The sequence below is a fragment of the Pseudorca crassidens genome, chromosome 13 (genome assembly GCF_039906515.1).
Source record: "Pseudorca crassidens isolate mPseCra1 chromosome 13, mPseCra1.hap1, whole genome shotgun sequence".
Lineage (NCBI taxonomy): Eukaryota > Metazoa > Chordata > Mammalia > Artiodactyla > Delphinidae > Pseudorca > Pseudorca crassidens.
Genome location: NC_090308.1, coordinates 26,422,703 through 26,854,880, shown reverse-complemented (window position 1 = coordinate 26,854,880; position 432,178 = coordinate 26,422,703). Strand labels below are relative to the sequence as shown.

Below are 432,178 nucleotides of genomic sequence, written 5' to 3'. Positions count from 1 at the left end.
TGACCTGTGCAAAATACCTGGAGCAGAAAAGATCTCCTTATGTTTCTGGAATGGAAAAAATGGTACTGAGCATAATGAATCAGGAGGAAGGTGGTTCAAGATGAGGGTAAATAGATAAGTGCAGGTCATGCAAAGCCTGTAAACTACATAAGTGGTTTGGATTTCATTCCAACTGCAGTAGAAAGTTATCGAAAGATTGTAATCAGAGGTATGACATGATTTATTTGAAAAAGATCATTCAAGCTGCTATCTCTGAGAAATGGATTGACAGTGGGCAGGGAGACCAGTTAGGAGGCTGTTTTAGTAGTTTAGGTGAGGTAACAATGATCATTGTGAGAAAAGGAAAATGTAAATAATTGTAAATCTATTTTGGAAACGGATGGACAGATCTTGCTGCTTTATTGGATTAGGAGTTTAGACAAAGAGGAATTAGTGTTGCTATCTAGGTTTCGGCCTTAATTAACTGGATTTTGATACCGTTATAATAATTGGGAAGATTGGAGAGAATGATAGGGAAGGAAAGAATGAACAGTTTGGGAGAAAGAAAGGAAATTAGGAATTCCATTTTTAATATGTTAGGTTTAAGATGTCTGTGAAACGTCCAAGTAGAGAGGCAAGATACGAAGTCGAATATGTGGGTCTGTAGTTCAAAGGAGAATTCCAGCTCAGAGATAAAGCACAAAGATGATACTTAATATCATAGTATGACAGATATAGAGAGACAAGAGATGACCCAGGACTGAATCCCAAAGGATTTCAACCGTTATAGATTTGTTAAAAGAGGAGGAGGAACCAGTAAGGAGATAGATAGAGAAAGACCAGCCAGGGAGGTACGAAATAAATGAAATCAAGTGTATTAGTTCTCTGCATAACAAAATTTAACAGCTTTAAACAACAGGTACTATTTCACAGTGGCTGTGGGTCAGGAATCTGGGCGGGGTTATCTGGATGGGTCTGGCTTAGGGTCTCTAATGTAGTTGCAGTCAAGCTGTCAGCTGAGACTGCAGTCATTTGAAGTCTGGAGATTCACTCCACGATCACTCATGTGGATGTAGGCAGGAGACCTCAGTTCCTCATCACATGGACCTCTCTATAGGATCCCTGAGTGTCCCCTTACTATATCTGGCTTCCTCCCGAGTTAATGACAGAAGAAAGGGGAGCCCAAGACAGAAGCTGCAGTGTTTTATGAGCTAATCTCAGAAGTGGGACACCATCACTCTACTGTATTTTATTGGTCACCCAGACCAATTCCTGGTACAGTATGAAAGTAAACTACACGAAGGTGTAAATACCAAGAGGTGAAGATCATTGGGGACCATCTAGGAGACTGACTACCAGACCAAGGGAAGCAAGTGCTTCAAGTGTGTGAGGTCAAAAAGACAAGGACAGAATATGCTTATGTGCAATCTTGTCTGCAGGAATTACTACATGAATGCAGTAACTACACCCCACTGAACTGAACTGGGTTGGAATACTGAAACATACAAACACCTCCAACACCTACCAGCTACTTCAACTCACACTCATCCTCCGTTCATGTTACATCTTTCCTTCTGATTTCAGATTACTCTCCTTCTACCACTTGACAACAACTCACAACCCTCCTGATACCCATCTCTACAAGTAAACTTCAGGTATTTTTAAGATAAAATATTATTTTATTTTAGTATTTATGTATTTCTTAACCACTTAACATGTGTAAAAGTCTGCTACCATATTTGTTGGGTTCCTATTTTTTTTTCATGTGTAACTGATGAAGTTTTTGAGTATTATACCCCAAACCTATTTTTCCCAAAAGCCTGGTGGTTTTTATTGTGATTTTGCCTAGCACATTTATTTTTTTTAATTATTTTATTGTAGTATAATTGATTTACAATGTTGTGTTAGTTTCAGATCTACAGCAAAGTAATTCAGTTATACATATATATATGCGTTCTTTTTCAGATTCTTTTCCATTATAGGTTGTTACAGGATATTGAATATAGTTCCCTGCGCTACACATTAGGTCCTTGTTGCTTATCTATTTTATAAATAGTAGTATGTATCTGTTAATCCCAAACTCCTAATTTATTCCTCCCCCTCTTCCCCTTTGGTAGCCATAAGATTGTTTTCTATGCTGTGAGTCTGTTTCTGTTTTGTAATAAGTTCATCTGTTTCATATTTTAGATTCCACATGTAACTGATATCGTATGATATTTGTCTTTCTGTCTGACTTACTTCACTTAGTATGATAAACTCTAGGTCCATCTGTGTTGCAGCAAATGGCAATATTTCATTCTTTTCTATGGCTGAGTAATATTATATTGTATATATGCATATATATATATATATATATATATATATATACACACACCACATCTGTATCCATTTATCTGTTGATGGACACTAGGTTGCTTCTCTGTCTTGGCTATTGTAAATAGTGCTGCTATGAACATTGGGGTGCATGTATCTCTTCTTATTAGAGTTTTCATCTTTTCCGGATATATGCACAGGAGTGGGATTTCTGGATCATATAGTAATTCTATTTTTAGTTTTTAAAGGAACCTCCGTACTGTTCTCCATAGTGGCTGTATCAATTTACATTCCCACCAACAGTGCAGAAGGGTTCCCTTTTCTCCACACCCTCTCCAGCATTTGTTTGTAGACTTTCTGATGATGGCCATTCTGACTGGTGTGATTGATTTGCAGTTCTCTGGTATTTAGCAATGTTGAGCATATTTTCATGTGCCTGTTGGCCATCTGTCTTTGGAGGAATGTGTTTCGGTCTTCTACCCATTTTTTGATTGGGTTATTAGGTTTTTTGATATTGAGTTGTCTGAGCTGTTTGTGTATTTTGGAAATTAATCCTTTGTCAGCTACATCATTTGCGAATATTTTCTCCCAGTCGGTCGGTAGGTTGTCTTTTCACTCTGTTTATGGTTTCCTTTGTCGTGCAAAATCATATAAGTTTGATTAGGTCCCATTTATTTATTTTTGCTTTTATTTATTTTGCCTTGGGAGACTGACCTAAGAAAACAATGCTATGATTTATGTCAGAGCATGTTTTGCCTATGTTCTCTTCTAGGAGTTTTATGGTGTCATGTCTTATATTTAAGTCTTTAAGCCATTTTGAGTTTACTTTTGTGCATGGTGTGAGGGAGTATTCTAACTTCATTGATTTACATAAGGCTGTCCAGCTTTCCCAACACCACTTGCTAAAGACACTGTCTTTTCTCCATTGTATATTCTTGCCTCCTTTGTCATAGATTAACTGACTATACGTGTGTGGGTTTATTTCTGTGCCCTAGCACATGAATTCTTATGAACAGGTATGTTTCATTACAGCAGAACTGACTGTATATAGTCTCAGTTTTAACAATAAGGAAATTGAAGCTTGGAGAAGTAGAGTATCTTGCCAAAAGTCACATGAAAACTAAGATTTTTTTTTTTTGCGGAACGCAGGCCTCTCATTGTTGTGGCCTCCCCCGTTGTGGAGCACAGGCTCCGGGCGCGCAGGCTCAGCAGCCATGGCTCATGGGCCCAGCCGCTCCGCGGCACATGGGATCTTCCCGGACAGGGACACGAACCCGTGTGCCCTGCATCGGCAGGTGGACTCTCAACCACTGTGCCACCAGGGAAGCCCGAAAACTAAGATTTTATCAAATGTCCATCTGTCTCTAAAGACCACCTTCTTTCCACAGCAGTATTTAACCACATAAACACTTATAATAGAGGTAATATTAGATCAACCTGACCTCGTTTTGTTCCTCTTATATGCAACTTGGTTAATAGTTCCCATATGTCTTATTCTAGGTAGCAGGATATATCAATATATTCTAGCATGTGTACATATACATATATATTTACTTATCTGAACACTTCTCTTATTACCCCAAAATAAAGAAATTTAGAAATTTCACAGTGTCCAAGTAATGATTAAATTGTCTTGATAGATGAATGATGCACAATATAATTCTACCTTAAGTAATTTAATTTTAAGTATTAGTGTTTTCTGTCATTTCAAATTTCTTTTTTCATTTATGCAATTAAGGCGCAAGGTAAGTAATAATATTACGATTCTCCCTGCCGTACTGTGCTTTCCCAGCAATGACAGTGTTGGGAATATCCAGCTCTAGCTCTTACCTGGACCACTCATCTCATATACCACAACACTACTGACGTTAGGGAAGGCTAAGTAGTCCCCAGATCTGGGCCACAATGATGTGCTGCACAAGGGTGTACAAAAGGATAGATGTGAAATGGAAATCTGTAGGGGGGTTTCAGGTCAGTGTATTCATAAATGCTGTAAGAAAAGACATGAGAGGTAACAAAATGAGCAGAATTGTCAATTCACTGGTCCAAGGGGACTATATGGTAATGATATCCTCATTCAAGCCTAGACAGCTCAAGGGTGAATTTAGTGTGCACATTAACTGGAAATTAAATATTTAAAGCATTAGAAAAATGAGGCACTAAGGGTACACACAATGGAATGACAGGTGTGGGAAAGAAAGCAGAATTAAATAATCTCTCTGAGAGGCTGGCTCAGTTATAAATATATGAATTACCTGCATGGAAGGCATATGCCCTCCAACTTTCCAGAGATAAGCAATTGTGTCAATGCCAAAAAAATGATAGAATTTTGAAAAGTAGATGAAATCAGCTAGGTGAATCAGGATGCCATATTTTAGTGTGTTACTCGACACACTTTTCATCAAGACAGAAAATAAATTGTCAGTGCCATACCTGAATCCTCTATTCTGCCAAACCTTAGGTTATGCTTTGTTTATGAAAATGCCTGACTCTTGCCCCATGAAACTGAACGGATTTAAAGAGCAAATGTAAGGAAGGGGACTAAATCTTCATCTAGGCTTTAAAGTTACTGGGAGTCTTGAGATAAATCCAGGTCACATAAGCAAAATTCTGGCCATCTTTGCAGATGGCTTGTCTTTCCAGTGTAAGTTATATGATCTTATACAGGCTCATAATAATTTTACCTTGAATATTATCTTAGATGTTCTACAAGCATTATCAGAGACCCAACAGTTTAACTCTCCATCCTGTAGCCATTCATAAAGAAAACTGCATTAGAATTTTATAATGAACTAGTTATATAATGAGAATATACATATATAATCATTCTGTAACACAAAATTTTTTCTTTTTTTCAATGTAACACAAATTTTTTCTTTTCTTTTAATGGAAAAGACAAGGACTTCCCTTAACTACTTTATCTTATTTCTAATATTATGAGTCTCATGTTCAATAAATATTTATTTACCACAAGAACCAAAATGTAACACTTTGTTCTATAAAATAATTGTTTGTAGTATACTTCACTAAATCTAAAAAGCCAGTTGTTAAGATGCACTATTATTTTCGTACCAGTAAGAAAGAAAAAAATCCTTCACATGAATAGTGTTGCTCACTTCTAATATGCGTCTCAGTTTTAGAGTTAAAATGTGCAAAAAAGCACACCTTAAAATAATGAAATATGGTTTTTGATTATATCATAAAGTTAAATTGTTAGTATCCATAACTACAGCGATTACAGATAGAGCATTCTCATAACAAATTTATCATGAGTTTACCTCAATTTATATATTTCTTTGACTTCGAATGAGTTTTCCACGTAAGTTAAAGAACCTTCCAATTAGTTCATAGTTTACTAAATGCTATTTAAAGAAGAAGACGAGTGAAAGAAGTGAGCCAAGGAGAAAGTGCCTGAACTGTGGAAACAAATGGCAAAAGTGACTAAGTCCATCTTAAAACAGAGTAACCAGAAAGTTATCAACTCATTCCACACTTCAGAAATGGTAAGAAGTAAACAGCAAGAAATTAAAAAGCTACAAAATTAAGAAAACTGATCTTATTAAAATGACTGGGAGAAAAGAAAGTCTCTTAAGCCAAAGAAACAATTGGGGAAGTTACTTTAAAATATTTGAAGAAAAATTAAATAAATAAATAAAATAAAATATTTGAAGAGGGCTTCCCTAGTGGCGCTGTGGTTGAGAGTCCGCCTGCCGATGCAGGGGACATGGGTTCGTGCCCTGGTCCGGGAGGATCCCACATGCCGCGGAGCGGCTGGGCCCGTGAGCCATGGCCGCTGAGCCTGCGTGTCCGGAGCCTGTGCTCCGCAACGGGCGAGGCCACAACAGTGAGAGGCCCGCGTACCGCAAAAAAAAAAAAAAAAAAAAATTGAAGAAATATAGTTAAGTGGTTAGCTTTCCTTTGCTTCTCTAGAAAAGTGAAACGGTGTCAATTTGAACAGCAAATAGAGTTATCCTTAGCATTAAGGATTGGGGCTGGATTGATGAAAATGGAGGTAAAAGGGAATGATATCTATTAAATAACTACTTTGTGCCACATTCCGTGTTAGTAGTTTTATTCAATATTCACAAACAATCCTCAAAGAAATATATCCTCAAGCTCCATTTTATTGATGAGGAAACCAACATTTTTCAGTTTGACCCAAAGCCTATGTTCTTTCTACAACTTTTTGGTTGAGAATTTGCCGTATTGGAATGGGAGATTGTAATCTCCATCCTTCCAGATGTGTTTGAGATTAGGTCAGAAAACACTGTTGGGTAGTATTTTGTGAGCGTTATGCTTGGAAGCAGTCTGAATGGATGTCTTTCAAATTACTAAGCAGCTCTAACCTTTTGGAAAACTGCAGAGACAATTGTGTCTGTATTTGAGTAGTTTAGGAGAAATATCCGTTGAGCCCAAAAGGCCTGTTTTTTTCCCTTGTAGCTGAAGTTCATTTGCTCACTTATTTTGTTTGAAAATGGCTTATCTCTGAAGGCGAAGTTAGTATCTGTAAGTTGTTAGATGGGGTTTTTGTCATGTGTGTTTTACCCTTTTCCTCTTCAACATCCTGATGTAATAAACTGGAGCAATAGTATGAACTTAGCTTTAAAAAGGCAAGGGTTTTATGGTTGCTCAACTGTAAAATTACATCTTAAAAAAGTACATTTGTGGAAACAAACACAAAAGTGAATAAGTCCACCTTAAAACAGGGTAACCAGAAAGTTATCAACTTGTTCCACACCTGGGAAATGGTAAGAAGTAAACAACAAGAAATTTAAAAGCTAAAAAATTAAGAAAACTGATCTTATTTTGCTATAACTTCTCAGGAAAACAATCACTAAACTTCAGAGCAAAAATAATATAGCCTTGATCCCAGTGAAAATCACAAAGAAATAAAAGACAATAATAACAAAGCATTTTGAAAAACTGTACAAAGACAAGATTGTCTCTTTTATCTATTAGTTAATCCAAGTGAGGATTACAATAAAAATCCCTAAAAAACCCTCTGATTTAAGAAGTTATATGTATATTTGTACAGACTAGGCAAGAAGAATAAAGCTCAAAATGATACTGTAATTCTATTTGGTTGCCCACATTATAGGTAATTTTTAAACAATTTTCTTCCTTTGCTTTTCCATATATTCTAACATTTCTACAATAAGCATTACTTTTATAATACAAATTTTTTTTTAATTTTAATAATTTAATTTTACTTGAATTGTATAAGATAATAAGGAACTAAGAAAAGATTTTTTTGTATGGGGTTCTTATAAATCAGGGCCAAAACTATACTTTAATAGAGGAAAATAAAATATTTGTTAGTAAATCACCGTTTTGATAAACCTAACTCAAAATTACTGCTAGGGGGATATTTGCTTCCAGAGAGAACCTTTGAGTTTGTTTCTTTTTCCCTATGTCCTATAGTACTTTTTTTGCTTAATGATTTTTTTTAATGATCTTTTTCCCCCATTTATTTCTAGTATCTTTTTTTAAAAATATTTATTTATTTTATTTTTGGCTGCATCAGGTCTTAGTTGTGGCGTGCAGACTCTTTAGTTGTGGCACACAGGCTCAGTAGCTGTGGTGTGTGGGCTTAGTTGCCCTGGGGCATGTGGGATCTTAGTTCTCCAACCAGGGATCGAATGCGTGTCCCCTGCATTGGAAGGGGGATCCTGGACCACCAGGGAAGTCCCAGCTTAATGAATCTTCTCGAACAATGAAGGGGAGTACTATAGTTCAGTGAGAAAACTATAAATGTTATATTGTTTGCTTCCATTTAAAAGGAATCTTTATACTGAATTCCAACCAACCATGATATATATGCCTAAAAATGGCTTGATCTTTGGCAAAACAATTATTTTCAAAATTCATTTTGTGATACTAGGATCTGGCTAGTTGGGTTTAAAGCTAACACCACTGCCTCGTTTTTAAATTCAGTTTTAGAAAGGATTGTAAAATTATGGACCTGACTTTGTTTTTCTAGTGGTGTGCCATTTTTTTTTTTTTATGTCTATGACAAAACAAAAAAATACAAAAAACCCCATTAACATTGTACTGTAACTAGGTTAATTTCTGCCAACACAAACCCATCCAGTAGCTTTGCCTAGACACATTCAGTCTCCATTACTTATTCCAGGGAGATATTTCTGGCAATGGCGTATGGGATAATCTGTTGCCTCTATGATAAGATGCTCATGGTTTGAAAACAAGTTCATCAACATGCTTAAATATTATTTAGGAGCAAGGGTCATAAAAATATTTATCATTATTGGTCATTTACAATTTATTCATAAGGATCCAGCTGGCAACCATCTGGCGTAGAAAACTGAAAACTGGAGGAAAAAAATAGAGTAAAAGTCACTGGAAAAACATAATTTAGTCTCCACATGTCTTTGGTAAATATTAAGTTAGTGAACTAGATGTTAGTGGAATGAGATGAATGCTCTACAGTAGAGATACATATATGGAATTTAACACAAAGGTAAGTTGAAGTTTTACTCAAAAGTGTATGTTGAAGGACAAAATGGAGAAAGTAGTAATAATATTGTAATTAACTGGCAAATGTACTAGGGAGTCTAGGGTAGGCTGTAGTAAGAAATAAACTCTAAAATATACAACTACTTATGTGCAATAGAGGCTTTTTCTCTCTCAACAGTTCAAGACAATTGTGTTAGGTTGGTAAATGTTTCCTCAAGCAATGATTCAGAGCCCTAAGCTATCTGTGGCTCCCCAGCCTCATAGGGCCCATGGATAGAATTCAAGAGTCCACCAAAGGATTCATGGGTAGAATTCAGGGCTGCTGGTATACTTGTACGGGAAAAATTACATCCTGTTAACTTTGACCCAAGATTTATCATTTCCTTTAATTATGAATGTAGGCAAAATCTACAGACGTATTTGCAGTACTTGCACCTTTGTAGCAAACAGAAATCACAGTTTTTTTTTTTTTTATCATCACTGTTGCCAAGCTTTCAAAGAATCATTTATACTCAGCGCTCTTTCAAAGTTGCAGTGGTTATTAGACCCGCCTCTAGATCTTGTATTTTAATACAAAACAAAGACAAAAACAAAAAACTCATTGTGGTAGGCAGCTTTAGGATGGCCCCCAGCTTCCCGGCACTCATGCCTTTGTGTAATCCTCTTCCAATGAATAGAGTTTGGCAAAAGTGATTCGATGTCATTTCTGAGATTAGGCTATAACAATTCAATGGATTCTGTGCCCTCTCTCGGAGAGAGTGCTCTGGGAGAGGTCATGCTGCCATGACATGAGGCAACTCTATGGAGAGGTCAGTGTGACAAAGCACTGAAGCTGGCCAGCAGCCGCTTGAGCAAGCTTGACAGTGGATCTTTCCCCAGTCAGGCTTCCAGATGATTGTGTTCCTAGCTGTCACCTTGAATGTAGCCTTTTGAAAGACTCTGGACCAGAAGCTGCTCCTGACCCACAGAAACCATGAAAAAAAAGTTTTAAGCTGCTAAGTTTTAGGGTAATTTGTTATATAGCAATAGATAATGAGTATACACAGATTATCATATCACTGATTTTCTAAATATTCTGATAATTGTATTCACTATAATTTGTTTCCTTTATAATTCTAGTATTGTATACATTTAAAAAACATTCTGTGAAGGGATCCAGAGGCTTCTAAAGTGTGCCAAAGGAATCCATGGTACAATAAAGATTACCAGCCTCCTTGTTGCCCCGTGCCAACTGTCAAAAGGAAAAAAGAGTGTGGAGGAGTATACTCTTTATATTGGCCTAGAAGAAGAAGATATCATTTCTGATCACATTTTATGGGTGTGAACTACTCACGTGACCACCACTTGATGCAGCGGGGGCTGAGATATGTAGTCCTTGCTGAACAGCCATTTGCTAGCCATTGCTCCATATAAGGGGAGGATATATATATACACATATATATATATATATATTTATATTTTGACCACACCATGTGGCATGTGGGATCTTAGTTCCCTGACCAGGGATCGAAACTGTGCCCCCTGCATTGGGAGCGTGGAGCCTTAACCACTGGACTGCCAGGGAAGTCCCAAGGGGAGGATATATTTTAATGGATAGTGCCAGAGCAAATGCCCAAAATATTAAGATAAGCAATGATAATAATATCTACTAGAATAGAATCTTAAAGCTCATTTGAAAAATAAACACAGAGTCAAATGAAAGAAGCAGATGATAATGACATAAACCATTTTCTGTAAAGTGATTTTTATTCCAAGTGATAAGACATCTATAAATCTGAAGATGTGGAGAACTAATTTGGGTCCAGCGTCTAGATCAGAAAATCAGAAATCAAATTCTTCTTTAGTGTACCTTAAGAATAAATTTGTGAGGTTATGAACACAGAATCTTAATCTTTCTGAAGTAACTGAACAAGGAATGGAATAGAATCATTGGTGTTTCATTCATTCAATAAACATTTGCTGAAGGCCTACTATGTAACAGAGACTATAGGAAGTACTGGGGAAAATGAGATTACCAAAACTGAGACAAGACCCAGAGACCCTAGGATGAGGGAAATAGCTCAGCCAACTATTGATAAATCCATAATGTTCTCTGCTCAGTACTGTGACATACATAACCACAGGGTGCTAAAAGCGACGTGCTGACAGCAACATAATTCATAATTACTTGTTTCATTTCAACATGCCTTGAGCTAAAAAGATCAAATTAAATTGGAATGTCAAGCTCCAGTTGTTAAATAGGGTAAGATTCCTCTGGGGATTATTTATCGGGCCTTCCCAGGATCCCTGAATCCACAATGTAAAGCTGTCCATCAATGTTCACAGAAAAGAGTCCAATCCTCTGCTGATGCGGGCATGGCAAGAAAGAATTCTTGGTGGTCCACCATGGGGTTCCATACACGAAGCGTTCATGTGAAAAAATTAGTAATCCTATGTACCCTCCAATATGTACAAGCTGACTGATGACTAATAAATGACTCCTGGAGAAAAATCCGGGCACAGGGAAGCTGGGCTGCCAATAGCTCATCAGTACCTTTGAGATTAGGCAAACCTACTCTTTCTTAGGCCCATGGCAGCCCCATGCTCAGGTACATGCCGTGATGAGCTGAAGAACAGAGTGCAGGCTGGATCTCAGTCCCGTTTGACCCTCAGCTGCACATTCTGATGCAGACAGTAACCTATGTAACCAACAGTTATAGGCAGAGACCCTGCGGGAAGGTCCTCAGAGAAACAGCCCCTCTCCCTACTATGCTCTTCCTTCTGAATATCTCTCACTTTGTGACCCTCCCCTTAACACCTTGGAGATTTTAGCACCATGTCTATTCTCTCTGCTTAGCCGACAGGACTACACAAGAATTACACTCAGTTTTATAATGTTGAATATTCATTCAACAAATATTTATTGATCAACTGTTCCTTGGGTGAAGAAATGAAGTATTATACATTCATGACAAATAATGATAGGAAATGAATTATCTCATCAAACACAAGTAATTTCACATCAAGTAAAGAAATAGAAATGAAGAAAACAATAGCAAAGATCAAGAAAACTAAAAGCTGGTTCTTTGAGAAGGTAAACAAAATTGATAAACCCTTAGCCAGACTCATCACATGTTCTTAATAGAAGAAACACAAAGGCTATAATACAGTATTTTGAAGAACATCAAGTTTTTAGAGCTTCTAGAATTTTCCAGCTAGGAAGAATTCAAGTCCTAAAAAAATGCAAGGTAATAAAACATACTTCATACTGACTGAAAAAGTTTGGTCTTGGACCTTGTTTCGCGTGGGTAAGATTCCCCATTTATTAAGCCATTGATGTCTGTGTCACTGTTTCTGGGCTCTTTCTTTGGTCTTGAGGTTGGGCAACTACAAGGCTTGGGCCTGGGAGATGCAACCCAACAAGTGGAGAGCCAGCCAAGAGGCCGAGGAAACTCCTGGGAACGCCGAGATGCCAGGAAACAAGGACGGGGAACAGAAAGTTGCAGCAGTGGTCCCAAGGCAGCCATCCCCTAGCAAGCGGTGCCCTGTGGCAGCTGTCTACTATGAGAGATGTCTTTCTCTTCCATCATACTGATGATATCCTGTTAACCTAGGTCTTTCCAGTTTAAAAGTAGCAGCCCCACGCTCATGGTTCATCTGATTGCACAAAGATGGCTGAATACAGACAAAACTTAACGACCTGGATTAGCTACAAAAGACAAGCATTCCCCCAACCCATCACCCCTAAACAATTACAGACCCAGACTTTAGGGACATTAACTCAAGAGCAGGCTTGTGAATTGGACTTGCCCAGTTACCCAGGAGGGCTGGGTTGGGGCCTGTAGCAATGGCAAAATAATAAGAGTACCTTGGGCTTCTGGCTTTACCTGTGGAAGGGGGCAGAGCAGTGACATACCATGATAGCTGTTCTTCCCTGTGCTGTCTACAGTGCGATAAAACAGGTGGAAGATATTACAAAAGGCCTACCCGAGTCCTCAAGCAACGCAAAAAAAAAAAAAAAACACTGTTTGGGGTCTAGAACAGCTGTGTGTGACATAAGGACCCCCAAGACTGTAAGGGTTGTGCAGGATATGTAGGGGTGGAGTGTAGGATCAGGCCACACAAGATTGCGTTCTCATACTCTCTGAGGCCCTGCTCGACCCAATTCCTGCTTCACCTATGTTCTATTCACATGAATGTGTTTGCCCTGTAGGCCGGAATGGCTCCACCTGCTAGTTTATTAAAGGGAAATACCTACCCTTGTGATGGTCATTAACCCGAGGAGCGACGAGGGATGTGTCCCAGCTGCTGGTTTCCCTGGTAGCTGATAAGCCAACCTGATTTCAATTCCCCCTATAAATTGTAGCCTCTTTCTCCCCCTCAGATAGCGAAGACTGCTTCCATGTCTTGCCCACCGTCTGCCACACATGGCGGGGTGTTGCTCCAAGACCTTCTTAAGGTATGTAAGGTCTCCCATCTATTAAGCCATCGATGTCTCTGTCCCTGTCTTTGGGTTCTTCCTTCAGTCTTGAGCTGGGCAACTACAGGGCTTGCAGGCCTTCGGGGTGCAGCCCAACATACATATACTGCTATACCCACTAGTTGATCCCTGCATTTTTACCAAAATACAATATCTACCTCTCCTTGCCTTTGTTACTACCTTAGCTTCTCTTTGAAACTGCATTTGTTTACTTTCCAAAAATATTTTTTTCTACTCCTTTGCCTCCTTACAAAAATGGTGCTGCCTTTTTGGCACCTTTCCTTCAATTGATGGTTTCTTACTACTCATACGTAGATGGTTTCATACTACTCATGGGCTCATCTTGGTGCCCATCTCCAGCTGGCTCACCCACTTTCCTCATCCCCAGCCACTGACAATAAAAATATTTGAAAAAGCAGTGGCCTGTGGCACCAACTAGCCATAATATAGATCTGTAAGTCCTCCCCACCCCTACCTTGGTAATCAAGTCTTGTGGACCAGCCTACCTGAGGTACCCATAAGCACGATTTCATACACATGTGTCCACACACACATTTACATAGTCTGCTTTCTTTTTCTTTGAGACCAAACTTTTTCAGTCAGTATGAAGTATGTTTTATTACCTTGCATTTTTTTAGGACTTGAATTCTTCCTAGCTGGAAAATTCTAGAAGCTCTAAAAACTTGACATTCTTCAAAATACTGTATTATAGCCTTTGTGTTTCTTCTATTGAGAATATGTGATGAGTCTGACTAAGGGTTTATCAATTTTGTTTACCTTCTCAAAGAACCAGCTTTTAGTTTTATTGATCTTTGCTATTGTTTTCTTTGTTTCTATTTCATTTATTTCTGCTCTGATCTTTATGATTTCTTTCCTTCTACTGATTTTGGGTTTTCTTTGTTCTTCTTTCTCTAGTTATTTTAAGTGTAGGGTTAGATTGTTTATTTGAGATCGAATTGTTATAAACTTCCCTCTTAGAACTGCTTTTGCTGCATCCCCTAGGCTTTGAGTTGTCATGTTTTCATTGTCATTTGTTTCTAGGTATTTTTTAATTTCTTCTTTGATTTCTTCAGTGATCTCTTGGTTATTTAGTAGCACACTGTTTAGCCTCCATGTATTTGTGTTCTTTACAGGTTTTTTTCCCTGTAATTGACTTCCAATCTCATAGCATTGTGGTCAGAAAAGATGCCTGATACAATTTCAATTTTCTTAAATTTTCCGAGGCTTGATTTGTGACCCAAAATATGATCTATCTTGGAAAATGTTCCATGTGCACTTGAGAAGAAAGTGTATTCTGCCACTTTTAAGTGGAATGTTCTATAAATATCAATTAGATCTATCTGGCCTATTGTGTTATTTAAAGCTTGTGTTTCCTTATTTATTTTCTGTTTGGATGATGTGTCTATTGGTGTAAGTGGGGTGTTAAAGTCTCCTACTATTATTGTGTTACTGTCAATTTCTCCTTTCACGGTTGTTAGCATTTGTCTTATGTATTCAGGTGCTCCTATGTTGGGTGCATAAACATTTATAATTGTTATATCTTCTATTAAACCCTTACCCAGACTCATCGAGGCAAAAAAGGGAGAGGACACAAATCAATAAAATTAGAAATGAAAAAGGAGAAGTCACAACTGACACCGTAGAAATACAGAGGATTATAAGAGACTGCTACAAATAACTATATGCCAATAAAATGGACAACCACAAAGAAACGGACAAATTCTTCAAAAGGTAAAATTTTTCAAAACTGAACCAGGAAGAATTAGAGAATATAAACAGACCTATCACAAATAATGAAATTGAAACTGTAATTAAAAATCGTCCAACAAACAAAAGTCCAGGACCAGATGGCTTCACAGGTGAATTCTATCAAACAGTTAGAGAAGAGCTAACACCCATCCTTGTCAAACTCTTCAAAAAATTGCAGAGGGAAAAACACTCCCAAATTCATTCTATGAGGCCACCATCACCCTGATACCAAAACCAGACAAAGATATCATACAAAAAAATTATAGACCACTATCACTGATGAACATAGACACAAAAATCCTCAACAAAATACTAGCAAACAGAATCCAACAGCACATTAAAAGCATCATACACCATGATCAAATGCAAGGATTCTTCAATATATGTAAATCAATCAATGTGATACACCACTTTAACAAATAAAGGAATAAAAACCATATGATCATCTCAATAGATGCAGAAAAAGCTTTTGACAAAATTCAATACCCATTTATGATAAAAACTCTCCAAAAAATGGGCATAGAGGGAACCTACCTCAACACAATAAAGGCCATATATGACAAACCCACAGCAAGCATCATACTCAATGGTGAAAAACTGAAAGCATTTCCACTAAGATCAGGAACAAGACAAGGTTGTCCACTCTCGCCACCCTTATTCAACATAGTTTTGAAAAACCTAGCCACAGCAATCAGAGAAGAAAAAGAAATAAAAGGAATCCAAATTGGAAAAGAAGAAGTAAAACTGTCACTGTTTGCAGATGGCATGATACTATACATAGAAAATCCTAAAGATGCCACCAGAAAACTACTAGAACTAATCAATGAATTTGGTAAAGTTGCAGGATACAAAATTAATGCACAGAAATCTCTTGCATTCCTATACACCAAAAACAAAAAATAAGAAAGGGAAATTAAGGAAACACTCCCATTTACCATTGCAACAAAAAGAATAAAATACCTAGGAGTAAACCTGCCTAAGGAGGTGAAAAACTTGTACTCAGAAAACTATAAAACACTGATGAAAGAAATCAAACATGACATAAAGAGTTGGAGAAATACACCATGTTCTTGGATTGGAAGAATCAATACTGTGAAAATGACGATACTACCCAAAGCAATCTACAGATTCAGTGCAATCCCTATCAAACTACCAATGGCATTTTTCACAGAACTAGAACAAAATATTTCACAATTTGTACGGAAATACAAAAGACCCCGAATAGCCAAAGTGGTTTTGAGAAAGAAAAATGGAGCTGGAGGAATCAGGCTCCCAGACTTCAGGCTATACTACAAAACTACAGTAATCAAGACAGTATGGTACTGGCACAAAAACAGAAATATAGATCAATGGAACAGGATAGAAAGCCCAGAGATAAACCCACGCACATATGGTCACCTTATTTTGAAAAGGGAAGCAAGAATATACATTGGAGAAAAGACAGCCTCTTCAATAAGTGGTGCTGGGAAACCTGGACAGTTACAAGTAAAAGAATGAAATTAGAACACTCCCTAACACCATACACAAAAATAAACTCAAAATGGATTAAAGACCTAAATGTAAGGCCAAGCACTATAAAACTCTTAGAGGAAAACATAGGCAGAACACTCTATGACATAAATCACAGCAAGATCCTTTATGACCCACCTCCTAGAGAAATGGAAATACAAACAAAAATAAACAAATGGGACCTAATGAAACTTAAAAGCTTTTGCACAGCAAAGAAAACCATAAACAAGATTAAAAGACAACCCTCAGAATGGGAGAAAATAGTCGCAAATGAAGCAACTGACAAAGGATTAATCTCCAAAATATACAAGCAGCTCATGCAGCTCAATATCAAAAAAACAAACAACCCAATCCAAAAATGGGCAGAAGACCTAAATAGACATTTCTCCAAAGAAGATATATAGATTGCCAACAAACACATGAAAGAATGCTCAACATCACTAATCATTAGAGAAATGCAAATCAAAACTACAATGAGGTATCACCTCACACCAGTCAGAATGGCCATCATCAAAAAATCTACAAACAATAAATGCTGGAGAGGGTGTGGAGAAAAGGGAACCCTCTTGCACTGTTGGTGGGAATGTAAACTGATACAGCCACTATGGAGAACAGTATGGAGGTTCCTTCAAAAACTAAAAATAGAACTACCATACGACCCAGCAATCCCACTACTGGGCATACACCCTGAGAAAACCATAATTCAAAGTCATGTACCACAATGTTCATTGCAGCTCTATTTACAATAGCCAGGACATGGAAGCAACCTAAGTGTCCTTCGACAGATGAATGGATAAAGATGTGGCACATATATACAGTGGAATATTACTAAGCCATAAAAAGAAATGAAATTGAGTTATTTGTAGTGAGGTAGATGGACCTAGAGACTGTCATACAGAGTGAAGTAAGTCAGAAAGAGAAAAGCAAATACCGTATGCTAACACATATATATGGAATCTAGAAAAAAAAAAAAGGTTCTGATGAACCTAGGGGCAGGACAGGAATAAAGATGCAGACGTAGAGAATGGACTTGAGGACACGGGGAGGGGGAAGAGTAAGCTGGGACGAAGTGAGAGAGTGGCATGGACATATATACACCATCAAATGTAAAATAGATAGCTAGTGGGAAGCAGCTGCATAACACAGGGAGATCAGCTCGGTGCTTTGTGACCACCTAGAGAAGTGGGATAGGGATGGTGGGAGGGAGACGCAAGAGGGAGGAGATACGGGGATATGTGTATATGTACAGCTGATTCACTTTGTTATAAAGCAGAAACTAACACAGCATTGTAAAGCAATTATACTTCAATAAAGATGTTAAAAATAAATAAATAAATAAAAGGTGGTAAGGACTCTAAAGATAACCTGTTCCAGAGCCATCAGCTTGCTTATAGAAAAACTAAGCCCTGGAAACTTTAAGTGACTTTTTCCAGATCACAAATCAAAGCTAAAAAATGTTCATCCACTTTTCTATCATATCGAGTCGTCTCAAATTAAGAGAGATCGCCTACCTTAGAACTCAGTGCTTGGAATGTATAAAGCCTCACCTCCATTGGTTTTATATCTTTGGTCTAGCTCAAAGGTATTTCCAAATATTTCAGGAGTAATTTATTATGTAGGTAACCTGTAATTTCCCAAATTACTTGGTTGATGCAGTATGAATATTATCTTCATATATACAATGTATAGGATTTTAGGATCAACTGTTTGAAATTAAGAGAAGTCAATAATTCTTTTGTTTATTCCAATAGTATAATGATGGAACTGAAATAACTACCTGGCTATTTTAGAAATTATATACTTATAGCATGCTTTTTTTTTTTTTTTGATTCTTTAGTTAGCTTTAACTTTAATTTAGCTGGTATTAACTTTAATGATCTTTTCTACTTTATCTCCTTTACCTTTCATTCTTTCTATTTATCTATATATCTACTTTTTATTATTGCTGTTGTTTTTGTTGTTATATTTACTGAAGAGATTTTGCGGTTTAAAAATAAGAGATTTATTTTTTCATCGTGTAATTGTTTTTTTTAATAAATTTATTTTATTTTATTTATTTTTGGCTGCGTTGGGTCTTTGTTGCTTCACACAGGCTTTCTCGCTTTCTCTAGTAGCGGTGAGCAGGGGCTTCTCTTCTTTGCGGTGCGCGGGCTTCTCATTGCGTTGGTCTCACTTGTTGAAGAGCATGGGCTCTAGGTGCATGGGCTTCGGTAGTTGCGGCTCATGGGCTGTAGAGCGCAGGTTCAGTAGTTGTGGTGCACGGGCTTAGTTGCTCCGCAGCATGTGGGATCTTCCCAGACCAGGGCTCGAACCCATGTCCCTTGCATTGGAAAGCGGATTCTTAACCAGTGTGCCACCAGGGAAGCCCATCATCATGTAATTCTGAAGTTAAACTTTGCCATGCAGACTTATGAGGTTGATGATGTGTGAATTTGGACTTGTTGGTTATAATCATAGTGGTGATAGTGTTGCTGCTGATGTGTGTCCAAAACATTTTGTAATAATGGTATGAATAATAAAGAAATGGCATTTGTTGAGTGTTTATTATGCATAAAAAAAACAAAACAAAACAAGAGAACTATAAATACATTGCTCCCATCCTACCGATAAGAAGACGGATAAACTACAAAACATTTAAAGCCCACCAGAGCTAAGGTTGAAAACCTAATGAATTCGAATCCAAAAAGTGAAAGTCCCTCCTAGGAGAGAAAAGTCCTAACAACTGCCTTCATCTTTGGCAGGGCCGTGAACTGGACAGGGAGGAGGAAGTTCCACAGATGCAGGTAAGGAGAAAACAGCTGAACTTATAATGAAATTTACCCGTGGGTGACATGGCCTCTTTATATCCCTGGGAGACACAACTCTCTTCCATGGGATTTCATGCAGTACTCATGAGGGACTGGGGGCAAAACAGAACTGAATGTTACACTGGCTGAGGCACACGTCCCTGGGGCCTGTGGAAATCTGAGGGCAAAACCAGACAATAACATAAACTCACAGGCACGCTCAGCCTTGTGATCCTTATCATAGTTTTCAGCTATGGAGAGACCCCCTCCCACTGAGGTACAACGTGGGGCCTGCCACAGAAGGAGAGCAGGACGGAAGAACTAAAAAAAGCTCTTCAGGCATACAGATCCCAAGTATGTCAGAAGATGTTTTGATAAAACCCTCGAATAACTTAATCTGTGGTGAGCTGAATCTAACTAAAATAACCATAAAGCCCAGGCCCAGCTCAACTATAGACTAGATTGACTCAGCCTCTCACACTAACATCCTGGTGGAAAAAGATGTGCCCCTTTCTGGATATAAAGTTTATTTCAGCCTCTTCAATTTTTAAACATGCTATATACTGCATTCCACCAACAATATGAGGATGCAAGAAAGCAAGAAAACATGGCATTTTCAAGAGAGGAAATGTCAATAAAATCAAACTCAGCTATGACTGAGCTGTTGAAATTACCAGTTAGGGACTCTTCCAAAAAAAATTGATAAATATGTTAATGGGCCTAGTTGAATAGGTGGACAACATGAGTAAACAGATGGTGCATTTTAGCAGCGACCTGGCAACCAACAAAGAGCAAAAGGAAAATGCTAGAAATAAAAAAGAGTCTCAGAGATGAAGAATACTTTTGTAGGCTTATCAGTAGACTGAACGCAGCTAAGGAACAAATCGGTAAACTTGACAGGTCAATAGAAATTATAGTAAAACACAAACAGAATGAAAGATAAAAAGGAATAGAGCATTGATCTGTGAGTCATTGTCAAATGGCCTAACTTACTGGTAATTGTGGTCCCAGAAAAAGAAGAGACAGAATTGGGTAAAATAAGTATTTGTATTTTTTAAAATTGATAAAATGATCAGTCCACAGATCAAAGAAACTCAGGTACACACAAAGACAAAGATTCAAGAACTATAAACACAAAGAAAACCACACTGAGACACATCATCGTCAAACTGCTAAAAAAACAAAAATAAAGGGAAACCTTGAAAGCAATCAGAGGAAAATACTCTCCCTAAAGGGGAGCAATTATATAAATGACAGCTAACGTCTCATCAAAAACCATTGAGGGGCTTCCTTGGTGGCACAGTGGTTGAGAATCCGCCTGCCAGTGCAGGGGAGACGGGTTTGATCCCTGGTCCGGGAAGATCCCACATGCCACGGAGAAACTAAGTCCATGTGCCACAACTACTGAGCCCGTGTGCTGCAACCACTGAAGCCTGCGTGCCTAGGGCCCGTGCTCCGCAACAAGAGAAGCCACTGCAATGAGAAGCCCGTGCACTGCAACGAAGAGCAGCTCCCGCATGCCGCAACTAGAGAAAGTCCGTGAGCAGCAATGAAGACCCAACGCAGCCAGAAATAAATAAAATAAATAAATTTTAAAAAAAAACAAACATTGAAACCAGAGGGAAAAAGATAAATGCTTAGTCAAAAAGTAAATGCAATTGTAGTTTTATTAAATATTGCCAAAATGCCCTTTAAGAGAATTGTGCAAATTCGAAATCCCACAGGCAATGTAAGAGTGCCTATTTCCCCACAGCTTTGCCAAAAGGGTATGTTATACTTTCTCCAATCTGATCAGTGAGAAATAGTATCTCAATGTAGTTTTAATTTGATTTCTTATGAGCAAGGTCAAACACTGTTTTACATATATAAGGGTCCTTATTTTATTTTTGGATGAATTGTTCATATACTTTGTCCATGCCTTTTCCCCTTCATTTTTATGTTTTTAATATAGTAAACATATTGACCTTTAACTATGATATATTTTGCAACTTGTCAGCCTGACTTTGACTTGGTTTACGGTATTTTTGCCCTGAAAACATTGTGTAATCAAATGTGTCCATTCTTCTCTTGCTGCATCTGGACTTTCAGTCATAGTTGAAAAGCCTTTCTTCTCATTCAAGATAAAGATGAATTCACTCAAGTTTTCCTCCAGTCCTTGTGTGGTTTCGTTTTTTACATTCAAATCACTGGTCCACTGGAATTTATTCTTAGATTTATGCTTCACACCACATATAACTTTTTCCAAACAGCCAACCAGTTCTCGCACCATTTACTAAAATTCCTTCTTGGTCTCAGTGACTTGAAATATCACCTTAAAGATTTCATATGAGCTTGGATCAACTTCTAGACTTTCTGTTCTGTTCCACTGGTATACCTGTATATTCATGTGCTATTACCACAGTTTTAATTACAGACTTTACAGTATATTTTTAGTATGGGAGGGCTAGTGGGCTAGTCCTCATAAACTTTCTTAGTATTTCTGACTGTTAACTTCATATGGAACAACATGTATCAACTTGTCTAGCTTCACAAAAAAGCTAGAATTTGGGGGGAGGACTGAATTAAATCTATGAATTAACTTAGGGAGAACTGACATCTTTATGATGGGGAGTGATCCTATCCAAATATGAGAGATAGCCTTTAATCAAAATTAATTTTGTTTCTTCAGAGTTTAAAGTTTTCCTCATAAATTTGTACATTTTTGATTAAATGTATTTCTAATATTTTATCTTTCTTGCTACTGGGATTTTCTGTCATGTCTAGTTGTTTACTATTTGTATATATGAAGGCTAATGACTTCCACATGTTCACTTTATAACCTGCTACTGAGTTAGTTTTATCATTGATTGTCTAGGGTTTTCCAGGTATATCATCATATCATCTACAAATAGCTAACTAACTTTATTGTGGAAGGGTCACTGTGGAAACGGTCAAGTTGATTATAACATTTGTATGAAAATGCAGTGAACCTGGAAGAGTCAAGACAAAGAAACAAATATGGTGGGCTTTACATTACCTGATTTCAGGTTTCACTGCAAACCACAGTAATTATAGTGTGGCATTGGTGTGAGGATATTTAAATAGATAAATGGAATAGCACAGACAGCCTAGAAATGGACCTATACCTATATGGTCAGTTGATTTATCAATAGTCACCAACATTAAATGAGAGAAGTCTTTAAACAAATAGTGCTAAATAACTAGATACAGATGTGGCAGAAAAAAACCCTTGATTATTATTATTACTTCCTGATCATTACTAATCTTTTGTTGTCTTTTAGCTTCTGAAATATTTATAAGGTTCACAATTCCTTATCTGTAGTTCCAAAATCCAAAATGCTCTAAAAGCCACAAATTTCCCTCTAAATCTTTTGGTGCCAAAACCCAACCTAACCTGAATTTAATGTGGCCACAAACTGAATCTGAAATGTGTTGAGGCAATTTATGTAGCCTCTATGTATTTTAGCATACTCACACATTTCGCGGCAGGTACATGAATGTATTTGATTACAAGTTGTTAACAGACCCTACTAATTGTGTTCCATACTATATAATATATGCAATTCATCACCTTGATAAAAACCTCCAAAATTCTGAATTCATACATATATACAAATGAGATAATACATGTAAAACAGTATATTATTTGGCACAGAATAACTCCTCAATATGTTTACTACTACACCACCACCATTATTATTACCATTATTATAAATTGCAGGAGTAGCCAAAAAAAGTGTTGGCTTTTTACTAATTACACTAATTACTTTTAAGTGTTTAGTCAAAATAACAGCAAAGGTTAAAGGGCTGGTTCACGGTCAATAGGTGAATCAAGTCTCTGGCTTCCGTGGGGAAGTGGCATTGGCGATTCCACAGAGACCCCGTGAGGAGGAGGTGAAACAAAGCCAAGTGTCTTCCAGGAAACGTACCTTCCCTTCCCAGGTGGAGATTCTTCCTGCCTTGCTAATTTTAGAGAATCTGCAGGGATTAGAGGAGGTGGCAGTAGTGGGATTGCTGGGTCGTATGGTAGTTCTATTTTTAGTTTTTTAAGGAACCTCCATACTGTTCTCCATAGTGGCTGTTATCAGTTTACATTCCCACCAACAGTGCAAGAGGGTTCCCTTTTCTCCACACCCTCTCCAGCATTTATTGTTTGTAGATTTTGTGATGATGGCCATTCTGACTGTTGTGAGATGATATCTCATTGCAGAGAAAACCATAATTCAGAGACACATGCACCCCAGTGTTCATTGCAGCACTATTTACAATAGCCAGGACATGTGGGCAACCTAAATGCCCATCAACAGAGGAATGGTTGGGGAAGATGCGGTACATAGATACAATGGAATGTTGCTCAGCCACAAAAAGGAACGAAACTGGGTCATTTGTAGAGACATGGATACACCTGGAGACTGTCATACAGAATGAAATATGTCAGAGAAAAACAAATATCGTATAAACACATATATGTGGAATCTGAGAAAATTGGTATAGACAATCTTATTTACAAAGCAGAAACAGAGACGCAGATGTAGAGAACAGATGTATGGATACCAGGGGGAATGGGGGGTGTGGGAGAATTGGGAGATTGGGATTGACATATATACACTATTGATACCATGTATAAAATAGATGACTGGCAAGAACGTACTGTGTAGCACAGGGAACTCTACTCAGTGCTCTGTGGTGACCTAGATTGGGGGGAAATCCAAAAAAGAGGGGATGTGTATATACATGTGGCTGATTCACTTTGCTATACAGTAGAAACTAATACAACATTGTGAAGCAACTGTACTCCAATAAAAATTAAAAAAAAGAAAAAAGAGGTGGCAGTTTTGCCAGTAGAACATAATCAGGAGAAGATTGTTACCATCCAAAAAATATTTACTTTTCGGGGGGAGAGAGAGCAGAAAGAACAAAATTCGTAGAAGGAATAGGGAAGGGAAAGAGAAAAGAGGGAGGGCCAGAGAGGACAGCTCTTTTCCAGAAACAGCACCTTTTCATGGGTCAGTGATAAGAGTGAGTCATGACCAGTGAGTATAATTGTATGAACGTTAAGGTCCAGTGAAAAAATTAAAGAAAAAGTTAGCCATAGCAAAAGCTGTGAATATTTTCTCCCACCCCATAGGTTGCCTCTTCACTTTGTTCGTGGTTTCCTTTGCTGTACAATAGCTTTTAAGTTTGATTAGGTCCCATTTGTTTTTGCTCTTGTTTTTTTTTGCCTTGGGACACTGATGTAAGAAAATATTGCTATGATTTATATCAGAATGTTTTGCTTATGTTCTAGAGGTTTTATGGCATCATGTCTTATATTTAGGTCTCTAAACCATTTTGAGTTTATTTTTGTATATGGTGTTAGGGAGTGTTTTAATTTCATTCACTTAGATGAATGAAATTAGATGAGGCTGTCCAGCTTTCCCTTAGATGAGGCTGTCCAGCTTTCCCAACACCACTTGCTGAAGAGACTCTTTTCTACATTGCGTATGGGGGTGTGGGTTTATTTCTGGGCTCTATTCTGTTCCATTGATCCATGTCTTTGTGGTATTCTCTGAAGTCTGGGAGGTTATGCCCCCAGCTTTGTTCTTTTTCTTCAGGATTGCTTTGGCCATTTGGGGTCTTTTGTGGTTCCTTATACATTTTTAGGATTCTAGTTCTGTGAAAAATGTCATGAGTAACTTGATATGGATAGCATTAAATCTGTAGATGTCTTTGGGTACTATGGACGTTTTAACAATATTCTTCCAATCCAAGAGCGTGGGATAGCTTTCCATTTCGTCAAGTCGTCTTTCAATTCCTTTATTAATGTTTTATAGTTCTCAGAGTATAGGTCTTTGACCTCCTTCATTAGGTTTACTCTGAGATTTTGTCTCAATGCCATTTTAAATGGGATTTTAAAAAGTTTTTCTGATATTTCATTGTTAGTGTAAAGAAACACAACAGATCTCTGTATGTTTTGTACCCTACTACCTTGCTGAATTCCTTATTAGTTCTAATAGTTTTGTGTAGAGTCTTTAGGGTTTTCTACATAGAATACCATGTCACGTCATCTGTATATAATAGTCTTACCTCTTCCTTCCAATTTGGATACCTTTTAATTTCTTTTGGTCTGATTGCTGTGGCTAGGACTTCCAATACTGTGTTGAAAAGAAGTGGTGAGAATGGGTATCCTTGAATGAAAAGACAACCTACGGAATGGGAGAAAGTATTTGCAAATGATGCAACTGACAAGGGTTTAATTCCAAAATATACTAACAGCTCATACAACTCAATAACAAAAACAACCCAGTCAAAAAGTGGGAAGAAGACCTAAATAGACATTTCTCCAAAGACATACAGATGGCCAATGGGCATACGAAAAGATGCGCAACATCCTTAATTATTAGGGAAATGCAAATCAGAATCACAATGAGCTATTGCCTCATACTGGACAGAATGGCCATCATCAAAAAGGCTCAAATAATAAATGCTGGAGAGGATGTGGAGAAAAGGGAACCCTCCTACGCTGTTGGTGGGAATGTAAATTGGTGCAGCCACTATGGAAGAGTATGGGGGGTTCCTTACAAATAGAGCTACCATATGATCCAGCAATCCTACTCCCAGGCATATGTCCAGAAAAGACAAATTCTAATTCAAAAAGTTACATGCACCCCAGAGTTCACAGAAGCACTATTTTCAATAGCCAAGACATGGAAGCAACCTAAGTGTCCATTAAACAATGAATAGATAAAGAAAATGTAATATAATGGAATATTACTCAGCAATAAAAAAGAATGAAATGCCATTTGCAGAAACATGGATAGACCTAGAGAATATCATACTAAGTGCAGTATGTCAGAAAGACAAATGATATCACTTATATAGGAAATCTAAAAAATAATACAAATGAAATTACTTACAAAACAGACATTGGTAACCATAAGTTTGTTTTCTAAGGGGAAAGGGATGTGGGGAGGGAAAAACTAAGAGTATGTAATTAACAGATACACACTACAAATAAAATAGATGAGCAACAAGGATTTACTGTATAATTCAGGGAACTATATTCAATATCTTGTAATAGCCTATAATGGAAAATATCTGAAAAAACATATATAAGTGAACCACTTTGCTGTATACCTGAAACAAACCATATTATAAATCATTGTACTTCAACTAAAAACGACAAGTAAAACAAAACAAAAAAGCTGTAAAAGTTTATTGTCCCAGAACACTAAGAAAAGTAGGTGGCTTGGATTTTGCAGTTTAGTGGACTAAATAAGCCCACTTAGTCATCGTGTGATTAAAATACTGTTTTAAAGGGAAGTTCGAGAGTAGGCAGAAGGAAGATAACAGATTTTGAGTAAGAAGGGCCTTGATAAAGGAGTTCTCCAGTTTCGGGACAGATGGAACGGGACAAAAATAGGCTCAGATACACAGTGGAGGATCAATGAAGAAAAGAATGGAGACTTGATCAGAAATGCGTCAATTCTCTTCATTTGGGCTGAGAGCTTCTACCACCTCCTTCCTGAGATCCTTTGCAGTTAGTTGTCATGGACTAAATGTTTGGGTCCCCTTCAGATTCACATGTTGAAGCTCTAACCCTCAACGTGATTGTATTTGAAGATGGGAATTTGGGGAGATGAGGGTTAGACGAGGTGATGAGAATGAGGCTTGTGATGGGGTTAGTGTCCTTATGAGAAGAGACACTAGAGAGCGCTCTTCCTTTTTGCTGTGTGAGGACACAGTAAGAAGGTGGCTGTCTGCAAGCTGGGAAGAGAGCTCTCACACCAGCCACACTGATCTTCAACTGCTCAGCCTCCAGAATTGTAAGAAAATAAATTTTCTGTTGATCAAGCCATCCAGCCAATGGCATGTTGTTATGGCAGGCTGAGCAGACTAAGTGTGTAGCAATATACCGATACTTACTTACATCTGTTCACTCATTCCAGCATGTGAGTTCAGTCATTTCAAATGAATCCTATCGTCATTATTCCAAAGCAAAAGAGCCCCTTAAGGTATTTTTATATTTACATGGATTGAGTGCACCCTGAGTATTGAAGCCCAGACAGATCAAACCAGGAAAGCATCCCTTACATAACGCTGCATTAGTTAAGATTATTTCTGCCTGGGAATGCTACAAGTAAGTGAATGAGGATAAAATAGCTAAATAGGCCAGCTTCTCTGCACAATTCAAACTGGCAGTAAGTGTTGGAAATCCTAGGCTGAAGTCTTTTTAGTGGCTCTCTTCCTCCACCTTCTGGACATTTGGAGATATAACAGGGCTGTTTGTTACGCATTTTTTTGCTTTTTAATTCTTTATCACCACCCTTATTGTGTACCATCTATTCATGGTAAAAGCTTCAGTAGACTTAGTAGTATGAGAGAACTTCCTTTATATGATAGTCTATTTATAAAATATCTACAGCAAACTCTATTAAGAATAATCACATGCAGACTACAGTAAGAACTCCTACCAATCAGTAGGAAAAAGACGAAACCCAAAAGAAAAATGGGCAAGAGCTATGCATATCGAAAGAGCCACTAAAAATTGAAGTGCTCAGTCTCATTAATAATCCAGGAAATGAGATAGCACTCTATACGCACGGGAATGACTAAAATTAAAAAGTCTAACAAGACCAATTTGGGGTGGGAATGTGAAGCAACAGGAGGTCGCATCACTGTTGATTAGAGTGTAAATGGTACATTGATCTCAGAAAATACCATGGCATTGTCAACTAAATTTGAATATTTGCGTTTCTGTTATCAAGCAATTCCACTCCAGGTATATAAAATGTGTGTGAGTGAACCCCAAGACACTTGTTCAAGAGTGCGGATAACAGTAATATTTTTAATATCCAAATGTCCAGAGTGGAAACCATACAAATGTCCATCAGCAGCAGAAACAGTACATACGTTGTGGCATATTCATCCAGTGGAATACAGAAACAAACAAAATGTGGAATCTTACAAATGCAATGTTGATCAAAAGAAATATACACACTGTACAATCCCATTTATATTTGCTGTAAAAAGACAGCAAGACCGCACTACAGTGTTTAGGTATGCTTAGGTTTAAAGAATAAAAGAGAGCCAAAAAGATGACTATATTTAAGTACAAATAGTGGCTACTTTTGAGGAGGGAGGGATTTGTGTTTTGGAAAGGGCATGCAGAGGTTTTCTGGGGTTCTGATAATATCCTCTCTGACCTGGGAGATTTACATGGGTGTTAAATTTAACATAAATCCTTACACTATAATTTATATTTTACCTATGTTTCCGCATGTATATTATATGTCACAGTACAAAAAGGTTAAAAGATATATTTTCTTTTAAAACCCAAGGCAAAACCATCAGATATGTGCTCTTTGCCCAAGCTAATGAATCTTGCAAAATACTCCCACAAATTCAGATACTATATCTCCAGGCCTGGCACAGCAGCTTGAATCTTCCTTTCGCTGTCGTAATGATAGTAATATTAATAGCAAAAACAATAACGGCTAATATTCATGTCAAGCACTACTATTAATGCATTCCACATCTCATGTCATTTAGTCCCTATTCACCCTAGGAATAATAATACCCTAGGAAGTAGGTATTACTTTTATGCCCATTTTACAAATGAGAATACAGGAACAGAGGAGTTAGTTGACAGCTTGTTAGTGGCACAGTTAGAATTCAAATACAAGGGTCAGAATTCCAAATCCTGTACTCTTAATCACGACAGGTAGCTTCAGGCTTCCTATGGCCTCAGTATCCTACAGGATGTTTATCCCTGCCGGTTTGATTCTAGGTTTGGAGATCTCTTAGACTTGCAGCATTAAGAACAGAGAAGGCTCTGAGGCCATCCTGCTGAGCTGATTTGGCCCCATTTGTATCCGAGTTACTGGTCCCAGATGGGGTGATATCTGCTAGTGAGAATTAAATGCAAGAGGCTTTTCATGTCCTAATAAGATCATTCCCTGGCCAGCTCAGAACAAACCACTTAAAATGTGTAAGCCTTAGTTTTAAGTCCTGAGTGAGCAAAAGGTTGGGTTTTTTTTTGAGGTGAAATATATTGTATCTTAATTACTCCATAGTGAGACTCACTTTCTTTGTGGATTTTTTTTTTTTTTTTTTTTTTGCGTACGCGGTCCTCTCACCGCCGTGGCCCCTCCCGTTGTGGAGCACAGGCTCCGGACGCGCAGACTCAGCGGCCATGGCTCACGGCCCCAGCCGCTCCGCGGCACGTGGGATCTTCCCGGACCGGGGCACGAACCCGTGTCCCCTGCATCGGCAGGCGGACTCTCAACCACTGCGCCACCAGGGAAGCCCCTCTTTGGGGATTTTTAAACATTGCTTTTGCAGTGAATTCTGAAAGTGTTTAGAGTTGTGCTAGATGTCATGAAATTTTTCTCCCTGAAATAAGGGTGAACATTTACATTAATTAAAAAGATTGTTTTTAGTTAGCCTGCAGAAAGTCTTAACAAGATATTCACTTGTGAGAAGATATAAGAATGGAGGGATGTAGGTAAATAGAACACTGGTGCAAACTACAATCAATAACTATTAACTACATGGTATAAAGGAGTTCAATAAAATTTGAGGGAGAAGAGAAAAAGGAGGAAGAAGAGAAGGAGGAGAAGAAAAATTGGTGATGATATGGTTGTAGGAATAAAAGAAGGACACAGACTTTTCATTTGAAATAACCCTCAAAAAGCAATACATATTTCAAGGGACAAGCCTCCTCACAGAGCTGCTGAGAAACATTAGAGCCCATGTTGAACAGGCCTTTGGTACCCTGGGGTCCTATTAATGACTAGAACAAAACTGTGCTTACTTCAAAGTCTTATGGGTCCTCCAAACAGTACAGATCTGGTCTTTGAAAAATACACACATTTGCATAGCATGTGATTCGAAGCAGCCAGTATTACCTGATGTAACTGTGGAAGTTTGGTTGTTTTTCAGTTAGGCAGAAAGCTGGAATAACACATTCACCCCGTTTATATTCTTTCTTTCTCCTTCTGCTGTTTGTCATACATTTCCTGAGAGGATAAATCTCAGTATAGAAGGAGCCATGACAAGGGCATCCAGTACTTAATAAAGATTATATGCTGTGTTCAGAAAATGCCCAGCGTTAAAATGAAGGTTAGAAAGGATTTCTTGGCTGGCTGTGTTTCCTTTAATCCCATTATCTGTGGCCTTGAATAGGATTAAGGCTCGGAGGAAGGGATAGGAGGAGGTATGGATAGAGGGGGAAAGCAGGGCCGTGAATGGTGTGTGGCAGTATTTTCCACAGAATTGCTCTGCCAGCCTGTAGTGAGAAGACTTTCAAGCCAATGCAGGTGCATGTTAAAATATATTGCAACAAGGCACTGAAATTCTTCCATGTATATATATGACCAAAAAAATGTACTTTGTTTAATTTTAAGCCCCTTTCTATTTATTTGAATAAAAATTTCAAAAAGAAGGGAAATAAAATAAAATAAAATAAATTGGTGGAAATTTCTAGTACAAGTCGTTACTCTCTCTGAGGGAAGAGGAACTAAGTTTCGTTTCACTCCTATTTTGTCCCAGGCACTTTGTCATGTTAGAAGAAAATCTTCCAAATCTATTCCCTTTAAACATACCTGGTTTTAAGGTTTAAAGAAACACTTTCACTGTATCACCATGTTTCTTATACTTTGGATGCCTAAGTGCAGCAGCTGAGGGACAGCATGGAGTAGTAGAAAAAATATAACATTTAGAATGAGATACACCTAGGTTTCAATCCTGCCTCTGGCTTTTACCAAATGTGAGATGGGGGTACTTTCCTTAATTTTTCTGAGCCTGTTTCTTCATTTGCAAAATGATAAAAGGCTCTACTATTGCCTATCTTGCAAGAACGCTGTGAGAATTCAATGAGAAATGCAGATGAATAGTTTAAAAGCCAGGCTCGTAGCAGACACAGCCAGCCTTCAGCCTGTAGAAGCTATGATTACTTTTTATTTTCCTATTCATGAGATATTCATATATGAGGTGAGGACTAAACTTTGGTTCCCACCACTTTCCAATTTTAAGGTAATTTATTCTACAGGCAAGGCAAAGAAGGGGTAGGAACCTCAATCACAAATTCATAAAAGTCTTCTCTGTAGGTTTATGAAGACAAGGAAAAAGAGAGAAACCAAAAAGGAAAATGAAGATAGGAATGAATTATAGTTTTTTCTTCAAGATAATTCAATTTGACTTTTATTTATCACTGTCATTAGGTTTTGCCTTTCAATACTAAAGTTTTTTGTCATTCACTCGTCTATCAAGAATTTTTCATTTTCAAAATTTACTGAGTATTGACCCTTTGAGGGACAGCAAATTTTTTTTGGACCTAAGTTTTTTTCCCCCCATACCTGTCTTGAGAAACAAGAAAATAGCGCCAGAATGGCCAAATTAGAAATCTCACTTGAGATAAAAACACAGGGCGGCATTTGACGGCACGTTAGACCACCTGAAAGTGATTTTTTTTCTCAAGAATCTGTACTGTTTGAAGGGAATGAAATATATCTCAATGTTAACATGGCAGCATAAATGTTTTAATTAAGCCAGTGCCCAGTGTGGGTGTGGAATGTTTAATTAGACCCCGTGGGTATCAGTAATGTCTACCAGATCTAGGGATGGTTTCTACCCCTGAGAGGATAGCTTTGCAGAAAGGTGTCTGTAGGCTTGCCTACAAATGGCCGGTCACCATAGAGGTTTCTTTTTCTCCCTGAGAATGTTTACAAACGGAGAAGAATTTTATTGAGTCCATATCTCATTACAGAATCCATCTCACCATCAGTTTCTAATGAAAATGGGAAGGGGAGAAAGAGCGAGAAGGAGAGGGGCTGAGTGAACTCAGGCAGGGGTTGAAGCTTTACACAGCGCCTCCCTCTTACTGGGCCTCTCTCAAAGCTCTCACAGTCACATCCCCTGGGCGGTTTGAATTCCAGATAAATTGAGGAGCTATGTCTCCATGGGAACAGCATGGAGAGAACAAAATGGGGAATAAAGTTAATATTTATAGCCCATGACTGTTGATTTTATGTGCTGGCTTTATTCATTAAGTTATCTTAGGGCTGCGATTGGCACAGGAAGATAAGGCTCATGGGTGCTTTAGTTCCCAAATCTATTTTTTCCATTCCTTTTCCAACCCATCCCTAAAACGTCAAGCCCAAATAGTGAGCATGAACTGTAAAGTTTATTTGCATAACTTTCCTTGGGCAGTGTTTTGTAGATGAAACATAGGCTTTGGAGTCAAGACGATGTGGATTCAATCCCAGCTCTGGCACTACCCTGTTTCTTCATCTCTAAAATAGGAATAACGATACTTACCTCTGCCAGCTGGTGGGGGGATTCAAAATGATGCATGTTAAGTCCCTGAGTCTGTTGCAGGCAGAGTCAGCCCTTCACAAATAGTTGCTATTATTCATATTATTGACCCTCTGCTCACTTAAATAGCTCGTCACATTTTGATTTGTAAAAAAAAAAAAAAAAAATAGGGCTAAGGAAGAGAAGGACAAATCATATTCTTTAGCAGAGTTCAATGTTACCAGGAGACCTTATATCTAGAACTGGAAGAAAACATTTTATAATTAAACATCTGGATTCTTCGGGCCTAAGAAGCTTAAATAATTACCTCTTTTCAAGGCATTATTGCTTTGATGTATGTTTAAAAAGTATCTTGGCACTTCCCTGGTGGCGCAGTCTTTAAGAATCCGCCTGCCAGTGCAGGGGACACGGGTTCGCGCCCTGGTCTGGGAAGATCCCACATGCCGTGGAGCAACTAAGCTCGTGCGCCACAGTTACTGAGCCCACGCTCTAGAGCTCGTGTGCTGCAACTACTGAAGCCTGCGTGCCTAGAGCCGGTGCTCCGCAACAAGAGAAGCCACCGCAACGAGAAGCCTGTGCACTGCAACGAAGAGTAGCCCCCGCTCGCTGCAACTAGAGAAAGCCCGCGCGCAGCAATGAAGACCCAACGCAGCCAAAAATAATTTTTTAAAAAATCTGATATCGCCTGTGACATCTGCATTTTACTATTATTTCCAGGCTGTTAGAGAGGCCCATTTCATCCACCCTGAGAGTCAAAGGCACAGAGGATATATACACCCACATACAAAAGCCTCTGCCAGCAGAGTCTGTTTTGTCATGGAAACCCTTGTCATTTCCAGCTGGAGAGTGAGTGATGATGTCATTATCAAGAGAGGACCAGGGACCAGGCTGAGCACCCAGTCTGAGCTGCAAGCCTATAAAGAATTATATTTCATAGTCAAATGGTCATCATACGAAGACAAGCCATCGGCACGAGGCGCTTAGGCTTTACATAAACATGTACTGTCTTTGGCAAGGAAAGTATTGGGCTTGAGAATTTGACTTGATGAGCAGTATCTGTATGTATGTGATTTTAAGAGAATGCATGAAGCTCTGAAGGATCTGTACTGTGTTTAGTGAAACTATAAATGACTCCTGTGGTCTAGTGGTTCATTAGACAAAGTGCAACCTGGTCTGGTCAGAGATCCACTGATTAGAGTTGGGGACAGACCGGCTGCACAGGAGAGGCTCTGACAGCCAGACCAGGAAGGAGGGCTTCAGCAGCCTGATGATAGGACCTGTGTCCAAACAGAGAACCTTGGAAGAGGAAAAAAGGGGAGCTCATAGTACCTATCCCAGGAGGGCAGGCTAAATGAGGACTGTTCCAGCAAACCAGGGTGTGTGGTCACTGCACGTGAATCATGGACACGACCTGATTTTCTCATAGAGAGCAGCTCTGCTGTTTTAGCTCCAGAAGTGTGCTGTGCAGCAAAGGATGGCTGAGAGGGGAATACTGGTCACCTACATGCAGGTCAAAAGAAAACACCAAGCTAGGGGTCCAGATATCACCTCAAACAAATCAGCCCTGGCCGAGCCGTCACACACACACGACCCCAGCAAGTCTCATTCTAAGAGTCACCCAGGACACCCTCACCACCACACCAAAAGAATCACAGTCTCCAAAAAAGAAACCTGGAAATGTGCCTTATAGTATCTCAGGGCTAAAAAGACGTTTAGCAAGCATTTAGTGCAATTTTGTCTTTTTATAAACTAGGGTAGCAGAGCGGTTGTAGCCTGAGCTGTGCACGAGGCAGGCCCGAATTCAGAGCCTGCCCCTGCCCCTTTCAGCTGGGTGGGCCTGCGCAAGGTGCTGAGGCCCCCTGAGCCTCTGGGCTTTGTCGGGAGGATGTGTACTATGTATAAAGCGGTTTGGGCACCGTCTCCACGTAGAGTAAGACTTCAATAGATAGAAGCCACTGTTACTCTTTGACTCACCTCGCAGTCGTGGTGCTGGTTCAGGGCACAGCTGTGAATGAGATCTTTAAACTAGGTTACAGTTGTCATATTTTCTGTGCTAATGTCAGGCAGAAGGAACCGATATCAACCCAAAGTTATGTACATATATTTAAACATTTTTTCACTTGGAATAATTTCAAATTCTAGAGAAATTACAGAAACAACACAAAGAATGCCCATATACCCTTCATGGAGATTCCCCAGTTAACTTTTACATTTGCCTCATCACTGGGTCTCTATACGTACGTAAGCACACACAGATACACACCCACACACATATATAAAATGCCTATGATATGTATGTGATGTATATTTCCCCTCTAAGCTATTTGAGGTTTACAGACCTGCTCCCTATTACTCTTTAATACTTCAGTTTGTAATTTCTAACAAGAGTACTCCCCCACCTGATGACAGTACAGTCTGGAAATTAACGTTGATACTCACCACCAGTTATTTCACAGACCGCCCCCCCCACCCCGCATTTGTTTTGGCTGTTGTTCCAACGTTGTCTTCTTTAGACAAAGGAGCCAGTCAAGGAGTATCTGTTGCATTTCGTTCTCAGGTTTTCTCTCTAGTCTCCTTAGATCTGGAAATGTTTCTGTCTTTCCTTATCCTTCACGGCCTTAACATTTTGAAGAGTACAGGCCTGTTACTTTGTAAAATGCTCTTTATTTTGGGATTGTCTGATGTTTCAGCATCATTAAGTTTAGGTTATGCATTTTGGGCAGGTATGTCGAAATGCCGTGTTTCCTCAGTGTAACATATGAGGATACATATATAGATCTGGCCCATGAGCTGGACTAGTGTTAATGTTTATCACTCACGGTGATATTTGACAGGTTTCTCTACTTTAACGTTAATAAGTATTTTTTAACTTTTTAAATGAATAATATTAGGTATTTTGTGGAAAGATACTTTAAGACTATATACGTATGCTGTTCCTCATCAAATTTCCACCGTTTGTGGTATTCATTGATGATTATTGCCTGAATCAATTATTATTATAATTGCAATTTGATGATTTTAAGATTCCATATTCTTTCTATATTTATTACCTGAAATTTGACTGTGAGTTAGAGTTTTTTCTTCTATTTTTAATCAGTATGGCCTCATTAGTTTCTTTTATTTAATGGGTCACAATCTATGACTATCATTATTATTTTGATGCTCAAGTTGTCGTAGATTTGGCCAGTGGAAGGACTTTCAAACTGGGTCCTGTATCCTTTTGACATGTTCCCATAATTTTTAAGGCATTTGCCCACTTTATGGGGCATAAGATACATCAAACTCGTACTTTCCCTGCCCTTGCCCTGCAAGTAGCCATTTCTTTAAAGACCCCTCTTTCCTTTTAGTGGAAGATGATATTTAGTAACCAATATCTAGGTCCTAGATGTGATCATTGCTAATAGATTGTCATTGCTACTAGGTCCTCTCAGGAGGCAGAGCTAAGAAATAAATGTATGCATATACATATATATGTACAGAAATCTCATCTATCTATCTATCTATCTTAGATACTGTGCATTCACATCAATACCTCCAAATCTAGTTCAACACCACTGGGTTTCCATATTTGTAACTATTCTGAGAATGAAGAACCTTACTCCAATTATCTCCAAATATATTTACTTATTTGTCGATCTCTGTGTTTAATCAATGATAAGTAAGATGCATCTTCCTTTTTTTCCCCTCTTGAGAGTTTACTGTTAAACTAAAGCAGTAATTCCCTTCACACACAGAGCACATTGATTTCAATGAACTCATTTTAGAGGTCACAACATAGATGGAGCAGAGGATATGAACTTGGGCCCTGGAAGCAGACCTAGGCTCTAGTCCTGGCAGTGTACTTACCAGCTGTGTGATTTTCAAAGAATTCTTTACCTCTCTAAGTCTCCGAGGATAATAGTATCAACCTCAAGAGTGTGTTGTGAGGATTAAAGGAGTTAAAGGAGCTAATGTATAATAGCTGTTAACACAGTGACGAGCACATAGTAAATACACAATGAATGAGAGCTACTTTAACTATAATTGTATTTTCTACTTAATATAGGAAATTTTCTCTAACTTTCTAGGCCAGGATACAATTTTGGAAAGACAATTACCAATAAGCTTCAAAATTCATTAAAGCTTAGAGATAAGACAAATCGTAAAAACATTTTTATTACTCGTATCTCCATATGAGAGAAAGAAACTGTACTTAGCACATAAAAACCTATTCATACCTGACTTTCTTGGTCTCTGTTGAACATAAAGGGAAAAATTGTGCTCGATGTTACATCATCTTTTTCTGATCTGGAGTAATCATCTACCTTGAGTCAAAATCGGTTGATGAATTGCCTTTTAAAGACCTTCAGGGAATTCCCTGGCGGTCCAGTGGTTAGGACTCAGCGCTTTCACAGATGTGGGTCTGGATTCAATCCCTGCTTGGGGAACTAAGATCCCGCAAGCTGCGTGGCGCAGCCAAAAAAAAAACCCCAAACAAAAAAACCTTCATCAGCTTTTATGAGGAAACAAAAGCTTTTGAGCATGCTCCGTGCGTTAGATATGAATGTGATCAGAGTAGAAATGAAGATGGTGAGAGTAGGACCATAAAGGTAGACTTTATTTCAAAAGTAGTGGCCAGCAGTTAGCGGGAAATAGTGGACATAAGTTCCCAGATGCCTACGCCCCGTATTTTTTATGTTCTCCCACTGATATGATAGAGGAATACAGGTAGCAAAAGGTGGATAACAGGCAAACCATAATCAGAAAAGCTTCCTGGCAGAGCTGTGGGCATGGGGGTGGATTTTTCTGTCTTGAGGGTCTGAGTGGGGACTAGACATGCATAATCCCACAACAGGCAAACTCAAGGAACGGGCAGACAAAAGCTCAGAGTTAAGACACTACTCCGTTGCTTTCCTTTTGTATTAGCCTGTGTGACATTCAAACTGAGTGAGCCTTCAAAGTGAGTCAACCGTGTCTGAACTTTCAATCTTCTGAGGCAAAAGGTGCTTCAACAGCAGCGTGCAGCCACAAGGGCAGCAGCAAACAGAAAAGAAACAGTTCAGAAGTTGTGTAAGAGGGAAACCTGGAGACTGAATGTGGAATGCAAAATAAAAAAAGAATATCTGATGTCTGAAGCATGGATGATTGAAATGGTGGTGGGATAAAAGACAGGGATGTCTAGAGGTAGAGCTGATTGGGGGAAGGAATGATAAGGTTGATTTTAGACACGGTGAGTGTGAAGTACTGGCAGGATGCACAAGTGGTATCAGCTGACAGGCACATGGACCAAGAGAACAGCCTTAGGAGGGAGGGCAGGGCTGGAAATTAAGATTTGTAAATTGGGCTAGGAAATGAATGTGGGTATGATTGCTCTTCAAGGCAATTTCGGGGGAAAGGGATGATGATTTAGGGTAAAATCATATTGGGTGGGGTGCTGGGAAGAAAAGGAAGACTCAGTTAAGAGGACAGAGCTGGGGCTGAGGAGGGCCAGGACAGCGGCAGGGCCACAGGACCTGAGGAGGATCCTGGGGGCTGTCTTTTTTTTTTTTTTTTTTAACATCTTTTATTAGAGTATAATTGCTTTACAATGGTGTGTTAGTTTCTGCTTTATAACAAAGGGAATCAGTTATACATATACATATGTCCCCATACCTCTTCCCTCTTGTATCTCCCTCCACCCCACCCTCCCTATCCCACCCCTCTAGGTGGTCACAAAGCACCAAGCTGATCTCCCTGTGCTATGCGGCTGCTTCCCACTAGCTTTCTATTTTACGTTTGGTAGTGTATATATGTCCATGCCACTCTCTCACTTTGTCCCAGCTTATCCTTCACCCTCTCCGTATCCTCAAGTCCATTCTCTAGTATGTCTGCATATTTATTCCCATCTTGCCCCTAGGTTCTTCTGACCATTTTCTTTTTTTCTTTTTTAGATTCCATATATATGTGTTAGCAAACGGTATTTGTTTTTCTCTTTCTGACTTACTTCACTCTGTATGACAGTCTCTAGGTCCGTCCACCTCACTACAAATAACTCAGTTTTGTTCCTTTTTATGGCTGAGTAATATTCCATTGCATATATATGCCACATCTTCTTTATCCATTCATCTCTGGGGGCTGTCTTAACATCCAATCCACCATGAGTCTAGGATGCCTTTCTGCAGTGTTAAGACTGAAAACTACATTTCCCAGATTTCCTCGCAACCAGAGGGTCTGGATGTGATGCAGGTTCTGAGAATCGGGTGATGTGAGTGAGGCTTGAAAGATGTACATAGCACTTTTGGGCTGCTTCTGCTGGCAAGAAGGTCATGGGACTGTTGGCTCCCTCTGCCCTTCCTGGCCAGTGTTCAGCATTCCCACATCAGCTTCCCGAGGGACAAGAGGCAAAGGCCTGGGAATCCATGTTTTGCTTGTGTGGCTCTAGCGGAAAGTTCCGTTGTGGTGGCTTCCTGATCTCTGGATCTCAGCAAAGGCAATATGTTCAGTGGTTCCAGAGGTGGCTTCCTGAATTCTCATCTTCCTGAGTGGAAGAGGTAGTAGCTCTCCTAGTGAGTTCTATCTGCTGTGATCTGGGAGTCATTCCTGAGGGCCCAGTCTAGAGCATGCTCTTCAGTCCTTCCAACAATTTTAACAGTGTTTAAATTCCCCTCTGCTGAAAATACTGTGGTGGTTTCTGTTGTCCGCAACTGACCTCTGATTTGATACAAAATCCACTGGAGAAAGGATATTCCAGAATAAAGGGCTAATCAATAATTCAAAAGCTGTCAAAAAGTCAAGATGAGGATTTCACGCATGCATGCCAGCATCCATCCATTATAACAATTACCATTGCTAAGTCCCTAATGGGTACCAGGTACCACACTGGACATTTGGGAATACTGTACAAAGATGAATAAAAGTCTTTCCCCTCAAGGATTCAGTCTAGTGGGGGAGAGAATCATGAATATAAATGTAATAGATTGTGGCAAGCACAATGATAGAGGCATATTCAGAGAGTTAGCATTAGAAAAGAGGAAGGGCACCTAACCTAGAGTGAGACTCTGGGAGGAAAGTAGGTTTCCTGAAGGGAGAAACACAAGCTAAATATTGAAGGATGAGTCTTTTTATTTAGTTAATAAATACCGAACGCTTACTCTGGGTTAAGCATGGTGCTAAGATCTTTACATGCTAGACCTCATGGAATCCTCCAAACATTCACACGAAGTGGAGAGTATTATTAGCAGAGGCAACAGCATTAGCAAAGGCAGGGATGAGAAACACTGTTCCAGCTGACACCTGAAGATAGGGCCCCATCTCCCACCCGCTGCAAGACGGTAGGAGCCCAACTTTGATAAGACAACAAACCCAGATGAGTTTCACATGGACCAGCACCTCTCTTCCAGCTTTTTGTAGTTTTTTACCTCTCTGGCCTGCTCAGCCTCCTTATTCCCTCATTCTCCCCTTAAAACTCTGTTTTAGATTTGCTTTTATCATAATATACCACCAGGTACTGATGTTATGCAGGAGGAAACGTAGAGCCTTAGCTGCCAGCTTTTACTGGAAGGTATCTACCAAATGAACTTGTGACTGGCGATTAAATTGGCCTAAAACAGACTGCAATGTTGTGGAAAAGGAAACTAAAAGCCCATGCACCCTCATTCCGTGGAGAGGGTCATATTTGATCCCTGAGACCTTCCCTTAATGTAGTGCCTACTGAGGACCTCTTTAAGATCAGTAGGTGAATACTGATCTTCAAGGGCTGGACAGAAAGCATTCTAGCCATCGTAAAGGTCAAGGTCATCCTCTGGCAGTGTAGTTATCAAAACAGAGTTAACAATTTTCTACCACTTCTAATTAAAACTTGATTACTTAGAGGCATTCAGTTTGCTCATGATTGCTTAAGTTAAATATAAATGAATAAAGGAAAACCTAGCCAAAACAGAACTCCTGCTCTAAATTTTAAATCAACCTATTCTGTATGCCTGTTCAGAGGAAGCTGGTTGAGGTTAAATGAAGAACAATTTGAAAACTCAAGAATCAACCTAAGTGAAGTCATAACATATGAGAAACCTAAAAGTAAAAATATGTCATACACATTTTATTTGGTGTTCCATGCTAGGTCGATTAAAAAAAAAACAATTTGGTTGAACAGATTTTTCTTTTAATATGACTATGTGTACATGGACAACTGAGAATAGGGAAAAACCCCAAATTAATGTTTTTAACAAATTACAGCTGTTACTAAAGACGGTATGCTTGGATTTTAAGGAAATGGTCCAATAAATGAACAGTCCCGCATTCAATCTAGATTAATCAATCCCACTTTGAATAAAAACACATTCTAGTGGCAGAAGTTTACCTTTTTTAAACACTCCATAATAAAAAAATGCGTTCCCTCAGTGTTCTCTCCTTCAGTATTTAGTTATTAGTAGTCTCTCAAATGGCAAAATAAAATTGAATTTATATTATCAAATGAAAGTGCAAGTTTGTACAGCCAAGCTCAGCAGCGAAAGTGAAGAAGGATGAAGGGTGAAAGCTGATGGATGCCACGCAGAACAAGGACCTTCATGAAGGTATCATCCTGCCGTGTCCTGGGTGCCAAACACAGTCCACATTCCATCATTTTTTCATTGCTCTTAAACGAGCAAAACCAAATTCTCTTTTTTATTTAAAGAAATATTAAATCTTTATTCTCCCCCACCTCCAAATAATTTGTGATCAGGTAAGGCAAAGGTAAGTCCCACCATCACTGGGGACAGCAGCAATAAACAGACTTCAGAAATAGCCCTGAATCATCAACAACATTCTCTCATGGTAACATAAGGAATGCATCTCATAAATCAAATTCTGCAACGTTGTTACATTGTTCTAATTTATTTGATTAGTTTATCTGAAAAAAACTTTATAAATACATTATTTAAGAGGACAGTAAATTATTTTCTTGCTCTGAAAAAATAATGTTCTTTTTTTTCACATTTTAAAACTGTTGAGTATGTTTTGCAAAAGGAGATGCAAGAAGAATGGGACAGTGGGGTTTGCAGAATGTCCATGTACAAGTTGCATTTACAAGAACCTGGTAATCTGCCTCTACAAATAGAGCTCTTTGCAATATAATATTTAAACAAACAGGCTTAATTTAAACGTCTCTCCTATTCACTCTACTTGTTGAACCAAGAGGTACTTATATTTCAAGTATTACACTGTAAAAGGTAAAAATTTTTGTGCCAATTTTACATGTTAGCTTTTAAAGTCCAAAATATCTATGTGAAAAATCATGCCTACTCGGCCCATTTCTTTTACAGCCAAATGCTCTCATCTTTTAGAGAATGCAGAAAAATATTGATTTCCTAAGAAGGAGCACACTGGAAAAAGCTATTTTAAAGTACTGAAGAACAAGGGAGGATTTCTTTTTCTCTATTGGCGAAAATTATTAGAAAAGCTATCCAGTCTGTTGTCTTTAGCTGGTTTTAATATAGTCTTTCCAAAATGATGGTCAAGAAACCTTTAGAAAACGGGGGAAGGGGAGATGCTCCTTTGTAGCATGGAAGGAATTCCATTAATTGTAGAAATTCTTATTAAATTTCTGCTTTGGTTCTTTAGAAGAAATGCTCATATAACTTCTATATTAGGAGACAGAAAAAAGAACAGATTAATATGACATTTATCTAAAATCTTAAAGAATACTACAGTAATATCTTACATTCCTAAAACTTTACCATGCTTTTATATACCTTGTCTTATATAAGAATAGGCAATTTTATCAGGATCCGTGGTCTTATATGTAAGTGAATTCTACCACTAATAGGAAAACATGTCCTTTTCTTTAACTTAGGCTATATATCATTTCCTTTTCCAAACTGCGTTAAGTCAACTGTACTTTTCTTTGAGAACAGGGACTTTACATTCGTCTTGAATCCTCAGTCCCCGATACTTTGGGTTCCAGCCATACGTTGGAGGTTACATAAATGTTGGTTGATAAGTAGTCATGACCACAAAAGAAACCTAACACCACTTAATATCACAGACACTGGACTATGTTCCTAGAGAAGGTATGGAAGAGTGAGAATGAAATGACAGGTACATCAAAAGGTGATTTAAAGCCTGGCGAATGAAGCAGGAAGTCATCTGAATGTTCCTTCCATCTCTCTGAACCTGTGACATGACAAAGCAGGAAGCTGTACCAGGAATGTTTCCACCAACACACAGGTAATCAGATTGTTCTCAAAGGCTTAAGAGTCAGAATGTCAGGCTTTATAGCTTCCACTCACAGCTGGACCTTCTTCCTTTTACAATCTAGAAAAGTAGATCACTAAAGGGAAGTTACACTCCCCAGGTCAGTATATTAGAGAAGGAAAAAAGACTAGCTTCATTTGGATAGGAGGTTCAAAGTTGGCTTTTTCAACCAGTTTTAAAGTGGGAAATATGTTAAAAGTGCACAGATGGAATCTAAATGACAAAACAATTTGACCACAAATAATGCTTTACCGACTCATCTATAAACATCCTGAATTTGCTTGGCTCTCTTCATAACAGTATAAAAAGATGCTGGTCAATACATGAAAGTGAGGTGCTGGGAGAGAAGCTGATAGAAATCAAAGAGGTTTGAAAAGACATGGAGCTGGATTATCCCACTTGTTCTCGACACTGATGGGACTGTGCTGTTGAGTTACTATGAGCACTGCCCTGGTAATTTTTTTATGTTGCTATTTCTCTGGGTCCTGTAAAGCTATTGTTCTTTTTGCACAATGACTTCAGGTTAAGTGTGAGTTCCAGAGACAGGGTATAAGAGAGTCACTTGCAGTTTCAACAGCTACGGTCACTCAACAAGGGATGGAAGGCCCTTGGGCTCAGTATGCTCCTAGTCTGGAATATTAGTCGCATTACCTTAAATTGTAACTATCTTATTACATTTAAAAAGGACAACAGTATATCATCCCAGGTTGCTAAACCCAAATGAGAGAAAAATGGTGGGAGAGCATGTTGGCAGTCTTAAAATGTCTGAAGAGCTGAGAAAGATGGAATATAAACCAAACAAACCTTTTCTCTAGTGGACAGAACTAGGTTCAATGGCCACTCAGTTATGGTCTTCTGTCTTAATATGAAGCGTGATCTGGGCACGCAATATGAAGCACTGCCACTGGGCAATGAGTGCCGCTCCGTGAGGAGAGGCCCATGGATACCCAGTTGGTGCTGCGGACCGAATTTCTACACTGAGTGGGAGAACAAGAGCGGCCCTAGAATTTGCCCAAACCAACTCAAAATTGAACTTCTAATGACCCATGCACAATCTCTTCCACGTGGCTTATTTGGTCCCTTGAAGGACAAAGTGTGCCACAGTCACACAGCAGAAGGTTCATTCCCTCTTGGGTGTCACATATTTATTTCTGATGATTACTGAAGGAAGTTCGAGGCAAGCTTACCTGCTGTTTGTTGTGTTTGAACACCATCTACCTGAGGCAGGGTCCCAAGTGTCCCTTCATCACCAAAGGCCAAAATAGGATTCAAAGGAATGTCTGGACTCTCGCTGTTGGTGACCTCTAATCTGGATGGTTTAGATCCAATGGGTAAATTTATAATTTCTTCAAAATCTTCATTCTGAACTGATATTCCATTTTCATTTGGTTGTTTTTCCAAATTGGGAGTACTAGGGAGTTTGAAACATCAAAATCAAAAGGAGTTAGTATTAAAACTGGAAAACATTTTCAGGACAAACTGTTTTATAATAAATACTTTTATAATCTTACAATCGAAATGTTAGAATGATTGACCTCATCATTACTAACAAAAATGGTGAATTCTGACATATTTGTACTTTAAATTCTTATTTAAAAAAACAGCTTTTACAAATAAAACTTATCAAGTGGACCAAGTTATCAATTAGAATAGATCCTCATCAACAGTTCTACATATATTTAACATGCCTGTCTACTGCAGGCATTTTATATCTCTTTGTCTTATAAAGAGTAGCCCTTATTAGGATCTGTACTTCAAAGATGAGGAGATTGTGGGGGGGATAATTTGCACAAGTCACACAACTACTGGGAGACAGTCCAGATTGAATGCGTGATCTCTGGTCCTATGTTTTTCTCATAATCCCATTTTTTATAGTCCCAGCTATTCAAATTCCAGCCCTTCCTGGATGTCTCCAGCTTCCTAAAACATGTGCATAATTTTATAGGTAAATTGTTGAAGACCAACCTTCTCATCTTTGCCCCTTAAATCTGCCTCTGACCCCACCTTATTCTTATTAATTCATGGTTAATATCTTGGATTTTTGAGCTACATTTTTTTAAAAATAATTTATTTTATTTATTTATTTTTGGCTGTGCTGGGTCTTCGTTACTGCATGCAGGCTTTCTCTAGCTATGTTGAGCGGGGGCTACTCTTCGTTTCCGTGCGCGGGCTTCTCACTGCAGTGGCTTCTCATGTTTCAGAGCATGGGCTCTAGGCTTACAGGCTCAGTAGTTGTGGTGCATGGGCTTAGTTACTCCAAGGCATGTGGGATCTTCCTGGACCAGGGCTCGAACCCGTGTCCCCTGAATTGGCAGGCGGATTCTTAACCACTGTGCCACCAGGGAAGCCCTTAGAGCTACATTTAACTGGCCAACAAATTCTTAGTTTCTACCTATAGTTTCTCTTAGGGTTTTTTTTTTTGGCTGCGTTGGGTCTTCGTTGCTGTGCGTGGGCTTCCTCTAGTTGCGGCGAGCGGGGGCTATTCTTTGTTGTGGTGTGCAGGCTCAGTAGTTGTGGCTCGTGGGCTCGGAAGTTGTGGCGCACGGGCTTAGTTGTTCCACGGCATGTGGGATCTTCCCGTACCAGGGATCGAACCCGTGTCCCCTGCGTTGGCAGGCAGATTCTTAACCACTGCACCACCAGGGAAGTCCCTCTCTTAGGTTTTTCACTCCCTTTACACACTCCATAACCAAATAGGTAGCCCGTTAGGTTATACGTTCATTATTATGCTTTACAATGCAGCAAAACAATGCCTGTGCACCAAATGAACGCTAGATTAATTTTATTGTTCACTTGATCTGACTGCAGCAGTAAACATATTTGCAAACTTCATAATTTGTTCAGTGGCTCATGTATAAAAAATGACCCTATTTGACAAAATTCTAGAGTTAAAATTTTCAAATGGAAAATATTAATAAGACTAAAAATGTGAAACAAAAATCATGATGGTTTTAACTTCTAATACACACTCATCATAAACAATGTTTACCTGCAGACAGAGATCTATGGAAGAGATCAGAAAGTCAGGTCTCTACTGTCAGTAATGCCAACAAATTGAACTTTCGTAAGTTAGTCTTTTTCCGTCTCCTTCCCAAATGGTGAAAATGAAGCTAGTAGACATCTAATCTTTCCTTTTTTTTTTTTTTTAAGGAATCTTTGCTTTTTTTTTTCCCTATTGAGGAAACAGTTTACTTTCCCCAGTCAGTGAGATACATTGACTTTGTGGAACATATTCTAAAACATTTCTGATTTGGGTATTACGGTATTTTTTGTTAATTATTAAACCCTTTCTTCTAGAAAAAAAATAAAGATGCCTGACCTAAGTGCTTCACAAGGTATTGCAGGGTATGTTGAAAATATTATTTGTAAAAGTGCCGTGGACGAGAACATAAAAATATTATACAGATTCAGACTATCATGGTGCGTTTCCGCTATTTCACTAAGGAGGGGAGAAGAGGCTCGGCATCATGGTAGCCTACATTAGCGCGTGTGCACTCGCACACACACCCCGTCCTAATACCCGCCGTTATAGTGCTTGCGCTGCCACGCCCTTCCTCCTGCTCTTTCCCAGTACCAATGCGCTTTCTGTAATCAGGGGAAGAGTTTTGGTTCCCATCCCAGAGAGATTTTTAAGTAGAAGTTTTGGCAAAAGAAATGCATCTTCAAAGCCCTTGTTCCTTGACCATGTCAACTCCTGTCACCTTCCAGGCCTGCGTGTGCTGACAAGCTGTAATGGCAACGCCAACCCCAGGCTTGAATCAACAGCTGACCTCATTTCCCCTCCCACTCTTACCCAACCACCCCACCCATTCTTACTTGTTAGCAATTAGAGGAATAATCATGCCCTGTGCTCTGGATGAACAATTATTAAATGTTCAGAGGACACTGTGACCAGCAGAAACTATAAAACGGAAGCTGAGGTTGCTGGGGTTAGGGTTTATGGATCTGTGTGTCCTCTTAAGATACAAGTATTGGCTTTTGAATTCCCCTTCTTTGGCTACTCTCTGGAGGTTGAAGTTGGATGCAAGACTCCTGAAGATATGTTTCAGGTTCTTATACAATGATTAATCACTTGATTTTACCACTGAAGAGATTCAGCTAAACTATAAGCTAATTTTATTCCTCAGAGAGAATTATCAGTGGCTTAAAAAACCTATCCTTTGTTATAATAATGGGGTTCTCTGTGGTACTTTTTATCCTTTTCTAAAAATCTCTGACATCAATGAACTAAATGCCATAAATTATAGTAGTTGGAAATGAGTATTTTATTTGAAAATCAAACTATAACTAAAAAAATGAAATATCACTTAATATATCTCTTGGGTAATTATGACAATAAATTTATTAAACATAATCAAACGCTTATTAAAATCTCTCTTAGGAAAATTATTTTCTTTGGTATTATACTGGGCAAATTAAAAAAAATTTTTACTGTCCCAGACAGATATACATAGATACCTTATGACTTATAGATATCTTAGGATGTCCATCTTAGGACAACTTGTCTTTTCATGGCTTCCAACAATATAAAATGTTGTATAGTATGTGTTTTTAGATGGAGAAAAGAATTTATGTATATCAAATCATTATGCCATATACCTTAAACTTATACAGTGCTGTATGTCAATTATATCTCAGTAAAACTGGAAGAAAAAAAGATCTTAGATCTTAAAAGACATTTTTCTATCTATTAAAAAAGTTAATGTGAGGAGCTTCAATTCTCTTATGGTAGCAAAGACTCTGGCATTAGAGACAGAACTCATAATCCAGTAAATTCTGATAATTAAAAAGTTGCAGCTGAAAAATTTGAACATTATTATAAATATTTCTACAAGTTCTCTATGACTGGATTTCTAGACACAGGCTATGATTACCCTTAATTTTCAGTTTTGAGAGCACTCTTACAACGCTGTCAGTATAAATGCAAGGGAACAGGAAGGCAATCTTTCTTTAACGCACACTTCTTAACTATTGTTAGCAACCATCTGTTTCCTCAATAAGAAGCTCTACTACTAGTAAAAGAAATATTGGCATCTAAATTACTTTTACTAAGGAACAAACCTGTGACTCACTATAATATTATATACAGTGAAAATACAGCTGCTGTATATCATCAAAGGGTGTGAAGATGGTCCAGGGTCATGCCAAATACATACAAAGGAAAGTAACAAATTATTCCCTGTAATTTTGTTTGATAGCCACACAAAAACCTCACCATCATATTTAGAGATTCAAGAAAAAAAGACATTTTCCTTTTCTCAGATTACAGAGTTACTAGCTCTACCAAACATTAATGAACCTAAATAAATCTTCATGTTAAAACTCAAATTCTGTCTGGCCCCAGAAAATTCTGGTGGGATTGGTGGGGCAAAAACAGTCGTGCTTTGCTCTAATGCGCATCAGTAAGAGAGGCCGCAGTTGTCTCACTCACCTCTCCACAGTCACTTCTGATTGGTGTGAGGCAACCACATGGGGGCTAGCTGCTGGTTCTCCTTGTCCTGGAGAGTTTGTCATATTTGGAAGTGCAGATACCGCTGGACATGGCAAAGAAGATGGAACAAAGGGTTACTACTACTCGACTATCAAACCCAAACCCCAGGAGCCAGAATGCCTGGATTTATGTCCTGGCTCTGCTAGTTACCAGCTGTGTGACCCTGGGCAAGCCACAAACGCTCTGGGCCTCAGTTTCCTCATGGATAGTAATAGTACCTAACTCGTAGGCTACTGTGAGAATAGTACCTAACTCATAGGCTACTGTGAGAATTGAATGTATTAACACATGCAAAGTACTTAGAACACTGCCCAGCACATTGTAAGGGTGGAAATCAGTGCTGTGATTATTTCTGCTTGTACCACATTGACTTTGGACAAAAAAGTATGTAATACTGAAACCAAAGCAATTGATGAAGATAACAGTAAGCTGATTTGGTCAGGCAGATGCTGAACAAATTATTACTGAAGGCTTTGGAGCAAATCACCATGAAATACCCTAAGTGATGAAAAATATTTTGGAAAATTCAGTTTTAGTCCCACTTAAGAATGGTAGGGATTTCATGCATGGAAGGCCAGTGAATTGTACCTAACTGTGCTACCTAGTCATTCAATATTCCCCACTGGAGTCTAGCGTGAGCAAACAATATTGATGACTGACTTTAAAATCTGGGCCAGGTTTACGTAAAATCTTAAGAAGAGACTAATAACTTAAAGCTGCCAAAATTTGCAAAGCTGGTAATAGGAATCTTCTGAGAAGACTTCTGATAGGTCTGCAAACTCACCTGCCTGCCCAGCCTAGAATTCTCTTTGGAGCACTGGTGATACCATTCAGTCCTCAACCAAATGTGGGACCAGGAGAAGAGGAACATATGTTAGATAATCCTCAGGCCTCGTTTTAGCACTATTAACTCAAACCAAATTTATTATGGAGTTGATAAACACAGGTGTGATGACTGACAAGTTGCACCTTCCTTCTGGCCATTGTTCATTCTCGAATTGAGGTACAAAGAATAATCGAAAGAATTGATAGGGGAATAGCAGGAAGAAGACACATGGAAAAACAAAAAAACAACAAGGAGCCCAGCCATGTACAAACTACAGCATCGGCTCCTCAAATAATCCTGGGTTGTTGTAATTTACATTCTAAAATGCTCATTCTGAGGACTTACTGGGTGCCATGCCTGCTTTAAGCCCGAATGTATCACAACATTCTTGGAGGCAACCTGTTAAAAATGCAGTGGGGTTAATATGCAACCATTAGGCTATTCTCCAAACAAATATAATTAGGGCATCTTTAAAAGAGAATGAAAAGCCCCACACTGAAGGGATTATGACATAGAGGAACTCGGATAGCCTCTACTGAAGTAAAACCAAATCCCCAAATACCAGTATTTTACATTTGAAAACCCCAGAACAGAGAATGTTGTTTCACATAAATCATTTCATTTGATCTTTACTCCAGTCTACAATAAACAGTAAAAGAAACTGAGGTATCTCTGGTCCTTTCTTTTCATATTGATACTGCAGATGAGGAAAGAGGAAGACTGAATAATGAATTATCGACCAACCACCTGTATGTACAATCATGAAGACCACGTGGAATCACGGAAGGAGCCAAATTACAAGCTGGTGACTTGGACTCCAGCTGTGCAAGCTGGGCCTGTCACTCAATCTGAGTTCTCCTCGGGGGTAGGGACCTCGGCTGACCTGCTCACACTGAATCCTAGCACCTACAAAAGGGCCTGGCACACAAAAGTTTTCTGAAAATGCCTGCTTACTCCAAGATAAGGCATCTCCTATCTCACAGGCCTGCAATGGAAATTAAACAAGAAATGTATGCAGATGTATCTGACACAAAGAAGGCATTTAATAAATATTAGTTGAGTGTGAGTACTAAAACACTAAGATAAATTTTACTTTTATATACACCAAATTTGGTTTAAAATCACCAAGAAATTAATCATCTTTGTCCAAAGCCTATGGCATATGAACAACTTTCTAATGAAATTTCAACAAATTTCAAATTTTAACTCTATTCTGAAGTCAGAACTAAAAGAAATAACATTTAAAGCCTTTTCTGAGAAATGCCGTAAGTACAAGTTGTCAAAATGTTTAAATTTAATGTCCTTAATAGCAAATATAAACACAGATTCCTTTAGCAGATAGTAAATGACAAATGAAATTTAATTTTATAAACTCAAAGAAAATTCTTCTAATCGTGTGTGTATATACACATATACGTGTGTATACATATCTATAGAGGCATACATACACATAGATATGTAGAGAGACATATATAGGATATAAAATGACTTAAGATATTAAATACTCCATTAGAGTATAAACAAATGTGAAAAAAATCTGCTAGAAATGCTAGAGATTTTTAGATAAAGGGGATTATTTGTGGACTAGATGAGAAACACCTAAGCTTCTGTGAGTCAATGAGTATTTTTATTTTAAATCAATGTTTATCTTGACCTCCACAGAATAAATTAAAAAATTTTATATTTGTATTGATCTGAGTTCACTGAAATAAGTACCTGTTTCTCTAATGAGCGCTCCCTTGGTTATATCTCCATTTCTCTGATCAACGGTTTTCTAACAAAGAAAAAAAAAAAAAGACTTTTTAATGTTAAAATTACAAATGAAAGTTAAAAAAAAAGCCATTAAGAATAGTTAAAAAAAAGGCCATCTCAATACCTTATCTGAAGCTTCTGTTCTTCTGGTTCTTTTCATTATCTCCTCAAGCCGCTACAAAAAAGGCAGAATTGAGCAAACACATCAGATGTGGAAAGAAAGCTAGCCTGGAGCATTTCACTGACTAAGCAAATAGCAGGGCATTGAAACATGTCCATTATTTTGGGAAAATATAATTGTCTTTGTCTTAACTGGAGTTACTCAAAGAAGTTGAAATTGGCTTAAGCCGCATGAATTGCAAGCAACTGTTTTTGGTGAAGCCTGAAACACCAAGAGCGATTTCTTTGGAGGAGAACATTAATACTGAGAGCTACTTTAGTTAACCTGGAATGGGCAGGACACTTTTGTTTTCTGATGGCAGTGAGCTAGTCTCTTGGTCTGGAGCCGGCTGCAGTCTAGGCAGAATCAAGAGCAGCGAGGGCGCCAGGCTGCGGGGGCAGAGACGCAACTACCTTCTTCCTCTCCAGGCGCTCCTGCTCTTCTCTCTGGAAATGCTTCTCCCGTTCCTGCCGGACCCTCTCTGCTTCTTCCCGAACACGAGCTTCTTCTTCTTTCTGAAAACGGGAAGTCGGTATCTGCTTCTTACACACAGGCCGGCTTTGCCCGCTGCCCCCAAGGTCCCGGGGCGCCCGAGGACGGAGAACGCGAGGACCACGAGCGCACACGGGGGAGACACAAGCACTCCTAACCACACGCTCAACAGCTTCCTCTTCCCATCTGGGCTGCCCCTTGCCCCATCTTGAGCCAAGGCTGCGCCGACCTGCTTCCCGGGCGGGAGCCGGCACCCCGCTACCTGTTTCTGGATGCGCTCCATCTCCTCCCGCTCGCGCCGGGCCCGCTCCTCCTCCTGCCGCCGCAGCTGCTCTTCCCTCTCCCTGGCTTGCCGAGCTTCCAGCTGGCGGGCTTCCTCCTCTCGGCGGGTTCTCTCTTCAGCCACCCTTTGGGCCAATTCTTCTCGCTTTTGTCTGGAAAAAGACAAAACAAGACGAAGATACGTGAGGGGACTTCCTTGGCAAGGCGCGATCGAGTTTGTGGTTACCGCGAGAACAGTTTGTTGGGAGGGCTGGCCAACAGCATCCACTGATCCACGTGAGGCCACCCTCTCTCCTTCCTCCTCCCCTTCCCAGCCTCCCGTTGCCTCGTGGGAAACAGACGCAGAATGTATCCACTCATATTCTGAGGAGAGCTTGTTTTCTTTCTTTCTTTCTTTCTTTTTTTTTTTTTGCGGTACGTGGGCCTCTCACTGTTGTGGCCTCTCCCGCTGCAGAGCACAGGCTCTGGACGCGCAGGCTCAGTGGCCATGGCTCACGGGCTCAGCCGCTCCGCGACATGTGGGATCTTCCCGAACCGGGGCACGAACCCGTGTCCCCTGAATCGGCAGGCGGACTCTCAGCCACTGCGCCACCAGGGAAGACCCTGTTTTCTTGTTTTTTTTTTTTTTAAAGCATCTGCAATATAACTATCTTTAAAGGCTGAGATCTGTTTAATCCAATAATGTGACTTTTTAGTAATGAATTTAACGCTCCCCTCCAAATCTCTGTAAGTAAATAAAGGTTATAATGTTCTGTTTCAGTACAGGGACAAGATGGACCATGTAAGCTCCCTGTTGGGACCAAGGGTAGGGCATGTCCAAGATGGCGGCCCAGCACTGGGGCTGCCGTCCTTTCCGGAGAGGCAGTTCTGCTTATTTGAAGAACAATTATATTGACATTAGCCTTATTAGCTCCAGAAGGGGGGCAACTAAGCAAACTGCCCCTGGCATACTGTCTGGCAGGCAGTCGTGGGGCACTTAACTATCTCACGCAGCTACCCTCTGAGAGGAATACTATCTGGAAGAAAACATGAGCTGTTAATATGCAGCTTTAAGATAATGAGAAAGATAATGAGGAAACATGGAGATGAGAGATACGTTAAATAAAAAATTAAGACTGCACAACTGTACCTCTACTGTGGTTACAATTATGCAAATCTATGTGTGTATGTATATATTTATGCATGTATATACACCCACACACTGTTCAGAGACGGGAAAGGGTGACCCAAAATGTACACAATTATTGAAATCTGGTAAGAATATGGATGATTTTTTTTTTCTTTAAACCTTTCTCCCTAGTCCTTCGAAAACAAAACAAAAAACCCCTTCTCCATCAATTTTGTTGCACTGTCATTATAATAAGAAAATGTGGCTTACAAAAGTCGCTTAGTGCTCAGGGGAACACCAGGGGAGACTAATTCTGAAACAACTAAATAGATTCACCTTCAACACTACTATTACCTCTTCTCCCTGACTGAAGACTTAATCCAAGGTGTCACTAGGGTGTCACTGAGCAGTGTCACTCCTTTACCTTTCGAGCTCTTTCGTCTCCCTCTTCTCCCTTTCCTCCTTCTCTCTCTGCTCTCGGGCCAGCCGCCTCTTCTCAGCTAGCAGCCTCGTGGCCTCTTCCGGGTCAGTGGTGCCCGCAGAGGTCTTCAGAGAAGCGATGGCAGTCACAGTGGATGAAGGGGCCGGAGTGGAGGCTGGAGCGGAGGCCGGTGCTGAGGCTGCCTCCGGAGCAGCTGTACAAACAAGTACAAGGAGAAAACCAGTTGGAAACAAAAGCCAAAGAACAACACAAAAACTAGCATCCCCTGCACCCCAGGCCTCGAATTCATCGCTATAAAAGAAAAGGGAATGTTTATTACTGCGCGTTCTCACGGTTTCACTGTATTCTATCTGTAACCGGGCAACAGATAACAAAAAGCCGCGTGTGTAAGTGAGACATCCGAAGCTGACACTCTGTCACCAAGCCTTATTTTTATACAAGTTAAATCAGTTAACAACATATATCGAATGTGTACTAAGTATAGAGCCTCATGTTAGGTTCTGTGGGAAGTTATACCCCAGGAAAAAGGAAGATGAGATCTTCCATTTGCCTTTCATTACGTTAAAAAAAAATTCCTTCTCTTCAGTGACTATTCATCACTAGAGGACTCAAGCCTTTCTGTGACCATGCCCAGTGTCCATACCACTGAGCCCGGACTCAGGCGGGAAGAGACCAAGGAAGAGGCCTCTTCTGTCTACCCAGAGCTGCCTCCAGGTCTGAGGAGGGAGGAACCAAGAGCCTCTTCGGGAGACGGCATCTGTGCTCCTTAGACATTGCAGGTCTCCACTGCCAGTTCTGATGCCAACGTGCAAGATGAGAGTAGTTCTCTGACCTTATCTGGATTCAGGAAAAGGACCTAGGGAGCTGGGGCACCCCTGCCATAGGCACCATGGTGAGGTGTGATCCCTGACCACTCCAGACCCTCCTTTCAAGATCTGCATTTCTCCTGCTGCTCCCACAGATTTTTCTTTGCCCTCAGGACACTTTTTGGCCTTTCTCTTCTCCCTCTTTCCATGCAAACAGGTATTGGACTCATCCATTCCCTTACTATACTATCATTTGTCTTGAGTCACTATTCTTTCTTTGCCCCCCACCCTGTATCTTCAAATTAAGTCTTAAAGAGAAAACTCTTGAATGAAGACAATTTTCAACAAGATACATTGAATTTCTAGTTCCAGGTGATTTTAAACTTCTAAACAGCATCTGGTTAACTTGGTAGAGATGAGATCCACTGCGTCTTTTGGAAAAAATTCTGACCTCTGTCAATCACATACGCTAAGCCAGTGGTCCCCAAACTCCAGTACACACAGGATAACTGCCACTCTATTTTATCTGGCAATCCTGCACAAGAGTCAACAGATGAGCTTAGTATCCTTCAGAGTCCTTGGACCCACCACGTATTCTGATTCAATAGGTCTGAGGTAGGGGCAGGGTTCTACAGTTTGAAACATTATAGATGTGGTTTAAAAATATTTCCCTAAATTCTTCGAAAATCCTCCCTTTAAAAGATGAAGGCTAATCCCCCCAACTTGAGTGTGAGCTGAAGCTAGTGACTTGCTTCTAACGAATAGTATGACAGAAATCGTGATTTCTGTGACTTCCCTGGTGGCACAGCGGTTGGGAATCTGCCTGCCAGTGCAGGGGACATGGGTTCAGTCCCTGGTCCGGGAGGATCCCACATGCCGCGGAGCATCTAAGCCCCTGTGCCACAACTACTGAGTCTGAGCTCTAGAGCCCGCGAGCCACAACTACTGAGCCCGTGCACCATAGCTACTGAAGCCCGCGTGCCTAGAGCCCGAGCTCCGCAACAAGAGAAGCCACTGCAATGAGAAGTCCGTGCGCGGCAATGAAGAGTAGCCCCCGCTCACCGCAACTAGAGGAAGCCCGTGGGCAGCAACGAAGACCCAAAGCAGCCAAAAATAAATGAATAAATAAAAAAAGAAAAGAAATCGTGATTTCTGTGTGTGTGACTTCTGAGACTGGGCATAAAAGATACTATGGGCTCCTCGTGATTCTCTCCCCCAGCTCACTCATTCTGCGGGAAGCCAGCAGAGTGGACAGACTGTGAGGACATCCAACAGCCCTATGGAGAGGTTCCTGTGTCATGAAACGAAGGTCACCTGCCGACAGCCCTGTGCATGAGCCATCCTCTAACAACCCAGCTGAGCTGCTCCCAAATTCCTGACCCAAGACTCTGCGTGATATAATAACTGTTTGTTGTTGTTATTAAGCTGCAAAGTTTTGGAATAATTTGTTACACAGCAATAGGATAAATGATAAAATGATTCTGATGCAGGTGCTCTGAATACCACATTTTGTCAAATTATTGGACTCGGCCAATGAAAGGACTCATAAACCACACCTGAATTAATATGCTGTGGCTCTGACCATAGGCTGTAGGATGGATGATTCTTTCTTTGTATGTAGGAAAATTATATTCAAGAAAAGTTCCCCAGATTAGCCTTAGAGTAAAATTTTCAAGTGCCCAACAAGGGAAAAAAAGAAAGAAAGAAAAAGCTAAGTCAAAGCAGTGCAGGAGGAAAAGGAAGAGTGAATAAAGAGAGCAAGCAACCCACACTCCACCACGAGTCAGTGGATTCCTACCAGGAGCAACCTCTGGTTCGACAGGTGTCCCCTCTTCAACTGTGGCTTCTTCTACCTTCACCAAAAGTGCCCTGCCCTTTAGTGAGGGCTCATTGGCAACTTTCTGAGGTTCCTTCTCAGGGTCTTTTCTCTCAGGTTCCACTCTGACTTCTCTCTTGATGGGGCGGATGTTGCCGGGCGAGGGGGGCCGGACCTGAGCAGGGGCAGGTTTGACTGGTCCAGGAGGCATGGAGGATGCTGGTCTGGGGGTGCCAGGCAAGTGGGGAAAGGACTTGGATGGGAGCCTGGGCAACAAACAAAGTAAAGAGAAAGGGGCACATGAGAACAGGCTTGCCAGAACCTTCCTTTCCCCATACCTCCACCACGTAATAGTCTTGGAACACCAATACGGAAGAGAAATAAAGATATTTAGCTGTGTGAATGTGTCTTTTATGTGGCAAATGCAGAAGTACTCACTTTAGAGGCTCATTCCAGGTTTCTTTTTTCTTTCCTTTGAGGAAAAATATTACTCTCCAAGTGAAGGCCAAACAGTGTGGAGAGAACAGTTTCTTTTCAGAGGACAGAGGCTCTTAATTCTCCAACATGGAACAACCCTGCCAGCCTCTTACATTTCACTTACCAAAGTCGGGAGGAAGCTGGTGATCTGGCTTTGGGATGAGATGGAGATAGTGCCCTTCGGATGCCGGGTGTGAGGTGGAAGGGTAAGTTTTCTCTCTCCCTTTCTCTTTTATAGCCCTAAGTTCAGAGGAACACAATAATTAGATTTTTCCATGAGCGGGACAATCACATTCACAGTATTCAACAGTGGAGCTGCAATCCATTGAATGGCTTTTGGGAAAATTTCCAACCTTTGCCATGTATATCCATTCCACCCCAACAAAAGGCCTTTATTAGGTTAAAACTGAACATTATAATTGAATTAACACAATCTGACACTAATAAGAAGGTTCTGGATGTGTGATCTGGACTTACATTGTAAAAAAACAAAACAAAAACACACTTTTAGAAAGCACCTATACTTTGTATCTAAAACTACCCGGAGCAAAATTTCTCAGAGTCTGGTTTAGCCCACACAAATGTCAAAATAAAGGTCACTTTCAGCTTATTCCCCCTACCTTTATCTCTTTTAATTCTTAAGCAGTTTTTTTTTTTTTTTTTTAACCCTGGAACACACTATAGCTCAGTTTATATATTTTTTTAATTTACATGTCTGCTATGTCAGACATTAATTCATTTTTTTCTTTATATGGGTGTTATACAAACAAGTCTTTCCTCACTTAGTGTCCTCTTGCCCTTGAAGGAAAAGTCAGGTTCAAGGTGAGGAATTTCAGCTATTTTTAGTCTTCCTCATTAGGGATGAAATGGAAATCTCTGAGCTCGGGCCAAAACATCAGCCCTCCTACGACTGCATACTAGGAATTCAGCCAGAGAGGTGACACCTTTACTAGGTAGAAATGGGCAAAAGGAAACCCAGAAGTGTTCTGATAGTCTCAAGTCAACGAAGACAAAAATAAACAAACAAACAAACAAACAATAAAACCCCCCAAACCAAAACACAAACAGAAACAAACAAAAAGACAAGGCACAGGGCAAGGGAGAAAGTACTCATTCCAAGTATCTGAAACATGGCCAACAGTGTTCTGGGATGGGAACAGATGCTGGCTGGAGGGACCTGTGTGGATGCCTGTCAGTCCTTCACTCTGTGGGATCCTTGCAGGAAAGCAGACTGAGGGTGCTAGGGAAGGGGCAGAACAACACCTAGCCTCAGGGCCAATAAGCTGGCGTGTACCTTCTTTTCTTTCCTTTTCTGCCTGGCTCAAACATCATGCCCCTTCTTTCTTCCCTCCCCTTTTGTTCCCTTCAGCATCTCTTCTAACTGCTTCTATTTTTCTTAGTAGCATCCTAGTTGATGGACTGGGCTATAGGTGGGGGAAAAACATCTCAGCGTCAAATAATACTCAATGTCTCCCCAGAATTTCTAAATAAAACAAATGCAGGACGAGGCAGGAAAGAGCTTCACAGGGTGTGTGCCACCTCTATATCACTTGCAGCTGCATGACCACCCTTTGTCCCCGTCTCTGGTAGTAGAAGGCAGGAGGCAGGTTATTGGAGAACAGCTGCAGTGCTTGGGTAGCAGAAGCAGCAGCCACCATATGGAACCCTCTTGACAGGTGTACAGGATGGCAATTATGCCTCTGGCAGATCAAGTCCCCAGAGTGGAAGGTACAGGCCTCTTCCCGAGGGAGGTTGGGGTTAAGCCCTTGAGTTGCTTTTCTTTCTTTTTCTCAAAACATTTTAATTTGGCTAAAGTCAGATCAAGGAGAGACCTGAATGGGAAAATAAGTCAGGAAAGGTAATTTGTTGTGTGGAGGATTTGGGGACTAATGTCATCATCTACGTCTTGATAAGACAGGCATCTGGGAATAAATCTACATTAAAGTGTATAATCCTCAGAGTCTTCTTTTTGTTAAAGTGCCACTGAACCAATTCTTTCTTTCTTAAAACTGACCTCCCTTTAATCACCTTTAGGGAGTAGGGGGAACAGGGAGAAGCAGTTTGGAAAAATGCTCAGTATTTGACATAACACCCTCCCAGGCAGGTAGATAGATGCTTTTACCCTCTTAGTTCTTTTAAATATCTTTCCACTGGTCTTGGACCCAATCACCTATTTGAGTTCCACACATGTAAAGATGCTCCTGATTCTCATCCTGATCTGAGTTAACAGCCAGTGGTCTGTACAATAATCTTTCCTGTTAACACGTTGCACAAGGCTAAGGTGGAACACACACAGCAAGCCCATGTCAGTGGTCTAGGCAACTTACCAGCAGGACAAAGACTTTAGTTTTACAACTAAAGTTAGGTTTAGAATACAAATAACCCACAAGAGAGGCAATATAAACAGATATTCAAAGGCAGCACTGTACAAGAGAACAGTGATGATAGAAATGTTCTGCACCTACACTGTCCAAAATGGTAGCCACTAGCCACATTTGGCTATTTGAATTTAGACCTAAATTAATTAAAATTAAATGTTAAGTTTAGTCTCACAAAACATATTTCAAGTACTCAATAGCAGGCAGTTGAATTTAGATCTAAATTAATTAAAATTTAATAAAATTGAAAAGGAAATTAAGAAAACAATCCCATTTACAACAGCATCAAAAAAAGAATAAAATACTTAGGAATAAACTTAACCAAGGAGGTGGGAGACTTCTACAGAGAAAACTAGAAGGCATTGCTGAAAGAGATTAAAGAAGACACAAATAAATGGGAAGACATCTAAAGTTCACAGAAAGGAAGACTTGTTATTACTAAGATGTCAATACTATCCCAAACAATCTACAGAATCAATGCAATCCCTATCAAAAGCCAACATCATTTTTTGCAGAAATAGAAAACTCCATCCTAAACTCATATGGAACCTCAAGGGACCCTGAATAAACAATCTTGAAAAAGAAGAACAAAGTTGGAGGTCTCACAATCCCTGATTTCAGAACATATTACAAATCTATGGTAATCAAAACAGTATGGTACTGGCATAAAGACAGACATATAGACCAATGAAACAGAGTACAGCATCCAGAAATAAACCCTTGTGTATATGGTCAAAGGATCCTTGACAAGAGTGCCAACACCATTCAATGAGGAAAAGATAGTCTTTTCAACAAATGGTGCTGGGAAACTGGATATCCACATGCAAAAGAATGTAGTTGGACCCTTACCTTACACCATATACAAAAATGAACTCAAAATGATTGAAGACCTAAATGTAAGGCTTCAAATTATAAAATTCCCAGAAGAAAATGGGAAGCATCATGATACTGGATTTGGTAATAATTTCTTGGATATGACACCAAAAGCACATGCAATGAAAGCAAAAATAAACAAATGGGACTTCAAACTTAAAAACTCCTATGCATCAAAGGATATAATCAACAGCGTAAGAAGGCAACCTACAAAATGAGAGAAACTATCTGCAAATCATATATCTGATAAGGGATTAATATCCATAATGTATAAATAACTCCAACAACAAAAATTAAAAATAAGATTAAAAAACGGGCAAAGGACTTGATTAGATATTTCTCCAAAGATGATATACAAATGGCCAACAAACTTATAAGATGCTCAACATCATTGATGATTAGAGAAATGCAAATCAAAACCATAATGAGGTATTATCTCACACCTATCAGGCTACTATTTAAAAAACAAACAAAAAAAACAAAATGAAAAAACAAGTATTGGTGAGGATGTGAAAACACTGGAAGACCTTGTACCCTGTTGGTTGGAATGTAAGTAAAATGGTATTGTCACTTTGGAAAACAGTATAGCAGTTATTCAAAAAATTAAAAATAAAATTACCATAAGATCCAACAATTGGGTATATATCCAAAAGAACTGAAGGCAGCATCTTGAAGAGATATCTGCACACCCATGTTTGTAGCAGTGCTATTCACAATAGCCAAAAGGAAGAAGCAACTCAAATGTCCATCAACAGATGAACAGATTAACAAAATGTGGTGCATCTATACATGTATACATGTGTGTGTATATATACACATACAGAAATATATATGTATAGACACACACACACAACGGAGTGTTACTAGCCTTAAAAAGAACAGAAATCCTGTCACATGCTACAACGTGGAAGGACAGACCTTAAGGACATTATGCTAAGTGAAATAAGCCAGTCACAAAAAGACAAATACTGGGCTTCTCTGGTGGCACAGTGGTTGAGAGTCCGCCTGCCGATGCAGGGGACATGGGTTCGTGCCCTGGTCCGGGAAGATCCCACATGCCGCGGAGCGGCTGGGCCCGTGAGCCATGGCCTCTGAGCCTGCGCATCCAGAGCCTGTGCTCCGCAACGGGAGAGGCCACAACAGTGAGAGGCCTGCGTACTGCAAAAAAAAAAAAAAAAAAAGACAAATACTGTATGATTTCATTTGTATGAGGTATCTAGTGTAGTCAAATTCATAGGAACAGAAAGTAAAATGGTGGTTGCCAGGAGCTGGGGGAGGAGGATGGAAGGTTGTTGTTTAGTGGGTATAGTTTCAGTTTTGCAAGATTTAAAAAGTTCTAGAGATTGGTTGCACGACAATGTGAATACACTTAATACTACTGAACTGCACATTTAAAAACAGTTAAGATGGTATATTTTGTTGTATGTTTTTTGTCACAATTAAAAGTTGCTTAAAAGAAAATTAAATTTCAAATTTGATCCGTCAAGTCTCATTTGCCACATTTTCAAGTGCTCAGCTGAATTCCACAGTGCAGCTCTGGAGTATAAATGATTTGTGAGTCGTTTTCTGGCAGTAGGTATTTGCCTAAATATTTAATTGCAAAGAAGTGAAAAGGCAGCCAATAGATCAAATACAGAAAGAAGGCACTAAAAAGACAAAAACAAAACCGGTGAGAAAATATAGGTTTTGGATCGTATAATGACAAATCCCTCTCATTTAATCTGTTGGCCAAGGATCAGCTCCCTCCTTTCCTCCTGGAGTGTTCATTTTTGTTTTTATCCGTAACAAGGTATCTTTTTCTTTGGTACACGCTTTTCTCTACCCAATAAGTATCCAACATTTGGGGCCAAAACTGTTCTGCTTAACTATTGCTACTCGTCCACAGCTAGGATCTCTGAGGCACCAAAGTGCTAATGATGGAAGACTTCCCAGACATCAAAGGTAGTTTCACTTCTGGCTTGAAGGGCTGGAGGTCTGATTCAATCATGAATTAAACCTTGACTCCTGAAAGCCTGAAGCGCCTGAAAGAAAACTGCCTGTAGGCAAAGCCACCAAGCTGTCACAACCCTTGAATTATCCTCAAAGGTCTAAGCAAAATCCTTTCAGGTGTTCATCAGCTTTATAAATCTGAATTGCTCCGAGAAGCTAGGATTGAAAAAAATTGTTCCAGCCTCTCATGGGTCATGCTATTGCCATGAGAGAGGGGCAATGAGATCTTCTGGTGGACTGGGAAGTCCTTTAAGACTAAAGTACAACGTCCGAAGACCACAGAACAATGTCTATACATTTCAGCGGCTACCAAATAACACACAGTTTAAATAAAACAAAGAAGAAGAAAGATTCTTGGAGACATACAAGTGACCTCATTGCAGTTATAGCATCGTGAAAATTAATGTTAGTTCAGCCACCTTGTCAGAAACAACAGGTGTAAATTATATTCTTCACTTGCAAAACGTGAGTCTGTAACACAGCCCAACAGCCTTTCAAGAATTACTTAGTGAATAACTAGTGTTTTCTATTCTTTGTCACTATATTTTAAGACCTGGGCCTTGACACGGATTAGCTAAACAGACAAAAATTCCTTATCTTGCTTTTTAGTGAACCACATTTAGAGTTCAGCCAGCTTCTGGACAGGGTTGGAATAAAATGCAAAGGCAGCAGTCCAGGCCCACTTCCCCTTCAAAGGTTTTCTTACTTTCAAAAATAAAGTATGTTGGCATTGCACTTATTCGTGTGGAGGCACCCATATGGCAGTTCAGCCACTCAGACATGCTTGAACAAAGAACAATTTTCATCTTCAAATTCAGATTTTCAAGGGGGAGCAGAATCGCCAAGTGGGGAGGAAGTGTGGGGACAGCACCACTCAGCCAGCCAGATTCAAGACTGGTGGGACGGATGGGAGGACGGATGTCACCATCGCCTGGCTTACATCCTCACTGCACCTCGAGGCGGTGTCCACTACGCACAGAAACAGTGCAGACTCGCCAGGCTGCTCCCAACAGCTACTCACCGCTGCGCCGTGAACAGTCCTCCTTCGCGCGGAGCCCTCCGGTGGCGTTACAAAGAATTTTGGTCGCTCCATCGGATTTCTAGAGTGTGCGGCTTTGTAGGGCATGATGTTGATGGGGCTGCAAGATGCTGAACGAGGACACATGGGGGTAACTAGGGTGCAGGTGATTGTTTTACACGCAAGAGTGCCAGAGGAGCAGTTGAAGGAAAGCCAAAAGCAGGATCAGGAAAAGTAGCAAAGCGGAGATAGAGAGAAAAGTAGGGAGAAGATGTTATTACCTAAAGGTGTCCAGACCATCATACTCAACTCTCCTCAAGGTCCTATTAGTTTACAGTGTGTCCAAAAGGAGGGCATGTCCAAATGAAAAATCTGGAATATAGAAACTATTTGGCTACTTAAATACTTATTAAAGATATAGATGTAAGCCAATAATTACAGAGAGCAATGGTCTTATAGTCCCATAAACAGATGGATCTGATAAAATGCGACATTAGTGACAGATAATTTTAAGATAAGGATTGTTTATAATTAGATTTTTCCGAATAGCTTTAAGATGGAACAAACGGTGGAAAGACAGCAAGTGAGCAAGCAGGCAAGCAAGATATACTGCAACTATTTTGGGAGTAAAATTCAACAACCACTGGGGAAAAAAAGCAACTGAAATTTTAAGATGTTAAATGACCAAGTCTTATCAGGTATTAAGACTTGTTACAAGAATAACTAATAATTTCCAGAAAAAAAAATTCTGTAAGTGTTTTATCTACTTAAAGGCAAATCAAATGCACGCTTCTGGGTTTTCCCCAAAAGCCAAGGCATTTGATGGTTCATAACAAGCAGCAGAACGTATGGGGAAATGGGATGTCATCATTTAAAACGGTGAAGGGAACATAAATATGTTAGAATTGCCAAAAATAAAGTTGAATCACGAACAGCTGTTGCAGTTTTACTCAAGATAGAATTTTTTTTTTTAAAACCACGTAGCTTCTGACCATTCACCTTCAAAGGAACATTATCATTAATCAAGTGATTCTGAGTAACAGTGGGTTTAAAGAAATTCACAGAACACTGCGTAGGTATCAAACATGTGGGTACTAATGTTCCAAGGTTCATTTTCAGATCTCATCCGGAAATCTTGTTTTCCAGCAAAAAATAAGACAATTAAACATGACTACTGAGGGGAATGCTATGTATTCGGACCATGTTATAAAATGACTTTACCCGACCCTAGCCATTGTAGTAGCAACCCTTTAAAGAGACTGTTAGGTCAACTGAATATAACAGTATTAATAAATTAAAAACTCAAAAGTTAACAGGACAAATTCAAGGTAATCTCAATTTCAGAATTATAGTTAAAAATATTTAAGTGCTTTTTTGGTTTAGTCTACAGACAGAAAGTCCATCAGATTGCATCTATATTCCTGTTCTCTTTCATTAAATGCCTTGCAGTATCTTCTGGTTATCACTGCATGGTCAAGGTGGTGAATCGACTGGAAACTGCACTCTCTTCTCCCATCATCTGAAAACAGAACCCTTATTTCTTGGATAAGCCGAAACACCTTGCATTCCTTCAGTTCTCCTTAAAAGGTATATGTCTTACTTCCAAACTGACATAAAGCTTTGCCTCAGACCTTAATCGTGAAGGAAGTTTCCTTTGTGTTGTGAAGAAGGAGACCCTCTCCTCATCTGGCTTATCATGATCACAGGGAAAACTGTTGGAAAACAACCTTTTCTCAAGTGCCACAACAAAGCAGTTGCCCTTCCCAGACAAAGAAAGAGCTCATTAATGCAAACCTCTTCCAAGCCAATCAAATGCCTTTAAAGAAGAACATCCTGGCACAAGGCACTTCTGTGGGATTAATGACCAAGAGAGGCACACACAGCCCAGGGCACAGCCAGAGGCCATTAACTGCTCAAGGATCAAGAAACCCTAGATGACAGCCCTGCTCTGAGGCCATGGGTCTGACACTGAAAAAGGAATGAAGCACAGAAAGATGATTTTTTTTCCCTCTAGTGGAAAGTAATAATTTCAGGGGTATCTGTGGAGCACTTCCTTGGAGCATTTCCTGAGACCACCGTGGATATAACCAAGCTCATCATGCCTCTGGTTCATTCTTTATTATAGTGCTGAGTCAATGTGAAGGAAAGGAAAAAAAATATCCTTAAACCTACCTAATGTAGTCCAAACAAAAATCCTCAAATTTAATTCTTCAAGAAACATCGTCTGGCTAATTCTAAGGATACTACATTTCATGGAATTCATCGCTGTTCTTAACAGCAACTACTGAAAACCCTGAAACCTTTAAATCAATTATTCTAATAATCTTGCCCTTCTGAAGAAATAGGAAGAGCAATGTATGATGGTTGTTTTCTTTTCCCTCCTAGAGTGCCCTCCATAACCCAAAGTAGTTTTGTTAAACATTTCTTTTATGGAAATGTCTTTGAGAAATCCTTCCACAATATCTGTTATTTCTTTCTACTATTGGTAGCAAGTGTGCATTAATTTAACGTATTCAGGATTTTCTATGTGAAATAATGGCTGCAGAGAAAAGATAATGCAGTTCAAGTGGTTGGAGTGCAGCAGAGAGAATAATTACATAGTAGAATAATAACAACATTTATTGAGTGCCTACTATGTGCAGGTACTATTCGAAACATTTTACATGTGTTAACTCATTTAATCCTGAGTTCTAATAATCACATGTATCATGAATGTATTTTTTAAAATGGGCAAGAAAAAAATCAACCCAAAGCAGTGGTCACAATGAAACATATGAGACTCTGATTTCCAATTTTCAACTGCTCTTATTACTTGTTCTGGGAATTTGCAATCACCAAACACCCTAGGAGTAAGGATGGCTGTTTTGATTTGCTACTGTAACCCTGGCTCTGGATGTAGGTCACCCTCTCGCCAATGGCAACTGGATATGAGGTGATCTCAAGGGACGACACTAAAATGGGAAGACGAGAAAAAATAATCAAGGAGACCAGATGGAAAAATAAAAGTGATGGGAAAAATGTTTTTGAGGAGATAAGTGTAAGAGACGTTTACATGAATAATTTCAAATGGAAATTTCTAAACACAACAGTTTTGGTTCATTAAATATAAGCTGTTATCAATGCAATAATAGGTAACAATGATCTAAGGAATGTATTAATAAAACAGGCAACTCAAGTAAAGGCTATGTATGCATTGCTTCACACTAAAATACATTACAAAAATGTATCAATTTGTGAAGAGGAGAATGGAAAAGTTGCAAAGTAAAGAAGAGACAGTTAGCAGATTAAAAAGCACCTTGGTTGAGCGCCAAGGAAGGTGGGAAGCTGGGCAAGTCGAATGGGTGGAAAATGAGGAAATGGTGTTGGAAGAGACTAGAGGAAGAGTGAAAGAATTGACAAAAGTTAGTGATGACAGAAATAGCAAAGAAAGACAATTTTTTAGCTGTGAGGCAGTCCTTTAGTATGAAACAACATACAATGTGGAGGTTCAGAAGCATGAGAACCATAAACTATTTAGATCCGATGAATTAGGACTGAAAAGCAGTTTTAAAGGTTTTTCAATTAGCTGGACATAAAGAACAGCTTTCATGACTTATATGAAAGTATGACAAAATGGACATAAAAATAAAGTATCTTGAAATAAACTGTAGTTTTTTCCTTCAGAAAATTCTCAGATGCAATGTGACAGTTGACAGGAGAGTTACTTTATAGAAAACACAGATCACTGTGGTCCAGCTAGTTGAACGCACAATGGTACAGAGAGCATCACGAGGGTGCCGAGGATAGAAGCACGTTTAAGACCTAGTCCACCAATTTTCTAAGTGCCTCTGGTATAACTCACTTATTGTCAATCTCTTGTTTTCCACAGGCAGGTGGTGGGAATGCCTGCACTTTCTTTCTTGACTGCCTCCCAGCGGTACTATGAGAATAAGGGTTGATACTAGCTCATTGGACACCACAGATGAAAGATATCATAAAACAACCAAGAATTATTATTAAAAAAGAGGGCTAGTGAACATGAAGTGGCTTGCAGAGGCAAAGCCTTTTTTAAAGGGAGCTTTATGAAGAGGCTGTGCAATTTCTCATGTGCCAAACATGAGGGCTGGTTACATAGATACACCAATTGTGCCCAAAGATATTTGGGAAAGTCAAAATCAACTCACCAGGAGAGAGACACTGCCAAAAGCCTAATAGGTATCTTTCTCTCCAGCCAGATGTAGACTCTATACGAACTTCTCATTAAACTAATTGCCTCATTCAGGGGTGTTTTATATTTCAAAAAAGTAGAGGAGTTATAACTAATTATAATAACTAGTACTTGGCACATTTTACATATTTTCAAAGTATGTAACAAATAAGAACACTGTAATTAGCCTTCTCCACAACTCTTTATAGAGTTTTGAAAGGGTACCATTCCTCAATTACAGATAAAAGACTAGCCCAGGGAGGATACGTGACTAGTCCACAGCTACATTATGAAACGCTACGCTTAAATCGGCTTGTGCTTTGAGTTTATCCCCAGGCCCACAAATTAGTATTAGATATTAAATTATTTCTACCTTTGATCATCCGCTCAGATGCAGGGGAAGAAAGGTGGGTAAGGGATAGGATTTTCTGGTAACACTATGAACAGACAGAAGCCTCTGAAGCCATCTGATCACAGGGAGGGGCATCCTTTACCTGCCCGGCATCTGGTGTCCAGATAAGATGCTAAGACGGATGCTCAGAGGAAACGATACCAGGGGCATGAAACCAACACCAACAGACACATTTCCAACGCCATTCCACCAGGAGGAGGAGAAGCACGCGATGGGAAAAATTGAGATGGGATTAGATGAAAATGGGTGGCTTAGAGACGCTTCTAAAGGAGGACTTTACCTCACGGAGAAAGTTGCACCTTGACAGTTTTACCTGTATCTCCAGACAAGGCAGCTGTGCTTTTACTTCTGGCCAGGAACGAATGTGTGGGCGTCAGCAATCTGTTAACCACGCTGCTCTCCCATGGGCTGAGCTGCAGGCGGCGAGCTAAACGTCACCACATAAGTGAGATGTTAGAAGCATTCTTTCCAGGGGCGAGGGGGTGCAAGGCATCACCCCTATCGCTCCCACACGCCGGGCCTTCGCGAGAGACCTCGACAGAGACCAGGCTGTCCGGGGAGGAAGCTGGTGGAGAGTCAGGGCAGGAGGGACTCTGCTCAAAGGAGCAGCTATTCCATAAGGTGCCTCTCTTCAAGAGGTTAAGTTTGTGGCAGGTTCTGTATTAGTTTTATGGACACAGATTTTGCTAACCACCCTCCTATGGATCCAACAGGTAACAAAACAGAAGAACCATTTCCAGCAGGTTTGGCATGTATCTCTGAGTCTGTTGAACCCATCTGCCTCATCAGGATGGGCGGTGAGCAGACAGCACACACCTCAGCCAAAAGGCGTCCTAAGTACCCTGAATGTCAACTTCAACAAAGTCGAAGCTTCATGCAAGACTGGAAATATGTGGATAGAGAAAAGGTCTCCATTACATTTTGCTACATCTCCATGAATTGCTACTTGGGCAACTGGAGGAAATTAGATATAATAAAGTGAAAGAGGACTCATGCAACGTTCTATGTAAGTTTTTCTTTTGACTTTCCCATTTAGCAAGCAAGTTCTTTCAGGTCCCTGGTTTGGCAAAAGCATAAAAATTCTGATGGAGGATAAGGGTAAAGCTGAAGATAAAATTACGATAGAAAAGCCAAAATTCAATATAATCATAATGTCAGAAATTACTAGTGGGTGTGTGAAGAGTCAAGAAAATCAATTTTAAATGATGCAATGAAGTGGAGTCCCAAATTGTACTGGGGCTTCGCAAGACCACCGTTAGGAAATGCATACTAATTATAAATTAATTACTTTGCTTATACTGTTAGCTTCCAGCGATGGTCCATGAAAATATAGAAGCTACTTTCCAAAGATATCAGGAAAGAAGCTCGCAAAATCCTACAAATATCACTAAAATAAAGTGATCATATACACTTGACCCTTGAACAATACAGGTTTGAACTGCGCACGTCCACTTACACGTGGATTTTTCCACATTTTATATTTCCCAGTAAATATACAGTTGGCCCTCGGTGTCCATGGATGCAGAACCGGCAGATGCGGAGGGCTCACTATGGAGCTTCAGCATCTGAGGACTTGGGTATCTGCGGCGGCTCCTGGAACCAACCCTCTGCGGATACTGAGGGAGGACTGTATCTCTATTTTAGAATACACTTCCAAGTCGCTTATAAAAGTCTTTCAAACTGTCTAAACCTGACAAGGCCACTTCTGTTCTGCACCATAAACAGCAGGTGCAAGTCCTCTGGTCTCCGGAGCAACTGTCCTTATAATAAATTTTTATATATGTTATATTTTAAAGAAATGACTTCTGAATTCTAGGAAATTAGTTTTAGTTAATAGAAGCCATCCGATGTTAAAGGCTGTTGTAGAAAATATCCACTCCTATTTGAAAGGAAGTACCAACCTCCAATAAGTACGTTAATTATCGGACTTTATTTCAAAAGAGTAGCTATTTTGATCAAGGTGCTGGTGAATTTAAGAACTAGTGAATTCTTTATTCGAATTTCTGTTTATTGGGAGAGTCTTCATGGTTAAAATCAATCTGCTGACAAATAAAAAGATCTGTTATAAAAACTATTGTAATAGTTACACAGTTAGTAGAATGCACAGTAGGATAAGTGCTATTATGAACTGTAGTATGGCAGTGTGTGTGTGTATGTGTAACAACAGCAGAATATAGTCTAACCTAAAATTAGAATACATTCAGAGAATTAAATCAGTGGGAAAAGTGATTAGGATTAAATTAAAATCTTCACTAGAATTGTATTTTCAGTAGATGATGAAGGGAAGAAGAGGTGAATGTTTCCTTTTCTTAGATAAACTCTGTAGGATAACTGGCTTAGAACTGTAGAGATGGTTTATCAATGAAAAGCCGTGTCTTTTTTTCCCCTTGATTGAGAAGCTCAATTACTTTATTTCTGTTGGTCTTTAAGGCATCAACCAAAGAATCTGCCTCAAATGAAGATCATTAAACACTGTCTTTGACTGGTGTTTAAAGCAAATCCACAGAGATTTGTTTTATAGCTTCGAAACTGTGAATGAAAGATTTTGCGAGGAGAAACGTTTCCACATCTATCACATTCATAACTATGCTCTGAGCAAGAGAGAAACAGATCTCTTCCATAACTTTTTAGTAAAGGTTAGTACAGGAGAGTTACTTTATTGTTTTTTTTTTTTTAACCTAGAGAGGCCTAATCGTGAGATGATAAGCTCCCGAAGGAAAGGTATTAATTCTCATGAAACAACTATAGTATTGATCCTACTTAAGCACTTAAAATGAGATATTGACAATTCCCATAAAAGACCATCTGGTCCAAGGACACAATCAAACATTAGAGATATTTGTGCTGCCCTGTTCCTTCACAAGCAGGAAGTCACTGTTCAGTCCCAGATGACGGGTGCCATGCAGAAATCAGGCAAGTGTTGCCACATCCTGACCTAAATGTCATATGAAATCTTACATTTTTAAATATGATGGCAATTAATTAGATCTAAAACAGGAACAAAAAACCCCTGCTCCGGTCAAACAGAACACGCGGGCAGGATTCAGCTTTAGGTCCTCCACCATGTCCTCTAATCTAGATTCTGGGGAAAAAAATGTATGAACTAATTTTCAGCAAAGAGTAGCCAATTTCCTTATTACTTTTTTCAAACGCCCTATTCTTCTTCCTTGAGAAAAAAGCTGGTTAAGCAGGAAGCTTAAGATAATATGCAATACACATTTTTAATGCAAATTAAAATTTATTTTAATATTGCAAATTAATGCAATATTCTCTCTGTTGCAGCGATTACAGAAATCTTTGGTAATCAGGGGTTTCCTTTAACTCGGGCATTTTACCAGTTTATGTGACACTATATTCAGGTGTGATGATCAAAATATTTAAAAACTGGTGGGGCAAGGCACCAGTAGAGCTCTCCTAGTAGAGCTAGTAGATAACACTCTGTAGGGCCTGGGGAAGCACAGCTCGGGGAAGTGGATATTTACCAACTGGTATGGAAATATTCCAGCATTTTGAATAACCAGCAGAGCATTCCAGCTGAATGTCAACTTCAATAGTATCAGAGCTTCAGTTTAATATCAGCTTTAAGGCCTGTGCTGTAGGGCTGAGAAAGCTCAGACAATCTAGTAATGGTGTACACTCTCTATGATCAGGCTGTAAAAGCCTCTAATCATTTGATAAGCATGCTCTCTACTTTGATAATAAAGCATAATCGAATTTAAAAAATAGATAGCAGAAAAGAAATTATACTAACGAAATTACTTAAATCTCTAAATTAGAGAAGTTCAAATGCAGAAGATTTCTATTCTCATTAAAAGACAGAGCCCTCTCACTGTGCTAGGGTTCTGCCTAACTTAAAAAAAAAAAAAAATCGCTTCCTGGACCACACGGGAGCCCCTGGATGAAGCGGATCTTTCTTCCAGGCTGACCTCGTCAGTTAGACCAGAACTGGTTCACAGTTCTTTTGATAAGGGGGGAGGAGACATGGAACCCGTAAATTTAGTGCTCTCCCCCTTATCCTTTTAGTCCAGCTTAGCCCTGGGTTTTATAGGCCTGCACCATAATTCAAGGGGCAATTTCCTGGCCCCAGCTATGAACCGCTTATTGAACTGCCCCTGGCCCTTAACCTCACCCAAAGGAAGAGTGCATGGAGTCAGGACTGATGTAAGGAAGGACATCCATGAAGGAGAGAACTACAAATGCAGCACAGCAGCAACACGGGTTGGGAGCTGGTGATCTCTGTTCTAGTCCCTCTTCTCCAGCGATTAACTTGTAGGATTTGAAGTCAGGCCCTTCACCTCTTAGGGACTCTATTATCCCAACTGAAGTAGATGAGCCAACCAACAAATTTTTCCCAGTTCTAAGATCCAATTACTTAAGGATATTCAATCAGATATTGTCATGCAGAGTCTACAAAACATCTTATTTCTAGTTGACACAGCACTGTCAATCCACAGAAGTGTGGACAGTACTCTGTTCGGTTTATTGCCCATCTGCCTACCCCCAACCTTGTCCCAGTTTTGGCTACGGGATTGTAGGAGGCAATAAGCCAAGGTTTAACTGAAAACTGCCGTGAGTCCCAGTTACAGTTTGTCTTAGACCCACGTTCACAAAAATACAAAATTCAAGTGCTAAGTGACCAATCCCAAAGAAAAGATGAATACACAACTGTTAAGAATAGCATGCTATATTTTATGTTATTTTAAGGGAATTGGTTTGAAAATAAAGGCTACTTATGAAAGGAACTTCAATTCATAATACTCTTCTCTAACATATAAAAGGCCATTAATTTGACTACATGTCTAATATCAACGATTTAGGCAAACTAGGTTAAAAAAATGATTTAGGTTAAAAGGCAAGAATAGGCAGTTGATTCATTTACCGCTTTAAGAGATTAATTATAACATCAACGCATTATATTGTACATAACAATGACACCATAACTTTTATACAATACAAAATATACAAATACACATACACACATATAGAACATGCACACATTACATTCTTTTTAAAGACTATAAACACTTCAAAACCAATCAGTTTCTTAATAAAGCACTCAAAGTCACCACAGTTTGTTACTTTCAAAGAGTATGTGTTTTTATATTGCACAATAATTCTTTGGTTTTTTTAATTTAAAATCATTTTAGTTAGGTAAAACAAGTAGCTTATCTTAAAAGCTCGATTTTTCATTCTATGATACGTAAATATGTAAAATAAAACTTTCATTTCATAAGTAACTCAACATTCATGTACTGTAAATCCATGGGATGAACAAAACTCAAAATTCAAATAAAATGTTAATTGGAGGACTATGAATATTGAAATTTTTAGGAGGCTTAAATAATGATGTTCTTGAAGTTAGGCCAAATCCCTTTAAATGAATGGACACCAGAAAACCAGTCACGCACACACAAGAAATGCAGTAAGAAAGGTTTGGTTAAAGGAGAAATAAATTAGCAAAATGAAATCTATCAACACGAATCATTTAAAAAGGTCTTTTAGAAAGTTAAAGCCTGGAATTCCCCAAGTACAGATGAAAAGTCAAAGACAATCTGATTGAAGTGAAATAAATGTTCATAACAAAGATTATTTGCATGTTGGTGGATAAGTGGGTGATTTCTGGAGCTGTAAACGCATGTACTAAAAACTTGAGAGAAGCACCGCTTTCATCACTGCTAAATGCAATCATTCAGCCAAGTTCTAAAATGAGAACCGTTCTTGTCGCAAGGAAAATGCTGCTCAGACGTTTATTGCTTTTTTACTCTGAAGTTTTTTTCTTCCTATTTAAGAAACGTAGGGAAAGCAACTTCAGATGCTTACTTTTATCTGTAAACATCCAGAAAAAAAAAGCATTAAGGAAATAACAGAACACTTTTTTTGTTTTCCTTTTGACTGTACCTCTATCTGGAGAATTTAGTAAAGTTGCAGATGAAGAGGAGAGCCGCTTGCTAATGACGGGATCAACATGTTTCGAAAGATTCATGGTGGAAACTGACCTCCTGTCTGGATCTAAAACAAATGGAGATAATGCTAATTGACAGCCAGCATGCAGGATTGCAATTTCCTAGTTCACTGATGGAAGGAAAAACTAGGATTGGATGCTTTCAGCTCTATGACTAGATCTTTACTATAGCACAGTTTTCTAAGTGGACATTTTAAAGGTAACTTAAAGGCTAGAAATAATACTCATTTTTCTTATAGGAAAATAAAAATATAAAATAACTATACAGCTCACCAGTTAGTCAGCTAGGGAAATTCAAGCATATTGTTATAATACAACAAATGTAGGAAGACCAAAGGAAAGCCAGCGGAGGACAACGAAAATAATGGAAGGGGACTGTGAAGCACAAAGGGGCCCATAAAAGTGAACGCCTTGGGCTTCCCTGGTGGCGCAGTGGTTGAGAGTCCGCCTGCCGATGCAGGGGACACGGGTTCGTGCCCCGGTCCGGGAAGATCCCACATGCCGCGGAGCGGCTGGGCCCGTGAGCCATGGCCGCTGAGCCTGCACGTCCGGAGCCTGTGCTCCACAACGGGAGAGGCCACAACAGTGAGAGGCCTGCGTACCACAAAAAAAAAAAAAGAAAAAGTGAACGCCTTCATGATTTCCCAAAGTGTGAACAATGGGGTAGTAATAGTGCTGGTAGGCTAGAATGCAAACACTAGAATAAAAAGAACACCAGGTTCTGTGCGTCTGCTGATACCTTTGCTTGTAGAGTCATTTTACCCAGGGCATTAAAGTTCATTATAGAAAAACAGATTAAAAAGGAAGAAAAAGAAACCCTTTAGGTGTGGAAAGAATGGCCCCCAGAGCAGTTCTTTTTTAAAGTACACTAATAACCACTCCTCTGTGCCTATAACACAGAGTTTAGTGTGGTTTACAGATGTAGAATCAGCCCACAAACCTGCCTAACAAAACTGGCAGCAATGCAAAGAAAATCAGAATTCTTTCTCTTTAAGTTTATTAATAATATTCTTATTGCTGTTGGATAATTTTAGGGTAATTCTTAAAGTTCAAGTCAGAAGAGAAATAGTAGCTGTATAAAAGGCAAAAATCAGCTCTGATAGTTTGCTCTCCTTACAGTGGAACTAAGCTATAACCACACTCACTAGCGTAAATCACGTTCCCTGAATAAAACTGTGTATAAGGAAAAGTCTAAACATCTCATCATTATATTTATGTAGGATGCAGGGAGTTTTTCTGGCCTATAATAGCCAAAGTTAAAGAGGTTTTGCCATATTTTATTTTATTTTCTATGGTTAGCTTCTTCTAAAACTGAAAACAAACCAAAATATTCCTCGTGAGAGAGGCCTTCAAACCCCGTTCCCACTGGTCTAACTAACCCTGGTGGTAAAAATGTTAAAATTTCCCCCACAGAATAACCATTTTGGGCCATTATTTATAGTGTGCAGGAGATAAGCAAGTCTTCCACCAACATCAGACATTCCTGTCTTCTACAGGGACTCATCTTTACGGTTGAAGCAATTTAATTAAAAATTTTTTTATTTATTTAAGTATCCTTGACTTACATGAAGCAATTTAATTATTAAAAGGAAAATAACCAAACATCATTTCTGTGACTCAAATTTACACGTAACTGATGGGCTCTTAGGGCAATCCTAACAAAGAAAAGATTTAGGGTAAAATGTCAAAAGGAACATCTTAATGATAAAATGTGAGGTTCAAGGGCACAAGGAAGGAAAATGAAAGTCATTTCTAGGAGATCTTGCAGCAGTATCTTTTCTGATATTGCTTTATATGTTAAGCTTCAGTTGGGGGGAGATTGTGTCTACATGCAGGCCTAACAAGCATCATTAAAATTATGGAGATATAATATGTATTTATTGTATTGCTTAACATGTAAGAATTTTTAATCTTTTTCTTTCCCTCTCTGAACAAAACACAGATCCAAAAAGGATTCATGAAGAATCGGTTTAAAACGTATAAAGTTTTACAAAGCAGTGCGAGCTGATGTGGGAGCAGTGAGACAACACACTGATTTAATCTGGATGAAATTCAACTTCTAGGATTTGTTTGTTGTACCTACTACAAGTTAGGCCTTGTGGTGAAGTAAGGGGTACTCAAAGTGATCAAGACCTGGTCACTGCTCTCACGATCTCAGCACATCATTCTGACCTTTGAGAATTTTGGCAAATTCCCATTATTTTCAAACTACTCTGTTCCAGTATAAGAGCAATTTTCTCTAATTCACAAACCTTATAAAAAAGGATTTTATCCAACAGCTCACAAATACAACGCTGGTTTCTCTTGCTCTGAGTGGCAATAACAAAGGTTATATATTGAACTGAGTGTGGAAGCAAGAAGTAAAGCTAAGGAACTTGAGTTCCCCTCAAAAATGTTTGAAAATCTGTAATAGGTTTACATGTGTAACGTGCACATGTAAAACAGGAAGCCAGGTAAAAGAAAAATAAGTAAGGTTTTAAAGTACATACCATGACAGCTTTTTTGCATGGAACAAATATGCAAAATTATCCCTAGAATGAAATATCACATGTAAATGATCCTTATGACCACAGATTTGATATGTGCCCCACAGCACATACCACTGGGTCATGAAGGGCCAAAGGAAAAAAACATGCTTTCAAATTTGGTTCACTGCAAAGTTGTGGCAACATGCTTTTAGATCTTTTTAACTGAAGGGGTTATAGAAGACACACTGAATGTTAGGAATGAAAGAGAATAAAGCAAATGAAAATCCATAGTTATTCAGATTAAAACTGAAAGTGGCAACAGCTGTACTGATGGGGTGGTTGGGTGGATAAAGCCACACTGGATGTACTTTGAGCCCTGGTGATGTATTAGTGAAAAAACGTTTTTTTAAGGTTCTATCCAAAAGGATCATTTAAAAAGAAAGTAAACATAGCACATGTAATTACTTTATTTCAATACCTTTAAGTCACCTGAGTCATACTATCAACACTTGAGAAACACTGTGCCACGTCCCAGATCTAGGTCTATGCAACAGGATATTAAGCATGCATTATGACTAAGGTGGTGATGGTTCAGCTATTGATGAACTGGCCCTAGGTCTGAGGTGCTAGCTACAGGTCAGGCAATCAGCAAATCACAAGGATGTCTGTACCAGGTTTTCTAGTACCACCAAAAGTTGTGAAGTGGTGGTCCAGTCCTGCTAAATCGAGAAAGGTGAATGATGACTCAACAAAACCACCTGGGGACAGAATGTAAGACAATGATTTTTCAAAGTAAATTAAAAAAAAAAAAAAAGCTTATTAGACTCACACAAATGAAAAAGAACTGACACACTATATAAAATTCAAGGTGTATTGAATTTACAGTACAAAAATAAAGCCTTTCACTAAATCCAAATTTCAGTACGATTTTACGTCAATTCAAGAACAAGGGAACATCCATTTGCTTGGACATCTACTATTTCTAGCTTCAGAAATCTGTATTTTCTCTTGAAGAGCCTTAGTGTTGCATATACTTTAGGGTCAGAATACATAAGCTCATGGTATTGATTCTGATTGTCAATACTGCTATGGTTCTTCCAGAGAAAAAGACGAAACTGGTTAACCTATTCCATAATCCTGAAACCACTATGCAAATGAATTACTTAAAATAACGTAGAGTTGAAAGTAGTTGTTTAGAAACATTGCATAGATTTCCAATTCTTTAAAGAATTTTGTAAAGGATGAGAAAATCAGCCTGTGTGGAGGGAGGGAACCTTATCTTCTTACCTCCATCACCCTCTTATCCTCAAACAGTAGAAGCATCGTTTAAGTGTAACTTAATTATTTCCGAAGGATTTTTGTTTTGCAAACACAGAATAAAAAAGCAACTGTGACTTGTACTGTCCAGAAAACAAGAGTGATTTTTGAAAGCGGTTACTGTCTGCTTACCTGCGCTGTGGGTACTGGGGCTCCCGTGGAGAGCGCCTCCCCATGACCACCGGTTATGTTTCTGTTTTGGCTTCTGGCTCCTCTCCATTGTACGTCGTACAACGGCTTCATGGCGTTCCTTCAAGGGAAGAGAGGAGCTGATGATTAGATTCCACCTGGATGTCTGAGGAGTCTTCGACTTCAGGCAGAGTGGAGAGAGAGGTACTACTTAAACTTCCTAAGTCCTACACCTTAAGGTGAGAGTAATATCAACCTGGGTGAGGGGTTACTGAAATTATTAGGTGTCAGTTGATAAAGCGCTTGGCATACAGCAGGTACTTAAATAAATGACGATTACTATTAGTACTGGGAGTGTGATGCTCCCATCAACTCACATAAGCCTGGTAGTGCAGGTCTTAGCTTAAACACATGTGGTACTGTATTTTAAAAACAGCATATGGAATCTACGGATGTGGGTAATCCTAACCCCACAACTTAATGGATTGTACGACTTTCTGTAACTTACCTATTCTGAGTCTAAATGTCCATTTTCACAAAAACTGACAACACTTACTCAAGGATTGAGCAAGAGTTAAATGAGACAATCTATGAGAAAACGTTTGTAAATGGTAAAGCCCTACAGAAATCCAATTACTGGGAGTAGTCTTAAGACTTCAGTATAGATGAAGTAAACATAAATAAGTTATAGGTCTAGACCAGAGAAATGAGCTTTTAAAGTTCCTGGGGCAACAGTGACAATCATACCATTCTCTACCTGATTTCCACACCACAACCTCCCTAGAAACTATGACTCTGTAAATCTGCTGCCTCTGAGACATTCTTGGTGTGCATGCCAGCACCTTAACGGGAAGCTTCACAGTAAACGTGCTGTGTTTCTGAAACAGACAAGCCTCCCACGTTTCCCCCAGAGCAGCATCTCACCTTGTCCTCCTCGAGCCTCTGCCTTCGCTTCTCCTCCACAGCAGCCCTCCTACGTTCCTCTTTCAGCCTCTGCTCTTCTAACTTCTTCTTCCGCTCCTCCAGGTGCTTTTCGTAGTGCTGCCTGGCTCGCTCTTCTCTCTCTAACCAGATTATTTCTCTTGCAGCTTCAGGAAGAAAAATGAGGGAAACCAAACACAGGCAGGTTTAAAAACTTAACAGTTAGGGCTGTAGAAACGGCCCACATTTAACAAACATGGATGGGGTCTTTGGTTTTAATTAACCAACCATGGCCTTTGCTTTTCTCAAATTTTCAGGAAAAAAATATTACTGTTAAATTTTTAGCATAACGTAATATGCAAACAACGAGGCCAAAGAAGATGCACTGAATTCTACTCTTTGGGAACTGGAACAGCCCTCTAGTTTGGTATATTATAACTGCAGAAGAGTGCATGCATCACATCTCAATGCTGATAGCGATGTGATGCCCTCAAACCCACAGTACCATCTGTCTCTCTCTCATTAAAACATGTGATATCCTCCAGATCAGAAGTGTGTGCCTTGGGCTTCCCTGGTGGTGCAGTGGTTAAGAATCCGCCTGCCAATGCAGGGGACACGGGTTCGAACCCTGGCCAGGGAAGATCCCACATGCCACGGAGCAACTGAGCCCGTGTGCCACAACTACTGAGCCTGCACTCTAGAGCCCATGAGCCACGACTACTGAGCCCACGTGCCGCAACTACTGAAGCCTGTGTGCCTAGAGCCCGTGCTCCGCAACAAGAGAAGCCACTGCAATGAGAAGCACACGCACCGCAATGAAGAGTAGCCCCCGCTCACCGCAACGAGAGAAAGCCCGCACGCAGCAATGAAGACCCAATGCAGCCAAAAATAAATTAATTAAATAAATTTTTAAAAAATTTACGGAAAAAAAGTGTGTGACTTCATTTGTTTCAACATAGCATTGGTTCTGTAAGTGTTAAAAGGATTTGGGAGAAAATCCCAAAGATTGATAGTTGATGAAAGATATGCCTCACAGGCATATCACACCGAATCAGTAAAAGGATGTCAGGGATCAAATAAGCAGCCGACCTTGTGTCTGAAGAGTTCATAATCTATTTAGGTAAGACTTAACAAAAAAGCCGAATGAAAATATACAACTCAAAAAATATGGTTCAGTGATGGAATGCTTCCTTCTTCTTTACATATATATGCTCCTTCCTCATTTCAGGGAAAAATAAATCCCACAAAACTTTAAAAAATATGATGCTTCCTTCAGCCGTGACAGCTAAACACATTTTTAATGTGAGCTATTAACATTGTTGGCAAAAGTGTCCAAACAAGATATCAAGCATAAACCTGGAGGACACTACGGTGGTATATCAATTAAAATGTTACTTTTTTAAGGGAAAAACAATAAATTCAGAACATTTTGCTTCCTCTAAATATTTGATATTAGAGATTCTGTATTTCTGCTACCATTAAATCTTTCCAGAGCTATTCATTTCAGGAGAAAAATCTACTGAAATGGATCTGAACTGGCTTGACCTTCATGGAAGGAAAAGCATGAGGACAAACCCACGGTAAGTTTGTCCTCTGACATCACTCAGGGTGGTACACAGAGATCTGGGTTTTCCCAGCAGCTCTGCTGTTAACACATAGTGAGACCTGAACAATTTCATTTGGATTTCCGTTTACTCTTGCCTAAAACATGAAGAAATTGATCTTCAAGGTTCCTTCCTTCCAATGTTAAAAGCCCATGGTTTTAAAGAAATTCTCAGGCCCAAGTTAAAAGTTTACTCAGAGAAAAAGCACATAGTATGTGCTCAATAAATATTTACTGAATGATTGAATAAATTAAAAAAATACTCTGAGAACACATATTAAAAGTAACAGATAGACAGCATTATTCACAATAGCCAAGATATGGAAGCAACCTAAGTGTCCATATCAATAGATGAATGGACAAAGAAGATGTGGTATACATAGGCCATGGAATATTACTCAGCCATAAAAAATAATGAAATCTTGCCATTTGTGACAACATGGATGGACCTAGAGAATATTATGCTAAGTGAAATAAGTCCTACCTAAACTTGGCCTTAATATCTTTATTTGGTCTTGTTCTGCATTGCTCTCCAAAACATCCTCGTCAATCTCCCTGGAGACCTTTCTCCTTACTGTACCTCCTAAATAAACCGTACTTCCCCCATCTCTTTGCTCCTGTGGTTGCCTTGCTGGGAAAGTTGCTATCCTTTTTTTTTATCCAAACAGATCCATCCTTTAAGGCAGTAGCCTCATGAAAACACAGATTGCTGGGCTCCAATCCTCATTCATTTCCACTTTTTCTAGGATGGGGCCCAGTAATCTTCATTTTAAACAAACTTCCCAGGTGATTCTGGTCCCAAGTGATTCACTGATGGCATATGGAGGAACACTGCCCTTAAGGTCTTCTCCAGAAGCTTCATCTCTTCAGGGCTCATTGCTGCTCTTATGACATCTACCACAAACTTTAGCATTTCTTATACTCTGATTTCTATGTAGCAAAGGACTACCCCCCCCCCACTTTTTTTCCACTCACTATAGTGTTTTTCACAACTTGCACATAACCAAGGGTCTTACTAATTAATTACTTCCTGATTCATTGAGAACTACTTCTTGACTCATTCACCCATAACTGTCTGGTCTTAGGCAAATTACTTAACTTCCTTATGCCTCACTTCTGTCAGGGTAAATTCTGGCTACATATAGGACCTTCTCATGGGTTTACTGTGAGGATTAAAAGAATCATTACATCTAACACAGTTAGAATAGTCCTCTGCACTTTGTAAGCACTCAGTAAATATTAGCCATTATTGCTAGATTTGTCATCATCATAATTCCAATTCAGAAAATTAAAGGTAGCTCGTAACATTGTGTTATCAGTCACAACAGGGCTAGACATTATTACAACAATAATTAGTTTTATCCCAAATAATCTTTTAAAGGAAGAATATTTCTTTATCAAACTCTTGAGTTCCACTTCTAATTTTCTACCAGGACGTGGAGATCCTATTGCAGTGCCTTTTTAAACAACTGTCGTCTTTAAACAGCCATACAGAGAACAGGCAAACAATGGTGAAATAGCAAACAGCAGTTTCATATTATTGCAGAGTATGCTGCTGACTGCTAGGATTATTACCAAGTACAGATCATGCAATCTTTTAAACTGAAGGATAATGTAAAATATTTCAATATTTTAATAAGAATTGAAAGTTAACTAATTCTAGGAGGTTTGGTTATTTAAAATATTCCCTGTGGATAATAGAAAATATCAAAGTTTTGTATTTTCTCATTAAGAAATGAGACTTTTGAATGCAAGAAAAAACATCAACAATTGCTATGGAGTGAATTGTGTCCCCTCCACTGCAATTCGTATGTTGAAGCCCTAATGCTCAATGTGACTGTATTTGGAGATAGGGCCTTCAGGAGGTAATCATGGTTAAATGAGGTCATAAGGGTAGGGACCTAATCCAATAGGATTACTGTCCTTATAAAAAGAGACACCAGAGAGCTCACTCTCCCTCTCTCTTCACGCTCAGAGGAGAGACCACATGAGAACAGAGCGGCCACCTGAAAGCCAGGAAAGGAGCTCTCATCAGAAACTGAAGCCTACCATAGCCTTGATCTTGAACTTTCCAGCCTCCAGAACTGTAAGAAAATAAAGTTCTGTTGTTTAAGCCATGCAATCTATGGTAGTCTGTTATGGTGGTCTGAAGAGACAAATAAAACTCATTCAGTATTTAAATCATTAACGTTCACTAATTTCATAGCGGCAGCTCTATAAAAGAATAACATGTCCCAAAAAAGGACCTGTGATGAATATCATTAACCTTTACTTTTGTGAAGTTATCAGTTTCTCCTGGACTCTGAGATCATAACATAAAAATGAAATGCAAACCCACTGTGGCCCCTGGACCTTAACAACCCAGTCCCATCCCTGAGCTGCTGCCACCAGGATTATACTTCAATGACACTGTAACAGTATGTCAGTGCCACACAAAGGGGAAATTCGCCATCAATCTGAACTCTGTTTAGAAACACACAGTGACTCGTGTACTAAAAGGAGTTTGAAATGAAAGGGTATAGGATAGAGTACAAGCTCCGGCTTCACAGGAACCTGAGTCCACCCCCCACTCCTGCCACCCTCCAGTATGTGTCACTGAGCAAGCAGTGACTTCTGTGGTCTCGTTTCCTCGAACCGTCTTCCTGAAAGGGCTGCCAGGTGGGCTCGCGGTAACATATAAAGTGCTTAAGGCAGTGCCAGGTACATGGTAGGGACTCTGTACATGTAGATAATTATAATGAGTGAATCTTTATGATCGTTATACTAACTCCTGTCTTATCGCTACAGAAAAAAGGCAGCTAAACAGAAGAACACAGATAGGACAGAGAACCAGATGGTGCACTCGTGGGCTGGGTCAACTCCCGTCCCAGTCACATTCGACCATCTAGTGCCCAGCCTGGTCCTTCTGAGCAGGCTTACAACAGTGTGGGTGAAGAACGTGTTCCACTACCGTCTGAGGGAAAGAAAATGGTGACGCTCAGAGAATAGAGCAATGTTAACACTGAACCTCTGAAACACACACAGCTTAGGTTCATGCTAGGATATGGAAGGATATGAATAGGTTACTGGTAACACTGGCTACCAGAACAGCCAGTAATATCATGAAAAGTCAGAAAATGACAAGTGATAATATCTGAGTTTGGATCTTGATTCTGCCGCTCATTCTGTGTGACCTTGGAAAAATTAGCTAACCCCTCTGACTTCTAAGTTAGAGTGTGTACAGAATGTTCTCCAAGGTCTTTTTCAATTCACTCCCATGACTCAGTTGTTTTTACCTTTGAGGACATATGAGGGATTACAATTAGGTTTCTTTCTGTTTTGATTCTGAGGGCTAAAAATTTAATTTTTGTGCTTTATCTCAATAATTATTGTGATTACTTACATTCAAATAAATTTCATTTTTATGTTGGTATGAAAACACTGATTGTTTTGTGTGTGCTAAATATTAATAAAAAAAACGGCTTAACTTGGTTAATCAACCCTGGGAAGGGGTGCTGTGGACTGAAAAATAAGAGCATCTGTGTAGGAAATACTAATTACTTTTATTTAATAATGAAGAAATGGGAATGAAAAGGTAACCACTAATAGTATGGAAAATTATAGCACAACTTCTAAATTAATATGGGCAATCATGGAATGAACAGTACTTGCATCGAACCGACGCCTACACCTCTACACCACCAACCCTACCCCTACCATAAAAAGGGAAAAAAACAAAGTTTAAAAGGAATGAAACTAAGCTAAAAGGAATAAAACTAAGCCTATTAGTTAAGACTGAGAGTTTTAGACCAGGCCAAAACTAAAAGCTAAAGGAATAAAACTAAGCCTATTAGTTAAGATTGAGACTTTTTGACCAGGCCAAAACACAAAACACCCAGTTACATAGTTTGAAAGAAACAAACCTAAAACAAAGTGTCAAAGAAAATAATGAATGAACAAATAGCTAGCTATCAGGCAAATGAAAATAAAATTGTAATAAATGTGGGAATAATAATCCCATTTTGTCTGGTAGTAAAAATCAAATGAAGAAAAAAACTCCAAAGGAGATAAATAGCTCTCCCAGGACCACATGGTCTAAAAGAGGTAGAGTTGAAATTTTAAGTCAGCTCTGATTCCAAAGCCTGTACTTTCTGTTACTACACACTATTTCCTCCGTATTCACAACTTCCTGCCTAAAATTTCCACTTGAATTTCCTGGTCAGATCCACCACATAACCTTACTCATATCTGCTTATTCATCCCTACCTCTGCTCTGCCTTCTACGTTCTGGTAGCAGATACACGACCTCCTAATGGTTTACAAAGTTAGACCCCTCGAGGTCATTCTCAATTTCACCTCATGGATGCTCCAACCTAACTCCACACTTCCACAATTGACTCCATCATTTTACATCAGAATTCAGCGTCTCCCCTCCCAACCTTTCGATTCTACTGTATTTAAGCCCTCATTCCCTTCTTATTCCTGGTGTTTAGTCTATCTCCTCTTCACATCTATCCTTCATACTGTTCTCAGAGACATCTTCCCCCCCACCCCCAAACAAACCCAATGTCACAGTCCTGCTTGAAAACCTGTTGGTTCCCCACTGTTCCCCAGTTCAACTCCTTAGATTGACCGTATAATCACGTACATTTTTACAAGCTACCTCCTGCCCAAAACACCTCTTCCCACCTGGCAAACTTCAACCATCTTTCAAGTCCTGGGTCAAATGGCCCTTCCTCTGGAGGCAAAGTCACTCCCATAGCTCCTTCAGACTCCTACCTGTACTCTAGATCGTAACTACTCTGCTCTTACTGAGTTCTTCCCCATATAAAACTGTGTCTAGTTTAGCAGATGATAAAAGTAAGTATGATGAATAAATGAGCTAAGGAGTTAAAGGATTATATGACTTCCAAGCAAAGTGATTTACATTGAGCCTTAGTGTTAATTCAAAGCCTTCTCAACAAGTCATTTAAACTGTGTTTCTACTTTCCTCTCATTTGAATATTACACTGGAGAACTGCCTGGTAATAAGGATGACCCTGCAGATACCCACAACACCTGTGTCTCCTGCCCGAGGGGACTTCCTACTTTGCCTTCTCCCCTTGACATAGCGGTAGACTAATGGGACTGAGGTGCTGAGACAGAGCTGAGGTGCTTATACTTGTGAAATGTCTAGACCCTTTCTCTGGAGATAGGAAAGCAATACTGTGCCAGGACTTCTTATCTTCAGAGCTAGGCCTAAAGGAGGGTTTAGCCTCAGCTAAAGTAAACGGAGTTTTGCTAAAGCACACAGAGCAATGGTTGTCCTTGGAATCTTTTTGTTACTGCCTCGACCTTAATCCACTTTCACTCCTCATAGAATGTTGCCATCCTCTTCCCTGGCTGTCTTACTGAGCCCCAGCCTACTAGACCAGAAGCACACACACCCCTCTATCTTTGTCTCCCTGTAGCTCAGAAACATTAGGTTTCTCCAATCCCAGGCATCTAGGTCAGTCTCTGGGGTCACATGACCTGCCATTCTCGTCTCTATCACCACCATCATCACGGTGAGCTGTGCTCAGTCCTTTATGCTGACACCAAGTGATTTACAGGCAGTACCTTCATAGCTGATAGCTGCCAGTGAGGTAGACATTGCTACTAAACTTATTCTATTAAACTTATTCACAGAGAAGTGAAGTAACCTGTCTGATGTCTCAAAGTTAGTCAGTGGTGGAACTGAAATGCAAACTCTGGACTGTCTGACTCCAGAAGAAAACGAGGAACCATTACGTTAAAAGGCAGGATTTGGAACACCTCCCCATGACTGAAGTTCCTCCTCTAGATCGGGACACAGTGTTCATCCAATGTGAAGATCCTGATCTTCTAATGTCACTCTTGGCCTTCGGCATCATCTGTTTAAAAGACCATTTACTTTTCAGGCTTTAAGACCTTTGAATTGTCAGCTTTAAAGGCAAAGTCAACCTGGGAGAAATAAAGAATGGCTGCTTAGTCACAATGATTCACCTTATGTCAAAGCTTCAGCCTCTGAGTTATCTAATCCATCCCGCAACAAGCATTTATTCTTTCCAGTCCCGAGCCTGACTCATGAGGCAGTGCTTTGGTATGTGCTCCTGTCCGAATTCCTCCCACTAACATGTACTCTGATCCTCTGGTTGTTCATAACCTGCCTGGAGGCCTTGGGAGCTTTTGTACACTTCATTCATTAAGTGACAACTTTAGGAGGTGGTTGACCACAGATCTGTCAAAGTTTTATCCAGTAAAAATTCGGATTACAAAGACTTTCCCAAAGTCTGTTTTTGTTTTTGTTTTTTTGGTGTGTGGATAGTCTTATTAAAACCAATGACTGTCTATCAATGATAATAATGTGAAATGTAAAACCAGGGACAGTTTCACTTATGATGCTAATCAGAGTACGGCATCACTGTTTACTAATTAATTCTAACCTCTCTATCAACATTTTTGAGATGAACATTCTAAGCCAGGTTGAAATGATCATTTATCTCTTGACTGCACTCTTATTAATACTGCTGCCCGAGGTGACAACACACACTGAGTAAGAAGGGTGGGGAGGGAAGCGAAGCAGAAAAGCTGTGACTGGAAGGGCAAGGAAGTCTGGTGAAATTATCTGAGAAACAATGCAAAAATAATTTAATTGAAGGTCAAAATCCTTTTCATGTTATCTTATTGTTATTTCTAATACAATATATTATGATAGGTCTCCTGTACAGCTTTGAACTTAGCTATAAAACCCAATATGAATGAACTGAATGAGAGATTTGATTAACTTTATTTTTTCTTCATGAGCTATGAGTCAATCATACAATTCTCTGATAAGCTTCCATGATTATATAGACTCTCAGAAAGCCCCCAGCTGGGAATGTGACTCCATTCGCATCAATACTTCAAACTTTAACCTGTATCACCTTCAAAAAGGGAAACCTTATATCTTCCTAAACACAGAAGACTATTCATCTGCTAAATATTCCTTTGAATTTGTCAACATATCGTAGGACTATTAGTTTCATAACATATATGAAGACCAAGCAGTTTTAAGGCACAACTATTCTATAGATTGCCTTTGTATCCTTGCTCGTCTAACTGAGAAAATGCTTAAGAATAAGAATTTCAGACTTGTTTGAGTGGACAATTATAAGGGTGGGTATTACCTGATAATCTGGTAATGTCTAACTAATTTGCAGTATACCTGCTGCATTCACCTCTACTTACATTGAAACATACAGATTTACTATTCATTTACCATTCAACCAACAATTGTTAGACATCGACTACGTGCCAGGCACTATTCTAGGTACTAGGCTATAGAAATTTAAAAATGACACAAGTCCTTTCTTTTATTAAGCTTATATTCCAGTGAAAGCCGACAGACAACAAACAAATAAAATATATACATGCTTAGATACTGACAGTGACGTGGAGAAAAGTAGAGGACTAGTTTGGGGGAGCTGCAAATTTGAGTAAGATGGCCAAGGAAGGCCTCACTGAAGAGATGGCATTTAAACAATATCGGAAGGAGGAGAGAGAATGAGCTACACGCATCTCTCAGGACAAACATTCCAGGTGGAGTGCATAGCAATGTAAGTACCAGGAGGTTAGAAAATTGATCTTTCACTTTAAGAGCCCAGGGTTCCTGGCTTAATAGTGACCGCACATCAAATATTAGGTGAATGAATATGTGAATTAAAACAGCAGGAACTAGCTGTAAAAAAAGGTGGTGGTGGTAGTTAGTATTACTTTAAACTATCTAAAGTCAAAAATTTATACTATTGCATAAATTCTACATGCTTTGATTCTTGTAGATGTTTCTGAAGAGAAATTAGTAACCAGGATCTATTCCAAGTTCTTACAGACTCTTTTTTAAATTTTTTAAAATTTTTTTGTGGTACGTGGGCCTCTCACTGTTGTGGCCTCTCCCGTTGTGGAGCACAGGCTCCGGACGCGCAGGCTCAGCGGCCATGGCTCACGGGCCCAGCCGCTTCGCGGCATGTGGGATCTTCCTGGACCGGGGCACGAACCCGCGTCCCCTGCATCAGCAGGCGGACTCTCAACCACTGCACCACCAGGGAAGCCCACAGACTCTTAATGGACTCCAAGGCTAACAAATGGTCAATGCCACAAAATTTTCTCAAAAAGATATCAGAATCTGCTCCAACACTTACATTTACCCTCTGGTTCTGTGTCAAATGGACAGTGAGTACAGCACCCATGTACCTTGCTTGTGCATGAGGAAGCAGAATAGCTCTTCCTCCACGTGAGAGCTGGGTATGTGCCCAGCTCTGAAACTTCGGAAAATCTACCACCGCATCTGAAGCATAGGGACCACTCTCTACTTAACCGAATCACCACTTGTTCAAGAATGTAAACATTGATCTTGGTGATCCTGTCCATATTAAAAATATGCTTAGGGGCTTCTCTGATGGCGCAGTGGTTGAGAGTCTACCTGCCAATGCAGGGGACGTGGGTTCGGGCCCTGGTCTGGGAGGATCCCACATGCACGGAGCGGCTGGGCCCGTGGGCCACAGTTACTGAGCCTGCGCGTCTGGAGCCTGTGCTCCGCAGCAAGAGAGGCCGCAACAGTGAGAGGCCTGCGCACCGCGATGAAGAGTGGCCCCTGCTTGCCACAGCTGGAGAAAGCCCTCGCACAGAAATGAAGACCCAACACAGCCATATATAGATTTAAAAAAAATAAGAAAATATAGTTGATATGGCAGAAAGAAGAAAGGGTCTATTAACTATCCCATTTTTTAAGATTCAGTTCCTCCCTTGAGCTAAATTATCACAATGCACTTTTAAAATAAAATAAATGACAGTCCATAAAATAACTTAACATCAGCAACTATGGCAGGCTCACACAACAAAAAGTACAACTGGGCTTCCCTGGTGGCGCAGTGGTTGAGAGTCCGCCTGCCGATGTAGGGGACATGGGTTTGTGCCCTGGTTCGGGAGGATCCCACATGCTGCAGAGCAGCTGGGCCTGTGAGCCATGGCCTCTGAGCCTGCGCGTCCGGAGCCTGTGCTCCTCAGCGGGAGGGGCCACAGCAGTGAGGCCTGCGTACCGCAAAAAAAAAAAAAAAAAAAAAAAGTACAACTATTGTGTTAATTTGCACCTAAATGTGATAATACAGAGTGAAGTGTTTAGAACACTGCTTGGCCCACAGTTAGTGCTCAATAAACATTATTATTATTAATGAATAATATTAATATTATTAAGACGTAATTAAAGACGGGTAAAATCAGGAAAATCAGCAAATATTTATTATGCATCTGTTTTATATTTAGCTCTGTATACTGGGATAAAAAGAATTAGAAAACCATGGCCATACCCTTTAAAAGTTTAAAATATATAAAACCAGAAAGTTCTATAAAGTCCAAATAGAAAAAGTTCAGTAGCATATAAAGTGGCACTAGAATGTGAGCTAAAATATGATAGTTATGCAAGATATAGAGTAAGAAAATGAGAGTTTCCAAAAGGGGAAAGATCATAAAAACCAGGAAGGCGTCAAAAAGAAGGACTGGCACTAACCGTGACCAAGCTAGAGGAATGAAGTACATCCATGAGATAGTTTTGGGTAACTAAAATCTAAATTTACTAAGGTCTGAACTAGGATGAGTGCATAGGCAGCAAATTTAAAGGCATGGATCTGAGACCTATGTTGAAGACAGAGGCCTGCTGGTCTTGAGACTAAATGGATTCAGGGATAGTGAGTGTGGCAAATTCCACCTACAAACCAGGCTAGAGGTAGCTGAAGCCCCAGCTAGAGGGCTAGGCTGAGTCCAGGCTGACCACTGGTACCTACAAACAGCTCAACAGGTCCGAGTGGAGACTAGGCAGTGCACAGCTCTGGACCACCACGTTTCATTCTGTAAAAGATGCGGTAGTTAAGGCTGGCAGAAAGATGCCAGTGCCTCCAGCAGCAGGAGAAAGCATCAAAAATAGTGGAAAGATAATTGGGCGGGGCAGGGGGGATGCTGGTGCAATTGACCGAGACACAGAAATTCCTCAGAGGAGTGTTCTGGAGGGAAAGTTGATGGGCAATGTAGTTGTATAGAGCGGGGGTCCCCGACCTGCGGGCCACGGACCGGTAGCGGTCCGAGGCCTGTTAGGAAGCAGGCTGAACAGCAGGAGCTGGGGGGTGGGCAGGCGAGCAAAGCTTCACCTGCCGCTCTCCACCGCTCGCATTACTGCCTGTACCAACCAACCACCACGCCCCCACGGAAAAACTGTCTTCCACGAAACTGGTCCCTGGTGCCAAAAAGGTTGGGGATCACTGGTATAGAGGCTGAGTTTCAGATGACAGGAAAGCACCTACTGCCTTATGAGTAAGTTGGAAATGTGAAACCCACATTATCAAAAAAGGAGGGTTGAAACCATGACACAACCCTCCTTTTTTGTACAATTAAAAATACAATTCTCCCACTTACCCCAGGAAGAAAACCAAAATTAAAGCTTAGAAGAGAGATGGTAAAAAAGATGCAGAAGTCAAGAGAGAGAAGTTTGAAGGAACGGCCTGAATAGAATCAGATGAAATAGTGGTTGAGGAGATTTCTTCATGGGAAAACCTTTTAAGGCAGAAAAATCAAGCTTTCAGAGTGCATATGCTCAACCAAACAAACAGAACAGTCCCGTACTTGAAGAATTATGCCTGATTTTACGTGATAAATTGAAGGATAATGTGGAAAGAGCAGGCCACATGATATAATCCTACCATAAAGCATTAAAGCATGACTCAGAAATTTATCCTACAGAAAGTTATTAATAGATCCTCCCTGTTTGTAGAACAGTACAAACATGACATGCAGCCCAAAACAAAGACCTTTATTCTCCCTTTTAACTTGCTTTTTAAAAATGTGGATTACAAAAAAAAAAAATCTTTAATGATTTCAATGTTAATTTCAACCTACATCCAACAGTGAATAATCAATCTCACTGGCCAATAACTTTAAACTTTGCTTTGTTGGAATTTCTGGAATGTATTTTTTTTCTAACTTGGAAAGCTTTAAAGTTTGATAATAGTTGATATTATCAACTGCTTTCGTGTTTTCAAAAAGTACACCCCAAAGACCTGCTATTAAGTGACAGCCCTTCCTCACCCCTCCCACCTTTTTTTTTTTTTTAAACTATTCTACTCCCATCATAGCTTCTCCACAGCACAGTTTATATTTATGGGTAGTTTATCAGCTGCACTTTTTCTTTTAGAACTAAAATTTTTTTAGAAATTACCCTTATGTATTCTAAGGCACAGCTTAAATTAGATGCTAGATTTTAGATGACTCTTTTACAAATGTACGTGTGCATGAATGTTTATTTGTGTATTTATGAAGATTAGTTTCTACTCTGACAGCTTAAAAGAATAGGCCAAAATTTAAAAGAAATTTTAAAAGAAAATGCAAATAATGCAGAAAAAAATAAAAATGAGTAAAATAAAACAGAAATATGATAGATAAAAATGTATTTCATTAAAATTATGACTGTCAATGACAACAAAAGAGATAATATCAAAATTAAGGAAAACTGGGAATTCCCTGGCGGTCCAGTGGTTAGGACTCCTCTCACTGCTGAGGGCCCGGGTTCAATCCCTGGTCAGGGGAATTAAGATCCCACAAACTGAGTGGTGGGGTCAAAAAAAAAAAAGAAGAAAAACTATGGTATTAAATACGGTAGGGTAAGAAGAAAGAAAAACCATGTCTATGATACGCTAGCTCACCAACAAAGTAAAGCTGTGACCACAGGATAATACAATAATCTGAACGTTACTTTGACCCATATAAGAATCTGATAAGCAGGTTGGGTCTGTTACCAGATGCCCTTTTGCCACCTGTCTTGCGTCAGTGCTCTACAGTCCCCACCTCTTCTAGCTCCCTGGATGACTCCTCTTCATCCTCTAGTTGGACGTTCAGGTGGCCCCTGACATCCTCAGGCTGGGCTAGGTCCTTCTGTGGGGTTCTCGATGCCCCATGTGCATACCCCTTCAATACCACCCTCTATTAGAATTGCTGTGTGTTTATCTGTTCCCGCCTCCCCACCACTAGACGGTAGCTAGCCCTGGAGGGCTGGGCCTCAACCTTTATTCATCTTCTTAACACAATACCTAGCAAATAGAGTTTTTAACTATATAAACTAATAAGCCATGTTCTACATCATCGACATGAATTAAAATGGGGCCACATATTAAGAAGAAACCCAGCCACACAACAGATAAAGTTAGGCAACTTGTAGGGAGAATCTGCAGGCTCAGAGCTATACAACTTTATAGCATAAGAAGGGAAATGATTTTTGTGTGACTAGCATATTTATACTTTCTACAAAAAGAACTAATAACGCGTGGATCTGAAAGACAAAGAAACCCAAATGGAAAGGTATGAGTTAAGGTGCATAAGCTAATTCATGATGGGATTTAAATGATACAGGAGTCGTCTCCTGACCCTAGGGAGCTACTTTCACTCAGGTAGATACGAATCCACACTGCAGTCCTAAGGAGACATTTAACAGTGGGAAACCTAACCCAACAGGGATGGGGCGGAGAGGGGAGAGGACACAAGTGCTTATCTTTGCTTGGATGGATCCAAAACCAGAGTGTAAATACTTATGCTCGCCTGGAATCTCTTCCTGCTTTAGTAGCTCTGCCTTTCCCTCTCAGCTCTGATCCACTTGTCTAACTGACCTTTACTGGGGAGCAGTGGGCACAGTTCACAGAAGAAAGGTCTCCAGACTACATAGCACTCCAAGCAAAGAGGGACCCGCCTCAGGGCCACAGGCAGCCCTGTTCTCCAAGAACCTACCAGCCCGAGGGAGACCTGATAGAGGCAGGGAACTTCAAGCCTGGGTGCAAACTCTAAACACAGAAACACGCAGCTTGTTTACTGCCAGCAAGTCATTGAAATCTGTGTTGAAAAAACCTTGGCAGCAAAAGAAATGACCTCACATGACCGTGATGGCAAGGGAGAGAAAGAGACCTGTGTTCAAAGAATGTAAACAATGTCAACAGACTTTTGAAAATCAGCTTCCAGTGAATTTCACAAATTTGGATTCTTGAATACAAATAATCAGAGATGGGATATGGGGCTGGGTTTTCCAACTGAAACATTAACGTTTACAAAATGCAGTAGAACTTTAGAAAAGTTATAGGTCATCCACTGGAAAGACTGTGGCAACCTAACTCAGCTCTGGTTTTAAAATATCCAGACGCTCTGGAAACAATGAGACACACTGACTAGACATTTCATCTTTCCAAGGCACATAAAGAGAGTATCCTGTTTTAGCAACTTTGCATAAATGGACATTAAAGGAGGAGTTGGCACCAACATCCTTGCTCAATGTTCTGGAAGACAAGGACTGCTGAGTGCTCGGATCTTGGCTTCCTGGTAAGCTCGTCCTGTGACCCAGCTCTCTAGGTGATTACGTGGCAAATGCTGCAGTTGCTAACCTTTTGCTAGGGCCTTAGATAACAAAAGAAAAATCAGACCCCTCAGCACAGGTCTTGTGTTTTTCCTGACAGCACATTGGTAGCATCAGTCTATAAATTCAACAGCAGCATTATTTTAACATCGAAAGCAGTGAGTGCCCTAGCAGTGCACAGTCTCATAACTGTTCACATAAAAAGAACCACATGCTGACTCTCCTGGTATTTTTTTTTTTTTTTTTGCATTACGTGGGCCTCTCACTGTTGTGGCTCTCCCGTTGCGGAGCACAGGCTCCGGACATGCAGGCTCAGCGGCCATGGCTCACGGGCCCAGCCGCTCCGTGGCACGTGGGATCTTCCCGGACCGGGGCACGAACCTGTGTCCCCTGCATCGGCAGGCGGATTCTCAACCACTGCACCACCAGGAAAGCCCTAGTTCTATGTTTATATCAACATACTAAATTCTGTTTCCCAATCCATCTGCAAAACTCATAAAGGCATGCTAGAAAGCATGCTTATTAGAGTGATGTCTGTTTGTCCATCATCCTCGAGGGGAAAAAAGTAACATTTCAACAACGGTGTCCTTGAAAGATCAAGCGAGGGCTGCGGATACCTAGCTGCTTCTCCCGCTCCTCACGCCGCTCCCTCGCCAGCCGCTGCCGGTCATCAACGCGCAGCACTGGTGGAGGGTCTGAAAAAGAGAAAAAAAAAACATGAGAAGAGGGGCAGATTTTGAGAAACGATATACACTGATAAATATCTTTTTGTCCAGTAAATCTGATGAATGAAATATTACTACATCTTACGTATAGTAACGTGACAACAATTAGTACATGTAACTATACTTTCAGTGATACACTTTATTATAATTTTCCTGAGAATTTCCAAGTATTATCTTCTATTTAAAAATATTACATAAGAGGTTAGATTCTAAGAGATCTCATCACAAGGAAAAAACCCATTTCTTTTTTTTTTTTCATATAAGATGATGGATGTTAACTAAACACATTGGGATAAACATGTCACAATATAAGTCAAGTCATTATGCTGTACACCTTAAACTTACACAGTTTAATTGATGCTGTATGTCAATTATATCTCAATAAAACTCAAAAAAATAAAGTAAAATAAAAAGACACACAGTCCCCCCAAAATTTGTGTAAAACATAACTGTGCCTTTGGCTTGTATTTATCAAACAATATATATGAGGTTTTGTGTTCCTAAGCTACTGAACCTCTATTGTTTTTATGTTTCAAAAAGCCTGTTCCTTAACAGCACATAGACTCCTAAGTGAATTTATTATACTAAATACATGTTCACCAGATAGATGTGAACAGCCCAGCTCTGGAGTCAGACGGGCATGAGATCACTTCCGGTTCTGTCACTCACTTGCTGTGAGATTTGGCCGAATTACTCACTCAGCTCTCTAAGCCTTAAGCTATGATATAGGGTTCATGGGTTTTTCACTTATTGCCTATGAGGATAAAATAGAACCTATCTATCTCACATCATTGTAAGGATTAAATAAAATAATGCTTGTAACAGCGTTAGCACAGTGCCTAGAACTTGATAAATCTCAATAAATTCACTCATTTACTGAACACACTGAATAGCTACTGTGCACCAGGCAGTGTTGTATGCGCTGAAAAGAGAGCTATTAACAAAAAAGACAGAAATCTTTGCCCAAATGGGGTTTGCTTAGGGAAAATTTATGGAATAAATAAGTAAAATATAGAGAGTGAAAAAAAGGGCAATATATAAAATGTTAGACTGCAATAAATGCTAAGGAGATAGCAAAGCAGCCAAGGGGATTGTGAAATGGCAGGAAGGGGAGGTCTGACATTTTGGATAGGTGCCAAGGGAAGTCTAATTGTGATGGTAGCTTTTATGTGTAAAAACCAGATGGAAGTAAGGGAGCTACCCGTGCAGATATTCCAAGAGAGGAAAAGCAAGTGCAAAGGCCCTGAGGTTACGAGTACCTAAGGTGTTCAAGAAACGATATGAAGATCTGAGCCACTGGAGCAGAGTGAGATCAGTAAGTGATGGGGCCAGAGACCTGGGGGCCTGGTGAGGACTCTGGATTATGCTCTGAGTGAGATGCCACCACGGGGTTTCCAGCAGAGGGTCACATGAATACACTCACTCTGCCTGTTACTAAATAAAAGGAAAAGCATAGTAATAATAATGATGATGATAATTACACTTAAAATCAGCTTTGTTTTCCCTGCTACTTAATTAACATCACAATTTTAAGATCTTATTAAAAATAGAAACCTACTGGAACAGTACTTTAGAGACAACTGGCAGAGCTTCATCAACAGACTTAAAGGACTTGCATCACAAATGCGTCTTAAACGCCACAGAATTTGTACATTTAAGGGAAATAAAAACTGTCTAAAAGTACATTAGGACCTGCATAAACCTGGCAGTGTGTATCATGGGCAGGACCAGGCGATGATATTTTATGCTTTTCCTTTGCTTTAAGGTATGCTTTTTCAAAAAATTCATAATACGAACCCCTCACTAGCTCATACTCATTATGATAATTATTTCCCAGATTTACTAATCATTTATGAGGTCTCAAATATTTTTTATGTAGAAAAATGTGGCCTCTGGTCCCAAAAGGTTTTCCTCTGACACTAGAAGAGGGGCACGTGGACTCCCCTCAGGCACTTTGTTAAGGATCACAGACAGGGGAGTTCTGCTGTCCTTTGTTTTTGGAAGTGACAGCCATAGCAAAATGGTATTTTGAAGAAAAAGTGATCTGAGAACAAAAGCCAAAATGAAGTCAGAAGAAAGACTTCCAACAATTACTTATTGCTTAAAAGAAGTCCTTAAATAATGAGGTTTTACTCCCTCATGAAAACTTTGATTTTATTATGAAACTTGAAAATCAACTTTATTTATAAAAGCCACATAGGCACATTATAGAAAGTCTGTAAAACAGAGTCTATAAAGTCAAATTTTGTTCATGGAATATGGAGTATGTGACATTTCTAGCTTACTTTCAAGTACTTGCCAAATTTCACACAAAATTTTGAAAAGAAGGTTTTAATAGCAACGTATGGGACACGCACACTCATCCTCATCTACCTTCTTCCATCCAAACCAACCCTGAGAACTCTAAGTCAATAACTGATGTTTCTGCAGTCATGAGGCAATACTCAGTTATGCAATGGAATGCTTGCTTGCCTTTTAGATGCATAGTTGGAAAAGAGCAATGCAAGAGGGGGCATAGTTTACCTCTGATTTCTATGCTATCATTTCATATGAAAATTACACTCTTCACAAACTGTATCCTGTCTGGTAACAACTGTATACAACAACAGGCTGTATACAGTTCTATGCAGATATATCAATAAGAACTATAAATAAGGGCAATGCTTAAGAGTCGGAATATTCCCACTGTCCACCTTTATCACTTCAGTACTGATCTCAATCAGTATTTATTTAGAATTAGGTTTGAGGAAGTTGAGAACAAATGCAACACATTTCTAAAGTATAAGATGCATACTGACTATGATATGCTAGACAGTTTCGGTTGGTTTGGGGACCTGGCAATAGAAAATACTGTAGAGTGAAAAAGGTATTCAGTTTGAATTCTGTTTCTGCCCTTCTGGTCACATTAATAAAAAGCCACTTTGATACTAGAATGTTAATAAACACCCTGTGACAGATGAAAGATGGCTGTGAATGCAGGTAGGGAAGAGCAGAGCCTGGTCAGTTTTGTTCATTGTTATATTCCCCATTGCCTAGGACTATATTTGACAGGAAGGAAGGCATTCGATAAGTACTTATTAAATGAATGAATGAGGGGACTTCCCTGGCTGTCCAGTGGTTAAGACTCTGTGCTTCCAATGCAGGAGGCATGGGTTCAATCCCTGGTCAGGGAACTAAGAACCCCACATGCCAAGGGCATGGCCAAAAAAAAAAAAAAGAGAGAGAGAATGAATAAACAAATGGGCCAACAGTTTTAGCTAACTTTCAGAGCCAGTACACTTCCATTAAGCATCACTGCTGGGGCAAACTCATACCAATCTTGTAGTTGACAACAGACTTTTTAAAATGTAAATACTAGCAATTACAATTTTAAGATTTAATAACTAAAAACTGATAAAAATGGTCTTTAAAGGTAGGATTTCAGAAAGAAAAAATACAATTGAATAATTCCAAGTAAATAGTGAATTTTCTGTAATTTTTGTCTCCCTCTCATTTCTACCCTCATATCACTTTTCTCTGGAACAAAATGAAGGTATAGAAAATGATTTGACATCACGAACATTTCACATTGTTTCCCAACAGATCTAACGTTGTTAGAATAGAACTGAGTTACTTATTCTCAGATGGAGAAGTTTTAAGAGAAATAGGATTTCGGTGGCGGTAAGCTTGCAGCTACACTCTGCATCCAACCTCCTACCTGTGATGATTGCAAAGTAGAGGGACTACCCAAATGAGGGCACTTTTAAAAGTGAAAGGGCGTGCTGATAAGAGTCTGTCTGTGGCGACGTGTGTAAACCTGGACTATTCTGCAAAAATCGGAACTGAAGAGTGACACTCAAAGATCAAGAAAATCAACTCACTTTGACAAGGCTTTTTTCCAAGAACTCAGTAGACCTTGACTCCTATCTGAACCACTACTGTTTATACAGTAAACTACTTCTGTTAGGGCTTTTTACAAGGACTTCCATATATATTATCAGTTTATTCTTCACAATAATCCTATGAGTTAGTCAAGCAGCTAGTCATTCAATGAAGAGTTATTGTGCCTATTTTCCAAATGAGAAAACTAAAGGAAATAAATGCATGTGACTAAGGAAGGTGGCACAGTTAAGTGTCAGAGTTAGGCCTTAAAATCCCATCTTTAACTCAATTCTGTCCCCCCTTTTCACAGCCTGGCATCTACAGTGTCATTAGAAGCAGAAAACAGCTGGAAGATTACAGGTCATGTTTTCCTCCATGAGGGAAATTTATTTATTATTTATAAGAAGAAAGTTCTACTGGCTCTTCTAAAGACTTGTGGTGGGGAATAGTAGAGGGATAGGAATTAAGAGGCATTTTTAATAAACTGGAGTTTCTGCTTTTCTCAGGTACGTGCCCAGTAGTTCATGAAGAAAATGCAATTTTCTCTTCTAATCAGGTCAAACTTTTACCATTTGGGTTACAATCAAGGACGAGGTGAAATGAGTCCTCTAAGAAATAATCGCTCGAAGCACAGAGGGAATGCGTGGGAAGAAGATTCACAGCTTGTTCTCAGGAAAAGCTTCACAGTGGATGTGACAACTGAGAAGGATCGCCAGAGACACACTTGCTTTAAGAAGTGTGGATGGCATGGGAGGAGGGTGTTACAGAAGGAGAACAATGTAAGCTTGGTGTTTCCCAAAGTGGGTGGAACAGTGGAGTCCAAGGCTCGATTTTAGGTCATACACAGACAACTTTTTTTGTTGAAGTGTGGTTGATTTAGTGTTGTGTTAATTTCTGCTGTACTGCAGGGTGATTCATTGATACACGTATATACTTTTTTTAATATTCTTTTTCATGATGGTTTATCATAGGATATTGAATGTAGTTCCCTGTGCTATACAGTAGGACCTTGTTGTTTATCCAGGAAATTCTATATATAAAAGCTTACATCTGCTAAAAAACAAACGAACAAATAAACAAAACTTTTACCATTTGGAGGCAGCTGATGGAGTTCTGAAGAAGCATCTCGCACTTCCTCAGTTAACAGTAGTCATAAGCAGACTCTGTAACTTTACAAAGTGTCTCTTTTGGACTTGGTTCAAGTATTCACAGCTGAGAGTACCCTTCCCTCTTGGATAACACAAGACACAGTGTGCACATATTTATAAAACACCATGAGGACCTTCCGTTACATGTTTTAAACGTAAAATATTAACAATTGGAATGTGAATAGATGCTTTCTAAATCAGAGATGTTCTAGAGCATAAGTATCAGAAAGTAAAGGAGGGCAAGAAATTTCACGAAAATTTACTGGATAAAAAGGGAACCTTTTTCATTGTCAGGATACTTGCATCTGGTTAGGGCAATACTCAAAATATCCCCCAAACAGCATGTGCTTCTTTTCTTTTTAAGTTCCTACAGTAAGAAAATCAACAAAAACTGCTTTAGACAGACATTCCTGTGACTCATATCCCATAAAATCAAAAGGTTTTACTCAAGCCTGGAACTCCAACTTGGAACCTCTTATGTCACCTTCAGAGATACTCAGGAAGATAACATCGTGGTTTTAAAAATAAGAGTCTTCTATGTATCTTTGCTATGTGTATACACAAGAAAGCAGATGTAATCTGAAATGAAACGTCTCCTCACTGAACTTGACTCCGGCAACATAAATCAAATGGCTCTATAAAGAGATGGCCAGTTGGAGCAGAAAAGATGTTTTGGGCCTCTATATTTCTATGCACTCTGCATATGTCTCTTCTGATAATGGAAATACTGTGTTAGAATGATTTATTCATTTACTGGTTTACTCCACCATACTGTCAGCTAGAGGGTAGGAATTATGTCTTTTAATAATATTTCCCTACTACCTATACAGTACTAGCACCAGATAAATAAACAAGTTATCGGGATATAAAAGTATAAATTGCACAGTAAAGAATGTAGCAATTAGAAGCAATGGTTGATGGGGAAAACAAGGGAAAACCAGTACAAACCATTTAGCTATGTTCAATTCTCATGGTAAAACAAACGGGATTTTCAGACTAAAGAGCTTCTACTTCTACAAGGATGCTCACTGGAGTATAAGGAACAAAAGTCCACTAGAACAAGCTGCATGAGGACAGGGGCCCTGTTGATTTGCTCATACAGTATCTCTCACAGTCCCAGTCATAGGGCAACTACTCAATAAACATTAGATGGTGGCTGGGCTTTGGGTGGATAGATGGATGGATAAATGAATGAAAATGCAAACTGACTAAATGGGGAAATCTTAGCCTACAAATTAAAACTCCACTGAAACTACACATCATTTGCCAGTAATGGTTACTCATGCAATACCTGCAGGAGTACTGGTTATTTCTCTCCTAAACGGCAAGCTAGATTTACCTTCTCTGTTCAAGACCTTTTCCACATGGGAAAAAAAGCCCCACAAAACTAGGTGCAATAGGGAATGTTTTCTATGGGGCTAGGTACCGTCATTTCCATCTTTATTCTCACTGATTCACTGTTCTTGAGTGACTTTGGCCTTGGATGCAGCAAGAAGTACGCTTCCAAGAACCTCATGGGGTGTTCAATTTGCCTTTACCTTCCTTTGACTGTCTCTTATCATCAGACTGTAAGTTAGTCTCTCCCAAGGACCACACAATGGTTGATACCTGGAAGCAACTGCATTGTCTGTTCAATTGTTTGTATTATGTTTACAGAGTGTTTGCTTCGTCGTATCACTGAGTGGAATAGACCATGAATCACAGGCTATCAGATGAAATTACTGTGTAGGTGTACAATCATTGCAGGGAATGGAGAACAAAAACATCATTCTATACCAGCTATACTGTGTGTAATGATTTCCTTAAGTGGTTTCTGAAAAAGTCACAAAAGAGATATGCAACAATGCTGGGCATACAGGTACAGAAAATGGTGTCATATCTATCATTTCAGGCAGAATGGCAAAATTATTTCCTCTTACACACTGCTTGACAGTAAACAGTGCATTCACATACACCATCTCACTGACTGTCAAAATGATTCTGAGAGGTAAGTAGGGCATAGCCTTGAATCTCCATTTTAAAGAGAGAAAATCAAGGTGTGAGAGGTTCTCTGACATATTCATACGAGTCAGTCTGAGTGTGTGTTTTGGTGGCAGGACTGAAACCAAGCTCTCCTAAATTCTAGCATGACTAAGCCCTTTGGGTTAACCTTCCTTTTTCCACAGCAAAGGCAATGCATAGTACCTGGTTTATTTCCTGTGTGGTTGCTATTCTGTCCTGAAATAGCAGAAGCAGGCCGGTTGGAGGCCGCGGTTTTCTTATCTTGCACTTTGTTGCCATCAGGCGCTATACAAATGAGACAAAAGAGAAAAGACATATTTAGTTTCTTAAAATTTATTCAGAAACATTCACATATTCAACATTTATTGTTAACCCTTGTATCAAATGCTAGGCTAGATTCAGGAAATATAAAGATTAAGCAGCCAACAACCCCTGCCCTCAAGGAGCATACTGTCCAGTGGGAAGAACACATTCAAAAATCAATAGCCTAGGGGCTTCCCTGGTGGCGCAGTGGTTGAGAGTCCGCCTGCCGATGCAGGGGACACGGGTTCGTGCCCCGGTCTGGGAAGATCCCACATGCCGCGGAGCGGCTGGGTCCGTGAGCCATGGCCGCTGAGCCTGCGCGTCCGGAGCCTGTGCTCCGCAACGGGAGAGGCCACAACAGTGAGAGGCCCATGTACCGCCAAAAAAAAAAAAAAAAAAAAAAAATCAATAGCGTCAGCTCAACTAACCCATCCTACAGTGGTGGCATGTTCAGGGTCCACGGATTTGTTCACCCTGGCTGTCCCAGTTTATACATAAAGCAACTGGGAAGAAATAAGACTGGGATCTACAGCCTCTGATCTTTGTTCTTAAAAAGGTCATGCATTAGGAACCAAAAAATTCCAAGAACATAACCAAGCAGGTCACCAAAAGGGAAACAGGGAAATAATTTACTAGGATTTTGGAAACGCCTCTAGCAAATGTTCAATGACAAAGATTATTCAAGAGACTAAGGGAAATGTACTCTAGGAAGGGACCGAAGGGCAGAAATATCAGGCAATTCTCTGGTTATATAAAGTATAGGGTCCTTCAGGTAAATTGTTCTTCACACATATGACTTGAATATATTTTTAAAAGATATTTAAAGTATCTTTGCTACTTCTCACAAATCATGTCAAAAACCAAGCCCTTGTTATTCCCTGCCTCCTACCCTCTGCCTTAAAATCTGTTCCACCCAGTCTTCCCCATCCATTCAGGCAACTCCGTTCCTCCAGTAGATTAGGCCCAGAGCCTTGGAATTATCCTTGATTTCTCTCCTCCAATCAGTCCCCAAATTTGATCCATTAGTAAGTTCTTACAGCTCTACCTTAAAAAACATCACCTCTACCACTACCTTTCTGATCTCCTCTTCCCTGTGACTGCAATATCCTCTTAACCAGTCTCCCTGACCCCACCACTGATCCTCTTCAGTCTATTCTCATCTCGGCAGCCAGAGTGACCCCATTAAATCATAGGTCATGTCACTCCTCGGTGCCAAGGTCTAACAGCCGCCATCCCACTCAGAGCAAAATTCAAGGTCTGTCCATGGCCTACAAGGTAGGTACGGTTTGGCCTTTACCTTGCACCACTTTCCCCCTTAATTACTCTGATAATACTGACTCAGATCATACTGACTGACTTAGTCCATCTCAGAGCCTTTGCATGTACCTGAAATGTTCTTCCCCCAGATGTCAACACGGGTCTCCCCTTCACTTCCACTGGGTCTCTGCTCAAATGTGACATTAGAGTCCCCTTGATCTATCTAAAACAGCACCTCTATCACGCATTACCGCCCACTCCTTCTTTTTTTTTTTTTTTTTTTTTGCGGTACACGGGCCTCTCACTGTTGTGGCCTCTCCTGTTGCGGAGCACAGGCTCTGGATGCGCAGGTTCAGCGGCCATGGCTCACGGGCCCAGCCGCTCCGCGGCATGTGGGATCTTCCCGGACCGGGGCACGCACCCGTGTCCCCTGCGTCGGCAGGCGGACTCTCAACCACTGCGCCACCAGGGAAGCCCCGCCCACTCCTTCTTACTCTGCTTTGTCTGTAGCCCTCATCCCTGACATGTTACATATTTATTATCTCCTCCATTAGGCTGAGGGAAATGGCTAATAACTAGAAAACAGGACTCACTGGTTCAAGGTTTTGGAATCTGAAAGGGTGTGACAGTAGTTATGCTTCAGGAAGACTAAATTTAAAAATGGCACCTAAGATGGACTAAAAAAAAAAGTTACTAAATTTACCTTTTACCTCTGAATGAAGAATATACCAAATTATAGCTGTCTGTCAATTACATACAGTATTAACTAAACAGTTAGCTAAACAGACTAAACAGTAGAAAGCATCTTATATAGTATGTTTAACACTGTTTAACTGCCCAGTTTCAAATAATTTGTTGGCTTTAAATACAGGTTCAAACATAAACACTGATTGCTATAACACACTCTCATCCTACTTGCCAAAAACAAGTTGCCACTCATCACCACGTGGCAGGTAAAGTCCGTATTAGTTAGTATTGGCCTATAGTCTCACAATTTTAGAGGTAGCCCCTAAAGACCAAAAATTGACTTAATTGGAACTCTGGTGCTCAATATGGATAGAACAACATTCTTCCATATTCTGCAAGGTAATCTTAAAACTGCTCATAAAGATGATTAACAGAAAGGAGGGCACACAGATTTGCAATACCTTTATTATTTTCTTTTTATTATAGCCACCTCCAGCACATAGTAAATAAAGCCTTAACTAGTAAGCTGTTTAAGGGATCTTCTACTTATTATTTTTACTTAAATGAAAGATAATTAGGACCACTTGTTTAGAATACATTTCAAATGTATTCGTTTCTTTCTTGCCTTGGCATATTTGACATAATTTAATCTGTCTCTGGTGATTGAATATCTGCAGTTGCCCCCAGGTCCTGACAACACACATCAATCCTAGCTAAATATTACGTTACAGTAGACCATGAAGGAGATTAAACACATGTTCAGTGCAAGGGACTTTTCCAAATAATCCTTGGTTAATCCCTGATAAAAAGCTTTTTTTTTTTTTTTTTGGTTGTAATTTGCTTTGTCTTGAAACTCTAAGATATACATTTCAATTAAACTTCAGGTCTGGTTACTTGAATTCCAATTTATCTACATCTGACTTTTAACAGATCCACTCTAGTTGAACATCTATCTGCCCACTTTTTTGTTTGTTTGTTTTTTTGCTGTACGCGGGCCTCTCACTGTTGTGGCCTCTCCCGTTGCGGAGCACAAGCTCCGGACACACAGGCTCAGCGGCCATGGCTCACGGGCCCAGCCGCTCCACGGCACGCGGGATCCTCCCGGACCGGGGCACGAGCCCGTGCCCCCTGCATCGGCAGGCAGACTCTCTACCACTGCGCCACCAAGGAAGCCCTATCTGCCCACTTTATTATCATTTGGATCTCAGGAATTCATTTCTATCACAAAAGACCTGAGTCCTATTCTTAACAAGACAAATTTAAAATTGATCTTAAAGTGTGTTATGTTCATATAAAACTGACAGGTTAAATTTAGTAAAATAAAGGTAATTTAAAAAGTTGTCAGGCTATTTAGCCCAAGATTATATACTGTTAATTTTTAACCATTAGGTTGAACATTTGTCTAAAGTTTTCAGGCTATGTTTCTGCTTTTCTATTGGGCTTTCCTTTCCACCAATGTAATGGTCCTTATTTCTCCAAAAACCATTTTGGTTAACACTCTATCATGGTAAGAGGGAAGAGAAACTCAAACAGACCTGGGTTCAGCTGTGAGCCCTGCTACTAACCAGCTCAGTGACCTTCAAAGTTTCTTGACTTTGAATTTCTTTCAATTTGTTTGAATTTCTTTCTTGACTTTGAGTTTCTTGACTTTGAATCTGCCTAACTCACAGGGTCGTTGGGAGGATTAGTTGAAAAGATGTTAAGAACACGGATTGGCATATAGGAGGTGTGTAGCAAATATTCAGCACTCCTTCTCTCAGCGTTTACGCCCTTCCTCAAGGTCCTGGGCCTCCCACACTCGGAGGTGTAGCTGTGTGTTTGAGTTTGTGGGGAAGGTGTGCTTTGGAGTCCGTTGACCTGGCTCTGCCCCTTAGAAGCTGTGAACCGGCCGCACATCACTTAACCTTTCAGCCTTCATTTCCCCATCTGCAGTGCAGGAAAACACTTTCAGAGTTGTGAAAATTAAATGAGACTGCCAGGCCCACTGCAAGGCTCAATACATGGTGGAAGGTATTTTAGGCTCTCTCCCTATTCCTACACCAATGTGGGAAACCAGGTTTCTAGTTCCTCTGGGCTGTGCTTGCTCATCGCTAACAGGGAAAGCAAACCTGTGTCAAACTGGGGACAGTGCTCCTGGGGAGCAGAGTCTGGCTCTGCTGCTGCTCTTTCAGAGGTTTTCAGCTCAGGTACAATCGCACCTCCTGGGGGCCTCAGGTTGCGGGACTTATTGGTACAGTTTCCAGGGTACAACCTGGCTTGGGAAGAGGTAATCATCCATCTTTCTGGGGCTTAGAGAGATGACTGTTTTCTGAGATTTAATACCTTTCAAGTTACCGTCACATTAAGTAAGTGTGAGCCTTAAAAAAAAAAAAAAAAAGAACCCTCAATCATAATAGGAAAATAAAATCTTCTGAGGTGGTTTTTTTTTTTTTTTTTTTAAACCAAGCGCAGGGAATTTCACTGTTTGAGAACATAGTGAAAAGGGGGAATTTATTCGTTTTAAGATTTAAACACTTAAAAATCTGGAAATCCTAGATAACTAGCAGGTAGGATCACATACACTATTTTTAAATTTACCATTAAAATAATACCATTTCTAAAATGACCCAAGTGACTTTCCAGTATTATTTATTTGAATCTCTTTTCTTTTCATTTTTCAAAAAAGAAAACTAAGCCATATACTATGACGCTCAATAAGTGTTTGCTAGCCTTATAAAATTTTTATTGATCTTCCTGCTAGCTTGAAAGCTTTATTCCATTAGTGGCACATGTAAGTGTATTAAAGACAAGAGGAAGGATGGAGAGAAGCACCCTTGTGGTCTGGGACTCTGCCTCTAAATCACTTTGCAACGAAATATGCAGGCAGCAGACACTTGGAGCTTTCATCCAGCAAAATTTCTGCAGCTCCTGGAAGTGCCACCAACGTGTCTCTGTAATCCATATCCTCTACCATTCACTGCAATGTCTTCCCATAAAGGTCATGGGGTTCCCACTGCTTTGTTTCTATTTTTGGCTGGATGGTCCGGTTGAAGAGTCTTCTCTCAATTGATCAAGATAACTGGTCCAACAAATGCTTAATTTAGTAAAATGCTTACTCTTGTAAGATATTTATGACTGCGACCTTAAGGACAATGCTGAGTTTAAACTCACTGAATGACAGGTCGTCTTGACCTCCACAAAAATTATGTACTTCTGTCACCATTATAAAGGGTGGCATGTGGGCTGGGAAACAGCAAAACTTTAGCCCTCAATTCCCAGCTCTGGATGACGGGTTGTACTCTGTGGAATCCAGCCCCACAGGCTACACACATAACTTTGGGGGAGTAAACCAGAAGACAGAACGAGAGGCTGAACTGCACACAACTGTCATTTCTGTAGTTAAAAATGGTTGAATTTTGCAACTTCATCTGTCTCAATCTCATAGTTTCAATCTACCCGTGCAGAACAAAAGTCAACATTGCAGGCCTGCAAGTGCTGTCTTGCTTTACGTCTTCTTGCTACGATAAATCTTAGCCACAAGTATGACTGTATGCTGAGTCCTGAGCCTTTCTTAGCGAATCACAGAACCTGAATCATAAATAGTGTATTTGAAAATCTGGCCGCAGAATACTGCTCTGGCAATTGAAGAATGTACTGGTTTAAAATCACAACATATAAAGATCACAGAGTAACTCTCAGGTAATTCAGAGTGTTTCACCTAAAATGTTCTGCTTTATGAGATCTGTTTGCTTATTTGCTTGACAGTTAAAATTTATTCTAATATAGCTGCCAGGAGTATTGTAGCATTTAAGTCATAGCTATTAAATGTTTTATCCAATATTATTTATGAACGTTGCATCAGGATAAGAAGGACATAATGCAATCTCGTAACTTCTAATGACTTTTCTGATTAACCCACATGATGGAGAGCTTTTCAGTTTAAATTCCTCATAATTGTATGTGAAGTTGTATAGGAATAATCAAAGCCCATGGGAGTCAGCATGAGACAAACCTAGGTTTAATTTCCCACTTCACTTCAGTTTTCTTCACATTTATTCAGTCAACACCCTACTCCGCAGAACACCTTGTGCTCAGTACAGGGAAAATAATATTAAGTGAACAATGCATCTTTTCTAACGCTTTTTCCTTTTCCAGACCCCTGGGAGCTTTTGATTCCCCTAATAATTTCTCTTCCTTTAGAAACATTCTTCCCTATCATGGCCTGAAGCACAATCTTGACTTCAGTCACTTGCAAATCTGCATTTATAAACAGTCTTCCACCTCTAAGGAATATATGCTCATGTATCTCTGCTATCACTTGAAACTATGTCAAAATCTGAACTAACTGTCCTCACAAAATCAGCCAACTCAGTCTCCTTGTTACTATCAATGGAACCACAATATTCCCAGGCTCAGAAATGTTATGTGGTGTTTTCAATAAACATTTACAGACACTTCCATGGGCCAGCCACTGTGCCATGCCCTAAGAATATGAAGATTGTAGGACGTAGCGTCCACCTGCAAGATGCTCATTATCCTTTGGAGGAGACAATATGCAAATACATGCAGTTGCAAAACCAGACCAATTCAGTTTTCAAAAATCAATACACTATAGAGGACTAATAACCAAATAAATGGTATAGTATTACAGGGATTCAGAGGTGGGAGGAGGTGCTACAGGGGGTAGTAGTGATGGGAAACTTCACTGGATAAAGATTTTGAAGAATGGAGCGAATCTGTATAAGTGGTGGGGAAGCAGAGAACACGCCTGGCTGGGACATGGCATATGCAAAACTACCGAGGCAAAAAAAAAACGAGAGAGCATCAGGGGACTGACCAGTCAGAACGGTGGGTTTAGTAAGGCAGGCAGTTGAAAATAAGACAAACAGGCCGAGGTCAATGTGTCCTCCAATTCCATGAGTTTGGACTTTATGATGAAGGCAATGGAAAGTCACTGAAGCATGGCCACACGGCACTTCTGGCTGTGAACTACTCTAGCTTCAGTGGACTCTGGATAAATGAACGGTGAGGCCCAACAAGCCCGCTGGAAATGTATTTAAAAAGGTTATCATCTTAATAAAAGGAAATCAGACTAAAACCAGTTATCTTAAGAACGCCACTTTCTGGATAATTTAATAATTATTCAGATTTTTCTACTTACCCTTAACTCTTAATCATAAGAGGTGATTATGTAACCATTAAGGGGAGAAAGTGACACGATTGACTGTGGTGAAACCTCTGTCTGTAGCTGAAGCATCAGGGAGCAGGGGAGGAGCAGAGTCAGTGTGGCCAGCCTAGCAGGAGCCAGGGCAGCACCACACAGGGACCCTGCGCAGACGCTCCGGGTCTCCTCTGCTTCAGATCCTGCAGGAAATGGGGTCCCAGCCACGAACTCCAGGGAGCAAGAGAGTAGGTAGGAAGAGGAAACACGGAATGGAGGAAGTGTGCCTGGCTGGGAAAGAGGTGAGGTGTTTTTTTTTTATTTTTATTTTTTGGCGGTACGCAGGCCTCTCACTGTTGTGGCCTCTCCCGTTGCGGAGCACAGGCTCCGGACACACAGGCTCAGCGGCCATGGCTCACAGGCCCAGCCGCTCCGCGGCATGTGGGATCTTCCCGGATCGGGGCACGAACCCGTGTCCCCTGCATCGGCAGGCGGACTCTCAACCACTGCGCCACCAGGGAAGCCCCTGGGGTGTTTTTAAAGGCCATATTGCAGGCGGGTCAAGAAAAGAAAATATGGGTAGATGCTGATGAATATCTTTAATCTTTCATAGACTGCTCAGGATGGGGAAGCAGCCACTTCACTATGCAAACTTACAGGTACTGTGCCATGGCAACGTCTGTAACTAGAGATACTGAAAAACAGTGCCGAGTCTGATTTGCCCCCCTGCACCAGGATAAACCACTTCATGGTATGGCACAACACCTGCCCACATTTAGCCTGGCAGCAATAAGAACCATGAACTATTTATTCAGCGCTCTATTGCTCATTTCTTGTTGCAAAAAGAAATGCAATTAAATGAGAACATTTGGTAATAACGTGTATCCGAGTCATACACCGCATCTTCCTTACTCATTCTGTTGACAGAAACAATTCAATTAAGAACTTTTTCTTTGCATTTCACACACTCCAGATAGAACAAAAAGTAATGACTTGGCGGCTACACTAGACTACATTAGAGGCTTGTAAGACCCTGTGGAGGTTTTAAAATCTGGAGGGTGCGCATCCAGCAACAACGAAGAGTGACTGAAAGTCACTTTCTGATAACTTCATTGCTTCATAATGAAAAACAAATTATGACAGTGATGGAAAACGATATTCAGCCGAAAAGCAAAGAAATTTGTCCAATACGGAGACAATACAAACCCAATGCAAAGACATTGATTTTCCAAATATAATCCAACACTGTGCCTAGTTATGTGATGTATGGGAACAGAATTCACCAGAAACATCACTCATCTTCAGAACAATAAGGCATGAAGAATGAAACAGATACATGTAGCTGTTTATTAACAGTTCGTCATCTATCAACTTCGTCTTTGATACTTAGCCAGGTGCAGAACTGTGATAAGTTCTACCAGACAGAGGAACTTGAGGGCAGGGATGGTGCCTTCATCTTTACAGCCCCTGTACCTTTAGTGTTTAGCCCACTATCTGGCATACAGGTGACACTGAATAAATGCCTGAAGAAGGAAAGGAGAGAGGAAGAGAGGGTAGATGATGTAGCCCAAACAAACTGTGGCAAAAGCCCAGGAATAAAATGTATTAATGACAAGGTAAGTAAAAAGAAAAGTACACATTCGCCCTTTTTTTTTTTTTCTATGACAAACTGTTTAATGTTCCATAATGTGCAGCTTCTAAGTGAAGAAGACCCGTTAAAAATCTACGAGCTGGGCTTCCCTGGTGGCGCAGTGGTTGAGAGTCCGCCTGCCGATGCAGGGGACACGGGTTCGTGCCCCGGTCCGGGAAGATCCCACATGCCGCGGAGCGGCTGGGCCCGTGAGCCATGGCCGCTGAGCCTGCGCTCCGCAACGGGAGAGGCCACAACAGTGAGAGGCCTGCGTACTGCAAAAAAAAAAAAAAAAACCTACGAGCTGTACCTTCTGGTAATGGGGCAGCCGGCCCCCTCCCCAGCCGTCCCTCCGAGAGGCAGGGCAGGGCAGGGTACAGGCGCCGTGAGGACATGGTCCTGGGTGTGCTCACCAGCAACACACGCGGGTCAGTGCCCAAGGGTCACGGGGGTGGGGGCATGATATTTACATAGGGGAGAACCACGGACACACGTGTGACCGGAAGACACGAGGGGCACAGGTGACAGTGGACCCGGGAGGCCACAATGCTCCCGTGGAGGTATACACAAGAGATGTGGGCTGGACGGGTGGGCACCACGCATGACGGGCTCAGGGCTCCTGTGAGCAGAAGAGGCTGTGGAGCCGGGAGACCTCGTGTGCCAGGGGGAGGGGCAGACGCCGGCCCCATGGGAACTTGGGTGTGCAAACCAGTGCACAGGGGTGAGAACGCAGATGCTCCAAGGTGAGCGACGAGGGAGAGGACACAGACGTGTGCATTAGACCCACGAGATGGGTCCGTGGAGACACGGGGCCACGGGAATCGCCCGTTTTTTGACGGCTGCTGAGACTGCAGCGAAAAGATGACCAAAAGAATTGTCAGCTCACAGTCACATCACTCCACGTCAGAAAACAAAAGCTAGTTAGTGTCATCTTTGGATGGTTTTGACATTATGTCAGGCAAGACTCAAAATCAAATGACTGTTTTGGCAGCCACGTGTTAGAAAGGTTTGCCCAGTATCACTTACAGTGAGTATCTGGGGAATTCCAGGGTCAGTCTCCAAATACAGAACACTGCCTATACTGCATGGGATAAAGCATGAGAACAGTATAGACTTTGGCTGGAAACATCAGACAGGCTACAAAACAGGCATTTCACCTTTGAGGGGTTTGTGAACCCCCAATTTTTTATCCAAAGCAACTTAATTTGTTTTGATAATCTGTTTGTTAAAAAGCCAAAAAAAGTCCACCTTAGCTGAAATGAAGAAAAGCATTTCAGAAAAGCACATGTTCCATATATTTTGTGGAAACAACTGGGAATTAATTCTTAAGGTCTTTTGTTTATCACCAAAAGCAGCTTCTTGATTCGTGTTACAAAGTCCTTCTGACACATTTAGCTGACAGGAGTAAACACTACACACTTTACATTCAACCCAAAAGGCTTTTATTTAAAAGCAAACAAAAAATAAACAAAAGCCTTCCTCCAGCCAGATGGCAACACTATAAAGAGAATAGTAAATGCTGTATTTTCCTCCTGTATTAATATAAACCAGATTAAAAGGCAAAAGCCTTTTCATCCCCATGGGTGACGTACGTTCCTGGCGATTTATCACCAGTCACAAGGCAAGCTGCTACACAAATGATCTCTGCCCCATAATATGAATAATGTTTATGATTGAGCCAAGTCCAGGTCAAAGTAGAGAAAAGAGGTGAAAACCCTAACCATATTGTTTTCCAGTCTCACTGAGAAATGGTAAATTACAGGTTGTAGTTCATTGTCTAAATTTCAACAGCTGGGTAGGGAGTTTATCAATTAGACCCAATTAGATTCAATTTAATTGAATTCAATTAAATTCAATGTGTAATTAAAAGCAACTGTTTAAATAACTTGGGAAAGAAAAATAATTAGAACTCAACTTTATTATCCTTGCCTTAATTAAAGTAACCAACTGAAAGAAGTTTTTACTTTTAACAGGATTACAACTTGAAAGAAAACTAAAATGGCTAATGCTAGTGTTTTACAACATGAGTTTTGGCCACAAAACAGAAAAGATTTTGTACTTAAATGCAAAATATAATTATCAAGGTAGTAAATGTACAGTTCTCAGAAAGGATCCCAAATAAGCAGTGGACTTAGTTTTGCAAAGAAACGTGAAAGTAATTTTAATCCTTTGAGTATTAGCTGACTGAATGAGTTTAATCTGTGCTTCACATATACACATGGTTGCAGAAGATGAATCATTACTCCCTCCTCCTCTGCAGAAAACGGCAAAATACTTAACTTTAAATTTTCTTATGTTAACGCTGAAAAACTCAGTAGGAATGAGTGGTAAATAATGAAAGATTAAGTTTATTCCAATTCATTCCGGGTAATTATTGAACATTTAGCTTAAAGGTTAAGACGATGGGCCAACCCAGTTTCACATGCTGTCTTATGCTGCAGTCATTTCTACATTTGTGACCTTATTTGTTTTTCTTCTCTCCTTGGAACATCAGCCTTACCATCTCTCCAACTATTTAAATCCAATCCATCTTTTTTCTTTTTTTAAAGAAAAATAGCCTTTATTTCTGAGTTTTAGGTTTACAGCAAAATTAAGCAGAAAGTAGAGAGAGTTCCCATGTACCCTCTGCCTCCACACATGCACACTCCTACCAACAACATCCTGCACTGAGTGGTACATTTGCTTCCCTCGATGAAGCTACACCGACACATCATTATCACCCAAAGTCCATAGTTCACGTTTGTGTTTGCGTTTGGTGGTGTTTTGGGTTTGGACAAATGTATAATGTCACGTATGCACCATGATAGTGTCATACAGAATCCAGGCCATTTTTCGTAGTCCAGTTCAAATCTCCTCATGAAATCCTTTCTAGCTATTCGTATCTCCAACATATTTCTTTCTTTTACTACACTCCAAGGCTTCCCTGCACTACTTAGCATTTGATTTCATTCTATCGTACATGAGGTTTTTTTTGTTTGTTTGTTTTGTTTTTTTGCGGTATGCGGGCCTCTCACTGTTGTGGCCTCTCCCGTTGCGGAGCACAGGCTCAGCGGCCATGGCTCATGGGCCCAGCCGCTCTGCGGCATGTGGGATCCTCCCGGACCGGGGCACAAACCCATGTCCCCTTCATCGGCAGGCAGACTCTCAACCACTGCGCCACCAGGGAAGTCCCGTACATGAGTTTTGAATGTTTATTTCCAAAAGGTCAAAATACTGATAATCTCATGAGAGGCGAGGCAAAAACTGTGCTTTATAGTAAAAAAAAAAAAAAAAAGTGGGGGGGGTGGAGGGAATGGTTGATGCAATATTTCTCGGTTGGAAATTCATACTGCAAACTTGCATAGGGAAGGCTCTGGGTCAATCCATGCTGGTTGCCCAATAAATATCTATTCTCTGATGCTTCTTTTCTAACAGAACCCCAGTTAGCCACAACGCACAGTTCTGGCCAAAACGTTGAAAACTGAAGTTGCTGGTGGGGTTTGTGGGAATGCTCCTCAGAGGAGAAGCAGACACAGGTGGGTTTGTTCCTTCCCGCTCCTTTTCCTCCTGCCTTGAACCTGGATGTGATGTTCAGGGTAGAGCATCTGCCTTGTAACCAGGAGGCAATCACGAGGGAGAGGCTATGGGAATAACTGAGATCTGGCCCTGCCATTTTTAAGCTGCTGAACAAGTACTAGCAACGGTTCACTTCCATGTTTGATGTAGGTAAAAAAAAAAAAAAATTCCTAATTTGTTTAAATCACTTTTTTTTTCTAGATTCTGCAGTCACCATTAAAAGCAATCCCTAAGCTAACAGAGTTCTCACTAACTACAGAATGAAGTCCAAGTGTCTTAGCTTCCAAATATCTTCCAAACTTTGGCCCCAGCCCACCCTGCTAGCTTCCGCTCCCTCTATTCCCCAACAATCACCTCTCCCAACCCAGTCAGACATCACTGAGGGCTGAGGGGATGCTCCAAAAGAGCTCTGAAGGTGGGTGAGATTCAGAAGAAGCAGAGGATTTAATTTAGGTGGGGGAATGGGGGATAATAAAACGCTACAAAGGGCAGTGATGAACCAGAAAGGAAAACAAGGCACACAAAACTAGATATAAAAATATCTCATGTGTGTGTCTTAGAGAATGGCTTTTCATTCAAGGCATTCACGAGCAGGCTCGACACTGGGGAGTCTGGACGCACCTTGGATTTCAGCACCGCCTTCATTTGATACATCATAACTTATTCCAATTTCTTCCAGAAGTCAGAAAGCAAAACGGGCTGGTTCATTATATTAAAGCAGATCCGCATTTAGATTTGAAAAACAGCAGGAGGAGCAAAATTAGCAGGAAGAAAAAAGAGCAAAAGATGCCAGATCAGGGTTTTGCTTGGTTTTTTAAAATAAATTTATTTATTTATTTATTTTTGGCTGCATTGGGTCTTCCTTGCTGCACGTGGGCTTTCTTTAGTTGCAGCGAGGTGGGCTACTCTTCGTTGCGGTGCGCGGGCTTCTCATTGCCGTGGCTTCCCTTGTTGTGGAGCACGGGCTCTAGGCACGCGGGCTTCAGTAGTTGTGGCTCACAGGCTCTAGAGCGCAGGCTCTGTAGTTGTGGCGCACGGGCTTAGTTGCTCTGCGGCATGTGGGATTTCCCGGACCAGGGCTCGAACCTGTGTCCCCTGCATTGGCAGGATTCTTAACCACTGCGCCACCAGGGAAGCCCCCAGATCAGGGTTTTAATAACATCATTTGTGATAGAAATCCATTCCACAGGAATTCAAACAATTTAGAAGCCAGTAGATTTCTGAAAAGAATGTAAAGGGTTCTCCCAGAGCAAACCTGGTCATCTAGAATAGCTCTTGATAATTTCTTAGCCACAATTCTCCTTTTTTCCAATTATCTAGTATCCTAAGGCCCGATATACAACTGCTTATTAACTGCACAGAAGCACTCACAGTTTGGCTACAGGACTAAATTACATTTATAGAATTGCTGAGAGAGTAGGTATCAGAGTAGGTATTAATTGTACACTTGCCTATAACAAGAAATAAAAATAAAAATTTCAATTGATTTATTTTTAAAAATAACATTAGCTTTTCTATATTATACAAAGACTATGAAGATAAAACTTTGAAAGGTCCATAATCCCCTCACCTGAATAACCCATTTATTCTTTTTATCTAAAAAAGAAATGTCTATCATATGGTTAGAAAATTCAAATAGTACATAAAGCTGTAAATTAAGAAGTAAAAGCCCCTTCCAAAAACGTATGCGCATATATATTTGCATTCAACTTATTCAAAGCATCAGGATACTTGCTCTTCTGTTCCTTTCTTTTCTCATTTGGTAGACAGATTTATTTATTTATTTGGGCAGGCTGTGCCGGGTCTTAGCTGTGGCATGAGGGATCTTTAGTTGTGGCATGCAGACTCCTTAGTTGTGGTATGCATGCAGGATCTAGTTCCCTGACCAGGGATCGAACCCGGGCCCCCTGCATTGGAAGCGCGGAGTCTTACCCACTGGACCGCCAGGGAAGTCCCTCAAGTTCACTCTTTAATTGCACTGCATTTCGTCATTTCCAATACATGCCTACAGTAATCAAATATCAGTAATCCCCTATCTCACTTTCTCTGTAACTTCAAGTTCTCTGCATCTTCATTGCTGTGTGAGAACACAGCCCTGAGTATAATTTATATTCAACACCAGCACTTGATCCCTTGCCCCAGAGTCAGTGTATTCATCTCTTGCAGTTTAGGTCTCTCTGCTTCTGTCAGCCTGGACTCTACTGAGAAGGCAACCACTCTCAAGGAAGAGGACTATCAAAGCTCCAAGACGACTTTACTTTCCTGGGAGACAGAGGAAAGCCAACAAAGGCAGGAATGGGATCTGCCAGGAGCCACAGTGTTTGGTCTCAAACAGAAGCTTACCAACTAGGTTTGCTCCGTGTGGGTACATCTACCACTTCCCCTCTCAGGTTCGCAAGCCAAATCTGTATTGGTTCAAGCTGTGGCTTCTGCCAGCTCTGATGGGAGACACTGCGGGCTGGGCTGGAATCGAACTGCTTCTCTGGCACCTTCTCTGCATAGGAAACGTAGCAGTGCAGCAAAAGTAGAAGAATGCTTCCTGGCCACTTCTGTGCCCACTTCAAAGCCAGAATCATAGGCTGTTAAACGGGGAACTGCTGAGAAGAGCAGAAGGCTGACGACACCTGCAGTGACAGAGCACTGACTCCCACCTTGGGAGCTCTGCACAGACGCTGTACTCGGACTCACCCTGCTAGTGACTTTCAGGGGTATGTGGCTTGTGATGTGAAAATACATTCGACTCTATTAGGTAATTAAGACTATCATCCTGGAGTGCAAAAAATGTGACTAACCTAAGACCTTGGTATGCTTAGAGCAAATGACCAGACTCAGTATCAGACCAAGGAAAGGGACTTGAATCGCAAAGCATCCCTTCAATCTTCTGCAGGAAAGAAAAAGTGAGACTCAGAACATGGTGTTCTGCTCTCTTTATTATCTTTCTACTAGACACGGCATTCTATCTGTTCAATTTCTTTGCAACACTCAAAACATCCCCAAATAGAGGATCTCAAATTTTGGAACCTATCCAATACCTAAAAGTAGTAACGAGCGAGAACAAAAACGAAAGGAAAGGATCCAAATCTGAAAAGAAACAGGCCTCTTACAGAGGACTGCCAACTCACAAAGGCGACTGGGTGGCCGGTGTGACAACCTGACAAACGGTATCAGGCCGGAAAGACGCTTTACAGGACACTGATGACTATTCGGTTTACAGGCTGCAACTTATATGCTTGTTTTCCCATACGTATGTTCATTTGAAGGATGCGACCATCCATTTCAAACAAGAGAATCCAATTACAAGTTCTAAATCCGCCTAAGCTTTAAGGTCTTTCGGGGTCACGAAGAGCTAAGCCAAAACTAAGCTGATAAACGGACTCCTTTCTTCGAAGTGCCTTTGGAATGCATCGTATGAGGCCATTTCTTACTTGACAACCTCCATCTGGGAGTTGGGAGCTAGGGTAGCTGGAGAAGCCAGGAGGAGGGTAAATCTGTACAGATAGCTCCTCCTAGAAGAAAGGGAAAAACTCAACACTTACTAAGTGGAGGTGGGGAGGAATGGAGCTGCCGTTAGCCAGGCTGCTCCCCTTCCATTCCACGGAAGACTGGCCTCGGTACTGGTCATTGGTCACCAGCCACCGGACTTGAATATCTCCCCACGCTGTTCTTTAACCAAGAACCTGCTTCTAGACCACCAGCTCTGTTTTCAGAATTCCAGTGGAATCACTGTCAGAAAGGAAAATATTTAAAGAAATATCTGAGCTTTCTAGTGAGGTGTGAATAAATCTCAGTGCAGTCTTGGAGTGCCCCCTCAAACCTGCCACTTTGCCTAGATGTGCCAGGGAAAATCTAGGAGGGACAGAGAACCATGATTTCTTTGTGGTTTATACAAATGAAGCACAAGCTCAAGACTTCTGCAAACACTTGTTATTCTACCTCCTTTGTTTTATAGCAGTGAAAACGCTTGGAAAATTTTCAAAAGGGTGTGTGCTTTCTGTAAATAGCGAGGTAGGGAGAGGCTGTGATACTGTTTAGTCTTCATGTAGGCTAAGGAAGGAGAGCAATTATGGATGGGTGACGACAGGGCAGGGAGAAGGGACTGGGAGAGGGAGAAAATCAGCTTTCAAAACAGAATGTGAGCAATGTAAGGGTAGATCATTGTACTATTAGAATAGATGTTTAGAAAGTGTTGAATGTATAACTGAGGTTTTTTTTTCATAGAGATTCTATGATAACATTACTAGATAATAGGTTAAATAGGCTTTTGTGGGTTATCAGTTGCACATGGAATATTTTTATAACGTGAATGTGTTCCAGCTTTCAAACAGCCGATTCATAAATAAACTCTGGAACACAACCCATATATCATCAGGAATTGCTACCTTTTTTTAAAGACACTACAGAAGTCTAGCAAATATGTATAAAGCAAAGGTCATAGGTGATCATATTTTAGGACTAGTTGAGAAAGGAAGTTCACTTAATAAGTGTAATTAGCCATTTCAGTTTTTTAAATGTCTGAAACAGTCATTCATATTTACCTCAATTCATTACCTCTGGATATGCTATTCAGTTTTCTTTAGGCAAGATTTTTCGGGCAGGCAGGGCTGAACTTGACTTTGTAAACAAATATTCTGTAGCAAAATTATGGCAATTACTAATGCCTGACAAAAACTCCATTTTTCATGTGTCTAAAAGATAAACTTTTTCATCATCTCAAAACACCATGGATAAGCATTTACTCCACCTCAAAGCAGGAACGGGAAAGATGAGTATGGCTGACGCCCATCTCAGTGGGAGTTGTTTTCATACAAGGAAACACTTACCTTCTCTAACTCACCAGACTGATTTTAGAGCATCTTAATCATTAAAAAAAATCACATTGAAGTCATATGTGGGGCTTCCCTGGTGGCGCAGTGGTTGAGAGTCCGCCTGCCAGTGCGGGTTCGAGCCCTGGTCCAGGAAGATTCCACATGCCGCGGGGCAACTAAACCCGTGCACCACAACTACTGAGGCTGCGCTCTAGAGCCCACAAGCCACAACCACTGAGCCCACATGCCACAACTACTGAAGCCTGTATGCCTAGAGCCCCTGCTCTGCAACAAGAGAAGCCGTGACAATGAGAAGCCCACACATCGCAACGAAGAGTAGCTCCCACTCGCCGCAACTAGAGAAAGCCTGCATGCAGCAATGAAGACCCAACACAGCCAAAAACAAAAACAAATAAATAAATTTATAAAAATCATATGTGGACGTTGGCCTTCAGAATGATCAAATTAATGTGTGATCACATTAAAAATGAGCATCTAAGTCTTTACACTGAGTATCTAAGTCTTTACACTGAGTAACCAGTCACATACAATTTTTGCTGTATCTATCCTCTATAACAATACATCAGCCTTGGCAATGCGAGCATTGATGACATGATGGTATAACTCCACCATACGTGGAGGTAGGAATAAATACAAATGACATCACTATGTTTCATCTTCATCACCTAGGCTGATTTTTAAATCCTCCATGTGTATGCACCCTGTGCTGGGCTAGGACTAGGTGAGTTAAATGGGTTAAACAGGTGAACTTCTGAGACCTCTTGACTGCCTGAAATTCTACTTGTATATCTGGTAGAGCAACATCTCTGTAACAAAGAAAAATGTTTTACAATGACATACATCGCTGTCAGAAACACTATTGCCTATGGCAGAAATACTATGGAAGGTACATTCTATTATCTTCAGTTTCAGCAGAGAACTGCCTCCTTGTCCCTTTCCTTCCTCCTCCACTGACTTCCAAGCAGTATGGTCTATGTTGGAGGTGTGGCTGCTTCCAGTCTGAGCGAGACTCCCCATGATGAGAGCCCAATAGTCCCCCTCGGACTCCTTGGTAATTGAACTGGATAAGGTCTGGCACCCACTCATGAGAAGCCTGTACCAGAGAGAGCATCTCAGCACTCTCCCAGTGTTGACAGAGGGTGGACTTCCCTACCTCCATCCTCAGAGCCCTTGGCCCACTCCACAGAGATGCCCAGAAGCCAAATAGCTTTGCTCCTAAGACTTCTGTTTGCAGACACATCACTCCACCCTGGAGGAAAGCCAGCACCATCTCTGTGAGCAGTTCCCTAAAACTCACTGCTACTTAGAGCAATTGATATAGCTGCTGCCTTTGCTGGGGTTACACAAATACTGACACTGGTCTGACTTACATCAATCTGAGGTCATTTAGCTAAATTTGCACTTAAGAATGACAGTTTCATCTAAATTTTTAGGGACAGAGACAGAATTTAGTCATTTCATAGGAGCCTAAAATGAACACACAAATGGCAACACATTTTCATTTTCATTGATCTGGAGATTATTTTGTTGATTCTCCTTTCACTAGGGAAAAAAAAATCTTAGCCCTTTTATAAAACTTGACTTTAAGGAAAAGCTTAAGCTGAGTATAAAAGCTAGAAAAACTATCCTAATAGTATGCAATGTCCAAAATGTTGATTATAAATCTTCACATCTAGGTTTTAGATTATTATAAACCTTTTTAGATTACTTAAAACCATGCTTCAAATTCTAATTAGAAACGTCCAGTTGAGTATGTGCTGCTTCTGCTCATTCCACTCTCCCAGCAGGCTTCTGGTCTGTTATCTGGTATCAGATTAACTCAATAGGGAAAGAAAAGTAGCCTGAGGCGAAGCTAACAAATGAGAAAACACTGAAAACACTCAATGTAAAAAGGGAGAAACACAGACTGTTCATTATAAAAACCAAGCTCTAAAAAGTTAAATAAGATAGCACAACCACAGAAGAGGGGAAAAAAAATACATTAGTAACAGTAACAAAAGCAACAACTGTGAGAGCCATTTATCAAGCGGCATCTGATGTAATAAGCACTGTGCTAGAGACTTTACATCCATCACATCTAGTTCCTATAGGTACTGCGTAAGGTAGGCAATGAGCACCCCCATGTTACACTGAAAACACAGAGGCAGAGAAGAGTAAGGGGTCAGAATCGGGTATGGATCTGCCGTGGTTTGCCTCCAGAATTTGTGTAGTTTTCAGTCACCATGCTGATTTTTGAGAAAAGGGTTAGACAAACTCACCTGCTAGACTACCTGGAGAATAACTGAGACCTGGTCCTGGGGCGTGAGAAGAGCCAGTGGCTTTTTCTTGTTTATTTTTTTTATGATGAGAAAAAGCAATAAGGGGGCCTCATCCCTCTGATGACCTATCTTGACCCTAAGGAGAATTTGTATACCTGCTTTGTGAAAGTTCAGCCCTGCATGGGCAAGTACATACACATGAAGTCACAGTAGTTTTACTATTTCCTGGTAGTTCATAGTACTAATGAATTCATAATAAAGCCACCGTTAGTTTTAAAGAAAAACAATGGTCTCCAAGACTACAGAAACAGAAGCAAGACCTTCAGTGAAATGATAGGAAAATCCACACGGGATGAAATCATATTTCTCTTTCTTAGCTCTTGCTCTCCCCATCCCTAGCTTAATTAAAAGGTATAAAATGGCGAGAACAATAAACAATTCTCATAGCAATCTGACAGTAGCTACAAGATAAATGTTTCAAACCCTTTCTCTGCCCAAATTCAGGCTATAGAGTACAGCTGATACACGTAGCTCAGTCTTAAATTGTACTAATTTGTATTTCATCAAAGTGAGAAGTTAATTTTATGTTCAACCGCACTGTTGATCAGTTAATACCTAAACCCACGTGGAGGATGCATACAATCTTCGGGATGCATTCAGGAGCCCCAGGGCCATGCAGCTGCTCTTTTCCAGAAATAAAAGTAACAAGTCCATTGTTATTTTTTTTTTTCCTTTTCACTTTTCAAAATGAAAGGCAGCTGCTCTCAAACCCTCTATACAGCTGACCCTTGAACAACATGGGTTTGAACTGTGCGGGTCCACTTATATGTCTATTTTTCCCCAAAGTAAACACTATAGTACTACACTGTCCGTGGTTGGTTGAATCCGAGGATGTGGAGGAAAGCTTGGATGTGGTTCCCACTAAATTCACTGAGCTGTCGTAAGAAATTGCCATTTTCTAGTTCAGGATTGTATTAATATTGGGGCTGGCCAAAAAGTTCGTTTGGGTTTTTCTGTAACGTGTTACGGGAAAACCCAAATGAACTTTTTGGCCAACCCAATAATTGAGTAGACATTAAGTAACTGTAAAGAAAAAATAAATTTATTTTTTATTTTATTCATTTAAAAAAATTTTTGGCTGTGTTGTGTCTTTGTTGCTGCGTGCAGGCTTTCTCTAGTTGCGGCGAGTGGGAGCTACTCTTTGTTGCGGTGCACAGGCTTCTCATTGCGGTGGCTTCTCTTGTTGTGGAGCACGGGCTCTAGGTGTGGGCTTCAGTGGTCTGGCACACGGACTCAGTAGTTGTGGCTCGCAGGCTCTAGAGTGCAGGCTCAGTAGTTGTGGCGCACGGGCTTAGCTGTTCCACAGCACGTGGGATCTTGCAAGACCAGGGCTCAAACTGGTGTCCCCTGCATTGGCAGGCTTGATTCTTAACCACTGCGCCACCAGGGAAGCTCTAGGTAGCTTTTTTTAAAGATAATATAGGCCAGGAAGAAAGGAAATCTTGCTAAGATAGTGATAAGATGAGAAGTTTGAGAGCCTGAAGCTAATGAAGACAAATAGGGAGTGGCTGGCTTAGTCGTCAGCTTCATGCCTGGTCTCGCTCCGGCTATGAAGGGTAATCTTGGACTGATGGCCAGTCTAAATATCTCTAGATTCAATTTGGACTCAGTTTACTGCAATGGGCTGCTGGTCGGGCCGGGCAGGTTCACTTGGTTGGCTAGAGCAGAAGTTTGAATGCCAAAGCAAGATCGACGCACTGACCTGGTGGCACAGAATCACAGGCGACTACAACAAATAATGGGTGAGAGGCATGAGTTGGGTGCTTACAGATGTAACTACTCAGCAAAATATTTAATGAGCAGGCATCATTCCAAGCATAATAACACAAGGATAATGGTAGCGAAGTTAACGTCTCAAGACAGATAGAAATAGATAATTAAAACATAACGAGGTAAGGGGCTTCCCTGGTGGCACAGTGGTTGAGAGTCTGCCTGCCGATGCAGGGGACACGGGTTCATGCCCCGGTCCGGGAAGATCCCACATGCCGTGGAGCGGCTGGGCCCGTGGCCACTGAGCCTGCGCGTCCGGAGCCTGTGCTCCGCAACAGGAGAGGCCACAACAGTGAGAGGCCCGCGTACCGCAAAAAAAAAAAAAAAAAAAAAAAAAAATATATATATATATAAAACGAGGTAAGTACTGAGAGAGAGGTATGTATGAGATTCTATGGAGGCACAAAGGTAAGGGAGGCTTCCTGGAGTAGGCATGCGGGTTGGGGGCACTTCTGGTCAAGAAGAAGGCAAGATAACCAAAAGCAGAAAGGAATTTACCCATTACAGAGAAAAGGGCAAGTATATGCATCAACCTTCAATCATGCTGACGTGAAAGCCTGTCAACTTTTTTTTATAAATGAAAGATCGTATCTTTTCTTTATTCCTTTAAAAATACTTTTCTTGTAGTTTTTTTTTTTTTTCACTTGTTGCAAGGAGGAAACTATACATTTCACGTCACATTTTTACTGTTTCATAATTTTAGAGTATGGGTCCAAGGACACAAAACTGTCAAAGGTAGAGGGTAAGCCAAATATTAAAATAAAATTATTTTATCTTAAAAAAAGTTGTTGGGCTTCTCTGGTGGCGCAGTGGTTGAGAGTCCACCTTCCGATGCAGGGGACACAGGTTCGTGCCCCGGTCCGGGAAGATCCCACGTGCCGTGGAGCGGCTGGGCCCGTGAGCCATGGCCGCTGAGCCTGCGCGTCTGGAGCCTGTGCTCCACAACCGGAGAGGCCACAACAGTGAGAGGCCCGCGTACCGCAAAAAAAAAAAAAAAAAAAAGTTGTTTTACTTTAATGATCATTTTGCTTTCGGATTTTTACCCTCAATAAGTACTCGATAAATTTTATATTCATTTTTTCCCTAATGTAGAGCATCAAAACCACTTATTTGCCACCCTATGATGTTGTGCCGTGTACTGCAAAAACAAAATAAACGTTTTTATTCCAGGAATTAATATAAAAATAATGATAAAATTAAATCATTAAAGTTCAATGCTTTTCTCATGGAATTAATGGTATTCTCATAACAGTCTCCTTAGTAGATCTAATAATTCTGTCTTTTGCTCACTTCATGATTATATTTTACTGTCTCAGTATATGGGAAGCTATTTTCTGCCTCTCCCACGCCCTTATTTAGGTCATGAACACCCTTGCAAATCTCAGGAAAGCCATTGGCCCCTGACCCTGAAAAGCTGTCCATGTAACTTCAGTAAGTTTCATGGCCCCCAGGGACGGATGGTCAAGCACCCGCTCACCTCCTGCCACAGCAAAAGGTGCCTTAGGTGGTTACGAGTTCCAAACTACAAAGTGAATCTTCCCCATTTCTTGACATGAATTTTTTCAATTAATCTTTAAAAACATGATACTTAAAATAGTTCTTATAGAACAAGCTTTCAAAACACTTCTCATTTGAGGGTTTGTAGGAAAACCACCTATGGGCCTTTAACACAGAGATGTCCATGTCTCACCCAGACCTACTGAACTGCAATCCTGAGGCATTAAGTCTTAGCTGTACAATTTTAAATAGCTCCCTTGAGGAGTTTGATGTACATGCCTGATCTAGAACCAGTGGATTAGGGAATTTAGACTAGGATTCGTCTCCCACAGGCTTAAGTGATTTTTCACATTTTTCATTCCTTGGCAAAAAAAAAAGCAAGTCTGGGGTTCCTGGACTAATACTTTAAGACAAGTTGGTGGGCTTTGGTCTTCCCCGGCTCAGCAGGCTTCAATCTGGGGTATGCATGCTCCTAAGGGTAACTGAAGGCTTTCCACAAAAGGATTTTAACTTTTTTTCCGCTTTGAATTCCTTTGGCAAAGGTCAGGCTAGATCCCTTCTCAGGATAATATCTTTAAATGAATAAATGAAAATACATAGCATTACAAAAAATACATATTTAAATTATATTTAGGGACTTCCCTGGTGGTGCAGTGGTTAAGAATCTGCCTGTCAATGCAGGGGACACGGGTTCGAGCCTTGGTCCGGGAAGATCCCACATGCCGCAGAGCAACTAAACCCTTGTGCCACAACTACTGAGCCCACGAACCACAACTACTGAGCCCGCGTGCCTAGAGCCCGTGCTCCACAACAAGAGAAGCCACCGCAATGAGCCGCCCGCACACTGCAATGAAGAGTAGCCCCTGCTCGCTGCAACTAGAGAAAGCCCGCACGCAGCAACAAAGACCCAATGCAGCCAAAAATAAATAAATAAGTAAATAAATAAATAACTTTTAAAAATAAATTATATTTAAAAGCTTATCAAGATGTTAAAAGGTTTGTACTATAGCTATATATGTGCTTCCTTATTAACCCATTAAATAACACGATCTAGAGGCATGTCTCATAACTGCCATGATTTCAAGCAGTTATCTGTTTAAACTGCCTTTTGAGGTATCTGAAACAACTGTAATGTGTAGAAAATATCTGACTTCTGTTAATGCTAATACTGCTGTAGGTTTTTTGCTCATATTCATAATGAAAGGAAATGTTCGGCTAAATCCGAAAAAGAGGGGATATATGTATACGTATAGCTGATTTACCTTGCTGTAGAGTAGAAACTAACACAACATTGTAAAGCAACTGTACTCCAACAGAAATTAGTTAAAAAAAAACAAAAGGAAATGTTCAATTTCCAGAAAAGGTTATTGGAAATAAAGATGCAATTATTTTCTTCATTCAAATTCACACACTCCAGGTTAAAGAACCCTTGTTAAAGGGAATACGTGTACATGGAGGGTTTTAAGGGAACCAGTTCCCAGATTCTTTCCTAAAACTTTCTCACCTTGCTTTTCACATTCCCCTTCTCCCACTATCATAAGAAAGGCACACCATTTATGCCTCTTGAATATATGTGGCTCAAGGTCTGTGGTGTAAAAACTCTGAAGTGTAACCAAAGGAACAAGGAGAAGATGCACTGCTCCTGAAGAGGGGCCACTTGTGAACAAGGCAAGAAATACTACGGGAGCAAGGCCTTGATTTATACAAGTGAAGGGGGTCAGGAGATGCCACCCCCAAATATGCCACTCTGGCATATGGATTACTTTGAACTGAAGGCAAATGAAAAACTGTGGACACAGGAAGCTCTCTGTCCTCCCCCTTTAGGTCTAAAAGCATTCCCTTGTGAAGGTGACCAGTTTCCGTTTTAAAGGCACTCTCCTTTCCCATACCAGAATTAGGAGAATGACTTTTATCACCAGAAACAACTTGAGTCTACATAGCAAATCTTACTAAATAACCCTTATCTGCCATTAGTTTCTCCCATATATTTACCTCCCCACAATTTACAGCCTCTAGAAACCCCAAACCCCTTTCCCTTGTCTAGTCACTTCTCCACAATTTATCACCTTTTGTTAAAATGATATATAAGTCCCTGGGTTTAAACACCTCTTTGGGTTTTTATATATTTTCTGTGAAGCCCTCAGGCATGTAAAAATATTAAGAAACATATTTGCGCCTAGAAATTAGAGCATTTCTCTGCAGTTATTAACGTTTTCCTACAGAAGACACTGAATTAACAAGATTTTTTCATTGAGGGGAAAAAATATTAAAAAACCAATGCCTTTTCTCCTGTTAATCTGTCTGTTGATAGGTACTTTAACTAAGGCCTGCAAATTAAACTAAGTGGGTAGAGGAAAAATTTTTCTACCCCTACACAAGTAAAAAGGTTTGCTTTGCCTGTCCGCCTATATTAATGTGTCATTTGTCATGGGGCACAAATTGATATACTTATTTGCATTAAAAAAATGAAGTCAGACCTTTTCTGTCAGACAGTAACAAGTATGATATGGCTGAGGGTTCAATCAACCATGATTTGTTGGATAAAATAAATGATTTAAGTCTGTAGCTTCAAAGTTTTGATAAAGGTGTATTTAAAGCATGTATACACCATGGAATTTTCTAAAATTAGAGCCTTTGAAACGATTTAAACTAGTTTTAAATAAAATAATTTTGGATTTCAATTTCTATGTCTATAAAGTAGCACATGATTTTTCAAATTTCTTCTAGGATTCACGCAAGCAAAAGTGTTTGAAGGCTGACCAATGTTTCTTAGAGTATGGCCCATGAACCTCTTTCATCAGAAACAGTGCGGTGTTTGTTAAATACCGATTTTTATGCCCCATCTCAGACCTACAGAACTTGAATCTGTAGGGGTAGGGCCTGGGAATCTTCACTTTTAACAAACATCATGGTTGAATTGGATGTACACACCAAATTTGAGAACCACTGTACTTTATATTACTTTATATTCTTTATTGCTTTGTGGTGAAAACTTCCAGAAAAGATATAATAACGTTTGAACCATTTTTTGGACACATATTTATTCTCTGACTCCATGGACAGGCATTTGTCACAAGCTACATTATATAAACTCAACACGGGCTACTGACTGATACTTATTTAGACTTGTATGGCAGAGTCAATGTCAATAGGAACCATCTCTTTAAGCATCACTTAGTTTTCAGTGATATAGAATAGTAGTGATGATTTCTTTAATATATATGTGCCTTAAAATTTTGACACTATTTTTGGATAAGCTATAAATAAGCCCATCAGAGAACAGAAAGGCAAATATTCCCTTTTATACAAACATGTGCCCTACCACATGAGCTAATGATAGACTTCAACATTAGCCCTACTATCTAATTGTTGTCAGAGAAAAACCCAATAAAGCTCAAGGGTTAAAGCTTAGGCATTTGGCATTCCATGGGTATTTTAATATTTCTGAAAAATTTCCCAGACTAAAATTCTATTAATCATGCTACTTGGAGCTTCAATTTTGGGCCTTTAAAGAATGACCCAGTTTTAAATTATTCTTGAAGAAGTTTGGCCCTGCCCACTGGTACTTTCTAGAGGTGAGATGTGCTGACTAATTGTTCAAGCCTACATCTTTGTTAGGTCTCTCAGTTTTCATGTGATCAGATAACTCTACTCCAAGGTCAACTGCTAGTTAAATCCTGTGATTCCACTATTAACTGACACCATAAAATGTAATCCAGAAATTTGCCAAGGAGTACAAGATCTCGTACTCACTGTTATTCAATAGCTAGCACAAGTTCAGGTTCAAGAAGCTATATTGTGGGCATATATGGTAGACGAATTCTTATATATATTCTAAAATCTACTCCTGTATTAAATAGGACTAACAGAGAACTGTGCAACGAACCACACTGTCCTCTATAAAACATGCTTTTATGGTTACTTCCCAACTTTAGCATCGATTTAATGTTTTGAATATTTTAATACTCCTTTCTATACTGAATAACAGCTAAGGCTAAAAAAACAAAAACCCTGATATATTTATATCAAAATCAGAGTATTTTAAACTAAAACACCCACCTCTCACACATATACACCCCAAACATAAATTTAAAAAAAAAACTGAAACTAAAGATTTCTTTTTCCAGAGATGTGTTTTAATACTATCAATATTTCAACTAAGATTTATACTTTATAATAATCTTTAAACTGTAATAATTAAGGCAAAATTTAAAGCCTCAAATATTGGCTGAATACGTATCATTTTGAAAAAAAATACTTAAGTACTCGGTGCTTTACAAAAATTGAAACAATATTGCTCTTTCAATATTAATTTATCCTGAAAGTCATCACCTAAAATTTTAAGCAATAACCTTCATATGGTACTGTGCTAAAATACATTTTTTTCTTTTCTTTTTTAAGACAAGGAGTTCAAGGAATTAGAGATAAGAAGCTGGGGCTTCCCTGGTGGCTCAGTGGTTAAGAATCCGCCTGTCAATGCAGGGGACACGGGTTTGAGCCCTGGTCCAGGAAGATCCCACATCATGTGGAGCAACTAAGCCCGTGCACCACAACTACTGAGCCTGTGCTCTAGAGCCTGTGAGCCACAACTAATGAGCTCTTGTGCCACAACTACTGAAGCCCACGTGCCTAGAGCCTGTGCTCCACAACAAGAGAAGCCACCGCAATGAGAAGCCTGTGCACCGCAATGAGGCGTATCCCCCGCTCACCGCAACTAGAGAAAGCCCACGCGCAGCAACGGAGACCCAATGCAGCCAGAAATAAATGAATAAATAAGTTTATTAAAAAAGAGAAATAAGCTGTTTTGACTTCTGAGGAAATAAGCAGGTTCTGGGTTCTATAATAATGCTCTGGGGTCTATGCTGGAAAAAATCTTTATAAATAAGCTTAAACTGCAATAAGGTCCTTTTGGCAACACTATTATTTAAAACTTTGTATGATAAGAGTCCAGAGTTTTAAAAAGGCCACAATTGTTAAAGGACAATGAATTTATCACAAAGCATTCCTATTCTACAAAATGGCGTTACATCAATGCCTGACAGATGAAGACGCAGGAAGAAGTAACCAAGCAATCCTTTCAAGCAGATGCCAAGAAAAAGAAAACACACTTTAATGTTATATGTCTTTTAGAATGACTAAAAGAATCCTTCCCCATTACTCCGTCCATCCACGGCTTACATTGGAGCGCCTACATCCAATGTGTTAGGTACCAGGGATATAATGGTGGGCAGAGGCAGGCACAGCCCTGCCCACATGGAACTTAGAGGCTACAGGGAGGTAGGCATTAGAAAAATGATCACACTAATGAATGTTACACTGTGAACCGAGATAACAGCTCTGAAAGGGAAGAACACAATTCTAGGGAGGAACAATACACAGGAAGCTGAATAAATGCTACTGTTTAAAATTCCATGTGGCTTCTTTTAAACCTTTTGTCCTTCCAGCTAACATAATTCAGGATACAACTCTAAGTAGAAAAATACTGTAACTAAAACAACTTAGAATCCAAAACTTATTTCCAAGGAGATTTCTTCATTTAATTAGTTTTAAAACAACACTTTCACCCCTACCACTTCATAAATGCAGATTTTTTAAAATAGAATGTAATTCCCACCATGGAATACTTTTACTTATCTGACTAAAAATCAAGAACTTAATACTTCAGTATAAAATCAGTATGTTAAGTATTGAGTTCTTATTTTTTTAACAGGGGCTTTTTGAGGTATATGACTTTTTTTTCAAAGTGGCTAAATTTTCTTGGAAGAGGAAAGGCTAAACAGCATAAATCAACATCCTGTGTTTCGATGGTTATACAAAACTAGCAAGCAACTGCAAATGCATGGAAGTAAAAACCTTTCTGTTTTTCTCATGGGTATAATTTCAAAACATTCTGATGACAGCTATTGGCTGTAAACCCTATGTACAATGTTCAGCATATTTCACAAAGTTTAATAATTAATAAACATCCTATGTCTTTAATTTATAATAAATAGAAGCTGCTTCAGTTTTCAAATGCACTGCTTAAGATTCTACCCAATGGTAATTAGCTGATGGTGACAGCTCTAAAATTCCTTGATTTGCATGTGTCATATTATGCCTTCTGAAAAGTCCAGTGAACTTGGGTGCACTCACCCAATGGACAGCACAGCCAATCTGTTGACACTGTGGTGAAGGAAAGTACAGCATTTATTGTAGGGTGCCATGCAAGGAGAATGGGCAGCTTGTGCTCAAAAGACCCAAACTCCCCAATGGCTTTCAGGGAAGGGTTTTTAAAGACAGTGTGAGGAAGAGGGTTGTGGAGTGACTAATCAGCTCATGCACAATTCGCAAATTGCTTGATGGTGAGGTAACAGGGTGATATTTTGAGAATTTCAATGACTGGTTTTCTAGTTCCAACCAGTCTGGGGTCTGTGTGCTGGTGGTCAGCACATAGTTGACTTCCTCTACTTGGTAGGGATCTTAGTAACTGCTAAAAAAAACCCCGAAAAAACAAAACCAAAACCTCAAGGATATGGTTCAGGTTATTACCTATAGCCCTTGAGGGGGAACTAAAGGTCCTTGATTTTATTTTATGGCTAAACTATTACTATTTTGTCTTAACTTGATTGCTTTCCTTTGTTTCTTCATTTTTTTCACTTTTCTAATTAAATTTGCTCTTTGGAACTCAGGGAGGGAAGGCCTAGGAGGCTAAAGCTTTTCTACAAATAAGAGGTGGGGGACACAGGGGTGAGGGTATCTGTCCCCAGAAAGGCCCCCATAGGGTCCTGCTTGGTTTCAGTCCCATTGGCAATCAAATGCTAATTTGGATTTAGAGCTGAATAACTCATGAAGATTTAACCACATCCAAATGATCTATGTGCAATAAAGATATCTTCAATTACCCCTCATCCAAAAAGGTCTCCTTGTGATTATTTGAGATGTTAAATTCAGCTGGTAGAAGGGATACCTGGAGACAAGCATCTGCTTCAGTTTATGCTACCCCCTTACAAACACAGCACGTAGCCATGAATATTGGAACCAGCTTCCCCGATGGTTAGAACTATCCCTTTCTGGATCCTTGGTCGGATGGTCCTCATTTTTCATCTAGTGTGGACCCTGAAAAGGAATACTAGACATGTGCTTCCAAATGTAGCACTGAAAACCCTGAAAATACATGGAGCAGAAAGTGGCAGCTTTAGAGGTGCAGTATATTGGCGTAATTCTAAGAAAGGAATTGAGTAATATGAATCTACTGCCATTAAAAGGTTTAAAACTATTGTCTCCCCAATTCTACTTCTGAGACTCTATCTTATGGAAATAATCTAAAATATTGGGAAAAGTCTTACATCTAAAGATGTCCATTAGAGTACCACGAAGGGCATCAGCATACACCACTCCAAAAGATGCCACTTTGGCATGATTTTCAGCTGAAGGCAATTGAGAATCAACAGATGCAGAAAGAATTCTCTGCACACACACCCCTCCCATCCACCTAAAAGCAGGACATAAATTTCCCTTGTGACAGTGTCCCCCCACCTCCTATATCAAAGAAAAAAAGCAACTATCAGAGGGGAGCAACTCATCCCCAGAGACAGAGATGAGTTTGCATAAACAAACCTTACTACATTAACCCTTATCTTCCATTCGCTCTATTTTCTAGCCACTTCCCCACAATTTACCACCTCTTGAAGCCCAAACCCCCTTTCCTTTGTTAAAATGGTATATCTTGAATCCAACTAAAATCCCTGAATGACACACTTGTCTTATTTAACTTGATTGTGACTGTTGGCTAGTGTTGATAGCACTGAATTATAAAACATCACACTTAAGTGCTCATATACTAAAATTATTTTGATTATCAGAAGTAAAATACAAAATTCAAATATTCAAAGCAAGAATTCTTAATAAAATGTTATATAAAAATGTTAATCTTTGACTCAGGACTTTATAACTGTGTTACAGAAAAACATGAGACCTATGTACGGTTAATATTAAATCAAGTAAGTGGAAAGCTTAAATATTAACTTTTACCTTCTCGGTCCTTCATCACATGTTACTTGCTATTCAGGTAATGTTATTTTATTCTGTCTGTGATAAGATATTAAGAATACATTTATGTAACCATACTATGATCCAGAAATGGATTATGGCATTATCTTTTCAAAGAGGTCTTATAGAAAGGTACCTTTTAATGGAGAATGATTCTCATGTATAAAAATTTTAACCTAAGTTTTAAAGTTGGGCTATGGTTCAACTGAAATTTATTTATTCATGTCACCTGGAGGTTCTGCTAAGAAAAATAAATTATACTGTCAACACCATAAACTGATGATTGCAATTCAGTACTAAAATGTCAGTTCAGAGGACATGTACTTCAATGTCTCAATGAACTGCTCTGAGAAAGGATTGGTGGCTTTCAATATATGATTTAAATCTTAGACTATGAGTAATGAATCTTGGAACTTAAACATCTCTAGGCTGTGTGACAATATGTGCTGCTACCTTGAGGCTCTTCTTATTGTTCACTAGCAACACACATTTCCTAGAAAGAGAATTTTAAACTTCTGTCTTCGATATGTCCCTGCCCCTGCTCTTTCTTTATGAATATCTGTGTGTTCTGTTATGGACAGGAAGTTAAACTCTATTCAACCTAACGTACTTTGAGATCTCCGGAGGGTTAGGTGAGTAAATGGTATTGGAAAGCTTTAGTTGTATTGATGCTTGCTTCAAAGACCACCTAATTGAAATAATCATCAGGCTCAGGAAAGTAAGAGCTCTGAAAAAATCGGAGAATCATTTTCCCTGGGGAAATTTCTAGCAGATTTTTATACGGAGTAATAGTGGCTAATATATTTTAAAAGTTTGGTACCATATCATTTAAAAGGAAAATCATATACCCAATGATATTTATAAAGAATTGAAATAACCACAAACACAACTGCCATTTACTGAATATCTATTATGTTCTAAACTGTACTAGATGCTTTAAGCATTTTGTCTCATTCAATCTATTCCTCACAGTAAGCCTGCATTTAGGTAATACTCTCCCCACTGTACAGAGATCAGGCTGTTAAAGAAATCTGTCTAACGTAAACGGCTAAATCATGAACAAAATCCACATCAATTTGACTTTAAAAGCTAGTATCTTAGCCACTGTGCTACAGTGCTTTCCAGATTTCTTTTTTTCAAATATGGCATTAAAAATTGTACCTTGGTCTTTTTTTTACTGTTTTAGTGGGGTTTGCCCCCCCAATTAGTGATATTTTGACAAACAGTAGAATTTATATAAAGTCATAAAGCATTTAAATTCTCATTTAAGGAAAGAACTTGCACCGTGTTTTAATATGTATTCAAGTAACACTGTGTAATTTGCTTAATGAATTATAAATCACTTTCTTGTGTATAATCTCACTTGACCATCTTAACTTGATTATGGCAGGTGTCACTGTTGCCGTTTTATAGGGGAGGGGACTGAGGCTCAGAGAGGGCAAATGGGATTTTGCCTGTGGTCATACAGACAGCCTTCGAGCTGAGTTTGAAAACCTGGTCTTTTGACTCTAAAGTGCAGCAATTTGTCTTCTCGATAGAGGTATAGATTCAGTGTTACTTTGAGAATGGCTAGTGTTTTGTGAAAGCCTTGTTTAACAAGCGTTTTGGCTTCTGAAAACTACACCTACGTAGAATTCCTGGTAAAGGAGTTTGGGTTTGCCGGACAGCGTGAACCTTCCTGAGTGTGTGGGAGGGACTAGTCCTCCCGAGCAGAGGGCTGACCTCGCCCAGGCTCAGGGGAGGAGCGAGCTTATTTGGCCTGTGACTTGGTATTTTACCACAGAATTATTTTTCTAGAGTCCTTCATTTACCTATTTTTCATGAAGGAAGTAAACTTTTTGGTTTTCTGTTCTTGACACATGGTTAACCATCTGTAACAGAAGATAGGAACATTTCTTGCTAACTTTCTTTTCTTCCAAAAGTTGGAACAAAGCACTAGCGCTGTGTCAACCACAGAATAAATCAGCATGTTCTAGTGTAGTGACAGTCCATTTTATTTAAAACTGTCTTTTTGTTTTTGTTATTTTGTGTGTTTTATAATGAGAGTAGGCGTGGCCTTCTCTACTTTGTTGCCCTATTGAAGACTGGGGATTGATCCATTAATGTGATAAATTGATTAGGCGCCTACTGGTTGCCAGGCACTGTTACCGGTGCTCGGGATACAGTAGTGAACAAAAGGGCCAAAACTCCCTGGCCCCATGGAGCAAACATTCTAGTGTGGGAGAGCACAATAAACATTATAGCATCAGCTGGTGCTAAGTACAAAGGTGAGAACAGGCCAATAACAACAGAAAGCAGTTTTTGTTGGGGTGGGAGTGGGGTGTCACTCTTACACTTTATTATAGTTATTCCAGAGCAGCCTGACAGTGGAAATAGGTTCTGCTCCCACAGCGGGATGGACCTTCGTTATGCCCTGGGAAGTGTACAGAGCACAGTTCCCTTCATCTCCACCCCAAATGGAGTTTAAGGTTTTTACACTGAAATTTTAGTTTCTGGAAACATGAAGCTACGATGTTTTCTACTTTTCTAAGCTCTACTCAATATCAGATTAAAAGATGCAAATTGGAAAAGACCAAAATCCAGCATCTAAGAATAATTTAGTATTTTTAAACCACTTATCTAAGATTTTTTGACCAATTTTCTGGATCAAAAAAATTTCCCCCTCAATATAAATTTTATTTATTGGATATTTATCCAATTTTCTTACTAAGCAACCTGTATTTCATTTGATTCAAGCAAAAAAAATTTTTTTAAATTTGGCTGTGTTGCGTGGCTTACGGGATTTTAGTTCCCTAACCAGGAATTGAATCCTCACCTCAGTAGTGAACAAGCGGGGTCCTAACCACTGGACCGCCAGGGAATTCCCTGATTCAAGCAATCTTATTTATCACATTTAAATAATTCACTATGAAACCCAATGCTTATTATGCATCAACTGTCTTATCCTAATATTTGAATACTATATGTAAATATGCTTTCTACCCAGAAAGATATGTCTATTTTGACTCATTAAGTGCAAAATGAATTTACTGATAAAAGTGAGTTAACTGAACAAATACATATAATAGTAACACCAGTTTTTTTTCTGGGAAACCAAGCATTAGGGGAGGCATTTTGCCTCTTCTTTAGTGCATATACAGCCCTGAAAATTAGAGATTTATTCCCATTGTACAATGATGATACTGACATACTTATAAAGTATAAATAACTTGTTTGAGGTCACAAACCAGTGTCAGAGCTAAAAGGCAGACTTGGATCCAACTCCAAAGATATTCCTAATATGCCACTTTAACTCCATATTTTATCATCATAAAACACCAAAGGCAAACCACTTATTTATACCATAATCCATCTCCTTAATGGTCACTGAAACTACGTATCACTCACATTTCTTTCCTAGATGCATTTTTATTATAAAGTTTGCAAATATTATTTATGAAAATGAAGATAGATAATATTTTAAAAGGGCAAATAATTTAGTGAATAAAGCATTCTATTACTCTTAAAAATTAAACCTGATAAAACATCTAGTATATAAAGAAAATTCTAGAGAAGAAAATACAGTGATAAAAATACCTCTCCAAAATGTAGGGCATAAGATTCCGATGACTATAGTTTTTTCTGTAAAGTGTATATGTGAGTTAGTTATTTACATGCCATGCGAATAAAAGCATTCTGGTAAGGAAAGATATGAGAGGAAAATGCATGCAATGTTTCTGATAAAAAAAAAAAAACCTAAATAAAAACCAAAGAGGTAAGCAAGCGAGGTATGACCTTTTTTTAAATCAGCAAAAAACCCTAGCACTCCTCAAATACACCCCTCGAAAACAGAAAAGCAATCATTTCTCAAAATCTTCATGATCTGATTCAGATACAAATATTAAGAGCAATAAGAAATCATCAATAAATTATGCGCTAAAATGTTCTTTGGACAGCGGCGCAATTGTGTGTGTAGCCTGCTACTGCTACATCCAGCACTCAAGGAGACCCTAGGAGTTCTTTCAGGGTTTGCACATTGTTTTTGCCAAAAGAAAAGAAGTGGGAACATGGAAAATGGAGTATAATATGGTTTGCCTTGAATTTTCATAGAAGCTATCACGTGGCTGTAGGACAATCCATCATCTATAGATCACAACAAAGATTGTTTCATTTAATTAAAATTCCACTTCTTCTTCTTAGAACATTAAAACCAAGTCCCTCCCCCCCAAAACAAAAGGACTTATTAGAAGATTTCCTACTCTGTACTTTCACCCCGTTAAGTGTTAATTTGTCAAAACTGGTTTAAAGATTGCCTGATTCCTGCCTTGCCTTATTGAGAGTTTCAAAACACATTTTGAGCCCAAGAACTTACAGGCCAGCTTAGTGTCTTCCATCCTAAAATCCTTCTTTCTTGAATATGCTGCAACATATTCTATCTTCCTGATTTGAGTTCCTCAGCCGGGCAAAGACCAAGCCATCAGTGAGGAGGCCGTTTAATCACCCCAAGTATCATCTCTCACACGGCTCGAGGTACACTCAGGAGGAAGGCAAGAGGGTGAGGAGACATACGACTCTACAGCCACTGTTTCTAAACAGTAACCTTGTTCACTGAACCAAGTAAAAACGGAGAAAGGCTTCTGTTCAAAAGAGCCAGTGAAGCTCAAATGGGTGTGGGCTGGGAGTAGCGGAGGCCTTTCCTGGCTAAGAAATGGTTGTTAAACACCAGTTCAATCTCAGGGATTCAAACTCAGCTGGGGCCCCAAACAGAATATGCATTAAACACATTAGAACAACTGTTTACCAAGATCATCTAAACGTTATTTACTGTTTTTCCAGATTCTTTGGCCTTTTGGTTTCCTGACGTATTAACAATGGCATTTAAAACCCTGAAAATTATGGCTCATTTTGTTCCCATACCAAATGCATCTGAAAGAGGCCATCGTTTAGAATCAGTCAAGCAGAGAGACCTCTGTTCTTTGACTCTCTTCACTGAGAACATTCATGGAGCCGTTGAGAAACCACATGAAATGAAGTTTCGCTGCCCTTCAGAGGGTCCAAAAGATTGACTCGCTTTAGCAAGTTTTGAAAAATTCTGAAGGTCTCCAGAGAGAAGAGGAAGAATAAATATAAACACTAAAGTTTTAGAGATTATTTCTGGATAAATTAAATATAGATCCTCAGAATTTTTTTCTTTTAGCCAGTGATGAATTGCATTATAAATTTCGAATTCAACATTTCTATCACAATTTTACCTTAGGCTTGTCTTTAAAAGGACTTTTTGTCTAAGAGCATAGAGGGGAAACTGAGGAAAAAGGATCCAGTTCTCACTGTGTCTTTAGAGATTTAAAATGTGACATGGGAGCCAGAATACTTTGCTTAAAACCAATGAATTTAATGAGTCTGGATGATCAGTGGGCCCAATCTGGAAAAGGAAATACACTGTTTAGAAGAAAGTAAGTCATTTCAAGCCTCTCTGAGTAGTAGGACTCGACCCAGTAAAGAGACTGGATGCATTGGATTTCTAAGATGTAAGAATTCAAGCACCAACACATATATATATGGAATCTTAAAAAAAAAAAAAAAGGTCATGAAGAACCTAGGGGCAAGACGGGAATAAAGACGCAGACCTACTAGGGAATGGACTTGAGGACATGGGGATGGGGAAGGGTAAGCTGGGACAAAGTGAGAGAGTGGTGTGGTATGGACATATATACACTACCAAATGTAAAACAGATAGCTAGTGGGAAGCAGCCGCATAGCACAGGGAGATAAGCTCGGTGCTTTGTGACCACCTAGAGGGGTGGGATAGGGAGGGTGGGAGGGAGGGAGACGCAAGAGGGAAGAGATATGGGGATATATGTATACATACAGCTGATTCACTTTGTTATAAAGCAAAAACTAACACACCATTGTAAAGCAATTATACTCCAATAAAGATGTTTAAAAAAAGAAAAAGAATTCAAGCACCCCCTAGACTTGGCAATTAACCTTTTTTAATGCCCTTGGAACTAAAGACTGCTTAGTAGGAGCCAGTGGAATGCCAGCTGCAGCCAGCACCATCCCAGCACCTCCAGAGACCCAAGCATCACAGCTGCCTAAGTACCATCATTCCCACCCATCAGTTGCTTACATTTTCAAAAGCAGCCTGGATAAATACAGACAGTATCTCTAGTGCAGGGGTTCTCAGCCCTGGTTCTGTTGACCTTGAGACGGAATAATTCTTTGTTGTGGATGGCAGGGGAGGGGATGGGGCTTTCCCGTGCATTGTAGGAAGTTCAGCAGCATCCCCAGCCTCCACCTGCTGTCTCTAATAGCACTGCCCCGGTCCGGGAAGATCCCACGTGCCGCGGAGCGGCTGGGCCCGTGAGCCATGGCCACTGAGCTTGCGCGTCCAGAGCCTGTGCTCCGCAACGGGAGAGGCCACAACAGTGAGAGGCCCGCGTACTGCAAAAAAAAAACACAAAAACGTCTTTGGACATCGCCAAAGACAATTGGGGTGGGGGTGGGGCAAAATTACTTCTGGGTTAAAAAAATATTTCGTCTCTAGTGGCTCCAAATACTTCTCCTCTTGCTTGCCCTTCAAGCAGGGCTAGTGTGGCAGGGAGGCTGGAGAGCCGGGCCTCATCCCCGAGGTGGGGGAAACAGACAAAGTGCTTCCAATCGCTCTGTCGTTCTGTTTTGTTGTTTGTTTTTGTTTTGTTGTTTTTCCGCCCCAGAGATCTTATTGCCGCAAAGAGGGACACGGAACTGACTCTACGGGAAAGGGAGGTCAAGAGTTCACAATGCTGGGACTGGAGGTCATAAACACGCCTACATATTTCTCTGTGCTCACGTTTGGTACAATGGCTGGGATATGATTAATACTCAAGTATTGCCCAAATGTCTGAAGAAGTAGAAGAATTCTCCAGTTCTGCCCAATTAAAGCAATGAAATGCATGACACAGGATAAGTGCTAGCCAAAGAAATATGTTGGCTATTAATTTCAGGATTTTTTTTTTTTTTTTTTTTTTGCGGTACGCGGGCCTCTCACTGTTGTGGCCTCTCCCGTTGCGGAGCACAGGCTCCGGACGCACAGGCTCATCGGCCATGGCTCACAGGCCCAGCCGCTCCACGGCATGAGGGATCTTCCCGGACCGGGGCATGAACCCTTGTCCCCCGCATCGGCAGGCGGACTCCCAACCACCGCGCTACCAGGGAAGCCCCAATTTCAGGAAGTTTTGAGGCATGTTATTAAAATATCAACCTATTCCCACAATTCCACACCTGTATATTCAGTAGGGCTCCATAAGTGTTAGAACCGATACTCTGAATTATCTCACAGCTCATTTAAACAGAACAAAGACAGGAACCATGAATTTATCAAACAAAAGATAACTCCTATTAGCAAAGTAAAAACAATCCTTTCATTCCGTCCCTCGGAATCTTTATATTCTTACTTCAGACTCAAATGTAACTAGCTCAGTTATCTAGCTCGCAGCTCACTGAAGATTAGAAGCACCCAGTTTTGAGGGGACAGGGGGGTGTTATGAGAATCTCCTAACTGTTCTGTGGCCGTCCGAATCCTGACCTCCAACACCCAGTCATCAACACAGCTATGATGTTTCTAGAATACAAATCTGATCATGTGACTTCTTTGAATGCCTACGTTTTCCTGGCTCTTCATGGTCTCACAGTTGCTTCTCTCACCACGTAGTACCTCCGTAGTACTTGCTTCTCTCACCGCACCTCCGATAGTACCGTAGTATACTATCCTTTGTAGTATCCTTACAGAGGATAGCATACGGCTGCGTTTTGCTGCACTCAGCTCTCCTCTCCCCATCAGTCGTGTACGTGCTGCCACTACTCCCTGAAGATTACTCTCCTCCCTTCATCTGGCTAACTCCCACAAGACTTTTCTCTCTACCTGCCACCCACTCCTCAGGAAGTGTCCACGCTGCCTCTCCTGCTGTGGACCCCTCCACACTGTGATCAGATGGGTGCATATCTGAGGGCTATAGATATGAAAGAGAAGGGCTAGTGGGAAAAAAATATCTGCCTTCTCAAGTACAGACTGCTATAGGAAATAATGAAAATAACAGCTTAAACTTGTTGACTGCCTGTTATGTCAGACATTTCTCTAATGACCCATCCCTGAAGGAATTGGTCTGACCTCACAAACCACCCTATTATGCTAATTTTACCGATGAGGAAACTCAGATATACAGAGTAGAGTAACTTGGGGAAGCTAGTAAGTGGCAGACTCTCAATCCCCACACTATGCTCTACTGTAGCATCTGCCCTCCAACTAGGTGACTTCTCACTTCTGAGCACCCAGGAAGCATCAGGCCAGTGTCGCCTGCTGATGGGAAACGACTGGTACCACAGGGAGAGAAGACAGGCGGGGAGAGACGGGAGATGACACGGTGGAGACAGTGCCCCACTCACCCCTTAGGAACAACAGTGTGTAACTGAACGGTGGTGCATTCATCCAGAAAAACAGCTGAATGCTAACAAGAGAGGAAAGAGAATAGAGGGTTTTGTTATGTGACTAGTGGCTCAAGGAGATTTCTATGTCCCAGTGCATGGAGCGGTGAGTACCGTCAACGATGTGTCATCTGAAACTGTAGCTGCACAGTAAGGATCTTAGAAAGGGGCACATTTCTAACTATATGCATCATTGTTGTTACTTCCTCAAGATTAAGGCCTCTGCTTATCAGTCCACTTTTTGGTTTCATTTTCAATATCCAGCAAAACTTTCAATGCAGAATTCTGGCAGGTGGATGAAGGCTGAACTGATGGGTTATCATTCAGACTTCTGGGAATGGAAATCACTTCGAAAACATAGTAGGTTTTAAAAACACATACATAACTCCTGAGAAATTAAGGGGAAATGAATTTGTTTATTAAATTTGTTTATTAAATTTGTTTATTATTATTAAATTATATCATCCTTAACAAATATGAAATATAAATATTTTTTAATGGGAGCTGGTGAATTATAAACTTGACAGAGCAGTTGTAGAACTCTGAGGAATCCACCTTCTCCCCTTTTGTGTGTTCATTCATTACCCGCTCACTGACTGACTGTCTGCTTTGCTCACAGGCCTCCTAAAACTGCTCTGTGGCTGAGATGATGATTCATCAGCTCTTTACTCCATTCTGGGTCCCTCTATGAACGTGAAAACTGCAGAGGCCCTCATCTTGACAGGGCAGCTCTTATCAAATCTGCTCATTTGCCACTCTGTTTCTTCCTTGTTCTTTTTTCTTTCCCATTTTTCTCTTTTAACTTTTGGCTACTAATAGAGAAACCAGTTCTTATAAAACAGGGCCTTTTAAGCTGCAGCAAGAGTTCTATGAGATGATGAGATAGCTGGTAATGTTTCCCCTCCCTGTTTTTTTTTTTAAAACAAAGCTTTATTCCACAGAGAACTGTGTGATCAGCTTTGTTTTGCACTTCTTACGAGGGGAGGTGTGTGTATATCTGTGCACATGTAAAAATGAGCATATAAATATATGCATGAAGATCTAGTTCTACCAAATAACTGAAAGAACATGGATGGGCTAAGCCCTTGGACTAAAAAGACATTGCTCTTATAGTGTATTCTCATTATTTATAAGAATTTAAAATGTTTACCTGCAGACTTTAATTTTTACAGAAAAAGAATCACATATACTGGATTTGATTACCACAGTTATCAAAATGGTGCAGTTTAAAATAAACTCTTGGTATTTTGTAGAATTTAGTATTTAATATAAAATACCGGGACCATGGCTATTGCTATGTTAAGGGGCAAATGCTGAGAAATAGATTTCATTTATGTTTCATATTTAGTTACTGAAAAATAAAAGCAGATTCATTTTATAAAGGAACTTATGCTTTTTGCTGAAATTTTTAAAAGCTAAAAATCACAAAGATTTGTTATACATAATTCATTAAAAGATTCAGTTCATCAGCTTATTATCTTCTGCAAATTGGTTTTGATCACGGCAGGTCTTAACTTGAAAACATCTGAACTGCTTCTAACCCCAATGTCAATCTAGGAATATTGCAGCCTACCATTTTGTCCAGGACCCCTCTTTGTCTTAGTTCTTGGTTTTTCCTTTTCCTCTGGGTTCAAAAAGTAGTAGGTGTAGCTTTAGGAGAATATTTGTTAATTTCAACCTGTATAAAGCAACTAATACTCTGTTTTGCTTTCCTTCCCAATAGGTATCTTGGCCCAAACTCTGCATATCTGAGTTTCCTCATCGGTATCTCTTTTGCCTTTAGATTGTCCCCAGAGGCCACAATCTTTAAGATGCTGGAAAAGGAAGATTCTGCTTTTCAGCAGAAGGTCAGAAGATTCAGCCCCCCGTTTTATAGTACCTTGGGCAGTGACAAAAGTTACAAGCGCTGGTTATTTATGAAAACGCACTCAATTCAGTTAAAAATGTACTCCACACGTGAATGTTTTCTTTAGGGGAGTAAGTTAATAACATGCTTGTCTGTTTCTCAAAATCCACATTTATATTTCCCTGGAATCTTCCATGACCTCAAATTGCAGAAACAATTTTCCTTCATGTCAACACTTCACAGAAATGGCCAAAACTATACTTACCAAATGAACAAGAGATATTTTTATTTACATTGAAATCTTTTCCCTTCTAAATCTCTTCCCTTCGCTGTCATCAAACCTGCTCAATCCTCTTCCTACCCCACTGTAGGCATGTCACCAGCTGTAACCAGTTTTCCTGTGGCACTTGTGAGGCACACTAGTTTAGGAATAATTATAATGAAGTTATTAGAAATTGCTATGCTTGAAGCAACAGTTCTCACTAAACATTTCAGCAAAATCAAGTTGTCAAGTCTGGATTATTGGGGCCGAAACTGCTAAAAAGGGTCAATTGCTTTTTTTCAGTGGAAAAAAATCTCTGCCAAAATTTTCTAAGCATTTTTTATGACTTCTCAAAGGTTTAAATGCCCACTTCCATGTGGGAAATCTGTAAACAAATATCATCGGAACTTCCCATCTTTTGCTGTCGATTCCTGCAAGTTAATTACAATGTATTTCAGAGGGGATTTCACTGACAGGGAGGATTAATGGGGTAGCCTGACAGCTGGAGTCCTGAGTTAGATCAGAAATTAAAATAAGGAACTTGACCTAGTTTCAAAAGGGACGTTTGTTAATTTCCTCAACCCAACCCAGTGTTAATCTTTCAAATGCCTAAGGTTTTATTGCAGGGAACTAAAATATATATCCATATATGTAAGGAACTCTTGTAAAACACTTACAACTTTGACTTTAAAAAACACAATTTGATGTTTCCTTTTCCTTTTCTTGTAGAGTCGGCCTTCCCTATCTGCAGGTTCTGTATCTGCGGACTCAACCAACCACACATAGAAAATAGTCCAAAAAAAAAAAAGTCCAGAAAGTTCCAAAAAGCAAAACTTGAATTTGCCACACACTGTGCATTGTATTTACAACTATTCACTTAGCATTTACATTGTATTAGGCATTAGAAGTAATCAAAGATGATTTAAAGTATACAGAGAATGTGCTAGGTTATGCAAATATGCCATTTTATATAAGAAAATTGTGTATCTGTGGATTTTGGTATCCCTGAAGGCGGGGGTGGTGGTGTCCTGGAACCAAGCCCCTGCAGATACTGAAGGACGACTGTATATTCCAGGCTATGAGCACTCACTCTTCTCTCCCAGCTACTACCCCCAGACATTACGCGGTGCTCAGGAGTAATGAATGCCATAATGAAGTTGGGGAATGGAGGGAAGTAAAAACGTCAAGTGTGATATATCCAAAGTGCAAATTCTTATCTTATAACCTAATTTACACGCATGACCAGACTATAAGAGATTTATGGCACTGTGGCAAATCACTAGGAAACAAGAGCATTCAAGTTTTGTAGGGTTTTTTCCCATCAAACAGAATAGGGTTTAGCAGTCTACTTGACATATTGGGCAGACAACCTAGGCTCAAACCAGCATCACAACTTTGTTTCCACCTTCAGGCTGCAAGCTGGTCTTACCACTGTCAGTCTCTCACCTTTAATTCCTGTGATCTGTCTGATTAGTCACCTTAAAAACCAGCTCCAGGAGCTCGTCATTCCCGTGCTCAAGCACCTATCATGTCTCTCAGTTACCTGCCAAATTAAAGCACTGCAGTGTGTTTCCACCGACTTCGACAATTTTTTTCCCACCACTCTCCCAGGTATCCCATGTTTTTACAGAATGGATGCATTTGCTATTCCTTTAACATGCCTCACGATTTCCCTTCCTTTCCCTTTCCTTCTTTCTTTCCTTCCTTCCCACTCTTCTTCGCATGTGGAATGTCTCTTCAGTCATCTCTGTCAAATCCTCCAAATACTTCAACAAGCAAGGCAAACGCCCTCGTCCTCCATGAAGTCTATCTTGATTCTCCCAAACAAAAGTGCTCGCCCCCTTCCTAAGCCACACACACATCAATTATACTTCTCTAACAGCATTACCATTGGAGCAGAGTTATCAGACTCATCCATCTGCCCCCTGAAAGGCTTTCTGGGTATAGTTGAAGCTCAAGAAACACACTAAATTGCAATGACCTAGCTTCTAGTATATGGGTCAATTTTCAGTGCTATTGGGGTGTGTATTTCAAAAGGTTATAAATTAAACGATAAACATTAAGTGTAGAAAATAGAAAAAATAAATAAGTACAAAATATTTAAGATAAGCTGCAATGTCAAAATTCAGACATTACCACTGTTAAGTTTTTAGTTACATGTTCTTGCAGATTTTTTTTTATTTTACATATATGTAAAAATCCAAAAAATGAGCTTTTCATGTAACTCTGTCTTGAAATCTACTTTATACTCTGGACATCTTTCCAGGTCGACTATGTTTTCTCAATGTTATAAACAAGGCTGCCTATAGAGTTTCACAAAGCTTAACAAGGTCTGAAGAATAAACTCTAGAATAGAATTGCTGAATCTTTGGTTAGGGATATTTTAAAACGTTTTTGAAATTTAAGTGATATATTTCACCAAAGACAGCCTTTTCCACTGTATCCTCAGATAGTAGCAATACATTCACTCATTCATTTGTTATTTGACAAGTACCTGTGTGAGAATTACTACCTAATTGCACTGCATATTCTCGTTAAAAACAAACAAAAATAAATTTTGGTATAGTATGTATAAAAGGCTGTAAGCGTAAGTGATATAATTGAACCTACAAGGGGATTAGCATTTTTGGAGAAAGTACTAATAACAATTTAATATGAATACTGCCAGTACATTTTAGATCTAACAAAAGCATTTCTGTTGAAAACAGTAAGTGCTCAAATTATAGCTATTACTATGAGTTACTATTAACTACTGAAAACAGGTCAACTTTGATTTGTTGCTGGTCTTTAAATATTCTTTTAAATATAATAATAAATACACTGCTATAGAGCATCATGTTGAAGCTCCTGGGATTTAAATAATCTGCTACAAAATTAATGAGCCAGAGGTTTTGGTATTAAAAAATTATAATTACTATAAAAGGTATATGACAAAGCTGGTTTAGTTAATTTAATCTGGTACACACTATCAAAAGACCCTACTTTGCTTCTGTCACTAGCACCTAGGTGACATGAAGTCATTACTCTCTAGAGCTGCACCGTCCAATATAGTAGCCACCAGCCACGTGCAATTACTTAAATTAAAACTAAATCTAGTTCCTCAGTCACATTAACTACAGGTTAAGTGCTCACTAGCCTCATGTGACCAGGAACTGGCATGTTAGATAGTGCAGATCTATAACAGTTCTACCATTGCAGATGCTCCAGGTTATCTCACTGTAAAGTGAGGACATTGAAAGGCATCATTTCTAAAGTAGCTTCTAGATCTAAATTCTAATGATTTTGTGGCTTAAGGTACTCTTGTGATGCCCTGAAACCTTCATGAAAATATTATACCTATAAAATCTTAAATTCATAGAATCACAGAATTTAAAAAATAGAAGTTTCTTTAAAAATCACCCTTTCATTTATTTCCTAACGTTTAACATGGAAAAAGCTGACGTAGAGGACATAAAAGGTTTGCCCAAGTTTTTAAGACTAGTGAACGGATGAGCAGAACCAGAATCTACAATTCCTGATCTACGACTACTAATCCAGTGTTATTTCCATGGTGCAGAAGAGAAAAGGAATCAGTTACATTAAAAACAAAGGCCACTTAAATAAATAAATAAGTAAACAAACAAACAAACAAGAAAACAAAAAACAAAGGCCACTGAGTGTGTGCATACGTTTCTTAGGTGTGTGTGTGTATATACCTATTTCACAGAGCTCGCCCTACTGACAGCCTAGTGGCAAAGATACTCCTGTAGCCATGAGCACAGCTAGCACCCAGATCTTGGATTATAAAGTATTACTTTCCACTCTAAGGAACCAGGGCTCCTGAAGAAATGGCTGATTCCAAGGCTGAGTCAAGGAAAGTACAAGATGAGTCTGTAACACCTTGTGCCAGAAAGTAAGGATATGCTCAAAAAATAATGGAGACGCATCGAAAGGACACAGGAGCCAACCTCAAAGGGATCCCACTGTCCAAATCTGGGGGAGTTAGAGTATCAAAATATATACAGAAAAGCATTATAATCTACAGAGTAAAATAAATATCCCTGAGCCCACACTAATATAAACAAGAGAAAGGAAAAGTTCTTCCTTACAGTAGAAAGCTAACTAATAAATGTAGAGGGAATGATGAACTAGAAAATCACTCTTTGGCAACCAACATAAGACTGATTGATTCAGGCAAGAATCACTGATGCTAAAACTAATAGGTGAATATATGAGGAACAACAGAATATTTACATAGCTTCAAAGTATCTCCCCACAAGACACTTATTAGTTACAAAACAAGATGAGTAACTTGATAGTGGAGAAACCTGGCAGACAGCACCTTAACAGAGTGATGGAGGATAATATCACCAGGAATGGGACCAAACAACATGTGACTCCTGATATGATACACTGAAGACAAAATATCACTCCTGTGGCATTCTTGCTGGAAGTATATAACCTAAATCCACTCATGAGGAAACATCAGGCAAACCCAATTTAAGAACATCCTACAAAAATAACTGGCCTAAATGCTTAAAAAATGTCAGTATCATGAACTACAAAGAAAGGCTCAGAGAGTGTTAAAGAGTAAAGACGCATGGTAACTAAACACAATGCCCAATCTTGAATTTTCTTTTGCTATAAAGGACATCACTGGAATAAATGGTGAAATCTGAATAAGGTCTGTAGTTTAGATAACATTATCACTGATAGTGTTAATTTTGATAAATGTAATATGGTTATATAAAAGATGGTGCTTGTTTTTAAGAAGGGGAGAGAAAGGATTAAAAATAAATCTTCCAAAATGTTAACATTTGGGGAATCGGGGTTAAGGGCACGTGGAAATTCTTAGTTGCAACTATTATTCCAACTTTTCAGCTTTTCTATAGATCTGACGCTATGTGAGAAAAAAAAATTCTTTTTAAACCATGGCCACTGAATCCCTGTTTGTTATTGATATTTAAAAAAAATTAATCTAACTTTTGACTCCTTTACTCATAGGACCATTAATTAAAATTGGGAAAAACTGAATGTAAAACAAAGTTTTCTAAAAATATGCTCTAACATTTTCTCCAAATTAAAGTGTAAGATGTAAAGGAAAAGCAAGCATCTTACCTATTTTCTTCTCTATTCAAATTACAACTGTCTTGCTATAAAATGCAGAGGAAATACAAAAATCTATTCCTTTACATAGTGGCCCACCTTCAGGTATTTTTAAACTTTTTTTTTTTTTCCAGAAGAAAAAAATCAATTTGATTTGACTAGATGGAAAAAAACCTTTCATATGCTTAATGTTAAACTGGCCAAAAATAAATACGAAAATTGAGCAAAGAGCAATTTAAGGGTGAAACTAGTTGGCTTCGTGTGGCAGAAGGAAATGGAATCTGGCATCTGGAGCATCAGGAGATGAGCTGGGGGAATTTCAGGGAGCAGTTTCCCCACACCATGCGTCAGTTGGCTTGTATTCTTAGCTCAAGCTAGGCCTTGAAAGATCCAGCTCTACTACATCAGCATTCCCCTCCCAGGACCAAGACAGACTTTAGGTTCAGCAGCTCAAACCAAATTAAAAGCTGTTGTTAAACACAAGCCAAACAGAAATGGTTTTCATACTTTTTTTCCCTAAAGTAAGATAAAAGCTAACTAAATAGTCTCTTAAGCAGTAAAATATCGTGATTTTGAATTAGGGAGTAAAAGCTACTTTAGTTGGATCCTAGCATAATTTACCATGTTAACATTACCAGAGCCTTTTGTAATTGCAGGAAAGAATATCCCTTTTCTCTCCCCATTTCCTTCTCTTCCCCAAAATGGTCATCTGGTATATATGGACTTATTTCTTTGCCAGCTAAATTAGCAAATCTTAGACTGAATTCCTCTGCTTTCTTTACCAATAACTTGCACATGGAAACATTTGGGCTGAGGAGGCATTTTCTTAGTCTATTAGGTTATGTTTTACGTACATGTATGCTTGAAGAGGGATGTTTATATACTTATAAATACTGGGAAATAAAGAAGTTTAACTATGTTAAACGATTCTTTAGTTGTTAATCATAATGCTGATATTCTTAACCACTTATTCAAAAGCTTACACTGTGGCTAAAGAGTGTGTCCTGAGTGATGCTTCTCCAACTGGGGTTCTGATAGTAAATGCATTTGGAAAATGGAATGAATTGTGTCTCTTATTTTGCAGAATTACAACACGTATCATTATATCAAATGTTTTGAGGAATCCCTTAGTAAGTAAGCAATTTAATAAGGGTCTCCCAAATTTAACTGACCAAAAACTTTTTTTGTGCGATATTTGTTAATCTGGGGTAGGTCTGGGTTATATTCTACAAATGCCATTACAGTGTTTAAAATATATATTAAAGGGTTCTCTTCAAAAGACACACAAATAATATTGTTTCAACATGATATTTCTTTTAAAATTAAAACTATGTAGCAGTAAATTCTCTTTGTAGGTCAAACGTACTGGGATAAGCATATTGATCAGGAATTTAGGGGAAGTCAAATTTAGAGGTCACCTGATTGTCTTAATAGAACATAACTAAACTTGATGACTTACTGCTCAATCCTACTGAAGTTTTTTATTATTCTTCTTTACAATACGAATCCATGATGCATTTTTACAGAGGGCAAGAATAGACGTTAAACTCCATTAACAGGCTCCACAAGTCTGTTGTGGATGAACATTTTCTCCTCTTCCTAGAACCTTGTAAAACACCAAGTACATCTAATGGACCAATTAAAGTGATAAACCGTCACAGCATGCTCACTGCTATATCCAAACAAGCCGTTCTAAGAACAAGTACACCTGACTGCAAATGAAAATTCTCTCTAAATCCCGGATGTAGGAAAAACTGGGGCAGCTATCAGCTCAGTTCTCTAAAAGTCAATGAGAAAATCACCAAAAGTATGCAGAATTCCAGACGATATCTATCTGGGGGAGGAATGGGGGGGGGAATCTGTGGGGAGAAGGAAGGAAAGGGAAAAAATTAGATCTGAATCCTTCATAAAGTACTTTATTATGAGGCAGGCAAAATCATGACCAACACCAGAATAGAAGCTCTCTCCTTGGAAGAACAAGAACAGGACAGAGGCCACCATACTAAGATGCAGCAGCTGCCCCGGAAACAGAACCGCTGCTGGTATGATAGCTGAGGTCTCCTTCACAGGCCTTTAAGTCTCCAAATAATATGAATGTACCTACTTTGTTTTCAGATTAAATCCTCTGTAATAATTTCACTAATAGCAACCACATGGGAAGCATCTGTAGCTCTCCTCAATTCTAATTTTCATAGGCAGAAGAAACACCGACAAAAATAGTCCCACAGTCTGTCACGGAGCCACTGCAGGCTGACCTAGTTAGATGCAGCAGGCTGAGTGCATCTGAGCTGCCTTAATCCTGCCCCAGCTTTGAGGCTGCACTGTGCCCCAGAGCTCAGGCCTTAGAGTTCACCAGGTCTTCACCGTTCATGAGTTTATAGTTGAGAGGTCATACTTCCGTCTCTGAAACCGTTTTAGTGTGGATCTGACTGAATCACCAACAGCCATGCCCAAATCAACTCTTTGAAACAGGGAGATTTCTGAAATCACCGTTTGCAAAGACCGTAACAAAGACTGAAACAAAAATCCATAACAATATTAAATTGCAAATGCTAAAATGGGAAAATATCTGTAACATATGTGGCCATAAAAAAGGTAGGTATCCTTTATTTATTAAAAAGAAAAAAAACCACTCCATTAGAAAATGTCACAAGAAATAAACATATAATTCACAAAAGGAAAATGCTAAGAAGCATATAAGAACTGTTTAACATCAGTTATTAAATAAATGCAAATTAAAATAACACATCATTTCTTTGCCTATAAAATTGACAGAAATTTCAAATAAGAGGATATCTATTAGAACTGTTTTAGAAGGATGTTTCAAAAGGATGTTTCAAAAGGATGTTTCTGACACTAAATGGAAAGAAAACAGTTTGTAAAACCACATACGCAATGATATGACAAGTCTGTAAACACACACAGACACTAGAGTTTCTAAAGACTACACACACACACACACGCCCAAAATGTTAACGTAGCTATATGTAGATGGTAGGACTACAGATGATTTAAAAATAAGTTTAATCCTTTTCTGCATTTTCTAAGTGTCTCACAATATTTATTACTTTTACTATCAGAAAAATGTATGTTATATTTAAAATATTTAGGCAGTAACTAGTAGGAGATGCCTGGAGACTATTTCTGTTCATGATTTTCTGTGCTCCAGTCATTAGTGATGGCAGAAAAGATGTTTGAATTTGGACTGCTAATATGGGTGCTCACTTCATATGCTAACGTGGAGAGCTGAAAGTCTTAAGATGCGTATTTATTCTGGGAAAAAGGCCTCCCCCCAAAACCAATCAAGAGACAAGGCTTGGGGCTTCCCTGGTGGCGCAGTGGTTGAGAATCCGCCTGCCGATGCAGGGGACATGGGTTCGAACCCAGGTCTGGGAGGATCCCACATGCCGCGGAGCAACTAGGCCCGTGAGCCACAACTCCTGAGCCTGCGCGTCTGGAGCCTGTGCTCCGCAACAAGAGAGGCCGCGACAGTGAGAGGCCCGCGCACCGCGATGAAGAGTGGCCCCCGCTTGCCACAACTAGAGAAAGCCCTCGCACAGAAACGAAGACCCAACACAGACAAAATAAAATTAATTAATTAATAAACTCCTACCCCCAACAACAACAAAGACAAGGCTTGTGGGAAAAGGGTAACTTACACTTATTTATTTTCACATTATGTTCATATTTAAATAATGATAGCATTTCAGAAAAGGCAAATTTCTGTAACTGATTTCATTTTCAACATCCCTTTTTAAAGTTTTATGTAGCTTCTAGATAACATTCCTGTACAAGCTCTTCTACTTTGGAGAAAAACCATATGCTGAGTAATAATTTCTCTCACGCTTTTATTCACTTTTTAAAATTCAAAAGATGGTCTTTTTAGAAAGATTCATCTTTGGTATCATCAAATGTAGCAAAAGCAAACAATATAATTTTACATTTATTTTACCTACAGGATATATTCCCCAGAAATGATTATCATTAACATAAAATCCTACATTGTTCTTTATATAGAATATAATAGTGTCCAGTCAAACAACAAGTATTTATCGGTTCTTGCTATGTGTCATGTTAGGCACTTAAGTTCATACGTGCTTTGACAAAAATAATATATTGCATGTGGAAACACACGCAATATAAATTAGGGATTTTAAAATTTTAGACATGACCTATGTCAATCCCCACACAGCCCATGCTTACATTCACCACCCCTCTATTTTTACAACTTTTTTTCAGATTTCTGATTTTAATAGGAACAGACTCTAATAGGTGCTAATCTCCTTGAACAGCATCAAAAGCGATTCCAAATTAAGGCCATTTCTCTCCCTTCCAAGGGTAAACTCGTATTTTTTTCATGAAATTTCAGAATTCATCCCACAACCCATGGCAGGGTGGACGTGGAAATCAAAGCATGTCATACTGACAGGTAAAGAATTGCATAAATTCATTTATATCCTGAAAAGGAACTCACAAATCTTCAAATAGAAAAAGGCATGTTTCTTTAAGCTGGTATTAACCAGAAAATACCTGATTAACATCTGCCCTTTTCTCCCTAACGTTAATGATTCTGTCCTTTTCTCCTCCATTTTTGCCTAAGTCTATATCTTCATTTTACCCCTTCCTGCTATTCATTTTATTTGGCAACAGTATACTCTGGAGAATTTCTGGGTCATTCCAACGCTCTGTAACATCAGCTTCTTCTACTGGGGACCTCGAGGACCCTGAAGACAGATCCCCATGGTATTCTCCTGTCTTCCACCGTGAATGGATACAAATGCTTTTGTGTGACCGACTTAAAAACTGCCCGCACACTGGGAATGCCAAGGCAGACTAGGAGTGGTGGCGGCATCCCAGCGGAACTTTCTGAGCACCTGTGGTGTTTAAGATTGTGAGGGAAAGAATAAGCAATGGGTAGTGGTGGGCATAGGGAAGGGAGAATCATCTGGCAAGGCAAGAAAAAGTTAAAACACTGAAATAGAAAACCATACAGAATTTAAAGGACTGTAAAGAAAGCTAAGGATATCAAGAGAAAAGCTGATCCGTGTAAAGCAAATTGCGATATTTAGTCAAACCTGAAATCTCAGGAGTTTCACAGTTATTTGAGAATAACATGTGACCTAAAATGAAATGCATGCTACCCTCAACTAAAATGGTGTATCCTTAACCAAAAGCCAGGTAAAGTGTAGTTCCCCCTGCGAATGCAATTTTCTAATCTGACGATTTTAAATATATTTTCCATATTACAGTTGTGAAAACCTACTCAGAGTTGCCAAGGCAACAACATTGCCCTTTATGAGAACAGCAAGCTCATAACACAAAACTTGTAGAAGCATCCATTATGGCACAGAGATTCACAAGACTCTTCTGAACTGGAGACAGCCAACAATGACATACGATTCCACTTCCATATATAATCGTTCTCATAAGCTGGCACAAGACAGACTTTGGCTAGTAAAAAATCCTTCTCTATCTAAATGCAAAGTTACAAACAGCAAAGTACTCTAGCCATTAAGCCTTCAACAATCACATGCTGTAATTATTAATACTATAGTTATTCAGTTCTGCTTTCAAAATGGAAATGGCACAAGGAACCCGAAGAGCCAAGAATAGAACATAACTATGAACATTCAAGACCATCCCACTTGAATGCCACCAGGAAGATTTCCTTCAGCAACTAGATAAAATTCTAATAGTGTAATTCAGCTGTGTAAAATAAAAGATCCAAGGAAAAGCTACTTGATTATGCTTTATTATAACTTTTGTTTTAATGATTCAAATATGCTAAATGATGTCATTAAGATACGGCAGGACCTCCATTAAGTAAACTTTACCTTTGTATACTGCAAAAGGCAAACATGGCTAGTTCTAAGAAAAATGGAAAGTCTGTTACAGTGTTCACACATTCTTCTCACACCTCATCATCCTGTTTTCAGATATCCAGTACCCTCCTTTCTCATTAACTCCCCATATCCAAACCACCAAAGTATCAAATGAGGCGTTTCCCCCCCCCTTAATTATTGAGTTGATTACTATCCAATGTTATCAAGCATGGCATGGATTGTTTCTTTCAGATATCTGTATTTTACTTTTCTAACAGCTAAGCAAAAACTGCATCCCTCTCAGATACATGATTTGAGGCATCAACAAACAGCATAATCTTTCAGGGTGTGAGTCTGAATGTATCCTTTTGAGATAAGTGGGAAGCAGAAACTGTGTGCCTCCCTCCCTCCCCAGATACCTACCTGTGCTGCTTGGAAGGTGAGCTGACCTTGGTACTTCGGCATATTCCTATCATCAGTGCTTTTAAAGACCTGGAGTCCCATCCTCTCCCACTATGTCTGCCTGACAGGCCTCTGCCTGCAGACCCTCATTTTCTGCCTCTGCTGGGGAAGGTCATCAAGAAGATGTGATTGCCAGTTTGACCTGTGAGCTAGATTCAGGCGTTTGGAGGCTGCTCACCCCCTCCCCTATCTTTGGAATGTACGTTCTGCTTGACTTCCCCGAGTTAGAAGCTACCCAAGGACACAGCTTTGAGACAGTAATTGTGGTGTTGAGACTCCCTGGACTGTGCACGTGACTGAACCCAGTTACAGCCTCTCCATAAACTTTTAAGATTTTGGCGGGAGGTCGTGGAGACCCACATGCCATGTGGCAGCCTAAGACGAGCCTCAGAAGGAAGTTCCCTTGTTTATTAAACCCGCCAACTACCAATGTGTGGCGTTCTGCCTTTTTCTTGGGTCTTTCCTTGCCCTCTGTGTAAGGGGGCCAGTTTCAGATTTCACCTGGAAAGCCTCTGAGGAGGCTGTGACCCACGCACCCCCTTGGGAGCATCTGCCTTCCCCCATCCCCTGGCATCCCTCCTCCCTTCTCCCCAAACCACTCCTCTTTCTGATGCACACTTTATGCTTCAGAGACCTCAGGCATTACTGTAGTTAGGACTCTGTGATGTTTTTGAACCTTAATTCATTTCTCCAGTCCTAGAAACTACCCTCCTGTGAAATTTTTGCCATTAATAACCCTGTTTCTGAAAGTGAAAGGTATTAACTGCATAAATTCTCCTAGACTATACAATGTGTCTTTAACAGGTAGTATTTTTTAATAAAAAGGCTTAAAATTACAGTGTAAGAGTCTGAAATTTAAACAGCTTTCCTTCACTATACTTTGTGTCAAGCTGAACAATGTGAAATTGTCACTTTATGTAAAGAATGGCCAAAAATGGCAATTTCAGGGCTTCCCTGGTGGCGCAGTGCTAGAGAGTCCGCCTGCCGATGCAGGGGACACGGGTTCGTGCCCCGGTCCAGCAGGATCCCACGTGCCGCGGAGCGGCTGGGCCCGTGAGCCATGGCCGCTGAGCCTGTGCGTCCCGAGCCTGTGCTCCGCAACGGGAGAGGCCACAACAGTGAGAGGCCCGCGTACCGCAAAAAAAAAAAAAAAAAAGGCAATTTCATATAGTTCAACTTAATACCTGAGCCAATTTATTATGCCAATGAGTTCAAGTGCCAAGATGAACAGTTTGCGCAAGACAGATGACAACCAGCAAGCGTCTTATTCCCAGGACAAGGCTGTGTACAACGAGTGACCTAGATTTCACAGGTGGCGCCTGCACCCAGTCTGTTAAATGGTATCACTCAGTTTATCATGACAACAACTTCAAACTGTGGGCGGCCATTCCTCACACAACAACACAGACGAAGAGAAACAACCTGACGAGCACACTGTACCCCTTGCACAAGGTTAGCATCACCAACAAGCAAGGAACAAAGCTGGAGAATAAAATTAGAGATTTAATATCTCTCTCCTCTCTTTTCATATTTTTCTTTTAAAAGTCATTTTTATAATATGAGTCTAACATCCATTTAGTGGGTTATATTATATATTGAATGGAACCCTGAGATTTAAATACTGAAATGAACCAAAAGGCAGATTCATCAAAATGATGCTCCTGTAATTTCCCCCCACATGATTGGCTGGCTCTGTTTGGCTTCACATTCTGATCTCAAAGAATGGCTTTAATGGGAAAACAGCAGAATCATCGTGCTGTCAATGCATTCCTTCTACACAAGAAATAACTACTTGAGAGGTTCTACATTACCAATCCTCCATATTCAACATTCAACTAAATTGCTAGGGAAACTGGGGGGTAGGTGGGGAGGAGGGAGAAGAGATCTTCTCTGTCTAGTTCCCCTACCCATGCACTTATATTCCAATAGGAGATGGTGAGGACATATAAACAAATAGCTATAATGCAAGACACTGTGGAATTTACACACTACAGACAGTAAACGTAACACACGTGCAATCATTTCCTTTAGGTTTTGGATCCAGTAATAGGAAACACAGTACCTCTAAGTCAGGAATTGCACCGAGTATCTTTACCTAGACGACTAAGCATTCGTGAAGTTTATATTCATCTTACTTTAAATTCCTGGAACCAGGTACTGCCCCACCTAATCTTTTGATGAATGCAAAAAAAAAAGGGAAATTATCTTTCAACTAACCGTGGTTTGATGCAAATTAGTACAGAAGCTTCAAAGGTACATATAACCCTCACTCTACTAGTTCTCCTTCTCTGAGAGTTCGGGAAAAGGCATCTAGAGTTCTCTGCTGTCTGAGTTTTTTCATTTGAAAAATGGAAGATTTGTTCCGATCACTCAGTTATATCAGTAGGGATGAAAACATGAGATAAATAATGGATTTAACTCATTTCAAAATTACACCGTTAAGGGCATTATCTCCATACAAGAAGTATGTAATAAAACAAAGGTAATGAAAATAAAATTACTCATCTTAATCTTGCTAGATGAACCTAAGACATTTTCCTGAAAACCAAAAAGACAAAGAGGAAATGTCAAATGGTATTTTCATTCAAAGTATCCTCAGAGAGGAGCAAGGGCAGTGGCTTACACCAAAGTCAGGGCACTATCAAGTAAATTACTTAATGTCTGTCTGCTTGGAAGGAAGAATTGCCACTGGACAGAAGGTAATGTCCATTTACAGAATTTTGTCATGTAAAGTTCACGGATCTTATGTTCTACAACCAAAAATTCTGTTAAAGATTGAAAAAGGTCTTTTGAATGAGACCATACAAAGCTTAACACTATTATACTTCATTGTGTTACAAGCACCCTGAACATGACCTTTACCTTCAACTTTTAAAAATAAACATTTGAATAAACAAGGCTAAGGGACTTTCTGCTGGTAAAACTTCACCCTTAAAAGTCACAATTCTACAATAACTATCTTAATAAAGTTTTGCAAAGTTATTTCTATGAAACATGTTCAAAATCCATACTGAGAGTATCCTCTTTCTCATTGGATTCAGTGATTTTCCAAAACTCTGAAACACGTGAGATGAGGGCTTTGCTGCAGAAGGGTGCTAATCCCGTCTTCCCCATCGGTGGCTGTACCTCCCTGTGAGTCTAAGAAGGGCACTGGGCTCAGTCTAGCATGCTGCAACATTCTATAAAGAGCTCTACTACTGTGATGCTATTATTTGAGTTTCAGACTCCATATTTATAAAATGGGGATGGTACAGCTTACCTACCTCTCAGGTTATAACTAGTTAAAATCTTCAGAGTTCTTAATACCTCACCATTTTTTAGTTGTAAGGTATAAAACCACTTTAAGAGGCTGCATTCCACGACATTGAAGAGAACTGGAGATAGGGTATCAGCATAATAGGCAATCAATATCTGTTGGTCTGAATTGGGAGAACCAAGCATGCTGAGGTGGATGCCTTCAGTCTCGCAGCCAACCTCAAAATAGACTGTTGCTTAGGAAACAGAAAAGGGAAACATGAGGATTTGCCATAAGAAAGGCTGCATTCATAGCGTGTGATATACAGTAGCAAAATTAGAATCCCGACAGATTTAGTAACAGATTTGGTGGCAGTTGTAATATTGAGCCTTTATTTTACTGTGAAAACTGAGTTGATACACTCAGTGATTTTAGGAGACACGTTATTTCAGCAGCCATGTTTTACTTATATTGTCCTTGGGGTAAAATACATGGTTTTCTGAAGGAGAAATCTCTGACTAAATAGAAATATTTGCACAGAAAAACCCATTGTTGAAAAATCCTATAGTTGCACAATCAACTACTGTACCTAATGCCCTGACCTATAAACTTAAAAAGGGTTAAGATGGCAAATTTTATGTTATGTGTATTTTACCACAATTAAAAAAAAATCCTTAGTCACTATCCTCTCTCTAGTAGGTCTCATGAACGCCAAGGCTACAACTAATGCATAGAGTCCCTTCATTGTTGAGTCCTGTTTCCATGAGATAAAAGTTCTACTGGCACGAGAAAAACTAGAAAAAAAGTAGTCAAGAGATAAGATGTTTCTATCTTTAAAGCGTAGGCCTACAAAACAAAACTTGAGGCTGATGACAACCTCACATTGTCAAATCAGTAGACAGAATATTTCCTTGAGAGTCTCTGGATTCAGTAATATGGAACAAGCATTTCCACATCAGGACCATCCTAGCGTCCATGGAGACCACGATGCAAGGTCACCTCATGTACACACACAAACAAACACACACACGCACACACACACACGCACACACGAGCAGAGCAATGACATAAGCATAACAGCTCATTTTATAAAGCTGAGATCATCACTGAAGCTTCATAGACAGCAGCATCAACCTGATCAAAACATAAAGCCATCTGGCCTAGCAGAAGCTCTTTTGGCCCTAGAAATTACACTGACTCTTTATATTTATCATTGTTGCTTATCTTCTACACATAGCCAGCTTTTTCTACCCTCCCTAGATCTCTAAGACCCTAAAAGCTTGAGCATTGTAGAAAATTAAATTCAAGAATCCCCCAAGGATCGGAGAAAGACATTATTTAGGTCCATTACCTGACTTATTCCAGAAAAGTGGTTTCTAAAGTGTCTGTGTCACAGCTTTCTCTAAGAGAAGTCCATGAACTCCAAATTTCCTTAGAAAAATGCACACCCAAACAATCGTGTGTGGACCATTCCAATTTCGTCACAGCCCACCTAAGCTCATTTTTGAGTTCCTGTCCTCCAGATCCTGGGTTTAAATATATAAGCTTATCTTCATGACCAGTGAAAAGGGTATGTGAGATTTTATATATGTATATGCACACACACACACACACACACACACACACACATCCATATATATACCCTTACATACACACAAAAAATGTATTCCTGATTGGTACATCAACCTTTCTTAGAAATGTTCTTTCTGCTGGGATTTGTATAGGTCCACATGTCCAAAGTGTGAAAAAGGACAGGTATTTGGATATAATCTATAGATATCTCTATATACCTAAATTAAAATCTATTTGCTAGAAAATGACAGTTTCAAGTTTACCTCAAGATTGTCTTTAAGAATCACACATCTTGAATTTTTCCCTTGGATTGTATTTATAAGGATCAAAAAGTATTGTTATACTTAACAATAAGCTATAACAGTTTAAATGTTTCTTATGCTACAAACTGTAAAGGGCATAACTTACATCCCCAAACCAAGTATTACTGACAGATATACTTCTTTTGTCACATGAACACTCTCTCCCTACCCCAGAAGTGAGACCAAAAGGAAATTAACGGCTCACGAAAAGTTGGCTTTTTTCCCTTCAAAGGAAGAAATATGCTGATGATGGGTTTCGTGACTCAGGCTTTGGCAGGGTGGGGCATTATTTAAGCTCCCTCATAGTAGCAGCTCCTAATTACTTGCTGTGGAAGAGAACAGAAGCTGAGTTGTCACAAAAGGAGAGACAATAGCGTCCTCTTACGTGTCCTTCATTCCACTGTCACGCAAGTAATAAATGGGTAGAACAAATTTCACAAAACTACATTAACTCAATAAACAATGAGAAAAAGTATTACTATTTGTCAATGTCATGTTTCTGTGAGTCTCTTAATTTTTGCCTGGGAATACAATTCCTCAAGACCTCACCAATTTTCATGCATATGAGTAATCTCCAACGTATGAATAGGGTATTTAACTGGAGTTTAGAAAATAGTTCCCCCACAGAAACAATATTATATATGTTAACTCAGCTCCTAGGCTGATCTGCTAAAGCCCACAATCTAACCTACAATCTAAAGCTGAGAAGCACCTTCAGTGCTGCCACGGAGCAGTATTTCCATGGGCTGGAGTTTCAACCTGGAACACAGCTCTCCCCTGCTGCAAGAAGACAGAACTTTCCTTACTTCCAAACAATAGCTGAGGCTGTCAGAACCTATGTCAGGAGGGAGGGCCTGGTTCCTTGAAGGAAGGGATTGTGGAACCACCAGGGCTAAACTTTTTGGCCAAGTAGCCTCTGGAAAACTATCTCAGGGCTAGCCCCTTTCTGGTCTCGTAACCAACGCCCAAACATCAACCTTATCTTTAAAATATAATAATAATAGCTACCATTTACTGAGCCCTTAAAATTTCTATGAACAATCCCCAATCTCCAGGCAAATTTACTAAGTGCTCTTAATCTCATGTTTCAATTAAGAACACTGGGTTTCAGAGGTTATAGGGCATTGTCAGATGTCACAAAGTGAAGCAATGAGCCACAATTCAAATCTAGATCTAGCTGTTTGTCACATAGTTCCAAAACCCAAGTGCTTCCCATCGTATCAGTAAGTGTTGGAGAGGATTAAATGAAAAATTAGAGCATGCAGCCCAGACTCTGGCACATGGAAGGTGCTCACTAAACGTTTCTCTTTTTTCTCTGTCTATTGGTTGACATGATTCATTCTCCGTTAGAACCCATGGTTTCTTCTCTTCCTGGCCTCTTCCCTAACCTCATGCTCTGTACTAAGTACTTGGCAGGGCAACTCAGTATTATAGGTTATAAATTTTTCTTCTCCCGTATCTTTTCACCCTTTCCTTTGTTTCACTGAGATCTCATAGGGTGATGGACTTTAATTCTCTTCTTAGGTCACGTGTCCTTTTGAGAACCTCATAAAAGCTATAGATTTTCTCTCAGAAAAAAAATGCAGACAAGGACATATTCACACATTTTGTATATAATTTCACAGATCCACGAATCTTGAGGACCCTAGCAGTTTTAGGGAGTCCTTCTTAAGACACTATACCACCAAGGAAGAATTCTATATTCAGATTCTTATACTCTAAAAGGGAAACATCCAAGAGCTGCAGAGTTCATCATCAGCATGGCAATGGGATGGGGAGAATAAATAGGGCCTTTATGTGAGGTAATGCATGCAACTGAGGACACTGGGAATGCTGGGATCTGTAGGGACAGGGAGATGGGAAGGAGAAACAGTTACAGCATTTATGCACTTTTCTTTCCCAATGACTTTGGTCAAGATAGTACATACAATGGTTCTAGAATGAAATGAAATCTGGAGGCCTCTGTGTGTCTCAGGGTGCTCACGTGTGTCTGTATCTATGTGAGCACGCTTATCTGTCCAGAAGAAATGGATGGAGAACGTTTGGAGGTCGGAGGGAGAAGGCAGAGCCCCAGACATGACTTAAGAGGAAACGGATTGGTGATGGAGGAGATACAAAGTTGGGTGAGCAGAGAGGTCCTACAAATCATCTGGTCACTTGTCTTGGGCAGTTGTACCTGTAAGGCAATATATATATAAACAGCTTTATATAATTTGTATATACTCACACATTTTAAATTCTTTGTAAAGAATTTAAAACGTGAACATATACAAACTATACAAATGCCTTTTGAAACCCACAGTTGTTTATATACAACTCTGCATGTGCATACACTGCATGTGCGTATATGAATGTGCTAGAATTTGATCTCTACTTTGATCAAAGGACCTCATTTATTATATATGTTAATGAAAATGCATCTAAATAAAGATAAGAAACATTTGAAGTCACCTAGAATATCAAAGATAACATTTCAATCAGTTTAGAAGAGATTTATTTTGCAACTTCTGACAAATATACATATTAATCTTTTCAGTCATTTATTTGCACAGCCCAGTTGAAGTTGGCTGTAATGATGTAGGCTGGACTTTCTCAATTACATGCTCCGAGGTGCAAAATATAAAATACAAACCTGCCGTTTAGTACACGTTTTAAAACAATGTATACATAAGCACACTCATAAATATATTCTGAAAAAAAATGCACATCTGCATACAAACCTGAATTACTTCCCCACCAGTATTCCATATAAATCACACTCCTAGAAATGCATCTGGGGTCCGTGAACATCAGCAGCTGTGGCACTGTGACAACAGCAGCTCCTCGTGATCTGTAACTTGTGTCCAGGCTCCTCTGCAATCTGACTTTGCCGCTCCTCGCACCAGGAGGTGGGCTCTCTTTCTCCACCCTTTGAATCTCATGACGTGTTTTGATCATGTACATGGCAGAAGTGACTTTGTGAGACTTCCAAGATTAGGGCAGAAAAGAACTTGGACCTTTCGCTCTCCTGGAATGCTTCCCTGAGACCACTAAATAGGTCTAGCCTACTAGAGGACAAGAGGTCACATGGAGGAGAACCCAGGTGCCCTGGTGGACCATCACCCAGAATTCCAGGCAAGTGAGTGAGGTCATCATGGACCTTCCTGCCCAGTTGACCCTTGAGCTCAATGTAGCCCACGTGTCAGCCCAGGCAAAACCAGCCGAACTACCAAGCCAGCCCACAGAATTATCAGAAATAGTAGACTGCTATGGTTTTAAGCCATAAATTTTGGAGTGGTTTGTTACACAGCCATGGTTAACTGATCCAGTAATATTAAGTGGAATTTGAATGCCAGTGCTATGTTGAGAAGCTCTAGTTCTTTTAGGCCAGGCCTAATGTTTTCAGCCTTTCAGTCTCTTTCCTTGGACCTGAAATGCCAGCTTGACTATATGGCGATGGTACACTAGGAGGTACTGGAGACTTCCAGGTGAGGGAAATAACCCTCTGGACTGGTTTCAATGTCATACCTCCTGGAGGCTCAGAAATATAGATGACCTTTCGAGAGTCTTCCTGGACTTGCAAATTCTAAAAGCAAATTCACTTAAAAAAATGATATAACAAATTGAGAGGATTTTAGAAACTTCAAAATATATTGCTAATTATTCAGAAGCCTTACAATAAAGAAAAAGCCCAAAGTTATCTTCTAAAAATAGCTTATGCTTGTAGAGAAAAATAACGGCAGCTAGCAGGCTGCCAGATAATGATGTCTACTCTGTGCAAGGAACTCTGTTAAGGGTTGTAGTGGCCACCATGGCTCCCCCAACAGCACTCTAATCCTCCCTCACTGTATCCCCACCCAGGTCCACGGCTGGGTTCTGACTGGCCTAAACCAAAGCAATCCTTGCCACCGCATTATTTTCAAGAGTAGTTAATACACAGAGAATACTGTAAAAATCAGAACATGTTATGGGCTGAATTGCATCCCGCACCCTCCCTCCAATTCATATGTTGAAGTCTTAACACCCAGTACCTCAGAATGTGACTGTGTTTGGAGATAGGGCCTTTGAAGAGGTAATTAAGGTAAAATGAAGTCCTATGGGTGGATCCTAATTCAATAGGGCCGTGTCCTTCATAGGGAGATTAGGACACAGACAGGCAGAGGGAAGGCCATGTGAAAACAGAATAGACAGCTATCTACAAGTCAAGAATACAGGCCCTCAGAATCAACCAACCCTGCAAACACCTTGATCTTGGACTCCTAGCCTCCAGAACTTTAAGAAAATTAATTTCTGTGGTTTAAGCTACCCGGTCTGTAGAATTTTGTTATGACAGCCCTAGCAAACCAATACACAGCACTTCCGGTTTAAGCGTTAGCAAACTCAGCCAAGGTGACAAATGATACAGAGGATTTATAGGCATTCATGACTGACAGGCCCCAAAGTAGAAAAGGCTTCAGTTTGATTGGAAAACTGACTAAGTCATCAGGAGAGTGGTTCCATTTCTCTGAGAAGTTTTTAGCTCTGGCCTCCTCTTACGGCTAGCTTTGCCCTCAGGCTGGTCTCTCCTATGGCCAGCAGTAAGACGGCCAGCAGCTTTTAGGCTGCGAGAGTCCTTCACCTCCAAGGAAAAAGAGGGTCCACTAATCTCCTCTGGACATGTCATTTGCATGGGGCCAATAAATCTCACTTGAAGTATCCTAACTAATATGAGGTTTCACAAGTATTCTCTCTTTTTTTTTTTTTTTTTTTTTTTTAACCGGTACGTGGGCCTCTCACTGTTGTGGCCTCTCTCATTGTGGAGCACAAGCTCCGGATGCGCAGGCTCAGTGGTCATGGCTCACGGGCCCAGCCGCTCCGCGGCATGTGGGATCCTCCCGGACCGGGGCACGAACCCGTGTCCCCCGCATCGGCAAGCGGACTCCCAACCACTGCGCCACCAGGGAAGCCCTTGCAGAAGTCTTTCCACTGATCTTGAATCACATTGGAACTAACTCTAAATAAGTTAAATTCTTTCTGGGTTTTACAGTAATGTTAGAGCTACTGCCTTCTTTTAATAATAGGGATGCTAAGGTAGCAAAGTGCTGTGCTGGTGGTTATATGTCTGACTGACTCCCACAGGGATTTGAACGGCAAGAAGAAACTTCTGATTAACAGCTTCTCGAAAAACAAATGTTCCAAAAGCTGCTCTGATTTATCAGCAATCACATACTCCAATCTTCAACATTTTTCTAAATTCCTGTTTTAGGAAGAATTTAAGCTCATCTTTTACAAACATTTTCTGGCACATTTTCTTAACACAAGCTTAAGAATATTTGGGGGAAAATCTTAAGTAACGTAACCACAGTAGATTTTAAAGCGAAACATCTACCTTCCAAATCATTGGGAAGACGGACAGAAAACAGACTGGAAGAAAATACATCCAAAAGTCAGTGATTTTTCGCAGATTTTCCTTTCGATTGCTTTCTCTCTGATGTTATATATCATTTATTTTACCCCAATTACTTATCCAAATTCTCTGTCCAAATGTCCTTTATTATATACATATCAAAGAAGTTACAGAATGATCAAACCATAGTATGACTTAACTTTCATTGTACTTATCCTTCCAGAATACAGAAAACAAACAGATCCATCATGATTTGCTCCCATGCAGCTCTCACCTAAAGCACCAGTGAAAACAGTTAAGCTCCTATCACAGGTTTTCCATTCTTTACTCATTGGAACATCCCAATGAAGGGAAGGTCACACTCTGTGTACGAGGATGCAGAATAAAGACAGACCCCCTCCATGAGTTCAGAGGGCCAGAGGTGGCCACGGCTTCATGGACCAGAGTCTGGCGCTCACTGACGTAGTATCTGCTTCCAGCTTCCACAGCAAGAACAAAAAAGACTGAGACACCTTTCTGTGCATTTTTCACCAGCAGCCAAGTTAGGTATATAGACCTCTGTTATGTAGCAGGGTTCTCAGTTGGACTTTGAGAGATTCAGACACATCAAGACTGGTCAGAGTACCTACCAGAAGCCATTTAAAAAAAAAAATCTAACATCCATTTGCAATGGACCAGCTCACGGCTTTGGCACCGTGTGGTAGCAAATGAAGAATTTCCTTAACGAACCTTAGCATGCAGAGAAACACTGCAGAATTTCCTAAAGTGGTCCTCTGTGTGCAGTAGACACACACGCACCCCACACGGAACTATTCCTTAGTCAAATACGTCTACTAGATTCCTTTCTTGGTGATTCATAATAGCATATTAAATGCCCTTACAAGTCCTATAGTAAAGACATTTGCCTCAAGTGATCTGAATTAGAATCACTCTTTTGTTGGCACAACCATTAACATCCTGCAGAAGGAGTGGCCTGGAGAACGCCAGTTTGGGAAACACGACTTTATAGTGTAAGCGTAGAGCACTGGCCGGCACAGCACGAGCAGGGAAGGTGCCTTATGGATGGAGGTGGCACCTATGCAGGTGGCCTTGTTTGTGAGCACATCAGACATCCCCTGGGAAATACCCAAAATTTTGAAAACGGTACTTTGTGGGGGCCAAGGGGTCCTGAATCAATGAGTTAGAGCAATGACCAAGGCAATTTTAAATTATAATAAGAATTATACTTCGGTTGATATGATTATAAGTACAGCCCTCCTCCCAGAAATTCAGATTGATATAGATAGAAAGCACAGAATATCACTTCGCCGCTCCGGAAAATAAGGCAACCGTACAATGTATCATGACATGTGGTTGAGCTGAGAGCATTACTGAGGTCTCCAGACCAGCAGTCTACAAGTCTAAGCTTCCTCTTGTTACTAAAATAGCCTCCACAATAATAAAAGAAAACCCACAGTCATGTACAGCTAACTCCCTACCTTTTAATTATTCATGTTAATACCTTGTATTTGTAGAGTTTATACTTCATAAATGTTAATCAGATCCAAGGATTACATGAATAATGGAAACCTGCAAATAATTACCAAATCTGATTTTAAACAATGTTTTCAATACATGCTCTCCCCAGAAATCTCCCCCAAACACAGCCTTTACCCTCCCCCCCACTTACATTCTTCCTCCTAAAAGAAATCTTAGTATAATTAGTCTTATCAAGAAAGCCAACTTAACTTTTATATACTTTGCTTCTTCTCTGGCAATGTAATAGTAGTGATACTGAATGACCAAAAGGGAGAAGCAATGAGAAGAGAAAACCAAAAGGCTCAGGCCTGCAAACAAGATGCCCTTGTTTGAAAAGGGGAATCTGAAACCTAGCTCTAAGGCCCAGCCACTCTTTCAATGGAGATGATAATTGCCTTCCCTCCAGCTCTGCAGGGTGGTGGTACCATCTGCTTCCTCCCCCAGTGACTCAGTATACCTGCCAAGAACAATGAGCTTCAACCCAGATTACTGATGCAGTGGTTTCTCTGTCCTCCCTCGGCGGGAGGCGGGGGGCGCAGGGCGGGGAACCCCACAAACAATGCCATTATTTAAAAAAATCTACATTAGCCAATGTCTGATTTTGCTAATTAAAACCAAATACCATGTTCATACCTATCCAACTGGTGAAAATCAAAATGGCCTACTAAATCCAGTCTAAGTGAGGATATGGGGAAATGTGACTCTCATATACTGTAGGTGGACTTAATGCTGATAAAATTGTTTAGGAAAGCAGTTTGGCATGTGAAAATGCACATATCATTTCCAGGAATCTACAGAGAAACTTTTGCATATGCCCAAGGAGAAGTTTATAAATGGTTATTATAGCATGATTTGTAGTAGAGACAAGGCAAAAAACACAAGATTCTCATCAACTTCTCCATCGGTCAGTTGGGGAATAGTACACTGCAGTAAAGTCACATTAGAGAATTAAACTGTGGTAAAGTCACATTACAGAATTCTACTCAGCAGTTAAAACAAATTATATTGATCGTTTTTGGATAGCTCTTCAAAATTTGAGTGAGGGGAAAAGTACGAGGTAGCAAACTGATACATTAATATGATTTATATAGATTTAAATACACGCACGATATTTATAGATATATACATGTAGTAAAAGTACAGAAACAGACTGGAAGAGTGCATGTTATTTCCCTGAAGGGGAAAAGGGAGGCAGGGAGCAGAAGACGACAGGACCATGGAAGGATGCACAGGAAACTATGACATTAGCTATAATATTTAATTTATATTTCCCCAAATTATGTATTTTAATATAAAACATTTAAATATTTTTTAAATGGTCTGGGATGGGTATCTGGATATTTATTATGTAAACTTACAACGACATGTAAGGTGAAAATGAGTTGGGCCGCCAAGCCAACAAGTAGTATCTTCCTGAGTATTGTTCTAAGAACAATGCATTATTACATTTTGAAACACACTTTCGTGTCCTCATTTTTGTGCAGCTGACAGGAGAGCACTGAATGGCTAACAATGTTGTCATCAAGGTAATTGTCAAGGATAGCGAGTTTCAATAAAAATATTTGCTATAGGTATACATTCACTAGGTATGACATTATTTTCAAGTTATTAAAAAACCAAACGTAGAAGAAAAAATCATCTTTAATTATATAATTAATTATTGGAGCAGATGCAACCTTGTTTTGACTGGTTCCAAGTCTCCCAAAATTTAAGAGTCTTAGCAGAAATGCTGGTTTCTCAGAACTATTAAGATAAAGCCATTGGGATTTCCCTGGTGGCGCAGTGATTAAGAATCCACCTGCCGGGCTTCCCTTGTGGTGCAGTGGTTGAGAATCTGCCTGCCAATGCAGGGGACACGGGTTCAAGCCCTGGTCTGGGAAGATCCCACATGCCGCGGAGCATCTAGGCCCGTGAGCCACAACTACTGAGCCTGCGCGTCTGGAGCCTGTGCTGCGCAACAAGAGAGGCCGCGATAGTGAGAGGCCCGCGCACCACGATGAAGCGTGGACCCCGCTTGCCACAACTAGAGAAAGCCCTCGCACAGAAATGAAGACCCAACACAGCCAAAAGTAAATAAATACGTAAAATTAAAAAGTAACTGTACCATTTAAAAAAAAAAAAAAAGAATCCACCTGCCAATGCAGGGGACATGGGTTCAAGCCCTGATCCGGGAAGATCCCACATGGCGCGGAGCAACTAAGCCTGTGCGCCACAACTACTGAAGCCTGCACGCCTAGAGCCCATGCTCCACAACAAGAGAAGCTCTACAATGAGAAGCTCGTACACCGCAATGAAGAGTAGCCCCCGCTCACCACAACTAGAGAAAGCCCGCATGCAGCAATGAAGACCCAACACAGCCAAAAATAATTAATTAACTTTAAAAAAAAAGATAAATCCATCGAACTAAGAAAAATTTCCAAATAACCTTCGGGGCCACTCACCTGCCAGCGTATTAGTGCCAGGCACAGTTACGAGCGCGTTTGACACATTATCCCACTTAATCCTTAATAACCCTATGAGAAAGGTGTCACTATTATCCCTGGTTTTTAGATGAAGCAAGTAGTCACAATATTAAGTCCCCTGCTGAAGTATACAGTTCAGAGGGGGCAAAACTGGCTCCAGAGGCCAAGCTATTAATCCTACACTGTGTTGCCTCCAAGAGAACATGACGACACAGCTCAGACGTGAGCGACCAACATTTGAGCAGCATTCAACTGCTCAATTCAACATTTACTTTAACATACAATCCCCAATTTAAAATTTCAGAGATGCTTCTAGGACACTGACACCTGACTAGCTCATTGTACCAGTCAGAATATTTGGTTTTCACCAGGGACTGCATTATCAAAGACCTGTCACACCACTGGAAATAGGAAGCATCCCTGCAGATGTAAGAAGGATCTCTCCATCAGCATCTGTAAAAGGAAATTAATTCTGCTCCACCTTTTGACGGACTGCAGTTCGAGAATGCTGAATTTCGGCACCAGCATATCCTGCCACCCTAACTATCCTAAGCTATGAACTGACCCATATTCTTGCTATGGCTTCATACAGGGATGCCTGCATTCTTTCAATCAACATCCTAGAAGAATGAACACTAAGCCTCAGGGCCACAGGGGTGGAAACAGACAATGCTAAATGCTACAGATTTGTCCAGGATGAACTATTAATCATAGCCCAAGACGGTTTTATTATTTATTTTTTCTACTTTAACTTTCACACTAAAACATCACAGTAAAGTGTTAAAATAAAATATGCTAGAGGGGGCTTCCCCGGTGGCGCAGTGGTTGAGAGTCCGCCTGCCGATGAAGGGGACGCAGGTTCGTACCTCGGTCCGAGAGGATCCCACATGCCGCGGAGCGGCTGGGCCCGTGAGCCATGGCCCCTGAGCCTGCGCGTCCGGAGCATGTGCTCTGCAACGGGAGGGGCCACAACAGTGAGAGGCCCATGTTCCGCAAAAAAAAAAAAAGAAAAGAAAAGAAAAATATGCTAGAGGAAAACTGATAGCCACATATTCAGCCAAGAAATGTCCTATTACCTAGAGTCATTAATCTTGGGGGAAAAAAAAATCAATCTACGACACTAGAAATGACTAGGTAGACCGCCACTGCAATGGTTATGAGAGTACGTCAGAAGAAAGGAATTCAAGAAACACTAAAAGCCCTGAATTAAAATTTGCTTATTTTATTGATGTACAGTTGATTTACAATGCTGTGTTAATTTCTGGTATATAGCAAATTGATCCCGTTATATATATATATATATATATATATATATATATATATATATATATATATATATATATATATATACACACACACATTCTTTTTCATATTCTTTTCCATTATGGTTTATCACAGGATAAAACGCTTTGCTTCTTAACAAATGACCTGCAATAGTATGGCCTCATTCTTTACCCTTGTTCTCTCGAAGTAATAAGGCATAGACCAGTGATTGTATTAACTTGCTCACGAGGCACCTACAGTTGTAATGATCCACAAGAAATGACCAAGAAATCCTCAGATGTGGCCTGGAACATTCAATTTATTTTCCTCTTACATATAATGCCTCACCAAAAAATCATGCTGCTGGCCACATGGCTGAGTCATCCTTTGACACTCGGGATTTAGTTAAATCCAATGTTGGTGGGCAACAGCCCTTTTAAACTTTACCTTCTTCCTTCTTCAAAATCATATCAAGTGAGGGGACTTCCCTGGCAGTCCAGTGGTTAAGAGTCTGTGCTTCCACTGCAGCGGGCACGGGTCTGATCACTGGTCAGGGAACTAAGATACCACATGCCGTGCGGTGCGGCCAAAAAAAAAAAAAAAAAAAATCAAATGAAAACAGAAGTTCCTTCTTCTTTTTTCTATTATTGAGTTTTAATCAGAATAATACAAGCTATATGCCTTTCTACTTATTTTCTCCCTCTATTCAAGACAGTAAATTATGATGTAGAAGCTAACATATTCACAGCAAAGTGGCAGAAAATGTTAGATGTTAAGAGTGAGAGGTAGAGCGGATGAGACACGGGGTGAATACCAGCTGTGATGTGATTTGACTAAAACGATTGTCCAGCAGCAATCAGGGCTCATCTGATGGTGAGAGAACAGGAAGGTGGAACAGACCTGAGCACTTTCACATAGCAGTCAGTAGCCCTAAAGAAGAAGAGGCCATTCAAGGATACTCAGCCGGCAAAGAAGGCCCAGGCATCATCGCAAGTGCATCGTTGAAATGGTTACCCATGAGCCCCAGGCTTGAAAAGAAGGCAAGTGAGCTGGAAGGGTACTAATAACTGTAAGGACACAGAGGGTTCGGGGGCCTAGGGGTCATGCAGTTGGTGATGGGTTTGGAAGGTGTGAGGCTGTGTGTCAGGTAGAAGGATGAGCTCACATATCTGGAAAAACCACATTGTCTAGCATGGGGTAGGCACAAAATCAGTGTTTGCTGAATGTGAAGTTTGTGGGTGCCTAGGGGAATTTCTGAGTTCATGATATTGTAGGTGGAGCGGTAGCAAGTCCCAGCATAGACTTACACTGCTGGCTGGTTAGCTAAACGGAGTGAACTGAAGGCCACGGAGCAAAGCAGATGTCCATGTCATTGCAACTTGTGGCAGTGGAGTGAAGATGGCTTTGAAGTCACCTGAATTGTGAGATAATGTAAAGTTGATTGATGACTGGAAGCATTGACTCAAGTGGCCAGTTTGGAATTGCATTCATAATTCATGCTGGGGTTAATATAACTGTATTCTAGACTACTAGATGGGTAAAGGGAAGCTATAGGGTAATGCACACCACCAAGCAAGAATTAGGAGAAAGGTTTACTGTAGTGTCACAGAAGAATCAGCAGTAACAAAATTGTTAAAAAAAAAAAAAAAAAAAGAGATACTGAAGCAAGTCAGGGTAAAAACCCAGAGCGCGGAGGTTTTGAATCCAAACGTCTCAGTTGCTACTTTGCATCTTCATATGTTGCTGACCGAAAGGTCTGCACCAGGAACCATCTACCCACAAAGAATCTGTTTTTCTGGGTCTTGCGGGGGCGGGGGGAAAGGATGATGCAGACATGATTTATTTTTATAATAATAAAAGAGAGGCATAAAAGGATATTTCTGAGGACGGCTTAATGAGATGCACCAAAATGGGTCGGGGACCAGCAGGCACATGACTAGGAACACACCGGACTGCTAAGTTAACAGAGGCTCTGGTCTCCGAGATGTTTCCTGCTCCACAAAGGAGCAGGCACGAGCCGTAGACACTACTTGTCAAAAAGCTCAGGGAGGGTTTAAGTCAATGATGATTTGTTTCTTAGGTCATTTCCCTCCGGCTTGCAACTTAGGCTTACAGTCATGATAGTGAATTTCAATTGTTCCAAAGTAAGGTAAATGCTTTTAACACTTCAAACGTGGCAATAATGAGTATATACTGCAAACTAAAATGAATTATTTTATGATGAGCTTTTGGCAGGTCAAGGAAAGATGACGGTAGAAGGTGCTTCTGGAATGGTTTTACACTGGAATTTGGTCCAAGTTAGTCACTGCAATAGCTGCAGACTCAGTCACAACTCTTAGTTGTCCCAGCAGAAAAGTAACAGGTCACTCTGCATGAAGGCTAGTGGACAAATGTCTTTAATACGAAGTCACTGCCTTATCACCAGGCAGGGTGATAATTGATCTGTTATCTCTGTTTGCCAGATTCAAAGCCAAGTCCTGGACCTCGGAATGTTCCGAGGCCTGAACAGACAGTCTCTCCCAGCTGTGCTCCCTCATTTTCTCTGGCTGGTGGTGCCAGTGTGTCAATCTCTAATCAGTCATGTGACAAATATTTAGGGATCTTCAACTATGTACTAGGCCTTGTATAGGTGCTAGGGATACAGTATAAATGAAACAGTTACACTCACTGCCTGCTCAGAGCTTAGTCTAGTTGCGGAGACAGACATTAAACAAGTACTTGGCAAACAATTTACAATTTGGTTGGAGCGAGAAAGGACAAGTCCCAGATCCTGCGAGAGCCTAGCACACAGGACCTCGCCTGATCTCTTAAGGAAATGACATTTAAACTGAAGGACAGGAACTTCCCTGGTGGCACAGTGGTTAAGACTCCGAGCTCCCAATGCAGGGGGCCTGGGTTCGATCCCTGGTCAGGGAACTAGATCTGACATGCATGCCACAACTAAAAGTTCTCATGCCACAACTAAGGAGCCCTCAAGCCACAACTAGGGAGCACACCTGTCACAACTAAGCCCTGGCACAACCAAATAAATATTTTTTAAAAATTAAAAAAATAGGGCTTCCCTGGTGGCGCAGTTGTTGAGAGTCTGCCTGCCAATGCAGGCGACACGGGTTCATGCCCCAGTCTGGGAAGATCCCACATGCTGCGGAGTGGCTGGGCCTGTGAGCCGTGGCCGCTGAGCCTATGCGTCCGGAGCCTGTGCTCCGCAACGGGAGAGGCCACAACAGTGAGAGGCCCGCATACCGCAAAAAAAAAAAATAAAAAAAATAAAAAAATAAACTGAAGGACAAGCAGGAGTCAACCAGGTATCGCGAAGTGGAGGGGGGAGGAGAAGCAGAAGCCACAACAGGTAGAGAAGAGGGCTCTGCGTCAGCGCACAAAGACCCACCAGCAAGTGCATTTAGTAACAGCAGCCGTAACATCCAACTAGTGCTTTCACCAAATGTTTGCCACACTTACTGCCGACTGACTAGTGAACGAAACAAGACTACCACAGAGAAAAGTATTAAAATAAAAGCAACCTAGAACATACGCATATAGGAAAAGAAAAACGACACACATAAAGCTGACAGCCCCACATGTGAGTTTCTACAACCTAAGTCACTGGTAAAAACCTGCCCACAAGTCTAGGACATTTCCATCAAGCAATTCACACACACACACACACACACTGGAAGGAAAAATAAATAAAACTGCCAGTTATAAGGAAAAATTTTCCTTTTGATTGGTTTCCATGACGGCAGAGGATCATTGCTATTGTTGCCTTGAACGAGGCAGACCGGGAGCTTTCCACTGATCCCGATGAAGAAGAGGTACACACCCTCTTAATTGTATTTGAAATAATAAATGATCTGACATAATGGCAATTTACTTCCTTCACTTAACACGACAAAATTACAGGGTATCGCGATGAGTAATCTACCTAACATGTGGTATATCTGATCCACGAGAATAAACACAGGACAGTGATCCAGTCACATATGCCTATTGTGGGAGAGGGACTAAAAAGGCCTCAGCGAGGCAGGCCTCCTGGAAACTTTTCACAAGCAAGTTAAAAGGTAGGAGATTAGACTAGAGAAAATCTCTTTCTGATAGAGACTGATGAGGGTGCCAGAAAAGACAAGCATGATGGTCTTTTCGCTAGGCCATTCCCCCAAGAGAACATGTTGGTAGAAGTTACCAGAAAATGTGGGACATATGACTACAAATTACCATTTCTGTAACTCTCATTTAATGAGCCCCATTTATTTCCCAGAGAGTGTGCTAAGTATTGTACTTATGTCATCTCTAATCCTCACCACCACCCGCGACTATCATTTTCTTTAACACCTTTATTAGAGTATAACTGCTTTACAATGTGTTAGTTTCTGCTTTATGACAAAGTGAATCAGCTATACATATACATATATCCCCATCTCCCCTCCCTCTTGCGTCTCCCTCCCGCACTCCCTATCCCACCCGTCTAGGTGGTCACAAAGCACAGAGCTGATCTCCCTGTGCTGCGGCTGCTTCCCACTAGCTATCTATTTCACATTTGGTAGTATACATAAGTGTGACTATCATTTTAATAATTTCACTTTACAGCTGAGTAACTGAGGGTTGGAAATAACGAGGTTAAATAAAAGTAACTTACCTATTTTCACACTTGATCAAAACTGTGAAAATAATTTGCCTTGGTCTATACTCCTAAGCTCCATTCTCATTTCACATCCCACATTGGACCTAGGATGGTAAATTCTTTGGAATCTGGGCAAAATCTGTTAGAATTCTCTCTCTAACAAATCAATGCTGGGCATATAGTCTTAAAAATAGGACTTGCACCTTATAGTCAGCAAAGATGTTCAGTGGTGCTCTGGGAATTATTTCAAACACAAGGTCTTACGTCCACTTGTGATACACTTTGGGCCTTTGTATCTGGATCTGAAGTATAAGGGGGTATGACTTGCCTTTTGAAGCTGGCAAATCTAGAACATAAACCTAACACACAGAGGGTCTGACATAAACGGGGCTCTTTCTAAAAGCTTATAAAATCTGAGAATTAAGATGGACTCTCTCAAAATTACCTCTGCTGCTGTGAAGGTATTAGTTTCTGCTAAAAATCTGGTCAAGGTGCCTGCAAGTAACCTGGAAAATTTTTGGTAGCAAAGGATTAAAGTTGCTCCTTGAAACATGCTGATGTTAGTGGAAATGGATACTCAAGTCAACCTTCCAATAAATAAGGTCTAAGATTTATCAGCTGGGAGATCCCCACCAAATATGTGTTTATGCTTCCTATGGTTGGAGCAGTCAGCTAAATTTTAGCCCCACTGATAACAGCTCTTGAAACAGGCACCCGATTTTTAAGCCTATTAGTTTTATAGAGCAAAACAAATTCCATTATATGTAGTACCTCACTGTACCAAAAAAACGTGGTTAGGTACAGGTTAAGTTGTGTTCCACTAGGACGCAGTGATCCATATGTTAATTTCTACTTCTAGAACACAGAATACCTGAAAGACAGCTACTTACTCACAGATATTTATGAGAATCCAGTGTGTGCAAGCCATACATTAGATGTTGTGATCCTTGTTCCTGATATCCTCTGTTCTTTTTTAAAAAATATAAATGCTTCGAATAAAACATTGTATTTAGGGTCTTTTAAGAAATACAAGTTATACCAATCAACTAAGATTTTCTCCTCATAATAGAGATCTTTGATATTATTGTTCTTCTAACCTATACTTTTGCCTCACTTGCTGCAAAATTCTATGGTTAAAACCTTTTGCCTAGTCTTGAAATGGCACAAATAAGGACACTGGGAACTGGACAAGGATCCAAGTCCTACGGAACAAAAGAGGAAAAGAAACGAGGAAATGTGTGAGAATGACTCTTGAGTGGCATTCACACTTCTTAACATAACACTCCTCCTTGAAAAGAAAAAGACTCAGGACTTAACAAAGAGGACATTACAAAGAGGTGCTAGATCACCACCTATCCAACAGGAATATAAACGGTAAATGGTAGATTGTATTTCATTTGGAAACTTTAACTGGCAGAAAGTCTACCTTTACAGTGGATAAGTCAAAAGAAGAGGAGTCACTGCAGGCTCCATCAATACACATTTTAACCCAATGCGGGGGGGGTGGGGGGGAGGGAGAACATAGTCTGTCAGAACTACTGTGTCCTGATTTCAAGGAGAAATGTTTATTTCTTTACATTCTAACCTGCAATTAGCTAACAAAAGGGGCAGAAGGCATTAACCTAGTTATTAACAAAGTAGTCAATTGATTCCACCTTGTAAACATATACTTTCCTTTTTTCCAAAGAAAATGATGAATACTATGATGGAAAACAACAGAACAGCAGAATCCCTAGTACACGATTAGACAAATGCAGTGTGGTAGAGAATAATACAACTGACACATCAGACACATCCAAACATAGCACTGTCTCTTTCAAAGTAGTTACCTTGGAAGGACAATTCTAATACCATCAACACTTCTTAAAATTCCTATGTTAGTAAGACCTTTAAGAACCAGAGAAAATTATTTCTGAATGTTAAATTTACCTCCATTCAATAGCTTTCCCTGCACTCTACAAAGTACTTATGAAGAGGAGTAGTCCTGGCCCTTAAGCAGCTTACAGTCTAGAAAAGGGCATGGACGTATGCAGAGATAATTTCATTACCCTGTCAACCCTTCCTCTGATTTCAGTTTATATTCTTGCATCATTTGTACATACCTGTCTTCTCCTACTAGACAGTTAAACACTTCTGAGAGCAGAAACCATGTCAATTATCTTTGCATCACTTCCACAATGCCCAGCAGAGTAATCTGCACAGAGCACTTAACAAATATTGGTTTAGGGAGAAAATGTCATATTACTTAATAATCACACTGTACTCAGCAAAACTCATCATAAGGCAGGTTTGCCTTGACACCTATTCAATGGCATTTAGTCACTGCAATACCTAAACAATCTCTCCTAAGCAAGTTATACAGTCAGCATTACACTGAGGCTTGGGTTCTGAGGTATAAGAGCAATAGCATACGCCCAGCTCACTCTCAATTACTAAGTGTTATACGTCAATAATAACCAGGCATGTAAAACATTCATATTGCTATTGATCACATGGGAGAGAAATCTCTCCTTTAATAGTTGATCTAGTCTACCAGCTAACCAAACTACTGTCTGACCCCATCAGGTAATTTTGAAGCCACCGTTGGGAGTCCAGATGGTAAATGACATTTTCCTTCCCACTGAGTTCATTATGATGGTTTTCTAACAGTAGAGTACCTGGAAAGATGCTACTGTCATTAACCCAGGGTAATCCCAGATAGCAGCATTTAGCTTATTCAATTTAGATAGCAAGCTTCTCTATTCCTGGTAATGATAGAACAAAGATACTAAGCATGAAAACCAGGTTTGAGACACGGTTAGGTGATTAGACCGTGGAGTAAGCAGGAAAAAACCCCCCAATTTTTTATTTCTTATCTCAATAGTCAGACATAAAAGATAACCTGTATGTCATCCAGCTATGATGCTTTGGAAATAATTTAGAAAATAGGAGTTCATTAAAAGTTGCAAAAGATGGTATAGGCAACTAGTGACTGGTAAGAATAACAGAGCAGGCAATGACATCTAAGTGGAAAAGGAAAAATGAAATTGTCTGAAAATCCAGGTTAATGTGCTACCTTGCAGAGAACAGGCTGTCTGCTAGACGATGCCCTTCTTAATAACCTCATTCATTTCAGGACCGACCATATCTGGCAGCAGGAAGCAGTCAAGGATGGACAAAGCAAAGAGGACACAAATTCAGAAAGTCACAGCTCTATGGACTAGAACTGTGTTGTCCAATAAAGTAGCCACTAGCCACATGTGGCTATACTTAAATTTAACTGAAAGTAATTAAAATTTTAAAAATCAGTTTGCCAGGTATAACAGCCATATTGCAAGTGCTCCTAGCCACGTGGGGCTAGTGGTTATCATACTGGACAAGTGCAGACGCAGAATATTTCCATCACTGTCCTGATGTACAAAGCTAGACTTGAAAGTGAGCATTCCTATTGCTCCTATAGACCTGATGAGAAATTCAGAATCAAAGCCAATAGTCTTCACCATCAAGAATATTAGAGGGGCTTCCCTGGTGGCGCAGTGGTTGAGAGTCCGCCTGCCGATGTGGGGGACACAGGTTCTTGCCCCGGTCCGGGAAGATCCCACGTGCCGCGTCTGGGCCCCGTGAGCCATGGCCGCTGAGCCTGAGTGTCCGGAGCTTGTGCTCCGCAAAGGGAGAGGCCGCGACAGTGAGAGGCCCGCATACCACAAAAAAAAAAAAAAAAAAGAAAAGAATATTAGAGATACCCAAGGTGCTTTATCTGCTTATTTTATTGAATGTGTCCATAAATTAGAGACATTTGGAGATATACAGAAAGTCTGGATATCCTTATCAGCACAGGGGTTTTTTCCCCTACTCTTCTGCCTCCGCCCCCCTGCCCTTGGTGTGGGGAAAGGTAGAAAAAGCAAAATGGTAGGGGATCAGAAAACTCCTTGATTTAAGTCTTTTATCCAAGGAGTTGCATAAACTGTCAAAACCAAACAGATTTTTAGAAGCACCGACTCCCCCCAGCCCTCTTTCCTTAAAAAAAAAAAAAAAAAAAAAAAAAGCTAGAGGCAAGTGAAAAGAACCTTTCAGAGATAGAAGAGGAATTCAAGAGAATTACTAAGGACAAAATGGATGGCTATCCTAAATTACTGTTCCAGGACACCCAAGGAAAAAGTGCCTCAAATCAAGAACAATATTTCCAAAACTACACAGTGGCCAGGATTCAACAAATCCACATTAATTTTAAAAGTTACCAAGTCCTAGGAGGCCAAATGATTTGCTACTAACAATTTAAAGTATTGAGTTCTCATCAAGAGAACACCCTGGTTCAACATCTAATTCATGGGCAAATAAAAGAATCACCTAAGTCACCTTCCAGTTACAGCATCAACAGATGCCTGAGGTGGGTTGGTCCTCAGACAGAAGCAATGTCTGACAGTAAAATAAAATCAACTACAGTAATAAGACTCTACTTATTAGAACTTCCCTGTATACAGTCTTTTAAAAATGAAGTAAAAATATACTTTGGGATTTAAACTAGAGAGTTTCAATTATATTTAATAAAAGCAAACAGATACACTACAGAACCAGGAGAGAGAGAGAGACAGTCATCTTCAGACACTGCATTCTATGTAAACACTCATTCTATCATTGCTCAAATATTTGCTTGCTACTTTGCCATGCTACTGCTCTGTGCCACACTGAGGAAAATGGGATCTCTCAGTGATAGAACAATTTGAATGTGAGCTAAAATGTAATCAGCACGTTGGCAGCAACAAAACTGATAACCTATCAGCTTAAGAACAGTTCATATGTATTTTGGGAAGGGGGTTGCAAGAATCTGGATACTGGAAAACTTAAAATGTAAGCCTTAAAGCCCTTCTTCAAAAATGCATGACGTTGCTGATCATTGCAGCCCTGGCAGGGTGGCCATGAGACAGCGCTAAAGATGATGCAGTACATGGGGACCAGAGAAGCCGGCGAGCTGCTGCTGGATTTCACCCTCATGAAAGGACAGCACATGAAAGGGTCCTCTCCTTCCTGTAGCCAGCCCATCTCCACCTCTATACAGATGTAGCAGAGTTGCCATCAGAAGTTATAAAACCTCACGGTCCCCTCCCTGCTCCCCAGCTTTTCCCCCCACAGTCGTGCTCAGTGTTTGTTTTCCTCCTCTCTCAGCACTTCAAAATAGAAAAGGGGGTAATATCTTGACCCACTGCCCATGGAAAGGCTGCACTCTTAGGTCACTCTATCCAACTCATCCCTCTTGAGGAACTCACCTCATTAAACAGAAATCACCTGATGCACCTATGGAAGGTGAGGAGAGGTTCATTTAAACCTTGATAACTCATATTCCCTCCTCCTGATGAGGACAGCCATTGGCAACTGTTTAAGTGAAGATTAAAGCTCTCTAGGCCAAGAAAGCAGCCTGGGTCAAAAAGGCAGCTGATCTGAAAGCTACCAAATCTGCAAAATCTGTTCCCCGTTTCATGCATACGCAGCCCTACAGAGTGTATAAATACCACCAGCAAACGGTGCTAGGAGACCACCAGCACTCCACGCAGTGTGTACCCCGAGCATGGTTGAGAAAATGTGTTACAGAGAGCGTGGGAAACGGGGGCTGTCTCCGGCTCCGACCAAAGGGTAGGGCTAATGCATACCTTTTGGTCTTCTGGAATTCCCATTCTTTTGCTGTTCATCTTCCTCATTAATGGTGAATAAACCAAGGGGGACTGGCCTTGCATGGGTCTTCTTCAGTCTCTCTTGTCGGAAAGCTGTAGCTGATCCAGGCATACCGCTGCTACTTGCTTTTTAATTATTAGTACATCAAAACTATATGCTTATATAATTGCAGCTCCCAGGAAGCTGCTAGTTTCTAAGCTGCCGCTTCATTTGAGCACTTGTAATAGATCCCCTATGGGTAAACAGTGTGCAAACAGCTGACAGATACTACCAGCCTCTTGGCAACTGAGGCCCCACAGTTCCCCCTCACCTAGCAGCACCCCGCCTCCTCTGCAAGCCCCCTCCCACTTACCCCTCACAGGCACATGTGCTGGCTCAAGCTCGCTCACACACACACACACACACACACACACTCTGTCTCTCTGTCTCTCTCCTTCCAGAAAGGCACGCAGGTCGGATGCTTCCCCCCACTGCCTAACCTGCTCAATCAGATCCCAGCTTCTCCCTCCTGCTGCGGCACCTTTTCCCAATCTTCTTTTCCTGCTACGGCACAGTAAAATATTCAGCACACACAGCACAGAAGGGAAAATAGGAGATGCTGCCGTTAACAGTTGCCCTGACAACCCTGACTTATCCTAATCAAGGAGGGCTGGGAGCGGCTCCATCTCCCCGGTGGAGCCGCCAGCCTGCCGGGATGCTGGTCCTGGGAACTTGCCAGCAGAGGGTTACAGCGTGAGGCGAGCAGCCCAGCCGCTGGGCAGCTCCCTCTTCCAGTCGGCGGCCGGAGTAGCAGGAGGGGAGGAAAATGCAGTTTTGCTTGCACAGGCAGCAGTGGACCCCAGCTGGGAGAAAGGGGCTCAAGGCAAGACGGCGTTTTCTTCTTTTGGGGGGCCAGGTTTTCCATCGTGATAATGATTGCGAGCCCCTGGATAAATGAAGGCATGGCTGGTACCCCACAGCTCGCTTCACACTCAGTAACACATCCCAGTTTCCCTGACATTCTTACAACCCCAGAGTCTGTATAAACGCAGGCTTGGTGGCAACTGTCCTGAGGACCAGTGCGGCCCTGTACCCAAGACCCTCCAGGGAAGAGAACTGTGCCTGTTCTCACAGAGACCACAATCTGGAATACCCCTTCTGCAAGTCTAGCCGAAAGGACAGAAATGAGACACTACGATCCTCCAATGGGAAAAAAGCTGCCTTGATTATATCCAGCAAACTCCCCCCAGTGCCCACTGCTCTGGGCGAGTCCCTAACAGCAATGCTGAGCAAGTCTCAACACTTGACCCAATTTTAGTTCTTTTCTGGACTGATTTCTCCAAAGCACACCATCAAGTGACTATTGTTTTCTCCTGAAATAAGCTTTCTCACTTTATAAGACTCTCCATTTCTAGGCTGCCTAAAATTTATACTGTGTGCAAAAAACCCTAAATATACAATAAATGACACTAAAAAGTCAACCTCCAAATTAAGAAAATAATCTTTGTTCTTTTTGTTTCTGCCTTTTAATCAAATTCAAGTCAGCTTAGAAAGTCCAAAGCAATCCTCTTGCTCCCAGCCCACTCTTATTTTTTTCTCAATCCTTAAACTTATCCAAGAGGGGACGCAGGGACTTTGAGGCGAGGTAAATATCCTCTCTAAATCCTTTGCATGGAAGAGCAACTTCAGACAATTCACTATCCTCTCGGTACCTCAGTTTTCTCTGTAAAATTGCGGTGATGACATTTCTCTCATAGGATTAGGGGCAAGGATTGAATGATGGTGGCGCTATCGCAGTGAGAAGTGCTTAATAAATACCAGCTGCTTTAATTACATCTTAGAATACATTGTTGTAACTAGTTCATTTTTGCTTCATAATTATTTAAGGTGTTTCCAGTTCAACTGTCAACTCCATCAAGGGACACTTCTGCTTTTTATCTACTTATACTGCCCAGTCTCGGACTGGAAAGGTACTAAACGGTTAGCAAATCCCTGCTGGAAAAAAATAGATAAATCTTCAGAAATCTTTCCCTGCAAAGGCTGGGAGATTTAATTAAGTCAACATGTTTAGATCTGTGGCTTAGAGAAACACAGGAAATTTCATATATGGAGTTTATTTAAAATCATGTTAACCTGTGATGTAGGCATTTGGAATAAAAGACTGGGAAACGAGCTGAATGGGTCTGAGAAGGCATCTGAATCAGCATCATTTTACACACAAAGAGGCTGAGGCCCACGAAGTGAAGTTTCTTGCCCAAGTCAAATGTTAGTTGGCAGTAAGTCTACGATGAAAATTTAGATTCTCTTCTTCCTACTCCAGTTCTTCTCCTTCTGACAAATACTTGGCCTACAAGGTTTAGAATCCTAGACCCCTCTTCAACTTCTACAGAGATGGCAAGATGTGGAGAGGAAAGGAAAGGGAGGATCCATGCCTTGAAATAAACAGTGGATACAAACTGGTTAATGTATTTCCATAACCTTCTGTAACTGGTAAACTTTTTTCTGAATTAAATAATTTTTTATTTCCTATTTATTTTTCTTTAATCAGATGATCAATAAACACAGGCCAATTATCACACATAAACATATTTATGAAATATTTTCAAATCTACTTTAGTTTCTTTTATTTCTAGAGAATCAGGCTAGCACTTACAAAAGCAACATACACACAAAGTATAGTTGAAACTAGCTTTTGGTAGAGAAAATGAAAATCAGTGTCTTGGGCAAATAACAGATTTCATTCAGAAATATTCCTCATCCAAGTAAAGCTAACAGCTTCTGATCATCTCCATTGAGTTTAATAAAAGTATTACTGAAAGAAATCAAGAAAAAGGACCTTTTTCTCCACCTTCCAAATAAAAAAATGAAAATGATAATATTTATACATTGTCCTAGGATGACAACAAAAATCCTTCCCAAGAGAGGTTTTTGAAAGGCAAAGTGGGCGCTCAAATTCAAATGACCTCTGCAGAAGATGTCCATTCCATTACTTTCAAGGATGGCCTCAGTCATTTTATGGAGAAATGCAACAGCAAAGCAAATACTACTTAGCGTTTAAGTTGTCCAGACAAGATTACAAATTTCGGGAAGGAGTGCTCCTTGAGGTCTGTGGCTGCACTCAAGGCACCCAGCAGAATGAAGGTCCCGGGGAAGAGAGATCACAGGACAGCCCAGCTCTACCACCCAGTCCAGGCAATCAATGGTTTTCCGCTTCTGTTAACTTCAGTGGAATACCCCTCAGTGACACAGACCGAATTTTTCATGCTCTAGCCTGAGGGTCTCCTGGAGAATTTTGATTTGTCTCAAAATCTGAAAACCACCAAAATGGCTGTTTTGCTTTGTTTTTAAAAGAATACGAGTTATACTTAAAATCACTTATTGGGGGAAACGAAAGGCTACCAAAGGAGGTCAGAGGTTGCCACCATCATGTAACCCATAAGGCAAGGAAGCCTCAAGAACAGGAATATAATAGCCCATCATCTGGGAACATGTTCAACTTTATGTCTGACGCTGTGCTAGGTGCGTTAGATATGTTATCTTTGTTAGTTACAATAACCCCAAGAGAGAGGAGTCACCACCTGACAGATCAGGAAACTGAGGCTTGAGAGGTTCAAGTTAACACAGCTAGTTAAATCACCGGGTCAGGATTAAACCTAGGCCCATCTGCTCTAACGCCAAGATGCTTTCATCCTGCTGCCCTGTCAATCCTGACTCCAGCACCAACTAACTGCATCTCAGTCACAGCTGGGACTAGTCACAGGGAAGCAAACAGCTCAAGATCAAATAATCATAATAAAGGATTCTTTTCCTACCCATGAAGTACACATTTCTTACCTCATTTAAGACATATGAAAACATTTGAGATTAGTTTCTTAAATGCTCAAACCCAGCCTTTAACAGATATATAACAGATTATATAAGTTATATAATTCCAGGACTGCTGTGGCTTGATCCCTGTAGGGGCAGAGCTTGGGGCTATAGTCTTCTCCTTTTTACACTCTGACTCCAAATAAAAGCAAATGTGGAAAGGGGGATAGTGAGACCTTAAATTTAAATATCCCCAGAAGTAAAACGAATACCACTGTGAATTTCTTTACTGTTCCTCAGCACGAATAAGTGTTTTCAGTGTGACACAATTGCCGTTGCATGCTGCCTGCAGATATAGGAGCTTAATTCAGTTCTCATGGGAACTGGGGCAGGTAGACTTCCGAGAGTCAACCAGGTTTTGCGACTGTTTTGTTTAAATTGTTAAAATAGCAAGTGATATAGTAACGGAGACCTTGTATAAACGAGAGAAATGAGACACTGCCTGGTGTAAAAGGGTAGATTTTTACAACTAGCCTGGCTTTGTACAGAAAAAAAAAGTTTCAGAACAATCACAAAATGTACTCACAATCATAGGTGGAAAGTGGTACCACTCATCACTGCTATGAACCAAACAGGTCAACAGGCCCTTGAGCAGCTGCTGTTCCCACCCCACCCACAGCCCCACTCCCTTAGTACACAATGAATTTATGTCTCTCTGTCCTTCTACCCTGGCTGCCTGGCACCAACCCATGCACATGAAACCGAGTTAAACTTGCTGATCTAGCAAGGAAGTCAGCTCATGACTTGGGCCTTGCTGTCACGATGTTAAATAAAGGACTAAATACATGTAGGCACACGCATCCGAACATACACCTTCAGGCTTCTGTTCACATTTATGCTTCCTAAGCTTTTATTTTGTGACCATAAAACTGGAAAATAGCATAGCCCCTGAGTGCATTTAAGAATATCCTCTTGCAAAGAGAAATCTGTTTAACCAGTGAGAACGTATACCTAGATTTTTCTTTCTACAAGCCTAGTGAGCTTTACAGAAACATTACTGAAATGGTAAAGAGGCTGATTTGTACTAATCAAGTGCTGTAGTTGAAAACAAAAATTATTACTGTTGGATTGAATGGTCAGTCACTAGTAAATTACAGTTCTATATCTATATTAGTTAGTTACTTTTCAATGGGGCCCAGGAGTACCAAAATGCTTTCCCACATTTCTATATTAGAGGAGATGATTAATTCTTCAAAACTACTGGACTTCAGTCATCTTTTAAATTCTCTATGCATCTCCCCCAAAGTAAGCTGCAATTTACTTCTAGCAGGAGTTTTAGAAATCCACGTGTTAACGTAATATTTATAAAAACCTCAGCATCGTTTGAAAATGACAAAGCCAGCATAGGTTGACACGAACTCAAACAACCCCTAGGGAACAAAGGGTCCCAGCAGGTTCTTTGCCATCCCCATCCTTGACGTTAAAGGGCTCCCTTACAGTTTCCTAGGATGACGCCACTTCCTGATGGCCTCTGTGGCAATAAAGGCACAATATTCTGCCATCCTGCAGCATTATGCAGAGCTTCCGACAGGCTGCTGGACAAAGAAATACTCACAAAGGCAGACTGACACTTTGAAAGGAAAATAAAGCAGGTTTGCTTTGATCTTCCTTACCACCTTTTGTTAACAGGCTTATAAGAAAAACAGTAAACGCTACCCCAGCAGTGACGTGCCATGAACCAAGAAGTACCAGGTCCCTGCCGTGCCTTTTATAACATTTCTATAAATCTTTGCTGCATGAACACTTCGTGGTGCTAGCAGAGCCCGCTTTCCCATGTCTGCTCTGCCATTAACAAATCTAAAACCTCCAGGGTTCGGTTATCTGAATGTAAGGTGTGGACACTAAGTCTTCCTGAAAACCCTTTCCTAAACATTATGTATCACTAGCTAAGTTGCAAATATTATAAAAACGCCACATTAAACGTTAACCCAGTAACATATGCTAGAATGCCTTTAGGGCCTCCGGTTCATTATTCTCAGTGATAATACTTTATTAATGTACATTACATGGACTTCTGAATTCCTTGACCAAAGTTAAAATGTGCACAGAAGCTCCTTTCCTCTAATAGCAACATCCTTATTAGTTTAGACATGCAACTTTACAGATTCAAACTGAGGCACAGAAACCAATCACTGGATTCAACAGAAGAATCAGATGCCCAGGGTAGTGTTTCTAAAAGTTACCTAATCCACCATTGGTCTGTGAGCAAGTCACATGTTTAATTTTTGAGACGCACAATTAGAAAGATAAGAAATGGGTTCCCTGTCTTGCTTTAGGACTGGTGAGATGTCAAGGATGCGAGATGGGGTGCTTTGGAGGATGACACTGGAGGGCAGGCAGCAGCCAAGTCATGTAATTGTTCTGCCACCAAAGACAAGGAGTCATTGAGGGGTGTTGATGACTAAATGTGTGATCCAGGCAGGCCAGTCTGGCAGCTGGTGTTGGATGGGTTGGAAGGGAGAAGGAGTGAGACTTGAGAAAAACTTGTCACATGATAACTTGGTCCAGGTGGAGAAAAGAGATCTCAACCGGTGGCTGGGGAGACAGAAGGCAAAAGACAGGAAGACAAGAATCATTCATTCACTCATGGCTTTTGTTGTTGTTTTAAACAGGTATTCCCCGGCATGTGGAAGACTTATTTCAGGGGAATGAGCGTGGATACCAAACGCCCTCAATAGTCCAAATAAAAGCTGTGAAGCGAGCAGTGGGAAGGAAAGGAGGTTAATGTTCTTATAAAAGATTCAGATGAGAACGAGGGCTTTATATCTGTAGATAAAACAAAGCTGAGAGATGGCTAGAATCAGGACCAAAATTATCTAACAGACTGAAATAATGGACGATAGCTAAAAAGATTCATTTAGTCGTGATAACTACGAACACCTCTTATTACATTAAAAAGGAACAACTGCACAGGTACAAAGTGAAGACCTACCCAAGCTTTAGCAGATACAAGGAAGGAGGGCCCTCGGACAGTACGCTCACTACACTTCAGTGTGATGAGGCAGTAAAAATCCTAACAGCATCATGGGCGGTATCAGCAGAGAGCCAGCATGCTGAGTCAGCGGAACAAGCCTTCTTTATTTTTTGGTCCTCACATCACATGGTCTGAGCTAGATATTTCCAATGGGATGATAAATTAGAACATATTCAGAAGAGAACAACCTAGGATTTATCATACAGATCCTAAGCCATAACACAGGAGGATTGTTTGAAAGAAAGTACATTTTCTCTAGAGAAAATAAGACTCTGGAAGAATAAAATAAATGAATTAAAGGTTAACTTTCAGTGTAGTTCAAGAAGAGAGACTGAGGTCCGGTGACTGGAAGTTACCGGAATGTAACGAGCTGTGCTTTCCATCACTGAGGACTGCCGTGCACAAACACTGATCTGGGGCGATGTGTTGGATTAACGCACTGTGTACGGGTTGGATTTTTAGACTCTAGAGTCCCTTCTGATCCTGAGATTCCGTGACCTGGTGAAAATGGAAACTAGAGTTATATCCCCACGGGAAAACAGTCAGGCAGAAAGAAAAAGCCTGAGAGATTCAGATAGCCCTTTTCCTTGCAGTCACTGTATCTCTATACTTAAAACTTCACAGGGCTTCACTTTGTGGGAAGCTCTGCAGTTGTATTGTTTTACTCATTCGACTGATGCCCCCCAGAGGTTTTAGACGTAAAGCTAAATAACAAAAACAATGGAAGCCCCGCTCAGTGGGTGTTTCCGTGGGTGTTTTGGATAGAAGAGGCCCACTCTACAATTTCTGCACCTGCAGCTTGCAGGCCTCTCTCCTCTCCTACCCACCCACAAATTAATGAAAACATACTGTGTGAAAAACGCTGGGGAAGAGGGGATAAAGGTGAATAAGATATACAGGTTTCCCTTAACGGCACAATTTATTATGGATGGCTCACTGTGGCTACATGACTTGAGAGATAAGATACAAAGGTTTGGAGTGAAAAGCAATTAAGTATAAACCAATTCAGTATATTACTTTATGGACATTTTAAGGAGAACGATAGTCCTAAGCCTTTCGGTCAGTAAAAACATACATCATAGTAATTTGTCGTGGGCAACATGCACAGAGAGAAGATTTTTGTCATGATTTTAAAGACACTGACGCGTTACTGTTGGTTAAATTTAAACAAGTTTTACCTGCAGAAATTCTCTCACAAATAACCTGCAATAGCTTGCCATGCATATCCTTTTGAACACTTTCTTATGTACAAATTAAAATGTTTGTTGCGTTCTCCAAAAATGTGTCCGTATATTTCTGTACCTGCAGTGTAGTAAAGGTTTAGATGAAACCCCATAATTATAGTGGCATACTGTCACGTAGGTTTCAAGCAGCAAAATAAACAGTGCAGCTCAGAAAAGAAAAAAAAATTGGAGACGCCAAGAACAATGTGTTTCAGACTGTACTGAGACTTCCCTCCAATCCTTATCCTTTGCTGCTCTGCTGCTCTTCCCAATTCACTCTCCTAAAACTAAAACTGACATCAATTACGATTTTTTTTCCAATTTAGGAAGGCTTAATAACCTCTTTTTACCTTTAGATTGAAATTTTCTCTCTTAAAAAGTAATCTAAGTGTTTTGAATATTTCTGGGGCAAACCCTTGATTTTCTTTCTAAGGGTCAACGTATCACGGTCAGGGTTCTCCAGAGACACAGAACACAGAATTAAAAAACCCCCACAGAATAGTACTTTTGGTTCTGTGTCTCTGGAGAAAAATACATAAAATGTATATAAAGAGATTTATTTTAAGGAAAAATAGCTGCTGCGATTGTGGAGGCTGGCAAGTCCAAAATTGTAGGGAAGGTCAGTAGGCTAAAACTCAGGCATGATTTCTATACTGTAGCCTTGAGGCAAAATTCCTCCTTCTCTGGGAAACCCCTGAAGGCCTTCAATGATTGGATCAGGCCCCCTAGATTATCGAAGGTAATCTATTTTACTTAAAGTCAACTGACTGTAAATGTTAATCATATCTGCAAAATACCTACACAGCAACATCTAGCCTAGTGTTTGACCAAACAACTGGGCACTGTAGCCTAGCCAGGTTGACACATATAATTAACCATCTCGGTCAGTGACCCCAGAGAGATCCAGACACTCTATCCCACACTGAAATCAACATGCTGCAAATGAAAGCATGCCAGTCAAAAGTCTATGTGTCAATGATCATAACCTTCATTGAATAGGCCGGATACTATCTACTCAAATCATTTCCCAATATTGCAATGCTCTGTTAAAATAATATTCATAAACTGGGGACAGGACACCTCAGAGTAGACCTATCAAATCCCCCTATATATTTTCACTAATGATCTGTCACTGAGAAGCCAATACCGTTTGGCTTCAAAGCATCAAATAAACCCTTTTTATCATTATAAGAACGAAGCAGTCTGGTTGTCTCAACATTAAGTGGTTTAGAAAGTACAGATAAGAACGTTAAAAGAAATCCTTCCCACTGTTTCAATTAGAAGAAACTATAGTATGTAGATATATGGATGAGGGGGTGGTGAAATAAAACATGCTTTTCATGAGAAGGTAAATGAGGTACTAAACTTTATACATTTATTGACTTATTTGTTAATTAGAACCAACTCTGACTAAAGAAGAATTATACAATTCTCTGGCATAGTTCTGAAATCAACCTAGAGGAAAGAAGTGACTAACAGAAATGCTAAATTATATGATCAGGGTGGGTAGATTTGAGGTTTGGTCATTTTCATTCAGTGAAGGCCCACACTGAAAAGGATTAGCACATCCATTGTAACTGTCAGCAACCAACCAGAACACCAAAAACCTTAATCTAAATGATACAGGTAAGGAGAAGTATACTTGGGGTTAGCAAGCCCAGAAGCTTTTAATATTTGCAACTGCTAAGCCAAAGATGTTCCTAGTGCAACAATGATCACTTTTTAATAAAAGATACGAAGCATTAATTTCCATGTAGATACTGCTAGCAACCCAGTTCATTTTTTGGTAAATACAGCTTCTTTTAATCTTGCCTGACCTAGGGCCATGGAGATTTTAGGGGGCTCTTATATAGAAATAAATAACATCTCAGAAGGATGAACATGTTGATAAGGACACTTAGGGCGCTCCAAACCTCATCGCTAATACCTTTTACCTTTCATATTCGTGTTCTAAGCCCTTGCTTTAAAACTCATGTAAACTTCAGACAGGCATCTGAGGAAGGATTATAATGCCAAAGACTTGGCGAACTTCCTAAACCACCACAAATGGACCATTTTACCTTTTATCATAAGGCAAAACGGCTACACTTCCACCGCTGAAGGTACTAAAATCTTTGACGTGCTTAAAAAAAAAAAAAAGTTGTTCCAAACACATGCAATATTGCAGTAAAGGAATCAAAGTCATAATAAAAAATCTCTCCTCCCTCCCAAATTTTTTTTGCTGGAGACAGTACTAGCTGGTTTCCATACAGGCAGAGAGGAAAAGACTTGCCCTGAAACCCCTAAAACAAGAAGCACCCCCTCCCCGCTTAGAGCCCAGAGTCAGGCTGCTTCCAGCCCACTGGAAAAAGACCTTGTTCTTGTTTTCTGTTTACAAACAAGAAGAGGGTGGTTTTTGTTTAGTTTGGTTTAAACCAGAGCTGTTTGTTTTAAAAACAATTGCAATGATGCAAATTGTTCCATGAACAGGTTTCCAGATAGGTACGTCAATATAGAAAACGATTTGCTCTGTACAGCAAGAAGTCACTGCACACTTCACAGCTAGTGTGGAACTGGACTTCACAGGTGTCTAAAGGCCGTACGCCGAGTCCTACTTCTGAAACAGGAGCCAGATGTAGAACAAACACCCTTTTTCTCCTTCCTTCTGACATTCTGTGCTCCTCCTCTTCCAAAACCTTCTTCAGTGAAACCCTGCCCGCCTTCACAAGGACATGTGATTCTAATCACACATATGGTTTAGGATTTGTGTTGCACAAGTTGGTGGATGACTGGGACCATTTTTTTTTTTGCCTCCATGCTCAGCGAGTAGCAGGCAAACGTTGAACCAGATCGGTTTGTAAATAAATGGGATGACATTCTCAAAGCTGAGTACTTCGGTTACAGCTGGACCACCAAGAATTCAATCAGAAATGCCAATCTAGTGTTCTTTCCTGTGAGGATTCATTGGATAAGATTATGGGGTTTTTCTATTCAAAGGCATTTGCCCTCTCATAGGTCTCCTGGACTAAAAATGGCTCCAGCTCCCTTTTCTCAATTTATTTTAACACTTCCCTTCTACTGTAGAGCTATTTCTTCTACTTGTACTTCCTGATACTCTGCCAGGGACTTATGCAAAGTCACCGTACAAAGCATGAGGATGTATCTTTTTATATACACAATGAGGGCATCTTCACAGTTTGTGAAACTTCTCACGAAAGTTTGTGGAAGGCAAGCTGTATATGCTTCGTCTATTTTTCTCATAGAGAAACATTCAGTGAAGTGACAGTGATTTGTGACGGAAATAACAGACCTGGCAAGTCCATCTTTTTGGTTTAAAAAGAACGGAAGTCTGTCTTTCATTTAAAGTGCAATAATTCTGTAGCAATCATATTTTAAGAACTTAAAACTTAGAACGATGATATAGTAATAAAAAACACTTTTGAATACCATAAAAATGAAACAAAAATAAGGCAAGAAGGGCTGACCTGGAGGTCCAACTCAATTACACCAGAATCCACGAATCTCACAGGCCAGTGTGTAGCAAGCTACTACCGGAAGGTTTTGTGCATCATTTTGACAGGTGGAAAGCACCATTGTGCTTTGATGATGCTTCCCATACCTGAGCCAAGCCAATGGCCCTGTGATCACAGCTGCAGTCAGGCCTAAATCAGCATTACATTTGTATTCTCATTAAGGAGACTTACAATTATAAATAAAAATTTGCTTAAGGGAGAAATTTAGCATGCCAGGGTACGTCCACAGTTTCAGTGACGCAGTACCAATCCTTAATAATCAGGACCACAATAATTATAACACTTCATGCTGACGCTGTGTCAGGCACTTATCTATGTACGTTACATGCATCAACTCATTTAATCCTCACCCTGTGAGGCTGGTACCACTATCTCTGTTTTAAAAAGGAAGAAACTGAGGAAGACGAATGGTCAAATGACTTGCCCAACATCCCTTAGGTTGTGTGTCGGGAGCGGGGGAAGAGATTGCAACCCAGGCGGTCAGACCCCAGAGTCCCAGCACAAAGTAATAGTTTAGCATTATCCCTAACTAACTTGGTAGTCAATTTTTGAGACCTATAGCTTCACACGTGCTCAGTTTCAGTATAATCTTGAGGGGGGGAAAAAAAAAGAATCAAAGATACTTTCTCCAGGGATCACAGCCATTCCATCTCCCCTACTGCCCTTTTCCTTTTGGTCCTGGATTTTTACAGCTGTGCAGACGCCAGCTGCAAGGAGGAGAAAAGAGGAAACCAGTTCTGCCAAAGGTGAGCTCTCCCTGGAAGGGCTTCAAATCACAATGGATGGCATCACAAAACCTCACAAGCACACACAGATGCAACTCAGAAGCGCGTCTAGACGTTCTGACACACAGAGCCAGAGCTATTCATGTGAGGTGATGTTCAAAGCCATAGATGTGAATAATACCGCTGAGAAAAAATGCAAAGTGAGAAGAGCAGAGGTTACCAGACTGAGCCTTCGGTAGAGTAATATCTAATGATGAGAAAGAAGAGAGGCGAAGGAAGGAAAGTTTAGCCCAGAGGGTATTAGCGTCAGTGCAGGCAGAAGGCGGAAGGGGAGAGCATCACGGTGAAGGTCATGCTTGAGTCAAGTATTTACAGACAGAAGAAACAAGGGCTGGTCTCCAAAGCCAGGCATCTGGTGATTAGAGTTCATGGGTCACCATGAAAATCTCTGGGAAAAGTATATAATTTTCTACAAAGAGAACCCTTTAATTATCTATCCGAAACTGACCTTTCCTTGTTTTGAGGAGGGGGGAGAGGAAGGCAGTGTAACAACAAAGCAAAGTAGACAAAAAGAAAGCTAAATACCTAACATTTTGTCTACCTGAACATATTCAGACATAAAAGTGCATAAATATGTCCTGGAATATATGTGTACATAACACTTGGCTATTCAAGTGGACTCATACCCATATTCACTTCTACCTTTCCTTCAAAAAAATTACTGGGTAAAATAAGAGATAATGTGAGTAAGCTCACTAGATTGGGGGCAGTAGCCATTACGATTTTCCAGGTGGTTTTTATAAGATATACTTGACACCTCCGAATCAAACCTAAGGTCAAATGGAAGAGCACTAAATAGGAAATGGATCTCAAGTAGTTTTCGACCTTGACTCCACACTGCAACCACCTGGGGAATTTAAAAAATACTGCCACCTGGCTCCCACCCCTAGAGATCCTCAGATAATTGCCTAGGGTGCGGCGCGGGCATCCAGATATTTAAAAGTCCCCCAGGTGATTTTTCACTCACTGCCAAGATTGAGAAGCAATGATCTGAACCAGTGATGCTCCAGCACACGACCTCAATAATCGGTTCAACAACATAACCGTATGGCCAAGCAGAGAGCTATATTCAACTGAACCCACCAGGACTGCAGGGTGTACTAATTTAGAGCATCTACCATGAACAGAAACCAATCCGGGAGGAATGCAGGAAGCAGGCAACCAGGCCCTGCTTGGTGTCTCTGCCACACTAAAGAGTCTGGTCAGGAGCTTCTGGGAAAGAGGCCTGGATTAAAATCTTGAAAAGCAGCCCGGTATATTTACTGTAGTCAATTATGCACATTACTGCCACCAAAACAGGCCTTGTGTTGGGTTGTGGGAACACTAAAAGAAGGGGGGGGGGTTCCTTCCAGAACTTCACCTTGGAATTTAAACTCTTCCTAGAATATAGCTTCTTTTCTACTTTAAACGGTGTCAGGGATACAAGTTTTATACGTGGAAGGTTATGCCATAGTAAGTAGTAATGCTTCTGTTTACCAGAAAGCCAACTCCAAAAAGGAGGCTTTAATAGCATTAAAAAAGGCACAAAAGAAATTTTAACATATCCCAAATCTCAATACTCTATACTTAAATATACACAGTTTTACTAACAATGCTTGCAAAGCCCAGTTCACATATACCAAATGCATTTCACTCGGCTTCCTTTCTGCTTAGTTTTGCATCCCTACGTTCATCTGCACTATCCGGTCAGGTGTGTCCATTGTCGGCATTTTCTCATAATTCTCTCTCACAACTGCTTCTGTAGGAGCTTTCAAGGATGAGGAACTGTTGAGTGCAGTGAATTCTTGTCAAAAATATATTACTCTTCAAATCAAAATTCAAAGTGGCACTTATTAAAAGAAAATCTTATAGATTTTCTCAACTGGCTATTTCTCAAATAAAGATACTAAGGAGAACGGTAAACAAATAGAGAAAAACCATCTGATGCCATTTAAATTTGTGAACTATAAGTCAGAGCATTTTCAAGAGTTAATGAAGAGGGGACTTTGCTGGCAGTCCAGTGGTTAAGGATCCGAGCTTCCAGTGCAAGGTAAGCAGGTTCGATCCCTGGTCAGGGAACCAAGATCCCATGTGCTGCATGGCACAGCCAAAAATAAATAAAATAAAATGTGATATGGTTTAAAAAAAAATTTTTTAAAAAGAGTTAATGAAGAGGAAGAAAGCACTGACCCACTGAAGAGCTAGACAAACTTTAAAGCTTGATTTTCTATGGATAAAGAAGATGTGATTATCTATCTACATATTATATACACACACACACACACACACACACACACACACACACACACAATGGAATACTACTCAGCCATAAAAAAGAACGAAATAATGCCATTTGCAGCAACATGGATGCAACTAGAAATTATCATACTAAGTGAAGTAAGTCAGAAAGAGAAAGACAAATACCATATGATATCACTTATATGTGAAATCTATAATATACCACAAATGAACCTATCTACAAAACAGAAACAGACTCACAAAGAGAAGAGACTTGTGGCTGCCAAGGGGTGGGGCTGGGGAGGGATGGACTGCGGGTTTGGGGTTAGTAGGTGCAAACTATTACATATAGAATGGATAAACAAGGTCCTACTGTATAGCACTGGGAACTATATTCAATATCATTGGGATAAACCATAATGGAAAAGAACATAAAAAAGAATGTATATATGTGTATACTGAGTGTGCTGTACAGCAGAAATTAACACATTGTAAATCAACTATACTTCAATAAAAATTTTTTAAAAATGGATTTTCTAGAAAAAAGTAAGCCTGAACATCATACACATTTAGCATATAGAACCTTAGACCATGCTCAGTGGTTAAATGTCCAAAGACATTATCAAGACTTTTTACAAAGCTCTGCAAACACACTTCAGTAACTGAGAACAGATACTAAGTACCGGGTTTGACAACATAAATTCTGCCAACAAAGAGTAATCCAGGCAATAAAACAAATTATACCATCAATATTTCCAGCTTCCTAACTGCAAAAAACACCAAAAAAGTTATTTCCAAATTCTGGAAAGCTGTATCTCAAGGGATTAGAAGACAGACATTAAAGAGGAGAAGAGAATTTGGATTGACACGGGATGTGGTGGATGACAGCACTTCTGTTCATAATCAACTTCAGAATGCAGACTCCACAAGAAATAAATACTATGGGGATAAAAAAGAATAAAGAAGCCCATGACATTAGAGCCAAATAAAAACTCCACATTATACCCGGGCTCTAGGAGCAACTCTACCTCCACAAGTTTTCCTAGTTTAAGTGAGCATCATTTAGCGTCCCTAAGGGCACTATTTTACTTTGAGGTGATTACATTGCTTTACTAAAAGAACTTGGTGAAATGGCTAAAAAGCAAAACTAAACATAACAACATCAAGTGTTGGCAAGGATGCAGAGCAAGTAAGACTCACATACGCTGCTTGTAGGAATGCAAGATTGCACAGCCATTCCACAGAACAGTTCATCAGTTTCTTATAAACATACACTTACATATGAGTCAGCAATTCCACTCCCAGGTATTGCCCTTAGATAAATAAGAAAAACCTGTACATAAATGTTTACAGCAGCATTACTTATATCACCAAAGCCTGGAAATAACCCAATGTTTCTCAATGGGTGGATGGATTAATCTGTGGGACTTCCTTACAACTGGCAAACTGCCACCAATAAATACTGATACACAAAACGCGTCTGAATCTCAAATGCATTATATGCTAAGTGAAAAAAATTCAGTCTCAAAAGTCTATGCGAGAAGATGTGGTACATATATACAATGGAACATTACTCAGTCAAAAGGAATGAAATTGGGTCATCCGTAGAGACGTGGATGGACCTAGAGTCTGTCATACAGAGTGAAAGTCAGAAAGAGAAAAGCAGATACCGTATGCTAACACATATACATGGAATCTAGAAAAATGGTACAGGTGAACCAGTTTGTAAGGCAGAAACAGAGGCACAGATGTAGAGAACAAACATGGACACCAAGGTAGGGAAAGCTGGGGGAGGGGGTATGAACTGGGAGATTGGGATTGACATGTATACACTAATATGTATAAAATAGATAACTAATAAGAACCTGCTGTATAAAAAAAATTAAATTTAAATAAGTCTATGTGTATGATTCCACTTTTATGACACTCTGGAAGAGGCAGAACTAGGATGGTGAACAGATCAGTGGTTGCCAGGCATTAAGGATAGGAGGACATGACTGCAGAGGGGTGGCATGAGGGAATTCTCTGGGGCAAGAGAACTCTTCCGGATCTTTATCATAGCGGTGGTTACATGACTATACATTCGACAAAACAATGAATTGTACACCCCCCCAAAGCAGTAAACTGTATGCAAATTAAAAAGTTTTAATTAGAAAAATTTCAAAGGGGGACTTTCCTGGTGGCACAGTGGTTAAGAATACACCTGCCAATGCAGGGGACATGGGTTCGAGCCCTGGTCTGGGAAGATCCCACATGCCGCGGAGCAACTAAGCCCTCGAGCCACAACCACAGAGCCCACATGCCACAACTACTGAAGCCCACGTGCCTAGAGCCCGTGCTCCGGAACAAGAGAAGCCACTGCAATGAGAAGGCTGTGCACCGCAACGAAGAATAGCCCCCGCTCACCGCAACTCGAGAAAGCCCGCGTGCAGCAACGAAGACCCAGCACAGCCAATAAATAATAAATAAATTTTAAAAAGAAAAATTTCAAGGATTTGACATTTTTTCCTTTCACCAGTGAACTTTATGTAGGGTCTTTTAAATTGGCTACCTTTACCTTCCAACTGCTAGTCTATTAATCACATAATCTGCTACATACCCTGAAATGCCTCTTCTGGGGGTGATCAGTGACTACTCGGTAACCAGGCCAATGGTTTTTTTTTTTCCTCTTCACTCTCTGAATCCTCAACCTCCTCGTCCCTCTCCCTTGGCAGGTATGGCATTGCTCAATTACGCTTTTCCTGACTTTCTGGCTTTTCCACCTTCTTTGCTGGTTCTTCCTCCTCCTGTGCTTGAAGTGTTGTCTCATCCCCTTTCCATTTTTCTTTCAAAACTCTCCTCACCCTCATGGCTTCAATCACGTTCCCCTTATGGAATGAATCCCAGAGTCCCAACCTGTTTTTCTCCTTCTTCCCATCCTTCCATGTGCCCATTAGACATTTCTACTTACACGTCCCCTTTGCATCTCAAATCTCCATGTTTAAAGCAGAGATTTTTCTAGTTCTCCTACCAAAACCAGGTCCTCCTCATGACTATCTTCACGCCATCCTTAAACCAATGAGCCAAACTTAAACCTGGTGTATAATATTATATGTCAACTTTTTACCTGCATCCTTTGACACATGCCTCTGTAGAATCTTGAGTTAATCATTCTCTTCCCATTTCCACTGCCATGCCACAGTGCTGGCCCAACGCCTGCCCAGAAGACTTCTGCAGGAACTTCAAAGCCAGCCCGTATGTAGCTGAACGTGTCCTGCTTAAATCCCTCCTCTAGTCTACACTGCTACTTCAAAATGAGGATCACATGGGTAGAATACCGATCACCTCGCTATCACCAGAGATTTGGCTAATCTGCCTGGTTATGCCTTATGTTCCTCATACACTCTCCCCTTCCCCCGCCCCGTGATACCCTTCCCAAAGCAGCAAAAATCAATCAAGGGAATGACTTTCCTAGATGAAGGGACCATGCATTCCTAAAAGGCACAGCTGAGCTCTTCTGCTAGACTTGGCAATCAAGCTTTCAAGATCCATGGGTAGACAATTGCCTAATTTATCGCACTTTATTAAAGATATGTTATCCTTGGGAATCATCAACATTTCCTCACTGCCTGCAGAATCATGTACTAACCTCTTAAGCTTGATCACGCCACAATTTGGCCTCAACGTGCCTTCATTCCTAATCCACCTCTAGACTCTTTCATGATGAGCCTCACACAGTCAATATGACCAAAACTTTCCTCTTTTCCACATCTGCACCTTTATATTTCTCTCTTTCCTCCATTCAACTTTATATGTCATTTACCCATTAAAAAAATTTAAATTACTATGCCCAGTATGTTTTCCATGATGAAAGACCACAGCTGGAAGTAATTCTTTCTTCACTTAACTCCTCATAGCCTGCAATTATTTGTGAGTGATGTTTTCCTTTTGAAATCCACGGACCATGTCCTCATCAACCTTTCAGCCACCATAAAGCTTTATAGAAGGTACATATTTCTTGGTCAAATTATGCTAAGCCTCAATATTTTCAATTCTTATAACAATATAATGAGACCTGAGTTTTAAAAAATAACCCATTTCAAATGATTTTCTGTCATGCACCAGGAGGCAAAGATGTTATTTTTTTTTTTAGAGAACATGCCAATACGAATTAGTGTTTCATACACATGCCTAACTAATGATATCCAATAAAGGCACTCTCCTGAGCACAAATGCCTCGTCTAATAATACTTTCCTCCTACTTCGCAAGATGCAAAGGTAAGAGCCAGCCAAAATATAACAGGAAAAAAGTTATCTATTCACTTGGAATGAAGCATTAATAGCTTTAGGACGTGACTTTCAAAACAATGAGTTTAATAACAAATTGTAGTCTGAACCCCATCTAACAATTTTTATTTGCAGGTATTTGTAGACCCTGAAATCTAATACCTTAAATATCACTTTTTAATTTGGAAAAATGCAGTGAAGGGTCATGATCCAGATCACAAAAAAGGCCCATGTTGTTCCCCTGCACTGCCTGCTAAAGAGAGAAAAAGTCCAGTTCCAGGTTCTATGTCATTTCCCCCAAAGGAATAGCAACAGAATTCACAGATTATAGGTATTAACTTATTCCCTGTGCATGAAAGTGTGCTCTTATGAGTTAGTCAAAAGCAGCTTTAACTTTGGTCTTAATTCAGTAGGCTTTTTAAAAGGGAGTTATTAAATTGAGAAATTACCTCTGCACACTCTCACAGCTCTCGGCACTAGCATATGACTAAGTACACAAAGCCTGGGCAGAGGCAATTTTGTGAATTTCAATCTGTTACCAAAATAATAATTAAAAAAGGACTTGACATCCTCTAGTGGTGAAATTGAAAACTTGTTTCCAAGTCAATTATTCTTCTCAGTTCTTGCCTACCTTTTGTTATTGAAATATATGTGGAAAGAACTGTTCATTCTCAAGAAAAATTTAAAAAATCACCGTAAAGAATGTGACTTGACTACCTTTGAGTAGAAAATATATACTGACAGAAATAGCTTTTAAATGTTGAAATAAATATGATTTTTATATGCTACCTTTCAATATTCTTAACAAATGTCTCATTTTATAGGTCGTATACTGCCAATTTTCAACCCATCCTTGATACACATACATACATATGTATATGATTATGAACACATTACAGGTGTTATACTTTTTATTTTTTTGTGGTACGCGGGCCTCTCACTGTTGTGGCCTCTCCCATTGCGGAGCACAGGCTCCGGACGCGCAGGCTCAGCGGCCATGGCTCACAGGCCTAGCCGCTCCGTGGCATGTGGGATCTTCCCGAACCGGGGCATGAACCCGTGTCCCCTGCATCGGCAGGCGGACTCTCAACCATTGCGCCACCAGGGAAGCCCTACAGGTGTTATTTTTATAATCACCTGAGATTCTAAACTAAATTGCCCTAAAATTAGACCACAGTCTTTGCACATGGACAGAAAACCTAAGAGAGACATTTAAGAATGGGTCCTACCACCTAACAACCAGTTCTAAAAAGGGAATAAAATGAATCCCTCAACAAATGTTGCTATTTGAGGTGGCAATTTTCACCTGTTGATGGTAATAAAAGACAGAAATCCGCACCCCACCCCCCAAAAACCCACCTCAATACAATCCTGTAATTGTTAAAAAAAATAATGACTTGCAGCATTTGAATGTTATAATGTGCAATATGTCCATAAGAATGAAGTACTACATTGAAGTCTGATACTCAGGTATAGGTCACATGTCTTAAATATATGGAAAACTTTGTAAGTTGTTAAAATTCAAGCAGTCCTCACTTGTACACTCAAAATATCGCTACCTAGACTTAAATATATATATATTTTCCACCTTTCTTCTTTCTTTGACACCTGCTCACACAGGTGATCTGAGCACGAAAAACCTTAATAGTAATCCAGGGTTAGAAAAATAGGAAAAAGATGTGAGCCGGAAATAAGTTTTAGTTAAATTATAAAGTACAATTATTCGAAAGACCATTTATAAAATTTGTCCCTTGGAAACTGGAGTTTCTAGGTAGAGATGTGGAAGAATTGTTTTCTATGAAGGAGACGGCAGCCAATTAAATTGCTCTCTTCAAAAAGAAAATATTTCACTGACAGCCACAGGGTTGATTTGTAGGTTAATTGTTAGAAGCATGACCAGTTCGTTAGTTAACATGCTTGGGCACTGAATAAGCTAGTTTGTAGTTCACTTACATCTGAACAACTTGTTCACGTGCAGATTCTAGGAAGTGTTTATTTATTTATTTGAGCAAAAACTACTGTGTACACAAGCAGGTTTTTTTTTTTTCTTTGTGGGGATTAGGCACCAAACCATTTATATTCTCAATGAGGATGCTGCCCTCCTGCTGCCCTCTCTTGGGGGACCGTAACCCTAAGCACCCGGCTTCTCAAGTTCCCTAAAGCAATTACAAAGGCACGTCCTCTAAGCCACCCGTTCCCACCCCAAACGAAAATAATGACCTGCCAACCTTTCAAACATTTTAAGACAAGATAAACCACCCTACAGGAAATAGCGTGACTTCAAAGTAAACAAGTTCAAGATTCCTTGTCTTAACCTCAGGTATTTTCGCTGGAGGGATTAAGTCTTTAGTCTTTAGGCACCCAAACTCTACCTAGCAGAACAGATACACCATTTGCAAATACTCTTATAGCTTTCTTGGACCTTTCACATCAAAATAAGCATACCTTCTAAGTCAATACCTCTTTTTTGAGGGTGGGGGAAGTCTTACATTTAGGTAACAATTGTTTCCAGTTATGTGTAAGCAGAAAACACAACACAGGGAGCCTGCAATTTGAATGTCTTTTTAAAATAAGAAACTGCCTCACCGCCCCCATCCCAAGTGTAGGAAGGTACCAGAAACAGTTTACTGGCCAAGAATAGAAGAGGGGAGTAGGAGACAGGAGTGGATCTCCAAGAAAAAACTATCGCGAGGGGGAAAATCGGCTGCATATAGTAAAATGGGGGAGGGGAGGACTTAATGCTCTTGGAGATGTGAGCTCCTGCCCCTGCCTCTGGCGTGGAAGTTGGGAAGAGGGGGTTCCTCGACACAGCGCCCTGATGAGCCGAGCCAACGTTCCTGCCTTGGGTTGGTGCACGGACTACAAACATGAACGCCGAGGACCCTTGTTTCAAGTCAACGAATCTCTGAGCCCTCCCCAGCACCTGCAGGCCCCCATCACCCTGCAACCAGCCCCTGCCTCGCGACCCCAGATCTCAGAACTCTCGTGAGCCGGTCGTTAACTGCGGACCCCAGGGCAGCGGGCGGGCGCTGCTCACGCGCGACCATCGCGCCGGGCTACCCCGGCACCCGGTGCGCCGGTTAAGGCCGGAGAGTTTGCGCAGAAAATGGTAATCCTGCTAGCCGTACCTGGCCGAGGATTATTCCGGCTGACGGTTTGGTTTGGGGGATACGATTTTCCCATTCAATTGAATCAGACCCAGCCCGGCAGGTGGGAGAGGAGCGGCCAGCGTCTCTCCACTTCCTCCTCCCGCCCGCGCTTCCACCTGTTTGGGGTAAGTCGAGCTGGAGCGCAAGAGGGGCGGCCGGCACTGCAGCGGGCGCCGGCGAACTTGGGCGCCGGGGCCGAGCAGCCGACGCGCGGAGGCGGAGGGCAAGCGGGCTCCGAGCCGGGGTACGCGGCCCGCCGAGCTGGCCTTTCCGGGCCGCAGCCGGGCGGGGGAGGGGAGCGCCGGCGCCCCGCGCGAGTCCCTCCCCCCACCCCCTCCCGCCCCAGGCCGGCTCGCTCTTCCCGGCCCGAGCCCGCCGGACCACCACCTGCCCCCGCAGCTCAGTCACCTGTTTCGCTCTGCGCAGCGCCATCGCCGCCCGTGTGGCCGTCGCCGCCAGCTCTCAGGTCCGCCATGGTGCTCCGATGACGCTCCGGGAGAACCGCTCCGCCCTCTTCCTCGGCTTGGCTCCCGCCGGCCAACCCCCCTGCCGGGCCCCCGGCCCAGACAGGTGAACGCCGTCAGGGAAGGGCGGAGGAAGGAAGGAGCGAGCGCTCGCGAGCCCGAGGCGGCCTGGGCCCGGCGCGCGGGCGCGCCCCCTCGTGGGCAGGTGTGGCGTGGCAGCCACTCCGACCCACGCGGCTGGGTTTCCGCAACCAGAAAGCGGGCGGAGCCAGGCACCTGGGCCTCGAGCTTCAGGCCCCGGCTGCCCGCACCTCGAGGTCTAGAAGCGGGTCGGCGACGCTTGGTGGCGCTATGAACTGGGACGGTCTGAGGATCAGTCAAAGTGAGGCGAGAGCGTGCGGACGCTCTATTCGTCTCTGAGCTCTGAAGCAGCCAGGTCAATGTTACTTTCTCCAGGACTGGCGTTCATGCTGACAGCCGCCAGAGTATGATGCCACGTGGAAAGCCGAAGTACACGAGCTGGATTCCACACTGCGGTCCGGTCTCCATTCTGCGCTTTAGGACGCCATTGTTGATGACCTGTCTTTTCACCAGGCTTCTATATTTGATGAACCCCAGGGCATACAGCTTAATGAAACTTGTGCCCAGTGATGTGGCTTTTCTTATTCTTGATTTCCGGTTAGCAACTACCCTGTGACTCCTGTCTTGCTCCGGAAGACCAGGAAAAAAAGTTTCTTTTTTTAAAGAAACATTATTAGCTGCAGAGAAACCAAATTCTGCTCTAATAAGCAAATAAACGTTAAGCAACAAAATGCTGAGAAAAAAAAAGTAGCCTGTATAAATGGAAACATAAAGGAACAAAACTGAGGAGCGCTCAGTTCTGCCTCGTTACACAGAGATGTACTCCCACAGACTCGGTCGGCTGAACACAAACGGCAAGCTCCCAACAGTTTTCAACCCTTTCAAGGACTTCAGCAGAATCGAGTGGACACCCAAGCGTGCCTGAGAACAGTGTTGGATTTCTCGCTAGGGTGACAATTCTTACCATCCTTGCACGCACATCCTGCCACTCTGAGCCCAGCAGTGGACTGGTTTCGTTTGGTTTACTGGGTCACTGGCTGACTAGGTAGAGGTTTTGCTTAAGGGACACTTGTGCTGTGGTTTGTAGTCATGGATTTTCCCTTAGTGCCATTTCTACAGTGGACCAGGCAAACTGCTCATTTAGCAATATGATCTTCCTAAATCACTTTCAAATAACTCTTATCACACTTCTAATCGATAAAAATAAAACACCAGGTGGGTGGAAGTAGTTTTAGACCTCAGCTTGGGCCCAAGCAAAGATATATTTTACGACATTGTCACCAGAGTTTAAGACACTTTCCTGTGAACATCAGAAAGACCCCCCTAAGCTGAATTTTGAGAGTTGAATTCTCTGGAAGAACCTTGGGAAAAGGAGGTGATTTGTTTTCAAAAGGAGGTGTTTGTTTTCTGCTATACCATTTACTGAAGTAAACCAATGAGTTCTTTCTTTGACTCCCCACCCCCCCAAATATCGAAGACTAATTGGTGTTTTTATTTGTATGCGTGTTTGGTTTTGTGTGTGCTTATCCCTTCTCTCATTCTTTTGATAACTTATGTTTCAGTTTGTCACAAGTTACACAAAAATAAATGCAATAAGAAACGCACCAAAATTCTTCACTTGGGCCCTGTACAGACTTTGCATTCCAAACCTCACGCGGTGTCTGTAACAGGGTGGACTGTTGCGTGAATGCAGGAATGGATGACGTCTGTTAAATGTCACACACCACCACGTTGTGCTTTCTGTTGTCCTTTACTTAGAACATGGAAGCCATCTGTCCTGAGCTCTCACATCCATCTCGGAATCTCACGGAATCATCATGATCCCCTTTCCTGGGGAAGAGCTGAACTTCCTGATGCCACCTCCTCCGCTCCTGCCTCCTTTGAAACCTCATCCCTCCCTCCTGCCTACTCCTCAAGTGCCTCCATTCCAGGCGCTCTGCCCCCAACAAATACATTTAGGAGTCTTTGATTCAGAACATTTCTTCCTTTGACTTCCACACTCCCAATCTCTTGTCATACATTTTGTTCACCAAAGGGTATACATGTGTGGACTCCAGTACCATCATCAGCTTATCATCTTTGTTTAACCAGCTGTGGTCTTTCTTACCTGTCTATAAAAACTTTCTAGGTCACAAAATCAAATAAACTGTTATTCTTTTTTAATCCGTCATTCCCTTAGACTTTCTGCAGCACTCGACCCTGATCGTCTTCCTCGTGACTTACGCCACTGGCCTGCTTTTTTTTGCATTCCTCTGTGACCAGTTCTTTTGTCCTTTTGGGGACTTAAACTCCTCCTCCTTCTCGACTTGTCCCCAAACTTCCCTCCTCCCCAAATCTTAGGCCATAACCTTTCTGCTCTACTCTGTTTCTCACAGTCCTCATTTACTATTATCTCCATCCAAGTGACTCCTAAATCCAGAATCAATACTCTTGACCTCAGTCCTGACTTCCACCAATACATTCTCAATGGTCTCCACACATGCTAGCACGATGCCCTGCCATTCATTCAACATGTCCCAGACCAGCACCGCCCCAAACTTGCCTATTTTTGAATCCTTCTCTCACTCACATAGGCTTAACATCTATCCTTTCGCTTTCATTGTCATCACTGCCCAAATCCGTGTTTCCAAATCTTGTCAATTCATTGTTCTGATTCCACCTTCTCAATTCCTATTGCTCTAACTCCTACTAGACCCTCATTCACATCTGAAACAGTCTCTGAACTGCTCTGTTCAATTTCCGTTCCCCCAATTTACCCAACACAACTTCACCAGGTTAATCTTCTAATACACAGCTACTTTACACACACCCACTCCCTTGCTCAAAAAAACCTGAGTCCCCGTTTCTACGTAATTAAATACTAACTTCACTTCCCTCCCTGACCACCCCCCCAATCATATCCTGAGCTCTCTCCTATCCCATTTTCCACTTCTCATCTCTATAATTTATATTTCCAGCCAAGTAAGAATTTGAATGAGTTAAAATCTTTGTGTGCTTTAATGCAATATAAAAGTTGTTCACTTTCTCTAGAACACCTTGAAAATCTCTTTCTGCCTTTGTTCTTGGAGCTCTTTGCCCAGAGCGACTTCTCCAGTCCTAATTTAATAATTCCTTCCTTCCAAGGCCTCCTCAGTGAAGCCTGTTCCACCTGCCCAGGCTCCCAGCAAGCCTGTCCTCTGAACCTCTTCAGGGCCTTCTGAGCTTGCCACTTGTCCAGCCTTTAATACAGACTAGATGTGATTTGTTACTGCAAACCTGTCTCTTCAACCTGATACGAATTACGTGGTGGCAGGGACTTTGTCTTCTCTTTCTCTATAGGTGTCCGTAAAGTCTGGAGCCATCAGTTATTTGATTTGTTGACAGACTGCAGATGTCCTTGATGACACACGTGCCTTACCTGGATTCTGAATTTGATGGGCTTCACATATCTCTCTCCTGCTGCTACAGCTGGGTTCGCAGTGATTCCGCACTGTCACACTGTTTCATGTGACGGCTTGGGAATGAATGAAACAAAATATGCAATGACAGAATTGGGAGAGAGAGGTCAAAATGTGGTTAAAAAGAAACATTGGATCTACTTTTCCCAGCAAATTCCAGTTTTGTTTCTCTAATGAGACTGCCGCCAGCACCCATGCATAACTGTTTTGTTACAAACCATCTTTCTGGGTTCAGCTCTGGACCTTCACTTCTCTGTAAAGCCTTTCTTGACCCCCTCTGGCAGTTAGATGTAACTATAGCACTTACTACATGTACTGTTCTTTTATTGTCTTGATTCCACGTCTGACAGTGAGCTTCAGGGCCAAGAACTGTGTCTTCTTCAGGCACAGGATGCAGTACCCAGTACGTATTTACTAAGTACTTTGGAATGAATAACGAGGTAACACTAGCAGGCGGCATCGCAGTGTTCACTGTCTGCTAAGCATTGCACTATGCACCTCACCTGCATTATTTTATTTAAATCTTACCACAATCCCATGTTATTTCCCCCGTTTCAAATGAGGAAACTGAGACTTGGAGAGGTTAACTAGTTTGCCCAAGGTCACCAGTAAGTGGTCGTTTTGCTCCAGGCCTGCGTACTTAGACTCTTGCTGCACTAAATGAACAATGACTAGTAACCATCTGACGGCCACCTCAATGGAAAGGGGCTGTCCCTGTATCTCTCCAGGTGGCACTTGGAATTAGGAGGTGTTTTAAGGATAGTTTTAAGTTATCTGTAGAGCTTTGTAAAAAGACCTCTGGGCCCTACCCCAAGCCAATAACAACGGTTTCTCTGAGGTGGCAGCATCGATGTAGTTTTTAAAGCATCCAGGTCACGATAGTGTGAAGCTGGGTTGAGACTCACTGGCCTAGGTGGATGCCAAAGGCCTTTTAATGCAAACCTTTCATGAAGATTGGGCCATAATGGAATCGCCTTCTTTTGTGACTAAGACCCAGCATTCTGGAAAAAAAAAACAAAAACAAGAATTAAAAAAACCTAGTGATGGTCATCTGGGAATGTATTATGAACCATGTAGGGAGAGTGGAATGTTTGCCCATAGATATAGGGTAAGAGGAAGATCCCAAGGGGAGATTATATCATTAAAGAGTTGGCTGAAGATGGGTAGCATGATCCTATATACGGTCTAAAAAAAGCACTTTACCATTACAGGTGGGGATATGAACTGTGGCTTAATAAAGAAGTTACCCTGTGTTTCAATATGAGTGAAATGATATATCATTTAATTTATACCTCACCTCTTTGAGATTTCCCCACAGGACACAGGAGGCAACTATCTGTCCTTAGGATTGGGATGTAAGAAAAAGATGCACCTATGTTGTTGCAAGTATCAAATGAGGACATATCGGTGAGGACTTTTCGCATACTCTAATGCAATATACAAAAATTATACTGTATGCTGATGGGACTTCCCTGGTGGCACAGCAGATAAGACTCTGTGCTCCCAATGCGGGGGGCCTGGGTTCGATCCCTGATCAGGGAACTAGATCCCACACGCATCCCACAACTTAGAGTTCGCATGCCACAACTAAGGAGACTGTGAGCTGCAACTAAGGAGCTGGCAAGCCACAACTAAAGGAGCCCTGGAGCCGCAACTAAGGAGCCCACCTGCCACAACTCCAACCTAATGCAACCAAATAAATAAATGAATATTAAAAAAATATATATATATATATAGTATGTTGATTTTTACATACATTTTTACATAGATGCCTCCGGTTTTATCAAAGACTGTTCTGTATGGATCAAATCATGATACAGCTCTGATATTTCTATCTTGCATAATAAACAGGTTCCTCTGTATTTAAGAAATTTGTTTATGTCATTCATCCACCTAGGAGCTTCAGACTTCATCCTATTCACATGGGCAGGTTTATAAAATATAATATGTATCCAGCTTAAAATAAAAATATTTCCCTCAAATATGAGAACTAAAATTAAGGGAATAGAAAATGCAGTGTTCTCCACTGGGATGCTATTTGCAGCCCCTTTGAGGGACACAATAGTCATCCATGGTAACTTGGGGCCTCGAGAAAAAGACACTGACTTTCTTTTATTCTGTTTTTCCACGTTCTCTTTTACCACTCTGTAGCCCTGAGGAATAACTTGGACGTCAGTTGTTCTTTGACTACTTGAAGGGAAGACAGATTCTATTTAACATTAGAGATGAAGAAATGGTTAGAATTTTGACACAGTAATTATCTAGATTGCCAAAACAAAATACGAATTCTTTAGAATTTATCAAAACAGTATGTCGAGAGTCTTTTTACTTTTTAGAGTAAATATGACACAAGGGGTAGCTTTAGAACAAGCTAACGTTACTAGGATTCAGGCAGGTGCAACTGGTACAGTTCAGTAGTACATAAATGACTCAAACAAATGTACTCTAGACCGGAAACTTAAGTTACAAAATATAGTCAATATTACAATTAATACAGGTAAGTAAAAACCATTGCTCTCAGATTCTGCACACTTAAAAAAAAAACCATAAACTTTATACAATAATCAAAATCACGCATTTCTACTCAAATTATTAGGGCATATTACAAACACACATAAGCCTAAAAGGTTATGGTCACATTTTGGTTTTGTTCCAGTGATGCACAATCACATGAAATGTTCTATCTGTTTCGTGTGAAATAAACATTTGGCTGAAGTGCTATAGCCGCTGAATTAACAATATTTCCATAAAAATGTTCAGACTAAAATAATCCCAAACATCGCAGTGTTTAGGATTATTTTGAGAGTCCTTACAAAGAGTCCTTATGAATCATAGAAATAGAAGCAGTTAGGAAATTTCAGTGTATTTTGTCTGTTCTGTTTTTTCTAACACGAGTAAACAAATACTGGATTTAAAGTGCAGCTTCTTTCTCCTCTCCCTTCGATTCTCCCTCGCCTAGAAGATCAGGTCTGTATTCGTTTTTAGAATCTCCAAGGAAAGTTGGAAACAAATTGAGCGACAGTCAAGTCTGTTTGTCTCGAAAGTCAGTGATGGCTTTCCACAGTGTACACAGCATCCCTCCCCTGTTTAAAGACAAGAACATGGTGAAGAGATCACTTCATTTGAAACAATGCCCTTGAAATATGAAAGTGACTTCTTAGTTTTCAGTGGCTCTGATCAGAACATGAAGATCCCAAAGTCTTATCACTCATTATGTATTCTTTTTGTATATATTTTCTCCTCATCCCTCCATGCCTTTCCTTTCCACTCCCACAGACTACCAGGGCCCAAAGTGTCATTTTAGACTTTCTGCACTTTTGAAATGTGTCTTTCTAGAGGTGGGTCAGAGTAATCATTATGTATGTGCTTGGCCTGATGGAAAAAACAAATTATTATAAGAAACTATCAGATTATAGCAGGTATTTGGATGGCAAATCAGTACCTCATCCTGCTATTTCTATTAAGCATGATGCAATCACGAACCAAATTGGAGCATTTGTTTAAGGCAGCTTTAGAATATCTGTATGCTCTTCATCTGATGTGTTATCAAGAAAAGTCTTCCAGCTCACTCTGCATTTACTGATATAGACACATTGCTTATTAGAGCTCCCAATAATAGCCTGCTACAACTAACTCAGGTTTCTCAGAGCAGCTGAGAACTGGAGAGCTTCACCCAGGACTGTAGAGCTAGTTAGAGCTAGGTAGCGACCCAGGACGGAAGGGACCCAGGCTTCTTGATCTCAGCCCAGTGCTCTTTCCATCACGATGAAGACTGAACAGAAAGAAAAGTGGTACCTTAGTCTCAGGCATTTTAAATCGTCACGTGTAACGTAGTAGAGAACATCTGCTAGTGAATAATCCTCGGCCAAAAACTGTGGAGAAAGTAAAATATGCACAAAAGTAAGATGTTTTATGTACTTTCAATAAGTAGCAAACCAGCCATAATGTAAACATTGGCAAGAACGAAAAAAAAATCTAAAAGGAAATCCACGAAAGACATGATCTTTTGGAATTATTAGAAAAAAGGTCCCCCTATTACAAAATAATTACAAAGAAATACATCCATATGCCTTCCAGGAGCAAAAAGATTACAAGCAACACAGAATTTCTGATTGGTCTTCTGATGAATAGATAAGACTTGCTTGTAATTACACCTGCTGCTTATAAGATAATGTTTTTATTCAGGGTTTACTGCTTTGTAGCTTTATTTTTCTCCAGTGGATAAAAAGTGTTGCTTCCACTTAATTTCTTATAAAAGATACTTTCCAATACTTACTACAAAATCAGAGTCCTGAATTTAAGTGAAGCTTTTAATTCTAAATCTTTTAAGAAGGGCAGTGATTTAGTGGATCATCAATTACTACTCCTTAATTTTGACTTGAACCTAAGTTAGAGGGAAAAATATTTTGATGAACTTGATTGGATACATTATTTCCCATAGGTAAGAGAGTCCTTTAAATTTATTTAATTTGTTATGCAGATTTCTAAGGAGACCCTACATTTTTATTTAGTGGTCCAATAAATTATCAAGTCAAGAGAAATACATCTTTATTCTTAGTTGTTTAAAAAATTTAAATATAAAACTGAAATCAATGTAATATTGTACTGAGGCTCTTTCTATAAAATAATAAAAATATAACCTCTTACTATGTATATATGTGTATACATATTATGTAATCTTAAAACATAAAGAAATGCTATTCATGCTGACTACAAAAGCTCCCCACAGGGAGCAGAGATGAATTAGGTTCTTATAGACATAATATAGTTTATATAGAAAGTGTCTGTTTCTGCCATAAGTTCACTAACTAGTCTAGTTTATTAAGTAGCAGTAAACAGCTGCTGCCAGTGGAGTCTAAGAATGTCACAAGAGAATTAAAAAGTTAACACACAAGAGAAAGAATCAGAAACAGAAGAACTTTTTTCTTTCAGTTCTGTCTTGATTTTTCCTACTCTTTTTTTTTTGTCCTACTCTTTATTTTCAACTCAAAAACATAAAAATCCTTAGGAGTTCTGGACCACAGAGCTTTCACCTGCCCTGCACATTCTGCACCTCTACCCCCAAATAGTTTTCCCTTCTCATCTGCCCCCCACCCCAGAACACCCACACAGATAGTGTATTCCTACATATTCCTTTAGACTTCAGCTCACTGGTCATCTCCAAAAACCTTCCCCAGCTTCTCCCTCCCTCTGTCTCGTAACACTTGATAACCTTTCCTTCACAGAATTGACCAGGACATAATTACACTTGTACCTATGGGATTATTTGATGATCATCTGCCTACCCTGGTCTGTGAGGGCAGGGTTGGGTCTGCATTTCTCACCAGTGTACCCCCTGTGCCTAGCACATAGTAGGCACTCAACATTATGAAACAAAGTGAAAGAATGCTTGTCCCACAGAATGTTTTCTTTACCCGACTTATAGTGTCTTCATCGGCTCCATTTTCTCTCAGCCATTCAGTAAGTTCGGAATCTTCAGTATTTGCGCCAGGAGAATTCAGGTGACACGCAGGCAACCCAGGAATATCTAGAACAGCATTGGGAGGAGGGAAGGACGTTCTTAGCTTCAGCTAACAGAGGTCATCTGAGACCCTCCTGGTCAACATTTATTGATACTTTAAAAGATTTTTGTCTATCAGAGTATAATTAATAGAAACCATTGAGATTGGTAGTCTACATGATCATATAAATAAAACTCTTTAACACTGCTTACTATACCAGTAAATGGAGAGTCAGTGACAATAATTAATGATACTCCCACCTTATAGTTTCATATCAATTTTATAGCTTCGTAGAATAAAATGGTACACCAAAATTGTACTGTGTGTTTTTCATGCAACAAAGATGAGCATGATTAGCAGAGCGCCATATAATTATAATAATCTTTTTCCACTATTTGCAATAATATGGAAGGACCATATATCTGAAGAAAAAAAATATGAACTTTATTTTCCTCTAAACAGGCTAAATAAGATTGTCTAAAGATTATCTTTCATACCCAATTTCTCACAGAACAGATTTCGTCAAAGTTCCATCTGACTTTTTTAAAAAATTGAGATAAAATTGACATATAACATTGTATTAGTTTAAGGTGTATCCAACTTATGACTTTTTATTACTGTATCTTGATTCTGTTTAAGCCTTGTCAAGTTATAAGGGGGGTGGGAACACTAGAAAACACAGAATACAAATGCAAAATGACAAAAAATATTATTTTATTCTAGTAATTTCATTGTGAAATCTTAAAAAGAAATAAGGACCAAAAAATGGAGAGCCCTACTTACTTCAATAATACATAATCTCAGGAAACAGTGATTATGAATCATCTTATTTTTACTGCACTTATAAGAAATGATAGCTTGCTACAATTAAGAACTGGATTTTTTTTAAGGCAACTTCTGCTTGTAGTTGTGGTACAAGTGACAGATGCTGATTAAGCCATGACATAAAGCTACCTGTTGGCTTCCTAGCTTTTTTTTTTTTGGCTTCCTAGCTTTTTGTGGCAGCCTGAGTGAACAGTATTACTTTAAAATTTTCAGCTATTCACCTATTGGTTGGGACTTAAGCTTCAGGTGCTTAATTTCTTGGTCTTTTTCTTCAATAGCTTGATGAAGAAGTGCTTGTAATTCTTTCTCTTTCTGAACCAATTCTTCCAGTAATCTGCGGAAGGAAATTATATTGGTTGACAGGATAATAAAGCTAGAGCAGTCATAGAGTGATCTCCTAGGCAAGGGCTTCTCAAGCTGTCATGAACACAGGCACCCCTGGGATTGTATTAAAATGCAGATTCTGATCCAGTAGCCTGGGGCTGGGGAGCATTAGGGGGAGGGACCTCTGAGCTTCTGCATTTCTAATGAGCTCCCAGCTGATACTCATGTTGCTGGTCCACAGACCCCCAGGTTGAGCAGCGAAGCTCTAGAAGGCGTGTTTCCAGACAAGAATTTAAAACTTCCACCCCCAGTTGTCTGCCAAAATCTTCAGAGCTGTTGTTCTGTTTCTTTTTATGACCGTAAATGGCAAAAAAGTTTATATATGATATTAACAGACCTATATTTTACATGTATGGCCCCTCATCAAAAACAGTGTGTCAATATGGGTAATACAACAGGCAATGCAAAGCAGAAAGGTAGTCACTTTTTTTAAACTATGAAAATCTGAGAAGTAACTATAGGTGAGGTCACCTATAGTACCTGGCATATAATAAATCCTCAATCAATGTTAATGGTGGTTGCTTGCGTTGTTGTGGTTGTTACTGTTATTTCTCTCCTTCTAAGGGGAGCAGTGAAGTGGGTGAAAGGATAGCTGTGTTCCTGGTACATTCAGTTTCCAGTTGGCATCTGATGCATTCTCCAAAGAAACAAGGAGAAATATTATTACACATAGTTCTTACGCATGAAAGGTTCACTATACAACTGAGAGCCAAGTGGTAACCCACTCACCATTCTCAACACAGTTTTCTGGGAAAACATTCCAGGTTGTGAAGAGAGATGTTCTGATTTTTTAGAAAACCATCTTCAAGTAACTTGGATTCAGAATTATAACAATTTAAGATATATAATTATTTATAAGATCATCAAGGTACATTATTGCATGCCCTATAGCTCTTAGCAAGCTGTATTTATTTTACTTTCTGAGTAGTGACAGATTTAACTCAGGGCCAGATTCCATTCCAAAAGTTTGTTTCTGCTTCAGCTGACATGGTCTGAAGACAGCCCAGCCCGACAGAAGGCAGCCCTGGGCCTTGTATCCTGGTTCAGCCACCCACTTCCTGTGTTAACCTTGACAAATGACTTAATGCCTCTGGGCTTCAGTTTTCTCATTTGTCAAAAGGAAAAGTAGAACTTCCTGAAAGGATTGCTGTGAGCACTAAATGAGACAGTATAGGTAAAGTGCCAAGCACAGTGCCTGGCCTTTAAGAAGGGCTGTTTTGTTCCCTGCTGCCGCCTCAGGCCCCGGAAAAGAGGCCATCCAAGGCTTAATAGGGTTTTTTTCCCTGACCCCCCAGGCTCCACCCCTTTTCCACACAACAGAGACACGTGAGGCCATTAGGTGCGAGAAAGGGTCACAGTAGAGTAGGTAGCAGAGGTGAGACAAAAGGAAAACACAATGAGAGGCAGACAGAAAGTGGTTCCAGGAAGACAGCGTGTTTAAAGACAATTGCACAACTGCAGAGTAAACAGTGTACAATTAGGTAGATTAAGCAGTAGGAACTGAAAGCAAGAGGGAAGCAGAGGATTAAGGGAGACTTTTATCTACTCTAATACGAATGATATTCAAAGAAATGGATAGCAAGCTCATTACGAATTTTTTTAAGTTGGCAACTTTTTGGTCTGGTATATATTTTTGTCTTTCTTGCTAATTTACGTGTATGGAATAGTGACAGCATATTCTTATGTTTTTCTCAAAGAACACAAGTGAAATTTTCTAGAATTTAACCCATGTTTACCTAGACTATATATTTCCTTTTTATCTTAAAAGCCAGAACGTAACATTGGAAGCAAAGCACTGACAGGCCACCTCATTTGTCCCACATCCAGCTCTCAAAATTACTTATTTTAAAGGCATATCCATCCAGTCCATCAGTTTTATTTTTACTTTGTCTTCAGTTAGTAGGGAAATCCTTTGAAACCAAGGCAAATGACTGCCTCTCTGTTCCAGAGACGTTTGCCAAGGATCAGCCATGAGATCAATTTTTTAACTCAGATGGGTGTGGGTGGGGAGCTGGGTTGACGGGTAATTCCAGAATTGCAGGAAAGGGAAATGAGTTCGATTTTAACTACCTCTGCAGTACTGTCCCGACTCCTTGTGTGAAGCAAATTATTGTCAGAACGTTTTCTGTAAGCATATACTTCAAGTAAAGCATACATTCTAAAGCTATTTTGTTATTTTCTGCCATTTAGTATTATCGATGATCCAATCATCAAGAGCTGGATAAACTTGATGTATCTTTATCAGTGATTATCCTAAATATAAGCTTAAGATTTCTAGCCCGAGGGTTTACAAGCTTTCCTAAAATCACACTAACATTTCCTCAATTTATTTTGCAATATACGTACATCTATATATGTATAGCAAGGAATATTCCACTGAAAGCTACAAGGACCAATATAGACATGACCAGCCCTTGATCAGCACTTGGACAGAAGCAGCTGCCCTTTCTTTAAATCCTAAGTGAAGTGAATGTTGTACCTGGTCTCACTTTTCTGGGGGTGATGGAGCTGTGGGAGATCCTACTAGAAAAAGAAAAAAGGAGGCCAACAACCATATAGATTTCACAGATACATGTGTAAATACACAGAGAAAAAACAAATGAGTGGGCCCTTGTAAGAACTGTTAACAACATACTAATGTAGTAAAGAAATGTGGTCAGTCTTGCGGGCAGACGTGGGAAGCAGGCCCTCAGCTAGCTTAAGACCCTCAGAAAAGAGATGTGAAGACCTGAAGAAAGCAGCCGGAGAAAGGCAGCCCTCAGGGACTACAGATGGATCGAGCATGGTGGACAGATGGCGGGGATGGGGTGTAAGTCAGGGTAACGCAAATGGACTGAGGAGAGAAGGAAAAGACTGCACTCAGGAGAGACACGTTCTAGTGACATAAGCCAGGATACGTAGACGGAAGGTTCAGGGGCCAGAGGAGCAAATGCACCAGCTCACTGGTAAATAAAGTAGCTCTACTGTCTGGACGGCATGGGCAGGGCAGGGTTGGGTGGCTGGACCCAAACAGTTATGAGTGCACTTTCCTCCTCCGAGGATCAGAGAAGGGTATGAAAAAGCAACTCCAGGACTGAGCGACAGACAGTAAACTGAAGAGAAGAGACTGAAGTCGACGGCTACTATAATGGATGGAGCATCCTAATGGGACTATTACTTGAGAAGAGCAGGAAGATTTCGATGAAGTCTTAGAAAAGGCTCCCGTTCTTTTCCACTAAGCAACAGAGATGCGAAGTAAAGAGCTGGGTTTCAGAGAACAAGACTGGGATAAGGAAGTCAGAAAGCCACTTTCCCTTTATTCAGAAAGATTTGTGTATGTAAATCATAGAAGATATGTATAGATTCACTTAATCGTGCAACTAAAATTCATGTTTCTAAATACAGGATGAGGTTTGTACTACTCATACAAGCTTGGTATTCAAGCTTATCAAAAACCTGAACTTATGACTAAAAATAAAATGGTTTTATCTCCCCAGTGAACAACTTAGATTTTCAACTAAGGTTGCTAAATATTTGAACCACATTTATTGATTCACTCCAAAAAAAATAGTTTTCCCTGTCAAAACCCAAAGTCATAAAGTCAGTTGCCCACATGTCAACTGTAAGAAAAAAGAACCCACCCATGTCAGAATAGGACTTACCTATTTGTTTCTATTTTCATCCTTCCAAGCTGTACATTCAGCGATCGGTGAGCACTCTGGGAGTCGTGGGATACAGTAGAACTGAGTGTGCTCACCCCTGAGGTGGCCACAGCATCTTCAAGGACCACATGAGGTCTTCGGACAGTTTGATTTGAAGGCTGTTCTTCATGGTCATCTTCTGCATCCAAGTCTTCTTGATCGGCGGTATCACTCTCAGATGCAAGGCTAAAATGTGGCCTCAGTTCTGTTAAGCATATGATCAACAACACTGTTAATGAAATAAGAATGATTGCCTTAATTTCTTAAGACATGAATGTCATCTCCCCTGCTATCAGTAAGAGATGTATTCCCAACTGCTTTTCCAAAAGTGATGATGGATTTCTGCACATTACTTCAGATTTGTTTTTCCAATGAATTTGCAAAATTCACAAGATGTATAAACTCAGAATGATCTAACTCAAACAGAAGAGAAACTTCCACACTGCGCATAAGCTACGTGGGAAATAGGTTAAAATCAGAAAGCAATTATATAAAAACCTGTTAAGAATATAAAAATTTGTTTACACAATTAAAATTCATATTTTCAATTATATAATATCTGGCAACTATTAACTCACTTAGAAATGAGGAAATTGAGATATAGAGAGATTGTATAAACAAAAGTAAGAACACAGAATGCTTTTTGCTTGTAACATTCAAAATGTAAGGGGGGGGTGTGTACTGAAAATGCCACACATGCTTATATTCATTCTAGAAGACTATCTACTTTTGACTATTGGGTTAATTTTTGGTGTGTGTCCTACCCTAACCTGTTGACTAACCATTGAAATCTAAAGTGTAAAAGTTACAAGTCTCCAGCTTAAAAACACTGTATGACACGAGTTCATCTGCATGTCACTTCAGAACTGGGGTGATACCTTCCCATGGGAAAAACTATTAAATTGTGATTAGGGTCTCAAAATGGCCCCCCAAAAGGAATTACATTCGTAATTTAAGTGAAATCAGGGTAGCAGAAATACTGGGTCTTGGTTCCATATGCTATGACACATGGAACTTTTTTTTTTTTGAATGAAAGATTCTTTAAATTCTATAGTCTTTTACAACTTTCAAAAGTTTCACACACATGATTTTATATAATCCCATAATAACCCTTATTTTCCCTCTCCCCTCGCATTGCCCCTCCCCCCTTCCCTCTCCCCACTGGTAAACACTTGTTTGTTCTCTGTATCAGTGAGTCTGCTTCTTTTTTGTTTTATTCACTAGTTTGTTGTCTTTTTTAGATTCCACATATAAGTGATAATAATATTTGTGGAAAGTTTGTATTTGTCTTTCTCTGTCTGACTTATTTCACTTAGCATAATGCCCTCCAAGTCCATCCATGTTGCTGCAAAGGGCAAATTTTCATTCTTTTGTATGGCTGAGTAGTATTATACACACACACACACACACACACACACACACACACACACACACACCTTCTTTAGCCATTCATCTGTTGGCACCTTGGCAGTTGTAAATAACGCTGCTATGAACATTGGGATACGTGTATCTTTTCAAATTACTGCTTTTGTTTCTTTTGGATATATCCCCAGGAGTGGAATTACTGGGTCATATGGTAGGTCTGTTTTTAGTTTTTTGAGAAACCTCCATACTGTTCTCCACAGTGGCTGCACCCATTTACATTCCCACCAACAGTGTAGGAGGGTTCCCTTTTCTCCACCTCCTCGCCAACATTTGTTATTTGTGTTCTTTTTTAAATTTTTTAAAATTTATTTATTTTTGGCTGTGTTGGGTCTTCGTTTCTGTGCGTGGGCTTTCTCTAGTTGCGGCGAGCGGGGGCCGCTCTTCATCGCGGTGCACGGACCTCTCACTGTCATGGCCTCTCTTGTTGCAGAGCACAAGCTCCAGACGCGCAGGCTCAGTAGTTGTGGCTCACGGGCCTAGTTGCTCCGCGGCATGTGGGATCTTCCCAGACCAGGGCTCGAAACCATGTCCCCTGCATCGGCAGGCAGATTCTCAACCACTGCGCCACCAGGGAAGCCCTTTTTTTTTTTTTAATGTTTTTTTTTTTATATTTGTGTTCTTTTTAATGACAGCCATTCTGACAGGTCTGAGGTGATGTCTCATTGTGGGGCACCTGGAACTTTCATTAGATCACAGAACCCACCGAGAATCTGATGAAAGCCAATGGAGATTCTCCCCAGAAGAGAAGCACATTCATACAGCATTTTCCCTGGATTTCCTGAGGGCTCACTGACTCCCTGCAGCCTGTTCCGAGCGTCTGTGAACCACAGGTTAAGAGCCCCTGTGCTGGGGGAGGGCTCTTAAGTGGGAGGGATGCAAGACCCCTCCCACCACTCCAATATAGCCCTATGGCAACCAAAGGGCCTACCCATCGCCAAATCCTCCAGGTAACTTTTCTTTCTTGGCCTTACTGACCTGTGTATGGTATTCTCCTTTAAATCTTTGCTGCTGCTTCTCTTCGTCAGAGCCTTTTTGTCTACTACCTGCCCCTTAAAAGCTGGAACCTGAATTCCATTCTTCAGTTTTATGTTTCTACTTACTCTCCATGGATGAGCTCATTAAAATCTATGAGAGTAAGTACATGTGGTGTGTGGATGACAATCTAGCCTGATTCTGTTACATCCAATACCTCTAAATATTCCTGTGCAGGAAGCACTTCAAATTCAACGATCTAAACAAGAACTCATCTTTTGCTCATAACAAAACCAGAGTGCCCTTTTTAGGGCCAGGTTTATGTAGCCCTGACTTGCTTTACCAATCTGTGTTTATTTTCAATTTTTTTTTTATCATGGTGAAACAATGCATGACATAAAATGTACCATTTTAACCATTTCTAAGGGTACAGTTTAGTAGTGTTAAGTATGTTCACATTATTTTTCAACTAATCTCCAGAACTTCGTCATCTTGCAAAACTGAAACTCGATACTCATTCAACAATTCTGCATTCTCCCCTCCCTCCTGTCCTCGGCAACCACCATTCTACTTTCTGTGTCTATGACTTTGACTGCTATTGACACCTCGTGAAAGTGGAATCACGCAGCATTTGCCTTTTTGTTACTGGCTTATTTCGCTTAGCATACGTCTTTAAGGTTTATCCGTGTTGTAACATGTGTCAGAATCTCCTTCCTTTTCAAGGCTGAATAATATTCCATTGTATGAATATACCACATTTTGTTTATCCATTCATCTATCATTGGACACTTGTGTTGCTTCTACCTCTTGGCTATTGTGAATAATGCTGCTATGGACTTGGGTGTGCAAATATCTCTTTGAGATCCTGCTTTCAATTCTTCTGAATATATACCTAGAAGAGGAATTGCTGGAACATATGGTAGTTCTATTTTTTTTTTTTTTTTTTTTGCAGTACGTGGGCCTCTCACTGTTGTGGCCTCTCCCGTTGTGGAGCACAGGCTCTGGACGCGCAGGCTCAGCGGCCATGGCTCATGGGCTCAGCGGCCATGGCTCATGGGCCCAGCCGCTCCGCGGCATGTGGGATCCTCCCGGACCGGGGCACGAACCCATGTCCCCTGCATCGGCAGGCGGACTCTCAACCACTGCGCCACCAGGGAAGCTCATGGTAGTTCTATTTTTAATTTCTTGAGGAGCCACTATACTGTTTTCCATAGTGGCTGCAGCATTTTACAGCCTCACCAATAGTGCACAAAGGTTCTAATTTCTCCACATCCTCACCCTTTCTCTCTTAAGGTTAACCAAGCTCCACCTCTACACTGCTTTTTTTTTTTTTTTTTTTGCATTATCTCCTTTCTCCTTCCAAAATTCTATTTCCTAGATCATCTATAGTAGGTGTGACTCAAAATCAGGTGTTTGAGTTTTGTAAGCCTGGCACCTGGTATAGGGGCTAAGACATATTAGTCTCTCAAAAAATGTTGGCAGAATGGAAGTTATCCTACTAGGATTATTTGCATTTATAAGGGAACAAAACAGTGGAAAAAATCTTACTTTAAAAATAATTTAAGAGAGTTCAGTTCTATAATAAATTAGAGCAAGAGTAGGCCTTTTAAATTTTCTAAATTTTTTCTCATGGTCTCTAAACTGAAATTTTAAAAACAATTTAAAAGTTTTATTGTCCTGCTGAATATAATCTCACTTTGGGGGAAGGAAAATTTCTGATATTTATTATTACATTTAAATGTTCCCTTACATTCCCCTAACTCTGTACACTTTAAATTATCATATATTATCATTTTACTTATGTGCAAGTGACTAAAAATTTTTCTCAGTAATTAGAAAAAGGTAGAAAATTGTAGGGACTTTTCTTGTGGTGCAGTGGTTAAGAATCCGCCTGCCAATGCAAGGGACACGGGTTCAATTCCTGGTCTGGGAAGATCCCACATGCCACAGGCAACTAAGCCTGTGTGCCACAACTACTGAGCCTGGGCTCTAGAGCCTGCAAGCCACAACTACTGAGCCCGTGTGCCACAAGTACTGAAGCCTGCACGCCTAGAGCCCGTGCTCTGCACCAAGAGAAGCCACCGCAATGAGAAGCCCACACACCGCAACGAAGAGTAGTCCCTGCTCGCCACAACAAGAGAAAGCACGCGCACAGCAACGAAGACCCAATGCAGCCAAATAAATAAATTTATTTTTAAAAAAATTGTAAGTGAATGCAATACTTTGTTATTTTGGTCTTTCAATGGTGGCTCCCTGAGGACACATCATCGAATAGACATTGTAAAACATGCAAATGAGACAGAGCATCTGGTCTGTGTCCTCAAAGAGATAAGAACCTAAAGGAGAACTAGGGCAAATATACAGAAGAGTCATAAAAGCATGTACAAAGATAACATGTGTCAGCCAAGTGTCAGGAGAAAGGCAGGGACCCAGGGGACCCTGGAATGAGTGGATGGCATTTAAGCCCATGTGTGGGAAATTAGAGCGGGTGCATGTTTCCAAAACAGCAAGACAGGATCAAACAACGATATTATTCCCACCTCCCTACCCTCCCACTCCACCCCAACTGGTTAATTCCCCAGAGGAAAATAACTAGACCAAGCTTCTTCATTTTTTTTTTTTTTTTGCGTTACGCAAGCCTTTCACTGTTGTGGCCTCTCCCATTGTGGAGCACAGGCTTCGGACGCGCAGGCTCAGCGGCCATGGCTCACGGGCCCAGCCGTTCCGCGCCATGTGGGATCTTCCCGGACCGGGGCAGGAACTCGTGTCCCCTGCATCGGCAGGCGGACTCTCAACCACTGCGCCACCAGGGAAGCCCTAGACCAAGCTTCTTTAACACAAGGTATTTCTGATGCCTATTAGGATCACAATACTTGTCAGAATGACGTATGATCCCTGCATCAAGCACTGCATATAGTTTACAATGCTGGTCATTTTACGTTAATATCTACATGGGGCACATGACTGATTCAGCTTCACAACTGGTAGTAATACCAAGTGCTCTAGCAGTTTAAACAATTAGAGTTTCTATGAGAAGTGTGCCTACACTGTCGATTCTCTCTACCTTAGCACTGCCAACACGATCTCACGCTCAGCATTTCTCCATCTGGTCACCCACAGCCAGACTGTACTTGAGGAGTAACAACAGATACTTAACATTGCCAGTAATCCACAGGCTGATCCTTGATGACAAGTGGGAAAACATCCCGAGAAAAAAAAATTCTTAAGGGGCTTGCACTGTACTCTCTGTTCTGTGAGCTCTTTTTCAGAAGAAAGAAGATTGAACACTTTATTTTTTACTTTTCATTGTGAAATAGTTTTAGGATAACAGAAAAGTTGCAAACACAGTACAGAGAGTTCCTGTATATCCTTTAGCAGCTGCCCTAAACTTAACATCTTACGCAACTTTGGCACTATTAACAAAACCAGGAAGTTAACTTGGATACAATAGTATCAACTAATCTATAGACATTATTTGAATTGCACTGGTTTTCCCAAGAATGTTCTTTTTCTGATCGGGGATCCCACAATGCATTAGTTGTCATGTTTCTTAGTCTCTGCCAATCTGTGACAGTACCCTAGCATTTTTTTCTTTTTAATAAATTTATTTATTTATTTTTGGCTGCATTGGGTCTTCGTTGCTGTGTGCAGGCTTTCTCTAGTTTCGGCGAGTGGGGCTACTCTTCATCGTGGTGCGCGGGCTTCTCAGTGCAGTGGCTTCTCCTGCTGCAGAGCACGGGCTCTAGGTGCACAGGCTTCAGTAGTTGTGGTACGTGGGCTCAGTAGTTGTGGCACGGGGGCTCCAGAGCCCAGGCTCAGTAGTTGTGGCGCATGGGCTTAGTTGCCCCACGGCATGTAGGATCTTCCCGGACCAGGGCTCGAACCCGTGTCCCCTGCATCAGCAGGCGGATTCTTAATCACTGGGCCACCAGGGAAGTCCTAACCCTAGTATTTCTTTATCCCCCATGACCTCCTTAGTTTTGAGGAGTACTGGTCAGTTTTTTTTGTACTGTGTCTCATTTTTATTCACTTATGTCTTGTCATGATGAGGTTGTGGCTCTGCACTTTTGACAAGAATACCACAAAGGTGATGTTGTGCCCTTCTCAGTGCATCATATCAAGAGGTACATAATGCTGATGTGTCTAATTACGAGTGATGCTTACCTTGATCTTTTGATAAAGGGGGTTGTCACTGTTTTCGCTGTGTAATTAGTAGATATCTTGTGGGGAGATTCCCCAAGACCATTCAAATATCCTGTTTCTCAGCACACTTTTATCTACTGATCTTGACAGCCATTGATTGTTCTTGCTTGCAATAATTATTACTGTGATGTTTGCCTAACGGTGATTTTCTATTTCCCTCATTCCTTCTACATTTATTAATTGGAATTCTACTAAAAAAAAAGAGCTGGTGGGCTTCCTGGGTGGCGCAGTGGTTGAGGGTCCGCCTGCCGATGCAGGGGACACGGGTTCGTGCCCCGGTCCGGGAAGATCCCACATGCTGCGGAGCGGCTGGGCCCGTGAGCCATGGCCGCTGAGCCTGCGTGTCCGGAGCCTGTGCTCCACAGCGGGAGAGGCCACAACAGTGAGAGGCCCGCGTACCGCAAAAAAAAAAGAAGAGCTGGCCCTTCTCCTCCATATAGTTATTTATTTAATTACTTATATCAGTATGGACTCATGGATGTTTAATTTATTCTATGGACTATAATCCAATACTATTATTCTTTTATTTTAATTTGTTCTGGCTTAGGCTTTGGGGAACTCCCTCACGCTGTCTCCAGTGTCCTTTGAATAAGCGTCCATCCCTTGGGGGCACTTCATTACTTTCTGCCATCACAGTATGTTCCAAGTTCATCTTGTATTTCCCCTGCCCTAGGCCTGGAAATCAACCATTTCTCCAAGGAGCTCTGATTCCTTTTATTAGAGAATGGTGTTTAGAAACCAAGATCTGGGTTCTGTCAACAAACACATCTAGGAAAATGTATGTATTGATGATGGTATACTTTTGAATTTGTTGATTTCTTTAGCATGTCTTTTAAAATTTGGTAAGTAAATTGTAGTATTTTGTCATCTAAAAGGAATTTTTATCAGGGGACTATAAAGAGAGACATTTTTAGTGTTTCTTTGAATCTTAATTGTATAACAAAATCTTTAGGGACATTTGGAAATTTGATGGAATTGTCAAATGCTTGAAATCAATTCCTCTTCTTCATATATTTCATCATTTATATGTTGGTGTACAGTGTACATTGTCTTCCCCTATCCCGAGAGGAATATAAAAAAATACTTTCTTAATGTAATTCTCTAAAATTTCCACTTTTTATTTTATTTTAAAAATTATTACTATTATTTTGGCTGCACCACACGGCTTGCAGGATCTTAGTTCCCCGACCAGGGATTGAACCCGTGCCCACTGCCGTGGAAGTGTGGAGTCCTAACCACTGGACTGCCAGGCAATTCCTTTTTTTTCTTTGGTCCACTTTTTAAAATGCTTCCAAACAGTCATTTCAGTTGTCATCAGAGACCCCTAGTGGCCTCAAAGAAGCCAATTCACAGTGGAAGGACAAATAACTTTCCTTAGCAAACCCTTTGCATAAAGAACGTGCCTTGCTCTGCACATGGCTGGGTTGAAGCAGTGCCCATCACGGGGACACCCATGCGAGGAGACATGCCTCGCTGCACTGTGCCTGTCACTCTCTCTAAACTTAATAGTGTTTCACCTACAGTGTGATAATCAGTGTGCTTTATAAACTTTATATTTTGGAAGAATTTTAGATTTACAGAAACACTGCAAAGATAATACAGAGAACTCCCGTATACCTTCCACCCAGTTCCCCCAGTACATCTTATGTAACTATGGTACCTCTGTCAAAACTAAGAAATTAACATCAGTACAGTACCAATTGTATTAACTAAACTACTGACTACTTTCAAATTATGCCAGTTTTTCACTGATGTTCTTTTTCCTATTCCAGGATACAATTCATTGCATTTAGGTAATCCATTTTAAAAGGATTTTTTTTAACAAAAATTAGATTAACAATTTATTTATATGCTAGTTAAATTATTTCAAAGTATAATCCCTCACTCCTTCCTCATTTGAGCATTCTTAATTTAGGCTACTAGTGGATATAACTCATGGCCTATACCTATCGCTTTTACTGATACACACCTAATCTCTCTCACCTCTTGTATCTTTTGGGTTTACAACACCTCTTTGGTACATTTCCCACATCCAAGCTTATTCCAGTGATCAACCATCTAAACATAAGTATGTACTGACTTCCTTAGAGCATTACAGTAGGTTTCCATCAGCTTTAGATTCCTCAGGTTCACATCCAACCGCTAGTCATGCATTTCAAAGGCTCTCTAGGATTTTTTTCGAAGTTCTGCAAATATTTTCACACTAATTTGTTATAACCAGGTGAAACTCATTTACTTATTGTTTCAACCAATATTTATCAGGAGTCTATTATTTTCCAGGCACCATGATGGACAGTGTGCTTAGCACAGAATAAAATAAAACAGACCCTCTGATGAGGGAAACAGCTATTAGACAAGAAAATAAAAGCAGTTTCTGATTGGTGCAAGTGTCGCCAATGGGGAAAAACCATTTCCAGGGAGAGAGAGTGATGGCGGAGCCTACTGTAGACTTCGGGGTTGGTCAGGACTCTGCAGAGGCATGCTGTAAGGTACAAGAATGCAAAGGTAGGTGGCAGGAGGGACGAGGGGTGCAGGTGCGCTCTTTAGAGGAAGAGCATGTTCAGGGACGTTAAAACTTCTTCCATTCCATCCTTTCATAAGAAAGAAAGAAGTTAATTCCTCACTCTCAAACCAAACAAGGTATTCTGAGAGAAGAGAGGGAATTCCACAACTCAGAAGGGTTGATGATAACTTAAAAGTTTGTGGTACCATTTATAAATAACATAAAATTTAAAATGTTTCATACTTATATTTTTAGATTTCTATTTTAGAACACTTCATAATACATGTAAAATTAGTACAATAGAACATGTTTCTAATTCGTATATCTAAATCAATCTATTTCTCTATCCATATCCACACATCACACACACACACACACACACACACACACACACACGTACGGTGGAAGAGCTCTGCTTAAAAGTTTTATTAATGGGTACACTATCAAAACACGTTGGGGGCTTCCCTGGTGGCGCAGTGGTTGAGAGTCCGCCTGCCGATGCAGGGAACACGGGTTCGTGCCCCGGTCCGGGAAGATCCCACATGCTGCGGAGCGGCTGGGCCCGTGAGCCATGGCCGCTGAGCCTGCGCATCCGGAGCCTGTGCTCCGCAATGGGAGAGGCCACAACAGTGAGAGGCCCGCGTACCGCAAAAAAAAAAACAAACACTTTGGAAGATTGTCTTAGAATATGAATACATCTCTCCCTCACTGCATAAAACCTGGTTTCATGAACACTACCCCTTTTGTAGCTCACTGCAAACACAGCTGGGACCTGTCTAGCCCAGTGATTTCTAAACCTGGCTGTGTATCAAAATGACCTGGAAGCTGGATGAAAATCAGGTTCCTGGGCTGTATCCCCAGCAGATTCTCACCCAGTCCGGGACGAAGCTCTGAAAGCTGTAATTTAAAGAGCTCCTTACATCACACAGTTCATTACATCACTCAATGCACTGGCAGGTGTGGGAACCACTGGTAAAGGATGACATGGGAATATGTTTTGTGGGCACAGATATCTGTATATTGAAATGCATATGTATTTGGGTCACCTGTATAGTTTTCTCTTTGTCTTCATATCCAACTATGCTCTTTAAAGACAAGGAAGCAAGTTTTCCTCATTCATAGTAAACGTTTTGCTGGGTGTACCATTGCTCAGACTATATGCACTAGATAAATATTATTTGGTGGTGTTGAAAGATTAAAAAAAAAAGGTTAACCTGGTCTTAAAAACAGTGAGGAGACACCATAAATGATAATGAACAGTAATTGAAATTATCAAACACTAAATATTTACCAAGTAATTAAGTATTTCTGACCTGGAACCAGAATGGTAATGGCTGTCTGCACCGCCTTTCGGATGATACTGTCTAAGGCAAACATCCAATGTGGCTTGATATTATGATTCCGAAGAACTTTATTGACCTGGAGGAAGAGAGTGACATTTGGTCTACTTTAATATTTAATTGCAAATAACCTAGCTGATGCACACATCTGGACGACATTCCATCAACAAAAATAACTAAAAGGTTTCTTTACCTTGAATGGTGGATAATTTCTTTGTCAGCGGAAAACAAATGCAAAATTGCCACTTCAAAATGAAGTTTGGTGACCCTCATGTAAGCAAGTGAGATACACCACTTAAGTGAAAGGCAATCTGGTTAAATGGGAATGTTGCCTCTTTGGGACTCAGAACCTGTAGCTTCCGCCTTTCACGATGTCAGCAGATTGGATGGTGGAAGCGGTAAAGGAGGAAAAAAAGAGTCCAAGGGGATTTAAATAAAAGTGATTGCTATTCTTAAACGTTATAACTACTGTTTAACACAACCAAGTGCTGCAGCATACTCTGGTGACTTGGAAACAACAGTAAAGGGGGAATATGAGCAGATACATGCTACCTACAGATGTGCCACAGTGCACGCCTTGTTTTCCTTCCCACGCTTCCTTATATCTTATTTTTTTTAATATTTTTATTGGAGTATAATTGCTTTACAATGGTGTGTTGCTTATACCTTTTTAAACGGGGGAATAATCTGCCAAACTCTTCCAGAAAAGCTGTTCACATTAAAAACCTTTGCTGTCAGGCTATATTTTTTAGTGACTAGTAATATTTCACATATTCAAGTAGACGCTGAAGTAGATATATTCATTACCTTTCTTTTTCTCTTCAAAAATTATGGTAAAATACACATAACATAAAATTTACCATCTTAACCATTGTTAAATGTACAGTTCAATGGCTTAAGTACATTCACATTGTTGTGCAAGCATCATCACCTTCCATCTCCAGAGCTCTTTTCACCTTGCAAAACTGAAACTCTACACCCATTAAACAACAATTTCCCCTTGCCCTCTCCACCCAGCCCCTGACGACCACCATTCCACTTCCTGTCTATGAATCTGACTATTGAAGGTATCTCACATAAGTGAAATCATACAGTATTTTTGTGTCTGGCTCATTTCACTTAGTGTAATATGTCAGAACTTCCTTCCTTTATAAGGATGAATAATATTCCATTGTATGTATAAGCCGTGCACGTTACCTTTTAATTTTTATTTATTTATTTTTTAAAATATTTATTTATTTGGCTGCACTGGGATCTTTAGTTGCAACATGTGGGATCTTTAGTTGCGGCATGTGGGTTCTTAGTTGTGGCATGCATGTGGGATCTAGTTCCCTGACCAGGGATCAAACCCGGCCCCCTGCATTGGGAGTACGGAGTCTTAACTGCTGGACCACCAGGGAAGTCCCCACATTACCTTTTTAAAAATAACTTTTATCATAAGGCTAAGATAGGCTTATCTAAAATTTGAGTTAACTCCACTAATTTCTGGTTGACACGGGCATCTAAGAAAAGAGGCTATTTTCCCAACAGGGCTCTGACTCGAGATCTAAGAAGACGCTGGGGAGAAGGAGACCTAGCTGTAATCTCACACCAAAAGCTGGAGCTCCAGTTGCTTATTCCTGCCCTTGGTCCATCTTCATCAAAATCCCCCAGTTTAGACGGCAGTCTGTCTGAGGAATTCCTCAGAATAGTTGCTCCTAAGGAAGCGAACCATTGCAAGGTTCCCACCTGTTCTAGGAAGTCCTTTCAGACTGATTTTGTCCTGGTACTTTAATAAAGGACTTGCCTGTTTATTTGACAAATGCGGGTATAACATTTAGTAACTAAGAATATTTCTCTCGAGGGTCACAAATAGTAAATGGAAGAGGGGTCCTTTATCACCACGACCAGCTTCTCATAGCCCTTCATTAAACAGTATATTATATCCGGCCCATTCTTTGGGTTCATTCCCATCCTGGACAGTGAGTGAGCAAGAACGGGGCGTGTGTGTGTGTGTGTGTGTGTGTGTGTGTGTGTGTGTGTGTGTGTGAGAGAGAGAGAGAGAAAGAGAGAGAGAGAGAGAGAGAGAGAGAGAAAGGGAGAGAGGGAGACCTGGCCTGTGGCCCAGGATTACAACTTACCCACTCTCAATCTGAATTCTACTCGCCTATTTGCCTTCCAGTCTCTAGGCTGGAAGCCAAATGTGTAGGCAAGTACAAAGTCACTAAATTATTTCATTTGGTTTGCAGATGGCTGGGGCTCGCTAGTTACAGAGGGAGTGTGCCTTTAGCATTTAATATTAGTGATAGGCTTTGCTCTCATTTTCCACGACCCCAATCGAGTCAGGAGCGTTGCCCTGCCCACAGTACAGCACAAGACTGAGCGGCTAACACAGAGCTCCCGAGAGCACAAGTAGCCACTGAAGGATTACAATTTGGTTTTAAATCAGGGATCATTTGAGCACCAAATGCAATTGTCAAGACATCGCCTATGTAGGAGCAATAAACACATTAGGAGTGAGTCAGTTTGGGGAATTTAAATAAAATCATGCAAAGTGCTTCCCTATTCACACGACAGGCACTGTCAAGAACTCTCTCTCTCTCTCTTTTTTTTTGAATTGTATTTTATTTATTTTTTATACAGCAGGTTCTTATTAGTTATCTGTTTTATACATATTAGTGTATACACGTCAGTCCCAATCTCCCCATTCATCCCACCACCATCCGCCCCCCTGCCACTTAAGAACTCTCTTATTTCAGTCTCCCACACCTCGTAAGGGCCTTCCGGGAAGGACCTCAGGCTTTTTTTGGCACACAGTTCCACAAACAAGTCTCATTCAAGAATATCGCATATGGTTTGAATCAGGCTTCTGGAAAACTGGCTTCAAGTTTGTGTTGCATAGCAACTCAATATGAGAGAGAGGAATCCTCAGCGATCTCTCACCAGATCCTGTGAATTAATTTTCATCCAGTGATGCCTTGTGCTCTGAAGTATATTGCTGGCTAGGAAATAGTGAATATTTATTAAACAAGTATGTTTAAAATGTTCTGTATGGAAACCACAGCAGGGCGGAAAAAAATTACCGATCATCCCTGTCTGTACAGTTACATTTTTCTCAATGATCACTAGATGGCATGTCTCATATAGAATTAGAAAGTGCAGGACTAAAGTGTGCTCTGTTGCTAAAATCATCAAAATAAATAGTGACTGACTACATGATTTGATAAGAACAAAGTGCAGCCATGGGAGATGTTTGTGAGTTTTGTTATTTTCCATGGTGTTCAATTTTATGTGTATCTAATCTGGGGAGATACAAGATTACACACCAAACAACAAATATGGTGCTTTGAGGCACACGGACAGGCAACCATCTCATACTTATTTATGATCCAAAGAGAACAGAATTGATCAAAATTATTAAAGAAAGAAAAGATAAAAACTTATGTTCTTATCCTATTTTTCTGACTAATTTTGGCTGGAGTCTGCGGGAAAACATGGGCAAAATATCATACTTACAGCATCTTGAAAACCGAAGAGCACCACCTGAACTTGACTAATGCCGTGGCTGTCAAAGTCCAGCTCCAGCTTCAGCTTGGACAGGGTGGTGGCTATGATCTTCCGGTCAGTGGACCTCACAAATTCTCCGAGGCTCGCGACGAGGGTTGTGATGTGCTCCCATTTTAGTTTAGGTTCTTCGGCCCCCTGTGAATAATAACCAATAATCTGTCGATCAGATGTATCTGTGCTGGATGTATCAGCCATGGGTCTGCCATCCCACAGCCGCTGCCAGAAGAACTGGGCTTAGAAATGCCCCCCTGCTAAGGGGAAAGACCATATTTGAACTATATGGTTCCTTCCCTGGCAAAAAAAAGAGAGAAATTATCAGACTTTGGGAGGAAAGGCACCTGCCCCATACATTGTCTAACAGTCATGTTATAGTCAGATAGACAAAGCTCTGCCCAAACAGGGACAGGCTGGGGCCATAAGATTCCACTCTCAGAAATTTTAACTGGGAGCTAAAGAGAGATTCAGCCGTAGGATCTCAGGCTCAAAGTCTGCCCAGAGAGATAAGTCATAAAATAGGGGCAATGGGACTTCCCTGGTGGTCCAGTGGTTAGGACTTTGCCTTCCAATGCAGGGGGTGCAGGTTCAATCCCTGGTCGGGGAGCTAAGATCCCACATGCCTCACGGCCAAAAAACCAAAACATAAAATAGAAGCGATATTGTAACAAATTCAATAAAGACTTTAAAAATGGTCCACATCAAAACAACTTTACAAAAATATAATAAAATAGGGGCAAGAGTACATCCAGTTATAAGGAAGCAGAAACAACTGAGTAGAGAATGATGATCAGTAGGGAGAGAAGTGGACGGACACAGCAATGGCACACCAAGTGGGCCAACAGCAACCGAGCCAGAGGAGAGATGTACAGACTCTGGGGCTTGAAGGCCCTTGGAATCACACTCTAGTTTCAGCCTGTGTGAGGCTCAGCTAGGCGCCGTGGTTGGAATTAACCTGAAAAGGCCACTTCCCTCATTGCTACGTGTGTCTGCCTACATGTCCGCAGTCCTTCAACTGCCCTTAAAGTGTGTCAATTCCTTGCAGTCAAAAGGGGCTCGCTTCAGACTCCACCCGGGAAAACTTTCCTTACCCACTGATAAGGCAATTAGTTATAAGAACGGACCAAATGGATGACTTCACATATTAAAAATTAAATACAATATTTAAACAAATTCCCTCCCTCAAGTTGAACTTTTTTTTTTACTTTGAGCAAGGAACATTGCTTCCTTAAAGGAAACATAGTAGGATGTTATTTATCCTCATTTAACTTTAAGAAACAACTGGATTTTTATCATGCTCATTTCTATCTCATATTGCACATTTTGTTATTGCACCATTAAAATTAAATTCCTCAGCTGGGCTGTGAAAATTACAATTTCTAGGAGTCTACTAAAATAAAAGAGAAATGTCCCATCAAGTTCTTTCTCTCAATATATTTTCATTTGGGAGCTCCCTCTCATGTTTATGTTTTGACGAGAAAAGATTATATTAAAAAGCTTGAAAACTGTCATTAAGGGAATATTTTAAAATCAGACTGGGAACAATTATAAACTTTGTTTCTTTTCTTACCACGAACTAAATTACAACCAAAGTAAAGATTCATAGGCAATATCACAGTAACATGAAAATATGTTCAAAAAGATAAATGTGAGTTATTCAGAAATTGGAAGCTTACCTTAGTGAAAAATCAGTTACGTGTTTGCCAGCAGTTTAAATAGCAATCATTTTTTGGACATTAGCTTTGTTTTCACAACAGAAAAACATGCTGCTTCTGGTTTTTGGTGCCACTGCCCTACAAAGGAATGCTGTCTACCCTGGGAAATGTTCTTCTGTCTGGGATATTTCATCACGTACCTAATGGTTATTTCTGTTCTCACTCCTGCCTCCCCGTGTGCACTCATTAACGTGCCTTCATGAACAAGCATCTTAGGTACCAGGTGAGACTGATTCAGTATCAGAAAGTAGCATCTGACAGTGAGCCTTTCCTGAGCACCCAGAGGACCATCACAGATTCTCCTGCAAAGGGCCTCTCTCTTCTTTATCCCTTAAACTTCCTTAAAAATGGTGAGTGGATTTCAGAAGGATGTTACAGATTGAAAGGGCTTTCATGGGCCGCTTTGAGGACCTGACCAACATCTACCTTTCAGTCTTGTTCTAAAGGGTAGGCTTAAATGTAAAGATGTATCTATTAATAGAAATATTTAATACAATGAAAAGACTTATCTCCATCTGGTAGTAGAAGAAAATTAAAGATACTAGATAACTGTTATTAGCCTGCTTGATAATGATAATAATAACAATAATAGTTAACATTTGTGGAATACGTTCTATCATTATCTCAATGATTCATGATCTTAGTTACTCCTTATAGCAACCCTATGAGGTGAATACCATTGTTTCTTCTATTTTATGGATTAGGAAATTCAGCCTCAGAGAGGTTAAATAACTTGCTCAAATCACACAGCCTTTATGTGGTGGAACCAGGCCTCAAAGTCAAGTTGAGGCTGAACCCAAGCTCCTAATCATTACCTTCTATTGCCCCAATCAGCTGGATGAACCAGCAGTAACCTTGGGGCAGAACCTGCTCTATCACAAGATCACCATGGGATGCCACAGGAAAGGGTTCATAGAGTCCCCAGCAGTACAGTCAGAAGCACCCTGTCTATCCCTTGACGATTCTGGATTTACTAAGTGATTCTGACCTCAGAATCACTTCTGGTCCCCACTGGTCACTTCATGTTGGTGCACTGAGGCATGCTCTCTGACAGTCGCTTTTAAGTTTTTCTTTCCTTTCTCCTTTTTTTGCAGTACGCGGGCCTCTCACTGTTGTGGCCTCTCCCATTGCAGAGCACAGGCTCCAGATGCGCAGGCTCAGTGGCCATGGCTCACGGGCCCAGCCACTCCGCGGCATGTGGGATCTTTCCAGACTGGGGCATGAACCCGTGTCTCCTGCATCAGCAGGCGGACTCTCAACCACTGTGCCACCAGAGAAGCTCCCCTTTCTCCTTTTATAGAGAACATTCAAGCCTGCTTAAAAAACTAGGGAGTCACAAACACTTGAATAGGATTAACCAACTCCAAATTTAAGAATTTCAGCATGGTCATGAAACCTGCCAGGTTCTTTGCTGAGGGCTGGGACAACGACACTAACCAAGGCAGTCCCTGCCCTGATGGACCTACAGTCCAGCAGGGAAGACAAAGAAAACCCCCAAACAAGCAGATACTTTCTGTATTAGAAAAGCACACTCATTGGGGATGATTACGAGATTTAAGCAATCCCTGCGTTCTGTGTTTCTGACCTAAAACAGAAGCCTTCATTCCACAGTGGCTGCTGGTGATTCCCTCCCCCAACCCAAACCCTGTCCCCTCCCCTGGTTTATGTTTCTCCCAGCACTTGTCACCCTCTGGTGTAGCAGTGGGGAGAGCAGTGTGGTACTTGACGGCACAGACCCTGGAGCCAGGCTGCCTATGTTCAAATCTCGACTCCATCACTTGGGGCTACATGGCCTCGGTGAGTTACTCAACAACTCTGTGCCTCTGTGTCCTCATCTGCAAAATGAGGATACTAATAAAACTAGTGCTGTAGGACTATTATCAAGAGGATTAAGTGAGCAGAGACACAGGAAATACTAAGAACAATATCTGGCCCATAGAAAGTGTTTGCTAGTATTACTATATATTTACCATATATAGAAACATATATGTAACACACATAGTATGTAGCAACATATAACTATATATTTAACTATATTTGTTACTATATATTCAACTACATGTTTACTGTGTTTTTATTGCTTTTCTTCCTCCACTAGAATGTCAGCTTCAATGAGATGCAGATGTTTTTTCTATTTTGCTCACTATAGTGTCCCCAGCACACAGAACAGTGCCTGGCATCTAGTAGATGCTCAATAAGTATTTGTTCAATGAATGATCTCCAATTACTGCCCAGTTGTTCCTTCTGTCTAAACTTGATTCCCCTTCTTATCTTACACCATCCGATTCTCAGTCCTTGAATGACCACAGTGAAGAGACAGAAAGGCAAGAGTGACAGCTAAAGGTTCCAGACTGCTCCTGTCTCCTCCACCTCTCCAGATTCTTGCATGGCATCCTCAGCACTCATTCTACCTCCAACTCAGAGGCCTGGCCGCCCCTCAGCCCAGAGCACCTCCCTTCTGGGCCTCAGAGTCCTTGCTTGCTGGAGGCAGCTTCCCTTAAGGACCCAAGTCAGAGTTTTCCCAGAACCTGGAAATTTCAGTTCTCCCTGTACCCAGAGACCCTGCTGACACACACATGGCCTTTCAGCTCCTCCTACGGGATCTAACGATGTGAACATTACAGAATTCCTAAGGTGATGGAATCAGCAGAGAAATTTAGTGGGGTTCTGGAAACAAAGACAAGCAGGGGCTATAGAGCAAGAGCTGAGAAAGAGAGAGCCTGGCTCCCTTTACATCCCAATAAAAGCTGAGAACAGGTAAACTGCTAGACTGAGACTAAAACTTGACCCAATCCCTCCAGCTCCATCCATTTTTGCAGGTATTTTCCTAGGACAGAAGGGAGGGAAGAAGTTATGTGTCATCTACAATGATCAGAGAGGGACAGGTGGTGGCCACAGGTGCTAAAGCAGGTACACAAGTCCCTGACGCCAACAGAACTGAAAGAGGATGCAAGTGTCATGTCTGGGCCAAGCATGTCTGGGAGGTTTACACCCACAGGGGGCCTGAGCTTCTGCTCCAGGCACAGGAGGCATCACCTACAGCTTGGAGGCGGGGGAAACCCTATTTCCACTGGGGCAGAGTTCAGAGGGGATTCTTCCTCATTTCTGTAAACAGAATCCCAGGGAATACATTTTCCCAGGTATTATGGATGAAACAGTGCCATTCCCCCCACCCCCCAATTCATGTTTTTAAGCCTTAACCCCCAATGTGACCATATTTGGAGACAGGGTCTTTAGGAGGTGATTAAGCTTAAGTGAGATCATAAGGGTGAGGCCCAAATCCAATAGGATTAGTGTTCTTATAAGAAGAGGAAGAGACACCAGGGGCACACAGAGAAAAAAGGGCAGGTGAGGACACAGCAAGAAAGTGGCCATCTGCAAGCCAAGGAAAGAGGCCTCAGGAGAAACCAAACCTGCCAACACCTTGCTTTTAAACTTCCAGTTTCCAGAATCGTGAGAGAGAAATTTCTGTTGTTTAAGCTACTGGGTCTAAGGTATTTTGTTACGGCAACTTAGCAAACAAATACATCAGGGAAAAAGAATTTGACTGACCAGCTTTGTTTTTTCATAGCACGAATGGCCTCCTAGCACGCTAGATAATTTACTTATTATTGCCCATCACCTTCCATCTAATTGTAGCCCTCCAAGCACAGGGGTCTCTGTTGAATTTGTGATGTTTCCCAAATGCTCAGAGGAGCCAATGGCAGGTACCCTCATGCTAATATCAGAATTAGCAATTCACATGGCTCAGTGCATGTTTATTGACTGAATGAATAAACAAATGAATGAAGGGTGAAAAGGCGTGTAGGGACCAGCTGGAACTTCATCAACATGAAAATTTTGCTGCTGACTTAAAAACAGCTTATGTTCAAAAACGCAGTTTCTGTGTTAGGGATCTGCCTATCCCTGGGGTAGGTTTGTTTTATCATGAGGAGAGCAGCAGCTTCCTCATGTCTTCACATCACGTGTGACAGTTCCAAGTGGTTATAACAGTGTTAAAATAGGGGAAATGAAGTCTCCATGAGGGGTTTTACCTGAGCCAAAGATTCCATTAAGTTTCTCACAACTTTGTCTTGGTCTTCCGTCAGGATCCTGTAAAGCGTGGCCCGTCTCTCACTGTCCTTCCTCAGCATAAAGAATCCGGAATCTTTTTCTTCAGGAGAAGGTGGAGCGCTGTGGTCTTCAAAATTTTCGTCAGGGATGCTGCAATAATTCAGACAGCACAAATCACAATTTTCTTCACAAAATGACACACAACATACTTCTCTCAGCCAAAACAAGCCAGGTCTTTACCCCAGAAAGAGTGTCCGTATTCCTTTGACATCTTTTTCTCCGCAGGATTTGGCTCTTGTTTTGAAAGAGAAGGGATCCACCTTTAACTCCGTGTCTGGAGAAACTGAGCCGTACTCACTGCTACTGCTGGTGTCCTCCACCAGGACAGGCACTGGCAGGGAGATGCTCCTAAGATACTCTGCGTGTCACGAGAGGGGGAAGGAGACGATTAATGCTTCTAAGAACGTGCACACACGGACACACCTATTGAAAGACAGCAAGATTATTTGTCAAGTGTCTCGTTTCAGTGAGTAGCAAAATTACGCTTCGTAAGAGGCTGGTTGTGGGACCACGGTGCCTCCCAATGCTCAGTGTAACCCATGCAGGAGGTCGGCGAGGAAAGGGCCTCCTGGGCTCTGAAAGGAGTATCTCAGGGATGTGAAACTGGAGGAAGCACCAGGCCCAGCATTTCTGGGTTCTGAGCCCTTCGTTTTTATTGTCCTCCTATTTGGAAGGTCATTTATGAGTCTTAGTTTTCATATCTATAAAATAAAGGACCAGATTCATAATTTGTAAACTGTGTGCCTCAGAAGCTTAAGGTTCACCTGTTTCTTGGGGCTGCCTTGGATGGGGTGAGTGAGTAGGATTCTGTGATTCTAAAACAGAGGTTCCAACCCTGTTTTTCCTGAAACAAATATGTTCTTTCAGTCATATATCAGGGCTCTGCTTAAGGATTCATATTTAAAAAAAAGGTTCTTTACTAAACACAGATTTTGGAAACTAATGGACTAGATGATCTCTTAGGTCTTTCCCAGTTCTCAGACATTATGATTCTATAACAAATGTAAGCTTTTATTTTATTTTGATGGAGACTGAACTGGCACAACAGGAGGTGCCTACATTTCATCAAATACTGGTTTTAAAATAAGTAATTTTTGCCAGAAACATCTTTACCAAGCAAATCAATGTCTCAGGCCAAGAGGGCAGAACAGAAAGGGATGGGTCACTGGGAGATAAAAAAAACATCCAGAGAATTCAGGAGGCCTGGAAGAAGTTCTGAGAGAGGAGGAACAGGAGGGTTTTTAGGAAAAGGAGAGGGGAGGGCTTCCCTGGTGGCGCAGTGGTTGAGAGTCCACCTGCTGATGCAGGGGATGCGGGTTCGTGCCCCGGTCCAGGAGGATTCCACATGCTGCGGAGCGGCTGGGCCCGTGAGCCATGGCCACTAAGCCTGCACGTCCAGAGCCTGCGCTCCGCAACGGGAGAGGCCGCAGCAGTGAGAGGCCTGTGTACGGCAAAAAAAAAAAAAAAAAAAAGGAGAGGGGACTTTTGGACTGTGGTCTACAATAACCACCTATGGCAGTTGCTAAGCATCTCACATGTATAATCGTTTTTAATAGTTACAAAGACCCATGGGCAGGTTGTCTAACTGAATCCACTGGACAGATGAGGTGACTAAGGGTAAGTCATTTCCAAGGTCCCCCAGTTAATGCATGAACCCAGCTCTGACCCCAGTGCCCATCCTCTTAATTCTGACTCTATAAAATCTTAAGATTCTAAAATATCTTTTTTTTTTGGCTGTGCAGCACGTGGGATCTTAGTTCCCCAATCAGGGATCGAACCTGTGCCCCGTGCAGTGGAAGCGCAGAGTCTTAACCACTGGACTGCCGGGAAGTCCTTTAAGATTCTAAAATATCTTAAGTTAGACTCTAAAGCCAGAGCAGAGTCCCCAGTGCTCTTGAGTCATCCTGAGTGCAGAGGGGGGAGGGCACGTGGGAAAGGTGACCCAGAGTTGAGCAGGTGGACACCTTCCATCTCACGCTTGTTCTAAGGCACATGCTCACCGAGAGGGCTTGTGGGCAAAACTATCAGCTTAAATTCTCTCTCTCTAGCTCTCTCTTGCCAAGTGTGTATAGTTGAGTTCACATAATTTAAATATGTGCGTGATGAGAATGTTTCCTAAAACAAAAACCGACCCATATGGAAGGGATAAAGCTATCATGCATTGAGCTTCTGGGCATGGCTCCAGCCTCTTTTGGTATATATTTTTTATTTTGTTCTCAGAACTAAATCTGTGAAGTAGGTACTGTTCTCAACATAGAATGCCTGATGAAACAAGTAAATTGCTGCCTGTCACATATTTAGAAAGTGGCTCAGTTGGGATCAGAACCAACTTCCAACTAAGTCCAAAGTGAATCAACTTCTGCTTAAGTCCAAAGTCAGTGCCCATTTTATGACACCAAAAACAGGCTGGTCGGGAGGCTGTGGCACACCCCGGGTCCTCCTTGTAAAACGCAGTGACTGCCTTCCAGCGTCTAGGCTGCTTGTGGAGAAAGGAAGAAAGGGAGGGGCTTCTCTTCACAGAGTTCTCCTTGACTCTCAGAATTGATGGAGGAATCTGGAAAGGCTGTGGCCAAGAAACCCCAATTACTGGGCCTCTTCTCTGGGCCGAGGCACCTTAAGGAACCTTAAGGAACCTGCAAAAGACTGCCCCTGGCCTGTGGGAGAATGCACACGACGCTCACAGTGAACAATTAAGCCCCCTGCCTACGTGATCAACGGCTCATCCAACTTAGGAAAAGCCAAAGCCATGGTCATTTCTTTCCTGTTCCTTGAAATGCATTAGTTGATCTTCCTAGAGCAAATTTACCTTCCTAGTTATGATCTGCAAAGGCCAATATTAAAAATCACAACTTGTCCTGACCAACTAAATCCAGAGAGAATATAGGACGCCAAAGCTGACAGAGGAAGGTGTCTGGCATTGAAATTTTCCACAAGAAATCCATGAGGTGGCCAACTGGCTCCTCAATAAGAAAGTATGGACTCCTCTCAAATTGAAGATTTCAAAAACAGTCACCATCTTCCATTTAGGGAGGAACAATGGAAGCCTCTCTCATGAAGGAGAAAGGTGAGGGGTTTTCTGAAGGAAGGAACCCAGCCAGGCTTGCAGCCACACATCCTTAGTACCCAGAGGAGCCCCTCCATGTAAGCAAGGAACAGAGGATGAGGCTCTCTGACAGGCAATCTAGAGCTTAACTGTGATGTACCAAGCTTCAGCTCAATGGACAATATAAAAATAAACTCACCATTCGATCCAGCTGAAAGAGCTGTGGAAAGAAAAGCAAACACAGCAACATAAGCACGCGTTGGGTGTGTTGTTGAACTAAGAAACCAACAAAACATGAAGTGAATGCTTGAAATGGGATTGATGTCCTTTCCAGACATTCAGTCTGCCCATGTCATCCCACATAATCCCCAAAAATGCTAACAACAAACAAATCATTTGCTTGTTTTTTTTTCTGAAATGAGTTATGGAAATTATTGCAAAAAGACAATTTATATTTTTACACTGCTATTTTATTTATAACGATCTTCTCTTTTTTTTGGGGGGGGGTTAATTATTCAGAAAGATAGTCTCCTCTAAGAGGCAATGAGTATTTTCTACTACCTAAAATTGAAAGAACATATTATCTAGATGGCTTAGAAGTTTAACAGCTCTGTAATAGCCCTATAGCCCATCTGTGGTAATTTGGAGTTTCAGCTTGAAAAGGCTACATTTCACCCCTTTAATTTTGATCTTTGTATCACCAATGCTAGTATATAGATGCTCATATTCTAGTTCCTTACTAACCATGTGATGGAAGATTATTATGTGTGAGGCCCTAGCATTTGTGAAACTGATGGTAACACTGCTTCCTGACCAGTTTTCAGTGATGTCTTTAAGCAAATTAGCTTACTTCTGGAAAAATCTTCCACCTTAAAAGTTTAGGATTTAGTGACTCTGACCTATACCCCCTTCAAGGCAACGACATACCTGAAAGCTTAGGTTGTGTCTTTTTCTTTTTGCTTGAAACTTTTAAGAAATCATCCATAAGCAAGTCGTTAGCACAGTCTCTCTTGTCAGGGTCTGGTTCAAAACATTTCAATATGAACGCTTTGGCCTCTGCCGACATGGACTCTGGGATCTCCGGGTGGACTTTAAACATTCCCACCTAAGACACAGCACAACGTGACTTCTGAGTGACCATCTTATCCCATGGGCTCTGGGTTGCATAACCTGCTCACCTAATGCAACAAGCTCCTTTATCATATACTACAAATTCATGGCTTTTCTCAAAGTGAGACAGGACTTGTTTTCTGTAGGTTATGGAAAGTTTCCAGAGCACTTTTGTAAGTTTATCAATGACACAGGCATAGTAATTAGCTTAAGATAGTAGACAGCAGCACTATAAAGTAATAATTCAGTCCTCAACGTTTTGTGCTTGGCTTTTCCATTTATGAGATTCACTGAATACTCCCAGCAACCCAGTGGATTAAATATTATCCCTGTTACAGCAATGAGAAAAATGAGGCTCACGGGTGTGAGGTTATATGCTTATGAAAAGGCAGATCTGGTATTTGAACCTTCATTTGTTTGGCTTAAAGCATATGTTGTTTCTCCTGTGCCACAGTTTGTGAACGTTTTCCCTGTCTTAAATTGCCTACATTAAAAGAGATATTTAAAAATACTTAAAATTGGGACTTCCCTGGTGGCACAGTGGTTAAAAATCCACCTGCCAATGCAGGCGACACAGGTTCGAGCCCTGGTCCAGGGAGATACCACATGCCACGGAGCAACTAAGCCCATGTGCCACAACTACTGAGCCTGCACACTAGAACCCGTGAGCCACAACTACTGAGCCTGCATGCCACAACTACTGAAGCCCGCGTGGCTAGAGCCTGTGCTCTGCAACAAGAGAAGCCACCACAATAAGCCTGCGCACCACAACGAAGAGTAGCCTCCACTCTCCGTAACTAGAGAAAGCCCGCGCAGCAGTGAAGACACAATGCAACCAAAAATAAATAAATTTATAAAAATAAATAAATAAAAATACTTAAAATTAAACAGTTTTTCTATAACAATGAGAACTTTCTTCTCATTGACATCACTCTAATTTTTTTTCAGTAATGTTTTCATGTATTTAGTACAGAGAAAACTTCCTAAGGAAATCTTCTTTGTTATTAAATAGCTTATATGAATTTATTATTATATAGATAATAAGATATAATTATCTGTAATAATTATAAAGCCTTTACTATGTGTCAGACACTGTTCTAAGTGCTTTGCACATATTGTCTTATCCACTCCTCAAAGCCCTTTTATTAGATAGGTACTATTTTTATACCCATTTTATAGATGAGGAAACTGAGACACAAGAAGGTTAAGTAATTTACCTAAAGTCATCAAATAGTTTGACTGTGTCAGAGTCTGGATTCAAACTGTGCCAGAGTATGCTATCTCATCTAAAGCATGTTGTATAATAATCCCAGCACCGTGTGGGTAACAGAGGAGCATTTCAGAGTGAAGTCCTAGAGACTGGTGAAAACTTGAAAGACTGGCCAAGAAGAGAAAGACATCCATTCAGGTCCAGAAAGGCAGCTCCCTGAGCAGCTCTCATTGTTCTTTCAGGTTTGGTTATACTACTATTTCTGTATCAGCAGTAGCCTATCATATTGTCTCTTAAAGTAAACCAAGCTTTGTACAAACACAGAAGGGTATGTACTACGTGGTCCCTCATAAGAGGCTATTCACAAACGGAGTAAGTACTAGAAACACGATCAGTGGCAGAGAAAGGAATAACAAATTATGATCAAAAGTCCGATGCCTTAGAGAATAGCAGACATGTGAGCTTTACTTCTTGGGAAACAGGTGTTCCGCTTAATGTTCCTCTGGCTTGGTGGAGTGGCAGGTGAGGACTACAGGGATTCGTGGGCAGGTCATTGTTTGCCCAGGACCCGGATGCTGAAGCTGTGGCCCCTGGGCTCTCTCAGGCCTATTTGCATATCATGTGCTCCCTATTTGCATATCATGTGCTCCCTATTTGCATATCATGTGCTTCCCTATTTTGAAAGATGGAGCTGCTTCCTTTCCCACCCCCAAAACAGTTACTAATGGGCAAATGAACAGGCTAGAAGAGGAGATAGATGAGAATAAGTTTGATGTACTTAAAATAGAAACTATGCCCTTTTATCTACGGAGCCTTCAAACTATTATGATAGCGGAGTAAAGGAAAATATGTCTTTAATACCTAAATGGAGAAAACATGTTTTTATATCTCCCTCAGTGGAAGATTTTTCAGACTGTGTTTCCCAAAGAGCTTAAATCATCTTCTGTGGAGTGATGTGTTATTTATACTGCATTGTGAAAGGGCAGTCACAGGAAGTTACACTGAATCTCACTTTATAGTTGGGAAAACTAATGTGGAGAGAGGTGCTCCATGTGAGGCAGAGGTGCTGACCAGGGGGAGTGAATCTTGAACTTTATATCTTAGATTGTGCTAACTTAGGCTCCTTTCATTTTACCTAAAAAAATATGACATATGCACATGGAACATCCAGGAGCTATGAAGAGCTTTAACCACTGGTTTTTAAGACATTTAAGACATATGAAATGTGACCTTGAACATAGCTGCTTGTGGTTCCCCCAGTTCATAAAAGGGTGGTTTTCCAGTGGCCATTTCAATGATCGTGCAGCCTAAAGACCAAATGTCTGCTGCTTTCCCGTAGCCTCTTGGTCCTTTATCTATTATTTCTGGTGCCATATACTGAAGGGTACCTGCACATAATTCAAACACAGTTACACGTTAAAAAGAGAAAACAGATGAACACCTAATGACAGTTTCAATTTCTTTATATAAATAAGGTAACTTTAAAAGCATGATTTGGAAAAAAAGAAAAGCACGATTCGGGTCTTAATAGCTCATCTTCTTTGAATTCCAGTTTTTTATGCTGTTAATAAAAGGGGAAATAGCAGTTTTCATAATGGATTTCATTGGTGACATAAAAACAGCATAGTAATATTATCTGTTTACAAATAGATACTTTCTCCTTTCCTAGATAGTTGATTATAATTGAGGCATCATTTCATTGGGACCTCTTAGAAACTTCTAACAATCATTTGAGAATAACAGAAAATATATCAACACACATTTTTCTGCAATCAGTTTTTCAAATACATGAAGACTCCCTTTATGTATACTTCTAATCTTTTCCAGGAAAAATTTAGGTCATTCATCCATTTCCTTAGTCTGTTATTTCTCAGTTCCTGATTGAATGCTCAGTTCTTCTGTTTTCATTCTCATTTCTTAATCATGAAAGCATGAAGATTCTGAAAGTCACTGTTAAAAATAATGTAAATAGGGGCTTCCCTGGTGGCGCAGTGGTTTAGAATCTGCCTGTTAATGCAGGGGACACGGGTTCGAGCCCTGGTCTGGGAGGATCCCACATGCCGCAGAGCAACTAGGCCCGTGAGCCACAACTACTGAGCCTGTGCGCCTGGAGCTTGTGCTCGGCAACAAGAGAGGCCGCGATAGTGAGAGGCCCGCACATCGCGATGAAGCATGGCCCCCGCTTGCCACAACTAGAGAAAGCCCTCACACAGGAACGAAGACCCAACAGAGCAAAAATAAATAAATTAATTAATAAACTCCTACCCCCAATATCCTCTAAAAAATATATATATATAATAATAATAATAATGTAAATAATTTTGGGTGTACATTATTCTGTAAATCTAACATACGTGGCTTCTGCTGTGAGCCTGTGGTCCACGGATAACAGATTTAATGGGTCAAAGACAGGTCATGAGCCATCAGTATAGACAAACCACCAGAGTTTAGAAGAATAGAAAGAAAAAGAGAGGAGATTTAAAAGACTTCATGGAATCAGAGAGTCATAGAGTGTGGTATGACACAAAGAGCATTAAGTGGGGGCCAAGAACTCCGGCTCTAGTTCCGGCTTCGTATATCCCAAGTGGACACTCAATTGCAATTGTCTCATTGGCTCAAACTAGAGGCTAAATTTATACATCTAACCTGCAGTGATTTCTCAAAGTCCAGCAATGAGTCAGGAGTGTGAACAGGAACAGATAATTGCATATCCCTGGCTTCTGATATACTCACACAAATGATATAACCCATCCAAGATGCCATAATGAATTATTTCAAGTTCTGAGGCATTTGCCAAAAGAGCCACTTCAGTATTTTCTGATTCATAACCAAAGTGACAGACATTGTGATAAACACAGGCAACACCTTTTATGAATGCCCCATGCCTGATTTATAGGTGAAAACTGCTACACAAATGTCCTCTAAACAGTTCCTATAAAATCCACTATCAAAGGCTAGAAACTGGCTGTGTTTATAAAAATAAGGAGGGCTTCCCTGATGGTGCAGTGGTTGAGAGTCCGTCTGCTGATGCAGGGGACACGGGTTCGTGCCCCGGTCCAGGAAGATCCCACAGGCCGCGGAGCGGCTAGGCCCGTGAGCCATGGCCGCTGAGCCTGCGCGTCCGGAGCCTGTGCTCCACAACAGGAGAGGCCACAACAGTGAGAGGCCCGCATACCGCAAAAACAAAAACAAAAACAAAAATAAAAATAAGGAAAAGTACATTATTTTTGTCACATATTGTCATTTTGCCAGGTTTATCTTCCAGACCTCATCATTACATGACAGTAGCTCATGTTCACAGTCATATACGACTCCACACGCCTGCTCTCAGCTTAAATCAGTAACATTACTGGAGGAAAGCATTTCTCCTGGCGAAGGATAAGGCAACCACGCTCCTCAAATCACTACCCTTAGTAGAAAACTGTTATGATTTCTCTTCATTGATAGCTTCCCCCAAAGTGATCATTTTTTACAAGGTAAATAAAATCAAGTGATTGTTTAGAAAATATGCGTTGAAGTCTACCACTCTTTTTATATCTCTGGATCTAAAATAGACTTAATGAAAGAATTTAAGCTGTACTAACATCTCAGCAGGAATTACAATTGACCAAAAATATAGTGAATTTAAAAAACTGGACAATTCAAGTAATATATTAACAACGAATTATGCAATGTTTTTATTCATCAGATGATATTTCAAAGAGCAACATCTGCCAATTGTATTAATTATCCCCCATCGAGCAGGTGCCAAAAAAAACAGGCTTAGTCATGTTTTCCTATCTGCTCTCCTTACTCCACAAGCACATGACACACTATTTTATAGAAAGAGATTTATAGAGTGGGATAATGAAGATCAAGCCAATCTGAACATTAGCCCAAGGAAAACAAGTGAGAGTATTAACTCTAAAACCCATAGCTCATATATCTTCATATCTTCAAAATAAAAAATTACTTTAAAATAATCTGTTTTAGAATTTCTTTGCCACTGCAACCACCCAGGGAGCCACTACAAGTTAGTGGTTAAAAGCTTAAACTTTGATGTCACACTACATCCACTCATTCATTTAGCAGGTCTATACTGAGGGTCTACTATACTGAGGCCAGGCACTTAGAATACAGCAGTGGCTGAAACAGGCAAAAATCCCTGGGCTTGTAGAGCTTACATTTTTGCAGTGGGAGACAGACAATAAACTATAGTACAATAAATAAATAAATTATATAAATGTTAGTAAGTGATGTGTTAAGGAAAAAAAAAAAAAAGCAGGGGATGAGGATCAGAAGTGCCCAGGGGGCTTTCCCTGGTGGCGCAGTGGTTGAGAGTCCGCCTGCCGATGCAGGGGACACGGGTTCATGCCCCAGTCTGGGAAGATCCCACATGCCGCGGAGCGGCTGGGCCCGTGAGCCATGGCTGCTGAGGCTGTGCGTTCGGAGCCTGTGCTCCGCAACAGGAGAGGCCACAACAGTGAGAGGCCCGCGTACCGCAAAAAAAAAAAAAAAAAAAAGAAGTGCCCAGGGAAGGGCTGCCATGTAAACAGGGCAATCACAGGCCTCACTGAGATGACATCCGAGTTAAGGCTTAAAGGAGGTGAGGGACTTAGCCAGGCAGAGAGTTGGGAGAAGAGTGTTATAGAAGGAAAAGCATGTGCAAAGGCCCTGCAGCAGGACCCCGCCTGGTGTAATGAAGGAAGTGCAGGAAGGCTTGTGCAAGGTGGGAAGGATAGGAAGTGGGTCTAAAAGGTAACGGACTCCGAGTAGGTCTGAGCCTTGTCCATCATTGTAAGGACTTTGGTGTCTATTTACTCAAAAAATAGAAAGCCATTGAGGTCTTTGAGTGATAGGGCTTGAATTATGTTTTTACAGGATTGCTCTGGCCGTGGTGTTGAGGGAAGACCGTAGGGGCAAGAGTGGAAGCAGGGAGAACAGGCTATTGAGGTCATGCAGGTGAGGTGGGAACTATGGAAGGAGGGAGGAACTGGTCCAAATTTGGACACATTTTGAAGGCAGAGCCAATAGGTTTCCTTGGTGGATTGAGTTGAAGCGTGAGAAAAGAGAGGCACCATGGATAACTCTAAGTTTGGAGTGGCCAATCGAGACAGAGAAGAGGGTGGGTGGAACAGGTTTCGGGGAGAAGCTAATTCATTCCATTTGGCATGTTAAGTCTAGTTGAATTGCAGCTCTTTTCCTTACTAGATTTGTGACCTCAGGCAAGTTATTTAACCTCTTTGAACCTTAATTTTCTCACCACAGACTGGGAAAATGATACCTAAGGATTAGGGTTGATATATGAATTTCAATGAAATAACATATAATGCACTTAACAGGGGTGCAGTAAGCGCTCCCTAGGGAGTAGTTGCTGCTGCCTTCCCTCTCACCAAATCACTAAGAAGTCACACAGGTCACTGTCTTTCAACTCAGTTCATCAGAGGTTGCCTATACCTGTGCCTTGGCCAGCACTGAGTTAAGTGCTGTGAGGCCTGCACACCCCAGGCCCTCGTGATCAGCGCTGGAGACAGACCCACGCATATGTGTCACACACATCACATCATGAGAGGTCAGTGCAAGAAGTCCAAGCAAAGGGGTCCTGGAGGACTGCTTTACTACAACTTCTCTGGCGATTAAAAAAAAATGTTTTAAAGATAAGCAGCAGATAGTAAATTAACACCTTGCCCAAATCAAGAGTCTGAAAGTAAGGATTTTCTTTGCAGAAATTACTGAGTCTTGGCACCATCTAAAGTGACTCTTGCCAAATGGAGGGAGTATGAGGAAAAGAAATGTAAATATATTTAAAGTTGCTAGAAGGATGAAATTTATTTTGTTCAAAAAAATACACTGTAAATGTGTTTAATTCTGTGCCCTGAAATACCCACTGCCGTGAGAGTAGGAATGGGGTCAGAGAATTTGCTGATTGAATGTTCTGAGGTGAAGCCTTATAGACTTTCTCTCTCTCTTCCTTTCCCCTTTCCAGGCTTCCAGAACAGATTCTTCAGCAAGGTGGAGAGAAAGATGGACTGGGCAAGAAGATCAAAGCAAAGAACAAGGGGTAGATTACAAATCTGAGTTCTATCGTTTCTTCTGGGTATGAAGTCCCTTCTCTCTCAATTTCCTCATCTGCAAAATGGAGGCCATGCCACCTCCTCACAGAATTCAGAAAGGGGGACATCTGTCCATTTTGCTTTATATTAGACCAAAGATAATTCATTATCTTTTTTTTTTTTTTTTTGGCCACACCATGCCACTTGCAGGGTCTTAGTTCCCTGACCAGGGATTGAACCCAGGGCCAAAGCAGTGGAAGCACTGAGTCCTAACCACTGACCGCCAGGGAATTCCCAATAACAAGAACTTAACATTTCATGAGAATCAGCAGAATAATGGAGTGGTAAAAACTTGGAGTGGAGAGCAGGATTGGAGTTCCAGATGTCCTCCCCATAACTGTTGGGCAGTCAATCTCTCTGAGCCTCTGTTTCCTCTTGGCTACTGTCACCTGTTTGGAAATCACTTTGTCTCCACCCTCCCAGGATTTTGCTCCAGCGGCAGCTCAGTAGCTGCATTGCCTAATTTCTCGGGGAAAGTTTTCTCCCCACCCTGCTTCTGAGTTAGTGAGTCACTTCCTTTTTCTGAATTGAAATCTTAGTTATTTATGTGCTGTGTAGGGGAACAGACCACAGGGAGTAAACAGATTAGGAAAGAGGAAACTCACAGTCCAAATGGGAAATGATTAAAGTATAAGTAAGAATCACTGAGAGGCTGGGCTAAAGAAACGTTAAAAAAAGGAATCTTGTCCGGATTATAGTGGGTGTAGACCAACCAGGAGAGAAGTAATGACATGAAAAGAAAAACAAATAACAAATTGAGAGTTAAAAAAAAAATCTTCAGCAGCATTAAGCAGGAGCCTGAGCGAGTCATATAAATACGAGGTAAGAACTGGGCCAGATCAAATTCTCTATAACATTTTTCAGGGCATCAAAAGATATCAACATTAATGTTGGTGAGAACACAGACTAAATTTCTCTCTCACATTATGCTCAAATGCAGCAACTATTTCTTTAATTACGTGAGGTCTCTATCATCATTGCAAAAACATACCAGTAAAAGTTTCAGTACATGGATTTATGCCAGCAAGCCTCTTTGATGTCCCGAAATCAGAGATCTTGAGAACACCACTATAGGTATTAATCAACACATTGTCACCCTAGAGAAGACAGAATTTTAATCAAAAATGTTATCTTTCTTCCAATATTGTTTGTTGTTGGCTTGAAAGTCTAGTAAGTAAAGGTGTCCTTACAGCAAAAAGGACACTGATTGTATACTCTTCCTTAATAGTTAATCTCAGTAGTGAATTCTCGACACCACTTTCGTTTACATATTATCAGTTCACAATCTGCTACTCAGGTCACAAGGTCAAACGAGGTTTACAGATAGTAGGGGCTATTTGTGTGTGATATGGGTATGATAACTTACAATATTTTTAACTTCTCAATCACTTTCCTTTCTTTTCTATGTTGTTTTACTTTTTTCCTGGAATATTTAGGGGCAGCACAAATAAATGGGTATTTGGGTTGGTTTTAGGGTAGTAATATTAACTTACTTTCAATAGTCCAGACTTTGTCATAAATTTACTAGTTCTGAATCTTCCCTTTTTAAGGAGAATTTCATAAATTATCTAATTTTAGTTCAACACATGAGTATATGATACTTGTGAGAAGTGGGGATTTTATTTTTTCCTTCTAACTATTCATCCATTAATTGAACAAATATTTACTGAGTAGTAAGTATACAAAGATTAACCAGCCTGTAAGCCTCTCGGGAGCAAGGACCATATCCTGTTTAACTTTGTTCTGCTGAGCCACCAGTCCCACAGGGCACCTGAAACAGGGCCAGGCATATAGTGCAAACTGAATCTTTTTTGGTTGAACATGGTTAAGGGGTTTATTCCTTGAGTAGAAGAGATAAGACATGAATATCAATAACTGACTCAGGGCAGAGTGATATATTTCTGCTGTTTCTAGGATTTACTTATCATTCCAAATTATTACCCATAAGACAATATGACTTTTGCAAATAAAACAATTACTCATCAGGGAACTTAGGAGAATGAATCCTAGCTCATCCTACCTTTATATCCCGGTGAACTATCTGATTGTCATGGAGGTATTTCAATCCTTCCAGTATTTGCTTGGTATAAAAGCCAATTGTTTGCTCGTTGTCTTTCAGTGGGCCCCATTTGGAACGAAGGAGAGCTGAAAGACTTCCTGTAAGTAGGGAGAGACAGTGGATAAAATCTTATCCAAATGAAGTCTTTAAAGCACGTTAATAATGTACCATGAATTTAAGCTAACATTTATTGGTTATTAACAGTGGCCCAGGTACTATACTAGATACAGTACTTGGGCTCAAATATAAATAGGAAAGTGTCCCTGCTCTGAAGATGGTCATTATCAAACACAGTCAAAGACCACTCAGCTTGCTAACCTTAATCCAAGTCACGATGATTGATACAAAAACAGTTCTGATACTTATTTATTGTCCCCTGATAAACTGTAAGGTAATGTCATATGTCAAATTTTTCTGTACATTTAGACAAATTAAGACCTGTAAACTAGTAAATCCCATTCAATTTTACTCCTCTTCAAGGCCCTAGAAACATATTTTTTTAAAGTAAGTTGTTTTCTGAGGTTTTCCTATACTTTATTTATTTATTTTTATTGAGATATAGTTGATGTACCATATTATATAAGTTTCAGGTGTACAACATAGTGATTCATATTTTTTAAAGGTTATATTCCATTTATAGTTATAAAATATTGGCTATAATCCCTGTGTTGTACAATATATCCTTGTAGCTTATTTATATATAGAAGAAACTTATACTTTTTAAAGAAAGAAAACCATCTCTTACCCCCTGGGACCTGCTCCATGAAGATTTTAATGAAACCATTCTCACTGAAAGAGCCCAGATACTGAACAATATTTTTGTGCTTCAGATGCTTATGCAGTGCTATTTCTTCATGTAGGGGCTGGGAGTATCTGAAAGACATGCAAATGCCAGTGAGCTAATTATGTAGCCAGACTTTTGTGTAAAAATTTAAGCAATACAAATGGAAAATTCCCATATATGAAATCAAATATGACCATCTAAGCCCTTTATTTCTCATCACATAAATTCTGTGAAGTTGGAGCCCTGGTAGGGTCTAAGGGGAAATGTGTCAGGTACTGTTCTAGGTCTTCTGTATATATTAACTCATTTCTCACAACAAGCCCATGAGAAGGTACTACTAAGACGTCCATGTTACAGATAAGGAAATTGATTCACAGAGAGGATAACTAACCTGCCCAAGATCTCGAGGCTAGTAAGTGAAAGAGCTAAGATTTGAACCCAGGAAAACTGAAATCATCCACACAGCTCACTGTCCACATTAACATGACCTTCTATTCCACTGGCTTCATAAGTTTATTATTCCAGGAGATTCTTGCTCAGGAAGATAAAAATTGCAAATAATTTTAATATTCATTCCAGAACTTACTGAAAGGCCCAGCAACTCTTCAGTAGAAAACATAAAACCATTATATGCCAAGCCTCCTTGATTCTATTCTATCCAATTCTATTCTATCATAATTTTTTTACCCAATCCTAACCGAGCCTCCATACTGAAAGACCAGTTTTAGACCAGACCTCAAAATCATGTACTTGGTATATACTGCTTTATCAAATTATAAGATGAAAGTGTTTTGTATTTCTAGAACAGACAGAACAACACTTTTTTTTTTAAAATTTTTGTTGGAGTATAGTTGCCTTACAATATTGTGTTAGTGTCTACTGTACAGCAAAGTGAATCAGCTATACATATACATATATCCCCTCTTTTTTGTATTTCCTTCCCATTTAGGTCACCACGGAGCACAGAGTAGAGTTCCCTATGCTATACAGTAGGTTCTCACTTGTTACCTATTTTATATATAATATCAATAGTGTATATATGTCAATCCCAATCTCCCAATTCATCCTCCCCTTCCCCTTTGGTACCCATACATTTTTTTTGAATTTTATTTATTTTTTATACAGCAAGTTCTTATTAGTTACCTATTTTATACATATTAGTGTATACATGTCAATCCCAATCTCCCAACTCATCCCACCCCCTTCCCCCCACCCTCCACTTTCCCCACTTGGTGTCCATGTTTGTTCTCTACATCTGTGTCTCTATTTCTGCTTTGTAAATAAGATCATCATACAGAGTGAAGTCAGAAAGAGAAAAACAAATATCATATATTAATGCATATATGTGGAATCAGAACACTTTTGATGATTATCTGAAGTACTATGAAGTTTGTAGGCTCTTAACAATCCTGAATATTAATATACCATCATATATTATATTACTATAATTATTGTATAACTAACTGTGGTAGGATGTCAGCAACGATAAACATAAACAGAGACTCAAAGCTATTCCCTAATTTTTTTCTGTCGTACAATGGAGGCTACAGGTATGAAAGGCATTAACCACTAAAACATAAAATACAAGTGTACTGCCTCATAATTTGCTTCAGTTCTACATGTAAGAAATGCTCAGATCTTATAATGGCAAATCCATATAAGGAGAATGGATTTTTTTTGGAATGCCAGTAAGAAATACTAGAATCAGTTAGTATTGAATAATGTATTAGTAGGTTACAAAAAACCCAAATTCATTTAATTAATTAATTTTAAAATATATTTTACAAATTTATTTACTTATTTATTTATTGGCCATGCTGCCAAGCTTGTGGGATCTTAGTTCCCTGACCAGGGATTGAACCCAGGATCTGGCAGTGAAAGCGCTGAGTCCTAACCACTGGACTGCCAGGGAATTCCTACAAATACATTTAATTTAAACAAACTTTTATATTCTGTGAAATATTACTCAGAAAGCTGCCAACAACAACAAAAAATTGACTTGTATATTAGATTTTTTACTAATTTTAGTTTTCTTTAGAATTGCTCTAAGAACTAAAGGCTGGTATTAAACTAACCCCCTTAACAAGGTATCAATTAGGGAAAACACCATTTTGAATATTGCTTGAATGAGTTAACACAAGAAATACCAGTGTTACCAAGAAGATCCTTACGTAATGACTCTCAACTATGAAGACATTTACAAGTTACTTTTTCCATGAAGTTTAAAACAATTTATTAACACTAATTACTAAGATTGCTCTTGATATGCATGAAATAAAATAGTGGCAATATTGGGCCAATTCTATAGATTTGGTAGATCAAGATGCCTAAATTATCTGAAGCAAGAGGCTAACTCAGTTTATGACAATTAAAGGGCTCCCACCCCTGACACTCTATTAAATATCAATCATAAATGTTTAAATATAAGATCCTGGAGAAACAAATGTACTACACACACTCCTCCTTACGTAACCAAAGGATAGCTCAAAGTTACAATAATAGTCAGGATTCATCCTGGCTAAGAAAAAGAACTTTTCTCCAATATGGAAATGATTAGTAACACCTAGCAATCCTCACTAAATGTAAGTGAAAGTTTAAGTATCAAGCACTGAATTAGCATGAAATTATAATTTGCTCAGGTCAATAAGCAATGTTCGTCTACAGGAATTACAAAAAAAATCCCGTTTCTTCTCAATTAGCTGTGACAATGGAAAGAAGAAATGGTACAGATAGAGATACACGCATTTAGTTTTGAAAAATTATTAAGTCATACATGTCTCCAGAGCACCTCTGCTGAGTCAAATTCCCACTACAACCATCCAAAGCAGTGGTTCCCAACCTCGGCTGGACATCTGTATCTCCCGGAAGGATTTTTAAAAATACCAATGCCCACGACCCACCCCAGAATTCTGAGGGGTAGGGCCTGAGTATCAGTAAAGTTCCCCAAATGGCTCTAGTATACAGCTGGGTGGAAATACCTGATCTAAGTTAATAGTTGAGGGGTGTGTAGAATGTTAGCGGAAGCCAACCTGAGATGAACAGCTAGCTGAGACAGACTATGAGAGTGTCCGTAAAATGCGCCAGCTCGCTCTTACGACGACTGTGATGCTCTAACGAAGCGTTTTTAGAATGTGAGGGAAACACAGAAGAAGCTGTTTTTGTTGCTATGATCCTTCACCCCAGATGGCAGTGGTTACTATATGCAGGATTACGCATTATTCATACCCATTCTACCATCTTAGCAATTATCCTTTGTAACTGCTACCAAAAGCAACCTGAAAAAACCTCTCCAGGTCACAAAGGTGGAAATACCTTTGTGTGCTGTATCTCACAATAACATGATAGACTTCACTGCAATCTTCTTTTAGAGGTAACAAAAAGATGTCCCACACTAGTTGTTCAAGAGAAGGGCTTGTCACACAAGTATTTTCAAACAACCCATATTATACCAAACGGATCTTTATTGGTGTTGGTGTACTCTGTGTGTGCACAGTGGCAGCTGAATAAACTTAAGCTACAAAGATAGTTTTAAAAGTGGTTTCCTTCCAAGTACCTATTTAAATTTATCTGGTGGTGGGAAAGGAGGTGATGTTGCTGCAGATTAGTGAGTTTGCTGCAGCAATTTGATAGTGACAACTCTTTAAAATCTTGTATTGCTTAAAAATCCACTCTATGTATATAATACTTAAGAACCTATAGGAATATTTAACAAAAATTTTAATATGACAAATTTATGTATATTCCCTTAGGTATTTAATGAATAGTTTCTATCACCATCCCGTAAGAACTCATATATATGTCTCATGAACTAACCAAGGGGAAACTGCAAAAATACCACAGAAAACATAAAATTGAATTTACTGTCTGCCTATCTAATATCTGTTCTTCCCTCTTTTTATGATTTTGTTTGGAGAAACAACTGGCCAACTTAAAAGCTATGGAGTTTCTAGCCTCCTTTGTAGTTATGGGTGTCCACTTTTGGCCAATGAAACAGAAGCGAAAGTATGCTGGACATTTCTGAGAAACTTTGTTTTCCTTTTTCCTCTTCCTGCCTGGAATGCAGATATGGAGGCTGAAGGCACAGTGGCCCCTTGTCACAGTCATGCACCAAGGATGGAGACTAAGGATGGAGAAGCAGAAAGAGAGCTGAGGCCTGGGACACTGGATGCATGGGAAAGAAAGGTGTTTTTTTTCAGCTTGGGGTAATCAGAGAAGGCGTCTCTGAGGGCCTGAGAATTGAACTGGGACCTAACTGAGGAAAATGAGGCAATCCTGCCAAAATCTGGGGACTGAGCCTTGGTGGGCCTGATGGACAGAGAGAGCACAGCGTGGCTGCAATAGAGAAGGTGAGGCCCCAGAGGGAGGCAGATGTCTATGCTAAGGGTTCTGGAAGGGTGGAGTAGGAGTGGAGGAAAGAGTGAAGTGATCTTGGAGAGCCAGCAGTGAGCGGGCTTGAAGAGATCTTAGTTCTCTACACAGAAGTCGAACCTGGGTAGCCTGGATGAAAACCAGGAATCCTAGCTGCTAGTCCACCAGGGGCTAGAGGCTAGAAGCAAAGTTCCCCTGGTTCTTGTCCCCGTTTGAAAGCAAGAATGTTTCAAGGAGGCAAAAACTGTAAAACAGGCACAAAGTTTATTATTAGAGACACAGCACAACAAGTGGGAGAGCACACTAAGAACCATTTGTTTATTTAAGACAGAAGCAAGGCAGAAATACACACCCAGAGAGAAAGGGTACAGGCGTCCTCTCTAAAGAGGAGGAGTGCAGTAAAGAGGTGATTTAAATCACTCATATAGGACAGTCCTTCCGGGTCTTTGTTTACCTTTGGCCAATTACCTTGTTTCTTTTTTCACACCTGACCTGTTCCCCAACATGCGTGCACAATTTTTTGCTAAGATGGATTCCACTGCAGAGGCCTGTGGGTGCATGTCCACACTTATTATGGGGTGGTGCCCCCTCCCTTTTTGACCCCCAAGGAGGCTTCCTTCCTGTGCATGTGCAGACTGGGAAGTTTTCCCTGAACTTAGGAGTGGTCATCTTATCTCTTTACCTCAGCAGAGTTCAGCTCCGGCCACTAATTTTGTCCTTCGAGTGTCTAGGGAAAACAAGGCTTCAATTTTACTCCACTTGACAAACACCAGCTGTCCAGCCCAGGGGCCCATCTATCTCCTACCTCAAATGCAGAGACTAGTTATGAATCAGCTGCAGTAAGGAGTCTGCGTGGGAAACCCGAAGGCTTAGACTGGTGATGGGAAGTGGTTTCCTTCCACTTCCCATCACCCATCAAATTCCTTCCACTTCCCATCACCCATCAAATTCAGAAAGCATTAGAGGTTGAGACAGCAGTAGAACTTATGATGGAGTAACATAAACTGATACAGAGAGGAATCCAAATGAATTCTAGTAGCCTCAACACCTGGATGGGTGGGGTGAGATTAACTGAGATAGGGAATCCTGCAGGTCAAGCACATTTGAGGGTAAAAACTCCATGGTTCAGCTTGGGCCATGTTAACCTTGAGGTGCCTTTTAGATTTACAAGTGGAGAGGTTGGGTAAACATAGGAGTGGCCTTTCTGAAGAAAGCCGATCATGTGACTGTACCACGGTGGCCAAATACCGTGAACTTGAGGGGCAGCCAAAATAAATCCATGATGTAGCCCAGCATTGAAGTTTGGCCGAATAAGAAATGTTGCAACAAGAGACTCAATCCAATTCTCTCCCTTTCAGAGTCTGAATCCACAACATGTAGAAAATGTAAATAATTGATTGTAGGAGCAGCTACCTTACAAAGAGAAGCCGTAAGAAAAGCTATGAGGCAGCAGAAATCATGAGATTGAGAGAAGAGAGAATTGTTGTTTGGAGAAACAAATGGTAGGACAGGGCACTGGAGCACGGAGCAGCAGATAACCCTGCCACCACAGCTGTCCTGCTCCCCGCACAACTTTCTTGTTCCTAAAAACCATTCCATCTTCCTCAAGGCCCCATTATGTGTGGTTCAAACCATTTCCTCAAATATTTCTTCTCCTTCTCTTTTCTTTCTGGTATTCCCTTTAGGTATGTCACACCTTTTATAGTCAACTCACAGTTTTTGGATGTTCTGTTCAATTTTTTCAGTCTTTTTTTCTCTTTGCTTATCAGTTTCGAATGTTTCTATCGACATATCCTCAAACTCATTTCTGTTACAGTGTTTTTCACCTCTAGCATTTCTTTTCCATTCTTTCTTAGCATTTCCATCTCTCCATTTACACTGACATCTGTTCTTGAATGTTTTCTACTTTTTCCAGTAGAGCCCTTAGCGTATTAATCACAGTTGTTTTAAATTTGCCAGTCTGATAATTCCAACATCCCTGTCATATCTGAGTCTGGTTCTAATGCTTGCTCTGTGTCTTCAAACTGTATTTGCTGCCTTTCAGTATGCTTTGTAAGAAAACCCAAAACAAACAAACAAAAAAAGCTGTGGAAATCTGGACACGATGTATTAGGTAAAAAGAACTCTGCTAAATAGACCTTTAGTGGTATGGTGTTGAGGTGTGGGGTGAGGGGAGGCATTGTTCTGTGGTTTTGTGAATTAGTCTCTTGTCTTTTAGAGAGCCTGCACTGCTGAGCTGTGAACTTCACAAATGTTTCTCAGTCCCCGCTTCGGTGGAATAGGACGGCTAGAGGGGCCTGGGGTTGGGCATGTCTCTTCCCCTAGGTTAGTTAGGCTCTGATGACACAGAGTTTAGGCTCTGGTAGAATAGTTTCTCTTGAGGGCAGGCCTTGTTAAGAACAGGTGTATTTCCAAATGGTTATTTCCCCTCTACCTCTGCAGGAAGCCTGGGGAAGGGGACTTTCTCTGACATTCTTTGTGAGGATCTGATAGGGCTTCTGCCCTACAACTGTGTCTCCAATGTGGGGGGTGGTGGTTTGTCCTGTGACGTCGCTTTTCCAACGGCTCGGAAAAAGTAAGGGTTGTTGATTTCTCAGTTTGTTCAGCTCTCCACTTGCTGTTTAGGACGGAGTGCTGACTTCCAACGTCATTACACGTCTGACCAGAAATTGGAACCCCTGGTTCAAACCATTTCTGCTGGTGCTTATTCCCCATCTATCTAGATAATAAACCAACCATGATCCAACATAACCTGAGCCCAACACACGCAGGACTATTCTCTTTTCTTCTCTTTGAAAGTCCTGTCCTTGTTACCTCGGAGATGCCATCCTTCCCCACTAAAGTGTTGTGCTTGAATCACTGAATGATGCAGCAGCTAAGCCTCAGAGGGAGCTAACTAAAGCCATGGAGTTTTCAGACAGAGTTTCATTAATTAGAATATTACCAAAATATTTTTTAAAATGCTATTAACAACCAAAATACCTTAGAAAACAGCTTTCATTAGTCACAATTACTGTACCTGCTATCTCTCTCTGGGATTTCCTTAATGGCAATTCTGACTTGGTTGCTCATATCTCGACCTGCATAAACTATCCCATAAGTGCCTTTTCCTAAAACGACTCTGTCACCATTTTCGTCATATTCATAGTCATACTACAAAAGGAAAAAGGGGGAGAGAAGATTGAAAATTAGTTGCAGTCCACATTTTAAACATCAACTTTTTCCAAGAGCATTTTTTCTTATTTTAGCAAATGGCTTTAACAAGGGAAAGAATAAGACGAAGTTCAAAGCAGCAGCTTCAAGAACCAAAATACAGACTCAACATAGAGCGTAGTGTGTTCATATTTTCACAACTGTTATGAATAGAGGGGGGACTGTATTTAAATCTGGAAAGGTGCTTCTCCAAAAGCCCACTTGGAGTTTTCTACCCACTGAATCCTGGTTTTCACTGATTCTGGAGATGAGTATGATTAGCATCAATGTCTATCAATAGCTATCACATCTCATTAACCTTTCTTTTGTTTTTCAGCTTTTGGTACTATGAAAGTATTTCACGCTCTGCCAGGGGAATAAAACCACTGAAAGGCTTTGCTTAAGAGGAAAATTTTGAGGTCCTACTGGTTGACAATAATAAAGTAAGGATTATTTGTACTTCAGCCCCGATTCCCAATTCCCCAAGATTAAAAGACATTTTAAAAATAAAAATGAAGGAAAAATTTCATTTTTGATGTAAAAAGGAAATATTTACAGCCCTAAATCCCAAAGCGTCAAGCGTGTCAGCTGAATATGGAAAATGGATCAAATGAAAGGGCTATAGTGACATTTGGTAGGGAGGGACCTTCTCAGACCTGGAGGTGTCACCCAGAAAGGCACATCTTTTGTTGTGAACTTAAACTACAGGATTCAGGGTCATCAAATGATCAAGCCAAGTGTCTGTAGAAACCCAATGTAAAACTACAAACCAGCAGGGGAGACCATAAGCACAAGCTCCTTCTTTTGTCTACATTTTGCTAGAGTATAAAACTGTCAGCATATAGCTAGGTTCAACTCACCAAAGGGTTTGAGTTAGCCATTAAAAAAAACCTGATTTCTAACATTCATAAACCTGCAAAGTTAACTTTAAAACAAAAAAATAATCCAAAAGAGGATAATGATCTGACAGTCACTAACAACATAGCCTTAAAATATACAGAGCTGACAAAATTACAGAGAAAAATAGACAAATATAAATCACAATAGGTTTTAATAGAACTCTTTTAGAAACCAATATATCTAGCAGACAAATTCAAAATAGACCCCCTAATGGCACAAATAACAAGTTTGGTATAACAAATACAGAGAGAACCCTGTATCCAGATATAAATTCCTTTTGTGCATATATGAAAGACATAAAATAATTAGTCACATATTAAGCCACAAAGAAAATTTAGACAAATTTCAAAGAATAGCTATCATAAAAACCATGATCTTTGACTATAAGATATTAAAAATAAGATAGCCAAAAACTATGTTTGAAAACTGACTATTACAGTTTAAAATTATCAAGGGATTAAAAAGTAAATGATCATGGGAATTACAAAATAGTTGAAAAGAATGACAGGGAGATGAAAAATTTCATGGCTTTAAAGAATTGCATTTGATATAGACACTATGGAGAACAGTACGGAGCTTCCATAAAAACCTAAAAATAGAACTACCATACAACCCAGCAATCCCACTACTGGGCATATATGCTGAGAAAACCATAATTCAAAAAGAGTCATGTACCACAATGTTCATTGCAGCCCTATTTACAATAGCCAGGACATGGAAGCAACCTAAGTGTCCATCGACAGATGAATGGATAAAGAAGATGTGGCACATATATACAATGGAATATTACCCAGCCATAAAAAGAAACAAAATTGAGTTATTTGTAGTGAGGTGGATGGACCTAGAAACTGTCAAACAGAGTGAAGTAAGTCAGAAAGAGAAAAACAAATACCGTATGCTAACACATATATATGGAATCTAAAAAAAAAATGGTAATGAAGAACCTAGGGGCAGGACAGGAATAAAGACGTAGACATAGGGAATGCACTTGAGGACATGGGGAGGGGGAAGGGTAAGCTGGGACGAAGTGAGAGAGTGGCATGGACATATATACACTACCAAATCTAAAATAGACAGCTAGTGGGAAGCAGCTGCATAGCACAGGGAGATCAGCTTGGTGCTTTGTGTCCACGTAGAGGGGTGGGATAGGGAGGGTGGGAGGGAGACGCAAGAGGGAGGAGATATGGGGATATATGTATACGTATAGCTGATTCACTTTGTTGTAAAGCAGAAACTAACACACCATTCATTGTAAAGCAATTATACTCCAATAAAGATGTTAAAAAAAAAAGAATTGCATTAGAAAAGAAAGAAAAATTTTAAATGATCAAGTTAAGTGGTCAGTCAAGAAAATACAAAAAAGAAGAATATATTACTATCCAAAGGCAGTAGAATAAGTTTCTGGTTTTGGCAATACAGTAGGCTAGGTATGTGAAAATGTTGGGCTTCCCTGGTGGCGCAGTGGTTAAGAATCCACCTGCCAATGCAGGGGACACGGGTTCGATCCCTGGTCCGGGAAGATCCCACATGCTGTGGAGCAACTAAGTCTGTGTGCCACAACTACTGAGCCTGTGCTCTAGAGCCCACGAGCCACAACTACAGAGCCCATATGCCACAACTACTGAAGCCCGTGCACCTAGAGCCTGTGCTCCACACCATAACGAAGAGTAGCCCCCACTCGCCGCAACTAGAGAAAGCCTGTGCGCAGCAATGAAGACCCAATGCAGCCAATAAATAAATAAATAAATAAAATTAAAAAAAACATTATCACTTAAAAAAAAAAAAAAGAAAATGTTCCTGTCCAAAATACCTAGATAAAATAAAATACTTTTATTGCCTAGCCAGGCTTATAAAAACATAAAGAAGACTTCAAGCAGCTAGAGATTAAGAGGAAAAGGAACACTAAAGGGATAATCACAAGAAATGATGTCCCTGCAGCCTAAGCGGTGGGGATGAGGGCAGGGCTTTCAGACTTATTAATCTAGGGCAGAGGTTGGCAAATACTTTCTGTAAATGGCCAGATATTGAAAATTTTCAGATTTGTGAGCCAAACGATCTCTGTGGCATTGACTCAACTCTGCCACTGTAAATAGCCCATTCAAATGGGCATGGTTTTGTTCCAATAAGACTTTATTTACCAAGGGAAGTGGTGGGCTGGATTTGGTCTTTGGGCTCCAATTCACCAATTCCTTATCTGAGACTTTGGTCTTAATGGTCACTGGGGACAGGAAATGAAGCCTTGTGCCTATGCAAGGTGAAGAGCTGGAACACATAAAACCAGGGTCCTTGAGGACTATAACATGGTGAGATGGTAGATTAGAAAGAAGTCAGCCCACTGCACTGAGAAACAAAAAGAAAGCTTATCTGTCTTAGACTAAGCTCTGAGTTGACAAAAACAAGTCTCCTCTGAATACTTCCAACCATTGGCCGATCCTCATGCTGTCTGAAGTTCACATTTACACTTATAATTAATACCCGTAATTGGTCTTGAGCCTGGGAAATCCCTGGAGTGACAACAGAAACACAGCAAAACATTTAAAAGGAAGACTCCCTTAATACAGGCTATGCAGGATTCTCACTGAATATGCACCACTGAAATTGAGCTCACAATCCAAAATTTTAAAATATATAATGAAACAATTCACCATCAGTGAGTGTTGGCTGATTTGACAAATATCAATCCCTAAAATTTCACAAAATAAAAGAAATTGAAACTCTAAAATAAGTACATTTAACATAAAGATATAAAATAAGAAATCCACAACATGAGAAAAGGATAAGACACTCTAAAAAAGGCCAGACAGATTTGAGACAGACTCAAACTTAACCTCCAGAAGTTGAGCCCTAAGTAGGAGAAATAAAAATAAATTCACACTCAGATATGATATAGGGAAACTACAAAATATGAAAGGCAAAGAGAAGATCATAAAAGAAAGCAGAGATAACAAGGACAAATTACCTACAAAGTAGGTAATCAGATTACTCGGTGAACTCTCTGGGGTATACACTCTCAACTTGAGAGACCACCGTCACAGAGGATGAGGAATATGGGGGCATACTGTTACCAGCTTGTTTATTTGTTTCCAATAGGTTTCCAGGCCTTGACAGACGGCAATCAGGCTGTATGCTTTTGGGGAAAGCTATGCCCACATGCTAGGACCGGGTGAGCACTGGTCTCCCTGTTGTAGACCCTTCTTTGGCAGAGGAAAGAGGCCAAGCTTTGGAAGACAGGTGTCTACTTGCCCGGTGGCAACACTGTACCCAATGTACAATAGAGAATACTCCTTGCTACCTAATATATGGTTGAAGGCTGTCTTAGACCAGAGGAGAAAACTAGATATGTTTACAGGATGAGAGAATAGGAAACAGGGATCATTTAGCAATTTCCCCACACTAAGATAAAACTCCAGCAAAGAGGCAGTAAACATAGTCCAAAAATTCCACTTGAAGGAGTCCAAGTCTCTACACCCAACTCCTGTGGCCCGGACTTCTGCCATGCTGTACCATGCATGCTGGAACTCTACCAGCCAGGACCCAGGCTGGCAGGAGGCAGGACAGGGACCATCACCAAAGTAGCTCATCTTCGCCAGTGTGTCTATCAAAGGGACGGAAACCTGTACACTGAACCTAGTACTACCACCACCTTACATTATTATAATGCACTATAATTAAAAGAAAAAAAAACAGCTTTCAATAACCTACCTCATTTGATGGTCATAATAAGCCTTTGTCATAGTAGGGAAGGTCTATGATTAGCTCCAATTTACAAATGATCAAAAGTATCTTCCACTGAAAGTATGTCAGAGCAGTGGTTTAAACCAGCTCATCAGGTTCCAGGTTTTCTGTTCCTTCTACTGCCAATGGTGAAGGAAAATCCTTTTACAGCATGAGAGCTGCATCTTAGTTCTTAGTTCTGGTTCCAAACACCAGTACTGTAAAGATGTTCCAGCACATTGTCAATATCCAATGAATACCCATTCACTTATTCAAGCATACAGTAGACATCTCTTGGCCATCTTAGACTCCATTCTTCCCTTTCCCTTCCTCCCCACATCAAACTGATTGCCAAATGCCACCAGGTTAATCCTCACTGCTCTTGCCTCATTTCAGGCCTTCCTTGCTTCTGTACTAATTCTACAGACTCTTAATTGGCCTCCCTGTCTTTTCCTCTCTTGTTGCCCTGTTCCCTAATTCATTCTCCATTAAGTGGACAGTGAACTTTCCAAAGTTCAAAGTTCCAAAGTGAGCTTTCCATGTTCATACCACTGCCTCTGCTTTATCCGTTCCTCATGACTTTCTGGATCAAATCCAAACTCCTTAGCCTGGCATCAATGCCCTTCAGGACCTTATTTCTGCCTCTGTGTCTAACCTTCTATCTCATCAGTGTCCCCCCAGAATTCCCAGGGAGGTTCCACAGATCTTTGTGCCTTTACACATATGCGTTTTCTACCTAGGTAATTCTGCCTTCAAAACAAGGAAGCTTTCTTGAACTGTCCACCTGACCCTCAAAAGCTGGGTTAGATTCTGGTCTGATATGCTTCCAAGGCCTTCTGCCCTCACTCGCTCACACCTTTTTCACTCTTCTCTTACCCAAATCTGCATTCCAGTCTGTACTCTGAGCTCTTTGAGAACAGGACTTTAATTTCTCTGTCCCTAGTCTTAGCCATATCTGGCTTGTAGTAGAGGCTCAGTGATTACTGGCTTAATTAATCAATCAGGCTATAAAAAAATTGATGAGACCCTTTTTAAAAACCAGGTGCCAAAACAAAACATTTAATGTTGCTATCCATTTATTTTTGATTGAAAGGAGCTTTGCCACAGGGATACTTACTTAACATAGAGAAGAATATATAAGCCTTGATGAAACTGCTCAAGTTTTAGTTTCCCTAAGGAATGTAAAGCATCAACAGACTATTCCTTTTTAAAAAAACAAAATTAAGTATAGAAGTTGACTCCTGTTAAATGACGTGGTCATGGGAAAAATCAAAAGGGCTTTCAATAAAACTGAAAACCGTTCCAATGGGTAGCTGCCGCTTGGTTTCTCCATCTTTTTTAACCCCTTTTTCCTATTCTTACAATACAGAGATATGAATTGAAAAAGCAGGCTTGAGAAAACTGCCCTGATCTACAAGAAGAGAGAATTATCTATGTGATGGCCAGAAAAAGTAGACCAGAGCATTGGCCAGAAGCCAAGGGAAGGCAGGATCTGTCAAATGACAAGTAGGTAGAAAAAGGAAGGTGGGGACAAGGCGAATTCAGTATTTAAAAAAATAAAAATAAAATTACACTGCTTATATAGCTCGCATTCTATTTCTACGACAAAGGGCTAGCAACTCAGGCTGTTGCTGAGGGAGACCACTGCATTCTGAGGCAGTGATGAGGACGCTTCTAGAATCAGCCCTCTCTTGTTGCCTGCCCACAACTGCCTAAACTGGCACTGGGAGGAGAATGAGCGTAGGAAGACAGTCCTGACAAGGCCAAACAACGAAGTGATGACTCACTTAGTCCTTGCACCGTCCAGGGATCCACAGTAAAACAGCCACCTTCTAAAAAGCCATGTACTTCCCCCGGCACTTAATCACCTTAGCTGAGTAGTCACCTCAAAAAGCCAAACGATAGCTTTGCTAATTTTCAGTCTATATCGCCTTAGTAATATGTAAATGCTGAAAACATTAATAACTACATTAATTCATTTCATAATTCATGAAAACATTAATGCTACTAATAGCATTAATAGAATAGGAAAAACGCTGCAGGTACAGATATCTAATCTCATAGCTCTCTCCTCCCTCAGATCTTTACTCAGACCTTCCCTTCTCAAGGAGCCTTCCCTGGCTTCCTTGTCTAAAATTATACACCTGTTTCACTGTAACTTCCTAAATCCTTCCCTGCCTAATTTTTCTCCTCTATACTGATCATTATCAAATATAGCATGTATTTCACTTATTTACTATCAGTCTCCCACTATACTGCAAGCTCAGTGAAGACAGGGATTTTCTGTATTTTGTTCTCTGCTGGATCCCCAGCGCCTAGAGAGTGCCTTCCACAGGTGTCGAATAAACATTTGTTGAGTGAACTGATAGAATCCACTTGGACCCACTAATGTGGTACCAAGATTATTTTAAGCTGAAAACATCTGAATAAATTGCAGCTGCAGAAAAAGCCTCATCTAAACTTTTTTTGCTGACTTAAGCAAAGTCTCTCGAAAATACAGCTGCCATGATCCCCTCTCCAGGAGGTTTAGGACCACTTATACCTGGATAAGAAATGACTAAACCAAACCTTGTCAAAACTTTCAGTACCTTCCACTTGTTTCTCATTAGTTTCCCACCATGTTGCTTTCCCGTGAAGTCCTATTAAGAACTTTCCTTATTAAGATAAATAAACTCTTAACTCTAGTTGTTCAGGAATCACTTCTTTGCGTGTTCCCTCGTACAGAAATAAACTTTGTCTTTTCTTCTGTAATCTGTCTTTCGTCAGTTAATTTGCAGGCTCCCAATTACTGAACCTGAGGTGGTAGAGGAAAAAGGTTTTTTTCTCACAACAGAATAAATGAATGAGTAACAAACTGATATTCTTATCATACAACACCAGAAGTGATAGCTTTTCTCAGGCAGTGCAGTAATTGTGGATGTTCAACTTGAGATCTGTACAAAAACAGAAACAGGATGCCAAAGAAAAACAAACCAGTGTGCTACTGGATGACTCTGAATTGATTTAAATGAATTCTAAACCATCATTCACTGTTAATGTCTGTCTGTGAGAAAAATCAACAGAAAAAAAAACGGTAAGGTATTTCATCATCCGGCAGATGTCTGAGTGAAAGGAAAACATTCCTTTTATCTTGCTTGTCCCTAACCCATCCCACAAGGGGGCAACTTCCTCTCTATGCACCCTGGAAACTACATATAAACAGGTTCACAGGGCCAGCTGCTATGATTACCTGAGGCTTGTGTCAATCATATGCCCATTTTGATAAAACAGTGAGGTAAATATTACAAATGCATTAAAGAAAAAGGACGAGGAGGGGAAAAGAGAGGGAGAATATATGTATGTTTGGGAGAGGCATGAGGAGGAAGACAACATATTCTGTATTGAACACCAAAGTACCTCAGTAATTTATGGCTTTTTCAAGGAACTAAAAGAGAGAGAGTGACAGAGAGAGAGAGAGAGAGAGACAGAGAGAGATGAAGAGAATGGGTTGAGTGGCTTGATTATGGTATTCAGCTTGATTATGGACTTAACATTGATTAAACAATCTTCAAGCTCATTTCCCAGCATTTACTCTGCCCCCCTGCAATCCACATCCCCCTCCCCCCAGTTTGAGATATGGTTTAAACAGCTCTGGTTTTGTCACTCCCCAGCTTCAAACCCTTCTAAGCCTTCTGAATGAACTTCTGCTTGGATGCCTGACACCATGCAAGACTGTGGTGAAAAGGGAAAGAGAGCCACAGTCCAGCCTTGGGATGTAAACAGTCTGGTGCAGGCTACTGAATTACAAGGCAGTGAGAAGAGCTAGGGCAGAGGAGTGGGCAAAAATGCTGTAAGAGCAGAGAAAAGTGAGAAGGGGTGTTGAAAATGATTCAAAAGTAAAATGATTCAAAAGTCAAAATGACCCTTGAGCTGGATCTTAAAAAATTAGGAAGCAGTCACCAAGTAGGACAAAGCAGAAAAAGCATGTGGAGTTGGGCACCTGCACGTCAAGCCCAGAGGCAGGAACAGCCTGGCTGTCTGAATAATGGAAGGGAGTTCGGCATTGCTGGACCGCAGAGTGCAAAGGAAAGCTAAGTTACAGCCAGGGAGGTAAGAATGTTCTATGGTGTGGAAATCTTCTACAAAGAGTAGCATCAAAGCTTTTTCATTTTAAGTTTTAAATTTTTTCAATACCATTTGCAGCGACATGGATGGACCTAGAGATCATCACACTGAGTCAAGTAAGTCACAGAGAGAAAGACAAATATCATATAATATCGCTTATATGTGGAATCTAAAAAAATGGTACAAATGAACTTATTTACAAAACAGAAATAGAGTCACAGATGTAGAAAACAAACGTATGGTTACCAGGGGGGAACGGGGCGGTGGGGGGAGGAGGGATAAATTGGGAGATTGGGATTGACATATACACACTAGTATATATAGAATAGATAACTAATAAGGGTCTATTGAATAGCATGGGGAACTCTATTCAGTACTCTGTAATGATCCATATGGGAATAGAATCTAAAAAAGAGTGGCTATATGTGTATGTATAACTGACTCACTTTACTGTACAGCAGAAACTAATACAACATTGTAAATTAACTGTACTCCAATTTAAAAAATTAAGAAAAAAACAAAACAAAACTTTTTAATTAGGGGAGTCACTGGATTAAATCTGCCTGAGAGATCTCTCCAGTGATGGCAGGGACAGTGTATTGATGGCAGGAGAGATATCAGGCCACATGAGAGATTCTGAGGACCTGAGATGGGGGACTGATGGAATGGGGTGAGGGACTAGAGAAAATGCTGGGGGTGAGGCTGGAGCAGAAGTTGCTCTGAGGTGTCTGGCTTGGGTGACAGTGTAGATGCCCTTGTTCTTAGTGAAGCTATGAAAGGCTGGGAGAACAAAAACAGGGACCACAGCTGATAAGTGTTAGAACTCTTACAGTTAACTGTAATTCATTGTTCAGTGATTTCAATATAAATTTATTAATACATTAAACTATTTAAGATATGGGTTCATAACCCTTCCATTTCAAAAGACAGCCTTGAATCAAAAAACATGGCCTTGAATCAAAAGAAGTTGTTTCTCTTTCTGTTTAAAAACAGAAAAGTCCACTGAAAGTGGTATTGAGCTATATTTAAAAGACCTGGTACAGTTTATACTAACCTTGAAAATTATAAAAAATGTGAGCTAGGAAAGGACATTTAAGATCTTCTTGTTCAACTCTCATGTAAGGAATGATATCATCTTAACCCAGCAGGAGTGAGGATTTTGTCCAAAGTTATAAAACTGGCTACTGGCAAAGTTAGAGCCAGAACCCAAGACCACTGACCCCAGCACAAGGATCTTACCAGAGCAGAGTCTAATATGATCAGTTGGAGGAGGGGTCTGACCATGACCCGAAGGAGGCTGAATCCCTCCCACAACTATAATGCTTCAAAGAAACCTTGGTTTTTTAAATCAAAAAGAAAAGTAAATCTTAACTTGGGCTTAGAATAAGAAGTTTTTCAAACACCAGGAAGTCTAAGGATTAGCTTCAAATTTGTGGTTTATGGAACCACATTAATAGTTAATGTTTGCCAAATGCTGATGCCACCCCAAGTGAAGTTAAAAACTTTTTAAAAGCATCTGATCTTTCCAACATTTTAATTTTGTTTTGGGCCAAGGTACCCAAAGGCTTCAGGAATAATTGGCACATGTATTGAAACAATTTTAATTCTATCTCAAATGAAGGTAAAGACCAGAAAATAATTATTCTGCATATAAATCTCCAAAGGAATCCTTCTTGTTTATACTATGAAGAATGGGAAGAGGAGGAATTGTTTTTGCTACGTCACTGATGGGCTGAAGTTTGAGTTCAGTTTGTGGTAATGAAATTAAGGAATTCATTTTAATCAAATATTTAGAATACTGAAAAAATAATGTTAGTCGAGAATGTTGAAAATAGCTAAGAAATGTGATCAAGGGTATAATGGAGTTATCATAAGTTATGTAAAAATATAAGTTAAGGTTATTTAATAACTCATATTGTATAGGTGTTCTGGCTACAAAGGGACATTCCGTGAGAGGGAGAGCCAAGATGGATTTCATCATCTTCACAGCCCAGCACATCACCGTATCCATTCATTAATGTTATGCTAACAGAACACCCAAGACTACAACATCAGCAATGTCACTAGTGGCAAAATGGCAAACTAAGCCAAAATATTACTTCAATACTTAAAACAGGTACTCTTGAATTCACTGTATAGACTATACAGTCCACTGGGAATACTGCAGAAGTCATTCTATGTCATAGACTTTAAATTATTCTGACAGAATGCAAAGGACAGAAGTACACGAGTGTTTTTCTAACATTAAAAGGATAATGGGACTTCCCTGGTGGCGCAGTGGTTAAGTCTCTGTGCTCCCAGTGCAGGGGGCCCGGGTTCGATCCCTGGTCAGGGAACTAGATCCCACATGCATGCCGTAACTGACAGTTCATATGCCACAACTAAGGAGCCCGCAAGCCTCAACTAAGACCTGACACAACCAAATAAAAATAAATAAATAATTTTTTTTTTTTTTTTTTTTTTTAAGGAATAGTATACCTGTGCTTTCTTGAGAAGTATGAGTTAGGAGCACTTTGATGAATCGGAGAGCACTGGTATGAGATGGTTTTTGTAAGGTCAGTAGACCTACTAAAACTCTCTGGATATTCCTAGGAAGAAATCTGAGCACTTTCCTCCATCTTTGGCTGGTGAGTGTTCTCAGCGTTTGCAGGAGAACTGTCTGATCAAGAAGGGTGTCTTACAAAATCCACCCCATTTAGTACCACTGCACACAGATCAGGAGACCTTGACCCTGGATCTTCTTGACAGCTCTCTGAACAGTGATCTACCTACCCCTTTTACATTATAGGAGACTGAGTCAGGAAAATCAGCTGGCCAGATTCACCACAAATTCTAAGGCAATTAAAGCCATGTTCTGCAATGCATAGGGTTAAATGAGTTTCTAAAGCAGAGTCTCTCAACTGTTGATTCAATCAATTATGAAGACCAAGCTTGTCTAACATGGATACCATAGCCTGTCTGTGCTATGTGTATTTTGGGTAAGATGGATTTAGTTTTTCAAAGAAGGGTATGAAATAAAGGATAGCTATCACTGTTACTGCTTTTGTAAACCCAGCAATTTATGATACTGTAAAGTAACTTTATGGATTTTCAAATCTATCCACTTGCTAATTTATTACTAATGGAACTGTTTCATTTTCATTTTCTTTGTTAACTTTTACCCTGGCCGTTGCTATGTATCAAGTGATTCTAAATTTAACCCAAATAAAAACAGAGATAATGAGGTGCAGTCAAAAGAGCACTGATGTAGAAACCAAGAGATCTAGTTCCTACCCACAATCACTTAAATAAGAAAATATAACAGTGCAAAATATAAAGCATAACAAATAAGAAGTATTGTCTATAGTACTTCTGCAGACAGCAAGCTAGTGCGTGGGAAAGATTTCTTTTTTCCTAATTAGGCCTATCATCTTTTTATAACTTAAAGGAAAGAGGCTTAGGCTTAGCCAGGAATATCAAAAGCTACACAACTGCTAGAGAAGTATAGAACTTAACTACAGGCAGAATTAACAATTGGTTATTATATTTAAATTTCCCTCGACTGTTACCCTACTACTTCAACGCTTACCTAAAACTTCTAGCCTACGAGATGACATTATCCAAGTGATCTAATACACTAGGTATACCAGTCAGGTTGGTGTTCTAGTTTCTTCAATTTCAGTTTGACATTAGAAATGTAATTTTCATATTGCTTGGATTCAGAATTCGGTCCCAAGTCATACACTGGGAAAGGCTTGGAGGAAACAGAGGCCCACTAACACGCCTGGAGAAGCGTCAACCTTCAGACACTGAAGATGCTCTAGTGCGAGAGTCAGCTCTCTTGAAAGTCCCCAGCACTGTCCTCACTGTGGTGGCAGCCTGTGCTATACACAGCAGAAAGACATGATGGAGAAAATGGACACAGTCGAAAAATAGGTGTCTGCAGTGTACTGTATCTAGGAGGCACAAGGAAAAGCACTGCGGTCAGAGCAACAGCACTGGGGTGATTGTTATCACCTCCTCTCTCTTTTTTTGGGGGGAGGGTACGTGGGCCTCTCACCGCTGTGGCCTCTCCCACCGCGGAGCACAGCCTCCGGACGCACAGGCTCAGCGGCCATGGCTCACGGGCCCAGCCGCTCCGCGGCATGTGGGATCTTCCTGGACTGGGGCACGAACCCGCGTCCCCTGCATCGGCAGGCGGACTCTCAACCACTGCGCCACCAGGGAAGCCCTCATCTCCTCTCTTTATTCTGTTAATCTTCCATTGTTTCAGGTTCTCTGCTTAAGCATACAAATGAGGACCACGAATGCTTCTAACATTCAGAATTTTCACTGAATTTTGCTTGTCTGAATTGCAACATAACTCAGAGAAGAAAAAAAAATGTGTAAGGGCACTGTGACTCTTGCATTGAGGGCTATCAGCACCCTCAAAGGTAAAGCATAGTTACTCACATCAGAGTAAGACACAAAAAACTCAGTATTCCTGACTAAGAGTTCTCCAATGTTTGCTTTTTAGCCCTTTTTAACCAAAGGAATTCTAGAAGCTGCTTTTAAACATTAAGGGAAAGTTTACAGACTCTGGCTGAGCTCTCTACCCTTTGTCACTACTCACGAAGCACGCGCGTGCGCGCGCGCGCACACACACACACACACACACGCACGCACACCCCTTTCCCTCAGTAAAGCTTTAAATAGTTCATTCTAAAAAATTAGCCACAGAGAAATTTAGTAAAATGAACTCAGAAACCAAAGTCATTACCTCCAGGGAGTCACCTTCACAATCTCCTTCCTCTGTATTTCTCCCCTTCTCTTCAGTAATGGTGTTCACCATTTCAAAAAACCTGCAGTGAAAATTGGTATGTGGTCACTCGTAATACATAAGATATTACATATAAGCAAGCACGTTTCAAAGTGACTTCAGAGCAAAACAAATGGGACCTAGAAGAGTCAGGCAATAAACAAAATATCTGCATCAGTGCAAAAAATATGATTTTTCATATTTTTGGTAGGATTTGCCGGAAATTTCTGACCTAATGCCTCAAGTAATAGTAACATGATATGTTACAGAATTAGAACAGTAAGGCTAGACAAGGTCACAGAAATGTTAAGAATGTGGACTTGAATATCATACCAAGGTTGCTAGTATTTGTGTGATTTGGGGCAAGTTTCTCCACCTCTCTGAGCCTCGTTCTTTAATTATAAATGGGGAATATGAGTACCTATCTTACAGGTTGTTGTGAAGATGACTTGAGGTAATACTTGTAAAGTGCTCAGCACAGGGCACTCATTAAATATTAGCTATTATTGTTTTGCTGCTGTTAATATTACTATTTTTAACGGGACATAACAAAAATACTCAGATTCTGGAATAGTGTCTCTAAATTCTGAGCTGACTCTGCGACACAGTGTTGGCCACTACATTTGATCTCAGTTACTGAATCTTCTGCCTGAGCACCTCAGTGTCATACATGTGGGGTCCCATATATACAGTCTGCAAAATACTGATGGAATCAGGAACGGCTAGCTTGTATGTTTGTGACAGAAGCCACTTTTCTGTTGGTGACAAACATTTTCTTCAGGAACTATTCTTGTAAAGTTCCTTTTTTTTTTTTCTTCCTAGAGGTCATTTCAGAGCTCCCCCCCAAAATTATGGTAAGAAACAGATTTCCCTCTGCAACGCTAGCTGTGTCTATCCATTCAGAAGGGATGCTAATGGTTTCTAGCCCAGAGGTGGAGTAAGGGAGGCACTGTGAACAGAACTGATGATCTCACAGGCAGGTGATGCTGTGCACTGCCAGCCCAAGGGAAGAGCAGGTTACTGTGTGACAAGAAAAGTCTCCCTAACACAACTCAGAACGTTTATGCTATCTCTGTACCTATGAGATAATAGAAAATAAATATTGGTCTCTGCCCCCCAGGTTCTGGCCCAGAACTCCTAAAACCCTTGTAAGTGATAAGAACACTACGAGCATCTCCTGTGTTCTAATATTTGTCTAAGACCCCATCTCTAACATAGGGCTCCTAAAACCTTCGTAAATTCCTAAGTGATACAGAACCAGGAGCATCTTTTGTTCTAACGAAGCGACTCTGGGTGGACTCCTGGATGGGGCTGGTCAAGACCAAGCCACGATCAGAAGCTTGGACTTTTCAGCTTCACTCCCCCACCTTCCTCCAGAGAGGGGAGAGGGGCTGGAAATAGAGTTAATAATTGTTCATGCTTACATGAGGAAGCCTCCATAAAATCCCAATAGTAGCGGGTTCAGAGAGCTTCTGGGTTGGTGGACATACCCATACAGGGAGGGTGATGCACCCCAACTCCACAGGGACAGAAGCTCCTGCACTGGGGACCCTCCCAGACCTCACCTTAGACATCGCTTCATCTGGCTGTTCATCTGTCTCATGTCCTTTAATAAACTGGTAAATGTAAGTAAGTGTTTCCCTGAGTTCTGTGAGCCTCTCTAGCAAATTAATCGAACCCAAGAAGGGGGTCGCTGGAACCTCTGATCTATAGCTGGTATATCTAAAGCACAGGTGATAATCTGGGCTTGTGACTGGTATCTGAAGTCAGGGGAAGAGACGGTCTATGGGACTGAGCCTTTAACCTGTGGGATCTCACTCTATCTCCAGGTAGACTGAGTTCAATTGTAGGTGTCACAGAGAATTGCTTGTTGTGGGGTAAAACCTCCACACATCTGGGGACCAGAAATGTCAGAAATAAAGTGTTTTGTGTGAGGAATAAAGGAGACACGAAGGAAAGAAACACAGTAGGGAAGAACTGGGTTTTTTTCCTACACAGGAAGGAAAAAACCTTTTCTTATACAGTACCTCTTATCATCCATCCATCCATCCAACAAATACTCATCAAGTTTCCACTAGGATAAAAAACTGTTCTGGCCTTTGGGAATATGACAATGAACAAAATAGACAAAGTCCATTATGGAGTTGGAAGCCTCTCTATGGAGTCTGCGTGTGATGCCTAGTTCCTCACTCTTCCTTTCTCTATATATACATTCTTTGGAGGTTAAAGACAAGACAAGAAAATCCCAAACCTGATCAGAATGATGGTATGCTCCGATGAAGATTACATATCCTGATGAGTTACAGACAAAAGCAAGTTCAACCAAAAGGAAGAACATGAAAGACCTAAACAAATTCTAGGTTTAAAGATAGACTTTAAGATGTGAGGTAAGGATTTCCATCAGCTACTCGCACAAAGATTTTCAACACCAACTTTTCTAAATAGAACATAACACTTCTAGTGGGGCGGGAGTACAGTGTAATTTTTAGATGCTTGGATTCTGGAGTAACGTGCCCGGTTCAAATCCCGGGTTTTATGCTTTTTGGCTATATACGATTATAGGTAGTTAAACTCTCCAAGACTCTACTTTTTTTTTTTTTTTACTCTTTTCAACAAAAATATTAATATTACCTACCTAATAAATTTTATTTGAAGATTAAAATAGATATGAGGTCTGAGGTCATTACTCCGTAAATCTTAGCTATAATTATCACTGAAACAAATGAAGAGCCTTGAGAATTCAAGTGTAAGTAGAAAAGTCGACCATACACGTGCTAGGAATTCTTTCTTATTTCCAAGTCATTTTACTACACATTTTACAATAATAAAGATAAAACTTTAGCTAAGAATCTTAAATTAAACATACATATTTTTAGTACCAAGATTAAAATGATTGACTGTATATTGGAGCTAGCATATCAATCATTTATAATGGGGTCAAACAGTGATTATTTGAAAGAACCACCCCAGCAAAATCTTAAGTCCAAGCTGGCTTTTTCCTGCACGTTGGTGTCTAAATTGTCACGCACTTCTATAGGTCCCCACAATTAGTCACTGTGTTCTAAGGGACCAGGAAGTACTTAGTCATTAGCCCAAGACAAATATACCCAGGGAGGTTAACCCAAATATACAATGCAGTCCATGTATTTTTGGATTATCTTTTATGGGTGTAGATTACATCACTGGCTCTTAGCTCAAGTTGTTCCTCCACCTAAAAATCCAATATAATTCGTCGAGGGTCGGGCTCAGGCACTTTCTAGAGCCCACCAGTTGATTCTAATATGAACCAGAGTTAGGAGCCACTGTTGCAGACGATGGTGAGATTATTCGAAAGAATTCAAGAATGAAAATTTTGGTAATCACATAATACATGACCACTTTAAAAATGAGTCATAATACTTGGCAACTAACTGGTAAATTTGGTTAATGTTTTGTCTAAGGAAAAATAAATTACGACTAAGAAAAAGGTTCATTTATTAAAGAAAGTTCCCCAAATTCTCAGTTAAACATGCCACATGATTATAAGATATCAGTGCAAATGAAATATTTATATAAGCACATGGCCATGAATTCTTTACAGGAGCTACATGTTCATTCATTAATTAAAAATAATGATCAGGTAAGAACAGTCTTTTTCACACATAAACAGTGACTAATACGTACTTTTTACAATGAAGTTCTGTACAGAAATAGATTTGGAAATCATCAGAATTGTGAAGCACATAAAGAAAACAGCATCGTTCTTCAAATTTAGAAACACTGAAACAAACAAAGAATTATTCACAGTAATCTCAATACTTCCATGTACTGTAATGAAAAACAAATACTTTTTATATTCAGTCCCAATTATGATATCAGTGTGGTTTATACCAAAGTGTTATAAATAGCACTTTAAAAAGTGACATTCCCTGTACCACAACACTAAAATTATTTAATATTCTGAGCATTATCCTCCTGCTTGTATCGGCAGATAATGTTGCTCTGGGGTGTTGTAGGCACACAAGCCATGTGTCCTACAACTTAGCATGGGGAAGGGGTCTTGCCTGCTGTAGCACTAAACTGTGTGCTTGAGAGAAAAGCGTAAATATCAACTGGCTTACTGACCTTGGTGATTCTGGTTCCGTAAGATGTGTCGAACAATAAAATGCTTCCGAAGTAGGAAGGCAATGTGTGGAGGCAGGTAAAGCACCTCATTATTGTAGAGATTATAAAGGAGTGAAGAAATATGAAACAGCAGTTGGTTTGGACTCAGCAAGTCCTTTACTTTACAGAAATTGAAACAATTTTGAGTTTACCAGTCAGGCCACGCTCTTTTTTTTTTTTTTTTTTTTTTGTGGTACGCGGGCCTCTCACTGTTGTGGCCTCTCCCGTTGTGGAGCAGAGGCTCCGGACGCGCAGGCTCAGCGGCCATGGCTCACAGGCCCAGCCGCTCCGCAGCATGTGGGATCTTCCCGGACCGGGGCACGAACCCATGTCCCCTGCATCGGCAGGCGGACTCTCAACAACTGCGCCACCAGGGAAGTCCCCAGGCCATGCTCTTTTATGCCAAGGGTTGGCAACTATTTTCTGTAACAGGTCACAGAGTAAATATATCAAGCTTTGTAGGCCACACTACTCAGTTTTGCTGTTGGAGCAGCCTTAGGCAATACATAAATGAATGAACATGGCTGAGTTCCAATAAAACTTCATTTACAAAAACAGGCAGCGGGCCATATTTGGCCTGTGGGCTATAGTTCTCCAATCCCTATTTTATGCCTCTGCATCTGCTGTTCCTTCCATTTGGAATGCACATCATTTTTGACTTTTTAAAGAAATTCTATTTACCATTTAAGGCCCACCTTAGAGCTTACCCTCTCTCCCTTCACTACTTCTACCTGAAACAGAAAGACTTCCTCTTGTCCCTCTGGTCTTTGAACATACATCTGTTAATCTCACACTGTACTATCATTAGTTGTTAAATGTGTGCTGCTCTGCTGGGCTGTGAGTGCTTCAAGAGCAGAGTTCATGTCTTAGTCCTTTGTGTATCCTTAGCAGAACAGGACTCAACATTTGACAGATAGCTGCTGCTCAATAAATGCCCATTGGCCGAGCTGAACAAGTCCTAAGCTGATGCAAGACAAACTGCTGACAGCTGGATTTTCTTCTATAGTTTGTCTTCTATTTATAGAGGAGGAAGTCAAGAAAAGTTAGCTCTCTTTGAAGTCACACGATGGAACTCAAGTTTCTCAACATATAAACCAACAGTAGCTGCATATAATCATTCCATGCTGATAAAGTGAAATTTATGTTTACCATACTTTCCTAGATGGATGGCTTAAAAAGGCAGCAGTAAGTAATGAGTGTCTTGCTAATGACTGGTCTTAAAAATTAAATATTAAGAGAGTAATGCTTTATTTGAGAAGGCATGGATTGGAAAGATATATATTGAGTCAGTCTGGCCTGTTTCTGTTCACATCATTCATGAGGTAACAGGCGTTTTTACCAGGCAAACTCCAATTATCAGTGACCCAGACGACTCTGCCAGTTCATATGCTCCAACAAAACCAATTACTATTATGCCAAAAGCAACAGAGTATTGCATAACTGGCACACAGAAATCTGATTTTTCTCATTTCTGTTTATATGGGGCACACAGTAGTAAACACAACTAATTTGGTTTGAAATTTGCAAGAGCTGGTGTCTCATAAACTTCTGTAGAACAAGTATGTAAACATTTAACCAGTGGCTCTTGATTCTGAAATAAATCTCATTTCTAAACCCCAGGAATTGGCATTAGGATGGCAATGCCAGAACTGAAGGGAGCCACTGTAACCTCAAGAACACTTCATTAACGGTGACCTCAGGAAAAGTTGTAGAAAAATGAATTCCCATAATCTCACCATATTAATATTAGCTACAGGACACAATCTGGCAGATGGTATGTATGTTTTCAATACATCTAAGGAGAGATTAGTTCCTGGGATACCAAAAGACCAGAAAAACCATCCTCTAACATAAACCCAGCTAGAGAGGACCCCACACAGCTCACTTTTATCCTCACCTTGACTCTGGTCCACAGTTCACATTTATCTCTCTGTCACCACATTTTAAGTAGGTGACAAGTGCAAGTGCAGAGTCAGTTCAAACAGTGAAGGTTTTATTGCAAATTTTTTGTAATGGAGATAAAGAGTCTGAAGAAGGCTGAGCATTTTCACCAACAGAAGGATTCTTGAAGTTCTTTGCCTTTTTAAATCATGACTACAAGTCCTATCCAAGACATTCACACTCTAGAAAAACATCTAAGTAAACGAAATGCACCAAGGAAACTTACCTCACTCCCCTGACAGAAGAAGCACTAAAATTCCACTCATGTATACCTTTCTAGAACACAGGGGAAGAACAACAACAAAGGTTGAGTCATCCAAATGAAAATAACATAACAGTAATTTTGTTTTATTACTTTTAAAAAATATACACAGAGTCATTTTTCCTAGTGCATAATTCTCCACAGACAAACTATCTGGATGGAAACTGCAGTTCATTCTCAAGCCACAAGGGTGATATTTACTCTACTTAATAATTTCTGTACTTCAATAAAACAGCTTCCAAGAGAACCTAGGAGAATTAGTCTTATTAAATTCTAAAACTTGATTTTTAGCAGATTAACATAATAACTGTAGAGCCTGAAATTTTCAAGTAAAAAAACCCAGTGATCAAGGTAATTCAATTATAGTTGAGCAATATTTCTTTTCTGAGAAAGAAAAACATTAATTTGAATAAAATCTCTTCAAGGTTTAAAGATAATTACTTCTGAATTATCTTTAGTTACATTTTCTAACCAAAATGGTGGTTCTATTTCTTTAGAAAATAGTTCAGCAAGTATGTATGTGTGTAGACACATGTATACGGTGTCCATCGTTGCTACAATGTGTTGTTACCTAATTTATGCAAAAGTCAATATGCTAATAAAGTTTAAACATAAGACATTTAATTATCATACGATAAACATGGATGATTTACAGGGCCAAGATGAAAAAAAAATGTGGGCATTTATTTCTTGAGTTTATTACTAAATCTGAGTTAAAACTAGTATTAAATTCATATGTATCTAAATTAAATAAATGACAAGCTAGATGGCATTCCCTATAAAAATATTTGTGACAATATACTGAATAGAATTAATAACAAATATTTTTATGGAAATAAAGGAGTTGATACATGTATGGTAGTTAATTCTGTATTGTATTGTTTTGTAGTCAATTCTGATTGCAGTTCAAATACTGTATTGTAGTCAATTTTGATTGCAGTTCAATTCTGTAAATGTAAAACAACCAGGGAAACAAGCTCTTATCCACCCACTTAAAATACTGCCAGAGGCTGAGGTCTTGGCTGGGCTAGTGAAATGGGTAATGAAGCCCATGGCTCTGAGATGGCCCAGAACTCTCCTTTTGGCCAAAGCAACTCAAAAAGCCATCATTTATATCCATAGCACCTAGTTCTTTGCTAGGACCATGCAACTTAAAAATAGATCCTCTCAAATCCAAAGTAGATTTACTAAAAAACTACTTTCAACGCACATCAGTCAGGTCATGGGGATGTGACCTGAATTAACTAACACAGAGCAAATGCTGCTGTGCACGAGGCCCAGAGAGGGCAGAGACCACAGAAAGGTACTCATGGAATGCGGCTTTCTTAACAGGAGTACAGAGGGACTTAAATTAAAATAGCAGCCTGCAGCTTCAGCTGGTAATTTGGAAAGTTGCTTCTAAATCCTGTCGGCCTCAGGTGACCTTCTAAAAATATGTGACCCGAGAGCTGCAGCTGTTACCTGCACGCTCCTTGCACACAATGCCGCCTTATCCTCAGAGCCTGCAACTGAGCTGCTTTCTAAGGCCATCCCCAGGATCAGGAGGTGGGGGTGAGTGCGGAGCGGGCAGGGCAGTGTATAAACCTGCGACGGAACACAGCAACTGACAAACACCTGCAAGACAGCCCTGGTAAAATCTATCCTCCATCAGCCCTGTTCTGGGAACAGCCGAGGAGAGATTTCCCAGATTGACTGGGCTGGTTTTGTAGGAAAGAAGTAGAGCATTTTCAGAATTTTAGGTTCCTGGAAGGTTGTGAGTGCCGCCAGGAAATGTTCCATTTCAGTGGTACAAAGCCCAGGGCCTGAGATGGAGTGATCTGGGAGGAGGAGTCCTCTCTCCCCACCTCCCTTGCCTCTCACCACAGAGAGGCGCTGCTGAGCTATAAAAGCCAACAGGTAAGGTAAAAGTCTTCTGGGTCCGTGTGGGAATCAGGGGAAAAGGGCAGAGCAGAGGCAGAACTGGAGTGATAATCAACCCCAACAAGCCCCAAACCAACACTCAACCTACTCCAGTCAGCACAAGCACCAATTTCTTGAAACTGGTTAGCCTCAGATGCTATGCCCCAGCTAGGGCAAGAATGAAGACAAGGAATTAATACTGAGTTAAGATGGCAGGAATGCCTGTGGCAGACACTGCTGGCTCCCCAGGCGACAGCCATTCCCATCCTTCTTTGCTAAGAAAAAATGAATTTTGTTCAGGTTCAGGTGGCAAGGTTTAGGGACGGTGAAATTGATTCCCTAAATTGGCCATGGTAAGCCCATTTCCCTTGCTGGTGATTGCCTTAGGCATGGACATGTGATGTAACTTTTGGTCCAGGGGAAAGGCCCTAACCTTCTTTGGATGCTGTCCACATGAAGTGATGCTTGGAGTTGCTATTTAAGACCACAAGAGAAAAAATAAGAGCACATAGAGAAGCCAACCAGAATTCTGACACTGTCAAGCCGCTGAAATTACCCCCAGAATGATCCACCTCAGAAGTTCTTGTAATATGGGACAATGTTTCCTTATTACTTAAGCCACTTTTAGTTGGGAATTTTGTAGTTAAAAACTTCCTTGATGGATGAGAGCATCATATCATCAAAATCTAGAATCTGGGATTAATATATTCCCCTAAGAAATTTCCCGGGTCTTCTCTGAGTGGCCACTGGTCGGAGCTGGAGTGAGGGAGGGGAGTCAACACCAAGTCCTCCACTGGGACCCTGCTACCTTGGCCTGACAAGCCACCAGATAGGCCAGGAGTGCTTAGCTTCAACCCTCAAAGGAGGGGAATTCTAAATAACAACGATTTAAAATATCTTGCAAATAACTTCTCTCTTCTTCATTCTAGGTTTTTCTTTCAGGTATTCATGAAGACTTTCTTCAAGCACCAACTTACTTTAAGCGGCAACCAGGGAGAGCTGTTAAAGGACTGGGATTTCAATTAATTTGCCCCTGACCATAGAGTAACTCTCAAAGACTCCCTGAACTCTTGGGACTTGGTATAATGACCTTAAAGTTTTGAAAATTGCAATATAAAGTATATACTAGCTCGTATAACTGTTCATCCCACATTTTAGAATGAAAATACTGAGAGAGGGAGTAGAGAAATAAATATGATAAATGAAAAGCAACACTCTGTTTTTCCAGTTTCAGAGGAAAAAAATTAAACATTCCATGACCAAAAAACCACTTCCTGTTTAACAGTAAGACCTATAAAACCTGTTGCTTATCTGTTATTTAATTACAGCCATTACAGTTGCTTTAAACTAATAAAATAATAACAAAGTTATCTTCATTGCTTGTCCTCATTCCAGTTATATCATTTCTATTTTAAAAAACAGAGAAAATGGTAGTGGTAATGAACACATTATGGATAGAACTAGGGTTTGCAAAGAAACTGACAAAAATTTAAAATGGAAACAGATTGATTTAAGAAAGCTTACATTTTTGAACAAGGACTATTTTTAGCACTAAAGGTAATAGGCAGTGGGGACAATGCAAATGTAATATTTCTTGATCAAAAGGTGGTAAAAATGGAAGCAGGACAATTCACAGCCTAAATCTATAAATCTTCTTAATGTACTAATTTATATCCTAATATACTTCTTAGCATAATATAAAAATTGTCTCTACAATTGTCACAAAACATAAGAGAATCAAAACAAGGCTAACTGTATTGAACATAGAACCTCCAGAAAAAGAAAATAATGACAACTGGAAATAGTACTCTTTTTCCAAAAATTTCTGGCTTACTTTCTCTTCTTTTTCTGTCTTCCAAATAACTTCTGGCTCTCCACTCACTCTCAGGGTCTGGCTAATCGCTAATTCCTTTAGCCACATTCTGTTTCCAAGTGTCCTTGGATAACCTTGCTCTTCCCAATCAAGCTTCTGAAAATCTCTCCCAGATAATAACGTTCATGTCTCTAACCTCTCTTGGTTTTGTAGTTTCAAGTGGATGGCTACTCTACTTCTGCTTATGAGAACATGTATGCATATAATTTAAAATAATGTAAATAAGACACTGTGTACTTTAAAACAAGGTTAATGAGATGCATATAGATATATTAGTCATTATCAATTTCATCATGACGGCACCACTCCAAGTGGAGTAGAGACTGGAGGTTCCAAGGACCCCCTCCTTCCGTTCAATTAATTTACCAGAGCCGCTGTCCCCTCCCTGGAGGTCAGGGGTGTGGGGATGAAAGTTCCAATCCTCTAATCACCTGGTTGGTTCCCCTGGCAACCAGACCCCATCCTTAGGTGTTTTCCAAACATCACCTCATTAACATAACAAAAGACACCTCTGTGGCTCTCAGCACCTAAGAAATTCAAGGATTTTAGGAACTCTGTGGCAGAAACAGGGCCTAAGATCAAATATATATTTCTTACTATAAATTGCAATATCACAGTTCCCTAATATAACACGAACAACCTCCCAAATGATTGCTGCCATGTCATCTAAGGAGAAGAGCAGGGTTAAATTCTGGGCTTTCAATGTTAGGGTTTGCGTACTGCCGCAATTTTATTACTGTTTTTGTTACTGTTGTTAAAATACACTCGGTATTCATTATATGTCAGGCTCTGTGCAGTAGACTCTACCTACATTATTTTGATTAATTTCACAACTTTTGAGGTGGATATTATTATTCCATTCCACAGATGAGAACACCGCAGCTTGGAGATGCCATGTTGCCCGAGGGATTTGAGCCCAGGTCTGTTGACTCAGACATTTCAAAAAACTGACACTGACATTTTAAAAAACTGCAACCCCATACCCTCAAATAGTCTTCCTAATTGCCTTTTCTGCTTTATTTCCCGCTTTTCACCATTTAATGTGCCTATATCTTTTATTTATTTGTTTATCTTCTGGTTCCCTGAGTAGAAGGTAAACTCCTGGGCAGGAATCTGGCCTATTTTGTATACACTGTTTTCCTCGTGCTTAACACAGAGCCTGGTAGTGCCTGTCACAGACTAAGTGCTCCATAAAGATTTGCTGAGTGCACGGATGATGTTTAAGGAAAATGAGAAGGGTATTTTACAAAGTAATTAAAAAAAACCCACAAAACTACTTTGCCACAAGACTCCTCATTTCTGTGGTTTATCCTATGGACTGGAATCAGCTCTTGAAAAGTTTCTATTTTTAAAAAATTGTAGGATGATTTGTACATGCATTAAAACTGATGAAATATAGAAATGTAAGGATTATCCAAATGATGGTTATGAGTGGAAATGAGAGCATTCAAGATTCTTTTGAAAACCAGTGGCAGCGCAGCCCACCTCATGTTATACCCAGCACATAAGTCAGCGGTAACCTGAAATGTAGCAGTTACTCTGATAACCAACCAGCGAGATGCAATTATAACTCTAATCATAACACCGTAAGACTAGAAATAGCGTTATTCTGACAGGCTTCCTAGAATTAAGATATGCATCCTTTAAATCATATATTTTAAGTATCAGGTCTTTGGCACATAATTTAATTTATAGCATGAATTTGTAAAACAGAAACAATCCCATTTTGGGTGCCCTTTGGAGGACTATGCCATCTATAATAAAAATACAAACAGTTGAATTATATTTTATTAAGTGAATGAAATCCATAACCAAAATCTAACAGTTTTTATATTACAGAATGTATTTATGCCAAGATAAATACACAGGAAGCTATTTCTTCTTAACTAATGTATATATTTGCTGGAATATATAAATGCCCAAGGGGTCTAAAGTCCTTCGCTACGAATACTCTTGTCTTAATAATTGCACAATTTACCTTGTCATCAGGAAGTACGTGCCAGATAGATATTGTCTTTTCCTCCACTTCATTGTTGATAGACAAATACGAAGGTTGATAGATTTTGGTTGGTTCTAATATTAATACCTTGAAAATATAAGGCTAATATTAGTGACTTAAGATTTAAGCCATTTAGAGCTGTTATAACAACACTGCACTGACACAGGAGATTAACGGATGAGGCTGAGTCCAACGCTGGAGTAAAACCATTTTAACTTCTGATTGTTGCTACCCCTATGAGTCCTTTGAGCATTTTATGGTATTAAACAATTATTATAAATTCCAATAATGCATCACCTTTCATTGCTAAAGAAATTAGAAATAAATGTTTGAAATCCATATGTTGGTTTGCTATCCCCAGGGAATATACTAATTTTATATATATACATATATATATATATATATATATATACACACACACGTATATATATATATTCAAAAACTTTTGTTTTATCTTATAATCAATACAGAATCTTTTATTTCAGTTTTTAAAAAAATTTTATTTTTTTATAGTTAATTTACAATGTTTCAGGTGTACAGAAAACTGATTCAGTTACACATAGATACATATCTATTCTTTTTCATATTCTTTTCCCATAATCTATTTCTATAAATATAAATGTGTCAAAGAAAGGCAGAAATGTGGTAAAACAAATAATTCTGTGCACAGAAAAGATTCCATATATAGAGTGTCACATACTTATTTTTGATTTTCTGCGGCCACACCTTACCATAAAGATGTAGTAGTATGGTTTTCATACCCTTATAAAGGGATTGAGAAATGATTTTGATTATTATTGAAAGAGTTTTATATATAAACCAAAGAAATGAACGTAGTTGCATGAAATAATAAAATGTTTTTGCACTGCCTTCCAGATAAGACCGGTGGGCTTCCCTGGTGGCACAGTGGTTGAGAGTCCGCCTGCCGATGCAGGGGACACGGGTTCGTGCCCCTGTCCGGGAAGATCCCACATGCCGCGGAGTGGCTGGGCCCGTGAGCCATGGCCACTAAGCCTGCGCGTCCGGAGCCTGTGCTCCGCAACGGGAGAGGCCACAACAGTGAGAGGCCCGCGTACCGCAAAAAAAGAAAAAAAAAAGATAAGACTGGTATCTTTAACAATGATTTAAACTTTGTGAGAGAAAGAGACTTTAACTGTGCTCCTGTTTTGGAGATATATGAGGGATATATGACAAGTGAGATGAGAATCTCCATCAAAGGACTGGATGATGTATTATATTATTGCTAATATCTCATATTAGGAGCAAATAACATTAAAATGCCACACGTGCCCTGATTTCAAAGGTGCTACAGATATTACCTATTTGTACAAACACTTAAAGGCACCTATCTAGCTCAAAATTTCTATGCAGTCTTAAGTAGAAATACTTGGAAAGAAAAGAAAATACTTAACACTCAGAGAAACTGGAATACTTTTTCTTTAAGTTCAGGTACAGAGAACTAGAGAAAGGGGATTAGAAAGACAAAATTTTCTTTACTTGAGCATAAAAAACTTTAAGGGCATAATGAATTCTTGGTCAGGCTCTAGCTATGAAAATAAGATGACATGTATCAAAATAAACACACAGTAAGAGCCCACTGGGGAACATAGTCTGATTCAGAAACATATTGTGTGAATCAAGGTCCAAATTCCCATCAACAGCTAAGTGGCACCAATGAATAATAATGAAAATCATTAATATTCAACCTGAATTTGGCAGAAATGGTGCTCTCAAATCTGAGTATCCCAGTGTTTGTGAAATTAAAACGAATAATAGGGAATAAAAGGTGGGTTTCCCAAAATCGCACCCAAGTCACTCCGCTGACAATGAGAACATACCTTGTTCCCTAATGACGTGGCCTGCTATCTAACATTAGAAAAGCACAGCACAGGTTATCTCCTGTCTCCTTAAACGATGGTGGTATTGTCTCAAATATTTCTAATAGATAAAATATGAACTATGTGTTTCTTATCTTGAGATATGGAATAAAAAACTGGTTGAAATTATTATTCTCTAATGCTCGCTGAGCCCTTTGAACTGGCCTTGAAACGACAAAATGTAAAGAATTTGTAGCACGTGCTGTGGATGTCACAGAAAGCCTGAGAAAAGACAAGAAAAAAGGAGGCAATTTGACAAAACCAGCTAGATACAACTTGCTAGAGAGTATACACATTCTTGCTTTTAGTTTCTAGTCTTTTATATAGGTTAACATTACAATTAACGGCTAACTTCTGAAGTGTGAAGGAAGACAGCAAGGCCTGTAAACTCTGAAGAGCAGATATTAAGTAGAGGTACATATCTAAGCTCCTATAGCGTCTGTGAAAACACCACCTCCTCTTCTTCTTGCCTGACATTAAGTGATGGGTTGATGGTCTCCAATGTAGGAAGGAAAGAAAATATACACAGAAGAGAGGTCAGGAAAAAGAATAAATCAACCTGAACTCAAATAATAATAAATGTTGGGACCTTTCATTTCCCAAAGAAACTTTCGCCTCTTTTCTTTTGCCCAGGGTCACACTTATTTCTTGGAAGCATGAGAATGGATATGGTAGTGAGATAAATGAAGACAATTAAATTAAATATTTTCTTTTTTTTTTTGTATTTTATTTTTATACAGCAGGTTCTTATCTTTTTTATATATATTAGTATATAAATGTCAACCCCAATCTCCCAATTCATCACACCACCACCACCACCCCCCCACCCTGCTTTCCCCCCTTGGTGTCCATATGCTTGTTCTCTACATCTGTGTCTCTATTTCTGCCCTGCAAACCGGGTCATCTGTACCATTCTTCTAGGTTCCACATACATGCGTTAATATACGATATTTGTTTTTCTCTTTCTGACTTCACTCCGTTTGACAGTCTCTAGATTTATCCACATCTCAACAAATGACCCAATTTCATTCCTTTTTATGGCTGATTAATATTCCATTGTATATATGTACCATATCTTCCTTATCTATTCGTCTGTCGATGGGCATTTAGGTTGCTTCCATGACCTGCCTATTGTAAATAGTGCTGCAATGAACACTGGGGTGCATGTGTCTTTTTTTTTTTTTTTTTTTGTGGTACGCGGGCCTCTCACTGTTGTGGTCTCGCCTGTTGTGGAGCACAGGCTTCGGACGCGCAGGCTCAGCAGACATGGCTCATGGGCCTAGCCGCTCCGCAGCATGTGGGATCTTCCTGGACCGGGGCACGAACCCGTGTCCCCTGCATTGGCAGGCAGACTCTCAACCACTGCATCAAAAGGGAAGCCCACATGTGTCTTTTGGAATTACGGTTTTCTCTGGGTATATGCCCAGTAGTGGGATTGCTGGGTCATATGGTAATTCTATTTTTAGTTTTTTAAGGAAGCTCCATACTGTTTTCCATGGTGGCTTTATCAATTCACATTCCCACCAACAGTGCAAGAGGGTTCCCTTTTCTCCACACCCTCTCCAGCATTTGTTGTTTCTAGATTTTCTGATGATGCACAATCTAACTGGTGTGAGGTGATACCTCATTGTAGTTTTGATTTGCATTTCTCTAATAATTAGTGATGCTGAGCAGCTTTTCATGTGCCTCGTGGCCATCTGTATGTCTTCTTTGGAGAGATGTCTATTTAGGTCTTCTGTCCATTTTTTAATTGGGTTGTTTGTTTTTTTAATATTGAGCTGGATGAGCTGTTTATATACTTTGGAGATTAATCTTTTGTCCATTGATTCATTTGCAAATATTTCTCCTATTCAGAGGGTTGCCTTTTCGTCCTGTTTATAGTATCCTTTGCTGTGCAAAAGCTTTTAAGTTTCATTAGGTCCCATTTGTTTATTTTCATTTTTATTTTCATTTCTCTATGAGGTGGGTCAAAAAAGATCTTGCTGTGATTTATGTCAAAGAGTGTTCTTCCTATGTTTTCCTCTAAGAGTTTTATAGTGTCCGGTCTTACATTTAGGTCTTTAATCCATTTTGAGTTTATTTTTGTGTATGGTGTTAGGGAGTGTTCTAATTTCATTCTTTTACATGTACCTGTCCAGTTTTCCCAGCACCACTTATTGAAGAGTCTGTCTTTTCTCCATTGTATATCCTTGCCTTCTTTGTCATAGATTAGTTGACACAAGGTGTGTTGGTTTATCTCTGGGCTTTCTATCCTGTTCCATTGATCTTCCTGTTTTTGTGCCAGTACCATACTGTCTTGATTACTGTAGCTTTGTAATATAGTCTGAAGTCAGAGAGTCTGATTCCTCTGGCTCCGTTTTTTCCCCTCAAGACTGTTTTGGTTATTCAGGGTCTTTTGTGTCTCCATACAAATTTTAAGATTTTTTGTTCTAGTTCTGTAAAAAATGCCATTGGTAATTTGATAGGGATTGCATTGAATCTGTAGATTGCTTTGGGTAGAATAGTCATTTTCACAATATTGATTGTTCCAATTCAAGAACATGGTATATCTCTCCACCTGTTGGTATCATCTTTAATTTCTTTCATCAGTGTTTATAGTTTTCTGCATACAAGTCTTTTGTCTCCCTAGGTAGGTTTATTCCTAGGTATTTTTTCCTTTTTGTTGCAGTGGTACATGGGAGTATTTCCTTTTTGTTGCAGTGGTACATGGGAGTATTTCTCTTTCATCATAATGATGATTAGTGTATAGGAATGCAAGAGATTTCTGTGCATTAATTTTGTATCCTGCAACTTTACCAAATTCATTGATTAGCTCTAGTAGTTTTCTGGTGGCATCTTTAGGATTCTCTATGTATACTATCATGTCATCTGCAAACAGTGACAGTTTTGCTTTTCCTTTCCAATCTGTATTCCTTTTATTTCTTTTTCTTCTCCGATTGCTGTGGCTAGGACTTCCAAAACTATGTTGAATAATAGTGGCAAGAGTGGACATCTTTGCCTTGTTCCTGATCTTAGAAGAAATGCTTTCAGTTTTTCACCATTGAAAATGATGTTTGCTATGGATCTGTCATATATGGCTTTTATTATGTTGAGGTAGGTTCCCTCTATGTCCACTTTCAGGATAGTTTTTATCAAAAATGGGTGTTGGGACTTCCTTGGTGGTGCAGTGGTTAAGAATCCACCTGCCAATGCAGGGGGGCACAGGTTTGAGCCCTGGTCTGGAAAGATCTCACATGCCAAGGAGCAACTAAGCCTGTGCGCCATAACTACTGAGCCTGCGCTCTAGAGCCTGTGAGCCATAACTACTGAAGCCCGTGCGCCTAGAGCATGTGCTCTGCAACAAGAGAAGCCACTGCAATGAGAAGCTTGTGCACCACAACGAAGAGTAGCCCCCGCTCACCGCAACTAGAGAAAGCCCACACACAGCAGCAAAGATCCAACGCAGCCATAAATAAATAAATTTATTAAAAAAAAAATGGTGTTGAATTTTCTCAAAAGCTTTTTCTGCATCTATTGAGACGATCATATGGTTTTTATTCTTCAGTTTGTTAATATGCTGTATCACATTGATTGATTTGCATACATTGAAGAATTCTTGCATCCCTGGGTTAAATCCCACTTGGTCATTGTATATGATACTTTTAATGTGTTGTTGGATTCTGTTTCCTGGTATTTTGTTGAGGATTTTTGCATCTATATTACTCAGCAATATTGGTCTGTAATCTTCTTTTCTTGTAGCATCCTTGTCTGGTTTTGGTATCAGGATGATGGTGGCCTCGTAGAATGAGTTTGGGAGTGTTCCTTCCTCTGCAATTTTTTGGAGTTTGAGCAGGATGGGTGTTAATTCTTCTCTAAATGTTTGATAGAATTCACCTGTGAAGCCATCTGGTCCTGGACTTTTGTTTGTTGGAAAATTTTTAATCACAGTTTCAATTTCAATACTTGTGATTGGTCTGTTCATATTTTCTATTTCTTCCTGGTTCAGTCTTGGAAGGTTATACCTTTCTAAGAATTTGTCCATTTCTTTCAGGTTGTCCATTTTATTGGCATAGAGCTGCTTGTAGTAGTCTCTTAGGATGCTTTGTATTTCTGCGGTATCCGTTGTAACTTCTCCTTTTTCATTTCAAGTTTTATTGATTGAGTCCTCTCCCTCTTTTTCTTGATGAGTCTGGCTAAAGGTTTATCAATTTTGCTTCTCAGTGAGCCAGCTTTTAGTTTTGTTGATCTTTGGTATTATTTTTTTGTTTCTATTTCATTTATTTCTGCTCTGATCTTTATGGTTTCTTTCTATCTACTAACTTGGGGTTTTGTTTGTTCTTTCTCTAGTTGCTTTAGGTGTAAGGTTAGATTGTTTATTTGAGATTTTTCTTGTTTCTTGAGGTAGGATTGTATTGCTATAAACTTCCCTCTTAGAACTGCTTTTGCTGCATCTCATAGGTTTTGGATCGTCATGTTTTCGTTGTCATTTGTCTCTAGGTATTTTTTGATTTCCTCCTTGATTTCTTCAGTGATCTCTTGGTTATTTAGTAACGTATTGTTTAGCCTCCATGTGTTTGTGTTTTTTGTGTTTTCTTCCCTGTTATTCATTTCTAATCTCATAGCATTTTGGTTGGAAAAGATGCTTGATATGATTTCCATTTTCTTAAATTTACCAAGGCTTGATTTGCGACTCAAGGTGTGATCTATCCTAGAGAATGTTCCATGTGCACTTGAGAAGAAAGTGTAATCTGCTGTTTTCGGATGGAATGTCCCATAAATATCAATTAAATCTATTTGGTCTATTGTGTCATTTTAAGCTTGTGTTTCCTTATTAATTTTCTGTCTGGATGATCTGTCCATTGGTGTAAGTGAGGTGTTAAAGTCCCCCACTACCACTGTGTTACTGTCAATTTCCTCTTTTATAGGTGTTAGCATTTGCCTTACATATTGAAGTGCTCCTAAGTTGGGTGCATATATATTTATAATTGTTGTATCTTCTTCTTGAATTGATCCCTTGATCATTATGTAGTGTACTTCCTTGTCTTTTGCAACATTTTTATTTTAAAGTCTCTTTTATCTGATATGAGTATTGCTACTCCAGCTTTCTTTTGATTTCCATTTGCATGGAATATCTTTTTCCATCCCCTCACTTTCAGTCTATATGTGTTCGTAGGTCTGAAGTGGGTCTCTTGTAGGCAGCATACATATGGGTCTTGTTTTTGTATCCATTCAGTGCACCTGTGTCTTTTGGTTGGAGCATTTAATCCATTCACATTTAAGGTAATTATTCATATGTATGTTGCTGTTACCATTTTCTTAATTGTTTTGGGTTTATTTTTGTAAGTCCTTTTCTTCTCTTGTGTTTCCCACTTAGAGAAGTTTCTTTAGCATTTGTTGTAGAGCTGGTTTAGTGGCACTGAATTCTCTTATCTTTTGCTTGTCTGTAAAGCTTTGGATTTCTCCATCGAATTTGAATGACAGCCTTGCCAGGTAGAGTAATTTTGGTTGTAGGTTCTTCCCTTTCATCACTTTAAATATATTGTGCCACTCCCTTCTGGCTTGTAGAGTTTCTGCTGAGAAATAAGCTATTAACCTTATGGGAGTTTCCTTGTATATTATTTGTCATTTTTCCCTTGTTGCTTTTAATAATTTTTCTTTAATTTTTGTCAGTTTGATTACTATGTGTCTTGGCGTGTTTCTCCTTGGGTTTATCCTGCCTGGGACTCTCTGCACTTCCTGGACTTGGGTGACTATTTCCTTTCCCATGTTAGGGAAGTTTTCAACTATAATCTCTTCAAATATTTTCTCGGGTCCTTTCTCTGTCTCTTCTCCTTCTGGGACCCCTATAATGCAAATGTTGGTGTGTTTAATGTTGTCCCAGAAGTCTCAGGCTGTCTTCATTTCTTTTCATTCTTTTTTCTTTATTCTGTTCTGCAGCTGTGAATTCTACCATTCTGTCTTCCAGGTCACTTATCCGTTCTTTTGCCTCAGTTATTCTGCTAGTGATTCCTTCTAGTGTCTTTTTCATGTCATTTATTGTACTCTTCATCTCTGTTTGTTCTTTAATTCTTCTAGGTGTTTTTTCTTTAATTCCTGTAGGTCTTTGTTAAACATTTCTTACATCTGCTTGATCTTGTCCTCCATTCTTTTTCCGAGGTCCTGGATCATCTTCACTATCATTATTCTGAATTCTTTGTCTGGAAAGTTGCCTGTCTCCACTTCATTTAAATGTTTTCCTGAGTTTTATCTTGTTCCTTCCTCTGGTACATAGTCTTCTGCCTTTTCATTGGCTATCTTTCTGTGAATGTGGTTTTCGTTCTACAGACTGCAGGACTCTAGTTCTTCTTGCTTCTGCTGTGCCCTCGGGTGGATGAGGCTATCTAAGAGGCTTGTGCAAGCTTCCTGATGGGAGGGACTGGTGGTGGGTAGAGCTGGGTGTTGCTCTGGTGGGCAAAGCTCTGTAAACCTTTAATCTGCTTGTCTGCTAATGGGTGGGGCTGAGTTCCCTCCCTGTTGATTGTTTAGCCTGAGGAACCCAGCACTGGAGGCTACAGGCTCTTTGGTGGGGTTCACGGCAGCCTTGAGGAGGGCTCCTGCCAAGGAGTACTTCCTGGAACTTCTTCTGCCAGTGTCCTTGCTCTCATGGTGAGATGAAGCCACCCCCCTCCTCTGCAGGAGACCCTCCAACACTAGCAGGTATGTCTGGTTCAGTCTCCTATGGGGTCACTGCTCCTTCCCCCTGGTCCTGATGCACACACTACTTTGTGTGCCCTTCAAGAGTGGAGTCTCTGTTTCCCCCAGTCCTGTTGAAGTCCTGCAATCAAATCCCGCTAGCCTTCAAAGTCTGAAGTCTGTCTCATATGCTTTCATTACCAGACTAGATCCAACAATAATATTTGTCCATATAGGCCAAGAAAAAGTTATTTCAAACTGACATTGGATCACCCTTCAAACCCTTAAACTAACACTTAGCTGCAAAATAGATTACTTCTCAATAATATTCACACCAGTAGCATTATTTGTTACATGGTCCATTATGGAGTTCTCAATATGATACATACACTCAGATCCCTACATTAACTGGTTCTTCAAAGGAATCTGGGAACTCCTCTTCCTGTTGCTGGACCCTCAGGTTGGGAAGCCTGACGTGGGGCTCAGAACCTTCACTCCAGTGGGTGGGCTTCTGTGGTATAACTGTTCTCTGGTTTTTGAGTCACCTACCCAGCAGTTATGGGATTTGATTTTACTGTGATTGTGCCCCTCCTACAGTCTCATTGTGGCTTCTCTTTTGTCTTTGGATGTGGGGTATCTTTTTTTGGTGAGTTCCAGTGTCTTCCTGTTGATGACTGTTCAGCAGTTAATTGTGATTCTGGTGCTTTCGCAAGAGGGAGTGCTTGCACGTCCTTCAATTCTGCCATCTTGACCCAATCTCCCCTAAATATTTTCTAATATAAGTAACCTGGTCAAACCCACTTCCAAAGAAAGATAAGGTAATCACCCCAATCAAGACCTATCACAGCCTTCACAAGTGTGAGCTACAGAAGCTGCTACTCTAAGGACACAAAGAGTTATAGTGACTGACGCAGAACCACAGGCACTAGAAGCTTGCCTTTCTCTATGCAGTAGAGCATGGGAAGAAAATTCCAGTGATTTCAGGGAGTGAGGGGAAAAGGTGAGTGAGTGAAGCAGGATGAATGGGACTGTAATTGACCTCTTAAATGGTAGCATCCAGTTGGCTCAGGAGATTGCTGCTTTGGGAGAATGCAGTTACGAATTCCCCATCCCTTTAATTTTTCAAGAGTAGTTAAAGATCTGGAATTTTATGTGAACTCTCCTTATTTTTCATTTGACATTTTATAAACTTTATTTTTCAGCTGAAATACTCCACCTTTCCATCCATTTTGTCCATCTTTTCCTTTATTTTCCTTAAAATCGTATTATACTTATGTGACGTCCTTACCTGGGAACTACAACATGAGAATCACCTTGGGGAATACCTCTATTGCCTGGTTTTAGCTCTTATTATGTCACTTTTTCCTGCTCCTTAGAATGTCTAGTAATCTTTAATACATCTGAATGACACATTGCAGAGACTCAGGATAATATCTTTCCAAAGTTTTTGTGTTTTTGGTTTTTTTTCACCTACATAACAGTTAAATTATCAGTGTATGATCTTGATCTTATCAAGGCATACTTTTATTGCAGCTTTGTTTTAGTTTTGCCTTTACTTGTAAAGCATGGGCTCTATACTCTCAACTAGATGCTTTGTGGACCACAGTCTGGGCTCAAAGTCCAACATCTTATCCCTGCATTATTTATTCTCTGGAATATCTGCAGACTTGTCAGCCTTCCAGAAGATGCTCTCTGCCACTTCTGGTCCTGATCTCCTAATCAGCAAGGGAACTTACCTTGATAAAGTTTATTTAAGCCATGTAGGTTTCATCCAAAACCCAATTTTAATCAAATATTGGGACTGGAATTTGTGTTTATTCAGGACATGCTTACTCCTCGTTCACACCATCGAGGCGATCCCTAGGGCTCAAGGGAAATACGCAGGCAGAATCCTGGGGCTCACTTGTCAAGGCTCCCCCTTCTCCAACACCCTGTCCCTCATATTCCAGCTGTCTTAGGATTCTGAACACTGATCCCTGCCAGTGCTGCCCAGGGAGAAGCCACCTCCTTGGGCTGCAGCCAGAAAAATGACCTTAGTGAAAAAAGAGGAGGTGAAGGTGGGACTCAGCTCTGGTACCTCCCCTCTCAAGGACGGCAGCCCTCACATGATTGCTGTTTAATGCCTGCAAAGAGTTGTTTTATATATTTTGGTGGTTTCCTTTGATAAGTTGTAAAATGTGCTTTCCCAAGAGGAGATTATCTCAGATTTACAGCGATTTATAGCAGTATCAAGACCATCTACTCCCTCACAGCCAGCACAGAAGGTTCAACTCTCTTCATTTTTAAATGTTGGCAACACATTCTTCTCTTTTTTTAAAATCACGGAGTGGTCTTTTAAACATATGAACTTAATTATGTGCATAAACTCACGCATAATAAGAGAAATACTAACTCAAACGACCCCAATATGCCATTTTTCATCTATACGTTTAGCAAAAGTACAAAGCTGATAAATACACTTGTTTGGAGAGACTCTGTGAAAGCAGGTAGTTTCACGTATTGCCAGTGGGAATGTCAATTGATATCATCCCTACAGAAGGCAACATGCAATATGAATCTAGTCCACTTCTGGGAATTTATCCTGCACATATATTTGCACACATGCAAAATGGCAGGGGTACAATGGTGTCTTGTGTTAATTTGCATTTTTTGGCTACCTAGTGAGGTTAATTACCTTTTCATAGGATTTGACCATTTTTCTGTTTCTCTTGCTTATCAGTCTGTAGGAGTTGTTTTTGCTTGTTTGTGTTTGTTTTGTTTTTTTGCATATTCGACAAATTGATCCTTTTGCAGCACTAGTATTAAATATTCTCTCCCTACCTAGCATTTGCCATGTTTATGGTGGATTTTTTTTTTAAGGTGAACAAAAACTTGAATTTTTAATGAAACCAAATTGGTCAATGTTTGCCTTTGGGGCTTATAGGTCCCTTTCTGGCTTAAGAAAGCCTCTCTTTCCTGGAGTATATACCTATATTCTCCTAGCTTCTCTTATTATTTTCTGGTTTTATTTTTTTTATATTCACCTTATGACAGACTAATTCATGTTAAAGTCATTTAAATTAGCTCAGAATAGCTAATATGAGTGGTTTCCTCTCATAGCCAACTTTCTTAGTCCAGCAACAGTTGATTAAATACTTCAGTTCTGTGCTGTCTTCTTTCACTACCACATTTACTACCATCAGAGCACCAGCTAAAGGCAAGCTGCCAGCTCACTCTGAGATAAGTATTTTCCTAGACTACACATTATCTAGGCTAGAAAACAGAGTGAAGTGTTTTAGTTTGAAAGGCTTTTCAACTAAAGATCCTGCTGAGCTTACGGCTTCATCTGGAAGCAAGAGTAAAGGAAGAGAGTTAATGCCAGTGATGGATTTAATTAAATGAAACATTTGATCCTACCAACAAGAACTAGAAAACAAGATTTTATAAAAAGAATTGAAAAAAAAAATTGAGAGTTGTCACCACCTCTGAGTATGAAAGACTGAGACAAAGAGAGCTAAAAACAGAGAGATTTATGCCATCACTTGACATGGGAAGAGATCTGTGTACACAGTCAGTTGCCAGTAATTCTTGAATTGGATACTAAAGCTATATTGCTTTGGATGGTATTCCAAGAACTATCAGTATGGGGATGGCATCAGCTGAGATGGACAATATATTTTTAAAGTGTATGTGCGTGTGTGTGTGTGTGTGTGTGTGTGTGTGTGTGTGTGTGTGTGTGAGATACATTTAAATATGTAAATTTGATAGAGACTAGCCAAAATGAGTTGCAGACCAGAACCTATAAGGCATCATTTCCCATCCTCTAAAGCACTGTAAAAAGTGACTGGAGACACCGCATCTAACTCTGACCCACATGGGTAGTAAGTGGTAGTGATGGAGTAACAATGCAGGTGAGCCTGACACTTTTCACCACAATAATGTTGATGATATGATGTTGACAATGTCAACAAAACTGTAGTACGAATGAAAACCAGCCATTCATCTGGTCTGAAGAGATATCTTGACTTCCTGAGCTAAGAGATAATCTTTTCTTGGGGAAGCACACGTTACAACTTATCAAAGGAAACCAACAAGTTTCATGGAAAAAACATGAAAATGTATCTTATTTCTCTGATTGTGAGAAGTTATTTTAAAAAGTAAGCTAAAGCAAACCAATTTGTAGAAAATAAATATATTAACCAGATGACCATTTTCTTTTTAGGGCATGAAAACCAGCACATTAATACAGTCACAATCACAAGCGCAAGATGTTCTTCAAATAAAGGAAACAAAACATAAATGTCCTTAGAGTTAAGTGAAGAGTACTTACTGGAAACCTAACTACAGTGACATCTGTCTTTGTGGCCTCAACCAGGAAATCCATCCAGAAGTCCACAAGTTCCTGCTTGGCCATGGGCTGTTCTGAAGTCAGTTTCACAAAATGCTTATATATCAAAATCGTCTCTACAATAGACTTGAGGTACCTAAAAAAATCAAAAGATATAAGACACGTAATAGGCAAATGTAGAACCACCTGTTCCATCTATCCCAGTCTTACTCTGTAAATGTAATTTAAATATGGCATTAATAATTATGCATGCCAAGTCACTAAACTTTATTATTTGTTATATGTCATGTACTATCACATGTTGTTTCACTTAAATCTCACAAAAATTCAGTAAAGTAGGCCATTTTACCTCCATTGTAAAGATGAGGAAACTGAGGTTTAGACAGCTTAAGTAACTTGGACTAAACAATACACCTACTTAAAACATGACTTTTAAAGTAATGCCTATTCTATTCAAGAAAGTGGTTAATGCATTTGTTTTAAAATATGCTCCCTTGAGAGAGCTTTTCTAAGTAGACCGATCATAAGGGATATTATTTTGCTCTAAAGTAACTCAGCTCATATATATTATACAAATATCCTCAAACCTTAAGACAGATGGTGCCTCAAAGGAAAAAGTCAGGAAAAAATGAGGAGCAAGATAATTATATGAGATAATGGGTAAGCAAGCACTTTGTAAACTATAGACATGGAAGTTAACATTAAGCTAATGCAAACAAAGCATTGTTTTGTGGTTGTTATTACTATTGCATAAAATAACGTCTGTTTTCTTGTCAACAGAGGCCAAGACACCTCAGACCAAAGCTCTTTATAACCATGCTTCAGTCTCCTCTTCAGCCATCATCGGAATGGTCACATAAAGAAATAACCAACTTGGCTGCATGTAAACGTGTGCATTTATTGGTTCAGTTATTTTCATGCCATTTGCTGAATGCCTGCCGTCGACATGCTACTGACAGTACAGCCCTGTCCTCAAGCTGCACATGGTGTTGAGGAGACAGAAATGTAACAGGTATTACAGCACCATGAAATAAATGCCCACAGAGCTGTGACTCACAGAGATACGACTAACAAAAGTCATACAGTCCGTATCAATAGAGATATGACTGAAGAACGACGGAAACACGAAAGAAGAAAATTTCCGGAGATGAAAGAATCACAGTGTATGTAACAGCATCCACCATCGTCTCTCTGGGTGTGGGGAAGGGTTTTAGGCTAGCATGTGATTTATGAGCTGATGTGATTCGTGAGTGTTCCCCAGGTGGAGAAGAGGGCTGGAAGACGATGCTCAGTGTGTGCTGAGACACAATGGCATGACGTCAGAAACTGGCATGTTCAGAGTAAATAGACAGCAGCATAAACCTAGGGGTGTGACAAGAGCTGAGGTTTAATGACTAAGGGCAAACCTTGTTTGCCACGCCAAGGAGGTGGACTTTATCCCTTAGGCTGTGAGGAGCCATTAAACTACGCTGATTTAAAGATTTCAGTGGAGGGGAAGGGTCAAACATGCATTTTAGAAAGATCACTATGAGAGCAATGCTGGGGAGGATTTGCTAATAAAGGAGATCTGAATGTGAGGAAATGCTTTAAGAATCCATGAAGGTCTACCATGGTGGGAATTTCCTCAAATGGTCCCTCTGATGAAAAGAAGTCAGTGGCCTGAGCTCTGAGCGCTCTGAGCTTTTCTTGATATCACAGTTAACCTTTAAAAGTCTTTACAGCTAACGGTCAATCATTACATGTGATGCACGATAAAATTAGCATTCAAAAACAGTCCTGGGCTTCCCTGGTGGCGCAGTGGTTGAGAGTCCGCCTGCCGATGCAGGGGACACGGGTTCGTGCCCCGGTCTGGGAAGATCCCACATGCTGCGGAGCGGCTAGGCCCATGAGCCATGGCCGCTGAGCCTGCGCGTCTGGAGCCTGTGCTCCGCAACGGGAGAGGCCACAACAGTGAGAGGCCCGTGTACCGCAAAAAAAAAAAAAACAAAACAAAAAAAACAGTCCTAAATGCAGATGGAATTTTGTTTTCATCTCTCCAATTACCACATCCATAGTGATGAGACTTGGGTACATCCCAAGAAAAATTTGAAATTAGAAAAACACATATAATATAGGAAACATCTAAATGTGTCAGTAAACCCTGAGTAAAAAGAAGTGAAAAGCAAGAATGAGAATTCCAAAAGTGAGATTAGATCATGAAGGAAACAAAGGGCACATGTTTGGAGGGGAGGCTGGGAAGGCTGAGATGGAAGCTTGTGAATCTGCTGATTAGAGTTGCAGGTATAAAATTCGAGGCCTTTGCATGATTCAAGTGGGTGACCCTGCCCAACCTAGGCTAGCAGGTTGGTCAGTGCGATGGAAAAGCTAAGCTTGGTGGCTGGTGGACATACCTGTGTCCAAAGCCATCAGAACCTACATATAACACATTTTATTTACGAGCATCAATCACTTTTTCCTCTAGATTCTGCATTTTATTCTCTAAGCAAATAAAATCCCCTAATTGTCAGTTCAACAGATTTAACAATTTAGAAACAAGTGATAGGAGCTTTTATCAAAAATAACTGTACGAACACCTAACAATTTACTATTACCATGCAGGTGTCTTCAGTTTAAAAAGCTTTTCAGATGCTTGAATGACTCTCAAGTGGTCATTGGCCAGGACACTTGCTCCCAGGAAAAATCCAACTTCCCAGTAGCTCTGGAGCTTTTCCAAGTTTCCCTTTTTACCAAGAAGGCTACTGAGCTTCACCCCTAGAAGATGAAAAGGAAGAATAACTTTACAACACATGGCAGGCAGGCAGAGCTGACGTTTTATTAAAAAGCAAAACTAAGCTTTCATTCCTCCTTTCAGATTAAAATAGTTTTGTTAAGTTTCTGATTCTAAAAAGGGCTTAAGTTCACTGTAAAAAAAAAAAAAAAAGAAAGAAAAAAGCAGACTAATCAGAAAGGTACACAGAAGCAAGTGAAAATTTCCCTCAATTTGAAAACCACAAAATAACTGTCAGTGTCACACTGATGTACATCGTTCTAGAATTTTTATATATGCATATATGCATAAGTTAAAAGGTGATAACACTCAACCTCTTGCTGTGTAACCTCCTTTCCCTTACTATATCATGGATTCTTAAATTACTTGAAAGGAAAATATACAGAAATTCTATCCATCAGGTGAAGTATAAATGTATACAGTACATATAGTTTACAAGAGTAAAATGTTATAATAATTACGCGAAAACACTTATACACTTACAAAGTTAAAGAAATAAGGAAACTGACAAATAACACTGTCTTGAATACTGTGGCTTTGTAACAATCAGGTCATGTAAATCCTCCAACTTTGTTCTTTTTTAACATTGTTTTGTTACTTCTGGGTTCTTTCCATTTCATTCTAACTTTTTATCTCTACTCTGCCTTGTATTATTTTTGCATTTGGAAGGATTTGTTTGCTTAAAAATATATATATCTCCGTAGAATTGCCACTAACATCCATAACATATGACAGGAAAGTTACTAAATGTCAGGAAAGTTATCTGAGATTTGGGAGTAAGGTAAAAATGTGGAACATGTCATTTCAATATCATATGGAGGCATAAGGCCACTCGAGGACTGTCTAGGGAAAGTGTAGCTAAGTTCATCTCACTATTTATTAACGATCTTAGAGAAGTTTACCTGTTAACTTGTATAATATGTTTTTGTTCAGGAGAGATGTAAATAATTTCTGCCTAGTTAAACAGTGAATCCCTAAGATTTATAAACTGTTGGACATAAACAAGCTTTTTAAAACAATCAAACTCGGATATCTGATTCTAACATTTCTTTCTTCAATTATGAATACCCTAGCCTTCTTAAATAAACTTTAAACGGGACATAGCCTCTTACTGTTTCCACGTTAACTGAACTAAATAGAGTAATATTTTATATTTTCTGAGAGTCATAAATTTATCTTTTTTGAAAATTATACTTTAACAAAACAAAACAACCTTTAAAAACCTTTATGCTGGGCTTCCCTGGTGGCGCAGTGGTTGAGAGTCCGCCTGCTGATGCAGGGGACACGGGTTCGTGCCCCAGTCTGGGAAGATCCCACATGTCATGGAGGGGCTGGGCCCGTGAGCCATGGCCGCTGAGCCTGCGCGTCCGGAGCCTGTGCTCCGCAACGGGAGAGGCCACAACCGTGAAAGGCCCGCATACCGCAAAAAAACAAAACAAAGAAAACCCCACAAACTTTATGCTGCTTTTTATCATATAATTCCACTTAAGCCAAGAAACTTTTAGGAAAAAGTCCATCTGGGAATTCTTCACATTTTGAGATGATAAATTAAAAAGAACGGCTTTGCCACCTTAAAATTTCATGAGATGAGAAAAATTACACATGTGTATGCAACAACATCCATGATCTCCTATCTGGACATAAAAAATACAACAAATACAAATGGAAGAAGAAAGTGCAGGGGGGAAATCAGACACTAAAAATATGTGTCTCAACCTCAGTTGAAAATGAATTCTCTTTTTTGTGTCATACTTGGGAACAATGAATGCAGAACTGATCTAGTGCCAAACCATTTAAACATTTAAATAGGGACTATGAAAGTGTTTAATAGTAAAATTACAACATTAGTTTTAAAATAAAATTTCAGGTTTATTCATGCTTCCCAGAAGTTCATTCTATGAGGGTGATATTAACGTTAGTCTTGGCATAAATCTGTCACATGATTGTTACCCTAAGCCATTCAGCATTCAGACAAAATTTTTTTTTTAAATGGCAAATAGTATTTTAGTATATGGATGGATCATTTTAATTTCCCCAAATGCAGATGGTGGCTGCTTTTTATTACTATAAACATTCTTATACACGTTGCTTTGTGCACTTGTTCGATTACTTCTTTGTAATAAAGTCCTAAACCTGGACTTGTTAGGGACAGAGGGTATGCCCATTTTAAGTGCTGATATTACGGACACTATCATGTACTTTCATCTTTGCCAATATGATGGAGGAAAAAGGAAACATTGTCTTTTTAAACCACTTATTTCACATTCACCATATCAGGTGGCACACATCCATCCATCCCACCATTAGGGATGCTGGTTGGATCACTGACAGCTGGATCCCTCGAGGGAATATATACAATGAATTGTATGGGAACGTTTGTTCCTTTGTTATTAACAAGCAATCTGTGGGTGAGCTTTGGTATCATGTAAATATGGCAAATGAAAATTTAAAAAAATAAGCATCTTAATGGTTTTAGTTCTAACTGATGATCCTTGTCAGAATCATTATTTTAATATCACTAGCATTATCAACTTTATCATTCCTTCTACTTTATTAGCTAGCATTCTTTTGAAGAATACATTCTCCTGAAGAATATACAGTTAGTATATAGCATGTCTTAAGAAGAGCTTTACCTCCTCAACTGGATGAACTATAGTATCCCTTTAAAAGGAAGGGAAAGTACTGAATTTTTTTGCTTATAATTTTCAATTTTCTAAGAACTTGGTCACTTCCATAGATGGCAAGTGAATTGTTTTGTGGTTGGTGACGCGTTTTGTTTTAGTTTTGATTTCTTTTTCTTGATTATCCTTTTAGACTCATGGAGTTTTATATTCAGTAATACAAATTTTATTTTAATAGCTCCCTGAAAATAAGATTCAAATAGTGGTTTGTCTCAATTCCAATCACACTGTTCTTTTATTACATCATCATCTCATAAAGTCTCATGGTTGAAAACTTCCACAGAAGATGGGAGAATCATCTTTTATTTAGCTAAAGTTTGAATATTAATTTTAAGACTTGTGAAGCTGAAAAAAGGATAAAGATGTAAAAAGCGGTTCTGTGTTTTTAAATCCTAGTTCTAAATAGTACAAACATCAGTGATTATTCAAAAACTGGGAAATTAAAACACAGATCATGAAGCAATTAGTCATAACCTCAAACAAACACACAACTAGAATTAAGAGTCTTTGGGCAACAGATTATGACAGCTAAGAACTGTTCTTACATTAGAGTTCTTAAAGTTAAGATGATGTGTTTGGAAAGCCTCAGATTTAGTGATCTTCTTATGACATCTTAATCTTTAATTGCTTATCCTTTATGAATAAATCAAATTTCAAAATACATCTAAAGAAAAGATTTTATAAATTAAAGTCTGATTACTATCAGAACTCAGGAACCCAGAATAATTTGTATATTTGCAGGGGACCAATAATAAAAAAAGTGGGAGAAGATATAAATTACTAAAAATTTTGATTAAAAAGAGAATGCAACTTATATTTTTAAATATGCCAGATATGTTATCAATCTTTTTTTATGATATACTATTACTAATAAAATTATTATATTAAAATATTCATTTATTTAGTCAAACTATTTTCCTTGAAAATCCCTTTAACTCTATTTTACCATATAAATATTAACTTTAGGTCAACCTATGTTGATTAGCATAATTTGTGATTGAGTAGAATCTAAATTAGTGAGTTTTAATTGCCTTCTGGTTTTTAAGGACATATAATTTAGAGTGTATATCACAGTATTTTAGAAGCCTAAAACTTAGCTCTTATGGGAACTAAAAATTTATTGTCAAGTCAGATTTTAAGTCTGTGTATGTTTTGCAATTTCCAAAATTAAAAATTCAACTTCATATGCTTTCAAATGTTTGTTCAACATGTATTATGAATCAGCTCTTCTTGGAAAAAATTGAAGTGTGTTTCCTTTACAAAGTTACATTAATCACAGTTCCTCAAACCTCAGAGTGCTGACCATCCTTTTTCTTTCCCCCAGCTTTTGAAAGGTATAATTGACATAGCATTGTGTAAGTTTAAGGTGTACAATGTGTTGATTTGATACACTTATATCTGGCAAAATGATCACAGTGTAGCCTTAGCTCACACCTCCAACATGTCATATAATTTCCACTTCTTTTTTGTGGTGAGAACATTTAAGATCTACTGACCATTTTAATCTACATTTAACTTAAAAATGAGAATTTAGAATAGGTACATTTCAAACCACTATGTTACTGCTCTACTTACACATGCAAATCAGTGTCAAATTCTGTGATGATCTGCAGGCTTCAACCTCAAGTTCAAGAACAGAGCAATACAAATCATTTTTAGATCACTGATGCATAAGGAGTTTTGGCTAGTGTTGAGTTTTTTAAATAACCTTAGATGCAGAATTTTATTATAATTATAATTTAATTATAATAAATAATTATTTATAATAAAATAATTATATTTATGAAAAGTGTATATTTTACTGATTTCATTTTCCAACTAAAAATATTATTTCAAATAAAACTTTGTGCATTGAATACCACTGCAATCCAGCAGCAACAACCATTGTACCATTCTTTTAGTCTGTGTCTTTTAAAACGTACTTAATACTCAAACTTTACTTGCCTCAAAGATTTCCCAGAACATCATATAAGGCCATTTTATTAGTCTTTCCCAAATAATGTAAAAAAAAGTCCAGGGCTCATTTCTTCTTATGACAAATTAAACAAAACATTTCTCCAGTTAAAAATCTTAAAGGAAAAGTTTCTTCTACAATTCATAGCTTAACTAAGATAAATTTTTTTCCTCTACGAAAAATATGGCAAACTATTTCTATGTCTGTAGTAAAAACTCCTGCAAGAGTTGTAAAGGGTCTCTGAAAGAGAGGGGTTAGACACTCAAAAGAGAGCAAAATCTGATTACCTTAGATAGTATTCAATATCTAGAACCTTAAAAAATGTTATCAAAGCCAGAACCAAGGAAATCACACAGAATTTGTTCACTGAGATATCTTAATCTTCAAAAATTCCAAAGAAGGGTCAGCATATGAGACAATGTCCACTGATAAAAGGGAAAAAAGCACATTCTATCAATGGCTACAATTCAGAGATGGTCTCTGAGGAGACCAGTCACTGCCAAGACTGCCATCTGCTTGACCTGTTGTTCTAGGGGTTTGGGAGGCTCTACCTCCAACAAAACTGAAATCATACGGGCAAGTGTACAAGAAACAGAAACAGGAAATATCAGAGTTTCCTTCCTCCCTTTCTTTCTTTCTTTCTTTCAGCCCCAGGAAAGCAAAATCAATCTAAGATAGGAAACTTCCCTGATGTTCCACAAAACACTATCTTATTTGGCAGTTGAGGGCTAAATGCAGAGCCCATATTTTTAATTAGTTTGAGCTGGAATTAAAAATATCAGGTAAAATAAACTAAAAACTGAATTACAACCCAATGTCAGGATTTTGCACAACAATATGAAACATTAAATAAGGAGATGTAATTTGTTTTTTAGGAAGTCAGATGGGACAGAAAGCAAAAGGACTATCTATCAAAGATTCTTTTTCTTTGTATCGTTGGGTACAGTTTCTTGATTTCCATGGAAAGCGTCAAACTGTAATTACCAACTTTTCGGAGCTCAAAGGAAGATTCGAACTGGTGCCCAGATGCCAGGAGGAGGACCGCATAATTAATTCCTGACTGTAGTGTTGGCTCAGATTCAAATGCCTTTTTGAACCTATAAAAAAAACACACACACACACAAATGTACAAGTTTACTTTTTCAGTCATGAAAGTTTGAGTTTGCAATAGCTTCTGTTTGCATAACTCCAAGGCCTGAGCAAGTAAAAATATTCCATGGCTTTCACCCCAGAATCTAGTGTGCTATTAGGATTTAATGCTTAAGTGACTATATACCCTCACCCTCAGCAACATGGCATTCCCCTCACTTAACTCAGCCTCATCATAGCATCTCCAGTCTTTAAAATAATCCTCTCTTCAAAGTCTTCCATAAATGTGAGAGAGCGTGTGTGTGTGCGCAAACATGTGTAAACAGTGAAAATTTAAAGATAAGAACCCTGTACATATTTTAAGTAGTTTTTAAAAGATTCAAAAATACACAAAGCAAAAAATATATATATATACACACAAAACAATGAGGAAGATCATTTAGGTAACATACTGAAACAATCACTTCCATAAGAGTGATACAGAAATGCAATAAAGAATGTCAGTTGCAGTAAGAAATTAAGGAAAACAGAGATTGTGCCTGTGCATACTAATTCTGGCTCAAAGAGAATGAGAACACTTTTCGGAATATGCATGAAACTGAATATCAACCTTTAAAAACGTTTCACAATTTGAAAAGACTTCAGTGTTTGTACATCCCCTGTATTTTCAAGGTAACACTTCCTAGGTTCCATTCAAGAGTCTCCTCACATACATCATTTAACAGGCAACAATATTCAGTATTATTTCATTTAAGAGCATGAAGAAGAACAAAATTAAAATAAATGCCCTAGTGACTAATAGAAACTGAGCCAAACATGAAAAATGAAATAGCTATTTAAAAAAATCAGATCAAGGAAAATATAAAGACTAAATACCTAATGAATAACCATTTAATGATACAAAAAAAAGGATACCTAGGGAAAAACACATTAAAATTCCAAGATAGAGGCATTCTTATTAAAATCATTAACTGTGAAACTGAAAGGTGTGAATTGCCAAAATGGCAGCCCCCACAATAATGTACATTAGAGTATATTCTTGGCTTTTATATACACCTGAAGTTTTCCATAATTTAAAATGGTAAGGTAAACTTCAGAAGAAAAGTCCATCTTTTCTGAATATTGAGAATCATGTGCCCTTTTTAAGGGTCTTACTTTTTAAGCAAAAAAAGTGTCTCTGAAAGGAAACAAAACTCAAATAACTATTAATCTTAACTAGTTGGCTCGAACAGTTATATATGTAAAATAAGAAAAAAATATTTCTAACTGCATCACTGTTGCTGATTAAAAAGCATTTTTATCTCTCCAGAAGTACAGGTGTTTCCCAAATCTAAAATGGAAAAAGCATGTACCCAGACTGCTGATATCCAAAGCAGGTCATATCAAGGAAAGACATGATTTGTAAGTCTTAGACTCATATAAGACCCAAAGGTCTTTGTGTTTGTTCAGAGGCAAGTAGAAGGTCCCAGCAAAAAAAGATATAGGAGAAGAGAGGAGTTAATACCTTTCTTTCTACCAATACTTTATAGTTTCCACAAATTCATATCAAGATACATAATATTTTTCAACAAATACATTCTTTCATTTCTCCTGAAAGAAAAGAACATGGAAGAGTTCTCTTCAACATATTCAAGGGAAGATGCAGGAAGATAACACCAAATCAACCAATAAATATTGACTAAGTGCTTCCTATGTGCCAAACTAACCAAAATGAAAAATTGGGCTTACAGCTGTTTTTTCTGTTACCATGAACAATACATTTAAGAATATTTTAACCAAAATATAGATGCAATAAATTAATAATTTATACTTTTTATGGCTCACAGAACTCCATAATAATAAGCTGGGTATCGAGGAGAAAGTCTTAAGGAAGTGGAAATTCTCACACACTGTAAAAGTACATTAGTATAGTATTTCTCGGCAGAAATTTGCCAATATCTATCAAAAATTGTAAAATATTAAAAAAAGCAATGCATACCTATTGACACAAGATTTCCATATCTATGGGTTTATACTAAGAAAAAACATTAAATATGTAATCAGAAATTTGGTTACAAGAATATTTGTTACAACATGAAACAGTACTTCCTAAGTTTCCCACAATATTATAAAATGGAATATGGAATAAAATGTATTCCGAATGTTGGAAAGCTATGTAACTGTTTAAATTAGAAGAATAGTCAATGTCAGGGGAAAACCTGAGTTTCCAGGTAAGATATAATAGTCTACTTGGGAGCCATCACTCCTGCTACAACAACTAGGTGGGAAAAAGGATACACATCAAAAACACATTTTTATAGATGCTGGAGATCTATGGAAGCAACAGCACAACAAAATCACTGAAATAAAATTCCGAACAGGGAAGTGTCCTACCAAGGAGAGCTGAATTGCTTTTGTCGCTATAGGGGCATTTGCTGATTCCAACCATAGTATTAAGCATAGGCTTGGCACAGGCAGAGAAACTCTACCTATTTGAAACGCTACCAGGGAAAAGAGAAACAAGTGGATTTCCTGATAGTTGCATGGGCTGGCATGACAGGGTGAAACCTGGAGGAACCGCAAATGTGCAGCCGGTTTTCTCCACAGGACATTTGTTGAATGCTGGCTATATGAGCAGTTGGGGATGAGGTATGGCTGGAATGGCAGTGAAATATGAAGTCCAGCAGTACTTAGGAGTGAAGTGTTACTTGAGGGAGAGGCTGCAACAAATAGATGGCAATCTCCTCCAAAGTCTGGAGCTGTATAAGAGAATAAGCAGTCAAACTCAAAACCCCAAAGGGCAGTTATAAAATCTTCCACAGTACTTAAGGGATAAGAAGATAGAACCCTGCTTGGCTCTCAATCAAAAGCTGAGGGCGGTCACATCCAGGAAGCAGGAACAAAACAGAGACAGACAGGGTCAAATAAAACTGAAACCCAGGATGGCGGAGTAGAAGGACGTACTCTCACTCCCTCTTGTGAGAACAGCAGAATCATAACTAGCTGCTGGACAATCATCTACAGGAAGACACTGGAACTCACCAAAAAAGATACCTCAAATCCAAAGACAAAGGAGAAGCCACAATGAGACAGCAGGAGGGGCGCAATCACAGTAAGATCAAATCCCATAACTGCTGGGTGGGTGACTCACAGACTGGAGAACACTTATACCACAGAAGTCCACCACTGGAGTGAAGGCACCCCAACCTGGGGCTCCAGCAACGGGAAGAGAAATTCCTAGAGAATCAGACTTTGAAGGTTACTGGGATTTGACTGCAGGACTTCAACAGGACTGGGGGAAACAGAGACTCCACTCTTGGAGGGCACACACAAAGTAGTGTGTGCATCGGGACCCAGGGGAAGGAGCAGTGACCCCAGGGGAGACTGAACCAGACCTACATGCTAGTGTTGGAGGGTCTCCTGCAGAGGAGTGGGGTGGCTGTGGCTCACCATGGGGAGAAGAACACTGGCAGCAGAAGGTCTGGGAAGTACTCCTTGGAGTGAGCCCCCCCAGAGTGTACCATTAGCCCCATCAAAGAGCCCAGGTAGGCTCCAGTGTTGGGTCGCCTCAGGCCAAACAACCAACAGGGAGGGAACCCAGCCCCACCCATCAGCAGTCAAGCGGATTAAAGTTTTACTGAGCTCTGCCCACCAGAGCAACAGCCAGCTCTACCCACCACCAGTCCCTCCCGTCAGGAAACTTGCACAAGCCTCTTAGGTAGCCTCATCCACCAGAGGGCAGGCAGCAGAAGCAAGAACTACAATCCTGCAGCCTGTGGAACAAAAACCACATTCACAGAAAGATAGACAAGATGAAAAGGCAGAGGGCTATGTATCAGATGAATGAACAAGATAAAACTCCAGAAAAACAGCTAAATAAAGTGGAGACAGGCAACCTTCCAGAAAAAGAATTCAGAATAATGATAGTGAAGATGATCCAGGACCTCGGAAAAAGAATGAAGGCAAAGATTGAGAAGATGCAAGAAATGTTTAACAAAGACCTAGAAGAATTAAAGAACAAACAAACAGAGATGAACAATACAATAACTGAAATGAAAAATACACTAGAAGGAATCAATAGCAGACTACTTGAGGCAGAAGAACCGATAAGTGACCTGTAAGACAGAACAGTGGAATTCACTGTTGCGGAACAGAATAAAGAAAAAAGAATGAAAAGAAATGAAACAGCCGATGAGACCTCTGGGACAACATTAAATGCAACAACATTTGCATTATAGGGGTCCCAGAAGGAGAACAGAGAGAGGAAGGACCCAAGAAAAAGGCTGAAGAGATTACAGTTGAAAACTTCCCTAACATGGGAAATGAAATAGCCAACCAAGTCCAGGAAGTGCAGAGAGTCCCATACAGGATAAACCCAAGGAGAAACATACCGAGACACATAGTAATCAAATTGGGAAAAATTAAAGACAAAGAAGAATTATTGAAACCATCAAGGGAAAAACGACAAATAACATACAAGGGAACTCCCATAAGGTTAACAGCTGATTTCTCAGCAGAAACTCTACAAGCCAGAAGGGAGTGGCATGATATACGTAAAGTGATTAAAGGGAAGAACCTACAACCAAGATTATTCTACCCAGCAAGGATCTCATTCAGATTCGATGGAGATATCAAAAGCTTTACAGACAAGCAAAAGCTCAGAGAATTCAGCCCACCAAACCAGCTCTACAGCAAATGCTGAAGGAACTTCTCTCACTGGGAAACACAAGAGAAGAAAAGGACCTACAAAACCAAACCCAAAACAATTTAGAAAATGGTAATAGGAGCATACATATCGATAATTACCTTAAATGTGAATGGATTAAACGCTCCAACCAAAGACACAGGCTTGCTGAATGGATACAAAAACAAGACCCATATATATGCTGTCCACAAGAGACCCACTTCAGACCTAGGGACACATTCAGACTGAAAGTGAGGGGATGGAAAAAGATATTCCATGCAAATGAAAATCAAAAGAAAGCTGGAGTAGCAACACTCATATCAGAAAAAATAGATGTTAAAATAAAGAATGTTGCAAGAGACAAGGAAGGACACTACATAATGATCAAGGGATCAATCCAAGAAGAAGATATAACAATTATAAATATATATGCATCCAACATAGGAGCACCTCAATATATAAGGCAACTGCTAACAGCTATAAAAGAGGAAATTGACAGTAACACAATAATAGTGGGGGACTTTTAACACCAAACTTACACCAATGGACAGATTATCCAAAATGAAAATAAATAAGGAAACAGAAGCTTTAAATGACACAATAAACAGGATAGATTTAATTGATATATTTATAGGACACTGCATCCAAAAACAGCAGTTTACACTTTCTTCTTAAGTGCTCACAGAACATTCTCCAGGATAGATCACATCTTGGGTCACAAATCAAGCCTCAGTAAATTTAAGAAAACTGAAATCATATCAAGCATCTTATCTGACCACAACACTATGAGATTAGAAATGAATAACAGGGAAAAAAACATAAAAAATACAAACACACGGAGGCTAAACAATACGTTACTAAATAACCAAGATCACTGAACAAATCAAAGAGGAAATCAAAAAATACCTAGAGACAAATGACAATGAAAACATGACGATCCAAAACCTATGGGATGCAGCAAAAGCAGTTCTAAGAGGGAAGTTTATAGCTATACAAGCCTACCTCAAGAAACAAGAAAAATCTCAAATAAACAATCTAACCTCACACCTAAAGGAACTAGAGAAAGAAGAACAAACAAAACCCAAAGTTAGCAGAAGGAAAGAAATCATAAAGATCAGAGCAGAAATAAATGAAATAGAAACAAAGAAAACAATAGCAAAGATGAATAAAACTAAAAACTGGTTCTTTGAGAAGATAAACAAAATTGATAAACCATTAGCCACACTCATCAAGAAAAAGAGGGAGAGGACTCAAATCAATAAAATTAGAAATTAAAAAGGAGAAGTTACAACAGATACAGCAGAAATACAAAGCATCCTAAGACTACTATAAGCAACTCTATGCCAATAAAAAGGACAACCTAGAAGAAATGGACAAATTCTTAGAAAGGTATAACCTTCCAAGACTGAACCAGGAAGAAATAGAAAGTATGAACAGACCAATCACAAGTAATGAAATTGAAACTGTGATTAAAAATCTTCCAACAAACAAAAGTCCAGGACCAGATGGTTTCACAGGTGAATACTATAAAACATTTAGAAAAGAGCTAATACCCATCCTTCTCAAATTCTTCCAAAAAAATGTGGAGGAAGGAACACTCCCAAACTCATTCTATGAGGCCACCATTACCCTGATACCAAAACCAGACAAAGATACTACAAAAAAAGAAAATTACAGACCAATATCACTGAGGAATATAGATGCAAAAATCCTCAACAAAATACTAGCAAACAGAACCCAACAACACATTAAAAGGATCATAAACCACGATCAAGTGGGATTTATCCCAAGGATGCAAGGATTTTTCAATATACGCAAATTAATCAATGTGATACACCATATTAACAAATTTAAGAATAAAAATCATATGATCATATCAACAGATGCAGAAAAAGCTTTTGACAAAATTCAACACCCATTTTTGATAAAAACTATCCAGAAAGTGAGCATAGAGGGAACCTACCTCAACATAATACAGGCCATATATGACAAACCCACAGCAAACATCATTCTCAATAGTGAAAAACTGAAAGCATTTCCTCTAAGATCAGGAACAGGACAAGGATGTCCACTCTCACCACTAATATTCAACATAGTTTTGGAGGTCCTAGCCACAGCAATCAGAGAAGAAAAAGGAATAAAAGGAATCCAAATTGGAAAAGAAGAAGTAAAACTGTCACTGTTTGCAGATGACATGATAGTATACATAGAGAATCCTAAAGATGCCACCAGAAAACTACTAGAGCTAATCAATGAATTTGATAAAGTTGCAGGATACAAAATTAATGCACAGAAATCTCTTGCATTCCTATACACTAACGATGAAAAATCTGAAAGAGAAATTAAGGAAACACTCTCATGTACCACTGCAACAAAAAGGATAAAATACCTAGGAATAAACCTACCTAGGGAGACAAAAGACCTGTAAGCAGAAAACTATAAACATTGATGAAAGAAATTAAAGATGGTACCAACAGATGGAGAGATATACCATGTTCTTGGATTGGAACAGTCAATATTGTGAAAATGACTATACTACCAAAGCAATCTACAGATTCAATGCAATCCCTTTCAAATTACCAATTGCATTTTTTACAGAACTAGAACAAAAAAAATCTTAAAATTTGTATGGAGACACAAAAGACCCCAAATAGCCAAAGCAGTCTTGAGGGAAAAAAACGGAGCTGCAGGAATCAGACTCCCTCACTTCAGACTATACTACAAAGCTACAGTAATCAAGACAATATGGTATTGTCACAAAAACAGAAACATAGATCAATGGAACAAGATAGAAAGCCCAGAGATAAACCCACGCACCTATGGTCAAATAACCTATGACAAAGGAGGCAAGGATATATGATGGAGAAAAGACAGTCTCTTCAATAAGTGGTGCTGGGAAAACTGGACAGCTTCATGTAAAAGAATGAAATTAGAACACTCCCTAACACGATACACAAAAATAAACTCAGACCTGAATGTAAGACCGGACACTATAAAACTCTTAGAGGAAAACATAGGAATTACCCTCTTTGACATAAGTCACAGCAAGATCTTTTTTCATCCACCTCCTAGAATAATGGAAATAAAAACAAAAATATACAAATGGGACCTAATAAACTTAAAAGCTTTTGCACAGCAAAGGAAACCACAAACAATACAAAAAGAAAACCCTCAGAATGGGAGAAAATATTTGCAAATGAATCAACAGACAAAGGATTAATCTCCAAAATATATAAACAGCTTATGCAGCTCAATATTAAGAAAACAAACAACCCAGTCCAAAAATGGGCAGAAGACCTAAATGGACATTTCTCCAAAGAAGACATAAAAATGGCCAAGAAGCACATGAAAAGCTGTTCAACATCACTAATTATTAGAGAAATGCAAATTAAATCTACAATGAGGTATCACCTCACACCAGTTAGAATGAGCATCATCAGAAAATCTACAAGCAACAAATGCTGGATAGGGTGTGGAGAAAAGGGAACCCTCTTGCACTGTTGGTGTGAATGTAAATTGATACAGCCACTATGGAAAACAGTATAGATGTTCCTTAAAAAGCTAAAAATCGAATTACCATATGATCCAGCAATCCCACTACTGGGCATATACCCAGAGAAAACCATAATTGAAAAAGACACATGCACCCCAATGTTCATTGCAGCACTATTTACAATAGCCAGGTCATGGAAGCATCCTAAATGCCTATCGACAGACAAATGGATAAAGAAGATGTGGTACCTATATACAATGGAATATTACTCAGCCATAAAAAGGAACAAAATTGGGTCATTTGGTGAGACGTGGATGGATCTAGAGACTGTCATACAGAGTGAAGTAAGTAAGAAAGAGAAAAACAAATATCATACATTAACACATATATGTGGAACCTAGAAAAATGGTACAGATGAACCAGTCTGCAGGGCAGAAATAGAGACACACATGTAGAGAACAAACGTACAAACACCAAGGGGGGAAAGCGGGGGTGGGGTGGTGGGGTGGTGGTGGGATGAGTTGGGAGATTAGGATTGACATGTATACACTGATGTGTATAAAATCGATGACTGATAAGAACCTTCTGTATAAAAAAATAAATTAAACAAAAATTTTTAAAAAATAAATAAAGTAATTAAAAAAAAAAAAAACCAAAACTGAAACCCCGACCAACTCAACTCAGTTGTGGTTTTTGAGGTAATCATCTTCTCACCCTGCCTGGCTAACAGAGGAAAGTAAGAGCCTTCTATGAGAGAAAATAAAATCTCCTCAGTCTCAATAATTCTTAAATACAAAATATATGGCATACAATAAAGAATTATGAGACATGCAAAGAGTCAGGAAAATGTGACCAATAAACAAAAGAGCAAAACAGACAAGAGAACTGCCTCACAGATAATTCAGATGTTGGAGTTTGTAGACAAGAACTTTAAATAATTATTACAAATATGGTGAAGAAAATTAAGAAAGAAATGGACAAATGAATGAAAAGAGAAACAATTTTAACAGAGAGTTGAAATCTAAAAGAAGAGAATCAAATAATCTAGAACTAAAATGTACAATGCCTGAAAATAAGAATTCATTGTATGTGTTTAATAGCAGACGACGCAGCAGAAGATAGATTTGGTGAAATGAAAAAAACAGGTCAATAAAAAATATCAAAACTGAAACAGGGAGAGAAAAAGGTAGGGTAAAAAACAAAACAGAGCATAAGAGACATGTGAGATATAGTTAAATGGTCTAACATATGTATTACTGTAGCCCCAGGAAGAGAAAAGAGAGAATACAGAACACAAGAAATATTTGAAGACATAAGGCCAAAAATATTCCAAACTGTTGAAAACATTAACCCACAGATCCAAAAAGGTCAGCTAACTTCAAGCACGATAAAATAATAAGTACAGCCTAAATGTTGAAACCAAAGACATGGAGGAAAATCTTAAAATCAGCCAGAAAGAAAAAGATACATTACTTTCCAAGGAGCAATACAATTGAGAGCTGACTTTGCAATACAAACTATGGAAGCCAAAAGATAATGCAACAACATCTTAAGAGTGATAAAAGGAAAAAGAAAAGGTGTAAGAAAGATGTGTTCATACAAACAAAAACTGGCAGAATTGGTTGCCAGCAGATCCATATTACAGAAAATACTAAACGTATTCAGGCTGAAGAGTAGTGATTCCAGTTGGAAGCACTGAACTGCAGGAAGAGCATCAGAAAGGGTAAATATTTGACTATATATAAAAGATATTAACTAAACTATTAAATATTTACACTGCTCTAAGTTTCTTTCCTTGTTCAGGAAGTGGTAAAGTACAAATTTAAGGTAGACTGTAAAAGCCAAGGATGTGGATTGTCACCTCTAGGGAACTACTAAAAGCATAACATAAAAAGTATTACTAAAATGTTAACAGATGATAAAATGTAATACTAAATTAATCGAAAAAATGGAGGGAATGGAGGATTAATGGAACAAAGAAGATATGAAATAAATAGAAAATAAATAGCAGGATGGTAAGACATAAGCACAACTACCAGTTACCACATTAAATGTAAATGACCTAAACATTCCAAATAAAAAAGACTTCTCAAATTTGATTTAAGAACAACAGTGGAAAAAAAAATAAAAAAAGAAAGAAACAACTATAATGCATTTAAAAGAGACACACTTTAAATATAAGGATACAGTTAGGTTGAACGTAAAACGATGCATAAAGATGTATCACTCAACTACTAACCAAAAGAAATCTGTTGTGATTATATATTAATATCAGACAAAACTAACTTTAAGGCAAAAATGATTGCAAGATATAAGGAGGAACATTTCATAATGATAAAAGGGTAAGTTCAACAGGAAGATTTATAATCCTAAACACACTTGTTAACATGGCTTCAAAATACATAAAGCAAAAACTGATAAAACTAAAAAATAGACAAATCTACATTCATAGTGGGAGATCTCAAAACACCTGTCTCAGTGATGATCAAACAAGCAGACAAAAAATATCAGTGAAGATGCAGAAGATTTGAATAACATGATTAATCAAGTTAATCTACCTGACTTATGTGGAACACTACACCCAACAACAGTGGACTATATCCTGGGCTATAAAGGCACCTCTCACAGAAATAGAATTAAACTAGAGAACAAGAAAGAAAGATATGTTTGTAAATTGGGCACCTACTTCTGAAGAACCCAGGGGTCGAAAGACTCACACTGAAAATTAAAAGGTATTTGATCTGAACAATATTGAAAGTTCAATACATCAAAACTTCTGGGATGCAGAACAATTTTTATCTCTAAATGCATATGCTGGGAAGGGAGCAAGGTTGAAAAATCAATGCTCTAAGCTTCCATCTAGAAATATAACAGCATATATTCCCACACAAAGTGGAAGGAGGGTATAATAAAGGAAAGAACAGAAATCAATGAAGTCGAAAATAGATGTGCAATAAAGAAAATCAACAGTGCCAAAAGTTGGTTCTAGGAGAAGATAAATAAAATTGATAAACTCCTAGGTAGGTAGACTGCTCATAAGAGAGAGAAAGAGAATACAAATTACTGTTATTCAAAAGTATCAGAAATGAAAAGTGGGACATTAGTATAGGTCCTACTAGCATTAAAAAGAAACTAAAAGTATATTTGGAATAACCTTATCCCAATAAATACGACAACTTAGGTGAACGGGAAAATTTTCTTGAAAATCACAGATTAGCATGACACAAGAAAAAGAAAGGAAACTGAATAGTTCTATATCTATTACAGAATTTATAGCAATCTGAAATTATTCTTTTTATCAGCTATCTCCCACTATAGAATGTATGCTCTCTGAGAGCAGGGACCTTGTCCGTCTTGTTGAGTACTAAATCTCCAATGCCTGATCCATCAGGATGCCTGACTCATTGCAGGTGAATGAAGGAAAACTGTATCCACTTCTTACCAAGAGCCAGGCTGAGACAAGTGATAAATACAGCAGGTCGTATAAACTTTGAATAATCTATTCACTTCCCTAGTAATGTAAATCCTGACCTTGTTAAGACCATAAGACCAGAAAGCTACATCCTTGGACCACATTACTAAATTGTGTACCATCTTCACCATATTACATTTTAATATTATTGGAATTCACTATTTAATAAAAAATATTGAAGATATTGTTTATATAGTTTTCATTGCTGCCTACTTAGAGTCTTACATGAGAAGCTCCTTTAATTTATTGCTAGGAGGGTATAGTCTCCTCTGAAGAAGTGTCATATGATTCACTTTTCATGCTGTTACTAAAAAGCTTATTTTAAAGAGCACGTTGATCCTTATCACTGGAGTATCTGTGTTCCCTGGTGCTAACTTTCCATATATATTTTATCATTTCACTGTTTTCTGTTTTTTGTTTTTTGCGGTACGCGGGCCTCTCACTGTTGTGGCCTCTCCCGTTGCGGAGCACAGGCTCCGGACGCACAGGCTCAGCGGCCATGGCTCACGGGCCCAGCCGCTCCGCGGCATGTGGGATCTTCCCGGACCGGGGCACGAACCCGTGTCCCCTGCATCGGCAGGCGGACTCTCAACCACTGCGCCACCAGGGAAGCCCTGTTTTTTTAAAATTCAAACTTGATAAAAATAAATATAGATGCTACAATAATGAAACCATCCATTTCACCTGAAGACGATAAATTAGTCATTTTAGGGTAAATGTGCCAAGTATCAACAGCAAATCCCAGTGGCTTGCAAGTTTCTGTATCAGCTGGCTCAGCTCTGCCTGACATTGTTCTCCCTCTGGGACCCAGCCTGAAGGAGAGGCTTTCCCCAGAAAATGGCTAAGGAAAAGTAAACCTGGCACAGCCACGACATAGCTTTTAAAGCTTCTGCTGATAAAGAGTATCAACCAACACACATACCTAAACCTGGTGTCATGGGGTAGGAATATATCATCTTCCTATGAACAGGGACAGTGTATTTCTAACAATAATACAATATAGCCCTGATGATATTCTCTACCACAGGAAACTGTGGGTACCACCAGATAGTAAAGGAAACAATAACAATAGCTGCCTATCATGACTGGGCACCTACTGGGTACAGGCATTGTACCTGACACTTCGAGCATAATATTTCTAATTCTGACAACTCTTTAAGGTAGGAAGGATTCTCTCAAGTTTACTAATCTGAACATTGAAGCATGGAAATAGTCAGTCATGCAATTTAAAAGTGGTTGAGCAGGAACTTTACCCAATTCTGCTGGATTCCAAACTTGAGCCCTCTTCTCTGTTTGACTCTACTTAACCTTTGGTGTGTGTTTAAAAAAAATTTTTTAGTCCTTTCTCATTACCTCTGCTTTTGTTTTTGCTTTTTAGTAAAAGGGAGTTGGGTGAAATAGGAAGAATAATAATGAGAAATAAAAATAGAACTGCTTTTATATTAAGGATAAAGCTTGGATTCTATATACTACAGAAACAGGTATTGATATATTCTTGGAAAGAATGGTGTTTGTCACAAAATGTATTTGATCAATCTTATAGACTATAGACTAATATTTTTAAAAGACTGATATGGCAATACTGATGAATGTGTCCATAAAAATGCACCAAAGACATTTCATGTCATTGAAAACTTTACAGTTTAACTAGCAAGAAGATAAATGAACATGAACAATATGTTAGCTCTTACATAAAGAAATCTATAAACAGTGATTTATAGTGTAAAACTATCTATAAAAATAGAGAAGTAAAATGATTAGAGGTAAGTGAAGCTAAATTAAGACTTCATGAAGGAAACAAATCTTAAGGATGGAACCAGGCATCTTAAGAAAGTTCTAGTGAGTATATTTGAGTAACTGTATGAAGTTATTTCCACTATTGTTGATTTTTTTCTATTTTAGTACTCAATATTTGTTGAAAGAGGATAAATAATTTGTATTCTTCAACTCATTATTACATTGAAGACTTTCAAAGCTTTTGTTCAAGTTTTCAAAGCAGCAGATTTTTGTTCAAGGGCTACCTTATATCAGCACTGTATTTGTCACCTGATTGTAAGCTAGCTAAGTGCTTGATAATGGAGTGATGAGCTCTTTATAATAAAGACATAGCTCACTTTTTGCATCTCTACTGAGCTGTTCAACAAAGTCAAGAAAAAAGAAAATATTCTTGAATCAATTGTTTCGAGCTAAAGAGCATCTACTTTCCATCAAAGAAGAAACTGAGCTCAACTCAAGCTCCTTCTCTTTAGCTGTCATTTTCCTTCTTTGTGATACAACAGCCGTGATTCTTTCTGTGAGACACACAAGTAATTAAATTAGAATTTCACGGTGCCTTACATCTCCAGGGATATTTCTGAAATTATCACTCATAAAATAACTCAGAGGTAAAGCAAGACAGCATGGGATGAAAACTAGTGCCAAATCACTGTTGATCTGATCTGGAGATGGGGGGGAAACCCTCTCCAATTCAAACTACTTATTTGCATGTGAGCTTTATTATTAAAGAAAAGTCAGGACGAAAAATCTAAAAACTCAAAATTCTAACTACCTTCTTTCAGTCCTTTTACTATTTGCATATTTTTTTTCCACAAAAAGAGAATCATGCTATTTTAATAATCTGTTTTTTAATTTTCACATGATATCATGAAGCATGTTACTGTTAAATATTTGTTTAAAACCACAATTTTCTGGACTTCCCTGGTGGTCCAGTGGTAAAGAATCAACCTTCCAATGAGGGGACACAGGTTCGATCCCTGGTTGGGGAACTAAGATCCCTCATGCTGTGGGACAACTAAGCCTGAGTGTCACAACTACTGAGCTCGTGCGCCTCAACTAGAGCCCATGTGCCACAAACTACAAAGCCCACGTGCCCTGGAGCCCGGAGGCCACAACTAGAGAGAAGGCCTGAGTGCCACAACAAAGAGCCTATGCACCGCAATTAAGACCCGACGCAGCCAAAAAAATTTTTATAAAAAGAAGAAAGAAATTCACAAAACCCGAATTTTCTTCTGGGCATATACTCAAAAGAATTGAAAGCAGGACTCAAACAGATATTTGTACACCCATGTTCACAGCAGCATTTATTCACAATAGCCAAAAGGTGGAAACAAACCCAAGTGCCCACTGACAGGTGAATGGATAAACACCATGTGGTATATACATAAAATGGAATATTATTCAGCCTTTAAAAAGGAAATTCAGACACATGTTACAACATGGTGAACCTTGAGAACATCATGCTAAGTGAAATAAGCCATTCACAAAAAAGACAAATACTATATGATTCCACTTATATGAGATACTTAGAGTAGTCAAACTCAGAGAGACAGAAAGAAGAATGGTGTTTTCCAGGAGCTAGGGGGAGGGGAGAATCGAAAGCTGTTTAATGGGTACAGACTTTAAGTTTTGCAAGTTGAGATGGCTGTGGGTGAGCAGTGGTGATGAGAGCACAGCAGTGTGAATGTACTTAATGCCACTGAATCATACACTTAAAATGGTCAAAATGGTAAGTTTTATTTATGTATATTTTTACCACCAACACACACAACTCTGAACGAATGATATTCCATCACTCGGGGATGTTATCCTTCCATTCAACATTTTCCCTACTGTTGGACATTTAGGTTTCTTCCAATTTTTCATTACCATACAATTCAGTGTAGGAACACTATAAACACATCTTTGTTTCCATATCTGCTATTTTTTAGGATAGTTTACGAAGTACATAACTGGATTAAAGAACATGAATTATTTCAAGGCTCTTGATACATAATGCCAAACTGCGTTCCAGAAAGTTCTTACCAATTCACATTCCCAAGAGCAGTATAGGTGAGAGACTTTTATATCGCACCCATGCCAAGTTAAAGTATTCTCGTCTCTTTTCGTTCTTGCTAGTTGATAACAAGAAAGCACAGCTCAGGATTTTAGTGGGCACTTACCTGATTGCTCCTGAGAGTGAAGAGTTCTCATATGTTTATGACCAATCTAAACTCATCCTTCCAATAACTGCCAGTTCCCTCAAATTAAAATGCAAAATCCATATTCTAAGAAGGCTAGGAAGATGGGAGGAGACAGATTCGGGAAAGCTCTGAAGGGGAGGTAGGGCCGGGGGTTTAAACTTATTCTTAAAAGATATGAAAAGCAGTGAAGGTTTAGGAAGAAGGGACTGACAGCAAAATACAGGGAAAGTCTAAACATTTAATAAAAAAGGAACAGTCATATTATCAATTATGGTTAATATATTCAATAAAATGGATCCACTAAGCAAAATTTCCAGGGACAAAGAACTCTGCATAGTTGAAAAACTCCCCAAGCAATTCTGATATCCAGCCAGGCCTGGAAACAATTGCTTTGGTTCACTAAGTGAAATCACCCCTATTCTTCCAAATGCTCCTTCCTTTTCATCATAATGCCTGGCAAACATCTAGTTCTCTCACTCATCCCTCTGACAACTGGGTTACAGAAAGCAAGCCTTAGTTTCTCTCCTTAGGTGCATACTGCTCATTAGCCACAATTAGAAAACCTCCACAGTGACTTATTCAATATGACCATTCTTGGACTTCGACTTGGTCATGCCACAACAGAGCTTCACGCAATCTGTCATCTGTTGAATCCCATATTAAATCAAGGTCAAGGCCTGAGAGCAATGCACCAGGGCACTTGTTTACAAAGTAATCATGGGCACACTCTGTGTTTTACCCAAATCTCCAGGTCATCCTGGAACTGCTGGTCCCTTAAGAGCCATCTACATCTGGACACCAATGAGCTGGGTGTCACGCTGAGTTATGAAGAACTCTTCAGGTTTTGTGCTCTAAGGACAAAAATCATCCAAAATTTGGAAACTCACTTATAGAGACAACCAAGGACTAAACAAAAATGTCAGTGAAATAATGGTGAGATAAAACTCTGGGACGGGGGAAGAGGGTGGTAGAAATAGAGATACCACAGAGAAAGATATCTCAAAACCAAGAAAAAAAAAAAAGGGCTAATCTGGCAAATGGAAAATAGACATTGGTCTTTATTTGTATGTCGATTGGTTTGTTACATAACTCTTCCAAAGTAAAGCCAACCCCATTAATCATGTAAAAACTAAACAGTTATTAGGCCCACATGACTGTTTGAATAGCACTGTCACTGACGTAAAAGAAAATTAGTCGATAAGGCAAAGCTGTCTGTTCTTTCCCAAGTTACTATAGAAAAATGAACGTATTAATGCTAAAAACAGACTTAATGCTTTTAATTTCCTGGCTACAGATCTTTTTTGGCATTACAACAGGGAGACATGATTATGCTAATACAGTATAGGTACCTAATTCCCTTTCAAAATTCTGAAAATGATTTCCTATCTCCCCTCAAGAATACTATGATCTCTAAAACCAAATATGATTTCAAGCAATCAGTGCCTATCCCAGGTGACCCCATGACAGCTATGGTATTGATATATGAAATTCTAGCAAGTCCTATGTACAAAGTATACAGACTTTCTTTTCCCTCATTAGCTAAAATGTTCAACTAGATCCAGAAATAAGAGAAAGGAAACTCAGGCATATTTTGGGAAAAAGGAATCTAATCAATATCCATTAATCTAGTCAATGTCCATTTTGAACATGGATAAATATAACATTATATAAAGAAATACAAAATATTTTCTCATATTATATACTAAGGATATAACTCCAAGGGCCTACTAAATTCCAGGACTTGAACATATGTTGCTTCATTTAATCTCTCAAACAGAGCATCTATTCCTCCTAAAGTGATGAGTTTAAACCATTTGTAATAATGCCGTCTTCCTTGCTAGTGACTTGTGTAGTGCTGCGGTGATGATGAAATACTAGAAGCATAAAGAAATGTAAGGAAAGTGTGGGGTAGGTTTTTATGAGTGTTTTCTTAGTCCTAAGAAAAAGATACAAAAAGTGATGGCCTACTTTTCTCCCATCTCAGACCTGGCATAGCTAAGTTTGATAACTGAAATGGCCACAGCCCCTTACAACTCTAAGAAGGCCAGACTGAGGGCAGAGCCACCCACAGCAATAACAAGGAAACAGACTTGGCTGACATTTTTAAGCTGCCGACTCAACCTAAACCAGACTCAGCCCTATCTCTGTACTTCATGTTTTAGAAGTTACATTTTCTTATTGCTTAAGCCCATTGGAGTAAGGTATTCGGCTACTTTTAGGATGCTAAGAACATTTCTAATTCATCTAGGTAGGTATTATTCTTATTTTTCAAATAAGAAAACTGAATTTCCTAAAGGTTAAGTAATTTGCCTAAGATCACACTGTTTCCAAGTACTGAGTCAACATTTATTTCATGCCGGTCTCCCAAAAGTCCAGGCCTCCTCAACAAAACAGTACAGATATTCCTAGAAATGTTTGTTCCTAGAAATTCCAGGAAAGTGAGCCTAGGATGTAGTAAAAACAACACTGGATCTGAAAAAATTGTACTTGAAATTTTATTAATCACAAAACATCAAGAAATTCACTTAAGTTCTTTGAGTTTCACTTGCCTTAGTTGTAAAATGGAAAGAAAAATGTCAGCCTTGCCTACTTTACAAGGTGTGTTAAGCCTCCAGTGGTTAATAACATATACAAAAACCTTATGTGAACTCTAATGTTTAAGCGATTGATTATTATTTCTACCTATTGAATAAATACTGAATATATCAAAACGTTCTAAGTCATTCTACATATGAATTCAGCATAACTTCTTTGTGGTTACTTCTTTTTCAGATTAGGTTAAAAAAGAAGTTGTAGAGATAATCTTGACAATGAACCTTCCATGACCTCCAAGTCATGGTCCATAATATTGCCTTGGGTCATTCCATTTCAGTCTGTCACTTCAGAAACTCCGTGGGTTTTGTTTTCTGCGTTACTTTGGTTTTTTGTTTTTTTAGGATGTAAGTCTAGGCTCTTGGGTCACAATATTTCCTTTGAAAGCTGGCTATCCTCCCAGCTTCACTCTCTTGCCTCGCTCTTTTTTTTCCTTTTTTTTTGGCCGCACCTTGCAGCATGTGGGATCTTAGTTCCCCTACAGGGGATCGAACCCACGCCCCCTGCAGTGGAAGCTGAGTTCTAACCACCGGACCGCCAGGAAAGTCCCGACCTTGCTCTTGATTCTATAGTAGCCCCAAACATCCTCAAACCAGCACTTGTGACAGGTACCACTGCTGCTTTCTTTAACTTATATTTAACTTTATATTGACAAGCCATGATAAAAAAAAGCTACAACCGTTTAATAACTAAAAGTCAAACTCAGTTTAGTTACCTAAAGATCAAAGAGGTATTTTTCATACCTTAACTTGGATTATAGAGACTTACATACAGAAAAAAATTAGCATTATTTTAGCCATCCACAAGAGCTTCAGTGACCAAAAATAACTAAGGAAGTGACAATGAAAAACATCAAATGTTAGAGAACTACTCTTTTTTTTATACTTAAATCAGCAGGATGTGTTCCTTTAAACCACTCACCCTCTGTCCCAGATAAGCTTCAACAAGTAAAGTTTGTTCTACAACATATTACTATTCTCCAAACTTAAAAAAAATCTAAACCATAAACTTTTTTCTTATTTTGTATTTTTGCATTCTGAATCCCAAGTAAACCGCTCAGAAAATAGACCTGCATTAGAAGATCTCCCAAGAAGTAAAAAAGTGCCCTGATAATAGTACTCATACCAAACACAATGAATGCTCAGAGGAGTGTCAAGCTTTCTCCCTGTGGTGTAAGTCAGGAACAGTAAACTCATTAAAGATGTTAAAAAGGGAAATTTCGGGACTTCCCTGGTGGCGCAGTGGTTGGGGGTCTGCCTGTCAATGCAGGGGACACGGGTTCGAGCCCTGGTCTGGGAAGATCCCACATGCCGCGGAGAAACTAAGCCCGTGCACCACAACTGCCAAGCCTGCACTCTAGAGCCCACGATCCACAACTACTGAGCCCACACACCACATCTGCTGAGGTCTGCGCGCTCTAGAGCCCGTGCTCCGCAACAAGAGAAGCCACCACAATGGGAAGCCCGCGTACCACAACGAAAAGTAGCCCCCACTTGCTGCAACTAGAGAAAGCCCCCACACAGCAACAAAGACCCAACACTGCCAAAAGTAATAAATAAATTAATATAAATTTTTTTTAAAAAAGAAGGGAAATTTCAAGAAAGAGTTCTATGTGCCATTGTAATCCCAACTGCTTGGGCCTCTTTTTCTATTGAGCTGAAGTTCTTATCCTAAACTTCCCATGCTCAGTAGATGACTGTCCACTCAAGCCAACAGAAAATGATTCAGGCTATGGAAACTGTCCATGGAAAGAAGCTTTAGGGACTGACTGCCTGCCACTCACTCCTTATCCCATCGCGGCACTTGACGAGTGAAAGCTCAGAGGATTATGGGTCAAAAAAGGTCAGTTGCAACAACTCTCTGGGACTCAGGAAATGCATAATCCTGGGTAAGTCTGGCCAGATGCCTAATAACCTCGGTAATGCCCTCTTAGGTCAGCACCTTGACAACGTGCTTTTACTTCTCAGCTCTAACAGAAAGGGAGGCTACAGATGATGCCAACACACCAACACGAATGAGTGTGTTTGCAGGACTGTGGGAGTTGGATTGAAACACTAAGAAATACCAAAGTGGCTTTACAAGTGTGAGGGCATGAAAAAACACCCATTTTAAAATAGGGGGGAATTGTTCTTAACGACCTGTAGGACAAATGGGTATGATGATAATAATGGCAGGTTATAGACAGATAATCTACAGAAGTGACATTCTTATATTACTCGATAAATCAGTGAGTGACACACCCAGGTCAACTCCTAAGGCTCTTCCCATGAAAAGGCTTTGAGTTCTAACTGCTTTCACTGTTCTTACTAGAAAATTAATGAGGGCTTCCCTGGTGGCTCAGTGGTTGAGAGCCCGCCTGCCAATGCAGGGGACACAGGTTCGAGCCCTGGTCCAGGAGGATCCCACGTGCTGCGGAGCAGCTGAGCCCGTGCGCCACAACTACTGAGCCTGCGGTCTAGAACCTGTGTGCCACAACTACTGAGCCCACGTGCCTAGAGCCCGGCTCTGCGGCGAGAAAGGCCACCACAATGAGACGCCCGCGCACCGCAGTGGGGGGTGACTCCCTGCTCGCCGCAACTAGATAAAGCCCGCACAGCAACAAAGACCCAACACAGCCAAATATAAATAAATAAAATAAATTTTTTAAAAAAGAAAATTAATGAATAGCTTAAAATGAAATAATAAAAAACTGACATCTTCAATTTGACCTGAAAACTTTGAACACAAAGATCTTTTGAGAGACAGTTAATGTAGTTAATGTTCCTCAGCTAAATGGGAACCATTGAAAAGGAGCCAGAACTGGGAAGTATAGAAAGTTAAAACAAAAACACAACCAGAAAAAAAAACTTGTGTTCCTTTATTGAACTTTATGTGACCTTGAAAGCTCTCAGTAGTCTGAATTGTTTGGTTTTTCAAATGGGGAAACACTTCTATTTTATTCCTGTGCACGATGCACATTAACTTCATAAGATGTTTTCCATTTGAATCTGCTGACCACGAAAATCAGGCTTTTAAAAATTACCTATGCATTTCATTATCACTGCCAAATCAAAGCATTTATACCAGCACAGTGCTTCCAAATATCAGATTCTAATTCTCCTACAATTAAGAATCTTCTAAAAGTGGAAATCTTCTGGTAATAGAAAGGTTGCATAGTTACATTTCTCTTTTATAACATCAGGGAAAAAATTGGTTAAGAGAAATGGTAAAACTCTCTGAATTGCAGTAACAATTTATAATACAAATTTAAAAGTCCAAACCAAAGCCGTCAATGAAAATCTAGGAAGTTTTCCTCCCTTATTATAACCTATTATCCCAATTTCAGGCCACCATTAAACTGTTAAGGTGATACAAGATTCTGAAACGTTAAGATTTCTGTTTCACAATTTTAAAAAAGTTATGCTCTCATAACACCTGAACTAAGTCAACTTCCTTTTTTTTTAATTGAAGTATAGTTGATTTACAATGTTGTGTTAATTTCTGCTGTACAGAAAAGTAATTCAGTTACACATGTATATATATGTTTTTTTATATTCTTTTCCATTATGATTTATCATATGATATTGAATATAGTTCCCTGTGCTACACAGTAGGACCTTGTTGTTTATCCATTCCATATATAATTACATCTGCTAACCCCAAACTTCAAATCCATCCCTTCCCCAACCCCCTCTCCCTTGGCAACCACAAGTCAGTTCTCTACATCTGTGAGTCTGTTTCTGTTTTGTAGATGGGTACCTGTGTGTCATGCTTTACATTCCACATATAAATGATATCATATGGTGTTTGTCTCTTTCTGTAAGTCAACCTCCTTTAATATTTTTTTTAAGTCAGGCACTCTTTGGGGAACATTTTAGAAATACTAAAAAGTACAGAAGGATAATATAAGCAACACTTCCCACTGATATACCCACCACTCAACTTAAGAAATAAAATGTTTTAAATATTCTTGCAGCTGCATATGAAGCATTTCACGATCCCTTTTTACTCCTTCCCCACTGGTAACTATTCTACTGAATTGGGAATTTATGATGTGTCTCTACTTTTACTAGATGTGTATGACTGTTTTTAAAGTTTCTATAGACGAAATCATACTCTATGTATCCTGCCATTTGGTTATTTTGCTCAACTCTTTTAAGATTTTTTTTTTTTTTATGTTTTAACTTTTATGTAGAGAAACTTCAAGAATTTCTCTAGGGTATAAACTAGGAATAGATCTGCGGGATCTAGGGAAGGTTAACTGTCAACTTTCCTTGATAATACCAAAATCTTTAAGTAGTCATAAGATTTTCTACCACAACCAGCAGTGGACTAGGACTCCCGTTTCTCAAACATCCTTGCCAACAACTGACAATGTCAAATTCATAAATTTTTGTTAATCTTCATAGTGTAAAATGGTATGTCTGTTTTAGCTTGTAGGTAGAGCATTTTTTGTATTTTTTAAAAATATGTTTGTTGGCCATTTGTGATTCCTCTTTTGTAAGTGATCTGTTCTTCTCCTATGCCCATTTTTAATCTTTTTTCTTTCTTTCTGAAGTATTTTTAGGAGTTATTTATATATATTGAATATAAATCCCATATCGGTTACATGCATTGCTCTCTGCCTGTGGTTTATTTTTTACTTTGTTGATGATATCTTTTCTACATATTCATAAATACTTTTACCATTTCCAGTGCTCTACATGCCTTCTAACAGATCCATGTTTCCATCTGGTATCACTTCCCTTCAACCTAAAGATTTTCCTTTAACATTTTTTGTAGTAAAGGTCTGTTGGCAACAAATTATCTCAGTTTTTTATTTATCAAGAAATATCCTTATTTCATCCTCACTTTTGAAAGACAATATCACTGGGTAGAGAAATCTTGGTTGACCGTTTTCTGCTTTAAGTACTTTAAAGATGTTATTCCATTGTCTTTGGCTTCCTTCTGATTAAAAGTCAGAACTCACTCTTTCCCTTGAATATAATGTATCTTTTTTCCTGGCTGCATTTATGATATATTCTTTAATTTTGTTTTACAGGAATCTGACTATGAGGTGCTGAGGAATGGATTTCTTTGTATTTACCCTGCTTGGGTTTTTGCTGAGCTTCCTAGATCTGTGGGCTGTTTTTGTTTGTTTGTTTGCTTGATCAGATTTGGTTAATATTTGGTCACTAATTCTTCAAATATTTTTCGTGATATATCATCTCTCTTCTCTACTTCTCAGACTCCAATAACGTATGTTAGACTGCTTAATGCTATTCCACAGGTCACTGAGACCATTAATTTCTTTCTCAATCTTTTTCTTTTCTCTGTTTCAGTTTGAATGATTTCTAATCACCTGTTTTCAAGTTTATTGATCCTTTCTTGTATTGTGTCCTATTTATTAATCCCATTAGATGGAATTTTGACTTTGAATACTATATTTTCAGCTCTAGAATTTCCATTTGGTTCTTCTCCAGTTTACATTTATCTCCTATAATTCTTCATATTTTCACCCATAATATCCATCTTTTCCAGTAGTCTCTTCAACATATTTATCATTGTTATTTTAATATCCTTCTCTGCTAATTCCAAAATCTTTGTTGTCTGTGGGTCTACTTCTATTGACTGATTTTCTTTTTACTATGGATCATACTTTCCTATCTCTTCACAAATCTAGTAGCTCCTGATGGTATAGTAGACATTTTGGATGATATGTTGTAGAGAGTTTGGATTCTGTTATCTTCCTCTTAAGAGTGTTGAATTTTGTTGCAACACACAAATAAATCACTGGCAGTTCACCTTGTTCATGTGGAGTCTTGGTTTTAGGTTTTATTAGGGTGGCTCTGTTTTGGTTTTCCTCTTAATTTTCCTTAGTCCTGGGATGTTTTTTTATTCTGAAGTTTTTTTATTCTGAAGTCTTGGACCTTCTGGAGTTTCAGAGGAAAGCTCAAACTGTTTACCCAAACCCCTTTGACTTGGTGAGGTTCAAACTCCAAACTCTGTCTCTCCTGCATTACACAACTGCTGAAATCTCTGTTCAGCTCCAGCCTTCTGGCTGCTATTTTCCACTGGACTCCTTTGAGTTTTACCCACATGTGCACATGTCAGGGGTCAGCCAAGAATGGAAGGGCAGTTTATACTTATATTTTGGGCTCTCTCTGTGGCTCCTTCATTTAGGGGGTCTATCACTCAATTTCCAGGCACTCTGGCAGCCTCAGACTAACTCCTCCAACCAGTGAAACTATGATTTTCATCTTAAATTCTAACTGCCCTGTACCTGCAGATCAGAGAGCTCTCTCAAAGGAAAAAGCATTTAAAAGTGGATCTTATCTAATGTAGTACCCTTCATCTAAAGATCTAAAACTCTTCAGTTTCTTACTATCTTTAGTCACTCTTCGGTGCTTTCAAACTTTTTTTTAAGTGTTTTTACAATGTTTATAATTGTTATTGGCAGGATGATCAGTGCAATAGAACCTACTCTTTCCAAAAGACAGAACCTTGATGAGCAGATGCAAATTTTAGTGGACTCTAGTTTTCCCAATCTTTTATGGTTTATGGTATTAAAAATACCTTGTTTAAGAAATTCTTTCCTAACCCAAAGTCATAAATTCAGTTTGTATATTTTATTCTAAAAATATTTTTTCTAAAGGTTTTTTTTAAAAAAAATTTTTGATCTTTAATTCACTTGGATTTTATTTTCTGTGCATGGGTTAGACTAGGGATTCATTTTTATTTTACAAGCAGATAAACAAATTTTCCCAGTACCATTCCTGAAGAGTCTATTCTTTCCACTCTGGCTCATGAAGCATATCATGTCATAAATCTAGTCTCAAATCTATATATCTCAGTCTGTTCCAGCCTCTCTCTTCGGTTCCAGTGTTTTATTTGTCTATGCTTGCACTCATACTGCAACATCTTAATTATTACATTGTAATAGTATGTCTTGTTATCTGGGAGAGCAAGTCCCTCTACCTTGTTCTCCAAAATTGCTTTGCCCATTCTTGGCTCTTTAGTTTTTCACATAAATTTTAGAATCAATTTGTTGAATTACATGAAAAGCCCTGCTGTGGAGAATTAACATCTTTAAAATATCAAGTCTTCTCATCCACAAACTTGGTATATATATATATAGATATATATAGATATATAGATATATAGATTTTTTTTTTTTTGCGGTACGCAGGCCTCTCACTGTTGTGACCTCTCCCGCCGCGGAGCACAGGCTCCGGATGCGCAGGCTCAGCAGCCACGGCCCATGGGCCCAGCTGCCCCGCGGCATGTGGGATCCTTCCAGACCGGGGCACGAACCCGTGTCCCCTGAATTGGCAGGCGGACTCTCAACCACTGTGCCACCAGGGAAGCCCAAACTTGGTATATTTTTCCACTCAGGTCTTCTTTCATGACTCTTGAATTTTCCCCCAAATTTTATTTTTATTGTATTATACTTAAGAATACCTTTTAAAATTCTTTTTTCTTAAATCATTATCTTTTCAACCAATTTATCCCATTTTACTCTGCCTTATTAAATGAATTCCAACAAAATTATTTACTAAAGCTATAAATTGTGAGATTTATTTCATAATACACAATCAAAAGGATAATAACAATAATTTAACACTCATTTGCAAACAATTTTTTATGTTATGGATTTATCAAGTATCTTATCCTGTGCACTTACCAAGAAGCTCCATGGTCTCTACTTTCAGAATCCATGAAATTAGAGTCCAAAAACATATCTTTGTAGATTCGACCAACGAGGCAATACATATCTGAAGCAACTTGCCCTTCACTTTGCACCAGGGGAATCATAATGTCAAGAGCTTTTGCTCTATCTCCAGGGAGATTTCTCCTAAGGTAGAGGAGGGAAACATCATTGTTTCAGTATAGATTACAGAAGCAGTTTAGGCCAATTATCTTTTTAAAACTCTATTTAATATATTGATTCACATTAGTGAAGTTTGGCAAGATAAAAACAACAACTATATTTTGAGAGTCTTCTGTAAATCTTTTTATCCTATTTCATGTCTACTGCGTTTAACAAGGATTTCTTTTGAGTTGCTTTTCTGCTAATGGTGATAGATTTGTGCTTATCCATCCATAGTCCTTCCAATTTCCCTGCAGTCTCTGTGCAAATTTAAGTTGATGCAGTGAGATTAGGAATGCAGTCTGTGGCCTTGAATGGGGTAGAGTCAAGGAATCCAAACAGAGACAAAACCCTGGTGCTATAGGTTTCAATGGCTTTTACTCTGAAACACTGAGCAAACTAAGTCACAGACAATACCAACAATCCAACTTTAACCCAAGAGTCACTTATCTTCTACACGTGACCAACTGATTATCTAAGGAAGCTGCTTTATATAGCTCATTTTAAAATCAGCAAGTACATATAGATGGTTCTCAAAGATTAAAATTCTCTTAAGAATTATTTCTTGAACCTTGAAAGCATTGTGCTAAGTGAAGGAAGCCAGTCACAAAGACTACATGTGTATGAGCTCATCATATGAAATGTCCAAAGTAGGCAAATCTATGGAGACAGAAAGTAGATTTGTGGTTGCCTAGGTCTGGGGGATTTGAGAGGAAATGGGAGGGTGACTGTTAATGGGGAGGGAGTTTTTTTTGGTGGTGATACAAATGTTTTAAAAGTCTTGGTGTTCATGGTCACACAACTCTGTTAATACACTAAAATCCATTGACTCACAGTACACTTTAAATAAAATTGTATGGTATATGAATTATATTTCAATAAAACTGCTATATAAAAAGAGTTATTTGTATTCTCAACTACTATTTTAAATCCTTCTGTGCATGAAATTCCTTTTTACACTTTGTACTAAATACCTTGAGTTTAGAATAATGTTGCATACAAATACATTTATCATTTCATTCTATTCTATTTTAGGAAAGACAGAGACAAACTATGGATAAAGGAAAATATAAGAGGCTCTATGGACTTTCATTTTTCATTTCAATATAGAATATATTTCATTCCATCTTTCATTTCATCTTTCAAAAAGGATTTATTTGAAAACCAGTTGGAACAGATAATCTCTGGAGGTTTCATCTCACTCTGCCAAATCTAAAGAAAAAGATGTTTAATAAACGGGGAGATAAAATAGACTTTCATTATACATGTACTGATAAAGTTAGCAATTTCTAGAGTTTGGGTAGATAAAAAAGGAAACACACAATCTCTGGTTAAAGAGCATGCTGACTTTTCTTTGGAGACAAAGGCAGGAGAACCTAGTGATGAAGAACAGAAATACCAGCATCAGCTAGATCTGGGTTTGAGCCCCAGTTTTATGATATGCTTACTCCACCTCTTCAGTTTCCTCATCGGTAAACTAATTAAACCTTCATGGCAAATGAATGATAGATGTGAGGTCCCCCCCCTTTTTCTTTTTATCATTCTCTCCAGTTGTAGTAATTACATACATATTCAACTCTCCGCCATGGCAGAGGACAGCACAACTAAGGTTTGGACAGTTCAGTGCTCTAGGCCTCTCTATGGCCAGCGCAGGGATGATCCTCCACGGTGACTCTGGGTAGAAAGTGGCACTGAGGCAGGTGCCAGCCATGATGCCAACAGAAGGCGTGGAGGCAGGACTGGAAGCAGCAGTGTTAGTCCTGGTCCTAGAAGATTCATGGACACATGACCTAAAATGTGGCCCACAGAGTTTTAATTATAATTAGGTATGTTCAGGGCAATCCCAGTGAACATATTTTCTGGTTAGGAATATGTTCACCTAGATATAACTATCCCTACTCTAGTTACTTTTTGTGTAAATAATCATTTAGTGTTGAGTATATTTAAAGATAACATCATATCCATGGAATTTAAAAAATCCTAAAAAATATATAAATAGCAAATACAAATTTTGACAGAAGAAAAAGAATTTTTAGAATTTAAATATACAAGCATTGAGGGACATTTTTTTACTGACAAAAAAGTCAGAAAAAATCAGAATGCATGCTTCCTATATTTTACATGGTTGAAGTAGAAATATTAACATTAAATTCTAATAGGGAGTGGTTGCAAGGCTATAGCAAAAACATACCATAGAAAGAATATGGAGGTTAAAAAATAAAATGTTAGCACGTTGTGGATGGAAACTTTTTCTTCTTACCTATTCAGTGCAAATGCATAATGAAACTTCACATGGTGATGGGAGGCCAAATCAAAGGTTGGCAGCTTTTCTAAAGTCTCTACGAGCTTCACAATAGAATCATAGTCCTTTTAAACAAGAGGAGAATAACATAGAATTAAACCATTGGGAGGAAGTCCTGACAATGAAATGCCTTTGGCCAGCCAGCTACCTGAATCTGAGAAGGGCATTTAAAAAATGAACTAGAACCCACGGAATACTCTGAAGAATCTAAAACCAAGAAGAAACTGTTTGTTTGTTTGTTTAAATAAGGGGTTTGGATTATATAGATAAAACATTAGAAATATTGAGTTACCACATCTGACCTAAAAAACAATAAACCATCTAACATGGTAATGCTACATTGTCTAAATATGGGTGGTATACTTCTCCCTGGAGCCAGATTCCTGGTATGCAGGGTCTTATCCATTACTTTCAGGGAAATAATTTCCAAAATATCAAGGACATGGAGCAACCAATTGAACTTCTGTGATAAGTAACAGAACTATTCCGTTTCAACACAAGTAAGCTCTCTAGTCATGGAATCCTAAGTGCCACACTTTTTCCACGTATGTGAATCTTTGTTGTCCACATGAAGCTTTACTCGGGCCTGAAAGGTTGGGAATAAGAAACCAGAAGTCGCTTAAAGTTTACTGTAAAACTCCAACAGCAAAGCCCCAACTCAGAGAGGATTTCATTCTACTTACCATAATTTAAAAATTTTAAGACATCCCAATAAAAATAATATTGCATGTTCATGCTTTACTTTATATATTTTTAAAGTTATTTTTATAATTAATCAATTGCACATTTCATACTTCTATCTAGTTAGGCCCAGCACTATTAATTTCAAGCAACACAAATTCCAAGAGTAAGAGAGATGTCTGGAAAGCTCTAAAAATTTCTGCTCTTTGCCAAAACAAAGCTTTCACTTATTGACTGATGGGTGTGCCGGAGGCTAATGGAATAGAACAAGCTGTCTGCAGATTAGCTATGCATGCAAATTTTTCTTTTTGTTCTTTTGGAGGAAAAAGTCACACCTTTACCGTACAAGTCTTTCACAATCACTGATGGTTAACTTATATGAGTCTGCTTCATTTATCATAAAATCTCTGGATGGAAAGCTTAGGAGAGTCAATAAAAAATTACATGTAGTGACATGAATGACTTAATAGCTAACTAAAACTGGATATTAACACTCCCTCATTCCTCCAACGTGCTACATGACAAAGACGTGACTTTGAGCAGCTTCTCACCTGGATATCTCTGTAGGAAAGTAACAGATTTATGACAATATCTGCTGTCAGGACTTCAATATTATCCACTCGCTGTCGAATTCTTGCCAATTCAGCTGCCAGTTCTTTACCAGTGTATAAGTTACGAGCTTTCCTGATATCATTGAGTATAGATTCCCGGAAATACTGGCTGGTGGGAAAACACACATTTTTTGGAGTTAATATTAGAAAGAATTTCAATGAAAAGCAATGATCTTATAAGGAAATGGATGACATCTGCAGCACTCGTACCTTTCAGTTCATTAAGATGCACAGAATGAACACCTTATCTATCTGGTATTATTTAAAAACTGGGGCATCCTATTCTTTTACACTCTGCCTTGCTTCAGTAAGAATTAAAGGTAAAGATACTCCAAGATAATAAATTTTCCAAGACCCTGCAATGTACCACTTAAAATGCTAAAACTTTATTTTTCATTTTACTGTTTTGAGTAGAAATTGTTCTAAATAAATTAGGTGTGCCTGTGATTTGAACATAATATAACATTTTCCTTCTGATCCAGCATCATCATTTATCAACCTAAATGATTGCTCTTAACTAAAATATAATAGTGCTTTCAGCAATTTTTAGAGAGTTCTTGTCCTTACACTAAAAGTCTCTGGACATTTATTCAGATAATATTTCTGTACTTTGAATATATTTTTAGCTCTACCATTTCTACAACACAGTTAACAGTCTTTTTTTTTTCTGATTTCAAGTTGTTCTCCTCTGAATAAAGTGGACAAAATACAAGAGGTGGACTAGGCAGCATCTATTTTATCCACTTAGAGGGTTTTATTTATTTTTCCCTGGTTCTTGGTTGAGCACTGCATGTAAGAAACATCTGATAAGTTGCACAAATAAATGAAGCAGATGAACACTTCATTATCACCACCAAATAGCATTACTAAACTTTACCTGCAACTTGCTTGTGCCACCTTCAAAAGTTGAATGAAACGATCCACAAGAGGTAAGCAGATGGGTCCAAGGAGCAGCTCGAAGTTCGGCTGCATGAGCTCTGTCAAGCCCTTCATGAAGCTGCTATCACAGCAGTAGACCTTGTTGTGTGGAGTTATCATGTAGGGAATACATGTGTAGTTCCCAGTGCACATCTGTGGAAAGAGGAGGCGCCAGAAGGTGCTGAGCTGGCCTGCAGACTCCACACTGACGTAACCCTAAATCCTACTTTTAAATAATAATCCTGAATGTGAAGGTAAATTTTTAAAAACCTAATTTCCTATTTAATGACCTATGGAAACGGAAGTCTCTTCCACTTTCTTTAATTCCTTACTTCAAATAATTAGGACTTTACAGATGATGAAAAAAAGCATGGCACAGTTTCTATCAATTGATTAAATATTTATTCACCGTTTCTCATGGCTAAGGCAAAATGATATATGCTGTAGGTAAAACAGGGTAGCTTAAAACACAGCCTTTGGCCTTCAGGGAACTTAAACTTTAGTCAGAGAGACACAGCATAAATACATGGAAATGATAAGAGCTAACATTTCAGGGCTGCCCACGTGACAGCAATGTGTGAGTGATGCCAGGATAAACTGCTCCCCTCCAGGCTGCTCTATCGCAGTCGTGGCTCCATTAGTGTCCCAGTTACTAAATCTAGAGACCCTGAAGTTATCCTTGATGCTTCCATTTCCTTCCATAGCCTATCAAAGTCCTGTCTGTTCCGCCTCGTATTGGTCCATTTCCCTCCATCTTCTCTGCCAACACTGCAGACCATGCCACCAACATACCTGGCCCGAGCCATTGTAATTGGCTTTTAGCTGGGCTCTCTGCTTCTCTTCTTGCCCATCAATCTATTTTCTACCCAGCTGTCAAAGTGATCTTTCAACAACCTATATCAGATGACTTCCCTCAGGTGCTTCAAGCCCCCTCGTTTGCTCCTGGCATGAAGATAAAACAGGTCACTGTAGCCTACAAGGGCTTGACTATCCAAACACTGCCTCTCTCTCCAGCCTCAGCCTGTGCCACTCTCCGCTCACTCAGCACCGCCTTCTGTCCACTCCCGATGATGCCAAGTGAGGGTGCACTAGTGCAAACAAAAGTGGAGGTGGGAAGTGTAAAGGAGAAATTGAACTGGACACCCCTGAGTAAGCGAGTCTTAACCAGAGCTTAGGGCTCAGGGAAGGAGAAGCGAATAGATAAGGGTTTCAAACTCTATATGCTGGGCAGTGGGAATCATGGAAGGATTCAGAGCAGGAAAGAAAACATAAACAAAGTTGTGCATTTTGACAGTCTGGCCAGAAAATGGAAAGAACTGAAAGAGAAAGAACGAGATTTAAGGAAATTAGGTGGGAAGCTACAAAGCATGACCAGATTGACAGCAGCAACAGTGGACGTGTGCACTTGACTTCAAGAAGAAAAACTCATGGAGACCAGCCAGCTGATTACAGATATTGAGAGAGATGAAGAGGAAGGCATCAAAGGTGACTCTACCGTTGTAAATGGGGCTCCTTAAAGAAGAGTGGGATCCTTAACAAAAAGCAAGAATTCAGAAGGCGGAACCAGACTTAATTATTTATGAACAGATTACACTCGGGGGCACTTGATACGTATCAGGTAACGAATTATACACAGAGCCTGACTTCCAGTTAAAATATGAGAAGAACTTCAAGTGGGTGAGATTTGATTTGGGGTGGGCAGGGTGACATGCACACTTTTGAAAGGTTGGGATTTAAGGGGAACAGGACATCTAAAGGGATAATGTCCAAAACAGAGTTGGACATGTGTGATTGGAATGTAAAAGAGTTTCAAGCCAAAATACAGACCTGGTGATTCTCTGGCATGGCTGGATCTGAGGAAATGGGAGAGACCTCTAAGAGAAAAATCCATAGAGAAAGCAAAAAGCAGGGGGCTGAAAACTAGAATGAGATGGGTGGAAAACTCTATTTATCACTGTTCTAGGGAATCCAGAAGCCCAAATTATTTGTTCCATGTCAGAATTACAGAGAACGAGGCATCACTTCTCTTATCCTTTGAACTAAATGAATGAGAGCAAACATTTATTCACCTTGGCATGTGCCGGGGAATGAATGGCCATACATTCACAACAGCCCACTGAGGGAGGGGATCTTGTCTCCATTTTACAGGTGAGGGTTCAGGTAAGGCTTGGCAAGGTCACACAGCTGGGCTGTGATGTGTCTGGGACTCCAGTCCAGGAACTCCTTCTCCAGAGGGCCTGCCATTATGGCTTGGGGGCTGGGCACCCTCCCGCCTGGCCTTGACCTGCCGGCACATCAACCCCTTTGCCTCAGGTCACCTTGCACAGACCCCTGCAAGAGCCAAGTTACTGCCTTGTAGCAAACAGATGAGAAGTGTCAAATGCCCTTACGGCTAGGTTTAATTATTTATGAACATGTTATTCTTTGAGGCACTTGTATTTCAGGTAATGAAGCAGAAACTGGACGTGACTTCCATTTAAAGTGCGAGAAGAACCTCCAAAGGTTGAGATTTGATTTTTAAATCAAGCACATTAAATTGTTCCTTTTGCAAGTTCTCCTTGATGGACCAATAATTGGAAGACTAGTGGGGAAGAGGAAAGATAAACATATCCTGCTACTAAAATGTTACCAAGATCCCACAGCAGGTCCACCATTTTAATCCTTTTACCCAAGCTACTGTCTAAACAGAAAAGAAAGGCAAGTATATCAAGAGATTGCTTTCCAAAGTTTCTGGAGCTTAAAGTATGAGGGAGCTATATAAAAGAGCCACAGAATCAAATACTCTTGTTTTATATAAGCACTTGGACTCAAAATTACAAAGAAAGGCCCTGAATCTTCTAAGTCACAAAATAAGGACAAACAGATGAGAAGCCAATAAACCAGAAAAGCACTTTTAGAGTTTCTTCTGCTGCTGGATAAAGTTCTGTATCCTCAAAAGCCTTAATACCATGTGTATCTGTGTATAAGACATGAACCAGGACACATTATTACTGAGAGACTGGATATTGGGGGATAATGCATCTGTGTAAAACTAATTCTATCAGATGTCTGGGTGTGTGTTGAGCAGCAGGCGGGTAAAGAAAGAAAATGAGAGTCATGCAAACAGCAGAGGAAATCAGATTCCTGAAACTGTCTTCAAACCCCATGGGATGAGGTTTCAGAATCCTTGTTGAAGGTATTCAGCATGCTAAGGCTTTCCCAAGTTCCTGGCCTCACTGCTCTTTTTGGAGTCTCTTCCCTGTGCTTCTAAGGCAATATTTTTTTTCAATGTCCCATTGTTTATGGCCAAAAAAGGGGGAGAGCAGTAAACAGCAGGAGGCACATGGATGCTTCTAGGCCCGAGCTGAGAGCCAGCCCAGCGAGCATGCAGCAGGGAGAAAGTGTGAGTGCGGGGAGCGGGGAGCGGGGAGTGGACTTCAGATTGTTTTTTTTAAATTAATTAATTAATTAATTTTAACATCTTTATTGGAGTATAATTGCTTTACAATGTTGTCTTAGTTTCTGCTGTATAACAGAATGAATCAGCTACATGTATACATATATCCCCATATCTCCTCCCTCTTGCATCTCCCTTCCACCCTTCGTGTTTTTTAAAAAGATAACAGCTGCTGAGAAAAGCACTTTTTCAAAATGATGAACACTAATAATAAGGGAACATTTATTTCCCAAGCTGGCTCATGTATAACTTAGAAATATCATTACTGCAATTTCTTTTTACAGATTGCTACCAAACCCCGAGTTTGAAATAAATAATAATCCAAAGCAAATAAAAACAATGACTGTGTGATCAAGTGCAACAACTGTCTTTTATTAATAAGATACTAATTCTAAAATATTTAAACCTACTTCTTGAAAAAGAAAGACCACAGCACATTTCTTTACATTTCAAAATACTAAGGCATGATCATAAAATAACAAGGCTGATCTCTCCGGCCCATGCTTGTTTTCATGGCTATAAAAACACAGAGCTCAAAATCTAAATGTGTTCTCTCCGATTACCTTCACTGCTTTTGTTTTAAAAAATAATAATGCCAATTCTGTTTTTCAATTTTTAAAGGTTACATAAAGGTGAACATAAGTATGTATGGAAAATGAATTAACCTGGGAAGATATGCTCTCAGCAGTCAAACATATTGAAACATATGCTCAAAATACTCAACTTTTGAGAAGGACACCCAGCACCAGAAACACAGCAGCTTACTCAAGTCAATGGGTGACTTGTTCATAACGTGCAGTGTAGGGTCAACTTATAAACCTGCTTCCCCACACATCCAACCCATCACTGGGCATGATTAGCTCTTCCCTGCCATTCAGGTAAATGCCACCTCCTCTGAAAGACCTTCCATCCCCGCTTGAGGGAAGGGGCGCCCACTCTTTGGCACCCACGACCTTATGTTAATTTCTCATTTGTTTGTTTGCTTATTTGCTTGACCTTCTCCCCCAGCAAGACTCTGGCACTTCTCAGTTGTTGTCTCCTGAGACAGTTATGAATGGGCTGTCTCTACTTTCAGCCTTCACAGTGAGTCTCTTGTGGCACCAAGCCCAAAACCTGGCACACAGTTCATGTTCCATCAACATTTGCTTCACAAAATCTGTTACACCGAATTGATGCATGCAGCAGTAACTGTTCATTTCCTGTTGAGATGTGAAGAATGAGTTTATCATGGCAACATTATTTATGCTGCAATGAGTCTCTGATCTGAACTCTTAAATCTTTATCTCTTAAATTTCCAATCTAAGGGAAATTTACCCATTGTAATTTTAATCTTATCCTCATCTTAAATGGAATCACGTGCAGATCTTCATGTAGTATGTTATTTCCACTCTAAGTTTCAGAGATACATTCTTTAAGGTTTTAAATACTGGCTTACCTTCCAAAATGAAAAACCATTGGCATAACAAGGCTGATTTCAGAATATATTATAATTATCTTTCATGCATTTAAAATTTTTAAATTTATTTTTATCACTTTTTAACTTTTGTTTAATTCTGTGTGGAGGGTAAGAACTTTGAAGTGTGGTTTCAAAGGTCTTAAAGTGTGGTTTACAAGACTTAGGAACTTGGACTTCCCTGGTGGCGCAGTGGTTAAGAATCTGCCTGCCAATGCAGGGTACACAGGTTTGAGCCCTGGTCCGGGAAGATCCCACATGCCGCGGAGCAACTAAGCCCGTGCGCCATAACTACTGAGCCTGTGCTCTAGAGCCCGTAAGCCACAACTACTGAGCCCGTGTGCCACAACTACTGAAGCCCGCACACCTAGAGCCCATGCTCCGCAACAGGAGAAGCCATCGCAATGAGAAGCCCGCGCACCACAATGAAGAGAAGCCCCCCCCTTGGGCTTCCCTGATGGCACAGTGGTTGAGAGTCCACCTGCCGATGCAGGGGACACGGGTTCGTGCCCCGGTCCAGGAAGATCCCACATGCCGCGGAGCGGCTGGGCCCGTGAGCCATGGCCGCTGAGCCTGCGCGTCCGGAGCCTGTGCTCCGCAACGGGAGAGGCCACAACAGTGAGAGGCCCGCGTACCGCAAAAGAAAAAAAAAAAAAAAAAAGACTAGCCCCCACTCGCCACAGCTAGAGAAAGCCCGTGGGCAGCAATGAAGACCCAATGCAGCCAAAAATAAATAAAAAATAAATAAATTTAATTTAAAAAAAAGAATAGAATGTGTGTGATATTATAAAAGAAACGAAAGGACTTAGGAACTTAAGTCAGTACCAATATAAAGATGATATCTTTATATCAATAAAAAGATGATATATATCTTTATATCAATATAAAGAGGTATGTATATATCAATATATGGATACAAATCTCCGTATGTGTGTGTGTACATGTGTATATATGTGTGTATATGTATATTTATAATTTGTATATATAGTGTATATATACAGTGTATATATAGACATAGAAATCTATATATGTATATATACAGATAGACATACATATACATATGTGTGTGTATCAGTGTATGTATATACACTGCTTTAGTAACACTCATAATTACACAAAATTGAATATAGTATGGAAATTTTTTTCTAAAACATAATTATATATAGAAGAAAACAGGTATCAGTGTCATCTCCCATTAGTATAAAGTTTCACTATAAAGCAATATTAATGTAAAATAACCCATATTTATATTGATATGTTAGAAATTCTAAAGAGGAAAAAAAGAAATAGAAATTAATAATTGTGGAAATGGAAAATATACCAGAGATCAGTTTGATGGAAAAGAAAAGATAAAAAAGTTTCTGGAAGGGTTAAGTAAAATACTCACAGTATTCTTCTGGCAAATGATTTCCTGAAAAATGAGAAAAGAGAAAAGTAAAGCAGAAGTTAATACAAAATTAATTCAACTAATTAATTAAAATATTCTATGTAGAAAAATTTGTATTAACGATTTTATTATTTATTAATTTAGCAATTGGAAATTTAAAATATGAGCAGAAGGTGTAGAGTAAGCTTCTGCATCTAAGTTTACAATCTGATGGAGGAGACAAGAATGCACAAAGGTACCATCTACGGTTGAAGGAAAACAGCATAAACACGTAGAATCCAAAACCCGAATAACAAAAAAATCATTTCTGCAGAGTATGTATGTGCAGAATTATCTTATAGCTACAATCTTTTTGGGAAGAGATTTAAACGAGTTTGCTTTCCCAAAGCACAATCTCACTTATGCCCTGGGAAGAAACGTAGCAGCATGCGTGGAATAAAGCTGGAAGTAAAGGGCATTGGCTACTTGTCAGAGTGGGCAAATCCACATGTAGACAATAAGAACATCTGACAATAACTAGTCATAAATATTGTTATGTTCTGTTCCGTAAGAAGTGAAACGTGATAAATACACTGCAGGCAGTGTCCCTATCTTCTAGGCTGTGAGAAATAAGTGAGATCATGCAAATAACGTGGCTATACCGTGTCTGGTGTATACAAAGTTCCCAATAAAGCTAGCTAACATATTATTATTCCTAGACTTTAAAATGACTAGAGACGTGGAAGAGACAATCTAGAAGAGCCTGTGGCATAAGGGCTTCACTGAGGTTGGGGAATCATGATTTAGGAAGGAGAGATGGGACAGTGTTTTGGAAAAGATGGCATGTATGTTGCCATGGAAACAGGAAATGTAAGGCATTCGTGGAGCCTAAAGGGTGGTCCATCTGGCCAAGAAGAGGAGCCAGCTCAGGGGAGGTAAGAGAGGAGCAGAGGAGGAACGCAAGGCCCAGGGGACCAGCTGTCATTCATCCCAGGGTCAATATGGGGCAAAAGGGAACCTAGGAAGGCTTTGTCTTGGAGCAGCATGTAAGATTTTTGAATGTTTATGGGTAACAGATGAGGAAACAAAAATCTATAGAGGAAGGAATTGTGCAGCGTAATTGTGAGAGTCATAAAGATGTATATAAAATACTAAAAGAGACCCATCAATACCTCACAATCTTGCTGATGAAAAAAGAACATACACACATTTATAAAGAAACATTATAAGCCTGTACGCGCAGGCATGTATGCACACACATGCTACACCCAAAGAGCTATACTGTAGCAAGGGCTGGGGTTTCTAAGAGGAGGATGTTCCTAGAGTTTGAGGAAGGCTGAAAAGATCATCAGAGAAGGCGGAACTCAAGAGGAGCCAAGAATAGGTCACACGTTCCAAAGGCGAAGCAGGGAGGTGGAGATCCAGGCCAGAGGACTTAGGAGCCACAAAGGCCCATTTAGGGAACAATAAATATTATTACTGGGGGCTAAAGAAAACAGATCATTTCGAGAAGTACAGAAGAGAGAAATAAAGGGGTACTTGGAAAAGATCTTGAATTCAATCATTGGGCTAAAACAGAAAGTTCATTTTGGCACACATTGATAATATTAGACAGTTATCTGAGGCCTTATTGAAGAAGGCCTTGAATGTCAAAATAAAGTACTTTGTTGTGTGGGCATTTGGGCATATGACAGTAAAAGCGGGTTTTTTTAGGTGAATGATATACATAAAGAAGTATCAGCACACACAAGGACATTGTTTGTAAAAGCAAAGGTTTGGAACAACACGAATGTTCCATCAACTAGAAACTGGCTGAATAAACTATGGTCCCTCCATACGATGGAATACAATGCAGCTGAACAAAGGACGAGGAAGTTCTCTACAGAGTGATATGGAAAGGTCTCCAAGATATACTGCTAAGTGAACAAAAGCAAAGGACAGAATGGTTGTTACCCTATGCTCCTATTTATGTATATAAAAGGGAGAAAAAGAAAATTCTAATTTGTGTATTTCTAAAATCTCTCTGGAAGAATATACAAGAAACTATTAACAGTGGTTGCCAATGGAGAGGGGAGCTGGCTGGCTGGGGGACAAGGATGGGAGCATGACTTTTCACTAACATATCCTTTGCACTTATAAATTTTTGTATCAGGTGAATGCATTACCCAAGAAAGACAAATAATTAAAAGGTAAACATTGTTAAAGTTTTAAAAATATGAATTAGATAGTGGTATTTAGTATTGGATGGGACAAAGCACTTAGGTAGCTATTGCAAAGCTCAGGGATGCCAAAATAAGGACTTGGACAATGGTGGTGCCCTGGGGGATGGAAATTAAGAGACAAATGAGTGATGTTGTTGAGGAAGGTTGAAAGTGGCTTTTCCCACAGTGTTTCACAGGTGGTTAATGCATCTCTCCACCCATCCATACACACACACACACACACACACACACACACACACACGGTTCATGAAGAACATAAATAGGAAAATGTTGGATAATCACAAAGACAGGAACATAGCATGCGGGATTTTCCAAACAATTTATGGAGCATCTCTCCAGAGTAGCAAACTACACCTTTTCCTGAGATAGGCATGTCCTTCTCTCATCTCTCTAAGTAAAAAAACAAAAGAACAAACAAAACACACCCTTATCTTCATCCTGTACCACACAGCATGCTCTGCGAATAGCATAAGAAACCTGTTCTCTGTGAAGCAGGCCTTGACTGCCTTCAATGACACCTAACCTCCTAACAGAAACAGGTGATGTCCTTATTTTTGCCCTCATGACCCCTCATACGGACCTCTATGAAGCACTGCATGTACGACATTGCAAATATTGCTTCATACAATTCTCCTATCCTACAGCATGAGTTCCTTGGATGCAAGAGCCTTGTTTAGTTCATATTTGTATCCCCACTGATTGCCTAGCAGATTGCAGGGCATATAGTTGGTGCTCAATAAAAGGATGAATACATTAATTAGTTAACGAATGTATAAAATACTGGACTATGAATTAGGATAGATACGTGTAAGTCTTGGCTCTTCTCCTGAGTGGCCACGTGCCATTTCACCTCTCTCTAATATAACACACGAAGAATTGGATTGAGTGATCGCTGGTCCCTTCCAACTCTGTATTCTATCATTTACTTTTAGCTAAAGGCCTATCAGAGTCAGCACTGTCCTTGTGCCAGTGGAAGGAGAGATGTCCTCATGCCCAGCACAGGAGCTACTCTACCATGATTTCTGTTTGGTGCATCTGGCACAGAAATGGAGGTGGTGATGAAGGGATCTGTGGTGAGGGCTGAGTGCGCTGGAGCCTCCCCTCTGCTTGGCACCATAGGAAATAACCACAGCTGCTACTGGCCTACAGCCAACACGTTATGTCTTCCTGAAGAATTGCTCACTGAAGTAATAACCCTCTTACATGTCTTCTTTGCTTTCATTTCAGGTAATGCGTGCATTATAACAAATTCTAAAACTATATTAAATCACCCCTAGAGCAATCTACTGAATTCTTATGAACGCTTGCTCATGTTTTATAGAAGCTAACTGGATACAAATGGCTCTCTTGAAGGAGAGTTTACTTACAGCTTATGATGCAACCTTAAAGGAGGTATCAACTATAAGAAAGAAAGGTACTATTTGTGCATTTTAACTCAGTACAAATAAATAGCAAACAAGACCTCAAAAGGTATCTAACTACTGAGGTAGAATAGTGAATGTTTAATTTGTGCTAAATCCACTGAAGGAAAAAAAGGACAAAGGGAATAAATTTAAGAGGCAACTGCAATATTTCACATCACTTCATGGAAACTTTTCACCTAAAGTGCCTAGAAATGAAAAAAATAAAAGTCAACATAAATTCCAGTTCCTTACCAGTGAAATGTTTCTGAAGATACATTACCCCACTACAACTTTGTTCTTGCCTAAAGTCTTTCGGGGGCTTTTGATCAGTGCGCTCACTGGCTGTAACAGAAACATCCTCAAATGTTTTTTCAATACTCCAGGACCCTCTGATAAGCAACCCCAGAAGCAAGACAAATGAGACAATCTAGCCTAGGTCTCATTCCAAGGGAAGACAAAGACAACTTTTGAGAGCTATTTGGGACAATGTAACATTGAAGAGGTCATCGTAAGGATAAATAAATGGAGAGTCCCCCAAACTGGAAAGTTTCTGTGACTAACATTTAGGTAATTACAGCCAGAAGTAGGAAGTGGGAACAGCTGGTGTGAGGTTGCCAAGTCAAATGGACTCAGGGTGGAAGAAACAGAATTAGCAACCAGGATCTGTTTCCTGAAAGAAAAGAAAGGAGAGGGCTGGGAGTTCTTGGCCAGGAAAAAAGACCATGGCTCCCCTGCTGGTGACCTTCTAGGTCTTCTCTTCTGATATATCCTTCTGTCCCAGTGGAACGTGGCTAGTTTTCTACTAAAGTTAGGAAAAAAGGAATCTTTTTTGTACTCCCCACCTCCATCCTTTTACCTGATTTCAATGCTTCAAAGCTAAACAAAGAAATATCAGACGGGCTGCTGTGAACACCACGGGCCTCACTGAGAAGGTGGGACTCATCTTTACCCTTCCACATGCTGAGCGGGCTTAGGAAGAACACGCCAACACAGGTGTCACAGAACTGGCTCATCTTTAAAGTTAGGGAACTAAGTAGACTTGTGCTTACATGTTATGCTTACATAAAAGCTCCAGTTAAAAAAAAAATCTAACAACAACCTGGAACATCATATTTTTAACGGACATATGAAATCTGTGGACAGACTTAGAGGGAAATGTACCTGATGACAAGTCCAAGAATATGGCGCTTGTCCTGCTCTGACACTTATTAACTGTGTGTGCCTCTAAGTCATTGCATCCCTGTGGATTTAGTTCTCATCTGTAAAGAAAGCATCTTCTATCTGTTCAATCTACACAGTAACTTGTCTATCTCATTGGGTCATTTTGAAAGACCAAATGAAATAAGTTTATGAGAGACCTTCAAGTGTTTTAAAGCCATAGGCAACATGAGGTATTAATACTATCAAAGCAGACAACCCCAACTCAATTCCCACCGTTATCAGATACAGAGGCATCTTGTACCAGTGTTGTTCATGATCATGGGGAAGAACACATCATGATCATGGGTAAGACATATGAGCAACTGTCAATAAAAACAACCTGTACCAAAAATCAGGTTAAATTATACCCAGGCTGGAAAGTAATCCTAAAAGAAATTCTAGACTTTCTTCTCCTCCTCTATTACTTTTGTTTCAAGTTAAAAAAAATTTATCTTGGTGGGAGAACTCTACTGTAAGTAGATACATATCTTCAAACAGCTGAAGAGTGACATTTTATACGTTCAGCATTTGAAAGAGCTTCTTAACGCAAACTTCTTATAATGTGTTGTTATTATTAAAATCAACTTCCTCTTTTTTGTCATCAGCTGTTTCTTTCAGCAATGCCTAATGGGACCATATTATTCAAGTACAAGTATTTCTCAAAAAAACAGACTGTATTGTTGCAAAGTTAAAACATAATGAATTTCGGCACAGTAAATTACATTTTACACATAGATTTCAGTAAAAATTTCAAGGATGCATTCTAAAAGGACTCAGATAGGATGATGGGTTGCAGTGCCACAAAGATCAGCTTCCACAGAAAGAATCAATTATTTATAATGAACAAAAGGGAACAGAATCCAGCAAGCCTTGCCCCATTGGGTGGGAGTTAGGAGGCTTTCAGACTCACACCTTCTGTGTGCAGAGGTATTCCTTCTTGCTTTTTAAGGTATTCGAACTCATGGTCCTGTGATGAAAGTCTCTACAAATGAAGAGAATACCTGGTGCCAACCCAGAGATATGATGTCATCTTCCATTCACTATGTAGCATAGATTCCCTTCTCCCTTTGACAAAATGAAAATAAGATGCTAGAAACAATGGGATGGGGGAGGGTAAAGGAGGAATTAGGAAGGAAAGCAAGGGCATACTTTATCCAGTATACAGATAATTCCTTTGAAGATGTAATATTGCTAATTGACATCAAAGAAAACTGGATTTTCTAGTCTCAAGCCCTTTCCCCAACCTCAGGGATTCAACAACTGTGAATCAATTCCTGCTAAAGAAATCATTCATCTAGTCTGTCAGTTCAAGATCTTGAGAGAAAATCTTGATACAGCAGTGCTCACAGGTATTTCTTAGCTGTTCCTCCCCAAAATTGTCTCTTTTTCTTCCCCCAATTTGACATGGAATTATTATAGCTCAGGTGAAAGTTAGATAATTTCTGGAATAAGTAAAACAAAAGAACAAGACTATTTTTTTCTCTCAACAGAAAAAAAAATCTTTCCATGAAATATTAAAAAGTGTATGTGGGGGCTTCCCTGGTGGCACAGTGGTTGAGAGTCTGCCTGCCGATGCAGGGGACACAGGTTCGTGCCCTGGTCCGGGAAGATCCCACATACCGCGGAGCGGCTGGGCCCGTGAGCCATGGCCGCTGAGCCTGAGCGGCCGGAGCCTGTGCTCCGCAGCGGGTGAGGCCACAACAGTGAGAGGCCCGCGTACCGCAAAAAAAAAAAAAAGGGTATGTGATGGCTACGTTGAACAGGGGAGATGCAGAATGCCATGGTTTACAAATCAACGGTTAGTTATCAAGTAAGCAAGACACTTGTGAAAATGTCCAGGAGCAGCGCTGTTATATGGGGCAGGGCCAACGTTCACAAATCGTTAGACTACTTTATAGGATCATATTCTCAAATGACTTTTTTCCCTAATACTTACTGTGTACTTTGTACCACTGACTAAGTTAAGTGCTATTTTAGAGTGCTGAAAAGAATGCAGTAAAAATTCATTATTAAGCTAAAGAATCATAAACCTTTGGGAAAATAACATTTTAATTTCATACGCAATTCAATCTAAAACTAAACTCATCTTAGCTACTTATCTTGGTAAGGGAGATAAAACTTTAAGAAAAGGAAGCAGTGGTATAAGACGAAAAAAAAAGTTTCATGAGTTTAAGAACACTCTAGAATCTGAGCAAATTTGCCAAATACATGTAAAAATTTAACTTAAGTTCAAGGTATTTATAACAAAAATTACCTTGATCACCTCACCAGTTTACTAGAAACTGGTATAATCATCAAAATTTACAACATGGACATCACTGCCTGCTCTTTGCAAAACTATAACCATTTGCTTCAGGTGGAAATGAATGATTACCAGAAAAACAGACAATGTCCAATTTCTCATATATAAGCACTAAAGGAGATTGGGTCTCTCTGTATCTACAGATATACATCATGGGTCTAGGTACCATGGAACTGTTTGAATGAGCAACTATGGTAGTTCTCAAGGTTCATCCATGTTGTAGCATGTGTCAGAATTTCCTTCCTTTTCAAGGCTGAATAATGTTCCATTGTATGTGTATACCACATTTTGTTTTATCCATTCATCCACTGATAGACATTTAAGTTGCTTCCATCTTTTGGCTATTGTAAGTAACGCTGTTATGAACAGGGGTGTACAAATATCTCGTGTAGGTACTATATTCAGTGAGATCGTGAAGGATTAAGCATGTAGATAGACTGCTGTAGAGAACAGTTTATGAAAGCAAATCCCATCTGGAAAGTGACTTTTCAAACAATGGCTACAGAGACTTCCCTGGTGGCGCAGTGGATAAGAATCTGCCTGCCAATGCAGGGGACACGGGCTTGATCCCTGGTCCGGGAAGATCCCACATGCCGCAGAGCAGCTAAGCCCGTGCGCCTCAACTACTGAAGCCCGCACGCCTAGAGCCTATGCTCTGCAATGAGAAGCCACCACAATAAGAAGCCTGCGCACTGTAATGAAGAGTAGCCCCTGCTCACTGCTGCAACTAGACAAAGTCCACGTGCAGCAACAAAGACACAACACAGCCAAAATAAATAAATAAATAAAGGATCCCTGGACCAATTAAAAAAAAAAAAAAGCAGTGGTTACAGAGAAAAATACAACTAAATTTCTTGAATAAGGAATAATCTCACATAATCATTAAGCTTCAACACAAGCTGTGTCACCACTAACTGATGTGTATATCAATCTCTAGACAAAGACTTATTCTGCAATGGATAAAATGGGAATAAAGCCTATCCTAGTGCAGAAAGAAAGATCCAAATGCATGTGAGGCTTTCTAACCACAGCTAGAACATTAGAAAAAAGAAACTAAAAAAATATTTTGAGATTCAAATGCCCAAAATATATGTAAATTATCCTGATGGCTACAGGAAATAACAGAGTATAACAACTTTTTCATTAAAAAAGGTTAATTATGAAATATTTCAAGTATATAAAAATATAAAACTTAATCATACACTCCTTTAGCACAGCAAAGAAAACCACCAACAAAACAAAAAGGCAACCTACTAAATGGGAGAAGATAATTGCAAATGATATATCTAATAAGGGATTAATATCCAAAATACATAAAGAACTCATACAACTCAATATTAAAAAAAACTGATTAAAAAATGGGCAGAAGATCTGAAATAGACATTTTTGAAAAGAAGACATACAGATAGTCAACAAGCACATGAAAAGATGCTCAACATCACTAATCATCAGGTAAATGCAAATCAAAACTACAATGAGATATCACCTCAGACCTGTCAGAATGGCCATCATCAAAAGACAACAAAGTGTTGGCAAGGATGTGGAGAAAAAGGAACCCTCATTCACCATTGACAGGAATGTAAATTGGTGTAGCTTCTGTGGAAACAGTATAGAGGTTCCTCAAAAGAACTACCATATGATCCAGCAATTCCACTTCTAGGTGTTTATCTGAAGAAAATGAAAACTAATTTGAAGAGATATATGCACCCCCAAGTTCACTGCAGCATTATTTCCAATAGCCAAGATACAGAAACAAGATACAGAATCTAGATGTCTATCAATAGATGAACAGATAAAGAAGATGTGGTACATACATATGTTTATATATGTACAATGGAATACTACTCAGCCATAAAAAGAATGAAATTGTGCCATTTGCAACAACATGGATGGAGCTAGAGAATATTTATGCTGAGTGCAATAAGTCATACAGAGAAAGACAAGCACCATATGATTTCATTTATGTGCAGAATTAAAAAACAAAACAGGCAAACAAACAAGACAAAACAGAAATAGACTGATAAATACAGACAACAAACTGATGGTTGCCAGAGGGGAGGGGCGTGTGAAGATGGGGAAAATAGGTAAAGGGGATTAAGCGGTACAAACTTCCAGTTATAAAATAAATAAGTCATGGGGATGTAGTATACAGCATAGGGAATACAGTCAATAACGCTGTAATGTACTTTGTATAGTGACAGATGGTAGCTAGACTTATGGTGATCATTACTATGCTGCACACCTGAAATTAATACAATATTGTAAGTTAATTATATTTCAATTAAAAAAATTTAAAATAAAACTTTTTCACACACCTATGCATGTACCACCTAGTCTTAGAAATATAATATTACATATATAGTTGAAGACTCCTGTCATCCCCTCTCAACTCTATGCCACTCCTATCCTTCAAAGAGGTAACTATTCTTAATTTATTTATAATTTCCGTACATACTTCTATCCTTTTATAATATAAATGTATAAAAAAATTGTCCTGTACATCATTACATTTTGTATAGATGGCACTATACTGTACACAAGCTTCTATAATTTTTTTTCCCACAACACTCTTTATGAGATATATTGATAGTGGTACAGAAAGCTCTAGTTAATTCATTTTAACTGCTCTATAAGATTCCACTAAATGACTATACCAGAAAGTAGTTATTCATTCTTCTGTTGATAGATATTTACCAATTCCTCTGGGGGAGAGGTTATTACAAACAATGTTAACATAAACATTCTTGATTATATCTCCTTATGCATGCTAAAGATTTTTTTTTACAGTATACATCTAGAGACAGAACTGCTGACTCTTGGTGATACGCTCATTTGATATTATAAGCTATTGCCAAATTGATCTTCAAAAGGTAGTGCCAACATACTCTCCCACCAGCAATGCATACGTTTTCCACTCTCCACAGCCTTGCCATTGGTATAATAAGGGCTTTTAATTGTTGGCTTTTAAGTGGTATTTCCTTGTTTTGTTTTGCTTTGTTTTTATATGAAACATTATTTAATGTGAGTGGGGAGTAGCCTAGAAAAAACAGAGGGAGCTAAACAAGGGAAAAGGGGGAAGAATCACAAGAATTAGAGCTGAGAGCAGTTGTTGTAAAGGAATTTCTGATGATAGAAGAAACGGTTCATTAAAACAACTTCCTCACTCTACACAACAGCCATTCATTTCTCCCAAGCCCTTTCTGATGACAGACGCATTCTGTGTATTGGCCCAACAACTTACTGGCCAATGGTGTCCAGACCTACTGTCCCGTTTACCGAGAGACCCCAAGGGAAGATCTGATAATTTCTCTGATGCACGAAATAAATCAGAAAACAACTGTTCCCAGCAATTTCTTATTTTCAAGCAAATGTAAATCTCAGCATTAAGAGTCTCACTAATAGGCACATAAGAAGTTTTCATGATACTTATCTAGAGAAAATTGTGAAAATTGTTATTACAATGCTAAGAAAAAAAAGGAATATCTATCAACTTCCCTTTCTCAAAGTGCAACGATGATTTTTTTTTGAAGAAAATTAAATATTTCTTGCTACAATAAGAGAGTACTTGTAATTTAAAATGACTACAAATCCTATTGCAAGTTCATGATTTGATTAGATCCTAAATATGCTTCCATATGAAAACTCAGACATAGATTTTAAGTACTTATATGGTTCCTAACAATGATTTTTCAGAAGCTTAAACTTAAAAAAAATTTTTCCTATGATTTCTTCCTAAGAATTTGCTGCTAAAGAGAAACTGTTCTCTTCAACAAAGAGCAGTAGATGGAAATAAAACTGGTGCAGCTGTACTTTCTAGATGCCCGAAGAATCAACCTAAGTGAAGCTAGGTATGGGATAAGAATAACATTCTCATTCTGTCTTTGCCCTGTGAAAATAGGGAGATGCTTCATTCTTATTTGGTTAATCCATACATAATATATTATTTGTAAATATCTCTTGTTCTGCCTTATTTCACAGCAGTTTTCCTTTCTGTTGGTAGATGGCAGGGATAACAGTTACACCTATAACTACCTGCAACAGAAATAAATTTTAAAAATTAAAAATATACACACACACACACACACACACACACACACACACACACACACACAGACTTTCCTCAGTAGCAGAACCCGAGGAACTTCCATTGCTCAGAGACTGAAAAAAAAACACTTTCTACCCCAGAACTTTGTCCTCTGCAACCACATACCTATTTGGGCCAGGAACAAACTAAATAAGAAAATGGCAAAAGCTTAGGGAATACAGTCAATAACATACAGTCAGTGGAAGGAGGAAGACAAAAGAAGGGATGGATGTTGCATGGAACAACTCAGGATGTATGCTTGATGGGTTTTTCTAAAGGAACACAGTTAGCAGGAATGTCTGATATCCTTCTAACTAAAAGTAACTGCAACCAAGTTTAGTGGTTAAGGGGAACAGGCCTTGGAGTCAGGCAGACATGGTCCCAAATTTTCCATATCACCTTGGGCAAATGATTGAATTTGTTAGAGTCTCAGTTTGAAATCTTATAATTTGGTGATAGAATATATACCCCAGGGACTTCCCTGGTGGCGCAATGGTTAAGAATCTTCCTGCCAATGCAGGGGACACAGGTTTGATCCCTGGTCCAGGAAGATCCCCCATGCTGCAGAGCAACTAAGCCCATGTGCCACAACTACTGAGCCCGTGCTCTAGAGCCTACGAGCCACAATTACTGAAACCTGCGCGCCCAGAGCCCATGCTCTGCAACAGGAGAAGCCAACATAGTGAGAAGCCCGTGCACCGCAACAAAGAGTAGCCCCTGCTCACCACAACTAGAGAAAGCTCGCATGCAGCAACGAGGACCCAACGCAGCCATAAATAAATAAATAAATAAATTTTTTTTAAAAAAAGATTATATACCTCACAGGGATGTTTTAAGAATTAAATGTGAATATGTACGTGGGTAAAGCACTTAGTACCTAGCACATAGTAAGAGCTCAATAACAAGCAGCGATTATGTACAAGATAAATGAGTATATTTTAGATAGACAAGCCTCTTTAAAGAACTGTTTTATTCAAATACCAATAACCAGCCTTCTATACAAAGGCTGGCTGAAAGCAATTAAATAAATCAGTTTATTTGTCCCACACAAATTTCTGATAAGATTAGCTTTATCTCTTTCTCTCAAATGTAATTTAAAAAAATTTCCTTAGGAAAGGATGGCCATAAAATTAAATCACCAGATACCAGTAGGACAAGAATAAAAATAGTGTACTGTGAAAAATGTCCAACACAACACTGCCTGCTGAAAATAAACAATGCAAAGAAAATAAAATAGCAGAACACAAAGAGTAAATAAAATAATCTCTTCATCAACTGCTAATATATGTTGTAAATAGTACCAAATCAAAATGTTTAATTAAAAATACGCCATCATGAAATGTATGATACATTAATTAAAGGGGTACATCTGGGGCAAAATTAAGTAGGGGTTGCTTAAAGAATTGTTCCAGGTGAAAAATAGATTTAGACGGAGTTGGGGAAAATCCCTTAGTACTATTTCAGAGTATTCTGGAAAGGGATAGCCTATTAATCCCCAGCACAATGCCTGGCATACAGCAAAGGTATTTGCTAAATGACACTCTGCAGATTTTTTAGAGAAAGTCATATAAGCTTCAGATATTCAGATAAAAGCAAAATACTACTAAATTTTTTTTGGCTTGGATTTTGGGTTAGAGATCTTCATATTACCAATTCCTAAGCTACTGAAAGTATGGCTCTGGGTTTTAGGACTCCACGTTCCAAGGTTGGCTTTGATTTGGGAACTTGAAAGTATAGATGAGAAAAAGCCACGAAGAGGTAGATGGAAGTTTTGCAAAGGAAATGAATGATATCAGGTTCAGCATGAGTTATGTGCTGAACTGTTAGATGCTTTTCAAAGAATCACAGTGTAGACTCACTTGGCCTTGCAAAAGCATTTTAGGCAATCTTTTTGGATGGAGGAAATACCCTCCTATCATTAAGTTCCTATAATGGAGAGAATGCCATGAGACATGCTGAATTTTGCAGACAAATACGGTAAGTTTTCCTTCCCCTTTTCCCACTTTAATTGAAATCATATCCCAGTGAAAGAGGATGGCAATTTTTGGTGATAGAGAATTTCTACTCAGAGTACTTTCAGTAGGCAGCGTATTTCTAGTTGGAGACAGGTGTGCCCAATGAAACCCCCAATGGTGACACAGCACGAGGGCTGTCCATACTTTATGCAATCTCCTCTTCTTTCTCCAGTGTGTATACTGACAACTTCCTATTAACAACAGTCTCCTCAACTGCAACTCCAATCAGAGCTCAGAAATCAACACTAAGTTTTTCCCCTATCTGTGTATCATCAAATTTCCACATTGAATTCCAGATAAACCTCACAATGTAATTCGTCACTGTTACATAATTATTGGACTAACAAAAACATCCTTTCATAAACATACACTACTTGAATTTTTTTTTTTTGGATGACGGAGAGTTATCCCTAAAACTCTGGTGCCTAGAGTAAATATTTAGTAAACAAGTGAGGTACCTTCAGGGACTGCAGAGAGTCTGAATTAGTATCACAGTAGAGGATGATGTTGTTGGCCATGCTGAAACTTTCTCTCACTCCAAGGTGGTAAAACAAAGACGGCTGCCGGAAGGCATCACTCATCTCCACCACGGCAATATCTGCAAACAGAAAACAAAGTCCCCCGAAAGATGACACCTAAATAATGCCCAGTAAGCACTTTTCGGTTCCAGTTACTTAGTATTCAAAGAGGAAATGAGGAAACCATAGGGACTTTCCCTCTTCATTTACCACTGACTTTTTAATTAGCAGTTCTATCAGAAGTGGTTTTACAAACTGCAGCAAAACTGCACTTTTAAAACAATAAGGGGGTCATATAATTACTGGAACTAAGGAGAGTCTGCAATGGTGGGAAGCAGGACTTATTCTCTCTGTTAAATTTCAACACTGAAAACAAGTTAACAAAGGTTCCAGAAGCAGATCCATGGGAAACAGAAGCAAGTAATAAATGTAAAATGAGATTTATAAAAGCAAATAGGTAAGATGATGACTCAGTTCAGAGCTGTATTTTATAATAATTAATATCTAGCAAGTCCTTAGCAAGTATAATCAAGAAAAAGAAAAATCAAAGGTATAGAAATTATGACTAAGAAGGAGAATATAACCACAGATACAAGTTCTTCCAAAGCTCATAGATGACTAACACCAGGGCGGCATAAACTTGATACCAAAATTTGACAATGTCCCAAAAATAAAATTCAGATTAGTCTCAAACTCATTTATGTATACAGACAAAAACATGAAAGAAAACTGAGCAAAATGCATCAAGCATTATACTATAAGACCACTAGATCATGGGTTTAAAATTTATTTGGGGAATGCAAGGATGGCTCAATGGAAAAAAAATCATCAGCATTCCCAAAGATGCCCCAAGTATTGATACTTTAACTAAAATTCAGAATCCACTTCCATTTCTCATTAAAAATAACGGCAAACTGAAAATATAAGGGCACTTCTTTAAAGTGAAGAATAATATATATTTCATAACAACTGCCAACTTTGTGCTTATAGGTATTCCCATGAAAATCAGGAAAAAGACAAGACTGTCAACTATTCTCACCACTAGTACACTCTCTGAAAATCCTAACTAATGCAATAAGATTTCACAAAGTATGGAAACATAATTCTATAAAATAAAATACATAATTATCATTACTTGCAGATGTTACAATTACCAACCCAAAAAACCCAGTAGAATCAATTAAACAACCACTATGAGCAATAATACAATTTAGTAAGGTGTCAAGATCCAAAATTATGAAAACCAAGAGCTTCCTTTATAATCATAATAAGCTTCTGGAAAATGTAATAAACAGATCCTACTCACAATTAAAATGAAAATGTTAACATACAGCAAATTTAACAGATGATGCTAATTTGTTTAAAATATGTGCAATACGTGACACATGAAAGGTTACTATCTTTATAAATTATCTCGATTGGTCAATTTACAACAAATAAGAACATTACAATAGAAAATTAGGCTATGGACATAGGCAGGTAAAATCACAAAAGTATAACTAAAATGGTAAATAAACATATAAAAATATTCTACATCTCACTACTAATAAATGCACATTAAACGAATAATAGTGTCAAGTTTTTTCCCTAACAAGTGGCCTAAGATATTTCAAAATACCCAATGGAGATGCAAAGAAATGATACTCTTACATGCTGTGGGGAACATTTTAGGAGACTTGAGTCCTTAAAATTATGCACACTCTTTGACTCAATAATTCCATTCCTAAGAATTTATCCTGTGAAAATTCCTATACATGTAGCAGATTTACTTGTAAGTATATGCACTGAAATATTATTTTTGCAGTAACAATGGAAAATGCCTAAATATCCATCAGTAGAAAAATGGCGAAACACACACACACACACACACACACACACACAAATTCAATTAATGGCACGTTATTGAAAACTATATTATAGAAGAACATTTAATGGTGCCATTTCAATGGCACCATTGAAAACTATATTATAGAAGAACATTTAGTATTGGGGTAAATTCAAGCTATATTAAGGAAAAATATTAAAATATATACATTATAATGTATAGCATACATATTAAAATATAATGTATACATTATAATGAATAGATTATTATATATATTCTATGTGTATATATGCACATGAATAAAAAAGTTTTGGAAAGTTGTATACCAAAATGTAAACTGTGATAAAGCTGTGTGATGGAATTATGAATTACCTTTTCCTCTTTCTATCTTCTATGTCTTTCACAATTTCTATTATGAACATTGATTACTTTTGTAATTTAGGAACCCACCAAAATACACAAAGAACATTGAAGCCCCGTGTGACTGAATGTAAAACCAAACTGCAGCACTTTTATAAAAGCGACACAGACCCTCGAGAGGCTGTTTGAGACAGTCGGCCTTATCTAATGAATGTGAAATTAGAGTCTGCATTCTGTGAAGGAGAAATAAATCAGATCAAATGGAGGCTAAAGACATAGAAGATTGAGTGAGGTTATAAAAGGGGAGGACAGGTCACAGGAGCGTCAAAAGATGTTTTCAAGGCTAACCATGACTTCGGGGCTCTTTAATACAAATGGAGAGCTTTCTTTTGGGGTCCTTACCATTTACACATCAAAAATCAACACCCGAACAAACTGAGTCACTGCATCCCACCCACACGCCCCATCTGCCTCCTGCGCCCACACGGCTTGCTCCTCCCACAGATGCCAGCCACTCAGTCAGCGACGCCGCTTTAAAATCAAGAGAAGGCATACAGTGTGGCTGAGAGAAACCAAATAAAACAGCTGCCGATGAAAAATAAATGAGAGATATACAAAGAAAAATGCTAAGTTAAAGTAGTGACAAGAGGGGGGGAAATGGGTTCTTTCCAGAGAACTGACTCGTGGAATTTGTTGCTAAAACAAAATACAAACGCTGCAGAAGGCTTTCAGATTAAGAGAGAAACGAGACATTTAAAATAAATGGTAAAAGCAAACTGAGGTATATTCACTAGATCTAAACAGGAACAGACCCATATGGGGATGCAATATAGAACATTAAAACTGCTAAATTGTATAGTAATTTTAAAATACCATAATACCATATGATAACTCAGAAGAAGACAGGCATTTTTCCTACCTCAAATTCAGATAAGTGATTTGTTCTAATGTATTTGTATTTTTTCTTAATATATTTCTTAATTTCCATAGAGGAAAATTTACTCTTTCATCTGCTTTGTAAAGTGTTAAAGCATGTGCCCATTTTTTTATTGTTGAGTTTGTTTTCTTACTGTGAGTTTTGTGTGTTTTTATATTATCTGGATATGTTTCCTTTGTCAGGTATGTTATTTACAAATACTTTCTCCCAGTTTGTGACTTACCTCTTCATTCTGTTAAGTGCCTTTAGGAGAGCCGAAGTTTTTAACTTTAAGACCAATTTATCAAATTTTTTTTCTATTGTGGATTGTGCTTTAGGTGTGGTATCTCAAAAAAATCTTTGCCTAACCCAAGTCACAGAAGTTTTCTCCTCTGTTTTCTCCCAAAAGTTTTATAGCTTTTACATTTTACATTTAAGTTTATGATCCATTTTGATTTTCTCTTCCAAAAAGTTTTGGATTTTCTATTCCATTCCATTGATCTCTGTGTCTACCTTTTGCCAATACAGATGTCCCTCGATTTACAATGGGGTTATGTCCAGATAAGCCCATAAGTTGAAAGTACTGTAAATTGAAATACATTTAATACACTTAAACTACCGAACATCATAGCTTAGCCTAGCCTACCTTCAATGTGCTCAGAACACTTGAGGACTGTACCACTAGCCCGGGAAAAGATCAAACTTCAAAATTTTGAATTATGGTTTCTACTGAATGGGTATCATTTTTGTACCATCATAAAGTCCAAAAATCATAAACCGAACTATTGTAAGTTGGGGACCGTCTGTGCTATGTACACTGTTTTGTCTACTGTAGCTTTATGGTAGGTACTGGAATCAGGCAGTGTGAGTCCTCCAACTCTTCTGTTTTCAAAACTGTTGTAGCTATTTGAGTTCTTCAATTTGCTTTCCTGTATAAATTTTAGAAGCAATTGGTAGCTGAGAGCTATCCGTTGATAGCTGCAAAAAATTCTCCCAGAATTTTGACTAGGATTATGATGACTATAGATCATTTTGGGGAGAACTGACATCTTAACAATATTGAGTCTTTCAGTGCATGAATATGGCGTATCTCTCCACTTATTTAGGTCTTCTTTGATTACTTTGCCCATCAGTATTTTGTAATTTTCAACATATAGTTCCTACACATATTTTGTTAAATTTATACCTGTTTCATTTTTGGGGTGCTATTGTAGATGGTACTCTTTTTAAAATTGCAAATCCCAATTGTTCATTATTAGTACATAAAAATGATTGATTTTTGTATATTGACCTTGTATCCTGAAGCTTTACTAATAAACTCACTTATTAGTTCAAGGAGCTTTTTTTTTTTTGGCCCATGCTTTGGGATTTTCTACATGGACAATCATATCATCTGTAACTAGAAATGGTTTTCTTTCTTCCTTTCCAATCTGTATGTCTTTCATGGTTTTTGTTTTCTGGTTGGTTGTTTTGTTTTGCCTTGCTATACTGGCTAGGACTTCTAGTTACACAGCATTTTTTTACACAATAATATTTCATTATCTAACTAAAGAAAATATTATCTTATTATGGCTACCTTCTGACTCCGATGCATATCTTCTCAAAAGTAATAAAATAAACAGGTGAAAATTTTTTTCCTTGTGAAATCATCCTAAGACATGCTAAAAATGCATAAGATGATGTAATTAAAACAAACTAAATAAATGCCTGATATGGCACCATTTTTGAAACTCACTTATATGGGGTACAGTTTACCCACTTTATTTTATAAACATGTATTTAGTAATTACACGTGTCAGACATCCTGTGCTTTTCAAATATTAAATCACTTAATCTTCATAATACCCCTTTTGTGGTAGGTAATGTTATTATCTCAGGACATTGAGGTAGAGAAGGTATAAGTAATCAGCCCAAAATCAGTCTGAAAGCGGTAGCACCAGGATTCAAACCCAAGCAATCTGGCTGGAGAATCCATGCCCTTAATTCTTAAATGAGCCACATACTACACTTATAGGATATGGAGGTTCTAAAGATCAGAACAAAAATGAAATGCAAAAATAGATTTGGGGACTGACGCATATATACTCCTGTAATGTATTTCATGAGTAAATGCACGTAATAATCGTCTAACTGAGCTTTTGTGGTAATATTGTGCGTAAAATTGCCACATTTCAAAATTTAAGGCTAAGTCAGTCATTTAAAAATATAGGCAAAGACATTAAAATCTCTCACAGTTGTATATAAGGTGTAGTTTCTTTCCTTCTTCCAATTCAATTAACGCTAAATGGAGCATCAAATTAGGTTTGCCAGGAGTTTATTAAAGCATAATAAATTTCTAGGACAATCACATAAGACTGTTGTGAGTAATTGCATTTTGGTCAGCAAATGGCAGTGGTTCATGGTCTGCGTTACTTTCTATTTAATTTTTCCTTGGTAAACCATATCTGTTAAATATCTCACAAGAGCTGCTGCTGCCGCTTGTAAAAAGCAGCATTGAAGGAAGACATGAATGTTTATTTCCATCTATTCAGCGTTTTTCCTTAAGCATCAGGATCGCTGATGACAAAGCAAGAGCCCAGTAGTGATTCAGCTTGTTCTGTAGTCTACAAGTGCTCTAAAGTTTCATAATCACTGGAAACTTCCCAAGTTATTACACAGAACTACGCATCCAGTCATGACGGATTAATCCCCACAATGACCCATTAGTTCCAGTTTAATTCAGCAAACATCCTGAGCCATTCTCTAGTAGGATGGATGACAGAAACCTATGTGGGTGAGGCATCAGCTGGCAACGGAGTCAGAAAGTGGAGCACCTCAAACAGCACCCCCAGCACATCAAAGGCATTATGGAAGAAGCCAAGGAAAGGAAGGGTACCTGGGACTTGGTTGAGAAATACAGAAAACCACACTAGAAAACTACGTCAATTCCCAATGGGATCCTTAATGGGTGAACCAAGAGAGATACTCTAAAGGGCAGACACTAACCCCCAAATGATCATCCCTTCTTAATTCTTAAGGGAAGCATAACCTTCATTCCATTGATTTTTCTTTTATGAATGAATAAGGGCTGTTTACAACTAATCTACAATATGAAAATTACTAAAATGTTACTCATAGCCTAAAAGTAGTGCCCCAGGAGAGTATCCTGAAGTTTCTAAGTCAGTTTTCTAAACCCTGGCAGGGATACAATGTTGAGAAATTGCAAAACTCCTACTGTACAGCTAGAATTGCTGAGATTTTCAGGAAGGATAGAAGAATAATCCATCATCATTGTTGTTTTGAATTGGTCATGGTTTGGCAATTCCTGCTTTAAATTACTACTCATTTAGCTTCATCAGCACCCTTTTATTTTCTTGTATGTTATTTAATTAACCCTGCTGTGTATAACGATACACATTTGTATCAACAGTAGATTTTGGCCCCCAATTTCCTCATCCCTAAACTCCAATAAATATATGCACAGTGATTCAAGCGTGAATCACTCATATATTGCTCAAGCAAATATATATATAATCTCCCCACCCCAGCCCTAATTTGCTTGTTTGATGTTTATTATACTGAGGTATGGGGGCGGGGTGTTTAACCTGAAAAGAAGCCTGGGAGGTAAGTGATCAGAGGGACGGTTTGCACTTCCAGAGGGTGGTCTTGTAAAAATATTGAGAGCCACTGCACCTACCAAGGGGGGTGGGGGTGCAGGGAGAGAAAAGGGGAGAAGCCTAGAGAGGAAAAAGAAACAAAAGAGAAAGAAAGAGGGGGGAAAGGGGAAGGAGAGAAACATGGAAAGAAGGAAGGAGGGAACAGAACCAAATAAGATTGGTGGTGTAAGAACTAAAGTCCCCTTGCCTGGGCAATAGCTGCAAGAGTTCAGTTCACGATGCACCAGCTTGAGAGAATGCAAGGGGGAAAGAGCACACATCTGTAGGAGGTGCCCAGCCCAGAGCGGCAGGACCTAGAACCACAGCTCTCGGCCAGGAGGAGATGCAGCCTCAGAAAAGCACACCACAGAGCTGAAAAGCTGGAAAGGAAACCTCCCCATCTCCAGTGGCCTCGAGAGGAGTCATGAATATGCAAAAGGCAGGCAAGCTGTTTCATGACTTCCAGTGTCTGAATCCTAATTAGGTTTCTGGCTGGGTGACATTAGACACCTTAAATTCTCTGAGTTTCGGTTTCCTCAACTGTAAATTGAGGATAGTAACACAGGTATTTACCATATAAAACTGTTGTAAGGGTTACATGTGCACTAGGCACAGGAAACTCTCAATATATGGTCATTATATGGAGCCACTACAAAAAATGTTCATAGGAAGCCCTTTGAGCAATTTATCATGTTATTGAAGACAATGCGACTATATAACTCAGCACCACCTGATGAAGCCTCAGATGAATAATTACTCATCAAAGTGATGTTGAAATCAAATTCTGAAGGCATAGAAAGCCAACATAAAGAATTCTGACCTGACTTTACAATCAGTGGTGATCCATCCACGTCCATGAGTTTTGAGAAGAGGTGCGGCAGGATCAAATTTTTGTGAAGACAAACCTAGAATCTGTGGATGGATGAGTGTCACAACAGACTGGAAGGTGGGAAATCAGTTAAGTTAAGGAGTCATTCAAGGGACATGTGCCCCTAAACTAATATAGAGATAACATGGCGGGGAAATCATGGTGGGGAAGCTTTAGAAATTTGGTGGATGCAGGATAATCAAAAAAAGAATTAAAAATGATTCTGTTTTGAACTTGAATGTTTAAGATTGATGACCTGTCATTAACATAATAAATGACAACAGGAAGAACCATTTTTTGGGTAGTAACTTGACTTTGGATTGGGACACACTAAACATTGTGTGTGTGTGTGTGTGTGTGTGTGTGTGTGTGTGCGTGTGTGTATCTGACAGCTGTCACTCTGTAACAAAGTGACAGCTGTCAGATACAGAAAGATGAGAATCAGACTGAGTGATTTAAGAGTCAGAATGATGGACGATAGTTCAAGTAGAATTGTAGATGAGATTATCAACTTAGTATAGAAAGAAGTGAGAAGGCAGCTTTGACTCAGGACATCCTTTCTTCATTATATATCCAATAGAAACACAAATAGATGTTCACCAAAAGACATGTAATGAATGTTCATAACAGCAGTATTTATACACCATCAACAGTAGAAGAAATACCATGTGCTATATACAGACAATGGATACTACACAGCAAGGAGAATTTTAAAATCTATAACCCTATGTGACAACACGGATGAATCTCACAAACAGGTTGTTAAAAGAAAGAATCCAGATACAAAAAAGTAGGTACTTTATGATCCTGTTCATATTAGGTTCAGAAATGTGATATTCAAAATCAAAACAGAGGATTCTTTGGTGGGGGGCAATGGCTGAGAGGGGCTCCAGGGGTCTTCTGGAGAGCTAGTAAGGGTCTGCTTCCTGACTTAGGTACTGGTTACTCAGGCATGTTCATTTTGGTCAATAATTTTGTCCAGAATATCAAAAGAGGGCTGTATTTTGTTTCCTGTGGCCATTTTAACAAATTACCACACACTTGGTCCCTTAAAACAACAGAAATTTATTCTTTCACAGTTCTGGAGGCTGGAAGTTCAAAACCAAGGTGTCAGCAGGGCCAGATCAGGCCTCCTCAGAGGCTCTAGGGCACAATGTGTTCCTTGCCTCTTCCAGAACCTAGACGTTTTAAGCATTCCTCGGCTTGTAGTGTGTGTGCCTGTGGTGTCAAAGTGTCCTCTGCCTCTCTCTTAGAAGGACCCTTGTGATGGCATTTATGGCCCATCCAGGATCATCTCATTTCAAAACCCTTAATTTAATCACATATGCAATCAAATTTTCCAAATAAAGTAGATTCACTGGTTCCTGTGTTTTGACATAGATGTTGAAGCCTACGGGTGAGGGTCATTTTTCAGCCCACCGCAAGGATTATAAAGAAGCCACATGATGAGGAAGGTGAACCCAGCAGAACCAAAGGTGTTGAGTAAGAGCTAAGGAAATGGAGGTAACAAGCACAGACATTCTCCAGCAAGGAAGAGGATTAACACCCACTAAGGTCCAGAGGAGAGATTTTCACATTCAATAAGGAAACTGAGACATCAAACAATGGAAGGGGATTTGAAAGGGCTAAAGGTGTTTAGTTTTAGGATGGTGTGCTCGAACGTTAGTAGAAAGATTAAGATTTTAAAGAGGGGGAAGTAATTAGTGGAGACCGTCTCTACATTTTTGGATAAGACAGATGGGATGGGATCAAAGGTGAAGGGGAAAAGTCAACTTGGAAAAAAGGAGGGATACTTTTAAGAAAAAGGTAAGTAATACAAAACAAAGACTGAGAAATAATAAAGTGGAAGGGAGAATGCTGAGATCCTTCAATTCAGGTGAGGACTTTTTTAGGCCAGAGCTCAGGTGCTGGTGGCCAACAGAGAGGAAAGCCCAGCCCAGGGACGGCAAGAGCAAGCCTACATCCTGTGAACATCCCTGGAAACATGCCAGAAGGCGGCACTACCTCTGCTCTGGGAAGTCATGACCCCGGTACATTTCTTTTTTAGGAGAACTTTATGTCATTTGTGATAGTAAGAATGCTAACTATTGCAGTTACAGGAAGCAAGATGTGAACCCAAGCCTTATAAGAACCAAAAACTATTTTTTTCCTTACTTCTACTGCCTAAGATGTAGTAAAGGAGTATTTGACGAAAAGAGGGACGCCAATTTTATTCTGCTTACTGGCTACAGACAAAAACCTTAACCAGACATGAAAATCTCAATCTTACAAATGAGTATTCTGGGTCACAAGGAAGACTGGGCTAATAAGGAATCCTTCCTCCTTATCAGAGAGGAATTTCAAGCACACAATATTTTGATGGCGGTTTAGTAAGTGTTATTAAGGGAGCCCTGTAGATACTCTAACCAGATTCAATCTTCACGTGAATCCTTCATTATCAGTGCACAAGGAAAGGAGATAAATCACAATTTTTATCTTTGGTGAATAGCAAGTACTTTATGAAGGGATATTTCCTGGTCACAGGTATAGCAGTCCCCTACAATTCTGCTTATTAAAGAAATACAAATAGGTCCTACATCAAAAAGTATTAACTCTCTTTCCAAGTTAAAAAAGGGTCTAGGGACTTCCCTGGCAGTCCAATGGTTCAGAATCCCCACTTCCACTGCAGGGAGCACGGGTTCAATCCCTGGCTGGGGAACTAAGATTCTTCATGCCACGGGGAATGGCAAAAAAAAAGAAAAAAGAAAGTTGCATAGCATGTACAAAAAAGGGTCTAGTTTATAATCTAAGAATTATTTTTTAATGTTACGGCAATTACAATAGACTTGGACATGATCTATAAAGCGTATGCTATATAAGAAAAGTATGAATCAGAATTAAATCTAAAGATATTTATGTGACAGGGCCACGGTGCACCTTATATGCAGAAATGGAATACGAGGCTGTTTTGACGGCAAAAATGTCTATGTCACCGTTGAAAACTATTTTTCTCCTTGAAATTTTTCTATTTCCTGAAGGTATACTGGGTTTAAGGGTCTAGAATCACAAATTTAGATCTCTATAAACTCATTTTATGTACTAAATTTCAGTCCTTAAGTAACCAATCTATTTTCATTAGATACTGAAAGAGCTATTCAGAAAAATTTGAACAGTCTTTTTAAGAGTTTACTCTAGTTTTTATGGTGGTTATGGTGTATGGCATTTTTTTTTTAGGTCTGTCATATTTAATTTTAATTAACTCTTCATAGCTGTCTGCATTTATGCTTCAGTGAATTTCCCAAGCACACAACGTAGCCCTCTGTCACCGTAAGACTCTCACACAAGCACCATCCTTACCGACCGGATTAACTGGCGCTGGCGTTAAGTTGTGTGAGGTTACAAGAGTCCATTTGTGATCATTTCTGTAAAAAGAATCTAATTGTTCCTCATAGATGTGCATCCTGAGTGACATACTCTTCCCTAGTTGCTTTACACCTTTCCAACTTATTCACATAGAGATAACAGACAGTGACCAGAGAGCACCTGAACATTATCTCACGTAGCTCTAAAGCAAAAATGGCTGTGGCAATGTCATTCCCATTTAAGGCTGTTCTGATTAAGGGAAGATTTTTCTCACTCTGTCTAGGGAAATAGCTGTAGTAAATGTTTGCTATATCTACATAAACAACAATACTGATTAAAGGAGTGTAACACAGGGATACAATCAAGAAAATTCAGACTATGGAAAATTCTACAGGAAAAATGACCTGGTTTCCTCAACAAAAACATTACAGGAGGTGAGGGAGAGCGATGGAAGGAAAAATTAGATATTAAAAGAGACTTAAGGGATCCTGTCAATTGCAAAGTAGGGACCTTATTTGGATTCTAACTAAAATAAATGTTAAAAAATCATGACACATAGAAAATTTGACAACTGGCAGGATGATTGATGATATTAAGAAATTATTTTAAGTGTGATTAGAGCCTGTGGTAGGAGCATGGTAATTTAATCCTATATTACAAAAAGGAAAAAAAAAGCTAACTGCTGGCGTATGGGACCACACAACATATGTATTCTTTTTCTTTTTTTTTTTTTAACACATATGTATTCTTTATCAAAGAGTGTTCTTCCTCACACAATACGGAATTTAATTGCAAGCAATAAACACTGTACTGTTCCTGCTGTAGAAGAAAGAACACAGGTAGTAAAATGAAAGAAGCCCAGCTTGCACAGGACTTGTTTGGCAGAAACAGTGACTCACCACGGTAAGCAGGTCAGTTTGAAAGAGTTTTTACTTCTTGCATATATGACTGTCGTCTGTTGTACTCATAAACCCAACTGGATCTAAGAAGTATGGGTGAGTACCGGGGAGCTCCACGGTGCTCCAGATTCTTAAAGTGCAGACGGGCAGAAACCCCCCTAAAGCAGGATTCATCTAGCATGTCTCTAAAAGACGCCAAGCTTTTGCTTTCTTTGTAAGCTGTCAAAGCTACTCCCAATACCTAATAAGTAATCGGCATCTAGTCAAAATGTGTGTTATTTTTATTCAAATTTACTTTGTTCTTCTTTCAAGAGTATCTGTAATTCTGTTCGCACAACAGATGTGTAAATATGATTCCGCCAGCAATGATTTCACTCCACAGCTTACGTGTTGATATTTCAGTAGAGTACAACAATTCATTTTGGGGTTTTTTAAACACTTCTTTCTGGAAGATGATCTATTAGAGAGAATGAGTAGAACTGAAACTATTCATTGTTAAATAATCCTTTTATTGCTGTCAGACTTAGGTTGCTGACCTTAACTGACTGTAACGAAATAGTCTGGGTCCTTTTTTTTGCCTTCTCACTAAAGTTAAATCTGTCAATCTTCAGGAGTTCACTTATGCTCTAGGAGAGTTACAGTTCGTTTGTTTTAATGCAACACATTCATGGGATGATAAAAATGTCACTGAGAAAAGGAGCTGTCGGTCCATCTCAAAGGCCAGCCACACTAGGATGAAGACAGGGAAGGAAAGACCGCTTTAGCAGCTCTGCAATGGGGAAAATGGGAGACACCTGTTCCATAGACACAGCAATAGGCCGGGCAGCAGATGATATGCAACCCCCTTCCGTGCATTACCCATTAGGTTATGCCCTCCTTAGAGCTTTCCAAGAGCTTCTTATCACACTGCATGGGAGGATCAGATTTCTTAACCTCGCTTCAATCTCAGTCATCACAGCACCCTGGAAATGCTCCCTTTCCTCTTCTCCCACACTTGTTTATTTTAACAAGCATTTATTATCTGTTCTGTGCAAGGGACCGTGAAGAGGTCAAAGAAATCAGCACCAGCCCTTCAAGTGCATGTGAACTACAGAAGTCCAGGGTCAAATGAAACAGATGTGAATATTCCATTGATTCTGATGGGGGTCTCAGGGAAGGCAGTGTAGGGGCAACGGCGTTGAGGTAAGCCTTGAGAAATGGTAATATTTCAGTACACAGAGGCTGGCAAGGAAGGCCATTTCTGGCTACTCTGTGACTGCATAATTTAGGAGTTTCTCTCCGCCAGAAGAATTGCCCCACCACCTAAGAATGGACGTGGGCACAGCCTCCCACTGACCAAGGAAGGGCTTATTGCTCCATCTACCTGGTCCTCCTGCAGGAAGTTTACAGACAGTAAAATAAATTGCACAGATGTTGTGGGTTTTGTGTTTTTTTCTGGAATTCTTTTCAATAATAACTTTTTTCTTACTAGGAAGAGAGAGATTGCATTTTGCTCGTGCCTTTACACACTCTAAGTTGCATTACTAAGTGCATCCCCTTCCTTTATGTGTCACTGGGACGCCCATGTTATCCCTCTGCCCTACTTCTTGGTCCAAGGTGAGTTTCACTCCCTTCCCTTTTCAGAGCTCTCTCCGCTCACCATCCGACAGCCAGGGATCTGCTGTCTGTGCGCTGGAAGGTAGCTGATGCCTACAAGCTGAACAGAAAACGCTGGTAAGGAGACAACTTTTAATTCACGCTGCTGATGCAGGAGAGACAAACAGAAACCAACCAACAGGAAAGACTTCTGAATAAGAGAAAAAAGTCTTCCGGGTAGTGCTCTGGCCAAAAGATATGTTTACCAAACATCACCACAGCCATGGAGAGCATTCTGAGGCAGTGGGGAGCACAAAATGTGCACTTGCTGAAGGCATTAACACAGTTAATTTGCTTCAAGGAGAGCGATATATCTCCCCAATTCTCAGCATTTGTTTCTATGTGTATATTAACAACGAGAAACAGAAAGAGCTAAAGAACTGAAATTACAGTGAGGAGAGTTCAGGCAGCACATGCATGTCTTCTTGGAGCAGCTGCTATAACAGCTGTAACCTGTAGCCACGTCAGCTCCGACACACTGGGTACCAGTTCAGCCATCAGTTCAACCCATCCCTGCTACGTGCCAGGCCCAGGGATACAAAAGTCAGACACACACACACACACACACACACACACACACACGCAGAGTTCCTGTCTTCAGAAAGCTTATGTTCTAGTGGGAGGACAGAAAATCAAATAATCATACAAATGCAAATGATAAAACAGAGGGCATTTGGAAAGGTACAACAGAGAGAGCTAGTTAGTTGATGGGGCTCCCCTGACCAAGTGATGGGATCTGAAGGAGATGTGGAAATAAAGGGAGATCAAAATAAACGTGGCCTATCAGTAGGCAATGCTGACCAGGTATTACAAACAGCCAGGTGTCCCTCCTGCCAGGTGGGGGCGGTGGGTAGCTGGCTGGGGTCAGGCTGCCCGAGTCTGCGCTTCATCTGTGTAGCCCTACACTGGAAACCCACCTTCCCACAGCGGTTTCCTCATCTGTCAAATAAGAACAACAGTCCCTGTCCTAGAAAGGGCTGAACAACAATGAGCCCTCAATGCCTATTAGCCATTATTAGAGAGCGGGCCATGGATTGGGAGGTACCTTCACACCTTATTTCCACCACGGAGAACTGTCCACAATTTATAAATAGGTTCCTGTACTTTTCCTGTTTGATAAACAGGGCATATAAAATCCATAAAATGAGTTTCATTCCCCTCAACAGACTCCTGCTGCCTTGACAAAGACTCTAGTTAAACAACATCTTCAAGAGAGGCCCCAGACCATATGGAAACAACCAACATTTGTGGTTAGTATTTTGGGGTTGGAAGGAGGCAGACGAGGGCAAATAATTGCAAGGCCCCCAGAAGGTGCTGGAATGGCCAGCCGAGCACATATCCTGTTTTGCTTCAAACAATCCCAGATGATGCCTTCTGTCCCACTGTAATTTCTAGTACAGAGCCCTTCACTCTGTCACCCTGAGCAACGGGGCAGTTCCTGTTCCACCGTGTTGTCACCTTCCATAGGCCATGGCAGCAGGGGCTGCAGCTGTCAAAAATCTCAGTAAGAACCGCCTCCCCTCACCCCATTAAGCTTGGCCCTGGGTCTTTCACTAGACGAAGACCTCAGCCCTGGATGTTCTTCAAGTTACTTTTGGACATAAGCTGCTTTTCCAAATCTCCCGGACCAAGGTAATAGAGGAAACTGTGTAAATGGCATGGAGTAGAATCAGACAGCTTTTAAACTCACCCTCTTGCTACTCCCAATGAAATGCATTTCATTTTGCGGGGATTGTGTGTGTGTGTGTGTGTGTGTGTGTGTGTGTGTGTGTTTCCCTCTTTTTACCTGGCCCCTCTTTCACTCTAACCTTGGTTTTCCTTTTCTGGAATCTGCATCTTCCTCCAAGAGCTTATATTTGTCCTCTCGTCTTTCTGCTGTTTACTTACCATTTCTACCGAAAATACCCAAGTCAGGTTCAAGTTTCTTTTAGACTCAACAAGCCAGAGCTGGTTTTACAACAGAACACGTGTCCCCTGAGTCTGGGACTAAAAGACCCAAGTGGTCTTTTGGGAACTGGTTTAAACCAGGCAGCCAGATCTGAAAGACCATATTCTCTCCAGCTATTTCTACTCCCATGTGATTTCTTTCAGAGCACGACTGAGACAATGAAAAAAAAAAACAGAAAAATTACCTGAAATTCCACCACCCATAATCATACCACAATTAACCCAGATGCTATTTTGACTATGATTCCTGAATTATTTTTATGTTAGCTTGCTTTTAGAAAAAGTATGACACAAATTATTTTCTTAAACTGCAGATCTTCCTTTTGTACCTATTGTCACAAACAAACCAGACTTGTGAAAGGGAGCTTGAGGGCTCAATAACAAAGGAGCAATTTTCTGCCGTTTATTTGGAGCCTATCCCTCTGAAGAAGAGCTACATTTTTTCCTTTTCTTAGAAATGTGGGTTAAATTAAAATGGTAAATGTTTTTCACTTCTGGAGCCACTATTTACTTCTTCATGTTGAATTCCCAGTAACTGTCATCATATCTCATTAAATATGCACACTTGCTTTTCTATCAATATGACTGTCTTGGTTAAAGGTAAACAAACTATCAACATGACCCCATCAATGTGACACTCTTTACTAAATTTATCAAACAATAAAACTATATACAGGTAAATGATATAAATTTAAATGTTGTCAACTCTCAGAAATATAGTGTATCTAGTCCTCAGCATTAAAGAAGTAAAATATTATGCATATTAAAATGATCTGTGGTTAAAACTTATCACATAGAGATATTAAGCATTTTGGTGTATTTCTTTCTTGGCTTTTCCCTATACAATTATTACACGTACACACACATACGTACGTACACACACCCATATGGTATGGGGGCAAAACTGCAATTATTCTACATATAATGTTCCAATCATAACCACTTCTAATTGCTAAGGTTACATTTAGGAAAGCTTGAGTTTGATGTTCACAATTTGCTGTTGAATCAAAATACTAAAAGTCTGTGTTCAAACATATACAAAAAGCCCCCACTAAAGTTAACAGTACTTAACTGTGAGAAACTTGAAATTTTCCCACTAAGATCAGGAATTGGGCAAGAATGCACCCCCTTCATCATTCCTTTTTAAGACTGTACTAGAAGTCCCAGCTAATGCAAAAAGACAAAAAAAGGAAATAAAAGGTATACTATTGGGAAGGAAGAAATGAAACTGTCTTTGCAGATGACAATTATCTATGTGAAAATCTGAAAGAATAAACAAAAAAACGACTAGAACTTACAAGTGATTATAGCAAGGTTTCAGGATTCACGGTTAATATACGAAAGTCAATCACTTTCCTATATACCAGCAACAAACACATGGAATTTGAAATTAAAAAGAAAATACCATTTATATTAGGACCCTACAAATGAAATACTTACATATAAATCTAACAAAATATGTAAAAGATCTACATGAGGAAAACTACAAATCTCTGATGAAAATCAACAAAGAACTAAATGAATACAGAGATATTCCATTCCAAGTTTATGGACAGGAAAACTCAATATTGTCAAGATGTCAGTTCTTTCCAACTTGACCTATAGATCCAATGGAATCCCAATCAAAATCCTGACAAGTTATTTTGTAAAGATAAAAAAAACTGATTCTATATGGAGAGGCAAAAGACCCAGAATAGCCAACACAATATTAAAGGAGAAGAACAAAGTTGGAGGGGTGACACTACCAGACTTTAAGACTTACTATAAAGCTACAATAATCAAGACAATGTGGTATTGGTGAGAGAATCAGGTATTGGTGAGAGAATCAGATTGGTGAGAGAATCAGATTGGTGAGAGAATCAGAAACAGATCAATAAAACAGAATAGAGAACTCAGAAATAGACTCACATATAGTCAACTGATCTTTGACAAAGAAGCAAAAGCAATACAATGGAGCAAAGATAGCCTTTCAACAAACAGTGCTGGAACAACTGGACATTTGCATGAAAAACAATGTATCTAGACACACAAAATTAACTCAAAATGGATCACAGGCCTAAATGTAAAATGTAAAAGTATAAAACTTCTAGAAGATAACATAGGAGAAACTCTAGATGACCTTGAATATGGCAATGTCTTTTTAGTTACACCAAAGGCATGATCCATAAAAGAAATAATTGATAAGATGGATTTTATTAAAATAAAAAACTTCTGCTCTGAGAAAGACACGGTTAAGAGAATGAGAAGACAAACCATAAACTGGGAAAAAAGATCTGTAAAAGAAATTCTGATAAAGGATTGTTACCCCAAATATACAAAGAACACTTAAAAATAAGAAAGAGAACAGCCAGATTTAACAACAGGCAAAAGACCTGAATACACACCTCACCCAAGGAAGACATACAGATGGTATGTGGTATGTAAGCATATGAAAAAGTGCTCAGTAGCATATGTCATCAGGGAGAAATGCAAATTAAAACAACAATGACCCCACACACAATTGGTCAATTAATCTGCAACAAAGGAGGCAAGAATACACAATGGAGAAAAGTCTCTTCAATAAATGGTGCTGGGAAAACTGGACAGTTACATGTAAAAGAATGAAATTAGAACATTCTCTAACACCATACACAAAAATAAACTCAAAATGGATTAAAAACCTAAATGTAAGACCGGATACTATAAAACTCCTAGAGGAAAACATAGGCAGGACACTCTGAAATAAATTGCAGCAATATCTTTTTGGATCCATCTCTTATAAACAAATGGGACCTAACTAAACTTAAAAGCTTTTGCACAGCAAAGGAAACCATAAACAAAATGAAAAGACAACCTATAGAATGGAAGAAAATATTTGCAAATGATGCAACCAACAAGGAATTAATGTCCAAAATATAGAAGATCATACAGCTCAACATCAAAAAAAAAAAAAACCCACAACCCAATCAAAAAATGTGCAGAAGATCTAAATAGACATTTCTCCAAAGAAGACACACAGAGGGCCAAAAGACATAAGAAGAGATGTTCAACATCACTAATTATTAGAGAAATGCAAATTAAGACTGCAATGAGGTATCACCTCACACCAGTCAGAATGGCCATCATCCAAAAGTCTACAAATAATAAATGCTGGAGAGGGTGTGGAGAAAAGGGGACCCTCTTGCACTGTTGGTGGGAACGTAAGTTGGTGCAGCCACCATGGAGAACAGTATAGAGGTTCCTTTACAAACTAAAAATAGAGCTACAATATGATCCAGCAATCCCACTCCTGGGCATACATCTGGAGAAAACCATATTTTGAAAACGTACATGCACCCCTGTGTTCACTGCAGCACTATTTACAATAGCCAAGACATGGAAACAACCTGAATGTCCATCAACAGAGGAATGGATAAAGATGTGGTATATATATACAGTGGAATACTGGTCAGCCATAAAAAGAATGAAATAATGTCATTTGTAGCAACATGGATGGACCTAGAGATTATCATACTAAATCAAGTAAGCCAGACAGAGAATGACAAATATCATACAATATCACTTATATATGGAATCTAGAAAAAATGATACAGATGAACTTACATACAAAACAGAAATAGACCCACAGACAGAGAAAACAAACTTACAGTTACCAAAGGGGAAAGGGAGGAGGAGGAATAAATTAGGAGTTTGTGATTAACATACACACACTACTATATATAAAATAGATAAGCAACAAGGACCTACTGTAGAGCACAGGGAACTCTACTCAATATTTTGTAATAACCCATAAGGGAAAAGAATCTGAAAAAGAACATATATATATCTCTGAATCACTTTGCTGTACACCTGAAACTAACACAACATTGTAAATGAACATTTCAATAAAAAATAATTAAAAACAAACAAAAAACCCCAACAACAATGAGATTCCATTTCACACCCATTAGAATGGCTAAACTTCAAAACACTGACAGCACCAAATGCTGGTGAGGATTTAGAGCAACAGGAACTCTCATTCACTGCTAGTGAAAATGCAAACTGGTACAGTCACTTTGGAAGAAGTTCCACAGTTTCATAGAAAACTAAAGATATTCTAGCGATATGATCCAAGCAATCGTGCTTAGTATTTACCCCAAAACGCTGAAAACTTACGTCACAAAAAAACCTGTACATGGATGTTTATAGCAGCTTTATTCATAACTGCCAAAACTCGGAAGCAACCAAGATGTCTTTCAGTAGGTGAATAAATAAACTACAGTACAACCAGACAATGGAATATTATTCAGCATTCAAAAGAAATGAGCTATCGAGCCATGACAAGATATGGAGGGACTTTAAATGCATATTACTAGTGAAATAAAGACAATTTGAAAAGGCTATATACTGTATGACTCCAACTATATGACATTCTGGAAATAGCAAAATTTAGGAGACAGTGAAAGGGTCAGTGTTTGCCAGGAGTTAGGGAGGAGAGAGGGATGAACAGGCAGAACACAGAGTACTGTTAGGCACTGAAACTACTCTGCATGATAGTATAATGGTGGATACATGTCATTATATTTTTCTCAAAACCCACAGAATGTACAATACCAAGAGTGAACCCTAATGGACTTTGATGATGTGTCAATGTAGGTTCAGCAATGGTAACAAATGTACTACTCTGGTGGGGGATTTTGATTGGGGGGAAGGCGGGAGTTATGCTTCTGTGGGAGCATGGGGTATATGGAAAATCTCTACTTCTTGCTCTGTTTTGCTGTGAATCTAAAACAGCTCTTCAAAATAAAGTCTATTTTTTAAAAAGAAGAATCCTAGATCCCTCTCCCCTGCCCCAAAAAGGCTGTGTTCATGACATCAGATTTTATAAAGAGGGCTCCTTTCGCAAGAGCTCCCACACATCCTGAGATTGTACTGGAAGGCGGATCTAGTTCCCTGCCACCAAAGTGTGGAATCGGCTACTCCACTCCGGTAGCAGAAAGCGGATCCCTTCGACCCATCTGCCCCAATGTGCACTGGCATTCACACCCTGCACAGCCCTCACCAACCCGGCACCTGGGAGCCCTAGCCAGATGCAGGGCAGCTACCAGACCTAGTCATTTCAAGATGAGTCACAGCCTTGGATGCAGGTCGTTATCACCTAGGAGCTTCGAAAACAGCCTGAGAACTCGCTCCAAAGATCCTGATCTACTCACTGTGGGGTGTGGCGTGGGCATCAGAATTTTTAGAATCAGGTGATTCTAATTTTCAGCAGGGCTCAGAACCACCAATTTGGAAGCTGATTTAAAGATGCTCACGCATCCATCAACCACGCAACCTGCCTAGAAGCAAAGCACAGGCTGCTTGTTTCAGCATTTTGACCCATTATTGTGCTCCTTAGAAATGGTGCCAACAAATATTCATTTGCACCAATGAAAATAACGGCTCTTAGAACACAGACCTGGGTGAGCAGTGTTTGGATGGAACTCAATTTTGCCTGTTCAGAATGGTGACAGGGCAGCAGCTGGCATACACTTGGCAGTTATTAAATATTTTTATTTTTTGGGCAATTTAATTTTAATTGGTGCTTTTGCAACTGTTATGTATCCTGTTTGGAAAAGTTCCTTTAAACTAGTTGAATAATGACTACTTTTCCCTTTTCCTATATCAAATTATTAAAAATGGGCTAAACATAATTATACTCATGTATTCCACCAATATACAAATTTGGGGGAAGAAAACAAGTTTCCTTGCATTTTCAACTTCCCACCCTCAGAGACACATGAACACACTTTTCAGTAATGAAATAACACTGATGTGGCCTAGAAAAGAGGTTTTTATCTGGGCACACAAAGCATTAAATCAAAGGTCAGCCAGCTCTCTCCTTCTGGCTGCTATGGGGAGGGAGGGAAGATGCTGGTAACTCTCCCAGCAAGTGGATCTTTCTCCCCCTTCTCTGAGCTGGGAGTACAGACAGGCCATGACCCCCAGGACACCTATACTCCTGACCGTGAAAATCACAACACCCTATTCACAAGGTGGACTTTGAAAATAAAAGCCCTTTAATTCATGAGCTAGGCTCCTGCCATTGCTTCCATCTGTTTTGCTGTAGGTATTCTGCATGTTTCTATTGATTGTTTCCTCAACACCTTCCAGCTACACACAGAGAAAAAGGGCGCATGCGCGCGCACACACACACATGCACAAGAAGGGGGTGGAATCTGTGTGCTACTTTGCAATGTTTTCAATGAAGGCATGTATTATCTGTTCTTTTTTGAGGCAGATAATTTAATCTAGACAATTTCGAGGATTGTCAGTGTGATCCAGGGATGTCTTAGTCACATTTCAAGTTAATAAGTTGAAATCAGGTTGATCTCTAAAGTTTTCTCCTCGTTAAAACCTGGATTGATACTGGGAAGTTGGCTTTTGGGACTTAAGCTGTAGAGGATCAGCCAGCTGCTGTAGAGAGCACAGCCTAGAAACAGGGCAAGCAAGAAGCAGAGAAATAAGCCAGGAGGTACTTGCCTAAGTCCAGGTATGAGAAGAAGATGTTATTACAACTAGGGATATAGCAGTAACAATGGAAAGATACAAATAGGTTCCAGACACATTTTAGAGAATCACAGATGCTTAACATGATTTAATATCTAGATTATTTTTATCTTTAAATAAACAAAAAACAAGATGCAGAAAAGTAAAGTGTGTTATCATTTTCTGTAAAAAAGACATGCATTTCCTTGCTATGTATTAACAAATGTATCTATAGGATACAGAAGAAATTGATATCGTGTTGAATCTGGAGAGAATAATGAGGTGGCAGTGAAACAATGGTAGGAGGGTGACCCTTCAGTGTACATACTTTTGTACCTTTTAAACACTGTAAATATATTACCTGTTCAAAAAAAATTTTTTTTAAAGAAAGAGGAAGATAACAGTGAAATGTTACCAATTTCAAAAAAACCCCTCATCTGTATCATTTTCTACACCTCCACCGAAGCTCAACTGGTATCCCAATAAAATCCCAATAAAATTTAGACTTAGTATCTAAAATTCTTGACTTCTTCAATAAAGCAAATACCTGTCACAGTACATACAGCAGGTTTATGGCCTAACATTAAAATTAATAAGGTTTCCCTAGGTCTAAGTTATAAAATACTTGGCATAAGGGAATCAAATGGAAAAACGTAAAATTTTGAGTGGCCAGAAAAATAAAAGCATGTTCATTTTTAGGTCTGTGAAAAAGGATACACATAGGAGAACTTAATCTAAACTGTAATAAGATATCTGACTATGAACTGTTAGTTACAACATTAATTGTAATTTAGAGATGTAGGAGTTTCCAACTACTGTTGGCTGAAGATTCTGGCCCCATGATCTTAGACGAAAATGACCAGTGAAGCACTGAACATCATAGAAAGAATACTAGATGTAACACTGAAAGTAGTTTGCATCCTGAAAACCATCCTAGTAGAAACCTGTGGCCCATCCATGCAGAGAAAGCCAGACAGAGTTCTAATGCCCAAGAAAGAAAGGCAAAATCTATGTATAATCACTGTTTAAGAAAGGAAAAAAAGGAAAGAATTTAAGAATGCACGATAATATTCTTTCTTTTTTGCAACAACAAAAAATGAAGATGAGAAAAATTTGCAGAAATCACCTGGTTATCTCCCCCCCAGGACCCGTCAGTACTCCCAGAGACCTTGGCTTGAGCACCCTCTGTACTCCAAGGATGGTCAGCTTGCTCCACACATGTAGTTGGAAGAAATGCACTCCACTGTTGCTGGAATATTCAAATTCTATTTTAAAATTTGTCTAAGTGCAAAATCTGCTTAAATTTCTACTTTTTGTTTCTAGTTCCGCTTTCCTAAAGCCACCCTGAAAAAAATTCCTCTTCCTCCAAATTCTTCTCCCTCCAAAAGGCTTCAGATGTTTAACAACAATCTTGGCATTTCTGACATCTTTTTTCCCCAGATTACATACATCTCTAGTCCCTTCGTATGGTAACAGGATTTCCAGTTCTACTAACATGCCTGCTCTCTGGCTATACTCTGACCAAGGGATGTATAGGGAGCCAAGGACCAATAAATAAAAGGGTTTTCTGGGGTGAAATTACGTAGAACTACTTTTCAAAGTGTAGCTCCTAATGGGACTTACAGAACTGATTAGCCTTCAAGATGGCATGTGCTGAAAATGTATGACAAAGGCTGAGAAACGATGTGTGTCTTTAAACTACTGTCATTAGTGTCTTTCGTAAGACCAGTGGATTAAAGACAATAACTGGAGAATAAGTGGGAGGTTATGAAGTAAAAATAGTGAGTGAAGACCAGAGTTTTCGAATTTAACATGTACATGAATCACCAGATTTTCTTAAAAAAAACAGATTCTGGGGACTTCCCTGGGGGTCCAGTGGCTAAGACTCTGTGCTCCCAATGCAGGGGGCCCGGGTTCGATCCCTGCTCAGGGAACTAGAGTTCACATGCCACAACTAAAAGACCCTTCATGCCGAAACTAAGACCCGGCACAGCCAGATAAATAAATATTTAAAAAGAAAAAAGAAAAGAATCTGCCTTCCACTGCAGGGGACAGGGATTCAGTCCCTGGTGGGGGAACTAAGATCCCACATGCCATGGGGCAACTAAGCCTGCGCACCAAACTAGAGAGCCCACGTGCCGCTACTACTGAGCCCGTGTGCCACAACTAGAGAGAAGCCCACGCACCATGACGAAAGATCCCACGTGCCGCAACTAAGACCCAACGCAGCCAAAAATAAATTAATTAATTTTAAAAAACAGATTCTGATTCAGTTGTGGGAGGAGGGAGTGATGAGGTTCTGCCTTTCTCACAAGCACCCAGGTGATGCCCATGCTGCTGGGACAGTGATCACCCTTTGAAGCAACAGGCATATTGCAAATCCATACACGGGATATAGAGGATGTTTTAGCAAAAAATGAAACAAACTTTATCCAACACGGCAAACATTGCTATACAAAACAAGCAAAAAAACCAACTCCAGTCTATCAGATATATGGTAACTCTTTTGGGGCAATAACATCTATTACCATAATTTTAGAGAAAGATTTCAAAATGCCAAGTCTCTGAAAGAAACACATTTCCATTTTCTGTCCCAAAGTGAGAAATCCTAAATAAACCAGTACTCCTTGAGTCATGTGTAAAGCTGTGGACGCATGTAGGTAGGCATGGTGTATGAGATGTTATCCTTCTCATACCCTTACCCAACTGTCTTAATCCACCTTTCTGCATCAGGCATGAAAATCTTAGCTGCTAAGTTTTCTGAAATGTGTTCAGATAAAGGAGGCACTTGGAAAAATGTTAATATTTACCATTACATATCCACATCTGGGCCTTATAACTACCCATAATGAGTACCAAATATGTCTATTTATGTGAGTTTGCACAAATATGTTTTTATTCAGAAAAAAATTGGAAGATAAATTTTTCTTTGAAAAAATAAAGAGGGTTCTTTATAAAACATGCAAAGAAAAGGAACAGGGCAAACAAAATCTGAGAAAATGTATTAAAGACTACATAAAAGGGGACCTTCAAGATGGTGGAGTAGCAAGACATGAAGATCACCTTCCTCCCCACAAATACATCAAAAATACATCTGCAGGTGGAACAACTCCTACAGAACACCTACTGTATGCTGGCAGAAGACCTCAGACTTCCCAAAAGCCGTGCGGCTGACAGGATCTTGGTGCTCCGGCCTGGTGTCAGGCCTGAGCCTCTGAGGTAGGAGAGGTGAGTGCAGGACATTGGACCATCAGAGACCGCCCAGCCCCATGTAATATCAATCAGCAACAGCTCCCCCAGAGATCTCCATATCAACGCTAAGACCCAGCTCCATCCAACAGCCAGCAGACTCCAGCACTGGACGCCCCATGCCAAACAACTAGCAAGACAGGAACACGACCCCACCCGTTAGCAGAGAGGCTGCCGAAAATCATACTAAGTTCACAGACACTCCAAAGCACACCACCGGCCATGGCCCTGCCCACCAGAAGGACAAGATGCAGCCCCACCCACCAGAACACACACACCAGGCCCCTCCACCAGGAAGCCTGCACAAGCCACTGAACCACCTCACTCACTGGGGACAGACACCAAAAACAATGGGAAAAATGAACCTGCAGCCTGCAAAAAGAAGACCCCAAACACAGTAAGTTAAACAAAATGAGAAGATACAGAAATTTGCAGCAGGTGAAGGAGGAAGGTAAAAACTCACCAGACCAAACAAATGAAGAGGAAATAGGCAGTCTACATGAAAAAGAATTCAGAATAATGATAGTAAAGATGATCCAAAATCTTAGAAACAGAATGGAGAAAATACAAAAAATGTTTAATAAGGACCTAGAAGAACTAAAGAGCAAACAAACAATTATGAACAACACAATAAATGAAAATAAAAATTCTCTAGAAGGAATCAATAGCAGAATAACTGAGGCAGAAAAATGGATAAGTGACCTGGGAGATAAAATAGGGGAAATAACTACTGCAGAGCAGAATAAAAAAAAAAGAATGAAAAAAATTGAGGACAGTCTCAGAGACCTCTGAGACAACATTAAACGCACCAACATTCGAATTATATAGGTCCCAGAAGAAGAATAGAAAAAGAAAGGGTCTGAGAAAGTATCTGAAGACATTATAGTTGAAAACTTCCCTAACATGGGAAAGCAAAGAGTCAACCAAGTCGAGGAAGCGCAGAGAGTCCCATACAGGATAAATCCAAGGAGAAACCTTCCAAGACACATATTAATCAAACTATCAAAAATTAAATACAAAGAAAAAATATTAAAAGCAGCAAGGGAAAAACAACAAATAACATACAAGGGAATCCCCGTAAGGTTAACAGCTGATCTTTCAGCAGAAACTCTGCAAGCCAGAAGGGAGTGGTAGGACATATTGAAAGTGATGAAAGGGAAAAATCTACAATCAAGATTACTCTACCCAGCAAGGATCTCACTCAGATTCGATGGAGAAATTAAAACCTTTACAGACAGGAAAAAGTTAAGAGAATTCAGCACCACCAAACAAGCTTTACAACAAATGCTAAAGGAACTTCTCTAGGCACGAAACACAAGAGAAGGAAAAGACCTACATAACAAACCCAATTCAATTAAGAAAATGGTAATAGGAACTTACATATCGATAACTACCTTAAATGTAATGGATTAAATACTCCAACCAAAAGACATAGACTGGCTAAATGGATACAAAAACAAGACCCGTATATATGCTGTCTACAAGAGACCCACTTCAGACCTAGGGACACATACAGACTGAAAGTGAGGGCATGGAAGAAGATGTTCCATGCAAATGGAAATCAAAAGAAAGCTGGCATAGCAATTCTCATATCAGACAAAATAGACTTTAAAATAAAGACTATAACAAGAGACAAAGAAGGACACTACATAATGATCAAGGAATCAATCCAAGATGAAGATACAACAATTGTAAATATTTATGCACCCAACATAGGAGCACCTCAATACATAAGGCAAATGCTAACAGCCATAAAAGGGGAAATCGAAAGTAACACAATCATAGTAGGGGACTTTAACACCCAACTTTCACCAATGGACATGTCATCCAAAATGAAAATAAATAAAGAAACATAAGCTTTCAATGACACATTAAACAAGATGGACTTAATTGATATTTATAGGACATTCCAACCAAAAACAACAGAATACACTTTCTTCTCAAGTGCTCAAGAAACATTCTCCAGGATAGATCATATCTTGGGTCACAAATCAAGCCTCAGTAAATTTAAGAAAATTGAAATCATATCAAGTATCTTTTCCAACCACAACACTATAAGACTAGATATCAATTACAGGAAAAAAACTGTAAAAAATACACATGTAAGCTAAACAATATGCTACTAAGTAACCAAGAGATCACTTAAGAAGTAAAAGAAGAAATTAAAAAATACCTAGAGGGCTTCCCTGGTGGCACAGTGGTTAAGAATCTGCCTGCCAATGCAGGGGACACGGGTTTGATCCCTGGTCTGGGGGGGATCCCACATGCCGTGGAGCAACTAAGCCCATGCACCACAACTACTGAGCTTGCACTCTGGAGCCCGTGAACCACAACTACTAAGCCTGCATGCCACAGTTACTGAAGCCTGCATGCCTAGAGCCTGTGCTCCGCAACAAGAGAGTCCACCGCAATGAGAAGACTAGACACCGCAACGAAAGAGTAGCCCCCGCTTGCCACAACTAGAGAAAGCCTGAGCACAGCAACGAAGACCCAACACAGCCAAAAATAAATAAATTTATTAAGGAAAAAAAAACCTAGAGACAAATGACACTGAAAACACGATGACCCAAAACCTATGGGATGCAGTAAAAGTAGTTCTAAGAGGGACGTTTACAGCAATACAATCCTACCTCAAGACATAAGAAAAATCTCAAATGGACAACCTAATCTTACACCTAAAGCAATCAGAGAAAGAAGAACAACAAAAAAAAAAAACCCAAAGTTAGCAGAAGGAAAGAAATCATAAAGATCAGAGCAGAAATAAATGAAAAACAAATGAAGAAAACACCTGCAGACATCAATAAATCTAAAAGCTGGTTCTTTGAGAACATAAACAAAATTGATAAACCATTAGCCAGACTCATCAAGAAAAACACGGAGAAGACTCAAATCAACAGAATTAGAAATGAAAAAGGAGCAGTAACAACTGACACGGCAGAAATACAAAGGATCATGAGAGATTACTACAAGCAACTCTATGTCAGTAAAATGGACAACCTGGAAGAGATGGACAAATTCTTAGAAAAGCACAACCTTCTGAGGCTGAACCAGGAAGAAACAGAAAATACAAACAGACCAATCACAAGCACTGAAATTGAAACTGTGATTAAAAATCTTCCAACAGGGCTTCCCTGGTGGCACAGTGGTTGAGAGTCCGCCTGCCAATGCAGGGGACGCGGGTTCGTGCCCCGGTCCGGGAGGATCCCACGTGCTGCGGAGCAGCTGGGCCCGTGGGCCATGGCCGCTGGGCCTGTGCGTCCGGAGGCTGGGCTCCGCAGCGGGGAGGCCACAGCGGTGAGAGGCCCGCGTACCGCAAAACAAAAACAACAACAACAACAACAACAAAAATCTTCCAACAAACAAAAGCCCAGGAACAGATGGCTTCACAGGCGAATTCTATCAAACATTTAGAGAAGAGCTAACACCTATCCTTCTCAAACTCTTCCAAAATATAGCAGAGGGAGGAACACTCCCAAACTCATTCTACGAGGCCACTGTCACCCTGATACCAAAACCAGACAAAGATGCCACAAAACAAGAAAACTACAGGCCGATATCACTGATGAACATAGATGCAAAAATCCTCAACAAAATACTAGCAAACAGAATCCAACAGCACATTAAAAGGATCATACACCATGATCAAGTGGGGTTTATCCCAGGAATACAGGGATCCTTCAATATATGCAAATTAGTTAATGTGATACACCATATTAACAAATGGAAGGATAAAAACCATATGACAATCTCAATATATAGAGAAAAAGCTTTTGCCAAAATTCAACACCCATTTATGGTAAAAACTCTTTGGAAAGTAGGCATAGAGGGAACCTACTTCAACATAATAAAGCCCATATATGACAAACCCACAGCTAACATCATTCTCAATGGTGAAAAACTGAAACCATATCCTCTAAGATTAGGAACAAGACAAGGTTGCCCACTGTCACCACTATTATTCAACATAGTTTTGGAAGTTTTAGCCACAGCAATCAGAGAAGAAAAAGAAATAAAAAGAATCTGAATTAGAAAAGAAGTAAAACTGTCACTGCCCTGCACTGTTTGCAGATAACATGATACTATACATAGAGAATCCTAAAGATGCTACCAGAAAACTACTAGAGCTAATCAATGAATTTGGTAAAGTAGCAGGATACAAAATTAATGCACAGAAATCTCTTGCATTCCTATACACTAATGATGCAAAACCTGAAAGAGAAATTAAGGAAACACTCCCATTTACTACTGCAACAACAACAACAACAAAAATAACTAGGAATAAACCTACCTAAGGAGACAAAAGACCTGTATGCAGAAAACTATAAGACACTGATGAAAGAAATTAAAGATGATACAAAGAGATGGAGAGATATACCATGTTCTTGGATTGGAAGAATCAATATTGTGAAAATGACTATACTACCCAAAGCAATCTACAGATTCAGTGCAATCCCTATCAAACTACCAATGGCAGTTTTCACAGAACTAGAAAAAAAAGTTTCACAATTTGTATGGAAACACAAAAACCCTGAATAGTCAAAGCAATGTTGAGAAAGAAAAATGGAGCTGGAGGAATCAGGCTCCCTGACTTCAGACTATACTACAAATCTACAGTAATCAAGACAGTATAGTGATGGCACAAAAACAGAAATATAGATCAATGGAACAGGATAAGAAGCCCAGAGATAAACCCACACACATATGGTCACCTTAGTTTTGATAAAGGAAGCAAGAATATACATTGGAGAAAAGACAGCCTCTTCAATAAGTGGTGCTGTGAAAACTGGACAGCTACATGTCAAAGAATGAAATTAGAACACTCCCTAACACCATACACAAAAATAAACTCAAAATGGATTAAAGACCTAAACATAAGGCCAGACACTATAAAACTCTTAGAGGAAAACATAGGCAGAACACTCTATGACATAAATCACAGCAAGGTCCTTTTTGACCCACCTCCTAGAGAAATGGAAATAAAAACAAAAATAAACAACTGGGACCTAATGAAACTTAAAAGCTTTTGCACAGTAAAGGAAACCATAAACAAGACGAAAAGAGAGCCCTCAGAATGGGAGAATATATTGGCAAACGAAGCAACTGACAAAGGATTAATCTCCAAAATATACAAGCAGCTAATGCAGCTCAATATCAGAAAAACAAACAACCCAATCCAAAAATGGGGAGAAGACCTAAATAGACATTTCCCCAAAGAAGATATACACATTGCTAACAAACACATGAAAGGATGCTCAACACCACTAATCATTAGAAAAATATAAATCAAAACCACAATGAGGTATCACCTCACACCAGTCAGAATGGCCATCATCAAAAAATCTACAAACAATAAATGCTGGAGAGGGTGTGGAGAAAAGGAAACCCTCTTGCACTGTTGGTGAGAATGTACATTGATACAGGCACTATGGAGAACAGTATGGAGGTTCCTTAAAAAACTGAAAACAGAACTACTGTACGACCCAGCAATCCCACTACTGGGCATATACCCTGAGAAAATCATAATTCAAAAAGAGTCATGAACCACAATGTTCACTGCAGCACTATTTACAATAGCCAGGACATGGAGGCAACTTAAGTGTCCATCGACAGATGAATGGATAATGAAGATGTGGCACATATATACAATGGAATAGTATTCACCCACAGAAAGAAATGAAACTGAGTTATTTGTAGTAAGGTAGATGGACCTAGGGTCTGTCATACAGAGTGAAAGTCAGAAAGAGAAAAACAAATACTGTATGCTAACACATATATATGAAATCTAAAAAAAAAATGGTTCTGACAAACCTAGGGGCAGGACAGCAACAAAGACGCAGCCGTAGAGAATGGACTTGAGGACACAGGGAGGGGGAAGAGTAAACTGGAACGAAGTGAGAGAGTAGCACTGACATATATACACTACCAAATGTAAAATAGATAGCTAGTGGGAAGCAGCTATATTGCACAGGGAGATCAGCTAAGTGCTTTGTGACCACCTAGAGGGGTGGTATAGGGAGGGTGGGAGGGAGATGCAAGAGGGAGGGGATATGGGGATATATGTATACATATAGCTAATTCACTTTGTTACACAACAGGAACTAATACAACATTGTAAAGCAATTATACTTCAATAAAGATGTTTAAAAAAAGAAAAAAGATTATATATAAGATTTCATGATGTCAATACAACGGTGGGAAATTTTTTGGTATTTTGTTTTGTTTTGTGTAAGAATGAAGGTGAAATTAAACTACAGAACTTAACACGTGGCATAGTACAATAAGAAATACCTTTGATATTAAGAATTTAAAATTGAAGGCAAATCTAAGAAAGTTAAAAGGTGAAGTAGACATTTTGTAGAAACTGTGATAAAAAATGAGAGAACTTGGGACTTCCCTGGTGGTACAGTGGTTAAGAATCTGCCTGCCAATGCAGGGGACATGGGTTAGAGCCCTGGTCCACGAAGATCCCACATGCCACAGAGCAACAAAGCCCGTGCGCCACAACTACTGAGCCTGCGCTCTAAAGCCTGTGAGCCACAACTACTGAGCCCACGTGCCACAACTACTGAAGCCCGCATGCCTAGAGCCCAAGCTCCACAGCAAGAGAAGCCACCACAATGAGAAGCTTGCGCACTGCAACGAAGAGTAGGCCCTTCTCGCAGCAACTAGAGAAAGCCCGCGTGCAGCAACGAAGACCGAACACAGCCAAAAATAAAAATAAATAAAATAAATAAATTCTTTTAAAAAATGAGACAACTACTTCCAAGGAAAGGCCATAGAATAAAACAGCTTTAAATAGATCAACACCTGTTAAGGTTCTTAGATGCCTGCACACACACACACACACACACACACACACACACATATATAATATATATAATACATATGTACGCACAATTTTTATAATTAAGGAGGAAAAATTCAGCCAGTGGAAGGGGTTTCTTCAGTATCTTTCTTATACAGTTATAGGCAAATTATTGATCTTAGTTAAGAAATAAAAGTGGAACAATATAGAAAATTATATAATATGGCTGAAAAGTTGTAAAAGATTTTGCCTTAATAATTATTGGGGCCCCAGTAGGATACTTATGCTAAGGCAACCAGTGAAGATGCAATCACTCTATACTACCTGGTTGTCTAATATGAATCTAGACTAATATGAATCTAGACTTTAATGTCTCAGGCCATTTTCATGCCCATAGTTAGATGACCCCCTTCACACGAACAGAATGCTCACTCATCTTCCAAATGGCTGAGCTCAAAAATGACCTCCTATTAGATCTTCTGTCACCCACAGCACAAAGTCTAGTTTGCAATTACCATGAACTTAGAATCTGTCATTTTTTTATTAGTCTTGTCCAACAGGATGTGAGCTTCCAGGTAAAAACTGAGCCGAATTCATCAGCATCATATAAGCCTACATGAATGTCTATTGCGTGACTGAGTGAATAACGCTGGATGTTAGAGGCCAGGGATGAAGGGGGCTCATGGAGGCTGCGCTTTGCAGCACATCTCCATCCAGAGTTTAAGGAGCAACCCAGTACAGTTCATGGCAAGCAGCTGTATAGGTGAACCACCTACTGATGCACCTTTCAAACTCATCCTCTTCCAACTTAGCAACATGCAAACAACCGTCATTACACAAACACCCCTATACCAATATACTCATCAAAGCAGAAATTAGAGACAAGATGTGCTCACCTTCCCTCCTTACCCCATTGACTCTGGGAAAAGTCACAGCCCCTTGCCCTTCCATTTTTTCATTAGCCAATACAGAATGGTTCAAAAGCACATCCTACTGTCCCTGAAAGACAATAAACACCTCTTCTCATGCTAGTTTGGTGTCTCGAAGAACTGTCGAGGACCACTAGTTCTCCTTAATGATGAAGGGATGAATTGTTAGAGTTCATGGTGCATCGAAGTATTTTTGTTGTTAAAAATAACTTGTCACATTACTTCCTCAACAAGATCACATGGTATCTTAGGTAGCTTTAGAACATGTTGCTCTTAAAAGGTATTTCTGAATCTAGACTAAAAAATTTGGCTTTTTTTCTCCCCGATTTATCTTTGGTTTTGATTGATGGGAAGAAAAAGGGTCTTAAATTTGTCAAAAGTTATCATCTCAGACATTTCATTTTCTTCCCCTCTCTAAATTAAGTAGCTCTAAGTCCTCATCCTGCAGTGTGTTTACACAATTGTCTCCTGCTTCTAAGGATCAACTACTAAATGCAAAGCTTTCCACTCATCTCACTTAGTGTTTCAGGGGATGCTAAAAATTCTGGATTTTCTGATATAACTTTAAAATTTTGCTTGTCAGAATGACAAGGAAAACAGAGAATTTGTTCCTCTCTTTGGGGACCTCGTTAGGTCGTTTTCTCGTGACTTCCAACTCCAGTGAGTGCATTTCCCGCTTTTTGTTTTTTTTTTTTTCTTCACTCCCTCTTCTTCACGGCTTAATCCTTCCGCAGCAGCATTCCTTTGCCATAATTCAAGTGCTCTATAGAAATCTGCTCATAACCTTTGCTTCTCCTTGGGCCCTGCCTGCTCTTTTGCTTTGATTTTACCACCTTCGTTTTGGATGAGGTCACCAAAAGACCCGTCATCCTACATCTTCCCAGGCATGTTAAGCTTTTATTTGGGGATTACAGCAATATCTTTCGGTAGTTTAAATCACAGATTAGTAAAAAGAACTGAATTCCAGATTGCATTATTATAGCCCATGGGAATTTGGGAGATGTGGAGTTTACTAGCACTAAAGAAACAGAAGCAAACGCTAACAGGATGTTAAATATAGTTGTGAGGACTTTGGCCAAATATAGTAACATTTTTACAAAGAAACATATTGGTAGACAATAACCTGCTTATTTCTTCCTTCTATCCAGCGAACATAAACATGCCAAAATGCCTCTAATGTAGAAATCTGCTGGTAAGTTACAGCCCGCAGGTGCCGAATTAAACAATCCTTCCCCACCCTTCTCAACAATCAAAGAGCCATGTTTTAAAACTGTGACCTCAGCCTAGAAAGGCTGTGAACAGTGCTTGGGAAGAAGACAGCGTGTTGTTACGGTTCTTGTTTTCTGGTTCAAAGTATTATTTCCCAACCCAGGCCGCCCAAGAAGGGATGTGGTTATACAGAAAGTAGATTCAGGCTTGCATTCTTGTAGTCCAACTCACCAAACATGTAAAATATCAAAAACACACCAACTTAAAAGAAAAAGCCAAGCTACTCCTACTTTTAGAAGGTTACCACCCTAGAAATATAGGTGAACCTTTAGGATGATTATGCTTGATGGCATCCCATTGACCACGGTAATCATTTGGGTTCTAGCTCAATTTCTTTCTTTCTTTCTTTTTTTAAAAGTTATTTTATTGAAGTATAGTTGATTTACAATGTTGTGTTAATTTCTGCTGTACAGAAAAGTGATTCAGTTATACATACATAGACAGTCTTTGTCATGTTCTTTTCCATTTCGGTTTATCATAGGATACTGAATATAGTTCTCTGTGCTGTAAAGTAGGACCTTGTTGTTTATCCATTCTATATATAATAGCTTGCACGGTTCTAGCTCAATTTATAAAAACATCTCTAGTCTTCTTCTAAAGTCATCTTTATTTACTTTTAGTTCATCTTTTTCAGGGTGCTTCATACCTTCCGAGAAAGATTTGTACATTCATTCTCTGCGTCCCTTTATCCCTCCCTCTCCCCTTCCCTCTCTCTCTCACTCATTCAAATATTCCACAATTTTGTTAGCACCTACCATGCCCCAAGCATGGTTCTAGGCACTGGTGCTACTGAGATGATTAATCTGTAAGTCTGTGTTTTCAAAGGCTTACAGTCTAGAGGCGGAGGAGGATTTTAAACAAATCGACTGTAATTTGCATCAATAGGGTCTATATGATAGGGAGGTGTGCATGGGAGAGTGTGTGGGTTATAGATGACATTTCAGATATGTTCTGAAGTGTGGTTTCACTCTAGACTGAGGAAATAATGCAAAGACATAGAGTTGTGAAAAGGGAGAATTTCAGCGTGGCTAGGACAGTGGCTGGTGGCAAGGGAGACAGAGGTCAGGCAGAGGTTTAAGGGTTTGAGGATCTGGGTTCAAGTCCGAGTGTAGGCTTTAGAAGGTGGGTTCTGCCTGCTCTGCCTGATACACGCTCCTCCCAGATCTCTGCATGGTTCCTTCACATCATTCAGACTCTGTGTCTCAATACCACCTCCTCGTAATTCTTGCCCCTCCACCTACAATTCCTGGCTCTAGTCCACCTCTGCCCTATGCTGTCTTATTTTTTCTTCATGGTACTTATCCCAACAGGGAGTCATTATTTGTTTACTTGTCTGCTTGTTTATTGAGTGACATTTTCTTAAGACCTACTGGGGGACCACAAATGCTATACAAAAGAATGCCTACATTTTAGATAATTTTTCGTATGTGGGAAGCCTGTATTTAAATAAATCTGAGGGCTTCCTTGGTGGCGCAGTGGTTGAGAATCTGCCTGCTAATGCAGGGGACATGGGTTCGAGCCCTGGTCTGGGAAGATCCCACATGCCACGGAGCAACTAGGCCCATGAGCCACCACTACTGAGCCTGCGCGTCTGGAGCCTGTGCTCCGCAGCAAGAGAGGCCGCGATAGTGAGAGGCCCGCGCACCACGATGAAGAGAGGTCCCTGCTCGCCACAACTAGAGGAAGCCCTCACACAGAAACGAAGACCCAACACAGCCAAAATAAATAAATTAATTAATTTTAAAAAATCTGAGTCATCAACCCATAAAACAGTAATAGAGGCCTTTTTGCTTTTTCTCCTATGAACGCTGGATTCTCTACCTTTCCTTCCTGTGAAATTATATGAACCCAGTGTTACACAGCAACAGTGCTTACTACAGCTAGTACTGTAGGCTCTCTGTATCCATAGAGGCTGGCTAGGCACTCAGATGAATGGATGAATAAGGAGTAAGGAACCAAAGGTGACACTGAGGTGTCCAGTCTGAATGACTGGAGAGAAAATACAACCAGGGACACGGGTTTCAGACAGAAGATGACAGCATTAATTTGAGGTTAGAAGAGATGTTCATTCAGTAGATTGTTGGACACATGGAAATGGAGCTAAGGAGGGAAGAATGGGCTGCAAATATGTACTTGAAAGTTAACAACGTGGCTATGTCAGAGCACAGTGAAATGATCTTTTGGGATGTCTGTCTTTCCAACTAGACTATAAGCTCCTTAGGGGTACCATAAGCTCCACGGTTTCTTGCTGCTATAAACTGAACAATCATGCCCCCCCAAATTCACATGTTGAAACATAGTCCCCAAAGTGATAGCATTTGGAGAATGGGCCTTTGAGAGATGGTTAGGTCATAAGGATGGATCCCTCATGAATGGGATTAGCACCCTTACCAAAAAGACCTCAAGGAGCTCCCTCACCCCTTCCACCATGTGAGGGCATAATGAGAAGATAGCCATTTACGAACCAGGAAGCAGGCCCTCACCAGGCACTGAATCTTCCAGTGCCTTGATCTTGGACTTCCCAGCCTCCAGATCTGTGAGTAATACACGTTTGTTGTTTAAACCACCTAGTCTATGGTATTCTGCTGTAGCAGCCTGAACTGACTGACACCATCTTTTCATCCCAGATATCCTAAATAATGAGAGAACAGTAAGAAAGACAGAGGGAGAGCTGTCAGCCTCACGTACTTTCCTGTTAAGGAGAATGAAGACAAAAGGCCATATTATGTGATACTTGAAGTCTCTGTGGATTCATCAGAAGAGATGGATTTCTACTAAGTGATGGGGGAAAAGACAACCATAAGAGGTGAAGAACATGTGTCAGAGAGCAGAGATTACTTTTCCAAGAATTTTATCAAAGATGTTTCAGCCTCGCGGGAGCTGATGGTCCAGTACGTGGATAAGGTCTCCTTTTCCTCTTCCAGCTTGTCAGGAAGAGTTACCCCAAAGGCACCTCCAGGAGACAATTTCTCAAGAGTATACATGGGCTTTCTCTTCAGAGCCCCTCTAGGCCTTGAAGCAAAGCTCCTTTTTGCTCCTCCAGCACATTCATGAACTTCCATCCAGTCAGGGTTAAGACCTGAGGAAACTCAGAGGTTTCAGGGCTGTGGTAGAAACTGATAGGAAGGCTCTTTGACCTGCTTTGGTTCCAAACCATTCAAGCCACCTAGCCCAGAGATGGAGATCTTCAACGGCTCCAGCCTAGCTCACCAGTTTTATACTGTGGCCTGAGGCCAGAGCCCCATGTAATAATCAAGAGATGCTTTGCTTTGCTACATTTTCTGGCCACATACCTACCTCTGGGATCTCTCAAGAAAATAAGTTCCAGGGCAGAACTGTCGTATTCCTTAGGAACCCAGCCAAATACAACTATAACAGCATCACAATTTCAACACAGCTTACAGGAAGAGAGTCAGGGCTGGGTGTGCAGAGAAATAAGATCAAGGGAGCTGTTCAAATATTGGGAAGCAAGAATTTTTTTATGAGTCATCTGTCTTGTCAGATAGCACCACAGATCTGTGCAATATTCATATATGAACTATTAACAAGATCCCCTCTTGGAAAAATTAGAAAAATTTTTACCTATTAGAAAAATTAAAAGTTCATCAGACATATTAATCAGAGAACTCATTTTATAGATCTTAGAGACTTCTTTTCATACCTTGAAATATCTGAATACATTTTAGATATAAAATAGAGAACGTAAAAATGAAACCAATTAAAGTGGTAAACTAGTCATGAGTGTTACATAAAAGTATTAGAACTAAAGTAATAGCCTTTGTGTAAATAACTAATGCCTATTTTAATACAGGCACCCAATGTAAGGCTTTTATTTAAATATTTTGGTACATTAGGTTCTTTAGTAATTTAGGAGCAAATACTATTTTGATTTTACTTTCACTTAAATGCACTGTAAATTAGTGTCCTTACATCATACTAAAATTTAAAATTGGGACTTCTCTGGTGGCACAGTGGTTAAGAATCTGCCTGCCAATGCAGGGGACATGGGTTAGAGCCCTGGTCCACGAAGATCCCACATGCCACAGCACAACTAAGCCCGTGCGCCACAACTACTGAGCCTGCGCTCTAGAGCCCGCGAGCCACAACTACTGAGCCCGCGTGCCACAACTACTGAATCCCGCGCACCCTAGAGCCCACAAGACACAACTACTGAGCCCGTGTGCTGCAGCTACTGAAGCCCACGTGCCCTAGAGCCCGTGCTCCACAACAAGAGAAGCCACCACAGTGACAAACCCACACATTGCAACGAAGAGTAGCCCCTGCTCACCACAACTAGAGAAAGCTGGCATGCAGCAACAAAGACCCAATGCAGCCAAAATTAATTAATTAATTAATTAATTAAATTTATTAAAAAAAAAATTTTTTTTTAATAAAATTAAATTAAACAATTTTCATGCACTTTAAAAGCTGGCTTCTTAGCCCCTGCAAAGTTTATTCTTACATAATATTTTAAAGCACTGCAAAAAAATCATTATGCAATAAAGTTTTGGAATTTTTTGCTTTTATTACTCTAATTTTTAACTTTTATGATTTTTTTAAAAGCCTTATAACTTTATATGATGAAAATTTAACCAAAATGAAAACTGTCTCTGCATTTATGCTGCATTTACAGGTCTTTGAGACATTCTTCCAGGACTCTAAGCTACTACTACGACTAATAATACCTTTTGTTTCTCATTTTTAAAAAATGGGTTCTGTCCTCCTGCCCAACCATTTTCAACTGGCGTATCAAATAATTTTTGTAGTTAATGCCTTCAGTCCAGATCTGTAGATTCTGCAAGAAAAACATTTTTATTCCTCCCTTACCTGAGCTTTAGAAAAGTCAGTGAAATAGAGACCAGCAGGAAGCAATTCATAAGTGAAGCCTTTGTTTATACTTCAATAATTTATAAATAATCAATCATTAGGTTTAAGTGTATTCTGCCTTGATTAAAACTGTTAGTCCCCCTGAGAAAATAAAAATGTGTTTTGAGTTTCTGCACATCTTACATTCACAGTAGGAATCCTGTTTTTTGCCTATTTTTCTATGTGCCAAACCTTTGTTAAGGAGAGGCTTTTGAAGGTAAATTGGTCTTTATACAGCCTAATTTACTTGTTCATTCAATGAATATTTACTGAATAAACACTATACACCAGGTGCTAGGGTGAACAATAGGGACAAAGATGCATAAGAAGTTGATTCATGATAGGCAGGAATCAGTAACAAAAATCTATATTGTAACCTAAGAGTAACATGGTCCTGAGATCTTTAAAGAAGAAAGTTTCCTAAAACAGCCATTATACTAAAAACTATACATAAAGTACAAGTTGGAGGAGGTAAAAGACTACCCATACACAAACTATTCCCTATTTTCAAAGAACAGGCTGTGTCTACTATTAACATGGGAAAAGTCCACAGAACTTTAGAGGGGAAATGAAAATAAGCTAAAACAACATTTTCACACATGTTTTAAGTTACTGAGGCAGGGAATGGGTTTTGAAAGTCTTTACCTAGTTTTTTATATCTCCAAGTGCCAAATAAATGCAGTAAGCCAGGAGAGGGGGCTACAATCACTGCCTAACTTTTGAATCCTGTTCTGACAGACACTAGGGACAGCAGGATAGAAACCACATGAGATGATTCAATCAGTCCTCCCTCATCTTGTGGAAGAACGATGGTATTTTTAAAACGCATCCGGGGAATTCACTGGTGGTCCAGTGGTAAAGAATCCGCCTAACAATGCAGGGGACACACGTTCGATCCCTGGTCAGGGAACTAAGATGCCACATGCCACGGGGCAACTAAGCCCACACGCCTCAACTAGAGCCCGCGTGCTGCATACTACAAAGCACACGCGCCCTGGAACCCGTGCACCACAACTAGAGAGAGAAAACCCGCACGCCACAACTAGAGAGAAGCCCGCACACCAAAACGAAGAGCCCGCACGCCACAACTAAGACCCGACGCAGCTAAAAATAAAATAAATCTTAAAAAAAATAAATGAAACGTATCCAATTGTGATATTCAAATTGCCATAAAATCGCAAGAACATCTCAAGCCTAAACAGCAAAGTATAGTCAGCAGTCAGTAACATATAACTGTCACCAACCTAGATTATTTTTTTCCTTCCCAAAACAATAAAGGACTTAAAGGCAGTTAAGACTAGTAAATCCTATACTAAATGTCAAGATACATGCCATTATACATATTGATCCGCTTTCATTTTAGCCATGAGCAACAGCTAGAACAAAAGGCAAAAGATTTTCTGAATAAAGCTCTTACATGAGGTATTGCTTATGAAAATGATCAAATCCTTAAGTCACATATGTTCAATGAATTTAATTAACAGCACTATTTATTTATTTAAGAAATACGTATCGAACATCTATTACAGGTGAGCACTAGGGACACAAAAATGAAGAAAACAGACCTTAACCTAACTAAAAAAACTAACAGTCTCAACGGGGAGGCCAATCATGAAAATTCGGTAGAAGCCTGGCAGCCGGCACTGTGGGAAGACAGAAGAGGGAGCTACTAACTGCCTGGGTGGGGATGCTTGAGGAGAGGTTTACAGAACTGGCCTAGAGGATGCAAAGGAGCTCCCCAGCAAGGGAGGGAAGTAAATTCCAGGCAGGAAGAAGAAAGAAGTCTAGAAGAACTGGGTCCCATTTTCGAAATCATCGGATCTAAAACCTATCATCACAGTAAAACTACAGAACTTGAAAGGGGGGAAATGGAAAAACAAACGGAAAATGACATTTGTACACAAAAATGGAGAGATCCCTGAGCTTGATTTATTAGGGAAACAGCCCTGAATCTGGGTCCAAACACAGGGCTTGGGAGACGGAGTTGCAGAGGAGGCAAATGGATGCCCAACCTGGGCAGACTTTGCAAATGCTGTGCTAACAAGTTTCCTCCTGCAGATGGTCAGGAGCCCGAAGCAAGAAACTGCACTGGTTAAAAAGCCATTTCTGGGGCTTCCATGGTGGCGCAGTGGTTAAGAATCCACCTGCCAACGCAAGGGACACGGGTTCGAGCCCTGGTCTGGGAAGATCCCACATGCCGCAGAGTAACTAAGCTCGTGTGCCACAACTACTGAGCCTGCGCTCTAGAGACCATGAGCCACAACTACTGAGCCCACGTGCCACAACTACTGAAGCCCGTGCGCCTAGAGCCCGTGCTCTGCAACAGGAGAAGCCATTGCAGTGAGAAGCCTGCGCACTGCAACAAAGAGTAGCCCCTGCTTGCCGCAACTAGAAAAAGCCCGCGTGCAGCAATGAAGACCCAACGCAGCCAAAGATAAATATAAATAAATAAATTTATTTTAAAAAAGAAGAAAAAAGCCATTTCTTAGCGACTACTCAGACAACACAGAAGCGAAGTGATGGAGAAGGAAGGTAAAAAGAGTGAGCCACCAAACGGCCCTCTTGAGAGCAAAGACAGATAGAATGAATGCGTTTGGGGAAGACTGGCTCAGTCAGCAATTCTACCAAAAATTCAAGATTGCTAGTGTCTTCGTTGACCAACAAGGTGCTAGAAAAAGGAAACAAAATAATTTTAATATTAAGACTTCAACTTCTTTGAATTTAAAATCCATGACCTTAAAGGAAGGCAGGCATATACTTTCGGTTTCTAATTTAAGCAGAGGACAACACTGTCCATCTGGATCGAGGAACAAAAATAAGAAAGGAAAATCTATACTGATGGCCCCGCCAGAGAAGAGTTGCAAGAAAGAGGCAGGGCAGCAAATGGGGAAGGGAGTGCGTATGGGAAAGAACCAACAGAACAACAGAGCTCCTGACTTTGTATGGTTAACGCTGGACACACTTTGTTTGCCAAGTAGAAGAACCAATGCTTTTTCCAAATATAAACAGTACGTTTGATAGGATACCCAGCCAAGAACTGTCTGCCGATGTTTGCACATGACTCTCGGGTTTTCTGTGGGCAAAGATTAGAAAGAGAGGTTGGCACATGCTCGTCACTGGTTCAGCCATCCATGGATGGCACCAGAAATAAGGCAGAGAGTGTGGGAGGGCAAGGCAGGAGGAGAGCTTAGATTAGGAAAAGTACAAAAAGAAAAGTAAACTTCTAGTCGAGTTTCTAAAGCCACGTAGAATTCAACAGGTGGAAAGCACCAAGGGAAGTACCTCCTGTACTCTGTCTTTATCGCTCTGGAAACATTAATGCTGGCTGCAAACCTCTCTAGGGATAGGCACGTTGCCTGCAGATTAAACCGGTCCATGAACCACATGTATCTGTACTTGACCCTAAGGGAAGGTCTCTCCCCCTTCTTATTCCCAGCCTCCTGAGGTCTCTTGGTTAATGGCCAGGCCACTGCTACCACCTGGTCCTCTCTGTGGCCCTACTCCTTCCTTGCCTTGCCTTCTGCACAGCTAGAGGGAAAAAACAACAAATCCTGTCCATTCCCAAAGCTGAGATGGGGTCGTAAGTCTTGGATGCATGTTAATTTGCATAGATTTTTGAAAAGCATCAATCTCTTTTTCGCATAACGAGTGAGTTAAGATCTGGAGTCTTGGGGAATTCCTTGGCGGTCCAGTGGTTAGGCCTCCGTGCTTTCACTGCTGAGGGCGTGGGTTCAATCCCTGGTCGGGGAACAAAGATCCCACAAGCCGCAGCATGGCCAATGAATGAATAAAAGAGATCTGGAGTCTTGGATGTATAAACTGGATTTTCACCAAGTTGTTCACTGCCTTGTCCACTTCAAGCAGCAGCCAGGGCAAATTTTCAGCTGTCCAGTCTCTGTTCAACCATCTAATCCCAATAGACCCAAATATGTGGGGAACCAGGTCAGCTTTCAGACAAACCTTCTTCTGGTGGATAGCAAAAAGTCTCAGGAAAGTATTTTGACAGCAAATTTCCTAGCAGCCCTATCTGTAGAGAAAAAATAAGTTTTTTTATAGGGGAAAAATGTTTTCCATGTAAAGCATATTCTTGCTGAATCCATTCAGGTACCTTCCATTTTGAGTTTTAATTGCTTCTTTCTCAAAATTCAATGACTCTCCTTGAGGCTCAGGCCTTGGTTCTCTCCATGACTTAGCTACTACATGGAAGCGAAGCAGGCAGAGAGCTACTGACTTGGGGATCAACCCCCTGCACATGTGCACACCCACATGGTGTGAAGTACACAAGGACATTCAAGCTTGGTGGATGTTTCCAAAGACCACCACCATCAATTCCTTACCCCTCGGTGTGCACGTGCCCACTTCCCCATTGAGCTATCCCCCTCCTCTTGAGTCTGGGTTGGCACTGTGACTGCTTTGACTGACAAAATGCAGCCAAAGTCCTGAGAATTTTGAGACCAAAGCATAAGAGAACTAACAGCTTCCACTTCCTTCTTCTGAGAAACACTCGATCTCAGAATGCAAACACCATGTGAGAAGTCCAACCTGGCCGTGTGGAGAGGCCACAAGAAGAGAACTGAGGCCACTGCAGAGAGCCTACACCAACATCCAGGAATGGGAATGAGCCTTCCTGGACATTCTAGCCCAGTCCAGCCCCTAGATGACTGCCGACCCAACCAACTACACATGAAACGGAAGAACCACCCAGAGGAACCTAGTCAACGCCCTAAGATGTGAGGGATAATAACAGATTGTTGTTAGAAGCCACTGTATTTTGTACGGTTTAGTATGCAGCACACAGAAAAGTGAAACACACACTTCTCAAAATAATAAATCGTCACTGTGAATATATAAATGTTGCCCGCTCCTTTCCTGTCTACTTTCTCGGTTAATCCTCAAAACGATGGTAACTATAGGCTTTCTCATCGCAGAGAGGATATGTGAGGCAGAACTGAAACTCAAAGCAAGCCTCCTAACCCTAAAGCATGTGTTCTTCCCACCATGTCTCGGGAACTGAAATGTGTGAACTCTGTGGGGTCACCTTGGGGCTCCCTGAAAATCTGTCACTTTGGGCACCACGACTGCCACACATCTGCTTCCAGGACTGCGTCGCTCTCCCAGCCCCAAATGCCCAGGCAATGGGGAACTTTTTAAACAGTATCTTAACAAAGTCAGGAGTCATCATTAGATGTCCCCACCACCATGACAATCAAATTTATAAGGCAATATAGCAACATAATAAAAGTGCATCTAAGAGCCTCTTGTTAGATTCAAGCATCAGATTAAGTACTGGATTAAATGGTCTCTAAAGTCCTTTTTATTCCAACAGTCTACGACCTGCCTGGCACTGTGCAAAGATCCTTGCCTGCACGATCCCATCTAACCTTCTCAGTAGATCTATAAGGCAGTGACTGTTTTGACCTCCGTCTTACAGACGAGAAAATAAAGCTTAGAGAAGAACACAGAACCAGTAAGTGGCAGGGTCAAAGCTCAAACACAGAGGTCTGTCAGAGCCACAGTCCACGTTTCCATCATTACAGTATATGGCTTCCCTCCCTTCATGAGGAAGACATGATTTTTTTTTCTAGTCCTCTGATCAGTGGAGACAGAAATCCCCAATGTGAACATTCCAAGAAACAGTCCCTAACCCTGATGAGCCCTCCCAGCTGTGCCACAGGTCATGAGGTGGGCAGGAATCTACCTGGTACAGCATAAAACCAAGGAAGCTGCAGGTAAAGCCAGAACCCCCATCCCCACCCCGGGGAGCAGTCAGACACTGTCCGCTTAAATACCTCACCCGCAAATCCACACCAACTGTTCTGCAGGGTGTGTTTCTGAGTTGAAGTTCTAGTTTCCCCTTCGAACAAGGCCAAGCAATAACTCAGCAAAGAATTGACCGTAAGGATGACCTCTGGGTCATCCTTCACAATTTAAAAACTAAAACAGCTGGGCACCACTGGTCTCATAGCCAAGTAGGTCAAGTCTGTGCCCTTGCTGTTCCGTACTTCCACACCCGATTTACCTTGATTCACCCATGGTAACGAACAGACTGATAGATTACCGGAGTTTTGACTCTTCCCTTCATTACCAGACACAGCAGTCAACAACTGCGTTTTAGGGTACTAGGTAGTAGGATATCTGGCTCAACAGAACTAGACAGGTTGGAATCTGTGGTTGGGGAGAGAGGTCATTAAGAGATTTACAGAGCAAAGAGCTTGTCAATGTGATTGCCCAAGTTAAGGCAACAGTTCAGAGAAGGTTTCACATTACACCAACATAAGACCATACTGGGCAGGTTAAACCTATAATAAACTCCATTCCTTCATCTAATATCTTAACACTAAGATGTTGTCTGCAAAACACAGAGTGCTAAACCTGGAAATATTTACAGACTGGGATTATTTTTAAAGAGAGCATGGACTAACAAGTATGTTATAGGAAAATTAACATTTTAATGTTTTTTTCTTATAAAAACCAGATTTTCTATTTTTTGTATAAGAAACCAAATCATAAGTTTATCACCACAATTCAAGAAATATTTGACTTTTCACATTTAAATATTTAAATTTTAAGTAATAAGCAGACAGAGGTAAGTAGTGATTCCCCATTTATTCTGAAGTCAGACTCTACCAACATCCCTCATTCTGATAAGTGCCAAACCCACAAGAAGGAAGGATGAAAGGAAGGAGGGAAGAAGGAAAAGAGAAAGGAAACAAAGAAAGGAGGAAAAGAAGCCAGGGAGGAAGTGAAATCTATCCAACCCTGAGTACGACAATGACAATAAATGCCCAAAACCTGAAAACTCTGCAATCCATGGTTCCATGATCAGTCCAATAGCCAATAAATAAAAAGCAAAAGTTGAGACTGGCTGTCACAAAAGCCAAGAAAGGCAAGAGAAACAGGAAGGGAAACATTTTAAAGAGAAAGGAAAGGATATCAAGGACAGTTAAAAATAGTAAGAAGGCCCAACTGTCTTTTTTGCAAAAATGAACGAGCTTAAAATTCATATGGAAATACAAAGAGAACCAAAATCGCCAAAACAGTCTTGAAAAAGAAGAACAAAGTTGGGGGCCTCATACTCCTTTTCAAAGTTCCTTCCGTTTCAAGACTTAATACAAAGTTCAAGTAATCAAGACTATACAATACTAGCATAAGGATAAACATACAGATCAATGGAACAGAATCAAGAAATGAACTCATGCTTTTATAGTCAACTGATTTTTGGCAAGAGCGCCAGAAAATTCAATGATGAAAGAATGAATGGTCTTTCCAATAACTGGTGCTGAGACAACTGGATATCCACATGCAAAAGAATGAAGCTGGACCCTTACCTCACATGTTATATAAAAACTGACTCAGAAAGGATCAATGACCTATATTCAAGAGCAAAAACTATAAAACTCTTAGAAGAAAATATAGGTGTAAGTCTTCGTGACCTCAGATTGGGCAACAGTTTCTTATGTTAAGACACCAAAAGTGCAAGCAACAAAAGAAAAGATAGATAAATGGGACTTTATCAAAATTTAAAACTTTTGTGCTTCAAAAGATACTATCAAAAAAAAAAACCCACAAAATGGGAGAAAATATTTGCAAATCATATATCTGATAAGAGACTTATATGCAGAATATGTAAAGAATTATTACAACTCAGTAAGATGAATTTTAAAATGGGCAAAAGATCTGATGAGACAGTTCTCAAAAAAATGATATACAAATGGCCATAAACACATGAAAAAGTGTTCAACATCATTAGTCATTAAGAAAATACAAGTCAAAACCACAATGCGGTACCACTACATATCCACTAGGATGGCTAGAATCAAAAAGACAGACAATAACATGCATCAGTAAGGATGGAGATAAACTAGAGCCCTCATACATTGTTGGTGGTACCAGAAAATGATACAGCCGTTTTAGAAAGTGTTTCAATGGTTCTTCAGAAAGTTCAGTTACCATGTGAACCAGCAATTCCACCCCTAGGTATATAATTAAGAGAACTGAAAACTTGTATATACCTGTTCACTGTAGCTTTATTCATAGTAGACAAAAAGTGGAAACAACCCAAATGTCCATCAACAGATGAATAAACAAAATATGTTATATACCCACACAGTGGAATAGTATCCAGCCAGAAAAAGGCATGGAGTATCGACACCTGTTTACAACATGGATGAAGCTTGAAGACATGATGCTAAGTGAAAGAAGCCAGACACAAAATGCCACATACTGTATGATTCCATTTATATGAAATATCTAGAAGAGGCGAATTCAGAGAGACCAAAGAGAGTAGGTGCCAGGGACTGAGGGGAAAGGGACATGGGAGTGACTGTTAATGGATACAGGGTTTATTTTTGAGGTGATAAAAATGTGTTGGAATTAAATATTGACGACGGCGGCACACTTCGTAAATCTACTAAAAACCACTGAATTCGACACTTTTAAAAAGTGCATTTATGGTCTATGTTATAATCTCAATTTTAAAAATAGATTGAAAAAAATAAAAAAAAATAAAAAGAAGAGATAAATATACAGAAGTGGGATGGGGAAACAGTAAACAGAAAAACAAATGGTGAGGAGATGGGAGAGTGAAGACCAACCACCACCTGAGTATTTTGTGGGCGAGGACTATGTCCCAGCCACTTTCTCTCTCCAAAGTCTGGCACACGATGCAGACCCAACCAATGTTTATTGAATGAATGAACAAATGAACGAATGAATAAATGAGGAAAAACGGGATGTTTGGAGCAGACGGCTACTACATACAGCAATAACGCTAACTCTAAGCACATCAATGTGCTACACTAAAAAGTAAATGACTTCTGTAAAGTAAAAACTAAATGACTGTTACTAAGTTTGCCTCTTCCCCCAAGGGGAGGGGAAGCCATGTAAGGGGTATCTTTCCCTCCGAGAAATGGGCTGGAGGCATTAGGTAATATTAAGAGCAAGAGACAAGGTCACTTACAGAAATAACGGATGTAGTTCAGACATGCATGAACAAACAGTAAGTGCTATTTAAAGAAATGTCATGTTGCTAAATTTCACTTAGCTCACAAGTTGTTTCCTTTTGTGAATCGCAGTACATTGGCATACAGACACATTACTTTTCCTACATCATTACAACAAAATTAACTCAAGATGGAGGAGGAAGTGTAAAAGAAAGTCTTAAATTTTCTAGAAAAAAGTACAAATAAATAATTCTCAGATCTACAGATAAAGCAAGAATCTACACTTAAAAGCAACAGTAGAATTCACAAAAGATAATAGTTTTGACTATAAAAATATGTGAAGAATTAAGACAAAAATTAAACTAAACATCAAACTAGGGAAATAAAGTAATACATTGGGAAAAACAAAGGACTGATATTCTTAACATGTATATAATTCATGATTATTTTAAAGGAATCTGGTTTTGAGGGCTTCCCTGGTGGCGCAGTGGTTGAGAGTCCGCCTGTCGATGCAGGGGACACGGGTTCGTGCCCCGGTCCAGGAAGATCCCACATGCTGCGGAGCGGCTGGGCCCGTGAGCCATGGCCGCTGAGCCTGTGCGTCCGGAGCCTGTGCTCCACAACGGGAGAGGCCACAACAGTGAGAGGCCCGCGTACCGCAAAAAAATAAAATAAAATAAAATAAATTAAAAAAGAATCTGGTTTTGAAAATTGGGTGCCATTTTTCTTTTTCTCTCTTTTTTTGGCTGCATTGGGTCTTAGTTGTGGCACGCAGGATCTTCATTGTGGCATGTAGGATCTTTCATTGCAGCGTGCAGGCTTCTCTCTAGTTGTGGCACATGGGCTCTAGAGCACTTGGGCTCAGTAGTTGCAGTGTGCGGGCTCAGTAATTGCAGCACGTGGGCTCTCTAGTTCGGCACGCAGGCTTAGCTGCCCAGCAGCATGTGGGATCTTAGTTCCCTGACCAGAGAGGGGACCCGCGTCCCCTGCACTGGAAGGCAGATTCTTAATGACTGGACCACCAGGGAAGTCCCAATTGAGTGCCATTTAATGAGATGTTAGGAACTAGAGGAGGGGACCAATTTCTGTAGGGAAATGAGTTTGAAGGTTATCTGTGGGATCACAGCAGATGTGGAGTATACATCAGACAGTTAAAGCTACAGCTAGGGAGTTCTGAGCTAAAAAGACATAGTAGGGAAACATCTGACACCCAAAAAGGCATTTTGTTCATTTCACAGGGACTAAAGGAATGAAATCCACCTAATCCCCCATATTGTTACTAGAAACCTGTACAACTAAACCTTTCTACTCTAATCTTTTTATTTATTGTAATTACCACTATTATTATCAAATAATAATAATATTATTATTACTATTAGAAGATTCTGTACTATCTTGACAACCCAATATTTTAAAATATGTTTTCTTTGGAAATGCTCTTTTAGAAAATTCAAGTTTCACCCTGAGAACTGATTTTCGAAACAAGTTTTTAAAAGATTGGGCTCTGTAATGGTTTTTTACTAAAGGAAAGAAAGAGAAAGGAAGAAAGAGAGACAGAGAGAGGGAGAAAGAAAGAGAGAGAGAGAGAGAACTTAATCCTTGGTAAAGTCATCCTTAGGTAAACGAAATGTTTCTAAGCAAATGTTTGTAAGTAAATGTGTCCCTTCTCTCTCCTATTCCAGTAAGTATTACACGAAAGAGCTAAGGGGTTATCATCAGAAACATGAGTCAACATCAGACACATGTGTCCTTCACTGGATGCATAAAAGATAAGGCTGAAGGGAGATGATTCCAAGATAAGCCAGTAAAGCAATAGTAACTATTCAGATAAGATTTTTTTTGAGGGGGGAGAGCTTCTTTTGGAATGGACAAATAGACAAAGAATACAAGGGAAGGAGCCTGTCTGGTAGTGAGAGCACCTTCAAAGTAATCCAGGGTTTATACCAGTACTGTAGTCAGAGCAGCTCTCCACTCAGGAGTGACTGGAACCTAAGGTGAAGAAAGCCTAAAAAGCAGTCAGAGTTTTTAAAAAATTTGTTTCCAGTGTAGGTTTACGAAGTGAGATGGCACTAAGTAAAAAAGATCTCTTTTAAAGAAAGAATCATTTTTACTTAAAAGTGGCCAGTGTTATATGCAATGAAGTGTTTCAAGTGGCTGAGGAAATAACAAAAGCATTTTTGATCTCAGTTCTTATTCTTTGAGCTTCAAAAACCTATGAAATCCAGCCATTGGAGAGAAAAGAATGAAAAACTTACCTAGCCTGAGCTATCCATTTTCTTAGTGAACACTTTCACCTCCTGAACAAGTCCAACACTTCTGTAAACTGAGTTCCACCAGTAAAGAACACTCAACTTAAGCTGTATCACAGTGAATTCAAATTTATTATCTAAGTTACAGAATTTCACAAGGAAAAGCAACTCTATTTTCAGCTAATTACAATTAGCCAAGAAAACAAGTACATTTACAAAGGGTCACACTCCGAAGTTCTTTCTGGAAGAAGGTGGTTGGGAATTTGTATTCCACGTTCCCCCAGAAACAATGTTAAATAATACTTGAGCCCACAAAGGCTTACTGACCTCATCGTGTCTCTAAGGCATAAACACCAGCAGGACCAGGCAAGGTCCCTTAGCCTGGGAGCAGGGTACACTGCTGCCAGCAGCTGCCTTCTCTTTCTGCTTCTCTCACCAACACATTGGTTTATTTTTTTAAATTATTTTTATTTATCTATTTTTTTAAATTGAAGTATAGTTGATTTATGAAGTTGTGTTAATTTCTGCTGTATAGCAAAGTGATTCAGTTATACATATATATACATCTTTTTTCATATTCTTTTCCATTATGGTTTATCTCAGGATATCGAATACAGTTCCCCGTGCTAGATAGTAGGACCTTGTTGTTTATCCACGCTGTATGTAACAGTTTGCAGCTGTAAAACCTGAACTCCCGGCCCACCCCTCCCCCAGCCCCGCCCCGTTGGCAACCACAAGTCTGTTCTCTAGGTCTGTGAGTCTGTTTCGTAGACGGGTTCATTTGCAACACACTTCTTTAAAAACTACTCTTGGTCATACGCCTCCTGTTGTTCACCAGCAATCACTCAAAGACACTATTCCAGACAACCACCGCCACCTACTCTCCTGAAATTGCTCTGGCAAAAGTTATCAGGGGCTTTCTAATCTCCAAGTCCAGCTATTTCTCTGAAACATCCAACTTTACTGACTTCTGACCTCTTCCTGTCGCTCTCAGCTAGCTCACTCTTTTCCTCTCTCTTCCACTCTCTGAACTTTCCCCCGTCCCTTGTCTTACCTCTTGACCAGTTTGCTTTCTCACGAGTTGATGCCTTCCTCTGTCCATCTTTAAATGCTGGTGTTGTCTCTGTTCCACCATAGGCCCTCTTTTTATTCTACCTCTTTCTTTTGGGGAGTCTCACTTATTCTCAGAATTTAAAATGCCTGGCATGTAATAAGTGCTTTCACTGTTATCCTTCAAAACCCAATTCAAATATCATCTTCTATCCAAAGCCTTAGCCAACCTCCTCCACACTCTCCTCTTCCCCAGAAGAATCCTCTGTCACTTATGTTCTCAAAGCACTTTAAATAAACTTCTAATATAGCAATTAGCAATCAGCAATCAGCATAGCCTACTCTATTTTTTTTTTTTTTTTTTTTTTTTTTGCGGTACGCGGGCCTCTCACTGTTGTGGCCTCTCCTGTTGTGGAGCACAGGCTCCCGACGCGCAGGCTCAGCGGCCATAGCTCACGGGCCCAGCCGCTCCGCAGCTTGTGGGATCTTCCCGGACTGGGGCACGAACCCGTGTCCCCTGCATCGGCAGATGGACTCTCAACCACTGTGCCACCAGGGAAGCCCCTACTCTATCTTTATAGCTGGTCTCCTGCACTGGACTGTGAGCCCCTCAACAGAAGGGTTGATTTTCACTGAATTCAGTAAGTGCGGCCACTTCATGATCAAGCACAGATCTATAGGTCAAGTACAGATACAGAAGACCTGGGGGATGTCAAGATCCATAAAATGTGATCTTTGCCACCTAGGAACTTCACTCACACTTAAGTAGAAAAGACAGATATCAAAATCAATTCATAAACACCACTAAGGGAAAATGCAATATTCATTCATTCAATCCATCAATACGTATCAGGTGCCTATTAAGTGCCAAGCACTGTATTAGGTACTAGAGATGCAGGATAAACAAGACAGACAAGGAAAAGAGACATGGAATTATACTTTAACGATCCTTTATAGTACCCGAAACTGCTTCTTCTATGTCAGACCTTTCTAACAAAGGATTTCTCATTACCCTCTAACATTGGACTTGACTTCTTCGGTTGTTCCTTCTTAGTCATTTCCCATATGATGCAACACTTACAGAGTGACAGGTTTTCTTTATATACTCCAAAGAATCAAGTAAACAAATTAAGATGTAGTTAATAGTTCTTAAGAGATTATTTTAAGAGGTAACAGATAGACTAACATAAACATCAATAAAAAATTACACAGATCTTAAAGAAGGGCTAAAAAATAGAAAGTTAAAGAGTTCCATGATTATTCTTAGCTTAAATAAAAAAGAATGCTAAGCTCCAGCTCATAAATAACTATGCAATATGCTGGATTTAGGAAGGAATTTCCCTGGTGACCACATATTATAGCTCAAATATTGGGCAATACTTTCTTCTGTGGTTAAAGCAGACAATTAAAAGACTTGAGAAGGTAATTCTCATAGACTAAATATAAAGTCATCAGAAGCTCATAGGCCAGTTCAAGTCTTAGGTGGAGCTTTCACAATTTAGACCAGGTAACTGAAAACTGAAAGCAGATTAGGGCCTTGGATTCTCCAATCATAGCTTTTTTTTTTCCTCCTTTAATGCTCTTAGAAAATCGTCTCAAATTAAGTTGGCTTATCCTCTGGCACAGAACTCTGTTTAGGGAACATGCTCTTACTCCCCTGGCAAAGAAATAAAGGAGAACCAACCCAAAAAAGTGGAATTTGAAAACAGAAAAATCAGGGCTGCTTCATACATCTGTCTCTGCAAACTTATTCCAACATGTCTAATGATATTTTCATAGGAAAGCACAAACCTATTAAATAGTGGTGGTCTGGGAAAATGAAGGCACGACAACACATAAATATCATAGTACAATTTTGTTCAAAATTCCCAAGCAGTGTCACAACACAGTGGCAATGGCTTTTGTGTGAACAAACTTGCTGCTAAGGATGGTGTCTAGTCCCTCTTGGGCTATTCCAAGATTAACAATGAATGGAAAGAGGTAATAAGAAGAAGATACCAGCCTTGGATAATCAAGAGATTATCAATCACGAAGAATGTTCACTATATATTTAACAAGATGAAACCTGCTTCTTTAATAAAATAGAGTTTTATTAAACGCAGAGTCCTGAGCTCTGAGCAGCTTGGAAATTGTGAAGTAGCAATTTTCCATTACTTATCTCCCTTTCACCAAACAGTGAAAATATGATTCAATGTTGGAGGCAAACCAGAGAGATAGAGCAATATCTTAACTTTGGTTCCAAGTGTATAAGAGATTTGGCTGACACAGAAAAGTGTCACTCTCGTGCTATCAAGGTTTTACCTTCTCCGAGATTTCATAAATGGGCACCGAACGACAGTTATAAATGTAACCATAAAACTACACAGAGGTTACTTGAGCTCAGTCACCTACAATTCTTGTCTGCCTTTTTTCTGACTTCTGTTGCCTTAAACAAAGAATCGAGAACAGGATTCTGTCTGGACTTTTAAACTTTCTGTAAATCCAAGCAAACCAAGCCTTAACCCTGTCATTAATGAACGCTAATGAATATTTACATGTTAGCAGCTTGGAAACGCTCCTGCAATTTACTTCTTCACTAGTCCATCTTTGCATCTAACTCATTTCTTCAAAAGAACCTTAAAAAGTGAGATTTGGAAACATACTATGTTCGTGATAAATATGAACTTTTGTCACTTATACCTTGGTGTGACATAAATCAATCCAAATAAAAACTTATGACCAAGTGCATCACTCATTTGAATACATGCTATATGGACCAGGAAACACTAACAAAGTACTCCTGGAAATTAAATGTTAAGTCAAAAGCAGAGCTGACTGTGCAAAGATTTCATAATGCTGACAACCCTTAATTTTAGACATTGGAAACAACACAAATGCAGATTTGCAGGTTGACACTAGTAAACACAGCAGGATCAGTCCTTGGGTAACCCACTCATGTGGCATATTTAATGATCAAATAAATGTTCTACACTACTGAGTTATAAAGGAAAGAAGAGTCTAGGACTCTATTAAGAGTCTAGGCTAGCATTTCCTTTCCAACTTTATTTCAGATTTACCAACTGCCAAGTGTACTTTAAGCCCGTAAACTATTGGCAGCACTAAGTTGCTGGGCAAGAAAAGTTAGGCCAACTATTGTCGTAACTCACGTGCAAGCTACAGCATTGTTCTCGAATTTCACTAGATCAAGCCAAGCAACTTACACCCCAACTCTGTTTTGCAACACACACACACACACACACACACACACACACAGATACATTAGGTTTTAAAGCCAGACTCTGCCACTCTACATAGTCTAGAAATCTTTTCTTACACTGAGTGTATATAAATAGTAAACAGTAAACTGACCAAGAGTTAGTTTTTTTTTTTTTTTTTGCTGTACGCGGGCCTCTCACTGTTGTGGCCTCCCCCGTTGTGGAGCACAGGCTCCGGACGCGCAGGCTCAGCGGCCATGGCTCACGGGCCCAGCCGCTCCGCGGCATGTGGGATCTTCCCGGACCGGGGCACAAACCCGTGTCCCCTGCATCGGCAGGCGGACTCTCAACCACTGTGCCACCAGGGAAGCCCCCAAGAGTTAGTTTTGAAAAGCTAAAATCCGACTATCTAGATCCAAAGATCTGAATTTTCACTGGATCAACCAAAGCTAGTTTCCCAAGACCAATTCCTAAAAATCTAGAAATTGTCTTGGTAGAACTAACATACATCAACTGTATGTATGTGACTCAAAAATAATTAGAGGACTTCCCTGGTGGTGCAGTGGTTAAGAATCCGCCTGCCAAGGCAGGGGACACAGGTCCAAGCCCTGGTCTGGGAAGATCCCACATGCCATGGAGCAACTAAGCCGTGCACCACAACTACTGAGGCTGTGAGCCACAACTACTGAGCCCGCGTGCCTAGAGCCCATGCTCTGAAACAAGAGAAGCCACTGCAATGAGAAGCCTGCGCACCGCAACTAAAGAAAGCCCACATGCAGCATCGAAGACCCAACGCAGACAAAAATAAATAAATAAATATATAAATAAACATTAAAAAAAGAATTAGAAAGGTTACATAAAGTGTACATTCATAATGTTGCTTAGAAAGTTCAAAGGTCACCCAGATTTCAACCTTAGTCATTTTTATGTATACCATAACACAGATCTGGTTCTGCAAGCATCAACAAGGTATCTAATACGTGTCTGCCATTTAGATTCCATTCTCTAAATGGAATTTTGTTTGTTTGTTTACTATCTTCATTCTTGCCCAGCCACTCAGTAACTTGGCATTCAAGCTGACTATTTTCTGTCAACCAAGGACCATACATAGGCCCCAGGCATTATCAACAAGCAAGTAACACAATTTTATCATGGACTATATGCCTAAGGAATCCTAAACTGATACTACATTGTTGGCATGTTGCAATTACCTAAAATAGCCTCAATTTTTTTCACAAACTGAAAGGATTAATACAAGAGAATTTAAATACAGATCAAATTCCACTACTGTAGAAACAGTATATAAGAAAAAAGATTCTAAGTCTCAAGTAATAGCTCCACTTGTTTCTATGAGTCATTATATAAAAAAATTCTTCCTTGAAGTCAATTTAATAGATTTTGTCAAAATTTATAAAAGACCTTAAAGGTTTTTAATAAAATCTGGGTATTTATTTAAATAATTTTGGAACATGATACTGATTTCATATAAAAATAAAGTGAAGAGCCTAACGCGTAGTTTACAGGTGTGTAAGATTATTATTTTCAATGCATTTTCACATCTGTTATAGCAGTAATGAACATTGTTCTCATGTGTCCAGTTTAATGAAATCATCCATATTGTGAAGTCCTTAAAAAAATTTCCTTGGATGTTTCACTTATTCACTACTTAGAGCATCACCTTGCATGTGGTAGGCTCCCAATAATTATTTATTAAATTGTTGAATTCAATGGGCAGACTGTAAGACCATAAAAGGCAGAAATTGCACTCTTAACATAATTCTGTGCAGACCTTAGGAAGAAATCTTGCAGATTTTAAGTAGTCAACAAATGTCTACTGATGAGAAGACTGTAATTTAAATGTTCTCAAACAGAAGATTTATTTCTAGCAGACGGGAGAGCATAATTATAAATGAACAGATTCTGGGATCAGACAGTCTTAGGTTCAAAACTTGGTTCTACCAAGTGGCACTGGGAAAGTGGATAACTCTGCAGGGTCTCAGTTTCCCCATGTGTGAAACTGATCCACTGGTATTATCTGCCTCATAAAGACTGAATAAGTTCAGGCATGTAGAGTGACTGGCACGGCACCTGGCACTCAGTAACACATGGTGTTCATTTGCGTATGACTTGCCTTAAATTACAAGATCAAAGTAACATATTTGGTGTGTGGAGTCTTAGAGCAATTTGCCAGCCCTCTAAAATATTATATGCATTTTTTCCCTCCAAAAAATAAACCTGTTTGGAGTGATCTAGACTACTGAAGTTCCTGTTAGTAATGATGATTTCCTAGTATATGAATGAAGCTGGGTTTGCAGACACTGCAAGCAACACACTGGTGTATTTCTGACTTGTTTCTGGTCAAGGCACCCTCTGGGAACTATCTGATTTAAAAAAAAAAAAAAGCACCTTTGACTGTCTTTCTAGTGATAAAACCATTTTATAATGCTTTTGGGATAAACGTTAAGTTGTATAAAACTGATAGTAATGCAAATAATACTTGTCCACAGCGATACAAATGAATATTGTTTGGTAGAGATACAATTGATTTCCACCTTATAGAATAGATGACTCCAACATTTATACTTATAGACTTGCCTTACAAGAACACTCTATGACATAAATCACAGCAAGATCCTTTTTGACCCACCTCCTAGAGAAATGGAAATAAAATCAAAAATAAACAAATGGGACCTAATGAAACTTAAAGGCTTTTGCACAGCAAAGGAAACCATAAACAACACCAAAAGACAACCCTCAGAATGGGAGAAAATGAAGCAACTGACAAAGGATTAATCTCCAAAATTTACAAGCAGCTCATGCAGTTCAATAACAAAAAAACAAGCAACCCAATCCAAAAATGGGCAGAAGACCTAAACAGACATTTCTCCAAAGAAGATATACAGATTGCCAACAAACACATGAAAGAATGCTCGACATCATTAATCATTAGAGAAATGCAAATCAAAACTACAGTGAGATATCACCTCACGCCGGTCAGAATGGCCATCATCAAAAAATCTAGAGACAATAAATGCTGGAGAGGGTGTGGAGAAAAGGGAACACTCTTGCACTGTTGGTGGGAATGTAAATTGATATAGCCACTATGGAGAACAGTATGGAGATTCCTTAAAATACTAAAAATAGAACTACCATACGACCCAGCAATCCCACTACTGGGCATATACCCTGAGAAAACCATAATTCAAAAAGAGTCATGTACCAAAATGTTCATTGCAGCTCTGTTTACAATAGCCAGGACATGGAAGCAATTTAAGTGTCCATCAACAGATGAATGGATAAAGAAGATGTGGCACATATATACAATGGAATATTACTCAACCGTAAAAAGAAACAAAATTGAGTTACTTGTAGTGAGGTGGATGGACCTGGAGTCTGTCATACAGAGTGAAGTAAGTCAGAAAGAGAAAAACAAATACCATATGCTAACACATATATATGGAATCTAAAAAAAAAAAAATGTCATGAAGAGCCTAGGGTTAGGACAGGAATAAAGACACAGGCCTACTAGAGCATGAACTTGAGGATATGGGGAGGGGGAAGGGTAAGCTGTGACAAAGTGAGAGAGAGGCATGGACATATATACACTACCAAACATAGGGTGGATAGCTAGTGGGAAGCAGCCGCATGGCACAGGGAGATCAGCTAGGGGGTTTGTGACCACCTAGAGGGGTGGGATAGGGAGGGTGAGAGGGAGGGAGATGCAAGAGGGAAGAGATATGGGAACATATGTATATGTATAACTGATTCACTTTGTTGTAAAGCAGAAACTAACACACCATTGTAAAGCAATTATACTCCAATAAAGATGTTAAAAAAAAAAAAAAAAGAATTGCCTTACAGTACATTAGCAGTTTGGCATCTATCAGCAATTTCATTGCAGCATTCCTGATTGTGTGCGTGCGCGTGTGTGTGTGTGTATGTGTGTGTAGTATCTGCTCTTCAAATTATCCTTTGAACCAATTTTATTATCTTACTGGTTTTTTCATGGTTTTCTCTGTAGTATACTGGGGAAAAGCCTGGATTATTTGGGATTCAGAAGAGGTGAGTACGACTTCCTACTCAACCAGTCGATTTATTCTGGCCAAGTCAAATACCCTTCTCCAAGGAGGAGTTGCCTCAACTGTGAAAGACAGAGGACTACACTGCCACATCTATTTGTTTTCTGAAGCAAGTAAGATAATCAAAAGAGGACTCCATTGCATAGAACAATATACATTTACATTATCATTCTGATTTCGCCACATAAAATCACCTACGCCCCAGTGTGACCCAACTATAAACTGGAAAACACCTAGTTGGAGGTAAAAGCCGCTGTGGCCCCTGGACGGCAGGAATCACACTCCTGGTCCTGGGTTGCCTTGGCTCTAAGCTGATACTTGTCACAATGAACTTATTAGAAAACTTGAATGTGATATCAAGAGGTATTTGACATGTAATAGCCTGGGTTTCCTTAATTCTTTGGGGATGATTTTTAAATAAGAAATAGGGGTAACTTAGATTTTGAAAGGAGAGAGAATTCTCTGGCTTAGGCAAATACCTGGTTTCATATGGTTTGGAGTCAGTGGTCAGATGGCCTGACATCCACTGATAATTCACTAGAGTAGTTCTCCTCCATGTTTCCGTTTCTTAAGAGTTCTTAGAAGAGACTAAAAGTATTGGAAAATACTAATGTAATTGGTCACAACCTCTTTTAAAGCCTTGCTGTACAAAGAAATATAACTTCCTTCCTGCATGAATCATATACCAAAGGCAATTGCTTTGCCCATTGTTGATTACCTACTGTAACAGAAATGGTTTGCTTGTGGAATGTTTACTGTTACCTTGTGCAACTTCTGAAGCATTCAAGTTACACAGATCCGCTCTGCTAGGATTTTCAGTAGAAGACACTGTTAACATTTAAATTTTTTCTCCTCTCTTCTGTGTCCCCCTAAGAAAACTGCCACAATGTAGCCTGGGTTCTGTATCTTTTAGTTTTTATGTTTTCTTTTGGAAAAAAACAAAATTACAAAATAAAAAACATAAGATGTAAGTACTCACTTTCCAACTTTTTTGGAATAATTAGACAAGACTTTAAAAATCAGCTTTGTCTCATAGCGTCTCTCCTTCGCCAATAATCTGACACATATTTTGATGAGTTTTTTTTTTTAATAAATAAAGTTATTTATTTATTTATTTTTGGCCACGTTGGGTCTTTGTTACTGTGCGCACATTTTCTCTAGTTGCAGCGAGCGGGGGCTACCCTTTGTTGCTGTGCGCAGGCTTCTCATTGCAGTGGCTTCTCCTGTTGCGGAGCACGGGCCCTAGGTGCGCGGGCTTCAGTAGTTGCCGCATGTGGGCTCAGTAGTTGTGGCTCACGGGCTCTAGAGCACAGGCTCAGCAGCTGTGGCGCACGGGCCCAGCTGCTCTGCAGCACGTGGGATCCTCCCAGACCAGGGCTCGAACCGGTAACCCCTGCATTGGCAGGCGGATTCTCAACTATTGCGCCACCAGGGAAGCCCTTGATGAGTTTCTTAAGTCAACATCTCCAGCCAGAGATAAAAGCCAATATATTAAAGCAATGAAAGAAGTCAACATATTAGAATCACCAGTGGATTTTAAAATAAATTATAATTTTGCTTTGCTTTCCTATTTTTCTTTTATGACACTAATAAAATTTGCAAATCTAATTTTGCTCCCTGAAAATAAGGGGTAGCTTTCTTAAACAGCCAGTTTCCCCACATATCTATATCCAGTTTATGGGACAGTGAGGCTGTTTTCTCAAGATATACCTTTCCCAAGGCTGTTGGTTACCGGTTTCTTCCTGATACTCACACAGCTGTAGTTCCTGCAACACTGCCCACTCCCACCTCATTTACTATAGTCTCAACTCTCACCTTGCCTCAGGCAGAGCGGAGTGCTGTTTGAAGGGTCCGCTTAGGGCAACTACTTGCAAAGCAAAACCAGTTGGTACCTGTTGGTGGAAACTTGCACATTCACTGGGCTTTGTGCTTGTCAACCTCCCACTGCTCCACAAAGAAGCAGTGAACCAATTTTATCCCGCAAACCAGAAACAGGAACTGAACGGGCCTCTAACCAGGCCTCCAAAACAGGAAGCAAGGGACAGTCCCTGCAGCCACCAGAGGGGAACTGACTTGTAGCAGAGAACTCCCAGAAGGCTGGCACCAGCCACGGCCACTGGTGAGACAAGGCCAAGTTGTGAGCCTATAATTAGGCTTCACCTAGAGGTGGAACCAACTTGAACTATCAACTGATGAACATACGAAGCAGACAAAAGGCAACCAAACTGAAACAAGAAACCAGGATCCCAGGAGCCTGGGAAGCAGGACCAGTGGGGACAAGCTGCAGTTGACTATCTGGGATGAGAAATGGGTGCTCTAAAAACAAATGTTATTTTTGTGCTTTGGAGTTTTGTTTTTCGTTTTGCTTTTTTCCAATTTTCTAGTAAAGCTCTTTTTGGAAAATTTTAACTTTGCCTCCAAGAAAGCAAGAGGAAGCACAGTGTTCTGAGCTCACAGGAGGCAGGCAATGATATGCCAGCAAAAAGTCAACAACCCAGAGAAAAACCATGAGTGGGCCTCTACTGGGATATTTTTTTAATCCCTTCCTAAACTAGACTTTTTCTTTATGAGTTTGCCTATGTTTGCTCTTTTGATAATTTTGCTAAGGCTTGTTTCTTGGGTGAAGAAGCAGTGATGAGGTAGGAAGGGGCTATAAGGTGGTTTAGACTAGAGGTTCTCAAACACTGCTCTGTTAATTGGCACGATAAAGTTTTCATCCATCATGGTGAAATGGGAAAAAGAATAATAAATAATGCGTTTTTCCACACATTTACTGTATGCAAAAAGCTATTATTTAAGGTTATGCCTTCCCTAATTCAACATAAAAAAATGTGTTTTCTTTTTAAGAAGTCATGGCAGTAGCTGGCTGGTTGTCAAGTTTTCTTTTTCTCTCTTTATAATACACTTACCTGGGAAGATAAAATGTTGACAAACTCATGTCAGTCTTCAATTTTTTTAAACCGGTTCATGGGAACCAATATTTAGGAAATACTGACGCCACCCAAGTATACTTCTCCCTCCAAGTATATGAGACAGTATATAAGAAAGCCTCACTGGAGTTAAAAGTAGAAAATGCAGAAGTGGGCTGGAAGATTCTCAGGAACTTCTCAGTCTGAGATAGACAGGAGACAAAGGTTATGTTTGCTTTTGTTTTGTTATCAAATAAGACTGGAAGTCCTAAGGAGCTGTGCTGGAAGCAAGTGGAACCAAACCCAGAAAGTTCAGATGCCTGTCCAGTGACATGGCCCAAATGGGTGACTTTTATCACAAACCCAAGTAAGGCGGGAACACTATAGAGATGAAAATATAAAGGCTAAGTTCTTAAAATTTCAGCCTCCATGTGTTTCCTTCCTGTTACCCACTGTTGCTAACGGGTGAAAGGCTGAGTAAGAGATTGCAATACAGAGAGCCTGCCTAAGAGAAAGGCCAGGAGAAGTTCTGGCTAGGGGCAAGGAAAGGGGAAGCAGGCAGCCATCCACTCCTGAGCCCCCCGAGAGGGAGTGAGGTGGCCTTGAGCAGAGCACTGTCCCTGGGTCTTACATCAGCTGGAAGTCAAGCCCCATAAATAGGTTTGGAGGGGACGAAGGTGAAAGTGTTTACGGATCCCCTGCCGTATCACTTCCTCCTTCGCTGAGCATCCTTCCTCCTCAGTCCCTGCCCAGGCTTCCTCCTCTCCCTAAAGCCACCCAATCCTTCCTTTGTCCCCTGCCTCAGCAGAGCCCCTCTTCTCAACACCACCAATCCAAAGTGATGCTCGTACATCCAGCCAGGATGCTACCAGAAGCTAGATGAACGCAAAAGTTCCTGATTCTAGCACAGGGAAAGATGTATTCAAAGTCCCAGTTTCAGGACTTCCCTGGTGGCGCAGTGGTTAAGAATCTGCTTGCCAATGCAGGAGACACGGGTTCGAGCCCTGGTCTGGGAAGATCCCACATGCTGTGGAGCAACTAAGCCCGTGCGCCACAACTACTGAGCCTGAGCTCTAGAGCCCGTGAGCCACAACTACTGCACCCTCGTGCCACAACTACTGAAGCCCACGTGCCTAGAGCCTGTGCTCCGCAACAAGAGAAGCCACCGCAATGAGAAGCCCGCGCACCACAACGAAGAGTAGTCCCGCTCACCACAACCAGAGAAAGCCCACGCGCAGCAACGAAGACCCAACGCAGCCAAAAATAAGTTAAATAATTAATTGTTTAAAAAAGTCCCAGTTTTAGGTTGGCAGGAACATAATTTCCTGAATGTTTAAACAGATAAATGGGGTTCACACTTCAAGTACACTGAATTAACAAGGCTTCTTATAGTCTAGTCCCAAATTTAACCACCATCTATAATACTATTTCTAAGAAAAAGTGTGCTCCTGGATCTAAGCAGCAACCTTGAATCATTTAGCCTGAATGATTTATGGTTCAGTTTATGGTTCAGATTTATGGTTCAGTTTTTCCATAAGCAAAGCAGGGGAATAACAAAGCCTATACCAGCCATACTTCACAAAACTAATGTTCATTTTTTTAAAAATGTTGAGACCCTGCCAGTTGGGGTCTGTCTACCTGAATGGAATAGTTCTGCATCACTAACATCTGTATCGCTGACATATCTTAGCTTTCACAGAAATTTACTGCCTGCAATGCAGGGAGCTGGGAAGGGGTGTTGTTAGCCTGGCAACTGCCATCTCTGAGTGACAGTATTGTATGTGTAAGTACAATGAATTTTCATAAAATCTTTGATAGAACATTAGTTTCCTCTCAGAACGGGAATGAAAGAGAGAATGACAAGTGTAGTCAAAGAACAAACTCGATTACAGTTGAACGATAATCAAATAGGGAAAAATCAGTGAAAACCTTTAACTGCAATCTATCCTTTAGAAAGATACCAGTACACAAAGATAGCAGAAGCTTCTAAAAATGTAACCAAGCTTTAAGTTCTTATTCATTCCATTAAGCTGAGCTGTTCGAACACCAACATTCCCTTTGAAATGTTGAGGCCCTTGTTAAGTCCCTCTTGCTTACCATTCTATTGCAGATTGGGGTCACCTCTGAACCCCACTCCCCAGTTTGATTCTAGAGGCTATTTCCTGGAAGCCCAAGGCATTCCGTGTAGACCCTCACAACCAGGACATGAATCTGCGCTTCTCACGGACCCTGATCTCCTGGAGGTGGCAACATGCTAGATATTAATACAAGCAGTTCATTCATCTCTGTGGACTGAAGTGATTCATTTTTTAATCAATACTGTCACAATTTTAAGGTTCAGAATTTGAGGGCTGGAAGGAATCTTAGAACCCAATTATTACAACCCTTCTCTGAGATTTTAAATTACTTGCTCCAAATTAGAGAAGAACCAGGACCAGATCTAGATGTTGAAACTCTTGTTCCAATGCTCTGTCCCCGCACACCCTGCTGCCTTCCCTTTTCAAACTCACAGGATTACATGAGGGAATCTTAGAAATTTTCTTCAATCTCCCCCTCTACTTCCATCCTTGGTCAGTTTTATAGGCCGCTGAAGGAGACAAAGGGCCTCACTCACAATTATGTGGTCCAGAGCAGAGCCAGGATGAAAACTCAGATGGAACTTGAGGGATGATGTTCTTCCCACTATATCATAATGGTTCAACTTTCGAGCGGAGGTAGTGGATGTAGAGCAATGGTCAGCATGGGGCCAAAACCTTGCCAGGCCTGTTTTTGTAAGGCCTGCAAGCTAAGATTGGTTTTTCCATTTTTAAATGGTTGGGGGAAGAACATCAAAAAAGAATAATACTTTGTGAATTACATGAAATTTAAATTTCAGTGTCCATTAACAAAGTTTTACTGGAATACAGCCACGATGATTTGTTTAGGTCCTCCTGAGTAATACCTGCAGAGTTGAGGAGTTGTGAGAGACACCTCCTGCAAAGTCTAAAATGTTTATGCCATCTGGCCCTTTACAGAAAAATCTGCTGAACCCTGGTAGAGGACGAGCAAGCACTCTCTTAGAAATCAGAAGTCAAGTTCTACTACTATCTAACTTGGCCGCCCTCAATTTAGAAAAACAAAGGGTTTGGACAAAACTGATACCATCCTTATTCGGTCACATCTTCAACATCTTCATGCTGAATGAGGAAGCTCAGAGATCATGTCACAGGCAGGGGTGAAACTGGGGCCTGCCCAGGTTGAACAAAGCAGTGGGATGGGACAGAGCTGGCCCGGAAACACTGGTTTTCCTAGAGCGTGTCCTCCTCCCCACTATTCCACATTGCACCAAGATGGCTCATAAGGTCCCTGCCAGCTCTCTGCCACATGAGTTTGATGCTTCCCTCTCTTGATTCTGAGAGTAAATTAGCCCAGCTAAATGCAGATAGCAAGGGCGAAGCCGGACTTTTTAGAATCAGGCACCCAAAGTGAAATCCTCCATTAACCAGTTGTTACCTATGACCTTGGGCCAGTGATGGACCCCTTGGTTTTCTCATCTAAGAAGGATGCTAAGTACTTTCTTCACAGGCTTGTTTGGAGGATTAAATGAGATACATTTCAAATGTCTGGTCCCTTCTAATCTTTCTCTCTCCCTTTCCCAGAGACAGTATTTGGAGAATAAACAGTACGTGAGCCTTGTTAGGAAACTCTTGCAAATTAGCTTAGAATTTAAGATTACTTTTATAAAAAATACCCAATCTATCAATGCAATAAAAACAGACTTATTATTTCACTGGGTGTTTTCCTCACATACCTTTCAGTTCTTTGAAACTTCTTCTAAATTATAATCCAAAAATAAAAGTGCTGTAATTTTTAGAAAAGTTATATTTCTTGTTTAGAAAAGCAAGCCACACAAAGAACCAATCTAAAATATATTATACTCATGTCCAGTTATGAAGACCAAGACTGTAAAATACACCCGAACCAAAGTCCTAGTTTATTTAGTCTGGCTTCCTTAACATGAAGTTCTTCTTGTTCTTAAAATATTCAGCTTTGGCTGAATTCCAAGACAGACACAAGCCTACTTCAGGTGTTTTGAAAGACTGAAGAGAATTAGAACTGGAAACAAGATTGGATTATAAAACCTTCTATGTGATCACAAATGCAAGAACCTTATTGCTTGAAACCACCATTAAATCAAATTTTATGCCCCCACTTATAAAAAAATAAATATGTATATATCCTCAACATTGGTTGTACAGGGTGCTAAAGGTTAATTTCAATAACATGCTTTCATCCCTAACATTTGCTAACAGATAGCAAATTGCTGCAGTCACTTGAATTGCAGTGACACTTTCTGAAATCTGTAATAGGTTGAAAAGATTTTTTTTTTCATGAATTATTCTAGCAACCACTTTAATGGGCACACTTTAATGGCCAATCTAATCTTAGTTATTAAAATAGCATATCAGTGTTTTAAACAATGTTAAAATTATATACTTTCCAGGGGCTTCCCTGGTGACGCAGTGGTTGAGAGTCCGCCTGCCGATGCAGGGGACACGGGTTTGTGCCCCGGTCCAGGAAGATCCCACGTGCCGCGGAGCAGCTGGGCCCATGAGCCATGGCCGCTGAGCCTGCGCGTCCGGAGCCTGTGCTCCGCAACGGGAGAGGCCACAACAGTGAGAGGCCCGCGTACCACAAAAAACAAAACAAACAAACAAACAAACAAAAAATTATATACTTTCCAGCCCATCAGGGCATATGGAGTAATAAAAAACAGGCCTTGGTTCTTTCACCAAAATCCTAACAAAGATATCATACAAGTTTAGTGTAAATTACAAAGTTGCTTTTGGAAGTAATTACTTGAAACTTCAAACTGGTAAGAGATGGGAAATCAAACCACTAAACTTAAGGTTAAGGGAGCTGGGAAGATCATGACATAACATGCAAATTCATACAGATCCGCTCTGCCTGCAGCTGGCTGAGTGGCAGAAGTCATGATTTCTGTACTCTCAAAAGTACACAGAAAAAATGAGGACATCATCTAAAACAGGCACAGGTATATACAGAAGGAAAATGTGGGCCAAACCTAACAGAACAGAAACCAAAACACTAAATGTAGAAAAGGCTGACTGGGGCAAATATCTCGCAATGCACGAGATCAGAAGTTCTTTAAGAGGACCACACGCACCCCGGGCTCCTGGTGGCTGGGCAGTCAGACTCTCGCACAAATACACTCTCCCCAGAGCTGCGAGAGGCCGCCCGGAGCAGTCACGCAGCGCGGCTCGCTGCCTCTAAGATGGGGCAAGAAGTAAATAAGTAGGAAGCACGATTGCTGCCCAGAAATTGTTTTTTCCTGCCCAGGAAAGAAAACAAAAAACATTTTTCCCCCTGCGGTGGCCTGGGAAAAAGTGAACCCTGACCGCGGCGGATGGGGAAGGGGTTGCACACGCACCTGCATTGTAAAAACGGTCCAACACCGCAGTTTCCCCAAAGTCCAGTTTCCCGAAATGCAGGGTCTCCAGGGTGGCGCCCACCGTCTCGCACGCCTGCCGCAGGCACTGCAGGGCCTCGCTCTCGGCCACCACCAGCTGCCCCTGGCTCGCTTCGTTGATGACATATGCCACCGTGGTCCGTCGGCCTCCTCCGCCACCAGAGTTGCCCCGGCACCGGGTGGCGCTGCTCCCGGGGGTGGCACTGGGACACGCAACACCAGGGGCGGCGGCACTCTCCACGTTCCAGAAGCTGCCCGGTGGCGGCGGCGGCAGCTGGTTCTCCTCGCCCTCGGCGGCCGCCGCCGCTCCTCCCCTCCGGTAGCTGCCGCCCTCGGCCAAGGGTGGCACAGAGAAAGTGATGCCCTCGCCCGCCTCCGCGCTCATCTCTCCTGGCCGGGCTGCAGTGGCGGCGGCGTCCCCCGCCCAGCCGCACCGTCTGGCCAGCCACAGCTCGGGGCTGCTCCGCGCGCGCCGGGCTAAGCAGCTGCCATCCCGTGTCGCGCCGCGCCGCCGCCTTCTCTCCGGCGCCCTCTCCCCCGAAGGGACGCCGCTGCCCGGCGGCGGCTCGCCCCTCCTCGGCGCCTCCGTGGCCGCGCCGCTCGCCCGCTGCAGAGTGTAGAGTACAAGGGGTGGGGAACCGGGTTGAGCGGGAAGAGACAGCGCTTCCTTTTCTTGGCGGGCGGACAAGTCGGCTAGCGAACCTGCGCCGCGGCGCGACTCAAGGGCGCCCCTCTCGGGGTGCGGTGCGCCCTGGCCACCCGGAGTGCGGTCCTGGTTCCTTCCGTGCCGGGCGCTCTGGGAGGGGTCGGGGAGGGTGCCCTCTGGGTGGGGAGCTACCTGGCCAGCACCTCAGAGGCGGGCCGACTCCCTGGACCGCGTCCCGGAACAGCTGCAGCGGCCGCCGAAAGGATCCGCCTTCTTCCTCGGCGGCGGCTCCCCTTCATCTGCTCTGTTTCCTCCTCCTTCCCGTTTCTCTGCCGATCGCCGCGCCCGCTTTGGCACCAGCCTAGCCGCTCCAGTCTCACCGCTCCTTGCAGCAGCTCGCCCAGTCGGCCACCGGCTTCTTGGCCGCCCACTCGTCGCGGCACGGAGAGTCAGGGCCCGCCCCGAAGGAGGGCGCTGCTGGGAAGCTCGAGTCCGGACTAAACCGACTGCGCCGCGGCTCCCGGACCTCAACCCAGCCCCGAGCGCCGCCCGGGGCCAAGGTTCTGCACCGTCACCCACCGGGCCCCCCACCCAAGAAGACCTGGAGTAGGCAAAAGCCCGGAGCGCACGCGACGACAGGATGGCGCAAAAAAAAGTCTCTCTTGCGAATACTCGTGTCTTCAGAGCCAGCGCAGGAGGCATTAGCAGCGTTCCCCTTAGCCAGGGCGCCCCCCTCCGGCCCCAGCCGGCCTCGCTCTGCAGCGCGGTCCGGTAAAGCGTGCGGCGCTGGCAGGACTAGGGCAGCATCTGGAGGCCAGCATTGCGCGGGGGGGGGGGAAGACTTCAACTACAGTCCTGCAGCCGGCCTGAACTGGAGGGTGGTTTACTGGTGACAGTGGCTCTCCGCAAGTGGCAGGCTAAATTTATCGGGTCTGCCCTGGTACTTTTCATTTTCAAATTTTCAATAGCTCTGCTATCATGAATAATTGATTAGCTTCAAGTGCTGAACGGTATAGCGTTCCCATTTGGGTTCTTAAAATTTCCCCCAACATCGCGCATACTTACCTCAGATAGAAAACCGGTTCTATACTGGACTTGGCAACTCGTCATCCGCCAGATGAAAGAGGGAAATTAAGTGATTACTTCTATTTTTTTAAATTGCACCACGGGAGGGCGGGGGGGAATGCCTGAATTGCCTAAGAGCAATCAAAAAGTATCTACTTATTTGGGAAGCAAAAACAGATGTGTAAGTTCTCAGAGAACTCCAAAATGCTATAACTTCAGGAAAACCAGTGAAAGCTGCAGTGAAATAAAGTAACAGGTTTGGGCTTCCCATCTCCAGGAACCGAGATGAATGAGTTTTATGAAAAAGGTTGAAGAATATTGCAAATTACATGCAAGCTAGGGGGAAAAGGAAGGATAAAACAGTTGAGTAGTAAACGGTGAAAAGAAGGAAGAAAATAGTAATGTGGGAAAACACCTAGCAGCTGAACAATTGTATCTGCACAATTGTATCCTTAATGAAGCAAAGTGAGTTAGCTTTTTCTAAAGATTTGTAAAACGATAGAAGTAAATTTCTAGCAAGGAAACTGGATTCTATGTGATCCACATCTGTTTTTGAACTTGATATCATTAGGAAAGTAATTACTTAGTGAATCTGTGATCATAAGGAAACAAAACGTTGATGGACTACTAATAGATGTGTATCTTTTAATACTTCCAACAACTTGTCAAACCTCCAAACTTCTGTGAAAGTGTATAATCCTCCACCCCATACTGGCCCAAAACAATAAACACAGGAAAGTCATTGGGACCATGTCTGGAAAATTAAAATGCCCAAATTCTCAAAGAGCACTTGACTACACAAATAAGGCCCAAAATTATATATAGAGCTATTTTCTAAAAACCATAATTTTTATACCATTTCACCTTTGCTTCCCTTCCAGATCTTTTCAGAGCCATTGTTCATATATAATTTTGTTTTATTTTACTCACTTTGTTTTACTTTGAATTGATTTAATAACTTTAAAGATGTTACTGATTACTGGCACCCAAACCCCAATGCAATGCTGAAAGACTACTTTCCTTGGTCCCAAGGCTCTCCCACCTAAAAGGCATGGTTTAGCTGATTAATCTTACACAACGTGTAACCAAATGAAATTTCCATTTTTATAGCTGATAAACAGTTGAAAGTATGTAAATTCAGATGGTTCAATTTACAACTCAACTTTGAGTCCTGTGCGGAGGCAGGGGCACCAGGCAGAGGGCATGGGAGTGGTGCTGAAATTCTGCCTGCCTTCAGCTTGCCAGGCCTGCCTCAGGGTGTCTGTCTGGAGGAATGAAAGCCTTCTAATTTGATCACCCAGCAGTTGTGCTTTTTGCAATTCGTCTGTATAGAAGGCGCACCTTTTTCTAAGCCAAAAGCACATCTAATATGGTAATGGTGGACAGGAGAAAAAGCATTGCCTATCTTGGGCTTCCAGGTTTCTTCTTAAAGATGCAACATGGTGAATTTTAAACCTGAAATGGCAAGTGTCTCCTAGCTAACTAGCTTTTGCTTTAGGTGACAAGTTTGCCTCTCTCTGTATCCTCAGGTAAGTAGAAATATTATATACTCTTTTTTTTTTTAATACAGCAGGTTCTTATTAGTTATCAACTTTATATATATTAGTGTACATATGTCAATCCCAATCTCCCAGTTATTCCCACCACCATCACCCCCGCCCCCGCTTTCCCCCTTTGGTGTCCATACGTTTGTTCTCTACATGTGTCTCTATTTCTGCCTTGCAAACTGGTTCATCTGTACCATTTTTCTAGATTCCACATATATGCATTAATATACAATATTTGTTTTTCTCTTTCTGACTTACTTCCCTCTGTATGACAGACTCTAGGTCCATCCACATCTCTACAAATGACCCAATTTCATTCCTTTTTATGGCTGAGTAATATTCCACTGTATATATGTACCACATCTTTTTTATCCATTCGTCTGTTGATGGGCGTTTACGTTGCTTCCATGTCCTGGCTATTGTAAATAGTGCTGCAATGAACATTGGGGTGAATGTGTCTTTTTTAATTATGTTTTTCTCTGGGTATATGCCCAGTAGTGGGATTGCTGGGTCATCTGGTAATTCTATTTTTAGATTTTTAAGGAATCTCCATACTGTTCTCCATAGTGGCTATATCAATTTACATTCCCACAACACTGCAAGAGGGTTCCCTTTTCTGCACACCCTCTCCAGCATTTATTGTTTGTAGCTTTTTTGATGATGCCCATTCTAATCGGTGTGAGATGATACCTCATTGTAGCTTTGATTTGCACTTCTCTAATAATTAGTGATGTTGAGCAGCTTTTCATGTGCTTCTTGGCCATCTGTATGTCTTCTTTGGAGAAATGTCTATTTAGGTCTTCTGCCCATTTTTTAATTGGGTTGTTTGTTTTTTTGATATTGAGCTGCATGATCTGTTTACATATTTTGGAGAGTAATCCTTTGTCCATTGATTCGTTTGCAAATATTTCTACCATCCTGAGGGTTGTCTTTTCATCTTGTTTATAGTTTCCTTTGCTGTGCAAAAGCTTTGAAGTTTCATTAGGTCCCATTTGTTTATTTTCGTTTTTATTTTCATTACTCTAGGAGGTGAGTCAAAAAAGATCTTGCTGTGATTTATGTCAAAGAGAGTTCTTCCTATGTTATCTTCTAAGAGTTTTAGAGTGTCTGTCTTACATTAAGGTCTTTAATCCATTTTGAGTTTATTTTTGTGTATGGTGTTAGGGAGTGTTCTAATTTCATTCTTTTACAGGTAGTTGCCCTGTTTTCCCAGCACCACTTATTGAAGAGACTGTCTTTTCTCCATTGTATATCCTTGCCTCCTTTGTCATAGCTTAGTTGACCATAGGTGCATGGGTTTATCTTTGGGCTTTCTATCCTGTTCCATTGATCTATATTTCTGTTTTTGTGCCAGTACCATATTGTTTTGATTATTGTAGCTTTGTAGTATAGTCTAAAGTCAGGGCGTCTGATTCCTCCGGCTCCGTTTTTTTCCCTCAAGATTGCTTTGGCTATTCAGGGTCTTTTGTGTCTCCATACAAATTTTAAGATTTTTTGTTCTAGTTCTGTAAAAAATGCCATTGGTAATTTGATAGGGATTGCATTGAATCTGTAGATTTCTTTGGGAAGTATAGTCAATTTTACAATATTGATTCTTCCAATACAAGAACATGGTATATCTCTCTGTCTGTGCCATCTTTGATTTCTTTCATCAGTGTCTTATACTTTTCTGAGTACAGGTCTTTTACCTCCTTAAGTAGGCTTATTCCTAGGTATTTTATTCTTTTTTTTGCAGTGGTGAATGGAATTGTTTCCTTAATTTCTCTTTCTGATCTTTTATTGTTAGTGTATAAGAATGCAAGAGATTTCTGTGCATTAATTTTGTATCCTGCTACTTTACCAAATTCATTGATTAGCTCTAGTAGTTTTCTGGTGGCATCTTTAGGATTATCTATGTATAGTATCATGTCATCTGCAAACAGTGACAGTTTTATTACTTCTTTTCCAGTTTGTATTACTTTTATTTCTTTGTCTTCTCTGATTGCCATGGCTAGGACTTCCAAAACTATGTTGAATAATAGTGGCAACAGTGGACATCCTTGTCTTCTTCCTGATCTTAGATGAAATGCCTTCAGTTTTTCACCATTGAGAAAGATCTTGGCTGTGGGTTTGTCATATATGGTCTTTATTTTATTGAGGTAAGTTCCCTCTGTGCCCACTTTCTGGGGAGTTTGTATCATAATTGGGTGTTGAATTTTGTCAAAAGCTTTTTCTGAATCTATTGAGCTGATCATATGGTTTTTATTCTTCAATTTGTTAATATGGTGTATCACACTGATTGATTTGCATATATCAAAGAATCCTTGTGTCCCTGGGATAAATCCCACTTGATCATGGTGTATGATCCTTTTAATGTGTTGTTGGATTCTGTTTGCTTGTATTTTGTTGAGGATTTTTGCTTCTATATTCGTCAGTGATATTGGTCTGTAATTTTCTTTTTTTGTAGTATCTTTGTCTGGTTTTGGTATTGGGTGATGGAGGCCTCGTAGAATGAGTTTGGGAGTGTTCCTTCCTCTGCAATTTTTGGAAAGAGTTTGAGAAGGATGGTGTTAGCTCTTCTCTAAATGTTTCATAGAATTCACCTGTGAAGCCATCTGGTCCTGGACTTTGGTTTGTTGGAAGATTTTTAATCACAGTTTCAATTTCATTACTTGTGATTGGTCTGTTCATATTTTCTCTTTCGTCCTTGTTCAGTCTTGGAAAGTTATATGTTTCTAAGAATTTGTCCATTTCTTCCAGGTTGTCCATTTTATTGGCATAGAGTTGCTTGTAGTAGTCTCTTAGGATGCTTTGTATTTCTGTGGTGTCTGTTGTAATTTCTCCTTTTTCATCTCTAATTTTATTGTTTTGTGTCCTCTACCTCTTTTTCTTGATGAGTCTGGCTAAAGGTTTATCAATTTTGTTTATCCTCTCAAAGAACCAGCTTTTAGTTTTATTGATCTTTGCTATTGTTTTCTTTGTTTCTATTTCATTTATTTCTGCTCTGATCTTTATGATTTCTTTCCTTCTACTAACTTTGGGTTTTGTTTGTTCTTCTTTCTCAAGTTTCTTTAGGTGTAAGGTTAGATTGTTTGTTTGAGATTTTTCTTGTTTCTTGAGGTAGGTTTGTATAGCTATAAACTTCCCTCTTAGAACTGCTTTTGCTGCATCCCATAGGTTTTGGATCATTGTGTTTTCATTGTCATTTGTCTCTATGTATTTTTTGATTCCCTCTTTGATTTCTTCAGTGATTCTTGGTTATTTAGTTTCATATCATTTAGCTGCCATGTGTTTGTGTTTTTTACATTTTTTCCCAGTAATTTATTTCTAATCTCATGGCATTGTGGTCGGAAAAAATGCTTGATATGATTTCAATTTTCTTAAATTTTCCAAGGCTTGATTTATGACCCAAGATGTGGTCTATCCTGGAGAATGTTCCATGCACACTTGAGGAGAATGTGTAATCTGATGTTTTTGGATGTAATGTCCTATAAATATTAATTAAATCTATCTGGTATATTGTGTCATTTAAAGCTTGTGTTTCCTTATTAATTTCCTGTCTGGATGATCTGTCCATTGATGTAAGTGAGGTGTTAAAATCTCCCACTACCATTGTGTTACTGTTGATTTCCTCTTTTATAGCTGTTAGCATTTGCCTTACGTATTGAGGTGCTCCTATGTTGGGTACATATTTATTTATAATTGTTATATCTTCTTGGATTGATCCCTTGATCATTATGTAGTGTCCTTCCTTGTCTCTTGTAACGTTCTTCATTTTAAAGTCTATTTTATCTGTTATGAGTATAGCTACTCCAGCTTTCTTTTGATTTCCATTTGCATGGAATATCTTTTTCCATCCCCTCACTTTCAGTCTGAATGTATCCCTAGGTCTGAAGTGGGTCGCTTGTAGATAACATATATATGGCTCTTGTTTTTGTATCCATTCAGGAAGCCTGTGTGTTTGGGCTGGAGCATTTAATCCATTCACATTTAAGGTAATTATCGATATGTATGTTCCTATTACCATTTTCTTAATTGTTTTGGGGTTGTTTTTGTAGGTCCCTTTCTTCTCTTCTGTTTCCCACTTAGAGAAGTTCCTTTAGCATATGTTTTAGAGCTGGTTTGGTGGTGCTGAATTCTCTTAGCTTTTGCTTGTCTGTAAGCCTTTTGTTTTCTCCATAGAATCTGAATGAGATCCTTGCTAGGTAATCTTTGTTGTAGTTTCTTCCCTTTCATCACTTTAAATATATCATGCCACTCCCTTCTGGCTTGTAGAGTTTCTGGTGAGAAATCAGTTATTAACCTTATGGGAGTTCCCTTGTATGTTGTTTGTCATTTTTCCCTTGCTGCTTTTAATAATTTTTCTTTGTCTTTATTTTTTGTCAATTTGATTACTGTGTGTCTCGGCGTGTTTCTCCTTGGGTTTATCCTGCCTGGGACTCTCTGCACTTCCTGGACTTGGGTGGCTATTTCCTTTCCCATGTTAGGGAAGTTATCAACTATAATCTCTTCAAATATTTTCTCGGGTCCTTTCTCTCTCTCTTCTCCTTCTGGGACCCCTATAATGCGAATGTTGGTGCATTTAATGTTGTCCCAGAGGTCTCTTACTCTGTCTTCATTTCTTTTCATTCTTTTTTCTTTATTTTGTTCTGTAGCAGTGAATTCTACCATTCTGTGTTCCAGGTCACTTATCTGTTCTTCGGCCTCAGTTATTCTGCTACTGATTCCTTCTAGTGTATTTTTCATGTCAGTTATTGTATTGTTCATCTCTGTTTGTTTGTTCTTTAATTCTTCTAGGTGTTTCTTCTTTAATTCTTCCACGTCTTTGTTAAACATTTCTTACATCTGCTTGATCTTTGCCTCCATTCTTTATCTGAAGTCCTGGATCATCTTCACTATCATTATTCTGAATTCTTTTTCTGGAAGGTTGCCTATCTGTCTCCATTTCATTTAGTTGTTTTTCTGGGGTTCTGTCTTGTTCCTTCATCTGGTACCTAGTCCTCTGCCTTTTCATTTCGTCTGTCTTTCTGTGAATGTGGTTTTTGTTCCACAGGCTGCAGGATTGTTGTTCTTCTTGCTTCTGCTGTGCCCTCTGGTCGATGAGGCTATCTAAGAGGCTTGTGCAAGCTTCCTGATGGGAGGGACTGGTGGTGCGTAGAGCTGGGTGTTGCTCTGGTGGGCAGAGCTCAGTAAAACTTTAATCTGCTTGTCTGCTGATGGGTGGGGCTGAGTTCCCTCCCTGTTGGTTGTTTGGCCTGAGACGACCCAGCACCAGAGCCTACAGGCTCTTTGGTGGGGCTAATGGTGGACTCTGGGAGGGCTCTCGCCAAGGAGTACTTCCCAGAACTTCTGCTGCCAGTGTCCCTGTCCATGTGGTGAGCCACAGCCATCCCCCACCTCTGCAGGAGACCCTGCAACACTAGCAGGCAGGTCTGGTTCAGTCTCCTATGGGGTCACTGCTACTTCCCCCCCTGGGTCCTGATGCACACAGTACTTTGTGTGTGCCCTCCAAGAGCGGAGTCTCTGTTTCCCCCAGTCTTGTCGAAGTCCTGCAGTCAAATCCCGCTAGCCTTCAAAGTCTGATTCTCTGGGAATTCCTCCTCCCATTGCCAGACCACCAGGTTGGGAAGCCTGACATGGGGCTCAGAACCTTCACTCCAGTAGGTGGACTTCTGTGGTATAATTGTTCTCCAGTTTGTGAGTCACTCAGCCAGTGGTTATTGGATTTGACTTTATTGTGATTGTGCCCCTTCTACCATCTCATTGCGGCTTCTCCCTTATCTTTGGATGTGAGGTATCTTTTGTGGTGAGTTCCAGTGTCTTCCTGTCGATGGTTGTTTAGCAGTCAGTTGTGATTCTGGTGCTCTCACAAGAGGGAGTGAGGAATATTATATCCTCCTAATTCTATAATGCTACATACAAAACAAGGTATATATAATTTTAAATTATCAGAAATCAGTAAGGAAACCAGTAAAAGATGTATCAAGCATCTAAGATAAATTAAGAATTCAATTGATTGCTAAATTTAGCTCTGTGTTTTGACTGCCAAAATAAAAAGAAAGCACATGATAGTACAGACATTCATGTGAAGAGTCAAGTCTTAACCTGGCACTGAATTCTATAAAATAAAGACTTTATTACGTAGAATCTGATACAGAGGACATTGGGGAATATAGTACAATTGAATATGGATTTGTAAAAAAATTATATATGTTCTTCAAATTTAGATTTAATATTTTTAAAACCAAGAACCTGATATTAAATATTAATTCAGTGAAGGCATTATTTTAGAGGAATCTAAAATAGTATTCAGATACAATGCTTTCTGGTTATATTAACTTAATAAAAAAGAGGAACTGAGGGGATTATGTTGTTCACTGAAAGCTCACAAGTTGGCATTCCACAGCAGGAAAAAAAAGAATTCAAGGAAATGGAGAAGTAACATATTGCTTGGATCCTTACCACAAAAGCAGGCTTCCCTAGAAGCTTTTGGCAAAGATTAAATCACAGTCAATGAATGATAGAATTATAACTTCGTAAATAGTCTGTGACATCTTTACACTTTAAAAAGGCATGGCAACAGAACTGAAGTTCACCAGTCAAAATTATATCCTCCCTCAGAGTCCATTGCACTTCCACTTAGAGATTGCCTGGGGGGACACCTTTGAGAACACCTACAGGTAGGGCAAAGAATTTTCCTGATAAAGAGCTGGAGAAATATAAGGGAGAGATTTCCGCTTCTGATTACAACAGATTAGGTAATACTGATCAACCGTCTCACTAAAGAAGACTAAGAAGGCTGGACAAAATTTAAAATTTAAAATAAAG

General features: G+C 39.8%; 2 protein-coding genes across 12 annotated transcripts; both read right to left on the bottom strand.

The window, feature by feature from the left end:
• Positions 1-38,073: 38,073 nt before the first annotated feature.
• Positions 38,074-202,308, bottom strand: MAP7 (microtubule associated protein 7). 9 transcript variants are annotated; one of them, XM_067701970.1, is made up of 19 exons: positions 202,081-202,308; positions 100,973-101,074; positions 93,672-93,749; positions 78,062-78,225; positions 77,141-77,258; positions 73,160-73,270; positions 67,575-67,688; positions 62,667-62,818; positions 60,626-60,814; positions 56,530-56,645; positions 55,911-56,194; positions 53,289-53,499; positions 51,737-51,908; positions 51,396-51,497; positions 50,947-50,997; positions 50,787-50,844; positions 48,185-48,287; positions 43,941-44,164; positions 38,074-42,140 (listed from the first exon to the last, which is right to left on the bottom strand). In XM_067701970.1, exons 1-19 carry the CDS (start codon positions 202,145-202,147, stop codon positions 42,130-42,132), a joined length of 2,427 nt encoding a protein of 808 aa, XP_067558071.1. In that variant the 5' UTR covers positions 202,148-202,308; the 3' UTR covers positions 38,074-42,129. The 9 variants fall into 9 exon arrangements, with proteins under 9 accessions (XP_067558071.1, XP_067558068.1, XP_067558069.1 ...); XM_067701967.1 differs by lacking the exon at positions 202,081-202,308 and adding an exon at positions 179,679-181,350; XM_067701968.1 differs by lacking the exon at positions 202,081-202,308 and adding an exon at positions 179,679-181,350 and having other exon boundaries at positions 62,667-62,794.
• Positions 202,309-207,950: 5,642 nt separating this feature from the next.
• On the bottom strand, positions 207,951-423,883 carry MAP3K5 (mitogen-activated protein kinase kinase kinase 5). 3 transcript variants are annotated; one of them, XM_067701965.1, is made up of 30 exons: positions 423,825-423,883; positions 355,130-355,269; positions 341,467-341,490; positions 335,150-335,343; positions 334,213-334,381; positions 332,939-333,045; positions 330,493-330,663; positions 304,567-304,679; positions 298,772-298,931; positions 296,163-296,316; positions 283,305-283,412; positions 277,519-277,568; positions 274,872-274,967; positions 271,170-271,251; positions 257,541-257,674; positions 250,115-250,242; positions 249,331-249,467; positions 248,302-248,407; positions 242,449-242,606; positions 239,826-240,003; positions 239,098-239,118; positions 236,036-236,213; positions 235,777-235,945; positions 229,983-230,168; positions 226,461-226,566; positions 216,006-216,249; positions 212,202-212,314; positions 211,069-211,181; positions 209,450-209,526; positions 207,951-208,737 (listed from the first exon to the last, which is right to left on the bottom strand). In XM_067701965.1, the coding sequence occupies exons 2-30, from the start codon at positions 355,250-355,252 to the stop codon at positions 208,677-208,679; spliced, it is 3,660 nt and encodes a 1,219-aa protein (XP_067558066.1). In that variant the 5' UTR covers positions 355,253-355,269; positions 423,825-423,883; the 3' UTR covers positions 207,951-208,676. The 3 variants fall into 3 exon arrangements, with proteins under 3 accessions (XP_067558066.1, XP_067558065.1, XP_067558067.1); XM_067701964.1 differs by lacking the exon at positions 423,825-423,883 and adding an exon at positions 422,075-422,935; XM_067701966.1 differs by lacking the exons at positions 207,951-208,737; positions 209,450-209,526; positions 211,069-211,181; ... (2 more) ...; positions 226,461-226,566; positions 423,825-423,883 and adding exons at positions 229,083-229,468; positions 422,075-422,639.
• Positions 423,884-432,178: the final 8,295 nt, after the last annotated feature.

What these genes read in the sequence shown, in the direction of transcription:
- MAP7 (XM_067701967.1), bottom strand. Translation starts at nt 179,811, where the DNA reads ATGCCTGGATCAGCTACAGCTTTCCGACAAGAGAGACTGAAGAAGACC. An exon ending in GGACTGTTCACGGCGCAGCG is followed by an intron (nt 60,815 to 62,666) that starts GTGAGTAGCTGT and finishes TTTTTTTTGCAG; the next exon opens with TACGCAGGCCTCTCACTGTT. An exon ending in AGCGCTCATTAGAGAAACAG is followed by an intron (nt 48,288 to 50,786) that starts GTACTTATTTCA and finishes TGCCATGTCCAG; the next exon opens with CGGTATCTGCACTTCCAAAT.
- MAP3K5 (XM_067701964.1), bottom strand. Translation starts at nt 422,498, where the DNA reads ATGAGCGCGGAGGCGGGCGAGGGCATCACTTTCTCTGTGCCACCCTTG. An exon ending in CTTTGAGCTCCGAAAAGTTG is followed by an intron (nt 298,932 to 304,566) that starts GTAATTACAGTT and finishes TTCATCTTCTAG; the next exon opens with GGGTGAAGCTCAGTAGCCTT. An exon ending in TCTTCTGTCAGGGGAGTGAG is followed by an intron (nt 274,968 to 277,518) that starts GTAAGTTTCCTT and finishes TGTTTGTTTCAG; the next exon opens with TGTTTCTAAATTTGAAGAAC.